At 37.2% G+C, this 576,716-nt stretch overlaps 1 protein-coding gene, 2 long non-coding RNA genes and 1 other non-coding gene across 6 annotated transcripts; 3 read left to right on the top strand and 1 right to left on the bottom strand.

Annotated features, from left to right (window-relative positions):
• Positions 1 to 97,911: 97,911 nt before the first annotated feature.
• On the top strand, positions 97,912 to 108,309 carry LOC128793808 (uncharacterized). Of its 2 annotated transcripts, XR_008432893.1 has the most exons (5): positions 97,912 to 98,105; positions 98,291 to 98,386; positions 104,989 to 105,043; positions 107,329 to 107,617; positions 108,225 to 108,309. It is a non-coding gene; the product is annotated as an uncharacterized LOC128793808 (long non-coding RNA). The 2 variants fall into 2 exon arrangements; XR_008432892.1 differs by lacking the exon at positions 108,225 to 108,309 and having other exon boundaries at positions 107,329 to 107,703.
• Positions 108,310 to 125,533: 17,224 nt separating this feature from the next.
• Positions 125,534 to 437,872, bottom strand: SEMA5A (semaphorin 5A). The gene is made up of 23 exons (XM_053950747.1): positions 437,714 to 437,872; positions 357,263 to 357,354; positions 339,604 to 339,799; positions 322,080 to 322,179; positions 310,203 to 310,248; positions 268,568 to 268,630; positions 262,713 to 262,811; positions 261,356 to 261,569; positions 248,094 to 248,379; positions 244,696 to 244,831; positions 241,178 to 241,382; positions 218,457 to 218,664; positions 206,849 to 206,966; positions 201,435 to 201,616; positions 199,088 to 199,231; positions 191,237 to 191,384; positions 159,673 to 159,898; positions 150,184 to 150,402; positions 140,799 to 140,969; positions 136,103 to 136,258; positions 133,999 to 134,046; positions 131,535 to 131,746; positions 125,534 to 130,151 (listed from the first exon to the last, which is right to left on the bottom strand). The coding sequence occupies exons 3-23, from the start codon at positions 339,731 to 339,733 to the stop codon at positions 130,032 to 130,034; spliced, it is 3,231 nt and encodes a 1,076-aa protein (XP_053806722.1). The 5' UTR covers positions 339,734 to 339,799; positions 357,263 to 357,354; positions 437,714 to 437,872; the 3' UTR covers positions 125,534 to 130,031.
• Positions 437,873 to 438,214: 342 nt separating this feature from the next.
• On the top strand, positions 438,215 to 442,648 carry LOC128792716 (uncharacterized). 2 transcript variants are annotated; one of them, XR_008432539.1, is made up of 3 exons: positions 438,215 to 438,606; positions 438,692 to 438,801; positions 442,388 to 442,648. It is a non-coding gene; the product is annotated as an uncharacterized LOC128792716 (long non-coding RNA). The 2 variants fall into 2 exon arrangements; XR_008432533.1 differs by lacking the exon at positions 438,215 to 438,606 and having other exon boundaries at positions 438,619 to 438,801.
• On the top strand, positions 442,230 to 442,298 carry LOC128801916 (small nucleolar RNA SNORD123). The gene has a single exon (XR_008435277.1). It is a non-coding gene; the product is annotated as a small nucleolar RNA SNORD123 (small nucleolar RNA).
• Positions 442,649 to 576,716: the final 134,068 nt, after the last annotated feature.

Below are 576,716 nucleotides of genomic sequence, written 5' to 3'. Positions count from 1 at the left end.
TCTGGACATCTGTAGGGCCTCTGACACAGTCCCCCACAATGTCCTTTCCTCCATATTGGAGAGAGAAGGATTTGATGGGTGAACTGTAAGATGGATAAGAAAGTGTTTGGGTGATCATATCCAGAGGGTAGCAGTCATAGCTCAAAAGCCTGATGGACATGAGTGATAAGTGGTGTCCCTCAGGGATCTGTGTGGGGACCAGTTGTATTTATTATCTTCATTAGTGACATAGAAAAAGGGATTGACTGAACCCTCAGCAAATTTGCAGATGACACTGAGCTGAGTGGTGCAGTTGACCCACCTCTGTCAACAGTGGATGGCATCCAGAGGGACTCAGACAAGCTCAAAAAGTGGGCCCATGGGAATCTATCTCATGAGGTCCAACAGGACCAAGTGCAAGGTGCTGCACCTGGGTCTGGGCAACCCCTGATACCAACCCAGGCTGGAGGATGAACAGATCAGGGCAGCCCTGCCCAGAACGATTTGGGAGTGCTGGTGGATGAGAGACTGGACATGACCTAGCAATGTGCACTCCCAGCCCAGAAAGCCAAACGTGTCCTGGGCTGCATCCAAAGCAGTGTGGCCAGCAGGGCAAGGGAGGGGATTCTGCCCCTCTACTCTCCTTTCATGACATTTCAGCTGGAGTGCTGCATCCAGAGCTATGAAGACAAATCAAACATCTTGTATTGCTCAATGGTGAAAAATAGATGTAAAAAGCATTTTTTGTAAACTAATATGCTACAGAAATGCACTGCCTGAATTTCTGTCTTCAAAAACACACCGTAACATCCTAGAAGATGATCTATTGTGTAGTCCCAATGAAGTAAAATAGGTTATCAAATATTTATTATATTTTAGTTATGTGGACACACTCAGGCATTTTAGATATTTTGGGCTTAGGTTTCACTACGCACTGTACTTTCAAGGGTTTCTAAGTTTTCTCATACTCTTTTAAGATTTCATAATTTCCAGTGTGCATATCTTCTCATCAAGACTGATCTCATAAAAGTAATTCACAACACATGCTCTGAGTCTTCCCATTCCTGAGTTTAAATGACAATTTCTAACAGGAATAGTAGTTTTACAGAATCCCTAATCCTTTACAATTCCCAGGTTTCAGTACCTTTAATTAACAGTTGAATAATCTTATTAGGTAGCAATTATGATTGCAGACAGACCATCTATTTTGCACAATTTTCTCTTTGCAAAAAACTCAGGTGTAAAATGATCTGCTCATCGATTTCTATTCCTTTTATATTTTAGACAAAAATATATGGAAAACATCAGTAAATAATATGGAAATGCACTTTCATCTTAAATACTGAAGATTTATGGTAACATTGCAGCTTCATTTCAGTAAAGTCATGATGCATACATTTTTTAGCCATGCAGGTTTTGGTGTCATTTTTGATAGCAAAATGTAAGAGCTGTATTTACAGACTGTAGCAATAATTGGGACAGATAAAACTGCTGAGTGTAAGAGAAGTTTATTACAGGTATAATGGGAATAGAAACACAAATTCAATAACCTAATAATTTCAAAACTTGTGGAGTTGAAAATAATGTAATTTTAGCAAGACTTTTTAAGACTGAAGATGAGTAAATAATTTTCTCAGTTAAATTAGCTTCTTCTGTTAACTGTATGAAAGGAGGATCATTTTTCTGTATTTATTCACCATTCAGGTTCACTCCAACCTGTTAGCTTTTGTTGATTTTTTTAAATAGCTCTGTGAAATCTGCAAATATGCAAATCCATTTTTCAAGGAATATATGACTATCATGTTCAAGTCACTGCCTGATGGTGACTCATGCACAATTAATAAAAGGTGACATCATTTGATATAGACTTTCTAGATATAGTAATTATTGACAAAATTACATACTATTAATAACTAACTAGCAAGATAGCACTAAAATGCATTTGTTTAGTTATTGAAGACTAATCAGCAAATGCCTATCCTCAAATAAGAAATTTTTATTCACTCTTCACTTTTCTTTTTGCATATTTTGATTTGTGATTTTCATATTTTGTCTATTTTATGAACTAATTTGGAAAATATATATATATGGGACAAAAATTTTAATTGCTTATTCTAAAATAGCTTGGAACTAGGCAATATTTATAAATGTATCAGAGATATGATTTTCTTTTTCCCAGTGATTTTCTTATATTTCTTTTCTCTTTGTACTGTTACAGAGACAGTGACTGTTTCTTTCAAAACAGCTTGAGCTGACTTTACAGTTGCTATCTAAACAACTTTACAGTTGTTATCTAAATCGGTCCTATTAAACCTGTTTTTATTTGTTCTTTCCAAATGAATGGTGTCTACAGATAGGGAGGTCTTTTAATCAGTAAATTAATTATACTTGAAAGTACTGAAGATTCTTCTTTCTACATTTATTGATATTCACTGGGAGAGTAACTGTATTCAACTGCAGAAAATAACACACCATATGGAATGAAGAATATTTTTATTCTTTTCACCAGAGTTTTGGTAAAATCTGTGTAAAGGTACAGTTGTCCATAAAGATACATATGATATACCTGTAATTTAGGTCGCTGATGATGGAGGATGCAATGGTTTGTCTGTTTCTCTCTGAAACGGTGATACCTGGCTTGAGGCAATGTAGCATCAATTAAAAAAAGATCAACTGGCTACATGCATGTGCAAACATTTCTTCCTAGTGAGTAGTAGTGGTTACAAGTGTTAGTTTCAAGGTTGTTGTTGTGCATAAATCCTTTCCAGTTCTTGTGGTGGGTTAGCCTTGGCTAACTGCAAAATCCTCATCCAGCTGCCTGCTGGCTCCACCTCTCTGTGAGGTACCCCATGCAGTTCCACATGGTGATTCACTAAAGACAGAACCTGGTACTGGAGCTACCTGTAACTCTGACCTTTACTGAATGTCAGAAATTTAAATAACCTCTCTATGCTTTAATTCTTTGTGTAGTACTAAAGGAAAAAAAAAAAAAACAATAATTATGGAGAAAAAAAGAATAGACAAATATACTGTACCTCTCTGGCAGACTGGTCTCTTACATAAAATTAGAAGAGGTTATTTCATCTGCCTAAATTTCCTGAAAGTAACTGATAGAACAGGGAAATGGAGAGGTATCCATAAGATGTAAAATCCAGAATTAACAGTATATCCTCTTTAAGGTAGGGAAGAAGTTTCACATGGAGATTAATTCAGCCTTGCAGTATTAATAATATTTCCACTATATTTGGAATAGGTGTGAGGGACTATGATTTGTGACATAGTAAAACAATACTTTCATTCAGCTATATGAAAGAATAATTTTGTGTCAACATATGTTTAACAATAGAGAGGAAAGTATTAAAGTTTGTTTATCATCTCTCATGTTGCCAAAGGTTTTGAACATATCTGTTGATATAGTAGCATACACAATTATAACATACACAACATGGCTTCCTAAGACTCAGGATTTAAATAGAGAGATCACATGGAAAAAACCCACTGGATAGTGTGCCTTTCATTCCCAATTATGCATTGAGAAAAGCGTATATGAACATGTTTAAAAGCAAAAAATCAAGTATGATAGTGAAATAATGCCTGAAAAGGCTCTGTTATAAGACTAATTTGCCTGAATCTGAAGGGCTGGTTCATTCATTTCACTCCAAGAGGTTGCAACTCTGAACCTGCCTATCCCAAAGTTTCTCAGACTGGAGTCTGTGGCATTGGACTAAATGGTTGAAGGACTAAATGGTTGAAGGATTTGTAACTTATCTATGTCCTGAAAAGTGAATCATATGTTTGTAAAACAATTACTAGAAAGTAAATTGGTTTGGTTATGCAAGCATTAAAAAAAACCCAAACAAAACCCCACATTTAATATTAGTGAGAGCAGTGGTCTAGTCTAGTCTAATTTGTTCCACGTAGGCTCTGGCTGCTGCCAAGACACAGAGATATTTTTCAGAGTCAGTTAAAACAGTTAACCTTACACAAGATGATGATATATTTTAAATTGCATATCAAGGCATAGACACAACTCTGGAGTAAATAAACATAGGGTTGAAAACTGCCCAGTTCACACGGCAGTACTGGGAACAAGCATTTTGTAAAATGCACATCACTCAATGCAAGACACTGCAGGGACAGCTGCAGTGAAATACAGCATGCAGCACAACCCCTAGAAGATACTCTAATAAAACCAAGAATGTAAGTTCCTTTTTCCTTGAGGAGATTGCTTTCCATTTGCTGACAATGAAAGGCAGCAGCAACACAGGCTGCCCTGCTGACCCATGAGACCACAACAGTATTAGCAATTGCTCATTGCTCCTTGAACAAACAAGTTCAGATGAAGTACAATGGCTTGAACATTTACCAAAACTCAGGCTTTTGGCATATGTTTGACTAGGATTAGGGTAAAAGGAAGAGGATACATGACCTCCTACATTTGATGTCTTAAAAACGTTAAGAAATTGCATGATGTTTCTCTGCTTAAAACCTGAAATCTGTCATTCCTCGTTGCTTATTTTTAATGAAGAACCTTTAGTTGCTTTCCTTTCTGTCATTGGTGAACATCTTTGACTTAAGTAGATAAACTCAATGAATGTATAGTACGTACTGTTCTTGAAAGAACTATTAGTTTTTGCTTTGGTTGTATATTGCATGTGGCCCATTTCACAGGCAGGAAAGAATGAGAAAACTGGAGCTGCTAAAAAGATAAGAGGAGATTACCCTTGAATGTTGTGCATATCTAATTAACTATTAGGAACACCAAAACCAACAAAAAGAACTTCTGTATTTCTTTCCAAGTCTTAATATAAAAATATGTACATATTTTGAACTGTTTTTTCAATACAGTTTTAATTTAATAAAACATGTTTTTGACTAGTGTTTTATACAATTACCACCAGCTCTCAAGTTTCAGATGCCTAACAGCTGTTGCAACAATGTCATAAATAAGGCTAATGATTTCAAAGCTGTCTAGAAATTTACAACTTTACTTATCTGGTTGTAACATTTGTATGGTTAGCCAGTGGTTTATGTACACAAGGACCACAGAAGAGCTCTTGTAGACATCAATTTGGGAATTGGCTACTTATTAACAGATTATGAAGCTGGAAGTAAATTATTAAAAATGGGGGACATATACCAGATCCAGTGAGGTATGAAGAAGTGTGCATACAATGTTAGTATTGCAAAATAAGAACAGATGGAGACCTCTGAAGCTGTAAATAATTCATTCCATAATTTCATGTTTTACTGCAGGGAATAGGGTAAAACTTAGTGGATTTTCCCTGGTGACCTAAAAGACTTGATTTGTTTCAAAGCCCTTGTGAATTGATACTTCACAGATCACTGAAATTGTATTACTAGAGTTATTCAAGTACATACAAGAAATTCCAGGCTTTCCCGCTTTGACTTTATGTATTAGCATATATATCTTCCACAGAGTCACTCAACAACACACACTTACAAATGAAGAAATTCATTGGTTATACTGTAAGATCATTGAATCAGACTCTGCTTTGTTTTATATGGCACAGGACACAGTTCTGTGTTTGTTTCTCTCTAGTACTACCCCAATATAAACACAAACCAGAATAATTACAATGGTGACATTCAGGTCATATGTCAGTAACTAAATCATATTTAACATCCTTTCCAAAAGCTGATCTTCTACAAGAAGTAGGGTTTTACAAAAGAAGATTTGCAGGAGATAAGTAAAATGAAAACTGAAGTTAGGGGATTTTGAAGATTTGATTATGTGGAAAGAAGCATGACCAAGTTTTCATGAGGTCTGTTAATTTCCTGAAGTCTAAAAGCTGCCAGAGTGACCAAATGTGGTAACCTGTGACTACTGAATACCCTTTCCATCTTCTTCTAGACTGAATCAAGAGTGAATATATGCCAAGACATTTTCTGCAGCACTGACATCTTGACCACCCTGAGAAGGGACCTGCCTAGGGAACAGTAACACATTTTTCTTATCACTCAATCAGATTCCCTTCTCTCAAAAAAGCAAGGCAAAAAAGAGTGTGTCTGCAAGATGTTGCCCCTAATAGTTTTGGTGCACAGTGAGGATTCACAGTGCATGGCTCTGTGTTTGGATGTAGCTTACATGTACCACCAGTCACAAGTGTGAGGGATGCTTGCTCAGCACTGGTAAGAAAGCAGACAATTGTATAACTGTGTAACACTTATGCTTGTCAGCATCTTCTACTACAAGGATGCAGAAAGAGCATTGCAAGGTCCAACATCCCTGTTGATCTGTTGCTTTCCTTGTGTGTTGAGGGTGCCTCTGTGGGGTGACATACTCAGGAGCTTATCGCTCTCTACAGCTATTTGAAAGGAGTTATTGTGAGGTGGATGTGGGTATCTTCTCCCAAGAAACGAGTGGTAGGACAAGAGGAAATGGCATCAAGATGTGCCAGGGAAGATTTAGATTAGATATTGGGAAAAATTTCTTCACCAAAGCAATTGTCAAGCATTGGAACAGGCTGCCCAAGGAAGTTGTGGAGTCCTTGTGGAGGTATTTGAAGGATGTGTAAATGAGGCACTGAGGGACATGTTTTAGTGTTGGACTTGGCAGTGCTGGATTAATGTCAGACTGGATGATCTTAGAGGTATTTTCCAACCTAAATGATTCTGTGATTCTATGATTTTCCACAAATCAGCTTCTACATCAGTAGATTAAAAATGTCAAAACACATTTTAATATCTTTGATTCAAATTTATTCTTTATTCCTTAAACACTTGAAAGCCCTTACCATGGCTGAATAATTCCAACTGAGAGAGAAGTAAAATCTTCTTTATATAATGAAATTTTTTCCTGCTAGTAAACGAAGTGCCTCTACAGTCTATAAAAAAAAGAAAACTCTACTTTATAATAGAAAGGACAATTTGAGTTTAGAGTCACTGTCTTTTAATCACATTATTTTAACTGTACATTTCAACAACATTTAGTAAGTTAATAATGCATTTTATGTACAATAACCTTCAAAGAGAAATGCCCTAATGTCTTTCAGATAATTTACACTGTTGGAACTGCAACAATTTTTTTCATATACAGTATTGCTTTTTTCTTTAATAGAAATAGTGATTTTATATAGTACACATTTATTTTATATAGTCAGCCTTCCAAATTGAACAAATTAATTTACTGAAAACATTATAAAGGTCCAGCTGAGTGATAAGGTAACCCAACCAGCTGTGTCTTTTGTGTCTTCAAGCCACAGCCAGCTGAGAAGTAGCAAAGGGAGAAGTGACTGAGTATCAAAACTGGATAATATCTCATTACCCAGTGACTTTTAACACATTGTTGTGCCTATACTTTCTTTTATTGGTGAGATTTGACATCAAAAATAGAGAAAAGTGTTTTTTATTTCTACATCAGAAAATGGTGCAGCTTTTGTGCTGTGGACTTCCTGTGTTTTTCCCCACCTTTGAATTCAAGGTTTAATTTGTAAGTCACCCAGTGATCTAGACTGGATCTAAAAGGAGGTGCACAAAAGTTTTATGATAGCAGTCAGTAGCTTCATGGAAACATCCAGTACCTCTCTTCGGGCACAACTGTACTATTTGCAGCAAGGATTGAAGTCATCGCTAAGATAAACAAAGCATTGTGAAGGGTTAGTCACAGGCCAAATGTGGGGTGTTTTCATTCTGGGTGAGTGGTCATGACAAGATTGACTCATACAAGACAGATAAATAATGAATTTTCAAGGATAAATCTTGCACTTGTATGGGTGCTAGAACTATGAAACAAAGCTTAAGCCACCACATTATCTTTTAGTTCCTTATGCTACCTTCTACCTGATGGTAACTCAGAACTCAGCATGTGTGACATTAATTATTTCTAGTTAAATTCTATGTGTGGATGCATTGTGTAAATATACTTAATTTCTATGAACACGTAGCTCTTCAAACTTAAAGAATTCTTGACCCTTTATCCAGAAAATGTCAAGAGTTCATGTGAAAGGATTTGCTTTACCTTTAGGTGTTGCCTCCATGTTGTCCTTCTATATGACAGAAGTTTTGCCTTTCAATGTTGCTTGGTGGAATTTTGTCACTTCTGTTCCTAGGCTGGTGTCTGAATAGTTCTCTTCCTGGAGGTCCAAAATATGTTTCTTCTTGCACTGTCATAAGTGCAATCCATGGATAGAACAGTCTCCTCAAAAGAAAAATTCTGTTTGTTTCTCTTATTTATAGATGCAAGTCCTTAGAGAAATGTTTTTTAAACGGTCTTCCACACTGGTTTATTATGAAAAGGGAAATGTCTAAACTTCTGGAGATATTTTTTGAGAGCTCACATTTCAATCATGTTCCTTCAAAGAATTGGTCCTATTTTATTGCCTGAAGTTTTCCTCATAAATTAACCATAGTTCCTTTGATTTTTGTTATTCATTGTGGGCTTCTTCTGTTCATAGTTTAAATACTGTTTTAGGCTGGCAGGCACAGAGGCAAAATATTCAGTGCTGGTGGCTAAACTGCTGTCAAGCATCTACTGAGGAGTAACATAGTTTGAGCTGCTCCTACCTTCCTGTTCCCTGCCCTGGACAATCATCTGTTGACTTGAATAAAATAAGTGAACTAGAATAATGAACTTCTCAACTAACCAGATCTAAATGCAGAAAATACTATAGAACAGTACTATATTCATCACAGATGGAGCCACACAGTATTTTATCTCAGTGTGCAAAATGCCGGAGAATGGCAGAAGGATTCACTGAATGTGACCTTTGAGTGGATGCATGCGTGCAGAATAATTAATTCTAGTTATTAGCTGACACTTTAATTGAATTTAAATAGATTATAAACCCAAAGTTTGTTACTACACCTTTGCATAATAAATATTAATGTTAATTTCAGAGGTGTCAGGAAATATATCATCAGTCTCTGCCTGTTATGTGGGATAAAACTCTTAGAATTTGTTTCTTACCTCAGATGCATCTGAGGCAAGATAGAGGTGTTAAATATTTCATCCTACACTCAATTAATATTTCAAAAACATATGATATTGTTAACAGATCTTCACATAACTGGTTGAGTTCTTCACTCTTCTAGTAGTCTCTATCATCTATTTCAATATTTGTGGGGGGAGGATTTCCTTCTAAAACCAAAGGAACAATTTTCTAAACAGAATATAAAATAAGAACATACAGAAATACCACAGCAATGTGCCAATATACCTTTGTCTTTATTTTCACATCTCTCACTCTTATGCCTGGTTCAGTGTGACCCTTTTAACTGTATTATCTTTTCATGGCAGAAAAAAAGAGCAGAAAGATCAAAAAATCCCTGTGTTTTTTTCTCTAACTCATTCTTTCAAATTCACTTAGTATTTACACACATGACTGATAATTGATTTGGACTTGAAATTTTTTTAGTACTTTTCTAAGAGAATTCTGTTGTGGCAAATGTATTTGCATAAGATGAGTATTATCCAAAACAGGAAAAATGCTCCTATATTAGAGTAAAGACTGAGAATCTTATAGTGCTGTATAAGCAAAACTCTATTATTGCACCCAAGATGTTTCTGCTCAGGAAATGGAATAGTAAATTGAAGCTTCAAGATTTCAAACCATACTTCAAATTGAAATATTTGGGAAGGGGGGTTGTTGACACTACTTAATCATATCAAATAATTTGCATGATACCCTTTATTATAGGTCAGTTTCCGATCTGTGTAAAGGTTGGGAATGAAATTCTCCATGTCAATATTTTGCTTGAGCCTGAAGAGAAGATTTGCTTTTATTCTGGAAATGAATCATGCAAGTTCTGACAATAAGATGATAAGAAACATGTGCATTATTAACTGTACCAATATTGGAACTAAATAATAGAGTAGTTACTTTTTTCTTTGCTCATGGATATACTTTTTGATGGCCTAGTGAAAAACTAACCAAAATTAATTTTGAAAATAATTTCAGTTCATGAACACCCCATGGATATTACATAAAGTATAGAGGGGAAAATGTCTGCTCTGTTTCCAGGGAATATGCTTTAATACTTCACAGATCTTTGTTCTGACTAAGTAACTGAATATCTTATATCTGTAAAGAACAGAGTGTGGATGAACTGACCTTTGTCTCTATTGGTGTCAAAAATCTACCAGCAGTGACACAAATAGTAGTAATCGTGAGGATTCTAGTGGTGATCAAGGCAAATGTCAGCATGATTGATTCACTGTGTTTTTGGTTGTTCTTTTAAGGATTTGTGATATCAGCACAGTATTTAATGAAGATAAAGGCTTCAAAGCTGAGAATCAAAACCAGAAAGTCTCAACATGTCAGGGCTCTGTGTGCACCAATGGTCCTTAACCCCTCTGGAGTGTCCACGCACACCTACTCTGCATGTTGGTCCATTTAAGTTAACATCTGAGCCTTGTTTGCTTCCCCCAACAATGCTGTAAGTGTACTTGTCTCCAGCCCCCACAGTCTCCAGCCTTGTTTCCTGATGGACCTCGAACAGACATTGTAAGAAACTGTCTCCAATCCTGGGTCACACATAGACCTTAGTCCTATGTCAATGCCTTGCCTCTACCCTTGTCTCCAAATTTGTCTCCTTCTGTCCATGTGGTCATTTTCGTTTTCCAGCTCTGCCCCTCTAATACAACAACACTGTCTCTGATGTTCCATGAAACAAAACCAGAGATTGCACATGCCTTTTAGGGTATGATATCTTCACCAAGAGTAATCATGCTCAGTTTTTATAGCAATCACTTTATTTGAATCATCTCTTAGAACTGCTCTGAAGATTTATCCAAATTCAAGTATCTTTTATTATGTAGTCTATTTTCCCTCTTGTCTTCAAGAAGACTCTTGTCTTCTTTTTCCTCTTCTATTCTGTTGCTTTTCCAGCCAAATCTAGACTCAGTCTACTTCCAAACAGGACTCTCCCAAGACCCATATCTCAGCCTCTTAATATCACAGAATCATTGAGGTTGAAAAGGGACACTGAGTTTTTCTAGTCTTGTCTTTGTAATTCTTTGGCCTTGCACAGTCATGTTTTGATTACCTCCAGCTATGGAGGCTCCACAGTCAATTCCTAGATCAAAATGGAATTTTTTGTATTTTAAATTATGCGTTTTGTCTCTTGCCTTTTAACTGGTAAGGCTGAGAAGAGTCTGTCTCCATTTTCTTTAGTCTCTTGCATCAAGTACTCAGACACATTAGGAAGATTTCCCAAATCTTTCTTTTTAAATCTTGGACTCTCCTGAAGTACATGACATCATGATCTTTTAGATATAAAAATCATAGTTCCTCCTTCTATCCTGTTGTATACCAGCTTTCTTTCATGGTAAAATTTCCAAGGAACAAGTTCCCTAAAAAAAAAAAAATGCTGGGTATTCTGTCATATCTCAAACATTTCAAACCCAAAAAAGACCAGTGAACACACAGAAATAATAGGAAATAAGACAAACAACTGGAACTAAGAGATATTTCTACTGCTTGAGTATTGTCTCAAAGTATCACCTTGGTATTAACTGCAGAACATGAACACATAGAGAAAAATGTACCTCATCTAGTAAAGTTTTTCAATAAGGCAGTGTTTTCTGGCGTTACCTTTGCTGCATTTCCATTCACCTTCTCCATTATCTTTCCATTTTAATTGCTTTTCCCCCTTTTTTTTTTGATCTGTGCTATTTTTGAACATTTCTATTTTTTTTCCTGTTTCTCTCTTTATCCTGCTATTTTACCACAGTCTTTCCTCAGGTAATACTTTTTCTCCCTCCTGCTTTCCCCCTTTTTTTTTTCCTCTTGCACAAATAACAAGTTTAAGGTTATCATCTGGGTGCTAAAAGGCAGACATTTGGAAGCACCAATTTTAAACATGTCAGCTGAGGAGATAGAAAATTGTGAATCACCTTTTGAAAGTGCAAAACATGTAATTTAGAATCTGTTGCAATTTAGTGTCGTTGGTCTTTGATTATATTTCTTTGACACTACCTGATAAGGTTGTTGACCCTTTAAAAAAGCCTTCCAAAATGGCATAAACTCCACAGATCTGACAGATGCCTGCAGAAAAATGAGTAACCAATTTCTGAGTTCACTCAGAACTTTTCTATGAAGGACTAAAAATGACAGCTGAGGCTTGGAGGCAATTAGATGATGTATTCTGAGGGTCTGAGATGAAGGAAACTACAGTTTTGGGAGTCTGTTCAGTCCTGAATTCTGCTTCTAGCTAGATTCCTTTATGGGCTGATTCATGAGCCTAGAGAGTCAGTGTGGGATTATTTCACAGAATTTAAGAAATGGAGGGGTGGTCTGGAGGTCTTCTTGTACAGCCTCCCATTCAGAATGGGGCTGCTACGTTCCCAGTTATCCTTTTAAATCCATGATACAATGGGATGTCAAAAGACAGTAGTTCACAGTTCAGAGTTATGATAGAAGTATTTTCCTTTTTCTCAGGAAAGCTTTTGTTGTGGACATGACAACTGTTTAGTGAAGTCACCTGGTAATGTCTTCTGCAGCTGGTCACATCTTAAAGCTTGCCAGGAGAACATACAACAAGAAGCAAAGAAAGTTTCTAAATAGCTTTTGAATTACTTTTATTAGTTGAAGACAAGAAGAACTCTTTTCCCAAAAGCAGAGTAAGATGGAATAAAGGTGGTGTGTTCAATGTATCATAAAATTAAAGGATGTATTCCCCAAAGTGTGTTTTTGCCAAACTGTGATGGGCTTAGCAGCATGGGGAGAGACCTTTGCATTTTAAATGAGAAGAAACAGTTTAAATGACTGTGTGCATTTCCACAAAATATAATATCTCTATAGCTAATGAGGGTTGAGTGAGACCTGTGGGAATCTGTCCAGCTTTGTGCTAGAGAATCATGACCTGCACAAGGAGCCTCCAAACTTGTTCTGCTGTCTCATTGTTTTTTTGTTTCTCTTGTGGTTTCAGCATTTCCAAAGGGAAAAGAATAGTGTTCAGCTGTCCCACTGAACTATGAAAAATACTCTGACAAACACTGAAGTACTACCTGGACATTCAGTAAGAGTGTCTGACAACCAGGGCTGCTTCTGTACATCAAAATCCAGCAAAATGAACCTGTGACTCCAGATTCATGGCACAGGAACAGATCTTAGTGCACAAGCTGTGTCCTTTGTCAGTATCTCTTATAATTCCTTTATGTTAGAAGGCCTCCATAATATGTTCAATGAAATCATGTAGCCTTTTGTCTCCATGCACACTTATGTAACTGCAGGGAGAGAATTATCATTCCTCCAGGATTCTCAGTAAGGACTGTGTGCTGGCTCTCCAGATCACAGTCTTCACAGAGCTGCTTCTCAACTTCTATTAAGATTTTGAGGGTTTGAAAAAGAGAAGGAAAAAGGGATCTTCTCTAACTGCAGAAGAAGGCAATACTCCAGCTACAAGACTGTGAACAGTAATCCACTGAAAAAATAAGAAGGCAAGATACACTGTAAAATGTACTCAAACATGTATTCCTACGACAGCAGTATTCTGTCTCAAAAAGTGGTAGTAGGAGATACAGTTTAAACAAAAAGTATTTTAAACAAGGAAGTTACATGATTTTTATGACAATTTTAGCTAAATTTTGCTAAAGGAAGATATGTTGTTATCTACTTTTGGCATATAGCTAGAAAAAAAGCAGACCTGTAGGAGTGGGATTTGGATCAGTAGCAACAGAACACGATTGCTTGAAGGAGCTGTGAATGAGATCATGACAAAGTGTAGGAAAAACTAACATTCTTGAAAAAATTATAACTCTTCAGAATAAATTATGCACCCAGTGTTACTTCATAAGGTACAATCATGAAGTGACAAATGTAATTTTTTTCAAGAATTTTTATTAGCTGAAATGTCTGTGTTCTTACCTCATATTTCCTACTTTCTACACATGGATAATCAGCTATTTAGTACATCTGAAAAATTTTTATGAGATAGCATGGAAAGTTGCATAGAGCATACTATGTTTTCTGTCACTGCATTCTTTTAACATTGCTGTAAGGGCTGTCCATGGACATATGTAGTTATGCAGTATGCCATTTTTCTATTACAAGGTGCAAAAAAGATTCATGATTTTGTACTGACATTTTGCCCCTGCTAGGTAGAAGAACACTGAGCTCCCTTTCTCTACAGCTGATCTGTTTCTCCAGTGGGATGAGGTGGCAAGATTATGGGTTATTCTTTTACTTGGATTGCCTGTTTCTGTGGCAGTATGAAGTAATCAGAAATTTCTTTAAAAGAGTTATCTTTAAATCATCTATGTTTATATCTTTAAATATCACTAATTTTGTGTCTTCAATGAAGAGAAGGCATGAGAGGCAAGATTATAGTAAAGGATTTTAGTAAGATCATTTTCCTCATTTGTACAATCTGTGGCTGATATGTGAGTTCAGCAACTGCTCAGACAGAATGAAAATTACTCTCAGAAATGAAGGATGGGACTTCTTTTTACTGCACATCTGGGAAGGGTAAGTTACGGACAAGTTCCAGCCCACTGAAGAAACGGAGTCGCAGTGCTATAATGCACCCTACAAAAAATGGCTTTGTGACACATTCCCTTTCCAGAGAACCTAAAATACAGTCATGGGTATGTATTGGCTTATCCTTAAAATGCAATTTATTACCTGAGGCCACAAAGTGAAGAAGGAGTCAAGAGGAGATCTTGGGAACTTTTAGCTCAGAGGTTGTGCCAGCAGGCAGTGCTGCATTTTCGCCTCATATGCTTTGCTTCCTCACAGAAGCATTCAGTGTCAAAAACATAAAATAATGCCCAATGCCTCCAGGCTTCATAATGAGATGTTAGCCACTAGATGTTGCTCACATGTTACTCATTCTCCTGCTTTCCTCTTTCCTGCTTCATTTTGCTCAGGATGATGCTGACTTTGTACAGTTGTCTATTTCACAAGACTTCAGATTCACAAATATAAAGAAATATCATTAGGAAAAGAAGGTTTGCATTAAAATGTTCATTATAATAGAAATTGCCTAGTTATAACCCGTTTGAAAATCTTGTGCACACAGGGAACACTTGACCCTAGTGATTTGATTTATTTTACACTTGGACTGTTATGCATAATTTGTTGTTCTCATTAGCTAGATAAAATGTTTTTAGACCTCCTATGTGTCTGTCTTTCATTAAAAAATGTTTATCAGCTAGTGGAGAAACTAATTAGATGACCATTTTGCCTTCTGAAAGTGAATAAATAGCAAAGAAGTTATATATAGGGTGTTTAAAATAGTACTAGCATGTTCTTTATTAGCATCTTATTCCTATTTTTGTTTTTGGTTTTTTTGGGTTTTTTTTGGTTTTTTTTTGTTTTGTTTTTTTTTTCTAACTTTACATGCTTCCTTCTTTTATTTCTCTATCATGAGTTATGTCTTATAAGCCTTTTATATAACTGCTTTTCCTATGGAAATTTAATTATAAATATATTTAAAGTAATAGTTGGAGTGCACAAAACTTTAGCACTGAGGACTTATTCTCTTGCCATCTTTGTTACATCTTCTCTCTAAAAATGCAGCATTTTAGTATTTAGGAAAAATTATAACTGTTAAGTGAAGGTGCTGCACATGTTGTCATTGTGCTTCCATAATAACCCATTTTTGTTATTGTAACCCATTTTTGTAGAGAGCTGGATCATACCATACCATATTACAATTCAGCAGTCAGTGTGCAGGGAATATTACTGAATCATAAGCAACATGTTTTTTCTTCCAAGTAATCCTGTTTTTTGAACTCATCGGGTTCAGTTGCTCTCCTCAGAATGCTGTTATATTGATACAGATGAGACAGACTTTAGAAGCTGATATCTCGCCAAGCAGAGACAGAATTTTAGTAAGTGTGGTTTAGTAAGTGTGGTTAGTTTCTACTCTTACATGAATATGAGTATCTGTTGTTGTCAAACAACAGAACTTCAAGTTATGTGAGTCTAATTAATTACTTAAAATATTCATACCCCCCATACACACTCTCTCATATTTCTATACTTTTATACATAAAATTTTAGTGCTCCATTGAATTAGAGATTTAGACAATTGTCTAGCAAGAAATTGTTTAACTCTTTTCCCAGTAGTGTTAGTATTGATATGAAAAAAAGCCTAGAGCCAGCACAAACACAATACAACCACCTCTAAATGTTTTCCTGGCTGCACAACACCATGGGTAAGAAGAATTGTCTCAGTTTGAACCTCTCAGAGTAGGCTACAGTTAAATTAATTGCATGGAGGGAATAAAGTTTAGAAAGAATCATTATTGACTTAGCTAAATGTCCTTTTTCTCAGTTCTTTCAAGCTTGATTGCAGGGCAAAGCTTCTTCACATGCACTAAAACGCAGAGGAAGTAGGATAAAAGAGAAGCTCAGACTGATCTAAGTAAATGGAGGGCAAATGGCAACAAGGGGATCAAACTCCTTGTGTTAACTCTAATTGCCGTGTCGCTGTGCAGACCTGGATTGAGAGGGACGGCACTGACTGGCTCATGGGCACCCAGTAGGAAAGGGTGACTGAATGAAACTGACCTCAGGCAACCAACTTTGACAAATGGTCCTTTTAGATGACATTGCATTAACTTTGCCTCTGTGTCTGTAGTAGGAAGGTAACAGAACACGTGAATGTTATTCATTCATGCCTCACAGAGGGAAACAGAAGTTGGATAAGTAAAGAGAATCATAGAATCATGGAACATGCTGAGTTGGAAAGAGCCATCAGGATTATTGAGTTCAACTCCTGGCTCTATGCAAGACACCCCAAGAATCACAAGCTGAGTTATATGACTGAAGAAAAAAAAAAAAAAAACAGCAGTCTGTAAGAAACAAATGGGTTTGATTCTCATGGAGCAAGAGGTGCATATTACCAGTTAAAATAGAGAAGAGAAAGACATGCAGAAGGGAAAAACAAACCCTATTTGTCTTACTGCAGAGTATTTTGCAGATCACAGAGGTAATACAAAGTATATTTTATGTACTGTGTTGTGTAATAGAATTTGAATGTGATTGACCATATGCAGGAAATAACACCAAATTTTAAAAGTATATATATGTCTGTGTAACTAATTCCCACTAGAAAAGGAAGTACTTAATATCATGTTGAAATATGTATTTGCCTGATAAAAAAGGGTAGATAATTCTGGAATTGCAAATACTTAGAAATACATTTACAAAAGGGCATCACTGTATAGGAGCATGCACTAAAAAGGAAATGAGATTTCAACTGGAGAAGGCACTGATAAGAGGATACTTCCCAGTCTCCTCAGTGCAACACCTAAATACATACAGTATTTTGGTAAACAGAGCCAGCAATATCATGTTAAAGCAGGAGCAAATGCTTTATTTGAAAATTTCCAATGCATATCAAAATAGGCTTATAAAATTCTTCACAGTCACTAAGAAAGAGGTTTGGAGGCACTGAAGCAACTGATCACAAAAGTGCAAGAAAATATTTTAATATTTTTTGAAGATTTATACAGTGCAGCAGAAATCAAATAAAAATGCTATCTATGGAAGAACCACACTTTCTAAAAGCAATATAATTTCCAAAACTGACAAATGGGTTTATCTGGAGAACTAACTATAATGCTATTTAGCTTTGCTTTTTTCTTTTTTTTTTTTTTTTTTTTTTTTTTTTTAAGTGAAAAAGCAAAGAGCGAAATTAGGATGAATTGGGAAGCTTCCCAGGGTAATGAAGAGTAGCACACCATCTGTTTGAACGGGAAAAATATTTGATCAGTGCATGTTTCTCATCCTGCCATGCAATACAGAGGTAAAGCTTCTTCTAGCAAAATGATGCTATGTAACCTGAGCAATGGCAACTGAATTGAACAGACAATAAATGCAAATCACCACCGGCTCTTGGGACATCTAAAATGCAACCAAGGTATGAGCCAGTCTGCCTTATAACAGCTGTGAAAATTATCTTTCTACCATGATCAGAAATTTTCTGAAGTTAATAATCTGATAAAACTTTTCTCTCCTTTAAAGATGTATCTTTATTTGACTACAGGTCTGGTACAGGAGGACCTGGGCAAAAGGTGATTTAGAAATCTCTTGTATGCTTTGAAAGGAAAGCTGGAGTACAGAGGAGCTGAAATAGACACCTGGAGGTTTTGTTTTCAATTGGACACAATATAAATACCAGGCTTTTTTTTTTTTTTTTTTCCCATGTATCCTTGTTCACACTTAATCCAAACAATATAACGGTGGTGAAAACTATAATACTGTTTTTCATGTAGATGTTTAACAGGTAAGTAACTAGGTAAATGGTCTTTAAAGCATGTAAGGGAAGATGTTGCCACTCTTTTAAAGAAATCCTTTGGAAGCAATACATGGATTGTTCTTGTGCACCAGTTTTCACTGGTCTCCACAGAAGGTGGAGTGCATGCTTCAGCTTATGGCAAAAGTTGTTTGGTATTTGCAGTGGGTGAGGTTGAAAGCATCTGGTCGTGTCAGATGCTGAAGTGACATTGACTAAACAAAGGAAACTTCTGAATGAAGATGAGAAACCTGTGTATAATGAAAGTGGCAGTCTAACAAGGAAAATGTAAGGGATTTTTGTGCCTCTTACTGGAAGATGGGTGTTTTTCTGCTGGGATGTGTAGTAGAAGTGACCATGTATCTCAGTTTTCTCCACTTACTTTCTAAATAACTTCAGACTTATTGCTGTCAGAAGAAGAAAAAGCATAAACTTCCATCTCCTCCAGGCACATTTTAAGTAAGTTCAGAGTGACACAAAAACATTGAAGTTTTATGGGCAGCTCTCTCCTTTTCGTGTGCCCTCCCCTGCTTTTCAGAAAAATGATAAAGCAAAAACTTGCTAGGAAAATAAATTATAGAAAAATAAGTGAAATAAAGGCAACAGCAGACTTTTGTAGAGAGCTGGATCATACCATACTGATATAAAAGAATCAGCCTATGTTGTTTCTGGTCACAGACATTCACGTGCAAAGTTGCATTGAAAAATCAGTCTCCCCCTCTCATTCCAAATGTCACATGGCTCCTGCAGGACACATCTGCAGGTCTGGGCAGATCTGCTCATCAGCAAGGGCCTCTTTCAGCAGGATTTATCTATCTCCAACATATGTGTAAAGACCAGTTCTGCCTCCCCTCAGATGCTCTCAGCAGAACTGTTCTGATCCCTCAGCTAAACAAGAGAGACCTCTGATCTTTCTCAGGATGCAGAGCTGTAATTATAAAACTGTAAACTAGATGTGAGGCTTAATTATAATGTCAAATAGATTGGATTTTAATCAGCTCTCTGGATATATAGTTAGGAAGGATTTATCAGGGCAATGACCTAATTTAAGAGTACGGATTTCAGCTGAATGTTCTGAAAATAATTTGGTTCTATGCCTATAGAGGGGACACAAAAATTCAGACCTCTGCTTCTTAATGAGTAATGTCTCAATCATGGCACAGGCTTTAGGAAACAAATTAATCTCTGATGTAACAACAAAGAGAATTTCCGTGCCGTGGTGATGATTCTGGTCACAGACACAGAAGAAACGACACAAAGAGAGTTGCCATAGAACACAAAAAGACATTTTAGCAAGTAGAAATGCATTTTTGAGCAAAAGTTACTGCAAGTGCTCAGTGTGAGAGGCAGAAGACTTATGGGAGTATAGTCCCAGTTCGGTAGCAGCTGGACTCATTAGTCAGGTTTTTGTCAGGTTTGGTGAGAAAGATTTTGCCACGTTTGGGAGCCAGAAGAGACTGCCTTGCTCCCAACACCAAGGTACCACAATCCCTGCTGAGATAAGGCTTTGTTCAGTAAGAGCTCTGAACTAAAACCCATCACACTGGTGAGACATTTCCAAACTGCTCAGACAGAAGGCTGTCAGGAAAGGAGGCTGCTGGAAGCAGGTACACAGGTGCTAAGGGGTGGCCTTGGATTGCATCAGGGGCTTCCCTCTAGCCCAGAATGGCAGCAGAACCCCTGCCCTACAGCTATGTAATTTCTTGTGTTGTGCTGTGCTCAGTAGCCAGAGGGAGTGATGAGGCTCACCCCCAAGGTTGGGGTGACCCCGGGAGGTGGTAAAGTCTCTCCTCCAACCCGTGCCTTCAAAGAAAGACTCAGTAGTCTTCAGTTGTGTGGTCTCAAGGCAGTTTATTGCATGTTGTCTCAAGGCACACAGACTCCCTGGCATTCTCCCTGACTCCTTCTCCCTCTGCGTCTCTCTCCGTCTCCCTCGCCCAAGGGGCTGGTGCCATCTTTTATATTACACATTACGTGTTAAATGTTTACAGTTTTTCCCCAATGCCAATCACCTATATTGAACAGTGACTTTCTACTCTAAACCAATCTGTGAGTGCCAACATCACCAAGAACATGGGGAATAGGAAGAAGAAAGAAGGAGGACAGGGCACGCCCAAATCCCTCCATCTTAGAACTTCTGACCCCCATGTACAAAACTCAGACCCCTCTGTACAAGGCCTAAAAACCCCCTGTACAACATCCAAAAATTCTTCCTTTCACTTTGTGACTACTTCTATTATAATATCTAAACTTTTGTGATTTCTTGTTCTTCCTGCAAGGTTGGTAAATTGTTCCATGGATCAAATTCAAAACCAGGGGTTTCTGGCTGCCTGCCAGGGTCTCAGAGGCTTCTGACTTGGACCCGGAACATCCAAGAGTGTCTGAGGGACACCTTGGTTTCCGACAAGGGAGCAGCCTTCTGGGATGCCTTGTCTGCTCAAAGCTCTTCAACTATATCCCTTTTGATTCTTCTCAGCTTCCCAGCTCTTGGAAATTACTTGAAATATTCTGAATGGACTTGGCAATCTCAAGAAAGTCTGTTTGGTTTTTCTCAGGATGTTTTAAAGTGGTGGTCTGGCTTACAGTAAATCACCAGCATGCTTTTAGGAGCCACCACAAATAAGTGACTACGACAGATGACAAAAATCTGGCCCCACAAGTGCTTTTAAAGTACAACAATGCAGTAATCCCACATCTCCAAAAGCCTGTGCAAAATCACCTACTGATTTTAAAAATCCAAAAGGACACCAAATTAACACTTTGTTAACTGTAGTTTGGTCACATGGTGTGTTGATGCAAGGCTGTTCTTTCTGAGCGAGTTTTATGAGGACATTATCCCAGAGGTTTTGGAGGCTTTCTCTCCCCACTCTACCAAATGTATACTCTCCTGTTTTCTGGAGGGCAGCGGACATTGCACATCTGTATCAGCCTGTCAGCTTGACCAGAATGTTGAATGCTGCTCCTTGGGTATGCTTTATGTGAACCTGTGCAGTGCTCACTTATTTGGGTTTGTTCTTTAAAATAGCTGAGTGTGCTACAGATGTGAGATTTCTGATGGAAAAAAAAAAATCCAAGGGAAAAAAAAAGCGGGAAGGGAAGGGAAGGGAAGGGAAGGGAAGGGAAGGGAAGGGAAGGGAAGGAAGGGAAGGGAAGGGAAGGGAAGGGAAGGGAAGGGAAGGGAAGGGAAGGGAAGGGAAGGGAAGGGAAGGGAAGGGAAGGGAAGGGAAGGGAAGGGAAGGGAAGGGAAGGGAAGGGAAGGGAAGGGAAGGGAAGGGAAGGGAAGGGAAGGGAAGGGAAGGGAAGGGAAGGGAAGGGAAGGGAAGGGAAGGGAAGGGAAGGGAAGGGAAGGGAAGGGAAGGGAAGGGAAGGGAAGGGAAGGGAAGGGAAGGGGCCCTCACTAATAATTTGAGATTTTTTTTTTTGCTATAGTAAAATGCCGATGATAGATTGTGAGAGAAGCAGTATCAAGGAGAAATGTTTGGAAAAGAGAAACTCTGTGGAGGTCAGGACACTTTTTAGGATGTTTAGTTTGTACTTTAAAAGACTTTATGCTGAAGTAATCAAGCTAAATGGGATATTTAAGTAACAGCTTTTCTACCAGTAAAACAAATCTTTTTATTTTTGAATATGAAAACATGATGTAAAGCACACTTTTCTGATTGGTTTTCAAAGTGAAAATGCGTTATAGTCTCTTCCCTGAGATGCAAAAAAAATTATTTCTTATGTGTAACTTTCTATGCTAAGATACGTGCAAGGCATCTGAGCTATTCTCCATATATTTTCCAAACATTTTATACATTAAATTTAAATCCCCATTCTTTGAATGTTTACTATGAAAAATTCAGAAAAAAACAGTTAAAAATCAATTAAAAAGTGAGAACCATAAGGTGAACTACAATTAGTTTAAGAAGCCTAATAGTAAAGTATACTTTTTTGTGAATAAACAACTAAGATTTGTTAGTTCAGGTTTGCCTTAAGGTTATGGTGGATATCTGTAGTTATTTTCAGCATTTGGATTTGAGTAGACACATCAAATTTTATGTTCCAGATGAGATTATGTAATTGACTGCACCTGTCAAAATGAAACAAAATATCATTTTTGTTATATAAAAAGTAAGCTTTAAAAATACTCTTACAAGTTATAGCCTCTGATATTTATTAAGCCTCTTTATTAAAACCAGTCACACCAATCAAAAAAAAATCTTATTCTATTACATATATAAAGCTCATCTAAATATATATTTAATAAGTCAAAATAGCTATGAGGAACTTCTGCTTCAGCAGAACAAACTATTCTTTCCAACAAGCGGAGGAGCGTAATTTTAATGCTTATAATGTAAAAAGCACTGTATCAATATACCTGCTGTATATAATTTTTAGAAGAACAGTTGACTATAAGCAAGATTGGTTGCAAATATCATATGCAAAATTTTAACAATAATTTTTGGTGCATGTGTGCTTTGTACTCTTCTACTTATTGCTGAAAACTTGGCAGCAACACATTAAGAAACTAAAGTCATATTTTATCTCTGTGTTGCGGCAGTGTAAGTTCTGGAAACCCTAAAGATCTTAATGTCATATCAATGACAATTACATTAACTCCCTTTACTGGCTCTGAGATACAAAAAATGTGTGATTCCACTAAAATTCAGCTCTCACAATTGGATTCTGTTCAAATTAGACCGCAGGTAGTCCTGTATTTTAATTAAGAATCATTACTGCCTTATGCTGCTATACTGATAGTCTGGTAGAAAATGAGTTGAGCTAAACTGTTTGGAAAAAGAGAAATGGGAAATATCTGCTAAAAAATAGAACTGCCTACCATGTAAAAAGGCTATCATCCAACCTTTTAGAGCTGTGGTTGAACAGACTAATGTGCCAGCACAAAGGTTAAAGCAAGAGGCTGCAATCTTAAGCAGAACAGTTAGGAATCCCAATGTAAAAGAGCAAAGAATAGATTTTTTAAATTGCATTTTTATTCTATTCCAGAAAGATAAAAGGAAAAAAAGAGTGGTTGTTATTGGATAGGGAAATTATTTAAGATTGATGATTGGCCATTTAAAATTAGTAGTTGAAAATACATTATGCACTGTATGTATTAGAGAAAAATAATACTCAACAACTGCACAAATTCCACATCTGTGATTAAAATGCCAAAGCATTTTAAAATTGCTGTCTATGGGTTGTTGACCCAGGCTGTTGCTGACAGGTGGGATCTATTCAGGTGCTTGCTCACCTCCACGTCCCCACACAACCAATGGGACAGGAGAGAAAAGGGGAGGCATAGGAGTGAGGAAACTCATGGTCAAAACTAAGATAAGGAAAACACTCACTAGTTACTAGAAAAAGAGTCTTGACTTGGGGCCACCACTGCAAGATGCTCGCCCTTCCCCTGCTACCAACACCTTCCCAACTGCAAACCACACCCTATAAACAATCAAATGCCCTTCCATTCCTAAATATGCTACATTGTGAATAGCTCTCTTAGGGTAGATTTCTGTGAAAGGTTGGAATTTTAACCTATAAAATCACTTTATTTGGATTGAAATAATGGTTTTCTATAGCTAAAGGATTTGATGCAAAACCTGGGTTTCCATTTTTTCTTAAATTTCCAAGTGCCAGTACATTGGCAATTCTAGACTGTATGCACAGGTATGCACAGATGCAATTGGTCTCTAACAGTGACCAAAAGTTAAGACATTCTTTTATGCCAGCACACGTGGAAAACAAAGCCTTATATATGTAGTTATAAGAGAATTAATACTGCCATGGAAATAACATAGAAAATCTGACACTGCTCCTGAACCCTGTGACAGCTTTGCAACTCAAACACTTCCATGCAATTAGTTATAGAAATTTCTTAGTTATTAAATTGTGAACATTTACTTTCCTGTATCCTTTTTTTTTTGTATTAAGGACCTATTGTAGAAAGTTAAATTCCTCTTTTAAGATCAGATGTTCTGGCTGTAGTATCAACATCTAAAGGAAAACAAGACACAAACCTAAAGCACAGTGTACCCAGTTCTTCCCCTACAGCAGATGAGCACCACAGCAACCACAGAGCATTAACTACCTGGACAGAGGTGAGTGCCCTGCCCTGCAGATGGGTTGAAGGTTTCCTCAGAAGCTTGTGTCTGAAACTTTCTTCTCCAGTAGACATCCAAAAGGCTGAAAGCTGCTCATCATTCCCATTTCACTGCCATATAACTAAGCTGATCATGATTCCAGAAGATGGGAAAGCTGGTTTCAAGCTGAATTATGAGCTATTATCTCTTGCTTCCATAATGTTTCCACTGTAGCACTGTAGCACAGAGCATGATGGATCAAACACAACAAAATTGTGAAGGCTGAAGTTCCACAAGTTCATAGTCAAGCTCCAGAATGCTCCAAAAGCAGCTCTTCAAGGGCAAACATTGTTTGGCCTAGTTAAATATGCTTTGGGGACTGCTGAATACATTAACATCCAGTGGAGAGGAGCTGGCTTTAGAGACTGAAGTGAGAAATGATCTATGATAAAAATACATTTGGGGCAGTGCAAGCCAAATGTGAAAGCAGCTCTAACTTCTCCCATGGCAATTCAGTGTGTTCTATTCTTTCTTGTTTTCTGCTCTGTGCTGTGAAGAAAATCATCTGATGCCAGTTTTCTTTATCCTTAGGGGCTGTTTTTCTTTCATGGGCTATAGTCCAGATAAGGATGCTATACACACATCTCCTGCTCTTCTAAAAAGGCAATGTGTTTAACATGAAAAAATATTTTAAAAGCCATTTGGGGGATCTAATTGGAATTTCAGGGCTCCATTATCTTAATATAAAGAGTCCTATCTTCAAGAAATCTTTTAGGAATAAGCTGTATTCATTGGAACCTGCTACTTATGGCTTTGAATGATTCATTCAACCAAGACTCTTTGGTCTAGCTAATATGTGTTCTGTACCTGGTCCTCATTAATCACCATGGTATTGCAATTCCACAGTATACCTCTAGCAAAGAAAAAGATTAAAGAGAATTCTTTTGGCTATGCATCTATATTCTTAGTCTTATGCATTTATAGTCTTAGAGTGGTTGACTTCTTTTTTAATCAATGGAGACAATAATTTTCAGGGGTAGGCCAGTCACCAACATCTAATTTAAGCAAATTCTACCATCTCACAAATCTGTATGTTTTTGGACAAAAAATAAGTTGTCTTGGAGACAAAGGTCTTCCTCCATTAAACTTGCCTCACTAGTATAGTTGCAATACTTTTTAAATCTGTCACTAATGCACTGCTGTGTTTTCAAAAATCTGTATGTCACGTTTGCACTTAACAGGTAAGATAAATGGTAAAAGTTTCTGGGCTTTTTTTTCAAGCTGAGTAAACAAATCTTGAACTTTCTTCTTCTCATAAGTATTCTTTTCATACTGCAGAAAAGAAAACTTAATTTCATCCCATGCTTGATTTAAAGTGTTTTGTTGTAATAGTGTATCAGGCTATGAATTGATTCAAAGCAATGATTCAGATCAAATAAGGAAGATCATGAGACAAATACTGATTAAAATCCATAGAAGGTTTTACTCCAGAGTAGAACCACAAAGGGCAGGAAAAGAATTAGTGCTTTTGTAATACATATTACAGTTTATTACAAATTATTCACACGTTACAGTTTATTACAAGTTATTCACATGTTACAGATTCTGCAGGAGCAACTACCAGGTCATCAAAGATGTTTTTTCAAATTTTGAAATGTTAAGCAGGGCGTTAGAATTCCCAGACTGCTAAATAAACTATTGAAAATTCAGGTCAAACCTCACAGCTCTGGGAGATATATTCAAAGGCTTACAAATAACAATGACTTTCAGGAAGAAGTGTATTCACATGTAATGATGTGCAGCATTGGACTGTTGAAAGTAGGTGGTTTTAAAACTATATACAGGTCTTTTATTAATCAAAAATAGTATAGTAAATGTGTTAATGTCAATGCTATGCCTACTGTTGTGACTTCTGCATCATGATGTTCCTAGGTTCAGAAATGTCTATTGACATGTGCAACATTATAGCAGGAATAAATTTCTCTGTTGTGTAGTTAGAAAGTGGAATACATCTGTCAAATTCCCCTTCTCCTGTAGGGTGGTTTTTTTTTTTTTTTTTTTTTTTGTATAGCCCACAGAGCTATTGAGCTCCCACAGCCCAGAGCTGTGACAATATGACCCCAAAAAATACTTAGCTCTTATTTCTCACTAATATTTAGCTAAGTTGAACAATAAAACATTTCCTCCCCCTTTTCGGTGTTCAAGCTATGCTATTCAGTGAAAACATCTACTTCTTAAACAAATATTCTACTCCAGCTCTTATTTTAGTATGTTCAGCTTCTGATACCCTAGGAATTTCACAGGCATCTCTCAACCTACCTGAGATCTAATAAAATAACTATAACCCTCCTATCTTGATATTTTTCAGAATTGCATGGAGTTTTGGTGAGTACTTCAAATGTAATGTTTTGGCTTCAGGCTTTTTATCATAAAAAAAAGGTTTACTGAATTCCTAGTCCTAATAAAAAGGCTATTTGCTTTGTGTTATTCATGCAAATATCTGTGAATTTCAAACAGAGTGAAACTCTTGACTACCAAACATTTTAGATAAACTTTTAGAAAAAGTTTGTGTGAACTTTCAGAAAAAGTTCATTACAACAGTTGTGTCCAAAACTAGCAAGGGCATCAATTAAAAAAAAATAATGCGGCTTTGCTTAAGTCACATAGTATACATAATAATTCTTCTAATAGAACTAAATAGAAGTAATGACTAAAAATAATGTTGTTTATTTGCAATGTACAAGATTTCTCCTCACACAGTTCATGTTGTGTGACCAATGTATGTGTACTCATCCTATTTGTGAAAAGAAGAACAGTTATTTTCTGCCGTATTAAAAGTCCAATTTTTTATGCTTTTTAAAACCTATTTTAAACAATAATAAAAAGTCTAATACATATTTCTATACCCAGTTTGCCTACCTAAGGAACAAGGTCATCAAAAACTAAATCTACAGTTCTCTTTTTGCAACTGGATTTGAATCAACCTACTGACTCATTAAATTATAGTCTGATTGGATTTAAAAAATTGTAATAAAAATAAAGGACACTGAACAAATAAAGTCTACTTATACAACAATTATAAACTAAAAACAAAGATAAGGAACAGAGAGGTGTTCTATATAATATATATTATCCATGTACATCGTAATACTGTATGTGGCTATCTTATGATATCTTAGGTTTAAAATGCCCTTGTCCATTGCTGAATGGAAAAACAGGAACATATGACTTCTCTCACTGTTTTTAATCCTTACTTGAATTTCCAATTACTGCAACAAAAGATCAAAATTTAGTATTCCGTCTTTATCTTCAGATTAAGTTTAATCAAAGCACTTTGTATGGACCCTTCAGGGATCTCTAAGAATTATTGTGAAAATATAATAAAATTATTGGAATTAAATTAATTGTCTGAAAGATTCAAAGTGGGCATTAGTGACTTAGTAGATTTTGATTAATTTAATGTAAAGTCTTGAATAACAACAGAGTGAATGGAAATTGACTTTATTACACTAAATCAAATAACAGACAATTTGGCCAATGACAAATATTAACTGGCTAAATTAGAAAAAATGTAGCAACCCAATTTGTGTTTGAAACAGTTACATGGCAATACACTGGGGTGAAGAAATAAAAAGAAAAAATACAGTTTCTTACTTTTGGAATTGCATGGAGCCTCTGCCAACTATGCAATAATCTGGTAATGCTGAGAGGCTGGGAAGGAGAGAAAAGGAAAAGGACAGACTGAGCAGAAAAGTCGTCATTTTCCTTTTCAATTTAAACAGCAGCAGAAAGGAGAATCTCTTACATCACTCCACACTCAGCTACACACTCAGGATTATTCCAGTAAGAGCTAAAAAAATAAATTACTTGTATATTTCTTCACTTGACAGCACAGGAGTGCTTGAGGAAGAAGGACTTTCTACATAAATCCCTTGAGTAGGGGACTGCAGTAATTATGCATGTAAATCAATAATTTGGCATAGAACTTGCACAAAAAATAAAATCACACTAAAGTTTTATTCAGAAGCTCTGTCATCTAAGCAAGGAACACACAAAAAAATATGTTTTGCATTTATGAGAATGCCACCTCTTCAGAATTATAAATCTCGTTTCTTACAAAATAGCAAAAAAAAATCCTGACTTTGAAAAACCAAACTAGACTTTTTAATGTGTAAATTATAGCTTGAAACTGGTTTAATTAATGTTAGATACCTAAAGATTTCATGCTAGAGTACAACATAATGTTAGACTCCAGGTATGAAATTCTGTCATGAAATATTGCTATTTTATTAGATTCTTACAAAGTTATTAGAAAAAGCTTGAGAACATTTATGGATTGTAACCACCTAGTATTTTATATTTAATATAATTTAATATGGAGATCAAATTAAAAAAACTTATAATCATTATATTAAAACCATTTACTTCTTACTGATTTTTTGCATTTGTAATATTTATTATTATTGTACTACACCTAATCATAACAACATATAATGCAGCTGATGTCAGAGAATATTCCACATTTAATTTCTCTTCAGGAAAATGAGATTTTTTTTTTTTATTGTACCACCCATTGCCTCCTTTTAGAAAAATAATGTAACTGTTTTTGCATCCTGTTATTTCACTTTGAGTAACAAAGATACAATTTCCAGGGATGATGAATACCAAAGGTTGTTACAGCAAAGTGATAGAAACTAGTTGTTCTCTAAAATGGTTGATAATATTTGAAATTCCATCTTAGATTCACCCAGAGATGATGATGTTACATAGCATAACAAAAAGGATAGTCTCATTTCAGTGTATAAAAGGAGCTAGCTGCCTTTCCTGCATATTCAGATTTGCATGTCTATGAAATCTCATGTTCTGACTTTTTAAAAATCTTTTGAAATACTTTTTGTATTGTGTTTTTAGTGACAACAGTCTACTTCAAATGCTACAAATTTAACAATTGTGTTGATATGAAATGTCTCAGATTGGGAGGTTGACTTTTGATGAGGTAGGAAGTTGCAATCTAAAAGAATGATTGTGGATTCAATCATTCTTCCTCTTCCTAATTGTTGTCTCTTGCAGAAAAATTACCATAATTGCCAGGTTATAGCACTCTACAATACATGCTGCCTGAACAGCAAAAGATTACATGGCTTCTGTGCACAGTACACAGCCTAATTTTTAGTCAACATTGTAATACAAGCATACTGGAATAAGAAGACAAAATCCTTCACACTTGAATGTAATGCACCGTTTATCCTTTATGACACTGTTGTTCAAGCATATTTGCATGTACCTATATCACTGAAATCAGTGTTTAATCCATGTGCAGACTTAGTTTGCAGACTCACAACTGCTTCAACTCATTTGTCATACTGGAGCCAGTATCCTTTTTCAGACTTTTTCAGTGCTGCAGATGTTAAACAGAATTTCAATAATTCACAATAATCATTTATATTGCTCATCCATAAACACTCAACTCAGACCCACCAGCAATGCCGTATGACATATAGAATAGTAAAATTACTATTGTTGATAGTGTTTATTTCTTTTGAGAACTGGTTAAAAATTATGCCCTTTGCATATTTGAATACTTTAATTTGTCATCTATTAAAATTATGTTGGCCAGAGCAATCTGCACAAGTGCCTTGATCAAAAAAGTGAAAGCAAAAGGATATGTCATATTAGCACATTTATGGTTTGAAGTGTATAAGCCAGTCTGGATTTTTTTTTTTTTTTTAATTTAGTATATGAGACTTTATTCTAAAGTGTATAATTGTGTTCCTTCTGCTTATACAGCCACTATAATGTGATGTGTTACTTGCCATCAGCAGAGCAGGATAGTTATTTCTAGCTGACTCCCTGACAGAAAGACAAATTTATTTTTGTTGTTTTCTTGTCTGGTACATATGAATATACATGTGCTTTTCTGCCCTGTCTCTATTCTGCTTCCATTAGCTTACAAGCAACAAGTGTGGCATTTTTCTTCCCTAGTTTTCCCACTCCAGCAAATTGGTGCTTGAGAATTAGTCCACTGTTTGAAAAGGCTTATACATAAAAAGGCATCAGCTGGGGAAAAAAAAAAAAAAAAGGCAGTAATTTCTTCCTAAATTTTGTAGTGAGAGCAGAGTGGATGTGTGGGAGCAGCTACACTCATGACCTAAGCAAACCACACACAGAAAATGTTGAGGGACGGGGCAGGGCAGGGCTCATCATGTGCTCCAGAGGGACCCATGGGGCAGAGGCTCCACACGACCAGCAGGTGCCTGTGCTTACTTTCTGTTTAGCTGGATCTCAGCAAGTGTGGCAGCCCAGAAGGGCAAGGCAGGGCTCAGGTGTCTCTCAGACTGGCATGAGTTGTCAAGAATAACAAGGATTTTACAGGTATGATGGTAACAAGCAGAAGTCCACATTGATTTTTGCTGTTCAAAGGAGTTCTTGCAAACCTTGAAGTGGTCTTATAAAGCCCACCAAAATGAGCACAGTCTTGGAGACCATGACAACCAGCGAAACTTTAGCCTCAGAAAAAAAAGGAGACTCAGGGAATCTGGTTGTCCCTAGGTAGTTGTAGAGAAGGTGAAGATATTCTCTTCACCAGGATTCACAGTGACAACAGGAAATGGGCACAAGTTACTTCAAAGGAAATTCCACTTGGACTAAGAAAAAGTTCGTTCACCATGAAAGCAATTATATGTTGGAATAGTTTGCCCAGAGAAGTGATGGAATATCCCTTGCTGGAAATATACAGGATTGTGCTTTAAAGAGGAGTGGGTGATTTAATCTAGAGTTCAGTCAGATGATCTCCAGAGATCCCTTCCACTGTAGACTTTTCTATTATTCCAAATTTCAGTGATTCTATAGTTTTGCTCCTTGGACTTTTACCACCTGATAACATGATAGGGTGAGACATAAACCACAGAAATGAAGGCACAGAGCTATTGCCAATGGCAAGCTGAATAATGCATGAGGAGATATATATATATATAAAATACTATGCTACTATGCATAAATTATATTAATTATCTTTTCTCAGGTGTTTCTGGTGGTTGATAATTTGGGCTAATTTTTACTGGGAAGATCAGGTTATTTACCTGGAAGCTAGAACAAGTTAAATAAGATTTGTGCTTGAAATATAAAGGATCCTACAGAAATTTTAATCTCTAAGCAAATGAAGAGCAGTTCAAGAACTGATCCAATTACAAAGCAGCCTTCAGAATTGTACGTCATCTGGAGTCCCTGAAGGAATTTACACCTGATTGTTATTCAGTAGGAACTCCAGTACTTTTATTCTTTAGAATGATATGCTGCATAGACCCAATATTAATGGAATGACATTCAGCTGAGACATAATAACCAGCCACTTCATCAGTACTTTCAGATGTTTTTATTCTTTCCTTCAAAGAGTCATCTGTGTCTTAGGAAAATGATATGCTACGAATGACAGATGCTTAAAGTTGAAGTGACCTCATTCATTTTGGATGTTTCCTTGTTTCATACTCTGAGGTTCCTGTTCCTCGTCCTGTATTAACACTTACGTTAAAATCTTTGTATGTGATTGTGTTTTGTAGCATTAGTCACTCTGTTTAAAACTAAGATGGGATTCTTAAAAATAAATATTTTGCCAGGACTCCAGTTCTAAACCAGTGTGACTTATTGCCCTAGGTACTCTGAAATTAATGTAAATAAATAATTTCACCTATATTACTTATATTATTTCCACATTCTAACTCTTAAATATGATGCAGACTTTTACTTTTTCCCCAGATGTTTCCATTTTTGATCTATCTTTTATTGCTGACAGCTGTATTCTCCTCATCTAATTATAGAAAAAGGAGCCAAAAAAAAGTACATCAGCTTACAAGTACAATTTCAGTTGGACAGGCTTCCAGGACTTTTGATGAAGGACAGCAGTTTGTGTTTCATCCTCATCATACTCTTATTTCAAAACACAGAAACTGGCCTGAGGAATGAGGAACTTGCTGCTTTCATATATTCCTAGTGTGCATGCTGGAATTACAGTGCTCTGGACCATACCTGTATGAACAATGTGTCCGATAGCACAACATGAAAAGACTTAATATTTGTAACAGTATAATGTTGAGTTACACTATCAATAAACTCAGACAAAAAGTCCTCAGAGCTAGTTAAGGGGAAAATTGATTAAATACTATGTCATAGAGAAAAATTTCTCAGTTTATTTAGTTTAAACTGAATCAGGACAGTTATAGATTTATATATAGTATAGTTATAGATTAGTTATAGATTTATAAATGACATTAACAAAACCTGCAATCATCTTCATTTTCAGGGTCAATATCAGTAATACAACATATAAATCACAATGCAAGACACTTTCAAAATCTATCAAGCACCTAAAAATGTCTAAATATTTTTAATAAGCAGTACCCAAAATTTATAATCATAAAAGAACACAGAGACAGATATTCCCAGACCTACCATCACACCCATGGCATCCTCAAAGCATCCTGAGGTTTACAAGCACCATTGCTCCTTCAAAAGCACTGGTTACATTTTGTCCTGTAAGACATGGATGCTACAGCCTTACAGGTGTCTGTGTTGCTCTCTATAACCTATTCATTCACAGCTGGTGAGAAAGCACCTCATAAGTTCTTGTGCAAACACAAACACGAGGTGTGTGTTCCTGTTTTTTGCTGGCTGAGCTGCTGCCCCATCAGCTGCAGAGAAGGCAGCTCATGGTGTCTCACAGGGAGTTTGCTCTTGCTGGCCAAAGCAAAGAGATGATCCTGGTGGGGCAAATTCTGGCAGTGTTGAACCAAGTTTTGGTGTCTGCTGTTTCCATTCCAGGGTCTCTGATTCCTATGAATTTTCATTATTCTTTTATACTGCTCTCAAGATTAATTTATTCTTTGTTTCTAAAGTTCTTCCATTACTGCTTAATTCTGCTGATGGCAGTCTTTCTGTTACACATGATCAGGTTTTGGCAAACACATCTTTTTTGTGTGTTTGAAATGCACATACACAGACTTCACATTCTCACTAATAAAATGTGTTAGCATTTAATGCCAAAAGATTAAAATTATAAATCTTAATAGAAAAGATTTGGCAAGGACAGACAGAGTGAACATCGTCACAATGGAATAGCTACAAAAGACTCCTGCTAGAAGTGGGTAGAAAGACTTCTACTCAAAAAGACATTCTTCTTTGTCTGGAATTGAGCATGTACATAATAGTAAGTAAGCATAACAGTATTATTTGTACTTTAAAATCCCCTCTCTTGACTATGGCCTGCATGTGTGAGAATCTTCCATGTTGTGATCGCAAATATAACAGGTCTGAAACATGAAAACAAACTCAGAAGAGATATGGTGTGTTGATACATGTTCATGACCAAAAACCACAAATGGATGGCTTAAATGTACTTACACTACAGATGGCACTGCAGATATAGCTTAATTTCTTAATTGCATTGCTTCTCTTTGTCTACCTGCTTGGATAATCCTTTTTTGCTTACTTATCCAGCCAAATACAGATTTTATGAAAGAAGATATATCTTTATTTTGTTTGTTCTTGGGAATAAGCCCTTTCCTTGATATGACAGAAGTCATAGCAGGAAAGAAGGAAAGGAAGGAAGTTTTGCTTTTGTTGAAAAAACATTTATTGGTTTGATTCAACATAATGCACCAACCCATGCAGTCAGAGGCTTCTCCAATTGTAAGAATCCATTGGGAGAGTAGATTTTTAATCACATTATGTAAGTAACCTATATCACAAATTTATTTTTCTTATGACTTATGGGTCTTCATGGACATCAGATGTGTTCAGCACTAATTATCTAATTATATAATGTGAGTTCCTTACATAGTTTGAGTTGAAAAGACTTTCATCATGGATTACGCTAGTAAGAACATTTTGACTCTCTACCTTCCTATAAACCAATCTGGAGCAATTTGAACACTAGCAAACATAGCACTTCAGCAAACATGCTAAATAATTGTTGAGTTACGTACAGAAACCAGAACCTTTTTTCAGCACTGAATGTTTTTACCTTCATCTTCCAGTGGTTGGATCAAGTCACAGCCTCGACTGTTATATTATATTCTACTATAAAATTATCATGCCCTGTTAGGGGTTTTACAGCCCTTGATGAAATAACCCATTTTAACTTTTCTAAGTGATATTTAGTTATTGTGTGTTTACACCTCTCTCAAGAGGTGATTAAATGGCAACATGTTAGCTAACATTTGGTGGAAAGAAAGAAAGAAAGAAAGAAAGAAAGAAAAGAAAGAAAGAAAGAAAGAAAGAAAGAAAGAAAGAAAGAAAGAAAGAAAGAAAGAAAGAAAGAAAGAAAGAAAGAAAGAAAGAAAGAAAGAAAGAAAGAAAGAAGAAAGAAAGAAAGAAAGAAAGAAAGAAAGAAAGAAAGAAAGAAAGAAAGAAAGAAAGAAAGAAAGAAAGAAAGAAAGAAAGAAAGAAAGAAAGAAAGAAAGAAGAAAGAAAGAAAGAAAGAAAGAAAGAAAGAAAGAAAGAAAGAAAGAAAGAAAAGAAAGAAAGAAAGAAAGAAAGAAAGAAAGAAAGAAAGAAAGAAGAAAGAAAGAAAGAAAGAAAGAAAGAAAGAAAGAAAGAAAGAAAGAAAGAAAGAAAGAAAAAGAAAGAAAGAAAGAAAGAAAGAAAGAAAGAAAGAAAGAAAGAAAGAAAGAAAGAAAGAAAGAAAGAAAGAAAGAAAGAAGAAAGAAAGAAAGAAAGAAAGAAAGAAAGAAAGAAAGAAAGAAAGAAAGAAAGAAAGAAAGAAAGAAAGAAAAAGAAAGAAAGAAAGAAAGAAAGAAAGAAAGAAAGAAGAAAGAAAGAAGAAAGAAAGAAAGAAAGAAAGAAAGAAAGAAAGAAAGAAAGAAAGAAAGAAAGAAAGAAAGAAAGAAAGAAAGAAAGAAAGAAAGAAAGAAAGAAAGAAAGAAAGAAAGAAAGAAAGAAAGAAAGAAAGAAGAAAGAAAGAAAGAAAGAAAGAAAGAAAGAAAGAAAGAAAAGAAAGAAAGAAAGAAAGAAAGAAAGAAAGAAAGAAAGAAAGAAAGAAAGAAAGAAAGAAAGAAAGAAAGAAAGAAAGAAAGAAAGAAAGAAAGAAGAAAGAAAGAAAGAAAGAAAGAAAGAAAGAAAGAAAGAAAAAAGAAAGAAAGAAAGAAAGAAAGAAAGAAAGAAAGAAAGAAAGAAAGAAAGAAAGAAAGAAAGAAAGAAAGAAAGTTACTAAAAAGAACTGGTGCTGGTATCACAGACGAGGGTTCCACAGACTGACTGCCTACCCAGCTCAACACTGAGCTCTGTTATGCCAAGAGTATCTTGACAGCAGTCTTTCTTAGCAGTCTTCCCTGATATATAGATCTCAAGCACAAAGTGATTTTCATAAGCATTTCAAGGAAATGAGACACTTCTGATTTAAGGCCCATCTCCCAGTGCTTGAATTATGGACACCATAGCTGGAAATCTATCCAAATCAGAAAAGAGCCAAATGACAAACAATCTTGTTTATTTTGAAGAATTATCCTTCTGTATGTACAGAAAAGTATTAACTTATCCTTTTCTGGCCAGAGAGCTACATGGGACACTGAGATTTTGATTGACAACCAGAATTTACACTTTTCAAACTCCATGAGTTCCAAGATGGGGTTCCCTCCCCAGTAAACATGTAAGGCCTACATTGCTCCTCTCAGACTTTACATTGGATCCTGTGGTATGAGTTGGATTTCACACACTTAGATATCTACTCCCCCGCCATGGGAGGAAAGAAAAAATGCCTAATAATGTTTAATCAAATATGCATTATATTAGTCATGGAAAAAGACTAAAATGGAAATACCTCCAAGACATAATTACTTTAGGACATTCTATCCTAAAAGGGATCCTAAATCAATTTCCACAGACTCTTTTAAGAAAGTTGAGTTAATAAGTTTCCTTAAATTAAATGCTGATTTAAAAAAAATCCAAACAGAATTAATGAATGTGTACATCTATTGGATATCATTGAAAATGAGACTGGAAGACTTTTGAAGGCCTGAACAAAACAAAAGATTGCACTTTATGGAGGCGTTTGGAATGACAATACTATTTTTTCTTCAGTGTTTGTACATTCATATCAATATCAAGATAAAGACAGTGATGTAAATAAAGGTGTATTTTCACATATGAGCACACTCTGGTCCTAAGATTCATATGATGGATTCTGTAAACAGCAACCAGCCATTCACAGATCAGTGTGAAAACACAAAGTTGTCAAAGATATCACTTCTTTGCATATACAAAAAATAGATGACTGTATACCCCATGGGGAGGAAACATCCAAAGAATTCAAATCTCATTTGCCACTGAAATAAAACCAGACTGAAGAAGTAGATGTTAAGGCCCTCTGGCCCTGTGGGTTTTTTTCAATTTCGAAAAAAATCATTGAACAACTAAGAATGCTTACACATTACCAACATATATGCTCTCCATGATCCAAAAAGGAAACAAAACTCTAACTAAATAGAAATAATTTATATTCTGGTTGAATTTCACAATAATATGGAATTGATCATTGAATACTCTCATGCAGTTTTTTATGCCAGCTGGAAGACTTTTGTCAGTTTTCTTAAACTGCCTTTTGCCAAGAACTTCTTCCTTGAAAATATATAAATTTCTTTTACATCCCCCCCCCAAAAAAATTCAACATTCAAAAATTTATTTCATTTTTGTATTTGAAATAAAAAAGATGAGATGAAGAGAAGTCTTAGGTAACAGCAGATAACTGTATTCTGCTGTGAGTCCTGCTGTTGCAGGAATTCTTTGTATCAAAGTTTTGCTCTATCCGTCCCTGCTCAAACTGTCTCTGTAGAGAACAGTTTGAATTTTTTACAATGTATGTACAAAAAAAAAAGGAAAATACATGAAAACCCAAATGCACATATTAACTAGGCTTCCTAGAAGTTGCTACTAATTTCAGAGTCTACAGCTCTGGAGATCTACAGAGGAGTTTGGAAAGAAAAAGCTAGACTTTGGGAAGAAAATAGCTTCATTTGCCTTATTAGAGGGAAGGTCTGTAAGAGGTAGAGTTCCAAGAGCAGGGGTGTTTCACAGAAAAGTATTTTGTGCTTTTGGATTTTATCCAAGTAGAAGAAAGTGCCATGATTTGGAGGGAAAAGTTGTGAATGATAAAGGAACATTATTATTATTTAGTACTGGGTATTATTTATTAATACAGAGGTATTGAAAAAGCAAGCTGCAATTGCAATCCTTTGAAGAAAATTTATTTAGCAGCCAAAAAATAATGCTTGTTGAACCCCAGAAGAAAACTTAATTACTGAGACTGGTTACCCTCTTCCCATACAATTATTTTTCAGTGAAATTCTTGCCTGTCAGAAGTGCTTGCCAATTTGAGCCCTCAGCAGGCTGCCAGGTCAGCTCTGATTCTTTCCCTCTATTCATAATGAGAAACATCTTCTAAAAAAGTATTCTTCGAGTTCTGTGCTTCCAGTTCATAAGCCTTAGTTTTGTTCCCAATACTGGTGGTATCTGTCCCCATTCTGTGGCTGAATGTCTGCTCTCATGAGGTACTGAGAGGTCACCAAATTGAGGCTTGTTTTCTCTTCATTTAAGTTCAAAGAGCTTAGCAAGGCTGCCAAGCTGACATCTAATTGATGTTATATCATGAAATTAGTCTTTCTACTTTCTGCAGTGTAATGCAAACTTGTTCTCAGAGCAAAATTAACAGGAAAAATTTTCCATGCAGCTGAAGAAACTCGTGGAAGTGGGGAACTTTTGGTTGACAAGGCAATCAAAAGAATCCAGAATGGTGGTGGCTAAATTTCAACTAGACTTCCATTGTCACTGAAAGGAGGAAAATAGTCCTGTCTTCATTGACAAGGCACATATATGCTTATAGGTGAAAAACAAACGTGGAAAAGACATCCTAAAAAACTCCTAATAGGAGCATTAGCTCTTCTTTTTGGAATCCTTGCGTAACAATCTTATCCTTTATTGAAATAAAGTTTCCCATGACAGGAAAAGTAGCTGTTAAATATGTCTGGATGAGACAACACTCACTTCTGAAAGTGAGTGTAGAATGTATATGCCAGTGAAAGAGCAGAGATGGGCTGTACGGGCTGGCCTGGAGGTTTGCCAGCAGAAGATGAGCATTTCAGTTGCTGTGAGGAGTGTTACCAGGATGTTGTGTTAATTGTAAAAATCACCTATTCAATATTTCAGTCATGAGTGTATTTTTTTTATTTAAGGGCAAATTTAAGTCCGTACAGCTCAAAACCTAACTAGTGGTGTTTCATTTGGCAGGAAAAATTCTGGATAGGACCCAAATATGAAACTTTTATGCATGTTAGTCTTCCCTAGGCCTAAGGAAATTGATGTTATTTTAAAGCATACGAGTTCATGCATTTTTATTAGCATGTGCTTAGAATACTATTTCACAGATAGCAGCTACCAGAGACACATTAAACTTGCTTTAGAAATATGATGTCTAGTCATGATCAATGCTAAGGATGATGCCTATGCTGTTTGCAGCTTGACACTTGCAAATAAGCTATTAATTCAGATGTGCTTACTAGCTTGTTGTGCAATGTCTGAGTTCATCCAGGCAATATCACTGAAATTGATTTCTCTGTGGAAAAGAACAGAATTAAAGAGATTCATCTCATAAATAAGACACAAGATGGTGTTGACATAGGCCAGCAGTGGTGCTTCCAACATTAATTGGGGTTTCTTTTAATTCCCCATTCATACATGCTCTGTATGGACCACTGACAGGAAAAAAAAGAAAATCATCTGCCTATTACCCATATTCTGTACTGAATAGGACATCTTCAACAGGATACCTCAAATTGCATATCTTTCAGATGTGGATCTCACTCTTTCTTAGACTTTCTCATTTTCCACTAACTTTTGCATACATGGGACAGTAAAAAGGATAATGTTAAAAATGCATTGAAATAAATTATGCTCTTCCCTTCGTATACAATCTGTTCTCTATGAATGACAGTAGGAAAAAATCAACAAAAAAAAAATTATTCTTGGCTTGAACTGAAATAATTGTTTTCCATATCAGTGATACAGCAATGTGTGTACTACTGTGGATGCAGATGCCTGACCTATCTGACTGTAATATGATGAAAAGAAAATCTGCTAGAGAAGAAGAAAATGAAAATTTTAAAACACTTGTTGCTTCTCTATACCTGCAATTGTATGTCTTCCTCAGACATAGCATGGCAAATATTCTTTTACCTCCATTTTAGATTACAGTTGCAGCCTTAGAAATGCACATTTTGGACAAGTCATAACTGGCAGCAAAAGCTGCTCTTTGAAGTCATCTGTTCGGGTCTTCTGACCCTGAAACTTCCTGCAATACATCTAATTCCCCCTTACCATTTCACAAGGAGTGTGATACAACTCTGGAACTGGTGATGGTTCAGAAAAGGAGCTCATATCTCTGTGTCTTTGGAGGTTTAGAACACATCCAGATGTAGCTGTGGCTAGCATGATTGAGTTGGTGATTGTCTGCCTCACAGTGGACTGCATTGGACTGCATGACCCCAGAGGAAGAAATAAATACCTTCTTTTTACCATCTATTTTTGTATTTAAGCTTGGAATTGGAATCTGCCCATAGGGCATAGTCAGAAAGAGAATAACACTGTGAAATGAAGACACATTCTTAAAAGAAGAACAAAAAGGAATAATGAATATTTCCAAAATACAAACAATGCCTAATACTTTGTATTTTTCAATCTGTGTCTCTGAGTAGTGCCCAGGAAGGATGCTGAGATAGGAAATATTGGGCTCTGTACGAAATGTAACCTGATGTTTGAGCAGCAAAATGATGCCAAAATGCTTTTCTGGAGCTAGTGATTATGTATGATTAAGAATTGAAATGGCATGAAAATAATAACTTAAAATCTTTTCTTCTGAAACTTCACAGGCTGCAGCTACAGTTTATTCATGAGTCTGACAGCCTGAAAATCTGAGTTATAATGGCAAAGACATTAAAATAAGTGAGCCACAGCCTGGTGTTCACTATGCTGAAGACATGGTTCTGCTTATAGAAGGAAAATGAGAATGGAGATGAATGGGACAACCTTTGTTCTGAGTTTCTAGACAAGCTAGAAAGTTTAAGACTGTTTCAAAACTGGCTTCTGAGACAAGTTCTGTAATAGATTTTTACTCTCTTAGGAGGTATCTTTCACTACAGGAGCCATAAGCCACCATACATTCAATGATATTTTAAATGGACACCTATTTTTTAAGAAGTCTCAGTCGAGGAGAGGAGAAGAGATAAACTTTTCACTCTGAATTTATCATGAAAGCTTTCACACTGCACTAACTGGACTAGACTAACAATCTTGCCACATTAGAAAAAGGGTTTTACTTCCAGCAGTAAGTTGAAATGATGACTCCAGTGATGGTTTATTGTCTCTCCAAGGTCTCAGTATCTTTGTTGGACAGTGAAGAATCTAGAAACTTTCAGTTCAATTTGAAAAGGTATGTCCTTACTGGAATTCAAAAGAACTATTAGTAGTTTAGCTTAGTATATAGGAGAAGTATTATTATGTGAACATAACATTAAACATGCTGAAATTCTTACTGCATAAATCCTCGCTCCAAGTGTGGCATTAATATAGACTTTCTCATTCAGATAGGGAGTGGAAATATTGTTTCACAAAAGCATCAAACTCAACTGTGCTGTAAAATTTCACGACCTGCTTTAGACAGCAAAAATTAGAAAACAGCAGAAAGTGCCTGTATGCTGCAAATCTAATTAATTTCATTTTTTTTTCTTTCCTTCCACACAATTACATATTTATTACTATGACAGCAGAAAATTAGGTAAAATATTCAAAACTACTAGAGTGATCATATTTTTTTTACTGTGCTATTAGCAGAAATATATTTTTTCCACTTGTAGGCATTTTCTGTAGAGTATAATTTTCTTTGACATGAAGAAAACTGGTTTTAATTTAATACGTATACCAATGGATTTTGGATGGATTTTTACATTAATTTTCATGGTGAGTTACTTATGTTTTTTCATGATTATCTGAACAGGCATTTGAGTAGTTATTGCAATTCACTTCTTGTTATTTGAACTGATATTTTTATTGTCAAGACAATTAACAATTAATGAAGTGGGAATTGAATCCACTAAAGATCAGAGACTATTTGCTATGAACTAATTTATGAGGCTTTAGATATTTCACTCAATAGCCTTTTGTATTGATAAAACTTCTTGCTGTTTCCTAATAATACTGAACAAATGACAAATGACAAATTGCTCATTGCTAAATGCTCCTACGCAGTTCAACTGATAAAGTACTGAAATGTGCCCATGCTGACTTAAATAATCCTTTTTGCTGCAAAAAAATAACAGTTACAATAATAATAGTAATGATCATAATCATCATTGCCAGTTCTGAAATTTAGATTTGGAAAGGGAGAAATGACAAAAGCATCATTGTAACTTTACAGAGTAGCTTGTATTTGTATATAAATATCTCAGGTATATTGGTCTATGTTATTCTAGGTAGTATAGAAATTGTAATAGAGGAGAAAATCCTACACAAAGTAACTATCCTATGATAGTAAAGAGCAGTTACAGCTGATGAATGAAAAAAGTCCGGATGGTCGGAGAGATGCAGGAGGTATCATCTGGAAACAAATAAGAAAGATTAGATACTAATTTTGCCAGGTAGCTGAAGTGATGGTGCTATATTTCTGCTTTTGGTTTCCAAGCAGAACAATGTGCAATTGCTCCTGAAGATGGTGGGTAATAGCATGTTTTAGATCCATTTCTGCTGTGCATGTCCTGTGCAATCAATCTATTCACATGCTGCCAATGCAATGTATAGCACTGCAGAGCTGGAAACTAAATACCCATCATAGTAGCAGGTATGGTGGATTCTTGATTCTGGATTTTCTGTGTCAGTTCTGCAGAGTTCATCTTTGCATGTGCAGAAACTGTGGATTCTAGACAGAATGAAATTGTCTTCAAAGGGCTACAACACAAGACCCTCTTTGAAATAAAATGTATGGCTGGAAATGAGTGTGCACATGAAAATTTGGGTAAAAAATTTCTCTGAAGATGAAGGACAGAACCTGTCCTTAGATTTTCAGTTTGTTGTCTATTGCAATGCTACCTGAGATCTCTAAACTGTTTGTATTCCCATTCTGCTCTGTGCAAATACAAGCAGATCATTCTTTCAAGAAGGGCAACTTTTTTATATCATATATTTTAGTTTTATTTGTTCTCATGATCTTTCATAGAAAGTGTTTATATTTAAGATAAATTTCAGTGGCATTTTCCCCCCCCACAGAACTCTACACCTGGGACAGGTCAACCCTGGTCGCGTGTATAGACATGAACAAGAGGCTGGAGAAAGGGACAACTGCTGTGGAAAGGGAACTGGGGGTGCTGGTCAACAGAAAATTGAATCTGAGTCAGCAGTGCCCTGGAAGTGAGGAGGGCCAAGTGTGTCCAGGGGTGCATCAGGCACAGCATCACCAGCCAGGCAAGGGAAGGGATTGTCCTGCTCTGCTCTGCACCAGGGCAGCCTCACCTTGAGTGCTGGGGGCAGTTTTGGGTGTCACAGTATAAAAAAACCCCATTAAACTACTAAAGAGAGTCCTTACTCCTCGAAAGGAGGGCCACAAGTATGACAAAAGGACTTTTGGGGAAACCGTATGAGGAGCAGCTGAGGTCATTTGTTCTGTTCAGCCTGGAAGAGACTGAGGGGAGACCTCATTGCAGTCACAACTTCCTCATGAGGGGAAGAGGAGGGGCAGGCACTGATCTCTTCTCTGTGGTGACCAGTGACAGGACCCAAAGGAATGGTCTGAAGTTGTGTCAGGAGAGGTCTAGGCTGGATATCAGGAAAGAGTTTTTCACATAGAGGTTGGGCATTGGAGCAGGTTCCCCAGGGAAGTGATCACAGCACCAAGCCTGACAGAGTTGAAGAAGCTTCTGTACAACACTCTCAGGAGCACGGTGTGACTCCTTGGGTGTCCTGCACAGGGCCAGGATTTGGACTCAATTGTCTTGACAGGTCTCTTCCAACTCAACATATTCTATGATTGCATGATTCTGTGAAGAATTTTACACAACTAGTAGAAAATATTTCCCTATAGGATTCTTAGAATTCAAATTTGGTAGAGGATGGCAGGGAAAAGAACTTGCAACACAAATTTTAAGACAAATTACAGGATCAGCTAGATTATTTTTTGGTATATTGATAGACATTTATAAGTGCTTGTAAGAGAAGGAGCACTGCTCATATAAAAGTAATCAATTACCTTCAGCAGTAGAAATGAGTACTGTTTAGCAGAGTGACAGTAAAGACACTGCTCTGTTTGCTTAGACAGTATGAGACAGTAAAAGAGAAATCCTGCATTTTAATACTCTCAATCCTACTGCAGCCTTTCCTCAGGAGGCAAAATGCTGCCCTAAGGATGCTCTTGTGGGAATTTTGGCATGGGCAGTCCAAGAGATGAGTGCAAAACTATGCTTTATCAAGAAGTTAGAAGGGAGCAGGGCCTCCTCATCTCAGAATTGACAGGCCAACAAAGCAAAGATTTTGGGCAGTCTTTGCTAGAAAATGTACCTCCTAGAGCCACACAGGATTGTAAACTCAGAAAAGTAGCATGAAGCTGTGTACATTTTCTTACATATGTTGCATGGAATTTTCTTTTTCACAGCTTCTGTGTAAAGTGTTTATAGTTTTAGTGTATTTTTAATTTGTTTTCTTTCTACCTTAGACAAATAGCCAGTATGTTTTGCCTCTACCTTTATCTAAGAGATTGTTAAGTAACTTTCTATTTTGTTTATCTGAATGTTTGCTTTACAAATCAATACAGAGCATATTTCCTCTATTTGATGATGGCTTTGGATGAGCAAAACTAAGAGTATTTTGGGGACCAGGTGTAGGATTCCTGTTCCAAACAAACATTTTGAGCAGGCATGACATCAAACACAAAGAAACCACCATGTTTAGCACAACTTGCATATATGTTCTGGCTTGAATTAACAAGTTTGTCACCCCAAATTTACCATTTTCACAGCCTTGTGTGTTATCAACCATTGCTTTCAAAAGCACATGGCATCTTGAACAGCTGTTGAAAGCAGACTTTATTTTTCTGTATCCAGAAAAGAAAAGATAGGAATATATTTTCTGGCTTTTATGCAGTGGAGAGAAAGAAGCAAAGAAGGTACAGGAGTTGTTAACCATGTCAATGATCAGAAAAAGAAACTTGCTATTGGGAGGAAAGGCTTAAAACCAGAAGATTTGGCAAGGACAAGGGAATAGCTTCAAAGTGCCCTTGTATCTGGGAATGCTAAAAATGCCAGCTTGGGAAAATGCCATTTCTTATGCCAAGTGTTGTGCAACCTCTGCCTGTTTTGAGAAGAAGAATTCCTGTAGAGAGATAAGAGACTCTCAGACATGCCCGAAGCTTTTTATTCCAGTGAAGCAGGCAACAACCCTTCCCTAGGATGAACTAGGCCAAACAGAGCCCGTGTCCCTGTGTGTCTGTGGCACCCCGTGTTGTTAGCAAGGTAATGAGATAAACCTACTCTTTGCATTTTGGCTGTGGTTTGATGGTTGCCCTGGAAACCTGTAAGCATCCATGCACACACCTGCAGATGATTGTATCAGCAAGTAGAGATCATGAAATCTTGTGCCTCCTACATGTAAAGTTGCACACTTTAATTCAATGTCAGACAAAGTCTGCTGTAGTAGTTGGTCAATTATACTATTATTCACACACAATTGCATTATTCTCCACATATAAAAAACCCCACTTGTTCCTCTGAAATTTACTACTCCTTTTAATGCATGGACTGTAAATTTACTATGTAGCATAAACTACTTCATAGTATTATTCATAAAAGGAACCAAAAATATTCAAAATCTAATGCATTTGTATATATTGATACCAAGGTTAATACAAGCATGTCTCTATTACATCAGCTACTACTTGCTTCTTGTTACCATGACAATTCAGTATCTTAATATCCTCAACAAAATCTACTGCAGAAATTAAATCTCTTCCATGGGCTAGTTAAAAAACTGGTCAACTCATTATCCTATGTATAAAGTGAGAAAGTCACAGTTTAAGATCAAAACCAGCCTGATGAATCAACAAAATACCAAGGTGTATTAACATCTCAGGCATATTTGAATTCTCTAAGAGCAGCTCTTCATGTAAGTTCAATCTTTAGACAGTTGCCTTCAGATGTGAAAATTGACAAGGTGATTTGTTTTATATTTTTTAGTTGCAGGTCATAAAAAATCTGCTATTTTTCTGATAATAATAATTTATGCAACATTATTTTACGTACCTATAATTTTCTACCAATTAAAGCAAATAAAAATTTCGGATAAATTATTTCAGAAGGGCATTCTGCAGGAAAGCTTTTGAATCAGGAGACAGTAAGCGATAACTTTCCAAACTAGATAAAATAAAGTGGCCAAGTTGCCTTTGGAAATTCAAATATGTCATGGTTTAACCCCAGCAAGTAACTAAGCACCACATAACCATTTGCTCACTTCTGGCAATCAAAAGAAAAACTTGTAGGTTGAAAAAAAGGGATGCACAATACAATTGCTAACTGCCCTCTCAGTGATGCCGAAATTTCATCCCTGAATTGAGATCAGTTTTCTCCTCCAGCTAACTCACACAGTTTATATACTGGGCATGACATTCTCCTGTATGGACTATCCATTTTGCCAGTTTGGATCAGTTGTATTGACTTTGCTCCATCTCAGTTTCTTGTGCACCTCCTCACTGGCAGAGTGTGGGAAACAGAAAAGTCCTTGATTTAGGGTAAGCACTGCTCAGCAACAACTGAAACATCAATGTGCTATTCAGCATCGCATACTGAATCTAAAATTCAGCACTGCACCAGCTACAGAAAAAATATGAACTCTATTCCTGTGAAAACCAGGACAACAGAGTTCAGGCATTGTGGTGGAGATGAATCATAAAGAGAGATTTTGGGAGGATTTTGCCGGCCAGATTTTATTTCTCCATTGCTTTCTGATTTTCATTATGCCTCTCCATTGCCTACTGCCTGGTGGCAATAAGAAAGAAGTGTCAAACCAAAAAAAGGGTTACTTAAACTTGTGTTAGGTTATTCTCAAGGCACTACCAACCAAGCTGGCCAAACAGCTGTTACAGTTTTAACATCTTTACACCATGCTGTCTTAAGTCCGACCTTACTCTAAAACAATTATCTGCAGTTGCTGTTAGCAGAATATAAGATTTGGAATAGCTTAGCTCAATTAAAAGTCCTTTCCATCTTTTTGTGAATGTGCTTTGATGTTAACATGATATCATGTTCACTATGATAATAGTGAACCTCCAGCCCTTTTGAAATATCATTAGCACTATGCTTTCAGTCTAGGACATGACTATTAAACAGTTTCAACACAATCTAAATTACATAAATCTTCAAAATAAGAAATAGATGAGATTTAGATTGCAGTCTTAGACTTAAGATTTCTTTTATAAAATTAATATTTATAAGACCGACATTGCTTACAGAATTTCTAGAGGTTTGTTCACAGGTCTGTTTCCAAAAGCGTTGAAAGAAATCTTGCTGTGTGTTATAGGATGAAGTTACATATGCATACCAAGGTACAGCTCACACAGGGAATTGAATAGGCTGAAAAGTCCAAAAGCATATGGAAAAAATCCTAATTCATTCAAAAAGTTGTCAGTAAAGCTAAGAAATAGAAAATACAATGTCTAGGAAGTTTGCAGGTCATTCAGTTTCCCCGCAGTTACCATTTAATTCTAGATGCAATGCAGATACCCATGTCAAAATTTTGCATTCTGAAAATTCTCCTGCCTCTAGCAAGCCTTCTAGTAGGTAACTTGTATTTGGAGGTGTCCAATCAGATGTCTATTTGGAAATACCAGAAAATGTCAATGGAAGTTTGAATGAGTGTCTGCAAGATAAGTGAAGCCCTTAAGCTGAAAAAAATTAAGGTTAGGTTGAATGGGGCTTTGAGCAACCTAGTCTAATGGAAAATGTCCCTACCTATGGCAGAGGTTCGGAACTAAACAATCTAATTTAAGGTCCCTACCAACCAAATCAATCTGTGATTATATGATTAACTACCAGTCAGAAGGCAGGAATATATGAGTTAGAGTAACATCTCCAGAGAAAGATATGAAGAGATATACCCTGTTGAGTATGCATGATGCAAAGGCCAAATATGTGTTGAAGTCTAGAAGACATGACTGGATATGGGCCTCTTTTTCATAGCACTTCAAAGGCTTTAGCTTGTAAAAATAGCTCCTACTTTAATTTACCAGCCAAGCTAGAAAAAGCAATATGCAAGCTTGGAGATTTGCAAACTTGAATTTGCAAATGTTCTGGAAATAGGTGCTGCTTCTGCTGCAGGGTGATACAAGATTTTATTCTAGAGGAAAGTGAGCAGAACTTCTGAACCATGGTTCTCAGTCAGATGCATAGAATTTGTTTTTCTCCTGGCCCTGCTACCTGTGGGAAGGGAATCACACCTTTGGGACAGAGAACGTGAAATATTTCCTATGTGTCTGCAGGAATACAACAATAAAATTTGTGAAATCAGTGCACTGATAACAAACCTGACAGCAGAAGCAGCTTTAAGGAAAATCTCTTCAGGACTGACCACAAAGCCCTACAGTACATTTGAACATTTGATTTGATGCCAGTGGTGAAGCTATCTTAACTGTAAAGCTGACACTGATAGAACGAATATGATCCAATATCCCCTAAGATAGTCTCTACTAAGGCAAAATAGAGTTGGGATTCATACTTATTTTATACTCATTTTTCCATCCTGCTTATTCTGTTGCTCAAAAATATTGTCTTATTCTTTACTCTGTCATGTTTCTGTCTGAACAACTAAATTGTTTTTCTTTCCAAGAATGCAAATTATCTGGGGAGCACAGTGAGTGCAACACACTGAAATAGTTTCTTTCCAGTCCTGTGACATTTCATAACAGCTGAAGTCCTTGGAAGATACATAGATCTGCGTACCAAAAATTGCTCTCTCTTCCAGAATTTGAATTCCACCTGTTCTGTTCAAAGACACTCTTAATGGAAAACACAGTTATCATTCAGTCTTTTTCTTCTCCAGTGATGTAGTTTCCATTTCAAATGATACCTTTTTGTTGGTCACCTCTCAATCAGCTTGGCCAGGTTTGTTGTAGTCTTGCCAGCTGACAACAGAGCCACGATCCTTGTTCTGCTTAATTGTATGCCTGTAAATAACATTTGCTGTAGATTCAGCTGATGTATTTTAAAGATGTGAATCCTAGCAATCCTCTGCAATTGCTGTTAGAAGAATATACGAGTAGAAAATGTGCTTTTCAATACCTGTGAACTTCCAGCCCTTCTGAAACAACCATTAGCACTGTCTCTTTACAGTCTAGGACACAAGTATTTGACCATTAAGCTGTTCCAGCACAATCCAGATTACATAAATCTTCAGAATAAGAAATAGATGAGATTTAAATCATAGTGTTAGACTGAAAGAAGTAGCTAATATTTCTTTTAAAAGATTCATATTTCCAAGTAAATTAGGTGTTGCTTAAGGAATTTCTAGAACTACAATTTTATTTTCAAAAGTGTTGGAAGAAACCTTTTGTGCCAGGTTTGTGCAATTCCATCCTTGTTGTGTGGTGGAGTTGTGTACAAATATCAAGGTGCTGTTCACACAGGGAATTGAATAGGTTGAAGAGCCTGAAAACATATAGAAAAAGCCGTAATGCATTCCAAAAGAGGTCAATAAGAACAAGAGATAGAAAACACAAAAAATGCCCTTGTAGTTTACAGCTCATTAAGTTTCCCTGCAGTCACCATTTAATTCCAAATGCAATACAGACAACCATGCTAAAATTGTACATACAGCTGAGGTTTGTAAAGATTTGAGTACTAACTGAAAAAGGAAAAAAATCATCAGGCTTGGTATTTAAAGTCTGATTTTGACTTTTATATGGATTCTAGTGGAGTTTTTGGCTTTCTCTACTATGTATAGTGTGCTTATATCCTTTTCTGGATTTCAGACATTCTAGGAGTGCATGAAGAACATGACTAGCAATTGGAATCCATTTGTTTTTTGAAGTTTGTCACTGAGACTGATCAGCAAGGGCACTTATTCATCAGTTCCCTATTTCTTCAGCCAGCAGATGAAAAACAAAGTTATTGCCTTGGGGCTGTGAATTTGCTGGGGCCCATGAATCTTCCTGGTATAATCTGGTTCATAAGTCTTTCTGGTGAGTCTGGAGATTTCTTATCATTACAGCAAAAGGACTCACCTAACAGATTATCTTTCTGCTAGCCAAACTGTGAGTCATCCTCTGAAATGTAAATGTTATGGAAGACTGTGCTGAATAGCACTGAGCTGAGCTCCATGGGAATACTGACTCAGTGACAGAAGGAAGCGACATGCACTCAACTACATGGACCTTCTTGATGTTTCCAGCCACTTAATGGCAATTTTTGACAGGACAAAGAAAAAAGACAGATCCTGTAACACTTAAATCCAGAATAAGCACTGAAACACAATAATCCAAATTTATTTTCCCTTGGGATGTGAACTGCATGTCATGCTCTAGGCAGCGATAGGCCATGACCTTTCCAGTTCTCATCATGAAATACATCAAGGTGTGTTGCAATTTAATGGAGATAGTGTTATTGATACTTTGGACATATTTGATATAATAAATCTTAATTTTAGTTTAGGAAGCATGGGGAAGCAAAATACACAGTATATTGTATAAACAGTAGTTTGGGCATTAAAAGGAATTAGTAACTACATATTTCTATTTTACAGTCTAGTACTAGGCAACAGGATCCTGCAGCTTCTCTAGTTTTCTGCATGATAATGGGAGTGCAGAACAGTGGGAAAAACACAGGTTCTGACTCCACTTCTCCATCCAGCACACCAAACCTGAAATGAGTGTGATTTTCCTCTACAGCCTGCCCAGAATAGGCAGTTTTCATAATGGAGAACTGGACAAGGAAGAAATGGAGAACAATCATCATGCTTTGCTTGGATTATTGGTGCTTAAGTCAAATTTAGAACAAAAGACCTCAGTAAAGAAAATATCTGGCAAAAGAAAAAGTTTGCCATAAAACTTCCCAAGATAAAAAGACAGTAGAATGCACTTTCATTAAGCCAGTACACTTTGATTAGTTGTATCCTTATGAGCTTTTTTTTCAAACCAGACAAAAAATGGATTTAGCTAATCTTCTTAGTGGATAATGGACTTTCACTGGGAAAAGAGAAGTTAGAGAGACAGCTCAAATGGAAGAAAGATGATGAAAATATATTTGACACTCAGAATGTCTTGATTAAACTAGAAAGTTATGTAAATTGGTTAATTAAGCAGATATTACAACTTGGAGCATCTCAGCATGTTTTATATTATGATACTCAATTACTGCAGAGTAGTTCTACTCTGTTGTAGAGAATAATATCTCATTTCAAGAATTCAGACTGGTAAACTCCTGCATTCTGCCAGAAATGGGTTTCCCAAGATTTTGATAGATTTACCTGATGCAAGAATTATGGTTTTGTGCTTAATTTCATTTGGTTTTTTTAAAAGAAATTATGAGAATTGGTTGGTTCCATCTAAATTGTGTTAGATTTTGTTAGAAGATGTAATAGAAATATTTATTATGTCAGATATTTTAAAAAATGGCTATCTAATTAAAAATGCATATCCTTATGCTGTGTTTATTTGCAATGATTGTTACTGCCATTGTTCTTATGCAAATACTACTTTGACCTAAGGTATTTTTAAATTTCCAAGTTACTCATGGGAATTAATACTCCAATTAGTAAAATCAGAGATGAGCACACATTCATCTTTCTTCTAGTACTTGATTCCAAGAATAAAAAACAGTTATAAAAGTTAGAACTCCTGTGTATTGTCAGCACTCAGCCAGTGCTGACAATGGATGAGCAACTGTCTCATGGGTAAGGCACAAAGAGTTGCAGTGAATGGGATGACATCAGATTGATGACCTGTCACTAGTGGGGTTCTGCAGGGTCCCATCCTTGGCTCTGTGCTCTTCAACATCTTCTTTAATGATCTGGCCTCAGGACTCGAACAAATACTAAATAAGTTTGCCAAAGACACTAAACTGGGAGGACCTGTTGACTCCCTTGAGAGCAGAGAGGTCCTGAAGAGAGACCTTGAGAAATCAGAGATTGGCAATCACCAATCCTAAGAAGTCCAACAAGGAAAAGTGTCGGGTTCTGCATCTGGGGTATGGCAACCATGAATGTACAGACAGACTGGGGGATGAGATGTTGGAAAGCAGTGCCATGGAAAACAACCTGGGGATCCTGGTCTGTGGCAAATTGAACATGAGCCAGCAGTGCCCTGGCAGCCAGGAGGGCCAACCCTGTCCTGGGGGTATCAGGCACAGCATCGCCATCCGGGCAAGAGAGGGGATTGTTTCGCTCTGCTCTGCACTGGGGCAGCCTCACCTCGAGTGCTGGGGGCAGTGTGGGTGCTACAATATAAAAACCCCATTAAACTACTAGAGTGTGTCCAGAGGAGGGCAATAAGGAGGGTGAAAGACCTTAAGGGGAAGCCATATGAGGAGTGGCTGAGGTCACTTTGTTCATCCCGAAGGAGACTGAACAGAGACCTCATCACAATCTACAACTTCCTTGTGAGGGGAAGAGGAGGAGCAGACACTGATCACTGATCTTCACTCTTGTCTCCAGTGACAGCACTTGAAAAAAACAGCATGAAGTTGTGTCATGGGAGGTTTAGGTTGGATATTAAAAAAAGGTTCTTCATCCAGAGTGTGGCTGGGCACTGGAACAGGTTCCCCAAGGAAGTGGTCACAATACCAAGTCTGACAGAGTTCAAGAAAGCCTTAGAAAATGCTCTCAGGCTCATGGTGTGATACTTGGGATGTCCTGTGTAGGGCCAGGAGTTGAACTCGATGATCCTCATGTGTCCCTTCCAACTCAACATATTTTATGTTTCTATGGCTTTAATCTTCATAAATAAAATTTTTGAAGACCTGAGGGGCCTTTATTTCACAATGAAAATGTCTTGAAATACCCAGCCATTCACACACACAGCAGTTGCTATTGAAACCACAGAAATTCCCCGTTCATGCATTTCAAGCAACTGTGAGAAGACTAGCCATCACTTGTTAAATCCCCTTGAACTACAGACCTGTAAGTGATGGCTCATATGGCAGACAGAATATCCTCCAAGGCTGACTTTTCTGCCTCTTCTAGAGCTGTGGCATAACCTCTGTCCAGCAATAACTTTCGAGCACCATCAATGTATCCAAGTGATTAGGAACATGATCATGTCTCAAATTTACTAGGTGGCTCAGGCCTGACTTTTTCAGCTCAAGGGGAAAACTCTGTCCTTTCCCTCAGGTTAACAGCTCACCATGTGCCATATTCTGCTTTAACCTTCAGGTACATGCACTAAGGGGACAAATGTTGAAAAAAAAGTTGCTGTTCAAGTGTGTGCACTCGTGCCACATCAGCTCCCTGGTGAAGTCAAGCTGGCTGAAAGAGCTGAGAACTGGGATGCTGGAGCACCTGGCTTTGCTGTTGATCTTGTGATGAGAGATCCTATCCCAGAGCCAAGGCTGGCATGACCTTTGCCATGTTTTCTGCCATTCTAATTCTGTATCCTAGATATCTAAAAAAAAAAAAAAAAGGCCTGTTGGTAATTGACTCATCAAGAGACATGGCTGCTCCACAACCAACTCTGTGGATCCTGTGGCTGAGAGGATGCATTCTTGTCACTTAGCTGGAGGTCAGTGTTCAGAGGAAACTAAAAAAATCCCACTGTTCAATTGTTCAAATGTTAAGACTGGAGGAAAAGAACATCTTTCCTGACACTTGCAGAATTTACATGCTGCAGTACTTGAATAAGGAATTAAGAAATTCCTTAATGTTTACATATGAATATAAGGGTTACTGAATTGTGATAGCAAAGAAGGATTTTGGGTGGGCTTTTTTTTTTTTTTTTTTTTTTTTTGGTATAAATAGCAGCAACCCATGTTGAAAAATAAGGGAATGTATAAGCTAGGAAACAAATATTTTCTCTTTCCTCAGCCTGAACAACCTTCTACTCTGTAACCTGTACTTACATTCCCATGACATGTATTGTCTTGCAGAGAAATTACTCAACCTGTGCAGAATTTAAAAACTTTAAAATAACTGATGGAATCTCTGTGTTTTCATAGCCCAGCTATCTCTATACTTGGCTTCAGGGTACTCCTATCCCTTCATCAAAATGAGGCCAATCTTCTTTTCCACTGGACAGTGATCTTTGACTGGTATTTGTTGATATTCAGCTATTCTCATTTCAGTTTGGTCACAGCCTCAAGGCAGCCTTGAATCCTCCTTGTCATCTGTGTCTTATTGTCTTAAAGTTGTTCTATTTTCACAGCTGTTGAAAATCACCAGTTAGAAATTGGCCTGACTCAAAATCCATTTATTTCAGGAAGCCTAAATTTAAGCCAGAATCATCAATGGAATTTCATAGCAGCTGTACCTTCCCACCTACACGGTCATAATTCAAAACAAGAACATGATCCAGGCACATTTGAACTTCAGATTTTGAAACCTAAAGGAAGATAAGCTAGATTTGAGATTCCCCTTTCCTCTTCCTACAATTGTATGCATGTACAGGCATATAACACGGAGAAATTTCAGAACTAGGGGATCAACAGCCACCTTGTCTTTTTAAATATACTGAAGATAATAAATTTAATTTATACCTTGCCTTGTAAACTGATAGCAAAGTGAAAAAAAAAAACCACTGTTAACACTCCCTCTTCAATCACAATTTGACATGAAGAGCTTGAAATGAATCCTCACTATGTCGTCTGGAGAGGTGCGGCCATTGGGATTATGGTTTTACATTCATGACTCCACTCTTTCTGAGTAGCAACTGATCAATAAAACTGGTTTGTCTCTAGTAACCTCACAATTAAAGCTCCTGGCTGGTCTGATTTGCAGATGTCTGATGGTCATGATCAGGGCCATTCAGTCTTTCTCATTTTTTCTCTTGTCTTGAAGTGACCTTGATGCTTTTCCTAAAGTAAGGAGCTGCAGCTTTCATCCTCCAAGACCCAATGTCTGATAACATATCAGGTTCATTGTTGGTTTGCACTGTTGATTTTTTCTCTTCTTCAGAAGAGAAATATGCTAAAGGTATCTTTAGAGCAATATTTCCCTCACTATGGAAATGCTTTGGAAATGTTCTTTTGATTAACCTGTTTCCTTCCTCCACTTTCACTATTTATAGAACAGAAAAATAAAAACTAGATTTGGTATTTTAACTCTGTTGTTAAGCAGTGGCTTGTTGATAAGTAGATGTCTGAATTAAACTACACTTTTGAAACATGTTTCAAAGATGAAAGCATTTCATCTCAGCTGGCAAACTGCATTCCTGTGCTTTAGTTTCTAAAAAAACCCCAAAAGCTTCTGAAAAGACACACACCCCCCCCCCAAAAAAAAAAAAAAATAGACAATAATGAAAAAAAAAACAACTGTGATAAAGAGGAAGCTTCCAAAATTTACCAACTCCAACTCCTGTAAATTACATTACAATGTTTGCAATTAATTTTTCTACTGAAGTACAGAGGCAGAATTCCATGTTTTAGTGTGGTTTATCTCTCGACTGTTCAGATCTGTGCAGGCTCCTAGCATTTCCATGTCCTGTAAAGCAACAAATGTATAACCCAGAATTAGAACAAGGTGAAGAAATTGCTTAGTTCTTAAAAAACAAAGGCAGAATATGTCATGATAGCATGCCACCTTCAACATACAGAAGAGCTTAAAATACAAGCCAAAATATCACACAGATAACGGAAGTTATTTTTCTGGAGGAATGGTATCAGCATTTCTGGTAACAATTCCCAAATACTTTAACTGCTGAAGAATGTGCCTAGACAAATGGAAGCTATTTCCAGTTGTTGTGTTCTACATTACGACTAACCATGGTAAATTACAGAGGAGTTCCTCATCTACATGGCAGAGCATGTACACCAGATGACATATATAGATCAAGGCTAACACCTAATGAGAAGCGTTAGCGCAAAACAACAAAAGAGAAAAAAGGAACCAGACATCTATTTGATTGGAAGCAGAACAGAAACAAATCATATTTTGGCTCGCAATCTTTGACAATGTCTTCATACATTAAGCTGAAGATAACTGCTGAACAAATAATTAATTAAATGTCCCAGATGCCTTCTGCTATTTCTACTGACTCTAGTTTTGAAGCAGAGTAGTAATTTTTAATCTCTGCATATTGTAACTCAAGTAGATGGATTTTCCAGCTATAATAAGAAGGAAAATAGGTATTTCACAGCAGTTTTTCCTCTATATTTTAATCTTATTTTTTCTTATTCATTCTTTCTATCAGAACAAAAATGGTTGCCCTTTTGTCACACTGGTATGTAAACCTTGAACTGATAGAAAATGATTTTTCAATTTTTGCCAGAACTGTTTGTGTCTGCGTTGTTTTTGTATTTTGTTTTGATTTTTTTGTTTTGTTTGTTTGTTTTGTAATTTTGGTTTTTGTTTGTTTGCTTTGTGTTTTTTATTTGGTTGGTTTTTTTAATATTTATTTATGTTTAAAAAGATTTTGTGAACTGCTCTTTAGTTTGGAAGGAGGGAGGTCTAGTATGTAAATTTTCTTTTACTTGATGTACTTGGTTAAATAAAGACCCTAAAAAAGAGTGACCAAAGAAAAGGTCTAATCTTTTCTTTCTTACAGTCTTAAACCAAATTTCTCTTCCTGTCTTCTTCACCAGTTGGTACCAAATTCTTGAATATTTTCTAAGTAATTATATCCTGATCTGAAAATACTCAACATTTCCATCTAGATTGTCAAAGCTGCTTTCTGATGTGCTGTTGTCTGGCACAGATACACAGAAGAGCAGGTCCATGGAAAAGAGAAGCTCTTTCCATTCAAACAGTTTACTACCTCATCTATTCATCAAGCCTGATACAACCAAATGGAAAACATTTTTGTGCTGCTCACTATTAATGCCTAGTAAAGAATACTGGAACTCATTTTAATGATATTGCTTGTAATATTGTTTCATAGAATATGCTTTTTTTTCCCTCCCGTCGGGTCTTTGGGAACAAAATGTCTTTATTCTAGCTTTAATAATCATTAATATTCATATCAGATTCTTTCTTTTTAAAAAGCAGCCTTTTTACACAGTACCTTTTTGAGAAAGGAAACTAAATTAATAGCATTATGCATTTTCTGAAATAAAGCAAAAGTCATTAAAGGAAAATATTTGAAATTCAATTATATAATGTCTGACTTGGAGCATACACATACAACAACTATCATCATATCATTACCTTTTTGGATAAGACTTATGAGGTTCAAACTATTGGTTTCATTATACCAAACAAGTAAGACATTTGGGAAAGAAAAAACTTTTAACTGAAGAGTGTTTGTAAAAAGTGATAGGTTTTAAACTATTCAGAAGAATGTTTTCCAGGTTGAGTACTTGGTCTTTGAAGACACGCTCCTCTTTAAATTCACTACATTAATTGCAATAATTAATTGCATTAATTTTTATCACAGTGATTCAAATCACACACATATGCAAACCCAAAATTTACAGCCTGTTAGAAGGCTATGAAAATGAAGGGAATGGATGCTCATTGCTCAGTGTGGCAATGTACTTTTTGGTGATTCATGAACCAGCCAACTCCTAGGGATAAATTAGTTCTAGAATGAAATTCAGGATTATAGTAGGTTACTAGGTGAATTAGATGGAGGTCTGTTAAATTCATCTGGTATGCAGAAGTAATTATAAATTTGAAAAAATTATCACCATTCCTTCAATCACAACAGCTGAGGGTATGGAGGCCTCCTCCAGGTTGACTGGACATTCAAATACAGATCTGACACTGATGAGAACACTTGTTGTAAACGACCCACTGTTTGTGTTTACCAAAAATGGCACACTAAGATCTATTTCTCGCCTTCAACAACTGCCACAGGACATTGCTAAGGAATAGGGGAACTATATATTATATATTTAGCTCTAATATCTTTCTAAAGGATTTTTCCAAGAGAAACATTTTTTCTGTTTAACACCACCAGACTGCTTTTCTGTGGACTTGTCAAACCTCTCTTGGAATCCAAGGAAAACTATAGCACCTACAACATCCTGTGTCAACAACTTTCGCAGATATATCTTCACTTATAGGAAGATTATCTTTGTGCTTGTTTTGAAGTTTCTCATACTGTTTTTATTTTATGCCTCCTGGATCTTGAATTGGAACCCAACTGCTGTGTGACACTGCTGGTTTTGCTGACATGCATCGTATTTGTCTTCAGTTACCTCCTGTCCAAATTGGTCGGTTCCACTTAGATGACCTGCTTTTCATTCTGTATCTGTGTAATTTATTGTCCTTCTCTGAACTTTGTTTATGTCCTTATGGAGATGAAGGAATCAGAATTCAAGCTGTTGGTGAACTATGTCACCCGTAGGCACCGTTCAAAAATACGTGGGAAGAAATACAGAAAAGACCATAGTGCTACTGAATAAACATTTTAATTGTAAGATTCTTATTGTCTTGACTGATAATAGAAATTCAAAGCTTATAATCATTTTATATATGAGATGACACTATTTTCTGTGTATCATTTCAAGCTTATCTACAGTAAAATTCAAATACAAATTATTATCATGTCATTTGTTCTCTGAAGGCCTCTTTAAAATTTGCCCCCTTTTTTTTTTTTTTTTGCTGCTTCAAATAATTTAGTATCAATAATGTATTTAGCCACCTCTTATCTTGTATTTTTTCAGGTTGTTTATAATAAATATGAGGAAGAGCACAGATCCCAAAGTTAGATTTCCTTTCTTCCTTGTAGGCTGGTCACTCACATTGTGTATTTCCTGACTTGTGTGCAAGTAAGGGCCTTACCTCCTGGTTTACAAAGCATTGCACTGCTTAGTTTACTTTAAAGCAACTAGATTTTATCCATTTTCTTTTAATCCTTTCAGAGAACTCTAATGGGTTTAAGAAGGAGGACTTTGGTTTACAGATACACTGTTGACTCTTTTCCACTGGGAAGAGATAATATCTATGTATGTGTCTATTATGTTAATTCTTCTCTTTGTTAACTTGCACTTTTATTCTCACCAGAAACTTCTTTGTTTCAAAAGACAACAATATTTTTTTTCAGGGCTACAATCCATGTGATTCTTATGGGGAGGTTTGTGGAGGATGGAAGTTACTTGGAAGCAGGGGGAAAGAAAAGAATCTGCTCAGCTGATGATTTAAACAACTGATGATTTAAACAACTGATGATTTAAACCTATTAGGGAAAACTTACTTAACATCTAGCATTTGAAGCTCAATCTAGTCATTAAGATGGCTATATAGGATGAAAGTTCTTTTTGAGAGACTGCATTTTTTTCGCAATACTAGTTAGGGTCATTACAATCAACAACAATTCTGGCACCACTAAATGATGAAAAATATGATTGAAAAAGAAAACAAGATCAGAAAGTTTCAATTCTTTCTGTGCTGAAAATTTATCAGATGCTATTGTGTTTATTTATCTGTCAACCTGACAATTGCAGAATGGCCTCCTAGCCTGAATAAACAATTAATAAGCCAAGCCTTATGATCTAAAATTCTTTGTGAAAGCTTTCATGTTTTGATACACATTTGTATTGGACTCTATATTTTGCTGTGCCATGACAGTTTATGTTTTCTTGCTGCATGGATTCAGTCCTTCTAAAATACACAGGACACTAGTCATTTACTGGAACTAAATGGAAGACAGGAAAGATGCTCCTAGAAGAATGAAGGTCAGGATAAAATTACCAGTTACATGTGTCGTTAGGTGTAGTTCAAATAAATAAAGCTTCTGTACTGAAGGGCAAGAGAAAAAAACCAAACAAACAAACAACAAAAGTTTTCTCTGTTGAGACTTTTTACTTCTCTCTACAAGGTAAGATAGAATTTTCATTACTTCATCACAGCAATTTATCTTGGAGCAATAAGCTAAAATTTTCAGAATGTTTGAATGCTGCTTTTAATTTCATTGCCCCAAGGAGCGTGCTGGGGATGACCACTTAACCTGACAAGTGTAATTACTATTAAATTTATTAATAGTATAATAGCACAGAATCGGAGCTGTTTATTTTTGTCCATATAATGATAATGTTGGTTGATGTGCAGGACTCACAACACTAGTCTCAACTGTGTCTTCTCTGTAAATCTATAGGGCCTGTTACTGGTTGTGGTGCTGCAGCAAGAGTTCATGGACTCTTGCTGCAGGGAGGACATTCATCAGAACCATCTATTAAAAATCTAATGTACAATGACAGCTGGGGTAGCCTGGAAGTCCTAGTGCAGTTCTAAAGCAGTTTCACAACAAGACACTTGAGAATCCAAGTATTGTCCACCAAATCTGGAGCACCCCAACCCTGTCAGAGAGGCAGACCTGCAGACCTCCAACGAGGTATTAATTATGGAGTGTCCTAGGGAAACATGGATGCTCAGACTTGTTTTATGTACTGTGACAGTGGCAAGCATTCCGTGTGCCTCTGGGGGATGCCTGACAGACTCACTGACAGGGAACAAGAGAGTGTGTTTATACATTAATGTTTGTCATACAACAAATGTTGCATCTCTGCCTGTTGATTTCAGTGGGGATATCTCTCCTTCTTCAAGCAATTTATCTCAGCCTGTATGTTTGTTTAGTGGGCATACAGACTGGGGCTCAGATACTTAATAAGTGCTTGAATGTGACATAATCTACAATTCAGAGTGAGGAAGAGGTTTATTTTGTGACTGCCTATGATTTGTTTGCTCTGTAAATTCACGTTGCCTCTTCCTCATAAATAATGCCACAGTTCTGTAATCTTGCAAAATGAGTATTTTAATATTCCTTCTTTACAGCATCACTGCAATGCTGAGCCTGATTTTTATCAGTAATACAATGCACAGCTATTGATATCTTTTAATTACTTCAAAGATAGTTCGGTAACATTTTTCTTTAACACATTAGTATTTGATGAAGGAAAAAAGCAATTAATAAAAAGTGGTCCAACAGCTTAAATGAGATAGCCCTCTGTTCAGTGGAGTTTATGTAACTAGAGAGGTGATTTGTTCCCAATACATATTGTCTGCTTGCTTGTTTAATCACCTTGCTGATCTCTTTATATTTTTGTCTTTGAGATGTCTAAGACTGAGGAAGTGTGAAAGGGTCTACCACCCTAGAAATAACTGTGACTGATGGACTTCTATAATTTTAAGAGTGAACTTAGAAACTAAGTTAGCAAGAATTTCCAAGAGAAACCTAACATCAGTTTTCCCTCTTCTCTCTCTCCTGATTCCTCAAAAAACACTGAGGTAGCACATGGGCTGTAGAATCTGTTAAATTCCATCCCTGCAGCTTAATAACTCACTAATGAGACTACAAGAACGTATGGGGATTTTACCATTGCTTCTAGAAAAACACATTTATTCAATATTTTTTGATAAACTGAGGTGTCTATCTGCAAAATTACCTTTTCACGTAATAATCTAATGCTACCACTTGGTCATCAGGTGTCTTAATTATTTAGGGTGTTCAAAGTTGACAGAAAATTTAGGCTACAACATTAAGTTTCCTGATTTAAGTTGCCCAATTTTTTTTTTTTCAGGTGATAAAGGAGCTTCTGAAATTCTACTTGATGCTCACATTCTTATTTGTCAATTAGGTTTGCTAATTGAAATAGCCATGTAAGAAATATTTGTGGACCACTACAGGAAAACCAAGGAGAAGTTTAAAGTCCTAAACAAAAAGTTCAGTCCTGAACTTTGTTAGGAAACTTAGCAAAAGAAAATGTCATCCAGTTTCTGGATATAATTTAATAATGGCCATTAATCTACTTATTTGGTTCCAGTATTGTTTAAATTTAAATTTGTTTTTCTTAGTCTGGAAAATCAGTTACAGTAAGATGAGAAGATGTAGGGTTATGTGGTATATTGTAGCTTTGGCAAAAATTCTATTTCCATTTTTGCTTTACCTCCATGGCTTCACTTATTTTTCCTTCAAAATCTGTTTATTCCTGTTGGAAATATACTAGTGATCCTGCAATTAATATGTTTTTCCTTGCCTTCTTACATATAAATCTGGCATTTTTTACTGTGCTGTGATATGGTAGCAACCCCGATTTTGTTTGAAATCTTCAGTGTAAGACCACAGTGTAACACCACTGCGTTAATCACAGAACTCTAGAATGATGGCAACTGGCTTCTCAAATAAATCACAGGTATTCTTTCCTTCTATGCCCATTGTGTCATAGCCAGTAGAAAGGCAAACATGTCTGCAGTTATTGCATCCAATATCTCTCTTTCAGAGCTGTGAGATACTTTAAATCAGCTGAATAGCAGTATCTTGCTTCTGTGGCAGGCTGGGACTTATATCAGGATGCCTTCCATGTTTGCACTGCTGTATTTGAGAGAGACTTTGATTGGCCTAGCAGTAATATGGACATAGGTCCATATTCAGACTGGCATTCAGATGTCTAAGGTGACATTCTAATGACAATTTAAATGCTCAGGGTGTAAGTCTTTAGAGCCTTTTGTAGCCAGACCTACCTAGCTCTTGAGGCACCTAAATTTCTTGAACATCTCAGCTTTTGGCATCAACGTCCATGTTTCTCTTGTGAAAAAATGAGCCCTGAACATTATCAGCTGTACTCAGAGTTGCCACCATAGCAACAATATGGCCCAATGTGTTCAGAATTCTTACCATGAGGGTGGGATTTTACCATCCCTGGTAAAACTATCCTCAGGTAAATTATGTTCTAGCTCAATCATTTGTCTGCTGACTTTTGTTCTGCCTTTGTCTCCTTAAAACTCTATTGACTCACCTCAACCAAACTAAGAAATTCTATCCTAGCTTTGTCCATACCTTTGGGATTCAGGTTTGTGCCTAAGAGAGTCTGTGATGCAGCCTTAAGTCACTACCCAGCAAAAAAAAAGGTAAAAAGTAATTCACTCTCTTCTGCTCCACTGGGTGACTGCATAAAAGGGCATTTCCCCCTGACATGCCTTGCATTTTACAGACAAGAAAGGGAGACTTCCTCCTAAGAGTGGAAGAGACCAAAGACCCTACATTTAGCAGTGACTGCTCTAGCTCTTTATCTGAGCACAATGCTTGTGTTGGTGCACTCACCCAAATGCAGACACAAAAATATGAGACTTAAATTTTAACTAGCTCACAATACCCGTGCCCTTCTGAAGTTTTTCTTTCTTGTGGAGTTGTTTTTGTTTTTTGTTTTTTGGGTTTTTTTTGGGTTTTTTTTTTTTGGTTTATTATTTGAGGGGGAGTTGGGTTGTCGTTTCATTGCTTTTTTCTTCCCTGAGAAGAAGCTGAGCCACATACAGATTAGAAATATGAAGAAAAAATCCTAATTCTTCCAGAAAACTTTCTCCCATTCATGGGAGCTACATGCAGAAAATTGGACCAGATAATTTAAAAACATTCATGGCTGCATAATGACACTTGCACAAAATTACTATTTTAATCTGCTTGCTAGTGTTGTCTTTCTTAAATGGTGCACATTTTAAAGTCTTGTAAGGAGACATTCAAAATCACGACCAAAGAAGGGCAATTAAATATTAGTTAAACTTGGTTGGTTTATCTTATAGAAATTTGTATCTTAAAACATTTTTTTCCTTGGGAATCTGGTTTACTTTCAGACATTTATATTATGCTGCTGCAGGGTTCTAAAGGAGGAAGTTTTTAATGTCTGTAACACATACCCATTATACAGGGCATTTGACTCTACAGTAATACACTATTACAAATAACTGCAGCTTCTATCAGCCCTGGAGTTAGTCCAGCCTATAGTGATTGTTGCATTGGGCACAAGTTTCTAAGACTCCAAGGGGCTTTCCCAAGCAATGTTTAGCCAAATCCTGAATCTGAAATATCAAAATTGTCCTCTGGGCATGCCACCCTTTTTTTAGGCCCACTCAAGACAGTATCCTGGAAGATCCGTCTAACTTACGGAAACGTCTACTGTGTACTTTCAAACCAGTGTTCTGAAAGACTTTTTTTCATTCCATTATCCGTATTTTGATTGTTTTGACAGGAAACAAAGAACTTTGTGGGAAGGAAAGCTAAGTGATCATCACAGATTTTGGAAGTGCTAAGAATGAATGGTAAAACATGCTTTCTCTCAAGATTTGTTTCATATTTTAGTCTCTTCAACTCCTCATGTGTTTGAAATTAATTTTTTTAATAGCAGTGTGTCTTCTAGCTTATATGGAATTTTAAAAACATTTTAAGCATAAATTGTGGTTTCTACACACTAATCCTTCCATCAAACATATTTTGTTCCATAAGTTTTTATGTCATATTCATCTCATTAAAGCACTTCCGAAATAAAGTCTGAAGGAATGTGCTTAACATGCGCCATATGTTTGTTTTTAAAATGTCTTCCCATAGGGAAGGATGAATACAGTGGAATATTTTTCTTCTCATGTTATTTAATTAGACACATACAAACTATTCTGAACTTCTGTAGCAGAAAGAACAAATAAAAAAAAATTATTTTCCCCTGATATAAGTTTGTAAAATCTCTAAAAGTCTGTTTCACATTATTCAGTGCCCAGTCTGTCCCTGTGTGAGGTGTGTTTCTTGCATGGGTGAGATGTGTTGCTGTTGTCAGTGACAAAGCTGGTGACCACAGCTCACTTCAGAATTATGGGTTCACTTTCTTCAGTTTATACCATTTTAATATATAGATAGATAGCTATTTGTATTTCTTTACAATAGATAGAACCAACAGCAAAATTCCAAATGTGTCTTTCAGAGTAACCTCCGTGAACTGCAAGAATTTAAACCATTTCTGCAGCATTCAGTTTACACTTAAATCTTCAAAAAGGGTACAGCAAAATCCTTAGTTCTTTTAAGAGCCAAGTATTACAATGTTCAGAAATGGATTCCCAAATTCAAAAATAAAGTTTAAACAAGCTGTCATATGGTGCTTCGGTTACCTGCTTCTCTTTAGTCAAAGTCAATAAATTCTTTCCCCAAGTAACCCAACACCAGATACCTAAGTTTAATTTTATAGGTGGAAAATATCACTTATCCAGGTAACATTTTCTCAGTGGTTTTATCTTACCATTCTGTTTCTTCTTCATCAGTTTCAGGGACTGATCCTCAAGCTAAATATTAACAAGTAAACCTTGAGTATTTTATGAAAAGTTGTGACAGGAAGTTTAAAGAAGGAAATACAGAACCTTAAAGTAAGAGTTTGAGAATCCACCAGCTAGAATTACTCCATTTCTTCAAACAGCTTTCTTTTTCTCTATCCTTATACTTAGACTAAGCCTGCAGTAGAAATCAAGGAATTCTCACAGCTGTCAAATTTGTTTCCACTGTTGCCTGTGGACAGAAAATGGGTTGGAATTAGACACATCATTGAAATAGGCTAGCATCCTTCCATGGCTCATGTCCAAAGGGTTATGTGAACAAAGGCAGAGAATTGTAAAAATTATTTCTATGAGAATAGACTTCATGACATTAGGCTTACTTTGATCTCCATCTTCCTTTGCATTTTTTTGTCTCTTGTTTTGATTTATTGCACATTTATTTCTTCAGCACCAGAAACTGCTTTTACTTTCTTTATGTTAGCACTGCTGTGCCTGGTTAATGGTTGGTCTCAAGCATTGCACATATTTTCATTTACAACTAAAACTAATTTGCAATTATATCTTTCCAGTCCTTCCTCAGAATAGTAATTTTCAATCTAATCTGTAGATATTTAGTCCTACAAAAATTAATATTAAATATGTATAGACTTAAATTTATTTTAGATCAACATCTCCACTAGAAAAATGCTAGGCAGCACAGAAAAAAAGTATTTCTAAAACCACAGCTTTGATTACTTTAGATTCACATTTATTCACATAACTACCTTATTCATCCTGTTTGCTGGACTCGTATAGTCATCTCTCTCCCTGCTATGCCACTTAACCTGATCAAGTTTTCTATAACCTGGATTTATCAGTTTACCCTTACTACTCTCATTTTCCATCTGCTTTGATTTGTTGCCAAAAATCATCTCTTTATATCATTGCAATTAAGCAACTGCTATTTAATTCAAATTATTTTCTTTGTTTAAGCAATTGATCGACAATATTAGACACCAGAAATTAGCTCCTACTTTGTTTTTAACAGTTATTCTCTGTTCCTGCCATTTTCTGATTGTAGTCTGATTGCTGCTAATTATTTACTGTGAATCACTGATAATTACCATTCTTTCCAAATATCTATTATTTCCCCCCAACTTTCTAGATTTTGCTTTTGTGTTTGCATTGAACTTTCTTTAGTAGCTACTCCAAAACCTTTGCTTCTGTATTTTTTATGGATCCTTACCTGAAAACTCTTTTATTTACCATGTTAAATGATTATTGTTACAGGAGGTTACTTTCTTTGCTGTCTGCTTTATAGGAAAATAGGATGAGTGATACAGTGAATGTTATCTGGCATCAAAGGTGGGTTCTTATAAATGTATATAAATACCTGTGTATAAACACATGAAGGAAGGTTGATGAGAAGAAGAAGAAGCCAGGCTCTTTTCAGTGATGCCCAGAGACAGGATCAGAGGAAATGGAGCACATAACACCTCCCTCTTTGGAGATTCTCAAAAACCATCTAACTCAACATGTCTTGGGCAACCAGCTCTGGGTAGCTCTGCTGAATAGGGGGTTGGATCAGCTGACCTCCAGAAGTCACTTCCAGCATCAATGCTTTCGTGACTACATGATCAACAGATATATTAATTAATCCTGTAGACCCCCTCAAACACAGGACTTTCATGAGCAAACTCTCTCCCTTCCCTAAAGCTTATAATTCTTCCTTGTAAAAAAATAATGTTCTCTAATCACATCTCATTTCCAGTATATTTTTCACCTTATGTTTAATTTTCTGTCTGACTTGTTTGAAATACTTCACACATATTCATAATCTGAAAATATTGTTTTTTCTCCATTTTTAATAGCATAAAACTCAGGCTGGAAAACAAGTGGAACACAGAGAACGTGACAGGAGTTATTCACCTTTTTATGCACAGTCAGTATTTCAGATATCAAATTATGTTCCCTTTCTACCTAATTCTCTTTCCCCTTTGGCCCATTGGACTTGGTTGCTTGAAGGTCTGTGCCTTAAATGCATTCTTTCCTGACAATGAAATAATACAGATTGCATTGAATATTATAAAATGTGATATCCAGCAAATTGCATTTTAATAGTTTGAAGGAAAGTAATGTAATTTCTCAGCATTCCTAGGCTGTCAAGAAAAAAGGAGGAATTAGTGGAATTAAACTACAGCAATGGTAGAAAGCTACCTTTGATTTAAATATGCTTTGAGAAGTTTTCATTTATGATGCCAAACTCCACAGTGCATACAGAATATAAATGAGACCAGGAACATTTTTTTTTCTGTGTCTGACGGACAAGAACAGTCTTGATAAATTCTAAAGAAGAGTCTTATAGAAAGTGAAGATAGTCAATTTTTTCATAGGTAATAATCTTGCATTATGTTTGACACTTTCTGATTGAGCTTTGTCAGAAGTTAATTATTAATGGGAGGAAACTTCAGTCAAAAATTTATGTTAATACAGCAGCAAAGAGAGGTACTATTGGCAGAACCTGACAAAACAGGACAAAATTACTAATTTTCAGGGGACTGTAATTTAAAGTGAAAGAAGCAATGATTTTTCATTGCATTAATGTATAACCATAAGATTCAAACAGTGATTTTTTGCTCACTGTTTTTGCTTGCACACAGTGTGCTCCAAAACAGCACTGGAATATATGACAAAATTAAATTATGAAAGCATATCAATGTTTCTTTGTACTCTTAATATTTACCATTTGAAATTGCTCTCCCTCAGGTTGTATACAAATATGCAAACTTTAGTATCTGCCTGTGATTAATTTAAAATATTTTCTTTAACTGATGAAATAGAATGCTGTAAAATAAAATCTTGTGATGTATGGTAATGACAAAATATTATGCCATTAGTCATTTAATACAACGGTCATATTTTCATTTAAACTTAGAAAAAATAATGCCAGGCACCACATGAGGGATAGTTATCAAACTTTTACAAAGGTTAAAATATTGATAGTATTTTAAATAATGAAGAAGCTCTCTGACCTAGAAAGGGGCAGATAATCACTGCAGGTGTTATGGGAAGCTATAATAAAGTAACATTCTTTCTGTATTGCACACTGGCAGAATTCTAGAATGAATTCCACTGTTGGCCAGCTTTGTGCACACTAACTCACTCCTAGCAGGATTATTTTGAAGACTTAAAACCTCTGAGCAGCTTCAAAAAGGTTTTTTTATCTTACATTAGTCCTTGCTGCCATTCTTTTTCTCCTATCCGACTCCATCAATAAAAAAATGGTCTGATGGTAAAGCACAGAAGTGTTCAATCTTCAGCTACTGACATCCTTGGTGTTTGCAAATCCAGTCTGGTTAGAAATGGGCGATTTTCAACAAATGAAGAGTGACACTTTCTTTTCACTTGCTCTTTGCTATAGCATGAGGCACTTGTTTTCATTCCTAGTTTTATCCTTTAGCCATCAAAATTGTCAGTTCAACATTATCAGTTAATGGAAAAACAATTTTCTGCAATTTATCTCTGAGTGATGTTTTCTTGTTCATCTGAAGATTGTACAGGCAACGTTTGGGCACAAAGATAGCCTGCAAGTATAACAGCTATGGGTAAATGATTGAAAACCTTTCCTGAAAATTTGGACTATGAAAATCTTTCTTTCAGGTAATGACTGGGTACAAAAGTATCTAGGGATTTTGCTATGGCTTCCACTCAAAATAAATTAGTTGAAGCTCTTTTTGGAATCTCAGTCAAAAAATCTCTGAAAATTACCGACTCCCTTATTTGACAGTACTATGACTTCTACTCTAATGGTCTTAATATGTATCTTTTCCCATTCTTTCCTTCACTAACTCTCTTTCCCTCTTTTAGTCAGAAACAATAACCCTTATGTCCCATGAAATGCCTCTCAAAAAAAATTGAATATTTTCCCAAGAATTCTTTCAAACAACTGACACCCAACTCTCAGGAATTTTCAGTACAGTCTTGGTTTACCCTGCTTCTGTTCAATGGAAAAAATAGCATTGCCTGTCCAAAAAGACAAGAAAAGATAAAAGCTTCCTTTCAGACAATATTTGGAGAAAGACTCCTGCATCAACACTAGTATTCAAAGACAAATAGACAAAATCATAATATTCAGTCTCTCTTTTGACAGATATATTTTTCATGGCTTAGCTGCACATTTAGGTGTGCATTTGACTGATTGACATTAGCTATTTGCAGAAGCAGGAAGAAAAATAATGAATTGTTCTGAAATGAGTTTTGAAAAGGCCAAGCTCCTTCTGATCTTAAAACTATTAAACATGTGCCAAGACCTGGCTTACCTAGTTCTCCTTGAATTTCATGCCAGTCTGGTTTCAAAAAGTTTGTGAAAATGCCTTCTTTTGCCAGAGTGAAGCAGGAACATTTGAAAATATAAACCAGATGAAAGATGCAGATGTCACAACACACAAGATACTGGAATGCTTTTAGGCCAAAATTCCTATGAGCAAAAGGGCATTGTCCACAGGATCAGATCGTCCTCAAGACTCACCAGTTTCTGTCTAAGTGAAGTATTTTTAAAGCAATTTTCTGCTGATAGTAAAGATTTCAGATCAGAATACATATTTATGCAGCTCATGAATGAGTAGCATAAAGTTATGGCAAACAAAGCTTCTTTAAAAATGAGCAAACATAATTTTTAGGGTGTTCTACCTGCTTACTAGGTTGCAGAGCACAGACACACTAAAATGTGTGTTTGAGTATAAAAAGAAGGAGCAACTGTAGAATCAAATCCATTACTCAAAATTCCACTTTAAATGTGGAATTAAAAAAAAAAATGCTACTAAGGAAGAAGCATATGCATATACCTGTTGCTTTTAATATGTTCTCTCTTGGTATGAACTGCAAGAACCCATGGCGTGCTGGGATTCTGCTGCCTCCCTCAGTAGGTCTCCTTCTCCAAGAATTTTCCCCTAACAGTTTCATCTTTATGCCAGACAGGTTAACCTAGCACAGTTTGAATCTTCTTAATGGGGCACAATACAGTTGCTAGCCAAAAAAACAAAAATAAAACAAAACAAAACAAAACAAAACAAAACAAAAAACCCACAAAAAAAAAACAAAACAAAAAAAAAAAAAAAAAAAAAAAAAGACCAACAAATAAAAAAAGAAAAGACTGCAGTCCCAATTTCTAATACGAGCAAATTTCAATAACAGCCTTAACCAGAAGATCATCCATATCATCTGATGGAAGAGTCCTTCCTATGGACATGGAGAGTAACTTTGCTTTCCTTTGGATGACTGTGCCCTGAAGTACTGTGTTCCTACTGGTAAGCAAGAGCTTCAAAACAATCAATGAAAACTAATCAAGTGAGAGGATGCCTGCAGTCCTACATGCTGAAGTCACCAGAAATTTGTAAATCACAGGCAGAAACAAAGCTTTGCTTTCAACATAATTTGTTTTGCAGAGGGGATATGAGAAAAATCTTAGAGATGTATGAGGTTAAAAGACACGTAACAAAGAATGTGGAATGTGTCTTTTGAGACACCATTATGTGATCACTAAAAATCTCTCTGAAAACTAAAGAAGGAGGGAGAGGCAGAAAATTAACAACTAATTTTTGGTATTCAACTCCATAAAGACTTAGTTTATCATGTGGTTTGGCTACATATTTTACAACATCGAAAACTGTCTTTTAAATGTCTTTGTTTTCTGTGGAGATTATTTTTGATAAAAATTATATTGCATACCAAAGTGGGGAAAGACCGAGAAAAGAAAAGAGGAAAGGAAATAATTTTTGAGATCTGTCCAAACCAGAAGAAGAACTTAATGAAAGGCAGAGATAATGAAATACTGAGGGCATTGTAGTGACTGAGAACTCTTAGAGTAGCTAGTTGGTGTTAGAAAGTTAATAGTATGATATCGTTATGTGTCTGTAAGGAAGCAGAACACAGGGTTGTGGTGAAGAAGCCTTTTATGTTTTCGGTGCACTGGGGAAAATGGGCCATAGTTAATCTGCTTGTCTGTACACACAAGTTTGTAAAGGTAATCAGCTGAGCTGGTAGACACTTAATGAAGGCTTTCTGCAGAGAAAGAAGAGTGCAGGTAGTGGAAGAGTCCTTAAGTCATACAAACCACAGAAAAAGCAAAAGCCTTGAAAAGATTCACAGGCACCATAGAGCTACACAGAAAATTTTGATAAAAGTAAAAGAGAAGAAAAGACAGACATGCTTTTTACCAGACAGTATTTCATTGTAATTGCAAAACTAACAATCTCAAAATTGAGAGGTTTCTGTGATTCTGCAGAAGCTGGGACTCTACACCCTTGAGAACACTCAAGGAATATTTCAGGGTGGTGCAGAAAGAGAAACAGAAGAAAGAAGCTAGAGCTGGAGGCTCTAGTTTAAGCTTTCCTCTTTTCTGTTTTTATCTTTAAATACTGTTGTTCAGAAAAATTCTGCAAAACCTAGCTTCCTGAACATCCTGCTCTCCATCTGACATTCAATCCAGAGGTATGCCATGAATGTTCAGGAGAATATAGACTGGTTCTGGGAAAGAAGTTTATTTTGGCATTTATAGTTTTTTACTTTTTAAAAGCAAAATTTTCTGTTGATTGCATTTGGTATGAAATAAGATAGGAAATGGAAACACTTTAAAAAAGTATAGGAAATGCTTTCCTGCCTTGCAGTTGGTGTGTCTGTAATAAATCAATTGATATTAAAGCTGAGATCCAGGCAAATTTATGTCAAGCCCAGCATGATATTCCAAGGGTGTAAAATGAACACAGCAGAAAAGATTCTCTCACAGCAATGAGCACTAACCCTTAACTGATGGAAGATGGTCAGTGACAAATTTTTTCAAGGTGTCCAGCAGGTAGGATGTTTAGATTTTCTCTTTATTCATTCAACATATACACAGAAAACCTATTGCTGATTTCTATTAGGAAAAAAAAAGTAAAAAAAACAAACCCTATGTGTTCTTATTTTCTTTCTGCACAAAGAACAAGCAGAGTTAACTGCAAGAATAAAAAAGTATAAATCTCTTTTTTATTTTTGTATGAGACAGCAAGACAGCAAATGACTCCCATTTGCTGCAAAAATGACAGCACTGTGGGCCAAATGGACTCCAGCACAATATTGATTAGGACTATTATAGCCCATCAAGGAATAAATGGGACAGCAATTTCAAAAATGCTCGCAGAGTTTATGCGATAGAAAGAGAAAGACAAATTATTTGACATAGAAACAGCCAAAGCAACTGACATTGCAGATTAAAATTATGCATATTAATATGGATATAATATAGCCAAGGAAACTATGAAAAAGATATTTACAAATAATTTCACTTAGTTAATTTATTATTTTATAAGCATTTGTGTGAGAATTGATTAATACATTCAAAAACACTGCTAAAGAAATTTTTAATATTCAGAACCAAATGTGTTTAGAGGTTCTCTCCGAACAGCTGAAATATTCCCAGCTTCTCCAGAGATGTGTGAACACTAATATCTTCTCTTTTCATGAGTACTTCATCCTACAAAGAATGTAAATTACGATGCTTCCTGAATTGCCTCAGCTTCTCCTCTTCTAAAAAAATGTCGTGGTTGTTGTTCAGAGAGCTGGGGCTTACATGGTGCTGCTCCTCTGCTCCATCCTCAGGAGTGTCCTTCCCAGGCTGGCTGGGCCACCCAGCCTTGACTCCAGCCTGAGCTAAAGGGACTGCTGGGCTCAGGCATGAGGTGACAGTAGGTTGGAAGCACACAACACTTTGTGACAGGCACCCACAGTTGTAAGTGGTCAGTTGTACAAGTTCTGGCTGAGGTCTTTTTCCAGCAGTATGTTGAACTTCCAGCTCAGAAGTTGATGTTGCCTACAAGATGGTTCCAGTTAAATCCAGTGACAAAAAGCAGCCCTGCTTAGAATGTGAGGCAGGATATTTCTTGCAGAACAGGCACCAGTAATATCATCCAGATATTCTTACTGTTTCTTTGAACTCTTACCTTATTTCCATCAGCACTTTGAAAACTGTTTTCTGTTACAGACTTTTTCATTTCTACATATTACATCTGTAATCAGAGGCTGGAAATTACTTTTCTGTTCTTTCTGGTGGTTCTGTGCCACTCTGCTTTGGATATCAATGCAAACTACAGCTGCATCACTCATTCACACTTTTTCTCCAGGATTGCCTACAAGAAGGTAGCACTGCCACTATGAAATACTTTGCACCATCTGAGATCAGTACCTTATATATTTTTGTTCAGTAGCATGAAGGTGTGATAAGGCTTGAACAAATAACATAAAGAGATATTCCACTTTAACAAAAGCCTCAGCATTGTTTATTTCTCTCTAATTATTATTTCATCAATTTCCAGCACACTACTAATTCTCTGAAATAGTATGGAAGTTTTTTTATTGCATGTAACAAAATACTGTATTCATTAAGAGCATAGTAGATTTTGCCCATTAAGAGTGTACTCTCCCGTGTAACCATCAGCACTTGTCCTGTTCCATAGGTGTAAATTATTGGAGATGATTGGAGTGTGAACTATTGCTGTTCATCATCTCACAGAACACAGTTTGACTCTGTTTTCACCAAGACTGCCGTAGAAAATAAATAAATAAATAAATAAATAAATAAATAAATAATTTTTCAGATTACATCTTTTCTTTCCATGAAATGGAATAGTATTTCAAGCTATATACTACTTTTGATTTAAAAACAATGCTGCTGTTAGCTTATTTTCCTTCAAATCAATACAACTCACACAATATAACCAGCTAAGAGCTGAAGATACAATCCAAGAGGCGCTGGACTTTGTACCCTCTTAGATATCAGATAAAAATCAATAGCATTTGGAATTAAAAACACAAGCAGTATTTAGGAACAGACAGTCAGTAAAGAACAAAACAGGGGCTGCCTTGAAGCTATAGCAAAGGTTTGTGGATCTCCTTAGATTAGCTGAGACAACACTACTGCTAAGCTCCTATTTTATGAATACCCAGTGAGAGCAGACAGCTTCTTTGGATTGCACCATACAGAAATATATGCACACAGGTTTTTGGACCCTTTTAAAAATAACAACTTTCTTGTACTGCTGCTTGAAAATTATAAAGGAAGCTAAATATTGGCCCAGTAATTTCAAGTGCGAGGAGTAATTTCAATTAATAAGGAGGTAGAAGCCATTCAAATGACACAGGATATATTACAGGGGGATTTTAAAGCAGTGCAATTAGGTATATCTAAAGAGAGCTAACTATTTGCAATATGGCTGAGACACAAAATCTACTCCAAGGATAGGCACAGAAGATCAAGGAGGTAGACCATGTTCTTTGCCTAAATTAAAATTTTGAAAAATGCTCTAAAAGAAGCTACTTCTAGAGTAAAGATTGGCCATCCCACTCCAGAAAGGCATGTCAGCATCTCTGGGGGATAAACACATGGAGTGCTGTGAGCATGGCAAAATTGCCCCTCCCTGCATGGTCTGGAGCATGCTGAAGGGTGACTGCAGCTGGGCGACAGGAGGTGACAAGGGGTTCAGCTAGTTTAGGTTTGGCACTAATACACAGGACTTTAGAGGAGAGGATGGGGATATGCAGTTCACAATCCCCCTTAGAGCAGCTAGGCTATACAGTATTGCTGTGATGTGTCCTCCACCAGGATGGACACAATTCCCACTTAAATCCTGCATGATAGTGAATTACCCCAAGCAGACTTTTGGTCATAATTCCAGCAACAGATTTGTTCCCTCCTGATCTTCCATAATTTTGTTGTATCTGAAGGACAGGGTTAAAAGTAACACTTAGGAGACTTTAAATTTGTATTAACACTTCTTCAGGACAGTAATTATGGGTGTTGTACTTTTTGGAATGACTAAACCAGAGCTGGAATCAACAGCTTTACAGCCAAGGTTCCAAGCAACAAAATCTGAATTTAAATTTGGACTAACCTTCAAAGCTAGTCTTGCTTTGAGTGTAGATGGCCTCTAGAGGACCCCTCCAAAGTAAACTATTAATTATTTTAAATGCAGTTTCTGGGTGGTAAAAGCATTATAGTATTTTACTATATGCTTTATATATCTTTAGTGTCAAGTTTAGTAATTCCTGGCTCAGTTAGAAAAGTTTCTGTGGTTAACTAAGAACTGGCTGGGGAGCTACCTCAGGTTTTTCATAAACAGAGCAGACAGTTCAAGTCTCTAACAGACACTATTTTTTTTCCTCATGGCTGCTATTTCAAGTATTAGAATTAATTGTAATTCATTAAAGTGTTAAAAAAATAGAAAACAAAGTTTTTAATAGTGTTATTTTTTCTAGTCCCTAGTATATTAAAAACTAGGTGGTGATTTAATAATTTTTTCTCCCTCAAGGAAACACCTGCATTTCATCTGATGTCATAAATTTACTAGTTTTCCAGTTGCTCATGATGAATTCAGAGGGAATGGGGGGAAGGAGGGGAAGAATATTCTAAAGAATGTCTTTATAGCATGCAAAAATAATTATTATCATTTCATCATATAAATAAAAAGTTACATAAACTTGCTCTTTCTTCTTCTTTTTTCATATCTGATTGTCTTCAAGAAGCAATTAATTTACCAATTCTTCCCATCATTCACAGCATAAAGATGCCTTCCCTTTAATTCTGAACTTTGTAGAAAAAGTATGGACTTTGCTCTTTATCTCAAATGTACGCTGACAACCTTTTCCTTTTGTGAATTTAATCAAAAACCCACTTTAACCCACTGAATTTCTTATTTCTCTCATTGCTTCCTTACTAAATTGAATAGCTTTGTCTGGGTGTGAGACTTATCTGCTCCTTTCCTTTCTCATGCCTAATCAATCATTGCCTGGGTGTAAATGCTGAGAGTGGCACGTGTATCCATCATTCTGCTGGTGCTTAACTACATGGGCTCTGAGCTGCTGGAGGAAGAAAACAAGTGACATCCAAGTAATAAATATTTTATGGTCTTTGCCTTTGACAAATATTAATTACCTATACAGAAGTTCGCTCTCTAGTTTATGGTGTCTCCAACCTGGGGTCAGATCTTTTTTTAGAGTGAAGTAGGGTGAAATTCCACTCACCTTTTGAAATAATTTAATTAAATGAATGCTTGGGGTACAGGCGGGATGCAAGATATGGTTATGAATTACAATATTTTACTGATCAAATTAAAATCAAAAGCAAGTCTCTCAATTTTGCATGGTTCTCTTCTGCTCTTTGCAAACCAGACAAATAAAATGGTGCACCTCATGAAAAGTCACAAAGAAATCCCTACTCTTTCATCATATATGCTTCCTTGGCCTGCCACATTCCACTCACTAGATTGCATGTATGTTGGATTATACAAGAAGTTTTCCCACCTGTTATAATTTTAACTCCTTTTCTCTCACCTGGTAATAAAAAGAATATTCATAATCTGGACTGCAGAGTCAGTTCTTTCACAAACCTAATTTGCATGATTAAATTAGTGTGTGAATTTTGCCTGGAATAAGATTACAAGCACTAGGTCATCATATGTTATACATTTACAATTATAGCTTCTTACTCAAATTGTTATATTTGTAAGCAATTCTAGCCAGTTGACCTGGAAGAATTCCAGCCAATTCTTCCAGGTCAACAGGAAGTATCTGATTAAATAATTTCATTTGTAATTGCCATATATACTGTTTGGAGAAGTAATGTTTATTTTTGTTGAGTATCATCCTAATTATTTGATTTATTTCTATCTTTCCAAACATTAGTAATCTTTTCAACTTTGGAAAGTCTCCCCATAATTATCCCCTGAGGTCAATGTAGATTGCAATATGGAAAACCCTGAATAGTTCTGAACCTGGAATGGCTTTAAAGGAACGTCCTGAAATATGACTTTTGGTCTTTAGGCCTTTAAGATTTTTTTTTTAAAACAATTTCATATTCTTCTGGCCTATAAACCTTCAATTTTCATATGTTTGACTCCGTGAAAGAGCAAAAACTATCTTGCTTACATTAATAATCCATAGCTGTGTTATTGTTATAAACTAAAATTATGAATTTTTATATCATTCTTCCTTTTTATAACTCACTAAGGATATCATTTTTTTTTTTAATCAAAGAAAGGATTTAAGCGTTCTTGTAAGTTTTTAATCCTGAAGATCAGAAATTTACTTGAACAGTTAATTGTTCTGTTGAAGATTGTCTCCATTCATGGAATGTCCTCACACACTATATGCCCACTTTAAAGAATTAATTTAGTCTGAATCAAGCTTTTATATGTTTTTTTCAGAGACTGACTGTAAAATTTAGCTGTTTCTTGGATGTGATTTGTGAAATATATCAGGTGATCTCATTAGAGCTGCCTCACTGGACAAGCCTTCAGGTTTTTCTGGCATGTATACCTGAAAAAACATTTGTTTTCTCAGTGACCATAATGCAAAACTCCTTTCCCTCCTATAGTCATATATTCACCTTTTCTTTTTTCTCATTGTACTCATTCAGCAAGCAAACACTCTTTCTCTATGCACCTTATGCTATGGTAGAAGTTTTCCCATCAACCTTCCCAGTAGATGGTTTTTCCTCTGCAGCAATTCCTTATGATTTCTTTGGACATCAAGATTTGCTAAATCTCTTGGCAACATCCCTTTCACTGCACTATTAGTACAGCAAATATTACTGGTGGTCATATTCCTTCCTTCTTCCTTCTCCCATCCGTATTTTTTTTAATCCAAACCATATTTGGTCTGAATTTTGTAACTGCAGACAGAAAATGTGCTGTCTAGTAGAACTGGAAGAAGTGCTAGCCCTCTCTCATAAACAAATAGTGGCTGCTTTTCAGTTTTGCTCAGTACTGGAATAAAATCAACAAAAAGAATATTCCCATAAAATGTAAGAAAGTGTTTGGTTTTTTACTCCCCTAGAGCCTCTCTATACTCTACCTATTTGTTCCCTCAACATGACATGGTATTTTGTCCATGTATTTCTTTTCTCATGTCCTTGCTTTTATCTTTGCCAACACAAAACATTTATTAGTTTGACTAAAAATAGCAAATGCAAGATTTTAGCTCAGCACTAAATGTTTTCCTCTCCCCTGAGAAAGAGCACAGCTTTCTCACTCGTTTCCCACAAAATGAATTCCCTTCTGGGACTTCAGTCTGGCCGGTGATGTGTAGATTTACAATGTATCGTGTATGAAGCTATCATCAGCATGTATTTGGAAGAAAAGAGGTTATCCTTGGAAGGAGGAAGCTTGGTCCTGTTTGTGTTCCAGTGATGCTGGGAGAGGCAGGGTCATGACAACTCTGGCTGCTCTGGGAAGGGCTGTGCCTGTGCTGCAGATCACAGTCTCACAGGAAATCCTTCTCAACAACAGGATAAAGACAAATGCCCCCCTTGCAGCTCTCCCTCATTTCCTGGTGACTGTATGTACAGTGGCACCAAAGTGTAGAAATGAGATGGAGAGCAGAACACATAAGAGACTTACAGAAAACCTCCATGTTATGAAATGTGGGAGGCTCAAAGATTAAATTAAGTTTGTTATGTACTGCTTACTATGAAGTGAAAGAAATAAATTGAGGAGAAATGATTGCTCCTCTGACACTTTCATAAGAGCTAAATCCTTGGAAAACACACTAAGTGTTGCTGTTTGGTAACGTTGCACTTTCCTCACTTCACAAATGAGGACCCAGGGTCCTTTCAGTCTGTGTTATTCTGAGGGGTTCTTCCTGTGTAAATGACACCAGGGGAGGGGAAGTGAGGATGAAAAAATACACACCTAAATCTCACCCTAACATTGAATCAGAATGCAGGTAGATTGGACAAAAGGGTATGAGAGGTCTGAATTTCCTGCAGTTTAGGTATAACCTGTGAATAAAATCTATAGTTTCAAAGAACTCTTCTTACTTGTCTCCAGAGGTCCTTCCCAACCTCAATAATCCTGTAATGCTGTGAAGATGTATAGAACAGCCAGCTGGAAAGTACACAGAATAAAATGAGACTTTCATTTTAATTCTCTTGCCTGCCAAGTGGCTTAGAGAGTCAGCTTCTTGATTTATTTATTCATTCTTAGATGTAATTAATATTTTAATTATTTAGAGAAAAAATGAACAAACAGAACACCACCAAAAATGGACTGTGAGAAACACACTGCAAGACATTCAAGAGCCTGGAGTTCATATCTCAATGTATAGGAGATATAGGTCAACTTTTTTACTTTTAATAAGGCACAGTGATGATCTAAGCCCAGAATGATACTTTAAACATTGTTTTATTACATTTAAAAAAACACATAGCCATTCCAGAAAGTTTTGTTCTGCAGCTGCTCCTTTCTGTAGGTAATATCCTTTCAACGTGCCAATCACCACTTGAGAATATCACCTATGCACAGGCAAAAGCTACCAGAGCTTAAAACTCTGCAAGGACTTTTATGAATGTTAGTGATGCCTCAGAGCTGCATTTTGACATTAGTTTCAAGTTGGGTCTAGATCCTGTATGCAAACTCCTGCAATAAATCTGCAATACAGTAAGGAACATGACCCAGATGTGTCAGATCCTAAGTGGACACCCTTCCTTCTGAGTCATCCTTCCCACTTGGAAAGAGAAGACTGTCCTCCACAAACCTTGAAAAGGAAAGAAGGGCAAAATGTACCATTGGCAAGTAACTATACCAGGGTTCTTAGTTTTCCTTTGAAACACTTAACTCTGAACAAAGTCATATTGTTCTGAGAAGAAATGGATTATATTAAAGGGCATTTTCTTCTACATTTTGTAACCATGCCGTTTTTCCAGCTGTGAATAGAAACCAAATTTTCCTGCTTGTCTCATGAGGTTTTGGATGATACAGACTGCTTTGTAAACAGCTGTTCCAGTGCCCGGTGAATTGAATGAATGTGGAGGTATTTCAGTGGCAATATCTGCATTCAGAATAAGAAAATTACATCCATATTCTTTAAGACAAAATTGAGAATGAAAAAGAAGTTCAGCTCAGAGAATGGAAGTAAATAATTTTCAGAGAATGGAAGTAAATAATTTTCTGTGGTAGCCGCATTACAACTGTTGCAAATGCAGCACAATTAAAGTCTGAATTAGAATTTTCCATACTTATACTTTGCTTTCATTAGGATTTATGCTTTCTCTGCTGAGTTTAAGTAGATTTACACGTATGGAACGAATATTTTGTTCAACTGGTTTTCCTGGCATGTTTATCCAGTCTGCTGAAGGTTCTCCAGCAACTTTTCTGAAGTTAAAAAGAGGAAAGTAATTATTAACAAAGGCCTTTTTCTTTTTCCTTTTTTTTTTATTTTACTAAAAAAACTTGAATAATTATCATCTACTTTATTTTGCCACCTACTTCATTGTTTTGTTTCCCTGATGATTTGTACCTCTTGAGCCTCTGGCCTTTGTGAGTTCTTGTGAGCGGTAGTGGCAGCCTGATTTTGCTTACACAATCTTCTAGCTAAACAGAACAAAGCAGAAACTCAGTTCCTCACACCGCTATTGTTTCATTAACTACAGAGTTTGGGGGAAACAAGAGCTCTCCATCATTTGCAACATGGGAAACTTCCATTTCTTCACACCCCTTACTTAGTATACCTACATCTGCAGCTGCATTCCCCTGAAGAGAACCAGAAATAGCATCTAAAATTAAGAAAACAGACTTGCTTCTTGTTTCTTTTCCCACAGCATATGCTTCATGCTACACATAGGAGGGAAATAGAAGATCAGGCAGCAAAAGAGCTAATTCCTAAGAGAAGATATGTGCCATTGCATCACTGAAAATCTGGACAGTCAGCAGGACAATGCTGAAGTTTCTGGCCTCCACTCTTGGCTACCCTATAAACACTCTGTCTCTTCCCCAGTGAAAAGCAGTCCAATTTGGCTTAATTACAAGTGGAACATTTTGCATGCAGAGATTTTACTCCCATCTGTTCCCCAATTTGTCCTCGAGCCGAACACGTGGTGCACAGCTGACCCACACCACCTTGAGCAAGCACCATCAGCCTAACCAAAGGTTTGACTTTATTTTTCAGTAGGCAGGCTGGTGACATGAGAACATAATCCCCCTCATTTACTCTTAGCTTTACTTCCTACTTCTGCTTTGTCCCTTGATATGGCACATCAGCCAGAAGGCACAGATTTAATCCCAGAGCTCCACAGAACTCTTCCTGTTCTATGAATAACCTCTCATCTCCAGGAGTCGCAAAGTCATGTTCATTACCTTAAATTCTTTGACTTGGCATTTACACAGGGTTGGAAGAGTTGAGAAATAAATCTTTACACTGGTTCCTGTAAGACACCTTTGGAGAATAGTCTTCCCAGGATGCCTGTATACAATGTGTAATACGACAGGCTAAAAGGCAGGTGAGTGGAGGAACCTCTTGTAGGTGCCCTGAACAGCCCCCTCTGCCACCTGTAAGCTCTTTATGGCTCTAGAACTAGGCAGATGAATCTCAAAGGTAATACTCTTATACTGGAAAGTTAAATGTAAAATTCCTCCTGTGTTCATCGTGAGTAACACCTCCCACATGCACATAGCCACACCATTGTCGTGTCCTTTAACTGGCATTCTCAGTCTCCTTCTGTGGCATTGAGTAAAGACATAGAATATTACTTACCTGGCAGGTTTAGGTGATCTGAAGTGAACCTGGAAAGTCCTGCCTTTAAAGCACCAAGAAGATTTTAGATAGATTTTCTCTAACAAATAAACAAAGTTGTTGTGTTTTTTAAATGTATTCATTCGCAGAAGTCCAGCTCTGAAAAAAAGCAAATTCTGAGATACTCTCTGTATTGAGAAAAACCACTTTAAATCAGCCTGAGGCTTCCTGCTTACACAGACAGCATCATGCTCGGCTGGTACCTGTGGGAAAGTACCTCCAGAGAGGCTAATTAGGGGCTATCTGTGTGTAGACTGCATGCTGCTCCAGAGTACTCTCCCAGACAAATCTACAGAGTCGATGGTTGAATTCAAATGTCCTCCAAAGTGCCAAAAACCAATTAGTGCTGGATGTCAGCACAAACAGCTATGAAACACTTGTCAGAGCGCAATGGGATTTTTCCCACAGAACCTAGCAGCACTAAATCTGCTTAAAATGTTAATCATATAAAGTAAAAAGTAAGCCAGGCTGCTCTGAGCCCTTCTGTTAGCCCCTGTGTATGGTACATATGGACAATTAAAACATTAAAACAGCCTTGGCAGAGCACAAAGTGTAGTTTTAACCTAGCACCATACCAAGAAGTCACCTAATCATGTGGAGAAACAGAAAGTGTCAGACAGGATCCTAAACACTACTTTTCAGAAAAGCTACTCAAAAGTGTCTCTCACTAGTTAATTAACTTCTTTTCCATGTTTGGGGGGAAATTGTAAGTGAAAAAAGCAGAAAAAAATAGTAAGGTATACCAACAGTTTTTTTTATCATTAGAAAAGAGACCAAGCATTTGCTACTGAGTTCCCTGATACAATAAAAGACAGAATTTGGAGAGTGATGTGACCTCTGAGAGGGGGAAGTCTTTTGCATTTAAATTAATGAAGCACATTTCACTCAAATTGTGACCTGGCTTCTGTTTTGTGGAGTAGCAGCACAGTTTGCAGTCAGCCAAGAGAAGCCCATTTAGTGTCAGTCAGTTCATCTCAGACATTATGTATAAAACTCACGTGAAAGGATTCTAAATAATATAGGCAAAGTCAAAAGGAATATTTAAGTTTAGTTCATCAGTTGTCTGAGTAACTGCCTTAATTCAGAAAATCTTATATGATGAAAAGCAATTTACTGTAACATCTACTACAGGTTATAGTTTGGGTTATTTTGCTGTTCAGCAGGAAATTCTGCTAGTGTTGAAAACAAAATTATATTTTTCTATTATTTCTTAGATCATTAGATGAAGGAGATAAATGTAATTGGTAGATTTTCATAATTTTTCTTTGGTTCTTTTTACTTTGGTGATGGTGTTAAGGTGATACTCCTCATACTGCAGAATTTACAGCAAAACAGCAGGTAGCATTTCACGATGCTGTCAGTCAGCTCCTTCCTTGGTTTTCTTGATTGTTTACTTGAAAAAGTCAGGGGAGAGTGCTGAGATAGCAAAAGAACCGAAGGTGAAACATAAGAATTGTGTCTAGCTTTCCTTGTTTCATTTGAAGATAATCTACCTACTTGGTTCCATAATTTCAGAAATGAGACAACATCTGTTCAGGACTCCCCCAAATTTGCATGTGAGCTGCTGCTGTCCTTTGTTTGTGCAGTGTTGGCAGCTTCTTTAGTTTGTGTTCTTACAGGGGGATACAGGTGCTCCATGTCAGGATACTTCCAATTTCAGGTCTTTCCTGTATTCATTGCTTTTTCTCAGATATTTATATAGGTCAATTAACTTTTGACAGAAGTTCAGGTTCTGTTTAAAGTTAGTCCAAACATGCATGTTTTTATGAATAAGTAATTAAAATTAAGTGATCATTTTTTTTTACAGTTCTTAAACCAATTCTTTAACTTACACAGTCCCCACAGACATACATGCAGTTCTTAAAAATTCAGAAGAAGAGAGTATTGTCTATCATATTTTTGAAGGTCTGCTGCATAAATAATTCCTTATACTCAGCTAATCCTTAAGTGAATAAAAATATTCTCTACTAAAGCAGGCTTTCATTTAACAAATTTGAAAATGTTAGCAGAGTATTAATAACATTAGTAATAACAATAAAAATATATTTAAAGTTTTGATGGTTAAAAAAATTTGAAAGATGGATATAGTTTCTTTTAAAATCTTCCTTAAATCTTCATTGTGCTTGTAAAAATAATCATTATCTTTTGAGAGTATTCTTAACTCTTAGGTAAGGCTCAAATGGATTTTTTCTGTTGTTTCAGAAAGAGATATGGGAGAGTAGGAAAAAAAGACCTTTCCCTCTTAGGTTTGGATGGCATTGAAAATCTGAGTGCTGGCCTTTTAGGATTCCCTGAAAGTTACTTCTTTTTTATTCATTAAGAAGGTAGAGAGGCTTTTCAGAGGAGTGTCTTCCATTTAATTTAAGATTTTGCCTGTTCTCAACAGTTCTTCAGCAGTTATACTCAACTTACAACTTAAAAGCCTGGTAAAACTTTCATTTTGAGGATTTGTTATAGACAGAATTCACTGCTTTCTTTTCAATATGATGAAATTTTTTTTTTGCTATTTACCATTTAAGAAATTCTGTAACTGCTTTCCATTGCCTACAGCAGGACCTAGAATTAACAAATAAGGATTTGCAGACAGGAAAGACTTCCCCAGAAATCTGCTGGCACTGGAAACATAAGGAGAGTCTATATTTTCTACAGGTTTCATTAATTAGCCTGAAAATTTTGGTTCAAAAAGCAAGCATACTATAAATAAATATATACTGTTTTCTCTCAATATAATTTATAGATATATATTCCTTCAAATTTGCTAAAATTGCAGGAGAATCTGTGGCAACCTTAACTTAATTGAAATAATTTTTGCAATTATTCTTCAGGCAGCAATATTAATCCTAATAATTTGCAATCTCTCCTAATTTGTGAACTCTCACAGAGCAGAGACCAGAATTTGGTTCCTTGTAAAATCTCAACTTGGTTTCTTTCTTTCTTTCTTTCTTTCTTTCTTTTTCTTTCTTTCTTTCTTTCTTTCTTTCTTTCTTTCTTTCTTTCTTTCTTTCTTTCTTTCTTTCTTTCTTTCTTTCTTTCTTTCTTTCTTTCTTTCTTTCTTTCTTTCTTTCTTTCTTTCTTTCTTTCTTTCTTTCTTTCTTTCTTTCTTTCTTTCTTTCTTTCTTTCTTTCTTTCTTTCTTTCTTTCTTTCTTTCTTTCTTTCTTTTTCTTTCTTTCTTTCTTTCTTTCTTTCTTTCTTTCTTTCTTTCTTTCTTTCTTTCTTTCTTTCTTTCTTTCTTTCTTTCTTTCTTTCTTTCTTTCTTTCTTTCTTTCTTTCTTTCTTTCTTTCTTTCTTTCTTTCTTTCTTTCTTCTTTCTTTCTTTCTTTCTTTCTTTCTTTCTTTCTTTCTTTCTTTCTTTCTTTCTTTCTTTCTTTCTTTCTTTCTTTCTTTCTTTCTTTCTTTCTTTCTTTCTTTCTTTCTTTTTATGATACTGTTTAAGTGCATGATCATACTCTGCATTGCCTGTGCCATTTCAGCTGCATCAGGGCACAAAAAACTGATACCTTATTACTGATGAGCTACTTGGCTCTTTCAGTTTTACAGAGTATGGTCTCAGGTCTTATTTATTGCACAACATCCAAATCCTGCTAAAAGTTAGAAATAATATCTTCTTAGGTGCTTCCACTACAGTTGTTACTGTTATCTCTGAATATTCACAGAAAAATCATGAGAGTTTGCTATCCTCACTTTTTGGCTGGAGAGCCAAGGCACAGATCCATTAAGGTAATAAAATCCATTAAATTAAAGTGGCCAGTTTGAGACTTCAGGGCCCTAAATTTTCAGAAGATAAACACTATAAAGCAATGTGTCTTTGACACCCCACACTATTGGCTTATCATTGTGAAGAGTACCAATGATGGAAACAAATGAAATCTCATCCTCTGGAATCAATATTTATCTTGAAAGCAGGATTTTGCAAATGTGGTTCTTTTCAATACACACTGAAATTTCTTCTTGACAGGAGCATTGAATTTTGGGAATATCCAATGCGTAAACTGAGGTTTGATTTTTTTTTTTTATGTTGCTTCAAAAGTTTAAAAAGCTGATAGACTTCTTGTATGATAGTACAACCTCAAAATTAACTACTCTGTTTAAACAGTGTGAAATCACTTGTTCAATAAAAATTGACCCACAAGAAATTACCTAATCTAAGGAATATACACTGATTTAGAGCAAATCTGTTTTTCAAAATCTTTGAGTCCTTTAAATAATAAAATGTCCTTCCTCTGACTTGTCACTACTTGGCACTTCTGCAACAAAACAGCATGAGCCCAGCCATACTGATACCTAACAGTGGGTAAAAAACACAGCCACAGAACACCTGTGAGAAGTTTTGGTGAATGACCTGCCCAGGAACACACTGAGAATTTTTTGTCAGATGTACATTTATAATCCAGTCTCTTGGAGGGAATTCAACATCCCCAGCCAGGACATCATTATTCGTTTTTTTCTCCCAGTTTCTTTTCCATTGTCTACACAGCTCTTAGCATTTGCTACAACTGAAGCAAGGATCCTTCAAAAAAACACACTCCTAATCCATCCCAAAAGCAGAATTTGGTGTGCAAAGAGAGACTGGAATCCATGCAAAAAGTAAAAATGTAATCATAGGATTCAGGTTCTTCTTATGTTGGTCATGTACAGGGATGATGTTCTCAATGAGCCAAGGAAACATGTTTTAGATAAAACTGCTGAAAAGCAGATGGAAAAATTATTAGAAAGCTGGGTCTTTTAGACCCATAGTCTGAGTCTTTAAAGCAAGACACAGTTTGGTGTGGATAAGGTGCCAATTGAAGTGGGCTTAGCCATCTATAAAACCATAAAATGAGGAATGTCCAGACCCAAGTCCTTGAGACCTCATTCCAGTTCAGTGTCAACCTGCACACCTCAGACTTGTCATACTGATTCTGGTTTGATGGCATAGCCATTCCCATTTCACCAGGGTCTCTGTCACAGGTTTTTTGTCTTTTCCACAACACTAGCTGAGTATTTTGTCCTGCCCTGACTGCTCATGGTTCCTTCCATGTTGTCAGATTTGGTGGGCAAAAAAATAGTATACCCCTCATTAAAAAGTTGTTGCTCCTCCAAACAATATTTCTAGCCCTTACTCCAAAAATTATAGTGACTGGAATATTACAAGTAAACCCATATTGATTATTCATTACCCAGTGATTTTTTTTCCTCTGACCTTAGTTCCAAGTGTCCCAAGGTTGTCTTCTCTGAATCAGATCCTGTATGAACTTTTCAGCTTATATATAAAAAAATGTATGAGCAAGTAAATTGGACGGTAATTTCAGAGCTAGCCAGTGCTCCTAGCAAAATTTACACTACCTTTTTATCATGGTCTCTGTTCCCACTTCTCAGAGCTTCTTGAAGACTTATTTCTACCTTGATATATTACAAGTAATTTAACTGCAGTGAGAGAGTTGTGTTCATAAGCCATTAGCAAATGTGTGGTGCAGTGTGATGCTGATAGATATACTAGAGATAGAATCTAGAAATTCAAAAATTAAATTATTAAACCATAACTTCCCTTATCTTATACTATTCTTCATGGTAAAAAGCAAATTGTCAGTTTGTACCCTGCTCTTGCCCTTTCATTCCTGTAAGCCTTTCATGAGCTGATATTCCTCTATAGGTATGCAGCAAGAATGAGAAGAGGTAATAGTCACATCAGAAAGAATCAGCAGGACCCAAGAGAGCACAGCAGCCCCTTTAATTGACTTACATTGTAAGATGACTAATTCTTTGTCTTAATGTCTTGTTGAATGCACAAGCCTGTTTAGTGGATTCCTTTTCTTTAATGTAACTACTGTGTCACAGAGAATGTGTTTCAATTTCCACTTAATTTACAGACTGGACACTAAGTGAATGTTAATATATTGCTGCAGTTCCCTACCCAGATTTCAGTTGCTTCAAAGGCAGGCCTTTCCAAAAATAAGTGAAGCTTCTCATATATCTTGTTTACAGTTTTATGCTATATCCCAAGGCTTTCTGAAATAATGGTGGTATGTAATACTTCAACCATCTTCTTATCCTTGATGGTTCCCATGAACTGAATAAATGTTTGCATAAGCAATACATTTGGGTTTTTTTTGTATTCACTTCTGAGTACTTCTTGCTGCTCCATATACTTTCTAGATAAAGTAGCCCATCAATGTAAGTGGTTTCTAATCTCTATCATTCACTCATTTTACAGTTAACTTATGATCATGTTCTTCATATACTGTCCTTGGAAGTCTAGTCACTGATTTATGAAACTTTTGCCCTCATCTTTTGCTGGAAAAAAATATAAAATAGATGTTTACTATTTCTAAATCCTTGGAAACATCATAACAGTAATAAAATCAGTGGTTTTTTTAGTCTTTGTCTCCCATAAACACACACACCAGAAAAACGGGTGCTTTCCATTCCCTTAATACAATGACAATTTGTCTTTGGGAAAGTATCACTGGCTTTCATTGTGCAGGTTCAGTTCCATTTTGCGGTTAATCTGCTTCAGATTATCCTGTACTTGCTGTCTCTGGTTAGACTCTTACAAAACTGTATGTCTGGAGAGCATAATGAATGCATATAGCAATCAAAATTTGGTTTTTTTTATGCAAGCAAAAGAACCTGGTAAAAGATTTTATTCTTATGCTGTGCAATGATTTAAAGAGCATATAAAGGACTTATGTTACTAAATGTATGGCATCATTCATTACCAGAAAAGGTTTTGTACTCAGACAAAAGGAAACTTATTCTCTCTTTAAGAAGATCTGTATGCTCAGGTGGGTAATAAAAGCTGTAAAAGGTGCAGCATTGGAGGTTTGCTTTAAAGCTAATCTGATTGGACCATGTATACTTAATTTTTGAAAGGAAATTCTGCAGGGTTTCTTTCATCACTTTCTAATTACCCCAAGGCTGCTGTAATCTTTTTCTAAAAGGCAGTAAATGGAGCAGATTGAAATCCCTGCAACCAGTGAAACTAGAAATTACAGCAAGACATATTTTTAGAAGAAACTCAAATATTATAGACAAAGTTTCATTTGTTTTTATTTCCTAGCCCATTAAAATACATTTTATACTGCTCATATAATTTCTCCCTTCCTTTTGCCACCTACCCAGAAATACCTCAAGTCTGACAATGGAAAAATATTTCATAATTTACATGAATATAGGGCAAAGATTTCCCTCTCCAAACAGGTATACTTTTCTGTGAACTGATTAATCATTTTTTGCAGACAAGATAAAAACTCAGTATATGAACAAGTCCTAGTTAATGTTACATGAGGAGTGAGTGTTCAGTGCTCTGAGGTTTAAACTGGGAGTTGACTGTGATGCCAAAAGATGGTGGAAACAGTAGTAGCTCAAGTACACAGGCAGCAAAAAGGAGAACTATAAGAGCTGGCCAGACTTCCAGCTTGATCAGGACATGCATGTGTACCAGAATAGGTGGGAAGTGAAAAAGCAGCAGCTGGTGTTCATGACTTATTTTGATTCACTGGGAGAGGCAACAATATATTTTTAACTTTCCAGGTGGCCTCTGCTTCCACCAAACTCAGGAGGAGACAGGAGGTATCTCTGTGGCTGGCAAGCTGTCTCCAAACCTGGCCCAGTGTGGTGCCCCTCCTGGGATGGGTAATTTATGGCATGTCATTGGTTGAGTGCTGTGTCCATGTAACATCCATTTAGGAGAAGTAAATCAAATATATTCTGGTGAAAACTAATGTAAATATTTCATTGCAGCTTAATAGTATTTCATATCTTAATCTATTCTTCAATAGTATGTTTGTCTGACTACATTAAGGAGCAAAAGTATAGATTCTCTTTAGGTAATTGTCTGGGTTACTTTTTTTTAGATCCTCAGCTTCATAAACTGTCTAAATTGCTTTCCTCAGCTGGGTTCTCCTCAGGGCTTTTACCTCCTTGAAGTAGTTATAAAACAAAGTTATTTTAAGGGGGAAAAAGGCCAAGAAACAGGGAAAACAGACAAGAAATGAGAGGAAAAGACTTGTCAGTTTAATTGAGTACCTGGGTACACTTCTATCCAAGATAATTGGGTTGAAATATCCATCATGCAATACATATCTAATGTTTTGAAACTTCTGCTACAGGATTTTGTGAATGCATGAGTTGAAAAAGCAATTGGACAGAGCTCTGAGAAAAGAGTCCTACTGAGACTTTTCAATTCAAAGACATCTCTCTTCCAGGAAGCCCCTGAGAAGTAGCTTGCTGGAGGCTGAGAGGGTGTGATGGGAAAGTAACTTTACTTGTTGGCCTTGTCCTTGTGTTCTTGCCAAAGTACCTGCTGTTGGCCATCACCACTTGCAGGAGCACCAGGGCAGATTTAGTATAGGAGAATATCATGGATTCAGGCAAACAAACATGCATATACACAGAGAGAGAGAGAATATTGGTCTAATTCAAAAACAAATTAAGAATTAAACAACTGTATCATAGTTTTCACTTTCAAGATCTCCAGTGACTTACCAAAAGGTCAGTGGAGGTTGGTGGAAACAGAAAGCTTTTAAAAAAAAGAAGGGTCTTCAGCTAAACTTGATTTTTTTTTTTTTTTTTTAAGAATTGATGGGAAATCTGGAAGATTATATGAAATCTCTGAGTTTGTTATCATTTAAAACATGTCTCAAAACAAATTCATATCCAGTTTTTGTAAGATCATCGGCATATAACTGAAAACATGTAAAGCAAAGGGACTTTTCAGGCAGGAAAGTAATGCAGGGCAAAATATGCATTGGGAATATGGCAAGTTAGCCTTAGCAAAACCTTAATGATATTCACTCAAAACAAATGGACAGAAACTGTAAATACCTCTGAGAGCAGAGGTATAGTACACGGGAAACTAGAGATATCCAAAATGTGCAAAGATGCAAAAAGATCCAAATAGAAAACCTGCGAAGTAATACAATGAGAAATTGGCTGAAACTCATCTACTCAGTCAAAGAAGAGAGAAATCTAGAGAGAAGTGTATCATTCTGCAGAAGGAAAGACAGGTGCTGAACGGAACTCCCACTAACTAAAAAAATCTGTTATTTTTTCTCAGTCTGACCCCAAGTTTTCATTTTGAAGTTCAGGTGGATGCTTTCTTGAACGTAAACTCAACTAAAACAAATATTTCTTCCCACCAATAAAAATGTTTCAACTGAAAACTGACAAGGTAGAGTGAACAGTGTAACCTTTGAAACAGATTTACAGTCAGCTGAACATGAGCTATTTCTGTCAAGTACAATATTTCTTTTCCACAGAAGTGGTCTAGTTGTGTTTGCGGAACTGTATGTGTTGAGATGGGAGGACTTTGGCATTAAGTAATTAACCTGGATGCTTTTTTGTTTCCTGCAGAAGCAGCATAACTAGCAAGAGGAATGTACAAATTAAAATTTCCTCTTCACTCAAGAAATGGGGAGATCAGCATCTGTTTCCCATGTTTCTTGTACCATGCTCCTCTATCACCCCAGGAGATCCTCTGATATGAGCTCAGAGTGAATTCGTGGATCAGAGGAGGGGAGGAGAGTGAGGAAAGACTTTGTCTCATGTTGGCAAGAGGGCTGCATCATACAGGAGAGGCCATAGTGGTCCAAGTCCTCATTCAGTTTCCTTTCAAGATATCCTCTGTTATGATGTGATGATGCTTGAGGCTGGGTTCAAATCCCAGCAAGATCAGAGTGGAAGGAGACAACCATCACTACCTCCAGGCCTCTGAAACTTCTGCATCCAAAAGTTGTTCAGCATTTGGATGATTCATGACTGCTGTTAATTTAACTGAGGCCATGCTCAAAACAGCAGAGCTGACAACTGAAACAGAAATTTGCATTTTTTAATCTCCTCCCCTGCACTTCTGTGGTTCCACAGGATTTCCATAATTTAGAAAGCTCTAAACAAATTATTTGTTTCATAATTCATAAAGCAAAATAGTGAAATACTTGCCTTCATTATTTTCTCCAAACACTCAGGTGGAGAAGAACAAAGTGGAGAAACCTGCACTTTTCACAAATGTCAAATTACAGCATTGTTCTTTGAGCAATCTCTTTTCATTTTCCTACAAAGTAAAAATACCTTTGGGATTTTGGATAACTGATTTCTGGTGTGATTTAATTCAAATGTGAAAGTATTGGGTCAATTATCAGCCTACAATGAGCATTTATGAGAAATAAATGAATCACAGTTCAACTCAAACTGCTTCTACTCCAAAATTTTCATCAATTCAGCTATGTGATTTAGGAAACAAATTCATCAAAGGAATGGGTGTGCAGATGACAGCTAATTCAGTAAAGACCTAGAAAACAGTGAACATTTACATTTTGAGCTAAACTACCTTTCAGATTCTCTCCCCGACCAGAACCAGGATGCCCTGTCATGACTGAGATGCATATGAGAGTAGTAAGACAGAATAAAGAGATGGCTGCACACCGAGCTTCCAGTGGTTAAGGACACTACTGTCTTCAAGGACTCTGTTGTGTATCTCAAAAACTCCCTCCCAAACTTGCTTTCCTCTTTGAGTGCCGTACCTTGTCTCCAGCTCCATCGCCTGAGGATGTGCCTGGAATGTTTTGTTATCACCTTCACCTTCTCTCTGTGCTGCTCTAAGCAGAGGCTGCACTATTCCCATCTCTCACTCACTGCTAAGATGTGCCTGTATCACATGTCTCCTTTTTCATTTTCTCTTTCCTAACCATGGTGTAAATTCTGCCCATTTTTCTGCCTTGTCCTATTTTATACGTTTCGAGAATTTTGATTATTTACACCCCACTGTCGCCTCCTCCTTCTCCCACCAAAGATCTTGTATCTCTTCTGCTTAATAGAGATGGGGCTCATTTACGTTGTGGTCATATACTCTGCTACACTCACAGGTGCCTGCAAGACAGTTCTTTGTGCAGCATATTGATTGTTCTGGAGAGATGAACAGAACTGAAAGCTGAACGTATTCCTTGCAAAAAGTACAAGCTGCTGCCAACAAACAGTTCTGTGTCATGCTGACAGTCAGAGAGGGGTCTAAAGCCATGGCTCCACTAAATACTTCCAGAGGCACACCTTTCCTCCTCATTTCCTGTCTTCAGCATGCCAATTGACAAGACACTTTGAAGGCTTCCTCTGAAAATGCAATATTGTCTGAAGTGTGGAAATTAATATAATATAGTTCTAAAAACAAATCATTGTCTTTGTAAATTGCTGTATTATTATACATAATTGTCAGATATATTATAACAAAGTAATGCCACCCAGGTTATCACGATGCCTCACAAACTGCCAAACTTGTATAGGCTGTTTCAAGCTTGTCTAAGCAGAGTTGCAGAACCAAGACCTGACATGCTTCTGCACTGGAATGATGTGCACAGCTCAGAGTGTATTGTTCTAGAAATTTATTCTCAGTGTTGGGAACATGGAAATGAATAATGAAAGGGATTAGCAAGATTTTAGGAGCTGATTTATGAAAAATCTAAGGGAAGGACAGTCTGCACAACGATTAGCAAAACAGTGTCTAATGGTTTAAGAAAAACAGCATAAAGCACATTTAGAATAAATAATGACAAGTATAGCAAATGCTAAGTAAAATAGCTCTTTAGGCTGCCTGTGCAAGACCTACTTTCATATCAGAAAATACTTGGGTCTATGTCACTCTCTATCAGATCTAAATTTAAAGTAATCTGTGGATGTCAAAGTGAAAGCTAGATAGACAAGATAAAATAAAATATTGATATTTCCACTATATAAAAAATTTTACAAGGCCACATAGATGGAAAAAATTATCCTAGCAGGTACTTTAAGATCCATGTGAACTAAATATCTGAAAATTACTCCGAGAAGATTTATGAGATTAACATATGATGATTCTGGTTCTTTGAAACTTTTAATTTCTATTACAAATATCTAGGTTAAAAAAAATCACTTGAGTCACTGATGCCTTTGATTTTATACAGGTTATATTACTTAAACTGATGAGGATGCATTCTTTTATTCAAACATGAAGCATAGGACATTACAGGATGTAATTTTTGTGCAGTGTTAAAATAATTGTTCCCAAGGTATTTATGAAGGTCATTTTAAAATTATATCATAATTTGCAGAAACCACTTAAAAGAAAATCAGGCAGAACAAAACATCTAGGGATACATTATTCTGGGATGATGTGCAAGAGGAATAATAGACGTAGTATCTGCCTCTTCTGTTAGAGAGACACAAACATTTCACTCTTCATTCATTGTAATAAAAAGGTCCCCTAATGCTCACCACTGATGATTCTATTTTATCTAATTGCTTTGTTTTATCAGTGATAGAAAAATATATATTCTGCAGTACTATTCCCATCAGTGCTCTCAGAAGAAATGTCAGAATAATTAAATTCCTCCATGATCAGCATTATGTCTTTTTTTGTCAGGTCTTCCTGTACTTACACTGCCATGCACTGTCATGCTCTTTTTTGAATTTACAGCAAGGTCAGGTACTAAGACAAAATTTTGCTTAGTATGAAGCTTTGCTTAGCGGGGACTTTTAAGCCCCTAGAAATATGTGTGTTTAATAGAACCAATAACACAGTGTTTCTTCTGACAAACAAGAAACTGCTTCGGTAAAAACCTTTGATAATGGTAACACCATCCAGACAACCAAAGTATCACCAGGTTCCAGACTTATAACACCAGTCTAACTTGTATGTTTCAACACTTTCCTGGGAGTCCTGCATGGGCAGTGAAAGCTGCAGACCTCAAGTGGGCTAAGCCACACTCTAAAGAGCCCTGTATCTTGAAATGTGGCTGATATTAGATGGGATGCATTTAAGTGAAGGTTCTCAGTCACAAATTCCAAGTAGCAAACTCCAAAACAAACAAAAAAAACCCCGACCTTACAATTTCTGTACAAAATTTTCTGTGATGTAAAGTATGCAAACATAGCTCAACTACACACATGAAAGCTGCCTAACAAATAATTTGAGAAGATGAATATAAAAATACAACAAACTATTTGGGAAAAATTACAAGGCATGGCAAAATATTTTTCATCTTAATGGATTATGGATGATAAACACTGTTGTTCTCTTAGATCAAATTTGAGTATTCTTCAGGTCCCCAGTAGTTCCTGTATCTTCATACCTGAAGTCCTTTGTGAAATTGTGTCTGCACAAACTCTGATCTTCACAGTGATGCTATAAGAATATAGCCCTTTGTTGAGATTTGTCAGATTATTTCAACCAGTTTGATATTGCCTCTATCACACAAAGAAACTTCATTTTCTGTCTTGGAAGAGCTTGATTGTACTATGTCAGCAGTATCTAAGCCCAGAGTAAGAAACTAATAGATTTCTTATCTTGTCTCCATTTGTAACTGCTTTTAAAGAGTTCAGTTTTTCTGAAGATTAATTCTATGATTCCAGTCCTATCAGAGTGGGAAAATTCAGAGTAAAAGACAAAAAAAAAAAAAAAAACACAAAAAAAAAAAAAAAAAAAACCACCAAAAAAAAAAAAAAAAAACCACACACAAACAAACAAAAAAAATCAAACCCTGAGACAATTAGTATGATGATCTTCCATCAGGGGCATGATATTAATTCTTAAAGGAAAGGGAAACTTAAAGTACTTCTGGCTCCTGCTTTTTCTTTAATTTCAATAGTGTTTTATGTTTGCAGCTTCCAACAGAAATCTGCACACTGCAAAGTAAACTACTGAAATAATATCGAAACAGAGAAGATGGATGTATTGATACCACTTTAATTCAGCCAAATGATTTTCGTTGACTTCTGGGTACAGGTGTGAGAATGAACACACTGTATAGCCACCAGTCTGCCTGCTCCTTGTGATTGATAGTCTTGTACTTCCTGCTGATTCTTGCAACTCCTCACATACAACTCCTGATGGGAAGCTGGTAGAAATTTGAGTTGCGACCCTCATCAGACTGTATCAACTTGAAGACCTGCTCTTATGATAAAAGTTACAATGTACAGGTACATGTGCACATGCATCCCTGTGTACAGCTCAGTAGAATCATATTACTTGGATAGAAAGCAACAAGTATGATAATGTTACAAAAAAAAAACCAAAATGTTGGCAGCAATTTCCAGCAAGGAAGGCAAAATTATCTCTTTGCATCTATTCCCTTTTTTGCGACTGGGCACTGGGGGGTAGCACTGAAACAGTATGTAATTAGCATTACCGCACAGGGGCACAAAGTAGAATGTGCTAACTGCATTTTTCTTTCTCCTAAAGGTTTCAAAGAAACTGATCCTACAAATTCAATACTGAAAAAAAAGAGCCCCAAATCCTACAAAATGTCATTGGAGACAGGAGTGGGGGGGAAGGAAGAGAAGGAGGAAGCCCTTCTGCCTCAATCAATTATGTTGCTTTTACCAATAAGGGAACAACGCCACTTACAACAAAAAGGGAGGGTGAGGAGTCCATGCTTTCCACTGGTTGAATAGCAGTACTAAAGGATTTAACCATGAGGCCACTCACTGTACCAGGAACATCAGTAGAAAATTTTTAAAATTTATATGTCTGCTCTGCTCAGATCTGAATCTTTATGTGAATAGATTTTGTTACAAAAAGACAGTCTGGCTTACTCAGCTCCTTCAGAACATGGGTTGAAAGAGAACTAAAACCACCACCTTCCAAGCAACCTGATAAATAGGGCACTCATTTCAAAAATAGAATGGAGTAACACTTTAACTGGATACCAGGACAAATTCTACTGTTCTGAGGTCTTTTGTACAGAGCAAGATGAGTGCCTGCAATGCGCATTGAGTGGCCTGGTGGCTCCCAAGGGGAATGTCATAGGTCATATCTCCTTCATGATCTGAGCCATGAGTCTGCTGCAGCTCATGCTTTTGCTTACCTTATGCCCTTCCCACCATGTGCCATCTAATATATCAGCCTTATTTGCTGGTGAGTGCTTACGTACTTCTGTGCAAAGTATAATGCTATTTTATTTCAAATTGGCACTACTTAATGCTTTCAATACATATGAAAGCAAAATTGCAGAGTGCTCAAATCATTGAGAAGTTCAACGCACTATCTCTATTTACTGACATTTTGAGTTCTTAGACCTGGAATATGCAGCTCATCAACTGCCTTAGAGGCTTTTTGCCAGCAAAAGTTGAGGCCTGTTTCTCAGGTATCAATAATGCCTTAAAGCTGCAATATATTAGATGATATGTTGCCTAATATTTCTACTGAATGAAATTTTGAAGATTGGGCTGTTATGAATCAGGCACATGGTCAATGAAACTGCCCCACAAGAGCCAGAAAACAAGAATGACATGAGGAACATGGCACACATATTCCTCAGCTGATATTAGCATAGAAAAACTGCCATGGTTTGTTTTGAATTTTAAATTAAAAGAGGAAGCTGGTTAGGAGAAATAAATAATAGCTTGCCTCCAGTGCAGGCTGCAGCATACTGGTCTGGCCATGATAGTCACAGTTTGAGGTGAGCCTGGTTCATTTATTTTCTAAATTGATTGAGCCTACATTGAGACCAGGTGCAGATAAGAAGTGATAAATCATGCTGGGTGTCCTAAGTTATGTACAGAACTTCACAGTAGTCATTAGTCCTAATTTGTTTTCCACATTCAAATATAAGCTTCAAAAGTCAGACTGTCCTGCACACTGAATTTTCTGTTTTATTGATCACTATCATTGTGCAGTTATTTAGAATTGAAGAGTTGGACTCTTCATTCATTGATTCATTAAGAGCTTTTGGCAATTTTTCATTTCACTAGTTTTTGATCATGCAGGTATGTCCTTGAAATGATATTATGGCAGAACTGAAGATGCAATTACATTTCAGTATTTTTCTGATAGCTTCAGGCTACTATCTCAGGTTGCTTTCTAGTATAGGATATTTTAATTTGAAATTAAAAACACATTCTGAAATGCCTTTTCAAGGAAAAGAGAGAAAAAACTATTTCTTTATATTAGCCATTTCTGTACTTCAGGCCATTGTAAATTTCTTTATTCTGAGGTGATATTATATAAATTCCCAAACAGTCTTCTAAAAGTAGATGAGAACCATCTCCAGAACTCATCTGATGATCTGGCACAAATCCCTGTACTTTTAAAAATGCGGATAACTTCTGTTACTAAATTAACTAAGAGCTGTAATTTAATACTCTTTTAAATCAGTGGACAAAGCTCCCATTGATTTCAAAGACTGGTAGAGTAGACAGCAAAAGTCTTTATGCCATTCCTGAACATTTTCCAAAGCAGCCCCTGCTCTTATGTCTTCATGTGTGAAGAACACCAACACGGAAACCTTTGGGAAGAGAAACCTGGCGCTCATCCAGTGTTTTCTCCATATATTGGGTTTGTATGGCCACACTTTGGTAGGAGGGGGATACAGGGGTGGTTTCTGAGAGAAGCTGCTGGAAGCTTCCTTCACATCTGACAGAGCCAGTGTCAGGTGGCTCCAAGGAGAATGGCAGGCCAAGGCTGAGCCCAGCAGCGATGGTGGCAACACTTCTGTGATAACATATTTAAGAAGGAAAAAAAGTTATTGCACAGATGTAGTGGTCAGAGAAGACTAGAGTGAGAATACATGAGAAGAGCAACCCTGCAGATACCAAGGTTGGAGCAGAAGGAGGGAGAAGAGCTGCTCCAGGCACTGGAGATGAGGTTCCCCTGCAGCCCATGGTGCAGACCATGGTGAAGCAGCTGTGCCCCAGCAGCACATGAAGGATTGCAGGGATGCAGAGATCCACCCATAGCCAATGCAGGAGCCCCATGCTGGAGCAGGTGAACACCTAAGTGGAGACTGTGACCCCATGGGAAGCTCGTGCTGGAGCAAAGTCCTGGCAGGGACCTTCACATCCATGGAAAGAGGAGCCCACACTGGAGCAGATCTCCTGTTACGACTTGTGACCTCATAGGGGACCCATACTGAAGCAGCCTACCCTTGAAGTACTGACCCCATGGAACATTGCAGCAGATCATGGAGAACTAACTGTTGCCTGTGGGATGGACTCACACTGGAGAAATTCATGGTGGACTGTCTCCCATGGGAGGGACCCTATGCTGGAGCAGGAGAAGGACTCTTCTCCCTGAGCAGCGGCAGGAACAGCATTTGATGAACTGACAATAAGCCCCATTCCTCATCTCCCTGCCCCACTGAAGGGAAAAAGGTAGACCCCAGGTAGGACAGAGGAGTGAGAGAAGGAGATTATTTTACTTCTCATTATCCTGCTCTGATTTGGTTAATAATGAATTCAATTAATATCCCAAATTTGTGTCTGTTCTTCCTATGATGGTATTTGGTAAGTGACCTCTCCCAGTCCTTATCTCAATCCAGGAACCTCCATATTTTCTCTCCCTGTCCAGCTGTGGAGAAGAGTGATAGAGAGGCTTTGGTGGGTGCCTGGCATCCAGCCAGCATCAATCCACTACACACCCTTCTTGTTTCTCCTGTTGTCAGAGGTGAGTACTAGAGTGCTCCCCAAGAGGCATAAGCAGAAATTCCATAAATTTCTGGAGGGGCACACTGTGAGGTTCTAAAATGGATTTCTAACAGGTTAAAGGCATGTGTCTTGGGATTTTGAGCAGGCCAATTTTTAATATACAATTTCAAGCTTTATTGTTCTCTCTCAAAAAATTGTCAATGGTAAAAGTGTATGCTGCTATGGAGTACAACAACAATACTGATTTATTAACAATGAATCTATTTTTTTTCTGTGTAAGAAACCTCTTTGGAACCCAAGAGGTCATTTCAGATCAATTCCAAATCCCACTATTTCAATTGTAATTGCGAAAAGTGCAGGAGTAGTGTACTTCCTCTGCTTGAACCATCTGGCAGATTTCTGAGCTTTGCACTTTGTTGATCTTCAGAGTCACTCTTCAAATTATACAAAATATGTATTTCTGAACTCTGCAGCAGTTACATGATTGGTTAACCTGTTAAAAAATAGAACAATAGAAATGCAGAGGTTCTACTAATAAATGCTGAGGCTTCACATTAACAACAAAATAATTAGGAAGCCTAGAGAATGGAAGGATCCATTTACTATAAAGTCTCTTTTTTTCTCCAATGTGTGACTGGAGTTTCCATCTTCTGATGTTTTACTGAGGTACGTCTCCGCAAAACAGTTAAATGTAATTGGTCAGTTACCCTTTGATGTCTGACAGAGGCATTATAAAGCAAGAAATAAGGCTCTTACAATGCCCTGCAAACAAGCAAATGGTCACTTCTGGTGAAATTGTATCAGAATTGCTTCTTGAAAGTAAGACAAGCTGTACTGAACCTTCATTGAGGAGGGATTTCCGCCAGACTAATAGCTAATTAGGCAGAACGGCTGTGCCTTGGACATGACACCATTAGATGGTCCCCCTGACAACTGTGACTAGGGAGAGAAACAGCTGCGGGTATGGTCCTTAAATCCCCAGGAGCCTTGAGTCAGTGCTCATTGAAGCAAGCACTCATTGTCTTTATGTGGAAAGACATTTACAGCTAAACAGTCACTAATGCATCTACCTCTGGAATGCCAAAAGTGTGATATAGATTTATACACGTAAGGTAATGAGTTACTTTCAAGATTAAACTGCTGCTGATTTTTTTATTTGCATACAAGAAATCAGGAGAACAGCTTGTTAGCCAAATCTGATCCCCAGATCCTATGCTGCCCTTCATAGATTTCTGGAGTCACCTTATATAAGACCCTGTGTGGTGGTTACTTCTTTAAGTAAAATTTTAAAATTTTCATGAGCAGGAATACAGAGCATGATGGATGAGAATTAAGCACCCAGCCTGTAAAACCCTTTGCTGGCAGCCCAAAAGACCTCAGCCTGTGTCTTTGAGCTAAGCTCAAAGGGTAGCTGATGACTACACATCGAGGACATAGGCTCACACCTCATACCTACAACTTCTTAAATCTTCTGTTTTTCTAATTTCCAGTCCCTAAATTCATGAGAGTTTATTAATTAAATATTAAATGCATTTTAATTAAATAAAAATTATATGTATTTGCATTTCCATTTTTTAAAACTTCTCCCCAATCTGTGATTGTTGTATTCATATACACACTATGACAATGCACAATCTAATAAGGTAAAAACTCATCAAAATTATTTCCATACAAAACAAATCAATATGCAAATAACATGTCCCACTCCATCCATTTAGCCAATACCATGAGTAATTTAAACAGCAGGGCTGCAGGTCCTTTGAATACAAATGAAAGGAAACAGCTGGTGATACACAGTTGTACATAGGCAAACTTTTTCAATAATGGATTTTTTTTCATCATCAAATTGCTCAGAATGTACTTTTTAAATTTTGTTATGCTTAAGTCATTCGAACTTTGAGAATAGCAAGAAATTACCTGTAGCATTGATTACCACAGACATGAACCACCAGTGGTTTGTGATCGGTTGCATTGATACTGTTCTCTGGAAGCAAATGTTTTCATTTTGATATTTTACACTCAAACATTTAGTGACTTGTCTCCTTGAAAATTAGTTGGGCCATATAGATTTATGTAACAGTATTTAGGAGTAATCGGTCCACTAATCATGAAAAAAGACTTGTATCCACGTGCAAGCACAAAATTCCCCAAAGATTCTTTGAATGCAAATCTCTGTCAAAGCATTGATACAGGTGAGTGCAAGGATGCATTAGGGAAAGGAGCTGGGATCTGCATTTACCCTTTGATTTGGCCAGGTGGTTCCTGCTTCCATACATCTCCTCTACCAAAACCTCAGGCAAACTCTCAAGAAGAAAAATTAATCTCCGGGACAATCCTCACATACCAAGAAAAAACATTTATAGGAACCATTTATAGAAGGGGCGCTAGCCTTCCAACAATTTGATGGAAGCAACAGATTTGATTTGTAGCTACAAATGTGAAATAGATTTGCAGAATTTGTGATTTCTCTGAGGTACACTCAGGCTTAAAGACCTTTGGGTTAAAATCTTTATGGAGTGATTAGGGGGAAAAGCCTTGCACAGGACATCCCAAGAACTCTGGGATATTAAGATACCATTCAGAATATTCTTCTGCTCTGAGACAGGTTCAAGGATATTTTGCAGGTCCTTGCTATGTATCTCCAGTTTCCTTTCATGACCTCTCAAACACAGATCTCTGTTTAACAAACACAGATCTCTGTTTCTTGCTAACCAGTGAAATAGCCTAAATTCTTTTTCTGCAAGCCGGTCTTCAACTTTTCCAGTTTTGGTTAAGCCCTACTATCTCTTGTTTTACTCTGTCAGGACATAAGGTACATCTTAGCCTATCTCTTTCATAGGAGTCTTTTATATACTAAAATATTGTAAAACATGCTCCCAGTCACATTTATTTTCCCTTTTTATAGCACTTAGTAAAACTCTTTCCTTCAAGTTTCCATATAGGTCATGCTTTATTCTTGGTGCTTTAAGAGATAAAAATCAGATAATTTATCAACTTTTATTTTTTAAAGTTTTTGTTTTTTGTCTTTTCTTAGAAATATTATTCTCTGTGAATTTGTCTGGCTTTTCTCTGAGCAGCTGGATTTCAGTGTTCCATCTGAGAAATCACTAATGCTGAGAATATAAAATGAGTTTCCAATTTCTGCATACGTATTGCATTATTCAACTTGGATTTAGTCTCTAGTCCACAATAAACACTCATCCCTTCCACACTTCCTGCAGCCTGACCATTTTTTCCTCTATTTTTTTACTTCTGTCATTCTTTTTAAATGCTGTACTTTGTACTCAGTTTTACGGAATATCACCTCAGTGGTTTGGGGCTATTTCTCCAAGTTATCAAGATCACTTTGAATTGGACACTTTTAAAAAAAGCATTTGCAGTTGTTTTCCCCTTTGGTGTCACCTGTAGATTTTTGAAGAAGATTATTGTCCGTCATCCTAACTTTTAATGCTGGTATTGCCTATTACTGAGTCAAGGAGAGAGACTTTTGGGCCCCTCCTTGATATGCCCTCTAGTTTGACAGAATCCTGTAATCGCTCTTTGACAGCAGCTTGGAGCAGTGATGCACTCACCCCATAATAATTTTATGGGTTATGATCCATGTATAACTGTGATTAAGGCATTGCTCATGGTATTAAACTAGACTTTTAAAGTCTCGAGATTGGCATTTGCATTCTTCCTCCCCAGTACTCCCCACTAGTGATGGCAGTATAAACCAGAAGAAAGGTTGTGTGTATGCTATTCATCTTAACATAAGAAGATTTGCTTGTAGCAAAGCCTAAATTCAGATTTCCCTGGATTTAAAGTGCTGATTTAAAAAAATTCTAACACCTAGATACTTCCTCATGCCCACACAAATACTTGCTTCATTTTATCTGCTTGGTTTTTCTTAGTATTTCTTCATCAGAGGAAAAAAATTAACATATGTTATTCCTTAATACTGAAAAATAAATCCAAACATTACTGAAGTGTATTTCTGAGTCTGACAATGAAAGAATGATGATAAGGTTACTACATTTAGTTTAAATTATGTTGGTGGTTCAAATACCCAAGGCTGGATTTTCCACAGCAGCTGTGCACTGCAGAGCCTGCAAGAATGTGATGACTTTGGCAGAACTGGAAGAAAGCTGCGTCCTAGAACAGGCCTTCCACACCCTGAAGCAGCTGCTTCCAGTTCTCTCCCTCCTTTCCTACCTGCACATCTCTTCCATATGGGATGGCACTTGCACCCTGGCTTCACCTTACCAGCATGGGGACAGGCACAGAAGAAGTCATCTGCAAATCTCGGCAGAGCAGCACAAAGCAGGCAGCCAAGCTCCACACTTTGGTTTAAGTTCCTGGCTTGGAGAGCTGTGGAAGGAGTGGCAAATATTCAAATGCAGTCTTTAAATATTTGGGATTGTTGGAGGAAGCTATTTCCCAGAACTTCTGGTGCATGTGGCCAACCCTGATCATCTGACTGTGGTATTGCTGCTGAGAGAGCTTCATTGCAAATTAGGGGTAACCAAATGCTTTGATGATGATGGCACAAACAGCCTGTTTAAAATACACCTGAGTTTTGCCCTGGTCAAGCCTATAGCCAAGTATCTGTGGTTCTCAAAATTGTGATCTGTGGACCACTGGAGCCTGTGGCCTTGTTTTATAAGTACTCTGCAAACAATAACTAAACATCCTTCTCAACACAAGCCCCACCAATCTGTTGCTAGTAGCCTGAAATATGTCAAGTTACAAATAAACCTAAAGGCTTCACCAAGATGTAGTGGAAATATTTTTATGGATCCCACAAATGAGAAAAGTTGAACATCTATTTCCTGTTTACCATTGCAGCACCCTAGGTATCCCTATGTAAATTTATCTTTGTTTCAAACTTAAAGCATATATTAATGATAATTTTATTTGTTATTTTAAATGTCTTTGCTATTCTATTACATTGATTCAGGGCAAACAAAATACTGACACACTTAATAAATTTTAAAGGTGTTTTAAGTTACTTGCAATTAAACAAGTGAGCTTATTTGCATTTTTTCCAAAAGTTGCTTACATATTCAAAATAAAGAAGGGATAAAATAGAATATTTCCATTAAAAAAAAAAATCCATGACCATTTTTTCTGAACAATCTCTTACTACTTATAAGTTTCCCTGGACTTTTTAACCTCAATTTCCTTTTTTTTTTTTTTTTCATGTTTTAAAAATTCTATGCTTAAAATTTACTATAAAGACAAAACCAGCAAAGGTCTTTAAACTAAAAGAAGCTATACAAAGTAAACTTAAATTGTTTTCTTCACTGTGTGAAGTCACAACACAGCTGTGTACATGGAATGTAACCAAATAAGGGTGAAATATGACAAATCTAGCAAGACAACAGATTGCAAAAAAAAAAGAGTAGAGTAAAATATTGCAGATAAGTTTGAGGACATATTCTGCCTTTCTTAATTAAAGTGTGCAGGATGCTACTCAGAGAGGGCATTAGCTTGAGAGTATCTCTTCCATTTCAGTGTATTCCTTGCATATCGATGATGGAAGTTGTTAACAAACTGCTGAACATCAGAAAACCTGTAAGAATAAATGTTATTTGTCCAAGTTGTCTGAACTCACAAAAAAAATCTGTTTACTCTGCTTCAAATAAAAATACATAGTTGCTCAGTGATATTAGCTCCATACTGGAGAAACAAAGCCTTGAGCATTGGTCCAGTTTATGCAATTGCTTGGCCGACTCCAGAAAACAAATTTAGCTAAATTAATTTTAAACAGAAAGATAAAACTTTGAAATGAGCATGATACATAGTCAGAATCATCAGGTTTTCTTTAAAGAAAACTATTCATTCACATTTAGAGTTGAATTCTTCAAAGGCATCTGAAATGAGAATTCCTAAATGAATATAATTATAAAAATTTTGTATTTATATGTATATATGCATTTTTTTTTTCTCTGAACACAATGTAATTGTTCTACCAACTGGGTCACACTAAATATCTAATCAGGAGCAAAAAGCCTCATTGCCCCTTAAGTAATTCCTAAATAAACTCTTAGGTAGTTTTTCTGGGAATACATAACACAGCACATATTGATGCAATTTCAATTACATGTATCTTAAACTCAGTCACAAAGATTCAAAGATGCCTATAAAAAACATCATCATCTCTCACCATATGCATGGGTCTCTCACACAGGTCTCTGCATTTAATACAGCACTCTGCATTGGTCAGAAATCTGATGACAAAATGAAGCAATAATCTGATTATACCATCTCTTATTGACACATGCCCATGTGTTTCATTCCCCCTAGTACTGCCCAATCATGCCTCCTGGCATCAGCTTCAAGGAGGAAATCTTATGATGGCCCATTTAATTAAAAGCATTCCAGAGGGATAAAACAGTGTGTAATAACATGCAAAAGGTACTGAAAGGTTTTGAGGGGGAGAAAGAATAACAAGGATTAAAGTGACAAGGCTAGAGATTATCCTGAGCAATAAGCTAGTTCAAAGGTATATGGTACATGAACAACTGCAACCAAACTCTTTCAAACATAGCTTTAGAAGTTTACAGAATCTTTTACGGTACAGTACATTTTTTCTTCTTCTTCTTATGTTAGGCTTTTTTTTTTTTTTTTTTTTTTCAGTTGTAATCCAGCCTGAGGAGGAGGAAATTGGTTGAAAAGAATGGACAAAAACTCAGTAAGTGGGAGGAGAATTTATGGGAAGAGAAAAAAAGCCAGATATACAAACAGGGAATTTGGGATAGGATCTAGGCAGCAAAAAAGTAGATTATTGGAGATAGGAGATATCACAGGGACAAAGAAAGGGAGGAGACAGAGACAGAGAAAAGAAAAAGTAGTATATTCATTATTATCTTCATAAACCCCTATTACACCATGGGAATGGGACAACCTTAAATCTCCACTAGCTTATCATTGCTTTTGTACTTTCTAACTTTGTCAAGATAAGCCAGACTTTTTAAAAAAGTGTACAGCTCAATTAAAAAAATTTTTTTACACACTATTGGATGTATAATATCTCACCCTGACTGACTCAAGAAAACAGTGTTAACATTAATAAAGTAGATTTCACCTGCTCTTCTTTTGTCTTAGACTGTGTTTGTCTTTCCAGAAATAAGAGAATTTGGTTTTTTAAACTGCTTTTTTTTTCTCAAAGCTTTTTATAGCACATGATGGTTCTGTTTTTAGTTGCTTTATCCAGTACTTTTACGATAAAATTGTAACAAAATGATATTATTGCTTGTGTGGCTGTGAAAAGGCTAGTTGTAGACCAGCATGAAGAAAAGAGATTTGTTTTTACACAGATTGAAACAGTGAGAAATAAGGAGAATATAATTTCCAGGCCAATCACTACACCGCCTGCCTACAAATTTGGCTGGCAAAGAAAAACTTCCTAAAATTGCTCAGCTGCATTTCTTCATACATAGAGGCACATTCAGCAAGTGAAGTCTCAGACAGCTGAAATATTAGAGTGGTTTTATGGAGATGCAGTGCCTAATTTTGACAAATAAAGAGAACACATTTCTACTTTTATTAAGGTGTGCTGTCAATGTCACACTGGCCAAAGCCACTTCATACTCTGTACTTTTCATTGATTTCTTCATACTTCATCATCTCAGAGAAGCTGAAAACTGTTTCAACTAGGTAAAACTCCCCTTTGGACCTCTTTCAGTCTTAAAGTAGGTTGCTGTTTTCTTTTACAATATCTTCATAACTTACAGGAGCTTACTCAGTCAAAAAACCCTGGATGTGTTTCTTAATTAAAGCCTTTGCACTCAGGCTTTGCCTTTCCTTTCCTCTACTCCAATTTCTCTTTCCACATCCCACCCCTCAGTAGCTGTCAACAATTTCTTTTTACCCAGGGGAGTAGAGAAAGGAATAAATTTTCACAGTTAGACTTAATGTCATGTCCAGCTGCCTTCAAAGGCAGAAATTTACAGTACACATTCTGACACATCGCTTTATAAGTGTTGCACTTTTTCAAGAGCAAAGTATCGACAGGTTCCCATCAGGTGTGCTAGGGTTCACAGAAGCTGTAGAAACTCTTCATGTTGCTTGGAGAAAAATTAAAATTTTTTGAGTGCAGGAGAGATCAAAAGCTTATGCTTCCCTTTTGTTCTCACTTTATTTCCTACCATAACCAAGTCAATTTTGTTGCCCAGTGCATGAGGAGTAATCTCAGCTAGTTGTAAACTACTGGAAAAAAAAAAAAAAAGCAAACAGTAAGTGGGAAAAATTGATGTGGCCTTCAAATATTTTCTATGTGGAAACATTTTCCCTTTGAGAAGAACTACTTTTCTTCATAATCTGCATTTCCCCTCAGAGGAGAACGGCCCTGCCCTGCCCTCATTATCCACAGAAGCAAAGCCTAGTCATTCCCCATTTGTGTCTTTCTCCAGTAATAAGTCTGTGATTGAAAGTAAAACATGCTGTTCCTTTTGACTTCTACAATAGATGGTGGAATTGATCTATTATTTAAACATAAAACATTAATTGTAAACAGGGTAATGGAGACCTGAAAGATTTTTTTTCCTTCCATCTACCCAAAGATTTCTCAGAAAAGGAAACCAAAAAAGGAAGCTTTTATGACAGATGATGGCAAACAAAAAAGAACAGAAAGGGACTAATGGCTGAATGGCTTGGCCTGAGCCTTACATAATTTTATTATGCTAGATAAACATTTCTTTCAAAACAGGAAGCCTCTCCTAAGAAGGGAATTGCTTGTGATTTGCAGCAGAACACCAGGGCCTGGCCCTGCCAGCTGTACACATGTGGCAGGAAGAGAAGTCACACTGATGTCTGGCAGCAGCTTCTGACACGAGTTCTTGTAGGAAAAAGGAGTAAGGAAAGGAGAATTTGTCTGGGGCTCTGCTGGAAGGTGTGAAGCAAGGGGATCTGCTTACAAGTGTTCAGCACATAAGAGAGTGATGTCAGTCTTTAACATCATCTCTGTGCTTGTTGCAGAGCTGCAGCGATGGAACCACCTGACAGTGGCCAGCCAAAACAGTCAGGACAGCAATGGGATGCCCTTGCTGGCAGCCAGTGGGAAGGAATGCAGAGCATTTGCTGTGTCTGGGGACCAGCTCCCACAACACTGGCAGCTGCCATTTAAGCCCAGCTTGCTGCCCTGAGCTCCAGCATCCATGTGGCGATCCAAGCCTGCAAGTGATGTTGTCTTCCTCACAGTGGGGCAGGAAAGCAAACAGCTGGTCTGCAAGGTGCTACATCAAGAAAAACACCCTTCTGAAAGCAGGTTCTGAACATTCATCTACCTTGTTTTCTTTCTTTCTCCCTTCAATAACACATAATCCATTAAATAAAAAAAGATTACAGGTTGCACCAGAAGTGATACAACCTCATGTTGCATCAAAATGTGAAATTTAAATTTTATGGGTGGGACATGATCTGGCTTTTATTAGCAACATTTCTGAATCTTGTAAAAGCTATTATTGCTCTCAACACACTCCTGGAAAAATCGCTACAGATGTTCAGAAAGGGGTGAAGCAGGGGAATACGTAATTATTTTTTGAAAGGGAATTCAAGAAGCTAATGTTTTCATAGTCTTTTGAATTTTAATTCAATGTAAAATTAATACTCTAAACATTTTCATGTAGTCCTGTTTTGACAGACAGAATCAAAACTAAGTAAAAACAATATATACTCTGGTCATGCCAGGAAAGAAATTAACCTCTCTAGTCAAGCTCATGTCCTACTCTGAGACAACTAGCTATGAAATTCAACTTTTAAAATTTACAAACATTTACAATTAACTAAAGCCACTAACTAATACACAAGTTTTTAATCTACAGATTTAGTTGGGCATCCACAAGGAAATCTGACCAATTCTGTCTGATTTACAGGTAGAATTACAGACACAGGAGGGTTTTGTTGCTGATGATGTTGCCATTATTTCTTAGCCTGCATTAATAGTTGAAAACGTTTTTCAAAACAGTGTCTGCATCAATAAAAAATTATTTTGAAGAAGCCAAGAAAGTTCAATGATTTGGATGAATACATTATAAAGAAAGAATGAGCCAAGTACAAAACTCTCTTTGACGAACTAAGCATCAGGTTTTAAAAGATAGGAACTTTGTAATAGGCAGCTTAATCCATTTTGAAATATCTAAATAAAACTTGTTTTCAAAAGTACAGAGCATGCCACATTTCCTGCTAATTTCCCTAAGCACTGCCACACTAAGAATTCTGCTTCAAATAGATATGGGGGTTTGGGAGTTTATCTGTTGACACGGGAAATGTCTTTGGAGCTTAAAATTAAATATTGCTCATCTTCAACAACAGAGAGCACAGAAACAAATGCCAGCATTTCTAGGTACAGATACTCTTAAAATTAGACCAAAACACAAATGACTATAGCATGGCATTTGGCAAAAACTACTGCTATTTATGCTAGTAGCCTACAGTGAGTGCCTGTAACAAATCCTGAATGGATTTAAATGGCAAACTTCATATCATTATACTCTATGATATCCTGTGAATCAGATTACAGATCTTAACACTCTTCCCCCTCCCCCCCCCCACCATTTTGTGTAGTTGTGGCTAGCAGCATATTTGAAGTTTTCCTCCAGAACTGCTTTTAGCAGAAAGTTGGAGTTTGCTGTCATAGCAGCCCCCTTTTCAGCAAGAGATTAAATATTGCTTTTGTCATAAAATGTGAATACCTGAATACTTGGGGGGAAAAAAAAGTCTTCTCAGAACTGCTGTGAAGTATTTCTTGGGAATTAAAATTGAACTGCCTCAGATCTCCATTAGCAGTAGCACCATGATTCCTTGGGAAGACTGTGCTATATCTCTGGTTACATAGTATAAAGGTGTGCAACTACATCAACAGAGGAGAATGTGGACACAAAGCACCAGATGCAAAACTTCAATAAACATGTAGCTAACTTTGCCAGAAAAATTTTTCCAAGATAAATACTTCTATTGTTGACATATTGGGGTTTTGATGTTTGGAGTTTTGGTTAGGTTTTGGTTTTTTGGGGGGGGGGTTAATTTTTGTTTTTTTGTTTGGTTTTCTTGGGGGAGAAGATATCACAGAGAGCAGAGTGCTGGCAAAGAAATAGCTGAAATTTCACTGAAAATTCCTTTTAGCTTTTTTTTTTTTCAGATTAAAACCAGCTTTTCAGCAGCCACAGTAACTATTCTCTCATTTCTATATTGAATAAACCCTAAAATGAATCTGATTTCAAGCTGGTAAGTTTTGCCTGAGTCCACTTTATCCCTAGCTGGCTGTATATTTCTAGGGAGGGTTGTTGTCATAATCTGTGCTTAAACATGACCCAGGTTCATATTTTCTCTTATGAAGTCCCAACCAGTCTTAATCAATAGGTCTGATATATGGAGCAAGCCTGGGCAGACCTTGATATAAGAAAATTATTTAAAATTCTGCTTGAACTCCTATCCAACTGTCACATTTTATGAGAGCCAAATATATACTCAGAGGTTTTTTTGCAAGTATTTTCCATTTTCTGCACTCAATATTCTAGCAAAATGAGAATTAAAAATGGGATGGAGACTTACCAAAACATTGTTGGGGGAAATCAATTCAAGTAGAAGCTGTTTTTATGCTGCTTTGGGAATTCCAGGCACATTGATTATGCAGTGGATGTTGATGTCATCCTCAAAACCTCACTTCTTCACCCCTGAAGAAATGCTGGTTATTAACACAATAATACTACTGTCCTCCTCCAAAATATGCTGCACAGCCTTTTTTCTCTTTAAGTCTACAGTGAACAGTAATTTGGAGCATTGCACCAGGGAGGCAACTTAGCGCAGACCACGTTCCATGAAAAAAAATTGTTGGAGGATTTTTCCATCTTCCATAATCAAATAGGGACAGTGCACAGAATGAAATGCACTGAGATTGCAATAAAAGAGAGTATATAGTCCTCCTGGTGAGCTAAAAGAAGTAGGTACCAAATGAAACTACCATTAAAAATGAAACAACAGCATGCAGAAGTGTGAGCTTTAATTGATTTTATTTGTTTTTATGACAAGGATGTGATCAAATGGGCAGTGATTTGTAGCTTTCCTGAATGAGAGGGACAAAAGCTGTGCTACCTGGTGAGAGCAAGGATGACTGACTGCTGAAAGGCACTGGCAATGTCCCAACTACCCCTTTTCATTTCAGATCATCAATATTTGAAGTCAAAATACTCTAGCTGTTTAATTTCAAGAAAAAGATCCCCTAAAAAAGTTTTGTGTAAGTTTTCAGGCATTTTTTTCCACCCCTGAGAGAGGCAGACAGATGATTGTAGTCAAGAAGGGCTGACAGGGAACTCTGTGATCATTCATGGTTATCACAAGCTGACAGTGGGCTCCCAAAGGCTGCTTCCTGGAGCTCTGCCAGGGAGCAAAGGGAAGCATCAGGACAGGCAGGTGGGCTGCAGAAGCATGTCCTGCACACCAGCCAGCATGTCTTGCTTGCTCCTCTCCTTCCATAGCCCCCACAGTGCCCTTTCCCTTTTATCCCCAGCCTGGTGTTACAAGGCACGTGTGTGCTCAACTTTGCTGCAGAAGGGGCTTAGTAGCCTCGACAAGGATCCCTTTTGCAGGATGATCTTGGAGAGGTAGGGCTGTGCCAGCAGGGTGAGGCAGTGCCAGTGCATGCAGTGCACCACAGGAGGATGGACAGCATCAGCTGGTGTTCCTGACTGGCTGAAGCTTGGTACCTGAGGCAGCACGGTGGGAGCAGGATGGGCAGAAGGCAGCGGGGCTGTCAGTGGGCTACCGACACAAAGTGGCTGCAGAGACCACTTGCTGCAGAAGTCAGGAGTGCAGTGCTACAGGTTACTTGTTGGCATTGGTTAAATATAAGGCAGGAAGCAGCATTATGAATAATTTCCTCTCATCCAAACATTTAGGAAGAATTTGGAAGGGGTGATGTTAAATGTGGGTAATGTATTAAATAAGACATCTAGCATGAAGAAAGTGGCTGAGGTTTGATATTCTGGTTCCTGCTATATCTTTATATCTGTATCTATACCTGTCATTGTTGAGGCAGGACAGGAACAGAATGACTCCAAGTCAGAAGGCAAAGAATGAAACTGATTTATTTCAAATGCACCGCTCTATATATAGAGAATATCATGCAGATTAATTTCATTGGTCTTAAAGTAAAAACATCTCACACCATTGGTGTGCAGTGAATGACGCACGGTGGCAGAACATATCTATAAACACTGTGAACAACAAGAGAGATTAGAGAATTATTTACATTCTTTCCCAACTGTTTCCCAGGCTCTCGCCTGGTTAGAAAAACCTCTCTCTTTCTCTCTGACTGAACTGAGAATATCCATATATACCCCTTCTTAGTCCTTGCAGTCAGAGCAACCACATATTTAACTCACACAAGTCAGGCACCTAGCCCACTGTGTTGTTCCCCAGCTTATTCTGTACAGCACTCCTTACACCTTCCCATAAAGTAGATCTGAATAGACAATGACATTTCAGTATCTGTTGATGCCACGACTAAAATAATGTGTCAAATGTGTTGGACAAGGGCAGGTTGATGAGGGGAACACTAAAAAACAATTGTGATTTATAAAAATGAATTATTGTTTCCTACGTAATTTTATATTCATACATTAAGAAGTTGTAATATGTTACATCACAGATAAATACATAATGTGCAATTGTATATGACAAAATATAAAATTCTATGTGTGATATGGTATTGCAAAGTATATCATATAAGTTATAGCATTAGAAAATCACAGAACCACAGGATTTTTAGGGTTAGAAGGGATCTCTGGAGCTCATCTAGTCCAACTTCACTGACAAGACAATATCACGTAGAGCAGATCACATAGGAAAAGGTCCCTCTGAGATTCCAGTCTTACTCCAACTATTGTACCTTCTCCCATGAAACCTTTCCCAGACCAATCATCTTAAACTGTATGAGTCATCTGCATGCTACTTTTTTGCATGTCTTTCATTTTTCTCTCTATTTATTAATTTCTTTTTAAGATAAACAGATGTCAGAGTGAAGAAAGGGAAGAATATGCATTTCATTCATTAATACCTCTCAAAAACATAAAGTGGCTTTTCTTTTTAACTTTGCATTATGACGAATAACAGCTTTCACTAAGTTTTATCCTAAATAGAAATTGAGAAATATTTTAGAAGTACCTGTGACAGATAGTCTTAGGGACAGTCTGTAACACTCACTAGAAACACATTATTCTTAACTCATTTTTATGATCAGTCATTGGCTACGACGCAGAAAAATATTCTAGGTATGCTGACTGTGAATTCTGCCATGATTCTCCTTCACTCCTTCAATGCTGAGTCTCCACAGCTGATCTTCCACAGGGGCAATATATTATCACTGAGATAGGCATCTGCACAGTTCAAAAAATATTACTTATCTGCAGAGTGAGGGCTGTGCCACCTCATCTCATCTGTGGATTGCCACAAAGGTGGTTTGTAACATTCACTCAGCAACAAACACATGGCGAGAAAGGTCAAAACCCTCCAGCTGTATTTTCTTCTTCTTTTCGGAAACATTTACATGGAACAATGCTGGTTTTGAGCTGGGTTATATCTTCCCAATTAATACAGCACTTCAGCAGCACTCATTGCAAGGTGAGATTAAGATTTGCCTAGGAAATCAGATAACTCCTAACACTTCAATTTCATGCTACATCCATTCAGGAAAAGAAGATAGAATCTATATTATGAAATAAATGAGTATTCACTGTTTTGCATGCACATCTGAGAGTCAGTCACAGAAACTGGCAATTGCAGCTCCTGTTGCCACACATTCAGATCCAGAGCGATGCCTGTTACTGATTTCAAACACTGAATCTAGTCTAAGTGACAGCTGCCAGCCCACCACAGTGGCCTCTTGTAAAATGTGTATATCTGAAAACTGCATGTCCCTTGGAATGGAAACACAGGCAAAACCCCAAAAGATCAACCAGTCATGCTGAAACAAAATTACTTCTATGCAGGCTTAAATGCTGCTGCCTAGCTGAAGAGCAATTACATGAGGAAAGAATGCAGAAATGTAATCAGATCTGAAATAATTTGAGAAAACAGAAAGTGAAATAAAATCAGCCTAAGTCAACACAGAATTGTTGCTCTACTTCAAAACTTCCGTGATTTTTCCATGTCAAATAATTTCTTAAAAGTGACATTTTCTTACAAAAGATTTTGATTTTTTTTGTTCCTCCAGAAATGTGCAACTGATCTGCCTCTACCCGGCTGCAACAGCTCCCAGGGAAAACATATTGCAGTGCCACTGCTTTAGGATCTGCAGTGCACTGCTCCATTGCTTCCTTTACTGATACAAGTCTGGAACAATTTTCTCCATGGGCCTGCTTGGATACACGTTCCTCTGGCTTATCACCTGTGAGGCTAGAGCTCATCTGTGCCCAGAAATCCCTCCTGTGGGTTTGGTGGACACTGCTATAGCAAGGACATTGGGCTCCTTCCTAAATGTCCCATATTTCACTCACTTCTCTTTTCAGTCTACCCTCAAAGTGTGGATAGCTGGGTGGCCTGATGACCCTATCCCCAGCTGTCCTTGGCCTTGCTTCTTTCACTGTGAACCAGCACTGATGAGCCATCTTTTAATCTATCAGGACAGTAATATCCTCTTGCAACTCCACGCCCTCCCTCACAGCCCCGTTGGCCCATACAGGTGCTTGCAAGTGAAGGGATTTGTCCTGGCTTCTTACATGGTGCTGTCTCCTTCTGGCAGCACTGCAGGGAACTAGGAGATTCCATCAGAAAGACTGGAATGGGGAAGAAATATTTTTTAATTTTCACACTCATGATATAAATAGGAGAATTATTCCAGGGGTTCCTTGTGTTTGGGGTGGGTGAGGAGGAAGATTTCAAAGGTCAATTATTCAACCTTTGCCCATATGAAAGTCTACTGAATTTTGTGAAAAGAGTAGCAGGAGGCTCTATTAAGTTTATTTTAATTTGGGGGATTTTTGATTAGCTCTTTTCCAGAATAAAGTAAGAATGATAGAGACCAAAGGTGTGTAGAAACAATAATTTTCTGGAAATGAGGCTTCATCCTACTGCTGCAGGCTGAGAAAAAAATCTCTTAAGAAGGATATGCCACCTCAGTATTCACCATACCCCACTATTCAGCAGTCCAGGCATTACTGAGAAGCTTTTATCCCAGAACTGCTTTTATACATTTTTTTTTTTAGTAAAAATTAATTGCCATGTTAACCTGACACATATATGTCTATCTAAGTATTAATATGGGAGCTGCTGGAAACAGAATACACATTTAGTCCAATTCTTGCCATCACAGGCTGTCACATACAAAAGTAATGTGGAAAATGTCAAGCAAGTACAACATCATTACAATATACTTAATCAGTCTGGGCTACCTTTTACACACAACCTGGTTACACGTTACATTGTTGAGAGAAAGGGTGAAGAAGAAAGCCAGCCCATACCATCTTCATCCTTTTCTAGTTTTAAGAGGAGAATGATTTCTTTCTGAGTTGCCGACAGCTGACAATCAACATAACTTTTGCGGGCTGAAGTTTGGAAATCTCTGCCATCTCCTGCTCTCAGAGGAGAACCTGCACGTGCAGTCACGACTCTGACCTGGACCTTTAAAGTCTGGCTCTTCCTTACACTGCTCTCTTGCTTTTGTCAGAAGGTCTGAGCACAACACACACCCCGAGCCTGTCCCAGCTGAGAACAAACAGAGACTCCTCGACCAATCCAGGCATATCCAAAGTACAGATTAGTGCATATGAGGCCTAGGTGTTGGAGGCACCTTTCTTTCACCAGCTTCAAGAACTATGTGTGATTAGACATCTCACAGTCCAGGGGCTGCAATTAATCATCACTCCCTATGCATCAACCATGAGAGCACTGTCTGCTCCTGCACTCCTCTCCACCCTCCTGTGTTTGATCCCTTCTCTCTCATCATCTTCTGACAGTTCCCATCTTTCTCTCTCAGGACTGCTGTTATTTATTCTGTAGTGGAGCTGTGAGAGGAGGCTGAAGGGTCAAGGAGGGAGGGAGCTCTCAGGCTGTGGGACTCAGCAAAGCCAACAACACAGGGGTCCTTGGCAGCTGACTAAAGCAAGTACAACACAGTGGTACTGTACAGCTAGAAGAATGGAGGGTCAGGCTGGGCTTTAGGGGGGTGGAGGGAAGCTGTCAGATTCTCAGCATGAAATCTGGCAGCTCTGTAAACCAGAGTACATGAAACAGGCTGGTAAACTATTTCCCTATCTCCAAGCATCGGCCCCTGTTAGGAGCTACCTCACACAACCTCCACCAGCTTTACACTGCAGCCAGTCTTGCCCTGTGTCTGAAAACTCCACCTGCTTGTCAGAATGAGAAACCCTTCTTCAGCATGGGGAGCCAGGACAGAGCAGCTAGGGCAAAGCCTTCATTCTCTTATGTTCCCAGTATCAGGCTGCCTCCAATGGCTGTGCTTGAAATGTTCAGTTGATCCAGGTGTTGCCTTTAATTTGTCAGTCTGTTTCTGCCTGTAGAAAATAGTGCTGCTGGTAACTTCTGCTGTTCATTGCCTTTGACAGCTGCATGGACTGACTGTAATCTGCCAGATTGTATTCTACAGCAGCACTTCACACCCACCTTTGGAAAATCCACCCACCAACACCCTTCAGAGGCTTAGGGAATTCTGTTGGATGGCTCCTGGCAGATGAAAGAAAATCACAGACACTAATACTATTTCCATGTCCTTGCTTTACATTTACAGGTGTATGGGCACCTCAGCCTTTCATAGGAGCACTTGATCGGCTTGTTCCGGAGAGCTGCACATCTCAGGAGGACTCCCTGATGGGAACTGTATTGACTGGGGCAGAGATCACTGTTCCACTGGTTCTGCCCTGAACTTCACTTGTGATCCTTTGTCCCTGTTTACACCAGAAGCGTATTAATTTCCAGCTTTTCTGTATAGTTTACAAATCTCAGTTCAGAGCTCTGCCTGTCCTTTGCCCCGTCTCTAACATGGTTATCAATGTTTGTGTGTAGATCTTTTTTATGGGTCATTCGCTAGAAAGCACGTGCATTCCAAACTGACATCTTGCAGCTACAGAAATAAATAAATAAATAAATAAATAAAAGATGGTCTTGCTTTTAATGCTGATTGACTCCAAAATAAAGAATGCTTCTGGGAAAAAAATATTAAAATTATTGCCTCTGAATTCCTTATTCAAGGATCCCACATAACAGAGAGGTGAATTAAGGACACACTCTATGCCATTAGAAAACATCCATTAAATAAAGCTAGGATTGAAGTTAAAGTTGCATTATTTTAGTGACTCCATTTTATGTGGCAGCATCACTCCTTGGTGAGCTCTCAGAATGGGCTGCCCATTGGAAATCTGAATGATACCTCAGCTTAATCTTTAAAAATCCAATGTTAACTGCCTAACAAACCAAATTAATCTGTGAGTTATGTAATTGCTATTACAAAGAAAAAAAAAAGAAAAAAGAAAGAAGACTCAAGAGGAAGACAAGCAGAGTTTATAAAAAACTCCAATATTACAATACTCTATGGAATAAATGATTCATCCATTCAGGTTGGAACAGCGTAATTGCAAGGGACAGCATAAATAAAACATCAGAAAAACATTGTCTATCTACTTTTAGATGCCTCTGCTCTGTTAAAGCCATGAAAAACCCTATTAAAAATATTCATTTCCTCCTTATTCCCCATTCTCTTATTTGATACTGATTATCCCCTCCTGTGGGACACACAGACAACAGGTGGTCACTGGATGTGAGAAAGAGAATCGTAACTGGTCTTAGCTTTCCAAGGACATCTGGCTTCACAGCTAGGTACAATCAGGTGCAGTCATCAAGCTCTACCTTCAGGTAGGAAAGTGTGGGAGTGTGGGTACAAGAAATGTTACACAAGACTCTGCAAACAGTCTGTATGGTCTGTTTGTTTGCACAATGTTCTGGTTTTGTAGCTTTTCCTTGTCTTTAGTTATTAATTCTGTATTTCTGTGTCCACAACCTCAATTTTTTTTTTTTTTTTTTTTTTCATCCTGACTAATACAAAAAGCACAAAACAGCATGGGGGTGAAAATAGGTTTCTATGGAAACCTATTAAAAAAACTCTGTCCATCCAGAGGAAAATTCTTTTCTAGTGACCTACCAATTAGCCAGTGTTAATGTGTTTCATTCCAGTAGTATTGTTTTATCTTTGCAGTGAAATTGCTAAGCGATAGCACATGGAATGTGAGAGGGGAATAACAGCACACTAAACGTCTCCAAGTTCCTACAGATTAATGGTTATTCCTTTCTCAAGGATCACAGCATAGTTCAGATTACATTAGAATTTTCCTAATTATGCACAGATTTATAGCATCCCAGTTCTGCAGGTAAATTTACAAAAGCTTGAGGGAGATGATGGACTGTTATATTTGCTCAAGTATTCTCACATTTCCTTCTGCTGAAGTGGATAATGCCAATGCATATTTCTGCACTACATTATGGAAAAAAGGCTTGAAAAATCTGTGGGTTTTGCCAAAACTGTTGATGAGCTACAGCGTGGCAAAAAATTAGAGAACACTAAAATGTGATATGCTTTCATCCAGATTTCAGAATTTGCTTGGACCTGTGTCAGATCTTTCTTTAATAACAGACCATGCAGGCAAAAATGAGACCCCACCTCTTTCTAGGGATGTTATAGGTGAGATGTGGAGCCTTGTGACATATTTACTCAAAATAGTCTCTGTGAGATAAAGGATTATCTTTTCTGAAGAAATCTCTAGATCAGAAGCTATAGTTTGATGCTTGCCTTTGCCACAAGTTTTGCACCTCAGAGAATTTACTAATTCCATGCTCACTCTCCCTTCAGTGAGAGTCATGCAACCCTGTGCCTTGATAAAACTGCTCCTTAATCTTGCCATGCCACTATGCCCCTACCAATAAAAAGGGATTGTACCATCTCTTGTTCATCTTGGCTACTGATGCACAGACAACTGGTAGGGGAGATGTCATGATGTTCCCAGGTGCTGCATGCCAACAGGATGAAGGATCAGGTGTGGTTGGGCTGACTAGAGGGTGAATACATCCACTGGTGACTTGGTGTGGGCAACCAGCACAACCCAGCAAAAACAAATTACAGAAAGGAAGTTCTGGGACCAGCTCATCCCACCTGTCAGACCTTATTCAGCAGCCCTCAGCAGCTGGAAGCCTCAGTTAACCAGCCAGAACAGGTGGGCTTCCAGCTGCTGAAAGAGCCGAGGTGTTGTAAGGGCTGCAGTGTTTGTTGCAAAACCAAGGTGCCACCTTTAATCTATTCTTGTGAAGGAAGAGTTTCTTCTTTTGCCAGCTGCCTACGGCTTCTCTGGAACAAAAATTATCCCTCACAACAATTTGTAGACTTGGCTCATGAATAAGTCTGGATCTCTGGGTGAGATTCAGGCTTATAAATAATTTCAACACTTCCCACTGTAAAAGAGCAAAAGGTCACTTACCCATGTCACCTACTGGCACTGTTAAGAATCACAAGAATTCCTGCCTATGACATGGCTTGTTTCCTTTTGACCTTTGTAGACATTACACATTTTTTTATTTATTTGTTTTTAATTCTCACCCTAGGACTTCTAGGACTTCTAATCATATTTACCATCAATATTTTAAACTCTGCTTCAGTCTTCTCGGACTGAAATTATTTTGCAACTACATTTATTGTCTTTAAACAGGTTTTCAAAATTTAACACTTGCTCACAGTTAGGTAAGATAAATGCCATTTCACATGCTTTCACAAAGGTAAAAATTCTTGTCAGTCATCTATTTTATTTGTTGATTTGGCTGAAGCAGATAGCATGACAAAAATACTGAACTAGAACATTTTAACTTTAATACTTGTAGTGTAGGTAGAAGCCAGACTCTGAAATAATATTGTCTTTATTTTTTACTAATCTAGGCTTTGATGAGGGAAAGGTTATGGGGCTATTGCTGAAGTCAGTTTAAATTACTAACTTGTTAAAGTGGCTAACATTCTTGTAGAAATGTTATTTGTTGCAGAGAAGAAAACAGGAGTTTATTATCATTCAAACAAAGAAGACTGAAACCTACCATCTGGACACAGGGTTCTAATAAACAGAATCTCCGGTGCAGATGCCATTTCTGATACACATTTCTGAGTCTGCTATTAGAGGGAACCCATGATGCTTCACTGCTGGCAATTGCTCACCTTTTAATGATAGCTCTGAGTTCACTACATTGGGCCCATTTCATTAGACATAATCTTGTAAGTCTCCTGGCCTAGAGGTGCTTTATTACTGCTGGTCAGCATGTTTTTTTTCCTCATGAAACACTAGTTTTACTTAGATTCCATGCTAGCAGACACTTGAGGTTCTTAGGAAAAGAACCCACCTGTGAGTGGGCATACTTTGTGTGTGCATTGTGCTTTAGTTTTTATTAGCATCCCTTTTGACCCTCACTGAAACTTCATAGAACAATCTTTTGGAGCAGGAATGACAGACCAGCTTGCTAGCAAGGCAGTGGTACCCCTGCTAAGGATAACTATTTGGCCCCTGAAACCCTGGTATTGTTTTCGGTAATAAAGAAATCAAGAGGATATTAAACTGAATTCGTATTGACTGTCTGAGTAACCCTCTACACACTTTTCTTCGTAGATAATAATACATTATTTAAGCCAAAGTCTGTCAGCAACTACTGCTCAAATATTGAGGTAACTCACATTAAGAACTCCCACACAGAAACCTGATTTGCTGTTTTGTGTTTATGTACCAGGTCTCAGTTGGTGTGTGAGCTCTCAAGCACCAGTAAGAAATATGATCACAGGGAACAGGATGATAAAAGTATCATTACACACGCAAAAAGCGAAAACTGTGATCTGACAGTGACTTCAGCAATCCTTGTCCCAGTCTCCGTTTGTTGTAATGGATAGGTATGTGCTTGTGCACATGTGCACAGGAGAGAGAGCGTGTGAGCCCAGAAACACAAGAATATACACGTTTTGTTCAAAACCAGACTAGAAACAGCAGGTAAGAAGCCATAAGGCAGTGGAACAGCAGTTTGTCTTTTCAGCAGGGACTTTTCATTCACAGACACACACATGAGTTATGTAAAAAACAACAGCCTTGAATCTCACCTGTTATTTGTGTTAGAAAATGTGCAGATGAAACAAATCAAATCCTGACCTGCTCAGCAGCACAAGCCTTCCTGCTTTTCCAGGAAAACTTTGAAGAAGGCTCCTCATGTTGGTTAAAACAGCCACCGAATATTTAAATGTTATTATCTGTAAATTTTCCAGGTTGATAACTGGCTGATGTCATCACAGAGTTCTTGAAAAAGGACAGGAGTGCAGCTCCTCTGAATATTAGGACATTTTTTGATTGCTCAGTTATTTACTTTGTGTTTGTGAGCATTTAAAAATTGAGTGCAAATTTTTAATAGATATTGAACTCTAGATTAAGTGCATTTGCTGAAGAGATATGATGGATGAACTTTTCTTTCCTGAAATTTCAATGTGTTTACTGAAGATTTAGAGGTTTGCTACTTTCTGGTTTTGTTTTATCAAGCTCTCCTATGAATTTAATCATAAAGGCTGGGTAAGATTTTGAGATCTGATTCACGTATTTGCCTGTCATAAGTGATTGCTAACATAGAGGATTGTGCTCACTTACCTATTGTGTTTTTTTCTCAGAAAAATGTTTACCTTAATCTGAAAAACTACCAATATTCCAATAATGTTGTCTATCCCTACGTATACACATGAGCATTCTGTAATCACATTTTTATTGAGGAACTGAGATGTCTTGTTAGGTGGAGTCTGAAGCAACCCAATCACAGATGACTAGAGAGTACACAGGTATCATGTTTAAAATTCATAAATTTAAAATTTAAAATTCAGAAACCAGCTTTTGACTGGAAACAGATAGGATGGAGGCAACTGCAAAAGTGTCTGGAAACTTGTACTGGAATAGGGGAGGACCACACAAACTTAGTGCTGTAGCACACAGGGTAACAGGTGGGTGGGCTTTTCAGTTATGGTGGAGAGGAGGATTGCTATGCAGAAAATAATCCCATTACGACTTGGATAGTTTCAGTTCCTGTGAGAAAAAAAATAAAAAAAATGAAGAAATATTTGATTCCATAACAAGGAAAGGCTATCATTAAAAGGATTATATCCAGATAAGAAAAATGCGAAGTACAGACATAGAAGCACCCATTTACTTCCAGGAAAGAGGCTTGAAGACACTTCTGGTGTTACCTTGCATGACGGCTTTTAATTATGTCATGTTAATTGCTGTAATCTAAGTAAGGAATTCATATTCCAAACCCACTTCCAACAAGCCAAGCTGCTAACCTTCCTTTAGTTTCATTTTTTACGTAAGTGCCAATGATAGGAATAGTTGAATTCCCTCTTCAACCTGTGCCCTTCTGCAGCACAGTGTATGTTAAGAGCAACATTTTTACTACTAGAAAGTATCTTCTACTCTAATCTGTACCTAAGGGGAAATCCTAACTCATATTTCATGGGAAATCATAGGCAAAGGTGGGCTTATTATGGGTATGGATAAGTAATCGACAAGGATTAAAAAAAAATTACCTAAGGATGTTCTTGAGACATTATGAATATTTCTATGAAATCCATATTTGGGGCCAAATCATAAGATTTGAAAACATTTCTATCATCTCTGTGGTATGGCTTGATGGCAAGTTTTATGTCTGTTTTAGTACCAGACATACTTCAACATTTCATGGGATCAAGAAATCCCATAGACATGGCATTTACTGCAAGTATTGACTTGAAGAGCACTGGGAGAGAAATACACTTGTACACTATGGCACCTGAATAATATCAGGAAGGAAGTTTCAAAGGGAATATAAAACATTAAAGAAGTTGATTTTTCTTTTCTTCTGAACAGACTCCAAATTTATCACTGCAGAACTTGGTGTTCCCTTCCAGGTTAGCGCTGCTTCCACTAGTACAAAAACCAGGCAAACAAAAAGTACAGCTTAGAAAAGCACAGATGTATGACTGAGGTTTGAGTACACATTTAAAGCGTTCTGATTTGGAGAAAAGTGTTAGATGAGCACAAAAAGATGAAGTTCAGGTCATGCTGACATTAAATACCGAATGGGGCAGAAAAATCCTTATTAACAAAGTTTGAAAAACGACGCTAAATCAAGAAAAAAAAGGCAGTCAAATAATATAAATCTGAGTAATGAAGGCCAGAAAAGCGATATACTCTCTACCCTCTCCAACTTAGAATCCAATTTGTTAAAAGATAATTCATCAAATTAAATTATTTAAAATATCCAAAACTATCACTGGAGAGGATAATATGTGATGGGATGTAAGATGGAAAAACAGTCACCACCCATCATTTGAGCTTCTATTTTGTGTCCCAGATGATCTGTAAAGCATTATCTTACATTACCTGTGGATAACTAAATAAACCAATGAACAGGCTGATAAATTTGACAAGCTGGCGAAAATTTGATAAGCTGTCTGAATAGGTGTAAATCCAAACTGAGCTCAACACCAGTGGAATGAGGCTGCAGTTTTAACTGGCTTAGATGCCTGCACCTGTGTTTCTATGCTCAAGCCACCAGAACATTTCTTCTTAAATGTGAGTATCTTTGGCAGCTCTCATGAAAAGTTTTGCTAACAAAGCTGTTTTTGAAAAAGTTAATGGAAAGGAAAAATGGTTCCCTATAAAGATTTGTATAGGGATCATTTATTCCTATTATTGCAATAAGCAACGGCATAGTCATGATACCAAACCAAAATGTTTACTATTGTTAAAAATCTCCAAGCTCTATATCAATTATTTTATTTTGGATGCATCACTATTATAAACAATTTTTCCATTGTACAGATTATTTCATAGGGCCATGACAAAAGAAAGCACTTTTCAGCAGAAGAATATAGAAGCAATTTCTTCTGCAGTTTTCCTGTCATCAAAGTTTTATTTAAAAGTTGGGGACTTTAAATTTCCTATCTAGTTGAAATTTTATATTTCTTTCACTTTCAGTCAATGCCTATTGCTGTAGTTAACAAAAGTGAGAATTCATTCAAAACCTTTGGTTTAGTGGATTAGGAAATATAGCTGCTGAATCTTGGAATATATTAGAGAACCACACAGAAACACAGAATATGCTGAGGTGGAATGGATTCATAAGGATTATCCAAGTCCAAATCCTGGCCCTGTGCAGGACTCCCCAGGAGTCACACCGTATCCCTGAGAGTGTTGTCCAAAAGCTTCTTCAACTCTGTCAGTCTTGGTGCTGTGACCACTTCCCTGGGGAACCTGCTCCAATGCCCAACCCCTGTGTGAAAAACTCTTTCCTGATATCCAGCCTAGACCTCTCCTGACACAACTTCAGACCATTTGATCCTATCACACGTTACCACAGAGAAGAAATCAGTGGCTGCCCCTCCTCTTTCCCTCATGAGGAAGCTGTAACTGCAATGAGCCTCAGCCTCTTCTTCTCCAGGCTGAACAAACTGAGTGCCCTCAGCCACTCCTCATTCAGTTTCCCCTCAAGGCTCTACATCATCTTTGTTACTGTCCTTTGGATGCTCTCTAGTAGTTTAATATCTTTCTTATATTGTGGTGAACGAAACTACTTTGTTATTTGTTATGTTCCATGATTTTGATCAAATCCACATCTACTGTTGGATGAGCTTTGTGGATGAATACTTGGGAAAAAAAAATAACAAAACCCAAGTGCAAATAACACCTTCCTTCTGAATTCTCAGCTTCTAGGACTGGATTATGAGAATGCTGAAAGTTACACTGAATCTTTTTCTGAAAATTACCATCTCTGCTCCATGACCATTTCAGTTGAGGAATTGATATAGTACCTTCAATTTAAAACCAATTACAGACAGATAGACTTGTTTTCACTATAGCAGTTTTCATACAGCCCTTGATGTCAGTTTTACTGTAAAAATTTTTAGCAGATCTCACTACTGGTATAAAATCTCTTCTTCAAACTGATAAATACTCAGCAAGGTAGAAGCTGTGATCAATTTCCCAGAAACAGAGAAGGCAAGGGGAAAAGTATGTGAGAAAGTATCCAACCTGGATCCAAAAAGCCAACAGGAAACAAAAGGTTTATCAGTTCCCAATACACCTCTCAGTGTGCTTTCACTTGTACCATGAAGTAGTCTAAGAGCACGCTGTTTCTATGGTGCATTTCCTTTTTTCTCGTAAATGGGGGAAACTAAAGGGGTACACACTCTAGCTGGCTGTGAATGCACAGCCTGTGAGACTAGCCTGGAGCTAGTCCAAAATCCACAAGTTTAGCACCAGCTCTACAGACCTGTTCCTCTTGCCTTATCCTTCCTGCCAACAAGAAGGATATTTGGTATTGTCAAAATGCCACCTGTATGGTGGCATTCCCTGCTTGTGAGAGTATTTCCACCCCCTCTGGTTAACCTGATGCTGATGGTGTCACCAGTGTCACCAGGCAACTTTGCACAAATACCTGTTGCAATCAGACTGCTTTTTCTTGAGCTACTAGTTGGCTTGATTATCCAGGAGATTACAGTCTGGATAGTCTCACCCTTGGCAGGTCCCAAAAAGCCTCTGTGTTCCTTTGAGTTTATTGACAAGTTTGCCAAGCCTCCAGTCACATTCTTCTATGCTTTTGTTTTCACTTCTGCCTACCCTTGCTTCTGCTGGGGCTGAAATTGTTGCCAAACCTCCCAGGTTTGCGTATTTCCCTCTTTGTACCATCCCAGTTAGAGAATGTCGTCGTGTGGCACCACAATGCAAAGTATTCATTTTAGTGACACAGAACAGTCTAGCTAAAGGCTATTTCAGCCACGAACAGGTTAATTTTTGTGGAGAAGAGTAGACAGAAAAAAGGGAAAAAATGTCCACATATCCCACAATCCTTTTTTATTTGGAAGAAAGGCTTTTAAATGAAGTCAAGCAGTATCTTGTTTTATCATTCATTTATTTAGCAAAGAAAGGAATGAATTCAAATACCCCACACAATGAACACATATTATTCCCTGATATCAAGATGCAGATTCGCTTGTGAACAATTTTAAATGAATCTGTTTTTTTACTATTGAAGTCATCTTGTACTGTGCATGAATTTGTGCAAAAGCAATACATTTTGGGCTCAATTCTGTAAACACATTAAAATAAGTAACTTGTTACATCTATACCATTGATCTTGGCGTGATGAGTAAAATTATACTCAAGAGCCTAGCTTATGCCAACTTAGGCATGGAAATGACACTTAAAATTTGAAATATATCTCTCTCTAGGCTCACTGCAGTGTTGGTGGAGAGACACAAGCCCTCATCAGGATGTAACTCTGCCCATCTAAGTATGTTTTCCTAGACGAGACATAGACAATGCTGGTGGCAGCTACAATCAAAATTGGCCAGACGCCTCAAGCAGAGCAAGATAAGCTTGGACCAAACTGTTTACAGAATTGATCTCATACAGCGAAGCCATTATGCATACAGTCAACATTAGGAATGTGCTCATGTTGCGCCGATTTTAAAACTGGTCCCACGTTTAAAGAAGTGAATATATTCATTCTATAATTATGACGAAAAAAATACTGAAGCATTTAATCCTATTAACATTTTACTTACATCTGGGACCTCTTACATTCTCTTCTGGTTTAAACAGCCATATGGTCTGATGCTCTGAGAAATTTCATCACTAACATAAGTGCTTCAGTAGCTCCTCTTGGTACGCTGGCATGGTATTTTCCCAGAGTCTGGCGTGGATCTCTGGTAGGCCTAACTAAATGCACAGTACCCTACACCAATGTAAGACTTTAATCAGTACTGCTTAATAGCTTGGAAATCAAAGCCATTTAAGCCCCATTCTTTCTTCCACTCTCTTATGAAATTCCTAATCCTAGTAAAAAATCTCTCGATTAGTTTTAGCCAAACCACACTGCTTCAACATCAGGTGACTGCAGACAGCTGGAAAAGCTTCTACATAGAGTAACTTAAAAGGCCATAAAGATCATCAAACTCAAATCAACATCCAAGATATATCTGCAAGCACAGGAGTCCATTTTCTAAGCAACTGAGGAACATATGCTATAGTTCTGACATAAAAAATAAGCACAAAATGTGTACTCAGGCATAGCAGTACTTTGAGTTGGACAATGAGTGAGTGTCTATACCGTGCAGGATGGGATTGGCAGTCTTGCCTCCTCCCTCCATGCAGCAGGACTACATGGAAACAGCTTTACTTAGAGAATTTTCATTTATCTGCCAAACTGTTTTCATTCAAAATAGAGAAGCATTTTAAAATTTATGCAATCGGTGTAAGCATGGTTAGTAATATTAACTAATGGCATCAGAGGTAATATAATTATTTATCCAAAATAGATCACTTTATCCAAGCGAAAGGATGGAGGATATTTGCATCCTAAAAGCATGGCATTTGATGAGCAAGGGACAAGATTTTCCCTTTCAAAGAAAAGAATAATGCTCTCATAACCAAATTTTATCCTTGAGAAAATCTGAGAGCCCTACTGGTTTAAACGAGGTTTGCAGGAAATGCCCACTTGTTGTATTTTTGACAGAAAAATAAGAGCTTTCAAGAAGAAATGGACATCTTCCAACCTGAACAATTCTATGAAGTCTGCTTTTTCAGCTTCGTAGCCTATTTTAGAAAAAATGCTAAATAAAGTAAGTTGAAAATTAATGGAGACTGTACTTTACTTTGCTCCATGTAGTAGAAAAAGCTATACTAAACTACCTGGGCAGCTACACAGAATTCAGAAGATGAAAATACTGATACAGGCAGTGCATCTGGGGTCCTTTAAAATTACCTAGGACACAAATATCTAAAGGCTTTAAAACCTGTTGTCTCACATCCTAGCTTGACAAGGAGGTCTTGCCATCTAGTTTTTCTCATTTAAGTGCTGTGAAATTTCCACGTTTACCCTGCTGCTTATAGAGCTTTGAATATATTTCTACCTGTGATATAGAACAACTAAATTTAGGAAGCTAAATCACAAAGAAAAATAATTAAAAGAAATGCTTTCCTGACATGTTGGCATGGGAGCTGCCCAAAGATCTGGAACACCTGAAATACCCCTTTAGGAGAGGGAAGTGTGAGCAGACTGAGCATCTGCTAAATGGACTTCTACCTATGATCATGCAGACTTAATCAAGGGTATTATTAACACCTATATAACACATATCTAACATATGTATTTATCCACAAAAAGAATGAAAAATAGATCACTATAAAGATAGGCGCGCCTCAAACTACTGAAGAGTTAGGAAAAAGAAGATAATTTCAGTAATTTTAATTAAAAAAGGTAAAATAAAAATACATAGTTTAAATCTTTTAAAGGTATTGGTCTCAAAACTAATAGTCTAAATATAAAATCCAGAAGTTGCTCTTAATGTGCTCTTAGTACAGGAGCAGAAAGGAACAATGTCGCTCATATGCGTGTATGTACATGTGCTGCTTTTTCTTGGCAGTAGCAACAATATAGGCTTTATTTTATCTTATTTAAATATAAAATTTATCTTTTGGCATGAACAAACTAATCCAAATACCATACTGGTCATGACTTGGAGAGATTTTCTTCCCTCTATTTCTTGCAAAGGAAATTTTCTCTTACCCAGGGCCATCAGCTAATTTATTCCTGGAAAACCAAATCTAATGTACAGTGAAAAACCACAAATTATAGAGACCCAGCATTATTATACTTTCTGGAGATGAGCTGGTGTGAAGGTGAGGTGCTTTCATTTGGCTGAGTTAGTAACAGGGAGAACTATTCTGCTGGAAAAAAATAGGTGGCTGATCTTAATTACTTTCATAGATGGTAAATGTGTGTTCATTTTACTGCATAGCATTTTAAAGACCACTTTGAATTTTTTCATTTTTCTGTAGAACAGATTGGAAGCCTAGTGCTACATTCAGATCTATCCCCATTCAAAAATGTAGCACACTGCCATAAGTAGATACAGCATTTACCATTGCTATGGAAATGTTTATTGGTACTTTTTGATTTTTTTCATACACAGTTGTGAATCATTATAATATGTACATGTTTTTCTCTATTTTTCTATCATACCATAACCTAATTAGCAAGGGCTCTAAACAGAATGGAAACATTTCCACTCTGCTGCTCCTTGCATACCTCCATAGTATTCTAGTGCGATGGTCTTTGCTTTTAGCAGCTTTTAGCAAGAAAACGAAAGCCCAGTTCTTTAATCCTTATTATTCACTTAATTTCTTCTCACAAGCTTCTGAGAATAGAAAATGCTTCCTTGCTACTATATACTCGGTAAAATCTGACTCAAATCCCTGCAATTTTCTTTTAAGTTATACATATGGAATTTCAGATACAAAAATAAAAATGTCATGAATGTGTGTGAAAATAGACAGGTCAAAGAAAAATGGTATAAAACTTTGTGTTTCCTCATCTACCACTAAAAAAGGAATAAAAACTGATAATTTAAAACTTAAATATGTACATCAATGAAGTCCAACAAGATCATCACTTGAAACACCATAAGAACGTTCCTCTAGGGGCTGACTGATGCAGGTCAGATATGGCAGCAAGATGAGACAGCCCTTTCCAAATGTATCTACATTCTCTGAGCCAACTTTGTTTGTTGGACACGTGCATATAAAGTAAAAGCTGGAAAGAAAAAAGCAGACCTATGATTATGCCTACATACCCCCAAGAGCCAGAGATGGCACACAATACACGGCACAGTTGTACTGCTCTGTGGCCAGCCTGGTGGCGAGTGCCACAGCCACCAGAGACAAGTGTGTCCCATGGGCATGCACCAAGGAGAGGAAGCCTGTGGAATGCCACAACAAACCCTTGTGCTGCAGCAAGGCTGGTTTATTAAAAACACAGAGAAAAACCTCCCAGTGTGCCTCTCCCATCTGCCCTCCTCCCTTGGCCTCCCTGTGGGACATGCCCTTCCACACCCTTGCAAAAATTAAACTGAGCAAAGTGAAGGCTTTATGTGACTGGGCTCGGCTTGCAACTGGAAACCACTGACCCGGGAGGTGTCCGGGTTAATTACAAGATTGTATCCCTCGATACAGCCTTAGAACTTCTCTGCACTCTGAGCAGCTGAACTTCAGTCAGAGTGATTTACAGCCCAGGAAGATCAGCCTACAGAGCCCAGACCTGCTGCAGAGGATCACTAAACCATCACATTTTTTCTTGTCATCCTCAGCACCTTGTGAGTTCTTTTTTGGCAGTGTGAGCTTCAGGAGACTGCACAGAGAGCTAAGAGCAAAGCTCCCTTTTTAAACCCCAAGGAAATAAAAGACAACGCCTAAACAGAAAATTAGATTTGTACTCCTGGCACAGATTTAAGGGGTGACATTATTATTTCTTTTTAAAACTCCAGAATTACTTAGTAGCTTGTTAGAGAAATATGAGTGGAAATTTATGAAATTGAGAGAAGCAATGCAATCCTCATGAGTGGTCCAGCAACATTGAGGGGCTACAGCTGCCCCCGACACTGAAGGCCAACCTTGCATTCTGCAAAGAAACATCATGTCACAAACAGGCGGTTGGGGCTGTTGGCAGCAATGGGACATTGATGGCTTGGATCGTGCTTGAAATGTCTCTGAACTTCATCTCTGAAGCCTCAATCACATGAGCACTTGAGTAGCACAGGCCTTGGGACTGGGGAGTTACAGGAGGCCAGAAAATACACAAGCCCATTAGTACTCATCATAATTGTTGAAATCTGTAAAATAGGTATTAGAATAAGTCTTTGCAGTAAGATGTGGATTGAAGTATTTGTTTCTCTCCTCTAGAATCAGGTTGTTTTTGTTAAATGCCTGGGAAGAAAAAGAGAAAAAAAGAAATCAGAAAATGAAAAGGACATAGGAAAGGCAACCACTAAGTGCTCTTTCACCAAGGCAGTTTTTGTGGCACATATCTGTGTATAGTAAGCCAGTCAAAAATGCACTGAGAAATACCTGTATCTCTACAGACACTAGCATTTGCAAGAAGTATCTTCTAATGTAATAACATTCCTGCAGAAAGTAATTCTGCTTAATAAAGCCAGGCATTCCTCCCACAATATTACAAAACTAATTTTATGATTCTATGAATATTTTAATCATATATATGCAGTTCTTCCTATTAGAATGAGTCACTATCTTTTTACTGAATAAGTATTATTTTCTCTTTACTGTCTTAATTCCTCGATTTTCAAGTGGCAGAATGTCTGAAGGTTTTAAGAGCATAAATCCTGTTTTTTTAAAAAGTAATATGGGCATTTAGAATACGAATTTTCAAATGACTGTTTTTTTTTTTTTGTTGTTGTTGTTTCTGTAGCTATCTAGAGAGATGATGTGGAATTTCAGAAAAGTTTAAATGAGGGTCATATTCCACTGCTGACTAGAAGATCCAGACTTTTCTTGCTGGTTTTAATGATTTTCATTAAAATGTCTTTAATTAGAAAGAAAAATGCAGAAATTAAGAACTGGATTATCCAAGTAGGATTTAAGAAAAATCCTCATTTGCAAAAAAGCTTTGCAGCTGCATGAATAAACTTTGTAATCTGAAGATACTGAACTAGGCATTTTCAAAATGCACATCCTTCCTTAATTTAGTGGATCTGAAAAGCAGAGTTATTTTAAAAGGTCACAAAAAGAGAACAGTGATTTGGGAATAATGGTGAAATATAGTATGGATATCATTATAGACTCTCAGTATACCTGTACTACTTTTTCACAGAGTAGTTTGGCTATAAAAAGTAGCTGTGAGTCTGACCCAGAATATATTCGCCAGATACATCTCCCATACAGAGACATAGTGCAGGAAGATGAACAGTGCCCTTGAAACTGGATTATCAGAGCCAAAGGAATTTCTTCAGTAGATGCCATGGTAAATGGCTCTATTTACTTCTTGAACAAGCCACTAGGGAACACAATTAGGAAAAAGATCCCACAAAACAACTTGAGTGATTTGCTTTTTTTCCAGGAAAACCTGCTGTTTAAATTATACACACATGCAAAATCCAACTTCCTGCCTAACAGGGATTGACAAGTGAAAGGATCTGCAATTACAGTACCTCAAGTGAAATCTACTTTTGTCATTAACAATTGGCGTAAGTTGAGCTCAAATGCCACTGCGGAAAAGTAGCAAGGGGAATTCTTTTGATAGGGAAGAAATATTATCTAGGTGCACTGAGTAGCTCCCAGCCCTCTGCTCACCTTTATGGCCTCTACAGAGTCGTATTTGTCCAGTTTGTTGATGTGGTTGGTGATGCTGGTGTTGAGCGGAGCGGGTGACACTGGGTGGATGACAGTCGCGTCGTGGGACTGCTGCTGGTATCGCTGGCAGTACGTGTAAACAAGCAGGGTGAGAAGGCAGCCGAGGATTGAGCTACTCAATCCCACTGCGATCATGTGGAACATGTTGAACTCTGAAGAGTAGAGAGAAGAAGGCAGTCTTAAATTTCAGGCAGTAACAGTAAAAGCTTCAGCTCGGGGAAAAAATGTAGACAAGTGTTTGATTCAAATAAGGATAAGGGAATTTTCATGTCTTTCCCAGAAACATCTCAATTGTGATGGTTTAGCCCTACAGTAGTAAATTCATTTTGCCTCCCTGCAGGAACCATTATAAGAATCTAAGATACCCATACATCTCTTTAAATAGAGATCATTGAAAGATGCTTAAATAAGTTCAGAACACAAATAAAAGAAAAATTAATTGCATTCTGTATGTTTGAATAGTTCATTGGGGTTTTTTCAGACTATATAACAGAGCCTTGTTATATATAAATTATGTATATAGTGTACATAAATAGCTTTTTTCTTTCAGTGAACTACAGTATCACCTCCTCTGCTGCTATTACAGTTTTTTCTCTTATACATAGTGACTCATGGCAAAACTGAAAAAATCCTGATATCATTGAACCTCATTCCTATGTTTCATACACATTTTCCGTATCTCTTTTACTGGATGCATGTCCCAGAAGCAGCAGCAGATGTTTTTTCCATCCCTGCTTTAATACTTGCTGGTTATCATTCTTTTTTTATCTTGGCCAGTTTGTTCCCTTCTCCAGCTCTTGGAACTTTTTCTTTATTTAAGGGGGAGAGAGGAAGAAATAGTAGCATTCTAGGGGGAAATGGGAAGTGGTGAGAGATAGACTCCTTGAATCTCAATACACCTTTATGAAGGGCAGCCAGAGAGTGTAAAGTCAACACCTCAGAGCCCAGCATCCTCTTATCTGCTCTGCTCTTCAGAGGCACAGTAGCATCAGACCATGGGAAACCCTCTCCACCTACACAAGGATTCAAACTGAGAGGAAGCCCATTGCTGAATGAAACTGTAGGAGGGAACCTAAAGCACAATCATCCCCTGATGTTACTGAACAGAGATACCAGATCAGATATGGCATCAGTAGGATTAGCTCAAGATAAACAAATTGCACTGCTTTCCATTTTTATTTCAAACTTGAACTGTGCTTTTTGATTTACTTTAGGGGAGAAATATCACTGAGAAGCTCATGCTGGAAATTTCATCTTAGCATGACTGAAAATTTGTTTGTTGTTGCCTAAATGTATAAATGAAGGATTTAAAACTGATATACTGGTGCTAGTCTTTAAAACATCTCTTAGATGTTTTTGCACTGTGATACAGAAAAAAAGGGTCAGTATATTGGTCTCATTTTTTGTAAAACCTATGGTAGGACCTTTACATGCCTACTGAGTACTTAGAAACACAAACTAATATTTAAGTGTCTCAGCTGACTCTGTCAATAGATCAGTCTATCACTAAAATATCTTTCTCCACCTTTATGAGGGTTTCCCAGTGTTGTAGAACGTGGCAAAATGTTTTCAGAGTACCACTGCTAATTAGCAAAAAATCAAATGATGTTGTCTTGGTTCCCATAACAAGTTACCATATGCACAAGTACCCTTGCATAACCTCTGTGTTTTCACTGTCCTTTATTAGGATAAAAATGCAGCTTATCTGTGCATGGGAGAATACTAGGTCTGGCCAGCTATTACCATGACAGCACAGACTAAGTGTGATAGCTCAGCACAGAAAAAAAAAAAAAAGTTCATTTTCCTTCTTCTTTCTTCTTCTTTTTATTGTTTAGTGGTTTTAAAAGTTTTTCCTTTCAAGAACTATTTTTTTAGGATCACGACTCTCCAGAATGGAAACTTTTATTTACTTTTCAGTTTTGTGTCTGTCAGCGAAGCTGAAAATGAGTCCCAGATAGAGTCTGGGCTATTAAATTTGTTAGCAGGCTGGTTTTCTGCTGTTTATTTGGAGTCTAAAAGAGGTTTGTGCACTTATTATCCTGAACAAGGCAGAGCAACAAATTTACAAATTTTGACCTTCTGATAACTAGATTATTATAGATATTTCTTTTTGAGTACAAGGGTGACTGCCACACTGACAAAGAAGAAAATAAAAACATCCAATAATGCATGTTCTACTCTCAAAGGTCACCAATGACAGATGGATATTTAATGAGAAATCCTGTTGTAACTACATTTTTCTGTACAAGTAACTACTTTTTTCTGTACAAGTGTAAATAATGAGAACACAGCATTTAGAAGATAGAATAATACTAATAAGGGAGTGCAAAAGGTGAAACAAAAGCAAAAAAATGGAGAATCAATATTTCAGCATTTAACAGACATCTTGAGCTGAAAAGCTTACCGCCACATCGTTTCTCTTCTATGCTGCTGGATCGTGCCACAGATATTTCTAGAAAAATAAATAAACCACTTAGGCCAAGGAGAAAAAATATTACTGAGAACTTCTAGTCAGATTAAAACAGAAAGGATTTAAAAATTAATTCTATTACATCCACTTCAAATTCAAGGTAAAAAATATTTTTACTATGTCGTAGAATTAATAGAAAAGCTATGACATCTTCAGACTCCTTAGTTTTCTAAGCAAAAGCAACAACTTATTTTTAATTCTTGCCTCAAAACATCTCTGGAATAAAAAGGATGAAATGCACATGGAAACACTCTTTGTGGAGTTTAGGCATGCAGAGAAAGAATTGATTTACTGAAGTAAACTTAACTACAGTTTAATTACCTTGCGCTCAAATGTGTTCATTATTTCTAGAAGTTGCATCTAGCACTAATGTGAAAAGTGGGAATTTATAAGTCTTCAAAAAAGACAACTGCCAATTTCATAGGTCTCAGTTGTAAACTAATAAAATGTAATTCCAGCCTGTATCCTTACCATTTTTACTTTGAAAAAACAGAACAAAATCTGTTGGCAATCAAGCTTTTCTACTCCTCACTTCCAGACCATGGTTTCTATGAAGGGAAGTTCTGCCTTACAAATCAGTCTCTTGAACCTCTCTGAAAGGGTCAAGGATCACTTGTATACAAGTGGGATAGCTGACACAGTATACCTGGATTTCAAAAAAGCAAAATTTTTAAGTTCTCTGATAACATCTTTCCAAGCAAAAAATGAAGTGAGGGAAAAGATACAGAAATGGGCTAGTACTATGTGCCCAGTTCTTACAACAGAGGAAGGTTTCAGGGATGCAACTTCTGCAGGGATTAATCTTTTCATCTAAGAGCTAGGGAGGAAACCCCTCAGTTAGAGGTCCTAGATGAGAGATAGTGAGCCAAGTGAACCAAAGAAAGCAAGCTGGATTCCCTAAGGTGGGAGTAAAGGGCATGATCTTATCTGCTGTGTTACTGGTAATGTGAGGAGGAGCAGCAAACAAACCAGAAGGGCAAGAGACATGGTGGCTTTTTTCAGATTCTGAAAATGCCTACCTTCCAAAACAAGATGTAGAGCTTATATTGGATTAAGCTGCAGATTCACAGAATGTGGATATTAATAGAGCTTCAAAAGCCTTAGAAAAGGGAAAATACAATGTGGGCATTTTTGCTTTCATACTGACATTTTTCACATTGGTTTTAGAAGAAAATACTATTTGGGAGTGAAAGCATTATGCACCATCCATAAAAACAGAGTTTAACTTTGCTGATGTCTTTGTTACATTGTACTATACTTTACTGCATAGTCACTCAAAGGAAAGGTTGCTGCGCTGAATAAACACAGCTACATTTCAAACGATACATTAAAATGTAAATTTTTCTGTCTGTGAAAAGACCCCTAGCTATTTTTAATGTACATAGGGAGAAAGTTGACTGTTAACAGCAGTGCATTGTGACCATCCATACTATTGTGTGGATTTAAATGACTCCTGTGATTTAAAAACAAAAGTACAGTCATGAGTTTCAACAAATACTATAGAATAATACATAATGTGACTATCCATCAGGTACTTAGCAGTCATGGGAGATAAGGACTGGAGGCAAAACTTATATTATTTACCTTTCTGAGCAGTTATCAAGGTAAGGGAATGTCTGAAATGATTTCCAGATTTACAACCACAGCACCCATTTTGTACATGCAAACCACAAAACCTACAGCAATGTTTCTTTAATAATCCTAGTCCCAACCCCTCTTAAAATAAAAAGCAAACTATTTCTTCTTGCTGTGTGTACTCATCCCCTGCTACCAAGTAAAATGGGAGAGATCCGCAGAATGTTGTGACAGTGACTAACCAAGGCAGTGCCACTGGGTGCCATGGGACAGATTTTTATGTAGACACCAGATCTACACAGACACATGGTCCCTACACAGTAGACCAACATTCTTGTGCTGACTAAAGGTAAGTTCTGCTTCAGCTCATGAATCTGCAGAGAGCAGTCTGGAACAGTGCAATGCCTCAGTCCTGAAACCTTGAGAGATTTCACTAATCCTTCAAGGAGCTGGTTGATCTCACCTGGAATAAAGTTGGAGTCCACAGCACAGGCTCGGCTCTCTGTGGTGTTGCCCGTGCACTGGCTGCCCACAGGAAACAAAAGGATGCACTGTCGAGCGCGGGTCTGGAAGCCAGACGAGTCGCAGTCAGACCACTCGGACCACTCGGACCAGCTGTCTGCAACAGGCAGAGAGGGACACACATGCAGACACTGTGATTAAGGAGCTCAAGTGCACTGAGTGAGAGACAAATAGCTTGTATTTCTGAGTTAGGACAGAAAGCCTCCTCCCCAGCTACCACCATCTAGCAGAGGGTATCTCCTTCATTCCGATAAAACAAAGGCAGTTTGGCTTTGGCAGAAGTCTCTGAAATGTGAATGTGATGGTAAATTTGCCACAGACATCTCATGGTTTTGGCTTCTGCCATGGCCTTTGTGTGTGGAAGTGAGAAGCTGGAGGATTCTGTGGGGGTGACTGAAAGAGTGATAGATATGGAATTAATTCCAGTCTAGGTCATAAGGGTGGACAAGTGCACTGCATTTTTTTAATGTACCTGACCAGTAGCAATGAGAACTATAAGAGTATTCCAATCTGAAACAGGATGTGTATTTAACCACAAAATAGAAGCATCTTGAAGATTTTTTTAAAGATTTCTTTTTTAGCTTTTGCTATTTCAGGTTAATTTCTTGGCCGTAGATTCTCATCTTCTCTTCCCCATTCAGTTTGCCACCTTCTATTTATTTTCTATATTTTTTCCTCTCCTCGTGCAGCTTTGATTAAGATATTTTTATTTCATGCCTGTGTGATCTCAGATACTTTCCTTAAATGAAGTGAATTGATCTCATTCCCATGAGGTGGTATGAATTTACTGCACTCAGCATTCTTACAACTCAAGGCCAAGCCTTGCCTTCATAGGAGTCTTCTGAGTTTGGCAAATACAGGAACGACAGAGCTCAGGTAAACTTTCTTTCTTCTGTCAGCTTTCCCACAGAGACAGGTTTTATGGTTTTGATGTGAAATAAATAGTGTCCTACTATTTCAAACCAAACTTGTTTCTACTTCAAAAATTTAAGTGATTTTATGCCAATACGAAGCAAATTTATAAATCTCATTTTGGCTCAAATGAAAAACTGTGTATTTTCTAATTTGGATTCAAGTTAGATTACAATTTGTGAATTAGTGAAGGTTTTCTACACTGTAAATCAGGTGGAAAGTCAAAGAAGTTTTACAGTCTTTGGGGCCCGTTCCAATACCTTGTAAAATTCCAGAATACAAGGTTCACATTTACTCATTACTTTCCCCTTGTTCACACAGGAAAGAAGTTAAAACCCTCAGTCGTCTAAAATATAACAGACTGCAGCAGAAATATTTGAGACTGCAGTCTTGAAAAATGCCAATCAATAGCTGTTGTTTATTAAATAGATTTACCTAGCAGGTCAGGTAAAAACTAGGATATTGATCTTTAATGAACAATTAGTAACTGTCTTGATGAGGCCTTCTTTGAGCAACAGGACAAATACCTTGATACAATCAGCTTGTAAGATCTTGTTATTGTGAGTAGCAGAAATACTCAGCTCTGTCCTTTGGCTTTTCTGTTTCCTAGGAAAGATCCTGGGAGGGGCTCATTTGCAGAGTGGGTACTAGGAGCACAGAGGCAGATGCCAAAATGTAGTTCAATCCCAGTTCAGGGGGGTAGGAGAGCTGAGGTGGCAGTCAAGCAAATGGACAGGCTTTCCTGCTTTCCAGCTTTTTCCTGCTTTCCTGCTTAATGTGGCACATCCAGGAGATGCTGTTATCACCTCCAGTGTCAGCTTCTAGATCTAAGTAAAATAAGTATATGGATCTTTACCCTAAGTATTTAGTAACAATAAAGCCATGCTCATTCAAGCTTAAAGGAATGTTGCCCATTACAAATATTGGCCCAGTTCTTACTGGTGGCAGAGAGCATGCTTAAGCCAGAGCCAAGATTCTTGTCCAGTCCTGGTATAATTGGGATAGATTTGGCAGGTGCCAAAATACTTGTGGGCATCCTAAATGCATCCTAAATGCACTCTGCAGCCCCATCTTGTCCAATGTACTTTTGACCTGCCAGATGCTTTGCTGAAGAAGCTACATCCCATGATGAAATAGGAACTTCAGAGTACACAGGGATCATACTAAGTCATACATGAGTGACTTGGCAAGGTTACTGTTTTGTCCTGCTCCTTAGGGGACCCATAAAGAAACTATGTGAGTCCTGAAGTGCACCCAGACACTACAGGACAGGAAGTCTGTGGGTCTGGTGCCGAGCTGATCAGCTTCATCTGTCACAAAGAATCACAGAGGAGGAGAGGGGGAACATCAGTGCAAGCATGAAACAGAGGGTCACCCCTGCAATGGTGGTTCCTCACACCAAACCTGTGGTTTGAGGAGGTAGTTGTGAACTCAGTGAGCTGCAGAGAAGTAAGGCACCCAAGACTAACAGATGTATGACTTCAAATTGTCAGCTGTGCCATCCCTGGGAAGGTGATCCCACAGCTTTTGCATGTTTTTGTACTGACTCAGCTATCTTGCCTCATTCCTTTGATTTCTATATCTTCAAAGTATCTGAGGCTCTCTCGCACCTCAGGCAGGCTCCTGAACTGCTTTTCACCTCTAACATGGCAAGGCTTAATCATGACATGTCATATCTTCTTCCTACAGAGTCTTGGCTGGCCTTTGAAGCCAGGTTAAGATAAAGCAGTTCCTAAGAGATCCCTTGGTGAAAGCAGCACTGCAGAAAGATCAGATTAATCAATGTAACATTTAAATCTCTTTCAAGCAGTATTACACCACCATTTCTAAATGCTTAGCTGTTTTGTCCATTATTTGTACATGTAAGTTACCAATCCGAGGACAGAATGTACTTTCACCTCTTAGAAAAGTAGTAAATACTTAAGGTATTTCAAATGCCAAAGAATCTTCGCTCTTTTCACAACTTAAGAAATGTTATACATAATTTCCATTTTTTGCATATTCATTTCTGTGCTGGATAGTTGTTCTCAGATTCCAAGTGTCATTACAATTCTCTTACACTGAGCATGTCACTCAAGCAGTGGATGTCAGCAATGGTGCTTTCAGATCTGCACACTCTTCACCTGGTCCTTACCCCAAGAAAATGGCTCTGCAGGCATTCAGGTGTCTGTCCAAACTTGATCTGTGAAGCACTGCGGTTATTTTTGACCCATACCCATGTGAAAGAAGAGCAGTAAAAAGCAGTTTTGAAATCTATGACTGCTGCTTCAAAAACCTATGGCAAATTTTCAGTGAGATTGAAATATCAATAAAATATTACAGAATGTGAAAAATACATTTTAAGCCTCTGAAACGTTATTGTTTTATAAGGGTTTCCACTTTCTTGAACCAAGATGCATGAAACCAACCTCCTCCTCCATTCTGCATCTGTTCCAAAATTTGGGTCACAAGCAGGTCAAAATAAGATGAAGACATTATTTATGAATGTTTGCAAACTGTCATTTATAGGAAAATGGTGGTAGAAAATAAATGCACAACAAGAGAAATAGCTACAATACTAGCAGAATGAACACTCCAGCTCTGACCTTTCAAAGATGCCTTAAAGGATTTCAAGGCAGCTATGCGACTTCTGCATACAAATGTACAATATTTGTCTCAAAAAAATCAAATAATCAACTGATTTCTATGCTTGGCTTTTTTTTTTTTTTAACCAATTTGGAGGTTTTTTTTTAAACCCAATCTGCTTTAATTTTGATAAAATAGGTACTTTTATTGGGCTGGAAGATATGTAGTGCCTAGAGAAGGAAAGAATCATAACAAGTAACATAATTAATTCAAAGTCATGAGGTTTTTGCCCTCGCATGCATAGCCTCATCATATGAGCAGAAAACTTTTGCTATGAAGTCTAGGAGCTCTAAGTGAAGCAAGTAATACAGTGTGGCACCAGAGCTCCTTCTTTCCTTTTGTTGTTGCCTGTAATCCATTAATCAGCAATAAATTAAAGTTGATTGGTTATAAAGTTTTTGGTTTTAATCTTAATTTCTCACTTACATTTCATTAAAAAAAAATATTTTCCTTTAATATGAGTCAAAGGGCAGAGTCAAAGTTACAGAAATAGACATGATCCACAATATCATACAACTAACAGGAATGCTGAGACATTTAATCTACTAAGCACTCCACAGTCATTTAAAAAGATAAGGTCTTTGTTCCTTAACATTCAAAGTTGAAGATGGAGTTTACAAAGACCATGGAAGTTTTCTTTGTGTTTTATATGAAAACAGGGCAAATATTATCTACTTGAAGGACCTGATATCACCTCACGTGATAACATGTGTTGAATATTAACCTCAGCAATTTGCTTGCTGTGAATGTTTGGTGCTGTAAAAAAAGCACTTCTTTGTGATATTTTTATTAAAAGTCTCATAAACTATTTGCATGGTCCACTTCAAATATTACACAATTTTACTTAATCCAGATTCAGATATAGTAACTTAGATTTTAATTTTTAAAAAGGGAGGAAGGAGGTAGTGTCCTGTAGAACATATTCTGCTAGTACTTGATTTACTGTAGCATTGTAGCATGTAAGAGCTGATTGCGCACTTAATAAGGGAGAGAAATTATTTGCTTCTGAATAATAGATCAAGGACATTATGTTGCCTAAGTGGGAATGCCTTATTTTGTGGCTCATAAAGACCGAAGATGGATGGGCTGACTGGCTGTACCTGGACAGGGCTGTGTGTTGCAGAGTGCCTCCTCCGTGTGCAGGCCAAGGCAGATGTCCCCTCCATACGCTGGGGCTGGGTTTGTGCAGGAGCGCGTTCTCATGTAGTGCCCTCCTCCACACGTTGCTGAGCACTTTGACCAAGATGACCAACAAGACCAGCCTCCATCCACTGAAAAGACAAAGAAGACTGTATTTTTCCAAGCTGATGTGAGACATGACATTATCCAGTAAATCTTTCTCATATTCTGTGGATCTAATTCATGGCCCATTGAAATGGATATTTTTAGCTGCCACTGAAAATAGCTCTCACAAATTTAATCACGATGCAATTTAATTTTAAAAGGCCCTGGTATGCTAGAAAAGTCTAACAAAATTACTCATACATAAAAAACACTTTTAGTGGGTATCATAATATCTTTAAAGGCAAAAATATTTTTTTCCCTTTTTCAGTTTTGAGGAAACAAAATACCAAAACTTGTTTAGTAGAAATATCATAAGCACAGATATAAATAGAACCTAGCCAAATAACAGCAATAGAAGGATGGAGGAATCCAGAATTTGTTTCTCAACCCAGGTGGATTGCCTTAACCCTACAACCCATTTCAAATGATCTAACACAGTTGTAGGTTTTGATGGGCCAATATAATGTTACAGTCTTAACACAGCTCTACCATAGATGTCAGAAGTATAACAATATCAGAAGCTTAAGAAAGCAACACACATTGACAAAAAAGAGTTGCCACTTTAAGTTTCTAAAACAAGCTTTTGAAGAATAAATATTATTATTTACCTTCTCCTCCCTACCCTCTTTTGCATTTACTAATTCAAGTATGTCAAACTATTATCCAGTCAGTTTTCATACCATTCTTCTGAAATGTAGGCTGGACTTCATGGGAGACCCATTTATCATATGGTTTATGACACTTAGCCACTAGACAAGATTTAAATGAAAGTTCACCTCATTGCCTGCACCAGTCTGGCTCCTTTGAGCCCCTGTTCTTACAGCTACTGCTTCAGGATGTGTTTCTGGTATTTAGAGCTGCACCGAAGCCCATCTGCCAAAGACTTTGTACGTGTAGACACATGACAAAGTTGGATGTAACTCTCCCATGGAAGTAGTATTTTCTTAATTCATCTTCTTTTTTTATTTTTTTTTAAGAAAAGAGACAAAACCATAAATTTTCAAAATTTTCATATTCTACAGAAAAAAAAATTTCTTTTCAAACCTTTATTTAAAGCATTATCACTTGAATTCTTATGGAAGTAAATTACTTACTATGTTTTTTTTTATCTTCTCTATTCAATTAATTAAATAGCCTTTCAAGGGATAGTTTCTACTGGTTTACTGAAATGCTATTCCATCATTATCTCTTACCATAAAAAAAAAAGTTTACAAATCTTAAAAAATTAGCTTACAATGAAAATATCTATGTGGTATTTGCATTTAAATTCTCTCTTAGATGGAGATACAGAACATTAAAAAAAGTAGTCCTTTTGGCTTTGCAGGATTGCATATCACAAATGTACTTGGTGAGTTGAGTAGAATGATTTATATGTAAAATCTTCAACAGTGAGAAAATGAGTAGGAGAATTTTGATATTAAAAGCTATACATGCATTTTTATTGTCATTTCAGATACAGGTTCTCAACTGCTAAGCAAACAGATAATTCATTAATGTGTATCAAAGATTATTTACTATTCCTGTAACCAAAGTTGTTGAATATACTGCATTTTATTCCCTGCATTGTTTATTTGCAACACCATCCTAAACATCAAGAAAGCATGGACTGGGCACTTCCTTGCTAAGAACTGTAGTTGTGAAAACTCTTGCAACTAATTTTCTGGACTCTGAAAGAATCCAGAAAATGACAGACAGGATTTCTATAATCTGGTACTATATTCCAACTATGCAATTTAAATAAATTATTTCCATTATTAAGGAATTAAATGATTGCTGCATCATACAACAAATCATCATGCATGAGAGAGTTTTATACCACCCATCATAAATAAATACTGTATCTCAGTAGAGTATCTGACTTGTTCTCTTACTTACATTTTTCTTATTCATACTTTTCACTGGAAAACAAATACGTCTTTTTGCCTGAGATAACTCTATTAATGCAGTATTATGGAAACTCATATCAAAGAAAGCCATAGGTTATTTGTCTTCAGTGCAGATAAAATATACTGTGCAATTTTGTAACAATTTCAAGACACAGCATCTTTTATTCAGAACTTGCCTCTTTTTTCTGTTTTTTAAAATTATGTCAAACAAAAGCAGAAGCTGTTACCCAAGCTATTTATTTCATACAATATTAAGGGTTTAACTTTTCAGATACTCCCTTTTTTATTCTTTTTTTTTTTTTCCTTTAATGTGATCTTTGACTAGCTCAAATGAATGATTAGAGGCATGTCTGCTGCAGCATACAGACCTTCATGAAACAGAATTGATTCTGTCTGAGATTAACTACACAGAACATAAATTGTGCGCAAGCATTGCCAGTGCATTGTTCACTGTAATGGAGACAGTGACCCCCAACACTTCCCTACTTATTTTTCAATGGACCAGAGTGAGAATTACAAATGCACCTGAATTTTAAATTACCATTGATCTACAGGTGGCCAAGAACACAAGAGACTGATGTGATACCCAGGAACATCATCATGTTCCACAACTTCAGTGATCATGGCTGGACTATGTGGCTTCAGGTGTAAAGGGAGAAGTAGGTCTGGGCAAGGTGGGATAGGACAAATATAAAGGTAATGCTAGATTTGATCCTAGTTGAGCTGGACAGTGCAGTTATAACTTTTTTTTTTTAGTGACTATTTACTGACAGGCTGCCTCTAACCTTTCAAGGACTATTGTAACTACCTCTTTTATCTGTCCCCAGAACTTTTTCTTTTCAGCAACAGAGGATAATAAGGCATCATCATGGTTAAATAAGATCAAAGGAGTGGGTATTTACTGCTTGAGTTTTTACAAGACCTAAATAGAGCTCTGTGGTTTCTTTCATCTTTCTTTAAGTTGCTTAGCAACACAGCACCATCTGTTTTTTTTTTTTTCCTCCTTTTTTTCCTTTTGTCATGGAGCCCTTAATGTTATTTCTGCCTCTTATAGGAAGAAAAATACACAGCAGCAAGGAAAGTTCCAGTCACTACCATTTCTTTACATAACCATTTTGTAGAGATTTCGGACAAAAGAAAGTCATTAAAGTAGTTCCACAATGAAAGATTTAAAGAGTCTTTACATTTTCTGACAATTGCTGAGGTTGGTCCCTTTAGGAAGAAGGTACTTTTTAGCTAGGAGTGTGCTATCAAACAGTGCTCTTTCCTTTCGAGTAAAGCAAACAACTTTTTGCCTGCTGGCTGTTGTTGAGGTTAATAAGTATTTCTTCACTGTAATGAAAAAAGAACCACACCACAGGGAAGAGGATGTTCCAGGAAGAAACAGCGTACAGAAATGGGATCTCCTGAGGACAGGACAAAACATCCACACAACTGGAGAATTTCCAACAGACTGGAAAGTAAACTGGATAAACTTGTAAAACTTTGGGTTTTACAAGGAAGTGTGGGCAGACACACTGACCTCACCTGCTTTCATGAGAACACAGATAGAATTGCAGGCTTCTTTATAAACTGTCTGCATGTTGGACAACCTACTTCTCCCTTCCAGACACGTGGGGATCATCCCATTCCACATCACTTAATCTACTACTTAGTCCCAGTCCTGTGGGATACTGCTGCATGTTTCAGGGTGGGAAAGGAGCAATTTTGGCAAAGTGATATTTCTGTGATATCTTTTATTCATAAAAGCAATGCTGGATGAAACAGTCAAAATAGTGCAATGCAGAAATGCAAGGCAAACAAATGAAAAAAAGAAAAAAAAACAATAACAAAATCTAAGGGGCCACTTGGATTTAAACCTATAACTGAGATTTTATGTCAGAAAACCAACAGTTGCTTCAATGAGCAGTTCATCCCTCTTCTTGCTGGCTACAGAAGCAGCCTAGAGAGATCAGTGCACATTTTGAGAGGGGCTTCAGCCTCCATTTACTGGAATATTTTTTTTCCTTCTGATTTATGAAGCTAATGCAGGATAAATTTTATTCTTTTAAATACATTCTTGTTTTCTTGTGGCCAAGTGTGAGTTCAAAGAAAAATAATAGGAGGAAATGAAAACAATAAAGAAGAAAAAAAATAAAACCAATAAAAAGCAACTGGCTTTAGGGGATGCATAAATAACTAAAATAGACTTTCAGGGATTTTTGTATATCTGAAAATCATTATTGCTATTAGCAAGTTTAGTGACATATGAATTTATTCAGATCTTCTCAGCTAAAATGTCACAACTAAACTAAATTAGAACTACTATAATAAAAAATCTGAAATTAGTAAAATCCCAAAATAGTGTCATGAAGTATCAGAATTTCAAATCTAAGAGATGGCAACTGTCCTTTCCCTCTGATCCTCCAACATGCCCTGAGGAGAAGAGAGACCAGGAACTCCTGTAGCTCATGCTCACACAGCTCTGTTTCAAATGTCTTATTAAGGCACATCCCCATGTCCCTATGCAAAGGAATATAGTAGAAGGTAACAAGAAACAAACCAAAACACAAATGAAGAAAAGTTGTCTTTTTCTACAGAGGTAACTGAAGAGATGTGCAATACTGCAAACTAGGACAGTGTTCTTTAGGTTCAGTTGTAATATTGTCAGGCAAACAGATCTTATAGTCAGCAAATTCCTGTAATTTTTGTAGATTTTCAGAATTTATCATTCAAACAACACTTCTCTTCATCATCTATTTTTCTCTTCATAATGTAAATATCATGCAAACCCCCCTAAGGATAATAAAACCCTGATATGACTGATTTTAGATTCATTATTGACTGCAGATTAGTAACTCAGAGAAAACAGAAATGTCAGTGAGCATTCACAGATCTTTTCCATAGTTACTGAGGCTGTTCAGTTCAGTTCTTGCCAGCTTAATGCTATTCACATCTCTGAGACATAAAAAAAGAGCTGAGGCACAGATTCAAAGCATAATTTGCTAGTGCAAAATAATAGTTCAAATTCTCCTGCCCCACAAAGTAGCTTACCCAGATGGAAACAGTACTTTATGAACATGCCTTTACACTACTCTGGCTCATAAACTATTTCTGCAGCTCATTTGGGAGAGTGATAGTTAGTTGAAGGCAAAATTATATGAGGGATCATTCTAAAACTTGAACAATATGGACAAATCATCTTCCAGGACCTGAGTACAATTTGTGACAATTTTCTGGCACTGTTCAATTTACTATTATATATTCAGCCTTCAAATACTATGAGCAAAAGGCCCAGTGACTGCTACCAATCTCAGTGGAGCATTTACTACTGCAGAAAAAAAAAATCAGTTTCTCCCCTGCAGGCTTAAAAATTGTTTAATAGAACTCACTGAAGGCAGAGTCTGGATGACTTCAGTAATTTTTTGAAGTTCTGGGATCCTGCATTTAACTATCAAATTCTGTTTAGTAATATATTAGTAAGTATATTTAAGATGCTGCAAGGATTGCAAGACACTTAACCAGACAAGACAGCCTTGTACACTTTGCTCCATGGGCTTTTTCTTTGTGTTAGTCCTTCAGAGCACTTGGTATCTTCCAGGATGACACTGAGCCCAGATTAATTCTTTGAGAAGCATTAAGTCCTACTGACTTTCAGCATGACTTAAACTCTGCTCAGTATATTTCTCTATCACTCCCCTCTGTCAGCAGTTTACATCATGAGAGGTTGATCCTGCCTGCAATAAGCAGAAGAGGAAGCAAAGCAGAATTGAGCTTGCAGTGGCAGGAAGAGTTCTCTATGGCTTCCATCACATTCCTGCCTGCTAACCAGGATATTTCAGGAAGTGTAATGACTGGGCTGGACTGTTACTAAATGGTTCTGTATCAGATGAGAGCAGGTGAAGCTGTCCTTACCCTGGAAGAGCTCAGGAAAATCTTAGAGAGAATCAAATTCTCTACTGCAATTCTAATTCTAGTGCTATGGAAAATACCTTCAGGTCAAGGTCAGAAAAAAATCCCCTCACATTCCTTAGCCTTTCTGTCTCTTTCATTAAAAATTAAGAGAATTCAAATTTATTGGTGTGCTCCTCCAGTAAGAATTTATTTCCTTCCTACAAGGTCTAATTTATGGGTAAGCCTTATTCTGCAATAATATTTTACTCTCCCATGTCTCAAAAAAAAAAAAAAATTACATCTAGTGCTTGCAAAGTTTTCCCTTCAGATTTATCTGAGATCTGATTTAGTCTCCTATGTTTTTTCTAAATTACTAGCAAACAGTAATTCTGTAGCTGAGGAACTTTGGGATTCCCTGTTGCAGGCTATGATACATCTAAATACTTCATTAATTCTCTACATCTTTATTCAAACTTGCTTTGCACTGAAAAGAAAAATAAAACTTGTCTCTAAATAAAATTATTAGATAGATTAGGGCACCACTTCTCACTTCAGAAAGGCCCACTACACTTTATATCAACTGATCTTTTAAAATATTTTCAAATTCAAAGGGCAGTTTTAACTTCTGCTTTAAAATTATAGGTTTTAGTCTGGGGTATTGTCTATCTCATAAACAACTAGGGCCTCTACAAGAAACTTATAGGTGTGTTTTACTGATTAAAACAATTTCCTTCAAAAACTGTAACAGTGAATAGCTGCAGAGCTTAATAAAAATACCACTTCTGAAAACTTTTGACTAATTTAAACTTTAAAAAACTTCCCAAAAATTCAAGACAGCATTTAATTTGAAAATCAACAGCAAGGGCTGAACAACAAATCTAGCCCAGTATTATAGACAATCTGTGTCCATGTAATGAATGTATTTCAGTTACTACAGTATGGTGATACAATCAGGTATCTCAGAGCTTGTGAGCAGAGCTGGTACCTTACACCACACTGCTCATGTGCTTCAAAGGAGGCTGAGGGCAGTGTCCTATGGAGAGATTCCCTTTGCAAGGGAAGCAGGAGCCAGTGAAAAGTTCTAGGCTGCTTCACCTACTGCATACATCCCTGGGGGGGGTTTGCACATGTTGGTTCAATGGTCTTCTAAATCTTTGATTTAATGAATTACGGCCAAACTACTTGAACAGTGCAGTTACATGAAACGGAATTGTTTATCATTTTATTATCCTGGAAAAAGCAAGGTGCTATGATTCCAGTCTGGGAACTAATGAATCAGATCATGCACTAGGGCTGTGCCCACAGGGAGAAGACTTGGACCACAATTTCCTAATTTTCCAAAAAATGTCAGCTCTCTGTTGGTTCCTTTCCACCTCTCTCCAATAGTCCTTCGTGTAGAAAACATGGACACACTTCACTGGTCATGCCTCTGTGCTTAGAAAGAAACATCATCTCTTCCCTTGATCTCCTTAGATACTCCCAGAGAAGCTACAAAATGAGCAACTGAAGCTACATTCCTCCTTAGTTACAGCAAGAAAATTTCACCAGAAAGCACTGGCTGGTTGTGCCCAAGTGCCTCTTTTAGAACTTCAGTGACTCAATGGGTGTTTCCCCAGATCAAAACAGTGATCCTCAATAGAAGTTCCCCATGGATCTGTGTAGCAGCAGCTCTCTGGCCACAGAGAGCAGGCACAGACTTTCCCAGGCATTTTCCTGGGGAAGGTTGTGAGAAGATCAGAGAAAAGAATGAGAAACAATTCTTATCTCCACTTGCTGCACCGGTTGTTGTGCACATATGGAATATGTCATGGAGATTTGTTTACCAAAGGGTGATTTCTTAATTGGACATTGGATGGTGTCTGAATTGATTGACCAATTAGGTCAAATCTATATCGGACTGGCGGTAAGGGTTACTGGGTTTCTTATTTAGTATAATATAGTATAGCATGATGTAATAAAGCAATTGATCAGCCTTCTGCAATCATGGAGTCAATGCTAATTATTACCAAGCTAGGGGCCTGCAGCAACAGATCTGCCCCATCAGAAGGAGAGCTGGGGGCTTGAGTGCCTCAGGGCATTCAAGTTTTCCAGCAATCCTACTGTTCCTGTTAGCAATAAAACTGCAGAGAAATTTGCTTTCAGTAAACAGCTAGAATGTTCACAGAGCTGCTGGGTTTGTAGGCTGTGTGCCAAAAAATATATTGCTCAGGTTCAATTCAAGATGGAAACATGTTTTTCAAGAAACTGTGTCCTCCTGAGAGGGAAGTGTTTTCTGCACAGAACTTCTGCTTAAATTCTGATGCAAGGAATGGACAGTGACTGTTAGAAGGCTTTAAAAGCTTAGTGAAAGCATTCAAAAAGATTGGAAAAAATACTCATATTATAAAAAGCAATGTATCCATGGTTTCAGGAATACAGTTTTAATTTGAAACCATATATGTATTTGTTAATACACATATATGCTTTAAAATAGTGGTACATATACGTAGTACGTATATTGCCATAGAATTTCTTCAGGTCCACACTTGAATAAATGACAAAGTCTTCAAAAAGAAAAATATGAAGCACTGCTATACATAATTAATACAATTAAAGATGTATGAAAGCTTATTTCTAAATTTATTTGTTGCTGCTGGAAAGCTGAGTCATTCAGTCGTCTTTCCTTCTTCCTCTCTGTTGTTTCTTACCTTGAATTCTCTCTTCCTAAACCAATATCACCTTCTTTTCTTCATGTGTTCTCCTATATCCTTCCCCTTTCTTTTCCCACAAAGCCTCTGCAAAGCTCAAAAACCGTTCAGTTTGAATGTTTCTCTTATGAAGGGTGAGATGTGACTGAAACCAAGATTTTTTCCCCCTAGGTCAGATACAACGATTTTTAATCCAAAGTAGTTCCTCGTAAACATATATTCTACTTGTAATCCCTTTCATAGAATAATAACTTTAAATTAAGGAGAAACTCAAGATTCCAAGAACAATGTTTATGGACTGCTTGAATAACCATCTAATTTGGTGATCAATTGTGAACCCTATTTGCTGGCAACTCTACACTTAAAAGCGAACACAAATTTAATGCCAGCAACCACTTTGATGAAAATAATATTTTGAGTTTAAATAAAGAATAGGCCAGATTCCAAGTCTTGCCAGAATTCTAATGTCTTTTTTCTTCCTATAAGTTTACATACTAAAATTATATTTTTACAGTCAGTCTCACTAGTGAAAAAAGATATAGGTATTAATACTCTTGATAAATTTATTGACATCACATATTACCCAAATCCACTCACATTATAAAGGTAAATTTGAGCTGTAATTGATTCAAGAACCAAAACAAACCCCAAATTCACCACCAAATATTAAAAAAAAACCCAAACCAAATATGGAAGATATAAATTTGAGAATGAGCTATTTTGTTTTAACTTCTTTCATTTCATTTGAAACTTACCTGGACAAGGCAAAATGTTGCATTCCTGGTACTCTAGAGATGGGCCAAGGCAAGGAAGTCCCCCATACTTGGGCTCAGGATTGCTGCAGACACGTTTGCGATTCCGGATACCTCTGCTGCAGTCACGACTGCACTGAGACCATGGAGACCAGGGTGACCAGGCACCATTGATGGTATGAGCAGAGTATCTTCCAGAACGTAGGAAGTCCCCTGACAATCCTAATAAAATAAGGATCGAAAAAGTAATACTGAATTAAAACAGTGTCTCATCCTAAAACGTTTTCCTCTTCAAATTTACTCCTAGGCTTCTAATAGTAAATAATATGAACAGAAGGGTCCTGTCCTTTAGCCTCACAATCCAAACCCTAGTTTCATCTCAAGAATCTTTTCTATACTAGAAATTTCATAATCACTTACACAGAACTACAGTGAAGAGTTGGATCCAATACTTCAGTTAAAGCTTTATGGCCACACTGACTGAATTAGACAATTTATTCCACCAAAGAACGATAAAAATTATCTCTCTCCTGCACAGGAATTACTATCAGAAAATCTCCAAATATATTACATAGGTATAATTGCCTCTGTTTCACAGGAAGAAGGTGACAAAGGAGACAGGATTGAGCTTCCTGTGACCACTCATCGAGCCAGCTCCCCTGGTCCTCCTGCAGAGCTCTGCTTACTTCATCCACCCAGCCTGCCTTCACTGCTGCTGGCTGTGCACAGAGGCTCATGGGTATCCCATGCACTGTACTTATCCTAGTCATATTCAGACTTCAGGTAGTGTCCACTAATAATTCCATAAGGTCTAGCAAAACTACTCTTCTGTGAAAAACAGTGTTTTGCCACTTCAAAAAACAGTTTATTTTCCACTGAGTTGAAGTGTTCTAAGCCATGATTTTCATATAAGCTATGGAAATCAGCCTTTTGCAGACACACACACCCTCCAGAAAATTCCTTTCTAAAATAATCATCTGGCGCGTGAAAGACATATTTTCTAAGTAAGTTTAGTACAGAGAAAAGGCATTAGATTAAACAGCAATGGATGAAGTCTGCTATTTATCAGTGAGAGGGGACACACAGATCTTGTATACAGCATCCAACCAATAGAGCTGGATGTAGCCCTGGGTGAAGTTCTAATAATCTGCAGTTCATTTGAGTATCTCTGTCACTTTGCGGCTTGACCCTGCAGGTGAAAATACTCCCTCAACTGTACTAAGCACAACACTGAAATCACTCTTGAGTTGTAGCTTTACCTCTAAGCATCATTACTAATCATCTCCACCAACACTACTGGGATTTCCTACTGTTGCCAAAGCAGTTCACCTTTCCCAGTAGAAGCTTTATGACTGATGGACCAATAACTGCTGCTTTTATTACAAGTACTTATTTAAGTAGCTGTGATGAGAGAAGGTCCTGTGAATGACACTTCAGCCAGCAGAGGATGTGGCTGTCTCTCTATGCTACAGCTTCAGTATTGCCAACATAAGTACAGATGAATTGCATCAACAGTGAAGAAGTGCAGGGGGATTGTTGGCAGCTCTAACTGCAGCACAAATGTCTATTCTTAAGAAATTGTTTTGTGCCCTACCTACAGGCATAGGCACTGTGGATGTATGAAATGGAGATAAATAATCAGAAGATTTACTGAACGATGCCATGAAAACAGACAGAAATAATACTGTGAAGAGTCTTCCCAAGAGCAGTCCTGCACTGAACAGGATCAGCCTTCTGCATAACTGTGATGGAAGAGCCTCTTATTTGCAGTGTCCACCCTATTTCTACCCATGGTTATCGCATTAGTAACACTGCCTAACTTCTTCCCCAGGAAATACGTTCACAATCATCCCAAAGTAGATGAGGGTTTGCATGTTTTTATTCAATGCTTGATAAAGTGCAATATTGGAATGATGATGCATTGACATAGAAATACTGGTAATAAGAAACTGCTGAAATTAATAAGGAAACAGCAGAACTGCAGTATAAAAATGACTAAAAATGGATAAAACCTTTCAGGAATTATAGAGGGTAACTATTTCTCTCCTGCTGAGCCAGATTCTATTACACAGATATTAAAAGCAGCATTTCAAAAAACATGACATACATTCAAATGCAAAAAAGGGAGCAAGTACAGAGAAACAGAATGTGAATTATGAATACAGGTCCACTTTCGTGCTCTGTGAGACCCTTTTTATACAATTTTGTATCAATCCAGTCATGGAAATTCTCACCTTATGTACACAGGGAGCTGTGAGAAAAAATAATAGTATATTTTACACCATAATTCTAAATCAAGGGGGTTTTTAAGTTATTAAATTAAGAGCAATGTAAATAATGAAAAAGTATTACTCAGACCAGACTGCCACTCATTCCATTCATAAATCACTGCAGGGTGTATCACTTTGTGCTAGTCAACCCATTACACAACTTCATAAGAATACTAGGATATTTTGAAGATATTTTTGCAGCTTTTTAAATCCTAAGAAAAACGTGCAACCTTATGGTATTAGATTTCTTGTGATTTAAATTGGGGACTGGGGAATGGAATCTTCTAAGGGAAAGCTCTAAGGTAGTTTAGCTCTGAAACAGAAAAATATTCCAAAGAGTCTTTTCACTGTGGAGTTTTGTCTGCAGCAAGTGTTCCCATGAGTTTTCTTCTTTCCAAAGCATTAAAAAATTTATTATAAGGACCAGTCTTCTCACAGTTTTACAGTAGTTAATAAAGTGTTCATAAAGGGGCTTTTAGAATTTTCTGTTCAGACAGAAACTACACAATAAAAAATTAACATTATGCCATTAACAGCACGAAAAGTGACAAGATCAGTTTGCATTCAGGAAATACTGTTCTATATATTCCTTAAACAACATTATAGCCTTTTACAGTGAGGGGAAAAGGTACACAGATGAGGGGAAAACAGTGGATATAACTTATCTCAACTTTCCTGTGGGTTTTAACACTGACTTCCATAATTTCCTGCTAGACAAGTCAACAAAGTATGAGCTTGATAAGTGGACAGTGCAATGTGTTGAAAACTGGCTGAGCAACTAGGCCCAGAGGACAATGATCAGCCATTAAGAGGCCAGCTGCAGGAAAGTCACGAGGTTCAATCCTGCTTAACACCATCATTAATGACCTGGACAAGTTTGCCTTGACTATGAAGACTGGCTGATACACCAAAGGGTTGTGTCACACTTTGACAAGGCAAAGAGAAACCTCATGGAGTTCAACTGGGGAAAATGCAAAGTCTTGAATCTGCACAGGAATGACCCCATGCAACCATACTTTGAGGCAAACCACCTAGAAAGCAGCTCTGCAGGGAAGGATCTTGGGGTTCTGGATGAAAGATGAATGTGAGCCAGCAATGTGCCCTTGGGGAGAAGAAGGAGCTTGGGTTACTTTGGGAAGAGGTTTTCCAGTACGTCAAGGAAGGATCCTTCCCCTACACTCAGCACTGATAGAGAGTCCATCTGGGGCTCTCGACTCAGTTCCAGCATCCTTCAGCTGAGAAGTCCTGTTTATTAACTGAGGTGGTAGAGGGTATGGGGGGGCAATATAAAATTAATGAAAAGATTACATTGTAGAACCTCAGGCAAAAATTCTTCAGGAAGTAAGTGTATATACAGCACCGAGTCCTAGCCGTATCACAGTTTACATCAAATTCGACAGGAGAAGGCATAAATAGAAAAGCATTGTAATCTTTCACAGCAAGTGGCACAAAACTGAAAATTCCAACTTGTCTCATTTAACTGTGGTTTTCTTGCTTGCCGCTTCTGTTCGCAGTTTGGACCACTTTCAGATTGCTCTGCATCCTACTCCAGAGACAGAAACCAGATTGGCCACCCAACAAAATCCAACATTAAGCTGCTTTTCTCAGCTTACTGCTCCCAAGATAAATGTATGTAGTCAAACCAGGATGCAATGGCCAATGCCCTTGGCATGGTAGCAGCAAAAGTCTAGTTGCGAAAACAAAATCTTAGTCCCCCTTAATTAAAGCCCATCTACAGAAATACTTGTAAAATCTGCAAAGAGAATGATCAGTCATAGCATCATCAATAAACTAATGAATAGCTTTGCCAAGACTAACAGAACATCTGTAAGTCAAATTCCAATTCCAACCTTTATGACAGGTTCATCATTCAAATATTTTAAACTAAATGGTTCTCAGAAAGCCTATGACTGACTTAGAGCCCTGTGAACAGCTAGAAGCACAAATTCTGCTTACAGCTTACCAAGAGGCTCATTTTCAGTTGTTCAGAAATCATACTCCAGTAACAAACTGCTGCACACTGTGGCTAGAAAAGGGGATTTAACTACTTGATCCCAGTACAATTTTAAAAAGCAGCTGTGCTTCTGTAAGGTGAAAAGTTCCACAAGTAACAGCAGGTACTGCAAAAACTTCAGTACAAGCAATCACTGTGATTTTGTGGACAAAATAACCATCAACTTCTAAGATCATGGAAGACAGAAGAGATGAACTGACATCTAAACAAAAGACTCATTTTAAGCACTTCTGCTTTGTACAATATCAGTGAAATTATGGAGAAATTAGTACTGCCCTGCTGATGATTTACTTATTCCACAATGCAAATATAACTGAAAACAACTGCCCGATTAATTTACATAATTCTGACATAAACCAAGATGATTTGATGATTTATAAGTAAATTTTTTAGAACTTTTTGGTTGAATTGAAATAGCTTCATAAATCCACAAGAAATCAATCCTCTCTGAAGACATGTCAACATGAAAGTCACCTGCCCTGACTAACACGGCAGAAAAAAAAAAAAATCTGCTTTTGCAAAAGCTTGTAATGAGACTTTGGTTGGCCTGATTTTGCTTGAAAACTGGAACACTCTCAGCCAGGTTCAATTAATTTGCCTTAAAAGTGAGGCTCTATTAAAGCACACAGTTTAATAATAATTCCCTAGTCTAGCCTGTGGCTAAGTAATACAGCCCTAAGTAAGAGAGAAGTAGCTGTGACATCTGATAAATTGTATGACTTGACTGATTTATGACTTATGACCTCCAGTTCCAACCAAACAAAGAAAATTCAATTATCCAAGCAGTCTAGGTTCATGACTTTAGGAAAAGATGATCTGAAGCCAAAATTCAGGTATCCTGAATCATTTCTAAATGACAGCATGAAACACTGCTTGAAGTGCAGAGGTAACAAGGATAAGCAAAGATTGTTTCAGTGTTGTCAGTTTCTGAAGATAGTCTGCAAGTTATTTGACAACATTATTGAAGCATAAAACTTCTATAACTTCAGGCCTAAATACCTATAACTTATAAAAAAACTTTATAAACCTTCAAAACATAGTAAAATTGAAATAGTAAAATGTAATGGCAAACATTAATGCAATGCAAAGACAGCATATTTTAAAAACCCAAAGAGTATGCAGATGGAGGATGTCACATTAGCATGGTAACTTTACTTCTTGTACATAGCTTTTCTGTTTTTAAGTATTTAACCCCAAAGTTACACTGAGTTGTACTTTTTCAATCAAACTTGAATTTGTCACCAAATTCAGTTCTGACTTCCAGAATTCATTTTGTTCTTACTCAGAATAACACAGCTTAGCTTCAGTATGCCAGTATAAGAGATAACATCTCAAAATATACTCCTCCTGACTACAGGACATTCCTGATTATCAGCACATGTTCCATTCTGTAAAAAATTCTGAATGCACTATAGATTTCCTGTGGGTAACACAAGGAAAGATCTAATCAAACTTTTCATGAGAGATCATAGCCACTAGAAGAGTAATTCAGACAAAGTCACATCCGGCCTTCACAAATAACCATTGTTATGTGGTTTGAGATAGAGGAAGCAACAACAACTAGGAATCTAGGTGCAGATTTCCAGGTGCCTGGGGAAAAAAAAAAAAAGGAAACAAAAGACTCTTTAAGACTGAAATGACTCAAATTAGAAGTATTGCCTTTGTTAATTCCCTTCAGAAGGTATTTTGGAAGTTAACTTGGTCTAACTCTGGCCATGTCAAAGTCAAGTGTCTTGTCTAAGCCCACCATTGCTGTCTGAGTTGCACACCATGGAAAGAAGGCAGTATCTATCTCCAGAGGGTGAACTGCACCCACTATAACAGATGCTTATCTTCAATGGATCCCTCAGTCCTCAGGGTGCTGAAGTTCTCTTTGCAGACTGCTATAGAGTCTAGACTTTGGTAAGATAAATTCAACCTAGAAATATCAGGCAACTTCATACCTTGTGAAATATTTATCTCTGGGTTAAAAGATTATGTTCCCAATAAAATTATTACTGTTTATATATCAGATAATCTGACATAGAGCCAGCATGTTTAATGTACATATTAAATATGTTTCATAAGTACATATTAAAGCCTAGGGTAATGTAATTTCTATACTCTGAATGCTGGATTGTACAGACAGTGCATTAAGATGTACAATGTGCACAATCTCCTTCAGTTTATTTGAAATAGCTGTCTCTTTCCTATCTGAGCATTATATGAAAACCCAGAGGCAGGGAACAAGATTTATTTTTCTTTCCTCCTAATCAAACTTCAAATCAGAGAAGTATGAATACAGTCTGCAAATACTATTGCTTACTTGATTGAGATAGAAATCTTACCACACTCAGGAGGAGTCTAGTGGGTTTCTGGCAAGAAGTTCTATCTCTAAGCTCAGACTGCAAAGAAAGTTTGCTTTGCTAGAATCTGACAGTGAAACATGATTCTGTTTAACACGGCATGACTATAGTTGCACAGTGGGAGATTATAGGCAATGAGAAAATTTCTAACAAATGGCTCCTATCTGCAAGGAACAGAGAACTGATCTCTGCAGAACACATCTTTGGTAATGAGGTATGCCAGGCACTCTGTACCAGAATTAATCTTTCTGTAAAAGACAGAAAATTGCTACAATTCAACATGGAGATAATGAAAATAATGTTTCACAGCATCCAGGCCCTGATCAGGTGGAAGTAAGTTATGTTTTCTTGCTATCTAGGTAAATAGTGAAGGTGTCTGCCACAATTCATGGTTTCCCATTCTCATGACTTCCCTCTGTCCCAAAAGCTACAGCTACAGCTACATGACTCTTATTCATGTATTTTCTTCCAGTAAAATCAAGGAGCAGTAGAATGGTGGTGTGTTGGCCCACATCTAAACCTGGGAGCAGGGAAGTACTCCTGAATGCTGCAGTTTAGAAGCAGTCAGCAAGTTTCATCTCATCAGCAAATCAATATGGTGCCCCCTCACCCCTCCCTCAACAAATGTTCCACTCCATACTGTTCTGACATCCATAATCAGAAAATGACTAAGCAAACAGTCTTAAAATAAAATGTGTTATTTTCACCATAAGTGTATTGGTTAATGCAGCCACTTGGAACACCGATCGAGTTTCACCTTTCATTACAGAATAATTAAAGACTCACTGGCCAAAATGAATCAAAGAATGAGCACAAATTAATGACAAAGCCATTAAGGGCACTCACTAGGAAGAACAGACAGATGTAAAATAGTTTCTGCCCCGTCAAGTACTCAATTAACTACTTAAATATTGAGTAGTTTTGGGATTACTCAGCAAAAATCCTTCACTCAGACGAACATTTCTATTACTATGCAACAGGGTTAGGGTCATGCACATACATTGCTCCAATGATGAATTATTTCCAAATGAATCAAAGCAGCAGCTTCAGCAAGATGCAACAAAAAAAAAAAAAAAAAAAAAAAAAAAAAGCACAATGCCAGGAAATTCAGGAGTATTATGTTCAGGGGGAAAAAAAATCTTCAAGTTAATCAGGCAAAAAATGCACCTGAACCACCATCCCCGCCCCCATCACTGGCACACTAAAAAAATGCTTTATTTAACAAATTTTAGAGTTTGTTACTTCTGCCTATATTCTGCAGGAGTCAGATTATGCATCCAGCTCTAGGAGAGGTCTTATGATTGTGACTTCAGAGTGAGAGAGGTGTCTCCACGCCAAGTTTGAATTTCTTGCAGCAATGTTATCTATAACAAACTGGCTCTTCTCTGGTTTGCCCTACTGACCTCCTCTCTTGTCATGCATTGGCTCTTGTATACTCCTTTCTTACATGCTGCCATTTCAGCTGTCAAACCAGATTATACCTAGATTCTCCTGTAGTTTTTTTTCCTGTAGCTTTTCTACTTGTGATAACTTTCCCAAGTCTGCACTACCTGGTGAGAAAAATATTCTCTTTCTCATTTAATCTCATGAAATTTTAAACGTGTATCATCCATGTCTGAGTGCTGAAAGACAGCAAAAAGCAGCAGCACCACCCTGAAGTCTCATTAAGGGCAAGAGACAGGTCATACACCAATCCTAGCAGAGCAAAATCTTTGCTCAATAAAGTCCTAAATTCAGTTTGGATGAAAACAGAATAGAAGAAACACTTGTGACAAGAGTTGCTCCATGCCAAAATCTGCCTTGCTATCCAGACCTAAGTGAAACCCCAACATTTGACACTGTAGATTATCTGAAATGTGAATGACATAGAGCACAAAACTAAGTCTTATCTGGAGCACCATGGGTTTTGTTTTATGATTTCACACACTTCACTACTATATATTTCTTTAAAAAATTACTAATATCCTGCCCCCTCCAAAGAGACACAGATGCCAAGCAAAACAATAAAGGTTTTGTATGGGATGAGAGGGGGCGGGGAGGGATGATGCGGGGAGAAAATGGAAGTTTCTAGCACATTATCACAGAAGCCAACTATGCAGCCTCCCCCGCTACCAAAGCCTTGACATGTAAACTTAGTAAAGGCCGGAGCTTAAAACTGACTTTTACAATAGTTGGTCTGTCTGAAAAATACTGAGAATTAGAAATTTTGCCTAGTTTTAATTTTTTTATACATATACAAATCTATGTATTACTGATAGGAAAAAAAGAAAATTCTGAAACAAAATAATTTTAATTTAAAGACATCTAAATTTGAAAAGATTTTGAAGGAGTTTGGTTTTCAATCTCAGAAATAAACAGAACTTTCAATTACTAGCAAAAGCACAACATAAACTTTTATAATAGAAATCATCCAGTTCATAAACTCCTTATTTATTTAAACACCTGCATGAATCTTACAGTTGCTACTTTCAAACTACTGAGCAAAAGTTATTCTTAGAATATTCCATATTCTAGGAAAATATCCTGGAAATATGTCAATGTTGCACAAATTCACCCCTAGTAAAAGCTCAGGGGAGTATAAGGGGTAACAGAATCTTACAGGATCAGGATTACTGTGAAGAGAATTAAAATAACCTGGCAAATCTCATAACTCGCGATGAAAGACACTGGCTTAGTCTGAATGATGGTGCTACATCCAGAAGAAATACAGGCTAGGCTCCCTACTGGGATCACTATGCCCTCCTTTTCATTATCAGTTCTGTTACACACAACACCAGCAAACAGGAACTTCCACTCTGCTGAAAATGGAACTGCAGGCATGTCACTAGCAGGGGGCATGGTGAGCCCATCTGGCTTTGCTCACCATCTGTGGAGCATCCGCTGGTGCCGTCGCTGGAGCAGTAGCGCATCTCAATGCGCTGCCGTCCCACCTCCAGCAGGTTTGGGTCAGGCAGGCGCGCCTTGCAGGTGTATCGGAAACGCTGCTCGTAGTGGCCACCGTTGTCTGAGATGTTCACTGGGGTCCAGGGGGTCCAAGGAGTTGTCTTTTTTAACTCTGGGCAGGCGTTGGTGTTACAAGGCTGATATTCCTGAAAGGTCATCATGAATATAATCATCAAATACAACCTTAAAAACACTCCAGAAACACTCAGTCAAAAAGATAACCCTTAAAAAAAATCTTCTGATATTTTTTCAACATTTCTAATAGCATTGATCATCAATGAACTTTTAATACCAGTCTCAAGCTGAAAGTGTTTTTTCAGCTTCTATGCAAACACAGTACCACACTGCTAAAAGCAATGATATACCAGTGCAAATTTGATCTATCACATCCATAAAAACAGTAGAATCAAACACTCTACGTACCATAATCAAGCATATCCTTTATAAATTAATAGCCCCAAGTAAGGTGAAGCTAAATATGCTAAAGCTTTTAATTAAGAAGAATTCTGATAAACTGCAAGTACATGTCACAAAACGGCAAATAATTCTTTGGTAACATCTAGTGGCATATGAGAAAGCAAACCACTGCCCATTTTGTATATTGCTTACATACTTCAAAAGGGACAACAGATAAAATATGTTTCATATTACAGATTCTGGCTCCCTGAGGTGCATGTTACTCATAGCTCCAGAATTGCTAAACCTATCTTCAGAAACAAATTCCCTGTGGAGTGATATGCACTAAAAGGAACAGATGACATTTAAGAAACCAATGCAGTATTCTCACAAATGCAGACTTGTCAGTATTCTCAAACCCCACAATCTATGCCTTCTGAGGAGTATCACCAAGGTCTGTAGGTCCTGCCTATTCATTTTCCAGAGCAAAATATACTTCATCTAATGCAAATTATCTGTAAAATATATGGACAAAATTAAACAACCATTGAATATCAGAATTAATTCACACTGACAAATTATTAAAGATGAAAATAATAGGCATCAGTGGGAAAACTTTTAAATTTTCTATCTACCTCTTGCATGTAAGAGAGAGAGAAACTGAGCTCCTTCTGAAAAGGAGCCTATTAAAATTTGTTATTTCACTAAATACTAAAAAATAAGGAAACAATAGAAATAATTCTTTTATCATATAGTACAACCTCCTCCTTCCATAACCTCTACCCCAGTTGATACCATCATGTTCCAACAAGCAATAGATTACCTACTCCTCTCTTTTCATCTCATACTTTCCTCAGTCCACTGCCTCTTCTCACAGAGTCTAATTTACAAACATACCCAATTAGGTTTAGAGCAATCACTTTCAACCCATATTTTAATTTAAAGCCTATGTTGCTATTTTAAATCTAAAAGAAGCTTATTGTCTGAAAGCTTTTCTAATTTTTCCATCTGTAAGAGTTGGAAAAAAAAATCCACAGAAATCCCTGTCCCACTAACAAAGCGATACACCGGAGAATCCACCATTATGTTCAGGATTCTCAAGTTCTGAGGCCACAGACAACCTTGTGCTTGCACAGTTTTGTGTCACTTCATATATAAAGAGCTCTTAGCCCAAAGGCTTCAGCTGGACTACTCTTGTTCCTTCCTGAGGGCTGTGCAAAGTCCTTTCCTACCTTAAAACTTTTTTATCACTTCTATGTCAACCACAAGTCATACTCAGGAACCATTCAGGGAAGATGATCAACCTTTCTGTGATCCGAGTGTCAGCCTGGTCTGGTTTCTGGATCAGAAGACAGCAAAGAATAAGCAAACTATCTGCTCCTAGGTACAACAGGGGAAGTAATTTCTCCATGCCTCCTCAGGAGTCTCTTTAAATCAGGTATGTTTTAGACTCAGGACAGAACATGTATGACTGTCCTCCTTGCAGCACATGAACTGTAAAAAAAGAAATAATTTAATCTGCCTTTCCCTCTCCTTTTTGTTTCTCTTTTTTCTTTTAAGATGTCTAGCAATGATGAGTCTATCACCTCCCCGGATCAGCTGTTCTGCTATTTAGTAATCCACAAAGCTAACAAATTGCAAGTTAATATGAGGCTGCATTTTCCCCTTAATTTAATTTTTCAGTCACTGAATTTTGCTGTGCTTTTACCAGTGATGCTGAGAGTGTTTCGTGTCCCAAACCTACAAAAAAATGTTCATGCCCAAGTACCCATACATAATGATAAACCTAGCTTAATTTGTTAAACCTACACAGGATTTAAAACCTGATCTCCAGGTCCTGTGCACCCCAATGTCTTCTATTTGTCCTATTTCTTCATTTTCCTTAAGACTGGACACCAAAATTGGACTTGGCATTCTAGAAGCAATCTTATCAATACAGCATGCAAAAGCAATCATCACTCAATTTGTCTGACAGTCTGACTTTAATATGCACATTATTGCATTAGTGCTTTTTCCTTCAACAACATTGTACAAAGAGTCTAAGTAGACACAATTATCTTTGATAACCTGTCTTTTTCTAAATCACAGCTTAACAACTACCTATAGATTTTTATCCCATGCAAAAGGCTGGTAGTATTTGGCAATATTAAAATATGTTTTATTAGCTTCTGCAATTATCTAACATATTATTTACTACCTCACCAATCTCTCAAACTTTAGTCCTGCTCAAACTTTACTGAAAATGTCTTCTATCACTGTCTAGACTGTTGATAAAAATGTTAAGTGCTATTGACACAAGAACTGATTTCAGGCAGACTCTACTAGACACGGTAATTTATATCTGCCCATTGACACCACATTTTTCAATTTGTCAATGAACCAGCTTTTAATCTATTTAACATTTGTCACATATTTCAGTTTTCTGAATCAAATTATTTTCTGTTGCAAAGGTAAATGTCTTGGAAGAGGAGATGTGCTGTATTACTTTCAAACATCTTGAATCCCAAACTCTTTTTTATTAGCAAGTAAGCAGGAAAAAAATCAATCAGTATAGTCGCTACTACACTTTTTATTTCAATATAGTCACAACAGTCTAGAAGTTTCAGTTCTTCATTTCCTATTGATTTTTGTACTGGTATTTTTCAGTCAAAACCAAAAGCTGCTAGAAATATGAGGGCTTTCTTTATTAGACATGGCATAGAAAGGTGAGGGTCATGTAAAGCAGAATATGTGAGGTAAGTAATGAACCCTTTGTCAAATAAATATAGCTAGTAGAGGAAGAAGTTAATTTAGAGGCAACATATTGAATGCTGCTTTGCTAACACACTTCTGAGATGAACACATCAGCTCCCTTGCTTCTAGAAAGACAGACTGCCAGTGTTCAGTATGCTTCAGGATGTGTAGTCCCTTCATACACCCTGACAGAGAGCATTCTCCTATGCTGTTACCAGCATAGAAAGAATGATCCTCCTGAAGAGTGTCTGTGAAGACCATTTGTTAGCTTTTCCTTTCTTCTTGCTTGTTGCATAGCTTATATGAAAGTTTGACTGCTGTCATGCTTATCTATTCAACCACTGGATAATAACCATGAAAGGTTCAGAAAGCTGGGGAAACAAAAGTACATGTAGTTCAACTGGAGAATATTTACAGCAGTAAATAATCTCTCCAAGAGAAAATTCAAAGGACTATTGCCAGAATGGATGACTCCTTGGAGGTCTGGCACTAATAATGAGCTGGCAGAGCCCTCTGGCTTCTCTCACAAACACCAAGTGCTGCACTGCTCTACTGACTACCACGTCTGCCACAGAGGAATCAAAAACCGCACGGTGCTCGTTGAGAGCATCGATGTGATGTGATGCTGCAAACTCTGGTAAAAGCAGAATAATGAACTTGCTCTGAATCGCCTCAGATGTGGAAGTGAGGGAAGGGGGAGAGAAAAGCCATATTGATTACACATGGATATATTAAGTGCTGCTAGCATGAAGACATAGTCTAATGGGAAAGGTTTGAGAGGGAAGAGAGGGAATATGGAAACTGATACCTCTGCTTGGTTTATCCTCCTCTTATCACCTTGTCCAATGCTTGAACGATTTACCCAAGAGGGATTTCAAGACTATGGCCCTCTCAAAAGCAATTCTATCAGCTAGAATCATGGACACATTAATCAAGTAACCACAGGTAAGTCTCAGATGAATAAAAATCTCAGATGAAACACTGAGGTCTCATCTCAGTGGTAAGACAGAGCTAGAAAAGCAGTGAGGCACTCTGCTTCAATAGCACTGCTGAGAGGAACTGAGACAGCAGCTGCTAAACTCCACCTCTGACATTCCACATAGACTGCAGGGAGAGATGGGGTCAAGCTCTCCTGCAGGATTCTCTTGATACTCAGAGAAATACTTCAGGGGCTCAGGTGATGGATTATGCACATTAGTCCTCAGGGTATGCTTGTGGACTCAGAGTAATAATTACTTGAGGCCAGTTACAGACTCCAAAAATATCATTGCAATAGTTCAAGCTTAACCACATTCCCAAAGTTCTCTTTGCAAGTTGCTTTAAAACTTATGGCCTAATTCACCATATTGTGGCTTTTAGTATAGACTGGATTTAGCCAGTGGAGAGAGTTGAATTTAGGCCTGGCTATACCTGGTAAAGATGCAGTAAAACTTGTAAAACTAAATTTTTGGGTGCAACTCAACATTGCAGTTTTTTGGAGATCATTGGAAATTTTACATGAAATACAAAAATAAATACATACCTCACAAAATACATGTATGTGAAAATGATAAATTTAAGTAAAAAATTATCATAAAGAATACTGGTGGAAATATAAGAAAAGGCATCATAAATTAAAATGATTATTTGGAATCGTAATATATTTGGAATCATAGATAATGATTATGCTATTAAGCAGCTACTTTGTTTCTGTCCTTAAATAGTACTCTCTAGTATTTTTGTATAATGGAAAAATAATATTAATATCATGCTTTCTATCAAGATGTATTTGGAATTATTTGATTATATTATTTTAGAAAAGGACAAGCAAAACGTAATTTCAAACTAGAGGAGAGTATTGTTAAATAACAGTGTACAAAACAACAAAACTCACTGTTTTCTCTGGAGGACAGGAGAAAACTGGCTAATTTTTTTTCTGCCTCTGCAGAGCTACTTTAGTCAAATTCCTAAAAATTTTGAGAATCTTTGAGACTTTTACTCCTAGTTTAAGTTTGATTTTAAGTAACCAAAAAGCATGATACTCTGGTATCTCCTTAAAAAAACAGGCCAAAATATTATCTACATTTGAAGCACATTTTTTTTCATTACAACCAGAATTCAGATAGAGAGTTCTATTTGCATTTATGTGTTTATATTACTGAGGGATTTCTCTTAACAAGCTCTTATTTCTTTGATGCATATAGTATGTCTGTATGGAATACACTTTCTTTAGTTCTCATCACTGTTTTTCTTTCTCACCTGTTAGTGTGACAGACAAAGCAGCTAAATCAACATTGACAGTGCATTTAAGTATTTTCAGTCCAAGAGTCATCTTTTATGATTTTCTTTCAATATGTTGTATTAGTTCTGAAATATTTTTTGAATCACCAATCAATCCATTGGTTAAAAAATTTTTGCTTTTTGTTCCATCATGCTAAAATTCAATTTGACTAGCCCAAAGTAATTCTTCAGGTATTAAGACCAGTAGAAAAGAGTGTTGCTGATTCATAAATTGAATGGTGTAGAATGTCTGTCACCTGAGACAAGACAGGCCTGTAACATATGAGAACCTCAGACATCTCTCAGTCTTACAATCATGTAAGAGATGTGTCTCTCAGCCATCTCTCGGTCTCTGAGTTTGCCACAGCAATACATAGTTAAAAGAAAGGATAGCTCTCACATGCAAGCAAAACAAAGACCAAACCAAATGCAGCAGGGCTATAAAACTCCAGAGAAAAACAGTTCCCATGTAGAGAGGGCCTTGTTTACACATCAAAATGTAAGTTCTCTGAAGGACTCTTTCTCCCCAAGAACCAAAAGATTGAAAAAATTTATCTTCCCATGGTTGAAAAAAGTTTTTGGAGTGCACAAATCCACCACTTTCCTCTTTCTACCAATCATTTGTGAACTCCCCACTCAAAAGCTACATTTTGTGTCAAACTCATCAAACTTTTGTGAAGGAGATTGCTGCTACTGAAAACAACTGGTTTGCAGGTAAGTTGCTGCTTAGATCGGTGTCCAGGGATCATTTTCTCCAGCCTATAATCAGGAATCCTATTGTAAATTCCATCTTGTCTGTGGTTTTGTATGCAGTGTTACAATTAGGCACATGATAAACATGCCTCTTGTTCTAGCAGCTCCACTGTGAGGTGGGAACCACCAAAACTGAGGGATGAGAAGCTGGGGATGCTACCACTTGAACCCAGTAAAATTTGAGAAAACCAGAAGGGCCTGTCAGAGGACTCAATTACAGAGTCAATTATTTTTGTTCTGAGTGTTGTCATTTAGACTGCAAAGAAAAGAAGTATAAGATATTATTGACCTGATGAAAACAGAACACACAGGACCATAAATATTCAAGGCTGTAAGGCTGAAGGGATTGTCCACTATAAATGACTGCATGGATTTACCAGAACTAACTCAAAAGTGACTTCTATATTGCCACATAGTGAAGGCCTCAACTGCAGTAGGAAAGCCATGACCAAAATCTGAGCAACATCATGACAAGTAGGTGGTGAAATATAAATATCATTAAAGGAAAATGATATGTTACTAATAAATGAATCAAACTTAATCTTTTCAACTTTTAAAATCAGCATGTAAATAGCAGCCTTGAAATACATCTTTATAAATTTAATTGTAAGGAAAGAGAATTCAATTTTATCTTCAAAATTAGGAATGTGTCATTTGAAAAGACCAGGAAAAGAGATGTAGCTTCCCTGATCACTCAGTACTTCAGAACTGGGGAAAAGAGGTTGTTCAAAATTCCATTTTGGGAGGTATGATCGATGAGTGGGAAAAAAGTGAGTTCCTGCAGCTCAAGGAGTTACTGCTCAGCTGGGCCATGCTAACAATCTGTGCATGTGTCTTCAATCATTACAAATGCAAATGCAAAGGAAGGAGGATTAAGTCAGATGGAAAACGGGTGATTTCTTTTGCTATAATAACTCAATTGTTTGCAATTAGTTTCAAATACTCTTATGGAGAAGCTTAACATTTTAATGTATGCCCTATAATTCCTGACAAAAATCTTCTAAATTGCTGAAACAGTTATTATTAACTTAAAATATATTTTTTAAACTGCTGGAAATCATGGCTATCCTAGTATTTATTAACTAAGAGTAAAAATTTTAGGAGATAATCCAATAGTCAAAAAGATATAAAAAGGCTATCAACTCATCAATTTTAGAGAGCACTGCTTTATAATCACTGCAAATATGTTATCACTAATAAATTACCTTCATCTCATGTTTTCCTTCATGTAGGTTTCTAGAAAGACAAAAAGAGCTATGTTCTTGTTGTAAAAGGAGATCCCTAACAACAGGTTTTTATACACCAAAAGTGGAAGAAAATCTGGAATTTCAGTTTCCACAGGCAACACCAGAGTTACTTGGCTAGTTTGTGACCTGGAAAAAGTTTGATTCTTAGGTACCTGATGCTTAGATTGACCCAATGCTTCAGTATTTGTCAATGTGGCAAAATGGCTCCTTTCTTTAACAAGGCAGTTTCAAATTAGGCACAGCCGTAAAGTAGTTCTTAAAATGTTCACACTGAGGACACATTTAGTTGCATAATATTTAAACCTGAAAAATCAACTGTGTGAAAAGCCTACTGCCAAGTAATGCAGAAAATTAAAACAGTCATTATTATTTTATATCCATCCAGAGATCACTCTTTCAGATACTTAGTAATTTATCCTCAATCATTCATTATATAATCAGTGCAGCCTTATATTGAAATTAATGCTTTTACCAGCCTACAGTTCATCATTGATCTTATTTTCTAAAATGAGACAATCTTTTAGGTTCAGCTGAACTAGCACATTTTAGGATCAAAATCTGAGGGAAAAAAATGCAGCCACTAATCACTGGTACATTAAAACTGACCTGATAGTGTCAAAGTATTAGCTGCTTATGCAATAATTTATACAACAAGCATTCAATTGCAGCTCATTTACTTGTTTTTTTTTTGGGTTTTCCCACATCAGTTATAAAGATCTATAAATTGTGTTTTATTAAAAAATGGAAGCAGAATTTGAGAAAATTAATTTTGGGAAGAGTTGAAGCCTCATTTTGCTCTGAAAAGCTGATTATCATAATATACTTACTGTGTTTTTCACTTAAAGGATGACTTAAATGATAGACCAATCACTGGAGGGAAAAATCCAGAAAAGTCACACTCCTGAGATAACACTTAAAATGTTACAGAAGTTACTAAATAACAAATGTGTAAGTGATGGAAACAGTAGAAACTGAATCGATGAGGAGCTATGAACTTTAATTCAGAGTTGCCAGACCAAACCTAGGAGCAGCAGTAAAAAGCAGAAGTGCTTGCTGAAATGTGTTCAACTGTGGAAGTATTTAAACCCATTGGAAATTGATTTAGACACACAAAGACACAGGTTCAGAGATTTTGATCACTTCACTTTCTGATGAGGTAGCAGAAAGGCTGTGATCTGCACTTCTGAAAAGGAAGTCAGTAAGGGATCTGAGTATGGATTTGGAAGCCCAGTGAATATTGCAAAATCCAGCTGCCAGATCCATCCAGCCCCACATGGTTTTTATCTCATGTTCAAAACCACCAAATACCAGAAAGTTCTAATCATCTACTCAGAGGAAATTCAAAGATGGAAAGTTAATGTGCATATGAAAATCTGTATCTTCACAGCTCAAAGGCCACTCCTCTGTGTATAAGTGAAAGGAGAGAAACAAACACATCTCCTATTCCCCAAATTCTTTTAAAGCAATGTTGAGAGACTGGACACCATCTATGGCAAGTAGGTATAGAGGTAGGTTAAAAAAGAATCCATTGTGCTATAAACATCTTTTTCAGGCCTTGACCAAGGCCTGTGGAAACAAACTGAACAAAAAAATGCATTTAAGCACAATTTAATATGTTATCATAGCACAAACATCTGCCTTTCCCCAGGGCAGAAGTTACAGCTGAGCTGACAGATGTGACTGTGTGCCCACACCTCAGTCACCGCTGTTACAGTCAAGTAGATAAACACAAAATCATCTTCAGTTATAGCTTTTAATCACTCTGACAAGGAAGCACTGCAACCAAAAAAGCCAACATATTTGTTTCTGCCAACTCTGCTATGGGAAAACATGACCTTAAGTAAAGGGGGACATCTGAGCTAGTTAAATTGCTGTAGCAAGCATCAGTTTAACTCATGTGTTAGAGCCCCTGGATATGGGGGGAAAAAATACCACAAAAAGTAAAAGGACAATCAAAGTAATAGTATAAAATTTTGCAAGTTGCTGCTTGAAAAGCAGAAACATAGAAACAGGTATTTGAAAATTATGCCTCTAGTTGTGATAATAAATGTAAATTCAAATTACCTACAAATTTTCATGCTTGTGCTTAACATGCTCAATAAGTGAAACTGCACAGACAATTATAAATATATGATTGTCTGTCATTTTCTTATGAGTATGTATTAATTTCTCAAATCATGTACATTTAACACAGGATTCAATTTCCCAAATGCATGGCTCTGTTGCCATTTTAAATGTTGTGGGTTATCTCACCTAGCTTCCAAATTTTCCTAAAAGCTTATGGGTCTCTCACATGGCCTCTGACGTATCTTCGCTACAACTTTCACCCAGAGGTTCATACACCCTCTAGCTTCCCAAAAGCAACACATGTCTCTGTTTAGGCAAATCTGCCTACTGCCTTTGTATCCACCAATGGTGCCTGTCATTTTTCAGAATCACATCAGAACTGAAACTCCTATTTCACATTTTCAATTTAATTTGTGCCAATCAGTAAACCTCTCTCTATAAACCAATTCCTCTCATACAACACTCTCTATTAGACATTTTAATGCTCTTGGTTTTATATAAAGTTTATTTACAAAGCATTTCATTTGTCTACATTTTATTTTTGAAGCTCTGTGTCTGCAAAGAAAACACTTTTTGATCTTCAGCCAGTTCCTGGTAAGACAGATGTTTCTGAGGAAAAAAAAAGCATTACTTGTGTGCTGGCTTCATACTATGCTCTATTTCCAGTATGAGGAAAATACAGCAAAAATAACTGTGGGCTTCCTTTGCACCTCCTCAAATAGGAGCTGTTCTGTAGGTGGCATGACCCTGGTGTAAAACAGATCAGATTTTAATTGACAATCGCCTGTGTGTTTCAGCTCAGGATTTCTGAACACTATGCTCTGCTGCTCTGGGGAAATTCCTTAGGATTAAAGCACTTTCCTTTTACACCTTGTTTGATGTCTCAGCAGAAAGGCTAAATACTGTATAGAGGCAAGGTGGCACTGCTAAAGACATTGAAACCAGAAAGTTAATGAAGAAAACAAAAGGAGGAGATTATAGACTGTAAAAAAATTATAGGAAAGAAAATACTCTGGTAATGAAAATAAACTGACCAGGAATAGAGTCTGGTTTCCTGATAAAATTAAATCGAAGCACAGTTCAAATGGAGCATTTTATGAGTTTCAACAAGTTGGACATATAACGATATATATTTTCTTAACACAATACTCATGAGAGCTCTTAAAGAAGGACTTCGCTACTTAATGTACACACAGGATCCTTAGCTTCTCTTTATACACAGCTATGCTCATCTCAAGTCTTGTTGCAAATCAAATTTCTGCATGACAGCTGTGCTCCATTGCTTGACATAACATTCACATAAACTCATTTATGAGAGGAAGAAAAAAAGGAGATGAGCAAGGATTGATCCATACTGCAGTGATCAAATTGGGCAGACATAAACCCCCAGTTTGTCAGTGAATATGACATCTACTAATTTTTTTCTCTTCAACATACCAGAAAAAGGACATAAATAGCTAAAAGCTACAAGAGTTGAGTTACATGGCAGAGATTGGAAAATTTAACTGTGGCATGTGCCTCCAGGATGCTGAGGCTGCAGACTGCCATTGGGTACTTAGGAATGCCGTGCTTGCTTATCAAAGCAATATGTGAACAAACACACATTAACTTATTGGAAAAGAGGGATGGGTAATACATGATGTTGTATTTCTAATATTCCTAGCAATGTGGAGAGGACTTACTGCCTGTACTTATGTAACCATGGCTAGAATATACAAGTGAAACTCATGTGGCAGAATTTTAGCTCAAGGTCAGGATGTGTGCCCTGAATTTACACAGTAGACTTTATAATACAGGCTTCATTTTGACAGGTCTGTAAGCATACCATCAACTCTTTGTTATTTTCAGGACAATGACACTATAACAGCTGGAAAATAAAAATGTTAGTGTTAGTAAGACAATAATAAAAATATAATTTTCCTAAAAATGGCAATTTGCTCTGTGTAAGTATTTTGTATTCACACTGTGATTTTAAATTTGAAATGTCTAGCCTTTTAAAAACATTCTGGCCTGTCAAATAAAACTTTCAAAAAAAGTTTGATGAGAACTATGCTGCTGGAGCAGTCTGTCCTTGAAGGATTGCACTCTGTGGGAGGGACCTGATGCAGGAGCAGGGGAGGACTGAGGAGTTCTATCCCTGAGGAGGAAGGAGCAGCAGAGATGATGTGTGATGAGCTGACCTCAGCCTCCATGCCCATTAAGTTTAGCCTGGAAAGAAGGGAGAAGTAGGGGAAAGGTTCTTTTATAATTTGGCTTTAAATCTCATTACCTTACTCTGATTTGACTGGTAATAAAATAAAATAAAATAAAATAAAATAAAATAAAATAATTTCCCCAGTCAAGTCTGTTTTGCCTATGATGGGTAACCATGATGAGTAAGAGATCTCACCCTCTTCTTACCTCAACCCAAGAACCTCTTATTATATTTTCTCTTGCCTGCCAGGAAGAAGAGGGGAGCAACAGAGCAGCCTTGGCATCCAGCAAACCTCAATGTATGACATGACAGGGGTGCAAAGGTAGCCTGAAGCTGTACATATGCAAAGAGAAAATTATAGGTCGATTTTTGTGTTTTGGGGATTTTTTCCCAACTGGACAAGTTGGTAAAGTATCCTTCTCTCTGACAGCTTTCTCTAATACTCAGGAATTTGTCACCAAAATATAGACGTTCGCAGGAAAAGAAATCTTTCTTCTAGATGCTCAAAGACAAGGCGACACCAGTAAGACCAGTAAGGGTAGAAAATGGGCCAAAATAGGTAGGACAGGCAGTCTGCTTTGTTTCTTGTTTTTCCTTAAGAAGCCTAGGAAAACATCCTTAAAGGGAAAAAAAAAAAAAAAAAAGCAATAAAGATAATGACACTGACCTGTTTGCATATCCATAGAAAGTACTTCATTTGACTACATAAAATAAAAGCAGTTACAGATAAATAAATGCCATTGATAAGAAAATGCAGGTGTTTGGTAGGAATTTAGGGATGAAAGTGTGAGAGACTGCAAACAGTCCCTGGGATCCCAAGGGAGAGGGAAGAAAGAAGATGACAGAATGGAATTTTCAATCATCTTCATGCAGATAAAATTCTCGGAAATCCTCAAAGGGAAGGCTTGAATGTGGCTTCCTAAATGCTAATCCACCTACTTACACTGTTGCAGTTTTAAAAGAGCAAAAGAAATGGTATATCTTTCAACTTTTAGTTCTGTAATTCATAAATGTGTTTATGTCAGACTTAAGTTTTGATCACAGCTTCTAGTACATTTTAAAACAGTGGCTTCTCATCAAGGCGTAGGTGTTTTAGTAAATATTTTAGTATCAGTGATAATGAGGTACAGAACATGCTGTTCAGTTAAGGCTTGGTTTATAAAAGCAATCACTCTGCAGACACTGAATGATACATGAATGCTCTGTCTTAATGGATCCCAGTACTATATGAAACTAAGCCTTTCAACCCAGGTACTTTTGTACCAGAGAGAGGCATGAGAGAGATGCCTAAAAGGATTTCAGGAGGCAGGAACAGTACATATAAATTTACTAAGGATTTATTTAAGGTGTACAAAATCATGGATCACTACCCAGTTTTCTTAACTCTTAACATCAAGTACTGCTTGGACAAATTGTTTCAACAGATGCTAATTTGGAACAGAGCTTTTTTACTTTGCCTTCTGCTTTGTCATACAAGCAAATACATGTCATACAAGCAAAATAATATTTCTGTAGATGTTTTGCCACCTAAGATTGCCTCTCTGTCTCTCTGTGTTTAGACAAGTCTGTGAGAAGTCACAACTTTGAAGCTGTTTGTTCCTTGAACTGTAGCTGATAGAGCCAAACCACTTCTTAAATTACAGAAATGTTTTTTTAAATCTCATGACAAAGGAAAAAAAGTTAATGTGATCACTTTGCAGGATGACAAAGAAAGTATCTGATTTTACCAAATGGAAAGTTCACTATCCATTTCCTTTGAAAGAACCTGTGGCAGATGCAACAGGGTATTTTTTTTTATTTTTAAACAAAGATTCCAGAAAGAATCAGTCCAACGTGTCAGGGCCTTATCCAGCTCGGAGGCAAAAAGACATTTCATTTTGTATGTATCAATGTTCCAAAGAGCATTTAGCTAACACTTGAACAGGGGATCTGTAGTCATATGGCTGCTCACATGTCTCAAAAATGACAAAACATTACAGAAAATGCAAATTCCTTTTTGTAGGATTCAGCGACATTAAATGCCAAGAAAATTTAAATAATTTAGTATTTCAAGTCAAATGAGAATAACATCCTCAAATACTTTACATGTCCATCACTCCTTCTATCAAGTTAGCCTCAGAGAACAATTCTTAGCATAGGAGAAAACTGAGTGAGATACAGGAACAAAATCTTCTGCTAGAATAGTACTAAATGTGATTATTACACCCTAAGGTTGTGTTTTTTCTGAAGAGATCCTTTCTTCTAGCAGGAAAGACAAGTGGGTGCAGAGATTGCTTGCCTTTCTAACAAATAATTCCTTGCTAGAGGGTCAATGGATTCACATTATGCCAACTTCAGATTTCCTTGAGACTCCATTAATGAGGTCCTGTGAGCCCCTTTCATACACTGAAGATTATTAATTAAAAAAAAATATATCATTTTAGGCAGAGGAGCTTAAGAAAAGCGATGAGAAGGAGACCTGTGTATTTTATATCTACTTTAACTGAGTAATAAACAGAAGCATCTGTCTTAGAGGAGCTTTTGATCAGAACAGCAACATGTCATGTTAAGATTGTGTAGTTTTATTAGTACAGTGTATCATCTTCTTTGTGGCAAAGTGAAAACAAACATGAGCCTGCCTGGCACCAGAGCCAGTGAGATATGAACATAACAGTTGCATTTGATCAAGGGAGTCTCCTACTAATCAGCAGTTAAATGAGAATGTCCAATGTTCGTTAGCAGGACCAAAAAACCCAAATGCATCTTTATTTGCCCACAGGATAAGGCTGCTAGCCTAGCACTAAGAATCACAAGCTCATGGCATAAGTGATTTATCCCAGTGGATGTGAAGCCTACTGCATAAAACCCAGAGACAGCTACCCCAATCCTTAGCTGGAATGGGATTTCTGAAACATTGATGTCCACATGAAGGGATTTGGGTTTGAAAATCCAATGTTTTGGTTTTTTTTCATGGGTATGGCAAGTGCCATTAAATTGTCTGAGGAGCCCCTCTTGCATACCAGCATGAATGGTCCACCTTAAACCTAAGCATAAGTAAAGCACTAACATGCTTCCTAGCTTTGTAGCTCAGTAAACAGGGACTAAGTGCTGTTTGTACCAGGACACTAGGTTTTGCATTAAGCTAGGAAGGCAGGCTAAAGGACCTGCTGGGCTGTGCCTGAGCTCGAGCTGGCTTGCCTGAAGATTTGTTTTTGCAAGCAACAGCAATTATCTAATTACCAGATCTCTATTACCTGCTTTGTTTTAACTTTTCATCAGCTCTGTTATAATTGTGTGATGTAATGTCTACACCAATATATATTTTGTAACTAATGGGCATTTGTAACATGTAGTTACCAAGAGCAGAATGACCCATTAGACCCTCTTAATAAAACACAGCACAGAAGCACAGAGGAAGCTTTGAAAGAACTGGCAGAGAGCAATACCTGAAGCCCAAGGGCTATAAATATCTCTGATGGCCAATTACTGGTCATCAAATGAATGCAACCTCAGGAGCAAGGTAAGTCAGGCCATTCTTCTCAAGCCTTGGGGGAGCAGAGAGAACAAAGAGCAAGCACCCAACATATGTAAAACACACAGTAAATTCAGCTGCAATATGGACTTGCAAATCAACAAATAATAAGGAAGCCACGAAGCCTCTTAACAAACATAAAAAAGATCCCAACCACATTCTAAACTGAGAAAAAAGAAATCATAAATATCCATGTCCTACTTCTGGCCAAGTGCTCAGGATACTGTCCAGTTGCTGTAAATCCACCCCCAGACTGAAACCATCAACCCCCACATCGAGGGGTAGTGGGAGGGCCAGCCTAACACTAGAGAAAGGCAGAGACTAAAAAATTTGTGTATTTAAGTTACCAGCACATAATTTAAACTATTTGATAAGACTGTTATAAATGTAAGAAACATTAAGACTGTAACCAGACTAAGATAAAATTCTTGGCTTCACATAAATGGTGTATCCTTTTTTGCCTGTAACACGATTGTAAGTGTTAGTAAATAGGTGGGAGTCCAAGTAATCTGTTCTCTAACTTAACGGCAACAAATTTCTCATAAAATACTTAACAGTTAAAAATATTTTCAAATATTCATGTGCAACTTTAACTCTGTTATTGTTACTAGATCTAGATGTATGGGAATGATTGAGTTTGCAACTACATAATTTCCTTAAATGCAAACAAATAAATCTATCATGTTTCTTAGATGTAATTGTGATGAAGTCTTTACCAATATCAACCAACATATATGAAACTTATTTACCACTGTTATCTTTGAATTCAGAACTGTACGACGAGAAAACGTGAAACAAAAATCCAGAAGCTCTATATCTAAGCTGTCTTTGTTACCATGTGATATCAGCAAAGACCTATGAATGTCGGGGCCTGATTGTGATTATACAGTAATTATACTCATCTTGTATAGAAGGTGCAAATAGGACTGTAAAATGGAAATCTCTTTATAATGGAGTCTCAAGAAAATAATGACAACTACTGAAAAGGTTAAAACTTGCTTCTGAATATGTGGATGCTTTTGTAACAGTCTAGGAATTGTGTGAGGCAGAGACTGATATTCAATTTTTTGTTTTATGTGTTGTAATTTTTTTCCACAGAGCTTCAAACTTCCATTTTCATACCCCTTTCAGGAAAGAATCAAACTCAGACTTCTCATTCATATCATGACACTTCAACATTGGAGTGGGGAAAAAGTGACAGAAAGGAATCCTCATCAGCATCAAGTCATAGAGAATACTGTAAATCAAAAATTAAGTTCTGAGCATGAAGCCTTAATCAGGTAGAGCTACTCTTTCATCTGCAGGGCAGCCAGCCCTTAGATTAGCAGAGGTGGGAGGGAAAGCTCTTCTCCAACATTTCAAATCCCATCAAAGACTTAGGAAGTGATGAGTAAAAAATGGTTTCCCCTTTCTTTTTTATTTTTTCTACTTTTCTGAAAGGAGTGAACTTATTTACTTCATTTGCTACATTGTGAAAATCTAGCATGTAATAATTTTTACCAACCAAAAAAACGGTCCACGAATTTAAGAACTTTAGGTAGTGGGAAGAGGAGAACAGTAATAAAGGTCCTGGCACGATTCAGCTCTGATTTCCTTAGTTCAGGACTTTACTGTGACATAAGCAAGTGGTGAATTGTGAATTTGTAGGATGTATTAATATAGATAAAACTGCATTCATCATACACTATAATTTTTTCACTTATTTCTCCCTCACCAATACATATTTTCAAGATTTATATGTAATTTTGAAACTATTTAAAAGATGAGCTGAATTTAAAAAAAAAAGCATTGAGAATTCTTTCCTCAAAATTTGCAATATTTTTGCGTTATTTATAGTACTTTCAATCCTTACATGAGTACTATCTGTCTTAGACAAATGTAAGTGTAAGAAAATGGAGACGTAACAGCTCAGAAAGTCAGGAAGGTGCTCTTCCATGCAACAGGCATTACAGTCACTGCTCTTTGGTTCCTGATCAGAAAATAACAGCATTGTTATTAAACAAGCTCTTTAAGATAAGCCTTTATGTTTTCTAATGTGTTGTGGTTTTGTGTTTTTTTTTTTTTTTGTTTGTTTTTTTTGTTTGTTTGTTTGGTTTTTTTTTTTTGTTTTTTTTTGTTTTGTTTTGTTCAGTTTGTCTGTGTAACCTGGAATACTGCCAATATGATTCAGAAGTCCTGTTCTGCCATGTTTTTAATTATAGTTGGGACTGTGCAGGACTTATGCTGACTGAGGTACAAATTTTATTAGTAGTAATTCAGAGAAGCCATTCATGCTTTACTGCTTTTGATGGACGAAACAAACCCAGGCTCATGCAATGATTGGTATTATTCAAAGTATGAGAAATGAGAATTGAATTAAACCACTAACTGAAACAGGTAAAATAATTCTTTACCTAAACTTCACAACAAAATGGCTTTCAGGAAATCTAGATGAGCATGAGTTCTCCAAAGAAGAGCCTGATCCCAGCAGGACCAATAGTGATTCAGTCAAGTCAGAGCTCAAAAATACTTTCAGACATTTTTAATCAGTTCCCTTTACCTTCTGTATCCTAGTCACTCAGACAAACCTGGATGAAGCTGCTCTCCAACACACAGGTGTCTGGTGTCTGGTTTTGCACTCCCAATAAGCCTGTGCTACTGATTCTTACTAAAACTTTACAATACACTCAACTACCATGTACCATGTACTTCAGCGCTTACACACCTACAAAAATACCTATTTACAACCCAGAATATGCCTCAACTATACCTATATGTGTATAGATACCTTCTCTAACTTCAACACTAACTGGAAGTTAGACTCCACTGCAAGATTTTAATTGGCAAGTGTTAGATGTAGCCTTTAAGGGCTTATCTGCTTTTCTGAAGTTAAAAAAAAGTTCTTCTAAGATGGTACAAACTCTCTAGCATTAAACCTCCAAGTTTCCTGTCACAGAACAAGTGTATAACATCCTCATTTACCTTTAAAAACTCACATCCAGAAAAGCACTGAAAATGGTAGTGTTTGTACTGTACACTTAAAAATCTACGGACATATGGTTTGTTAACTTTAATTAATAGAATTGAGCAAGCACACATCCATTTAGGAAAAAACCTTTCTTTATGAACTTGTATAATCCCTTCACCATTTAAGAACACCAACAAACAAACCACAGAGCACTTAATGTTTCTCCAAGGAAAATGCAGGGAAGGAGTCAATTGGAACAGCTTTGTGTTCAAAATCATCTGTGAAGCATCAAAGTTATGTTCGTTGGCATCTGTGCTCCAGCTGCAGAGTTTAGAGCTTTTTGCTTTCTTAATCACGTTCCTTATTCCAATGAGTAAGTGGTTCTGTGCATTTACAAAGTTAATTCATCAGGGATTGCTCACACTCCTACAGCCTTTAAAGTCATTTCCCCAAGAGAGCATGTCAAATTTGAAGCTTCAAAGGACTTCTTTTTTTTACTGGATTTGATAAGCGACAATTTAAAATAATAAGCTAGATTTTGTTTTTTTTTTTAAAAATATATACTCATTGAACTGTTTAGGAAGAAAAAGATGCTTAAAATTACAATTATCCAGCCAACAAACAAAAGCCCCTTGCATTCAGTTCATAATAAATGCCTCTGATGGCAATGCTAAACTATTCTTTAACTGTTGGGAATCCATTTATGAGCAAGTTCTTATCTGTTTTAAAAAGCACTCAGAATGACAAAAAGTCTGAGGCTGACTCAGTTTTCCCTGAAATCAGAGGAAGACAAAATCAACTTCAATGTTGTTTGGGCAAGGCCCTGTTTTAGCAGTGACAATCAAGCACTAAAACCACTTTGTGTGTCATTTTGTGATTGCATACAAAATATAATATGATTTTGACCAGCTACAGAAACCAAATGCTGTATTTTTTCCATAAATTTCAAAGATCATGGATTCTGAGTCCTCCTGTTTGACCACCCTTAGGGTGGAAGTGTGGAGCTATCAGGGTGCAAGTGGGAGAGAAGGGGTATTTTGGGGGTTTTAAATGTAATATAACTGTTGGGGGTTTTAAATATAATATAACTGTTCAGTAGCTGCAAAAGTCCCCTGCAGGACTTACCCCTGACTAAGTAAACTAGGCTACTGGTTTAACTGCCCAAGATTAAGGAATACAAATAAAATGACAAAAATACATATATTTTGGCCAACTGTTTTGCTTTTTTTTTTTTTCCCCCAGAAAAGCCTAAAAAGCATTTTCCTTGCTGAATTCTGCTGCCTTGAGAGGTGACTCTACTCAAGAGAAAAGTATTAGGGGGATAGTCCCTGACCCCTCCTCTACAATACAAATGAGCAAAGAAGTTCAGTACAATCATTAATGAGGGACCTGCAGAGGGATGTGGCCCAGCAGAGCACTACAGGAGGAAAGCTCACCACAGGCAGTGTTTTAGAGGCAGAGAGCAAGGGCTTGCTGCCAATCAAGAAATCCAAGGAAGGGCAAAAAGAAATCAGAATAAAACAGCGGGAAGATAACACTAACCTGCAAAAAGCTGAAGTTGGGTACAAACAAAGAATGAAGGGAAATAATAATGAATCTAGTGTAATATATGTTAAAACATAATGAGGGAGGCCAGAAAAGAATTCAAGGAGGTACTTTGTGAGGTCTGAAGGCTAAGATGCAGTTCTGCTTCAGGGATGTTAGGGACAGAAAGATTGCTACAAAGCCTACAGGGTCAGTATACTGTGAAGGCATAAAAGGGGTATTTAGAAATGACAAGACTACAGCAGCCTGTGCTAGTTGAAGACATGATGGCACAAATAGATAAAAAGAGAAAAAAAAAGTCACCAAAGAATGTAACTACAGAAGCAGAAATATGAAAACTAATACTAGTGACACACAGCTTCTTGCTAAATTTACCTTCCTGTCTGAAGCCTGGAAGATGGTAAATGTGACATCACTTTCAAAAGATACTTCAGGAAGTTCAGGGGAACTAAGAAAATGAGCATGACATCTGAATTGGGCAAATCAGAGAAATCAAAATAAAGCATGAAATTAGTGGAATATGAAATATGATCTGCTGGAGAACAAAATTATATGGTCTGCTTTTCTTTAAAAGGAAGCTACGAACCTGTCAGAACCTCTGAAGGAGTCAACAAACTTATGGATACAGGTGGTAAGCTGATACAGTTTACTTTGAATTCAGAACGACATTTCACAGTGTATCTCAAAGGAATTATTCCCTCTTAGGAGACCTGCAGCCACAAGCTAAGCAAAAATCTATTATGCTTTCACAGATAATTAACTGCTTACAAGATGGTAAATGGAAGAGAGGAATAAATGGTCAGTTTTTCACAATGAATGGTGCTCAACATGGTCTGTGCTGCAAATCTGTGTTGCTAAACTGATTCAACAGCAGGGAAAGTACTGTACCTAAGGATGGCACCTATGCCCCAAAAAAACCCCAAAAAACCAAACTCTCTGGAGGGCATACTGCAGAGGGAAAAAAGGAATGTGTGAGTATAACGTTAACATAGCACATGCTCTTTATCAGGCTGGGACTGCAGGGAGAATGCAGTTCCAAGAACTAAACTAATCAATAAATTTCCTGCAAATAATCAAAGGTACTTACCTCACAAAAGGCAAAAGATTAATAGTTCATTTTCATCTCTATGTTGTCTGACTATATTAGGAAAAGCTCTTCTGTAGCTTTAGAAAGGACAAATACTTTTGTAAAATCTTGCACTTTTGTAATTTAGGTTTTCCTTTCTTCTCCACATTTCATGCTACCTGCCTCTCAGAACACAGGTAATTCTGCTCATACATATTTTTTCTTCCTATGAAGTTTATGGCAACATTAGTTAGTATTCTTGGGACTCTAATGGAAAGCCAGATTCGATTTACAAATAGAACATCTCATATTATTATACTTCTTCAATTTTACTTTGAAACTAATCAGCAAATAGAACACCAGTCATTCTGAAAACAAAGTGAAAACATTTCCCTACCTAGAGATACCAAACAACACTGCATTTCTTTTTTTTTTTTTCAAAATTACATTCATATGACTCCCAGCAAGATTTTCGATGGATTAATTCCTATAATCCACCAGTTGCTTTTTTTCTCGCATTCTATGTAATGGATCATTGTTATACTTCATACAAAATTGCTGATGATAGATTTCACTATATGTCTAATATTCCTTTTAGCCCTACATTTCAGAAGAAGATAATATGCACTGCTATTACTTCTTTTTCTAAATACTTTAAAACTCTTTAACAAAATATTCATTCTGCCAAGCTATCTCACACAAATGCTTCAATATGTGCCTTGGGATTCTGGATCAGCTTTTCAGTAAAGGACAGGATACATAAATTAACTATTTTTAATAGGAAGCTTAGTGCCATTGCAAAGAGGTTTATGTGTTCCTATGTGAAAACATACAGTATTTTTCTAGTTTTGTGACCAACTGCCTGAAAATTTCAGAAACTTCTGAATGAAACTCTACTCATGCTTTAAATATAGTGAGCATATTTCACTTCAGCTTAAAGCAGAATTATGGGTTTTCTAGGTAAAGTAACAGCCAGATATACTCTCTGGATTTCTGCTTGCTAATGTCATCCAAGGCTGTGAAAATATTTAGCTAAGTCAGGCAATGCCAAGAGATGTGGATCTATAGACGAACTCTCATGTTTTTCATAGAGTTTACACTGAGGGAATGGGGGCAGAATAAATTCAGCTGTGAAAAATAAAATTTTTGCTAATAAGTGGGATATCGAACAGTAAATTGACAAAGGCACATACAGTGTTCCCACAACCACCAACATGTGTACGGCCTTTTACAAAGAATCCTGGAATCTGCCACTACCTTCATAAATAATCTTCATGCACTAAAGATGGGACTGCTTTTGAGCAACAGAGTAAGAACACAAAAGAGTGTCATGCTGAGCACTGCACAGATGCTGGCTGAGTAACAGTCTCGTATCGGACAGGGTGCCTGGCAGTCCAGCCTGTGTAACTGGCAAAGTGCCTGCAATACCATAGGTCAGCTCTGCTATTATGGGTGGGTTTTTTTTTTCCCACTTTTCCTTCTGGAGATTGATTTAAATTAAAAAGAGATCAAAGAGAATCGGTCCTTCCTCTGAATCAGATAGCTAAAAAAATACAGGTATAGTCTACAGCTCCTTTTCTACATCTGGACCCTCTCTGACAAGGCAAAGCAAAATCTGCATTTTGGGGCTGACCTATTTCTGGACCAGCCCCAGTCTATGTAGGGGTATCACAAATTTCAAATGATAGTTAAATGAACACCTGTATCTTTACAAGGTAGTAACTTGTTTCACTGATCTCTCATGCTAGAAATTGTTATAAGTAACAAGGTTGAAGATTTTCATAACATAAACTGAAATGCCTGCTTTTATAACTTCAGCTTTCTGATGTTTCAGATGAAATAATAAGTATTCTTGAATTAGAAAAACTCTGTTCTGGAAGGATTAATACTTTTATTTTCATCTGCATTTCTCTAGCCAAAGGAAATATGCAGCATGATTCTGCTTTCAAGTAACAAAAGGGGTCTTGATAGGGTGACTGTGACACTTCATCCTGCCCTTCAACCTTCAAGGACAAATCACTGTGTATTCTGGTAAATGAGCTCAGTGTTTGCATGAGTTTATATTCTCAGACAAGAAGAATACAATCCCATCTACTGGAGTATTCAGATCTAAATATTATTATTTCAGAATGCTGCAATAGGCTGAGTCACATCACCCTGAAGATACAAAATAAGTTATAAGTAAACACAGAGAAAATGTATGTTTGCCTTTTTTAAGGCTTGTGAACATATTTGTTCAAGATGAATGTCAGAGGCTTTGAATACTTAAATGCCTTTTATTTGGTGGCTGCAGTATTAGTGCAGAAGCATTCTAAGTCAACAACTTAGTGTGAAAGAGAGAATGGGATGAAACAAGGAGGAACAATAAAAGGAATTTTGATAACTCCATCAATAAATATTCAGAAGTTTTAAAATTATTTCTCAACCTCATATAACTTGTGTAAGAACAGGGTTGCTTGACACTATTTTCAATGAAAATTAAAATCCTACCACAGCCAAATACATTAAAAATTACTATGATGTCCTGAGACTAAGTAAAAATAAAAGCTGGCACATAAATATAATTAATTTGGATGGAGTTCCATTTAACTGCACTCAGATGGCTAAGGACTGCTGTCAGTCAGCTCAGCTAACAAATCACTCTAGCACTCTTCAAGAGTTGCTGCATTAGTGAAGCTATAAATGGCAACAGAGCGTATTACTTATTCAGGCTTCATTCATCCCTCAAGTTACTGAGGTCAAATTGAAGAATACTTGAACTCTGCTTTGTGTTAAGGTCTACATGGGAGCAGACTTTTTGGTATAAAATGTGTAAACACAATTACTGTGTTTGCACTGTGCCATTTTAAGTACAGGTGACCAAAGCTAAAAAGAACAAAATAAATCAGAGGGACAATTTGTAGCAAACTGATTCAACACTCCCTTAAAAAGAAGAACATTGGAAATGCCATTCTAGATCAGGCATGTCTTCCCTGGTTATTGTCAAATGGCAGCATAGAAATAAGCAGAATGCACAAAGCACAGTTCTATATCTGATTGTTAATATTCAGGAAAAAGATTTAAAACTTCAAAATTTAATTTAATATGCTAACAAAAATCTAATTTTTGTCTATTATAATTCTACTTCATCCTGATGTCCTGCACAATTTTAGTTGTCTGGAGTTTTATTGGTTCCTAAGATTTAAGCCTCAACAATTTCTTGCAACAAGTTACATCATTTAACAATGCCCTGGATAGAAATTAATTCCCTTCACTAGCTTCATATTTCCTTAAAACTCAGTATACTACAGTATAGAGTACACAGAAACCCCAATGTTCCCTCTCTAAACCTGTCATTAATTTATGTATTAGTCCTTCACACACTAGAACCCTGCGTACTCTGATTTACGAGAATCCCAATCTTTTCCCATCCTTTGGAACACTTTCCTGAGCTCAGCCCACTTCCACCATGGGCCATAACCTTTAAGATCAGTAAGCACACTTACAGAAAAAATTATGTAACTGCTCTATCAGGTTTCTGAGGTAATTTTCAATGTTATGCTTCATGCACCCTTTTTACCCATTTTGATTACAGTTGTACAATGAAGGTTGCTACTGAACTGACTACAGTAAAATTAAAGTTTCTCCATACTTGAAAAAGACATATCTTTGTAATGGAAGAGACTTTGAAATTTGTAGATGAAATCATAATGAGCTTTCATTACTTCAGCCATTGACACAAAGCTGTCAGATAAGTTCAACTTCAAAATAAGCTCAGCTTTGAAGATACCAGCAGTGTTGGAGAAATCACATTATTGTAATACGCAAAACAAAACCTGCGATTTTATCCTGCTTCAGTCCAGACTGCTACAATCATCTCTTCTGAGATTAGTTTATATATGAATCCCTAGAGTACCGTTTTTGTCTTCCTTGGGAATATCTTGCTGAAACTTCCTAAATGCTATAACTGAATCTATTTTTTTTTCACCACTGCACAAACATTCTGGCTTATAGCTAGAATCATAAACAATTCACATACCAGGGTCATTCTCCTGTCTTGTTTCTCGCTGTGCTTCAAGGTGAAAGAAGGAGCTTCTGTTGAGTTCATGACTGCAATTATGATACAAAACTCTTGATTTCTATTACTTCAGCCCTCAAAGACATCTAGTGCCTCCTATATGACATGCAAATCAACTTTTGTATTCATGATGCCTCAAAAGTTCAGGTCATCAGAAAATATAATCCAAATTTTTCCTCCAAAATGACTAAAAGCACTTATAAGTAAAATCTGTCTAAACACATTCCATTAGCAGATCTAGAGTAAACTTCCAATAACCTGATGTTTTTCCTTCCAGGACAAACCACTAGATTATCCAGTGGGTAAAGATGGATAAAGCTAACATCGATGTAACACAGATATATAAACTAGTATAACTAATAATAACTCTATATAACCCCTCTATCATGAATTTAATATAATTTAGTTTGAAGTTGCTCCATCTTGATAATCAGAAACCCCTTTTATCTTCTTGAAGAACAATGTCAGAAAGATATTAAGAGGTCTATATTAGTAATAGCCTAAGGGATTGGACTGCACTTTCCATTTACATCAGAATTATGTTTTACCCTGGAGTTGTTCAGCAATTTGAAAATCAGAGATGAGGTGAAGCTGCCTGTCTTTACCTCCATCAATTTTTTATTTTCCATAAATTTGGATTAGAGGTTTACTATCTAACGTAAGAAAACATACCCTATATTAAATAAAGTTTTAGTTGTTCCAAGAGGTCCAGGATACTCCAGCACAGAGTTTTTTTTAATGTCAATTCTGATTTCATGGAAATACTACTTATGTACCAAACAAAGCTACACACCCATACAAAAACATCCACAAGCACTGGAAATAATGAAGTCTGATTTCCTGTAAGTTTATATTTCAAGTCTTTTAAGTTGATCTATTTGATCCTCTCACATTTCCCCTTCCCATACTCCTACCTGTAGGATTTAGCAGTCCAACTGCTAAAAATTAAGAGATGCAGGCCCAAACAACACATGTGCTGATATGTACACTCATTGACCAGCACCTGACACCATTTGGACCAAGCAATGGACTCAGCTGCAAATGTGTCTCTCAGTGTAGAAACAAATTTAGGTTTTTTCCTTCTACTAGGCCCCTGTGTTTCATGCAACTCGTCCCAATTCCTTGTTGTCATCTAAGACCACTTTCCTGTCAAATGTACTTGTAATGGGGGAGTGGGTGCCTTATGAGCAGAAGAGTAAGAATACCTGACAGACCACAATATAATCCTGTAAGCTCTATTACTTGATAAAACTAAGCTAGAACTATGCCATCTATTTTTTTTTTGTTCTGGTTTTTAGTCTTCAGTGACAGTTGCGTATTACTTTCCAGAGATAACTGAATGTTCTAGGTCATAGCAATGAAAAAAAAACTCAGGGTCTGTGAAACACAAGTGCTTAGGAAATATCCTCAAGTTTGAGTTCTGATCATTAAATCAATCTAAACTTAGTGCAGCACAAAACTTTGGCACCCAAGATTCTTTCTTCCTATTTTTCTCCTTTTTCATTCACATCCAGAACTTATCCCATCAAAGAAAAGTAGAAGTTCACATCTCTTAACAGTGAGTCCTTGAGCACTGTGCCTGCTGGGTGCAGACTGAAGGGGGTTTCAGGTACTTTTTCTGTGGTTATCAGAGGCAGCAACCACCACAGCTCAAACACAAGGCCTCACAGAGCTGGGGGAACAGTATTACATCTAAATAACAGTAATGAAAACTACATCTACAGCACAAGAATGGCTAAAAACTGCAACAAATGGTGAGACCTGAGACAGGACACACTCCAGTGTCCCTGGTGTTTTAGGAAACAGTGGGGCAAATTCTGGCTGAAGGAAAATGGTCTCCTGTCTCTGATCAGTGCCTAACTGGATGAAGGCACTTGGCTGTCACCTGACCTCAAGGCACACACAGGCTGTTGCCTTCACCCAAAGCCCTGAGAAAGCTCATGCACTGTTACACTAACATTGATTTCCTACAATTTTTTAAATAAGATTTGGATTTCTGAATCAAACATTCATCATCTGTATGACAGATACACATACGCCCAATACAAAGTTCTTGAATTGTTTGCTTTGGCAAACCCTTATAATTAGATTTGATAGAGATTACAAATCAGATGGCATTGGTCCATGAAAGAAGTTATTTTACATGACCTGGAAGTCCCTGAAAGAGTGCTACAGGAATCTAGAACAGGACTGCAGTCAGTGTCAGTCGTCACAGGTTGAACTGAATAGTTTGAAGTAGAGTAGAGATGATTTCCTAGCAGCTAAAAAATGTATTTCACAGCTTTAAGTTACTTCAAAAATTACATCTCTCAAGAAAGAGATGCTTCACACTATTCTAAGCAAGAAAGCAAACACCTTACAGTTTAGTGTCTTTTTCAAAATTAACTAAATGAAACAGCAAAACAATTGCTGGATGTGTGCCTAAATACCACCTTAAACAGCTCACATTTGGATATATGTGGACATCAGTTCAACCAGTTCATATTTCACATTGACCTTCACCATGAATGCCAAGCTGGTAACTCACTTTACTGACCAAGGTAAGCAGGTATGTACCATTGATCAATATATTTAAGCATTTCTGAAACTATTTCTTTCTTATGATTTTGGTTCTTTTTTTCTTTTTGGTTTTACCCTCTTTAAGTAACTTGTTATTGCTTAAAATTGAAGTAGAATGTGCAGCATCAAAACAAAAGAAGTTCACTTTGTTAAACTTTCAAAACATAAAACCAGTTAATATCCAAAGGAGTTTGCATTACAGAAGAAAAAAGGATTGAAAAAGGAAATGAGCATAAAGTAAGCAAACATCATATAAATAGTACAATTTCTTATACAACATGCTTGTGAGATTTTTTATGTTTATGTAATAGATTATTTTTCTTAAGTCAAATGGAAACTTTAAAAAGAGCTATAAAAGAAAGCATAATAATAATAATTTTATTTTCTGGTCAATTTTCTGGACTATAAATTTCAAACTTATTTTGTGGGATGGCAAGTAAAAAAAGGCAGACTGTTCTCTCTGATGGACAAAGTAAAAAGTACTTCTGAAAACCTTCCATCTTCAAATTCTCTTTAAAAATTCATGAAAGAAAAAAAATTACTTTTTTCTTCTTTTTTTTTTTTCATCCCCTTTCATTACAAAAACTCTAGAATACAAATACCCTTTCTGAAAAAAAGTTTTGTGTTCAGAACAATTCCAGAACATTGAAACAATAATTCTAATAATTAAAAAAAAAAAAAAAAAAAACAAAAAAACAAAAAAAAAAAACAAAAAAAAAACAAAAAAACAACAAAACAAAACCAGAAGACAAAACCACCCCCAAAATAGCTATTATTTTCTAAGAAACACATAAAATTCCTCCTTCCTTTTTGGTTTGTGTTTTCATTCCACAGCAAAACACAGCATGCTTTTTTCTGGTATGTGGAAGGTATATACCATTTACCAGGCTCCCAGTACAAAAATGAGGATTAATGTATATGTTAGTATGACTGAAATAAGAACACAGACAAATATACATATAAAGCATGTCACCCAACTTGAGCCTCAAACTAAATTGCTCATTCTATTAATAATTTTTAAAAAAAGTTATTCTTTTATTACTGGCCTGAGACAAATTCAAGTGAGATTATGCTTCTCAAGGGAAAAGAAGCATTTTCTAAAGGAAACATAACAGCTTATCTGAGTATGCTGTAAAATCTGAAGGTGATTGTCCTCTGAGGCACATTAGCACAGTCCAGAGAATTCCAGTTCCTTCTCTACTACCTGTATCACCTGCATACATGAAATTAATACCTGTTTTTTGATCTGCTTAAGCTTTCTATTACTAGATTTTAGCTGCTCTTAAATTTGGTTGCAATGGTTCTATCTCTTATTAGACAATTTTAAGCACTCTTTAGTAGCTTTGATTAACTTAAAGACTTTGACAGGTCCTTATGACTCCAGATTTTTGATTTTGAACTTCATCTTTTTGACCCTTATGAGTCTCTGTGGTCTAATTCTCCTGTATCATATTGATTTATGGTTTTCTGTATTCAGTGAAAATGGCTTCAGTCCTAAGAATCTGGCTATCCATTTTCATTCATTGAGGGAACTTAAGGAACATATGCATCTTTAAGATACCATCATGGTTTTCTCTCTGTGGAATATTTATATGCATCAGAAGATTTATCATTATTATTTTATAAAATAAGTTGGAAATAACAGTAGGGAACTCTACTGAGTCCTGAAAAAAAATATTCAAGTGGCTTGGCTGATATCTGCTATAAGACAGATGAAGTCAAGGAACCAAGTGATGAGATAGATTCAAAAAAGACAAGCACAGGCTGTCTTTTTGACAAGCTGCCTGCTGTAATATTGCAGCCTAGGAGCAAAACAATCAAACTAAAAGGAAGAAACACTGTTCATTAAAAATTGTGTGGTATAAATCATTAGGTGGACACAGACAATAGCCATTAATATGGTAAAAGCTGCAAAATAAGGACAGGAAAGCAGATTAGGATTGGCTATACTGCAGTCTCACAGCCAGGTTGCAGATTGGAAAACAGAACAGGCAGGTTCTCCTAAGAAATTAAATCTGGTCCCCTGATACTGCTGGCATGCATACTTCTCCTTTATTCACAACGGTAAAAATTTGTAATTCTAACTGGAAAAATACAAACCTACTACAATAAAACCAAAAATTTGGTTGAAGCAGAACAACATCCAACAAGTTTCATATTTGTGCTCCTCATTCATAAGACTTTATTAATATAAATATTTAAACCATTCAACAATTACAAGACGGCATAAAAATATTTCTGATTTCATTTTCTTAGATTAACGAAACAAACACTGAGAAGAAATAAAGCACTTTTTCTTCAGCTTCACTTAGTGACTATGCCCTGCTATGGCTGCAAAGCCTCTGAGTCAAGACAGGTAACTCAAGGGTTCAAATTCAGTGAAACTTAATCAGAACACAGACTTTATACCACAGTCCTTTATCTTGCAAGGACATCAGGATTTATAGAAAATTTCTGCACTGGATGGGTTTCCATTTGTGCCGAAGTTTTAGCAAGACAACTACGTACTCCAAAGCTTGAAACCATCAACAAAATACTTTTCTAATTAATAAAAAATCTCCAGAACATTTCTACAGCTGAACTGGTAACTATTCTGTGGTGCAGCAGAGTATGTGCTAAGAGTGTTAATAAATTACAAAACCCAGTGCCATTGATCTCGAATTAGTTATAGTAAGTAATTTTTACACTAAAGGTTTTCCTACTTTCCTCATGGAGCTTTTCAAGAAAATTAGACCCACATATTTTTGATTTAAGACCATAGGAAGATTCTCTGCAAAATAAAATGCTGTTATATTTCACAAACATTATTATAGGATAAATAGGAACAAATGAAGGAGAAAACCTTCATGTTATGCACTATTCAGTGTGAGTCAGGAAGGTTTAACACTAGATCTTAACCATATGTCTGCTTTTTTGGTGTACCATCAGAACAGAAAAATATTTTGGAAAACTTGATAGAATTCTAAGTTATTGGGTTAACTCTTAAAGTTTAACTGAAATAAAAGAACAAGCCTCTTGGATGCTTTTAATCTACTCAAGATGCAGTTCTATCATCAGAATAAATTTTAAAAAGAGAACAAATCCTGGGAAAATGCACAAAACCTTCAAATTAGAAAAAGGTAATAAATTATCCTTTCTTTAGTATTGAATTACTGCCAATCTAACAAACAGACCACAGATTACAACAAACCTCAGAATTAGGCCTCTCTGAAATTAAGACATGTAAAAACTGGTTTAATAGTAAAAAGAAAAAAAAAATTCTTCAACCCCTTTACTTACCCACCTCTATTTTTTCAGATATAAGAAAAATCCCCTACATGTTTTCCCATATGTTTTTCTTAATAAACTGGGTATCAATAAAGCACTTCTACTCATTCAAAGCATCCCACTGTAAATTCAAACCCTGACAGCTACTAGGCTGCTGCTGTGCCAAGATCACCTCAGAACTTTCCTGGTGCTTCCATGCATTCACTGATTGGCTCCTTATGTATTTAGATGTGAAACTTAGCTTTTTCTCTGCTGTACAGAACATGTTACACTGGAGTCCTGGGCTCATAGCTACAGTTCCTATGCACTCTGATGATAAAACTAAAACACTCCCTAAAAACCTGCAATGACACATCGACATCTGCAACAACCTCACCTCAAGAAGCTTAAATTCTAGATGATACTGTGAAAAAGCTGAATTATATATATTTCTGATTGATAAATTTTGTGGATTTCAGGACACACAAGCAACACAGAGACAAAAACAGTCTGGTGACTCATGTTAGGGGTACAGCTTATAGACATAGATTCTTTATGGGCACAGAGCATTAGTGTTAGGATAGGTGGAAATGGCTTCAAGTTTTGGCAGAGGAGGTTTACATTGGATATTAGGAAAAAATTCTGCAGTGAAAGGGTTGTCAGGCACTGGAACAGACTGTCCAGAGAAGTGGTAGAGTCACCATCCCTGCAGATATTTAAAACATAGATGAGTCACCGGGGAATGCGGTTCGATGGAGGAGTTGTCAGAGTTGTGTTAATGGTTGGACCTGATAACCTTAGAGGTCCTTTCAAACTTAAATGATTTTATGACTCTGTGACATAGAGACATCTGTGGCATATGACCACAGATATTTGAATGAAAAGAAAGCTAAAAATTTCTTACCACACTGCAGCCAGGACAGTCAGGACCATTTTCACATGTCCTGCGCCGTGCCTGGATCCCTCCTCCACACTGAGCTGTGCAGCGCTCCCATGGCCCCCAGCCTGTCCAAAACACATGAGGGGGGCACAACAAATGCTCATTGCAGTACCTGTGGAAAGACAAATAACGAGGCAAAGAATCTATTTATTATCAAGACAAGACCTCCCCCAAAACCTCCCTCATTTGCATAATTCAGATATTTGTATAGGGAAATATTTTATACAAAGGGGCTCTCTCTACTCATTAAGCACTGCACAGAGTGTCTAAACATTTGAGTATGTTTTTTTAGGTTGCAGTTGTGTGGGTGAAGCATTTGTTTGCTTTATTCAGTGACTTCAGAGTTTATTCCATGCAATGCAGCTACGCGATTGTACTGTGGTCACGTAAGCAAGATTGTAAACTACTTTATTAAAACCAGTTGTGGCTATGCCTCTGTGGCAGTCAATCAAACAGAAGGTAAACATTCATGCAGACAGTTTTTTATCAGTCTCCAGCTAAGAATTGATTAGGATCTATCTCTCTCATCTTCAGATAGCTACACTTGCTTTTTTGCTTTTCATAGCGTCTCTGCTCCTATGGACAACATAAAGTTAAACATTGATTCTAGGCATAAGGAACTGCACTTTTTTGTAATATTACTACTTTTTCTTTTAAAGAGTGCTTTTAGCTATTATAATCTTTGAAGGATTTTCATGTAGGCTGCAAACTGATTCAGAGGTCTAGTAGGTTCTTGAGGGAAGCACTATTAAGTTGTCATTATTGTGACAATACATTCAGAAGGAATGTGGGAAGGTCCCAGCTTCAGCTGAGTTTTTTCATTTGTTGTAGAAATCTTAGATTCCTGATTTTTTGAGTGTGCCATCCAATAATTCTAGCCATAGCATATGCTGATTTTTAAGGAACTTCTTCACAGGTCCAAAGGATTTGGGCCATCAGCTAGTGTAACTAGGGCTCTCTAAGACACCAAGCTCTTAAAGCAAACACACAGCGTAGTCAGGAAACAGACAACACTGAAGAAATTCTCAGATATTTTATGGCTGCATCTGGGTAGCTCTTGTTAAAATACTGACTGTCCTGAATGAACAAATCAATCTGATACAGCATTTCCTCAGTTTTTACACCATTCATCCAAAATCCAATGTCTTCTTGCCCTTTTAAGAAGTTTTCATCTCTTCGCACTCTTCTACAGTGAAAACTGACTCCAATACTCCAGTTATTCATTTTCCAAAAAAAGAGGAATGACAGTATGAACAGTTGTCATTTTCAACAAGAATAACTACAATAGTTTTTTTTTGCTTGTACTCAGAAAAACCCAATAACTGTAACCTATAATTCTTCATTATCCTTCATTATAAGGAAATTTGAACATTTGGAACTCTGTGGGGGGCAAAATAATAGTGTTGGTGGTGTAAGTAACATTCAAAAGTAGATTTATTGCACATGCTGGAGCCTAAAATTCAAACTTTGACCCTAGGTCTGGTCAACTCCATCAAAATCTAAAGATTGGGAGTGGGGTTAATAGGGGAGTGACATTTAGTTTTCTGCTTCTGTAAAGTTAAGAAAATTATTCACAGCTTGTCTTGACCTTTCCTCTGGAAACTGAGGAAAAAATACCCAAACCCTCAATATTTGTGAATCTGGTGCTGGAATTCTTCAGTGCGTGATTTGGGTAAACACATTACAGTTCACATTATATTAAAGACACACAGGAATGTTCTGTGCCTGGATATTCTTCCCTTAGAACACCTAGAACTCCATTCTGCACACATTCTTTGTGACATGCAGTCATTTATGTGAATGTATGATAGTTTCTTCTATATCATTTATTGAGAATGTATAGTCAATAAAATATAGATGTAACATCATCATTTATTTAGTCAAATTAGTACAAACTTTGCATAATTTCAGTTCTTAATGAAGATGTGTTAAGTTAATTTGGGAGATACCAAGGCTGAAGCAAATCTTCCATGAAGTTGAGAATTGCCAATATTCAGCCATGCAAAAGTAAAATTAAGGAACTTGTCTTGCCTTAAAATAAATGCATCTACAGTTTAGCTATCTTAAAAATGAAGTAGTCATCTAACTTGAGCAACAACTCATGGAATGAAACAGCCCAGTTAAAAATATGATTTATGTCACCCTAAAGCAAAGGTCATATAAATACACCCTCAATGTACAGATTGATTTTCTTGGACTATAAATGCTACATGGGAGACAGACATCTAAGCAGCCATTAAAGGCAATGGAAATCTTGTCAATACAAACTAGGGAGACTAGAATGATTGATTTGAAGAAGTTAAGGAATATAAAGCAGCAGGACACAAATTACTGTTCTCCACAGCCTGTATTGACTAAATTTCTAGAGACCACAGTGGAAGATCAGACACCTGACTCACACATAAACATTCACACTCGTGAACCCTTGAAGTTAGGTATGACAGACCTCACTTTGAGGACAGTCACGCCACTATGCAGTGGCTCTTTTAGTGTCTATGTGCCTGACCTCCCACTCTCTCACTTCAGCAGGAGACAGAAAAGAAACCTAATAACAGTGACCCTTCACAGTAAGCACTTCAAAGGGCTGGCAATTCTGTTATCCAACAGTAATTAAAGATGCAGCTGAAAAAAAGCCTTAAAATCTCTATGCAAACTACTTCAATTTAAGAAACAGTTTTGGTTTTTTTTTTTTTTAATAGTCAACACCGTAAATTTTTCCTTTTTTTTTTCAGGAAAACAAAAACAAAAAAAAAAGGAGAACAAACCAAAAATGAACATAGCATACAAGTAGAATCTTATTTTCATTTCAGCCAGCCAGCCTCTGAAAACATCAGGTATGTTTTCACAGCTAGAGACGTCCCTGCAATTGATCTTTGAGAACTGTGCTACAGCATGGGGCTTTGAGCCAAGTTTCATTATATCTGTTCTTGGCTGCATTTCAAGTCACTCAGCAACCCTTTTTCCCTTTTGCTCTTTCTTTCCCTCTTAATTTGTTCTCAGGACCCACAGGGCTAACATTTTATAGTAATTCAACAAAACATGCAATGCAAGAAACTTGAATCTGTGAAACCACTGCCCTCTCCCCTAACCTAACTGCAGGGAGGTCAGAATGGAGAACAGCCTAGAGAAATGTGGGTTTTGCACAGTGACCCTTCACATTTCCCTTGAAGTGAACCCGAGTTCAAATGCCCGAATAAAGGAATTGTCACACTGGAGGAAGGGTGAACATCCTCTGTCCAGTTGGGTCCACAGCTATTAGTGCCTACAGCAAATTTTACAACTACAATTTCAGTGCAACCAGCATTACTATTCTTGTTTCTAGAAACATCTCAACCTTTAGTAAGACATCCATTTATTCCATTTATTTCAGTGCTGCTATCAAGCACTGAGTACTACAGGCTAACTGCATGACAGTTACAAGTATGCCCTTTTTTATTCCACAGAGAGATGTTATTTAAAGAAATATTTTGTAACTTTGCACTATGGTATACTACTACCATGTGTTTAAGAAAAACAAACTAAGCTTCATCCCTGTGTGCCCTTTCCTGAGCAATTTACTGTTCTGTGGTGGGTAGTTGTGATTACCAGCTGGTGATTTACTGGGATGCACTATAGACTATATTAGACTATACCAACGCTGATGGGAATGCCAGATTCCTTTAACTCAAGGCAGTCACATGACATGCACATGCCCTACTGGATTGAGATTGTTACACTGACAGAAATACCCATCCAAGAGATGGTGGAAGGTGGCATGTGGTCCCAGGGGCTTCTATGGAAGTGGGGGAGCAGAGAAAGCAAGGAGGTGGGAACAGACACTTCCCAGGAGATAAGACATCCATGGGAGTGCAAGAAAGCCTAAAGCCTTGTGGTTTTTAAGCTGCTCTGCTGAAGTGGACTGGGTTTGTTCACACTGCTCAGAAACACGCAGTGCTACACAGAGCAGGCACTTGACCCTCAGCAGCTCCTCTTTCTCATGGAAACAAGCCCAAAAGCTGAATGTTTGCTGAGAACCATGTACAAAATAATGTAACAATATGTCCTGCTTCTAATCGTTTTATACACGCCAAAATATCCAGGGCTTTCAAACATTTACTCCTTGTCTGCAGCCAATTTACTTTTCTAATTGCCATGGTTTTTATTTCTATTCTTTCCTGTGTAATAAAAGATAAGTGCATCCACTGAAAGCAAGGGATTCACATTTTAATGTCCCTCTTTTCTGCACAGATAGTAAGGGGACCAGTGGGCCTAATGAGGCCATAACTCCAGCATCTTCCACAGAAAGGACAAACATTCTCACCCCATGATAAAGTCAAGACAGGATACCACAGACTATAAACTAAGATCTAGAGAATTTCCAGACGCTTCAGTGAATATTTCTTACACAGGAAAAATCAGAAAAATTAAGCCCCTAAGGAATTGATCAAGATGTCTTCCATCTGGAGTCTTAAATACAAAATTAATATCTGATTAGCAAATTTTGTTACAATGTTATTTTTACTCCCTCTCCATATTCTGTCTACATGCACATCAGCTGCACTTTTGACCTACTTCTGCAAGGGGAATTTGCTTTGTAATATAAGTATTTGCTGTTATCTCTCAACTGCTTCCCCCCTGCCCCTTCCCATGCACCTCTTTTAACAGCAGAGCATGAAACAGTTTAACCTATCTTCAATGCTTTAAATTGGCAAATATTGCCATTGATTTTAAGGGAATGGCCAGCAAGCACAGAGCTGCCTGATACATTAGGCATGATAGGATCATGGCTTTCATGAGGTAAAACAAATATATCCTAGACAAACACTTAGCTCTTAACACATGAACAAATACCCTCAAGTTGAATATAGATCCACATCTGAAAGTAAATTCACCTCAGATATACACTGCCTTTTTTGTGTTTGCTTTCTATGGAGTTATGTACTGGATTTCTACTGAAATCACTGTTTGTTGAAAAGCTGTTTCAAAGTTTGGCACGTAGATGGCTGTGGAAACCAAATCCTATATTTATACCTCCTGAACATGTGAAGGTGATTAGAGTACACACATTTACAAAGACAAATGCACTCAATCTGTAAACCAACTAATTCAAATTTTTACTAAAACAAAATATATTTTCATTTTACATATGAGCTGGGTCATCAAAAAAGTAAACTGTTAGGCTATTTATAAACATTGGTTGATTTAAATACAAAAATCTGAGAAGTTGCTTCTTGGCACTTTGGATACAAAACCAGTAAATGTTTCTCAGGAGTTACTGCACATGTAATATTTGTTCAGCCTGCCTAAATGTTATGAGCTTAAAGGAACTGTTTCCATTTGGTGCTCATGTAACTCAATGAGAGTGAAACAGTGAAATAATACTACTGTAAATGCTGGTACTCCATTGCCCTTGCAGCTCAAAACTCTCTACAAGCTGGTAGAGCTATGAGGATACTCATAAAACTCTAAGGACCCAACCAGCTTCCCCTGGGTCCTCCACCCACACCAATGGGCCAAGGACCTCTATTTAACCTGATCCTAACTCTGGCCTGTGGTTTATCTTCCTACCTGGACTTCAGACTTCATTGTCATGATGTCACTAGGATCTAGACTCTTGGTTGGATCTGGTCACAGTCTCCAGGCTTGCCCTGCTCCCCTCCTGCGGGTGATGGGATGGGCCCTGGCTGGCAAATATCCCAGAACCTTCTGCTTTTTACAGCTCTGAAAAGATTTATCCAAGTACTTGGCTTAACACTGACAAAAATCCTGGCAATTAACTGATGCCGCATTCCTCTAGCTGCTTTACAAATTATTTGAAAAGATTTCCTAACTTACCACACCCTCTGGAAAAAAATTAAAGGCACTTAAAAAAATAAGTGTCAGGACATACATGGATAACAAACAAAACCAAGGAATAGGCAGGAAGCAAGCTGTGTGTGAGCAAGCTGTAAGTGAGAAAGGTGCAGGGCTATCGGGAGTGAGGGGTCTTTCAAAGAGACAGGAAACAGTGACAGAAGAACTCTGCAAGAAAAAGGCATTCTGCAGTAAACTCACAGGCACATTCATCCCAGATTGCTGCTGAACTGGATGGAGATAGAAACGACAAATAAGCTGCAGGCTACAAAAGCAAAGCAGTAAATGCTTATTGCTCCTTCAGAACTATTGCATACCAAAATTCAAACCTTCTGGACTGCTATTATTTCAACTCATCATAAGCCACTTTCCAGGTTGTAACTGCTTTTACAGTGCACTCATTTTCTAAATGCTCATATAATTAACAAAGTATTTCTCATGGTTTTCTTTATTTCTGTGAAACTTCTTATCAAACATTTATTCCATGTTAAACTAAAATGAGCAATTACTATTGCCATCTATAGTCCATCATCACAAAGTCTCTCCAAACTGAATTTTTTTTTTTTTTTTTTATGTTTAGTCTCATTGTGTCCTGCCCTGGACTGACCTCTCAGTTCAGGAAAATCAATAACTGTTATTCATGCTGGGACAGAGCTAAATAACAGCAGATACGATCTATGTTTGATGGTGATGGCTTTTTGGTTGGGCAACCTATTTTCAGAAAGCAATTTACAAAAGAACAAAATCCTATCCTCCAGAACGAAATGGTAAATATTCATGGCCTTGAAACAGTCAGAAATGTTCATACATTCTGTGATACTGATCCTTTACATTTAAGAGTTAGAAAGACCAGGTCCCTGGTGATCCGTTAATACGTAAATGTGTGATGCAACCTTGCTTCAATGAATCTCTTAATCTGAAGAAATGCTAGAGTTGGTATTTAATTAAATGTCTCACTGAAACTCTTCATAAAGGTTACTGATTTTAGTTTACATCCAAGAGCAATATAGGATACTACATCATCCATACAGAAACACTGAAGTAAGCTGTAAGTGCATATTGGGAGGAAACATATCTGTATACATCTCTTGGAATGGATGGCTACAGGCCTCCAAATTTTCACACCAATGCTAGTCTTCTGCTATCTAGCTTTCTGCTATGCCTCTGGAAACAACATAATGCATGCAAGAGTTGAAGTTTATCTGAATATATTCTAGCTTGATTTAAAGAAATATTTAATTCCTGTTAAAACTGCAAACAGGGTCCACATGAATTAGAGATGTAGTTAGGGTGCACGTAAAATAGAATGAAAGGCCTGAACTTGACATTCTGAGCTAGTGACAAAATACTTATTCTGGTGCCAAAACAGTGCATGGTGAAATCAAAATCTGAGCTAACTTGATCTGCTCAGTGGTTCAAAAATATATACAAACAATTAAAAAATAACTACCAAGCTTGAAACCCTGCTAAAGATATTTGACTTTAAGGTGTATTATATTTATTGGATAGAAAACAAAGCCCTTGAAACTTCTTTCCATGTTATAGAAATGCTTAATTCATTTACAACAGAAAAAAAATGAACTGACAGCATCAGTAACATAGTGTTGTGACCTTATTATATTTTGTTCTGAATTCCAGGTATTGAGGCTGAATAAGTTACAATTCAAACACAGTGTAATCAATTTTCAAGGAGAATCAATTTTCAGGGTCTCAAGGGACAGCAGCGCACTGCTTAGCCCAATTGTCTGGCACGACCAGGAGCTCTCAGGTGGCTTGGGAGGGATGAAGCTCAGCAAAAGATGAAAGATCTGCTGCAGACCCACAGCCTTGTTAATGGGAATACTGTACTACACAGCAGTAAAGTTACAGAGAGAGTGAAAGGAAAGGGAAGGGAAAGCCAAGGCAAATAAAGGAAAAAATGTCCTGTGGAATACAACTGCACAGAAGAAATTAAAACAGACCATAGAAAAAAAGATAACTCACCTCTCCTCACGATTCTGTCCCACACAGACGCGTCCTCCATGTCGAGGGGTAGGATTGCTGCAGGAACGCTGACGAACTTGAAAGCCTATTCCACAAGTGGTGCTACAAGGTGACCAAGAAGTCCATGGTGTCCAGCCTCCATTTCTGGTAGAATAAAAAGCTCAGGCTCTGTCATCTGTTATACATAGCGAACGGCTGATTAGGTGTGACTGACAGCAAAATCTGGCCTACTAATATTTCTGTAGACGTCATTAATACTGCATTGTGTTCCATTTCTTCAAGAATACTGAACCAAAATAAAGGTACTCTGCTTCGCAATGAATTTGCTTTTGCTTTTAGCAACTGCTAAAATTACCTCCTTACACAAGAATTACAAAGATATGAAGATATTTAGCTGCTTTTGGTCACTTTGTTCTGGGTAAGCTACATATGCAAAGTCCTGGATCAATGTTCTGAAACTAATTTTAAATTACATATCACTTTCAGGGAGATTAAAATGTCAAATTTTGCTACCTTGTCTGAAAGGGAAGTGATTAAAGCCTGGAGGACATAAAGCTCAGAGGACATAATTTTGCTTTCTACAACTACCTGAAAGGATACTGTAATGAGGTGGGGGTTGGTTTCTTCTCCCAGGCATTGATCTATTGATTTTAACATGGGACAGAATGAGAGGAAATGGCATCATGTGTCAGGAGAGATTTAGATTGGATATTAGGAAAAATTCCTTCACCAAAAGGGTTGTCCAGCATTGGAGCATGCTGTCCAGGGAAGTGGTTGAGTCACCATCCCTAGAGGTATTAAAAAACTTGCAAATGTTGTACTTGGGGATGTGGTTTAGTGGTGGACTAGGCAGTGCTTATTAATGGTTGGACTCAATCTGAAGTATCTTTTCCAGCCTAAATGACTCTATGACACTAAAGTAAGCATTAAAATGCATTAGTTCTCAATTTCAATTAGTTCTAATTTTCAATTAGTTCTCAATTTCAATTTCAGGTTATTCTGATAAGATGTCAATACCTTGCTGGCAATTTAACAAAAAAGCTAAGAGAGTTCACATGCTGGTAAGTAGCTTGCATATATGAAAATTTGGAAAGGACTCCCACCCAGCCCCCACCTCCCAAACGCCCTAGAAAAATATATTATAGACCAAAAATCTGACAAGGAATTCCATATTCTGTACTAGAAAAAAAAAAAAAAAAAAAAAAAAATTATGCACTTCAGCTGTTATCCAAAGCTTTAAATGGCTAGCTTGAAGTTTTTGTACTAGTAGAACACCAACAGAAATAAAGAAAAATAAAACAAAACTATATTGATCTTTTGATAATTTATCACAAAAGCAAAAGTTAAAACATTGCCTTACTAATATAGCAGTCTTAACAGAAGTAAGATGTTAAAACAGTAGTGTAATAATGCCAAAGGTAGAATGCAAATCCAGTCCCAAATCACATTCCAAATTCCCGTCTAAACCTGACAGCTGTTGTTTGATTATTCAGTATTTCAGAGCATGTTTATCTTTTCTACCATTCTCCTGAGCTGATGCTATATGATATACTGTTAGATTTTTAGTAATTCTCCTAAAATAGACCATTTTCACTTACACAGCTTGCAGTTACCTTGTGCAGAAATGCAATCAGTTTTATTCACTATCATGAAGTGATTGTGATGTTGAAAAAAAAGAAAACAAAGAATCACTGAAAATAAGCAGAATGCTTCAGTATATGTTTCATCCTGCAATTAAAGTATGTATAATATATGTGTAAAATGTTTTAAACATGAACTTCTGATGCAGTTCCAAATACATAACGTTCTGAGTCTCTTTGAAATTATCTGCTCTCACTGATTTTCTCTGGGAGTGGTCAAGTTCCTGAAGAAGACAAAAGAGTGGCTAAAGATTCTATAAAGACTGACAATAGAACTTGCTATCGTGATACAACTAAAAGATACAATGAAAACATCCAGGGCAGAATGGGGAACTACAATGGTAATATGAGACCTCCAAAAAAGTAAGCCATTCTAACTTCCATAAAAGAAAGTTGCATGAATTACAGAACTGAGAAAAAGTGTAATACTTTGGATATTATCTAACACTGATTTTTTTTTCTCTCAGAGCTTTTGTTAAAATTACCTGAGAACAACGTTATTTGGTACACAGCATTTGAAATTACTCTGTACTCTCTGACTCATTCTCTCTCCTAAAAAGTCTGAGAGAAACTTCCTAATGTCCCATTTGCCCTTTCATGCACAGGATCAGTAGATTTCAGGGGAGATTTCAAAGGGTAGGCTTTATTCTGATTAAGTTAAAAATTTTTAAACCATAAATGATAGAACCTGAAATTGTCATGCATACCTGGAACAGTTGGCAATCTCCATGGTTGGTCCTTCACACAGCCATCCTCCACACTGAGGAGCAGGACTGTCACACATGCGCGTCCTGCAGAGGCAGGAGCCAACACTGGCCCCGTCAGTGTGGGTACAAGGTTTCCACTGTGACCATGTCCCAAAATGTCCATCCACTGTCAGATTCCTCATCTAGAAACAAACACAACAGAAAAGCTTACCTGAGGCTTGGCAGTTCCTTCACACAACCTCTTTATTCTGTTGTGCATGAAACAGCCACCAACAACAGCAGTCTCCACTGGAGTGATACATCTTCCAGACAGCAATCTCCCCTTATAATTCCTGTAGCTGCATAATTTCCACAACTTCTGACCAATCTGAGCCACTGGATGCCACCACACAACAGCAATAACAGAAATCACAACTAACTGTTACCTTTCACAACCATGCCTGCCTACCTCTCGATTGACTTCTGCAATCCCTATTTCCTAAAAATTTCTGGTGAAAATGGAACATGGAGACTGATTATAAAACCCAAAATCAAAAGGAAGAGCCAGCAGAGGACATAGAAGAAATGAAGAAGAGATTCTCTATGAGGATGATGAGACACTGGAACAGGTTTCCCATGAGAAACTGTGGATACTCAATCCATGGAAGTGTTCAAGGCCAGGTTGGATGGGTCTTTGAGCAACATGGTCTAGCCCTTGGCAGGGGGGATTCAAACTAAATGGTCTTTCCGTTTCCTTCCAATGAAGTAATTCTAAACACAGTTGCTGAAGGGTAACAGAACTGGGCTGATCAAACTCAAATCTCCATGATGAGTGTCTTTTTTTTTTTAAAACAGATTTTTTTTTTGTCCTTTTCATAAGGACTAAAAGTGGTTTTAAATATGACAGTCTCTAAATGTTATATGAAATTCTATGTATAAATCCTAGTAACATTTCCAAAAAGCAGCTCCTCATTTCACATGATGAAACAGTTGGCTCCCACAGAATTTAATTCTCAACCCCCTTGGCTGGAAGGTTCAGACCATTCTCACCTTGACTAGAATGTTTCCATCAAGCAGCTGTAACACATTTAATAAGAAGTCTTCATTGCCCAGTTGAAACAAAATTAGCTTAGAAAAGGAGCTTTTCTAAAGAAAATGGGGCAGGACATGGGGAATCCAGCTCCCAGTAAAGACAGATTTTCATAATATTAGTTTAGCAAGGTGTTAATCTTCGCAAATCTGTGATCCTAAATGGAAATTATGACCACTTTTTCACTTAAATATTAAGGAATTTGTCTTTAGTTTGCTGCATGTTAACTTTGAGTCAAGACAATAGCACCAACAAGTGCAAGTAGCATTTAAATTCACTCTTAGTAAGAATAAATATGTATCACTTGTAGTCATGCATTTTTCATCCAATGTGTGAGAACATAACACTTTAATAATTGCTTATATATTGAAACCAGAATTACAGTTGTAGATTCTCATAACTGATCTGAAATGGTATCTTCCTTTACTACTTTTAGTATTTTAGCAGTGGTGAGAGAAGCGTACATTGCACAAATACTTTGAAGATACAAGAGATTCAATTACAGCTGACACTCTGGATGTTAGCTGATGCTTTCCCACCACAGCAAAGAGACCATAATTTCACTACTAATTACCATTCCCACAGTTTATTTTTCACAAGTATCACTTGTGCAAGAACAGCTATGTGTATATTCTGTCAGCTATAACTGACAGCTGTAATTCATCATTTCAAAATCTCTTGACAGCTATTTATTGAAAATAACTCACCAACCTTTGCTCATGTAGAGTTTACATTGTTGGGTTTTTTAAGACAGCAAGAAATACTTCCTTTTAAGTGACAAGCAGACTCATTCTCTCTTACACTGCTGGTCTAACAAATATTTACAGTCCATAAACTAACAATTCTATGTCCTCAGTCTAATTATGTCAGAGATGTGAAAATGCCTTTACTGTTTTCTGTTTCTGTGCTGCATCAAAACATCTTTATTGTTACACCTACAGTTATAAACTAAAGCTTGCCTATGGTTACGCAAGCTAACAGTTGTCTAGGTTTACCATAATACATATTAAATGGCAGAGAAAGTTTACATAAAACATAGCTGAAAGCTTTAACTCAGAAAGATAGATTGATGACATATTCTCTTTATTCATTATTTTTCCTTGCTCCTGCAAAGATCATCCCACTGAGGTCTCTGCTGTTCCCCCTGACTCACCTGCTCTGTCTCTCTGTGAGTATCTCCCTTTCAGAAGTGATATCAAACAATTTCATCATATGACTGTAGGAAAGCAAAATGTACCGATGAGGGGCCTTTGCAGCCCTCACCAGAATCCATGACCATCAACCTTTCACCATCTGACACTTCAAGGGAGAGATCACAGTCAATCAGAGCATCTTGGCATGGCTATCCTCTGCTTTCCTTCTCTACCACCCTGGTTTTGTCACCCTTTCCCTCTTGCTGATATTTTTAGATCTTTCTTCCTTCTTAATGTCCTCCAAATATCCACCTTTGTCTCAAGTCTCTCTGCACCCACCTCATCTTTCTGCCTTGTTCCTCTGCACTCTGAGTAAAGGTCACAATTTTAACTCTGTCAAGAGATTTTTTTGGTTTGAGATTACTTTTGGTAGAATTTAGTGAGTCTGTAGAGTTTCCTGAAGCTCCTAATGAATCAGATTCAGATCCCATACTACACTTTCCCTAGCAATAACTGTAAAAATAAAGCCATTTCATGTTGCATACTTCTGTTAAACAAACAAACAAAACCAAAAGCACAACCAAAACCAAAATCCTGAAAAACATTTTTTAATTTTTATTTTTTTTTTTAATTTCCTTGCAAAGCTTCTAGATATTTTTAAGTGATGAATTGCAAGTTTTCCCATTGGAAATATTTAAAAAAAAAACAATGAACCCTCATTGCCATAAAAAATATTGGATGAATAATAGGGATACATGACTAGCTGGAAAAAGATCAAATGTGCCATAGCATTAATTAGTGTCCATATTTACGCACAATTGCTGTACTCATGCCAACTGAAACAACAACCTAAAAATCAAATTGAGAATTAAAATGGAGCAAGATAACCAAAATAAACATGTTTTTCAAAACTGATCTTCAGAGTCCAGAGATGGTAGCACAGACACTCATCTATCTTTCCTATTCACCTCTCTCCTCTACCATGACATGTCTATAAGCACTCAGCCATATGAATAATTCTGTAGGAAATAATTTCTCTAAGGAAACTGATCACACTTCTTATCCTGAACTAAACTATTGTATAAACAGACCTCTCTCTGATCCAGTTTTAGAAGAAACCGGTCATTCATTATTCTAAAAAAAAATTCTACAATGTTAGAAAGATTTGAGTAATTTTACTAACAATTAAGATATTGGAAGCAGTTGGGATGAGAAGAGGGAGACTAGGTTTTGAATATTCTGTTATGTTCTGCTTGCATCAGTGTCTTGAATATATCTAGCACATGTTAAGGATGCACATAGCTCAGCTGCCTACGAAATTAAATTAATTACATCTTGGCTTATATATCCTGTGAGCAGAGCACAAAAAAATGCTATAAAAACAAATATTTGAAAACCTCGCTAAGCAAAATTGTAATTGATTTCAGTTTGCCAGAATACTGTGTTACGTTAGAGGAAACCTTCTGTGAAGTTTTCCAATCTATTCAATAATGTGATACTTAGTATATATGGCTTTAAAACAGTAAAGACACAAATCCATCCTTTTCAATTTCGATAATTCTAAAATCTTTCTAATATTATGCAAGTTCAATCTGCTCAAGGACAAAATTTCTTTGGAGTTTCACTAGGTCTTTGAATCTCGGATCAGCAGGATAAGTCTCACAGCTATGGATAAATTTCTAAGCAAGACTTAGGTGCTCCCCTGCTTTGATTAGACTGCCATATCCTGTGCACATGTCATATAACAGATACTAAATAATTGTTTTTCCAGTTGAACGGAACAGAATGGAATTATGCTTTCTAAATTATTCCTCCCTCCACTCCGTCTTGGCCTTGTGTTCTATACCTACAAAAGAAAATAAGGCCTAGTGCCACAATTCAAAGACTAAGCACATGAGCAGGCTGACTGTCCATGCAAATATCAACAAAATAAGGCATTTCAGTAATCATAGTATTTTCCCCAAAGTTGCTCCTGATTTCAGCTCAAATGCTAATGCATAATGAATCCAACATTGGCCTATTTTATTAGTCCTCTATGTGAGAAGGTGGAAGCAAAGGACAGGACACGATATAAACATTTTTTAAAAGTTTCAAGAATTTGAAAAAATGTTTAAAAATTGCTATTTAATGTCAAACATAGTCAGAACACAGGAGCACATTCTCAAGGCCCTCAGAATCAATGTAGTGTTAGTATCTATGAGGCTGCTGCAACACATGTAGAGAGCAAAAGTCAGAGCTGGAAGAACTTTATATTGATTTTGCACATCTCTAGTTCACGAAACAAAGCCCAGATTAAGAGAGAGAAGTGTCATCAAGCTGTTAAAGGGAGCTTGTAAACACATGGAGATTAGAAGATGAATACCATTTGAGCATAAGTTTGGAGATGCATGTGCTTCACTGGTGAGTGGGGACAAGATCAAGAAGTCCTTACTAAGAATGAAAGTAGGATTGAGTTGGAATGGCTCCCTCATCATGGGCAGAAGGACAAAGCAGCAAGGATCTCCAAAAAAGAAAAAAATCTCAATAGCCCAAGAAAGATACTTCTTAGCCGTCTTTTTGCATGCTTTGGAGTGAGGGAAAAGAATGAATATTAAAACAACCAGAATAAAATTAAAAATGAGAGATAAAAATAAATTTTGTTGGTGCTTTTTCATATTATATTGAATTTATTCAAAATAATTTTTTAAAGAGAAGTGTTAAGCCACTGTAAATATAAACCCTGCATTTATAGTAATTATCACTTCTGTTGTTAATGTGGGTGAAACTTATGTCATGGAATTCAGCCTTCCAATTCATGGATTTTAGAAGATGCTATTTAGCTTTAGATATTACCAAGAATAATCCTAAAAGAAAAGATTATACCATTAGTGATTAAACTTTTTCAAAGCATATAATAGAGAAAAATTCTGCAGGGAAAAATATGTCAATATCACTAATCTTAGAAAGCATTTGCTTTCAAGGTGGGAAAACAGACTTACAGATAAAAAAAACCCACCCTTTGAAATTACTCTAAATAACTTTATCATAGAAGTAGAACTATTTTCTAAGAAATAGAAAAGAAACTAAATATTCTGATAAAATCTATCAGAATACCTAAGGAAAATGGTATTAAATGCAGTTTTCTGAGCTTGAAAAATCTATGCCAGCTCATTTTCATGTAATTCACATGGAATCAAAGGTTTTAAGAGACAAATGAATGCATTTGGACTTACTGGACACACGGTAATGCTTTGCTCCCACTCACTCATGCTCAGACTTTCTTCCAGCGTTGTGCATTTCTTCATCACCATGTCCCAGCCACAATAAGGGTCTTGGGATCCAATGCATGCACTGTGGATGAAAACCAATCACATAACCAGAATATTTATCTTCATTTGTACTGACCAAAGATTTCTAAGTAACTATGTAGCATCTCTTGGTATTTCATAGGCAGATAGTGAAATTGATCCCAGTTCTGGTATGGCACAGACAAAATGACCAAAACCAGAGGAAAAATTACTTTGAATGCCTATACAAAGCTAGGATTTCTTTTAAGTGCATAGCTGAATTTCTGTCTACATGCATGGTATGTTTTCTCGTCTGATTGTTGTACTTAATTACTAGAGAATTACAGAAATTCATAAAGAGGGTATATTGTCTGCTCCAAGTAAAAATTTCAAGAAGCTACAGTCAGTTTTGGAATTGTAGATGTCTTTTTCAGAAATCAGAGGACAGTGTCAGCTCTTTGAAATTAATTAGAAAACTTTCTGATCTGTTTTCTGCACTTGTATAAAATTTCTGGAAATTAGTTCAAAGGGGCACTAGTGGTTGCCATCACACCTCTTACATATTACATGCTGCACTCAACACTCTCAGGGGCACATGAGGAGGGAAAGAAAAGAATTACAGAGAAGGATGGTAGTCCAGTTTCACACAGACTCTGAAAGATCCACTGTACAAAACTAGAAGTTCATTTCTCTAATAAGTAGCAGATTTCTCTTGCCAAGGTCTAGTGTTAACAGTCCAGGTAATAGGTCTGCAGCTTCATAGCTAAAGATCCGTAAGAAAGGAGGTGGAACTCCCATTATAGTGAAGCACAATATAATTGGTTTAACACTTATAAGAATACCTATAAACTACACATAAAAAATAATGCATTTAAACATTTTTTCTAGATTTTAATAATGTTAGACTGATCATTTTTGTTCAACTCAAATCCAAGGGCATTATCCTTCTCTAATTATACGTTCCCATCACATCTGTTGACTGAAGGGCCACAGAGATGGTTAAGCAACTGGAGCATCTCTCCAGTGATTAGAGGCTGAGAGAGCTGGGAGAGCTGTTTAGCCAAGAGAAGAGAAGGCTCAGAGAGGATCTTATCAATATGTACAAACCCTAAAGGGAGCATACAATTAAGAGGATCCAAGGTATTCAGTGGTACCCAGTGACAGGACCAGAGACAGTGGGCACAAACTGAAACACAGGAGGCTTCAACATGAGGGGACACTGTTGAAGAAATGGTTACTGAGCATTGGCACAGATAGCCCAGAGACCTTCTGGAATCTACTTCCTTGGAGATATTCAAAAGCCACCCAGACATCTCCCTGGACAACTGGTTCTGGGAGGCCCAGCAAGCATTGGACCAGATGACCATCAGAGACCCCTGCCAACTTCAAGTGTTCTGTGATTCTGTCCTAACTAAATTATGTGTTTTATTGATATTTCTATTTATCTCTGGCACTCCTCATGTACTTCCATGTTAACACCTGACCAAATGCAGACTTACTAATTCCCTGGAGTGTTATTCCAAAAATACCATAATTATAAATTTCAAAGAATTCACTTCCACTTTCCACTTGGCAATGTGGATTGCCAGTACCATGTGAGAGCATAGTTCTCATCTGCAAAAAGGGCACAATGTAAGAGGTGTAACAGTCAAAATGGGTATGGGTACCCCTGATCCGGATTCCAGCCCAAAGATAAAGCTTTTTGTTTAGGGAATTTGCTGTTTAGAAGAGAGTTCCCACTGTTGGCTCCTCCAGCTGTGAGTGCTTAGCATTTTTGTAACTCAGGCTATACATGTTTCCATTTAACTATCTAGAAAGTGAGAAGGAATATTAATGCAAATTATGGAAAACTTTAAGAGTCTTGATCGTCCAGACTTTGCAAGATGTGATGTGCAGTGTTCTCCTTCTGAGTATCTCTGATAAAGCATGTGTTTGATGAGAAAAGAATACAAAAACAAATTAAAGGCTGACAGTGCATAACTGAAAATGTTAGCAATGGTAACACTGAAATGAGGATTTGTGCCTCAAAGCCAAAGTGGTCAATTTTCTAACTTCAAAGTGTTCATATTTATAAACTCAGTTATTATGTTTTAGAAACTTTTTATTAAAACCAAAAATATTTCAAAGTCTTTTGAAATATACTTTCACTTAGAACCATACTCCCTCTTTAGTGGGAGTAAGCTGATCCTTCTCCCACTCTGGTCTTAGACCTCATTTCCTCTTTTGTTTTTGTTTTCACTTTACCTTTGATTCAAGGAAATCAAGAAAACTTGCACCTTTCATTACAAGTCACTCTGAAGTTTTAAGTAAGGTGCTAGAAACATATTTTACTGTCCTTACAGTTTTCTGGTATCAGAACAGATCCTAGTTCCATGAGAGAAAAAAAGTTATTGTACTGCTATGACAAAGAATGTTCGATCACTCTGTGAACACTGAAGTGGGGTTTTTCAGTAGCTGACCAGGTTTGGAGTGCTCTGCAGCAAAGTAAAATGAGGTGAATCTTTTCAGAATTTAGTTAAAAAGATCCACTGAGCATATGAAAATTATCATTTTAAGAAGTTAATAACTCAGCTAACCTCATGCAGACAACAAGAGGAAAACTTCCTCCACAAATTAGAGGCATTACCATTCTTCAATAATGGTTTTCTTTACACTACAGTACAGAAATTAATCCTCTAAACATATGAACGATTTCAAGCAAAGCAACAAGAAATTTTTTTTCAGAGAAATAGTCTTCACATGAGAAACTCTAGTTCTGCTGGGATTTTTTTCATTAATGTGCTAATTATTTGTCCCAGATATTATTATATCTAAGTCTCATATTGCAAAAAGTTTGTTTTTTAAAATCTTATATCCAGAAAGAAAAAAAGCCCTACAAAACTGTAATTCAGTCCCATCAACCTCCTTCAGCTCACTGTGTCAGACATATTCAAGAGATGTGGCAGGACCTGACTTAAACAGCTGCCCTGTTCTCAGGTATTGGCACAATTCTTTTCTGTTCTCCACCCTGCCTCACATCGCAGAGGGTTTTCTTATTTTTTTTCCAGATCACCTATATCTCTGAAAAGCAGATATAGTTTCTTTAAAATTAAAAGAAGGGAGGTAATATGAGGGTAAGGTTTTATCCTTACTGCCTAATTATGTCACCTTTTAAAATCATTTTCTTTCCTTTGAGGGATGATTCCTTTGATTTAATGTATATGTAACGGCAGCTAATTATTTTTATCTACTATGCCTAGATAAAACAAGGAAACAGATAAAAAGTAAGGTGACACATAAAAAATCACATAGAATAAAGCTTGTATGTATAAAAATATCAGAACTTCTATCTGAAAAGGGAAATTTAGAGGGACTTAATTTGCAGTTCTGTGTTCTTAGGAAAACTTCATACTGTTTTAAGTTTTTTTTAATGAATCTCTCTCCCTAGAGACAGCAGTAAGAAGAACAGCTTCAGTGTGTACATGAAATAACAAAAGAAACTATACAACATGGCTGTCAAATTTATGTTAATTTTATGTAAGAAAGGAACATCAAAAATCAGATACCACTACACATCTTTATCTTCTTTTCCTCCCAAATCTCTGTCTAAATTAAAGTCATTTTAGATGCTACTATTGAAAAATTAGATAAATTTTAAAGTAGGTATTAGGTATTTCATTTGACAGGGCCCTTTCAGACTGTCACACTGGAAATAGCAGAGCTAAATAGAATTTGTCATCTTGTCTCTAGAAGTATATCTTACATCTCAATTTCAGCAGAGAATGAATGTTTTGTCTGTTAATCCCAGTAGGCACCAGCTCACATCTCTAAGACTTCACATAATTTGTCCCAGCACTGCTAAAACTGGCAATTTTGTGCAGGAAGGAAATTCAGGAATAAAATGAAACTAGTTCATTTGAAGACTCTAGATGCCACTTACCCTATTGAGTCAGCACTCTCTACAAAAACATTAAACAGCCTTTGGCTTCTCCTGACTGATTCTTAATTTTGCTGTGTGTTGTCACTTCACATTTTTTTACCAAATGTAAATGATAGGTAGCAGAATATGTCTCCTGCAAGGCACACATGTGGCAGTGGTGCTACACTTAAGCAATGGGTTTTGACTGACTACCAACAGAACAAGCCACCTCACTCTAAAGCAAGTCAGTAAAAGTCAGGTTATTTCTTCAGCTATTTTATAATTATCATCAAGTAGGCCAGAAAAATTGTCCTACTTTAGTTATATTTAAGATGATGTATTGAGTCAGGAAACAAGGCAGAATTAACAGAATTCAGAGCAAAATATGTTTAAAATTCCATAGACTTTTAGACTAAAAAGAATTTATGTGTGTTCCGAAGAACAAAAAAAAAAACCTTAAGTTTAAAAACTGTATCATAACAACATTAATTTTTAAATATATTTTTAATTTCCTTTGAGAGTGAGAATATATTCCCATATGAATATGAAAGTGCTAATCAGGTATCCTCCTGAGTGGTAACATTTAATTCATACAATATATATAAATGCAAGAGGTGCATCTTCTAAGACTGTTCAAGAAACATTTTTCTGTCTTTACCTATACACAGCTCTATCCATTCCTGAATGAATACATGAATGTGATACCAGACAAAGGTACCTCTCAGTGCTTTCATTACTACTGGTTTTGCAGCTATATACATGTGTGCAATGAAGAACAGTCATCCAAAGATACAGATGAATGATGCAGAAGAACATAAGTGGTAGGGACACAATTTATAAAATCCCAAGTAGCTCAAGCTAAGATGCATGTCAAATATTCAGAATACTGCTTAACCCTCATCTGTACTGCTAAGAAAATCAAATTCTTTAATCATCTCAGACACCCTGAATGGACTATGATTGCTTCCTCTTATTTTAATTTTTTGTAGCATAGTCTAAACGTATTTCGATACAATTCAGTTTTGCAACATAACTGAAAATAGCAGCCTTAAACCCACAAGGTTCTTCCATCAAATCCAGAATGAGAAATTAGTGTATAAAAGTTGTTTATATCACACAATTTGCTGAATGTTGATGCTTCCAAGTGACTATATATGGATCAAATGTGAAACACAACTTTCAGAGCATCCTCTCGACACCCTCCCTTCAGATACTTATATACATTGATAAATCTCCTCTCAGTCTTCTCCTGTCAAGGCTGAACAACTCCAACTCCTTCAGTCTCACCTCACAGAAGAGATGCTTCAGACCCTACTCATCTTTGCTGCCCTCTGCTGCACACACTCCAGGAGCTCCATGTCTTTCTTGTCCTGAGGAGTCCAGAGCTGCACACAGCAATCCAGATGTGGCCTCACCAGAGTACAGGGGCAGGATCACCTCCCTCGACCTGCTGGCAGTGCTCTTCCCAATGCACACCGGGATACCATTGGCCTTCCTGGCCCCCAGGGCACACAGCTGGCTCATGGATAACCTGTCCATCAGGACTCCCAGGTCCTTCTTCACAGAGCTGCTTTCCAGCCTGGGATTATTCTTCCCCAGGTGCAGGACCCTGCACTTGCCTTTGTTGAATTTCAGAAAGTTCCTCTCCATCCAGTCAAGGTCCCTCTGAGGGGCTGTGCAGACTTCTGGAGTATCGGCCACTCCTCCAGCTCTGGGTCACCAGAGAACTTGCTGAGGAGACATCTGCCCCTTCAGCCAAGTCACTGATGAAAGGTTAAACAACACTGGGCCCAGTACTGACCCTTAGGTGACACCAGTGGGCCTCCAACTAGACTGGGACACTGATCACAATCCTCTGAGAGCTGGCATTCAGGCATTTCCCAATCCACCTCACTGTCCACTCATCCAACCCCACTTCCTGAACTTGCCTGTAAGCACTTACTAAGAGTAAACACACTGAATTTAGAATTCCTGAATATTTTGATATTTTTTAAAGGAACAAAATTAATTACATAATGATATATGAAAATTACAGGACTGTTTTAGATTTTTTTTCTTAGAAAACTCAGGTCACTTTTTTTGTTTAAAATAATATCCTAATAAAAACTGAATTGCAAATACGTAGTTACTTATATCCTTGCAATCGAAAAGAAAAAGACAGGTTTCTTTCCCTCATAAGGCTATTTCAAGAAATAAATTTGGAGCAGGCTGTAAAATTCTTGTTTGACAAGAATATCTGCTTACAACACAATACATACATACATACATAGATCACACTTTGAAGAGTTGTCATTAAATATTTCAGGGTCAGCAAAATGTAAATGAACAGTTGTCTCTGATGCATTTTGCAGGACAGATAGACAGACACTTTCTGCAAAAGCTTTCATCTTCACAAAGGCAGAAAGTCTCAAGCTATTCCCTCTGCAGTATGGGACTAATATTCTACTACTTTTGAGTGCAAAAAACTTAAAACTGCTTATTTCATAATTCTGCTGACTTTAATAGTGCCCATAAGTTGACACCTACTGAACATAGCTTTTCGGTGTATCTAATACCTAAAAAAAGAATTGCCATTTTTAATACTTGCTTATAATCTAGACTTGCAGACAGAAGTATAGTTTATCCCAGTCTGGGAAATTTATGAGGACTCTGATTCTGGAATATTACTCTGGAATCAGAGTAATAATTCAGATCAGTCCTCATGTGGTTCTGTCATTATAATGCAGCAGCAGATTTCTTATATTTAAACTGGAAGAAAGCCTGCATATTTTGAAATCAGGAAATCCACCTGAATATCCAAAAATAAATACTCTGGAATTATTATTTCCAAATAGCAATTTCAATTCCATTTGTTGGCAAACTCTTCTGGACACATGAACACCTAGTAATGATTTAGACCACATACTTGTTATTGGCTTGTATAGTATCGGTATATAGGAATAATTATTTTACTATTTAATGTTATAGAGTGTTTATTACCAGGAAAACAGGTTCCCACTGAGTGTGAGGGTACTTCTGAGGATGCAAAATCTGCAGCTAGGGCAAAATAAAGTAATGCAAAAATGGCTGAAATACTTAATCAATAATCTTACTGGAGTTCTAGGAATGAAATAAAGTATATTGTTTTCTTCTGTTAGTTAATTCAGTACCCTTTTTAGCGCTGTGCTGAGTTTTCTTGTGTATGTACAGATTGCTTAACTGATGGCTCATAAAGGCACCAAAATAAGAATAAAGAAGTTCAAAGAGCAAAAGGTTAGTTATAGTAGAATAGCTATGATAACATTACTTAGCAAGACAAGCTTGTGACCCAGTAGTATCTTAGGCATATATTGTAAAAAAAAAAAACCCTCAAAAATTTCCAGAAGTTGGCAGGTTTTTTTATGTCAGAGAACTCACTATTTGTACAGCTTTTAGCAGAGGGCACTATTTATTTACTTAGACATAACATCATAGCAGGATTAGTTTTCAAGCCTTTCAAGTGTGTGAAACCTATCTTCCATCAGAAATACCAATCCTTGACCCTTGCTTGGTTAGATTTTAAAGAACATTGGGCTGATAAAGACTTCTGTTGTCCTTTCAGAATTAATGCACTGAAAATGCCAGTACAAAGTATAACTTTGACAAATTTGCCTCAGAAAAAAATCACTGCCATCCGGGGTTGCTTTCGAAGGCTACAGCTGCCAACAAAAGAAAGCTGTTTCTTTGTTTCAGGGTACAGAGTCTCTATGACACAGATCTTATTCCTTATTATGGGTGCATAGAACCTTCAAAGTGAAACACAGAAACTGAAATTTTAGTGAGTTTAAGTTATTTTCTCATGATAATTATTCTGTTTGTCTCACATTATAGTTAAATAGCAGATATATAAAAGTCAGTTGTGCTTCATGCTTGGCCTACTCAACTCTGAAGAAGTAGAGAGAGATAGAGAATTCATCTGTGAAAACAGCTCCAGTGAATATCATTGATGGATTTCTATAAAAGTTTGATAAACGTGTGAATTGCAATTCCCAGGTGATAATAACCTGGTCAAATCTTAAGGATTTTCCCCAGGGAGAACTGAATTTTGGTAACTGCTCTGCTCTTCCAGCACCTTGAAGATGGCAGGGTTTTTTTTGCGAACTGATTCTCCAAAGTACTGACACATCCCAAATTACTTTTCTCTAGCTGACTCTCAAAACCAGCACAATTATGACAGGATGTTTGAAACTATTCAGGCATTAGCAGAAGTCTGCATGAGATACCCTCCAACTGCCCCCCATGGAAACTGGCAATCCAAATAACTGGCATGGGCAACTCATGAATGATGGAAACATCAGGGCATAATGGAAAGTGCTGAGCAATGTAAACTCTGGGTGTGACAACAGGTTTTGCCCATGGTGAGGTCTGCCGTCACAGTTCAGCAAACTGCACTTAAAACACAAAAAAATCAAACCAAACAAAAAACCAAAAAAACAAAAAGCAAAAAAAAAAAAAAAAAAAAACACAAACCAACCCAAAACAAAAACCACCAAAAAACCCTCAAAAAATTGCCTCCAAATATCTTTTCAAGAGCCTTTGTTAACAGTGTTTATGGGAGTAAAGTCATGTTTGGAGTGTGCTGAAGCAGATGGAATATCTGTCAGAGCAGCAGCAGGTGAAAAGTGCTGGAGGAACAGACTTAAGATGTGCAGAGCATATTAGAGTGATTATAAAGGAGACAAATTACAAATAAAAGCAACAACCACATGCTTTGGAGGCTACTGTGGGAAGATGAAACAATGAATAATGAAAAACAATTAAAATGGACAATCTTAAGAAAACTATCTTGACATTGAGATATTAGCTTATGAAAGAGTCTGCTCAATGGAGAGACTGAAGTTGCATTGTCTGAAAGCTCAGCAAGAAACCTAAACAAAGAGATTAGATAAAATTAGGCACTGCCATTTACACAAAAAGAGCAGATGAGATAGCACGTCTTCAACATTTTGACTTTTTTAAGGCTGTTATTCATACACAAGCATGCCCTATTCCTCAATATTTATGTGAAGTGGATACTGAAGAGTACACTTCCTTGGTCTGGGGGACAGACTGTAGTTATCATTGATGGAATTCCTGAATGAAGCTTTGGCACATTTATACAGCCCTAAGTATGATAAGTGTGAATAAATAAATTAAAATAATACCAAAAAAAACTCCAAAAACCACTATGCTCCAAGGCATTACCTTAGGTAAGGTTTACCCATTGCTAGTCTATTGAAGTAATAGTTAGCAACATAAAAGAAGAATGTGAGTTTTAAAGCACCCAGAAATGCAATGAGCAAGTTTAAGAAGTTTCAATGCCTGGAGAAATGTATAGCCCCAAGTAATGTACTTGTACTCTGTCCACATGCAATAAAAAAAAAAAAAAAAAAAAAAAAAAAAAAAGAAATCCAGGAAAAAACTAGTCAAACCAAAAGTAAATTATAGGTGAGAGAAAGATTACACTTGTGTTCTTCAAATAATCTGAGTCCCTAATAACAGATGAAAAGGAAATTCCTTTTTTCGTCTGCATCACATCAGTAAATCCTCTTCTTTTTCACAAAACAGAGCTACAATTGATGGTGAACTCTTTAACCAAGAAGGAAGCAAGGATGGCAAGTCTTTTGGTGCAATCAATATTTAATTACTACAAGAGAAGTCACACAACTACAAAAGACATGATTGAAAAACCCCACAAGGAATCATTTTATCTCCTTTTAAATAAGTCATTCCACTGGAAGATGAGACTTCATATACCTCTGAGCAAAGAATAAATTATCATTTGAGCAGTGTTTGAGGCATTTAACCACTGTTCTCAGTAAAATGGGAAAGGCACCACTTTTTTGTTTTGTTTTCTTTTGTTCTAAAAGAAATTTTAAAAATTAGACAATTAGAGCCCCCTGCTCAAATAGGAAGAGGAATGAATAGCCTGCAGTCATGCATGGGGTCTGAGATTTGAAACAGCAGTCCTACCCTGCGAGGGCAGAAGCATTTTTGGGCCCTGCAGCTGGAATAAAATTGCCATGCCTTGGGAATTGTCCTGAGAGAAGCAGAGGTACCAGGGACCTTGGGCATTCACACTTCATTAAAAACAAAGTGAGGCACCAGCCTTGAAATGTCCAGTGGACTACAGGCTTGGTGTAAATACTCACAACCACACATCCTTTTTCAAACTCTCTGAACCAAGGAAAGATGAAATTTCCAAGGACTGAAACCTGGTCCTATGTAGGCCACTAATGCAACAAAATGCTTGAAGCAGAGACTTGCCCATATAAAACTTTTCCCTAAAGTAAGCTTTGCGGGACTTCCAATGGGGCTTTAAGTGTTCTATTTCAATAGAAAATACCAAAAATATGATACATAAGAGAGCATAAACAAAAAACAGTCTGGTAAAAAACTGTAAAAAGTAGAATTCTTCCTTTCCCTGGTCTACTTGTTTTCTACGGCACACCTTTACCTTCAGTCTTGTTTTCAACTCTGTAGCCTTTCACTGGCTTCCTGCATGGTACCAATCCCCACGGTGAACCAGGTCCCTTGGAAATGTCCTTCCACTGTCACCAAGCCACAGCTTTAGTACACCTGTGTCCCGTGGCCACTTCTCTGATGTGACCAAGAGTGTTGTCCCTGTGATGGCCACTAATGTCTCTACCTGCAAATGGTCACCGTGCCTTTTATAGGAGGTGTGATATCTCTGCTGCACAAATAATGTCTCTGTGAGCCTGAGTGTAGCAGCCAAGAGAGGCAACTAGCAGCCTTTCTCCCTCCTTTAACAGCCCAGCTTTTCAGAGGAATGAGTGTTAAACAAGGTGAAGCTAAAACAAGCCAAAAAACCAACAACATGCCTCTGTCACAGCTCTCAAAACCTTATGACTGGTTCAGAGTATGTCTGATGTAACACAAAACAATAGTACTGAATTACCAGGACCACACATACCAAAGGGAAGGTACAACTAACTAGATGAAATTAACAATCTTTAATAGCATGTTTTGCAACCCAGATGTATTTTCAGATAGCCTATTGAAAAAGTTGTGTGCTGAACTTTAAGTCCCTTAATTATCATAATACATTCTACAAACAAGTGATTATTTTTAAGTTATCCTCTTTCTTTGATTGAACAACTGTTGGCTTCATAGCCCTTTTACCTAGTAGAATATTCACATTTTTACATTACAGTTTGCTGATCCAACACTACCTTTAAATAGCCACTTTTCCAAGTACTCTTGATTCTCACTTCATGCAACCCAATTTGTTTCTGAATTCACAGAGATATTGTTTATTCAGGTATAAAATAGCTTAAAAAAAAAAAAAACCCAAAACCCCCAAAATTTGTTCAAGTCACAAGCTTTACATATATTAAATCAGCAGCTATATTGCATTTTACCAGATAACTGTTTTCTGTATAAAACATTTCTTACTGTTTCACTTCAAAATTTAAAATCTACGTAATGACACTTCAATTCCTTGAGAGCCTTATCTAGTCCTAACAAGTTAGCACAAGTAGTCAGAGACACTTTTGATAAACAGTGTACTCAGGAAGTCATTGTTGAGAGAGACAATTAATTTGGATTCCTACTTGCAGTCATTTATCCATCCCATTTTTCTGCAACCCCCTGCATGTATTTTTCTCCAGTCAAATAAAGCTAGCTGATTCTTCATACCTGTATGTTTTGTAAAAGAGACATCTCTTCAGGGGGACCTTAATCACATGTTCCTGAAGGCCCACAAAAAGGACACTCTGGCTGTGCAGGATCTGAAGGCTCCTGATGGGCTCTCGCTGACTTTTCGGCAGGAGCTCAATTTCCTCAAGCAGGCAGCTGCTTGAAGTCTGGTTCATTGGGGCAAGTACTTTCTTTATAGTGCCATAGTCTGAAAAGGCAAGAGGAAAATGAGTTACTAAAAATCACACTAGCAATTCTACTTGCTTGGTGTCATTCAGAGAAAAAAATCTTTGTGTTGGTTGTTTTCAGTGAAGCCTCAGAACACAGGATTATTTTGACTGAAGTTTCCAAAATAGATAATAGTACAGTGAAAAGAACTTAGAAAACTTTAAAGTCTGTTTTCATGTGATGCAATACATTAAAAAAGAGAAAATAAAAAAGTTTAAAATTATTAGTGCAGAACAGCCTTCACAGCACTCATCACAAGAAAACTAGGTTTCAAAGTCTGGCTTTATAAATGCACATTCATGCCAAGGGTTACTGACTTCAGTCTACTGGATTGTCCTACACTTTACTATATTTAAAGCAGTTTAAAAATGTATCGCATTCATTTAATAAAGCACATGTATATGAGTATATGCAGGTCTTGAGTCTAGGTGAATATGAATGAATGAGTCTGAACCCCTCCTTCTTCATACTTATCCTGATATCGACCTCTGAAAAATCAAAGCTTTTAGCATTCACTTTTCGCTTCTATTCTTAATGCGATTTCTCAGGAAAGAGAGTTACGCATTGAAAACCAGTGTCAGAGTATATGATAAGATTTATGATTCACTCTTGCAAAGTTTTAAAATTATTTAAAAATATCAAAGTACATTTGTTCTGAACACAGAGGATCACATTCTCACACTGATAAATATATTAGGGAGCTGCAGCATTATGCAATCTTTTATGTGCCAGCAATAGGAAGTATTAAAGATCCAGTACTGCAAACACACAGAGGTAAGCCCTGAAGTCTGGGAAGATTTCCCTTTTGAGCTGGTAATAATGGCAAGGGGAATGTTCTGCAGTCCAGAAAACAGGGGGTTTGCCATTCACTGGCACAAGGCCAGAGGTTTGGCTCAGAGCTGGCAGTGCAGGCTCTCAGGACATATCTGATCCGGGCTTGGCGAGTACTGGTTTCACCCATGGCAGGTGGCCACACGTCTGTGTCCCCCTACACCAGCTCCACCCTGGGAGCACCTGAGGCCAAGGGCTGGCACCCCTACACAGTCAAATGTTCCCTCCAGGGTAACTGGGCTGAGGGAGGGCAACATGACATTCCCAAACTTTGCTTGGGAAGTGGTGAGGAACAGCACGCAAGCAACTTCAAGAAAATAGAAAAAAGCAGCCTCAAACAGACTCCCAACTACAGAGAAGAGGGAGAATCAAGATGGCAGTTACTGTTAAAAGCTCCTCATTTTCCTCAGAAAGACTGAGTATTTAATCCTCAGACCTGGAATACTACTGGAAAGGAGAGCATACACCAAATAGCGGAGAAGTTATTAGGAAGTTTATCTGTAAGATGTAACATTACATTATATTATGTAATTAAATTAAACAGATAAAACAACATTTTAGTGTATAAAATGGATTCCTCTTATTCCATAAAAAAATTTTGATCACACCAAATCATGTATGCATGTTAAAATCTTCTGCCTAGCCTCTCAAGTTTTAATATAATCACTTCATGCACCTGTTTATGTTTTTCTTCTTTCTTGATATGAACATGTTTGACCATTTTTTAGGAAAAAAGCTTCCAGTAAACTATAATTTTAATTTGTATTAACCATTTTGATATTAAAATATCTAATTTGATGATTACTTTTTCTCCCAAACAACCTAAAACAGACTTATATTCAAAACTTAAGTAAATTGTTTCCAACAGTCAGTTTTGCCCCACAATTAAGCAATAACCAGCTCAGCTCAACAATGTAACAAGCAGCATTTCCTGATGACTACTGGATGCAAAATCTTGACTATAATTACAGCAAGTTTCATGGTCACAATATGGTCTGAGACGTGTCCCAAAATTTCAGTGCCTGTATGTGCTTGTTTTGGCTGGGGCAGAATTAATTGTCTTCACATTGGCTGGTACGGGGCTGTGTTTTCAGTTTGTGCTGAGGGGAGGGGAGGGGAGGGGAGGGGAGGGGAGGGGAGGGGCTGCGTGGTACTTGGAGGGTGGCTGGAGTTAAACCACAACACTGTGTTAATTACTGAGTGAAAGATGAATGGTTTTCTTTTGAGCATAGAAGTTGGAAAAATGTACTAAGCAGTGAGATAATTTTACAGATGTAAATTAATTGGTATTGCTTTATAGATCAGTCAGTGCAGCTCTATATCACATGCTTAATTGGCTGACAACAGATTCGGTATGATTCATGACACATTGTATTTGGCTTGTCACAGTTTTCCTGCATGAGACAAAAATCAGGTACGCATGTACTCAGCATGTGCTTCTTCTGCAGACAAATATTTCTTCCTACCACTGTGCTGGGTCTGGCATCTATAGACTGAATCATTTGCTGTCACCTTCCCCAAGAGAAGAAAAAACCACACGACTGCAGGTCTCCCTCCCCTATGCCTACATACACATTCAATTTAGAAATACAGCTTTGGACAGGAGAATATGATCAAACACAAATACTTCGTGTTTCTTGTGGCTCGTTTATTATAGATGGCAAACTTACAGTTCTTATTCAAGTGTATAACCTGGAGATCATGGTTACAGCAGCACACCAACCCAGAAAGAAATAAAATACTCTCACTTTGAGAACTGCAGCACTAATGCCTTCCCCAAGACATCTGTCATTGTTCTTGTTCTTCCTTCTTATCTTGGCATACATTCTCCATTCCTCATATTTCCTTTCGCTTTCTTTCAGCAACTCCCAAACCATTCCTTTTTCGTTTGTTGTCTAAGAGGATCAGCAGTCAGAAATGTTCAAAGTCACAACTGACTGAGCTTCAATTGAAGAAACAGTGTGTGAGATCCCACAGATTATCAGGAAGAAACACTGCTCTTCTCAGGAGCAATGTGGGTCATATGCAAACTCAACAAAAAGGAATAGAATATTACCTGAGATCTGCCTCAATAAACTCCCCTGCTTCTGACTTTGTGCAACCTATCTTCTCTGCATTAAATTCCTACTGTGTATGACTTTGATTTTGAAAGGACCATCTGGGAGGCCAAACTAGGTTGAGCATCTGGTTTCACTCCACAACTTTGAAACAGGCACAGATTGAATTGGTGTTATGTTCACTAGTCCATGGTACATAGCTAGGGTGCGTAGATATCAATGTCCTTAAACTATGCTAGCATGTAACATGGCTATATCAGACTTCCTTACAGTGAAAAATCATAGCCAGTGATTCCACTGCATTCAAAAGCCAGGTGTTCTACTCCTGTGTTTCCAAATCTACTACAAAGTTTGCAACATTATGCACAGCCTCCAGCAACGACTGCAGATTCCTAAAGAACTTGTAAAAGTCTCATCTTCAAAAGTGTTGTCTGTCTGGCCATTTTCACACCACAGTTGCAAAGCAAAGTAGGGTGTAAAAAAAAGTAGGGAAAAAATAAGTCTGGAACATGGCTCTAGGGCATGGAGTTTTTCAGACCAGTCATAATCTTTCAAGCGAATATTTAGTTATATAATCAAAGTGTCCACTTCTGCCAAGAAACAGCTGAGAAGGCTAGTAACTACAGAGCATCTTAATAGATGTTGCCATGGACACAGGGAAAGCTGCAGTTCCATCACAAATGTCAAGCCTGAGCCTAACACCATTTAAGAATTCAAATGAATGGCATCTTTGCATCCTGACTGTAAGCAAGACATACTGGGATAGATCCAGACACCTCACAGCCTTTTTTTAAGGATGGCCAACTACATAGAGGAGTAGTAAAAGATAATTACATTGGCCAGAATGAGTAAATAATGTACTTTGTTAACTCGTACTGCAATAGTTTTAAAGAGACTTGCAAAACCAGCAACTGAACAACAGAAATCTAATCACTGTGAATGAAGAGAAAAATTCTTGTTGAAATATTGCTGTTATGTGTAGGAGACTATGAAGAACTGCATGGAGAACCTGAGACAGTGTTTTAGAGAACATGCTTGGAGGCAACAAAGTCTGTAAAGAAAAAAAATTATAATTGGACAAAATGAAAAGATGATTTCTAAAAGTGAAAAATAAAGTTTAAGATGTAAGAGGTGTAAATCATAGCCAGCAATGGAAAACTGCAAGAGTACAGCTGGAGTCAGTGTAACATCTTTGGTGGTACCTGCAAAGAAAACAGAAAATGAACATACAAAACAAACAGCAGATGCAACAAACTAACAGACTTGTAATTTTCAGAGTTTCCTAACAGAAATAAAACCACTCAAGGAAGTTTTAGCAAATTCTTGCTATAGAGAAAAAGAAATATTTACATGAGCTGTTATGTTTACAAAATATTGCTGCTTTCTTCAAGCCAACAAATCATCACAAGGCAGTACAGAAGTAAGTGCATTTCAGTTCCTCAAAAGAAGAGAAAAAATCTCCACCCATTCCTTTTTGAGAGGGAAGCACTTTCAATCTTAACTCTTGCCATAGTACCTTGGAGAGTGTGTTGGTCTCCAGAAAGCAACTGAACCAGCACCAGGAGACAGAATCCAAACCAATGGTTTTCAGAAGAGAAGCCTACCGTGTCGTCTTTCATTAATGTAGCTAAAAATCACTGTTGTCTTCTAAACTATGTGAGTTGTAAGCAAAAGAAACTTATAATAGTCTCAAATATCTCTTCAGGACAGCTGTATGCCTATACTTAAGACTGAACAAACATTCCTGCACTTTCTGAGCACAACATGGTGCCTTTACAAATCTGGAAATCTCCTCACATATACCAAAGAAAAACCTCAAGAAACAGCAAAATCGACGGTAAATTATAAACTGTCAATGTAACTATGGGCCTGTTTTTCAAAATTCCCACAAAACATTCTTCAGAGTAATAATACATATTAAGCAGATGAAAAGGATGGGGTCAGTGGGGCAGTCAACACAACACACAGATGCTAAAGCAACATTTGCAACTTCAGGAGATGCTTGTAAGTAATCTTGAATAAGATGCCACCTGTGCAAGAAATACTCTACTCTGTATGTCAAAACATGTGAAAACAGACTCATGGATAAACTTAACAATCTGGCAGCACAATGACCAGGGAGTTTAATAGATGGAGACTTGAGAGAATACATTTTAAAGTGTAGCCGAAACAAATATGAATTTTGTATATTTTCAAGAAGTCTAATTTGAAATAGACTTTGGAAAATTATATTCAGTAAGTACTTTAATTTTATAATTCATTGTATACAAATTATTTTTCCCATTGGAAAATAAAAGCATTAAGACAGCATTAAGACTGTTGAAATTAAAGGGAAAAAAATCTGTTAATGTTAAATATCTTGTAAATAATATTTATATGTACATATACAGTGTTTATAATAATCAGGTAACATTTGTATTAAACACCATAGGAAAAAAAATAGGGCATTAGGGTCATCTTCAAGGCAGAGGTCTTTCAGAATAATAAACTGAAATACCAAATATAAAACTGATTAACTGAATGTGTAATAGTGATTGCAAGGTGATTGATAAAAATTCAGCCACCATGAAAAAATGCATCACCAATATTTGCTTTCCTCCACTACAGGAACTGGAAAAAGCCCTACTGTGAAGCAGAATGTGCATTTGGCTAACAGCAGAAAATCATTCCAATGAACAGAAAGTATTAGGCTGCATAAGGGCTTTAATGCACTCGACACAGAAAAAAAGACACAGGAATGTGCAGCAGCTGGTTCAGCCTAAAAAGGGGAAGCCCAGAATTTATGATTTAGCAATCTGTGCAACATCAGAAAAGATACATATGGTACACAGAATGCAATGGAGTTTAAATCCTATTCTTCTCTGCCCTTTCTAAAAATAACTTTAAAATTAGCTAAATCATCAGTAGAATATGGATAATTAAAGCTTTGGCTTTTATCTGTTTTCTCACATGGGGGTGGGGTACAATTAGGTTTAAAGCAAGGGTGTGATTAGAAGACAAGGTAATATAACCATGTTCTGTAACTTCATTTTTTTTACCTTCAGATTTCTGGGATACCTACTTATATTTGAAATCCAAGAATACATTTTTAAATCATGCTCCAATCTAAAGGATAAATGATAGATTGAGCTTCAAGTCTTCTTTAAAAATGAAATATATACTATGGGTAAGCATAGTACTTCTACAATGATTCAGAAAACGAAAATAACATAGTTTGATTTTAAAATTCCCACCTTAAATTGCAATTTTAATTTAAACAGTTTTATATTTTTAGATGTATATTCATTAATTCTTTAGGGAAAAGAGTGAACCTCAAAATGAATATGAAATTGTGATGCTTCATCAAGATGTAGATTTCGATTTTTATTTTTTAATTTCTCTTTTTATTTGCAGAGCTGTTTTACATGTTTGTCTCTCCATTTGAAACTAAACCGTTTGAACAACCTGATTAGTGTGATAGTTAATTTATTCTTTTTCTCCACTTTTAATATATTTTCATGGTGTAATAAAATATATAGATGTGATTTTTCTACAAGTATCAGACAAAAATGGAGGTTAAAAATTTGAATGTTCTGTTTTGTGGATTTAACAGAGAATGAAATGTGATAAGCTTATGAAGCATTTAAACAATAAACCATTGTGATTTTCTTACTATTACAGGTCATTATCATGGTGATGATAACAAGGCAAGGGTGGATATTAAGAGATATAGAGATATCAAGTGCATTTATTAGATCAAAAAGGCAATTATGTAACAAAACTTTCTATGAAATACTGTAGCTGGAAATAGAAAAAAATAATTTTATTGCATTTCCCTGAGCAACATTACAAATTGTTCTGCCCTGTTGATACCAAGATTTATTTTTAAACACCAAAATGGCTAAACAAAATGTTGGTTACCCTCTGTGCCATCACTTGCAGGAAACAGAAAAGCTTTCCATTATTCAGGTATCTTAGTTTTTCTTACTCTGTTGTAGGATACTTGAAGAAAAAAAAGTATGCAAGTGACCTGGAAAACTAAAAAATCATTGCTCATTGACATCTAATTAAATTTCAATAAATTAAATTAACTGATATAAAAAAAAGCTACATTCTGGGACTTGAAAAATCTTGCAGTTTGTTCATGTGAGAGCTTAGTACAAAATCATGAATATTTCTGGTTTTGGAGTTTTTGTCCCCATGTGAAGTAAAACACAGTAAAACAAATGTGTCTGTTCTAGGTCTGTTACAGGAAGAAAAACCGGGTGTGTTGATTTTTTATCAGTTCAAAATTTGAACCAAATATTTTTTTCCCCATGCTCAATAACCAAGGGCTTTGCATTTCAGAGTTTGTTTATGTAGTACTGCTATTGCTAGAGAACAACAGAAATCTAAGGATCTTTGGCCATATAACAGCATTGAATTTTACAGCTTAAAAGCTTTTAGGAAAGTCCATGGTTATCGCTGCTCGGGTGATATATTATTAGACAGAGAAGTTAACAAAAATTAGCAGGGAAGCTAAGACTTTAAACTTAAGAAAAAGCAACTCCTAATGAAATAAAATTTTCTGCTTTGTGTCAAACTATATACAATAGCAAACTTAAACATATACACATAGCAATCTTAAAATGGGACATTCACTTGTCTAGTGTCTCAGCAATTAGAAGGGAGAAAAAAAGAAGTGTTTAAAAGGTACATGCATAATTTAATATATTTATTAAAAGCTAATTTTAAATTATATACAAACAGCTATACCACACAGTGCTTAGTGTATTAACTTAGCTTAGTGTATTTGGTTTCAAACACCAAACAGCTGCTTAACTTAAGAAATGGGAAAGATTTGACTCTTTCTCAGAAGAGAGCTTTGGAAACAGTAGAAGAGAGACACAGAAGAACTTAATATTAAATTATTCTTATCTGGGTAAGACTCTGAGTATTTCTGCAATCTGGTGCAGTTTTGTTTTTCAATTCTTGGATGCAACGACAGCAGTTTTAAATGACAGTTTATAAGAAGCAAGCACACATAATATTTTGAATTTATGTTCTTTATTTTTGGCTCTGACTCCTTCATATTCCCTCTTTCCTATTATATTTCAAGTAAATATTGATGTTCTTCCTTATAATATTGGAAATTATTTTAAATCAACACTGAAATAAGATACATTTTTGATAATGCTTGTCAAAAAATGAGGTCTATCACACATCCCCAGACTTCCATGAAGGGGAGAGAATTGAACTCATTTATCCATTATTAAGAATCTGAAAGGAGCAATTTTAACCAAAAACGATTTGCACACCTTCTAAAATTATTAGCAAGCTTCTTAATGCCCCAGTGGCTATTCCCAGAGAAATTCAGTTGTACCTCTTCAACTAGAGGACTTTCTCATGGTTGTATGTCAAAATTTAATATATATTTATTTTATTAAGAGAATATTTATGGGCTATCCTTTCTATATGGAAATTTGAACTATTGACTTTAAGAACCTTTTGAATAAAAAAGTGTTGATCTAGGTACTAGTTATTAAAAAATAAAGACCTTTCTTCAAAGCCATTTGTCTGGGAGGACAGCAAGAACATACAGATTAATAACATATGTAGTTCAATAATGATTGCAGAACAAATTCCCTCTCTAAAAAAGAGTAAAATAAAATTCTAAAAAAATTGTTTCCATTTGAAAATAGAACAATTTTGGGATGTATTTATCAGTGGAAATCCAGAGAATCACCATCTCAACCCTCTCTTTAGGAAACTGTTTTCCAGAGGAAAAGTTTGTAAACATACAACATTTTTTAGAATACTTCTGTCCCCTACAGATTTAATTCCCGTGTGCTATAATGTCTCAAAAGCATCAAGGATATTGTCAGTTTGCAGTTGAATTAGCCAAGCTTTCTTCCAGTAGCTACCATGCAAAGAGTTAAATACCTGCCTTTAGCACAGATAATATCCACTGCTACATTAAGTAAAACATGATAAATTGGTACAAATAACATTTCCACTAGTAGGATTTCCAATGAATCAAAAAGTTGAAGAAATAGGGCAATTTGTGTACCATTCCTCCAGCCATTGTGTACCAGCCATTTCATGCCTCAAATTGGAATTTAAATCCAGCTCCAGTCAGACTCATTCTAAAATCTTTCAAATAGAGAATTCAAACTCTTAATGGAAATTCAGATCTACTTGAGGCTAAGATGCAAACCAACTGACAGCTAAACCAAGCAGTATGCCTTTTTGCGGGAGACTATTTCTACATCTAACTCCTCAAACTGGAGATTCTAACTTCTGAATCTTCTGGAAAAGACCAAGCAAAAACCTATACTAAATAACAAGTACATGCTGACTTACATGTCTCAGCCACCATGTCTGTTTCTTTCACAAAGAAAACTATCTCAGATTATTAGACGGATTCTCATATACTCTAGTGGCAAAGTTTTACCCTTCCTAGATCAAGACCAGATGTTTTTTCTTGCCAGACCAGAAAAAAGTAATTTCAACAATCTCAAAATATATATATTTTTTAATGAATCATGCTCAATGGCCCACCTTGACCTACAACTTCTATTTCCAATCTTATAGAGATTTTTCAACTTGCCAAAGATGTGCCTTAGAGCTGAGATAGAAATTTATAACATTTTGTCTAAGTTGAAGATTGATGTACCCATAACAGCTCATGTACTCCACTTAGAAGTAACATATGTCTGTAGAATACCTATAAGCAAATATTATGGCAGTTACAGTTTCTTAACAGACTACAATTGATAAGAAAACATTTATTAATATTTCATTCTGTGATACATTCCTTTTATTTGTTGAGATAAATCATTATCTATTTTTAAGACTTTTTCTATCTTTTATTTGCAATCTTATCTAATTTTATTTCAATTATAAAAATTTTAGTAAAGAATAAATAAATAATAATATATAATAAAGAAACTTTTTTTATTAAATAATTTGGAGACTTGTGAAATCTGGATTTAATTGCCAACTTTTTTTTTCTCTAGATTTCATGTGTGAAACTATGAAAGAACAATATTCTGAACAAAAACACCACCTAAAGTGAAAAAATTAAAACTTGAAACTTCACTTTTTGTAAAACTGTTTCATTTAACTATAACAATATCTAATCACAAATATTTTAACAGGTACGTTTCCCTACTGAAACATCGTTTGTCATGCTGTTTGCTTGGCCACTGATTTGATTCCATGACAAATTCAAAACCAGTGACAGGTAGTTACTTTATTCTCCCTCAGTATTTAGGAGACAGTTGGACCAAAGACAGAAAAGTCTCAGTTGCAGCCAAGAAAAATTATAATTTTTCTTTTATACCCTGCAAGGAATAGGTGTCTTCCATGTCTTTAGGGATTTTTTGGGAAGTTACTGCTTAATTAAAAAGACATTGGAAAAATATTTTAATAGTCCTTGGAGCAGGGAACAAGGCATAATCTATCTAGCTGGATTCTCTGCCTACTTGGTTTGATAGCTGCATGGCCACAGGAACTGTGTGTGCTCTGCATACACATTAAAACAGTGCCAGTGAGTGGATTTGGGAGGGCTCCTCCCCATCCACAGCAGCCTCTTCTCTCCTGGATCAACCATTCAACAAGGAGGTGCAAAGAGTGGTTTTCAACTCTGAACATTATGAGAAATTAAACCTCAGCTCTACATACCCCCCACAAATGTTGCTGCCATCCAGATGTCAGCAGCAGACTGACCCTCCTCTCTTGTGCTGATGTGTTTATTGCAGAGAATAATCCCTGAGAAATATATCCAGTTTTCTCAATGCATAGCTACTTGATCATGTCCCTATACAGGGTATCATCCTTTCTAATCCCTTCAGGAAGTTACATTAAAATGTAAATAACTATACTTTAATTACTGCCATTGATTTAAGAAATGCTTTTTAAGCAGAGAGGATATGGTTAAAACTACAGCATAAAATCTTCAGATGAGGCTTTAATGAGTTGGGGAAAAGAAAGCTGTTTCTCAGGACTTGGCAAAGAGATGATGGACAAGAATTTTGAGCTTGGCTCTAGTACCTCACACTCTTTTTTTTTTTTTTTTTTCCTTGGGGAGGTGTCAGGAAATGTCAAGTAGGCTATGTAGACCAAGGCATGATTTGTAACAACATTGAGCAAACATTTCTTGATTTTACCAAACAATATTCTCATTTTGAATTCTTATTTAAATTACTCAAGTTCTGTCTACAAAAGTATCAGTAATAAAAATAAATACAAGGATTATGAAAAATTATGTAAGCATCCTCAAAGAAGACCAATAAAACATTTTTTTGTCCTGCATCATATTAAAATAACTTGGCATATAAAAAGACACATTCTTCCAGTTTAGAAAAGGAATGGATTTCAACAATGTCAGATTCAACACTACATAGAATACCAAGATCATTTTGGGGCACCAAACATACAGGAAAAACAAAATGTACATATTTATCAGTGTTGCTTGTACATTTATTACTATATCTGAATCAAACAGATGCTGCCAATATGCACAATGACCTGTGAGCATGTGCTATGAGACTATCATTACCAAGACACCCATCAGATGTCTTCAGAAGTCTCAAATGTTTTGGTCTGTGGGACATGAATCCTCCTTTTAAAACAACACTATCAGAAGAAATGATTATGAAAGGGCTGCTTAGGGCTGTACTTAAGGTTGTACTCAGCAGACAGTGAGTTACCTAGTTTGTACTTCCAGACAAACTAGGATAAGCTAGGCAGCAGCTCAGACACAACTAGCTGAGAAGACTATGACTAACAACATGCTTTTATTCTCAAAACTTTAGCTCCTAAGTACAGTTAGATGATAACTAAACAGATCCAATATCAAGAGCTAGACGTGAATAACACCTATCCTAGAGAATGCCCATTTGGCAATATACTGAAATCACATTCCCTTTTTTATGTTTTGGCAAAATCTAGCTTTTACTGCACTAAAAATGACATATACACACACAAAACATGAAGCCCTGAGGCAAAGAAGACACAAGAGTTCTTATGGTTCTAAATAGGAAACATTACATTTGTCAAGAGACGAGCAATTTCAATATCCTGGATTCTAAAAAGACAAAGAAATAAAACTATAAGGTTGTTACTGGTTGTTGCAATTGACTACGAAACAAACAAAGAAGTCTATATTAACTTCCCATAAACTTCTCATGAAGAGAAAACATTCAAATTTTGAAGAGATCTTCTAAAATGTTTAATCAATATCTAGGACTGGGCTTCTCAGATAATGGAGATGAGCACCTCTCAAGAGCTGCATAACCTCTAACTAAAGTAGTAGAGTAGGTAATAAATATAGATATTAATTGCAAGATGAAGTGGTTTGTGGGATTTAAGCCTTGATATCTGACACAGAGCAGCAGTGAAGAATGCCACACTGTGCTCAAAGGAAAAAATTACTATTCAATAGAAGCACTGGATCCCTGCCAGTCTTCCAAAGCTGAGATATATAAATTCTGATTGGATCTGACTGGACAGGGAGTGCTTACCACTCCTATTATTTTTTATTGCCTTACTGTGTACCACCAAAACAATAAATACCTTGTAGAACCCAACACATGCTATGAATATGCTATATTCATAGCACTATATGATAGTGCTTTCCTACTGAATAAATTTTTCAGTGCCCAGATCAAAGACGCATAGTGGAGAAAACTATTTGTCAGATAATAACCCACAACATACCTTGATTGATTTCTTAACCAAGTCATATGTGGTTATTTTCATTGGAAGTGACAGAAAGACAACTGACTACTGTACAGAAGCAGAACCAACTTGACTGAAGAGAAAGTTTCAGGAACTATGCTCTACTCAAACTTTGTAGTTTGCATAGCACATGCCCTTGTGTCTCAGTTCCTAGATTAGTCAAATCCAGTACATGCATCCATATAGAACCTCAGCAGCAATTTCAGCATAAAACACAGCTTTTGCTGAGAAATACTGAGGGAAAGAATGATGCTGATTTTTTGTTTCTAATCATAGCAAATAATATTTGTTTGTCCAAATTAAATGGACAAGAAACAGAAACAAAGTTGGAATTAGAGAGAAGAAGCTCAGAACCTCTCACCAGAAGCTGTTAATCTCATTACTCTCCCTACTACATTAAAGTAGCCTTAGCTATAGTACATAGCAACGGTATACAATACACACAATCATATTATATATTCTTTATATAATGGTCTAGGAGCCAATAGCCAGAAAGTCTCACAGAGCTTGTTAGTTGAAAATCTTTGTGTATTTACTAGGTAAGTCATGTAACCACTATTCTGGTTGCAGTCATAGCTATTCCTCCTAAAGGTGTTTAGCCTTAGAACCTAATTTCCAAGGTTTATGGGATAAGAAAGAAAAATAAAAAAACCCTAAAAATTAGAAGAATGAATGTGTAAACAAGTAACTCTTTGCTCCAAATATTATGACTCTTACACGGTGACTTGATTACAGTAAAATGCATGGAACCTAATCCATCTTTTGTGATATAACCTACAGGTTACAGGATTCTCCACACAAATACAAGCACACAAAATCGAGTATCTTCACATTTTGATGACTTACAAGACACATAGCAAAGTAAGTAAGGCATATCTCGATTGAGAAATTCTTTAGCTTGCTAAGATTTGCCATGTCCTATGACCAGAGCAAGGGAAAAAAAAATCCCAGTGATTATTAGTGCCACTACTTGTAAATGCTGTTATAAACCTCTGGATTTATTGAGGTTTACCAGGAAAAATTATGCAGAATGAAGAAGCTTATAAACATCAACAAAACCAGGAGTTCAGTAGAATATCCTGTTTAATGACTGCTTTCCTGACAGCTCACACTAAATCTTGGACGTATCATGGAAAAGTACTTGTGATCCAACTTTGGGATTTTTAGGGTCGAAGTTGAGTTTCATGTAAGGTTCAAACTTTTGTTTCTTCCCATGATCTAACTATTTCACTTTCTTCTTTGGTTGGAATGGGTTTATTGAGCCACTCCTATGGATGTCCACCTTAAAAGAAAGGGAATTTTTTTAAAGTAAAAGGCCTTGCAGAATATTCTAAAGAAGATTCAGCAACATGTGACAAAGTCAAATAGCTTCAAAGGGAAAGCTTCTTTCCCACACCTCTCAGGAAGAGTCCTGAGTACTGTGTACTCACAGAAGTGCTACACAGTTGGTACAAAGATCAAATTTTACACCAAAATAAGGCTAATTCCAACACTGTTCCCAAAATTTAGACCAAGCTTGTTGACTGCACCTATTGGGGCAAAATGAGACTTTTGAAGGTGGGTGTACATCATAATACATCTTAGCTTTGGAGACAATTGGACAACACTGAGCACCATGTAAGATACCTCTCTTGCTCACAGCTTCGTATTTTCTGCATTAGAATTACCTAATAATAAATGAACATAGGGGTTGTCAAGTCTAGTTTCTTCTTCAGGCAGAAGAGGTGACACTTCCAAAAAAAAAAAAAAAAAAAAAAAAAAAGGAAGAAGGAAAGGCTACTTGGCCATTCAAAGTTTATAAAATAGTCAAACAGGATTTGAGAGCTCAGCATCACTGTGACAAACAGGAGCTGTTCTTTTTTTAATGGAAGGTTGAGACTTTGTCTCCAGCTCTTTACAATCTGTTTCCCTCCCTGGCCCACGCATTAATCTCACTCCCATGCAAGCAGAGCCAGCTGTTCTTCAGCCAGTAGCTTCTTCTTGCAGCAATTCTGATTTCCAGTGGCAGCACAGAAGTGCACACACCGTATGTTCTTCGGACATTTATTTATCTGACAGAGCTGGGCAATTATAAAGACATCATGATAATTTGTGAACAGAGAAAAAGGGCTTCTCCTACTTAAATTTGTCCCTCGAGAAAACAGAACACCATCTACTTGCAGCAGACAATTCATGAACATGATAACTAAAATATGAACAAACTCTATGAGCAAATAGCAGCAACAAACTAATCAAAATCATGACCTATTTATGGGTTGATTATAATAACAAAAAATGACTATAAAGAAGCGCTGGGTAATTTGTGAACCAAATAAAGGGTTGCAATTCTCACGTATAAATTGCTGTCATTTAATAATTTAACCAGCTTTAGTTAGAGCCATCTATTTATTAAGAAAGCTCACCAACTGGATCCTGCAGAATGATTTATCTCTATACACAGTGACAAAGCCAAGGGAAATCAGTGCTACTGGACATTTTAAATGCCCAGTTTGATTCTCTGGAGCCCCACAGTATCATTTATAACTCTGTAGCCCTGATTTTAGATGTAGCCACTCTCATTTAGTACCATTTTAAAACCACTTAGCCCAGTACAGATGACACAATACAAAAGACAGGGAAAAATCAACATTTCTTTTGTTAAGTTACATAGAAAAAAACCAAAGGTTTGCATTATCCTTCTTTGCCTTTAGAGATATTCTACATGGAAAATAACATAAATATGCTAGCAGAAATATATAGCAAGCCTTCTTAGAAAAGATAGGATAAATCCCACAGTGATCATTAGACTCTTCAAGACAAAACCATGCAATCTTTTTCATCTTTTTTTTTTAACTTTGCAGCAATTTTTTTTGCTGAAAAGATTAACAATATAAACAAAATATGAATTCAGCTAGGGTTTTCCTTTATCAGAAATAGATGTCACTGCAAAAGCAGAAGAGAGTAAGGTTATTAATTTTATGGTTCCCTGTTTGACTTTTTGAAATAAATGTCCAAGATCATCACATTGCTATCAGCACTAGTGTCTTCCAACATGTACCACCTTTCCCAGTCAAAGTAACTGATGAGTATCCTTCCTTCAAGCTTCTTAAAACAGCATTGCATAAGGCCAGAAGGCAACAACTTACAGGGAAATAGTTTTAAAGCTACTGCAAGGGTGCTTTACAACTCTGTAAAAGCGCACTATACCTTTGTCGAGCAAAGGCATAAAAACCAAAACAACTGTGTTTTCTGTAACAACAAAAGAGAAATGGTTTTCAATAGTGACAACTGTGTGCCACAGCATATATGCCCCATTATTCATCTGTACTCTGATACCACTGTTTCTGTTTTTGAGCTAGAGAGGATAAATACATACAAATAGACTACCTATTACTTTAACAATTGACTTCTGACTCGATTTACAACTATTTTGGTCCTTATTATTATTGCATTTATATTGTAATTTCTAGATGAAGAAAGTGGTTCTTAACTGAGATGAAAAGTCTGTATTTCCTTTCTACAGAAATTATCTACAAATTACTTCCAAGAACCTCAATGCACTTAAGAAAATGCAGTCAGGAATAGCACCAAATTGGAAAAAATGCAGCCAACTTAAGCTTCGCTGCTCTCTTCACCATGTATGAAACATATATAAGCATTTATTTTTGCTTATAACTTTCAGGATGGCAACTGCACAGACATTACATAAATTCTGACACCATGTGTATTGAACTGTGAAAGCTGCACACTTTGATCAGAAGCTGTAATGTGCCAGGAAAATGACAATATTTAATCAAAGACTTTTAAGTAGCAACACACACAACTTTTTTTCTTGCTAAGATCTTGGGTTGTTTCCTAGAAAAAAAAATGAAGTATACTGATTGCAAATCAAAATTTACAAGATAGAACTGTAACAAAAAAATCACAGAGGAATCGTATCAGGGAGTACTTTGCATCAGTTTACTCCCATCTAGCAAGACAAACAGAAGAATTATAAACTGGTATTATGGCATTCTCAAACTGAGTTTCAAGCAAACTTCCAAATCTCTTTATTAGCTTGGGACTAGTTTCTGTATAATCTACAGTTTCAGGGCTTCATGAGAAAAAAAATGTTACATTTGTGGATATTTACTACCCGTTTAAATGCTTCTAAAGGCAAATGTATGAAAATTCCATCTGCATTTTCCAAAAAGATATTTTCAAATATCTTCATGAAACCTTTCTACTTGTTCATTATAATTGCTGTATTTGTTTCATCAGAATTATTTTTGTCATTATTCTCTGCATTGCTATCTGCAATTTTTAGAACTTGGCAACCTGTTGTAATGTCCTCCAGTGACCTTTAAGCCTCAGATAAAACCTGGATTTATGGAATAAAAATTGTGGTTCACTTCAGTGAACAATTCACTCTTTAGATACATGCAATGTAGCCAACAATAAATCTTGCTTCAGGTTTCATACTCTCTTTCTAGGTCAGTCATACCCCAATTTCATCAATGCTGTACTAGAAATCCCAATAACTAAGATCTACCACTGGGCATATAGCACTTCTACTCAGGATATAGAGGGGACATTCTCTGTGCAGTGAGATTGAAGAACAGAAAAAACCATGGCAGTTTTTTCACCAAGCAGTTTTTAAGGATGGCCTTAAAATTTTTCACCAGACAGTGCAAGTATTACCCTTTCTGAACTCCCAAGTTTATTATATGTTTATAATGCCCTCAAACTAGACACTATATCTAAACATTTTCTTATTCATTTGAGTAAATAAATACATTTTGAAAAAGTCCTCTGAATAAGGGCTACCTGCTCTTGCTGCAGCATCCTATATTGAAAAAACCTACCAGCAACATTTTTAACCATGGGACACCTAGACACTTATAGTGTAGGAAAGAAATAAAATGGAGGAAAGAAATATGAAGATAGGGGAGAAGGGACAAAAGGGAGGGAGACCAACTATGATGTACTGATTGGATTATTATTTTTTCTAATGAAGAAAGACGCCTTTCAAACTTTGAGAGTTTTAAGAATATTTAGTGTTTCTATAGCTTTCTCTACATTTCATGTATTGTTATAGATAATTTTTAGCTCAGAACATCATGAATGCTTTAGTTCATCCATGCATACTTTCCTTGATCTTCCTTTTTAAATAATGGAAAATTGGTCCAGGGATTTCTTCTTGCCTAAAGCCAGCAGCACAAAATGTGCAGGAATTTATATATGCCTCCAGTCTGTGTTAGGAGTCAGTACACTGAAAGATTAAGATGTTTCTCTGAAGTACCAAAGCATATTTTTTATATAAGCAGTAGCTGTTAAGCCCTAACACACCAGAATCTCCTAGCAGAATGGTGACTTGGCAAAGGTTTAGGAAATGAAGACTGTTGACTCAGCAGATTAATGCATTTGTTTGCTTACTCCCAGTCTCTCCTAAAGTAATACTACATCAGTAATACTACATCTATTTAAGGTTTAATCAAATTAGATTATACTTTTATACTCCCTGTAATATTTTTATTCTAACAACAGGGTGGGTAGGTGAGAGAAAGAATGCTCTCTTAACTACTGGCCATCTGTTTCAAAAAATGGGATTTTTGCTTTGAACAACAGACAGCAGAACATTCATTTTTATTAAATCCAATCTGTATGCCTACTTTTCCACTGAAGCTTTGTGTATTTTAAAAGACAGTTCTTGGAAAACATTGGAATGAATTATAGCTACAAAAGTTATGTGGTGTACATCTTTCACAGCATGGTTTGGGCCCATCCTGCTTTACACTGCTACGTGCAAATTGCGTAGTGACAGAACTTACATCAGAGTCGAATGCACTTTCCTATAGGCAGCAGAAAGTACAGTGGCATCTATTATTACATCGTTGAATAAAAATGCAATTTAGCCCAACCAATTTGACATGATATTGGTATACTATAAGCCCAGGATAATTTAGGTTGGAAAGGAGATCAGAAGGTCTCCAGTCCAACCTTCTGCTCAAAAGACAGCTGGCTGTAACACACTGTGTTGCTGTCTGGTCTCGAAAACCTCCAAGAATGGAGACTGCAGAACTTGTTGTTTGACTGTCCTAGAAATTAGAAAGTTTTTCTTTATATCCAGTCTGAAATTCTCTGCCTGTTGTCTCTTGTCTTCTGACCATGCACCAGTGTGAAGAGCATGTCACCATTCTCCACGTAAACTCCCTGCAGGCTCCCCACAATGCCTTTTCTCCTCAAGGATGAACAAGGCCAGCTCCCTCAGCTTCCTTTCCTAGGGCATGGTGCTCCAGCCTCCAACAGAAGGCAGCTCTCCACTGAATTTGATCCATTTTATCCATGTCCTTCTTGAACTGGGGGAGGCCAAAACTAGGGAACAACTTTTTCCCTTGATCTCCTGGCTGTGTTCCTGGTAATACAGCCCAAGATGCTATTGGCTGTCTTTGCAGTGGTGGTATCCCTTCAGCATGTCTAAGTCCTTTGGATGGCACATCCTCCAGTGTAACTACTGGTACCCTAGTGTGGTGCCACCTGCACACATGATAGAAAGCACTCCTTGTCCTCCTCCAGGTCACTGATTAAAAAATGTCAAATAGGACAGTACTTAGCTCCTTATAACTTCTATACATCATATTAAAACTACCCACTGAGCCTGACATCCTGGCACATTTTAGAGATCCAGCTGCCCACCCATATAGACCCTATATTCTAATTTGGATATATGAATATTGTGGGACACAGTATCAAAAGTCTTGCTAACGTTGAGATACTACTTTCTCCTCATGCACAAATCCAGATGTTTCATGACAGAAAGTAATCAGATTTTCAGATGAGTTTAACCCTTGAGTCATCCATGCTGAATGTTCCAACTCATCTTTTTCTCCATCATGTGCCCAGAGCAGTGTGCTCTAAGGAGGTGTCCCCCTTGACTTTCCCAGAGACGGGATGCCCACTAGACTTTTGCTACTCAGGTCAAGGAATCATAGAACTGTTTAGCTTGGAAAAGATCTTTAAGAACATCAAGTCTGATTGTTAACCCAGCACTGATGAATCCACCACTAAACCATGTCCCTAAGCCCCACATCTACATGTCTTTCAAATACCTCCAGAGATGGTGAGTCTACCATTTCCCTGAGCAGCCTGTTCTAATGCCTCAATACTGTTTCAATGAAGAAATTTTTCCTAATATCCAATCTAAGTCTCCTCTGGCAAAACTGGAGGTGGTTTCCTCTAGTCCTATTGCTTGTTACTGTGAGAAGAGACTGACCCTGACCTGGCTACAATCTCTTTTCAGGCCATTGTAGAGAAGATAATGTTCCCCCTGAGCCTCCTTTTCTTCAGGCTAAACAAACCCAGCACCCTCAGGCACTCCTCACAATACTTGTGCTCCAGACTCTTCACCAGCTCTGTTGCCCTTTGCTGGACACCCTCCAGCACCTCAATGTCCTTCTTGTAGTGCAGGGTCTGAACACAGGTTTCAAGGTGCAGCCACACCAATGGTTGAGTGCAGGATGAAGATCACACCCTGGCCCTGCTGACCACACTGCTGCTGATACAGGCCGGGATGCCCCTGGCCTTCTTGGCCACCTGGGCACACGCTGGCTCATGTTTCATTGCTGTTGACCAGCACCCCCAGGGCCTTTTCTGCTTGTCAGCTTTTATTCCTTTGTCTCTTTTTCGAAGATGGAGCATTGTGGTAAAAATTTAATTCCAAATTTCATTTACCACCACTTTTAATAATGCAAATAAATTAAATCAGGAAAGATGTAATGACAACATTCCTCAGACTGGTAATAACTGTCAGCCCAGTCTTTCATCTCTCCCAAACATACACATGCTCTATGGTGTTAGGAGCTTGAGGTAGAGGACATTTAATGTGGGAGTAAACCTGGACACTGGGGAAATTCAAAAGCCTTAAACTTGGGTTGTTTCCAAAATTATTGTTTATTTTCAAAGTTAAGGCTGCTGCCTTTTACTTTCTGTTGTTTACAGAAGTAGTGGCATTTTTCTCAGTAATCTTTTACCATATTCAGTTTATGATGAAAACTCAATGCTAACACCTCCACAGTTTCTACATAAGCAAAGGCAGGGCTCAGGAGAAATAAGATGCTGCACAATTAACAATATAATGAAATTAAAATTATGAGCTGTACCCCAGAAGAAGGCAAAGTTCCACCTTTCTCCTACAATCTTAATATATAAATAAATTATACTGTGTAATTCGGTGCATCTTGGGATTTTTAAACTACACTTATGCAAGGTACCTGTGGTATTTGTATATAAATGTGTGGTAATTTCAAATTCTACCAAAAGTGAGTATTAATATTTCTTAGAAAATAAGTCTTAACACTTACACTCCATTGGGGTAGAAAGAATGTTAACAAAATTCACTGTGATTCAGTGAAATACATTAAATAGGACTGACTACATCAAGAAAAAGGCAAGAATAGAATGGGGGTTTTATCATATGCTTTCTCACATTTATAAAACATACACTGTACACTTAAATTCACTTACTCTTAAATTCAGCATGTACTGAATTTTTACTAAAGATCCAGCTACGATAAGTACCCTGCTTCCATGGATGATCAAAACCAGACGTACAGAGAAGAATGAAAGGCAAGCATACATCACAAGGAGCATAGGAGCAGTATCTTTTTCTCAGCAGCATAAAAAGAGCACAGAATCACTCCTGGACACAATTTATTAATGAACCATGAAGCATAAAATTTTAGATCCTCACTTGCTGACTCAAATGTAAATGGTTATACACAACAAGGGAAACTGAAACCTAAAGACAATCAGAATTATGACAAAAGTCATTATTCTTGGTCCTTCCAAGACTGTAAATAATGTAAATATCCCACAATGTAGCGATAGTCTCTTCACATAAAATCAATTCAGTGCATGTATCTGTAATTCAGGTTTGGTCAGGGGGCCTCTACAATACAAACACCACTTAGCATTGACATGATTTCACTTAAAATGTTCTGATTTACCAACTAGCAGGCCGTTTTGACTACAACTGGTCAAATCCAAGCATATTTTAACCTATCAAAAGATTTTCTGCTACTGCCCAGCTTTCAAAGAGCACAATGAGACAAACTGAACATTAAGAAACCATTGCTTTGATGAACTATTCCCTACTAACATGCATAAGCCCAAGTACTTAAGAACGATCCTAAGTTTTATACCTTGAGGCTTTAAACATATTAGTCCACTGTAGTATTCAGTCTATCCAGTCAATTCAGTCCTATCTATTCAATCTCAGCTGGGGACACCCTTGTTCTGCAAAACAGTTCTCCAACATCCTTATTATTTTCAAGAAGATTGAAATTTTGAAGCAAGAAGGCAATAGCTCTAATGAAGGCAATACAAGGTGGAGGGTTGTTTTTCTTTTCATGCTAAGCTTACATATAAATGGGCAAAAAATGAGGCACGGTATAAAACTGAACAATAAATATCTGAAAATGAGATGAAAAGAGAAGTTAATAAAATATATTTGAGCAAAAAATTCAGAAACAGAAAGAGTAGCTGTATTTGATATTTACAAAGTTACTTCTTTATCAGAGAGTCCGAAACCATCTTGTCTTGGGCCCTTAACTTTGTACCCTCAACTAAGTAAATGGAACAAAAGACGGTGAAACTTTGGAAGTCTTGTTTGTAGAATTTCCAACGCTTCATTTCATTTACAAGCTTCACAGTGTCAAAGAGAATAGGAAACATACACCAAAATTGGAGTTCAGAAAACAATATAAAAGGCATTGTAATGGCTAAATTTACTATTCAGAAAATGTAGAAGATAGACAGGTGATTGCATCAAAGAGGAAAAGCTGATGTTCAAGGCGCTGTACACGTATTTCATAAGTAATTAATAGCACATTAAAACCCAAAGACCTCGTAAACTTTTGCAGTTATCCCAGCAAGGAAGATTCATACCTGTGGCAAGATAGATGATATGGAAAAGCGTGTCCTTGCCCTGCACAACATCCACAACCACATGGGAAAATCGGCTGTTGTCTTCCATGAAGTAAGGAATTGGAATAACTGGTTGAACAACCTCATGCATTAAAAAGAATTTTTGTGCATCTTGAAGATTTCTCTCAGTCAGATTTACATACAAACCCTGGTCCATGGTGCCACACTGTAAAGACAGAAAAGTAGCATGACTCTATGTGCCAACAATAACAATATATTTACTCTCTAATTTACAGCGCAAGAAAATAAAAGCAAAAGCATATCTCGTAATGGCAATGTGGAATTCGACGTTCAGGTCCAATTTTGGTGATAACCAGATTGTCCAAGGACTCAGGGAACTCAGTTTTCCTGAGGCAGTACTATGGAGGCTCCTGAATTCTAAACAATATGGAAGAGCACCGGACTGACCAGCACAAGTGAATTACAGAAATATTTTGCTATATCCTATGTTCACAGGGCAGGAAGGAGAATAACTACCATCCAAAAAACCAAATTACTTCCTGTCTAGTTTTCCTTATAATTTTCACAGACCTCAGTGCTAAAGACGTAACAAATTTTCAAAGGAAACCTCATGCCCTCCCACAGCCAGGGTCTGACAGGAATCCCAGGTGAAAGTACAACATGCAGTTCTAGTTCTTCTTAGGATTCCATCTTAAGTAGCAAAAATTGACAGTGCAGGGCTCTATTAAATATTATCCACAGCAAAGACTTTTTTTTTTGCATTATAACTGACCATATTTTAAATACGAAAACTGTGCTCTTTTCTTACAGGAAAACATCCACTAGTTGCATGGACAAGTTTCAAACATAAATAAACAAAGCAAAATAACTGGGAGTTAATTTTAACATATTTGTGTTCAGCTGAAGACACAAAAGAGAAGGCTTCTTAATGCATGGGAACATATAAACATTTACATGTTTACTCAGGCATAAATGCATCAGAGAAGTAAAGTACTACTTCACAACATTTATCAAATATTTGAGTGACGTGAAAGGCATAACTAAGTCACCATTTTCATTCTGCTTTACTATGTTATAAACTATGCCATGAATTACAGCATGAGCAAAATAATAGTGTGCAAAACTGAACCAGTTATTTTTTTTATTATTACCATGTTTTCAATCCAAAATTGAGTGATTGTTCCAAATCCACAAATGCTTTAAAAAATCAAACAAATTATTTCATAATGGGAGATCAGATGATGAAGAATAATAAATTAGCAACTGGCAGGAAAAAGTTACTTGCTCTGTATGTCAGACCAGTGAAAAAAATAAACCACACCAAAGAAGTTCTCTGGATCTATCAAGCAGGAAAAATTCCAACTGAATACCCATAGTACACTGAAATGCAAATTGTCCTTTGTCTTATGATAGACATGGGCCTGTCTAAAGAGAAAAGCAATGATCTCTGAAGAAAACAATGTTCCTCAAAACTGGGACTCCAATAGTATTCTAAAATGGAAAATAATTCATTAATATAAACCAGCCTTGGAATTGCAATGTCTGATGTTACTATATCTACTTAGCATCACAGACTTCTCTCTGTTGCTACTGAGTAGGTGAATACTCAGAGGATAAATCTACTCCTGGGACTACAGGAACAGAATTTCTGATCCTTTATCATAACTACTCTACCAAAGAAAAGTCCTTTCTCAGAAGGAAACCAATGACTCAGTCAATGAATATATCTCATCCATGTGAGGTGTGTACTCTAAAGTCACAAAGTCAAGTCACAAAAAATGGTTAAAGCTCTAAGCATTAGACTGGCTTCTGTATGCATCACTGCTGCAGCTATGGAGCCAGAAGTGCAGCAGAAAGTTATTCAAGGGAGTGAAAAGCAGCATCAGCAAAAGAAGAAAAGTTGGACATTAGAGATACCTAGAGATCAGTTGACATCAATTGCCTTCAATATTGTGCTGTAAAAGGCCACATTACAGCTCTTATCACTAGCTCTGCCTTCAAAGCTGTTTGTGGCTCAGTGAGATATGATACAACTGTTGTCAATGTTCTTGTAAATTGGATGAAGTACTAGCTGTATTAAAATCAGCCAGGCCATCTAAGAAATAAATTTCAACACCTGTCTTGACTGGGACTTGGAGACATACACTAACAGTACAGCAGAGACCTAAACTGGTTTTACACAGCCATCAGGCTGTCATCTTTCTTTGTAAGTACCACTCAGTATGGGCTGCTCTCACAATAATTAACACCACATTAATGCAAAGTTTGTAGGGAGAGTTTAGTAATTTTTATTGCATGTGCTTACCTAGACAGAAAGGCGATAGGATTTTTACATACTAGCATTTTTTAAGGCTTTCTCCTTCAAAAATTTAGCCTCTCTTAGACCCTTTTCCTATCACTATTTTGACAATACAAGTATTTCTACAACAGGTGGAAAGCTGCATACAAATACAGCCTGCTTCTGCAGGCTTCTGGCATACTTAGAGTCTTGTCACTTGGCTGATGACAAACATATTACTTAGGAAAGATAACATAGCTCTAGCCTGTAACCTGTGCCTTATTGTCCCTCATTTGCATAGATCAGGAAGTAATTAAAACTACCCACAATCCCCAATGGGTGATTCTTTTTCATGCTAGCAAAGATCTTATGCCTTACAAGCTGCTGCTCCAGGAGCAGAAGTGAACTTGTGAAATTGCATTGAGATTAAGTGAGAGTGAAAGGTGGATAGAGGTGACTACACTTAAATACCTTGATGAAAAGCTATTGCTGTTAATCACAACATTAATGCTCCTTTTCCTTCCATATCCCTTGTAAGAAGTACATTCGTTAAAATTGTTCTAGCAGGAGTGGTGACTATGCAAAAGATGAAAACAAAGCACATGTGCTTACTGAAATACCCCTTTCTTTTTGTAGAGTTCCTCTAAACGACCCACCTTGGACTAACTGGTTTTACATTGTCAGCCAGCTGCAGATTACTACACCCTCTGAGGCCAACAAGTTCAAATGAGGGGAAGAACATGTCACAAATCCTTTTAATCTGACTCTTCAGGGAGTGTGAACTACCTTGCACATAAAAATATATAAAATTCTGATCACTCCTCCTTTACCACCTCCCTCTCACTTTCTTTTTCTGCCAGACACTGTTCCATTTTTTAAGTCCTAATAGCACAAATACAATGTAAAAGAGAATAGTTGTTTGATCATACTTCAGACAGGAGTTAATGTCACCTAGACAGACAACTATAGAGTTTTATTTTGACACCAGGATGAAGTTAAGCCTTTTTTCTCCTACTCTTCAAAGTACATCTCTTTTTCAATTAAAATAATTTTGTGGAAGGATAAAATTAAAATTAAATATATTGAAATAAGGGGCTCTCCTAAGCACTTTTTAAAATGTAGGGTTTTTTTAAGGTCTTAGGCTACAACATAGTGAAAAACTGAATTTATAATTTATGAACCATACAGTACTTTGAGGAAAGCTCACATAAAATATTGTCCTTCTCCCACGTATCCATACCTGAAAATTAGGGTTAGGATTTGGATATGGAAGCCAAGCAGAGCGAGAGTTCTCCTGATATTTGAAGGGTCCATTAAAGGCCTGAGTTATGGCACTCAGATTGAAAACACAAACTGCTGAGGCTGCTATGCTGTTCCTGCAAAATAAATAAATATATTAACCTATGTAATAACATTAAGTAATCAAATTGCTGAAAAATAAATAAAAAAGGCAATAACTCTTCAATCCTACAAGTAATTACTGTAGTAGATAAGATCAGCCAGGAGTTGATATCTCAAGGTAATATATGATGAGCTGATTAAGCATAGTCATTGCATTTAAAATATTTGTCAGCCTTACCAAGAAGCTGGTGTGGGGAAAAACTCAGATCTTCCTTCTTTCTGCTGCTGCTCTAATACCATACTATACTTCTAATACCATGAGACACCTCTTTTCTAGGTACAAAGTTCAGGAAGATATTATTCTCAGGGTTCAGTAAAGTTTCTTCCATACAACAAATGACTACATGACATAAATAAGGTTTTACAATGTGTGGTATGTCTCTAGATCCTACGGAATCCCTGGACAAGACATGTCCACAAAAATCCTGCCTTCCAAGAGATGTTGTACAGCAATAAGAATGCAAGTTGCAGAAACCCATCAAGAGAAAACAACTTGGACTGCTTTCAAGATATCATGTTAAAAAAATAAACATCAATAAATGGCAGCTGGACAAAACACAGTTTCCTGTGTTTGCCTTGAAAATGTGATGTACAAGGCAATAAAGTAATTCTGCATAGTGTAAAGAATATAATCTAAAAACTATGAAAGCTCCTAATATGGAAAGCTGCATTGTTCCTCTCCTCATTTTGAGATAATGGAATGGATAATGAAGGTGTCAATTGCACAGATTTCCAGCTAAAACTGCTGGCAACTGATCCACACAGCACTCTTCTGTATTCTTTTTTTTTCCCTATTTTTTTTTAAGCTTAGCCTGGAATTTACACAAGGCTTAAGTAAACTTACTATAGAAACTCCATAACGATGGGAAAAAAACCCCAACAACTGAAAAAAGAGTTAGGGTATACGGATTAAATACCAGGACAAAAGAGCAATTTGCTTTTTTATGCTTGTCTCTCTTATTTTAAAGGAAGCCAAAAGGAAGCCCAAAACTTGATGTTCCATACTTACAACTTCTGTAGAATCAATCATCATTGGAGCTGATAAATCCCTGCTTATATCACTAAATGCATCTCAGTAATATTATTAACTGAACCAATGTTTTCTTGAATTTCATGAAGTCCTACAAGGACATGAGATGCAGGTTTATAGATTTTTTGGATGGTCTGAAAGAAACAAAATCAGCTTTTTCATGCAGCAGTGGCTACAGTGGACTTGATAGTCAACCACATATAAAAGGTGCAGGTTTGGCTGTTAGAGAAATGTTTCCATTTTTTCCCTCCACAAGTATATTAAAAGTATACTAAAAAAGCATTAAGGTCCAATAAAGTCATTGTAATTCTGCAGATATTGAGACTGGAGAATTATGAATGCCACGAAGTTATATCTGATGCTGTTACATGAATAGAAAGGAATACGTTGTTCCTTGTCATAGGAAACACTTGTGTTTCTCTACTGTCACTTGCAGGCCACAAAGGTGGATCATATGAGTTCCACAAACTATCTATGAACAAGTAGTCAGCACGGGGAAGTAATCCTAGCTCTAAAATATTTTTAAAATGTCCAGAAAATTTAGTTACAACATTTGATGGCAGGCATTTAAATAGAGCGATTGAAAAACTCTACCCTCAGACAGTTATAATTAATTGGTTCCTCTTTGAACAGTTCATCTCTCTTGGACAGTCAGAACATTGGGCCATGGGGGAAGAGGAAAGGAGAGGCAAGGTTTAAAATACTGTCTACTTTCATTTGGCAAAGGTAACCTTAACAATAGCAAGTCCATTTTCAGGAGAGCCAGGAAGCATCAGGAACATCATTCCCCTTCCATGGCCAAAGCCCCATGGATTTTCTAGAGCAGAGTTCCTCTGCTCAGGCTTTTAATGGCAGGAACACATCTAGGCTACTTTGACTTCTCAAGAAAGATCTGGTTGAAGAGTGTATGTGGATGCCACCTGACAAATACCTGTCTTTTAGTACATGAACTAACTAGGAAAACAGAACAAGAAAATTAAAAGTACTGATCGCAACAACAGCGAATTTCCTTATCCCCAGTAATCTCAAAGCCTCTGCTACTCTCTTTACATAAACAGTGTTTAGATTCCCTGCATTACTCCATTGCAGAAACAGGCTGAGCTCATCATCCAACGTCATAGTTAGGAATTGCCACAGCCTGGTGCAAGTACCTCATCACTAGTCTTGTTCACAGCCTGAGCTGCCAGCCCAGGGGTGAGCCTCAGTCTGGAAGATGCCTAAATGAGCTCAAATTCATGCTCACTGTCTAGAATGCATAGGGATTACAATTTTTTGGCATTAACTTGTGAATGCTTCCACCTGGTTAATGGATATTTATAAAAGGTAGGTATGCCTGTGTTCAAGGGTCCCTTACCTATGTTTTAGGTGCCTAAGGACCTTTTAAAATCCTAGACAAAACTGATTTACACAGAAAGACAGTACAAGAAGGTCGGAGATTCAGAACTTGAAATGAGAAATTATTCCAGTGGTCTGAACATTGGGCTGCACAGCCATAACACAGAGGCTGCTTTTGCTGAGCAGCATTTGAACAAAAGTCATCATGTTTAAATTTAAAAAGGACATTTCTGAGATAAATGTCTCTTTTTTTTCTATGTCCATTCAACTTTTTATTATTTAACAAACTTGAATTTTTAAGACCCAATTGCACTTTTTTTCTTTCATTTTACCTTACTGATAAGACAGGTTCACTTAAAATTATGTTAAATTCTTGGTTTGACCTTCAAACTTGCATAAGGCTATATTTGGACTATATTAAAAGACCAAAGAGCAGCTCTTATGCCATTTTGCTTAAGATGAGTTCTCTATGACATGGTCAAATTCCATCATGTCAAATTCATGATCGTGTCACATTACAATTATAAATTATTTATTTCATAAATACATCATGTGTTTATGTATTATAATAGTAAAATAAAAATTAACTACTTTCTAACAATAAGTAAAGAATATGACAGAACAGTCTTAAACACAACTGGCTCCCTGCAGCAATGAAATATTGAGAATTTATTTCTTCTCTCGTGTTTTCAACAATTCCTGTGGGAAACATTTGGAAATGATACTTGTTCACAGACAACAGTGGATTGGGCAAAACAGTAGTTTGAATTTATGATGTTTACTTGGCATATGCAGAAGAGAGTAGCTCAGAAGTTCTAGGTTTTGCCATCACAAACAGCAAGAAAATAAAATATATTATTCAGTTTACTTACACATTAGTGGTAAAAATCCCATAGATCAAGTCCAGTTCTGGCAGGAAGAAAGTACTCTGAAGTTCATTATAGTAAAATGGAATTTCTCCAGGGCGAGAGCAGTTCAGACGAGCTTTCATGAAGGTAGTCCAGGTATCTGCCAGCACAAACTTGCCACCAATATCATTTTTACACACTCGAGCAGCACGAGAGAAAACTGTTTTCCCACAGTCATGTTCCACTGCATTTTCCCGGAAGAAGAAGTAGGTAAAGTTCCCAATATCATAAGATGACACAAAATTTGGTTCTGAAAATAACAGAAGGAAAGATCATTTATTGCCTTCTTGTGATATATGCACTCATACTAACGTGGAAGTTGGACTTATCTTCAAGCATTATATTTAGATAAACACACTTTTTAACATCCTTTAGGGATATGGAACCATGACATCTGAATAGGCCAGCTCATGTCCAGCTGAGATTACGAGATACATGATCATGATACACTGGGGTTGGCTGGGTAGAGTTAATTTTTTTCATAGTAGCTAGCGTGCCACTGTGTTTTGGATTTATGCTGGAAACAGTGCTGGTAATTCAGGGATTTTTTTTTATTGTTTTTTATTGTATATTGAGCAACATTTACACAGAGCCAAGGCCTTTTCCTTCTCACACCAGCCCACTAGCACAAAGCCAGCTAAGCTGCCATCTGGGGTCAAACCACGACATGTGGCCTGACAGGTTTTGCTCTAGGTATTTACAGAACAAGACTGTGCTGGGCAACCTTGGCCCAGCTCACTGTATTCCACTATCAAAAGTGTCTCGGTGTTTTCATTCTTCACATAAGGGCACAGTGAATTCTTACGATGTAATTGATTTATCTTTTAACTCTGTTTCTGCTTTCCCACCATGCCATTACTCCAGATGAGCAGGATAACAGGTGGTAATTGATGGTGAGTAAAAATGTGCTCAGAGGCTGTAATTAAAAGGAAAGAGAACTACACAAGAACATTTGATGGTAAGATAACTGCATTTCAACCCTATCTTGCTGAATGCTTTTGAGAGCATTACAGATTTCTTTTTTCTTATTTAAAAAATGATTTAAAACTAATCAAAAAACTCATCAAAAAACCAGATCAAAAACCCAATGGTGATGAAGGAGAAATTAGAGAATATGTAAAAAATAATCAACAGATGGCAATACTTCTTGAAAGAAAAGGAAAAAAAGGAACAGTGGATACCAAAGACAAACATGTGATCCATTTCCTGTAAGGATTACTAGAACTGAGCAAAGTCCATGACGTTATAAGAGGCTGACAACTTGACAAGTTCTTAAAGGAAATATAAATTCGATACACAGATTTGTGAAGAAGAACCCCACTTGTGCAAGGAACCATTTTAGAACACTGATACCTCTGAAAAACAAGAAAACTTTTTGCTTCTCATTTCCAAATTTTATTCTGAAGAGGGAAAACAAATTAAAAACTGTTTTAAAAATACCTGTTGTGAGGAAGCACTTCAAATAAAATTAATAGATAAACATTTTTTGACAGCACTATTGTATAGAAAAAGGTTGCTGCAATTCGATGTAAGCATTTCACAGGAGGATCTCAGACCTATCCGAACTTTGGAGGGGCACTAGAAAGGCAAGCAAGCTGGCAGTGCTTCACAGCAGTCCAAACTGTCAGAAAACTCTTTTTCAAAGACAGACCAGATCCCAGCTAATGTGGCCTCTTGTACTGCTTCCATCTCTATCTGCTGTGCTGAGAGTTCCCAGGGCAGGTTTTTGGCAGTGGTAATTATGAGCTGCCTCAGAGGTATGAAGCTGAGCAGATCCAAGAGTGCTCTCACTCCTCCCTGTAACTTTCACCCTCTGTTTTATGAAGTGCTTCCTTGACAGCAGTCTGGAACACACCACATTTTTTCCACATTCAGAGCTGCACAGGTATTTTGCTGGCCGATCACAACCCAACAATTTTAAGAACATGGTGGTGCCCTGAGCCTTCATAAGTTACATACTATCAGTGTATTTGTCTTTAAAAAAGGGAATAAAAAAGGCAGAATAGTTGGACAAGACTCATATCATAAGAAATAAAATTACACTGACAATATACAAAGAACTAAACCATTAATAATGTTAACCCTATTAGAACCTTAAATCTTCATTCCACATCTGTGTAAAACTTTCATTACAATAGGGATTTTGCTTCAAAGGCTTCAAAAGCTTCAAAAACCTACTGTGCAAATACTCAAAATCAATTTGATCCACCAACAAAAAATATTTTGTACAAATATTAAAAAAAGGAAGCCCTGCCTTGCCATCAGGCCTGAAGATAGTACTCACTGGAGGCCCACTGATGTAAAAAGGTCTCTACGCTGGCACCAAAGAATCTCACTGCAGAGTTAAAAAAACCACTATTGGAAGCACTCAGCGTAAGGAATGATGAATTGCAAAAATAAAACAAACTTCACTAACTATAGGAGTAAAAATAATATGAAATGCATTCAGAATGTATCTGGGGTTCTTGAAAATCCACGTCAACCTTTCAAAAGACAGTATTTTAAAGTTGCACTGATAATCATAATACATGTATAAAAATATTTTATTTTTATAGTATTCATATTTCATGGTTTCAAAACTGAGGAACAATATATACATCTGCAAACACCTTTTTTGTTGATTATGAACCTATTTATTGATTATGAACCGATGAAATTTTGACCTGCTGTTGAAACTTGTGAAATCTGCTTTCATTTGCATGAAATGTAATAATCTCACAGTCACCTTAGGGAATTCAGTGGATATGGAAGGATTATCATGTCAGACTTTGTTTATTTCATTCTCTCTTTGGGAAAAATGAACAGGGTCACCTCAAAACTTCAAAGGAAAAAGTAACTTCTCAGATAGGAAAAATCAGTTTTTATGTGTCCAAGTATTGTGCTGCAAACTGCTATTTGTTGACATGGAAGCTTTACCACATAAGTTTTTAATGCAGCAAATGAAGTGAATCTCTTGTTTCATGCTGACTTTGCAAATAGCTCTTGGAAGGGCAAACACATCTCATTTCTGATTTATCAGATCACCACAAGTGCAAGGATTCTGGTATGTGACACGATACAGCTAGTACGAGAAACGTCAACCTGTAATAATATCTCAAGTATTATATATGACCTCTATAGGGTTCTTTATATACTCAGTTTATGGACGTGTCAGGCTGACTAGACTTTCCCAAATTAAATGGAACCAGTGTAATCAGGAAAGCAAGAAAATGACTGTCAATGTGACCCAAAACATATCCCCAGTGTACATCAGGGAGCAGTGCTACACAGAGCACAAGCCCAAGCACTGAAAGCACTGGGTGGCTGGTTAGTACTGCCCCTGGGCAAACACACTGCTATTTCTGAAGTTTGCTTACTCAGCACAAATCCTGGGAATTTCTACACTTTCCTTCATAAAGCAATGTGAGGACTGTCCAACAAGGATGTTTCCCCACAGACTCTTTTAAGTTACTGCAAAAAAGACAACTCAACCATATGAAGCCAAGATAGTGCTTCAACTTGAAATAATATGATTGCTTTTCTGAAAGTTGGAGACAAACCAACATTTTCTGGGGAGCACAGTCTCTGTTCTTAATGTGAAAGCACTTAACAGGAAGACACAATGATTCCCTTTAGATCACTCTCCCTTTCCACCTGCCAAAGGTGTCATGCATAAGCTTATTTCCTGGGCCTTTTTTATTTAGTGGTGTGGATACACTCTGAGGGGTAAAAGGATGAGATGAACTGTACAGGAATTTTTCTGTGGATAAAAATGGGAAACAGGAGCATAAAAGAGCTCCCTGAGAGCACCTGAGGCAGTCTTGGCCTCTTCTTGCTGTCTGAACTTAGGAGCAAGCAAGTATGATTGTGCTCTTTAATCCACATCACTTCTTCTGAAGCAATCTAACATGGCTTAATTTACATAGTTAGTGGATGCTACTGCTTCCAGAGTGAATCAAATTACAAGAAATTATCTATATTTCTTTAAGGAGGTAACAGCAATTAACCTTAAGGATTTAAAGGTCCAAAGCCTACTCTAAGCAAGTAAGAGCTGTGATTTCCACTGACTGTCCCTGTGAGATGTGACCACTCACATCTGAAGTGCAAGGCATTCAAAGACCAAATAAAATATGAAATTAACCACAGAAATGTTAAAAGAAAGCTAAAATATTATTTTTTTCTGATTTAGACACAGACCAGATTATATATGTATATATGCACAAAAAATAAGACACACACACAAAAATATATGAATACATAATATATTAAAGATCTTTGGAGTCTAGATACTGCTCTAATGTTGAATGACATCTCTCTGGAACTTGTTCACTGACCTCACTAGATTAATGAATCACACCACACTGTTGATCTCACCTATTTCTTCCAAATAATTGCATTCAGCCAAATGCTTAATAGCATTAAATTCTAGAAAGATGCATTTGAGGTTTTTTGAATAAACTTCGCATTTCAGCTAGAAACACTCTTCAAAAGGGACACTTAAAAGTAATGGAAAGAATTTAAGCTTCGGATGTGCCAGTCTTTATTATTTCCTTTCATCTTGTTAACATAATCAAAAAAGTCCCATTGCAGTTGCATTTTGCCATCTCTGTATATTCATTAAATATGTTCATTTAGTTGTGGCCCTTTGCAGCTGTTGGAAAAAAGTACAGACCTTGCATTAGGTTGGTCAAGGCATCACTGCTCATGAAGGTTTAGGGATAAATTTTAATCACAGAGTAAAATTTTCCTACAGCATTATATGTCTCAAAAGTAATACATAACTTGTGATCATCACAGTTATATCCATCCTCAGGAGCTGAACTGTAAAATGTTAAGTCCTGTATGAAACTGCTGGAAATGGTTTATTAATAGCTATTTTTCCTCTGTGTTTCACAATTACTTATGACATGTGCTAAAAATGCCAACTTGCCATAGAGTAGATGGCTACCAATCTGTTTTGACTATTTCCTTTGCAGTGCCTTAGCTCTCCATGATTTCTTTTACATTCTTTTCCTTTTGCTAAATTGAAAATTTTATAGGTATGGAAGAGCAAGGACAGCAAAATACACTAAAACTGTGTATCCCAGACATTTTTTTTTCCAATCTTCTCTTATATTGCTGATAGATTTTATAACACAATTCAGCATAATCTTAAAAGTGGATACTTACTCATTACTTTTTTTACTGATGTAGTCTAATAAATTCTGAAATGCAATTATTTCTTTTCTGAAAAATTGTTTTCAAATATGGTATTACAAAATTCCTTGTATTGTTTCCTGTTGTTTATTTTAAACAAATCTCCTTCATTTTCAAGGTAAAGTGTTCTTACATGGCATAATACTTTGCAATTTATTATATCGTTTTGCTGATGCAAATTTGCCAGTGACAAACTTAGTCACAGCAGCCATTCTGTACTCTAACCTAATACTTACTGAAGCCCTTGAAAGTCATACCTGGAATTCAGTGGATTTTGTCACCTATATTCACTGGATAGACACCTTACAAAGCTGTGTATACAAGGGCAGGGGGTTAAGGGTGAAAAATACATAGGGATTTCATTAATTCATTCAAAACCTCTAGAAATTTGGAGAATGGGGATCTAGCAAAAAATCCAGAAGTTTGGATGGTTACTTAAAATTGAATCCAGAATTCCACACACACAGGAATATACTGTTCCTTAAGGAGATTTTGCCAACCAGCTGTTACGGTATGGAAAGAAAACCCAATTATGATGGCTTACCCATTTCTCTCCAAACATTTTCACTGCCATTTTTTTTCTTTTACCTGTTCTCGTTTTGCACGGAGGGAGACAAGTAAATGACTTTCCCTGCAGATTGTCCATTTGGTTTGCATGGCCAAGCTTTGGTGGGGGGTGGCTATAGGGGTGGCTTCTATGAGAAGCAAGAAGTAGCCCTGCGGACACCAAGGTCAGAAGAGAAGGAGGGGCAGGAGGTGCTCCACGTGCCAGAGCTGAGTTTCCCCTCCAGCTGGAGGTGAAGACCCTGCTGCAGCCCATGGAGTTCCACAGGGATGCAGAAATCCACCTGCAGCCTGTGGAAGAGCCCCATGCTGGCGTGGGTGGATACCTGAGAGGAGGCTGTAACTCCATGGAATGCCCATGGAAAGAGGAGCCCATACTGGAGCAGCCTGTCCTTGAAGGACCACACCCTGTGGAAGAGTGACCCACAGTGCAGCAGTTTGGGGAGGACTCACACTGGAGAAGTTCACAGAGAACTGTCTCCCGTGGGAGGGACCCCATGGTGCAGCAGGGAACTGACCCCTCTCCCTGAGCAGAGGGAGAGGCCATGGGTGATGAACTAGCCATAACTTCCATTCCCTGTCTTCCTGCACCGCTGGGGTAGGAGGAAGAGCTAGGAAAGAGGGAGGCAAGCGGGGGAAGGTGGAGAGTTTTAAGGTTTTATTTTACTTTTCATTATCCTGAAATTATTATTTTACTTTTTTATTTTATTATTTTATTTTACTTTTCATTATCCTGAAATGCTCTGATTTTGTTAGCAATAAATTCAATTCATATCTCTAATTAGAGCCTGTTTAGCCCATAAGATATTTGGTGAGTGATTTCTCCCCATCCTTATCTCAACTCATGAACCCTTTGTTATATTTTCTCTCCCCCATCAAGCTGTGGAGGGGAGTGACAAAGAGGCTTTGCTGGTGAGTGCCTGGAATACAGACAGCATTAACCCATTACAACCTGCTCCTCTTTTCTTTTTCTTTTTTTCCTTTTTTTATTTTTTTCATAACAGAAAGGAAACCAATTTCATAATCATCCTCTTCCTCCTTCACCTTAAGGCTTGGTATGTCTGCTGCTGAAATTCCATCTCTGCCTCCAATATTTCTGTCACAGTATCACACAGAATCACAGAATGATCCAGGTTAGAAGGGTCATCTCACCAACCTCCCTACTCAAATTGGGTCATCCTAAATTATATTGGTCAGGATTGTGTCCAGGCTGTTCTTGAATATCCCCAACGGATGAAACTCCACAACCTCTCTGGGTAGTGTGTTCCAGTGCACAGTAAAGACATTATTCCTCATATTCAGGTAACCTTTCAGTCCCCTCTTTTCTTTGATAAATGCTGGTTTTCATGTGTTCATGTTCCCTGAAATTTGAAATTCTCCACCTTCCCCTGACTGAGATGCATTTCAGTCCTAAGTTCTTTCATTCTTTCTGGGTCATTGTGTATCATAGTTTTGTGCATTAATGAGGCTCACACTCCTGTTGTGCCTCTCCGCAGTTGGGAAGAGATGATCTGCTTGCAGAAGTGTCCTCCTTCCTCATTCAGCCTCTCTGATTGGCACCTGACATAAGCAGGCTAGATGAGATACAAAAGAACAAGCTCTGTCCTCAATAGTCTCCTTGTGTTTTTAATAAATGGTAGGTGGACCTTGCTGTTTTACCTAGGGTAGATAAGAAGTAAAAATATCCTAACTCCATGGGGAATGCTTATTGTCTACCATTTCAAACAGGTAAAGAAATGCTATGAAGGTGTTTTGTAATAACTTAGTCTGTCACTGGAAAAAGGAAATCAGGGAGGTGCCTCCACCTCACACCAACTTACTGCTCTCCTACTCGTGTCACTGCCATCAGGGAGATGTATGAATTTGAAAGGAAAAACACAGCTTAACTGCTCAAGTCTTTCCTCTAGTAGCTGCTCCAGTGAAGAAGCCTAAGGACGGGTTTCAAAACCAGCAAGTATTTTCTCTCCTATTTTAGGATACTGGCAAAAGTGATGATATACACAAAAGAAAATAACCAATCTTATGGGTGGCACAACCAAAGAAATTTAATTATTTATCTCCTTGCAAAATAAGCAAAACTGGCAGAATATGCTTTTCATATTTTCAGTCAGGACTCCTATCTGAAAGAGTACATTGCACATTCAAGCACACACCGGTTTTGAGTTACATGAAATATTACATAATAAAGAAAAGCTTGCACTAGGTAATTACAAGACTTTTCATTAAAATCCAGAAAAATGAAAGGATAACACTGAATTATTATAGCCATTTCCATTAATCCTTAAAAACAAAATTGAAAGAATTAATTTTTATTCTTATATCATAAATTCTCTCTACACATCCTACTAGTAGCAAAAGTTACAATAAAAATCTGCTAACAAACAATAATGGGCATTGATTCAGAGCTGTATTAAACCCCACTACCTTTGTAAGAATTTTATTCTTACTATTACTTGTGAAGACTAAAAGTATCTGCTCTGGATTAATAATCTTTTTATTAGTGTTTTTAAGAAAGTGATCTCAGAAGAACCACTTTAGTGAGAATATTTAATAACCAAATGCTTAGGACAGCAAGAAGGAAAATGGTAATATTATGTCTACCAGTAAAACAGAACAATCCAAACACTCATCTCCTCAGATGGAAAGGCTTCTAAGTTGGAAAAGATTTTATTTTATTTTATTTTATTTTATTTTATTTTATTTTATTTTATTTTATTTTATTTTATTTTATTTTATTTTATTTTATTTTATTTTATTTTATTTTATTTTATTTTATTTTATTGCTACATCTGATCCAGGATTAAATTTTAATCATCTATTGTCTGCCCACTGATGAAATCTTGTGACATTTAGAACACTGTTTTTATTTATTTAATATGTTCCAATAGCATCTACCATTGCATGTCTAGGGTAAAGAAAACAGCTGCAATCATTTCAAGATAGTTGGAGATCCATGAAATTGTAAGGGAAGGCATTTGACAAATCATGAAACCAAATGTTGTAGTGTCTCTTTGTGTCATGAAATAGACAGGGATTTTGTTTTTTTTTAATGTTTTGCCCTTTCATTGGCTGAGGGAAGCAAACTGACATTATAGACTAAGGCAAACTTTCACACTGAGGTATCAGATAACATTTAGTGATTTAAAGATGTCTATTGAAAGGAGAAATACCTTTACTAACTGTAAATGTTGGACTACAGAAAAGTTCAAACAGTGAAGGATTTTCATTGCCAATCCGGACACACTGCAACTGTGGACTGCAAATATAACTATTACACTTACTTCTGTCCTCTAGAGCAAACTATGACAAATTCTGCCCCTGCTGCACTTTGCAGATCTACTTTACAGTAAAGTCTAATTAGAAGCACACTCTATCAACTCCAGATATGATTTAAACATTGTTACACCAACAGCTTAAAGACACTGAAACAAACAGCATGCCAGCTTAATGAAAGAATACTTTATTTTTTATTACTTAATAATGTCCAAAGCAGACTGCTAAGGCACTCTATTCTTCTTATGAAACACTACAAGGGAAATTTTTAAAACATCCCAGCAACATGTTGCCCTTTACTGACCTGAGCAGCTGGCTGAAGCTCAGGGTCTTGCTGACTGCTTTGGTCAGGAGAAGAAATCAGTGGGAGAGATGTCTGCTTTAGACACAACCCTCAGTGTGGGCTCTATCACCTCAAATTGTTTCTCTTAAGCACAGAAACACTTGAACATGGATTCAGAGAGAAAAAGAGTGCATGCAGCAGAACAGGACACCTTTGAGAATAAATTATTGGTAAGCAGTCTTTCCACTTTCTTCATCTGTTTGTGCATATATATTCATGAGAGTAACTTCAGGCATTACATTCGCCTTTACATGGGAAAAGAAGTGGCCAAAATATGACATCATGGGAAGGAGAGTTTGGTTCTCTATTTCACATTTGCAGGCCTACTATCCTGCAGCCAGCAGGGCTATTGGACGGGGAGAGAGCTGGTGTGCAGCCCTCGTTAGCTCCTCGGGGTGATCGTGTTCCTTTTGAGAACAGTGACGTAGGTACAAAGTGCTGACAGGGTTGGCAAGAGGATCACACAGGGTCTGTCTCTCCCTGCATTGTCACTTGATAAATTCCTTGTGAGCAGCCCAGCCCCCGTTGAACTGAGGTGAGTGCTCAGGTCCTACCACTACAGTGGCCTGGTGCTTCAGTGGCATCTCATCATGGAGAGGAGCAGAATTTCTGCATGGATACAGCTGTGGTCAAAAACCTGCTCATTGCCTTTGGGCCAGCTGCATTTGATGCTGTCTGTAGGAGCACTAGGAGTCGATAAACAGAACATCAATTTCTTTTCCTAGAAGCAGAAAGAAGTTCTGAAGTAAAAGGAAATGGAACTGGTAGACGTATTCAGAGATATTCAAGAGCTGAATAGATTACTATTGTAAATCTTAAAAGAGTTGAAGTTCAGTAAGTACCTCCAGATGTTTCTTTCCTCCATCAATGAAGACAACATGCACACTCTAAAATTTTCCAAAATAGGAAAAACTTTAAAGAAGTGCGCAGATATCTCTAATATTTGGTGAACTGTCATTTCTGTCAATAAAAATTTTTAAACCAGACAAAAGTCAGGGAGTCAAATCCTGAAGCATGTTGTCTAGCAGGTGAACAAACAGTATGTTCAGAGAGCCTCAAAGATGGCTACACAATGACTAGCTCCAGCCAGAAGTAGGGTTTCTGTGTTAGCAGTATTGCTGTGCTTCCATTTAACTTTTCAGATTTGTGCCTATTCAAAATCTTTGCGCTTCACATTAATTTACCTTTTCCCCTTCATTTATCTTCTCTAAGCATACTTCTGTAGCTTAATTTAACACATACGCTGAATAATTAACACTTCTAACTGAACTAACCAACTCTTTGTCCCCTCAGATAACTGAGTCTTGTGTGCATCAAGAAAATGATAATTCAGAAATGAAAGTTCCCAGATTTCTCTGTAATTTTCTTATGTAAAGCAACTGATCAAAATGCTGCTCAGTAAATAGGTGCTAATTTATGTACCCAGCTGATGTGGATTGCTTCCAGGCCTATCAAGCCCCAGGTAGAAGGCAGGATCTGACAATAAATACGTGAATATGGCTGAACCAGAACAAATGGGGAACTTGGGTCAACAATAGAAATGTATTTTATTGGTGAAATCTGTGATTCCAGAAGCTGAAATCACATCATGGTAATATGGGATCTCACCCAAGCCACCTGACACATCATCTCCATTTTCCCCTCCCAGACTGTATATCATTGTTCCTGTGGTTACAGACCTTCTGAAAAGTATTATGAACAAGTTTTCTCCTGTGATGAAGACTCAGAGCTTTTCAAGTCAAGATCCTACACCAAAAGGTACAGTGAACACCAAGAGCAGACTACCTCAGCATATAGGCATGTCCTTTTTGCCTGATTGATGGGATTGAAGATCTCTGAATTTGCTGTGCTAGCCACTAAAATCAACAATGTCTTTATTGCATAGCAATAAATCACAGAACAAGATAATCAGCTGTGTTTCAGAGTACAGCCATCACTCCCAGAGATTATTTGATTTGGTCTAACATGATCCACAGAGCAGAAAATCTGAGTGAGATAAAACAGGGTGCTTCTGAGGAAAACTTAGAATGGAAACACTGAAAGAAGGATGCACATGAACACCTCAAATGAGGCTGAATTACAGTAACTGTGAGCTACTGATGCATAATAGATATTGACATAGGAGCTTCCATTCCAGTTGATGCCTTACTTTTCTTGCAGGATTATCGATCTGTGTTACTTTCTCAGTAAAAGCAGCAAAATCTTCCCTTCAATCCAAGCACTGAAAAACTAATGTAGTTTCTTGGCACTGAATCATAAAACTACACAAATTGACATAAAAGCAGATGAATCCCCAAGTCAAGCAGATGAATCCCTCACTTCTAGCTACCCCAGAAAATTTACCCCCTCCCTTTAATATAGTTGACTGGGCTGCTTTCAGTCTTTTATTGGACTTACTTTATCTGGCTCCAATTACAAAACTCATCTTGTTTTTCCTCCCCAAAGATAAAAGCTACAGTTTCCTGGTAACTTAATTATAAACAGTTTTGAGTCAGAAGAATGAACTCTAATGGAGAATGTATAAGTACATCTGAAGCTTTTAATAGACAAAATGTGAATACAGTGAATATGATTAATTCGAGAAGCCTAGAGGGAATTTTAGCATGCATTTGGCATAAAAATATCCAGTTAAGCTGCAAATTCTGTGTGACAACTTTTTCCCCTTTGACAAATCATGAAGGTGTGGCACAGCAATTAGTTCCAATACCAAGCTGAGTGGACAAAGGGTGCATGACCAGGGATATACATGCAATGATTTAATTTTTCCCCTCACCTCTTTTGCACTGCTATAATTCTGTTATGTCGCACACAATTTAGGACTTTTTTTGTTGTTGTTAATTAACATTCTAAAATCATCCAACTTTTAGAAAAGGTCACAAATTTCTGCGAGCTACCTCTGATGGGTTCATTGTTCAAATAAAATACACCAGTCGTATAAGCACAATTCAGCATTCATATTATATGAGAACTGATAATTTCAAAATAGAATCTGTTACTTGCAGCTGACCAAATGTTCTGAAACCAGAAGGATTTATATTTGCATTTAATTTCCAACACGAGAATAATCCCATCATAACATGAAATTTACTGTAGGAATAGTAACTGTTGTGTCACATAACATGCATTATGATTTTAATTTTTTTTTTTTTTTCCTCTGGAACAGGCTTGGGCAAACTATAATATACAGAATTTCACACTTTATATTTGATAATATTTTTCATTTTAGAAGAATCTGCTTCCTTTTTTTTTGTAATAAACAAAACGGCAACTTGGTCTATCACATCTCAGGAATGCCTGTCTGTTTGCAGCTTCTCCCAACTGGAAATCCTCATCACGTGATAAACATCCATGACACAAAATTGACTGCTAAACACAATTTTATTATATGTTTTGTAAACTATTCCCTATCCTTTGGCTATAATAAGTGTCAAAAATGTCAATCTGCCACCTATGCAGTTTGAAAGCCAAACTTTTTCTGCTTGTCAAGGCTGGTACCTGCAGGGAAGGCTAGGAGAATTTAGTCCATTCTAAACTATTTATTTTCTGCCTTAGGTTTTTGAGGGACTCAGAAAAGAATGCTCAGTGCAAGCTGCTACTCAAAGCTGACTCAGCTTTGCCATGTAAGAGCACTGTGTGTGCATCTCATCCCTGTGCCTGCAAAAATGACATGTATTTGAGGGCACATCTACAAGCTTCAGCTATATTAACTAAATTCCATAGTACTTATACTAGTAAAATATTATATAAAAAAAGCAAAATAACTTTAAAGCTAAATAAGCAATACTCCAAAAAATTCAGATTCTCAGAATGGAATTTCAATACCATGAATATGATGAATGTGAGTTAAAAAGATGAGTCCATCAGCACTCACCATTCAGCCACTTGGAGTTGTACTGGGCAGTTCGGAGAGGAGGAAGAGCCCCCAGACTTCGATAAATAGCAGGATCCCTTCCTGGAAAATCCATGGCTGTAGCAGCATATAATTCTCCACTGGAAGTGAGAAGAGCAGTGGAATTGTGCTGGGGACTGTAGGGACAACGAGCCATGCCACTGATTTGGTCATGTATCTCTGTCAAGTTGCTTAACTGTAAAAGAATTAGAATTAGAAAAAGGGATTAAAATTACCTGAAAATTATCATTTCAGCCAAGCTGCATCAATCTGAGCAAAATCCTATGACAAATACCTGTTATCTATTTTATTTTTGTGTGTAGCCAACCTCTACATCAATCTGCAATTGTCTCTTACAGAAAGTCTTATTGTAATGTTGTCAGATCTCATTTTTGCCATTTTGATATGTAAAGCATACATGTCAGTCATTATCCACCATGCTTAAATGTTTTCTATTAGAAGGGGCTCAAAAATTATTTACCTCTGCAAAGACTGTTATCATGAAAAATAAAACCAAACTTGATAGCCAGAATCAATACAGCATCCACGACAGCAGACAACAAAAAAATCTATTACTTGTTTTGTTGGTGTGTTTTAGGAAAAAAATCTCACATGAAAAATGAGAGTAAGAAAAGGAGCTTTCCAACTCAGCAGAACCATCTCTGATTTAGTAGCCCAAATACTTTCAACCATAAACCACAGCATGATGTAAATATGCTATTTGAAAATAAAGGTGTAATGGGTTTAAATATAATAAATCTGCCAATGACTTTTTAGTAATACAGTTATTCCTTGTATTTAAGTGTTTCTCCCCTCTTGAAACAAATAGGCAGCCTAGTGCAAACAGTGATTTTTATACTTATTATTACTATTATTGATGCTACAATTAGGCTTTTTTTTGAACATAGAATGACAGATCTCAGTCAAGATTTCTTATTCTCACCAGTCAGAAATCACTAATACAGGTAATCTCATTTCTCCAGAACTACACATACACAGTATGCAGCTACACAACCACATTTGATAACTAAACCTATTGATGCCAATCAAACCTGACAGAGGCAGAAGTCTTATAAACACATAAGATTCATAAAAATTGGCATGTAGGAGGTACTGAGCTGCTCAAAGCTGTGCATCTCCCACAGCTGAGGAAAAGAGTGCAAAAAGAGATTGGTTAGCTCTCCTATTTGGCCTGCCATCAGCTAAATCAGACTTTTACACATCAGCTCACCCATCAATACCCAAACAGCCAGTTCTCAGCCACAACACACTCTGCCTTTTAATCTGCTGGCTCAGAACAAGGACTCCAGCTTGTGGGGCAAAACATTTTAACTCTTACTGTGCGATTGGTGCAGATTGGAGTGAATGCGTTGGTTCCACAGGTAAAGAGATGGTTGCCCCCAACAAGAAGCACTCGAATATAGTTCTGGCATTCCTCCTGCCACACAGAAAAGAAAGAATATATTCAGTGATACTGCAGAGTACACAGAAGACTAATAACACTTTGCTTTCCATGGTTATTTATCCACACAAAAAAAATTAGGTAAACAAGGCTTAAGCATACCTGAGTTAACAATCACAATATGCACAGATTTCTTATTCACACACATGCATCCATCAACCTTTCTGAGAAGTTCTTAATAGGATAACAATAAAGCACTCTAGTATTGAAGATTTCCTCTCAGGATATATTTCAAAGACTTAACTAAATTTTGAACTGAGAGTTCAGATAGATGATCTGATAAATGCTGACTTAAATAATACAGTACTGTCTCAGGAAATCAGATGTTGACTTCAAAGACAGATTAGGCCAAGGAAGGAAGTTGTGAGGAAAACAGGGAAAAGAATGGGTTGTGAGTAACAAAAATATAGTTAGACTAGTAAAAATAAAATTCTTGAGATGTGCCAATGTGGATTTGTTACCACTAATTTCATAATTTACCTTGTCTGTTTTATTAGAAGCCTCTCCTTTCCTGTAAATTCAAAGTTTCTCAAAAAATTTCATTACCACAATATAAAGATGCTCACCCTGAGTAATAATTGGACACGTTTTTTACCCCATTAGTGAAGGTTTTATGATGTTCATAGCTCTCATTTCAGGAACTAGAAATTTCTACTGTTAATTCAAACAGAAAGCTTTGTCCTGCAATACTAAAAATCTCCCAGAACCGTATGAGGAAAAATTTAGGCACTGCTCTTGAAAAAAATCAATGTCCATATCCAATAAAATGATCAACAATATGTTTGGAGAAAATAAAGTTTCCTGGAAACTTACATTTGAATGCTCTCTAGCATTCACCACAAGATAGTCTCATAAAAACTCTGAAAAAAACCTTGTGAAAATACAGTTATGCAATTCTAGCTGATATTAAGTGAAATCATGTAAGTAAGTCCATACAAGAGTAATAGCATAGAAGTCCCATTATCTGGCCTACAGTTATATTAAATGGATTGCTTGTTTATCTTGAAAATAGACTCTCATACTGGAAGACAACAAATATAATCCTGAATAAATTGAACAGGCACAAAATAGACTGCAAAAGAAGCTGGGGAAAATACTTTAATGGTCTCTGAGAAAACTTTTACAATTTATCTTCTATACCTTTCCTCATAAAAGTCAAGTTAAAAATAAACTCGAAAAAAATTGTAAAATCTCAGGAAAGAAACTACTTTTTGGAAGAAATACCTCTCAAACCCACATTTGCATTAGTTTCTTGTGAAAACGTAGCTTTTAAAGGTTTCTCTTTGAGCCTTTAAGCGCAAAGGACAAATATGTTAGAAGTAAGATTTGATTCCTATTGGGTAAAAAAAATATGAAGTTTTTATACTGAACTTTATAAAACTGCCACCTTAATATTCTTTAAACCACAATGAAGCTAATACACAACTATACAACTGAATTGGGCAATGTAACAAGCCATTAAAAAAGTAGTTATTTCACAACTCGTCAGTCAGTGCTAGTAGTTTTGGCAGTTTCCTTAGCAGACTTGCTTTAACTCCATCATTAAAAAAAAAAAAAAAAAAAAAAAAAAACTAGAAGGTAACTTTTTGGAGGACCGTTTTTTGGTTTTTTCATTGGAAGGTTGCTCAAGAAGGTTCATAGAATGTAGAACAGTAATTTATTCTTTGGTCTATTTCCATTCTGCCCTTTGCAACAAGGCATGGAATGTACGTGTAGGAAAAATAAGTGGGTTCTGACATTACAACCCATCCAACCTCTCCTCTTCATGTTGCAGAGCTCCCTGAAATAGTATAATTTCCAAATTACTTGCACACTGATCACCCACTCATTTTGTTCAAAAATAATGCCAATTTCTTAAACTCTGACATTCTTGGGAATCACAAGATTCTTTCTTAAATGTTCCCAAGTCCTGTGCCAACTTGACAAGAATCCATATTGCAATAGGGCAAATAAGACATCTCATATGGAATTCTTGTTGGGAACACACTGTAAAAAATGGAAAATGAAAGAATAACTTTTTTTAATTGGCTACTTTCTTAATTTGAAAAAAATATCCACATTAATGCAAAAGAAAATTTTTAAAAATTGGTCATGAATATAACTATGACTATCCAAAAACATACTGAAAAAGGACTTCACTATTTAGTCACTTGAATTGTTCAGAGATACTTTTCTAGTTCTGAAGTCAAGTTTGGCTGTACTGGTTCACTGCTGAAACATGAAAAAATGAGATGTATGTTATGGAAGTGGCAAAGGACTTCAGACCACAGGATATTTTAGGTCGGGGGTGGCATTAGGTTTGGTAGCCACCTTTTATGTAATCTTATTCTCCACTTCATCTCAACCTCTATGTCATATACTTTCATATTTGCCTATAAAAATATATCTGAAATAGCAAAATACATTTAGGAAATACTTTCTACTTTTGTACCAGCATATCTGAAACAAAATATGACTATTAGAAACAATTCTGCAGCCAAGCAGGCTGGGTTGTTACTTAAGACTACCTTGACAGTCCAAGGTCAATCTGACTGCAAAACAATTATCCTCTTGCAGCAATACTTCTTGTATAGGTTAACATTTTAAATATACCCGCATTTAATTTTTAAATACTTTTATTGTAGGTTCAGATACTAACACACCCAGCCATTAGATAATCAAGACATGGGACTTAATTTCAATTAGCATTATTATTTTTAACCTCTTTTTGGTTTATTGCATTCTCAACAAGTGCATTTATATTTTTTCTTCCTAACATTCCCTACCACAAGTGTCAGTATGAATAGGCAAATTTATTCTCTTAATCGTGTCTGGTGTTTTAGATTTCTACATGCTAATGCATGCTGGCCACAAGGACATAATTTTGCATGGTTCACTCTTGGAGCCACTAGCTATTTTAGGCAAAAGCCTAAATTGGTAGCTAAGTGTCTGAAGTCTGAGTAACAAACATCAGCCTTCAAAAATCAGCGCATTACACTGTCAAATGTGACAGATGTCCCTATACATTTTCCCCTTCAGCTTTTTTCCCTCGTTGGCTTCTAAAGCATAAACCTCAGAACAACTGATAACAGCCACAGGCAAAAATTCCGTGCAGCTTCTTTCTCAAGAACAAAAAAAGAGTTGTGTTTCACTGACCATTATCTCAAAACTACTTGAGTTGCTTCAGGGTTCAAAGCCACCTTCTGGTTTCAGGGCATTCACTCCATCAGCTGAAGTGACTTTCAAGCAATGAGTTCAAGTTTTGCCACCTGAACTTATTGCCCTCATGCTGCTCTGTGGTCAGCAGAGCATCTAGAAATACCAGGATCTGAATGAATAACCTTCCCATAGCCATCCCTGCAGTCCTCATCTCTCCTTTGCCACAGTCTGGGCTGGCTTTTACATATTTTGACTCTAGTCTTTCCTGTGTCTTCCTACAGTTACATGTGCCTGCCCTGAAATCTAAATTCACCTGAGAAATGTTACAGAAATGCAACCCCCAGCAACTCTGTAATTTGGGCTTCGTCTATTTATACAACAGGCAAGAAATCAAGTTTTTCTGATAACAGTAACTGGAATTGTGTTTGCAGAGATTTCCTATGAAGAGGGACAATGTAGCACTGGAATGAATTCCTCCTGATCTGATAATTCCCAGTTTTTCCAAGGGAAGGCATCTCCTTCTACAGAGAGTATAATGACCTTGCTTTAGTCTTGGAAATAAGGCAATAAAAGACAAACATAATTTGGCTATCCTTTCTCCGGTCATAAATTTATCTTTGATTTTAACCTTGACCACATCAGTGAAAACAGAAGAGGCATGAAAAGTTCAAAAAGACAGTTGTCATTCCAGTTGGGTAGGTTTTCTCAGACAGTATCTCAGCATTCTCCAGCAACTCCCATATGAAGCTTTCAGGCCACAAAGTTTGCACACCAGAAAAAAAAAAAAAAAAAAAACCCACAACCCAAATGGTAACAATAAGAAGTATTTACTCCCAGGATTTCTTTTGAATGTAATGAAGCATAAAGACTATACCCCTCTTCTAGATTGTGAATGAGGAACATGGCAATGGCTACAAATGAAATCTTTAGACAAATAATAACAATACTAAGAAACAATCACAGAGGTCATTATTTGAATCGCATATATACATTTTACAGCGACAGCTTAACTTCCAATCATCATCTCTTCAAAAGGGTGTGATGAGCACAAATGAAACTCTGCATGAATAAAAAACTACACTAAGGCCCATTCTTAAATGTGTATCACCAGTGTTGTGTATTTCTCCTAACAAAATTATTTAATAGCAACAGATGCTTTACACTGTTGAATCAAATGTGTGGTAACAGTGTTGTCAACATATTATTTCAAAGTACACTGCTATAGCCTCAAATTTATAATTACTTCCATCCATCATGTTAGATCACAGTCACTGCACTATGACTTTCAGACAAGTTGAATGCTATTCTCACAGCCTTAAACTTGGAAAATTGCTGTGAAAGAAAGCCATGTATGTTTAGTTACACATAGCATTCCTACCAGAATAGTTTCTACTGTATATGCCCCTTGATCAATGCATTGTCACATTGTGACATATGCTTGAGCATATTCCCTTACTTCCAAGTGTTGCCATATGAAAGGCTTGAGGGATATATTACATATTGAAGCATAAATTTTCTAGGTAAAAATAACAATCTAGAAAATTAAACATTTCCTTAAAATATGAGGTTCCAGAAGTCCTTTCTTTTCTATATCTCACAGTACCACATGGCCCTACTTCAGAAGTGAGGCCATTCTTCCTCTTTAGTCTCAAAAGTACAATCATACACTGCAATTTTATTTTCCAGCATTTAGCATAAAAGGAGCTGGAAATTCACTGTTTAATGGGAGAAATTTAAAAGTCAGTGATTAGATAACTATGCAGAAGAGATTCTTCCCCTACTAGATGATAGAGATGTTGGAATATGTTTTTGAAGCTTGGGATTTTTTGAGTTTTGCACAATAATGCAAGCAACACATTCTACTGAATAAAAGTGTGCTCTTTTGCACTTATCACTCTTGGTGTGTTCCCCCTTTATGTTATAGTTGAATTAACGTTAATCACTAAACATTATAAAAATTAAAAACATAGACTGCATGCAATTCTAATTGCTTTTATAATTAATTTGATAACTATCTCCAGGTTGGCACAGCCAAAGGTTCCATCTTAGCATTACATTTTCCTTTACTGAATAATAGAAATTGCGGCTGGCCAGATAAAGAATTGGTTTAAAGTACAAAAATACGTCAAGTTCAGTGTCTAAAAAGTTAATGCACTTAATATTATTTTCTTCATAGCACCAGTAGATAGGAAATAAAAAAGTTAATAAAATTGCATCTTAAACACAGGGATATAAACTGAGAATTTTACAAAGTAATTACACAGTTATTCGGGATTTACAGCACAGAAAATGAAGTGAGAATACAGTTCACTACATATGACATGCATAAGCTTAACCTTGGTGTCAAAACATTAAATTGTTGGAAGCTAAAGTTCATGGCCATTTCAGACAGGAATCATGTGACTCTATCTCTCACCCTGTGCTCCCTATATTCTTTTTCTTTCCTTTGCTTACACATCAGTGGCAGACTCTTCTACGTCTCTCTTCATAAATGGAGACAGAAAAAAATGCATAAGGTATGGATTTATACACTGAATTACATCTGCTATTAACATAATATCTTTATTAAAGCAGAACAGCTGTCTCATGCTTACCTTTGATTTACCTTTACTGTAACAGGCTCTTTTAGTAGCTTCATCACATTGCCACTCCACTGCCTGCAACCAAAAGGAATTTGTTAGAAATACAGGTAACCCAGAAATGGAAGCCTCTGAGCTCTCTAAGCCCATGTTTGAGTTATGTGCTGCAGAGATACTGATGATTAGGTGTGGATGATCCTATCCTTAAATGCCTCTTAAGAGTTTTCTCCCTGGAAATGTAGCTTTGCTGTTGAAGGTTTTTCATTGTTTTAATCCAAAAGGAAGCTGGCCAACATCATGATTCACTGTACCAATCACTACATCAGAAACAACCACAGTTACATTTTATACTATTTAACCTTTTGTTGTTGTTGTTGTTGCCAGTTTTATGAGGGGAAGCAGATACAGGAACACACAGAAAGGCTGAACATCGTTCTCCAACAGAGTTGGGCTGCATCACCAGTGCATCTGAGGTCAGCTCTGCTGAGAAACCTTGCTCAATCAGAAAGTGTGCCCTATTGCACTTTTTGAAGTATTTATCTCAAGCATCAAATGGAGATTTTAGTTTCTAAAGGTATGACTGCAGCACTAATCAGAAGCTCTAAAACATCCATTCAGAGAAAGAAGCAATGGGCAGAGACATACAAGACAACAGTGAAACAGTGCACTGCAAAGCAGAAGCAATTTATCCTCATTTTTCAAGCTGTCTCACTGCTTCAACAGATTTATGCCAGGATTGTAATGCCTAGTCTGCATTACTACAGTTTCATGGTATGAGATAATTCCAGTTATTTCCATATCTAACATTCAGCATATGACTTACAAACTTTGCTGTTCAGTGGAGCAGGTTGCATGCTTGGTGTTAATGTGCCAATACATGTACATATTTGAATGCCTGTATATGCTGTGTAGTCAAAGTGCATTTTAAATCAAGTTGCATTCTTTCACCTCAATGGTGCACATCCATATGTTCCTTAGATAAAGTTGCCACAAAGCATATTTTATCAAGAAGAATTGAGATTTCTGAAGTAACCACTGCTGCCTAATTACTGAAACCACAGCCTTTTCATTTTTATTTACAAGGAAATGATTAAAGACCATTTATCCAGATTTAATATAGGAAATATTTTGTACCTGTCTTTTAATGGAGACTGTATTAATAGCAAGCAGACTCTCTAATTAATAACAGGGTGAAAGCCTGTTTAAATTGAGGGGGAAAATGCCTTCAGAGTATTTGTGTTTCAACAAGCCCAAGAATGAGTGTTTTTCACTTCAAGAAAAAAAAAAAAAAAGACATATGAAAACTAATGTAATTACTTCTCTTTCTCCATCCTAAACCTTCCTACTTACAGCATTTGCTTTTGCAATGAGTATGGTGTACAGGGGAATATATTGAAAACTTCTGGAAGAATCCACATGTGAATGACACTAGAATTTATAACAAACTGTATCCAGCAGCATGGAAGAAATCTCATACTGAGTTAGACAAAAAAGCAGCAATGACCTAACTCTTTTGACTCAATAATGCAAAAAGCAATTCACATCCATAATAGAGATCGTAGGATGACCAACTGAATTCCTAATCAATCCATTAGAACACACTATTGCCATATTATATAGCAATAGCTACAAGTGCTGAATATGTTATCACTGAACAACACAAAAAATTTCAAATGCCTGGAGAAACACAAGAGTTAGTTACCAGGAGGCGGTCAGAGTAGAGAGTGAAATATGGGTACTTAAAATGAAGGTTTGAAGGAAAGAAAAACATGTCAGGCACAAATAGAAGGAAAAAGACTGCATTCAATACAAAATATTTATCAATAAATCAATTTTCAGTGACAAAATATCCAGCTTTCAATTGGCTCTTAAGTCCACAGTAAAAGTAATTTGAAGGACAAGGATGTGAAATATTAAAACATTATGTAATATTTCTGGACATCATAGTTAAAAGCACATACAAGGACCCAAACAGAAGACACTGCTACAACTAGATATAAATATACTTGCTTGCAAGTTAACCAAATGGACAACTCTCTGGGAGAGCCCTATTCATGAAAACATCTGCTAAAAAGGAGTAATACTATGTGCACAAGAAATAAATGCAAACACACTGGTGACAAAGCTAAGTCCCATCTTTGAAACCAAGTGTACTCATAGTCCTATAGCCCTTGGTTCCACTGCTAGAGGAGATAATAAGGGAGCAGGCTGCAAATGAAATATAGAACAAAGGCATCTGAAGAGAGCTGAGTAGTTCAGTCTTGTACTTTGGTCCCTAAGGCTCCCACGTAGTTCAGTAATGCAGGCAAACATTTATATATAGAGCTTGCTTTCTTATTACCTTCTAATCTTCAGGAAATTCCAGGGAGTTTCCCACAAAATGGAAATTTAGATATTCAACACAGTATAATGTTTCTATACAGGAGGAAGACAGGAAGAAAACTCTTTAAGATAAATGTCATTTCAATGTGGGAAAAAAACCTGAGAAAAATGCATCCTGAATCTTCAGCACACGAAGACAAAACAAAATGTCCCAACAGAATAATAACAATGTGGGTTTTACCATTAGAAGATTACAACTTGAAAACTGTAATTTTGGAAGACCAGATGGACACATAAGGATTGCACTATTCTAGAAAGCAAGTGCAAAACCATGTTTACAGATATTACTGTTATCCACTGTTTTCCTTAAATTTACATATTCTCCTGCTTAATACTGATTGATGAGATTTCCATGAAGTTCAGAGGAGGAATGCAGATATGACATGCAAACCACATTGGATATTTGATTCACTTTGTTCTATACAGCTATTGGGATTTTTTTTTCTATTTTTCTTAATAAGAACCTTCAATTTTCACATTCAAAATATAACCTGCAGCATTCAGTGTACTGGTTTTAATTAATGTTATAATTCTACTTAAGCTGGCAACAAAGTTTATTGAACCAAATTACAGGCACTCAGGTTTGCTCTGGGGAAAGAGTAACAGGGATTTGAAAGTCAGTGTCAGAGAAAACAAGGACAGGTCATACAGGGCTAGTACTACAAGTCTCTACAAAGAACACAGCTGCACAGGTTAAGGAGGAGGGTTTAAGGTGGCACACCAGTCTGTGTCTGATAGCAAGCTGACAATATTTACAATGACATGGCTTTTATAAATCCTGTGATCAATAGTCTTTCAAGGATCTCTATAAATTTAATGACTTAGTGTGCTCCTAATTTCCCAATCTCCTTCATAAATACATTCTCATATACATAAATAAACCTTAATTATGTAATGCAGTGAGATTTTTAACACTGTGAAAGTCAATGTGAGCAGCTCTAAAGACTGCACTTGAAAAATACAATTTGAACTTAACCCAGTGTACTCTGATGAGGTTGTCACAATTCACTTTTGAACACATTATTTTCTTAGGTTAAAAAAAATGCATGAACCACAAAGGTCTGTACAGATTTGACATAAAATCAGACTGAACAAAACCAAGGTTTTGGTGCACACTTAACTCTAAGCTTGAACTCAAGTCTCAATCTGATGGCAGGCAGCTTTTTGAAAAACCTCAGTTGTAAATAAATGTATAAGTGTTTTAAACATTGATGTTTGTAAACAATTTCCAAACTTCAGATGAAATCTCTCCTGGCATGTTCAAGGGGTAGTAGGAGGAGAGAAATTCCAGCCAGCGAAGAAAAAAAATTCCAACTTGAGAATACGTAATGAAACTATTGTCTTCAAAATGAAGAAAAATGTGCATTCAACACCCCTATATGTTAAGTTTAAAAATTACATTCTTGAAATTAATAATATTCTTTGGAACAAGAGATATATTTTAGTAACTGCTCTGGATGAACATTAAGAGTCTTGCTTAGAAGTTAAACTATTGTATCTTCAGCAAGTTAAACTAAATAACTGCAAAGAAATTTAACAAAAATTGAAAGACAATCTTTAATATAAACTAATTTATCCAAATACCTTTGAAGAACACTAAAAGAGGAACATGGAAAATGTAAAAAAAGTAATAAAGTTCATAGACCTAACTGTCAAGGAATTCTCTTACATGTCCAACATGCAGCAACAAAGGAAGTCCCCAGGCAAGACATCTGGAGGTCCCTTCTGACCTAAATTATCACATAATTTTCTAGAAAAATTACAAAGTACAACAGGAGGAAAAAAAATCAGAGCCCTATGTACTTAACTTTAATGTGGCCCCTTTCTATAATTCTAACTTTAATTAGTAAACGTAGATAGGAAATTTGAGATTTGAACACAGTCAATAAAGGACTGGCCAATTAGAATGATATAAGTGAGAGATGTGTTAGTTTTACTGCCAGGGCAACAAAAAAAGTGTGGCTTTGACCTACAGTGAAATCTGCACACATAACTGAGTACAATTTGACCTCCTGGGAGAACTGTGTTCCTGTAGAGACACAGATATTCAAAACATACACAGGTAGACAGGTATGCATTCATATATATATTTATATAAGAATTTGGAAATGTAGAAACAGAGTGTACTAGTGCATTTCATAGAAAAAGAAGTTAATTAGTCAAGAACCAAGAAATGAACACAACAGTATTCCAGACAGATGGTCCAGCACTTCTTAGGCAGATGGCTCTGCTAATTAGATACTGGCAAAAATAACATTAAAGGAGATGGTTTAATTACACAATGCCAAAAACTAACAAGTACATGATACTTCCTTTTTTTTTTTTTCTTTTTTCACTTATCTGCTTGCTTTCATCTCTTATATCCTATATTTCAGCAATACTGGGGGGACACGAGGTATAATGGCAATAACCATAATAATATATGTCAACAAACGTGAGCAATATCGCCTTACTGTTCACGTCAAGTCCAGCAATGGAATGGCTTCAAAATGTTTTGACTTGTTTGGCGAGGGAGGGTGTCTTACAGCCTGCCTAATTAGCTCTGGATGTTGGATTCCAAAAGCTGAATTTAAAGAGGCCATAAAGAAAGTGTCAGGATCATAAATCCAAAGAAAGAATGTAGCCACGGAGCAGTACACCGGCAAGACATTAGCAGCGAATTAGCAGCCGCAGAGTTAGTGGTGGTTTTGATGGTTACCAGAAGCTTAAAGGCATGCTTTGGTGTAATGACATTCCAGCAAATACGTAAAGCCACTTAGGGAAGATTTATACCTGTCTCTACTTCACAGGAACCATTTTCCTTGCTTTCCACAGAGTCATGACCCCTCATCCTTGCAGCCATTACTGCTGGAAGTGCCTGTTTTGCCAATAGGCTTCTGACAAATATCTTTGGAAACTATCGCTCTCTAAATTAAAGACAAGAGTATATTATTAAAAAGGGGCTTCCTTTTAATATAGCTTCCCCTTCTGGCTCACAAGAAAAGAGGAAAAGCTGGTTTCTGAGGATTTAAGGCATCCTGGTTAGGCTTTCACATGAAGTGATAGGTCAGCAGCTCATACAAGAAGTCCAGCACCATATGGACAACTTTACTAATTGGCTACAGTCACAGCATTATTTTGCCTCCAAGTTTTTTTGCCACATGTAACAGCCAATTTTCCTGGGAATAATACCATGTGTGTTTTCATTAGTTCAGAATCAGCTTTTACTGTTCATCCACAGTTAAAAAATTACAGTTTCTTATAAAGTAAGCACTGTGAAACGTATGGAAATAAACATAAAATCATGCTTGGCTTCCAGGCTTTGGAATTTAACTCAGTTAGAACTGAGATCCCCTGATAGATATATAATTCTGTACTTAAACCAAGTAATATCTAAAGCTTTGTATGGCTTCAAGGAGCTGATGTCGACTTAATTTTATTCCAAATATACTAGCCTGAAGTATATAAAAAAGTGAGAAGTACATACCCTGCCAATTCATGAAGCAGCCAAAATTTTAATCATCTGATTTACTGATTATGCAAATAAACTGTTGTTGAAAAATTTCAGAGCTATTATGATAAAAGAAAAAAATTAACCATATTAAGAGAATAATAATTAAGAATTATTTATTAATTAATAATAATTAATTAATAAATAATAATAATTAAGAGTTACTAAGACTTTCACAAACCCTCAGTGTTGGGCCACTCCACTGACTTGAATGACACAGGACTCTGCCCAAGACTAGCCTTTCACAAATGCCAGCTACCCATCCACCTGTGCATTCCCCTCTTTGTCTTCTGCAAGGATTTCTAAGTGTCACAAAATATCCACTTGCTCTACACTTAACAGACACAGTTTTAGAGAGGAAAATCAAGTTCCAAACCTAGAAACTAGCATCTCAAAACTTGAGTATGTTTGGAACTAGGATTTTCAATCCTGCTCCCACAGATTTATTAAAAAACCCAAAACTGTTGCACTGTGACTTTCAAAGTTTTTATTGTTCCAATCTGGCATTTTGAGGCTTTTACAGTTTTTATGGACATTTAAAAATTGAATGCAGGATTGTGCTGAAGGGGTAAAACCACAAAATGTTCTTGCACTACCAAACTTGGCAGCCATTCAGCAGGTAGGAATGAGATTTCACAACACATCTTTAATGTACATTCTGAAATTATACTACATATAGTAAATTTAATGTTTTGAATAAATTACATATGAATCCTTTAAGATTTAACATCTGTGTTACCACACTGAGTTTTGACATATTTCCTGGGCTTTTTTTTTTGCAAATAATATTGATTTTAGTAGGCTCCGAGACCTTTTGAAAGCAATATTTTGATGTATGTTACTTTTTTTACTAACAGTGTTTTAAACTTTTAGGTCTTGATATGTCAGGAATCTCTTTATTCCAATGAAATGAAAGGAATTTCAATATAATTTCATACTTCTCAAGCCCTTAAGGTTAACAACGAAGTAAGTGGTGAGAAGAGTTCTCTGGTACGGCAATGCCACAAAATGTCTGTTGGGACCTTGAGCACAGACAAGCAAAAGTTTGTTTTTTTTTTTTTCCTGTACACCTGCTCATTGCTAATAAGTTGCATGGAAATTTAAAGGAAGAAACAGAAATGTGGAATGTGGGCAATCCTGCCTGATGCTCACTTGCTGATCAAGACAGCCATGCTGATTTGGGGTGCCCAACAACCCTTCCCCTTCAACTTTCAGCCACAAGCAGCCAAGGAAGACATGGCATTTCAGAGTGCTTTGTGCAAATCAAAAACCTTCCTGAAATAACTTCTGAAAGACATGGCAACATACTATATCCTTCCCCTGGCATGTCAAAGTTAGCTGCATTACAGCTTCCAGGTATGAGCTGAAACAACCTCAGATGAACCTGAAAGATACACTGGAGGATGTAATTTATTAACACCTTCTAAGTCATACTGAGTAACTAAGACTACCAAAAAAAAGTATTTCTGTATGTTTGCATATGATTTTGTACATAATGTCACAATAGGAAGAGAAGAACAATTTCATCACAATTTCCACTTGTTTTTACTTGTTTATTTAAATATCTTTGTCATTAGGCTTTAGGGATGACAGGCTTGATTCTGTCAACAGTAATACCCATCTACAGTTGTAGAGAAAATACTATGCTTTACAACAACTGTTATTTACAATAATAAAAATATTTTTTAAAGTTAACTTAAGAATGGTATCTCACAAGACAGAAAAGAGATAAAATCTGTTGAAGGAACTTCAAAATATGTATTTTTTCCATTAAATATGCAAAAAATCAGATAAGAGTATTTTAGATAGATGAAAGCACAGAGAAAGTAGAATGCTATCAACAAAAGAAATGTAAGAGCCACCAATTCATGCAGCTTGTTCAGTGAAAAGCTAGTGAAAAAAATACATGTTTCAACAGCAAAGAGACACAAATTCTACATCCTTCTGGTTAAGTTAATTGCCCAGAAATGTGATTGTGAAAATCAAGATTAAGTTTTCTTTTTCCCATTCAAGGATGACACATAAATATATAAGACATCTAAAAAGTGGACTGGCCAAAATTGAACACAGTGGAAAAAAAAAAAAAAACAATTAAAATTTCCAAAGAGCTGGCAACACAGTTGATGACAGCACAATTGACATTTCACCATGGGAAAGATGGAATAAGGAAATTTCAATTTTTGTTATGTTTACTTTAAAATAATTTGCTTTAATTTGAAAAATGCTAAAATAACATGAGAAACAAATAGCAAGAATATGGAGAAGAATACAAAGTACATAAGTGAGTGTCATCAATATATAGATAATATCATGAGCTGTGGAGTTGGACAAAAGAACCCCAGCAGGCTGAGAAAAATTCTCATTAGACATAAAATGTAAAAGATGCTTATTAAAATCAGAAATCTTGAACCTATAGCTAATAGGAAAATCACTGGAGTGTAACTGCACTGCTAAGTTATACAGAAATCAAGGGTGAGAGAGACAAACAGGAGCCTCAGGACTAAGGAGGATATCTGCTCAGAATATGAAAATGTCTTCACAGGAACATTGTGCACTGCTACTGCAATGGAAGGAGCAGTGGGAACCAGGGGGCCTAGAATCTAACTCGAAATCACAACTTCATCATGAAGATGTGAGATATCGGTGAGGCTGTGAAAAAGCCTGAATCTAAGTGCCCTTCTCTTTTGTTTTGACACAAGTGAACGGTCTGGAGCAATGTCAGTGGCACACAGAACTTTGCAGCTCTAGGTTAGTTGTTGAACATCATTCAAGTTATTAATCAGTGGAGGTCAGTGACATCTAGCAACCTTGTAGCAGCAATATTAAATGGGTGACTGATTTCTATCCAATTTCTAAAAGACAAACATTCAGATCCAAACTGGCCACTTTTGCAGGGGCAATGGAAGAGCTGCTTAAAGGGAAAACATACCCCTGTTACATATAAAGGTGTTTACCTCATTCAGCATGGACAAGGAATCTTAGGAAAGCAGTCACTAAAACAATCATATATTAGTAATCCATATGCAACTTTTCCCCTCCTACTTCCCTCCCTGCTGACCTTGTAGACTTGTAGGAAACTGCACAACTTTTAGATTCAGATCCTTTCAAGTGCTGAGAAAAGTATCTCCTAAATTTCAGTGACACACAGAAATTTTAGTAAATATCTCACACAGGGAGGCCAACCGAAAAATTTATTCCTGAAACAGCTGTGTAATATTCTTCTACTCCCGTAGCCTCTTTTCCATATTTCTTGGTTTAGAAACTCTTTTATTTCTGCATTAGAAGAACAATATTGTACTTTGGTATTTTTCTTCCTATGTCGCTGAAAGCTCAGTGAAAGTAACTATAAAAACATGATAAATAAAACTCATTCAACAGAATGCCCAGTGCAACTAGTAATAAGGCACTTCTATGCAGCCTTGGGGCTCTCGTTTCCTTTTGCAGATATCATCAGCTTTCCCCTTTCAAATTACACCTTATTAACAACTGGTCCCCTGATGGGTATGTTATAGCTCTATCTCTTTAACAGTGGTTTATATTGGAAGCTAGTTTATAATTATAAACAGAAAGTTACAAAATCTATTACTAGGAATTATTTCTTAAAAATTCTCCTGTGATTTTTCTGCTAAAAATCTTTTGAAGTCAGTGCTACAAATCCCAGAGCTTTTACTAGAGCAAAGCACTACAAAATCAAAGCAAGTTTTGTCTAAGAAGAACATAAGAAAGGCAAGAAATTGTAAACATTATTAATATCCACTACAGAAAAGGGGTAGCCACACAGTAGTTTAGAATAGGAAACCCCCTTAGCATATGTCTGAAACACTGAAGAACTTAAGAATTAGACCAAAGTCCACTCATTTCAGCTTTTTCTGTGAATTGTAAAATGGGTTTGAAACTCAGATCAGGCTGTTTTGAGAGCACCTCTACAAAACTGCAAAGTCAAAAAAATTCAAATAATCAAAATTAATTTTCTGTTTTAAGTGCAAGATATATAAAAATTAATATATCTCAGTATTCTTGGGGGGAAAAATAAAGGACAATCTTTATTTCTATTTAAAAAACCCAAGCAACACCAACTGACCAATAAAAACCCAACAACCAAAGTAAAAAGTAAAACAAAAATAATTTTAAAAAATAATAATTTTAAAATAATTTAAATTAATTTTGTTTAAAAAAATAAAAATCATTTTAAAAAACAAATGCCCCCCCCCAACAACAACAAAAAAAGAAACAACATAACAACAACTCACAAACAAAACATACAAAAAAAACCACCTTAAAACCAAAACAACAAAAACCTTCCTTACTCTGTATGGCAAGTAAAGCCTGAGCAGAGACATCCTTTTAGCCTGGATGTTAACTGTGACTTGATAACCTACATAGCCCTTTCCTCATGTGCAATAGAAATTTCACATCTGCAACATAAAACCAAGATTAAGACTGGATAAAAACAATGCATTCCTTCCTACCCGTGTTCCTAGAAATACCACAATTTTTGGCTACATTAATCCAGACTATCAGTATTCTGTGTTAAATATAGTGCTTTGAATTTGGATATTTTCACTATTAATCTGTCAGTTTCTGGAAAAAGCAGAGAGAAGACAGAACAGAAATTGGAATGTGTGTACATTTAGAAAGGATGCCAGAATGTAGGCAGCTTGGCTGGCTGCCAGATGCCCACCCAGCTTCTTTCTCATGAATTCATTTTATTAACAATTAAGAATAGAGTCCGATGGTCAGAAACAGACATAGCTAAAACACTTTCCCACCACAACCACGACCAGCTTTTCATAGGAACAAATTCATCCCTTCACTCTGGACTCTGCCTCCTCCGCACCAGCAGCTCAAGGATTTAGGGAAGTGGGAGCCATAACCTGTCACTCTGCCCTCCTCACAATTTTTCCTACTCCATACGATATTTATAGCTAAAGACTCTTGTTCTTTTAAGCCAAAATTATTTCAAAAGTTGCAGTTCCATTAGAAAACACTTCCCATTAATCCCACAAAATCTATACTACAGTGAGATGAGGCAAACAAATTTCAATGTGAGTTGCATGCAAGCAAGGACCCAGCCACTCCACTGAGAAACGGAAGAAACAAAACACCCTAAAAATCTGAATGTCATATCATTCCAAATTGAAATTATTATACCGTTATGTAAATAACAGAAATGCATTATATATGTGTATATATAAAAATTATGTAATTTTAAAATTAAATTATTATATAAATGTTTGCCCATTTTGGCTTCCATTTTGCACTTTTTTGGTAATAGTTTGCATGTTGCTGTCTTCAAAGCACCTAAAATCCAATGTGAATATCTTCATTCACAGTGCTCTCCATTTGTCAGAAATCAGTTTGAGGGGGAAAAAAAATGTTCTGCCAGACACTTTAGCTCTTAAAAGTATTGATTCTGATGGACACTTTATCCCTTCTTTCAATTTTAATCTTTCTTCCAAAAATATATGCCTGTTCCTATTCCTACACAAAGATTGGATCAGAGTGAAAATGGAGACTATCCATTAACACACATCATATTTTTATGACTAATCAATACATCTTTAGTAAAATAATCTGTTTCTTACTCTTCTTGGTCCTTTCCAACTTTCTGAAACCTCCTCCATTCAGACTGAAATTTTTCTCTGCTAGAGAGGGAAATACGAGCAAAATAATTTTTTCTTTTGTAAAAATGGTGTACTGAAAAATAAAATTGTTCAATTGTTTGATTTGCAAAAAAATTTTGTTCCTAAATTCCAAACACACAATCACAGAGGGTGAAAATAAGATAACATTGTAGGCAGCTTTTTGAGATGTTGTATTCTGTGCATGACTGTTAAAAACTTCTGATTTTACAAAGTTATTAGATAGAGCAGCACAACAGAATAAAAATTTTGAATGTACGTGAGCTGGATCTTGTATCTTTTTTCTCATTTTTCTGGGACAATTAAATGACATCTCAATAATTTTGTAGGGATGGCTGATGTCCTCAGGCAAGAAAACTCAATTGTTCAAAATAAATTCTTCTGCACATTTAAAAAAATGCCTTTGGCAAGAATATTATGCATTCCCTAAAAGATAAACTGCTAGAAGTAGTAACAACAGTAACAGTAAAACCAGTAATAGCAATATTGAAGCACATGAGTCAATGATACAAGAAAAAAGGTACATCACAAAATGAGATGGCTGTATGCCTCATTGCAGAGCAGCAACTGCCCCCCTTACAGCTGGAACTAAACACAGCTCCATTAACAGAATATGAAAGCACCTAATCTAAAAGTAATACACAATGAAAGCTATCATACCAGTATGGGAAAAAAAGGAAGAGTGAGAGTAAGACATATGGATTTCTTTGCTAGTTTTCATCTTCTCTTACTCCACTGTCACAAATCCACTGGCAACAAAGTGCTGCATTGGATTAATGGCAGTTGGGAATTAATGTTTTACTCATATACTAAATTCTTTCCTTTTACAAATACGCATTAACTCCTCTATAGTGGAAATAACTCGCCAAATTTGTTAATTAAATTTGCACGTTTTACCTAGCCAGTCCATAGCCCCACAAAGGCTTCCTAATATTCACAGGAACAACTTCTAGTATACAGCAATCCTAGCATAAAAAGCCACAAACTTGTCTCAATAAAGGCAGTAATGCATTTGCAATAAATGTTTTTAATCTCAATCTAAATTTAATACAAAATCACATTTGATGTTGTGGTAGCTGAAAGTTATTTTCTAACACACATTATTTTTCTAGTATAGATGTAGCTTGTCATGTCTTACTGTCAAAAGGATGCCAATTTTCCAAATGTGATAAGCCAAGCAGGAATCTCAACCATTTGGCTCTTGTTCATGGTTTAATGAAGAGAGATTGGTATCTTAAGAATCCTGGGTGGGGGGAGGGGAGGGTGGTTAATGTAGATGTGATGCAAGGCAGAGAACAGATAACAATTCTAATTTGGTAACAGCCTGAACATACTTAAAATGCATGCTTGGAAATCCCTCCCACTGTTGCCACCACAATAACATCTTTTATCAAAGTTTTGTCTATTTTAGGAGGTCAGTTCTCCACAGATGCTAATCTGATTCAATTCCAAACTGCAACATGCACTTGGATAAATCAAAACAATACAGAACAAACCAAAAATGTCAATAGGTTGGCTTCTTTCTGCACACAAGAGGCAAATGTATTTTGCTGCACAGGGAGTACAGAGGGAATTTCTTTTGTATCTTAGCAAAAGAAGTTAACGCAATTTTTGATTTCTTTTCTCACATTGCAGGTTTCACACGTGATTCTCAACCCAAACACCACAAGTGGAAGAAGAGTGGATGAAGAGAGGGCACTAGCTAATATTAGTGGCAGTCAGATTAAATATGCTATATTTGGCCAAAGTATCTCATTACCACACATAAGTATGTGCCCCAGTGAGCAGAACAAGCACCTTTGGTCTTTACTGAGAAAATTACATGCTGCAGTTAAGTTCACTCTAAACACTTACAAAGGGACAGGGAGAGCACTAAACTGTTTGAGAAACTAAATACAGGAATGTGTTGAGATCTTCCAGGAACACTCCAGTAGAGTGCTATGCCCAAGAAAGATCATCCAGTAATATCGTAGCAGGTGAGAGAGCAGGAGAGGAAAATGATCTAATGTTGGGTTCTCTCTACTTACACAAATGTGAATGGGAGCAAAGATGCCAACACAATGAAGTTAGGCAGAGATTTGATCATCATGTGTTTCACAAAAGAAGCTGAGACACGTTTGGAGGGATTCATAGTCCATGCTATACATCATCTTCAAAGTTAATTATTGAAAGAAAATGATAGAAGCAGAAAGATAAAATGGAAAACCTCTCTCCAGTGGTCTGCTAGGAAGAGACTTGGGTACATAGATAGGCATCCTTTCCAGAGCAAAAAGTAGTTTCCCCAAAGACATATTGTAAGGAGTGCTATGAGGCCAGAGAGTACAGTAGGAATGGCAGACTTCAGCTACCCTCATAAAATCGGGACAGCCATAACACTATAGCCTGGCAGCAAGAGTAAATTTTTAGACACAAATCAAGGTTTTTGGGAAGCAACTTAACATAAGGCTGAAGAGTGAAAAAGCAGCTCTTCACTTTATTTTGAGTAGCATGCAGGAATAGCACTGTAACAGCAACCAATATGTACTTGGATACTACAATATGTTTGCTTCATGAAAGGGAACTTCAGGATGACGTTCTAGTATGATAAGAAAGAGCTAGGTCAGGCAGCTGAGAGTTAAATTTTTTGCTAGCAGCATTTAAGGAGACCTAGCTGGAGACACAGAAACACTACCTTGCAAAAATTAAAAAAAAAAAAACCAAAAAAAAAAAAAAAAAAAAAAAAAAAAAAAACCAAAAAAAAAAAAAAAAAACCAAAAAAAAAAAAAACCAAAAAAAAACCCCAAAAAAACCCAAAAAAAAACCAAAACAAAAACTTGGAACAGATTAACAACAGGACAGAAGTACTTAACAAAAGGAAGTAAGCATCTTTCTAAAAACTAAAGCAGTGTCAAAATAAAGAAAACAAAGTACTGAAGAATAATTTTTAAAAGTCATAAATATTACAAGTAAGTCCTTCAAACACATTAAAAGCAGGAATCTTGACAGTTCAAAGAAGCAATGGAAGATCAAAGAAGTGATTAAGATAAAGCCACACCAAAAAAAAAACCTTATTTCTCCCCCTGCCCAAGTTCATCATGGCAGAGCTCAAGGAAGTTCCCATCCCAGAATATGCAGGGCTGCTGATGAAAAACTCTCATCTTAAATCATAGTGTTGTTACAAGAGGTTACAGAATACAGATAAAATGAAAAGCAACGTATTTTCAGCATGGTTAGCTGTTCAAGAATATTAAAATTAAATCAGAGAAGAAAGTGCTGAACTATTAAACAGTGTATGACTTTCAGCTTACAAATGCTTTGGTACTTGAGGTCTGGGAAACAGAAAATTAATACTAAAATTATTTAAATTATTTCTAAAATGGGCTCCAGGAAGATCCAAGAAACCATCAGCGCTGATGTCTGCATCAAGCAAATTATCAAAAATTGTATCATAAATAATAAAGAGGGAACAAAGATGCAGTGCCTGGTGTGTGAATTCAACCACCCTGACTGATGGGTGTAAACTGTCCAGAGCAATATCTCTGAGCCTACTGGCAAAGCCTGTGGAAGCAAAGCATTACTAAATGTAGAGAAAGATCAGAGTGAGGAGAAATCTAAACTGAATATAAGTAAACTAACTTTACAATTTAGTACAAGTCCATGGGACCAGATCAGCATCTTAGTGCACTGAAGGAGTGGACTGAAGACACTGCAAAACCATTCTCTAGCAAATTTGCAAGGAAACAACCAGCATGGATCAGACAAGGAAAAATGACCTCTTACCAACATGATTGCCTCCTTCGATGAGAACAGTGCCCGCTGTTTTACCTTGCCTTCAGCAGTATCTTTGCCAGTTTCCTGTTGTACCCTCAGAGCCCAGCCATTGAGATACGGACTGGATTAACAGACAATAAGAAAAGTGAAAAACTGTCTGAATCACAAGGCTTGAACGGTTGTATTCAGTAGGACAGAATCCAACTGGTCACCAGTGATCAGTCAGTGGAAGACTGCTATTTGGGCCAATACCACTTAATGGCTTTATTAATAACCCAGGCAATGGGACACGGTACACTCTCAGCACCTACATAAATTACAGATTAGTCAGAGAATATGAGAAATCAAAATGCTGGAGAGCCCAGAAAGCTCTGTTTTTTCAGAGGCACCTCAACAGAGCAGGGAAATATGCTGACACATTAAGCACAATAAGGGCCAAGTCCTGCATCTAGAATGAAATAAAATCCTAAGAAAATTACCAGAGAAACAGATATGGATAAGAACAAAGTATGACCAAAGTATATCCAGAAGTTATATTCTGTTGGGATTTGCAAAGTGTATTGGACAAGTTCTCTTACCAAAGGACCTTTAAGAACTTCTTAAAGAAAATCAGGGCAAAAGGGAAGGTTCTTCAATAGATAAAGAGGTCAAAAAGTAAGTGGGTAGGTATTTGGTCAGTTTTCATGGGGGAGTATGTGAGTAGTTGAGATACACAGTAATCTACTGCAGAACTAAAAAATGCTGAACATATCCTCAGATGATGCAGAAAAGGAAATGAAGAGTTATGTGGCAATATTTGCTGAAGTCACCAAGTTATTGAGATTAGCAAAGAACTGACTGCATAGAGTTCTAGGAAACCCTTATAAATCTGAAAGGCTAGTTTTCTATATTGAATTAAATTTGCAGTTTTAATAAAACACCAGGAAAAAATTACCTTAAATAGATAAATTATTTATTTTCATGTATTCATTGATGAGCTCTGAAATGAACATAACTATTCAAAAATAAGATCTTGAGTTACAATACTAAAAAAAATTAAGAATAAATTATAAGAAATATAAAACACTAGAGAACACCCTTGTGCCATGGAATAAATCCATTTACTCTCTTGTTTTGAACACTTTTTTGCATTTCAGTCTCAACCCATAATTTCAAATTTGAAAGTAAAACTAGGAAAGACACATAGAAAGTGGACAAAAGACTTCCAGCTTTTTGTGTTTTCTTTACAGAGTAGGATTAAATAGACTTATTCCTTAGGCTAGGAAGAAAGGCATCTGAGGAGAGTGATAATAGACAGTTATACAATTATGAGAAAGGTGCATAGAGAATATTGTTCACTGATTTTAAACAGTGAATTTAAACTATATTCACTGTTCTTTGAATTATAAAGAATATTTAAGGATTTAAACCCCAGAAGCTCTTCATTCCCATGATGAGCTGCAGAACTCTCTTCCATAAAACAACAAAGATACAAAAAATGAGTTAAATGTCACAGGATGAAATTGATATGAAAATATCCCTCAGGGAAGTGAGGTCTTGATTAAATCTGCCCTTCTGGCAACACATTATTCTATTTTGTGCTATAAAACCTAATCAAACAGAGAAAATTGTTCAATTATTATTAAAATTTCTGTTAATGAATGGTGTGATTTTGTTCCTTTGCAAATCCTCTGTGACAGCTTAAGAGTTGACTGTATAAAAACCCATCCAGGACCTTCACCTCAGGAAGCTCCTGGATTCCAGTGGCTGAGAAAATTTTCAAAGGAACTATCACTGCAAGTTTAGGCTTTTCGCAGGCACCTGCTGCAGGCTGGAGGCAAGACAGTACAGCAGGTATGGTCTGACCCACTATTGATACAACCTTATAATTGTAACTCCAAAGAGAGAGACATCACCCACTATTTATCTTAATTAACGAAAAATTAGAAATAAATGTTCATCCAAATTATATACTTTGATGTTCTTGTAAATGAATTTATGCAAAAATGAAAGAAAATCAAGCATTATTTATAATTCATATCACTAAAGTTATTCCATAGCAAGGGAAATTATATTAAATGCTTATAAAATATGGAACAATATTGGGTTTTTTTTCAAAGTAAAATAATAAAATCAAGAATCAAAATCCTATGTTAAGTCTAGATTGCACCCAAAATGCATTCTGTTTTTATGACAACATCCAAGTTCAAGCAGTGCACACTGACTTTTCTTCACTCATATGTTATTTATGTTACACTGAAAGCACTTTTCCAGTGACTTATGATCTGTTCTCTTCTGGCAGGTTGCAAGTCAGCATTCATAATCATTACCTGAATCTGAGTATGTGTTTCTACCTATGTTACCCCCACTTCTGAATATTTCTTGCTACAGAAATTTCCCTTGTGCAAGATTTTGCATGTTCTGCACATATTCTTTTGCAAATTGCTTTTCCTGATTCAAAGCAGAGGGAAGAATGTCTAGAGATTGCTCTGTGTCCTGTCTGATAAATGAAAGCCCTGTTTTCCTGTTGCCTGGCTACACTCTGTGTTCATGATGGTGCCAGTGCAACAAACACATTCTTGCTATCAACATTGGCCTTTTTTAGTTTGCCACTTCTGCTAGGAGAAGTCAGGGAAATGTAATACACATCCACTGCTGACATTTAGGTCTGTTTGGAACAGATTGTTGTTTGCAACCCAGGGAGGAAGAAACGCCAAGGGTGAGATATGTGGGATATTGCCCCTAAGGACAAAAGAAAAGATAGGAGTGAAAGAAGAGATCAGACTTTCCCATGGGTCTTGGGGGCCAGAGATTCATGAGGTCTGGTCTTACTAGCAAAACCTGAGGTAAAGGCAGCACTGAGTGCCTTGGCCTTTTCCATGTCATTTTTTGCCAGTTCCCTGTGCCCATTCAGTAGTGGGACCACATTTGCCCCAGTCTCTGTTTTGCTGCTGAGGTGCTTGTAGAATCTTTTGTTGCTCTTAACACCCCTTCCCAGAAGTAACTCAAGGTCAATCTTGGCTCTCCTAAGTCTATCCCTGAAAGATCAGACAACTACTCCACACTTCTCCTGGGTCACCAGCCCCAACTTTCATCTTTTTTAGAATTCCTTTTTATGTCTTTTGAGTTCAGTTAGGAGCAGCTTGCTCCTTTCATGGTCTTCCATGCGCATCCATTTATACTTGCCATTTTCAGTTGATTCATCGTAAAAATCCAGGCACACTACCTTTGGGGATTAACCCAGGACAGGGGTAATTTTTCACTCTAGCTGGGAAGGGACATAGAGGTTATTTTATACCACATCAGTTATAATCAGGGGCAGGGGACAAGGACTCTCTTCCAGGGAGAAGGGAGTCCTCATGGTCAAGAAAATGTGGTGAAGGGCGCTATCAGGTATTATCAATTTTTAGGAAGTTTATTTGTTTGAGTCAGTTCTTTTCTTATACCCTCTGTCATTACTATTGTTGCTGGTACTGTTTGGTTTCTTATCTCATTGCTGTTTCCAGTAAAATGTTATTCAGCCTGGGATCTTTGCTTTTGTACCTCCAATTCTCAACTTCATCCTGCCACAGTGGGAAAGGGGAGGAGAAAACCAGGAAGTAAGAGCAGCACATGGTTTGGGGAGTCTTGGTGGGGGCACTGAATTGGGAAGTACCATTCCTAAACCATGACATCGGCAGGTAAGGAAAAAAAAGCTATTTCAAATTAGTAATGAAGGCTTTGGGTTTCAGTATTCACTTTCTGGTGCTCAAGTACCTTGGCACTCCAATGACTGCACTGAAGTGTCATCTGCCTGCCTCCACTTACATAGCACCAGTCCAGGAATCACATTGCTCTGTTGTTTCTGTTTAAGCCTTTGCTGTGCCTTGTCCTCATCCCAGGCAATAAACAGGTTCACTGCCTCAAGGAACTAGCTATGGACCTGTCAAACAGAAGCATCATTCTACCTGTAGCAGGTACTTTGAGTGAAATTGATCCCAAAGTCAGAACTTTCAATTTCTCACAAGGAATAATGAAATTAACATCCTGTATATTGAAGCATCCTCCAAATAAAAAAGGAAAGGATGTGTTTCTGAGGAACATTTTGAAAACCAAAACATAAGTTATTCTAGAAGGAAAAATCAAAATACTTTTATTCAAGAAATTTTAAAATATGCTGACATTTTATGAAATAATCACAGATTCTCTTACATTGCTTACTACAGTTCACTAAGATACAGAATTCACCTTTTTTGTCATCATAAAAATTCTCATCTAGCCTAAAAAATTACCAGGCTGTAGTCTCCATCTAGTTTTAAACCTTCCTATAATCATCTTTCAATGATTTCTCCCAGTCTTCTAATAGTCTCCTCCCTACCCTGAAGGTCTTGTGACCATCATGTTTAAGATGAACTCCACAATTTTCAGAAAGCTTCTTTTGATCAATACAGAATGTATGCCCAAGTGTTTGCCCATGACAAAAGAAGTAAAACACCAGAGAAGAACAAGTAACAGAAGTCATAGACCTATTCCAGATAAAAAATAAAAGGGATGATTACTAGAAAGTGTCCCATATAAATCTCCAGTGAAACAAGGAATAATTTATCCTTTTCATGGCTAAGCCTCAGAACGGAAACCCTTCTGAAAATATTGAAGATCTGCTAGTCTAAAGCCAGACAGACAATTGGGAAACTACAGACAGCTCAGAGTCAGCAAGTACTATCAGGCAAGAAAGGAGACATATAGATTAAGAGATCCCAGAGGAATTCAGGTAATTCACAACTGGAAATTAGCTGGAGAAAAAAAAAAAGAAAGAAATAATTACAGAGAAAAACTGAGGTTACAATTAAAATTGACTAATGATTAAATTCCTTTTTACTCTTTTAAGCCTTTACTCTGCCTTGTAGGTTTAGGAGTAGGGTTAAACAAGCATTTCATTTTGCTCTTTCTGAATAGATTCACCCATCTTGTTAGTCTTTCATTCCCAATAAAGATTGCATAAGACCAAACAGAGGTAGGATTTCTCATTGGCCCAAAGAGCAAACACCAGTGTTTGGTCACCAGGATTCCAGGAAGAAATGCTGCAATTGTCACCAAGGGAAAGCTGAACTCTGAAGGAGACTGAAAGAGATACTAATCACAATTTTGTCCTGTGCTTATTAGACTGGTTGGAACAAGCTTACTGGTCTTATAACATAGGCAGGTCTTTCCCATTTTCTTCCTTTAACAACATTACCCCAAATCACATTGTGTGGCACTGTCAATAAAGTCAGTGTAAAAGAGCACAAGATTTACCTAAAATTGGACAAATAACTACTTGCTGAAGTAAGCATCAAAAAACCCAAAGCATGGCTAAGTATCTCAGCTGGAGAAACTACACTTGATGTGTTTTTCCCATATGAATAAGCATATGTAAATAAACAATCCTATCTTTCTTACTCTGCTCATCAGTAGCTCTGCACATATGATACAGTGATGCATTATTGAAATGCCCTGAGTCTCTTATGAGTACTGTTTTATACTGCAGTAGTTTCAGGCTTCCAGCTGAGATGCTCAAGAAGCAGTGGCAATTCTGAAATATAGCCAAATTACCAATATTTAGTCACAAACTATGTAATATGGCATTTCAGTTTTGATTTTTTTATTTATTTCTTTTTAAAAATTTTTAATGCTGTTTTTTTGGCATCAGCCAAGTTACTATTTGCTTTCCAATTGAGATTTTGTAATACTGAAAGCCAGGATGCAGATTTAAAGAGAGAAATATGCTGCTGTGATCAAGCCAGTGATCTTCTCACAAGATCACTCTGGACTAATTTATTATCAGTCAAAAATCTGCCACATAGATCCTTGAAATAAAAGTAGCAGGGCTTAAATCAGGTTAGTGGCAGTCAGAGCTCCACTCAAACTTCTAGGCACAGGAAGAAGACACACACAGTTTCAAGTTCTGCCAATAAAAATGACAGAGGACCAGCTGCAACTGGCTTTTTAAAGTATAAAACTGTTCTCCTAGGTGTCTATCCAGCCTCCATGCTAGGTGTTCAACATAAAATATTGAGGCATGGTGTAACTTCAGACATAAAACAGCACCTTATCTGATGGCTAATGTATGAAAATACAATTTAAAAACCTGAAAGACACTGCTTAAACATTGCAGCACGGGGAGCAGATGGGAATCAGTCAAAAAAATGCAGACGAGGTGGAAATTACAGGCCTATTTTGAAAATAAGTGTGATACAGTGTAAAATAAATGTAAATAAGTGTAAATGAAGTGACTTTCCTCATTTATTTTTCTTTAGCACATTCAAAACCATGATGTGATCTTTCCACAGTTGTGTATTTATAAAACCTCTCACTATCAATAGCATAATAGTTCATTAGCGTAACAGGTGCATGGTATTCTGAGAATCTCCAAGTTCATGCAACTCCATAGAATACAACCCACATGATGACAAGTGTCATGCATAGAACATTTCTTAATTTAACAGCAAAATTTGGGAAAGCTGAATAATAGCACTGTGTCAATATCAGAACTCCACTGCAAAACTACCCAGCATTGTCAGTCTCTCTATTAAGAGAATCTTTTCCTCTATTGTGACCAGAAGCTTTATTTGGAGTTGGGTTTACTTTCTAATTATTTTTTTATATTTCCTTACCCCTCTTCTACATTCTTGAGCATGTAAACCTCCAAGTTTTAATGCTGAAATTTCCAAGGGTAGTTTACCAACTTCAGTTTGAACAAAGATGTAGAGAGAACAGATTTATAAACTGGGAGCATAGATTTTTCAATTGAAGTAACTCTGTTTGAAAAGAAACTAGCTATTTTAATAACATTTTTCACTCCAGCTGCATTCAGTGACAAAATGGCAGAGGCAAAAATGCCTTCAAGGAGATAGGATTTAAGAGGAAAAGTGATAGTATGGGCTTGGAGTCATAGTAAAGAAAAAAACAATGCTATTTGGTCTCCCCAGAGCTCTAAACTGTCATAGCCTTTGGCCTTTCAGGCTGTGCTGTGATCTCTAGCAACAGCACTGTAAAAGAGCAGCTGAAAAGCACAGGAGTTCTACCATACTACTACTTTCCAAGATGTCCCCATCCCTACTAGTTGCAGCTCAGAAGTTCAGAATCTCTCCCTAGATTTAATTTTATAAAAGTATTCTTAAGAGGCTTTAGATTCTTCTGAGGTTTTTGTTTGATTGGTTTTCTTTACCAGCATGTGCATTTTACCAACAACTCATAAATAAATCACAGCTCTTTGCCCTTTCTTTTTTCAATAAATAGAAACAAACAGACTTTTTTTTTTTTTAACCTTTTCTTTCTTTACCTTTTTCACCTTTACTTTTTTTACCTTTTAGGAAGATAAATCAAAACAGGTGGTTTTATTTGTTCTGGCTTAAGGGGCTGAGTTCATTCCTAGTAATAAAGTGTAAGTTGAAAGGTGGGTTCCTCTCTCTATTCCCAGTTCTGCCCTTCAGTGCTCCCCTTAAGCCCAAAATGTTCTTGCTGTACTTGCAAATTCCTGGCTCCTCCTCTGTGCCATCACATCTGCATGGTACTACAGTAACCTGCTTACATCACTTAAAATGGCCTAAAAACATTCACTTTTTCCTTATAGACCAGAAAGGTAAGAGTGATGAGTGGGAGAGGAAGGCCAAGTTCAGCCACAAATGGAGAATGAGTAAATGTAGGAACGCTGACATGCCCAATTAAACCTGATCATGTTGCCAATATGAGCACCTTGGCCCCTTGGGGATCTGTCAGAGTAACACTACCATCACTCTCAACCCAATGAGGAGTTTTATTTCCTAATTCTTTGGAAAATATTTGGCAATCTTTTAAAGAAAGTTCCTAGGCCTGCAGAAAATATGAGGCTCGGGCACTCAAAATTAGGAAAATAATGTTTGGATGGATGCAGCCTCAACAAAACAGAAAAGGACTCAGCATTTGGAGTACTACTTGTTCACTGTCTAACAACAGATTTAGGATTTTGTCTATGAATCTGAAAATGCCAAATGATAAGTCAAAGGAATCCAACGTAAGGGTGTTCTTTGTATGCCACTCTGGCAGCAGAATATCCAGACTTCTTGATCCTGCAGCTATAAAGCCTCTTTTGACACAAATGTGAATTTTGCCCAAGTCAGGATTACATGCTCAAACCTTCAGTATATCATGAAAGACTGAAGTTTGTGAAGAAGATCAGTACACTTTTTTATCCTCGCGTTAATCTTTCATACGTTGCAAGTTTTTTGAGTGAACAGTGAAAAGGAGAGAAGGCAGTGGCATGTGGCAGCTACTGAAAGGCCATCCAGCTGTTGAATAAAGTGTCTAACATTTGAGCACTATCATCACCATTCCTCTAATCTTTGCTATGCACACTGTCAGGGTATTATAGTTTTCAGATAGGAGAACAGAGAAATTGTCTCTGGACTACAATATCTAGGGAGCCATAAATTCCCCATTTATTGAAGTTAAAAAGGTATATGGGACATCACATTTTTTGATTCAAACCTTCAGAATTTAAACTTGAAACCAAGCTGTCTGAACACTGTATCATAAAGACCTTGTTATAAGAGGTGCAGCTGATAATTCAGCTTGATGTACCTGTATGCCATCATTCCATTAAATAAATGGTCTAGAACCTGAGCAGGAAGATTTCATTAGCAACCTTGAAGCCCCTCTACAGCCTTCTTGCACACAAGGGAAGCTGAACAAGTGAGAAGGACAGACCTACAGCAAAAACACTAACAAATAAATCTACAGATTTCTATGGGAAGTTTGCTCCAATTAGTACACACTGCAGGGCACTCACACTAATTTACAATTCTTGTTAAGGTTTGGACTCAGTGATCTGTGACATCTCCTTCTCACTAATAGTTTCAACTTCGCCACGCTTTCAAACACACTGGAAAGATCTTACTGCAGTGTAAGAAGAGAAACATTCAGCCCAGGTAGACACTAGACATCATTAAATCAGTGAAAGAGGGTTTCTCTAATGAAATTTTCTTTTCTAATTTTAGACATTAGAAATGTTTGCTATTTGAACAGAAATAAGCCTTGAAACATACAAAGAAGAATGTTATAAATAGATAAATATCACCTATGTTGCTTCATTATTAAGTTTACATGTAAATCTGTGTTGAGAAACCCTGCAAGATTACTTTCAGCAGCTGATGTCACTTTTTTAATAAAAACCCAGGTTTTAAATGTCAAGTTTGCATTTTGAATTAATAAATTTGAATCAAAATCAAGGCATATGTGTTGTATAGAAATTCGTATTTTTCCCCTCTAATTTTCTGTTTCCCCTACAAGCAAGAAATAGCAAAGGGTCACAGATTTCACGCAGTTTCTGGTCCATGCTATGGACTTCTGACATTATCACCTTGTGGGTACAATCATTACTCTGATTAACTCTCTTCTCCCTGCACATTGTGTTTGCACTTCCCTTCACACAAATATAAATCCTAAGGACACTACATGGCTCCTCATTAAATAATGCCAATAAGGGTTTTTAAATATGTATGTTAGGAAGCTCTGTAGGCAAAGCAACATTTTATTTTCACAATTTGTTTTTAATATAGCTAATTTGGTAAAAAACAACAGTCCAGCTCACTTTTGACACTGTACTTTCATAGTAGTTTCTGGCCACCTACTTTTAATACAAACTGTCTGCTCTCCTCTTCTTTAATATTTTTAAAACTTGTCTCTTTCCTGTTTAAAATACACTTGCTGCTCTTCTCTCCTCCATATTATGACATCTGTTCACAACAATGTGGCTCTCAGTTTGTCAAAAAATAAATCTTATTAAAGAGTCTAATCTAGAACCAGTACAGCAAGTAACATTATCATCTTCTCAGTATTACATTTTCCTCCATCTGTTTAAGAGTTAAGCTTCTGAGACCTCTGTTTGTTTCCTAAGCCCAGACAAAATGTCCTCTGTGCTTGACTGAAGTCCTGACTATGGTCTCAGAATTTAAAATGGCAAACAAGACCTAGATGAATAGCTCAGTCTTATAACACAAGAACACATAGAAGCCAAGAATCACTCTGCAGAAAAATTCAAGAAAAGAGGTTGTTGCATGTTTTAAGTAATAGCAATTATTATTATCATCATCATCACTATTATCTTTATCATTATTGAGTTTATGAAGTTGAGAAGGAAATATGTAACATTCCTTGTATAGGACTATATTAAAATTGACTGTGATATCAAAAAGGCCTGTACTAGCAAAAGTGACAAGCATTCCAGAAATTTCATTAGAGGATTTGGACTTTACACCTGGAAAAATAAGAACTTACAATAGACAAAATTTGTAGAGACAGTAAGCATTTAGGCTTTCCACTGACTTATGTGAGGAGGATGCATCCATATGAACATGCAATGTTATATGACTTTTTTTCTAAAATGTAATTGCTATCCATGGGGACTGCTAAAAAGGTTCTGTTCAAAGAAGTATTGATCCTCAGCTCCTGTGAAATAATGCTAAGAGCCTCTTGAAAGAAGAAAAAGTGCTGAAAAATTTCTTGTCATTAGGTAGGTACTAATGCATAACAAGACATAAATAGCTATGCCTATTAATAGCAGAAGCCTACTCTGAGCATTAATCAGTTTATAAATCAATTACTTCTGTGTAATAAGATCCCCATCTGTTCTTCAATGAAAGAGCAACCTCAGATATGCTTTGTCTACCAACAGGATTATTCATCAGATTTCCAGGCAGCTCATTTTTATAAGCTATTTTCAGGATTCTCTGAGTATTACCAAGCATATAATTCAATCTGATTGTTGGTATAGCAATAATACATGAGAAGGGAAGAATATACCCTAGAGATAGAGTCTGTAAGGGTAGCATTTTTGTTAGCTTTCCTTTACAAGAGCTTTGCAGAGAGGTTGCACTGCATGATGCATACTCAGATGAAAAAAGGGACACATTTCTGCTCTCCGAGTCATTTCTTCAAGAAGAAGACTACTTTAGCAGTCCAGCTGTCCTAGTGTTCATGACAGCAGCAACAGCAGAACTTATATAAGGAACCAAATATTCTCCCGTGAGGACCTTGCTTTCCACTGTCCAGAAGAATTAAACACTCTTCACGATCTCAAGCACATTATGGATGTCTAATCAAGCAGGTGACAAATACAAAAGAAGTTATTCCACTTCTCTAAAAATTGCTGTAGGTACTTGTTACAGTCTATTTACTTTCAAGACAAAAAACCATAGATTTAGATAATCCTTTTTCTGATGTGACTTATACCAAATATGCTCTGACTGGTCTGAAAACTTGCAGAATTTGCTTTTGTGTTCCTCTTCTGAAAACAAAATAGGAGGGAAAACAAATTCCAGTTGGAAAAGGGGCTCAACCAATATTCCCGTGGCTGTTGCAAGAGTGCATTAACATCAGAATCAGTAACATCAGTATTTATAAACTTCCACGCAGCAATTACACTGTCTGTTCAACAGGCATTTTAAAGCAATGTCTATACCACAGACAAGTAAAGGATATCTCAACATGCTTCAATTAACACAAACATCTGCTACTCCAGTCCCATGGTATTAAGAAGTCTGGTGCACAGTCTGCATACAAGTCCATGCTCCTACAGCTGAGGTTGCCATAAATCCTTGTGCTAGCCAGATTAATGCACCTCCAGTATGCCACACATATGCACAGCCACTACAGCACTTCCAGCAAGGTCTACACTGGGCTGCAAGGGGAGCAGTGCAGCACTATCCAAATCCACCCACTCATTCATCTATCAATGATTCAAAATTACAGACCTGAAGGGTTTCAAAAATTCAGCTATACCACATGAATGCCAGCAAAAGCAACACTAGCCAGCTCTAACAGCACATCACCCTGTCACCCCAGAAGCATGCCACAGTCACATTTGAGAAGTCTTGTGGGCTTCCTTTCTCTCAAAACCATAAGCTTGTATTACACAAAGGCATCAAATCTGGACAGGAATTTTTCAACAATAGAAACAAGGATGACTAAGGAAAGTGTTGAATCATTCCCAAAAGCTTTTCCAAGTTCCATTACAAATTGACTAAAAAAGCTTCTCAGAGCTTGAATTAAATATCTGCAAAATGAGAAAAACCAGAGTCTTCTGAGTCCTACTGTTTAAGAAACTCAAGCTGCAGAAGAGAGAAATCCAAATCCATCCTGTGAATCAGATGACAAAGACACAAGTAAATCTTACACTCAAAAGCAGTATGCTAGCTTTTGGACTGTTAATTCCATTTCACTTTCCAGTTCTCACTGCCTCTTTGAGATTTTCTACTTCACACAGAAAATACAAAATATTTATTAGGAATATAAAATACTTTCTTCTAAATGAGACAGAAAAGTAGTCAATCTCATCTATTATTACAATCCATTATATGTTTTCAGTGGCCATCTCGTAAGAATGGCTGGAAGGGACTCTGGAGATCCTCTAGTCCACCTCCCCTGTTAAAGCAGATTCTCCTAAAGCAGGGTGTGCAAGATCACATCCAAGCCAGTTTTTATTATCTCCCTAGAAGACCTCCATTCTGTTTTATCTCAGAATCAAGGGAATTTTTGGGAACAGGATCGACTGATAAGTGCAATTTTCCAATTAAATTATCTTAATTTTATTCTAGTTACATTATGGTTTGGGGCTGTGGTGGCCTAAAAATAAGTTTCAATTCAGATAGATTTAACACCTCTAAAAATGGAGCTTGATATTTGCGTGCTACACCCTGCCCAGCATAAAAGGAGCACATCAGTTTATCAGCTGTACTAAGTCCATTATACCTAAGAAAATTAGGTTTTTCCTACCGGAGGAGCAATTTGAGAACCACTTGATTTAGATGCTTTTTCACTCATTTTTCCCTTTCCTACTTTTGAGACAAAAAATATTTTTATTTAGCCACTCCATTTCACTGTCTGCATCAGTATCATTTCAGAGGCCAGATACAGGCAGCAGAGGGGCTGTGTGATCCCAGATGCACAGCACCAACACGCTGCCCTGACTGAAGATTTAGGAGTTTGAATGACTTCAGATACTCCCTGGGCCTTATTCAAGTCTTCACAGACTACCTTTCAGCCAAGAAACTCGAATGACTACACCCAAGATCCACAAAGCCATTTGCAGATCTTCACAGAGATGTGCATCTGGAGAGTCTCAATCACCTGTTCTGTAAAAATGTTGGCTGAAAACTATGCATAACAGCCAGGTAAACAGCATTGGCCTTCCTCCTCCAATCTGTTAATCACACATATGTACTGCCTCCACCTTGCTCCAGAGCTCGGTGAGTCTTCTCTGCCATGGTGATCATGTGGGTTTTTTGCTGATGTTTTTTTCCTTGGCTGGCTGGCTTCCAGAGATACTCTAGATTTGTGACCATTTTGTGGCCATTTTAAAAAGGGCTGCTTTTCGTGCAGTGTATTTAGCCAGACCAGATGTTCTTCTTGAAGAAATTACTAGTTTTAATCCTCTTTTCTCCTCAGATTTTATCTTTCAGAACTCCATTTTCTTTGCTACACTGACTAAAGCTCTTTCATCTATTTGGTTCTGATTTTCTACACAAACCAGAATCAATCTGTGTTTTAGCTTTTTGGGGGCTGTTTGGTGTAGGTTTTTGGTTTTTTGTTTTTGTCCTCAAAGGTAATCTCCAGTTTCCTGGCACTTTTTCTTCAACTGGCTGTTTAGAATCAGCAGGGAGTTTATACACGGCTGGTTCTCCCAGCAAGGACTTCATGATCCTTTCTGTTATGTTCGCATTGCCCATATACCTGCTGTTCTGAAAAAGTCTGGCAAATATTCTTCACAGATAAAAACAACACATTTTTACCTATATCTTGCAGTAAACACTGAACTTTCCCCATTTGGAAAGTCCCTAACTCCATCTGCAAGATGCATTTGTCCTAGCATGATTTCTCAGGCTACAAGATATATTTTGTTTCCAAGTTCACGTGGGTGATTAGCAGAGACAGGCCTTCCACAGCATTATCAGTGACCTTTGTATGTTGCACCAACTCTAAAATGCATTTATAGAGTTTCAGTCTGATTGGATTCCTTCACAGGAATATATTTTTACCTGTGTTCCAGCCTGTCCAGCTACTCTTCTCTGCAACTTGCAAGTCCCAGTGAGAATGTAACTACTAGAAACCAGCGACCCGTTATTTCATCATGTAACTACTAGAATCATGCTACCTGTTATTTCACCACAGAAATTTCAGCAATTTTGGTGAGGGAAATACAATTATTTATTCAACATTCGCCTGGGTAGATTTATCATTCTTTAAGGTCAACTAAATAAAGTGCAATTGTACAATGAATAATACCTTCTTACATTTTGTATTTTATTTTATAGAAATAAAAATGACTGGACTTTTTTCTTCCTCTACAATTGAAAATGAAAGCAATTCTTCCTTTTGTATCTCGTAGCTGGGCATGTAGCTGAAAAATCAATGAAACTACAAATTTAAGTGGAAAAATATACTTGGTTTACACAGCAAGCCTGCTTTTCTAGATTATTTTCACATGATTTTCCATGCATCAGTTCCCAAGTTTCAAATTTATTTCTCAGCCTCCATTATGGGATAGCTAGAGTACAATAACCTAAATACAACTTCATGAGGAAAAACAAAAGTAGCTGATTCTTATCTGATTTATTTCTTATAAAATAAAATTCTTGCTGCTCTTCCCATCCCCCATGGGATTCAACTGCACATGTGCTTTCTGCTTTCCTCATTCCACCCAAGGCTGCTTGGACAGGGATTTCTATATTCCTTCCTAGTCACCTGTCCCTGCTTCCACCACTAGAATATTTATTTATTTTGCTTGAGCTTAGTTGGAAACTCATTATGCATCCGTGCAGGTCTCCTGACACCCTTGCTGTTTTCAGTATGGACCATTTTATGTCAAAAAAACCCAAACCAGTTTACAAAGGATTTTGTCTACATATAGATTAGCATATGAAATTCTCCACTCAGCTTTAATTTGCCAATGCATATGCAGAGTTTTGTCGAGTACATCTCATTCAGCTTTATTTTCTCATGATGAATAGCACAATATTCTACAAGTAACACCACTGACAAATGTGTGAGAAAAGACTATGGAATCATGCCTAGAGCAGTCTTCATAAATATATGATGGCATATTTTTGATCTTCTACGAACATACTGAATTATTGTTTCTTTAGACCTGTCCTGACATATTGTAAAACCTTCATTAATAAATCCTAGCCTAATTAAAGTAAGAAAAAATGCCACTGTGAAAGGTTTTGTGCATATTTGACAGTAAAAAACTTAATTCAGATATTTTTTATTGCCCAGGTATTCAGAAAAAAGAGTATGCATAATTATACCGAGTAACAAAAATAACCATGCACCTAGGAGTCAGAAATGGTTTCCCTGAGAAAGATTTCATCTCATCAACGGAAAGTAAAATGCGTGCAAAAGTCTGAACATTCATGCAGATGAGCTTCCACAGTTCCACCTCCCTCAAAGCCTCTCCTCTTGGTTTCATAGTTCTCGTAATAACAAAGTGGGGGGAAAAGTAAAGAACAGTTTGACCTTTCATTATTTCAGGTCCCTGAGATGAATGGGAGAAGGCACACAGTCACCCCCAGAACTGCCCAAATATCTTGGCAAAGGCTTGGAGCTTATGAACTATTACCCTTACAAGCAGGATTCCCACAGACAGATACCCTAAAAGCAATGCTGTGTATAAATACTGGGCAGTTACTGTATTTTCCATTCAGTGTGGCTTCAGAATTAATTCATTCTGTCATTCATAGTTAAATGTAATTAACAGAAAACAATGTCACATAAATGTACCAGACACGGTATTTAATTTAAAATGCTCAATTCAAAGGCTCGGAAAGTCATAAAAACATAACAGCATAAATCTGGTGGGTATTTTCCCAAAAGAGTGGAAAACATACAACTTAATATCCACCCTACTCTAGAAATATTTACTAATTAATCAAATTATCTCCAAGGTGATTTCAAAATTCTGAAAACTCATGCCTACCTTAGTTTTCATTTAGAAACTAAAGTATGAAGAAACTGAATCACATAGCACATAAAAATGGTCAATGTCACAATGAAGTTGTTATTTAACTAATAATTAAAATAAATTTGTTTTGCTTCTGATGCAGTTACTGGTTTCTCCTAGAAGTGATTTCCATAAGGTTGCTTTATCCTGGGTACCCACATACACGTGAAAATCTGAGATTTTCTCAGGTCTTTAATTTGATTTCTAATAAACCTAACTGAATCAGACAGTTTAAAACCTAAACCATGTTTTGTGGCTATTTATGACTACTAAAATGGTAGTTATATCCTGGGAAAAAGAACTGTAGGTTTTCATCAAGGGGGTAATTTTCAAAATTGAATATAGACATAACTGTAGGTATAAATATTAACCTCTAATAAAACTCCGTCTTTATTAATTTATTTTCTTTTAACTATTTGGTTTTCATTACTTATATCAATCTGAATTGCTATAAATATCTCAATATATATTAACAGGCCCAAGAACAGACCCTGTAATTTCTTATTTCCCATAACATTGTAATTGTTTGTTCTTTTCCTTTGGTATTTCGATTATTTGTTTGGAAAATCAGTATACCAACCACCATTACATCCCTGATTTGAAGAGGCAAATAAATTTTTCCCAGGCACTAGAGCAAACATATAAAAGTCAGAAATGCTGACTGAAGAAGACAGTATTAAATCAGGGAAGAAAAATAAACAGGGAAAAAAACAAACATACAGCACATAAACCTGTAACTAACTTAACTCTGTAATAGATCAGCCTATATTCAATTCAGCCTTGCTTAAGAATGCACAATAGTGGTCACACAGTCTTCATGTTCATACTGTTTGCAGAGTTCAGAAACCATGACAGAAAGAGCTTGATACACATTTTACATACTATTTACTCACAATGGAAGCCTGCTGCACATGGGTGATGCAGAAAAAAAAAATCTTATTCAGGTTCAAAAATCTTATATCAAGTTCAGTAGAGGTGCTTAACTAAAAAAAAGAAAAAGGTGGCATTTATTCATTTATTCTTCCCTGTGCACTCAACATTCTTCCTCAGAAGCATCAGAAAGTTCAGAACTCAGATATTAGTGGATCCTGTGCTCAGGTGTAGAGCTATCCCCATCCACCAGACAGAGAGCTTAAACACCTAAGCTCAGACTCCTAGTTCCATTTTGAGGACAAACACCTAAAAGTAGGTGTCTGAAGGCAGAAAAACTTTAAGCAAAATACTGACATCATAAACAGCAACATTATTTCTCTTAATTGCTTTATGGGCAAGATTTTGTCCTTTAGAGGGCAATTTGTTCCACTGAGCATTTGGGAATTGCTTGTGGTCTGTGGGGATCTAGATTTGTCTGCCTTCAAATAAATCCAAAATAACAGCTAAACAAAAAATTTAATACAGAAAGTCTCATATATGTGTCTAAATCCAGATATTTCAAAGGACACTTACCTTTCCATTTTAATAAATTGATTGATTTCCATAGTTTGACATGATTTATCACTCCCAGACTTGACAGCAGAAGCATCATATTGAGGTACCATCTGGGATGGGTAAAACAATACATGCCAAAACAGACAAGAACTAAAAACGGGGTAGGGAAAAGGCAGTAGAAAAATAAGGATAAAGCAAAATGAAGGAAAAAGATATGCCAAAATATTGGATAAACCTATCAGAGTAAAACAACTTTACTCCTCTATTCTCAATTCAGGAAAGGACTAGCTTCCTGTGTTATCACTAAGCAGTGTCTCTCAAACATTTAGGAGCAACAATCCACCTCATAAGTTGGGCTGAGTGGTGTTGACCAGGCAAGTAGCATTCTGAAAGCAACCCTCTCTTTGTGCCCTGAACCATTTAGGAGAGTAGGCCCCTCCTTCCGACACATTCCTGCATGGAATCCTCACCAACCAACGTTCTTGTTGCAAGTTCCTCCAATCTGTCCTTCTACCTAGGTTATAGCGACAAGTGTCCATGTCTCTCAGCCTCAGTATGGCTGCTTTGTTTCCTTAAAAGTTTAAAAATCCTGAGTTTTTCTTAACTATAGCATCAAAAAACTAGTCTAACCTTGAAAATATTTACACTTCTTCCTAAGGAATGAAGGGAACAGAACCTTTTGCCTTATGGAACAGCCAGTTCTTCCCATAGTTCAGCAGTTGAGTGCATCGTTTAAAGTCAGAGGCTCCTTAGAGCTGAGGGTCAAGATGTAAGATGTGTATCTTAAATTTTTCTGCCCTGTGGTGAGGGAACATGAGGCTGCTCCACCATTTTTCTATTACTCAAGGTTTAAATGTGGGTCTTCTTAATTTCATCATTTTTTAAATTTCATCAACCAATTGCAAGGGACACTACAGACCAAACAAAGCCTTTATGCCAGTACTGATGACCACTAACACGCAGGGGTAAGATGAACTCATCTCTTCTCTGTACCATTTATGCCCTATCCCACCTAACCTTGCAGAACTGTTGAATGGATCTCTGCAATACTGCAAAAGACAATTCCCCCTGTGGCTGAAAAAAATGTGTCTTTAAGGCTGCTCTTTGAATATGTATATGAATATGTATGTATGTATATATGTATGTATATATACATATGAATATGTATATGAATATGTATGTATGTATATATGTATGTATATATACATATGAATATGTATGTATACAAACTGTGGTTGGAACTCTAATTAATTGTTCCAGGCCAGAACACACAATGAAGTTCCATAGCAGGAACTATCACGGTCTGTAAGCAAAAATCGATAAACATGTTTGCAAACACTCAGTTACAGATATCATGTCTTCCAGAGGATACTGCATATTCCATTTCTTTTCTAAATTGCTCAGCACTGCAGCATCCAGTTGCCAAAGAGCTGGAACTCTTCATCAGCAACTGTTTGTGGCAAATTCTCCACCTGACAAGACAATATAAGAATTAAGACAATCTGTCTTCAGTCTCTATATTAGTAATTCTGCTCTCATTTTCTACAGTTTCCTAACATTTCTGAGCTTTCTCAGTATAGAGGTGACACTGAAAGAGGCTGATAGTCAAAGAGAGCTTGTGTCCCTCCATAAATATCACCCTGTTGTCATAGGATGCTGCTTGAGTCCAGAATTAGCTGAAGTATGCCAGGTTGTATACAGGCCAAATATTTGGAAAGCAGCAGCCTGATTTATTTTCAAACAGATTCTACTTGGCGATTGCTCTTGTGTAATTGTAATGATTTATGGTTTTAGTGAAAACATGAACTAGTGTCACCTTCTGAGAAAAAGCCATTTCCACAATTACCTTTTGTGCGTGTAATGCAGTGTGGCTGACCACCATAGATAATACCAGGGAAAAGTATCAGGAAGGGTGAAATTATTCCACTAAAAATTCCAAATCAGCTGTTTCAGAAGTATCAGCTGTAAAATGTACACACATACTTTTTGATATCACCTCTATTTGTCATGAAAAAGAACGCCCTCATATTATATCGTTGGGAGATCCAGGATTCCTCTTTCTCTTTAAAAAAAAACAAACAAATGAAAGAAAAAAACCCCACAAAAACAAACCCTCAAATGTTTAATACCTAAAGAAAACAGAAGCTTTACTTCAGTGCAAGGGAAAAAAATTTAGTACCTATTTTGCCTTCTTTACCACAAAACCAGAACAGAAGATTACTGTAAACATTCAAGAAATGCAGCCTAACAAGCAGAGTTAAGGGGAAAAAAAAGAGAATAAAAAAATCTAAGCGTCTTGGCTAAACAGACTCATTTGTCTAGGAATACACTTGCACATGTATTTTAGTACTGGCACTAAACAATGACAGATACAGCAAATAAATGAAGAATTACATCTCTGCCTGGTTTTCTTTCTCTACTCTTATCCTCCATCTCTGAAAATACTATCACATACAGATAAGCCAAACCAGCAGCAAAGCCCTGCCAATTTGCCAGCACTCTTTTTCTTCAGTTAGATGCTTTTTAAATTTACATTACAAATTTCAATTGTACTGAAGGGTAGGAAATCACAAATTCTGGAGACTAAAACCCTCCAATTTTGTAGAAGCCAAGTGTAAATTAATAACAAGCAGAAATGAGCAGAAGAGTAACACATCCAGTTGGCTGTCCTGCATGCCCTCTCTACAGTTTTTTAGTGGGAGTCTGCATATGAACTTAAAACATCACACACAGGAAAAAAACCCTAAAACAATTAGCTGATATGTGTAACCACACCTCTGCAGATGAAAAATCCCACACATTGAAAGAAAATTCAGAATGCAGAGGGAATCAGTACTTGGCCAAATACAACCTAAATGGTTTTAGAACAGTAGCCATCCTCTGACTAATACATAGGTGAAGCCAAGAGCACCAGCTGTTTCAATAACTGTTTCCAGAAAAAAAATTTTAGCAGAAAGGAAGCACTGTCAGCTGGTAACTGATTTTTCACAAATATGTTGTAAAAAGGAATATCAGGATTTGTGTGATCTAACATGATTTATCTAGGTTTAGGATCTAATATGCTTTATCTAGCTTTCAGCTGCATGTAAAAGAGGTCACTTGGGTAAAGATTAGATATGTGAAATTACGCACTGATAGCTGAATTCATCTTTTTCTGGCTTTGATGAAGTTTTACATTTGGTCAGTAACTATTGTTATGCAAGCAGAAAACAAGATAATGAAAATACTACTGGGATCGCAGGAAAAGTACTGGAATACAACAAGTTCATTTATGCCTGCTACAAAGGACTAGCTCTGGCATCACAAATACTTATAAATCTTCTTTAAATTTCCAGTAGTCTAATTTAATTATTTGTGCACTTATTGTATAATCAAATCCAACAATCTGCCACCAGAAAGGTATCAACAAGAGGAAGAGGTACTTGACAGCAGTGGCATTGTACCACCCTTTGCCTTTTTGTCATTTTTTTCTTTTTTAAACTCTGCTCTCAGCACCAAATTAGACAAAAGGTAACATTGTGCAAATACCTCTGCACATTTTGCTCATCCCTCGCACCAAAACAGACATTGGCACTAGCTCTATTATTTTTTTGGTCACTGTGTGGGATTTGGTCACCTCAGTCTTCTTTGGAAAGTTTTATAAGCACAAGTTGCTCCCTTCACTTCCAACCTTTTGAGGAACTTGGAACAGCATCAAAAGTAACACTAACTTATGCACTCTGCTTATCCATTGTGCATCCTAGACCCAAATGTGAAGGGCCTAGGAAGAAACAGTACTTTGGTGACTGATGCCACCTTCACATAAAAAAGGGAGAAAAGTACCTGTAAAAGGGATGAATACTCTCTATTCCCCTCACCCGTGAATAGATACCAGGCACAGGAGAACTCAAGAGAGTTTTTTTCATTTGTTTTGTCTGTTTTTCCCCTGCTTAGAAACTCGAATAGAATGTTAAATCTCAGTCTTCTTGGCATTCCAATATTCCCAAACTATGATTGTCATCAGTTAAGGATATCCTTTCTTGAGGTCCCTTATGCCTTAAAGTGTGATATCAGAGAAAATATTTCTTGCATTTCCTTTTCAGCACAGTTGCTTCACCCCAAAATAAAATGATGATTCATCAGGTTTCCTTTGTGTATTTCACAAATCAGGCATCTGTTACACAAATAGCGTCTGTAAGTAACATACAACACAAAATAAATGGATTGAAATACAGTAAATATGATATTCAGAAAAATAATAAAGCAGCCTTTTAAGGATTCTATTTATTTAGTGACTAAAAAAACTTGAAGTTAAAATATTAAAGCAACATTCCCTTTATCTCTGAATTTGTTGATTATAACTACAAGTGTTTATCAACAGCATAAAGTAAAGTTTTGATCCTACATAACTAATTAGAACTTTTCCTTTTGTTCATAGCAAAGGGAACTCGAGAGCACTGACGCAAAAATTAACTGCAAGGAGAGTTTGAGTGATTTTTGCCTCCATTTTTTATAGACTTGGCTAAGTACCATTTTAACCGAAGACAAATTAAGGTTATGAAGGTTTCTCACAAAAGATATAGTAATCCCTGTTTATAACAATAGCAAACAATTGTTATTTTCAAAATGGAATTACAACTCTGGTGAGGATTTATTTAAAAATATTTAAAATTAAATTTTGTTAATAATTATACTATGTATTAAAATTCAGGTAAAGTTTGGAAAAGCATTTCAGGTTATGTATATGAATTTTTAAGAAACCTCCATCAGGGAATCAAATTCCCTCTTTATTTCACATAGGTACACAAAATATATATACTCAAAGAAGAGTATAATTTACTTAACTCATTATTTAGCCTACCATCTAGCCATTAATGTCTCATATCAAAGTGAACTATCACATGTAACATCTATTTCAGACACTTGACACATGCAAACAAAAGCAAGAATTCTCTTAGGTAAAATTTGTTCTCCAAAGGAGCTCCTTCTCCAGAAGATTCATAGTTCCAATTTTCCCTTTAATTCCTTGAATGCCTTGTTAATAGATGTGCATGTAAAAACATACATACACAAACACATCTATAAACCAAAATCCTCAAGATTCCAGAATTTTAAGTTGAATAACATACATAAAAACGAAACTATGATATTCTTAGCCTGTATAAAGAATTTAATTTGAATCTTGCAGTAAAAATGGGCTAAAATTGCTTTTAAAAGCAGACTCTGAGGTGTGTGTTGTTCTAACTGAAAAATGTGCAGGTTCTGAATGAGAATAAGACCTGTGGTGAGCTATGTAAATACAGAAGCAGGTGCTTCTGGGCATCCCAAATAGCAAATAGACTTCATAGATGGAACATTTACATGAGAAAGGCAAACTCAAGCATGTGCCCTGTAAATGCCTTAATGACCTGAGTTTATAAAGAAGTTCACCTTATGGAAGAAGAAAAGATGCACACTTTGTATGTTTGTGAAAAGATTATGCAGGCTGGCTTATTGTTTATGGCAACTGTAGCATAAAGATTTTTATAAATCAGCATGTATTAGCTTTTTACTCTTTACAGACACATCAGCAAATTTGTCATGTAGGTAGACACAAATAAATGTTTGAATTTTGAAGCTCGCATTTCAAAAAATTAGAAAAAAAGAAAAGGTGAGAACAGATACTTTTGACAGCCACCCACCACATAATGCCAAAGCTCATTTAAAAACTACTACTTAGATTTCTGCTTTTATATTTTACGAAATATAACAGAGTTTTCAGGAAATCTAGCTTTCATCTTGGCCAATGTTTTTATGGATGACTCTACTGTTACTTGAGGTGAGCAATAACAAAGCAAAGCTCACAAAACAAATCCATGCAGAGTCAGGACTTCTCTGTCTGTGAGCCTGCTATTGCTGCAGAGAGATAAAATATTTGCCCTTCTACAACCCCAAAGAGTGCTTCTTCCCTAATCCATAATCATTATGCATGCATTGTTCCAACAGGCAGCTTTGAACAATTTGACTCTTAGGCTTCTCCGTCAAGAGCTTAAAAGGCTTTCACTTGCTCTACTCTTCTTTATTCTTCTACACAAAGAAAATTGCTGAGATACATCAAATACTGGATTGCTAAAGATATTATCATATGAAACTTGCTTATTCAAACAACATGCTCTTCCTATAAAGTACAGGGCACAGAACCATGACATGTGGGATGACAACTTTGATGTACCCACAATGGGCAGCGATGTCTCAGCACACAGCACCAGCTCATGTTTAAATGCACATCCTGTCTGATGCACTCTGGAAGCATACTAACCCCACTTTTACAAGGGATTAACTCCCACTAAACTGGTGGAAACAGGACCTTTTTAATAGATGTTCTGCATTTCTTTTCTGATAACTTGAATTTCAAATGGATGTCTGGTTTTGGTTTGGGTTTTTGGTTTTTTTCCAATGATGATTATGTTGTGTTTACAAACTATTTTCCAGGCATACACTTGTAAAAGACAGGACATACACATATTTTGGCCCAAAGAAATTTTTGAAAACATTTGCAAACAAGAAATCATTATTTAATGCATTCCTTTTTAGAAAGCTTTCCTATTACAGAACAGCATCTGGTAATCTTGCAAAGTCTGATAATGCTGTAAAAGAACACTTGTTTATAAAATGTCTATCTTTCCAAAAATACAGAGAAATTTGTAAACAAAATATTTTCAAATATGATTTTGCTATAAATATGAGATTATTACTGTTGCAGTTTATTACATGTAACATGGAGCCTATTGTCTTTCCAGTGGCAGTGTATGCAAAACTAATATATTTCAACAAACAGTTAGGCATGACAGATGAGGAAATGAACTTGAACAAAAATAGCTGAAGCGTGTCAATGGTCAAAATTTAGTTTGAGGCATTCCCTTTGTTTTCCAGAGAGAAAAGTACAATAAGAAAGATTCAACTGATGAATCAGTTATTATTAAAAAAAAAAAAACAAAGTGCCAATTCTAAGGAAATAAAGTTATAAAGGTCTAATTGAAAACTGTAGAAAAGTAGGATGCAAATTGTTCCAGTTTTACTTCCATGTTGGAAGTATTTGCTGTGCAAGAGAAAAAGTCAGTAATTTTTCTCCTGGTTGCCACACAGAATAGCAAAACTAGAGCTTGAACAATTTTCTAAGACAATTAAACAACAAGTATTTGGATTGTCTTGTTTCTAGCCTTTTTTGTCTTGTCATTGAGCTATGCTGAAAGTCTCTCATTGCTAGCACTTCACTGTGTGCCTTTTTTCCAGATGTGAAAACGTGGCTTATTAGCTTGTGAAACATCTGCATGTTTTTACAAAAGCTGGGTCATCCAAAAAAAAAAAAAAAAAAAAAAGCAACATAAGTAGAATTAAATAAGATTTTTTTCCATTATTACTAGGACAAAAACTATGTGAAGAAAAAGAAATGTTAAAAGAAAATTCCTTCTGTCCACACATGAAATGTAGAAGTGCTCAGTCCCTTGCCAAACAAATGCTAACTACCACATAGAGTACCAATGAGTTAAACAACAAGCTTTATTTTTCCCCTGAAATTCCATCATTCTGTTCTGCTAGGATTTCATACAGCTTTTGATTTGCTTCCCACTTTTGTTCCTGTCTCTTTCAACCATAATACCAGATTACAAGACAAGACCTGATTTTGTTGTTTAGCTGATTTGGAAATCCTAAATAATTCACCCTAATAATTAAAACCAAGGCTTCAGTCACCTCACAGCTGATTTGGAGCTGCCAAAACTGGCATATCCAAGGAAATACATCTTTTTGGATAATGGCTGTCCTGAGGCACTCTAACAGAACTAGAAGTGAAGTAGAAGGAAAGAAGAGGAAGATAAAATCTGGGAAGGAAAAACATGAAGGAGTCATAACGGTAGGCTTGAAAATAAGGGGGGGAAATTGAATACTAGGTGTAGGGATAGTAAAGATATGCTGGTGAAAGGAAAAAAAAAAAGAATTCTTTTGATTTAGAAACACAAATTCTCTAAAGATTCGTTGAAGAATGTTAGAAGACAGAGAGGCAAACAAGTGGTACTACAATACTGAGGATAAAATAAGAAACTTTACCAAAAGTCAATTTGAGAAGACTGTTTAAAGGCATAAGAATGAAACCTAGTAACCTACTATAACATCAGCAGTATGATTTCTGTGCTCAGTTTGCAATTTTTTTCTGATTGGAGTGAGAAGGGGTCTGGTTGAATCAGCACAATTATAAACCTCTGTAGTCTACAGATTTCTCCCTCATTAGTGAATTCAGCCTACTGATACATGTTCTAACAAAGGAAAGTCATTAACTTCAATCTATGAATTAGCAGTATGAACTACAACGGCACCATCAGACACCTCTTAGTGCAGCCTCTCAACAAGACTCTTTAGGACTTAAATTATTTGTCAGGATATTGAATATGGCTCAGAAGATGAAAGTAGACAGCCCAAATACTGTATATTAAAAGTGCTTGGTGAGTCACAGCTTTAAACACCAGCAACAAAATACAATATTAATATTGCAATTTTGATTAAATATAAGCTAACATCAGATCTTGTTTCTAGCAGTCTAGGAAGGCAAATAAAATCTGAAAGCCTAATTAAAGCATATACAAGTTGTTTTACAAATCTCAAGGACAGACTTACCTGAAAGTATTTTACTTTTCTGTACTCAACTGTATAGTATTACTTCATGAATTAACAGGGACAGTACTGAACCTAAAGGTACTTAATTTTAAATTGTATTAATGAAGAGTATGAAAATCCACTCTAACAAAATCACAGCAGAGTAAGGCAACATCAGATCTGTATGGCCTGGGACAAAGGCTAAACTGGAATTAAAAGGGATAATATGACTTATATAATAAGGGAACAGAAAAAGGACAAATACAGATGCATATTTATGTGTAGCTATGAAGCTTATGAATATCTTGATTATCGGCTTTAAAACATCTGGTTACCTTCATCTTGCAGAAGAATTAAGGAAACAGAAATAAAACATACCTGTATTAGAGAGAGATCCTCAAGCTTCAATCTGAAGAGGTAGTTTCTGGGGTTAAAAAAAATAGCAGATAAAAATGAATTGTTACTCATGTTTCAGTGAAAAACCCAAATGTTACCACTGTTTAAATAAAAACATAATTAGCGACTATAAAGGCAGAAAAAAATTTAAAAGTGACAGGTATTCAGGGCTTCAAATTCTTTCAGAGGCTGTCTTAATACACAGCCCTTCGGGATAAGGACTAAGCTAATTTCTAAAACAGATTTTCAGTCTGAAGGTCTGGCTGAACATGAATAAAGTAGATATTTAAACTGCATGCATGTACATCTAATTCATTGCTCCAGTCTTCCTTTAGAATCAATGGGAAGAAATACTCAGTGCTGTGGCAAATCCATGTCACCAGTGCTGGATGTCTCCACCAGAATACACGGACAAGCACATAAAAGCTCTCCATTTCTCCCCACAAAGATGGGAACCTCATGCAATTAGCTCAGCCACATGTACGTAAATTTTGAAGCACAGGATCCCAGCATGATGGCAAATCTGAGTTTTCACAATTTTGAGCAAAGCCTCACCCTGTGCGGTCTAATTTCTTCGAAGCCTAAGAATTTTTTTCCACAGACAGCAGGAGCTACACACAAACCAACCAAGCACAGTTTTCAAAAGCCTGTGAATTAATTGCAAAAATCTTCTTCACTCTGGCTTTTCTCTACAGCAGAATCACTGCACCTACAGTCTTTGGGAGGGGTCCAGGCAAATCACAAGCAAGACATATTCCTCCTCCACCTTTGTTTTCTTTCTTTCTTAGTTCTTATCACACCTCTTTTTCTTCTTTTCATTATTCATTTTCTCTATTGCATCCTCACAGAAGTAATACCCCTCAGTCCTCTTCTGCCTGTTTGTTACCTTATTTAAAACAATTCTGATTTTCCAATGCTACTACAAAGTGATTATGTTTTAGAGATGAAAACAAAAAGGATTTTTAAATAATAATATAAATGATTTCAATCTTAATTTATTCATAACAAATATGTAACACCAATTTAAAAATTCACTTAAAGTAACAAAAAACCCAGATGGATAGAGAGATTATTAAATTTAAACTTGAACTTTAAATATTTGCACTACTTATTAATCATCTGCAATAATAAATCCATGTAACTTATAGGCGTGTAATCAAAATTAAAATTAGGACAAATTTTTTGACATAATAATTCCAATTCTTTCCAAAGAGGTATGAGGTATTGTTAAAGCATACAGATGGTCAGAACCTATAGTTTACATCTCTATTTTTTCTTTTTTAAATGAGACAGAGGGAAGGCGAGAAGAACAAAACCAAATTGTGTCTAACACAGAAATAAAACTACCATGGCCATAATGGCTATCTTTACTTATGGACTCTCAGAAACAGCTATGAGTATTTATTTATTGACTCTGGCACATATATGGTCTACTTAAATTGTGGCTGTACAGGAACCATGTCACTAGTCTTTCCTAGGAGCATTGCTAAAGAGAATTACTCAAAATGAAGCAGTTGGGTTATTAAGAGCAAGAATTCATGTGAAAGTAAAATCAAGACAGAATACTTATTATTATACAGCTAAGTCACCACAAAGAAATAGCTATAATACTTGGGTTTGAGTCATGAAGAGACCTGAAGTGGATAAACAAAGAAAACAGTACTTTGCAAAACAATGTGTACACACACAAAGCTTTACCAACAAGTTACATGCAAGTGGACTTGAAAGACTTTCACCAAAACACCAGGAACTAATGCATTATAGTCTTTATAACACCTCTACATTCCCTCTGTAAGGACAAAAAATACCTTCACTTCTGCAGAATGTTTTGCCCAGAAGTATTCAGCAGGGAGCATAATTACTTGGTCTGTTCCTCATCTTGGTGCATTTAAACTTCCATTACCCACCACTGTACTCTTTTCACTCTGATATCAAAGAAACAAACTTCTCTGCTGGTGCAAAACAACTTTTTTTTTTTTTTCTTCCAGTGAAACTAAACTGCATCTTCAGCAAGTATAAACTGCTCTCTTAACTCAGTGGTATCAGACTCACGGGAATGGCACGTAAATGTCCCATCTCACTCTACAAATAAATGCAGTCTGTCTTGCAGAATATGTGAGCAGTCTGGTCTCACGTGTTTTGTTTTCGGGTCCGTACTTCATAAAGATTTCAATTTGTATGTGTACTTCATCTTCAGATATCTGCTGAAAATTTATGCCTGATGAGGACTTTTTGGGCCAGATTATCAAATTAATAATGCCCTTTTATCATCTTCCATTCTGACATCATTTCAGCCTATTAAAAAGTAAGCTATTGTTCCGAACTGTAAAGATTCTAAACAAATAAATGCACAAACACAGTGCCAGCCTGAAGGAAAACAGCCACTCAACATTTTTCTTGTCTTTTTTTTCCTAGAAAATGAGATTTTTATCCTATTCAGTAGAGCACAACACTTCTACACATTAATATATTCAGTGTGAAATGAGAAAAATTGACCCTATAAGTGTTAGAGAGACTAAAATGTTTATATTCATGTGAATGATCAAGAGGCAGAGCTAATAAGTGTACATTTTTCAATTTCCTGTGGCTGCCAATAACCAATTAAAATATTTTTAGCTTTGTAAAGCCAGCAGAAGGAAAACTGAACAAGAAAAGCAATGTGCAAGAGGCAGTAAAAACACCTTAGCAACATAAACTGGGCAAATGGACAGCACAGATTGACTGTGACTACATAAATAATTCTGGGCTAAGTGTCAAACTAGCACTCAGAGAGCAATCAGAGCTATTCCTACCTAGATGCTCCCACTTCAGTAAAACCTGCAGGATTACATTTAGCTTTACAAATCCAACAGTTTAATATTTTAAAGCATGCATCACTAGCACATGAGAGCTCGTTCAGAAAGTACATATACAAGAAAAAAAATCTAAAATAAAATTAAAGAAATGAGCGTGACAGTAAAAAAAACACATAGGAAATGCAGTATTAATAAATCTGGCAATCCAAAGAAAAAGTCATTGCCAATTTTCATGACATGTGCAGAGCCATTATGCTTCTCACAAGACAGGTAACAACATTTTTTTCCAAGTGTTATTGAGATTATGTCCTGGACTGGCATTTTTCAGTCTCGGTTCAGCTTTATTCCAGTGCATTTATGCTTTGAAGGCAAGAAAGAATGAAAAAGAAAAATGAAATTACATTTCTGAAGCACAACTATGACCTCTTAGCACACAGTCCTGCTTCTTTTCCAAATATGGTGGCAATGAGCAAGACAAATTTTGCACGCTGGAACAAAACTGATTTGACACTGGCAGTAATTGGCAAATTTGTTTCCATTTGGTGCTTAATGAATGAGGAAAGCAAATATGTTACATAAATCTGCAAACAGAAGGACACTTAATGAGAAGAAAACACAACTACCACTGAGATAAAGCAACATCCTTTACTCCTTCAGAGATCCAGCACGCAGTAAGCATTTTGCTTCATATTCACAGCACTGAACAACTCTTCTAGCTCAGCTGTTATAATTAAAACCCATTAGTCAAGAGCCTGCTCAAGCCCAAGGGTAAACAGTTCCATGGGAATCAGCGGGAACTGAATGAAAGCACACAAAAAGTATGCTCCAGTCACCTCCTTCACAACAATACATTTCAATCTATTGCAGTGAATATGTTCAGTATGACTACAGCTAAAAGTATAAAACTAATCTTCTGTATGTTCCTGAATAACCCAAGTCAAAAAAACAATTGAAAATGCATAAAGATTCCTAAGTATATCATGTTAGTAATGTTTATTAAATCCAGCATTTTACCCTTTTCTCTGTGAAACTGCAAGCTGTAAAAACTGAATGGGACAACAATAAATACTCTTGCATTAGACACAGACATGAATTAGAAGAACATTAAGATGGCACACACAGTTCAGCAAGACATGGATTCAGAACTAAGCCTTGTTAAAAAAGATGGCAAAATATATATCATAATATTGCAGAAAAACTCCACAACCCATCATAAACCCCACCATGCATTTGCAATTGAAAGACTAAATCAATAAATAGGGGTTTCAGCAAACTCAGTCACTCAGACACGCTGCCAAATCTCCTGGAAATAAACTAACAAACTAACAAAAGATTACTTCCTGTTCACTTCAAGAAACTAATTCACATGAAAGAAGAAAATTTTATTCAATTCACTGGGAGAAAAAAAATGGTAAGACTAAAAATGCAAAGTATAAACTCAGCATGAATTTCAGCAAAATTTCACAATTCCACAATTAAGACGGTAAAGTTCTGGGTGAAAGGCAATTCTAGTTTTTCAGTTTAGTAAAGTCAGCAAGTGGAAAGAAAATTTAAAGAAAAAAAAAAAAAAGGGCAAAAGGAGATAATCAATATAAATAAAACCATTATGTACAAAATTTATTTGGTTAAATCATAAGTCTATAGGAAAAAATATCTCAAAAAGCCAAGGGTAATACACCAGAAATAAAAGAAACCTTATACAAGTGTTCTAGTTGAACCATTTATGAAAATGGTCAAATTACAATAACAAAAAACAGAATGGTCAAAAGTTAATATATTATCTTCATTTTGCACAAAATGGAAGCCACGGCAAATGAGAATAATTAAATGAGAGGCTTATTGATAAATGCTGAAGATGTGAAAACAGTATATGCACAGAGATAAATATTTTCTGACTAGCTGGTCATGCTGATCCATCCTAAAAATTATGGAGAAGTAATTTTTGTTGTTCTTATTGCCCTTTTAAAATAATTTCTAAAATTACAGGTATTTTTAAGGAATGAAGATGCACCACATTTTATTAACATTCAAAGTAGTAAAAGGAAGACTCACATAATAATAAGCTGACAAAGTGAAACAATGAGCTTAAACAGAATAAGAAAATCACTATGGGAGTCAATTATGATAGAATCCCAATAAAAATTGAATTAACCCACTCAAAGGTCCTGTGAAACCTGATTTCCTTCTCTGATGTGTTTTCCTCTGGATTAGTAAATCTCGCATTGCTTCCCTGTGGCTCTTCATACAGCCTCAGCAATGCTGGAGATCCTAAACACAGCACTCATGCACAGATCTTCAACAACAGCCAGATGTCACTTTCACATATTTCTTGCCATGGGTTTCTCCAGAAAAAGCAGAAAAGTACCAGATGCCCCTGCAGCTCTGAAGGTCACCGTCCTCCTGAACTCATGCCATGTCATCTCAAACTTCCATCAACATCTTCCTCTGTTGGCCTTGACTCCTCACACCCAGCACTCAAGCTCCCCCCAGCTGGCAATGGTCTCACAATATTTGACACTTGTCTGCCTCCAATGCATGTGGGTCAAGGATGTTTCTGAATATTATGTTTTAGTGCGGGTGAGTTTGTGAGATTATTGAGCTATTTATTTAGTAACCTGTTGTTGGATACAATTTTATCCTGAAATATCAGCTCAACCAAAATGTTAATCTTGCATTTCATAACTGTGGCTAACCAAATCTTTAATACTTTCTTCTATTGTTGCAACACATATGTCAAAGTACATGCCCCCAGTTTTTATATTTTGGCAGATATTACATATACTGTACAGTATTCACTCACATTAAGAGCCATGCAAATTCTATGTGGTCTTGTTACCATTTCATTGTTCAATATACTACTCTTCTGTTTCTTTTCAAGATTAATTTGAAATTAAATTTAAATGTTGCTGCTACATCTCCTCCAAAAAAAAACCCAACGATGGAAATGGGCTTAAAACAGAACTTTTAGACAGTTTGAACTTTTTGTGGTCTCCTACTACAGTAATCAACTTAGGCACATAAAGTTTGCTGGAGTTGTTGGAGGTGGGGTGCAAGAAAGGTCAGCAGGAGAAGGTAAAGAGTCTAAAGCATCTAAAGTTTGGATATTTTCTTTTTAATTTTTTTAAATTAATAAACTGCAATGACTATGACAAAGGTTCCATTTACCCTAATAAACAGGTCATTTCTCTTTTATTCTTACTCTGAGTCAACTCCAGGGCTCCTGGTGATGATGCACCATGTCAACTACTCTAATTAAAATGCCAAGACATTAAATCAAAACAAGAAAAGGAAGGACTTTTGTGGAGTTAGTGAATTGCCTAGTGTCACTATGCAACCAGACTATTACCAGCATGAGTGCAAAGAAGGAGAAAACTGCAGAGTGGAACCAGGCATGAGCAGAAGACATATGAAGCTTTAAAAAATATTCAGGAACCTGATAGCAAGGTAGGAAAGACAAGCAGAGTAGGGGGGAAAAGACCTCCCTCTTTTTGCAGCAGTAAACTGAAAATTTCTCACAGATTTATCATTAAACCATACATTAGATTAGATTGGGCTAGATTAGCCCAGTTCAGTCAGTGGAAGGACAGACATTGATTACCCTGAGCCAAGTGTTAAATGAGCAGTGATACCCAGATGGATGCTAAAAGAATAGAGCACCAATTCCCTCTGCCTGTGTATTCTCCTTGTATATGTAGCCCTCAGAGCACCTTATTAACAAGAAGCTCTCAGATTCTCCTGCTGGGAGCAGACAACAGCAAGAAGCAAATCTGTATAGTTATTTATTCCTTTATTAGAGATCCTTAAGCCACTGTTAATGAATCCTTTAATTTGCCTTTTTGTTATTATGGCAAGTAGTGGTAATGGTTCAAATTAATGTTCCCAAACACACATCTAATTAAGGGAGAAGCCATACTGCTGCAGTCCTTCGTCAGTGAGATAAGGACTGACTGAGGCAATAAGCCACCTCAAAGCAAGATGTAATCCTAAAAATCAAGTTTAATTAACTTGAAGGAGAACATACAGGAGAAAGCCACCACTATTAGGATATTCTATGTAAAAAAAAAATAAGTAAGGTATGCCTAAATATATACTGGCCAATTAAAAATGAAGTTGGATAGCTTTGAGACCTATTTCTGATATTAACTATATCATTTAAAAGTATAGCTAAGCTAGCCCAACTTGAATTAAAAAATAAAAAAAACTTCCACATTTTAGGAATGAACTCAATCCAGGCTGCTACCAGTTCAAAATTCCAAGCACAGGAGGCTTGGGAAAAGAGGATAACTTCATTTTCTCTTTAAAAATAGACATAATTCTTCTTATGTGGTTTGAATAAAACCACTGAGAAAACAAAATAAAAAGTCACCAAAAAAGAAGAAAAATAAAAAATTTGCCCTAAACTACTGGATTTCAGACATGCTTTTTGTCAACTCTTGTTTAGCCAAAACGGATGAAACACTTTTAGCAATTTTGGTTTATGAAAACTAGAGCTCCTATGTGTTATGTACATTGGCAGGAGATGAGGAGGGAAAAAATGCAATGCACAATTTGCCTGGGCAATTCACAGACTGCATTGTATCCTTCCCCTAATCTGGTGTTCTCCCCCTTCAACTGACCTTCCCAAAGAAACATATGGCAAAGTACTTTCACACAGCGATGAAGGCAAGGTTGTTCTTGGAGAAATCCATGAATCTTTAAGCCTACTGGTATTTCAAAACACAGAAATCACTATAATATTATATTACACGCTAAATCTGTCCACCAAGTAACACACAGAGAAATATTTTGTCTGAATATTTTATTGGAATTTATCAGAATAAGATAAACAAGTAGTTTCTCATTTCCTTGAGCTTACTGAGGAGCTAATGCCCTAAGAGTAATCCTTCGCTGGTGCCACTTAATTATAAAAGTAAATTCTGCCCTGCCATATGGGTTGGCTTTTTTCTAAGAAAACAAATGAACTCCCAAGAAGGTTTCAGATTGCAATAGAACTCATTTATTTTTATCTGCCAGGTCACATGCAATATTAAGAACAATGCCTGGGGCACATTTTAAAGATACAGTTTCATGGGAGTATGGATTGCATGATTAATGTGAAGGCACATACTAGCCTTGGAGTGGTACCTTTCACAGATTGCTGCTGATGGCGTAAGGAAACTGAAACAAGGCTACAAGACTCCAGCTTAATCAACTCAATACCTGTAGGAGAACCGGATGTTTTGCAGAAAAAAAAAATTATCAACCAGTTATAACCTTCTCAAAAGGAGTGGAAGACAACCTGCGAAAGCTGAGGGCAGGGACAGGCAGACAGATACAATTGTAAACCATCTATTTTTGCACAGCAACAGAATGCACACAGCCATCAGAAGACCACCTTTATTTCCCAATCTGGACAAGCAAGACTAATCTCAGCAATATAGGATGAACTTCCCAGTTATTGCCTACTATGGTGAATACTGTAGAATAAAATCCCTTGCATATTTTTAAAGACCTCTATATCAAAATTATTTGTGTTCTAATTTTGTTTGCCTCAGAAAAATGTGACAAAACTCATTACTTCTTGACTAAATTACTCATGGCCAACTTAAACTATCTGGTTGTCTGTCAACACTGCTCTTCCATTTATACTGCTACACCCTTTTCTAGATGTTCCTGCTGATGGATTTATGGGCAGGTGCTGTGCACACGCTCAGTCTATGTTATCCTGCAATACATTTCCAACCCTCTTCTCATTTGCCTTTTAGCAGTCCTTCCTTACATTTCTAACTAATTTCACTAAACCTTGTTCAAGCATATATAAACAGAATAGTACACACTAGCACAATTTAAAGTCTCCGAAGAACCTTGTGCAAAGAGACCAAAATTTCTCTATCACTCTGGGAGACACCTTTTGGGGTATTGCAGGACCATATCTGTCTTTCCACATAGCTGCATGACATTATCAACTCCCAACAGGAATGCAGTCTGGATCCCAATTGGGATCTTTGCTACCATCTCAATAAGACAAACCATAAATATCTTTAGAGGCTGTAGAACTTCATAAATGAAAAAGAGTCACCTGCCATGAGTATCAATAATGGAAAAGGGATTAAGAATTTCCAACACTGTCAAACTTCCCCAATAGTATTTTGTTTGATTTCTAAGGCAGAGGAATTTGGGATCATTAAATCCATTAAGGTGGAAAAAGTCAATAAGATGAGCCAGAACACAACTTCTAACTGTGAAAGATCATTCCTCTAGTTTAGAATACCACCAAATTACTAAAGCAGAATCCTGAAGGTGCAAGGATGGGGTGGGCTGACCCTGGTTGAAGACCAGGTTCTCATCAAAATTGCTCTACCACTCCCCTCCTCAACTGGGCAGGAAAAGAAAATAAAACAAATGGTGCATGAGTTGAGATAAGGACAGGGAGACATCATTCACTGATTACCTTCATGGGCAAATAGAAACAACTTAAGGAAATTAACTAAATTTATTACCAATCAAGATCAGAGTAGATCCGATTATAGGCTGGGGACGGTGTGGCTGGACAGTGCCCAGGCAGAAAGGGACCTGGGGGTGCTGGTTGACAGCCGGCTGAACATGAGCCAGCAGTGTGCCCCGGTGGCCAAGAAGGCCAACAGCATCCTGGCCTGTATCAGGAATAGTGTGGCCAGCAGGAGCAGGGAGGTCATTCTCCCCCTGTACTCGGCGCTGGTGAGGCCACACCTTGAGCGCTGTGTCCAGTTCTGTCTCTCAGTTTGGGAAGGACATTGAGACGCTTGAGCGCATCCAGAGGAGGGCAACGAGTGAGTGAGGGGCTTGGAACACAAGCCCTGTGAGGAATGGCTGAGGGAGCTGGGGTTGTTTAGCCTGGAGAAAAGGAGACTCAGAGGTGACCTTATCATTCTCTGCAACTCCCTGAAAAGTGGCTGTAGGCAGGTGGGGGTTGGTCTCTTTCTCCAGGCAACAACTGACAGAACCAGAGGACACAGTCTTAAGCTGTGCAAAGGGAAATACAGGTTGAATATTAGGAAAAGGTTTTTTACAGAAAGGATGATAAAGTACTGGAATTGTCTGCTCAGGGAGGTTGTGGCCACCATCCCTGGATGTGTTTAAGACTGGATGTGGCACTCGGGCCAAGGTTTATTTGAGGTGTTAGGGCATGGGTTGGACTCAATGATCTTGAAGGTCTCCTCCAACCTAGTCATTCTGTGATTCACAGTGAATGGATTCGGTCCACCTGCAGTGGAGACTACATGCAGAAAGTGCATAATCAGTAAGATTATCAGTGCCATCAACACTTGCAATTTTGGGACTACAGCACCCTGATAATTGGTTGCTAGTCTCTGAATCTAGGACCCCATGATGTTCAATGACTCGTGGGGCACAATGCCTAAAGAACAGAAAGGTGTGTAGCAAAAAAGATGTACTGATATCAATAATACATACAATTAGAGAAAACTGCTGGCAAGTTTAGGTATTCTAAAGGAAGATCTCCATGGCCAAACACAACAACACCGGAAAGGTTAAAATTTAGAATGGAAATGCAGAATAACGAAAGGGAAAGTCAATGCCTTCTATGAACAAACAGCAGCCAATTATACTGAACTGTGTAAAACAAAATTGCTGTAGTAATTTTAATAAACCTGAATATTTTTATTTTTCTAATTTTAGTCAAAACAAGATATATAAAGCTCTGAAGCTTCATTAACTCATAAGAAAAAGGAATCTTTTGATGTATGGGATCTTCTGCAAAAAGCAGAATTAACAGCTGATTTTTGTTGTAGTCACTGCTTATCCAACAAAATCATCCAAAGCTTATCTCATAGTGATTCAAAAGGCTTCATCAAAAGCAACGGTTTAAATGAGCTCATTTTTTGCTCAGATTTGGTCTCCAGATTAACACTATGGAGAATAAAATAAGAGAGGAAGGAGAGAAATGTATTTTTTTTTTTTTTTTTTTTTTTTTTTTAACAGTTACTGAAATATCTGTACAGAATGCACTGATCTAACACACATTTCCATGGGTTCCGGGGCCTGGGAAGATGCTCAGACAACTTATGATGACAGTACTTACAGAGTAGCAGCAATTGATAACCTCACATCTTGTTTCACTGGGTAGCTTACAGAACTGAAAAATCAACATCAAGGCACAGAATACCCCATTTCATGTGGGCCAAAGATATATGAATATATACACACACACACACACACACACACATACCTATTTCCACACTCAGAAAGTTTTCCCCTGTAGATAGGCAACTTCCACTGGCCCATGGAAAAAAGTTTTCTTACAATGCATTTTATGACTCTGCATGTTGAAACTCATTTTCAGCTAAGAAGCAAACTGGGAAACAGAAATACATTCCAATGCTAAACCTAACAGATAAGTGAAGTGACTAGAACTGTGTTAATTCAAAAGTAAAATATATTCAGAAGGCAGGTGTGAATAATAAGTTTAGATGGTTACATTTTTTTGGCCAACCAAGATGTTTTACTACACCTCATATGCTAAGAGGAAAAAACAGTGCTCAAGGACTGTCACTGCTTCAGTGTTGACATCTAAGACAGTGTCACTGTTGATCACAGCTTGAAGAGGCTCTCCTACTGTGCAAACAATGACTATCACCCACTTCACCACTAATTCTGCAGTCTTTAACAGATCACTCCTGGCATCATAGTGAATAATTACTAGAAACATCCCAACACAAAGAGCCACATTGTGTAGCCAAATTTGGGATCATCCTAAGCTTCATGCAATGGCAACTTTTATCACATTGCCATATGGCACCTGCTTGTTCCACCGTATGCACACAAGGATTGTGTACTCCAGGCCACTCCTCTTATAAATTAGGATAGTGTAAGCTATTGTAAACCTTGATTGTCAGGCAGGCAGTCCATCTTGTAACTCTGGTCAGGGATTAGAGAAATAAACATACATAACATTCAGTTTAGTGGGTCTAGAAGGCAGGGGAGCCACACAAGAGCACACTGATATTGGAATTTGGCTAAATATTCCTTATCAGCAAAGAATAAAATCCAGTCTAGTGCAACACAAACAAGAAAACAGATTTCTCACCTTGCTCCAGCAATAAGCTCTTTTTGTCCTGGGTCAAATGTTAACTGTGAGAAGTCCACAGCATCTTCTGCTTTGAACACGTATAGCCAAGGGGCAATTTCTAAAAACAATCAAGAAATACAACTTTTACTATAAATGTTATAGGTGTAGTACCTCAGGTAGCCACCATTAAATCTGCAGATATTTCATGTGGGTCTGCAAGTTTTCTCCTCATGGTCCTCTAAGGAAACATAGGAAACTTTCACCACCATGCCATTTAATTTATAATACAGGCCTGTAAAATATATATGGCAGCCATCTGATACACACTTGAATCAAGTATCCATATTTTGTTCTGAATTGTTTTTCCTCCTTGGGTAAAGCAGAAAACACCACAGTACAACTGCAATTCTCTGACACATACTCAAGTAAAGTTCGATTCAATTTCCATGCATCAAAAACAGCTGAGAACTAGAGGTTTTTTGTTTCTTTTTTTTTTTAAGAGAGCTATTTAGTTATTTATTTTCTTTACAAAAGGATCTGATTAAGTAAAAAGGATGAGGAAAACAAGTTTGATTTTTCATCATTTTCACAATAAAAAGGTTGAGAAATGAGGGATGAAAAAAAATGCTTGACATTCACTGAACTTTTTTTTTTCCACCTTCCTTTTTCAGACCAATTTAGTGCTACATTAAGCATGGAAGACAAGCCTGTGAGTTGCTGAAAATTAGCAAGGGGCATTACTTCTATTCAGAATATAAACTTGTTCCTAATTTCAAACTTAAGCACACATAAATAGATGCAAATCAAATCCTTAAATATTTTCATTACTAGTAGTTCATTTTTTCATTCATATCACTAACTGGGCACTAAAGAGTTTGGCTAAATAAATACAATATTATGGGAACAGAGCATTTTTTTTTTTTTTACTTTTTTAAAATAGACATATAGAATATATAAAATTGCTGTAGAGAATAGAAATGATAGAAATGGCTCACTAAAAAAAAGTCCAGTTGTACAAAAACCTCATTCTCTAGAATTCTGCAATTCTCAGGACAATGATTGAAGCTTTGATGTTTTCTTTAATGTAGTCACAAAGCATTAAAACTGGAACTTACATGAAAGGTGAAGATGGCTGAGCATATATGGCATAATGGGCTGTGGGCCTGTCTATTTGAAGATTACAAGTGTGAAACAGTCACTTGAAAGACCAAAGGCATGGTCATGACCATTTAGAACACACAGTCAAAACCAACCCAACCCCTCTGCGGGTGCTGCAGAAATGCAATTTTTGACACTGGTATCATTAGTTGCAGCTCAGGTTAGAAACATTCATTCTAAGCTCTCTTCTTTACTCACTCATTTTTGCTTTTGCAAATGTCTCAGTTGAAATAATCCATATCTGGTGCCTGTTTCAGGATGATTTGTTCCTAATTTAAAGTTTTAGCACAAGTGGGCTATCCATTCCTAAGGAAAGGGCCCAGGAGAAAAATGTTATTCTGTGTCAAAACGTGTTCAGCCATTGCAGAGAGCCATTAAATGCAATGTGCAGAAGCTGTATCATCATATACTTTGGAAAAACAGATGGAACTGTGAAGTAGAATCACTTGGGTGCCAGAAAAGTAACTTCTGCATTTTTAATGTCAGCCCGTATGCATCTGGGCAATTTCAGGCTCACAGTGCCAGTTTGTACATGTTCTGCAGTAGTTGTAGATAAATTCACTGTTCGTTTCCATCTGCATTGGATGGGTGCTCAAACCAGGATTCCAATGCTGGGGTGGAAAGGGGATATGGCCACATATTAGATAACTGTGATTACAGCTGCCATCAGGCATTACTTCAGATGCTGTGCAGAGAACCCAACAGGATTCTGAGGGAGGAAAAATACTCATATACATTACAGGCCTGTATATATAGTCTTATACATACTTACTTATCTATTTTTATTTAAATATATATATATATATATGGCTACAAAGGCAAGCATAAAAGAGGTGTTTCCTAATTTTTTTGTACTTAATTTTGCAGCCTTAAATTTTCAATCATGCATTTCATACGAAACAATCATTTGCAAAGTTCTAAAGTGTTAAGAAATTAGGTAGGACATGAAGATGAGGAAATCCAGAGGTAAATCATGAAGAACCTCACTTACTGGCAAAAGAAGGAAAAACTAAAAAAAAGAACAAAACAAAAAAACAGCCAGACCCACTGTGGAAACATCAGTCTCTGAAAGAGTGACAAGGTAAGCAGCTGAGAATGGAATTACCCCATCTCTATATTGACAGGACAAGTAAGACCCTTGGTCTTCTGAAAGGAGAGGAGTGTCTCCCCACAGCATGAGAGGCCAGGGACAGTTCAGTACAAGAAGTATTGCAGTGCCAAAAGGCTACAGGGAAGACTGAGATTCAAAACTCAATTCTCTTCCACTTGTCCTGCTGTCTCAGCAAGACATAATAAAGCTTCAAGGTACAGCAAGCAGGTGATTTAGACCACTTCCAGGTGTGGAGCAAGGGAGCAGGGGCCAGGCAGAGCAAGGCAAGCCCAGACTAGAGAACAAGAATGAGGACTTGCTAAGAAATCTCTCTGAAATCTGAATCCTCTTCAAAATATAAATTATTTTATCCTGTCTTTGTTGCATTCAGCAGTGCTCTTACTTGAGGGAATAAGGTCAGGAAGACCAAATGGCTGCTAGAGCTCTTCTTTTTCAGAAAACACTCTGAAATTGTACCTCTTGTGTGTCACAGTGGCAGCATGTGTCACACAGAAATAAGTATTTATGAGATAAAGCTACAACTTCATGACACTTTTGTAAGGGAAAATGAACAAAAACACAGTACCTGCAAAAAAAATTTAAAAAAGGCAATCCAACCCCATGTACACTGCAAAAGTAAAAGCTTATGTAACTAATTAACAGAATAATTAAATTTCTTTTCACCGAAACAGTGAAATCTAACTGAAAACCCATAGGTGAAACAAGACTTTTTAGTTTTGCTATGAATTATCTCCTTAGAGTGAAAAATTCATAATTAGCTACTAAAGGCCTAGAAATTATTTTTCTTCCAATTAAAACTATAACAGTAAAATATCAAGAAGTAATAATTTAAATTTATTAATGGTTTTCATGCAGATACAACATGACAAGCTTTACACAATAACATAGTTGTACATTTTGTGCACTACAACAGTATCATAAATAAATGTGTAAGGCAATTAAGCTGCCCTGCCAACAGGTAACCTAATAGTATTGCTGTCTGGTCACAGGTGACAAACAGCAACATCCCTACACTTTCCAATCCTAACCCTCTCCTTCCCGACATTCCCCTCCCTTTCCTCTGCCCTCACTTCATGTGAATTACAGTAAAACACCAAGCCCTTTGTTGGCTTCTCTCTTCTTACTCCTGATACTGAGAACACTTATGGAAACACACCTTCAGCCTGGATTTGTTTTTCCTTTAAAACCAAGAAGGCATGTTTGCCATTCTGCAGACATTGATCCAGGACTCAAAGCTGTCCAGGGAAAACTATCATGATATACATACAGTCATGACAGGAGGTGATGGCCAACACTCACTGCGTCCTTTTGGTACATTCAAGACAGACTTACCCTTAGCAACAACAAACAAAAGAAATTTTCATTGCTATTATAGGACTATAATCTGCAGGCCTTATAACTCAAAAATATTCCCAAAAAAAACCCCACTCTCTCATGGAACTAAAAGATGGATGTCGAAAAAAAATCTTTCTGAGAAGGTACAGGTCTCTTCCACACGCTGGGAATTGGATGCTATGGGTTTTCCTGGGGAGTTCAGGTTTTGGGAGGGAGGGTTAATAGCTTAGATTTAATATAAAACAAAGTTTGCTGTGGTCCATAGATCTACAGCAAAGCAAACACACCAGATTCCACCGAGCGCAGAGGAAAGGTCAAGGAATTCTCTTAAAGAGGTTTAAAGACAAAGGAGGTTAACAATCAAAGCTGGGCAGAAGGACATTAGATACTCATATTAAAAAAAATAAAAGACCAGAAACCTGCCTCTGTTTTACTTTAAATTTAGTATCTGCCCAACAAGCCATGACGTGTTTGGTTTACATAGTTCCAAGGACTCCCCAAGGGTTGAGCTCTACAGTTCTTTGCAAATGAAACTGTAAAGTTCCTTCTAACCTAAGTTTCATTCTTCAGCACTTCAAAGTAAAGCTACAGTAAATAGTAGAATAAATTGAGAAATTACTTACAAGGAATAGAATGGTATGTTTAGAACCAAATTCAGAAGTGATCTTTAATAATAATACAACTCGGCAAATAACAAAGTCAAAAGACAATAAGAACCTCCTAATTTCATTTAAAAATTAACATAGATATTAAAAGTTTTAGTAGTGTTTATGTTATATGTGACATCTCATGCCATGGTGTCCTTTTTGAAAATAGTGAGCACAAAGTTAAACATATGCACAGCAGCACTTTCTTGAAGAAATTCTGTTAGTAAAATAGCAACAATAGCAATAACAATAATAATAATAGAACAACAGCAATACCACTACAGTAACAGCAACAACAATAACATCATAGTTGAAAACTAGCAGATTTGCAATATTAACAGAAGTCTCTGGGTGGCATCAGTACAACAAACTCGCCAATCTTATCAGAAGAAAATGAAAATATATTTCTGCATGCTAAAGCTATTTTTACAATTAAATGTATCTAATCTAATGATGATACAATAACTCCATCTTCCTGAAGCTGTGTAATAATTTTAGCCTTAGATCTCTTCCTGTGATACTCAAGTTACACTACTATCCTCTTCAAAGGCAGCGAGACATGTCAGAAGTCTCCCCAGGGATGTGCCACGCGGACTCCATTACATCACCCCCGGTGCCCTGGTGACAGAACCATTAACCCCAGGGGAATCTATTAAGCAAGGTGTCAGGGCTGGCAAGAGGAGATCCACCTGTTCATTCATTCAGCAGGTCCTGCCTGGGGGTTTATTCTCAACACTTGTGCTTGAAGGACACAGCTAGGAGCACTTGTAAACACTCTGCTGTGGCACTTCGGGACTCCACAATCTCCATCTTAAAACTAGAACTGAGAAAAACAAGATTTTCTTCAGCAATTTCTGTGCACCATTGGTATCGATTCAGTGTGACTGTTAAGTTCTCATTTTAAAATTACATTATATTATAAATATATCTGTGAATAATAAATTCACTCAGAACAACTTCAGGTTAACAAGCATTTCTCTGTGTTGGAAAAACAGGCAAGAAAAATGGCATGACAGAGACTGTTGCAGAATCTTTTATGATTCACTTTTGCCTATACTTTTTTCTTACACTTCCAATCACCAGTTTTCCTACCTCTTTCACACTGTATTCTCTCCTCACAGAAATGTATTAAACACACCCTTGCTGGTAAGTCATTGACTCACTGCAGATGAAAGGAAAAAAGGTGCCACAGCTCAAGTGAAGAAAGGAAATACATGCCAACACTATTCCACAGGTTCTAACTAAAAAGATGACTCCATCAAGAAAGTTCACCAAAAGAACAGCTGTACTACTTCTGAAAGCAATCACAATTCACACCCCTGCTTACCAGAAAGGGGCTGAGTGAGGCCTAGTTTGTCAAAAATATAACCTTTTTTTTTTCTAGAACTTGTTCAAGGCATGTGTTTCTCTGCATTTGCATGCAATGACTCTGATGTCCTAAATAATTTTTATCAGTAACTGTAAAAAAAAAAGAGTAAATACTGGGTAGAAAGCAGCTATAGTTACAAACATGTAACTGACAATATAAGGTATCATATACAGGTTTTTTTTCCCTCAGGTGACCTTCTGAAAATACAGTTGCAAACAATCTTCTGGATTAGGCATCAGAGCTTATCTGGTTGTCATTGCAATGGAAAGAAACCCATTGCTGCACCTGAACAAACTACTTTGTGCACTCCTCAGGCTGTAGAACCATGAAGCTCCACCACAACTGTGGCAGTTCTATTTCTGGTACAAAGTGTTTAAACCCATACAAATGCAACCTATTTTTTATATACTTGTAGAGTCATGCTTTATTTTTACTTACTTTGAAGCAATTCCTACTCTAACTTTAGCTTAGCTCTGTTGCAAAACAGGCCAGAGCAGACTTTTCCCAACTGGTTTATTTCTGTTGGATGCATTAACCATGAAATCATTAAAAGTGCCATTTCTTTTGAGAAAGAAAATCAAAAATATGATAAAAGAATCATAAACCAAAAAGACCTAATCAAACAGCTATAATTAACACAGCAAATATTTTTTGATTTCTCTTACGGAAAAGATTCATTCTACGGGTTACAGTATTCCAGCAAAAACAATATGCTGAATGATATTCATTACAAAATCTAAGCACAAACATCTGCCCTGCTCTTCTTCCATAAGGCCCATGGTAGAAGCCAAGCACTTGGAAGACAGCAGCTCACTGCAAAGGAGAGAAAGCCTGCCCATTACAGGCTGCTTTTCCTTTAATTCCAGACATATGCTTTCTATATGCAGTGTTATATTGGTAGATGTGCTTCCAGGACCTTATACCTCCTCAGTTTTATGACCCTGACTGCTTATTACAGAATTGTATCCCCAAGGTGACTGCCTTGCTCATGCTGTAGAGCCTTACTCAATGAGTCTGGAGAAAATCCCACAGGGAGATTCTGTAGAGTGCCCCTTGCCTAGGTTGTACATCCAGAGGTGCTGTGGGATGCAAAGCCAGTCACACCCAATACAGTTACAGTCTTCCTACATGCTCCTATTGCTGTCCTCCTTTAGCATGCATTGCAGGGGCAGACAAACTAATTATTAATGCAACCTATAACAGTAGAGCTTAAAGGTAGGACCAACACTTAATTTTGGTTTCAGAGTTGAAATTAACTAGAAGGAGAAAAAAAATGCCCAAGTAACACAACACTAAGTATTAGGCACACCACCAGGATGAATTAGAAGGCATCAGGAAGGTGCTTTTTCTGTAATTTTTCATACACAAGAAGTACAAACTACTGCATTTAGAACTGTAGTCAAATAAACAAAAAAGGACTAAGCAAGTCTCTAACATTTAAACTTCACAGAAAGAGACAATATTTTCTAGAAGAAAAAATACAAATTGAAAAGACAACGCTCAGCGCTCAGCTCAATGCTCCAGTGAAATTCCTGGAAATTCCTGGTCCACCTGTTACTAGAATGTAGTTGGCATGTCCACTACATTCATTTGTCAGGCCTAAGGAGGGCCACAGATGTAAATAAATCTAATGGTCTGTGCTACCAGAAGGCTCTAACAATCTAATTGGAATACACCAGAAGCAGGCTGAACACAACATATGAGAAGAGCAGTAGTTCAACAACAAAAAGACAGCATCACCCAACACCATTTAATGCTTTTCTGTAAAATGAAAGGATTAGGACAGATGGATCTGTTACAGTACTCAGTATTGCATTTTAATGAAAAAGGCATTTCACTTGCAATACAGAACTAATTTATATCACGGCTGTGTACAGAATTAAGAGTGTGTGGATGGACAGCATAACTGGGACATGAGAGAATATATGTTTATATGTTTAGTCAAGCCCTTATTTTTAATAAAATTGAAAATTCAAAATATTTCCTATAGAAATGATGAGTATGTTTTAATCAGAATAATATATTGAAAAATATAGACATTCCGGTAATTAGTGATTAGACAGTAGGAACTCTACAGTTTCCAAAAAAGGTGTCCAGGATGATATAAGAAAAAACAAAACATTACTTTTTTCCAAGAAAAAAAAAAAAAGTCTAGGCAGGGAAATTTAATGCAATCCAGTCCTCTATAAAGGAAAAGATGAAGTTACAAAGTTGCCCAGAATGATTAAATCAGCAACCACAAACTAAGAGCTCCTCTTTTAAGTCTTACCACACTACATTTGGTTCTCCTTTGGAAACATGAAAACATGTCAGATCTCCATCTGCATTTCAGAGCTCATCTTTGCTTATAGGGAGGGTGGAAGAAAAAACGAAAGAAAAAAAGAACCAACAAAAAGACAAAGCAACCTCAAAACTACAGATCCCTTTCAAGATGCAGTATTCTGGAGGTCTCTAGATCCCATAAACAAACCAGCTGCCTTCTTTCTACTAAGCAATAAAACTTAATACAGTCCTGAAGCTTGCTTTTCCATACAAAGAGAACTGCAGAAGCCAATAAATAAATATCTATATCTAGCCTTATCTAGAAGCTCTGCTAGCTTCTCGTGCTCCTCTCCACTTTAAATCATTTGTAATAAAAGAAATCCCAAGACCATAAACCTCTTGATATTCCCCAGAAAGTTCACCACCTGTTTACTGTGCATTCATTTTATGAACAGCTATTACAGCTTCAGAACAATTTTGGAGGTAATGAGGTAGGGCTGTAAGTAATTTATTATTAATGGGGAAAAGAGAAAATGAACATACTTCCTGCAGTATATGTTTCTTGACTTTGAATGCACAAAAACTTGAATTTCTTTCTTAAGTCTATGGTAAACTTGCTTCCTTTTACTCAATTACTTTCATCGTTCATTGATTCTCTCAGAAGGCACCAAGTGGCTGCCCTAGCCACCTGTCTACTGCTCTCCAGGCAGTCACAGCAGTTGCCCTGTCCCAGTTCCCTCACCTGCTTTAACAATACACTCTAACCTTCAAGATCTAAAATCTAGCCTGCATTCCTATTTTCTCTGCCCTGCCAGAGCTCCCCAGCTAGAAGTACATATTGCTGCATTCTTATGTGTGTGCATATGTCTATTACTAGGATAATTAAAGGGAATTTGGGTTCTGACTGTCTGTGCCCTCAGGGAAGAGACAGGAACATCTGCTGCAATGCCTACTTATTTCTTATTTTTCTGAACAAGGGTTTGGAATTGTTTATGCTTCATTGTTCAAACACACATATTGCATACAAATATAAGAAAGTGTAAGGGAAAAAAGACTGAACCCCCACCTAGATGAAAGTGGTTTCAGCACTTCCAGCACAGTAAAAAACCACTAACTTCACACCTCATCCAGCACAGAGTCCTAATGCTCTTCCCAGGGAGAGCAGCTACTCCTTATAGTTAGAATCTCTGGTCCCTGTGCTGCTGCTGCCAATTTTCCTGAATATGATGGAGGGAGAGACTGCCCATGAAAAACATTTGCCATCCTCAGTCATGCACTCTCTTCAGAGGGGTTTAACCTTTCACATTTTGACACTTACACGCTGGCTTTGGCAGCCAGTGGAAGAATTCATTTTGAAGGAAAACATGTTGTATACTTATGGGAAATCATTATTTAATCTCAAGACGGAGTTTTGTAAAGAAATCTGCTCAGTTTTAATACATGTATTGTAGGGAGCAGAAACAGAATGCAGACTGCCCATAGACAGTTATGCACTGTTATTTTTATTGGAAATATCTATGCTTCAATTAACAAGACCTTTTTTTGCTAGAAATGACCATCCTGCAATGATGCATTCTTACTTATGTTGGCATATGAACATAACAAACTTTTTTATTTACATTATTTCAGCAAAATAAAATTTCTTGATCCTATCAATTCTGCCCAAGACTGTAGCTCACAAAATAAAGGTCAGATGATATTTCATGAAGAAATACAAAATCCAACAAAATAAGACATATTATAAAGACAAAGGGTATAGAGAACAAAGCCTGACACTAATCTTGTTAAGAGTTTGGAGCCAGGACTTCAAAGAGGAATATATTCCCCACCTCCTCTGCTCCCCCACCACGAAAATAAAAAGAAAAGATGCCCCAAAGCCAAAAAAACAGAAAGCAACATGCAAGGGAAAAAAAAAAAAAAAAAAAAAAAAAAACAACCACAACACTACAATCAACACTTGTCTTTGTAGAACTTACTTTTGTTCCAAAAGACACTGCTAAACTCCAGGCGTTTGTCACTATTAACAACTATTTTAGTAGATTCATTGTAGTGCTGGTTGTAAAACAGTCAGGTCGTAATTCTGAGAAATGGTAGAAAACAGCCATAAATCCATCAAAACAAAATCTGAAGTGAGCACTGAAAATGGAAAGACAAGCTTATGACAAGTCAAAGTTTGGTCCAACCTGAATATGACAAATTGTCATGTAACAAGTATCTATCACGTTCAGCCACACAAAATCAGCTGCTACCCAGTGTCCTAAAGTCTTGTCAACAGCAGACAAGCACTGCCACAGAAGGAAGACAGGGAAGAAAGCATATGAAAAAGAAGCAAACAACACTTTGAAGAAGCGCTGACTGCGGTTCTCTATTTCCACCCAATCTATCTAATAAACAGACTATATCTTGGTAAGGTTATTGGTAAGGCTCTGGTTATTTAAGAAATTAGGAAGAAAATGAAAACTTTAAGTAATGTTTTTCTCCCCATCTCTTAAAATTCTTGAAACTTCAGAGCTTGAAGCAAGGCCAAAGGATGGGCCAGGGTTTCCCCAATCTCTCAGCCAAAGTGATAGGCAGCAGAAGGTGACATTCAGTGACAGGCAGTAAGGGCAGCAGGTGCCATCAAGTGACAGAAATACAGACCCTATAAACACTGCACAGGATCCAGAAGAGAAGACCACTGGGATGAGTCTTTCCAGTAACTGTGTCACTAGAAAGTATAAAAACAAAGTTGCCCAGGAGCAGATGGCCAGTAACTGCAATTGTTGACTTCTTTTCTGACCTAGCAGTCTAAGTTATTTAGAATTATAGAATGGTTTGGGTTGGAAAATATCACTAAGATCATCGAGTCCAGTTGTTAACCCAGCACTGCCAAGTTCACCAAGTCCCCAGGCACCACATCTCCATTGAATACATCCAGATACGGTGACTCCACCACCTCCCTGGGCAGCCTGGCTCAATGCATAACAATGCTTTCAATGAAAAAGTTTTTCCTAATATCCAATATAAGTCTTCCCTGGCAAAACTTGAGGCCACTTCCTCCTGTCCCACCACTTGTTACTTTGGAGAAGAGACCAACCCACACCTTGCTACAGCCTCCTGTCAGGCAGTTGTAGAGCATGATAAGGTCATCCCTGAGCCCCCTTTTCTCCAGTCTTTTCTTATGAAAAAAATTAGAATTCTATCTGGTGGGGGAAAATATTAAACAGAAAAAAATTAGAGCAATATTGCACTCCCACTTGCTCTAAGCACACATACCAAAAAACTGACAGAACTTCATCTGCATACGAGCTCTATTTCTTGATTGCTGATCTGTTTATTTAACATATCCCAGTTTGGATGATTTACAACATTTTAGCAAAAATACAGCTCTTTTGAAGAAGAAGAAAAAGAGAAAGAACAAAAAATCCAGATTTTAAGTCCATCTGCCCACTTTGTACAGATAGAATGCAGCAGGAGCCTCTCACTCATTTTGCTCTTTGTTAACAACCAGAGAACTGCACATGTTCTAAAGAGCCACATTAGGGCAATAAGGAACAAATCAGCCATGGGAAGGCTCATAGGAACATGTCTGCACAGCTCACTAGTCGTTGTAGCCACTGATAATTTTATATTATTGAAATTTATGAAAATTATTAGCATTCCATGAAGGTCCAGCACTTGACTGGACGCCAAAATAATTGTGAATTGATGCTTGCTTCAAAACATGATCACTTTCAGAGGAAAAAAAAGTAGCTGGTATGCAAGTCCTTTGCTTTAAAAATTCATCCCCTACCATTCCTTGATTTTTATGGGAATGGGCACCAATGACACTGGGTGATTCAGGGAAAAATAGGAGGATAGTAACCTTCAGCCTCCAAAGATTTTTTTAGTTAATAGTAAAGAGTTGAAGGTTGCTCTTCCCCATCAGAAGCTTGATCTCCTCTACAAAAGTAAAAGCAAACCTGATTCAATAAAGAAAAATATATAGAACTGGTAAAGGAATTATTTTCCTCCTTAAGAGGGGCTGGTTCTTGGCAAGGTAGCACAATCTTGTAGTCCTATCATCTAGACAAACAAAGTTGCAATATCTAGCGATCAACGTTTCTTCACTGACAAATCATCTTCATTTAAAGAAAAACCCGAAAGATGATACAGAATAGAAAGCAATACACCCTAACACCACTACAGATACTGGCAGAGCATCTTTGAAATGTATTTATGAAGACTTGAAAAAAAAGGAAAAACTAAACAGCTTAGTAGGCTACAATTAGTTTAAAGGAAAACTTGCAACAAGATTAGAATAAAGAGAAGAGTACAAACAAAATCAAGTTCATATGCCATTTATCCTCCTTCATTCAGCCCACATATTATTTCCTCTTGGCACATGTTAAGTGCTTGCACTCCGTACACAAACCACAGGATGAAACGAGCAGAGCAATGTACTGAGTCTATATTACTTACACAAACATCAAGTAAGGGAATTCTGTGGTGGTCAGACAATAAGGTTAAGAAAATATATTTCTTAGGATTCTCTAACCAAGGAATCAAAAATAACTATGCTATTTTTCTTTTCTGGTTAACCTCAAGTTGAAATGAAGGGTTTAAGTTCATTTCTTCTATGGATTGAGACATGCTATTTTTGAGCATGTTTATTCAACAGATAACTTTGTTACAGCACAGTATGTATTTAAATTATCACTAAATATAGCTTCTAAAATTATGTAAATTGATGGGTTTTTGTTGAGACAGCACAACTTTAAATTCTGATTATTTTATGGGAGCCTAGAAAAATGAGATTTGCACCAGAGCAAATGATCTCTGCTGTTCTCCCAGTATCAATTAAGTCAACTTCACAATTGCACTTTATTTCTTATAGAAAAGCCTAAGAAATTCAATTTTATGCAGATAAACTGCAGGACAGTCAATACTAAAAATGTCACGCCTGAAACTGGATTTGGGTCAATTCTTTTTCCAGCTCACTCACACACTGCTAAGCAGTTGTGATGGCTCCTTCAGTTCTACCTCATGGATAGTGCCTGTGTACAGAATGAGTCTTCAGCTGAGCTTTGAAAGGTCTGGTGTTTCAAAGTTCAGCAAAAGTGTGTGTCTGGAGAAACAAGCTGCCACTGTAACTGCTTTTATCCTTTTTGTTGACTGTTTTCATTTTTGGTTTTGTTTTGTTGTTTGGTTTTTTTTTTAAATAATCTAATAAAAGGTCAGGTCCCCAGAAAGTTACCAAAAAGGTTCAGTAGAGCAGGTGGACTATGAAATGCTAGAAATATTTAGACAAACATTACACTACTCAACTGTTTTGCTTTGGGTTTTTTAGAATAGTTCAACCCTTATAAAGCATCATTGTTTCTCATAGAGCTAATGTGGGTTTTACAGCCTTTTCTAACTGTTCAGGTTAAACACTATACTATAATTCCTTCACTATAATAAAAGAATGTTTTTTTCCAAGTAGCTGACCATCAGTAAACACTAATACACTTACAGAGCTAACATTTCATATCTGCATGCAAATGAAAGTATAACCAAATGAAATAAAATTTAATAAAAATAAAATTTGTATGACTATCTTTAATGAGTAGCTTATTTAAGCCTTTTCTGTCCTAACTCTTAAGCTACTTCAAGAATAATTTCCTTTTTTTTACATTGTAAACATTTGGAAACATCTGTGTATCCATTCTGTAATCTGCACCTTCTTTCCTTTCACCCAGTTCTAAAATACACTTGATTTATAAACTCTTGACTCCAATTATTAGAATTAGGATAGCTGATGAATTCTTAGCATATGCAGACATATTTTTTTTTTACTTTTTTTTTTACTTTTTGTTAAGCCTGCATTTCAACAGCACATTTTTTGTGCTTCTAGACACAGACTCCTCCTTAGAGAGAGAGAAAGGAACTTTTAAGAGGGACCATGTACCATAAGTCAGTTTCACCACATGAAACACTGAACTGCTCACTCCTGGGCTGATCCTGTCAATCTCTCCAATACTTAGATGTCTATTTTACATTAATCTGTTTTCTGAGATAATTCTTAACAACTTTAAATAATGGGAAAAGGAAATTTTCAGCTTCCAAGGAAGACAAAAAGCGCCTTATTCTAGTTGAAGGAAGCTCCATGATAAGAAATTTTAGAGCTGCCAACATTTTCTGATCTATAGCAGACTTTCTTATTTATAGATTCTGGGAGAGCAAAAAGGTGCATTATGCAGTTCTAATATTAATTATGCAGATAAACAAATTACAACATGCTTATCAATACTGTGTATGAGAGACACAAAATGAAATCTTTGGGATCATGTCAAAAGTCCCTTCAAAGTGTGTGCATCTTCTGCTACTGTATCTTCTTTTTCCTCTTCCACCAGCTAACAAAGTACTTGAGCAAAAGTTCTCAACTGGTGGGTGAAATTCTTGCCATTTCCTAACAGAAGATATATCACAGTCTTCAACTAAAACTATTTAGCTGGAAAAATCAGTGCTAGAAATAGTATATGCATCTCTACACAAGGTAGCTTGACAGAATCATCACCTAAGTGAGCAATTTTTGATGAGCAGTGGGAAAGAAAGCAAGCTCTTTCAGGAGATAGACTCCCATTTCATATTTCACTGTGACAACTCCTGGGGACTATTTTGTCTTTTTATTAGGTTTTTTTTTTTTGCAGCTGTTCATCCATACTCTACACCAGACTCTCACTCCATTAGTTTTATTTAATAGTCTATACTTCATCTACCATACCTCTCAAAGGAAGACAAATCAAATAAGTACATTGCTACTTTGGCATACCAGAAACTACAAAAAAAAAAAAAAAAAACAAAAAAAAAAAAAAAAAAAAAAAAAAAAAAAAAAAAAAAAAAAACTTTGATCAATTATAAGTAAAATAAAAGCATTGATATCTCTGTAAAGTTAGTACTGAGTTTACAAGCTCAAAAGCACCTACCATTCAGTAGCACTCAGCCTTGGTTGATGTTCAGCATGCCACACAGTATTTAGCTCTGGTGGATCTAACACTGCTACAAGATGACTTTACAGACCAGGGCATTAATGCAGCACTCAAAGGAATTTTGACTGTAACAAATTGATTTCTCAACTCAATGTTGGTCTAGCAGCACTAACAACATCAATAGATACAAAGAGCATTTTCCTATAGGCATTCATGAAGTCAGCAAATGTCTCAGGAAGAATATGGATATCAGTAAGGTCGGTTGAAACCTGCCAACTCTTATTGCAAGACTCATTCAGAGAGTGGCTTCTCACACACATCTCTCTTCTTATATTCTGATACCCCAATTAATCTGTTCCTAACATACAGATTGAAAGACAAACCTCTCATGCACTTTTTCCTAGGGTCTCAAAACTTCTGTTTTCCATTAACTGGCAGTCCTGCAACAAGTCAAATGCTGTGTGCCCACACCAACAAGGTTACCCAGCTATCACATGCTGTATACTGCACTGCAAAGGTGTTTCTACATGTCCTTTCCAAGAGTTATTAAGGACTCTCAACAGATCATTGTGTGAAGTATGAACCACAGCTTGTCAGAATATTTTTCTAAAGATGTCAGTTCATAAAGACTAAGGTACATCATAAATATGTACTAATTAATAGTATTTTTACCATAAAGCATTCAAAACCTTACTAGATCTTATATTAAAGACCTGACCATTAATGTTTCTATATAATTATGTTTCCCACATATATATATACAGTAAAAATAAATTGGGTTTTTTTTCTCAGTAAACTCTAAGTGTGACACTATCTTTGGCTATATCAAAAGATGCAACTGGAACAATATGGCCTCTATCCCCAAAAAGCCTTAGCATAGTGATTAGAACTGGAAGGACATCACTAGAAATTAAATATGAAAGAAAACTAGGGATGTCTAGAAGGCAGGATTCGTCTAAATTCAAGAAACCCTCCTAAATATTGGCTGAATTAGATTCATGAAACAACACATTTTTAATCAACTCCTAGAACATAGCACTGCTAATGAGTGTCAATTATTTTCTTTTACAGTTGCATATACAAAACCAAAAAGTACATGCAGTGATCTCTTATTTGTGAAATTAAGAAGCTAAGTGCCAGAATTTTAACCGTTCTACCTAAATTACTTTAATTTCAAATATTGTGTACGCGTGTTCTGATTAAAAAAAGCATTTTAAACTAAATTATACCACAATATGAATTCTAAGGAAACCAGTATTTCATCAGAATAACTCACACTATTTAGCCCATCAATAAGTGAGTGATAAAGGTTCCTCCTTCACAATACACTGGTGGTTTGCTGTTCCGAGGTACAGTTCATTCTCCAGTGTATTCAAGATCAGGACAGCTGGTACCAGTACTATTATTAAACTATTAAAGCGCCAGAACAAAATACTTTCTGTAAAAAACACATTATTTTCTCAAAGTTTATGAAAAGAATGGAAACAAATCTTTTTCCAATTAAAATTCAATAAATTCTAATTCATTGAAATAAAAAACTTACACATGTGCTTTCTTAGAGAAACAGGAGGAATGCAGTGTGTAATATAATACATCTTAATCCCTACATCCTCATAACTAGAAACTATTTGGAACTCCCTCTCAGTTGTGACAGTAATGGAAAAATCTCAATTCAAATAAACAAAAAAAGGCAGAGAAGTTATGAACTGCCTCAGGTTTTTACAGAAAACATCCTCCAAGTATTCTTTGCTTTGTTCCAACTGTTCCTCAGCATTTCACCCCAATACTCAAGATGACAACCACATGTATGAAGAGACTGCTGTGGTGAAAGAAGGAACTCGTGCAGCTCCAATGCAAAAAGGGCTGTATCAGGTGTAAGCTGGGACAAGGAGGAATTTAGAAAGACCATATGGGTATGCGGGGATTACGTCAGGTTAAACAAAGTTCAGTGGGAGCTACCATTTGCATTGAACATCAAGGGTAATAAGAACAGCTTCTACTGCTCCAATAGTAATGGAAGTTTGAACAGGAATGAAAGGTTTAACAGGGAAAATATCAGCCTGCTGCTGGCTTGGGCAGATGACCTAGTGGCAGCAGAAATGGATGATACTGAGGGACTCAATACCACCACTAAGGTATCTGTTGTTTAGCAGAAGGGATTCAAGAACTACCATTTGGAGAGTAAATGTTTAATACCCCTTACCCCACGTGAGCCAGGAACAAGTGGAAAAAACACTAGGATTGATCCTGGGACCCATCCTGTTTAACGCCTTAATAAAGAACGGGAGGCAACAGAATGGGAGTCTGTAAAGTTTGTAGATAACACCAAACTCACAGAACCGGCTGATAAGCTTGAGGGCCGGGCTGCTACCCAGAGAGGCCTGCTTGGGGTGAAGGAAGGGGACAAGAGCAACTTCATTAAATTAAGTGCACACATGTAGAATTGTGCACTTGGAAAGGAATAACTCCATGCAACAGTACAGGCTGGTTTTAATCACAAAGGAAAAAGAGTCACCCGCCTTTAAGTGATACATTCAGCTACAAATGCTGAACAAAATTTGAAAGCCTAATTGTATTTAATTTGCATAGAATACAGCCCAGATTTTTATATAACAGCACTGAATGCACCTTTTTTCCCATGTCATTCTACATTAAAAGCAGAGGTTTCCATGAAGTGATTACACAATACTTAGCCTACTTCTGGAAAAGACTTTTGGCATTTACATCTTACCTTTGTATGCAATAATTGGGTGCTCAGCTCTGTGGCAGTGGGTATCTTCTGTTGTTGACTCCAGTATTCCTAACACCCCAAGTCCTGCCAAGAGCAGTGTGAGGAAGCAGCTTCCTTTCATGGTGGTCATGCTGTCCTCCACAGCAGACACTTCTTTTAACTGTCTACTCTTCTTGCACTCATGTGGAAAAAGCCCCTGGAGAATTCAAAGAAATTTATTTAAGAACGAGAGCAAACCACAGAAAAAATCAGACAATTCTTGAAGTTGAAAACAACAGTGCTTCCTTTCTGTGTAGCATTTGACTATTCAAAAGTATGGTGTCAGATGCTCCTCTAATTACTTCACAAGCCTATCATCAGTTACCCAGTTTAGGAAAATTGATCTATCACCCAACAAGATTAAAAAAACTGATATTCATTACACCCTCTCCTTTATTTTGCAACATATGGGGAAAAGAATATTCTCCAACATTTTTTTTTTATTTTATCTTCTTAGATAGAGCAAACATATTTAAATCTATCTTCCCTGTTCACTGGGATCCACTGCTTCTTGCCTTGCTTTCCTCAGAGACTAAGGAGTGCTTTGAGTTCTTGTAAGTACAAGGTAGAAGAGGAATTGTTCCCTCATGTGAATGACTACTTTGAGAGAACAACAGCCCTACAGCACAGATTTTTTACCTATCTGTAGAGTTTGTATGGAACAGCACAGAAAGGGGTAGGACAAGATTCACCTCAATGCTCTGACACACACTTCTGCTTTAGAGCAGTGAGAATCACTGGTTCTGACACTGACCTTGTCCCTGTCCATTTTCTGACTGATGACAAGGCTGTGAATTGCAGACTCAAATGACAAAGACTCCTTTCCAGTAAAGTTTAGATACCAATCAACAATGTAATAGTTTTCATTTAAAATCAGAAAAAAAGTTGAAGTTCAACTCCCTGATTTTTTGAAACATCCAATAACCAGACCCTTATATAAGTAATAGAATATGTACAGTGTCAATATAATTTTAGGTCCAACCCAGTTCCTTTAGTTTCATCACTAAAAATGTGCCAAGCAGTAACAACCCAAAAGAAACCTTCACCACTAGCAGCTTTAGTGAGTCACACAGGCTTGCGTGCTGATAACACGCAGATATGAGACATCACTGCCTTTCATGGGGGAAGACCGGAGATTTAAGACAGCTCTATAAAGGCAGAAAGGTCACTCTGCTAATTAATGAGAAATTCAGGAAAAGAAAATCAGCAATTTTGACTTCTAAAATGTTTGATCTCACTGAATTGTAGTGCGCTGTTTAATAAGGTGGAAACTTTCTATTTGCGTAAAATAAACATCCTAAATGCATAAAACAAAGGGCTGTTAATGAAAAACATTCTACAATAACAGCAGCGTGTTGTTCTAAAAGCTACACTCAGAAGGCAAAATGGATAGTAAACATTGGTCCCTAACATTACTAGCACCAGACTTCATAAGATTAACTCCTCTTCTCTTACCAGCTTATTTTGCTGCCTTTAGTAGTCTTCCAGCCTAGACGTGGACACATCTAATTCTCATTCATTTAAACTAAAATAAATAGATCAAAGGCATAATACATCTGAGCAATAAATTTAATAGTCAATTTTAGCTTCTTTGCTGAATTTGCTTAAGTTACTGAAAAAAAAGGAAGAGAAGCTTTGAGGCAGTTAGATTCATATCCTTACCTTCCTAACCAGTGTCTTATGTTGTCATGTACCAATAGTAATCTGGCCCTACAAACTGCTTGTGGCTCACAACAGGCAGTATCTGATCATAGAAATTCTGGATACTAATGCATGTAGTGTATAAAGCACTTGTTCCAATGTTTAATAGTCAATTTTCTGTAAGATTGATATTTGTATGTATGATGCACTATTCTTACACAAATTCAAGTAGTTTATGTGGGTTGTAGTGTTCCTATTCCTAACTTATAGATCATACAAATACACTACTAACCACTACTTCTAATTCATATTTCTGTAAGATTATGTTTGTGCATTTAGGAAGCAAAATTAAGGTCTGATACCTTCATTAATGTCTCAACATTTTTTTGCTTGCACACAATACACTGCAAATATCCCAAAACCTAGAAATACAGTACTTCCATGTTAAAAACAAAAAAAAAAAAAAAACAAAAAAAAAAAAAAAAAAAAAAAACCAAAACTTTATTACTTTTAATTTTGAAAGTTTCAGAAATACTCATAAATGTGTGAATATAATGGAAAGAAAATAAACATTAACAAAATGAAACAATTGTACTGAAATCACAGCTTTTTTTCTCTCTCTGGCTGTAAATGAAGCCCATGGTCTTTAAAAAACCAGGCTTCCATATCCCAGCCAAGTTTCAAAAAAAACAGCTCAACTCAGCAAACACTGCAAAAAGATAATCCTCTTTTTCCAGAAAGAAAGAAAAAAACCACCACCCTTCATCCAAATATTAAATACACACATAGGTATGGATGCCTTGGTTTCCATTACAAATAGGATACTTAATTTCATGGGACTAATAGTGGTATTAGTAAGGTCTAAGATGTAAATGTTAACAGGTCTGATATCTTGTACCCTGCAGGTATCAAGAGGACTTCTCCCACTTGTCCCCTGTGAACAAAACTCAGCAGCAGAAACAAAGATTCCTTCACAACACCACCTTTCTTTGGCCTCTAAATCCAAGCAGCATTCTCTATCATGACTGACTACTTATATGCCATAGGTGGTCTCTGACACAGTTGTTTGCATGCTATAGACATGCTGTGGAAGAATTTTGGGGCCAAGGACTTTTTTTCTTACTAGCTGAACTCTTCCTCTCACTGCATGTATCTCACATGGCAAAAACTGAGACAGGAAACTCTCTCATTTAGAATATCCAAAAACAAGGAAAAAGGAGGAGGAAAAAAAAAAAAAGGTGTGAATACACTTCTGACCATGTATCTCAGAAAAAACCAGTAACAGCCTAAACTTCTCTCTACCTCAACCTCTAGTTCTTTGTGTATATTGCACTATTCTATTAATTTAAGTCTATTAATCATTTTTGATGTATTAATTTAAATATATTATTGTAGGGAACTGTGAAGAGAAGCTTACTTGCAGCAGCTCAGAGGAGAATCTTCAGAGGCCCTAACTGACAGAAGAACAGTAAATCAAGGCAATAGATAGAAACCTCATCACAAGTTCTTTAAGTTTCTACCCATTTCACTACACTAGTGTATGCATGGAAGGAGAAAGAAGTCTGGAGACTGCACTTAATACACTGCTAGAGTAAAAAATAAAAAATGTATTTTTTATGGATACACAAAAAAAACCAAGGAAAACCAACCGAACAAAACTTCCCCCAAGAACCAAAAAACCCATACAATCCCAACCCTTGCAAAAAATACAGTTAAACCCCCTCCCAAGAAACACACACCTTCAACATATACCCACAGCATAAAGCAATGAACAGACACCTTAGAAAAGACTTCAAAACCGAACCTTTTTCCAACCTTGTACGGGCTAGATTGCTCCCTTCTGTGCATCCCTGAGTAAGGACCACTGCACCAGGTCCATCGCTGCCCAAGACTGCAGCTGTAAGAGTGAGCCTGTGGAAGCACACTACACTGACCTGAGGCACTGCAACAAGTCAGAAGGCTTGAAGCAGACAAAGTAATCTTTCCTGAAATCACCCCCTCTCTTTACTGACAGTGCACCTTTCATGCTAAGAAAGGATAGCTAGCCTGAAGCAATATGACAAGACAAGACAAATCCAAGAGAACCCTAAACATGAAAAGATTCAGCCAGTTTCCTTGATTTCTGTATGATTTCCATACGGAAATCTCTCTCAACAATGATAATAATGGTCAGGTCAAAACTCTTCAAAACATATATCCAAATAGTGACACTGACCAGCTTTTTAACTATTGCCAAATATTTGCACATTGACCTGTTATTTGCACAACTTTTCTATCAGAGACCTTTATTCAGACTTTCAACAAATTCCATTTTACAACTTTGTAAAACAATCTGAAGATGCAAAATGAAAAAGAAAGCAAAATAAGCAGCACTGTAAGATGCAATTTATTTCAATATATTATTTTATTCCTGTATGTAAAGGGTCTTGGGCACTTACTCTATCCCTCATTCCCTTTGTTTTGATCCAGCTTGCCTATAAGAAATATAAAGATGAATGAAGCCCATTAGGCAAAGGTATTCTATTTTACAAATGTAGCCTTTGGTTTTTCCAACAACAGTAATTGATAAAAAAAACCTCAGCAATTCAAGATTTTCTGTTTCAGCTGAACCAAAAAAAGACACCTCTTGCTAAAGAGAAAAAGTGTGCACAGCTAAGCATGCAAAGCAAGTAACTGCTACTGCTAGGTCCAAGCAGATTCATTTAAAGACTAGTCCCTCCAGGCACTGAAGTCATATATTTACAGTCAAATAATCAGGATGTGAAAATTTCTAGATCAGTTAAAGTACACTGTGTTGGAAGTACAATTTACCTCTAAATTATAAACCACATTTTCCTTTGTTCAATCAAAATAAGCCACTGTATGCAAAAGTTGCCACACTAGCTGCAGCTGTTCCAAAGCAAAGATGCTTTCAAATAATTATCTTTGCTAATTCTGTAAGTAACAGTTTTAAACTACACTTTTAGTGAAAGATGAAGTGAGTCTATGTCAATATAAGTGTAAAAACAACAGGGTTTGGCATGTTTAAAAAATGGCAATTTCAGGACTGCTTCTGGGTACAGGCATTCACAAGCAGATCTGGGATTTCTTTACATGCACACCAGTGTTTACTCTTGCAGAGGCTGCTCATGTAATTTGTTGCTGGAGACTCATTCCACTTGCCCTGGGCACTTTGCTCCACATCTTTGCAAAACAGTAAAGATTTGGGAAAAAAATTGCTCATGTGAAGTAACTACTTCAGATGACCTTTTTGCACTAACACAAGCCTGGGAAAAAAAGTATTTAACTAATGAAACAAACTGCACATTCTATGGGTTCATTAGAACAGAGTTATGAGTACAAAGAAAGACGTTGTCCCATATTGCTACTGCACACACTTTAAAATAGTACTAATTATTTCATCTGTGGTCATGACAATTTTATGAAAAAATACCTAGTTTTTCTACTATATTGCTAGTGGTACCTTTTTTAGAATTTAGTGAAAGAAGAGAACGCTTGCTGCTGCAAGTGACAAGAAAAATGGGGAGAACTGCTGTTTCCTCTTCACTAAAAAAAAGGCCACACTGTTGTGTATCACTAGTAAGCATGTAGACAAACCAGGAAGGAGGGCATCATGAATACCCCTGCAATGTAGCTCAGTGCCTCTTTCTGTAATTCCTCTTCACTTGTTAAAGCCAAACTCCACAAACTGACGCAAAACATTTGATAAGAAGATTGTTAGAGAAAAGAATACATTAAAAAGACTCTGTCACCACAGCCACCAAAAAAAATAGTTAAATTCTAAGGCAATGTGCATGCGCTCAATTCACCAGTAATAACAAGCCCTGGAGCTCAGAAGGAAAAAGGGATGGAGGCCAGAAGCAGGCATCAAGAGGGCTCTTTCAAAATAGAAAAAAAAAAAAAAAAAAAAAAAAAAAAAAAAAAAAAAAACCCCAAGTACTTGTTTTTACTGTAGTGCATCCTGTTTCCTGTCAAATGCACAAAAACCCAAAACCTATACAGAAAAACATTTATAGAATACTTTGAAATACATTCCGTACTCAGTCTACTCTTAGGAAAACAATGTGCATATCACTCAGATACACAATTATTTTAGAGCAATAGTTCAAAGATCACCTCACTAAACATTGAGATGAGACTGGAAGCTACAGATCTTCTTCAGTGAAATAATCCAGCCATACACCATCAAGTGTCATCACTGGACCCAGCAATGCAGACTCTTTACTATGCAGCAGAGAAGCATATTCTAATTTGTATTTGCATAAAGTGAGAGTCAGCTTCAATTAAAAAATGATTACTGAGTTCCTTCAACTTTTTTTTTAATACTGTCATTCATTTCTGCCGTGGCACAAATTTTAAGTTCTGCAAGAGGCAGACAGCCATCAGCTGTCATTGACTAGCACAGTCAAAAATCAGTCCTTGAATTCATAGTGACATTCTGCCAAAAGACAGCTAATATCTGTAGCTAAGGGTGACAAGTCATAAAACAAGAATATGTCATCAAAGCTATTTCCCCAGCACTTCTCATAGAGCTGACATTTGTGATTTCAGCAAAGGAAGCACTGCTTCAAGAACACTGAGTGTATGAGTATGAGTGAAGTCAGGAGTTTGTAACAACACCTCAAAACTCAATTATCACATTGTGGGCTTCTCTGCCTCATCAGTGGGGTGTGAAGCCAGTGGATCTCAGCTCCCTGAGCAAGCACAGGCCAACCCAGTAGGATCACGCAGACGAGAACCACAGGCAATTTAGGGGTAGGAATAAAGTCAAATCAGCACAGACTAGGCCCAAGTTCCAATAAAATCTCAGCACTTTTTTTGAAATACCTTCTATTTTCTTAGCTATCCATTAGATCCTCAGCCTTTTTGATATCCTCCCAGGACACAGATTCCTATTTAAAGTTTTCTTCCACTCATATCTAGTGCCTTGTTCCAGTCTGAGAGAGTTTTTCCCCATGCAGTGCTTGGAACATCCACTGAACTCCAATCCTTACACTGGCCATCAGAAACAAGGCAATAAAGGGAAGGATTCTCTACCTCAGACAAACTACAAAGCCAGCAAAGTTCTTCTTTTACAAAATAGTGGAAAAAAATGAAATGGTAATGATTTTTGCAAATAAAAGTGTGAAAACTGAAAGAAGAAACAGAAGAGGTTTAACAAGGGAAAGGCATGAAGTGAAAGAAAATGATCCAGGAAAGGCCAAAAGTGTCAGCTAGGGCAGGAAAAGGAAATGGAGAAGGAAAAACTGTAGCAAATAAGAGATCAACACATATAGCCCGGCATTTCATCTTCTCTTTTCTCTCTACACAACACTTGCCTCCTCCTTTTCCAGTTGGTACTATTATTGGCAAACCAAACACATTTTCTTGGGGCCCAACAGACTGTCAACACCATCAACAACATAGAACACAAGCTGTTCTGTAGTACAAATACAGTTTCAAGTGCTGAGAGTAATAGCAGTTCCAAACAGAGTCTGTACAACAGGGCCCTGTTCATTTTAAAAAATTACAGTGTTTCAAAACAGGGTCAGGAAGACCTTCAGAAAATGGACCCATTGATAGCTATAAAATATCTAGAAACTATCATTTTGCAGCATGAAATTCAGGAACTTCCTGAGCTGAAATGGAAACAATGTTCTGGAAAAACCACACTAGCTGCTTGCTGTGGTCTTACCCTCTTCCCTGAGCCATGTGCTGTCTGCTCCTGACTAAGACCAGAGGCTGGGCTGGATGCCCCTCTGACCAAGCGCAGCCATGTTTCCATTTTCTGCTACAGTCTGAGTCTCATACTGCTTTCATACAAGCTTTTCACTCACAGAGAAAGTGAATTTTGAAATTTCACCAATGAGAATTAGGAATCTATGTGGGACCAGAGTCACAAGTACAAATAAAACTGTGACTAAATCTGCATTAACAATGTGCTGAAACTTCACTACATATAAAATACTCTTAAATTACAAAAGCTTGTGTTTTGATAGCTGTCAAAAAACCTAAAAAAAAACACCAAAAAAGCCCATTTAGAAATATGGCTTGATTGAACTAAAAGCACAAGTTCAGGAGTGGGAGGAAGTCAATGCAGCAGTGCAGCAGATGACAATGCACTGAGATAACCACAGGAAAAACAAGCTGGGAAGAAAGAAGTCACATCATGTGAGTAGAGGATGAGGAAGATTAAGGTTAGAGTTGGATGAAAAATTTTTGTCTAATCTGGAAGATGTACAAAAAGTCATTTCAAACAAAGGCAAAGTTAATTGAAGCAGGTAAAAAAGAGGCAATAGTAATGCAAACTTAGCTGTTGCATTCCATATAAATTGGGAAAAGGCAACACAGATTGGAGTCACTTGTGTTGAATAATTAAAAAAGAAGATAATCGCATCACAGATTATTGCTGTAGCCATCTGGACATACTTTTTTATATTTGTAAACTGTACTAAAAAACGTGCCAAAATTTGTACATGGATGTAAAGAGAAACCAGAAGGAAGGCAGTGATACAGCAATTTCAAATAGCTGGGTTTTTTTAAAAAAATTATATTCAACTTAAAACAGTTCTCTCTCATTCAGTGTATTACTATATAAAAGTACTTGACATAGTGTATTACTATATAAAAGTACTATATAAAGGTACCTGGTATTTAGCTTTCATAGAAACTTAATATAATACATTTTAAATATGAATCAGCAATCTAAAGGACAAAATTTTACTGTTAAAACAAAACTATTAGTGGGTATTCTGGACATTAATACTAGGCAAACTTCCAAAATAAAGATTATATTAAAGCAGTTACTACCTTAAAGAACTGCTGGATGAGCTCCAAAGTGTCATGGAATTACTATTGTGATAGCCAGCTCCAGTTAGATAATAAAGGCAACTTCATCTTCTTGCAGTGGGCTCAGTCTAGAGTTCTTTGGTACAGTTTTAAAGAGCACTGGGTATTAAATAAACACTTCTCAGCAAATGCAGGGTGGTCATGGCTAAGACAACCAAAATACAGTGGAGGCGAGCACAACTTTTATGGCAAATCGACTCAGCCCAGTGGCCCCATCTGCAAATGCATTTCAGACTCCCAACTCCTCTCAGCTCCCACCTAATTACCAGCTTTTGATTTGTTTCTTTCTGTCAATAACCAATATATTCTGCCTTGACAGCAATGGCTTCAGTGACAGCAAGGTTTAGGAGACTGATATGAAGGACAAGGAGAGGTAACGCAGTTCAGAGCTCCCATCCCACATCTCTGCTAGAGAACACTTCTGTTCCCCACCTATTCATTTATGTGTAGCTTTTCTATCAAGATCAGCATTCAAAACACACAGGTGTCTCACCAAGCTTCTGGATTCTCTCACCAGGTGGATAAGCAATAGAGTATCCAATAGGATAAGTGGCCTGAACCATCAAACCGTTCAGTCTGCACTGATTATGCAAATTAGTACAGATAATACACAGTTAGTATCAGATAATGACAGAATGGTTTGGGTTAAAAGTGACCTTAAAGATCATCTAGGTCCAACCCTGGTCATGGAGTCCCATAGGCAGAGACACCTCCCACCAGAGCAGATTGCATAAGGGGCAAGTAGGCTGCTACCTCACTTTGTTGCCCTTTAACACTATCACTGCAAAGATGATGAATTATATAATTTATAGATCAACAAGATTTTTACCACACACTTACAAAGATTTAACACACACTTGAAAGCTGTGTTTAATGTTTCCTCTAATGCCATGATTCACTCCCATGACTGACGATAAGCAAAGGGGGTTCCACCAATCCAAATGACACTCTTCTGTATCAGATCTTGCATACAGATCTCTGATTCAGAACTGAACTGCAACAGAAAAATCAGACAGCTCCCCTCTGCATCAGTTCTGTCTTCTGAAGATGTTAATCAGAAACACAGGAACCCTGACAAAGCTATTAGAATACTGGAATAAGAAGCCAGAAGGAAAAAAATTTGTTTCTGTTTGATCTTTCTGAAAGTTCACCCACATTTTTAGTTACTCACTAAAAGCTGAAGTAAGATACAGATATTTTAAAGTTTCTGTGAAATATCAAGTTAATAAATCCTTTCCTGAAATAAATCAGGTAAAATTAAAAACAATGGAAGGTACAAAGATTTTCAAAGACCATTCTATAACTAAAATATCCAAACCATCAGAGTTTGCAAAACAAAAGGCCAAATTCTTTATTACTACAATGCTTATACTCAAGATCCCATGTATTCACATACACAGGTTTCACACATATGAGGAACATCCCTGCACCTTGTCAATAAAACTTGCTTATTTTTTACTAGATCCTAAAATGTATCACAGCACCAAAAAAAAAAAAAAAAAAGAGAGAAAGAAAAAGTTCTTCTAAAGAGAACAAATCAAAACTTTATTTTCTTCCTCCAACACAACAGTTAAAAATTTAAGTTCTATTTTTAAGTCTGTTTAAAAGTAGCAAAACTTGTCACAACAGAAATCATATACTATCTGGTGTAATGCTCTCAATGAAGATGTCAAACAACAAATAAGGAGATGTCAAATAGCCTAAAGTTAAATGAGGAATGAATGGCTCTTGACATACTTGTTTCAATAAAGGAAAGCCTCTTGTGGGTTTTCTTCAGAGCATACACTGTGCTGCTCTGTGTATTTGTGTCTCAAAAATAATAAATATACCCTATTTTTCCCAGCCTGAAAAATCCTCTTATTTTATTTAGATTACTTTGATTTCCATGGTTTATCTAATTCTTAATGATAATGCTTTTTTTAATTATTTCCATTTATAAGCTTTCAGGAAAAAAATCTATTCCATTAAAAAAACCCAAAAACCTAACAATGTTGTGAAAATTCGATTTCTTTAGTGACATCTATCCCAATGGTTTCTCAGTGGCTGACAGCTTTCATAAGTCAAAGACTAAATTACATGAAGTGTCACTGATGTCTCCATCATATACAAAATCACTTTGGTAGCTTTGTAGCCATCATTTTTCATTTATCACTTTGGAATCTTATAAGCATACAGTATGTATGCACAGATTGTATACACTGAAACATAGCTCTGACTGCTCCTTTTGAGGAATCTACACTTCAGACACCAAATGTGTCAAGGTCACCTTCAGCCCCTGAATAGAAACACATAGGATGATTGCATCTTGGCTTAGATTTTACTAACAGTAAAGGCACAGATTCAGCTTTCTTAGTGATACTAAAAATGCTCTTACAATATTAAACTTTCACAGCTCCATCTTGGGCTGGTTGGTTTGTATTCAATCTTTCTAGAACTCCCACAGCTGCTTAAAGGGTAACTTCCTGACCGCTCCTTCATTGTATGCCAAGGCTGGATGGTGTGCAGTCTCCAAGATCCTTAGTGCTGCCCAAGACAACCAAAAATATATATTATATATACACACCCCCAAAATGTATACAGTAGGGCCTCTACCCATTTTTGTGCTCCCCTATCCACCCTCATCCTCCAAGTCTATGTAGAGCTCAGTTCCTCTCCTTTTTAAGGTAACCAAAACATGCTATCATCAGCAGAGGACGGTTATTCATGTAAACACCAATAAAATGCTAAAACACTACCTTTCCTTTCCTGCATTTGCTTTTATTTCTTTTCTTCACCTGACAGTGATACTAAAAATGCTCTTACAATATTAAACTTTCAAAGTCTCCATCTCTTCTCTTCTACTGTAAGCCTTTTTGCAGTTACAGTCTTTCTCCTTTATTTACTAAGTCTCTGCATAGATGTCATTTGCATATTGCTACAGAAAGACATGTTGTTAAATATACTTCCAGGACAACAGTCCAAGATCAAAGCTCTTGAAGGAATACCAAAACAAAAAAACTAAACAAACAAGTGAAAAGGAATCCTTGGAAATGGTGTCTACTAATGACACAAGGTAAAACACAAGTACAATAAAATATTTTACAAATAAAACCTTCCCTTTTGCTATGGGTGTGGTGTTGAAAAGTCAGAGCATAAAAATGACACTTTATACAGCAGTGGTGCAAACAGATACAAATATCACAGGTATGAGAAGGGTCTACAGAATCTATTGGAATTCAAAATAAAGATCCCAGAGGGAAAATGCTGAGGATGAAATGCCTTTCCACTGGGTACTTTATGCAATAATAAATGCAGGATTTGATCTAGAGACGGTCAAAAAGAAAAGGGACTGGAGACACAAAAAACTCCACACCAAAACCACACCAAACAAGGAAACTTGCAAATATTGTATGCATCTGGCCAAGTAAAAATTGGCAATTTCTGGTAGTGTTAGGAAAGGTGTAACTTGAGAAGACAGACATTTAACATGAGAATGATACTCAACTTACCAAAGAGTAATACCAAACTTCCTAGTATGATGTGGTTGCTATGCTCTACCCCAGCATGCTTCCCCCCAAAGAAAGGATGGGACTCTCTCTGAGGTGCACACTTTGGATACAGGAACGAATTCCCCCTGTCCTTTCATACATGGCCAACTCTTTCTCTTGTTACATGCCACTTTCACCATGATGCTGATGAGACAGTTGCTGAGCAATCTAACAGAAAGCCTAAATTGCTAATGTCACCATGAAGCATTCTGTTTCTTTCACTACAGCCCTACCAATTGCTACAACTAATAATACAACCGTACAATTCTTTTATAGAAGAAATTCAGGACAGAGTTCACAGCTCTGCTTTTTTTGAAAGACACAAACTGGCATTTATACTGTAATAAACACATCATATAGAAAGATGTTGAAAAGAGAAATTGAAACACGTTGCTTTTACTGTGAAAAATCTTTGCAAACCTTCAGTGTTCTGTAAACAATAAATAATTGAAACAGAGGTCATCTCATCAGGTTAAGCATGAGCCGTGCTGCCAAGATAGAGAGTCTGCTCCAGCTAGGCTGTGCTAGCTAGTACATGGATTAAGAGGGATTTCAATTTCCAGGGCTGTCAATCTTGCATGTTTTCCAGCACTGGATTTCACCACATTTTATAAAGATACAATCTGAATCCGAGTGAAAAATAATTCAAACTGCTTCAGCAGTGTTGCCAAAAGGGCTTCCAGAGCAAACAGATTATACGTATTTTAATGCACACACTGCAAGTATTAAAATCTCTGTCATGTGGAAAAAAAAAAATATAAATCCACCAAACATGGATCAACAGAATCAGCTCAAAAGGTCTCAAAACAGTGCCCCTTTCTACAAATTCTTATGACATTTTCAATCATCACAAGAGAAAGCATCCCATGACACTTTAGGCAAATAAGAGCTATCTGGAATAATTAAAAGTAGCATCTCTATCTAGTAGCAAGGAGTGTGTCCTGAAGGAGGGCAGTTGTGCCAGTGGGGGGGGAAGCTGAACTTTACCCCTAACTAGAATTTTAAGCATAAGAAAAAAACAGAGAGATTAAAATTATAAATCAAACACCATTTAGTTTCACACACGGTGTTAAAACCCTGCTTCTAGATGCCATTAATCTTAGAGATTTAACTGGCTTTAATGGGAAGAGTCTCATTCTCTGCAGCAAGAAACAAGCAGTCTTCCATTAGGCACAATGACCTCATCCATCCCTCCCTGATCCTTCTTCACCTCATATGCAGATTCAAGCACAGCACAATTCATCACTTCAGTACAAAGCTGTCTGCAGCTCAGTGATCTGCAGTTATGTTACACACCAGGCACAAAGTTGCAGAAAGAGAATGAAGCTCCTTTGACTCTGAAATTGCTACTGCTGCTTTGAAACAATGCAGGTTCCTTGTAACAAAGAACAACTACTACTAATGAGCTTTTCATTGTTATGTTTCATTTGTTAAAATTCCACATGTCCTGCACAAAGGGAAACCCTCATCACTACACACACAGTGCCACAAGGAAGTCACCAGAAGAGCCAGAAGCCCAAGAAGAAGAACTTTTCTTCATAAATGGATGAGGTCAAAGAATTAGGAGAAATGGCTGACCTAAGCATTACTTTAAATTAGTAATGACTTATGTTATATAGTTCTTCTTCTTTCCTTTTTAACTGTTCTTATTCTGCAATTCCCATCTATCCATATCTAAACCCACACCTTTGTATCCCCTCTTCCTGTAAGAAAAATGCTCTTTCCTCAGGACTGTACATTACTATTTGAAATTTTTGTATAATTTCTGTCTTTGCAAGTCTTGGCCATGTTACTTAGAAATTCTCAGTCTCCATTTCAGCTTCTTTAGATTCATTTTTGCTACTGTTTTAACAAAATACATTTTTGCCAAGAGCAACTAACCTCTCTGACCTAATGAAAAAAAAATCTTCCCCTTCAGATTTTTTTTATTTCAAGTTCCCTTGGAAAGCTTCCCAGAGGAAGTACACATACTGGTACGGGAAGTTGGAATACTCTTTAATACTTACATGGATATCCATCCATCTCACATGCATAAACCACTGATGGAAAACCAAGCATACTGCTGTTTTCATTCCAAGTATCCGCTTCTCTCTAAGCTCCTAAAATTCTGTTAAGTCTTCAGAACTTTATTCAGTAGTTCCTCAACCTTGTTTACATCTCTTCATTCAATTCCTCAAGATCAATTTACCTATTTTCCTCTGATCTTCTCCCATGACCACCTTCCTTCCAGTAACCTTATCTGTTCCAGCCATTTCAACTGCTATCCTTATGAAACGCTGTCACTCGTAGCCTTTCCCCTTTGATCATGATAATATAACTCCAACACTTTGCTTCTCAAGCTAATTCGCAAGCACAAAAGTATCTCCAAATTTATCAGTGTATTTTCATTCTCTTTGTACTTCCTTTAGGCTTTGCCATTTCATCTTATCTCTCCCCTTGAAGTCTGCTGCCTCTATACCAAAATGGGTGTCACTAGAACTCACAGATTGAGAAAAGGTGTTCTGGTAATTAATTCCTCACTCCCTGACAAGCACTACAGACTGTACACGAAATAGGGTAAACAGAAAACTGGGATTTTTGGACTAAGAATTGAACTCTCAAAGAAACAGCTTGAACATATTAAAACAAATTTAATTGTAATTTATCAAGTGCCAAAATAAGATTAAAAGCATTTATCCTGCAATGAGGGAAAAGGCTCCAAGCTCTGTGGGAGACCTCAAATTACATAACAGCTTAGCATTTTTTAACATAGTGTTAGTAACAGAGTCCTCTTCTGGGACTGCACCCTGCAACCTTACTGTTTATAAAGTAGCATTGAAGAACCACCACAGTGGGTCAGGCTGGCTGTTTAGCCCAACTGAAATGACAAAACCAACTCAGACAAAACACCCAGCCTGACCTACTACTCTGTCTTTAGAAGCAGCTAAGAGCAGATGTTTAGAGCAGCCACACAGAAGAATTCTCTTCCACTCTCCCCAGAACACTTCATACTTTCTATAATTTGCAGCTCAGTATCTTTCTTACCCAGGGATAGCACCTTTGTTTATCAACTCTTTTTTTTTTTTCTTCCACCACCTCATTTTCCATATTTGTTCAGAAGCTCTTTATACCCATGCAGCATGTGCAGCATGCTGTAGCAAGGAATTTCAGAACTTACACACTATGCAAAAAAAAAAAAAAAAAAAAAAAAAAAAAAAAAAAAAAAAAAAAAAAAACAAAAAAAAAAAAAAAACACCAAAACAAAACACTTCTTTTCCTAGCTTTAAAACTGTTTCCTGCCTGTTTCACCTCATCTCTCTTCTAATACAAAATTAGGTGGCACTGAGTATTCATTTCCAATCCACTCACCTCAGAGCTCCTATAATTTTATAAACACCTAGCATTAGCACCTAGCCATTCTCTCCTTTCCAGTCTGGAAACTCTCATCTAGTTAGTTGTTCTTGCATGGATGCTGCTCCATGGATGTCTTCTGCATTCTGCTACACTTCTTCATTTTTGTTGCCTTTCTCTGAAACTTTTCCTGTTCTACACCACTTGTTCTGAGATGAGAAGACCAGGACAGCACACCATCTTTAAGACACAAACACTTTACAGATTTAGAAAGTGGTCTAATATTGCAATTTCTCTCCTCTCAGAGCAATTCCTGATATAAATTTTCTTCCTGATTGCTACTAAAATATAGAGCTGATTTTTTCAATAAATTGCTGGTTATAGTCCCAAGACCTCAAGCTAACTCAAAATACTTTAACATTACTGATCCTGAATTTCTTCCATCATTTTAATGGCCATTTGGTTTTATACAGTTCTTTTGTGTTTGTTTCAGTCTGCCCCCTTCTTGTTTACCTTCTTTTGTCCTGTAAAACTTAGTTTTAGAAATAAACCTTGTCACCACACTTTTGTCCCAAGTCACTTATGAATATGAAAATACCCCTGGGTACTCACAGAGCTATCTATGGGAATCCACTGGTGATTTCCAACACACTTTTCCCCTGAACCTTTTTCCTTACCATTTAAACAATTATTAACACAGTTTGCAGTCCTCCTCCTTAACTTGTGCCTGTTTAGTTCCTTAAAAAAATTTCCAAGAGAACTTTGAATATAAAATAAATTTTCATAATTTAAGTAGAAAAATACATCCAGTGATGTCTTTCACCTGCAGGCCAGTTGTCTCCTTCAAAGACCACAGGCCATTTCTGTGATTTGACTTCAAATCACAAAAACACTGGCTAGATAAGATCTCTGTGAGTCCTCCAGTCAGACAGTCTGGCTAGCCATTAAAAGCCGCAGAAGATCAGGTCAGCCATAGCACTGTACAACTAAGACTTGAAAGCTCCGCTAGGAGAGGTGCCACCCCCACCACAAACCCATGTTTTATTTAGTGCTGCACTACACTCCTACGGAAAAAGATTTACCTACAACGTCCAATCAGAACATTTCAATTTGCCATCTGTGTACGTTAACCTCTTGCTATTGGTTTGCCACAACTAGGAACATTGGCTCCATCATCTTTGTGAACATCCTTCAAGCAGTTGAAGGCTAATATTAACCACTTCACCAGGTCTCAGACATCCTCTTAATCAGGCTTTTATTCAAAGAAATCAATCCTTTATCAGTATCTCCACTGTCATTCTCAATGTTCTCTCTAAAACAGAGATACTAATCTAATTTTTTAATTAATCCACTCAGTTTAAACAGGAGACTCACTGGTTTTTAGACTCCCTGAGTCCACATGAAAGCTTTCTGAAATATGGTATGAAATTAGATATCTTCAGGTACTCAGCTGGTGAGACACTTAAAAGCAAAGGGGCTGCATGCCGCAGTCAGTAGCTGGTCTATTTCACTCTACCATTCCTAAAACAACTGAGTAAACTACATCTGGACCTGTTAAATTGAGAACATTAAATTTGCTCCAGAAAGGCAATCTCCTAAAACTCCCACGAAAAGGTTTCCAAAACAGGAACCACTCCAGACTTTTCAGTGGTGAGCACATACACACAAGAATTACTCCATTTTCTGCCATGGCTTGGATTGTTCCTGTCAGAGTCATTATACACAGGCCACACAGAATCTCCAGCTGGTGTCCTGCTCTTGGTGTGGTTGAAAAAAGCATTCATTAACTCTCTGTTTAGCCTGATAGGGGAATGTTTTGGTTTTATTTCCTTCTTTAAACACAGACACAGCTTTTTTTAAGATGTCCTCTTGCTTTTAATAGTCCTCTATCTGGTCATTTAGCTATACAGGCTTCCTTTTCCTAAGATGCTTTTAGACTGATGGTAAGTGTTTGTGTGTAGCCTCCAAAAGAGCAGCTTGAAATAGTCACCTTCAAACAAGTTACTCTTTCAGTTACTCTTTCAGTGTCACTGTAAACAAACATCCCCTTTTTTACATTATTTCCCTTTTTGAGGTTGAGCATAATTTAAGACAGGAAGAAGAGAGGAGAATTGCAGGTTCTGTTTCTTTCATTCCTCCCATTTCCATTTGTTGAATTTCCTTACCTTAGGGAAAAGAGAAAGGCAGAACAACTGTAATGGTCTACAAAGTCACATCACAAGTCTTTTTTCCAGGTATCATCTCTCCATGACATTATCATTTACTTACTGAACAAAACACAGTCTCTTACACACCTTTTAGTCACCATCCCTCTGTAATCATGTACTGCCTCTGTTCAGGGTTTGTGCAGAGCCAAAGTAGGGTCCTGGGTCTACCTTACAGGCTCCTAGGAGTTAAGGAAACACAGAAGAGAGATAATAGGTATTGAGGAGGCAGCTCATCAGCAGTTCTCAGACATTTATTGTAGACATAAAACATGTCTCTCAAGTTAATAAATTAGAAATGTAAGGCACTTTAACTACACAGTGTGAACAAGAATCAAACGGACAGAGATAGAAAAAAATAATCATGTTTTAAAATATCTGGCAGCTTGGGATGAGAATCAGAAGAGGAATACTTGCTGCAGAATTATTAAAATCCATGAGACATGAATTTGAGAAAAATCCTTACTACAAAATTTTGCCTTGGTGCCTTAACACCACTAAATTAAACATGTCTATTACATGGACTTAAATCTGTCCCTGAGTAAAATCCATAACAAAATTGAGGTGGGTAAGACTTCAGTATTCTTCCACCTTTACATAAAACATAAAGTTCAAGAGAAAAACACTGTTACCCTCTAATATCTCAAAACAATACAAAAGGCATTTGAGAGAGATGTATCATTAAGCACATTTCAAGACATTAACCTGTCTTGTAGGAATAACAAATACAACATAAATATTCAAAAAATTATCTTGCTTTTTTATTTATTGAAACAAAGAAAGTACTGCTAATCAATCAAGTGCTATCTCTACTTGAAACAGCAAGACAGGAATCACATAGCAGTTTCCTGCTCTCAACACCTCAAGAAAAAGGCACTTCACAAGAAAAAACAGTAGCACTCTGTCCAATTAAAGCATTTGTTTCCCAGATTGTGAACGTCTACAGAACAGAACAAATACACCAGCAATCAACAGCTCACCCTTGAACCTAAACAGAGACATGAGGCAAAAAAGGAGTCATTGTTCCACTCTGTTTACTCACTTACATGAAATGACTGTACTAGATGACTGGAAGTGTTTGTGATTTTTTTCCCAATGCTTTCCTGACCTATGAAAGTCTCGGGAAGTCTGCCAAATGCATAACCATAGAAATGTTTAGAAATGTCATAGGAGCAAGAAGAACTCTCCAGGTTGGCCAACAAAGATTCAGATTTATGTTTACCACATCAAAATTTCTCAAGAATCCCATCCTCCCTATCATCAAGTACTTCAGATTATAATTTACATATTTTATCCTAAATTAAGAATTTATATCATATTGTTTATATCATATGTGCACATATACACACCCCTCCACGAAATTCAGTGATGTCAAACTCTGCTGTAGAAGTTGCCAAAAGCAGATTTAGATGGTGTTCTCCAAGGCATAGGGATCAAGCAAAGCTAAAGGATAGAAAGTCACTTTCAATCTCACAGTCCAAGGTGGTAGGAGAAGCTTATATTTTCAGCAAGACATTGCATCACCTTTTCTTTGCCTCCCACTTTTCAGAAAGGCAAGGACAAATTTAAAACTTGGAAGAGGACCAAATTCTGCTTTTTATACTACTAAGTACCAGAGAATACTCAAACACCTCAGCACTCAAACTACCCGTCACTACACGCATGTTGATGACAAACTACTCTGAGACATTCAGTCTGTCAAGTAATTAATTATAACATGCAGTAAGTTCTACAGACAACTACAAGTAACCCATCTCCAAGATGCACTGTGCTAGTGATTTATGTATGCACTCACTACACCAGAATGAGCAGCTGAATTATTAGACTTTGAAACATGACAAAGAAGGCTGTATACCTCACTTTTCCTAAACAAGCCTAACACTACTAGTGCTTTCAATAAGCTCTTGAACCTGCCCACTGCTCCCCCACCACTCATTTCATGATTCTTATTTCTACATAAGTGTATCAGATTTTGCTCAAAATAAAAGCTTGAGTAATATTACTTTTATTCTAATCTTAATAATTACCTAAACAAAACTGGAAAGCAGCATCTTTCCCAGATTTAGGGAAAACATGCACGCACACAAAAAAACTTATTCGTAAAAGATTTCTACAGATTCAGGTCTTGCTTCCCTTACACTTCTTCCTATGGCAGCTCTGCTACTCCTGTGACTGTGGTGGCATTCTCATCAAGCACAATACAGTACATGCTGTGGATAGGATTACACCAGAAACTACCCTGAGTATTCACTAATTTAAGCTAAAATTAGGCTAACTCAGTCTACACAGCCCACACCAAACCAGTCTTACAGAAACTGTAAATAAAGCCACCAAAATTAGAAGCCTAACTGCAAAAAAACCCATCAATTATTTTACTGGAAGGTATGCAATCATGTTTTAGTTTACTTTTGCTTTGGTTTAGCATCAGTTGCTAAAATAAAAAGGCTAGAGTGGCTTTGCTTCATGCCTCTGTCTCCCACTCTTTCCTTTCAAAATGACTACTGGAATGGACTATCAGTTTCAGTAGAACACAAAAACTTCTATGAAAATGGTCAGGAAAAGCAACAGACAAACTCACTTTCCAAACAGCTGTTTGTACCTACTCTCTATGACAAACACAGGAGCCCACTAATTTAAAAGGATGGGGCAGCAAGGAGACTTTTGCAAACGCATAAAAATAGACATAGATGTATACTAGTGGAAGGAAGGTTTCAAGAAATCATCACAAGATTTAAAGCAAAACACATGGGAGGGCTGGCTCCTGCTGCTGATAGGATACGGTACAGAAGTCACTGGTATGAGCAAGCAGTGTGACTGAATGTGGTGGTGGCACCACAGAGAGCACACACACAGTTTCCACTTTTGCTGTTGCATGGGTGCAGGCACTGTGCCCACATCTGTCTGCTACACCTGAAAAGATATTTGGTTCCACATGGAACTGAGGAAAGAAACAATCACAGCATGTCTAGACACCATGGCTCGTCTGCACGCCGAGGCTTCCCACTTCTACTGCAGCTGCACGGCACTGCTCAGGCAGGGTGCCACAGCAGAGCCTCACCTCACCCAGACAGCTGGGAGTTTGCCCAGGCACTCAGGATCTTCACACAGCACCTAATGACAACCCCTGCTCACCTCGCAAGACAAAAAAAGACACTGAGTGGGATAAGAACATGCCAGCTCCACATCATTTTACCAGCCAGCCTTGGCTTTTACTCCACAAAGTTGACAACCTGAATTAAGGAAGCTGCTCCAAGTGACTGTGGATGATGTCAGTGAAGCTAAAGTTGAAGTGTTAGGGACACCAGGTAGATGGGGCTTTTCCAGACTTCAGTGTACTCACCATCTATGCACAGGAGAACTGAACAAATATAAGTAAACTTCACTTACTAATTAAAATGCTACTGAACACATTCTCTGCTTTTGTTGATATCTGGCAAGAAAGAAAATCTTGTCAAAACTGAAAATGTATCAAAACTAAGAAAGGGAGAGGAAAACAAAAGTAAGAATAAAAAGATAAAAATATTCTCCCTCCTCTTCCCCTCCTCCAAAACATGCCTGCATTATGCAAATATATCTTACTTTCAGGAATCAATCAAGGATGAATGGTTGCAACTGCAATCTACTACCTTGTGTACCTTCTACAAACACTAATATTTCTCCTTATGATATATGCTAGCAAATATTACTACTTATCTTTCTCTCTTCATGCTGAAGAGGTCCTTGCATAAGGAAAAAGATCTCATTAAATCCAGCTTATTTGCTTGACTAAAGAATGCACATAGAAAGATGGCAATTATTGAGCAGAATCTAGGCATAAGAAACATGAAAGAAAAAATAAATCTGCATTTTGTTTATATGCTTTCCAAATCACAATATTGGGCAGAATAAAACCAAAATAAAATAAACGTAGGGAATTTTTTTTTTTTGGGGGGGGGGGGAAAGCAGAACAAATGAAAACTCAATAACATCCTTGAACATGTCCCAGTCACCACTGCTTGAGACCACAGAACCAGCCCATAAAAATGCATCCCAAACAGCCAGACACCTGCAAACACACACTGCAGAGCAGAAGCAGAGTAGTACCTGGACTCTCTTAACTTCCAGCTTCGTTTTCACCTTGCTGAGCACAAGCTCCCAGGCATGAACAGCTGTGGACATGTGCATACACACAGAGGCACATGTAAATCACATAAGCAGTAGATCTGATTCATCCTGAGTTTGTCAGGCTGACTCCATAGGCATGGTAAAGTCAAAATAACCAGAACAGACTCCTTTAGGCCAAAATAGAAGAAATGCAGAGACTCGAGTGCCAGGACAGGAAACATACTGCTAGCAGGAAAGCACAGACCAGAATATGTGAAGTCACCAGTCAGCCAGAGTTCTCTGGATGAAGATTACAAAACAGAATGACATAACATTTATCTGGTTTTGCAGGAATTTGACTAATAATAACAACTCATTTAAAGCCACTGAACCTGCCCTGCTACTTGTTTTAACTCCATTGAGGTCAAAGTGACTGGACCTGTTAATGTTCATTTAGCCTTTTAACTAACCACCACAGATTTATAGTCCAAGAGCAGCAGCACTTACTTCTTCCAAAAACCCCACCATGATCCCAAAATAGTCATTTTTAAAGTATAATACATTATTAAGACTGCTGACAGAACAAACAGTATTACCTTGTTTAAAATGGTAGAGATGGAGAAAAACAGTAATAAAATAAATTATTGTGGTCTTGCTCCCACTGAAGTCATGTTTTTCATGAAGACTTCAAAGAGCAGGGAAAACATGGCCTTTATCCAACTTTCTGCAAATTACAAAACTGAGTAATTTTATTCAAAATAAATCACTTCTGATACAACTCTTATCTCCTTGAGTTTGACAGCAAAACTTCTGAAAATCTTTATTCTTGAGTGTGATGCCATTTATCCTTGTGCTTCTCTGGTCTTTTACTGAAGTCTCTGAAGTACTCTGTTGCCACTGGTATTTGCTGCCTACATGTCTCCAAACTTTTACATGCTTTTCTGAACCTGAAATTCACTGGTTTGATGATCCAGGCAGACTTTTCCAGTTCCAGGATACTGACAAGAATAACACCTTTTAGTACCTTTCAGCCAAACAGTGTTAGTACTGAGGACACAAAAGCCTAAGAATGTCATGACCAGAGAAATCAACTTCATAATACAAGTCAAAAAAAAGAATTATTGAACACTGTATCATATGTATACAATTCTTTTTTTTCTGTGTGTATCTCTACAAGACTTAGATAAAAATAAATGTTTCTAGCATTTTTGAGTGTCCTTAAGATGAAACTCAATAGATGTATTGTGTTTGGTTTGGAGTTCTTCTGTTCATTTTGGTTTGGTTTTGTGTGTTTGTTTTTGTGCATATGCATTTTAATCCTGCAGAAGGATATCATGCAATGGTCTTCTCAAGAAATCTCCTTTCTTCCCCAGTATGCAACACTGTACTGCTTCTACCTCTTCTACCATTTTCTCAGCATCACTCCACCCACCCTGACAGGAGCATAACTATTCTTGGAATAAAACATCATTCCTTTTCTGGGATTCCTCCAAGTAATTTCATGTTTTAACTGATTATCTGATTTAAGTGACATGCTGGCAGCTGATGCTAGCATGTAAATCTTAAATTTCATTGATCATCATGTTTTCCAAAATCTATGAAAATTTGTGAAAAAAAGCAAAACTGAATTCCCAGTAATTTAGTCTGCATGAAACAGCTGCTTCCTTTCTTTCATTAACCAGTGCAAGGCTCCTTTATTTTGCAAAGGTGGCAAGTAAGCTAAGAAAGGTAAAACCAAAACTGCGGGTATCATGGAAGATCAGTCCTTAGCAAATGCATCTTTAAATATATAACCATAAAAACATTGTTTTCGCTGACCTTTGGCAAAAGCCAGTGACCCATTTTTAAAAAATTCAAATGAAGTTTAGATGACAGACACATCCTAGAGAAAAAAAAGTTCACAAGCTCCAGGGAAGTCCTAGATTTTATTTACTATTCCGAAATACTGAAGGATACCAGCTGATATGTTTTCTGTAGCATAATTAATTCAGAGACATCTGCTTGGTAGCAGACCAAGGATGAAGTTTGGGGTTATGAGACCTGGACTAAAGCTCTCACTCAGGAACTGATCTGTGATGTATCTTGGAGAACTCTGATCTGACCCCATTTCACCATTATAAAATGTGAAGACATCTTTTAATATAACCTACATTCTTTAAATGAAATGCAAGTTTTCATACATCTCAGTGAACTGCACTGGAAACACCACAGCTCCAATTAAGACTGAACTCCTGAGGGTAGTGGCAAATTACAGTTTTGTGTTCTCTCAGTCAGAGAGCCCAGCTGCCTTCTGGAGAAACAGGACTGAACAGATTCATGTAGGTACTGCAGATGCCAAATAATAACAAAAAGGCTAAGCCTGAATATTGCAGCTGCTGATAATGTTCACCGCCTAACAATGCAGAAAGTATTACACTCATTACTGCTTACAGCATGCATTGCTACAGAGAAAGAAAAAAAAAAGCAGTGGTATGTAGTCTGGGAGAATCCAAGATGATAGTCTGAAGAAGAAAATCCAACTCAGTGCATATAGCCTAAGGTAATTGGAAAAGTGTCTGCTAATACGCAGCAGGCTCCCATAATTGTGCAGCTGAAGTAATAATATCCCAACAAAATGCAATTACAATGTACAGTGTTTAAAAACTCTGCCAGTTTTTACACGTCGGTTGATTTCAAAAGCTGGGTTATCCACTTTGTTAGTCTAAGTGTTCCAAAATTATTTAAAGAAATCCTATCCATTCCATTTTAAATACAGGAGATCATATTAAGTCCTAGGTAAGTTTATAAATTTTATTTGTTATGTACCAGGGAAAAAATTTATTTGTAATCTGATTTTCCAAATGGGGGGAGACTTCTTAAACGTTATGGGAAGGGGGCTGGGGTGGGGAAGGGAGGGGAGTGTGTGTATACATTGGTTGGTACAACTCATCAACAAACTTTATACCGTTTAGGTTCCCAGCCCAAATGTATTGAAATCATTTATGATACAAGAGAGAGAAGTAACAGTTTGTCTACAGTGCTTTCATATTCTGTGTTTTTTTTTTTTTTTTTTCTGGCTTTGATTGCTCCCCTTCAGTGATGGATGCTTTCCCTTCTTCCATCTCAGCATACATGAGAGAAAGACAAAACTTAACATATCCATCACTGGAGCCAGGACACACAGCACACTCCATCTGGTACCATAAGTCCCAAAGTGATAGATGCTCCCTGCTTTCCCCAGCAAGATTCTTAGCTCTTCTACTCTCTTTTCAGCATGAAATTGAATGCTGTGGAGTTTAGGGTTCATTTCTTTTGGTGACTGTAGAGATAGCAAAAATATGGTGTTGTGATGTGGATATATTCCAAGCCTTGTCTGAAATAATCTTACCCAGGGCCAAATGTTTTCCCCATCAGCAATGAAAGCATGCAATGCTTTGGCATTCTTCTAGCAGCCTATCCCTCCCTTTGCCACCTAACATGCACATAAGCTCCCATCTCCCTGGCTGCTCACCGTGCTGAAGCAATCACAAATGCCTCAGGCTAAGCAAATAGAAAGAGGTAAACATTTCAGTCCTGGGCACCATCCCAGGGAGGACACACACAATAATTTCCAAGCTCCTCAACAGATTTTTTTTCTTGTGTTCGGTACTAACAAGATTAAGGAAGAAGAGTTTTAATATACAAGTAGGATCCTTGTCAAGACTTTGATTACAATGCCTAGCTCATCATAAGCTATCACTGAAAACAAACGCCTTCTATGCTTTGCTGCGCACTAGGATTAACATAGCAGGCAACAGATCCCAGAATTGCTCAGCACTGTGCCCACAGTGAACTTCCTTTCACAGCTCTCCTTCCTCCTTTGTCTCCAATCCACAGAATTTATACTTATTTTCAATTAACTTATTACATCCACACTAAGCGGAGCATGAAGTACAGGATTCCACATTCACCTCAGACAGCTGGATCTGATGGATCCAGCTGATTCAGCTGATGGATACATGGATCTGATTTTGGTTCCTGTATTTCAAGTTTGTTTGAGATTCCGTTTTCATACAAAAACATAACACAAAAGATAGCAGGAGATTTTGGTAGCTGGTGCTGGGGTTGATCTGGAGTTTTGGTTCTCAAGCTTTGGGAGAATTTATGCAGGAAAGTATGCAGAGGCACAGGCACATTGTCCTGAGGCACATTTATTAAAAAGGCAGTGTTAACTTCAGTATCAGGTATTGGCTCTCATTATCTTTGACAATTCACCAAGCAACACTTACAATTTCGATGTTAATTCACAACGTAACAGTATGAATCAGTAATACATACACAACTAACTGCAGCAAACTCACCAATTAACAGGAAACTCCTATTAGAAACACCATTAAGAATGTCCAAGAATTGGAATTGTGAAACAAAGATTTTGCTTACTAGGGCAGAATAGTAGGATGCGTGTGCTGTTTAAATTTATTTGCAAGGATTTGTATGATTCCGTTGTTTCTGATCTCCTGTAATTATATATGAAGAAAGAGATATTTGGTTTAGAACATCTGCATCAGAGCAAGCCACTAAAATTTTCCTAGAACAACTGCAGGAAATAGTACAAACAAGCAGAAGAAACATCAAAGACACACCCAAACTTCATATGGAAATCCTGATTTTAAGACTGATACTCCCTCCAGAAATACAAACAATACTGCTGGAAAAGCCTCCATATTCCAAAATTCTCATCATCTTTCAAAGGTAAGATAACTTGAAACAATGCAACAAAGCAAAGAGAAACTGCACCACAAATAAATTTGTGAGATAATCACACTTTGTCTAAAATAAGCTTCAAACTCTACCACAGACTAAACACATATAGCTGGTGGTGCCCATGCTGCAATTGTCAGGGCCTTTACCCAAAACTTATTTTCTCACTTTCTACCCCAAGGTCTGAATTTCTCCAAAACAAATTAATTTGGCTCTCACATGGCTTCGTGCTGGAGGCAGTATAGATGCACAGAGATCACAAATGAAAATTAGACCACACAGAAGGGTATACTACATTTTCCCATATAAACACAAAGTTAAAATGAGATTTAAACAGGATAACATTAAAGTAATAGGATTTTGAAAAATAAATAACATTTTGAAAAAAAAAATGTATTACCTTACCATCATCACAGATGAGACAAAACTGAATAAAAATGTGTAAGCATGTGGGAGACATTCTGCCATCATGACACCACACAGTCAGTGCTGGCCCAGAAGTGCACATCATTTTACAAATCAGGAGGCCCCTCTGGTTCTCTCACTCGGAAACTCTTAGCAATAGTAAAGGCTCCACTTAAACAGAATTCTAACTTAATTTTTTTCTTCTTTTTAGCCACAGGAAAAAGGACTTAATGCAAAGGGATCATTTCTTTTCAAATATGCAACCTTGACTTACTGAAAATGTAAGCATCCTAGCAGGGCACTCAGCAGATATTCTGGTAAAAGCTTCTTTGTTCTGCTCTATCTTAATCAACTTAAAATTATGCAACTGTTTGAACTGGTCTGAGGACTACATTTTACTGTTAATAGAAGAGTCTTTTCTCCACCAAAATCAATCTATTAAAAAAGAAAAAAAAGCAATACCCCCACCTTTAGTTCTGTTAATTTCTCATACCCCTTCTCCTTTCTTGGTGATGGAATAATGAAAGCTAAAACCAGTTTATTGTTACCCTCCACTGCCAGTCAAAATTAAGCTAAAATATGCCTTTTGCTTTTGTTTGTGTCCACACATTTATATGCAAAGAGTTTTCTTCAGATATTTCCTCTATTAAGATTCAAGTCATATTCTGAACTGTGTTACATCTGGAGAACTTGGTCTTTGAGAGATAAAATACACTTCCCCAGCTGCCCAAAATTAGGCTTCAAATTCAGAAAAACATTATTTTTTATACAGTTTTAACCTAAGTTACAGTCCCTCCTCATTACCTGAAAAAATCTTCTTAAGGTCATTGTGGTCATGGTTCAGATGCAGCTTTTGAAGAAAATTTTCTCTACCCAGAAATAGGTCTTTCACACTGCTTTATGTGCTACTACTGGGAAATACTAGGAAAAAATGTGGAAGGTTTTTCCACTTTCTTGTTGGAACATACTTTTGCCCAGAACACCTATGGTCCTTGTACTTCATGGCTAAAGTCTCAAAGTTTGTAAAGCAAATCAGACAGTCAAAGTGGTTTGGGATGCAGCGCAGGGCAGATCTCGAGGCAGAGATCAAACATCAGGGAAAAAGAAAAGATGAGCATTCTGTTTTTACTTTATTTTACACATCTTGTTATGGCAGGCTGGTGATATGCTGCTGGTAGAATGCAGCTTACAGGCACAAAACACAAAGCAGAAACTACCTTCCTGTAGTTCAGTAATTCCTTGCCTTCCTATGCACTGAAAGGCAGCACAGAAAAATACTAAGAATGAAAGACTCCAATAAACATTTCTTGACAAACCAGTTTTAGGTTACAGGCTGCCTTCCTTTTTTACAAAGTATAAGGATCATCTACTTTTTTATCAGGTAGTCAAGAAAACAGCTCGTTTTCGTATAGAGAGCATTAGTGGGAAAGAACTGCATAGTCTGTAAACACAATAGCAGAGCCCACTGGAGAGGCAGGAATTAAGGCAGAGAAGAGGGGGAAAACATGATTCAGTAACTGAAGGAAATCAAAATTAATACTGAAATGGAAAGGATAAGACAAGTCATCAAGTGGGAGGTTAATGAACTCAGCACCAAGAATCTTGTTCTTGTTTAGACATTCTTAGATGCTTAAAACCGCCACAGGAGGCAGTGCTATTTGCCATTTTCTGACAACGTCCCAAATCATGCCCCATTTCTGCATGTCTTGAAACATTTCTAAGTCAGAAAAGTCACTACAGAAAATAGTTCTGGATGCATAGCCTATGTGCAGTATGATTTCCTGTTTTTGGGGTTTTTTTTGTTTGTTTGTTTGTTGTTTTTTTTTTTTAGATGTAGTAGAATTTACTTCCATTTTTAACAGAAGATATATCACCAGAATTTAAGATTTCTGTTGGTTATTTTTCAGGTTCCAAGTTTGGCTTGCGGTTTGCAAGTTAAAATCAGTTTTCTAAATAAAAGCTAAAATTAATTAGGGGAAGCTCAAGAAGAAAATTACAGTTATCATAATATCTTTCTGATATCCTATTCAGTGACACCTTTAGAAATGTCAGTCTTCTGACAGCAATATGGCAAAATTAGCAAAGCTCATTTCAAGGCATCTTATCAGTACAATGGGATGCAATGTCAATAAAAGCTGCTCAAGAGCACCTAAGTTGTGACTTCCCAATCTGCAGAGTGGAAATCTTGTAGGGAAACCTGTCTAAAACCCTGTTAGTTGCCTACCTAGTCCTGCTAAATGTATGTGCTGTGTATTGCACAGGAACACAATTTCTTCAGGTATTTTCTCCCATGCTGCATTAGTTTTCCCTCAAGCATATTTTGCTCTTTTACTTGCCTCTGTGTAAAAGAGTCAAAGGAAGAAAAAACAGAAAAAGTCAGAAAAATAACATAAGTTTAGCACCCTTTTTTTAGGATGTACTCTAAAAAAATTGCCTCAGAAGTATCACCTTCATTTGCAACAGCATAACCAAGGGGAGCAGCTTTTACTTTCTTTCGATCTGTTTTTACAAACATACTATTTGTGATGTATGATCCACTTCCTTAGGGAAAGAAGATTCCCTAAGGAAGCCAGAGATGTGCCCTTAATGGCAAATGAATGTGGAGAGTCGGAGAGTAGCAACCATGGTAGAAATTTCATTCAGATTACTATAAGCATTCCCACTGGTCTCCACAAAACACCAAATAAACAGGACTGTAAGTGTTTCAATTCCAATTTTGGCCTTTGAATACTAATAAATATTCCCAAAGGACCAATGAGGAGTAGTCCATCTCATAAGAAATACTGACAGTGTAGGATGAAACTCACCCTTAAAATACTGAGAGAGCTAGTGAGGGAACTAAATTTTTAATGAATCAAACCTTTCCAATAATTTCATCCTACAGCAGATGAGCATTCATCTGCTCTGCCTTTCTTCCTGGACAGTCCTATTTTTAAATCAATTGCATCACAAAATGGTTCTATTTATATATTACAAAATGCAATAAGGTCCTCTGAAACAAATTAGACTTGAGACACGAAGAAGGGAGAACTATCACATAACACCTCTGGATGGATTTGACAGCTTGCTCAGTTCAGACAAGTTACATCATTTCAATTGCTTCTCTACCCCTCAAAACAGGTTCAAGACTTATACAAGGCAGACTTACATGACGATATGGCTAAACTCTTGTTTGCAAGGCAATAGTTACAACTGATCCTCAAGAACACTGACCAAGATGCAAAATTCTTTATATTTACTGAATACTGGATGCTTTTCTGCTTCCACAGAACTAATACTTCTGCTCAAAGATACACTGCATTAATATCAAAACACTGATTCTGTTTTGATATTAACTGTAGGCATTGGTCTACTAGAAATTCAGACATATGGTAAAAGTAGCAAATGGCCCACACTTCAAAGTTTTTCAGAGTTGTATTGCCCTCTATTAATTATCAAATTTTACAATGTAATTCTTCAGTACTTATCTTCGATTATCCTGTTAGCTTATCATTTCAAAGAGCAACAAAAACAAAGTAGTCTCATGGAGCTCTCAAACACTTTTCTGAATAGAAAGGTTGGTCAAATTAGACTTCAAATATCACTGCAACTCTTCTGAAATTCTTTTTAAATACATCATCTGCCATATTTTGAAAGAGATTTCTCCAGCACACACTCAACTCAAAACCTAATTTAAAATGCTAGTACCTCATTCTGCAGATGACAAGCTTTGAGTTCCCTCATGGTTTTTCATTCAAAAGAAACCCCGTAACTTATTCCTACAAAACAGCTCTAATAACTTCTATGTCATGGATTATTAAATTGAACCAAAAGGAGAAATATGTTTAAAATACAACATAAATATGAAACTTGATGAAAATCATCCCTTAATCCAATCCAGCATTTATTTTAATTAAACCATTTATTTTTACTAAACTCTCACTGAAGTCCTAAGAAAACCTGGTAACATCCAGCCACAAAAGGAGACAATATTTACAATTATTTCTATGGATGCCAGATTCCCTTTTTGTTGCACTGTATTTCCCTTTCCTAGAACATCAATTTTAATACTAAGGAGTAGGTAAACGAAAGAAAACACAAGTAAAACCATCACCACCAGTCTTAAACACAAGCAACAACCATTTAATTGTACTTTATTGTGAGTGCTTGAACAGGTAATCCACACTTAAACAGAAGAAGAAATTTGTAGGTACCATTTTCAACTTCATCTCCCATCACCCTTAAAACTGAAGTATTCGTAACACACACATACATATATAAAATACAGAACAATAACAGAATCACTTATCATGGTCATCCAAACCATTACAAATCTTTAAATATTTTATTATAAATCAATGGGGAAAAATCAGCTGCTAGAAAATTGCCTTAACTTTCATCCCTAGTCATGAGCATCACTTATAGTTTAGAGAACTCACACCAAGAAACATTTTTCATTTAAAAATAAAATGCTGCAGCATTTTAAAAGAAAAAAGAAAGGCATATAAAAAAAGGCAACAGCAGAAGTCCCAAGGCAATATTTAAGAGAACTCCAGTTTTCTAATATCCAGGCATACACATACTGCAGTGTCTTTTTGGCTTCTAAAATAGAAGGTATCTCCAGAGACACTACTGCATCCTTGTCTAGGATGCTACCAGGATACTGAAGTTCAGAATCTGAGATGTATTTAGAGTCAAGGAGCAAAGTCACTCTACAGTACAATTGCTTTCTGTTCCTGTACCAGGCAAATTAAAGTCCCTTCCTTGTGAAGAACTGAACACTACAGACCCTACAATTAAAACTGCTGTCAATAAAGAGCACACATTCAGAGAAAAGTGCAAAAATATCAAAGTCACAGCCATGATTCAGAACAATCTGGAAACTGAAGATAAGAATCGAGGGACAACAGAAACAACAATAACCAACAAAATGAGACCATGTTCAAGGGGTCAACCAGAACAGAGAACAGTCTATTTTAATTTCAAGAAGCAAATACTGCAAAAAAGAGGCCACACAGAAGGGACCACAATCTCTGTGCCAAGCACTATAAAAAGCCAAAACAAAACAACAACAACAACAAAAAAACCCTCCTCCAAAAAAAAACCCAAAATTAAGCCTGTAAGAATGATAAATGTTTAATCCATCACCATCAAGATGTTTAAAGTACTTCACTTGCAAAGTAGCAGTCACAAATCACAACTGACTGAAAGCTGATTACAAAAGCACTGTTGCCACCAAACCCATGAAAAAACAATGGCCCAAGGACAAGGACCACTGTATACTCTTCTGTTATTTTCCCAGCTAGTAGTCCTCAGACTGTAAATGCAGTGCAAAAATGCCATCCTGAACACAAGGGAAAACACCAGCAATGACTTTACACTCTCTTTTGCAGAAGCCTGATCACTAGTTGAAACTCCCTCAGCTTCTAGATACGTGATGATGGGACAGAATCTTCATCTCTGATGTGCCTGAAATGCTTTACTTACACTCAGAGCCTATTTAGAATAGACCTTGTTGGACTTTATGAACCTTTGTTTTAAATCAGTTGCAGCTCTTGGCATACTATACAGAGGCTGTAGAAGAAGCTGCTATTTTCCCAACATGAACACAAGCTTTTTAAGATGGATTTTGAAAAAGTTAAACTCTACAGCAAAATGGCTGCAAAGAGTAACTGCTTAATGGTTTAAAACTTTTTCTAAGCACTGGTCACAGTCATCAATAGTCCAGCACTTCACCAGATGAAGCAGGACCAGCAGAAGGGTACTTGAAGCAAAACAGAACTTCACAAATTTCTTCCTGTTAAAAAAGTAAAACTGAAAAAAGGGGAGGGGAAATAAAACATTTAGCAAAAATTACTGGAGCTTGTCTCCTCCTAAGTATATGAAGAACAATTTGTGACAGCTGGGTATCTAGAAATACTCAGAGTGCTTGTCCAAACACTGCCAGTGTCCTCCTCCTCCCTGTCAGACTTCCCATGAACTGAGTGAGCTCTGAGGCCTCAAAAAGGTTAGAGGGAACAAGGGAACCTAAGGTCAAAAACAAGCTTAAACTGACCCAGCTGTTATAACAAAAGCACACAGGCTTACAACTCAGAATTTTCTTTTTCTCGAAAAAAAACACTGGTTTAAAAAGCTTTATCATTTTCTTCATGCAGATTATATAAACAGAATTTCTGGCTTACACTTGTTTTTTTTGTTTGTTTCTTGCATACAGCAGTATAAAAGGCTTTTAAAAGCAAAGTGAAAAAGGTGCATAAATGAATACTCCTGGATCACAAAAGCCTACAGCTGAATTCACATTGAAAACATTGAAAAGTTTACCTAAACGTGCTTTGTGAAACAATTACCATATTACCTTGTAGGAAAATTCCCTAAGAAATAAAACAATTTCTCAGAGGACTGTAATTGCTGAAGGCATAATTGTCTAAATGCACTGGGAATTCTTTAAACTTTCAAAATATTTTGTAATTTTGGGGGTTTTTCCAAGGGGTAAGGATGTTCCTCTTTCAGAATGCTGTTGAGAGTAACTTCCTACCTCAGCAGCCTCTTTTCTAAAGCACCCTCTCCCCTCTCATCTCCACTACGTTTACACAGCAGGTGAGCAAAAAGTGCAACATGTGCTTTTCACAAGAAGGGCAGTTGCCAAAGCCACTTGATATTTTGATGTGCTGGAGGCTTTTGCAGATTACAGTCATGACAGACATCAGGGTCAGCAACATTGCATGCAGGCAATTCTCTCATGCTGAAATACTCAAAGCACTGAAGGCCTTTTATCTAATGTACACACATTTTCTAAAGCCTGATCCTTGATATCCATGCCAAATATGCTTGAGAGGTGAAATACAAAGTGAAATTATTGCAACATTTTTCACAACTGGGAAATGCAGTTCTGGCCTGTTCTTACACATTCAGGTACATTACTGTAAACAAGCATTTTCCTAGCACTTTTTTTTCCCAAACCTACTGCCAGTTTTACCTCCAACCTGCCTTTTCAACCAACCACTACTGCTAATTTATCACCAGGCCTTCCTCCCACTCCATCTCTCTTCTGAGAAGCTGCACATCAGCATCTGCAAATCCCTTCCTCTTCTCCTGTCCCTTCCTACTCTAATTTGCTGATGCCTTAAAACAAACTTGCAAGAGCACAATTGTTTACAACAGAAGACAGACTTGTTTCACTGTTCCTGGGTACTCCCTTCAATTCACCAGCCATTGTTTTGTTTTAAGGTGGAAACATTTTGCCTTGTTCCAGGCTTCCTCTATGCTTAACAGAGCAGTTCTCATTACAGCTCTTCATTATTAAACATCTCCCTTTTTTCCTCTGCTTGAGGGCACAAACGTGACAGAGACCAATTCTTATTATAATTACCACAAAATAAAATATTAAATAATAAAATATCCTTCATAAAAATCTGCATGCAATATTTATAGTGAGCATGCCCATGCAGAAAATAAATCGTTTCCATGGATATATGTCAATGCAATTGAGTGTGAGGTGAGAAATCCAGTAAGTAACCCAACGTAAGCAATACATGTCAGAAGGGAAATCACAGGAAAACAGCAGACTGACTTCAGTTACCATCAGAAGTGTGGAACCCAGGAAATACTGGCAATCTATTTTATTTGCTTACATTAAACGATATGACCTTTAAAGAGATACAGTTGTGTAAGATGAAAAGGTTGACTTTTCATGAAAGTAGAACACCATAAATACATGGTTGGATTGTGGATGAAAAGATGTATCATCTAAATAAAGCTTAAGTTGCACATGGCAAGAAAACACAACAATAAAATCATCAGAATAAAAAGAAGTATCATGCTTTACACACTTGCCAGACCCTGCCTTCCTACATTAAAATTCCTAGTAAATTAGTCCAAATCCTTAAAAGAGGAAAAACAACAACAAGCGAGAGATTCTTCATATAAAGAATATAATTATTTTTTCAATTTAAATCCAAAATCCCTTTAAGCAAGAAATAAGCCTTATTATTTCCTATTTATTCTACTGTTATACCACAATGATTAAAGAAAGTTTCAACAACAATGAAGATGAAGCAGTTTCATATTAATTAAGTACTCATTAGAGAGACAACTTCATCCCTATCTCAACGAAAAGCATTCTACAACATCACAAGGACATCAGAAAGAAAAGAACTCTGTATTCAGTTCTAAGCATTTCAGTCATTTTACTGATTTCAAGAAGCTCAGTAAAATATTCTATTTAATGTAACTGATTTCTATTAGGAAAAAACATGGTCATCCTGTGAAACTGGAGTCACACTGATCAGTACAAAGGCCTGTGCAATTAGAAATGACCAGCTGTAATTCAGAAATAAGCAATACTTCAGAGAGGATGATCTATAAACCGCAGACATTTAACTTTTACAGTCCATAAACTTATAAATTATGTGTTATGGGTGGGTCACAGAGGATCACTCTTAAGAGAAGTTAAAAAGAAAAGACAGAGGCTGAGGCCTGGCTGCTGTGGAAGGAACAGCACCAAGGAAGATTGGACAGATGGCAGCTGCTCTGGACACTCAGGTGCCCAGTTTTAACAATGCTGCAAGGCCAGGCACATCCAAAAGGACACACCAGGAAAGCCACACAACACAACTTCTCTCCGTACCTTAGAGCAAAGAAACAAAACAATACTACAAGGCTTTGAAATTTATAAGACTGTCTCCAGGAAATATTTTTTTACATAAAAATATGATCTGATATCTCTGTACAACACTACCTTTTTTTTTTTTTTTTTTTTTTTGGCTAAAGCAGAAACAAAGGACTTGGATATTTCCCTCCTCTTTATCTTTCTCCTCAAGAACCAAGTAAGCAATGTAAAAGTCTAACCAGCCCACCACTTACCTTCACTAGCATTTATCTTATAACGCTGTTTCTATAGTACTTTTTTCCTACATATAACAATGACTACTAACTTACTGTATATGTGTTATATATTACAAACATGTATATACAAAACCTAACATTGACAGCTACATAAAAAAAAACACCTAACCAAAACCATTAAAATAAAATAAACCATTTTCATTTATCAAAATAAATGTTCTTCTCTGCCATTAAGCAACTCAAAGAAATATAAATGTTACGTATTTATTAGAAGTGCATGTAGAAGACAGCTCACAATATTTCCAGTTCCAATGTAATTTTTCTATTTATAAAGACAGCAACTTCATGACTTACCATGTTTGTGCTTTTAAGCTGAGATAGAGCTGCACAAATTTCCTCTGTATCTTCTAAGACAGTGCAACCATCAACCATGAAAAGTCACAGATGCTTGCTACTCTAAGTGTACAGCAGGTGAAAACAAATGCCACATCAGGGCTGTTTCTCTGCACAGTAACAGAGTTTTCAGTGTTATGGCTGCTTTAAAGGTTACAAAGAAGGTATTACTCAGTTATCTCTAACTTGCATTTTCTATGCATTGAACTTACCCAGCTTCTTTAAAAAAGTGTTCTGCTCATCACTTATGCATTTGAAGTGCTTTTCTTTATAATGCTGGCATTCTGTCAGCTCAGAGATTGCCTGTAAACTGCCCATCTTGGCTTGCATTATGAACAACAGGAACAGGCATGCTTTTATGAGGCATACAGCCAAAAATGAGTAATACCTAACAATTTATATAATTACAGAAAACACAAATTTGCTGAGATGCATGTAATATGAAAACTAAACTTACTTCTATTTCCATTTTTAAAAATCTGTCTCACCATAAGTAACTACATACCTACAGTATTTTATTTCATGAAACTAGATCAGCATCTAATAATTTCTAATACAAAGAGCATTCCATAGCTAACTCAGGTCATATACAACGTACTCTTAATTATCTATAAGCAGGTATTTTTTTAAAAAATATGTGTAAAGCAACTAATACTGGGGGTAAAAAAAAGTAAATGTTGTTTAGCATTTATTATCACCATGCAATAGAAAGAGTACCCACAGAAATGTTCTCCTCATCGAGAAGTTCTTTTAAAATAAAAGGCTTCACTATTTTTCCCTTAACATTTAGCACTAAACAGTGAATATTTACTTAATGCTTAGAAAATGCAAGGCATTGACTGTAGTGTTATCAACCATTAGTATATTCCTCATTAAATATCTGTAACAGTATCAGCCTGTTAATATAACTACCTGCCAGTCAAAACAAACAACAATTCCAGTTCTTCTAATAGTAATAAAAGACTTGAGAAATGCAAAGAGCTGTGGAATAATACAACCATCTTCAGACCACACATTTAAGTCTGCAATACCACACCACATCAACATAACACCAGATTCTAGAAAACTATGCTCCTCTGAAAGAACTAGTCCTGCAAAAAGGCAACTTCCAAAGCCCACATAGTGTTTGTGGGAAAGACAAGATCAGGTATTCCTCATATAGCAAATTACACCCTATCATTTCCATTTCCAGCAATACTGATATAGCAGCTCACTGGCATTTATAGCTTCACTTTCCAAATAATAACAGCCAAAATACATTTTATTTTTTAGGAGTTAATTGGGGGGGGGGGGGGAAAGGAGGTGTGTGTTCTGATTCTTTATTTTAACAAACCATGAAGAATTTGACATTTATTATGATCACAGAAATTTCATCTTGGACAACACAAATTTAACTTCAGACTAAATATTCTCTGGAGTGCCTTGGAAACTAACATTTCCAACTAACATTGGAAAAAAATATTTTTTTTATTTACAATTTAAATAGATCAGTGATGCATGTGCAATGACCTTACTGGGCTCTGCATCAATATTATCTAGACTTATTCTAGACTCACACACAAATTATTCCAACTTGACTATCTTGGTTATCTCATAGCTTTTCCCTTGAATCCTGTTTCCCATTTTTTCTTTTTTAATTTTCTTTTTTTAAAATTAATTTTATTGAGACTAAAGCTCATAAAACCATTCCTTGTTTAATTTTTCTCCAGCTTCATATATTGAAAAGATCACAGATACTTTAGGAATCTCAAAGGCTTCATTTTTTTTGCATAAATTCTAATTCCTCAGTCATAAGATTGCTGTCATCTTGCATCCCCTGCACCTCCAACATCTTGAACTTCTAAAACATCACAGCAGGCTCTAGAAAAAAGGTGGCTCACCTTGTGTTCATGTCACCTGACATCCTTGCAGTGCAACCATTTTACACACTATGCCTACACACACATGCACACAATGGACAGGCTGATACCCTTCTGAGTGCACAGACAGTGCTTTCTGCCTCCTTTTAATCTAGATGGGAGCAAGCTTTTATATATAACAAAATAAAATCCAGTCAGTTCAAGCTGTTCAAAAATTCACTGTAAACATAACATTTACCACTTCTGACTTTGCATTGAAAAGCAAGGACAAAAATTAAAGGACAAGAGATTACACTGGTTCCACTGTTTCTTATCTTCCAAACTTCTATATTCAACTCCATGTTTTTATGATAATCAGCTTTACAGCATTATTCCTCTTGAGTCAACTGGTTTACGGCCATGAAACCACTGCATAATTAGTCTAAAATGTACAAGCCACAAGTACCTGTAATTGGACTCTTACTATCTTATCCCCTCTGTATCAGAGCAAACATCTCACTTTCATGCAGATATTTCATAAAACATAGATATAAGTAGTATAACCAAGGCATGTGATTGAGGAAGAAGCAAGTACAACCCAAAAAATGCATGCACAGACCAGCAAACACATTCTTTTGAAGCTGGAAATCAAGAAGGAGGGATGGAAGAAGCAATTACCACAGAGTAGTAATGAACCATTTTCATTTGTCTCATGATTTCCAGCTGAAAAATTTGGGAAAGTGCCAAAGCATTCAGGATGTACTAACAACACCCTGTATTAGGCCCAAACACATTCAGCTGCACACTTGCTCCTGACTAAATCTGGTGTCAGAGTATCCAAAATACATCTCTAACAATGGAACAGGTTGCTTATTTGTAAAATAACAAGGTTAAAAACCACCATTCCCAAACTCAATTTCTTACTTAAAAAAAATATGTAATAGTCACTATGTGTCAATACTTAATTCTCCCTGATGCAAATCTAAAAAAATAAGTTAATCAGCCAATTATTAAATATAGATATTAATCTTCTCACTTTTTCCATTTAGGAGGCAGTTACTTATCAATAAAAATATGCATATATATCATCACAGGGGAAAAAAAATTAAAAAAAAATACCTCTAAATGGATTTACTCAAAACATCTTTTACCTACCTAAAATTAATTAGGGAAGTTACAAATACAGGTTTCACTTTTATATTTAGAATAGCCAGACCAGCAACTCACAGGAAGGCACAAAGTTTGACGTAGTCCATGCTGAGATGAAGTTCCTGGTAGGGTCACAGTTCAAGCAGGGACAGTAGAGCATATGCCAACACCTGAACCACTGCCAATATACTGAAATAGCAGTTCTGACTAAATACCTCATCCAGTTTTGACCAGAGTAGAACTCAGCTACCACAGTGGTTTTGGAAGTCGAAGCAAACATCACTTGCTTAAAAAAAAAAAAAAAAAAAAAAAAAAAAAAAAAAAAAAAAATTGGAATTTTAAAACCACTTAATCCAAGTTAGTATTTGAAGTTTCAAATCAGATTTTAGCACTTAACTGGAAGGTACCTCTAATCTCCAGGTATCTCTAATCTCCAGGTTTCTCTTTTCACATTTCTCAGTGTTCTTAAACACAAAAGATTTTAGAGGTGCTGATAATTCCAGCAAAAATCCACTTTCAAAAAAAAAAGACCTACACTGGCTTGGCATCAGAGTCAATCCAATCAATTTCTCCAAAGTCCAGAGCACTAGAAAATACACTCCAAATAGTTATACTTACAGATAGCTTGTGTCCAGCAGAATAACAGCAAAAGCATTTGCACATCACTGAACTAAGTTAATAGATTTGTTTTGCATTCAGTACCCTTAGTCAGCAGTACTCTGATCAGAAGGGGGCACATACATGTACAGAAAAAACAAACAAGTCCAAAACTAACAAGAAGAAATCAGAGGGAAAGATTAAAAGTGAGATATGGCTTGCTTTTGTTAAAATGTAAGAGAAAAACACAAGTTCATTTCTCTGACACTGTTATGTTGTATATACCAGATACGGTCGCTCTCTTGTGGGGTCCTCAGCAGCACAAGCTGCAAGGACAGCTGGGGAAAAAAGGAAGAAAAGAAAACTTTCCAGGTAAGCAGAGAGGCCATTGATTTAGACAGCAACTACAGCTGGGCACAAATTTCCTTCATTATTGCCTACTAACTGAGAATGAAATATTAAAAGCTTTCTGTGGCATATTCTTTGATATAGTCTGTAAAACAGTGAGTGGAAAAGTGCCTACACTCACATAAACTCATTCAAATGAGGCAGATTTTTGCATTACCTCCACATTTCACATGCATGGAACCATCAGCCTTCAAGCACTGAAAAACTGCTCTTTAAAGTGTAGGTCAATAGCATTAATGTGATTTGTCAAATATTGAGAGGAGGGAGGTGAACAAGGGATAGAAAAGCCTTTTTTCCCATTTTATCAGAAAAAAATATAAATCCCATAGCAAAACATACACTAAGGTGTTCTACCTGGACTGTCTCACAGGAGCAGCTAGGAGGGCATGACAAAGTGTCAGCTGATCTGGTTCTGTGGCAAGTCCCTGGTCACAGGAAGGAAATCCTCACTTTAAGTTCTGACTCTGACTTGTCAAACGGCTACACAGAAATAGGGAAAACGACCAGACCAACTATTACTAGAATTTTGATATAACTATAAAAAACTCATTTTAAAGTACTGAACAAAATTCAGTGCAAAATAACTTACTGGCTTTATGAACCTTTTCTTCCTGCACAAACATGTAGCTAATAACATTAGAACCTTCTGGTTGTATTATTATATGGGAAAAAAAAAGATACTATGTGTTTAATGGTGGGCAAATAAACACCATGAAGTAAAAAATATAGATAATATAATAAAATACATTGCCAAATTTTTGTCTGATAATAAATATGTTTATTAGGATTATTCCCCAAAATCTAAAGCCAAACATCAGACAAATGGAAATTTAAATCCTTATCAGCTGCAGAGCCATATACCAAGATGACAGATCAGGATGTTTACAGGGCAAATATGGACAGGCAGCATGCCATTTTCCATTGTTTGAATTCAAGGCTTTCAGATTCATAAGACTCAGTGGTATTGCTGCTATGACTAATCCATTGTGTCAATTAGTTCATTCTAATAATTTGTTTCAAGAAAGTTCCCACTATCTTCTGTAATAGAAACAAGTTGCAACAAAGTTTGGGGCTTTTTTTGGTTGTTGAGGTTTTTTTTTGTTTGGTTTGGTTTTTTGATTTTTGTTTAGTTTTATTGTTTTGGGTTTTTTTTTTCCTATTCTAGGCGCCAGCTCAGCCCAGATGCTTAATATTTTGTAGTTCAGGAGAGGTATGTCCCTTCAGACAATAACCTTGATGTAAAAGCACAGCAATGCAAATATTGGTACACATTCCTCTCTCTCTACAGGTTTGATTCACAATCCAACTCCTCATGAGGATAAAGTCTGTTCCATGGGGAGTTCAAAAGAGTTTCTACACATGGACCACCAGGATGTGAGTTGGGAAAAAAAAAGTTCAGACGTGACCATATCACTGCATTTCTGTTTGAAGCTTTCTTCTTACCTTTTATGTCAGGATTAGAACATCTTTGAGCAGAACTGCAAAAAATTCAAATTCCTGATTACAACAACCTAGAAATTACTTTTTTAGGTAGATGTATTCTTGTAATAGCCAAAAGTCTTAAAATTAAAACCATTGTAATAATATCCATTGCAAGAGTTTAAAACACTTGTAGAATGCTGCATTCTAAGTGGCTCCATCCCAAAGGCACAGGCAGATCAGCCAGCAAATCACCTGCTATGATTACAGTGGTCTTCTAACTGAAAATCCAATCCTTTATTTTAAAGAAACATGAGTTTCATTCACTAAGTTTCTTTATAAGATGAAAAGCTTTAAGACCCCATAAGACAAGAAACTAAATATACAAAAAAACACTTACCTTTGCACTATCAGAAAAAATAACCAAAAGCCAGGCAGCAACCAAAAGAATATATTTAGCAGAGAACTACTAGTATTTTAAAAAGAATACAGCATGCTCTACCTTTGTTTCTTTCTTTGCACACACACTATTCAAGTTCTTCCAGTGGCAAAACTACCTCACAAAACCATAAATATTAAACTGAAAATGCAAAAGATGTATCAAGTCATTAAACCTCACCTCTGCATTCTCTGACAGCCCCTGCAATATTTTTCTAATGTGGAACATTTCTGATTAGATTGGCGTATGCACATAAACTTCATGGAAGTCTGTGCAAAAACTAAGTATCCTCATAAAAGCCGAGAAAACTACTCCCTTCATTTCACTGAATAAAATACTGTTTATTTTTTAACCTGACTAGATCTCTGTGACAAAACCAGACCTGATTCTTAATGTAAACAGTAGATTTCTTATACCAGTTTATTACTGAAACAGAGTTTAAAACAGTAAGTGATTTAAAGTATTTATTTCTAAAAATAATACTTAGTTGTTATTATTATAAATAAACTTAGGCCGTTGGTAAAAAAAAAATATTAGAGACCAGTTTCAGTTTTCCCTCCACACACTAAACTCCTGTTTCTTGAGTATAACAATTTAAGAGGGCAGGCACCATCTTTTTTTTTTCCCCTGGGTGTTTCACTTAGCAACAAGAAATAGGAAAAAAAAATTATCATTTATAGGGACTGCATGAAAAATGCAAATGCACAAATCTGCCATAGGAACTCTAATCTAATTCACTGCTTCTACTTTAATCTCTAAGTATTTATTCAGACTCCAATACCCTCTCATGGCAACAGTATTATCATATAAACATAAAAAAGACAAGAATGGAAAAGGACAAATGTGACCAAGTGACTTTCCCCCTCCCAGCCTTTGGGTACTTTCTGACTCCACATCCTCAAAGTTACTCTATGGTATATCCACTTCTTCAATGACCCCAGGAAGCTGCACTGGAAGCTAACAGACTAACAGAATGCTGAAGCACTATTACACTCTTTCCTCTCAAAGACAATCCCAAATTCAGGTTAGAAGGTACAGTGGCAATATTTCTGATACCTCTTTACAAAGCTGTTGCCTGTGAATTAGACAGACTCCCTTTCTGGTCTCATCTGTCACCATTAGTCTCCACTACTTCATGCAGCAGCAAGTGGCAGGAGTTAACTGCAGCCTGGATATCATTGAGTTTCAAGTTTCTCTCTGTTCTTGTATCACAGGAATTAACAAATGACAGTTCTCAAATGCCATATTGTGATTTCCTAAAACTCAGCTGTCTTCCCCACACACAGTCTGTTCCTCTCCATCATGAAGAGTTCCTGGCTTTATTCCTTCCTCTATTCCTTCCTTCCTTGCTCTATTTATTCATCTCCTAGTGTCTACTCATCCATCCCTACTCTCAAATAAAGGCTTGAGAAGAGGGAAAAGGCTCAGTCATCTGCTGCAATGTAACCCACTTGGAAAAGTTTCAAAAGTTTCATATCAGATTTGAACATCTGATATGAAAGAAGTGCATTTCTCAGCCACCTGACTTACACCTGATGTGATGGACAAAAGCTAACATTTGAAACAAAAAGGCCTAAGCAACATTAGCTTGGATACACACAGGTTAAGATCATCCACTAGTAGTCAATAACATGAAACATTTTCCTGGTTTTAAAATAATTTTTATTCAATTAGTTTTAAGAGATACACCCACATTTTCATACACATTCATAATGGCCATCTGATACAGTTAACTAGATGATTACCTATCTTATTTCTGTAGTTAGAAACAGTTAGTGATGGTTTTCTGTCTTTCCCAGAAATAAACAGATACAAAGAAACAGGATTCAAGCTTAATTTTCAAGATCTTTAGTGCCTTGCAGAGGTCAGAGCCTATTTCATCTTTTTTTTTTTTTTTTCTGGGCACTTGCTCAGAACCATTTCATACTACATTGAAGCACTTCTTTGTGCACATCTCTGTTCATATATGGGAATATTATTTACCACTACAAAATCATATAATGCTCAAATTCCTCCTCCTTTTTCACAGCAAGGGTGCTAAATAAATGCATTATGCTTCTCTTTTTTTGAATCCCACTCTCAACAAATGGTTCTCAAAAAATATTTCCTCATTTTTGTTTCCCATATCCCAAAACGTACTTCATAATCTATTTTATGAACAGAATTACTTACGTATTTCATCAGGCACAAAAGAACAACTAAAACAAGCTGAAATTCAGATGCTATTTTTCAGTCCTTTCTTACTATCAACACAATTTTACCATGTGAACAAATACAGTGAGATACAAGTCAGCAAACGAACTCATCATAGCAGTTTACCACTGATTGGAAAAAATATTAATAGCCTCAGGCAAATCAGTCATTAACTCTTACTGATTTGGAGGGTGATATAGCATTAATAATTCAATAAAAAACACATTGAGTAATAAAATCTTAGGGTTATTTATTTAACCAATTAGATCATTTTTGGCAGCATCCCTGCTTTTGAATAAATCATGCATGTTCTTCAATTAATCATTAGAATTGAACACTACAAATCTGCAGTCTCTATCTCCCAGTCGAAGAGATACATTGCTTAAGAAGCCCAAAAGATTGAGGGAGAAAATAAGAATAATTTACATTCTCTGTGGACAAAGAGAGTTGGCACTGGAAGATGTGCTAATTAGCAAAGCTTGGCTACTGATGCTTAACGATCTGTTCCTCATGCACCACTTTCCCAATCCACTGAGAGACAGGTACAAATTGCACCTATAAAAAGTTATAATCCATTAGCATGCATATGAGGTGCATCTTGTTACCACTAATGTTCAACAGTCCCCTCTAATCTGTGAGAGTGGCAGAAAGATGCAAATGTTTAACTAGAACACTGTACTGAATTACCATGCATGTCATTTATTAACAGCTTTATTTTATTCAGAAACCTCACTGTGACAAACCATTACCACCCTGGCAGTCTAAAGTCAAGGGCCAGGGGGGTTCAGTGTTTTGAATGCTTCACTTTAGGTGTTTCTACGGGGAATCAATGCATTTTTCAAAGTCTATTTAAACTCTTAATTCTCTACTATAAATTCTAAATTCCTTAAAATACTGTCCAATTCAAAATCCCTGTTTTGAGTCTCTTTTTCACCAAGCCAAACTCTCTGGAGTGCACCCTCAACTGGAGTTACAATCTGAATGCTCAATTTTATATCTTCCAGATATAATATCAGATATATCTTGAGATTCAGATTGGCTCTGCTTTTTCAGACAAAAAAAAAACCAAAATCAGCCATTACAAATCTAACAATCTGCTCTATCTGATAACTACAGTGGCTTTAGCAAATGGCTGAAAGACAAATATAAAAGATGGCCATCACTTCCACAACTCAAAATGAATTTGTGTTCTTATAATTAAGTCTTCTGACATTTAAACTGGGATTTCATACAAAAATCCAGGTGATGTTTATTTACTTTTAATATTAGGCATCCCAGAAGTAATGCTTCACAAGTGGAATAACAATCTTTATAATGATTACTTTCAAAAGAAAATTTCACCTTCATTAAACAGATTAAGATGAGTGAAACTTGCTTTTGAGAGAAATCAATGAATGCTAACTCAATGTAGATCTTATATATAGACCTGAAAACCAAGAGTAAACTAAAAGAAAGAAAAAAGACACCCACAACAAAAACCACCGAAGATATCTACATTGTTTTCCCCCAATTTTTTTTCAGAGTAAACTAAAATTAGACCACAAAAATATTTTGTATTATTTTAATCCAGTAAAACTCCTAATTCTGGTTCAGGAGATGGGGCATTAAGTTCATTTTAACTGTCAATATCTCATTTCTCTGTAGGATTTTGGGGCCTTAACAGGTTTAGGCCAGATTTTTTTGTTCTTTTTAAGTAAACATTAAGTATTTCAACACTGTCACCTTCTAAATCAGTGCTTTCAAGAAGGTATGCTTATATCACATCCATATCTAATCACCTATCCACACATCCCAGTTTTCTGAGGGGAAACATCTGAGCAACTAGCATGAACAGGGGACTTTCAGGTCTCTGCAACTGAAAACATTCAAACTTCTACACATTTACTTCTATATGCAGAGGGAAACAACTTTAGGGAAAGAAATGCATCCCCAAATTAATGAACACCTCATTTTTTAAAAATTGTCCTTCTATGTAATATTAATCCGCTTGTTTCTTTAACTATTCAATCAGCCCTCGTATTCAATTACTTCAGACAGCTAACAGTTGTGAGTTTTGGTTGGCTGTTGGGGTCTTTTAATTAATCCCTTGTGCAAGAAGAGGCAGGAAATGCTTCAAATCTCAAATGTATAAAAGAAGGACTTGGTACTTTTTGAAACTGCATCTCAGAATAAGAGACCCATACATATTCTACACTCAAAATTTCTCTAATAAGGATTTTAGAAGATAGAGAGTGTGAGTTCTGAGCAAGGAGTATGAAAAAAAAATGAACAGATTCATATCAGTAAACCCAGAGCAGGAGCACAACACACCTGCAATTCCACAACCCTGATATGTCAGCAGAGGCCTGAAATGTAGGAAACATTAAACAGGTCACAGAAATAATATTCCTATTGTTACTTATTGTTCAGGCATAAGAGCTGAAAAAATAGCACCATGGTGACAATATACTTGTATAGTCCTTCAAGCCACTGAAGTACAAAGGTGTTTTAGGAGATACCTTTAGCTTTTTTAATTATTCTCTCCAACTCTCATGACGAAATCAATATGGTGCTGATTCCAGAACTGATCTTCAGCATCTGTTCTGCTAAATGATGATGATTCATCCTGTCCTGTTTCTCAGTGATGCCCAAACTAAGTCTGCATATCTCCTGTGAACAAATATTGACATCTTCAAGCCAGCAACACCATGTGTCAACCAGCAGTTTTTCCCCCTTTCCATGTCCAAAATACCTCCCTTCCCATTCCTGTTTTTCTCCTGTTTCTCCTCACCACCCAGTACATCCTATTCTGGAGGGATCCTATTATATGTCATAAGAGGAACAGACATAGAGGGTTTTCTTCCTTCTCTCCTTTAGTCATTAATAGAAGGGAAACATGAAATATATAATAATAATGATTATTTGTACTATCACTGATTAATCTGGATATGATTTGGAGAGGTTTCTTGTTCTTATTATCAGAAAAAAAATAATTACTTCAAGTAAGCAGTAACTGTCCATGCACAAAACAAACCTTTAACAAGAAAATTAGCTTTTGCTGAATAAACATGGTAGCTTGCATCCCAGAATTCTGACAGAATTGGCCCATGAAGTCACTGGTGTGACAGCAAGAAGTTTTAACAACCAATCTATCAAGACAAACACAAATACTTAAGCAGAAAAAAATGGCGAGTGGAAAACAAAAAAACACCATCTATCTCAAGTCAAGCAGGGGCGAAAAAAGAGAAGCAGTCCAAAATCAGAAGCAGTCAGGCACCCAGGGAGCTCCTTTCTTTCAAGATGGAAGATGGTTAAGAACCAGAAGTGGAATAGTAACCTAGAGAGGACACAAATGCAAATAAACCAAAGCCATTCAAACGTGCATGTGTAGGACATTTAAAGAAAAATACATTCCTTGGCTTAAAGAAAAGCAGGCAGGAAACTCTTTAGTATGGAGTAGAATTGGCAGATATTTTCTATAAAACCTTGCAGTAATCACATAGCCTTACCTATTAGATGCAAAATCTATTCTACCTTTCCTTCAGATTTCTACAATTGCATACTCTGAAGCCTCACAACAAGAATTCTGCTCGCTCTAACAAGTTTTTGCAGCTCTGCGCCAAACTTTTCTCAGCAGTTTACAGCACTTGCACAGTAGCTACAGCATGTCCTGCCCTGCACTCATCACTTAGCATGCCATAAAATCACAATACCTTCCCTTCTTGGAAATGTAGGATGACCTAGTTCAATGTTCTGCTCAAAGCAGGGACAACAGTGAATTTAGACCAGGCTGCTCAGGACTTCGTTCAGCATGGTCCTGACAGCCTCCAAACGTGAAGAGCTCATACTGCCTCTCAGCAACAGGTTCCAGGCCTTAAATACCTTCACAGTGATTTTTTTCTCAGAACTGGAAGCTCCATGCTTCAATTTAGGACTTACCTCTCACTTTTTCTGCATGTATGTCTGCATGTACTAGGCCTCCTCACACCACCCCTTCTGCAGTCTGTACAAGCACAACTGACCCAGTCTCTTCCCTCCCTTCCATCCTCCAGTCCTCCGACTGTCTCACTGCCTGTCCATGGATTCACTCAAGCTTATCAGCATTCTTGTACCAGGAGAGCCAAAACCTGACACAAGATTCCACACATGGTCTAATAAGTGTTGAATAATGGGGAATAATCACTTCACCTACTGACTGGCTCTACTCCCATTGATGTAACCATTGTCAGGGCACACAGCTGCGTTTAGACTTCTGTCAACCCACTAACTCTAAGCCATCTTAGTTGCATTATGATTTTTGTCCTCACAATGATACTGATCTATATATTCATCCAGATACTCCCAGATGCAAAACTGATACCCTGAACTGCAACTATAAACTATTTAATGAAAACTATTTCAAATATGAAAAAACAGGCTGGCTAAGAGAACAAAGAACACATTTAGTTGAGAAAGAGCTATTTGAATACAAAAGCTAACCAAAACACAAAGATATTGTATAACAAATAAATCAAAAACTTTACACAAATCAACAGGCACCCTGAAATTGATTTTTCCACTTTTACAGTCCTAGGATCTTGTTGACCACAAATTAAGAGAAATTAAGCCAAGTTACCATATTATCACTTTCTGTGACTGTAGCACCTTGCAGTTCCAGTCAGAGTCAGATTTCTCAGCTGCAGAAGTATTTTCAAATTAACTTTTAAGTAATTATTCACACGAGTCCATAAATTCTAAAATTTTTCACCAAACTTCCTGTGAGCTGTATGTGCATAAATCATTAAGCAGTTCCAATTTATAACTCTCATGTTTGACAAGCTCTGGAGAGCTTTTTTATCCCACTTCAAAATGCAGCAATTTCAGTATTCCAAAGAATGTCAAAGCATGGGGACATCTGAACAAGTCATTAACAATTTAACAAACATGCAAACATATTCTGAAGACTAATAGATAAAAAAATGTGATGGACTAACTGTATTCCTTTCAAGACATCCAAGTAATTTCTTAATTCAATTAACTGAATACTTTTAAATAATCAGCTTAAATCAATACATATAATATTTTTTCTTTATTTTAGCATCTTGCAGTTCACTGGAACACAACAAGCACTAATTAATCACATAAACAGAATAAAAATTAGTCATTTGAATGCTGGGATAATTCACTATGCTCACAATTTGAGTTACAATGTTTTTGATAGGAAGTGCACTGGCTTCCAGTCTCTAGGCTAAATATTTAAACTTGCAAAGTTTGAATTTCATACCTGTGAAAAATTAACTTGACAAACACAGACTGCTTTCACAGTAAATTTTCACACTGACCACTAAACTTCAAACAAATCACAATCTTTGTCTCAAAAGTGTTGACATATAAAAACACCATCAGACCGTAAATACTGTTTTTTAAAAAGTAAGTACTATTTTTCTGTTATTTTTCTTCAACTAGAATCTAACCATTTAAACATACAGCATTCTTTGAGCCCATTAAAACCAAATAATTTTCAGAGGTCTGTATTGCCAGAACTTCTACTCCACAATTTCAACACCCCTATATCATTTTATATGAAATAAGAACAGTAACTCTTACTCCAGGCAATTTTTATGTCCCTGACATCATGATCCAGTGAGGAAAGATAAGAACAACCTGGCCAGTGGGAAAAGAAAGAAAAGCACTGCAGCTTTGTGCTCTTCTTCCAAAACAGAGCCCATTCCAAAGCAGATCTCAGCTGAGCTTCTGTTCATGTTACTGGCAATCTGGATGCATGGATGTAGAAAGAAGAAACACATCTATATGGGTGCTGAGAATATTTCACACTGCAGCCATGAGGAAATATTTGCAGGTCCCTTTGATTAAAATGCACTAAGAACTTGGTATTTAGTTATAAAATAATTATTGTAACAGAGTAACACATCATAGTGAACTCAGGGATGCACTTTCACGCCAAATACATGCAAACAATAAATGGCATCCACCCAAGCACCCTGATAGTGACAAGCATTCTTTGAAGTCCTAACCCGGCATTATCTCTGCAAGAAAAACAGGATCATTTCTTTTAACTGCATTTGTGAAGTCTTCTGTCTTCCAGAAGGTGTACTTAGAAATTCAAAGTCAGGATTTAGCGGGGAAACATTCTACTTTTGCGTGCATCACCTTAAGAAGCTGCTCAGTACCACCATGCAAGATGAACACTGTACAAAAACCTAGCAAAGCAGGTAGAACAAAACTCAAAACTTATCCACTTAGGTCCTTGAGATGTAAAATGTTCTAACTAGAGAAGGGACACCTTACATGGAGAAATAGAGGGTCCAGTGCCTCTGGGAGGCCAGCAACCTTCTGCCCTGGGCAAGGCTTGCCAAAAGAAGCCCTTGAAACTGGCAGGAACCCTCTGATCCTGAGCTACCACCAGCCAGGGCAGGGCAGGCACCATCACTGACAAAGCCATGAAATCAGGGAGACCAGGTACTAAGCAGAAAACTAGTCTATTTCTGCTCCTGTTCTTCCCGGTTTCTAGAGATGAACAAAAAAGCCACTAGGGAGACAGCATCTATGGGCATTTGTGCAGACCACTGCTGCTTGGCAAGTACAGCCTGAGAGGACACAGCTTGCAGGAACAACTGCTCCTCCCTGCTGCTTTTGCACCTGCAGGGTGTTCCACAAGTGGCCTTTACAACAGCTTGAAGTGACCTACAACAGCACAGCAACCACCTCAGGCAGGGCAAGGCAAGGCTGGTGCCCCACAGCTGGGAGCAGAAGGCACTGGAGGACAGGGACGAAGCCCTCCCCTGTCAGTGACAGTGCCTTGACACCTGTGCCTGTACCTGGGTGCATGTGTCAAGATGTTGTAGCAGCAGCAAGAGCTGAAGGGGCAGCCTCTGTGTGGAGCACCTGTCTGGAGCTCCCACACCCACAGCTCCAGCGGCCCCAGCACAGGGCATGGCTGAGCCCCTCAGCCACGGGTGGGTGGGTGAGAGCCCTGGAGAAAGCCTGGGCAAGGGAGGGCAAAAACCTGCCCGGCAGCCAGGGCTGAGCGAGGGGAAGCGAGCGAGAAACACAGAGGAGGAACATAAAGACCTCAGGAGCAGCTGGATGGGCAGCTGGCAGCCAGTCATGGTCAACCCACCACACATCCGTGGTAAACACCCCTAGACCAGCTGAAAGCAATGCTGAAAACACTACAGCACACTCAAATGTTGCTGTTCACCCCCGTGGGTCATCATCCATACATACTCAAAGGCAGACACACAGGTGCAGCATCAAATTATCAAACAAGAAGGTAATTTTAGATTTCTGTGTTAAGCCATCAGAGTTTTGGAAATTGGTGTGGCAAACAGTGCTGGCTTTTAAAGGACATATCCCAGTTTCACAAATTTAGAGATTAATTAAAATTCCTTGCTCTTATTAGAAATAAGAGTATAAAGTACAAAAAGTACTATAAAAGTACAAAAATTAATCAGAGACTCAAGGTCACATATAACATTTGCAACTATATCAAATTCATTAGACCTCAAACAAATAAGCACTTCATTTGCAGCCCACCTTCCACATTTTCCCAAGTATCTCTTATTGAAAAGTATGTTGTTGATTTGTGGAGTTTTTTAAAATAACAACCCTATTTTTTTCCTTCTTCACCTCCCTATTTCTTTTTAAGAGCTCAGAGCCTACCACTACCAAAGTCCATCATCCAGTACCATAAATACCATTAATTTCAAATGAAATAAGGCTTTGATTTCGAGAGATTACTCTCATCTGTATTACAGGTACTTGTGCCCCCTGACAAATCTACTATCCCAGATGAATTCCCAGCTAAACTAGCTACTCCTCCAATGCTCCTAGAGTCCTCCTCAAGTCAGCTAGTATGATAGTACTTGGCTGCCAAAAATATTTTGGGAACTGTTAACACGCTGTCGAGTCTCCTCAGTGCAGGAACATCTTGCTGCCCAGTGCAGGGAGGGAGGAGATTGGAAATGCTGAGACCCACCAAACACTTCTGACACAAAAGGGTAAGAAAAATTTCTCCCACAAGAAAGAGCAGTTGGGTTTAGTCCTATGTGTATCCCAGGCCAGGCATTTCCACTACTTTTTAAACTAATTTGACTTTAATAGCCTAAACCCTAAACATCTGAGCAAACAATAATTTTTCCTTTCCACTACCAAGTATTTCCATTAGTAAAAGAGACTTCATGGAGAAATGTATTGAGTAACTGCCAATGAAGTTTGAGGAATGTTGCACTATCATTTACAAACACAAGCATCTCAGCAAATAACTCCATCATCTGCAACAACTGGGTATTGGCAGAGTCATATCAGAATTATAACAAAAGCCACCAGTGGATATTTATTAACTTTACTAGCCCAATAGATAAGATTTTTAAGGCATTAATTTAAATTTTATTTAATATTGTTTTCCTTTAATGCATTTTATATTGGGAATAAAAAAAATAATTGCATATTATTTTAAAGCTTATTAAAAACCTGTCAGCACTTGAGCTGTAGTTACTTACTAATTAGAAATTCTTCAACTGTTTCTTTAAAATCCATTGGAATAGTGCTAACAGTTAAGTACTTTAAAAAAGAAGATGTCTAAAAAGTTCCTATGTTACTAACATTTTATTAAAATTTAATCTGCAAGGAAACTGAGAGGGGCAGAAAAACAAGTTCATTTGGTTACAGAGAAAATTGATTCCCTTCACCCCAACTCCCTTCTGAGCTTAGGTCCAAATGACCATATTAAGATTTAAATTAAATTGGGTAAAATAAAAGAGTTCACCCCAACCACACAATTATAATTTAAGAATATTCACACTACATCTGAATGTTCTAATATGTATTCATGGAATACATGAATTTATACAAATTAGTTTTGTATCAGCTTCAGTATTTTGGCATATTAAAAAGGGTTCCACTAACAAAAAAAGATGCAGTAGAGGCATGGGAATGCAATTATTAAACATATTAAACATGTATTTCCTTTATATTTGGCAATTTATTCCTGAATGCTTTTTGAGACAACTGTATATAAACAAAAAACTATTAACTTATCTACACATATGACTACACAGTGACTTTATTAAAACCTGTTTCTCATTAATTTTTATTCAATGTCATTGGTAATTTTAAGTACTAAATGCTACCAGGTCATTCATCATGACCCACATATGAGCCACTCTAATTTGTTTTAAGAGTTTTTACAGAGAAACCAAGTAGGATTTCCTGTAAGAGATACTGACTTTTGAACATACTATTCTAGTATTCATCCAAATTTTACAAACAGTAAAAAAGCCCTTCAATTACACAATGCAAACTCAAGAGTTTCTCTGATAAAAACCTCTATGTTTCAAAGTACTTTAGAAGAAACAGTCTTCTGCATGTTAGAATGCACAATTTTAAATGCCTTTTAAGAATAATCTCACTCTTATGCAGTATTTTCCCCCAGAAATCTTAGGCATCACAGCAAGTCATACAGAAGTAAAATGGCACTGATGAGCAATCACTGACTAAACGTACAGAGTTTTGAAACTGAAGTACAGAAATATTTTTTCTCCTGTACAAATCTACACCACACTGTTTTGCACCTCAAACTTTCTTTGATCTTGCAAAAGGTTTTTTTCTAACATTTTACAGATAAAAAAGTTAATATCTATACTCTTACAAAACACACCCAAAAGGCCCATAAGCTGCACTTTATAGACAACTTCTTTAGAGATTTTGTCTAATCCCCATCATCAGCATCTCACAATCTTTAACAGACAATGTCTGGATTTCAATTGCATACTTCTTTGAGGAAATATGAGTTGACAATGTTAAACTTTGAAAAGTAAAAATTCTAAGAACACAGGAATTACCTAAAGGAATATACTTGTTTTGTCTTCCAATTGAAAATATCAAAAGAGAAAATATGATTTATTCCCGAAAAGCTGATAACACAACTCAGTAAGAATGATAAATGAATACTGCATTTATTACATCAGCTTAATGTCTTTTGTTGCAGAACAGTGTCATGTTTCATAACAATAATTATAAATATCAGGTCAGTTTAGCCATTCAAGGTTATACATTTGTGACAGTCATCTAGTTGTGTTTTGATAGAAATCACAAGTTCAATACTGTGTCTAAAGGTTCAAAAATATTGTTAGTGTATGCTAATTTTACTTTTAAAGTAAAAAAATAAATCAGAATTTCTGAAACAGTATTTCCAAGAAAATGTTCATAACAGTAACAGCTGGGCCGATAAGTGCATTTAAAACAAACAAAAAAAAAAAGGATTTCTATTGCTGTTAGTTATATTTAGGATAAATAAATAAGTCCCTGCATTTCAAGCTATGAAGTTACAATGCCTGCAGTGCAGTTGTCTGCACAGGATCCTTCACTGGCTCGAGCCAGGCATTCTGGCACTGGAGTATTAATACCCAGCTTGGCAAACTAGCATAAGCAGAGGCTGTCAAATAGGATAAGTGGGAGGTTGGGGTATAAGGGATATGGAAGATGGCATCTATTTTTAAGAGATGGTTAGTTTCATTATCTATGAAGCTATTGATTCTGAGTTAGGAGGCAGCTGAGCAAGTGTTTTAAAGAATGCTGTGAGCAGCCAGGTCGTGATTAAAGGAACACTCATGCCCTTAAAGGAAACTGGATAGCAAAAAATACTTTGGCAGCTGGGAAGTGCACTTTAAGTAGAATAGAAACGAAAACTTGAAATATTCATATATGTGTGTGCCAAGTCTACAGTAGATTTTTTTCATACAGGAAATTCCACATGACTTTAAATACAAAATTTTAGAAATATTTAGAAATATTTTCTAAATATTGAGGAAACTTTCTCACTAAGTTTCCTAAATATTGAGGAAACTTTCTCACTAAGTTTCCTAAATATTGAGGAAACTTTCTCACTAAGTTTCCTCAAAATGAGTAATGTTGCAAGATGTTCTATGTTGTACAGACAAGTATTGGCCAAACAAGTGGTTCCTGGTCAAATCATTTTCCCATGAACCACAGAGTGGGCACACAGGTGTTTTGTGCACCAGGAACATAATAAATGTTTATGTTCTGTGAAATAGAATAGTAGTTTAGACCCAAAAATGTCATCCGCTAGAAATCCAAATGTTTAACCTCATTCTATAAGAGAATCTCCTTAATTCTTTTATTTTGTTTTTTAAGGTTAGCTCCTTTAACCAGTGACTCAGTTCTTCTAATCAAATTTGTACATGCAATACCTATGACTCCAGGTAAAGTTACTCCAAGCTCCTGTCAACATCACTTTCCCAGTTTCTTTACATGAACATACACAATTAACAAGCAGTAAAGAAATAATTTCAGTTTGAATTATAAACCAAATGCTGCTATTCCTCACTCCCTAAATACCCATAAACTGAGCTGTGACTCAAAATTCACAAGGCAAATCTAAGATACAGAGTAAACATAGTTCCTTATCTGCAACATTCTACGGCCAAAGTCTCACTTACATAGCAAAAGACTGCACACTTATCCTCTTCAAACAGAGGGCAGGGCTTGTTTACACAAGGAAATGCTCACACAGTTCTGTGGCTATGGTTATTGTGGAACTTCTTGTAAATAGATCAGAAAAAAATGCACCTTTTTCCTCACTTGCTGCTGCAAACCATTTGCCAGTGGAAAGCCTTGGTCAATTTGCTTAGGGCAGCACTTCACCAAACTTTCTTTTCAGAGTTTATCTATGCTGCAGACATACCAATTGAGTTTTATGTTGGTCAGCATAGGTATCAATAGCAGGACAGGCATGAATCTGATCACATCCCAGCAAATCTACACTAGGGGTGAAGCTCAAGTCACCAATGTTTCCAACCCATCAGTCATTGAAATAGATATGGGAAAACCAGCCTGGGAATATGTGTGTGCATGTCAGTCACACTTCCCCAGCACCCACAATTCAGTACCTGGAGAAGGCGGATTTGGCAACTCAGCATGACCCACTATTAATGAACTGTTACTTAAACTATTACTGAGGGCCATCTTTACAACTATTTTCATTTTATTAATGTGTGCTTAAACACTAGTTCTCAAATGTTATGATTAGTGGGTCCTTTCAAACTCAGAATATTGTATGATTCTATAAAAATTAAACACATTAGGCAGAATAATTTATTACACAAAGGAACTATGCCACGAGTCCTGAGACAGTAGTAATTCAACCGAAGCCAAATTTGAATACTTGGCTCCTCTCTCAACATTTATCTTAATTATTTTTCATTTTGGAAACCCTGTGTTTGTATTCCTTCATGCACAAACCTTCAAGACATACTTTGAAAGTACAGGCAGACTTTTAAGTTAATGATTAATAGTGAGTAATAAATATGTGTGCAGAAGAAATCTCCAAGCCTTTATTCTAGGAGGGTCATTTTGGTTATTTCCAAATGACTGATACTTTCCTGTTTCATTAAAAAAAATTCATGAAAATCTTGATCCCAACCTTTTCTACTTTTTAGCCCTATAAATTCAGGAAGAATGTACAAGTTGCTACTTTGAATTTAAAATTAACTAATTCTCACTTGGGGATACTTTGTACATTTGGTGGGTCAAAATACCTTCTCTATGAAGTACAAAGAGGAGTAAACCCTCACAATCCTTCCGGTTCAAGTACACACATCTAGATATGCCAGATCCAACATGTTAATCAGCCATTATTTAATCAGGTGTTCATTCATTCATTGCATCAACAAAATTTTACCTTAATACACTCTTATATTGTCACATGCATATTCCCAAGCTCTACTAATTTTTTTTAAATTTCACAATTACAAATAACTTTTTCCTTGAAGGCCACAAAATCAGATTACTTTTGTGCTAAATGGCTATTTTTGACATGTGGCGTTACAAAAGAGTCAATAAAAACGGTTTTTATATAAACAGATTTGGAGGGTTGAAAATTTTTCTTTTACCCTAATTTCCCTCAAAAATCACTTTACTCATTTCAACATGCTTTTGTTTTATAAAAGAAAGCGTCAAAGACTTATATTTGAAAACATCTAAATAAAGTCCTATTTTGACTATCCACTTGCAGAACAATTGCTTAAATTTTTAGGTTTTGTATGATAAAAACACACACAAAAGAAGTTATCTAAGTACAAAGAAACACATTCTAACAAAAGACAATCAGTATTGGTTCTTGGGAGAGTGAAATACCTGGGTGGTTCACCCAGCATTCTGTAACAAAGACTTGTCCCAGATCAGGTGTTAACAGTTAATTCAGGTGTCTTATGTTGTGAATATAAAAATGCAACAAGTGCTACTCACATTAGCACTGCAGTGAATGATGCAATTCAGAGTCAAGTTTCACCTCAGACAAGTTTCAAAAAACCCACAAATTGTCATGAAATTCAGAAACCCACAGTAACATAAACTGAATGTTTCCAGCAGAAAATTATTTTCCTTGAAGTCAGCTAGACAAGCAGTTCCTGGATGTCCTAAGACAAAATATGCTTTTCTCCTGTCTGGGTGTGTATTACATGCCTTGCTCAGCAACGAGCTCCGTGCAAATCGTACACGAGACTGCACTGAACACAGCAGTCTGTAAAACAACACACACAAATGTTTCATGCAGCACAAAAGAGACAGATTTTAATAACAAAGTGATCGGCATCAAGGAAAAATGACCTAGGAAGTGCCTGCAGACAGGTCCCTTCTTTGAACCTCTTTGCCATCTACCCTGGAGTTGTTTACCAGTCGGATACAGCTTGCAGATGTGGCGAGTCCCCCCGCTGGCAGGCTAAAGACGGGTCAGGATCTGGGTAGGAGAACTGTAGCTCCTCTCATTACTCTTCCAGACAGCATTTCACCCAGCCAGGCATCAAGGCCACAGACATCAAAGATTCACAACTTGTTCACTGTCCACACCCAGGAAAATCTGCAGAAGTTTTTATGAGAAAAGCAGCTGGACTGTCAAGGACAGTTTGCTCCTACAATAAACTCTGTTTTAATGTCTCATCTAACTACTACCTGTCCATCTTTATTTTCATTGTTCGTTTCCAAAAAAAGTGGGTCAATTTAGGAACAACTTTACTTAGGACCTGAAGAACACTAAAAAAGTACATTTTGGCAAGGCTCAACTACTGAAGTTTATTGATGCAGAAGGGTAGGGTTGAGAAGCACTTCACTGAAATGAAGTCAAATTTGTCCATTTGTCAAAATGGAAAGTGGTAAACAGGTATTTCTGTATTTTATTTTACTAGAAGCTAGCAATCTTGGTTTTGGAATGCTGTTATCAGCTACATACAAATGCTACTGGTTTTCACATTAATGGATTTCTCTTGCCACACACCTGCCAAAAACAATTTCCAGAAATAATTTCCACACGCCACCAAAAGTACAACACAGAATAAAAATTCCTCAGTATTTTTCATCTATAGGCACTTTTATATTTTTCATTTTAAGCTCTCTTGGATGTTGGTGGTCACAGAAACTCCAGATGTCAGAAAAAGGTCTGTTAAATTTCAGACCAGGGAATGCACAGACAACCAAAATGCAGCTTACTATATAGTACCCTCGTTCTGCGCCGAAATTCCTGACAGGACAAAGCAGTTACTGCAATGCCACACAGACAAAAAAGGTACACTATAGCAAACCATGCACAAAATGATTACAGGTCAGTTCTGCATTAGGAGTACCTTACCAACACAGCTGCTTTACTCCTTTCATTCAAGAAGCAACTACGCTGGCAAAGATATCACAGAATCACTGAAAATGGCTGAGGTTGGCAGGGACCTCTAGAGGTCATCTGGTCCAAAACCAGATGGCCCAGTTTAAGCTGGGCCAGTTTAAGCTGGGCCATGACAGTGTCCAACCAGCTTTTGAGTAACTCCAAGGATAGAGACTCCCCTCACCTGCCTTGTTACACTCTATATTACTCTGTATCAATACAGCAAAGCTGTAATACAAACCACAGAAAGCCAGTTTAGGTTCCACTTTAACACTCTAAAGGCTGTTCCTAGCAAAACTCCAGTAGTAACACAGCACACTTTCCCATCTTTCTGCACAATTAAATCACTCCTATGCTACACAGAGGTCATGCAGGTAGATAAAGGTGATATTAAACATCAATCTGGCCTATCATTTGTGATTCATACCATCAAGCAATGACATCAGCAACGTGGATATCTAGGCACCAAGCCTGAGCTGCCCTAAAACTCACAAAGTCCATGAGTGGAAGTACCTCATACCATTCCTACGTATCTGCTCATCACTGGCAACTATCACACTAATTCAGCCTACAACAGGTGAGAAGGATTCTCCAATAATAAATTTGTGATTACAGTAAGACTGTTCTAAGACAGAATATTCATCTCAGCTCAGAGTGTTCCTTCCCAGCTCACGACAGATTATACGGACGATCACTGCAATGGGAAAGCAGGACCTTGTTATTTTTCATTTGCAGGAGTAGCATCTATCTTTTTGGTGAAGGTTTTCCTGACATCTATTGTGTAAAGCCATTCTTCCTAGTACCTGCTGGTCTACCTTTACTTCATGCAATATGCATTGTGTGGTCCTATAAGAAATAGTAAAGAAACTGTGTTATGATAATTTAAATGGTACAACTTTGGAGGAAATAAATCATAAAACTGACATGACATCATAGAAATTAACAGGAATTAATCAGAATTATTAACAAAAAAGAGCAAAAAACTGCAGCATTTCTTCATGAAAAATACTATTTCAAAAGCTCCATTTTGTCTCCATGGAAACACACAGGAATAGCTAACTGAAACTATTAAAAGTATTTAAAATATGTATTCTTAGCAAGATGTTACATGGACCGTGAAGATGATCTGCAACAGACTGAGATTACTTTTCACAAAATAGGAACACCAGGTTCTCACTAACTGAAGACACTGGGCTACAGTTCTAAGTATCAGCAGAGGTAGTAAAGACAAGTCTTATATTAGAATATGAAAAAGACTTTAAAGGATGGATATTATTTCAACATAACACAACTATCTCTCTGTCTTAGAGGACATTTTACTTCTGAGTAGAAGAGATCTATAGAGAAAACTAACAGGAAAAAAAAACAAAATAGCTAAAGTTCCTATGCTATCAGCAAAGTCATTTTCTCTCATATCAAAGTTTTATTAAACAGTTTTCTTTCAAGCTTTCTGACATTTAAGCAAAGAAGTAAATGCACAGACAACAGTTACTGGTGATAATCAATAATTATTAATGGTTGGTTGGGAGGCATGCTGGGGGTTGGGGTTTTTTCTCCTTTTTCTTAAATAAGGGGGAGAAAAAAACTTTGAAAATCTCAAGTTTATCATACTTTTAGGTAAAGACATGCAATTTATCATAGAAGAAGTATAATCCAAGTTGAATTAACAATGAGTTAAAGTACGAATTTCTTTCAAGTCTTAAACCACGACATTGCTCTCTTTGAGGGAAAGGGTAAGAGGCTGCAAGAGAAGTGCCTGGGAAGCATGGTTAGTACCTTACCATCACCAGATCTCCAAAATTGTATCTGCTTTTAAAAACCCCAGGAATTGTGGCCTCCTTCAGGTGCTGCGTCATCCCATGGCCCAAAAGAGAGAAAATGTCTTCACTGAGAAGGAAGAGCAAGAGTGCCAGCAGCAACAGGACATAGAACATATAGATCTGCACAAGTTGTCAAAGCTGGTCAATATAAGAACAGTGTCCTTGAAAACAGAATTTCTCTAGAGTTACCCTAGGACAAGAGCAACATTACCTGGCCACATCTGGAACAGAACACATCTGACAGAATACAGCTAAAAAGGATTTCTTAGAGAGTTCACAGACATGAATGCAGAAGTTTTTATTCTCTCCAGGTATCTTTAGCTCAGATCCCAAACAGTGGTGCACATCTAAAATTCTGAAGGCCAAATTGAGACTTAATAACCTTACAGTAATAATAATGTTATGGTACATAACTGCTATACTTGGCTGTTCTCCACTTACTGATTTATGAGAAACGATGACTAGTTCAGCCCTCTGGAAAAAAAAAAAAAAAACAAAACAGATACTTCATAGGAAGAAGTGGATTTTCTCTTTCTAAAAGATAAATAAATAACAGGATGAGGAAGATATACAGGATGTGATGCTCCATTAGCAAACATCACATCTGTTACTCATATTTTAATATCTTCCCTGCCACCCTGAAGCATACCATGTGTAATTAAGAGGAAATTGCAATGCAATTTTTAAAATAAATTATTGTCAACAGTCATGCAGTACTAAGCCAAATTCAAATCACTAAATCAATTCAGCACCAGTTTAAAAAGTTTCGATTGATCCTCAATTCATTGCTATGCTATAAGGGCGGATGTTAATAACATCTTATTAAACGCACCCACCACTTTAAGACTCCCTCATTTCATTTGTGATTACAGTAAATATTGATTGCAATGGTGGCCTGGAGACAGCTCCGAAACGTGCAACTGTAGTCCCTGAAGGCAGAGCTTAATGACAGACTCAGCACAGATATAAAACTTCAATATAATATTTTACTGGTTCAAGTGCATACCTGCTTGAATTTTATTAAATTAAGCAGAGAAATTTGTTATACATTTTTAATAGAAACCTTAATCAATTTTATCTTTAAATTCTGTTTTGAAAATTGCTTCAAAGCAGCTCTGAAAACAGCCTGAAAAGGGAATCAAGGTCTCAGAGTACAACTAAGAGCATTGTAATTTCTTCTCCCTGGCTTTTCAAAAAAAAAACAACACATACAGATAGCAGAGGGCATAGCCAGTTTGGCAAAAGCTGTGCTCATCTAAATACAGTGACAGACTACACCTCTCTTCTGACATCTGCTCCTGCTGCTGTATGTAAGTGACCTCCTTCACCCCATTCTTCCTTTTACATCAACTCCCCTGCTAAGGGGACATCTCCAGCATCTCCCTCCAAAACCTACAACAAGCTCCGTTCCCATAAGATGCTGGCACCCAAAGCTTCTTCACACCCTCCTTGCCAGGTTAAGGGAAGCTTAACAGAGTCCTCATGCACAAATTTATTACCCAGGCCCGCCTCCCTGCAGCTCCTAATGTGACAGCTCTAAATAACATATTGTCCACAAAGCTCCTCCTACCACAACCAAGTTGATACACTTAAATTTGATCATGAATTTTCATGTACTTCAACAAAGAATAAAAATAACATGAAGTTTAATTTTCACACAAATAGATTAATCCTGTGAAATATATCAGAAGATTTATCTTGTCTAAATACCTGGTGTATACTCCCTGGCTGGTTATTTAGAATTATGGGGATCTAACTATGGGATACAGCCTGGTTTTGTTTAGAGACACCTCTAACCTTTGACAGAGAATTCAGTCACACCTTGAACCCATTTCCATTAGAAGATTTTGCAGAGCATAAATGCCACATATGCAAACACCAAACCAACCTACTGCACACATCAATCTATTAAAAATGGACCTAAAATCAGCTTTAGGTTGGCATGAGGCCCAAATTAACTAATACACAAGTTTTACCTTGTTACGTGAAAGCACCATCAGTACCACTTGCAATTTTATTGCCACTGGAACACAGTTATCATTTGTTCCAACATTTTTATCTAGTTTTATGTGATCTAGTAGAAGCAGCCAACACTGTATCTGCACAAGCTGATTAAACAGTACCAACGAATATTCCCAGGCACTGGAATCAAATTAACTTTTTTGCAATTCATCCATTTCCACACCAGGAACAAAATTTCTTCAGGCCTGATCTTATGTGAGTGTGCCTATGCTCAGAATAGCTGACATGAGTTTCCACAATGCATCTACAGATCAAGCTTAGGTGCACTGCATGTACTATGCCAACTACTAAGTTCATATGGCATAGTACATGAAGATTAAAAAAATCTAATTAGATTTCTTGGAACTTCATTCTTATCAAACTACCTTGATAAAGCAGTCAAAGCTCCAGAAATGCTCAGTAGAAGAAGATTACATTTTTCTGCAGGCACAGTTGGATGCTGAGAACTCTTAAACAAGGCAAAGCAGAGTCATAGCACGATCACTTTCACCATCTGGTGCAATAGCTATTGGCCTAAGAGTAAGTAATAATTATAGCAATCCAGTCAAATTATAAATAACAAAGTCAAAATTGGAATGCTGGTATAAGCACACAATAACATAGCAGCACTCCTGCTGTCTGGCACAGGTATCACGTAGCACCCAGTTCAGTCTCTAGAAATCTGCCAGTCCCTGTGGATTGACTTGGAATAGGCATTTCGTACAGAAATGGACCTCCTCTACCACTAGCCTTTCTTCCACAGGCTGTTTCCCAGTCAAAGTTTCACCACCTGTAATAGCCACATAACCTTGAAATGAGAAGGACATCAAGCCACTGAAAATTAGTGAACAAGAAATATACAGAGGCTGTTTTTCTGTACTAAAACTTTCCCCCTGCAATAAAAACACCATGTCCATAACTATACCATATACATTTTGGGTTGTTTCACTTAATTCTATTTCTAGTCTGGTCTCATGGTGTGAACATCCATTTGTAGATAAAGAGCATGCTTTTTGTTTCGTTTTATTGGAAAGGAATTCAGTGTCTGTGATTAAAAATGCAAGTTAAAACTGTAGTAAGAGTTTTGCTTCAGCTAAGCAGCCAGGTACTAGAACAGTAATCTAGATGCAAGCCCTCTCAGAAGACCTCCATGAAAAATGGCTACCCCAAAGCCAACTGCTGGACCTCAGATCTTTGTTCAGGTCAGACTAGTACATAACAAATCCTCTCACCTCACATCCTATTCTACCGTGTTTAAATATATCCACCCTTCTCTTTGATCCCTGCTACAGCCAGTGGATGAACAAACCAATCCCAGAAGGAGAAAGAAAACACATCCCAAGTGCCCAGCTCCCATGGTGGCCTACAGAACAAGCAAGCAAAAAGGCCAGGCATAACTCTAGTATTGTCTCCTACCTAAGGCCGGGCTGGAGGAGTGACAGTAGGGGTGCTCTTGCCAGCTGTCACACAGTGTGACCCTCCTTACTACCTCACACCAAAACCAAACCTACTGCTGACCATTCAAAACATAATCCGTGAAATATAAAGAAGAATCTGTCAAGCACTGCAGTGCAATCAGACCAGAGTTCTGGGAATTTGAATAATTACCTTTTCTTATATTTTTTTTACTACATTGTCCTTACAAAATCATAAGGCAACATAAAACCCATGCAAGGGTTTTTTTCTACTCCATTTATCTTTGTCACCACTTGTTTTTACTTCTTCCCCTGCCATGCTTCGCTCTATCCTTTCCTCTCCTCACTTCTCCCTCCATTCCCCTAACGCCCAACTCCTTCCTGCCTGCGCTGTGCACCAGCAGCACTGCTGGATCTGGTGGGATGGCCCTGCTAACTATTAGGGCTGTCAGACACCTCACACAATCAGGTTCTGTTTTCATCCACTTAAAACACAGCTTCCTATGGCAAGAGTAGACTGAACAGTTGAGGGAACTTGCAGCTGAACAGTTCAGTCACTGCCTGGACCAAGGTCATGTTGAATACATGGTCTTGCTCACACTGTACCATTGTGAAGACTACTCTAGACTATTTTCTGAGAGACACCATTGCCTCTGACAACAAGGATGGAGCACCCAGCATCTTCCTATTGCTGCTCTGAATTCCACCTAAATTTGCTATGCCAATCAAGGAGGCTGAGCTAAGCAAAGAATGTACTGCTGTAGAGTAATAGACGGATCCACTCCACCTTCACTCTTCTTTGTCCACTCCTTGGAGTTCACTGGGATGCTTGGCAAGCCAGTTCATTCCTCTGAGCAATAGAAAACTGTTCTTATTTTGGGGTGAATCAGGTCACCTTCCATAGAGGAAGGCCCAGCACACAACCAGAATTAGGATTGCCCTGCTAGTGGCAGCAAGCACACAGATATCTCACTAGGCAGCATCTTCAGTCAAACTGGAGAAGGAAAAGCAAAATCCACTCCCACATAATTGCTAGACACCTCCTAGAGTTGAACACCTACAACACCTTCCAACCTCAGTATGTTTGTGTAAAGACAAATATTGACTGAAATACGTTTACAAGTCTGCCATTTAGATTTCCCTCTGTTCTGGAGCACAGGCCAGAGATCATAATCTTTCACATTAGTCAAAGTGTTCTAGGGTTAAAATTCAGCACCTCTTTGAAGCTGACAGAGAGGTTATAAACAGATACTGTACTGAAATTTTCTAGTAAACACTCAGAAAATTATTGCCATGTACAGTGCTTTCCATTTGGAGTATTAGAAGTAACTTTCAAGTGGAAGTGAGAACACAGAAAACCTATTAGCATTCTTCCCAGAAACCTTGCACCATTTATTAGTCACATATTTTGGTATTTTGTATTGAATATGTGTGTTAAGGGATGGGAGAACAAATGTTATGTACCTCCTTTACATACCACTGTTACACTGCACTATTAATAAGAAGCATTCCACTACGTACGAAGTTCCACTACGTACAGGTTACAGATGGGGAAAAAAAAAAGGGACACCAGGCCAAGCGTTCCAGGCACATAAGTAACTTGTCTAGCCATCTCCATGGTCCTGGCCACATTCCAGTCCTTGCACTATGAGCCAATCCCTCATCATATGCTGGTGAAAACAAAAATGTCCAGAGTGATCCTCAGTGGTATCTATCACCCTGATTTTTTTTCCCCTGTCAGTACAACACTATTACTCGACAGGGTGGAATGAAGTATTTTCCAGCCATACTCTGCCTCCTTTGGAAAAGTTGTCATCCACCAGGTGTAAGGCCCAGCTCTTAGAGCAAATTTAGCCTGACCAAATTAACTGAGATCCTTTGTTCTTACAAACCAGCACTTCCAAAACTCCAAGCTCCAGCTGGTTCACCTATCAGAAAGTGAAAGAGTGCAAGCTTACTGCTGCTTCAGAAAATAAGAAGTATAACCATCAAATGACGCATTTTATCTCTGAAGGTTTCCAGATCATTTTAGCTGAATTATCCTGGGTCATAAACACAGTATGTTTGGAGAACATTATATTTGCACATTATATTTCAGCTAAGGTCTATCCTTTCTCCACTTAGCTCTCTCTTCAGGCCGAAGTCAAACGCTATGAGACAAATATATTTATTATAAATCACATCTTTCAACAGCAACAGTTGGCCAGCTCACTGACATGTGGACGTTGCAGAGCACACTCCCTCAGGCGATAGCTGGTGAAGTCAGCCCGTAGATCCAGCTGCACTGAGGATGAAAACCAGAAAGGACTGAGAATGGGAGGCAGGGGCTTTCCTGCATTAGCAGCAATTCTCTCTTGAGGCACCCAAGGAGAGAAAGAAGCTGCTTGGGGAAAAAGGAAGAAAAGAAGAGGGATAGGAAGCTATGCAGAGGGACCAAAATGGTTCAGTTGAGGCAGTAGCTCTTAAAAAAAAAAAAAAAAAAAGCTGTAAGCAAAGGACTACATATCCCCTCAAGATGGGTTCACAACATAAGAATCTTGAAACTCCAGATTGTTTTGGGTGGTTAAAGAGACCATCACAGCCTCATAAGGCTCAGGAAAAAAAGCACAAGAGAAGGAGGGAACAGATCTGCTAGTCCATTAGACCTGAGATAAAAGGAAGGGAAGGAGGAGGAAAACAATTTTGACAAGAAACAGAAAAGAAACGCAAAAGTTGGCCTGTAAAAAACAACTTAAGGACATTGCATTACTGAAGGAAAAAAAAAAGAATAAAAATCAGATTATCAAGGGTAATGAATTTAGGATTAGATGGAATAGAAGGGAAGGAAGGACTATGAGGAGACAGGACAGTAAGGCTTCAGGAGGCCAGCCAGGTCAGGACTGAACAGCACAAAGCAGACATGCACAGAAAGCCTGCAGAGGCAAGGCAGGATGGTGAGGGGAGCAAAAACAACACAAAAGTGAGGACAAGCTGAAGAACCAGTAGAGATGTAATATATTTACAGGGCTGTTTGTTGGCAACAAACAAAACAATAGTCGATGACCCAGACAGCAAATTCCATACAGAAGCTGCACTGGAAACCAAAATTTTGGCCTTTCAGTATATAAAGAGGGCTGAAATAAAGACAGCTAGAGACTTCTTTCCAAGATCTCCATGACAGGGCAGGAGGCAATGGTTTTAAATTGAAAGATTTAGACTGGACATAAGGAACAAATTTGTTGTCATGAGGGCAGTGAACCACTGGAACAGGTTGCCCAGAGATGTTCTGGGTGCTCCCTCACTGGAAGTCATCAAGGTCAGGCTGGATGGTTTTGAGCAACCTGGTCTAGTGGAAGATGCTCCTGTCCACAGCAGTGGGATTGGACTAGATGATCTTTAAAGGTTCCTTCTAATCTACCACTTATAACTCTATAATGACTTCCAACCTCCACCCCTGTGTCCCCTTAGCAAACAGTCCTGAAATCCAGTGGCTGTGTTCTGGTCTTTCCTGAAAAAAAAAGCTGATTCACAGAGCAGCAAATTAGTTTCATATAATATCCTCCAACAACTCATGTAAGGGTGGCCTGAATGATAGATTTCATCACTGATAATGATCCATATCACACACTTTTCACACAAACACACAATGCCTTTCTCCTAATGTGCACAGCAGACATGCTGGATTAAAAAGGAAGAAAAAAAAAGATGTAATAAAGGTGGGATTTATACATTTTATTGCCGACAAGAGAGGCACAAAGAAGTGAGGGAAAATAACAGTTTCACAAGGATAAGAGTCACCTGTAACACTGGAAAACTGGCCTCTGGTAAATGTCTCCTTTAATCTTACAGTAAGCCTAAATATATTGTTTAGTTCAATGACATGACTAGACAACATCAGAGTTTCAGAACCACAATAAAATAGGGATATCAATAGACAGAATTAGAAAAAAAAATACTGAAAACAATGTAGTCAAGAAGATTTTGTGGCTTTTTTTAATCTCATTTAGATTAGAAGGATTAAAAAAAAAAAAAAAAAACAGGACAACAAAAATATTACCTGGCACGAGGAAAACATTCCTCTGGCACAGAATATGCATTTATGTTCATTCTGCAGATACTCAAAAAAACTCCTTGAAACATTCTCTGAAGTTATGTATGATTTTCCATCCTGATAAATTAGGTTTCTGTCAGTGTTTTATAAAACAATCCTTATTTACCTACTCTTCTCATATTTTCCTTTGTTTTCATTTAGCAGTCACACAATCGTCAACAGCATATATTCTGACTGATTATACCCCGTGCATTTTCTATCACATCTATATTGTCCTTTACTCTTTGCAGTGCTTAAAATTTACTACAACACAACACTAAAAACTAATAATAATAGTAATAATAATAATATCATCATCATCTAAGGAAAATCCCACATTTTTAGGTTTTTTGTAAGGTTTAGAGAGGAGACTAAAGGCTGCATAAATGTAAGCTACATGTCTTGAAAAGGAATTCAGATTGATTTTTGATCAAAATCTGCCAGTAACTGGGTGCTTTGGAAAGTAAATACAAATTTGAAATGCCCCAGACAGAGCGAGCACATCCAGGTCACAGTAGCAAGGCCCTTTGCAATCCAGCATCCAGCCTGGCAAACGATATGCCAGAGGTACATGTGAGGATAAGCCCTCAGCAGACAGACAGGAAGGAGCATCCCTCCTGTAACTGCCAATTTCTGGTGAAGGCTTCCAAATCAAACTGAGGTGGTAGCCATGCAATTATTAAAAATAAGAAATGAAGAATGGTAATAGAGCCCTGTGTCTGGGAAATGAGGTCCTCTGACTTGGTGGCATAAAAAATGAAATGTACTCCCCTGCAACTTCCTCTTCCCCAATCATAAAATGCATTCCATAATCTTCAATAAAAGAGACATGCTAAATTCTCCAAGAGATGGCAACACTCATTACAATTAAGCTACAAAACCAAATATCAGATTCTTAAAGATATGATTAATACATCCTTCACCCACAAGAATTTTTAAAGGCGTTTAAATCAAAACTTTTAAACTTCAGTCATAGAACAGCTGCAAAGTCAAGATCGCTGAAGACTTGGTCTTGGGACTTCCACACACAGGTTAGAAACAGTCACAAAGACAAGTGAGAGAAAAACAATAGTGAAGGACAAGGTAATCTTAATTTCCATGTCCTCTAATCCAGTCCCAGTTGAAGTCAAAGAACAAAAATCCATAGCTTATCTTTTTCCTTGATGTGGAGAGTAGGCACAGCTTATCTGTGTAACTATCATGGTTAACATCAGACCTTTCAACTAGGCAGATAAAAACACTAAATCTGCAACTCCCCTGAGTTCTTATGCACACAGGAACCAAAGACAAGCAAGAGGCTGATCCTGCACACACATCAATTCTATTCCTCCAACCACAACAACAAAAGAGAAACTAAAATTAGGCAACCAATTAAAAGAATGGCTACTTAACAACCTCTCATGTCAAGTAGATTTCCTTAAAATAAGTAACAACACACCTTTCCGAATCCAAAGTTAAAAGTGCTAAAATTGAATCAACACATACACAAAAAAAAACCTTTTTGATAAGGAAACTCATGGTCAACACCATCTTTGATTGTCAGGAAACTTTTGTGGAATCAAAAGACACAGTCCAGGCACTGCTATCACACCTGCCAACCCACCCACGTGCTGAAGCAGCCACAGGTCTTGACAGTGCCACCAGAGCTGGAGAGCAGGGGCTGTAAATTACAGCCTTGCACGTTTTAAAAAAGAAACTGTTATAAGGTTTGCAAGTGTTAAAAAAATTAATTTTAATGGATGTCCAGGCCAAGCCCTTCAAACAAATTACTACAAATATTGATATATAGGTCTGGTGCTAAAAAAGAGCAGATCATACTTTAATTTTACAACTGGGATCACATTTCCTTGCTACAGAGAACATTGCTAATTAATGAATGATTTCTAGCCCCAGCTAACAGATGCGTAGAAAGTACCAGAGCTATGTAGACGAACCTTGAGAAACGAAAAAAGTAGTTTCTCTCTTCTCTAGTTGTAAAAACATAGCTAGCCTTGCAGAGAGACAAAGCAGCGGCCGATCATCCAGGGAACACAGAACCTGAATGACAGCAAGCAGATCTGATTAATGCCTCTACCCTCCTGACTTCATCATGCCTTCTTGGAAAAAGGATCAGCTTCCAGTTTCTGATAAAGAGCACTTCCAAGCCTCTGAAACCAGCATGAAGTTAGTGTTGATGATAAAATGAAAAAAACAAATTCTGTTTGTAGTCTCAAGAATATCACAACTGCTTTAGAGAGAGGTAATAAAAAAGTAAGCAAAATGTGACTTTAGCTTCTTTTGCTATTCCAGTTGAAGTATCAAAGGAATTAGATGGCCTGCCACCAACTCAGTTCCTGCAACTAGTGGTCATTTCTGATAAATATGGAAAGAGTGCAGCCAAGCCACACACACAAAATTTTCATGTAAAGCAGAAAATCATATTTGATGAGGCCCTAGAAGAGTTCAAGCTTACAATAGGTACTTCAAATTCCTGCTTCCACTCCTGTTTCTCAGCCACTACTGGTCTGTCACTTGATGATTGGACTTGGTTGCATTACGTGCACAAGCTCATCAGCCAGTGCTGGAAGCTGCTTGAGTTTCACCATTTCACTCTCCAGACTGTTTTTGATGTTCTGTCCTTTTCCAACATCTCTCATGTTCAGTCCTGCACTTTCATTACACACCTACTATAGCTGGAGAGGCTGGAGGAGGGAGAGGCCATCTACAGATAGGTTCTCACTTTAGTAACACTGAGGGTTATAGAGGAGAGAACAATGGAGTTAAGGTTTCCAGCCAAAGTTTGGGGGGCAGTATTACCCTTTCACTCCACTATGGTCAGCAAGTCACACACATAACTTCCCACAGGCACCTCCCTTGTTTTCTGGGTGCCTAGCTTGGAGGATGGAATGTGAATTAAACAGTCATGACACAAATATAAAACCTGTGGGTTAGATATTCCAATTTTAAAGTCAGCTATGAATTTTCTAAATTGCAAATTCTTTACTTTGGTTTTCTTCCATACCCCATTTTTCAAGTGCTGCAGTAACAGAGCAACTGAACACAAAAAAAGCCAAAATCATTAACTGTTGTTGTTAAAAGTTCCAAACTGCAAACGGGTTTAGGCATGTAGGTAGAGCAGAAAAAATGAAGAGGCTTAAAGTTTGTAAGCAGAATCTCAATTCATCGCTCGCCAAAGGAAAAAAAGGCATATGTGATAAAGAGTACAGTTATGTCATGTACTGCAGAAAAGGTCATACCTCAGGAGCTCCAAGCTGCCCAACAAAGCCAGGGGAAAAAAATAAGACTTATAGACGCAGCAGAATCGTGTTAACTTAAAAGTCTGACACTGCAATGAACTGAAAAGTTTGCACAGCCTTCAGATGGGAGCTGGCTCTCTGCCAGCCAGCTTGAACCACAAACAGAAGAAGCTTCCTTCTGCTTTTAAGTGTTGTGTGGGCACATTCAGAACATGATAACAAAAGGCATGAGAGGACACCAAGAAAGAAGTCATACCTCTGTGCTTCTGATCATACAAAGCTGTTTCGTTTTGCTGTTTAATACCAGGATGCATTCAACGCAGCTGAGTCAAACAAACACAGAAAGAGAATTTCCATGATCTGGAAGTTCCCTTAACTAGCCACCACCTTCAGTGTTACAGAAGTGAGAATGAGGAAATTAGATACTTTCCTGCAGAGTTTTGACTCCTGCAGAGGTCTGACTCTAAAACACACCAATTCATAGAGAAGTTACTTGCATAAGGATTACAATGAATGAATCCACAGTAATTATCCAGGGAGCAGTAACTCCCACAAAGGCAGTGCAGGAGACACTGCAAATGTCCTCTGCATTTGAAAAAAACAGCACTACCTCAAGGAAGTTGTGTTGTATTTAAATAATAAAAAAATCAACACACACAGCGTTGTGGAGTTCAAAATATTCTAAACTTAATCTACATAATATCAAAACAACCTGAAACATACTTCATGGCTCAAAGATCAGTAATTTAGAGGTAAGCAACAAAGTTCCAGATTTCAGAACTAAGAGCATGGAACAAAAGATCAATGCCAACTAGGAAAGAAATTATTAACATATGTGGTACAGCTACAATGTAGTGCTAATTGCTAAAACTACAGTATTATAATAAAGAACACAGATGGTATTTGATATAAAAATAAATAAATAAAAACATCATAAATGATTTGTTGCAAAAAAAAAAAAAAAAGAGCCTACATTAGCTTATAATTTGTTTAGCAACAAATTACATTCTGCACTTTGCAAACAAAGAATTTATACTCAAAATGTAACTTAGTAAGTACACAAACCAATGCCAGGACTACATTTGTTAAAAAACAGTCTTCATTTCACAGATTTCACAGGTCTGTTCCTGGAAGCTGGGGAGTATTTCCACAAATGCTAAAGAGATGACAGCCAAGGTTTGAAGCTGAGCAATACTCTTTTTTCTAGCCCACTCAGAAACAAAGAACAGCACCCTTCAAATTTTTTTTTTTGGGGGGGGGGGGGCAAAGGGGAAGGCTTATCTTCATATCTTTGTTTGTATACAGCTAAATATATAGAGCAGACAATAACCCATTGGCCAGGACAGAAAAGACTTGGAAATCTGTTTTCTATAGGGATACTAGTCAAGCTGTAACTATGCTTGCAAGCATAAAATTAAAAAAAAGTCAGTTTTTAATTTCTGCCTTAAGATATGGAAAAGTAGTTAGCTTTGATGCTCGTTTCTTCTATTCACTTCTTTTACCAGTCTCATTCACAGTTTCTAACGCAAACCAGATGATAACAGCCCAATTCTGACTAGCACAAAATAGCTAGGTGTGTCATTTCCACCACCTGTTCTTTAGCAAAGCAGAAAATAATATTCTCTTTTCCCATTTTTATACCATAGTTGATCTTGTTCTGTAGCTCACACACTAGTTACATAACTGAAAACAAAAACTGTTGAAGTGTTGGCAGAAAGAAACTTCTGTGCCAGGAAACTCTCACTGACATCTCCATGCATAAGCCCAAGAGGCAGGACTCCAGCTGCCACTGGAAAAGGGCTCCCAGCTCCTTTGCCATGGAACAACCCACGGTGGCTGCAGCACTGGGCTGAGCTGCACAACACTTTGCATTACAAGTGCAGATCACTCTGCATTGCTGGCTCCCACTGCAGCCAGACCAGACTTCCCTGGACACTTACCCACTCTGTGAGAAGGATCTCCCTGCACTTACCACAACATTAAGAGTGTTAAATTTTATGCATCAGATTATTTAGGTTCCAGAACAATTTTACTGTTCCTTGTTGAATAACTTTTGTGATTAAAAAAAAAAAAAAGTGAAAGAGGAAAAAAAAAAAAAAACAAAAACCCAAAAACTGGATACCATTATTATCAGGAGCTGGACTTGAGGATGCCTGTGGGTCCCTTCCAGCTCAGAACAGTCTCTGATTCTGTGATTACTGAATAGTTTCCAGGCAAAACTGATGTCAGTAAGTGTGAAGTGAACACTGGTGACAATCCCAGTGTTGTATTATATTAATACACCTAGGAAAGTTGTACTCTTTTTTTTAATGTGGCATAAAACCCAAATCAACTTTGCTGCAGGCATGAGAGGGTGGGACTCCATCATTCAGATGAGAAAGCAAGTTATGAACAAAGAATGCTGACATTTTAGAGAATTAGTTACAGCCTCACTTCCAAGCCATTGCCATAATGAAGGCATCTAGGAAGAGAGATGTACATGCTTGTTTGTTTTCATTACATCTCTTAAAGGCTGCTTGGCTTTGTTTAGCCTCAGTTATCATGGTCTGTAAACACACAAGCCCCAAATTAGAGGACTTGTAGATCTGCGTAGAGCACATTTCACTTACTGCAGTCTCCCATTTCTGCCACAATTCCAGAGGTTTCCTGCAGCTAAGCCACAAGGTCTTGCTTGTGTGGAGACATTGTAGGAGGTACAGCCAGAGCCCCAGTAACCTCCTCACTCCTGAGAGCACGGCTGCTCAGAAGCTGCTATGAAAAATTTCACTAGATAAGCTCAGAGCTGACTTATGCTCTCAAGTGAAGAGTGAACACAGCATCCACAGCCAGTGCCTACCAGTGCCTGCACGGATCCAGCCTCAGCTCATTATGGCTCCTGCATATCACCATTTGCCCACTGCCTACAGAAAACACTGCTGATTGGAGACCAGCTTTGTATCACTAAACCCATCAGCAGAATTGGGCACCAGCATTGACAGTTGCAGCAGAGAATACAAAGAGCAGTTAAGTAACTAAGTTTCAGTCACTAACAATGAAAACAAAAAAAGAATAAATTAAAGTCTGAATATTAGGATAAATTCACAACAAACTATTTGCAGCTGAATAATCCAACACTACCTAAAAGCAATAGGGGAGGTAGGAGGGGGGAAAGAAAGAAGCATACAGAACAAATAAGATTTCTTAATTTCCTTTAATTTATAAAGGAAAAGGATTTTAAAACTTTATTATGATTTATGCGCTCTCCTCATGATGTTCTATTGGATGCTCATGCTAAAAACAAGTTTAATCTACAACCACGTTCTTTTAATAGCAATTGTAGTTTATGTTCCAGGACAAGTGCCAGTAGCTAATGATCCTCCTCTTATCGATTCTGCCTGGATGGGATGAAAACTCATTTTCCTGGTCTTGACACACAAAGCCCCTCTCTTGTATATTACAAATATATACATATAAAATAATTTGGGTAGTGGAAAGCATTTAACAAGATCAGGACCATCAGTATGGCCAGACATAAGGCCAAACAAAATCCCCTTTAGGCAAAGAAGTTTTGTGATCCATCCTTGACACTTCACTACTACTGTAGCTGCTTAAATTCCTCTGGCTACAGGAATTCTGCAGGGAAGTATTTGTTCATGGGAAAGTTCTGTCTTACTGTGGATTTGCTTTTAATAATCAAGTAATTTTCTGAAGTTAAAAAAAAAAGGAAACGGGTAGTGCAACGCATGTACAAATAAAACACACAAATATAATGGGCAAATAAAAATGTTCAGTATGATCACTCTGTCAGCCATGTTTTTTTTCTACCATTTTCTTACCATCATTAGGAATTACCAGTTCAGAAGACATGCCAGAATACATTCAGGAAGTTCAAAACTCATATATTCTGCTCAGAATTGGACATCACCCTTTGGGTGCTCAGTCCAGGACACCAGTGATGAGTACATTTAAACCACAGGCCATAGAAGTTAAACAGATTAGAAGCTCACAAAAAAAAAAAATCTAATAGGAAGAATCTTCAGGGACACAAGATCCATTAGGTTGCAACTTACAGGGTGCCCCATCTAAGGAGCTGGACAAGTTATGTGAGACAGCATGAAAAATCTGCCTCCCCACCTGATAGCAAAGTGGGAACTCTGGATCCATCTAACATTTCCCACTCGTAGTAGCAATGCTGGAATAGGCAAAGACTCCCAGTCTTCTAAAATCATAATTAGCTTTGTCAAAGAGGTACTTAAAAGAAGCTTCAGGTGTCCTATTCTCCCACTATACATAAACTTTTGGTTATAACACACTCTGGAGTAACAGACACTTCCCTAGGAGTCCCATTCTGCATAGCTGTTGGGGAACCCACACAATTCATCTCACTTTCCTTTTCATTATTAATTTTTAGACTTCTAACTCAAGGCTATCTTTATCTTACCCCAGTACCAATCTGATTAACGGATGCAAACCTTTCCACCTTTCAATTACACAGTAAATTTTCACTGCTTCATGCAACTGATTAATCCTGTCATATCCTCACCCACAGATAACTTAAAACGCATATTCAGTACAGAACCAATTATCTTTGACTGATAAAGGAGGCATCCTTCCTTCTTCTTATTTCCTTTGGGTCATCCTTTTTTTTTCTACTTATCAAGTCCTCTTAGGTGAGATCTTCTCACTGCAAGAACAGTGAAAAGTGAATTGTGAAACAGCACCATCGATCTCATGCTTTTAATATGTTAGTCTTGGATTAATACTCTACAGGATATGTTGGACAAGTACTGGAAGTCCTCAAAAGTAAAAAATTGAGATAAGTCTGTAAAATGTGCTAGAAGAGGCTAAATAAAAACAAACACAGTTTGAACATGGGGGTGGTTGATTGGACAATCTGTTCCAGTCCCAAGCAACCTTCACTCAGTGATTCTGTGATGGTCACAACAGCTATGCAGCACCCACCTGGGTCAGGTGAGGTGAGGAACCACAGTGACACTGTGTAGAAAGGAAACAGCCAATGCCCAGCACTCTTTCCTTGAGTAATTAAATGCTTGTCTGAAAGACCACTTTAGAAGTAGAAGACTGCCTGGAGAAAGGATTTTTGTTCTCTGTTCTGTTAAGCTGGTTTCCAAAAGAGAAATCAGCTTTGAATAAGTAACGCACACACTCGGCAGTGTCTAGGGGTAAGTGGCAACATTTACTTTAAACACAGTTAAAACAAAAACATTCGTGAGTTACTAGGCAAGCAGGATACATTTTCTTTCACTACTGCATATCAAATGTCAGAAAGATCCTATGGAGCAAAAACAATAAAAACAAATTAACACCAAAAAATTCTCCTAATGCCATTAAGAGCACAAAAATCTCAAGGAAAACTCAGATGATACTATAATTTACAGGAGTTAAAGCATGAACATTTTCTGTTAGCCCGTTTTCCAAAAGACCACTTATGCAAAAACAAATTCTCCTCTTTTTTCCCTTTTCTTTTTTTCTCTGTAAAATATGTCTCTGTTTGGGGAAGTGGAAACTTTCAAATGCACAGATGTTTGTGATTGCATGCTAGCAGCCTGCTGGGAACCATTAATGTGTAGAAAGTAAAGTTATTCAATCATCTATAAGTCACTTTTCAAAAGTGTTGCACTCAGTCGAGGGGGTGATTAATGGTGTCCAGCAATGACAGAGATTACCCCCTGCCCATGAAAGCTCTTTGATTTTAATGCAGTTAAGCTACTGAAGTAAACAAACCAATTTGGGAGTTCAACGAGCTCTTTGTCTCATTAAAAATTATTTGACTAGACTAGTGGTAAAAGAATATTGCATATGTCCCCAAACTCAATTGGCATTCTGTAATCATAGCAGCAATTACATTTGCAAAAAAAAAAAAAAAAGTTTAGAAATTAACAGTAGCAGAAAATGGTCCCTAACCTTTCATTAGGGACTTTCATTACCGATTTTTGTGCGTAACGAAATTAATATTTTATAATCACCACAGTACAGCAAGCAAGTTTCTGTATGTTTCAAAGAGGCCAACAGCAACTACAGTCACCGGGCAAAAGTTTCAGCAAGTAGTTGCAAATTTGCTGCTCAAAAGCAGACAGCACTCTACTCCTCCCAAGTAGGTTTCCTGCAAATTGCAGGTCCTTCATCCCTTGAGAACATCTGCTGCAGTTTGGTGTCCAGCTGAGCCTGGCACTTCATGTCAGGGCAAGTTTTCCTTCCCTCCCTTGTACAACCAAAATGATGAATATGAACGCAGCTAGTTGAATTATCAAGGCTGAGGCATTTTGTTTCTTTATTTAAATGTCAGGTGCCCCATAATGATTGGAATTCACTGTTCTGGCAATAAATTTGAGTTCACAATACCTGTGAGCGTATGGCTACCTTTGTGCTCCACACACATTTAGTGACAGAGACAACTACCTCAGAAATCACAGGGAGAACCCAGTGATTTTACTTTGGCAAAACTGAAGGCAAACCTGTGCCCAAGGAGTACTGGAGGAAGTACCCAATGTGGGCATGGCCTGATGACCACTTCAATTCATTTTGAAGTGATTCAACAGGAGGGTGCCCCAGAGCTATTTACAGTGCTAACACCACCAGCTCTGTGTGAAGTCCCACACTGGTCCTGGCTCCTGACAGCTGGCTGCAGCAGTGGCTGTGAGATGGCTTCCTGTGCCACTTTACAGCACGGCTCAAGCACTTTCCCCGTGCACCCACAGCCTCAACACTTCTACTGCTTAGCAGAAGTGTTACTTTCTGTTATTCACAGAGTAGCGACATTAAAAAATTACAAGACTTCATCTAAAGTGGAACTGACAGCATTGCTATCTTTGGTTTTAGAAAATGTCACTGGACGCGTATTCCACAATACATCAAAGATTGCTTTCAAACCTTCAAACAGTTATCAGAGTCTCATTTTGCATCACAATCCTCCCAACAAATTGATACCAGCCTTCCGCATCTATGTCTGAGAACAACGTATCTGTTTCCCACGCATCCTGATCAACTTCTTCACTCTGAACTCACTTCAAACCCATCTCCTAACACCCTGCTACTTCCTGACCGCTGCTCTCACCCTTTCTTTTATCCTTCTCACACAATTTTTAGTACTTAATCTACACAAAGCCACAGCACCACAACCTGATATGAACTTGGTGAAACCTGCTTAAATTGAACGAAACACAATAGATGACAGGGAGAATTATTTTCCTTTGGCAGTACAACACATTCAGCATTCAAAGAGTATAATAATAAAGACAGATTCCAGATCAGGACAAATAATACAGTTCACATATATCTGATGAGCATTTTAAGTTCCCAGTGTCTCATGGTACAGGACTTCTATGTATAAGGTGTTATTGTCTGGAAAATTTACAGAGGAGAGACAATCTATGAGATTAAAAGCACACAAAAGTGACAAAAAGAAACAAAGCTTAGCAAACAGGGTTAGTATTTTATTTTCTTTATCAACACATAATTTAGAGGGGAGGAGGGGAGAAGGTTCCAGCCATGTCATCCTCAGAACAGATATAATCTATGTCAAGAAGGCCAAAGTCTTGCTCCAACTGATATAATTATATAGCATTAGAAAGCAGATTTTTGCCACCACTCCCAATTTTCACATGTACTCCAAAACATGGGAGAACTTACAGTACCCAGACTGTCAAAGTCAGTATGTAACAACTGTAACCATCCAGGTTACTTTTTACCTTATTTCTAACATTCTCTTATATCAATTTACTAACACCTCTGTTGTACTTAATATGCAAAGTAACTTGCAAGGTTCTAATTAAAAATAATCACATATTTCCAGCAAGAGGTATCTGGTGTAGCTTTAGTTCCAAATAAAAAGTGAAATATAAGAGAAATATGTTGACTTGCTAATGTATTAAAAAAGAGTTTACATTTTTACAGTATGCTTCCTTTTTAGCTTTGTGTCCTACTTTCTGGTCTATTAAGAGATTTCTTTGCTTTTTAATTTAAATTATCTTCTCTTTACCCTTTCTTCATTTCTTAGTTGACAGGATATTATTACTCCTCATGGAGAATGCTCTTCAATAAATAAGACTACTTTAAAGCTGTAGTTATTTATTCTCACTCATTTCCTCACCTGAAGCAGTTGCAATGCTATCTATCCTACTATTTTAAAGGAGCTTCATACATAAATTAAACCTAAAGAACCAAAACCAGAGCATTAATTGTTACTGTGAAACTGAACTGAGCTATGCAAGGAAGCTGCAGATACTGAAATCTAGAAACTTGTCGTCAGCATGGATTTCTGTGTCACTTCCACTACAACTTTCTTATTTGACCTCTTCCAAACATCCCATAGTTTAATGCAAAGGACAAAGCAGAAAAGGCACACGGGGTTTTTTGTTGAGATTTCTTTGTTAGAGATGTTCTTACCGTAGCACATGCAGCTTCTTATAGCTTCATCTTGAATGATGTCTTCTCAGATAAAAATCTTCTCCAGTCTGTAACCTGTCCACAAAAGTTGAGAAATTTCATTGTTTTCAATTATGTTTTGTAGAAAGTGGGCAAAGGTGACCTGACAGCATCGAGATAACAGAAGAGTGTTTAGAAGTCAATAAATGTCGTTAACGATTTCTATGTCTGATAGCTAAAATTGCAATTTTAGCTTCCTGACAGAGTCAGGAGGCTGCAAAGAACTCAGTAAGGCACTGATAAAGAAAAAGAAAAGCCCCCTACTGCTCAGTCAATAACCATTTTGAAATTATAAAAGCAAAAGACATATCATTTTCTGAAGACAGTCCAGGTGTTAATCATACAAAGAAATAGCTTAAGGCATAACTTGCTCTTCTCTCCCTCATCGTTTTTCTTTTTTAAATAAAAGCTTGTTTTTCTCCCAGCAATGTTTACATACAGAAAAGGCAGTGAGTTCTTACATCTCACATTTCAAATGTCATTCAAGCTGTTTGTCAATCTGTCCTAAAATGTCATATCATAAAGAACTAGTCACATTTTCTACTTCTCATGAAAGTCTCCAGTTCTCATCTAAACAAGGTGGAGAACTTTCTTCTCCACATCTAAAGCATCTTTGTCTAAAATTAGTGTAAAAACTCACAACAATATGGGAATCATTTATTTCTGTGAAGCTTAAATCCTTCTTATAAAAAGAGATGAACCATCTAAGCCACAGATGTGTTTGTTCAGAGAGATGAATCAAAAACGCTTTGCCTGCACAGGGTGAATTTACTGAGAAGCACAGAAGTTGAGGGAGAAGCATAGTCCATGAAAAAGCTCAGCCTTCAAGAGTGTTCTTTTCACTAGCCCCCATCTAGGTCAGCACAACAGCTGGAGTTGAAATAAGCATTAAAATGGTCATTTTCAGGGAAGGGGGAAAAGGTGCTGCTGCCTTTTTTAATTTTTTTTCCTAAATCTTAGAATATAGAAGAATTCAGAACAATATTGGTTTCTTCAGTCTTTCTTTTTATAAAATTCTGTTTATCTTAAATGTGTTTTTCAACTGTTCATGTTGTTGTCCAGGCTAACACTAGAACAGCATGGGATTTTTTCTTTATCAGAGTATTAGAAGCTTATTAGTGCTCAAATTTTTAAATTATTTTTTAAATAAATTCACTAAACTTGGATATAATTAACCTATTTACCCATACAGCATCTTCCACTGTAGAAGTCTGAACTCCTTTACAAAAGGTTTTACAGGCTTGTACATATTCATTTCTCCCTTAGACAGAAGAAAGGCATTATAGGCCCATATTTTTTCAATCTATTTTTTATGTGCCTTTATAATAGGTATCATGCTTAGAAAATAACTACAACTTCATCAGATCTCATGATACAGCATTCAGCTTTCCCAAAATTCATCCTGTACTGAATATTTTCTTAGATGGTCCTTTTTGCTGCTTGCACTTACCCACATACATCAATTTCACTTGGAAAGTAAACCAGATCCACAGAACTCATTTCTGCTTCTAGCTAATGCACTAAGTTGCATTGTGGCTGCTGCCCTTGTAACACCGTTCACTTTCATGGCTGTAATATTTGCTCCTCCAAGATGCAAATAAGAAGCAGAGATCCTTGTGACACCACACCACACTACAGACACATAAATGCCAGGTTTATTTTGGTGGGCAAAAGCTTACTTCTCTTCCTGATTTTTTTTTTTTTTTTTTTTTTTTTTTTTACTTGTTGTTCCTACAATAGCAAAGACTTATAATTAAAAAAGCAAACTTGCTTAGGCCACTGGGTTTAGGTTTACAGAGCACTTCCATTTCCATAAAGACATGATGCATTTGCAATCACTTAAAATCACCTTTGTTAAACATTTTATATGTGTGGGGGTTTTCCCTGTCACCTTTTTTAAAGCACAAGTACTGCTCAATCTTATCACTGTTTTGAAGCCTGCCACTAGTCTACTACGGCAAATAAACAGAATAAGCTATGAATCTTTGGAGAAATTACACTTCTGTCTTACCCACTGTACTCATTATGTCCCCTTCAAGACACATGAATGGCTTTCTCTTTACTCTAGTCATGAATATTACACCTAAAAATCCAGCCTCTTCAAGCCAGCATTACCTAAACTCTTACAAGTGAAAGTAATGAAAATAACAGACATAATCTGAATTAAGAATGAATAATTTATTTTATCACCCAAGAACCTGTTGGAATACTCACAAGTATTCAATGTGACAAGGAATTTCTGTAAATAAACCCTGTGACCAATGCAATAAAGATCTGCAGATGAATCTGAAAATGTGAAGCAGCAGTCTCTCACCTTACTTACAGATAGTGTTAAAAAGCCAGAAGTCTATTTATAACCTCCAAAATATTAAGTAATACACTCTGAATTTAAAAATGATGATCACATATAGTTAAAATATAAAAAAATAAAGGAAACCATCTTTTCCTAGGTGTTTGTCCTCTAGGAGAATATTTACATACACAGAGTTCTGTCGTCTCTCCTGTACCCTGCCCACACACATACAGTCATCTATAGAGAGAGTGAGAAACATATGCTCTTGTTTCCCTATCTGAAAACAAACACAGTAACTAACACCTGTAGTCAGTAATTATGTCATAAGAAAATTCTATCTTATTTCTACAAGTCATTCCAGTGGGTTTTAAAGAAACATGCTGCCCACAGTTATTAAAAATCCTATGTCCTGCTATTGTTCCAGAAACAGGAAGAAGAGGGCAGAATGGAAAGGTCAGTACAGACTTTCCCCATACGACACTCATCAGAACCTACTGTAATTTGCATAAATATTCAAGTAATTAATCAAACCATAATACCCGAGCTCTGTTTCTCCTCAAGCTATACATTCCCCTAATCCATGAGTAGAACTTTTCTTCAAGCTTATTTGGCCTAACTCTACTGGAATGCTACAAGCAAAAGAGAATAACGTGAAATAAATCACACTCAAACCTGCCAACTGGCTGTGTGTTTATATGTATTATCAGAAAGAAGTCAGGATCTACTAATACTCCCAGCTGAAGTCAGCTGGAATTGTGCCACTGACTTCCATTCACGCAGAACCAGGACACTAAACATCTCTGGCTAAGGCTTTGTTTTAATTCCTATGAAACACATTTCACTTTTTGATGCCATATAAAGAACCACAGCAATAGCAGTGAGGTAGCCTTGCATAAAACCATAACATGTTTAAAATAAGTATGTTGAGACCTGCTTGAATAACAGAGGGTGCTGAATACAATTTAGTGCTTGTGACCACCTGCAGCACTATATCCAGGATACAATGCTAAATTTAGATTTCTGGATGAATGCCCGCTGTAGGATATGCTATTTTTACTAAGTTCTGACATGTCTGTCCAATGGCACATCTCCATTTCTGAAGTGGTACTGAAAGGCTATTAAAGCTTCCAGTTACCGCCTGGCTGAAAACTGCAAATTACGAGTACTTTCACCAAACTGTTCTTCACCTTCTGATTGACTTCACACAATAGAATGTACAAATAAAACAAAAAAAAAATCCTAAAATCAGTATAACTAAAAAAGGTTCTCCTTCGCCTGAACCCTTTCATCAAAACACAAAATAATAGTATTTTTTAATATATTATTGCAATTTTCATTTCAATGCACAGCAAAAAAGATACAGAGTAACCTTCTGCTTCTAGGCAGACTCTCCCACATGTCAAAATAGAACGAAAAATGTAACAAAAAACCCATGCTGAAACATGTATCACTGTATTTCACATAACAACATGGATTTTGGGGGCCACAACTCATCAAGTTTCAATTTAGACCTGTAAGCGATGAAGTACATTGAAAAAATCCAGATTTACATATGATTTTTTTTTTTTTACATATGAATACAGAGATTTTTTTTTTCCCAAGGGGGTATTTTTAACAAGGTTATAGGGTCAGCAAGTTTGGAATGAGCTTTAGCAGTTTAAGATTTCTATCTTTCTACTTACTTGTGCTTCTTCCCTCTCCTGCTATTTTTCAACAGGTAGAGTGAGAGTGTTCTGAGAGATACCTTCCATTATGACAGATTTAATACTTATTTAATAATAGAGACTTAAATATGGGCATGGTATTTGGCATGTATCCTGAAGCAAACCATAAGACATGTCTGCCACTCTCCAGTGAGGACAACACCGTAGTTAGGGAGAAATGTCAGCCAGAAACAGTTACATGAAGCATAAACACCCCTGAGAATGAAAAGGTCTTTATTTATTAAATCAAATGCAAATCTTTCATTCTAATACTTCCGATCTGTTTTTGTGGATTTTCTCAGGTATACTTAATTAAACCCACTCAACAACACCAACTTTGCTCAAAAGAGCAATTAATTAATATGGCACAGAAGCAGCATAGCCCTGGAGGAGCCTCTGACATTTGTTTGTAGTGAAGACTGTTCATTAATAGCTCCCCTCATTCTAAGCCTCTAAATGATATTTTTGACACAATACTACAAGTCATTGTGACTTATATCTCAAGCTAGCAACATCTGCACTATGTTAGGTTAATAAAACTACCTTTAAAAGGTTTTCAAGAAGATATTTAAAGACACAGGGGAAAAAGGAATGTCTGCTGACAGTGGAATAAAGAATCTGTATTGAATTTTTTACTATCATCTCAGAGTACACTTAGTATTACAGATAATTTAAGCAAATATTTTGTGTTCCATATTCTCCACAATAAACAGAACTCAGGCAGAAGTCCACCATGATTTTCCAACCTATTTCAACATGTACACACCAAACTAATCATTAATACTTCACAGCTCTTCTGATGATCATAAGTTCTCAGACAAATGAAAAGATTGGCTTTTTGATTGCTTTGGTAAAAAACAGTACATTTTTATTTTTTTTCAGAAATAAAAGGGGGAGAGTAAAGAGTCTGAGTTATGAAGTAGCCAAACTAAACCAAAGAACTCTGTCCAAGATATAAAACAAAGTTGTTATCATTTCACACTGAGTGCGTACTTTAATTTATGTGATGGTTTTGCTGATCTCTTTTGGGTTCCAGGACGCACTTTATAACTTTGAAAAATTAACTTCTTTATTTCCATAACACATATATAGGATCCACATTAGACTTCGACTGCAAAGCAGATAATTCACAAAAGAAACACAAAACAAATAACAAACAAGGTACATGGAAGTTCATACCTGGAGAACAGCTGAAAGCCCTGTAGATCCACAGACCTTCAACATGCAAACGAGAGCAGTGTCCACCCTCAGAACTGGTGACATGAGTTCAATTACCCTGACCCAGTTTTCCAACTTGGAATTTGCTTTCTGTAGTTCCTATTATATAGCAACTCCTCCTGCCTGCCAATTATTTACACTAACACGGCCATCAAGTTTCATGCAGTTATGTGTGTGAGAAACTCCGTGTTAAGCCTTCATTAGCTAATTGTATACCTCTAAGCACTTAAGAAAAGCAGTGCAGCAGCAGTGGATATGGTTAGCTGGCACCCTGGCTTTTGATCCAGTCCAAAAGGAGTCTAATAATTTAGCAGTCAAGGTGAGACTAAGAGGGTAACACCGTGCCCCCAACAGGGTGCCAGGTGTGTTGTGCTGGAGAGAAGGGAGAAAGGCTTTCACAATTTTGCAGTTGCCCATCTGCTAGCTCCCACCGCGTTGTTCTCCTACAACACCCAGGCTCTGGTTTCCTCTGAAGCCTTCTATTCCCACTCACCCAGAACATCCTATCCCACCTGTTATTTCTACCAGCTGTTTTTCCCCTCTTGTCCACCACCTACATCATTATCTTTGCTCCTTGAAAAAACCCCACCCACCTTCACACCAGCAGCTACCCTTCTTTGTCCTGAGCTTCAGGACACAAAGCAGCAGGAAAAAAACTGACAGCTCTGTGAGTGCCAGCAGGCTCCTGCCAGCCCAAGCCCCCTACTTGCTCAGAGTTCAGTGACAGCAGTACACTCAGCCTGGGGTAAGGGAATGCAGGAAAGGTGACCTGCATGTCTTGGATGTGACAGTGTTAACAGGACATTTGGCAACCTCCTGATGGCAGCCCTCGGCTTGCTCACAGACACAATTTCCCCTGCTAGGACACCATCTTGGCTGACTCACTGCAGAGTGAAAGCAGAGAAGAGTAATTCCACCTAGTTACAAAATTCACAACAGGTTATTACCATTGATGGATGAGGCAGAGAGGGATCAGCTAACTACACCAGCACTGCTAGAGAACTATTTGTTCATTAATACATTTACACGCATTTAACCCAGAAGCAGAATGCAGGAGTACCCCAGCCTGCCTTACACCTTAGGCATTATCCTGCACAGGACAGAGCTAGCTCAGGAAGAGCTGAGCCAAATTACTAAACAGTAAAGCAAGGGATATTCTGATTTGGCTTTGCCTTAAAAAGTACACACAGCAAAAAGGAACTCAACAGAGCATAAGAGCTCATTTTATTAGCATTGCTAATCTAAAATGAAGATAACAAATAGTGTAGAACTTTTATTTCCAATTTTTTTTAATGAAGTAGTGCTAAATGTCAACCCTCAATATTCCACCCCTCTTCATTAACATTAAGCAACCTAATGTTTAATTAAGAACCCTACAAAAGCAACATACATTATCTGAATTACCATATTATGACCTACTGATGCCACTTTCAGAACTACAGCTGCAGTTCGAGGCAGCAGAACCTGAAAAATTTAGAAATTAAAACATAACAACTGCACTTAAATCTTACAGAATACAGACACTTAATCATAGCCTGTAGTAAGAGCACGGCAAGATATACCATCAAATCAGAGGCAAACTATGGAGAAACATTTGCACTTAAAAGTGCTCATCATCTTACAGAAAAGTATATTAAAACCTAAAGTGTCTATGTACATTAGTGTAGTCCAATTAGCCTGTCCATTTCTGGTTCCTCTAAATTAACATAACTTTATAATTTACAAAAATTCTTCTGATTCAATTATATTTTCTGAATCCAGTTAAATCACTTAATCACACCTGCCTTTAAAAGATCCCACTAATAATGAAAGATTAATTCAAATTACATTTCTTTTATTAACTTTTTTTTCACTCTCCAGCAAAGGTTGCTGCATTTATCCCTGCAGTCCAGCTTGCCAGAATAAAGTTAAGAAGTTTATGAATTTTGGATATTACACAATCAATATTTGATACCAATATTTCTTTGTTCTTCAAAGAGATGAGCTCTTCGGGGCTCAAAATAGAACTATCAACTATCAGAACAGTGTCCTGATCTCTGTTTCAATTCACATTGTCTTCAGAACGATCTTATGCACTAACCACTGGATTGACGCTGGTAAGTTCTTCCCAGCAGAAAGGCCTCTCTGTCCTTCCACTATTACTTTGTGGGATACTACAGCAGCAATTTCACTATACAAATGAAGATATTATTATCTATTATCTAGCCTGTGTCACTGCTTGACAAACTAGAACAGACTGCAAAACTGTGGTGAATGCATGTGTGTAGAGAGGGGAATAAAACGTCTACTCCCAAGCAAGCACCCCTACAAATATGTGGAATAACTGTAAGGGGAGGTTAATTTTGACCATTGATAGAGTAAACCAGGAAGCATTTATAAATTCTGTTTACAAGGAGTTCTTTAGAAAATTACAAGTGTCACAGATACATTTTATTATTAATACGAATCTTTTAAATTATAGATAAGTTTTACCGTAAGGAGGGAACATCACTATGAACTAGTTATCTAACTAGAATAATTTTGGTCACTGAGCCCCATCCAACAATTTCTACACAGAAATTATTGCTCAAATGAGTTCTGTCTAGCACATTGTTCATTTAATTCATATACATTTGTCACACATGACTAAAGCAACTATCAACGCTGTTGTTTTACTTCAGGTATGTGTTGTACTTCATTTTCCCTTGATGGGTCAGAACCTTGAGCGAACAGAACATGTGACCTACAGGTTACTGGCAGCTGCCTGTAACAGAAATGCCAGAGGAAGGCAATTAGCTTGTGTCTCCAGCTTGCTTTATGCCACACTACATATGACATCAGAATAATTAAATCATGGAATGATTAGGTGTGGAAAGGACCTTAAAGATCACAGAATCATTAAGATTGGAAAATACCTCCAAAGTCATTTACTCCAATCTTTACTCCAAGGGGGAACACCCCCTTGTCCACTAAACACAGCACTAAGTGCCAGCACTAAGTGCCACATCCAGTCCCATCTTCAACACTTTCAGAAAATGTGACTCCACCATTTCCCTGGACAGCCCATTCTGATGCTTAACCACCCTTTCAGTGAAGAAATCCTTCCGGATGTCTGACCTGAACTTCCCCTGGCCCATCCTGAGACCATTTCCTCTTGTCCCGTTGCTAGTTGCCTGGGACAAAAGGCCAACCCCTTCCTTGCTACAACCTCCTTTCAGATAGATCATCTAGTCCCAAACCACCTGCCATGGCCAGAGAACCTTCCACTAGACCAGGTTACTCAGAGCCTCATCCAGACTGGTCTTGAACACCTCCAGGGACTGGGAGTTCACAACCTCTCTGGGCAATCTGGTCCAGTGCCTCACCACCCTCACTCACAGTAGAGAATTTCTTCCTAATATCTAATCTAAATCTGCTCTCCTTTAGCTTAAGGTCATTCCCTCTTGTCCAGTCACTACATGTCCTTGTAGAGTCCCTCTTCAGTTTTCTTGTAGGCCCCTTTTAGGTATTGTGAGGTGCCACACAGTCTCCCCAAAGCCTTCTCTTCTCCAGGCTGAACACCTCCAACCCTCTTAGTCAGTCCTCACAGGAGAGGTGCTCCAACTCTGCTCTCCTCTCCTCTGGACTCATTCCAACAGGTCTGGAAACATTAGAAACTTGGCAAGAGTTAGCAGTAAATCTTTCAGGACTTACTGAAGTAGAACTTCGAGTAAAGAAGGTTTACAAAAAACATAGTTCACAGACTATATTTAAACACAGAGTCTACAAAATCTTTTCCACAGGACTGCAAGTATGAAAATATTACTGCCAGAAGTATGAGAAGTATCTTACCATTTCAGTGATTCTGCATATTGACTTGCATCCTTCACTTCCCATGCTGAGCTACAGTGGAATGCACTGGGAGTGATCTTGCCAGACAAAACCAATTCCATCCACAGATGCCTTGGGGCAAGGATGCTATACTTCCATTCATTTTTGAGCACCTGGGTATACACCCAGAAAAACTGGATAATGTAAAATTGATGCAACAACTTTCTCTGTTGATGAATTCCTGGAACCAATATGCAAGTGTTGTCCAGAAAAATTGCATTCATTACCCAGTGTGCAACAAGCCAATAATTACACACTCAAGGGAGATATTGCACAAGCCTGGGTGCTCAGTGATACTACACAAATCAAGCATGCTAACTACTGAAACTTTTTACTATTTATATATTTCAGCAAACAAAGGAATTAGTGTTCATTGGCTACAAGTTACATAGTTCTCTTATTAATTAAGATAATTGTCTTCTATTGGTAAATGATTCTCTTGCTTCCCATGCTAATTAGTCCCATGCTCAGTGCTTCTCTTCTTTTGAGTCGCAGGGTTTCTTGGGTCAGCAGTCTGTGAGTTTGTGGCCACAATCTGCCCCTGCCAGAATTACCCTTTACCCAGACAGAGCTGATTTCAGCACAGATGCTAAGTTGGCTTTGTTGGATTCTTGGCAGTTCTGACAGATATCTTTGTGGCCCTTAAATTCTGCATTCTGTGTGTACACTATCAATGGTGGACATCCTTCTTCCCAAGCTTCGTTAAACTCCCCCTAGGTCTGAGATCACTGCAGCATGTCCAGCCCTAAACCTCAACAAGGCAATTGTAGCAACAAGTAATTTGTTCTAACACCAGGACATCACTTAGAGCTTGCTTGTTAGCTGCTCTCTGTTTCATGGATTACGTCTCCCTTCTTGTTGATTAAGCTTAAAAGTATAGAAAGATGAAACATCAATGAACATTCTTTCTTAAGAAAAATTTACATATTCCACAGGTTGCAACATAAAGACTACAGTTATAAGCCCAAATGCTGTTTATATGGTGAATCTTGGGAACAGCTGTGGCAAAAAGAAGCCAAATGAAACATTTCAGAAGAAACCACTAGTTTATATACCAGCTGTCATTGCTAAAGCTGAAGAGATTGTCTTCTGCTCATCACTTTCTCCCTAGTCAACTGCCTGAGAGAACATTTCCAAATTCACAATATGACATGTAAACCTGAACAAGTCTTGTTAACTCAAATCCTTACCACTTAGTCACAAAAGTAAGGCTCCTATAAGCACTCCAGTTCACACAACATTAATGTTTTTAGGACAAGTAATACAATTATGAAAGTAAAACCAGATGCTATTATAAAGCCAAAGGTTGAGGTTTTTTCTCTTCTTAATATTTCGGGATGAAAGGTGGCATTAAAGTACCTAAAAGACACCACAAATGAAATTCAAGAACAGACAATTTTTTTCAAAGACTGATCATTCCAATTATCAACTATCTATAGATATTAATACAAACACAGAAACACTATTCTTCAAATGAAGATTGATTTGTAGAAAGTAAGTTTTTATGTGGAAGCAAAAACATTCAACACATGCAAAATCTCTTACAAAGGTTAGAAAGTTTTAGCCCCCAAATACTCAAGGAGACAAGGTACCCAGACATCATAAAGCAACACTTTTCACAATGTAGAAAGGGGCAAGAGAAGAAAAACAACCAACTTGGCAAGGAGCAAACGAAAGCTGTTAGTTAAAACCAGAAGTCTCTAGATCCTCAGGTTTTATCTGTAATCAGGTTCTCTAGACTAGATCTACAGCTACAGATAAATCTTTGAAGTGTGTACACAGAGCTGGGAACAGGCCTGGTGTCAACTGCTCCAATTACTTTGCATACCATTTCCAAAATTTTCAGTGTTGGCACTGTTAGAAATTTGGGGCTTATAAAAAAAAATCAAAGTTGATGAGAGTACCAGGAAAAAAAAATCCCCAACCTCTTGTTTAAATTTTTTAAGGGAAATGCTAAATCCCAAAAATAAACACATGCAATTATAAATGAGATCTGGTTTATACAGAGTTCACAGTAAATCTGAAAGGTAAGTTAAGCACATAATTTTTTTCCTCAAAAGCAAATGGAGTTCCCTATATTTCCAGTTAAACAAGTCTTAAATTTCCTCTTATTAAAATATTAGTGATATGTCTCTACAGCAAACTAATTCTTTTTTTAGCCTTTTGGTAAAAAGAAACAATTACAACACAGCAGCTCTACAAGTGAAGCTGAAGGACAAGCTTTCTCAACAGTCATCCTATAAAAAGACTAACGTGTCCTTTTCCCAAGAGGCAGATAGCCACTGCCAGCAATGAGTTCATAGGGGTACTCTAAGAAAAATAACATGCTTGCTCAAGTTATTTTAAGAGCACTTTATGATTGTGGGTTTGAGAGAAAAATATAAAGACTCAAGTTAAATATCAGAATTGTTTACCTCTATTTCAAGATTATTTTTCTTCAAAATTCGATACTGATCTCATTGGCCTTCAGATTAAATAAATTTGCAAAACAATCTCCCCTGACAGTTATAGATAAGTGAGCAAAAATGGAATTTTCTAATCAAAGCTACTTGCAAACTCACTTAAATAAAGACTACTGGAGGATAAAAAATCAAGTTCCCCTACCCAGACCATTAATTTAATTTAAAATAATAGAAAACAATGGTAAAAAGAACAGCAATTCAGCTCTAGAGCTCTTTTTGCTGTTGTTGATAGTTACACATTTTGTTGTGTTTTTTTTTTTTGTAACTAGCCATTTAAGGATGATGCCCAGGCTTCTCTAGGTTGCCTTCTATGTTAAAGATGCAGCTGATGCTTAGGCAGAGTCTGACACTATGTGCTTAGGAAAGCAACAGAAGGTAAGCTGGAAAATCCAGCAACTTTCTTGGGACAATTCAAGTCTGTAAACTCTAACTAAGACAACAGAATTACATCAGTTAGACAAGTCTCCAGAGCCCAGGGTAGCAGCATTTTCAGACTTCTACCCATAAACATCAAGAGAAGTTTTTCTTCCCATGAACACCAACTTCACCTCTTGCATGTCTCTAGAGCTGTACACATGAACTCATGCTCCTGGCACATAAATGTAGAAGGGTTTTGTGGCTTTCTACTATCAATTCCAACAGCATGTATCAGAACCCATTACCATTTTTCAGTAGAGTAAGGTCTGGCAGATAAGCTCTGGAAGACTGAACTTCAGTATTTAACAGGTTATTACCCTGAATTTCCTCACTTCTGACACACTCAAGGGCAGTGCAATGAGGCATTGCTGCTCAGGTACCACACTCCTCAGGAGGCAAGTTTAGACTGCTGGTGAAGACAGGCATGCAGCTGTGTCTCAGTCCATTTACAGCCTCCACAAGAGAGCTTGCTGCCTGTTATAAAGCTGATATTAAAAAAAAGCTGTCTGGATGCACTCTAAAACACTGAGGCAAAATCCTCCACATTTCATTGCTATTTGAGGTACCAATCAGAATTTTATTCTGCACACACAATCCTCCTCTCCTTCCTTACCTGACAATAGTGACCATCTGCAGTTACACTGAGACCAGTGCCTGTGGGGCCTTACTGGGATTGGTGGCCATGGGTACTTCAAAGGCAAAGTGTTAAGAGGATCAGTTCCAGAATACTGTTTACACTGTGGTTCCACATGAATAGCTATGCTGGCACAACTAAAAGGACCCAGCAGGCCACAGTCTGACAGAATTTCCAAGGAGGACAACAAACTCCAACAGCACTCTCTGACTCTCTGATGGCACAGCATCCTCCATCTATATCTGCCTGCCTTCGGGAATCAGGCATACCATGGTGTTACGGTCACAAAGAGAAGTTGTTAACAGTTGACAGGAATTAAGGGGGTTCTCTGCTTGGCTGGGTTTTTCTAAAGTATTTTATCAAGTGAGAGCCAGGACATGGATTTACAGGGTCAGAAAACAAGCACAACAGACAACAACAGTACCAACATCATCTTTAGCAGCTTCTGCATCAGAGCTACTGATGAGGATCATCAGAGTCATCAGGCTCTTGGCTACCCCAGGCTGATAGACCTTGAAGAGCACTATCAGAAAACTATCCAAAGCTGAAATCCCATCTTTTGCCTAAGCTAGGAGTCCCATTTTGCAGCACTGGATAATATAACATCTGACACTAGTAACAATTTTGTGTATATACTGTCTCCTAGATATTTCAGTATGATTGCTTAGTTTTAAAAAGCAACAAGGAAAAGCATGCACTGGAGCATGAGAAGGAGCTAGAATTTGGACTACACACACAGTTTATATGACAAAAACCAAGAAAACAACCATATATCGCTATTGCAAGTTCAGAATGAGAAAGCAAGTGAGACCATCAAGAGAAGAGACCATCAGCAACTGAACTCATGTTAAGGTACATAACAGCCCAATGATTGTGGATAATTTCTTTCCAGTCTTCAGCTTTGACTACAACTCAGTAAAGAAACCCTAAAACTCTGCCAGACACAGAGAGACAAAGCAATACACATAACCTGTCTTCCCGTAATTGGCAAGGCCAGGAGTTTTTCTTCAAGTACTTGGCGATTTCACTATCAGACAAGGTCAACAGAAATTGTTTCATCCCATACATTTTCTCCCACAAGAAGGTAATTTCAGCCATGCTCCCAGGGAGCCTTTCAAAACATTTGCCAATGCAAATGTTTGTGGGTTTCCAGTGAAAGCAGGTCACTAAAATGACACAGTGAAAAAACATGTACAAACAGTAAAAGAAAAAGGCAACGGGAATTTCTGAAGAGACTGTATGCTGAAGAAAACACAGTGAAAAACAACTGCCTAATAACTTTTAAAACTACAAACAAATACTTATTCTCATGCCTTTGTAGAGTTCACCAATAACAGAAAATACTGATTCAGCAATAAGATTACTGTGGGTCAGAAGAACAGGGCCTCAAATTATTAAAACATTCTCTTCCTAGCTACAGAGGCCTTATAGTTAACCTTATATTAAGCATTCCTGATTCCCAGTTAAACCTAAGTCTAACAAGAAAGCACATTTCAATAGCATTCTGGGCTTCCAACTAGCCTAGCAATTCACAGAAGGGCAATAACACAAAAGACAGCAGTTCAGTTTTGAAATTTGGAGAGAGGTGGGGAAAAGAAGTGGGAAAATCACAGTACAGCCCATTTCTTCAGCACACCCAATTCACATTATAAGCCAATCCTGCAACCATCACATGTGCTCTAATTTGTTCATCACATATATTTAGCAATGCCTAAGAACATATCCTAGTATGAGAGAGAGAGGAAAGTCAAAGTCTGCATTTCAGTATTTTCAAAGTTATAATTTCTCTGAGCTTCTCCTAAACTAAACAAATACTGCAAAATGGGTGCATGTTGCTATTCATCTAGCAAGGGATTAAAAAAATCAGAATATTATATGCCAAAGATTCAGAGCTGCTCAATCAACATCCCCTAAATGAAACTAATCTCCACTACTGAGTTCAGTAACCATTAAAAGATTGACCAGTTCTATCAGAAATTAAGATCCAACAATTCTAAGGTATACTGGAGCTCAATGATATATCCTGATTTTAAAAAGTGGAGAAGGAATGAAAAGCTGTATTATACGTCTATCATGCAAGAAATTTCATAACAGATAAGCTAATTGAAGGTAAGTCTGGAAATTATAGCACAGCTAATATGCTACACAGCATTTAAACTTTCTGAACAAGTCATTCAAACTGTTAGCAAAGAAAAGATAATATTTGAAAAGATAAGTTTCAACAGTTGAGTTAAACTCAAGAGTTTCATTGCAAAGGCCTCAGTGCAGACTAAGTATCAACCCGAGTCTTCTGCTATCATTGACAAACATCAGCTTTTTTGTGAGTTGCCTGACTTTCTAATATATACTGGGACACCAGGAAATTTCTTCCAAAATCAATCTCCCCAAACAGATTAATTTTATTAATATATTTATGTATGCAGATAAAGAGTTGATACTACGCAGCAGATAATTGGATTGCATCAAAGTACCCATGGGAAAACACAAATTTGAGAATAGATGCATGAACAAATCCACTAAATGACAGAAGATTTGAGTGCTTCATACTTTAGAATATACATTCCAGCAAAAAATCAAGAGGACACTAATTAGACTGCAATTTGGGGATCTTTATCTTGGTTTACATTTGCTACCTTCCTGACAAATGTTAAGCAAATGTGCTATAGTTAGATACAAACTGGCAAATTTCCTAAAGAAATCATAGCACATATTTATAAAGAAAACTAAAATAAAAGCCCCAACCTTTTTTTTTTTTTTTTTTAGCAACAACAGACTTAACAGCAAACCATACCTGAAGTGCACAGCTCGGGCTGTGGCACTCCCCAGGTGTCTGAAAGAACTGCAGATAGCAGAGTGCCACCTGCCTTTCACGGGTCACAGCTGCAATACTGCAGCCTGGAAATTAAATCCAGCCTACCGCCAATAGCTGGCAAACATACCTCAAAAGGGTCAGTTTAAAAAATATTTATAGTGTTTGACAAAAATAGAACAAAATTAAAAAAAAAAACCACAAGAAGTCATTCTTTGGAAGCAGCTACAGTTTTGCAAAACACATTAGGAGAGAACGAACATATAGGCTGTAACTTAACACTGTTTCCAAATTGGAATGCAAACACATGCCAGAGAGGATAAAAGGATGATAATAAAAAAAAAAACAGACTGATTAACAATAATTTGGAGAACTCTGCATTGACAAGAATGCCCATTAAACATTTCCATAAAATGACGTTACTGAAAAGGAGAAGCTCCTCAGTGCTGCTTCCTATAATTACGGCAATAGCAATTAATCTCAGGAGCCATAGTAACTTCAGAACATACATTACCAAACATCAAGAGCATATCAAAATTTTATAAACCAGATGTTAAATCTAAAGCTAAATCGTATTTCACTGCTATTCAGAAGTCCATCATCACAACATACTAACCAATTACATGATACTGCTTTACATGAAGTAGCACAGTACCAGATTTCACACACCCTCCTCCCCACTATCAACAGATAGTACTGGTAGTACACACCTACTATCAACTGATAGCAGTATCAGCAATCCACTTACGTGTCCCACAGCACAGAAATCAGACCCAGCCAACACTGTTGATAAAGCTGTTGCAGACCAGAGGGCAGAAACGGGTCTCTCTGCTCCTGCTCACCCCAGGAGCTTAGCTGCTCCCTTGGCTGAATTCCTGCATGCAACCTCTAACACAAAAGCCAAAATTTGCAGGATAATTATGTTGTATTTCTGTAGTTCACAGACTGTAGTGTACAGCTACTCCCTGAAAAGTAATGAACTTCATTCACTGAAAATCCTGTATTTGTACAAGACTATATCAACAGAAGTCAGAATCCACGTGGTTTCACTAAGTAGCTGGGGGAAAAGAAAGTGAAAAGCAAACGACCACACAACTCTTTCTTCTGAAAACAGCAGCAATACAGTTACCGCCCTCTGCATCTCTGCCCAGCAGGAAATGAGTACAACAAACCTGCTACAACCATGTTTATGGATCATTACAAAGTGCACAGGCACTCCTACTACCTGTAAGGATTTTATGAAAACAGCACTAGTTAAAGATTAAAAGAAATGAGACACTTCAGATATTAATGCCTTCAGCTTTGTCAACCAAAACAAATCTGTAACAACATCCCAAGGAATAAGCAGTACAACTCAGAAGCCACTGTTTACATTACTTAGTTCAAAAGAACAGAGAAGTAAACTGCCACACTCCAGAGCAAAACCTTAGTTCACAGCAGGACTCCACACAGCTGTTCAGCATTAAAATGAGAAAATGAGATGAATTCATTAGTAAACGTAATAAAGTTATATTATTGGTACCTGCTGGAGAGGAAGGTGGGAACACAGCACAAAATCCACAAATCTACCAACATCTTTCACTCTACTAAGCAAAGTAGCAAAGGCCATAGCTCAACCTTTCAAGGCAGCAATATACTTTTGATTGACTATGTGTTACATATATGACATCAGCAAGTTCAACAATTCTAAGTCAAACTTTACTGAACTGAATCAGCCTTATATAACAATCAGGAAATGCTCAAACTCGTATAAATAGGATTTGAGTGCAATGTCCACTACATGAAAAAAAAATCTACTCTACATCACTCTAGTTGGGCTAGCATCACATCAAGCTTTTACACCAAAATTCAAACCAAGAGTGATTAGTCAGCTTTCAGAAAGTAAGACCTTCAGATGCACTACTTTAGGGCTCCTGGTCACTATAACACCATGTTTTAGTTTTAGAATGTTTTTCACAGCTATAATCTTGCAAATTCTAACCATCTTCACAAGGCTGCATGTTCCTGTATGCACAGACCTCTCCTGCCAATAGTCCGGTTTGCTGAGGGAGCAGATGCACTGACAGCTCCCCCCACTACAGCTGCCCCCCAGGAATAATCCCGGGCAGATTACCGTTGTGTCAATCTACAATGCAGACTCAGCATCTGGAATGATACAACAAACCCTAATAGTTGTCATTTATCTGGTAAACAACCCTCACAGAACGATATATGTATACAATTGACTGAGGTGCTTCCGTCTGCATCGTGGAACGGTAAACTCTAACTCCTCAACTCAGAAAGTGCCGAAATACAGTCACGCCAAAGACCGAAGATAGTGCAGTTAAATAAAACAGCGAGAATAAAAGCACATCGGGGTTTCAAATCGTACTACACGAACATCCTACTGAAGACCCACGTTTCTCAGACAACTGACGGTGCCTTTCACGCCACTTCTTCTCTCACCAGAAGATGAGCCTGAGCAAACTTCACTTGCTGAAGTGTGACAAAACCCTCCGAAACGTTTCCGAGCCATCGGCTGCCTCTCCGCAGCCGGGGCTCAGCGACAGCAACGCACCTCACTCTCCTGGGCGAGAACGCGCTCCCGCGGGCGCGACTCCAAGGACAAGAGCGGCGCGGGGGTCCCACTGCGCGGAGCAGCCGCGGTCCAGGTTCCGGCCCCTATGGAGATGCGGCTCCCTGTCCGTCTGTTTTTTCTGGTCCCGAGTAAACAGCACCGTCTATGGGGAGAACGCCCGCCCGTTCTGAAAGGCTCGGTGGACTTTCGGGGGTGGGGCCGGGCAATGCCCGAGACGGGCTCCGAGCGCCGGCAGCGCTCCCCGGCACCGGAGCCCAGCGGCAGCGGCGCTCCGCCTCGCTGCCGGCTCCCCCTGCCGGCACCCTGCGTCGCTCCCGCCCGGACCCCAGCCCGCCTGGCCCCGGAGCCCCCCGGGGCGCCCGGCGGACACCGGGGCGCAGCCAGTGGAGGACCAGTGAGGCGGCCCCGTTCACAGACAGGGCGGCCGGGAACGCGCATCGCCCGCGGCGCTCCCAAAGCGCCGCTGCGGCGAGGAGAGAAGAGGGGCCGGCAGGCGTTACCTGGAGGCGTCGTGGGCTGCTCGCCGCGGGCGGGCGGGGGTTCCGCCGCCGCGCTGATGCCCGCTCCCCGCCTCACGCCGCCATGGCCGCAGCCCCGCCGAGCCGCCCGTGCTCCGCTCGCTCCCACCAAGTTTGCGGCGCGGCAGCTGCGCGCCTCGCCCGGCGGCCGGACCCAGCGCCCCGCCGCGGGGGCGGAGCAGCCGCGGCCGCCTGGCCCCGGCGATGCGGTGCGCGGCGCGGCTCGTCCCGCAGCCGGCGCTGCCCCGGGCTGGGGCGATCTCGCATTACTCCCTGCCCTCCCCCGCGCTCCCCCCTCCGGGCCAGCTGAGAAGTTGCAACTGGTTGAGATATTTGTCCTTGGGGTTTGGGTTTTTTATTTCCTTTTATTCCTTAATCACCGTAGCTCACAAAAACATGACCTGAGGCTGCTCCTTTTCCATCAGATCTGAGCAGGGGCGCCTCAGCGCCAGTACAACTAAGCACAACAAATCCTGGCGAACTGCAGCGAGCGACAGCAAGAGGGAGGGGAGGCGGTGGTGCACGGGCAGCGCCGCCGGTGCCAGGTCCGCAGGGGCTCTCGGCCGCTGCCCGGGGCTCCGCGGGGCTCCGGTGTCGGGGCAATGTACCAAAACCGGGGAGCAGCAGATAGAGAAGGTGAAGGAGGGCCGGGCTCCAGCGAGTCCCCGGGACGGAAGGGGCACGGGAGCGCCCCGGGAGCTCCCAAGTTGCGCGCCCCCCGGCTCTCCACACCCCTCCCATGCCATGCCACAGCCGGCCAGCCAGCCCCAGTGTCCCGGCCCCGGGCGAGGAACCGCGTATTCAACAGGAACCCCGCAGCAGTAGCCCCGGCCCCGCTGCGAGGGGGAACGCGGTCCTGACATTTCTGCCGCCACGTAAGAGCCTTCGGCGAGTCCCTCTCCGCCCCCTCCAGTCCCCTCCCTCCCCCCCATGGCACGATCGACGTGTCAGCCCCAAAAGTTCATTTCCAGGCCCTGGGAGAGTCCCCTATAAAGGTCCCGGGGCGTGCGTGGGACAGTGAGACGTGGCACTGGGGGGCTGCAGCGGGGGCGCGTAGGCATCTCCCCCAGGTACGTGCGTTCGCATTTTCGCGCTCACCGGGTTTTCGGCGCATGCCTTTGTGTTTTGTCAGCTCACCTGTATTAAACTAGGAGGTTATTTTTGTTCATGTGTGCATTGCAATTAATTCCATCAGAGTTGGGTTTTTTCTTTTATGACAGCATTTGCGCATTTCTACTACGAACTGCAGCAGAAATTGACTTTTGTTGTTCGCAGCAAGACCACCGTTTAGAAAACGAAAAGCACTAAGAGTTTATTAAAACAAACAAAACCATGGAATTCATCCATGCTAGAGTAATCCTATAAAAATTAGATAATTAAAACAACTAGCATCAAAACTTATCAGCAAGCCAAATGTTCCAAATCAAATTGCCTTAAACATCAAGCTCAATTTTACTTTGGCTAGGATATAAAAGAAACTTACTCAAGTAGAAACATTAACAGAAGTTTGAAATTATCTTTAAAATTAAGTCCTGCAATTTGGAACATACTTTCTGATTATTTTTTGATATAAAAAAAAAAAAACCAACCTAACCCAAGTACTAAAGGCCAAACTTTTTTTTTTTCATAAAGTTATGTAACCCTGATACTCAAGGATGCTTCCTTATTTATAACTATAGTGTTTAAGAAGCCATTACTGTAATTATTGTAATTCTTGGGGTCACTTTCTCATGTGATTTCCTTCTGATCCAGAAAATACTTGTATAGAAAATATAAGAATTCATTTTACGTCTAAAAATTGCCATCAAAGTAAGTGCAAACATAAGATGACTCACATACCTACACTGTTAACGTCTTTGGAGTGTTATTAAGACATCTTTTGATCAACAAGTCCTACACTCTTATGTACCTCCACCTATTACAATACATTTAGACTTCATTTTTAAAGAGGAGATATATTTGTTTCTCCAACTGCTGTGTAAAAAAATAAAACATCCCTACTTTATCTGTGAAAAGTAAGCACCGTGTATCCAAAACCAACTGCCAGCAAAAAAAGCCTATGAAAATTCTAGCCCCCTGCGTGATGCACATTTTAGCCTCTAAAAATTCCTCTGCAGTTTGGCTATGAAACAATAGGCATATAAGTAAAAAAAAAAAAAAATCCCAAAACTCATCACATGTATATCTTTATATCATACTGTGTTAATGACATACAGTATATACAGTACATTCTAAAGAAATTCCACTGGAATCATACTGATTCTATATCACCCACAGAGCATTTAAGTCATGCACTTTATAGTTCTGTACCAGTTTCATGGAAGAACAGTCATGATGTCAATGCTTAATTTTATTTAATTTTATTTTAAAAGCTCAAGGGCAAAGATGTCTGAAACTGCCTGTGAGATTAATCATGTTTGAAATTAAGGCTAAAAACTGGAACATTTTTAATGTTACATGTAACTCTGTGCTATGTCTAAGTTACAGAGTTAAACCAGATGAGTTGAGTGAGTGAGCCCAGCAATTTTAGGTGATGCAATCCCCAGATGTACCCTTGCAAGTAGGTGCTGAGGGATTTTTTGTTTCTTCACAAGTTGCACAGTGGTGTCCCAATCCTAGGCTAAACCTCACTGTGTTACTATATCCAAAATAAATAAGGGTATTCTAACATAATCTAGGAATATTATGCTAAGGGTAAGGGAGAAAGCAGCAGGAGAAGCTCTGCTATCTGATTTAAGGAAGGGGAAAAAGAAGATCAAGTCCATTGCATCCAGCTTTTCTTCCAGTATGGAGCTTGTCTTTCTCTTCTGCCTTGTATTTTCCTGACATTATATTTCTCACTGTTAGTAATTTTTAATCTCTCCTTCCAACAAAGCAGACCCAGCATATTAAGGGATGGCAGCATGTGGAAGCAGTAAAGGTACTGCAGTTGGAAGAGGAAAGGCTGCACAGCACCTTCAGGCTTTTGGCCAGTTTGGTGGGAAGCCAGATTTCAGCTCATTCCTGTGGTGGCAGGATATAAAGAGTGTTAAAAAGCAGGGAAGGGGGTGGATTTCCATCTGTTTAGGTGGGAAAGTCACAGCGTAAGGGAAGGCCTGTCTTCACATTACCCATCAAATGCACCTTGGATAGTAAGCATCTCTTTCATCATTTAGAAAACAAAGTCAGATACAGTAAATAGAAAGTTTAAGTCAGGTTAAAAAGAAAAAAAAAAAAAAAAAGAAAAGAAGGTGTTAGCTTCAGTAAAACTGAACCTTGAGTTATACTTCCATCACAGGGAAAGGACTTTGCTTGCTTCATGATCACAGAGTTTAAAGTCTTTATTACCACTGCATGTTACTTTTTCCAGACGATTGAAAACATTAGTCATTTTTGTTTAATTCATGAAAAACAGGCAAAGGAAAACTTTGAAGTCTCACAGTTAATTGCCTACTTTTGTGTTTTCCAACCACATCATTTATTACTGAGGAGAAACCCTACTGGTGACCAGAGTTTTTCCAGAGCAGACCAGGCAGAAGAATGGTGCATACAAACAAGCACCCTTTCCTGAATCAATGCTTAAGTGCAGAGAGTTTGTGCAGTCTGCTGTCTTGAATTTACCTGACTTACACAACATTGTTGAAATACCTAATCATCAGCTCTACATTACTGTTTCTTTCTTCTTTCCCACTGAGATTCAGGAAAACATTTGCCCTGCTGCATTTGAGTTGAGTGAGCCCTCAGCATTCCCGCCTGCATTGAGCAACATCTTGCAAGGCTGGATCATCACGAGTCTGCCATATTTAAATACCAGGGACTTGTGATGTTGTTATGTGTAAAAATAGGAATGACATCTTCATCCCAGGAAAGCAGATGACCCAGAGCATTTAAGTTTGCCATCCTCATCCTCAGATGGGTCTGGTAGGGAAGTACACTGTTAAAAAGCAGGCCAGGAAAGGCTGTAGCTGTGTATGCCCAGAAGGAGACACAGGGCAAGGTCAGACTGAGCATAATTTTCATTATCTTAGCAAGACACCATTGCAATTCTTCACTTAAATAATAGGGAAGTAAATGTCAATAGTTGCAAACTTTGTTGTTTTCCATTAAGCTACTGTCTCACGTTATGTCCTGTATTTAAAGGTTAAGTTGACTGGTCTCCATAATATCTATGAATTAGGAAAAGCTAGGTGAGAGTCTAAAACGTGGCTTTTGAGAACTATACATTCTTCTGATGAGTTAATATTTACCATTTGTGATGAAAAGATAAAGTAATATTTCTCATGCCATTTCTATTATTAAGGCTGTTTATAAACAAAATGGTTTGTTTTTATGAATTTATATTTTCAATACAGCTATATAAATAAATGTGCACTTACATTTATAAATCTGCGTCCTGATTTTTAGTAATTGCTGCTTTCTTTCCATTAAAGTCTGACTGATAAGGCAGTTAAAGGAGTTATTATATGAATTCTAAATAAGGACCATCTAACTGCAAGTCCCTAAAAGTAGTTATATATTTGGTGAAAATGATGAATTCTTGGGTACTGATTCATGTGATCTGAAAATGCCATCCATTTCCTGATTCACCTTCATATCTCCTCCAGGAAAAAAAATAATACTTTACAATGAATACAGTCAGTCAAACAATTTTTATGTGTCTGTTTTTCTATCTTTCAGCCAATTCCCTGAACTGATACTTTCAAAATTAAGCAGAAGATAGGAGTGAGAATGAAGAATGCCTTTGAGAAATCCAGTCATAAAGTTTGAAGAGTAGAAGTAATAGGAAATATTAATAACGCTGGTATCTTGCACAGGTCAGAATTTAGACAGAAATGATGTAAAGTTACAAACCTGAGACATAAGGGCTATTAAATTTGAATCAAGATTCACAGATTTATATATTAATACATAATAAAAATATTTGCTTTTTCCCCTCCACTTTGTATGGTAATATATTCTGCTGCCTTTTACAACTTTCTTATGTAGACTACTTTAAGTTTTCATTTTTTTTTTAATATTAGCCCCAAGACACCTCTTCAAACTAAGCCAGGATATATATTAGCAATCCATTAATTGCTCCTCTCTGTCTGCTTGTCCCTAATCATCAATATTGAATTCCTGTGTTACTACATCACCAAGCAGTACAAGTGGAATTTAGATAGAGAGTGCACGCACACACTAACACACCACACACACAAACATACACACACAAATATATATATATATATATATATATATATATATATATATATATGAGACTTTATCACTGCCAACAAGTCTAAAACACAGGACATAGAGCTCGTCTAGACTTCAGTTTTGTGCTGGCCTTTTTGGGGATGAGTGGATAGAGAGGATACTTGGCATAACTCCTGCTGTCATAGAATTAGACCTTCGCAAATTTCTAAAAGGAATTTTAACCATCTTTGAAGTCCTCATAACTCAGACAACATTTTGGTGGTACTGTTCTAACACTAAGGGCCCTATAACAAACTTAGCAAGTGGTGGTGGAATTGTCTGTGCTATTTAATTTTATTTAATAGTAAATTCCCAAAGTAGGCAAACATCTAAGTCACTTTTAAAAAGTGATTTATCTAAATTAGTGCAAACCCCTATATGAACCTTATTGTTTTGCTTTGAGCATATCTTAAATCTACTTTAAAAATGCACATGAATTAAATAGACATTAACAAATAAAGGACTAATCAGTAATGGGTTTTCTTATAAAGAGTTTGATTGTCTTTAATGAGAGTTTGTTTCCCCCTTTAGTTAGGCAGAGACAGCATATTTAGGTGACCAAGATCTCACTTGATCTCTGCCTTTTCACTCTCTGAGACTGACAGTGAACACAATAAGGTAGATGTACTTGTCAAGGGGGGTTTTGTAGGAAGGGAGTCAGCATCTTAACAAGCTGCATGACATATTGCAAGCATTTTTCCAGCAATGCACCTCCTGTCAGATCATTTGATAGCAGCAATAAAAGGTACAAGTCCAGTTCAAGTGATATTTTCCTCAGTTGCTTCTACACTGTATTCAGTTGGCTGTTAGGAAAGAATTAGATGGTGTTGTTTAAACCCAGTCTTTGTAATCTGTAATTGTTACAGAGCAAAATGCTTAGCAACTTGAAAGTGGATATAGAAGCAGTAGTAGGCAAAGACAAAAGAGAAAATAAATTAAAAACTAGGGAGTGTTTTGTTACTGAGAAATAGAAAGAAGTAACCAACACACACACATCAACCCACACACTGCAAACCCGACTGAATTTCGTTACTTTGATGATTTTACACAGACACTAAAGGACCCTCCTCACAGTCTGGTCAAGTGTTTTGTTGCTAGTTGAACTCAGGCCAGACTGGAGCAATGAAAGGTTATAAGGAGGTACTTATATCTTTCTCGACTTGAAAGGAAGCCCAGCCCACTGTTTTACAAAGTTTTTGTGCATCTTGGTATCACTTGAGAATTTAGCAAGTGTCATTTTTTTTTGGATGTGTTTCAAAAGTTGCCTATAAGCAGTACTAAAAATCTGTTAAGAATCTGTGTTGAGCTGAACTCTCTGCTGTCAAACTTTAAGCCTTCATTTTTTGCTCTGTCCCATAGTGATCCCAAAACTAAAGAGATCCCACCATTTCCCAAACAGCTGTGAGCTTTGCTGGGAAAGTAAAGCACATCCATTTATTGCAGGCACACCATATAAAAGTGCGCAGCTAGTTTCTACTATGAGTTGTTTTTTACATTCTTATATACATATATATATATATATATATATATATATATATATATCAGCCTGCATTGTGACATTGTCAGTTCAGGGTATAAGCGAGGCTATATTCCATAATGAACAAAAATTGGAAGTAGTAGCAGTGCAGGAAAATGGAAATAGGATCACTTGGTCACACACTTGGTGATACTAATTTCAGTTGTTTTGAGTTTTTATGGCAAGATTCTGGTAGTGGAGGGGCTGCAGGTGTGGTTTCTCTAAGAAGCTACCAGAAGCTTCCCTTAGTGTGTCCAATAGAGCCAATGCCAGCTGGCTCTAAGACAGACACGCTGCTGGCCAGGGCTGAGCCCAGCAGTGATGGTGGAAGCACCTCTGAGACATAATGTTAAAGAAGGAAAGAAAGTTATTGCACAAAAGTAATTGTGGCCAGAGAAGCGAGGAGTGAGAATATGTGAAAGCTGCAGCCCTGCAGACACCAAGGCGGGTGAGGAAGGAGAGCGGGGAGGTGCTCCAGGTGCTGGAGCTGAGATTCCCCTGCAGCCAGTGGAGGTTCAGGGGGAGTAGAGATCCACCTGCAGCCCACAGAGGTTCATAGGGGAGCAGAGATCCACCTGGAGGGCCCGATCCCAGAGCAGGGACATGTCCAAAGGAGGCTGTAACCCCATGAGAAACCCACGCTGGAGCAGGCTCACAACAGGACCTGTGGGCCTATTGAGAAAGAGGCACACACTGGAACAGGTTTTGACAGGACATGTGACCCCACAGGGATCACACTGGAGCAGCCTGTTCCTGCAGGGCTGCCTTGCATGGAAGGGGCTCATGCTGGAGCAGTTTGAGAAGAACTGCAGCCCGTGGGATGGACTCATGTTTGACAAGTCCATGGAGGACTTTTCCCATCTTCTTGCACTGCTAGGGCTCCAGTATAAAATCAGTAATAAAGTTAAGCCCAGGAAGGAGGGAGTGGTGGGTGGAAGCTGTTTTTAGGGTTTGTTTTACTACTTGTTACCCTACTCTTATTTTGCTTGGCAACAATAAGTAATAAATAATGAGTTCAGTTAATTTCCCAAAGTTGTGTTGTCTGTGTTTCACCTGTGATAGCAATGAGTGAGTGATCTCTCCCTAACCTTATCTCAACCCATGAGCCCTTCATTATATTTTTTCTCACCTGCCCACCTGAGGAGGGAAGTGGCAGAGTGGCTTTGGTGCTTACCCAGTGTTCAGCTAGAGTCAAATCACCAACTATTACTCCCTAACATTTGAGTGCTTGACTTATTGCCCTCAACAATAATTAGTATTCTCTGTACTATAAGTTGAGTTATTAAATGTGTATCGCTCTTGTTCCTCTCCATAGCCTGAAAACACTGTAGTTATTGAAATTATTTAAATCAGAAGTATCATGTTCAAAATATTTTTTCTTTATATTTTGCATAATAAAAACCGCTTTGTTAAAAATATTGCATAATAATTACTTGATTGGACACACTGAAAACTTTTAAGAGGTTTTGTTTCAGAAGGGGACACCTATCCCGAGTCTGCTCTAGGAAGCCAGAATTTGACTTGTGAAACCTGAATTTCATAAATAAGCCTCATTGCAGAACACTCAAGCAGGAAAAGGGATGTGCAGACATACTACTGAAGAGGAAAAACCACTATTTTATGCAGTTATGCCAAGCTCCAATTCAATTGGTAAGTGGTTTTACTACTTATTCAGACTTGGGGATTCATTAAAGACACAAGTTGACAGGAAGGAGATCAAAATCCATGTTAGCCTTTTAAGTCCACTGTCAGATTTTACATAGCACCAGAAGATAACAACAGGAGACCAAGGGCTAATGTCTACACACCTTGAAGTGCCTCTTGTCTCTAGTGGACATTCTCAATCCAGAACAGAAGCTGAGGGCTGGTGGGGGGATTGATGTGTGCACTGATGCTGCTATGTAAACAAAATAAGGCCATTCACTGTTTGTTCTTCCATCAGCCATATGTTTACAAAGAATTCAAAGGCTAAAACTTTAAAAATAGTTGTAGCATGATAGAACTGTTAATGAAATAGTTTGCATAAAAATGTCAGATTTCAATTGGATTTGTCAGCAGGGGATAGAGATTCTCATTAAAAAGACAAGAATGAGTAAAGGAAGAAATATACAGGAGCTACATGTGTAATGCTATCTTCTTTTTTATAATAATCACTTCCTTGTACTATCAAAATGAAGGCATTGATAATAGGACTCAGTTGAAAAATGGAAAAAAGTACTTGAACTAGCCTAAGAAGAAAATAACAGTCATCCAACTGCAACCCAAAGCCTCCATGCCTGCCAACATCCTTGACTTTTCACAAAAATAGGCTATGTATTATGTCCCAAAGACATAGCAACTTGGACCGGAAGATAAAAACTAATTCAAAAGTTAAGGACTTTTCTGAGAGAAAGTCTCCCCAAAGCTGTTCATTTTCAGTAAAAGTGGATAACTAGCACAAAGGAAGAGATACATTCATTCCAAAGTGTGTATTCATGGGACAATAGCAAGCAGTCACTCAACATAGTAGACAATTGGGAGTTTCCACTCATAGCATGATAAATCTTGTAACCAAAAAAAAAAAAAAAAAAAAAAACCAACAAAAAAAAAAAACCAAACAGAAAACATCAATCTGACACATATTCATTAGCATCAGCTTCTGGGAGAGTTTTGTATAGTAATTTCTCCATGAGACAAAAGCAAATGCAATGTCACAGCAGCTGCACATGGAAGCAAGAAGCTCTGTGGAAAGATAAGTGAAGACTGTTTTCCCTAGGCTGTCTCCTATGTCTGAATGGTGACACCCTCTGCTCCCCCTGCTTTCCATACCCTGGAAGAGGTGTGAACTACATCCCTCCATCCCTCATGATCTTGCTGCTTCCACCATGTCCCCTGGCATCTTTGGAGAAAATAAGCACAAATTAACTCGCCTAGACATATGGTATAATTGATTTTATTTCCTTTTTACTTGTTCAGGTTGTTCAATAAAGGACCTCAGGTTTTGTCAAAAGTTTTGTAGACTGTTCACATTGTTACTTCTTTTGTTTTAGGGAAGGAACTGGAGAGATTTGAGGGAAAAATTGTATAAACCGAAAAACTTTTGTATGATCATAAACACTTTCATTCTGCTGCTGTGATCAACAGCAATGTGAATGGACAGAATACTGCTGTTTTATAATTTTATTTCACAATGTTTGAGGAAATTAGTTTCCAAAGACTTCTACTCAACATTTAATTGTTGATGTTCCCAGGGTCAGCAGATATGGAGCTACCATAAGGAATGCCCTAGATATTCCTTACAGCAGATTGTCAGGCAAAGCCTCCCAATTAAACAGGACTGCTCTTCACTAGATGCAGTATGAACGCCTGTAAGCGTTTAGAAGTTTTGTTCAATAGCAAATACTTGGGAAAGATTTTTTTTTCCTGACTTGAGTGGGAGCAAGAATGGGTTGTAGCATTTTTGGATTGATACAACCAAGACTCTTTTAAGGAAATGAAGGGCCTACAATTTTCTTGCACACCAGTGGGACTTGCAATTAGAGGAAAACTAATAGTATAAATAAATAAAGCTCAAATTTCCTACTGTATTTAGTGGCATCTTGCAGTACACTACAAGTCTTACAAGTGACACAGCCTGTAAACCTGAATCAGTTACATTCTGTTTGGAACTCTCTATGAAGAATCACACAAAACAAAATTCAAATGCATATTCTATACAGCAAATACAACTGAAAAATCAGCAGGAAAGAACTTAGAGTGTGTCAAAATACTCCTTGGATTTGTTAGTTGAGATCATGAAAGAAAACCAAAGTTGAGTCTTTTCATTTTAAATTATAGTTTTCCTTTCAGTTCTCAAAGTCATATCACTCATCCAAAAATACAGACAACTAACATAAATCCTATGTTGCCTAACTGTTCAATATCAAGAGTACTGGGGTTTTTTTTAAGAGCACAGCAATACCGGTTACTGCTGATAATGTGCTGTCATCTACAGATACCATACCTGAGGAAACCACAGATGATATAACTCTGTGTATTTACTCAGTGGTTAGCACAACAGGACTCTGGTTTCTATCATTTGGATCTACCAACAGCATTAATGTTATAGCAAAAAAAAATCAATTACAGTCCTTCTGTTTGATAGAAAGTTACACACTGTGATTTTCTGTGGAGGCTGCTACAGATAAACTCTACAAATCTGATGGGAAAAAAAGCCAAAGATGTTCAGCTACTATAATCAGATCTAAAGATCTGAGAATCCCTTAACACTGCAAAGACCTAGGAATGGAGTGTCTAACTATATCTGATTAAAATATCTTTAAGGGTGTATTTGGTTTCTCAGAAATTAATTACCTAACAAACATAGATCTTTTCTTGGTATTTATTCTTTTTAACTCCTTTCTTTGTAACTGAAGTGCTGAAGAACAAGTCATGCTGATTGTTTTGAGGGTTTTTTTGGTTTTTTGGTTTTTTTTCTGGTAACATTATAAATGAAAATGCATTTTACTGAAGCCTGTGGAAATGTAATTTGTTATGTCAACAGCAATCACTCAGCATGTGTACAGCTGGGTTTGATGATACCAGATCCTGCTTGTTAAAAAACCAGTAGCAATGGCCTCAAGGAAGGAAGGGTAAATGAAGAAAGACTGATAGCTTAGGGGCTCAAACTAGTTTAGGTCATCAGGATCTAAAAGGGAATGTTTTAACTTGCCAATGAATTGCTATTCCAATGCCAAGGCAGAGGAGTAGAGGCCAAATTAACATCTCATATCTCATTTCAAACACATTCCCTGTCTTTTACCGAAGTCCTTTTGATTATTTTAGAATAGAGAAAGGGGAAAATATTGTGCTATGTATATATCACTTAAAACACTTTCTAAAAAGATTAGTAAGAGCATAACAAGAAATACTGAATTTTCAATGGAGCTTGTCATGGGACAACTTCAATTCCACCCACTTAAAGAAAGCAGTACAGCACTTCCGAAAATTCATCAATACCCCACTTGTTTATGTTAGTTCAATTCAAGGTGACCTGATTAGAAAAGCTTCATCTTGTAAAAAAAGCAAGAGGCTTGCACCACTGTCTGGATCAAAACAGAAAAACTTTTATCCCTCCAAATGTTTGTTATTGCTATCTTAACACTGAAAATACAGTGAAAGCACAACATATCCAGCACAAACAAGGCTGACTCCACCAGCATCCCACCAGTACTGGACCAGGAGTTCAAACAGTGCTATTGCTCTGGAACCACTTTTGAACCTGATCTCTAAACAGCTGATGAACAAGCATATAAGAAACTGGAAGTTCTTCAGTAGATAGTAATAAAAGAGAACAACATTAAACCAGAATCATAACTCCCTTCAAATCTCACCCTATGGCATCTCCTGATTCTGTCTGATAGCTGGGTGAACAAAAACTCTGAGCTCAGCTCCACAGTAGAGAGCCAAGAACAAAGAAGGAAAGCTGGAAATGCTTCACAGAGTTTATTCACCAGTGTGGGTGCTTACTTTTTTTAGCCCTGTTTTCCTTTAGTACAAAGGAAAAATAATTTAAAGAGAAACAGAGATGAAAAGGAAGCAGATGAGGAAAAGCAGAAAGATAAAAACAAAATGAATCATAAGGAAAAAAGGAAAAGGCAAAATTATGTTGCCCTTCATTGTGTCAACCAAATAATAAAATGTTTCCTCAGTACTATGCCTGAAATCCACCCACCCCTTGCCAAGATAGTCCCTTCACCCAGAGCACTCAAATTCTTTAGTGTAGGAGATGGAACAGGACAATGGTCCATCTAGGTCCTAATTAACCTGTCTCTGATGATCACTCATATGAGATTCTTAAGAAGGAGTTAAGCAAGGCAAGCATACAGCTGCCCATCAGTGATTAATGGCTTGCACACACCCAGTAATGCAGGATCTCAATACATTTGTACAGTCCTACATAGACCTATGTTTCCAAAATTTCTTCCATCACTGATGGACCTACAGCCTTTTTAGGCTGAGGAATGCCACAGCTGAGGTGTGCCTTGAAAGAGTGCACTCCCTTTTGTTTTGAACAGCTTCCCATCTAGTTTTCCTCATCATTGTATCATAAGGCAAAATGCTTAGTGATTAACTATTTGCCTTCTCAAGACCACATATACTTCTCTGAATCTCAATTTCAGTCTGTCCTGAAACAGGAGGAATCAAGAGTGTACATAGCCTTTTAGGATTAGGCATGCTATGGATCTACGTAGTACTAAACCTCAGAGAGAAGCAATGGGAGGTTATCTTGGTTTCTCTCTATCCTTTTCTAATTCCTAACATTTAATACTTATTTTGACCACCACTGAGAGTTGAGCTGATGTTTTCACAAAAGTAGTTCTTGCAATTCCAGTATTTAGTTCCTGCGTGACAACAGCAAGTTCAGAATCCATCACTCTTGTGAAGTTAGGATTGCTTCCTTTTCTCTGTTGCATACATTATGGTTGCATACATCAAATTTCACCTTCTCTCATATCATCTGTTCACTCCACATTCTGAGGTCTTTTTGCAGAATTTGTTGTTGCTCTTCATCTTTGCTACCCAAAATATCTCCATATAATCTGCATGTACTTAAGTACCTCTTGCAGTACATGAAGAATAACAGATGAATTTTCATCAGATTGTATTAAACAGAAAAGCTAAAATTAGTATTACAAGCACTTGAGAAAAATGCAACAAAATGCTATGCCTAAAAATGAAAACAGCATTCCACTGATGTTTGGTGGAGTTGGGAAAAACCTACAAAACTTGTCATGATTACCCCCTTTATGCAGAGAGTTTTGCTTTTGAAACAATTTTCTAAACTTGGATTATTTCTTTGATCACCAGCATCAGAATGGAAGAGACTATTGCCAATTCAGTTTGAAGTGACCATTTTGAGCCATAAGTTTAAGATCTGATGATGAATACTGACAAGACCTTTTTGAGTCTGATGCTTTGGCAAAGAAATACAAGCCAGAAGTACAACTGACATTCAAGTGTTTTCAACAACGGTCAGTCAGTGAGCCTTGTTATTTCTAGAGTTTTGCTGAGGTTACTGAGGAACTGAAAGTAGTACAATGACAGAACTGTAGCAGTGAAAATAATTACGTGTGAATGCACAGTGCCAGACCAGCTCACAGCTTGCAGCTCATTTCAGCTTCTGGTTACAGCTCTAACTGGCCACAATTTAAAACAAGTAAGGAATACATAATATAACGCTTTTGGTCAATGTCTTCTAAATATTAAAATTTCAGACATCCTTATCTCATAGATAATAGGTTGGCACTTTCCCATTTTTTCTTCTATTTTAACAAAGCAAATATAAGTTAATATATATAAAACTACAATTTCCAAAGTCTCCTCTGTACTATCTGAAGTAAATAAGGAAAACTAATTGAAGAAGTCATGATGAAAAAAAGAGTGGATGAAGAAATGACTGTTTTTCTGGAAAAGCTTAATTAAATTCTTTGTGTAATAAACCTCTCTGGCTTTTAAACACATGGGAAAAAATTGGCATAAATCTTTACAAACAAAAGGAGAAACATAAAATGTTGTAAAAATTAGAAGAAAACTGAATATCAATGAAAACAAACAGACAACAGGATTAATATCCCTTCAAGGCACTGGATTATCTTCTGATAATTCCTATTTTCAGGGATTCAGTTAATGAGTGTGAAAGTGTGACTGGGTCATCATTGCCAGTAGGCACAGTGGGTTCACAGCTGTCTGCATTTCCTTCCCCATTATGCAATGATTTAAGCAAAAGTCTGTACAGGTAGTTACTTGGGAGTCAGATTCTATTTTTAACAAGTAGCCAGAGGACAAGGCTGGGCTTTTAAAAGAGGTTGTTCCCTTTTATCAGTTTAATTCATTGTGGCCTCTGTAGAAGAGTTGTGGCTCTTCGTACTATAAAGGCTCCAACAATTTATACATCAGTCATGCTGTAACAGGCTTCTAACACTACTATTTTAGGCTACAAAGTTTTTTATTAATAAATAGGAGTACCACAGAAAATACCCACACATATCCAGGTCTCAGTTCTTCAATATTCAAATTTTTATATCCTATCTTAGAAACATGGCACTAAAACTGTCTCTCTTCTCCATCAAGTATCTGATCAAAATTTAAACAATAATGCATTGAATAAATTGAGCAATTCTGAATCAGAGGAAGGCATCAGACTCTTATATGAAAATATTATGCTTACAGGCAAGAGGCAATATACCACATAAGTGCAACTAGCCATTTACGAAGAGCCTGTTCTCTAAATCATCAAGTAAAAATATTACTAAAATTTACAATAGTAACAATGATGAGGATGATGATGATGATAAAAATCAGAAAATATACATAAAAATCTAAGTGACTACACCCCCAGCCCAGGCAGTCCCAAAGTGAAGCCAATCTAGGCAAGCATCAGGCATGTGTCCGCCAGGCAATTTCTACCACAGCTAAAACCAGCTCCCACCGAGGCAGAGCCAGACATGTCCTAAGTCCCCATGTTGCCAGGTGCCCACCAAGCCTGTGACCTCCTGCTATGGGTGGCAAAAATCATATTGACTGGTTAATGACTACAGAAGTTCATAAGTATCACCTAGCCTTTCAAATCACATTAGATGGGGAAAAGTCCTAAATATCAGTGAAAACCACACATATAATGCTGGATGCATATGAACATTTAAAAAGGGTGAGGAATACATGAAAGGTGTCCCATTTTTAGACTTTTCATGACCTTCATTTTTGTCAAACTTGGAAGAGACTGCAAGAAACCATTAGAAACATCTTACCTTGGTAAATTCATCTGTAGCTAGCTTTGGTACCTGCTTTTCTTGGCAGATATCTATCTGTTTCTAAAGGCATCCAGCTAAGGAAGACATCATATTCTTCATGGATTTCTACCCATATTACTGCAAATGTTTTTTGTGCTCCTTTTCCTTAAACCGATGTGTTCTTTTCTCAGTTGTGATGGAGAACAGTTTATTTTCTCCATTTTCCAGTTACCCTTAATGCTAATGTAGACAGTAACAAAACTTTCTTTTTTCTTTTTAAGGAAAAAACATCTTTATTCCTTCATCATTTCCTCATAGGTCACATTTTCTGCACTTCCAACAGTTCTTGTCCCTTTTCTTTCTGATTCCCTCCTGGTTTCATCTCACCTACAAACTCCATTATTATCCTAACCTGAATGTCTCATATACTGCTTTGTTCCAGACTTCTCTTCCCCAAAATATCACTTTCATAGGGTAAGATGAAGGCACGCCTTGATGATATGCTCTTGGCTGTCATCTCAAGTTCACTACAGCTAAAACAGAGTGCTGTCTCTCTTCTTCAAGCCATCTCTTCCCTGCCTCTTCTCCAGATTCTGAAAGGACTCTTCCTGTCCTGTTATAAACACCCATAACTTGGATGGCAGGTTTAATTTAGACTCTTTGCTATGCCCACAGAACCATCTCTAAAACTTGGACTTTTTCATCCAGTTATGCTGTTAAAGTTCTCATTAAGGTCACAGTTATTTTACAGCTTACTTGCTATAACATCTTGGCCCCAGAAAAGGCATTTTTGTCTTGGGCACATCTATTTATACACCGCTGCCAAGACTGTCTTCAAAACCCACCAGTCTGATTTGCTCATGCAGCTCTTTGCAAGGTCAACAGTAGCCATCAAAACAAGCAAACAAAAATAATCTTTAAAGAAATTGATAGCTATTTTAATTCTATGAATAATTTTTCATTTCTTATCCAGGAATGAGGTTCAAGCTTTAAATAGTCCACCTATTGGTGGACTGCTTATTTGTTCAAAAAGCCTATATGTAGCTACCCATAAATATACATAACTTTGGGCTTTTCACTTCCCTGGTCCCTCCATGCACACATCATTCCTGTAGTGCCTAATAATTCTCCCCAAAAAACAACTGATAATTATTAATCTGTTATTGTGTCAAAGACAAGCACATTTAATTGACATTGTCCCCTAATCTCCTGGAACATTGGTTTGTCTTCAGTTTTTCACCCTTTATTTTGGATGGACAATAGGCTCTGTTACGTACTGAGTGCCTGATCTGGGCTTGGGTGTCGTAAGAAAAATAATGATAATAAAATTAGTACTTACATTGTATCACACAGAAATTGAATGATGCAACCCAGCAAATAAATTCCTAAGATAGGATTTTGCACAAGCATTGTAATTCAGAAAGTTTAGAAAAGCAAAAACGTCTGCCAACATTGCAATACATTGGTTCTCATTAGAGTTGGAGAGGCAGTAGTCCTGTTAAAACTAGAATAATTATGTATAAATGACGTTGGCAGACTTCACAAAATGTGTCAGAAGGACAGAACCAGATGTTTCCTGTTCTGTGTATCCTCAGTAGGATTGACACCATGAATTTGCAAATAAATGTGAAAGTCTTTTTAGTGAAGTGTGTTTCTCTGTTTCTCCTGAAAAGACCATCTTCTAATACTGAACAGAGATAGTACATAAGTTATCAATTAAATTTCCAATCACTCAGGCCTTCTAGGCAATTCAGCTGATCTGCCTTGTATCAGATGCTGCATATTTCCTTAAGCCATTAATTTATTAATATTTTAACTCATTTGTCATTTCATTCCTGTTTCCAAAACTTAAGAGCCTAAGTCTACTTCCACAACTTTCATTCCTGTGCACCAGTGAGTGTGATGTGTCTCATACAAGAAGTGATTAAAGAAGTCTGTGCTACTGAATAGAAGCCTATTTCTATTTGCATGTGGGGGTTTTTCTGGTTTTTTTATCTTAGTACTTCCAGTTTTCCATGCTCTCTGTAAGCTTTCTTTTGGAGGAACTGCAGTAGCCTGGATCTAGTGGGCACATATTGCAGGTTCAGGCTTTTGCATAATTTCTCTGTATCTTACCCATGATCTCTGCCGTGAAATCCATCTTTTCTGTTCCCAGTCTCATATAACTTCCATTACCTATGCTTTTTTTATTATTCCTCAGACTGTAATACTTCTGTACACTTACAGATCCCCTTACATATGGTGATATAACTTCATATGGTGATGTAGTCCTGAAACCTATTTTTTTAAGGATAGTATTTCCTAGAAGCAAACATATTCTTTAGCAATAAAAGTAAATGTATATTTTGGGTATTCTGCATCTCAAAGAGGAATACTAGTAATTAGGAAAAAAAGACAGTAAAAATAAGCTGGAGTTAGGAAGCATGGGTTTTCCAGCAAGTGTAATAACTTAAATAAATACACATCTCCAGAAAATTTACTGGTAAAGCATTAAGAAAGAATTCAGTCATAAGAAGGGAGGTAAAAGCGTCTCTTATTATACACCTTTGAACTGTTTCTTCTGATAGATAATTCCTGATTAAGTAGTCAGTGCCATGGCCTGATTCACAATGCATTGATTAGGCTTTCTCAGGCAATGAAGGTTCAGGGTTATGCCTATTTCATCTCAAGCCACATAGAAAATATTGCAAGAAATCCATTAGGTACAACTGTCCTGGACACTTAGAAGCTATTAGGATAAATAAAGTCAAATTCCTTCCTTCTCCTTTTTCTTATACTCTGGTAGGGCATCAGAGGAAACTCATGCATAATGCCTTATTCCTTGTATTTGCAAGCGTTCTGAGATCAGAGTCTTTCTGCAGAAACAAAACAAAATGAAGCAAAACAAAACACTTGAGGAATTTTTGATAGTGAATAGGTCTTTAACTGGACTTAAGGTTGAGACATTGATCCAAGGACAAATCATGAAACAGAGCATAAACTGACAAAAGATTGTTTCCTGAAAGGAAAACAAAACATAAATAGTTGCCAGCCATTGCTTTGCGGGGGGGGAAAACCCTAACGGGCTCTTTTATACTTGTGCATACAATGACTTAGTGAGGTATTTTCTGGGAACCTCTGGTCTACGTAAATCTTTAAAAGAAGATGGAATGCCTTCCACTGATGTCCTTGCTTTTCAATGTGCATGTATTGTCTCCATCTGGGTTCACATACAGGGATCATGTAGCAGGGATCACCCAATGGTCCCAGTGAGCAGCCCTTTCTGTAAGCCAGCAACAGAGGTTTTGTGAGAAAGATGCATCTTTACGAACATTGTCAGCTTAAGCCAAGACAGGAGACATATATAGCTGTTTGACATTCCACAGCTTGATATACCAACCTCTGCCAGCTCTGCAGAGGAGGAAGGGTGAGGTCTGGCTTCAGGCATTGCATGAGTGCAAGCTGACATGTGGTGTAACAGTCTGAAACAGTCTGAAATCTGTCTCTGACAGATTTATCTTGAGGTTACAGATGACTGTCCAGATGGACTGGAAATCTCTCCTCTGGAAGGTATGCAATTGCTATTTGTAGTCCATTTGAACTCCAGTGAGTGACAATTTGCTTCAGTTTCTCCTCTGATTCAGCTGTTTGTAACAAAACTGAAGTTCAAGGTTTGTAGTGCTGCCCAGAAATCCATGGCTTTGAATAAGTAATTGATCAGACTTAACTGCATTAACTCCATAAGCACAATGGGTTGATGAACACTTTCTATAAACATCCTTAGCACCAGGGAGAGTCTGACTATTTGCTGTGAATCACAGATATTTCATGGGAAAGAAAGAGGTCACAGTATGGAAGCATGCATCTGGAAGGGAGTTAAAAAGTGTCCTTAGCATTATAAAAAGAGAAAGAAGAAAACTATCTGGAGACTGAGGCAGTCCAGTTTCCTCAAGCCAAAGACAGAAATAAATATTTGTATTTCTATTTTGAAGAAATTAATTGCCACCAATAGACTTTTGTCCTTGATTTACAAAACACCAATTACCTACCAATCAGGTATCCAATAAAGCAAGGTTATGTTTTTTCACATGCTATTCATGGAAAGACATCCATAAAAAGGATGAAAAAAAGCCACAAAAATAATCTGTAATTGATGAGGAAACCCAAAAGAGATGATTTCTAGGGCCTGGCTAAAGATTATTCTATCTCAAACTAAAAACAAAGGTAAAGATGAAATTTGAAGACACTATTTGGAAAAAAAACTGTCACTGTTCTTCCACATATCACTTTGGGCTATCTCAGTTGTCTCACAAATCAGTTGCATTTGTAAATGATGGCAGCTTTTTAAAAGGAAAATTATTTTCTTAAAACATAACTAATTGGTTTTCACTGCAAACATGTAGGTACTCTGTAGTTGTCTGGCTCTGATATTTGAAGGACCTCTACCAAAAGACCAAGATATATTTGGGCAGATGTTTTTCTTAGGACTTTGCATTCTATATGCTAAGCTGCTTAAAGGACTTGTGGCTTCAAAGGAGAAAAACTGCACTGTGTTCTCCTCAGAATTTTTGAAGAACCCTTTATCATCATAATCATTATAGCAAATTATATGGAAAAAGAAGGAATTGTAAGGACTAGACTTCCAGTGTTACTCATGGAAATGTAAACACCCTTCAGAAAATGAAGCCTTGTATTATTTAGCTTGAGACTGAAAGCTGTTCACAAAGGCAGATGCTTTGTTCTGTCAGTAAGCAGCATTTACATAATGTTATTTTGCTAGGCACAGTTGGACTGAAATAGAGGAGTACTTTACTTATTTTAGTCTGGCCTTTGCAGTTATTTCTCCCCGGGAACAGCTGTCATTAGAGAAAGCTGTTTAGTTTTCTTAGCATCTGGAATGATAGTACCTGATGTCATTTCAAAATTACTTCAAGATGTCTTCTCTAAAACAGCATCACTAACTTGTCTCCAGGACCTAAATGGGTTGGTAATTGATGGCCCTTTTTCCTCTGATCATTGATTTTTCAGTCTTCAGGGTAGTACCAGCTATGGATGGCACCTCTTGCAAAGCTTTGAGATCAATTGGGAGCAGAACAGTGTGTACTCATGCCATGATGATAAAGATGAAGGGTTATTGGGAGAAGCTGCAGGGTATGTCCTCATGGTTCAAGATCTGTGTCTTCTTTGCTTATTGTACGTTCATCATCTCTATCCCTAAAAACTTTGCTTCTACACTATGATAAACTCAGCAGTATATTTACTATGGATAGTACTGAAAAGGAAATAATTTGCACCAGCAATAAATTACTACAGTCATTTTTAGAATGATGATTTAAGTTTAGGATGATAATGTAGAGCCTGTTTCACTGTTGCAATTGGTATCTTTGGAAATAAAGAAATTGTATTACACATAGGGACTAGAGTACCCTTAAAATCTGAGCTAGGTAGGGAAAAATTCTCAGTGGTGCTGCTACCAAAATGGTACTTTGAACTCTGTTCTCAATCAGGAAATATAGGCATATATGGTCTTCCTTTCTTCTGTTTTCTTTTTCTTTTCTTCTTTTTTCTCTGGTTTTTTTTTTTCTGGTTTTTTTCTGTACTTTCTCTACATCAGCAGTGGAAGTTTGGCACAAAAAAACAAGCTTGTCCAATTCCCTGCTTTTAGAACTATATCCTTACTGACAGCAAGAGACAGATAATGGAAGATCATAGGAAAAGATAAAAAAGCTTCAAGTTTTTACTTTTACTTTCAGAGGGCAATCTCATTTTGTTGTTAGTGCCTGTATTTTCTTCTCCTGGAAGAGAATGACTGACAGATGAAGCAGCTGAGTATTTTTTCTTAAAACAATGTAGACAGAAGCTTTGCCTCTCTGGAGAGGCATGAGTCCCTCGTATTTTGAATCCAACTTTTGAAATCACTGTGATGCCAAATATGCTGGGAAATATTTTTTTTACCAAAAAAATTTAAAATCAGAATTAAAATTGGCAGATTTTACAAGGAATTAATGCCTGTTGTCTTGAAAAGGACAGGTTGCAGAACGAACGACAGATGAACAGACATTCAGGGGCAGTTTGAGTTCTGGAACTGCTGTCATTCTTTCTTTTATGATACCACTGGATGAAGAGCTGAAAGATTTACTGATCATACATTTGGGCCAAACAACAGTACTGTTTGAAGGCTTCAGTGTAGTATTCACTGAAGTATAGCTAGAGTGGTTTCTAAACAGATGAGCTCTAATTGAAGAACCAAAGAGTCTGAGACTTTAAAAAAAAGGTTCGAAAAGGTCCTCCTGCAAAGTAAATAGCATCTGTTCAGAGAGTAGGAGGTTTAAATAGATACTTTTTCTGTATCACTGAGCTCAGCACTGACAGCTCAGCTCCTCAAGCCAGTTTTTCTTCTGATATTGACTTTGTACAGATTGCTGGGCTTTGATTTGGGTTGGTGTTTGGTTTTGCTTTGTTGGTTTATTTTAATATGACAAATGCTTGTTGCTCCAAATGAAAAATCTGAAGCGCCTTCATTACATAGGTCAAAGATATTTTCTTGTATTTTTTTCAGAATTATATAGAAATTTTGTAAAGAGTCTGATATCTGGCATGTATGTCCTAGAGAACATTCCACAGACAAGATAAAGGAGAATTGAATTATATTTCTGATGAATTCAGATTTCAGCCAGGACAGGGTTAGGTTTTTACAGTAGCCAGGAGGGGAACATGACTCTTATGTTATTCAGTACTTTGTCAGGTCACTTGCCAAGGGCAGGAGTAAGTGATTCTCTCTCTTGTTTCTTGTTAGAGGAAAAAGCGTGGTGGGCAAAACGATCCTATACTGTTTTACTTTCTGTGTAAATAATTTTTTTTGTCTTATGCTTTCGTTATTAAAATTGTTGCTGTTACTGTTCACTTTCTTATCCCATTGCAGTTTCCATTAAATTGTTCTTATCTCAACCCATGATTTTCTCTTTCATGCCTCCAGCTCTCAAATCCATCCCCAGAGCAGGAAAGGGAAGAGGAAGGGGCAGGGACCAAGTAAGCATCATCTGGTTTGGGAGAGTCCCAGTGAGGGCATGGAATCAGAGAGTACTGTTCCTAAATTATGACAGCTAGTGGTTTTGGAAGGTAACCATAACACACAAATGATCTGATGCAGCACAGCAGCACAGAGAACGCACTTTCTAGTGATTATGCATACTCTAGTTACAAAATTTATATTTCAAATTACACAGAAAGGACAATTAAACACCATCATAAGCTACGTGGTAGAAGAATCAGGGTCTATGAAAAGGAGAAAGGGAAAGTTGAGCTGTAACACAAGTCCAAGGCCAATCTTAGTGGAAAGTCATCCTCTTCCAAATAATGGTGCTTGTAAAAGAGGTTCTTCTCTCTCAGCCTCTTACTACCATCACCTACAAAAGTTTTGGCCATTCCTCTGTTAGTGGTGTAGGTTGCGCACATGGTGTAGAACTGGATAGGTTGCCTTGGACAATTTTAACTATTTATATCAGAATTACACCACATTAGGAAAATAAGGGTGTTGTGATAATCACAAAAACTGTGATATACCTAAAAAATATGTTTAACTTCCCAATGCCTAGTCCTCCAACTAAAAACCAATGCTTGGTATGGCCAGAGCACATGCTCCACATTCTTTGTCCCACTCCACCCTTTCCATTTGCCTGTGGATAGGACTGAGTGGCAGATACTCTTGTGCTACCCTATTTCACGGCCAAGCAATGAGACCATTATATCTAACAAAGCCGTATTTGAGTGAGTGGAAGGAGTTGCTCCCAGAGGAGCAACATTTCTTATTTTTCTGTAAGTAAGGAAGTCAAGCACAATATTTAGTTATGGCCAAATATCTCTGAAATGTAGTCAATGATCCAGAATATATATCCCAGTCCTTGGACCACCTCCATCTCTCTTGCCAAAACAAGCAATAGCAACCATGTACACAGACAACAGAAGAATTTCAAACCTCAATTCATATCTATGATTGTCTTATATCAGAAAAGGCATTTTTCATAAGTTTGCAAAATTAGCAAGGTTCATGTTTTATTGATGTAAATATCACAAAATCAACTCACATGAAACTATTGGGTTATGCTTCTTTGATTCAAGATCATAGGAGTTGTTTATTTTGCTGTAAATTTATTGCATATTTCATTCCTACACAGACAGTGGAACAGGCTTCATTCCTTCTCTTTATGAAGGGAAAATACATTTATACCTTCATGTAAATAGCATGCACAATGGAATCAGGCCTGATAAATTAATTACAAAATTGTTTTCCTTTTTAACAAAGCTTACAAAAGTGTGACACGTGTCTAGCAGCTTATGCCAACACCAATGTGTACTAGATGGAGACTGAAAGGCCCAAGTCATGGCCAGCATCTGGTTGTCACCTTTCAGTAATGAGTCTCAGGTGTCTATTCTGATGCAGCAGTAGTGGGAGATTGCTTCTGCCTGCAGATGCAGCCAGACAGCATCCAGCATGGCTTGCCAGTGAGTTGCTGACCCTCAATCAAGTACAGACTCTGTCTGCTGTGTAAATGAGACCTTGTACAAAAAGAATTTTCCAAAGAGCTTCCATGCATTTCATCATCTCACTCCTGGGGAACAAGTTCCTCTGAGGCAAGTTCTTCTCTTTAAAGGAGCTCATACAGTTCAGGTAAGTGTTAATAACCAGATTCCAGAGGGATCATCACTTCCCCTTCTCTTTCTGCCTCAGCAAGGCTGGAGAAGGGATTTTTTGCTGTGCTGGGATAATGAGCCATATCTCTCTCTCAGTCCTGTTGTGACTCTTCCCCAATGCTGATCTTGCCACAGTGCTTTACAATTCCCACACTTTTTAACAGGACAGGCCTGAGTATTAATCTGGAGCTCAAACACAAACTAGTGCTCAAAAGAAATGTTTTATCTCCTTTCACTACAAAGTACAATACCACGATCCAAGTGGGAAAAGGTGGCATAAGAAGATGCTTGATGTATTGCACTTACTTCAAATGGAAATTTAATGTGTTTTTATAAAGGCCAAATCCCCCTTTATGCACACACTATTGATTAAGAATTAGCTGACAGAGATCTTTAACAGGGGTATTGGTGCAGAATTGTCCTTCACAGAGGGGATTTTCTATAAAGATTCTCAATTACATTCAAATTTATTCAGTTTCTCCTGACTAGAAAAATAGACAAAAAGTAAGCCATTTACTCATCCAGTTTTTTATGCAGTATCCATATGTGGCAGAGATCACATGATAAAAAACCCTGTGTAGTAGAAACTACAGAGGATCCTACTGAGGTAAAGATCATCATGTGCCCTTTTGTCATGTGAACATTCTACTGCTGATACCCTCAACAGCTGCAGACTGTGAAGCTGTTTCCTGCTGGCCTTTCTGTGGGAAGAAGCTACTTCTCTGCTTCAAGGAGGGTACTTTTTGCTCTGATTGGATAATTATCTGCGTATGGAAATGGCCACTTGCCTGTAATGTAACATATGTCCCAGACACTGCAGAGAAAAATATGTTATGAAGCCAGTAATTGTTATGGGACTGCTCAATGGCAAGCTACATTGATTTTACATCATAACATTTCACAGCAGGATGAGACAAACACTGCCCTCCCATGCACCTGAAAATAGTTTCTGCACTGATTCTCCTAAAAGCTGCCCATTGCACATCAAGCAGCAGAAATGAGCACAGGATCTTTCTGAAACATTACAGTGCTTGCTACACTGCTCACCCACAGCAAAGCAGCTGCAGCAATTCTCGAGTAACATGTACAAAAGGAGTTCAAGCTTCCTGGCAGGAGGTTACATTCCTTATCCCATCTCCTATCTCTGTATCATTTTTATTCATTTCCCAGCAAAATAAAAGAAATTATCAGAAAATACTAAGATGAAAGGGTAAATCCATCATTCCACAGTATACAGAGGAAAAATAAATTTGCCCTTTGCGTAGTTAAAGTCAAAAAAGACAAAATTAGTTACACTTCAATGGGCCATTGAATATGACATTGATGCCAGAGCAAGAAAGGAGAGGACACTGTTGAGCCTTGAAAAATAAGAGTTATGGTTTTTTTAAATGGAATATAGTCCTTCCCAGGTCTCATTTTGTACTTTTAGGAGATAAAAATTTGGGGAGTGGAGAGCTCATAAACACAGAACTCTGCAAGGCATTTTATTTAGAGTCCTCTGACATACTAATCAAACAGTCAGTGCTACACAGTATAATTTTATGCATACTTTATCAGGAAAAATAAGAAAGAGCTAACTGAGAAATAGCTAACAAGAGACAGAGATTTATAGAAATCTCATAGACTAGTAGGGAACTTTCTTTTCTTAAGAGAACTGACAGGAAAAGACTGGAAAATTACCTTGCTTCACACTATTAATTTTTTAGTAAGGACCTGGACTGCTGTAATAAATTCAGAGGAAACAAAAACCAGCAAAAGGAGAAAGGACAACAGATATGTTTGTGTGGTGTAGGGCAGGTAGGTGAGGGCATGGTTGCTAGTGCCTGATAGATCAGTACAGTGTAGGGAGTGTTCACTGGATGGGAGCTGGCTTGTAGTGTTGGCTGGAAGAGCTGCTTTTTCCATGTAAGGGAACACAAAATGAAGAAGGGTCCACTACACAGAGCAAACAGTCCCACATCAGAACAGGCCATTCAAACAAGACACATGTTCACACCAAGTCATCTGGCTAACAAGAAACATCAGACAGCCGTCGTGGGAAAGCACAAAAGGCCCAGCAGTAACTCCCAGTGTCATGCTATACCATAAGGACAGATAAAGAGAAAAGCTGTGATCAGCAGTAGCAAGCTGAAATTACACCTGACTGTGACTTTAGTGAAACTAGCAGTAAACTAATTCAGATTACACAACCACTGTCAATATTTGTGTTTTTTAAAAAGAGCTTTGAGAACTGAAGATGATCAAGAGCCACAAAATCAGTCTGTAGTTTGGGAAAAAAGGGTTTTAAATAATTCAAGCTGTCACTTCATCACAGGTGAGAAATGAAAGGCAACATGCATGCAGTACAACTGTCTTTATTGTGGAAAAATTAGTGAATACCAATGCAGCTCTGACACTAAAAGGAAAGGAAAAAAGTATACTAGTATTCAGAATGTGATATTAGAAAAAATAATAACAGAAGTTAGACACAGCTTTTGCCTAATGTGTCCTCTTTGGAAAACCATATCAAGAGAGACAGTAGGTAACAAAACAGAATGAGGTGCACCAAGGGGTCATTTTACAGCATGGGCTTGTGGGGACCACATTGCAAAAAGAGCTCCAGTACCTGATTTCAGTAAGTCTGACAAAACTATTGCACAAGATATACCCTTGATTATCGTGCAGAACGTGGGACCAATGGAGTGGATTTATTGTGCATGCAAAAGCATCTATACCATGGGCAACACAGACCCACAGATCTGGGTAATAGGGTATACAGGCCATCAGCCAGTGTGATCCAGTGCTTCCTTCTATCATTAAATTCTATGGATCTATGATAAATATAGCCTGAACTATGGTAAATTGCTTACTGCCAGAGTTGAGATCTATGAACCTATTTAGGGTAGGGTAATGACAACTCAAATACTTGAAATGTTACTCAGGTTTAACTCCTTAATCGAGCCTTTCAAGTCAAAACATAATGCACTTGGGGTTACCAGTGGTTAGTTGAGTGAGTTTTGCCAGCATGCATTCCTCCAGAGCCTTACCCCATAAAATTTAGTCAGTTGCTAGTTTATGCTGCTTGTTCCTGCAGTATATACTATTTGGTCCAGTATTTTTGATATGCTAGGTTGAACTGTTAATTTTCCTAATCGAGGTTTCTTGATTTGGGCAAGTAACTGTTCACTTATGTTTCCTTTTTTGCAGAAATATGATTGCCTCAAAGAGAATCAAAAGATGTTAATAATTCTTCCTGCTCCAGTTAAGCGAAGCAAGTCTTGGTAGTGGTGTTTTATTCTCCTTTGTGCCTTTTGGTGTCTCATGGAAAAAAATTTCACTGTATATAGAACACAAAATAAGTCACTTTCTCTTAACACTTTATGGGAAATTATGTTTCTCTTGAATACTATGATCAATGTCACTCAGACTTCTACCCAGATTCTTGCACAGAAAAATAAATATAATCTCTGCCTGTTTTTAAGATCAATTCACATTAAATCCATGCAGTCGTTTATCCATCAGCCACTGAATCTTATGTTTAGATTTTTATGATGTTCTAGGACAAAAACATAATCATGGTTTCTAAATGCATAAAGCATTTATGCATAAAGATCCCACAATCACAATCATTCATGCAGTACTACTGAAAGTGGTAATATAACTTAGAAGTGTAATGTAATTTAACGAACATGCTTTCACACCAGGAAAACCTCGCTGCTTTCTATCCTCATCATCTGAGTGAAACCGGAGTTGGAAGAAACTGAGAAATTACACTATTTCTTTGCTGAATTAGGAAAGTAAAACTCAAAGACAATTGAAATTACTTAAAGACTCTACATATGAACTAGAGTAAGAAAATGACCAACAGACACACTACAGGCACTAATTTTAAAAAAGAAAATGTTAAAAAGGGCACATTAAAGGAGCAGAAAATGTGACAAGGTCAAAATGAACGTTCTGCAAAGAGCAATTAAAAGCTGTACCTGAATGACCCATCAGGAAGAAATTTATCAAAATTCACTTTTACAGTGCCTTAAATATTCATTTCAGTGTTCATTTCTGACACATTTTTATTTCAGCAATATTTTAACACATTTCAGTTATCTGCCTTTAGTGAATAGCACTGTTGGGGTTGATTACAAGTGCCCAAACTCTTGTCAGACAGAATGATCTAATCTGCAATTCAAATGCTGTAATCTATACTTCCAGGGACTATACTAAACCCTTGAGGTATCATAGCAGTTTATACCCCAGGGCCTGAAAACTGCCTTGTATTTTCCAGATGTAATGCTGGTGAGCCCGAGGGCTTTCTAAATGCTATTGCAAAGCCTTCAATACGTCCCTCTTAAATTGTCAAATATGACATACAATGGGCATATTTAAAATGGATTCATGAGGTCAGAAGTGGTAGGCATTTTCAAAAGACAAGAACTTTCATAGGTGTCCCTTCTAAAAAGAGAAGAATTGTCATGATCAGTAGCTGCTCAGTGATGAAGACTGAAGTTTAGACAGAAAATTGCATTTACACTAAGCATTATGCTATCAGGGACCCAGGTATCTTCTGTCTGGTGGAACTGTAGCCATGCTGCAAAAAGGGGACTGAACATAAAAAGGTCCACAGAAAGCAGTGTGTGCAGAGACAGTGAAATTAGCAAACACTAAGTTTATGACTTAGCATGCCCTCTTTCAGAGTCTTTGGTATCTAGTTCCTTAAAATAAGAAAACACCTACTTTTACTGAAGAGTCCTTATTTTTTCAAGAGCTAAGTGCCCAACCATTTCCTATAAATCATGGGAGGAGGAAACAGGGACTGAAGGAACCATGGCTCCTTGCAAAGCCCTGCTAGGACAACTGCAATCACTAGAACTCCGTAACTAGAGCATTTATGGGACATCTGGCTTTAAACCTCTTCAGAGGATCAAGAAGTAAAGGAACCAGAGTTTCCAACACAGCAGATGATCTCTCCAAATTATCCCACCTTATTTAACATAGACGATACTTTCTCCATCTTCTCCTTTGTCAACAGCATTTTACATGATGATCCAAGTAAGTCTTATAATGACTTATTGGATTGGGCTCTCTGAACACTCAGCACAATGTGTCCCCACAGACATTGTTAGGTCTTAGAAATCTGTTTAGCACTGTTAACATATATATGTGCGGGTATTCAAATATAATTAAGAGCAGGTATATAACCACTTTTGATAATTAATGTAGTGAGATGTAAATGCAAAGTCTTTTTTTCTGGATCTACATTCTCTCAGTCACAAATTTGAGACACATGCAAATTATGTCCTTTTTAATATTTTCAAATTCTGCAGTCTCTAGGTTGTTGAGGTGTGAGGGGGTTTGTGGGTTTTTTGTTTGTTTGTTTTTTGTTTTTATTGCAGTCATTGCAATTTTCTTTTCCCTAAAAGCTGAGAAATAGGATGAGAAAGAGACTCTATGAATGAAATAATTCATAACAATCTTTGTCATTTTTTCCACCTTTGGGTTTCTAATTTGCTACATCAAACTGAATCATGATGTGTTTCACTACCAGCAGCACATAATTAGAGCAGGTTGACATTCACGAGTCCATTTCACTGGCCTTCACAGATGTGAAGGACCAATTGTCTGAGAAGCCAGTTTTCTCAGGTAAGTAATAAATAGATAATTCTATTACTCTGGAGATAATAGTAAGAGGTGCAATATATCTTCCTGGAGAGGAAAAAAGTTCTTCCAACCAAAGCTTTCAAGACAATATCCTGAACATCAAACTGTATTTAATAATTTAATTATTTAATTTAGGATTCAACTTTTTTCTCACTGTATAACTCGGAGCTTTGTTAGTATGCTTAATGAAGAAGTAATAACAGGCTACAGAAAAAACATTCAATAGAAATCAATACTGAAACAGATGCTCAGAACAACACACAGAGCTCCCCTGAAGAGTAACCACAGATCAGAAGTCCCAATCACCTCCTCCCAGTGACAGCTCCATGCTGCTCTTCAGAGTCTCTCTCTCCAGTCTCATTTCCTTGGCTGCCAAAAGGGTTGCTAAAAATCTTCTCTAAATATAGGCTACTAAACAGTCAAAGAAACACAACTGAGAGATTTTAAAATCTAACTTTCTAGAGTAGGCTGTCAAAATTAATGACTGAAAACACTGAACCAAGTTTCTTTAAGGATGCTTTAGTGTGATGCACTGTGGTTTAAAAATCAACCACACATGATGAAGGCATGCATGTACGGTGACTCTGCACCACTGTTTACAAGAAATTCCTTTGTTCATTGTGATGAAATCACTTATAGAGATATTTCTAAAGGAACAGGCAGAATTGAATTAGAAGTATTGGTCTCATTTTCAAGTTCAGAGACTTGGAAAACTGTCAGTTTGAAGGAAGCAAATAGGAAGGGCATAATTGTTGTGATGGAGAAAGCAATCCAGGGTGATGGCAATGAACTGGTGGAATTGAATCATTTGGAGGATTAAAAAGTCTTTAAGAGAATGACCCACCTTATCCTGGATAGTCTTTCCATCTGAACTTTGTAAGAAAAAATGTATCAATAAATTGCATGAGGAGGGGTTTTATTCTGAATAATTGTGCAAAAAAGACAGGATATTTGGGTAGCCCAGAGAAGGTCACTGCGGACTTAAAATGAGCCAACATTTTATTTTTTTCGAAGAGGATGGCCAAAGTCTGCAGAAAGAAAATGTCTCATGACAGCATCAGTGTAATTTTTCAACACAGGCATGGAAGGTATCAGTGCAGGAAGAAAAAAGGAGCTGACCAAAAGCCAGCCAGATGGGAATTAATAATGTGGATAGTCAAATAGAAACGTGAAGAACACAGGGCAAACAGCAGTGACTGATGGCTAGTAGGGTGATCACAAGAGAAAAAAATCAGGGAGATATCATCTGTCATTGCATTCACCTTGTTCTGGATGAGTAAGAAGAATCAAAGAGCCCTAGAGACACTAAGAGAAACTCCAGCGATCTTAAGATAAAAAATGGCTCCTCCTCCAAATCCTCCACAAACTCATGGCTGTAATACTCCCTCAACATAACAAAGGTTGCTCTGGAGAAGCCTCAGGCAGGCATCCCTCTCACATCACTATCCTGGTGTGCATCAATATTAATTCAGCAGAATTCAGATGGTCAGACTGGGTAGATGTGTTAGTAAGAGCTCCACTGTCATGCCAGGGAAATCTCTTTGACAGAATTCTAGCTACGTGAGTTATGAGACTTCAGTAGCTATTTTTCATGTAATTTCTATTTGTATTGAGATGCAGCTCCTCATTTCTTCTTATTAAGCAGCTTCATTAAGGCTGTTCTCAAAACCAGGTCCTGGTACTGAAAAGAATCTTAATTATTCCCATAAACCTTTAGCAGGAAGGATATACTGCTCTTTCAACCTCAGCTTTGTCACTTCCCTTCCCTTTCTTTCCCTGGATTGAGACTGTTGTGTCCTCAGTCTCCAGTGGGCTGCTAATACCTCATCTTCAGCTGCTGGCTTCAGGAGTATCCAAGTGGACATTACTGGCCTTGGACTGTATTCTGCTCCATGTTCATGCTTTCTGCTGGCACCAGTCCCTGGGGTACTCCTCATCAATTCTGAACCAGGAGTCTAGATTTTAAATTTGCTCAAGACTAATGAGCACAGAGGAATTCATTGAGGAAAGCAAAATAAATGGTTGGCACGGGGAGCAGTTTCATATGAAATCACCTCTTACTGTCATGCCCAGCCACCTCCAAAGCCTGGTATGAGTGAGGTAACTGCTGCTCTCCTTCATTTGTCCCTTTCTTCTGCTGCCAGACTAAGGCTGTGCAAAGAGAATCCATGAGTACATTTATTTGCCATCTAAATGAAGTTGCCATGCATTAATATTATTTTGATTTTTTTCTTCCTACTAAGATCTTCCTGAGGTCAGTTCTTAGGGGCAATGCAGTCTCTCTTTTAACTGTGTAGAACAGTAGACACACAAACACTCCTGATAAACATCTTCTGATCTGGCATAAACAGTTTGTTCTGAAATGAGGTTTGTAATTCATGGGTGAAGACACTATCTCAATTTCAGAATTAGAAAAGGGACAGCTGGAGCCTTCTCAGTGCAGAAGATTTTTTTAGGGGAACAGCCTTCAATTAGTCAAGAGAAAGGTCTGTGCTGGATTAAAACAAAAGATATTCTCTTATCAACAATTATGTAATGATAATCAACAACTGTGTTACTAAAAACTGAAATAGTGGAGGACGCAAATAAAGTTCACAGAAAAGTATTATGAAAAGTTAGGGAGCAAGAGCTAAAATACATGTAATGAAAAAATTGTATAAAACCAAAAGTATTAGAAGCTGTTAGTGACATAGCACCTATAGATCCTTAATTTTAGTAAGCCATAACAGAAGGCACCAGAGAGCACCAAGGGAGACAGAAAAAACAAAGTAAAGAGAGGAAGAGCATGAAAAATCATTATCATAAGCCACCTCATACACATTGCATCTTATTTTGTGCTGCTACAGAAATACTAGGTACCCTTAGCGCATCTAGAGCATTTATTTTTTACAAGATCCCACTAAATCCCAAAGTTTACAGAAGGTAGTTAACAATATTTACATGGAACTAGAAAATGAACATTAAAGATGGCATAGGAAGGAACATCACAGAAAGGTTGTTCACTGAGAACATGTCAAATATAAAGAAAAAGCACCATCAGAACCATGAAAATTTGAAGAAAAAGAGTGTTTGGTAACACAGCATCTGCAGTTTTATTTTAAGATGAGCTTAAAATAAGATGATGGTGAATAATGTATTTCCAAAATGCAATGAACACTCCAAATCTAAATTGAAATGGTTAGGTAGATGTTAACTGAAATACTTTTTTTTGTACCTCACAGCCAGGTACAGGGATCAATCAAGAAAACTTACTTCTTTTGCAGAAAATGAATAAGCACAGCCTGCTTACTGGACTTTATTAGAGGTAACAAAAACAAAAGCATAACAATTGAGATGAACATGTTTTCCTTCTTTAAAGGAAGATGCAGGATGGATAGAGACAGAAAGGGTCTTTCCTTTTACCCACATTCCTAGCAGTCTCTATACTGAAGGCCAAAGAAGAAAAAAACAAAACACTATTAAGCAGGTCTAAAGACAGCAAAGGTTTTGACAAAACAGAAATTGGTCATTTCCAAGTAAGGTTTAGCAGGAATGCACAGTGACTGAATCATCTCAATCTTTCCTAGTTTTTTGTTTTAATAACAGGTATTGAGAAAATACTAAGTGATCAAAGTAGGGAAAAAAAAAAAGTATGTTACAGAAATAGTTCATCCTTTCCCACAGTGATGCTCTGATCCTTCACCACTGGTGAGGAGAAAAGAGTAGCAAAGTGGTACCAAGGCATCATAGTTTCAGAGAAGTAAATGGATCTTTATAAACACTTTTTTCTTTTCCATGTTTGAAGGATTTCATTTCAGTTATCTTCAGTTATTATGACTATTTTTAACTTTAACCTTGTAAAACAGAGACAACTTGCCACAGCATCTTATTTTATAAGGAATTAGCTGTCTAAAACACGAGCAAAAGCAAACCCAAACCAACAGATATAATGAACAATAATTGATGTTCCCTGTTTGAGCTTGTACTGACTACAATGTAGTGTACAAAGCCTTACAGTAATAAGTCTACACAGTAATAAAAATGTATGACTACAACTAATGTATAAACTGGAAAACAAGCTCTGCACTTTCTGCATTGGGTGGAAGCCATGCAGACACAGCACCAAGGCACAGTGCAGCTTTGAGTTAAGTATTTACACAGCTTTGGAGAGCTTGCAGCTTGCACTGCACTTCATGCCACAGCAGCAGCAGCACAGCTGGAAGCACCTGAGCCAGCAAGCTCACAGCTGGGACATTTTCACACAAATTGCCAACAGACTTCTGGCATTCTGCAGCATTGACATTCACATACAGCTTCAGGATTTGTATTAATTTTGCATGGTTTTGCCTTAATATGAAAAATAACAGATCTTGTGGCTCGTCTCAAGGCAAGATAACTAGAACATTTAAAACTCAAACATTTTTTAAGAAGAAGTATGACATAAAGGATTTAAACAGTGGTTTTATTAGACTGGAAAAAACCCAAAAGCCCTAAGAGAGAAAAAATTGTAAATAATTTGCATATTGGTGTTCTTGTTCTGTCTGCCTTCTGTGTTTAACTTCTTGAAGTACCATACCTCAGACAGCAATCACATAACACAGGAATCTGGAATTGTGTGCACATGTAAACTGTAGACATGGCACAAGACTTTCAACTGAATGTTCAAAATGTGTGATAGTAGCTATGATATTACTCTGATCAAACAAAATACGCATTTCCAGCCATCTGCCATGAGTATTCACAGCAAAAAAAAAAAAAAAAAAAAAAAAAAAAAAAGGCAGAATAGACAGTATTTGAAGAACAGCCCCTAGACAAAAGTGAGTAACACTGAGATTCATTTTATTTTGCAGTTCTAGTGGAAATTAGCATTTCTTGAAACATACTTCCATAGCAATTCTTTGATAGGTATTACTCCTTAATTTTACTAGGCAGAAAGACCAAGTGATTATCTTTCAAGTTGTCTACCAAACAAATAAAAAAAATGCTGGACAGGAATCAAACTGAAAATGTACTGTATTTTGATGTTTTAACCCTATAAACTGCTTCATACTTGATTGTCATATTTGTTTTCAGTATCTGCCTTTCTATTTTTATTCAGACTCTAAGATATTTCAAGTGAAAGACATCTTAGGTTAGAAACCCTGAAGTTTCTATATACACGGGCAAAATAAATAACTTCCAGGAGAAATAACTGCCTAATTATTACACAATACAATCCTGGTTCTCAGCCAGCCAGGGCCATTTTTCACCAGTTGCTCCCGAGACACTACCTTCACAAAAACAGGATATTGAAAAGTGGATGGCACATTTTATATCATGTGTCACAAACAAACATACCTTGTCAGTGTCTATGCATGCTCCCTTTCCATAGCTGATTGTGAAGGAAAGTGAACATTAAAAACAATTAAAGAATTAAAGTATTCTGGAGGGAAGAGAAGGCAAAGACAAGCAGGGAGTAAGTAGAGGTTAAAATATGAAAAAGTAGCAATTTAAACAGATTACAGTCTCAAAGTCCCAACCTGCTTCCTTAGGAGCTGCAAGAGACCTGTTAGCTATTTTTAACCCACTTCCTAGGGTGAGAAATTAAACAGGGATATTCACTAGTTCAAGCTTATTTTATATATGAGCAAAAGTAAGTTGAAACTTGATGATAGCTTAGGAACTGGCACTGAGAACTGAGTTTTTGGCAGCAACGAGAAAAATATGAATCATTCACAGAACATAAAAGAAAAAGAAGAGCAAAGGTCGTGAATACAATGGTGACATGCAAAATTTCAGATGATCAAGCAAACATTTCAACTGTTTGCCAGTTTTCTTTCATGGCATTTTATTTCACACTGGGAAGATTATTTGCATGCCCTGTTCACTCAAAATTTTTTTCAAGAAAGAAGATTTTGTAATAGACTTATATAAAAATAATTAATCCGTTCACCAACAGTAACAAGACAGTCCAAGATTTATATTATTATGTTAATAAAGAAAGCTTCAGATAGCTAAAAATATTGCACATAGCAAGTCATGGCTCTAAAGGCAGTGCTGTGAGGAGGACATGGCTTACTCTTGCCTGTCATGGAACACAAGAAGGGCTGGGGACTGCAACAGTCTGCCAGGGTGAGTCAAAAAGAAAATGCATCATGCATGAAATGTAAGGGAGTAAAAATGTATTAGCACCTCTGGTTTCACCTACATTGTTCAGCTGCTGAGTCCACCAACCAAGAAACACAGCTTAGCTTTACAGATTTCCAGTCAACTTTACCAGTAGGAAGAATATTTACAGGCTTCCATGAGTAACAGAACTACAAAGCAGCTGCAGAGAAGGCCACGTTTCCTTGCTGGGTTTTACAGAGCATGAAAACACCTAAGAATTCTCTGCTAGTTTGTGATATAGCAAATATTTTTAACAGAACTAGAGTTTTGTGGTTTGATTTTTGTTTTTGTGGGTTTTTAAGATTTTTGAAAGACTGCTCATGCAGAAGCCAGGAGGTTGCTATGGGATAGACAATGTCTCTTGTTAACACTCGACCTAGTACTCCTCGTTGGTATTTCAATAAGACCAGGGACCTCTCTGTAAACTTCCATTTCTCCCTTTGGATCTATTGACTTGGCTAGCAGTTTGATTTTTCAGTGCAACATGTCACAGTAATCACACTTGGCAATCACAAATGTGGATTAGCATAGCCAAGCGTAGGAAGACAGGGTGCAGTTTCCTGTCCAGCCTCAGGCAGAAGGGACATTTTGCACAGCTGGCATTGTGTATGTTTGCAAAAGCAACATAAACATGCAAAAAGCCCCTCAGGCTTTACATTTTGATACATACCACAGTTCAGCCTAGTTGAAGTGCTACCTTTTGCCAAATGAAACTGAACCTTATTGTGGAAAGATAAGCACCACTAGATATCAAGAAACCCACAACATTCAGTCTAGCGGCAAACTAGAAGTTGTGTCAAAAGCTACATCAATATCTGTTGCTACAACTGTATTTCCTAGAAGAGTGAAAAAAAAGTGTGATGAGAAATACTGAACTGCTTGCAGATTTCCTTTTTGATAATCATTCCCTCTACTCGCTCATCTCTAAGTAATTTCAGCCTTATCAAATCAGAAAGCACCACTGGTAAAAATCTTCTATACAGTGGATGTAGTTTTTCACAGCTGTACAATGATCCTGGATTTACTATCAATATTTGACCAAGGGAAGAAGAAAGAACTGTAGTTTTAATAAGACAGGGTGACTTACCCTCTTCCTTGATAAGAAAACTGTTGTTTGAGCCGACCATTCTTGCTTTCTGCCTCTGACCCATAATCAAACTCTTATTTTCAAAAAGATATTTAAAATTTTTCAACTGAAATTTTACTGGTATACAGCCAGCCTTTCCAAGTTACATAGGTTTTTGCTATAGCTATTTTTCTACTGAGTCAAGCATGATGTATGCATGAGTAGCCAGTCAATACTGGATGCTTTAAAGAAAGACATAAAAACTAAAGATGATCAATGATTTTTCATCAAAACATATTCTCCCAGAAAAATGGGATTTTCAGTAAGATATCCTCTAGATTTCAACTGAAAAATACAGCAATGATTTCACCAACAAAAGTAAATACAAAGGGGTGGCTTTATGAGGGAAGTAATGGTGAGGTAATTCAACAAAAGAGCAATTTCAAACTGTGGAGACACTTTTTCAGAGAACTGATGAAAAGGGGGACGAAAAACTTTTGAAACTGTTCCAGGAAAATATAGGGGTATTTCTGCACCAGCCCTTGAAAAAACCCCTCATGCAATTATGCAGGACTCATGGTGCAAAGCATTTGTCAGTTAAAGGGCCTAGATGTAGCAAAATTTGTAATAAAATTTACAAAACCCTACACTTAATCCTCTTTCTCAGCCCAGTTGTTCATGTATGTTAATGTGCCATAAAGAACAGAAGTTTCTTCATGCACTGGGAACTAATGCCAAAGAGTGTGTGATTTCACTAACCCACATTCTGAAATGGAAAGCACTTGGTGAATTACTCAGCTCTTTGGAAATATCAGCTTCAGGTTTTACCAGCTGTGACATTTCACATGTGACAGGCTCTGACTTCTTATCGAGTCTAAATCCTTATAAATGACACAGCAAGGAACATCATTTTCTATTAATCTCTTTTCTAAGAGTTTTGGGGTTTTTTAAGTAAATTTTAATTTTTTTTTCTGCTTGTTGCTCCACAGACATGCCATCAGGCAATGCTTATCAAGGATGTGCACTACCACAAATCAGGGTCACTATATCTGTGATATTCCACATAATCAGAGAGCTTTTATAAGATAGTTTACCCTATTGTCACCCTTTAACACCTTTTCAATTGCATTTTTGCCTGCCAGGTTCTGTTCTAAAGCATATCATTGTTGATGTCTCATGTAAACAGAGCAAGTGGGCAGATGGAACAATTCTCACCAGCAGTGGCATTGTCAGCCAGATGTGTAACCAACACTGCTACAAATGTGCTATTAAAGTTTTCCATAATTGTTATCCTTTGATTTTGTTAGGCTGCTGTAACAGGCCTTTACAGAGAAGCTCTCCAAAGGAAAACTTCTGAGGTCTGAAGTAGATTTAGGATAAAAAAAAAATAATAAATAAATACATAAAACTAAGCAAACAAATACTCTCTAATTCTGCATTTCTTTCACATATAAGAACCAAGGATAATCATAACGTATAGGAAAAGGAATGTCACTTTTTTTCCTTTTTTTGTTTGTTTTTGAAAGCATGCAAAGTTCTATTTGCAAGATACAGTGTGGATGCAACCACATGGTCCCACGTCCTACTTTTTTCCTGCATGATAAAGAGAACAGAGACGTAATGAACAGACTCACAGAATAATTGAGATTGGAAGACACCTCAGGCAGTCCAGCTTCCCCCACAAATCAAAGCTAACATGGAATTCACATCAGTATCTCAGGGTTTTCAAAACCTCCAGGTCCACAGCCCCTCTGCACAACCTGTTCCAGTACCTGCAAATCTCCACAAAAGAAAACAAAACACAAACCAACCTTAAATCCAGTCAGTCCCATTTCATTTAATAAGCACACCTCCATTTCTCACAGCATGGACCTCAGTAAAAAAAAACCCAAACTTTTCAAACACATGAAAACCCATTTTTAAAGGAAGGAAAAGTCAAGGAATAAAATCTCCAAAGACCTGAAAACTCATTTTTAAAGGAAGGAAAAGTCAAGGAATAAAATCTTGTTGTCTTCTTATGTGTTTTGATGAATAATTATTTAAGGCTACACTATATTTTGCAATTATCCTTCAGTTTTAACAACTCCCTAAAGTGGCGTGTGACAGCTTCCTTCTCCTTGCTTTCCTCTGATCTCTCTGCTTTCCCAGTAATCATTTGCTTTATTTTCTAAATTTTCTACCCTATATTTAAGTTCTAAGCATACTTGAAATTAAGCATTCACTCAAGAACAGCCCAACAGGAAGCCTTTAAACAGTGAATGGTGCCAGTTCAGCTTTTCACTATTTCTATTTTCATGAGAACCTTCTGAAAAGCATGTACACTCCTCCCTATACTTCAACTTTCTGTGACAGGGCAACACAGAATGCAGAGGGACCATAAGACCACTCTAAAACTGCTCTACTAGGGAGAGCTGATATGCACAGTCTCTCTCTGATACCATAACCTGAACTATGAACCACTCTTTTTTTGTCCCCATTTGATGAACAAGTAGTCTTCTGTAGGCCTTGCGTGTATTTCTGTGTAGAGATTTATAGTGTACTGTATAGTGAGACAGGGAACTGGATTGCTTCTAATGTTCTCCAAGAAAATGGAGAAGCTCGATTACTGAGGCTCACTACTGCTCTCACTGCTAGTTATACAGACTATTTAAAAATCCTAAATAGTCTTCTCAAATATCAAAGGAAAAAAAGAAACTAACCCTTTTATTATTATTCCATTTTATGTATGTTCTCTTCCTTGTTAGCCTCTCTTAGTGCCCTGACTTTCTTTCGTCTTCAACCTCATCTTCACTCCCATCTTCTTTTTCAAAAAGGATAGTGTGAAACCTGTCTCAGCTTTGGTGTCTGAACTCCTTTTATTTGCCTAAATAGTGTTAAAGGGGAGAAAAGTAAAAGGGGTTCAATAAGTATTTTCTTTGCTGCCTTTAGTACGTTCACCTTTCCCTTTAATTTTCTTCTATTTTTAGTTCATTATCTTCTATAGTATTCATTTTTTCTTTCTCTCAAAGCTGCCTGATCTTTCTGAATGTAATATAATTTTCCCTTTCACTGTATCCTCTATTGCTTACAAGTGTGTCTTTTGATGTCTCAGACCTTTTCTCTGTAAGTTCACCTTTCATTCTGCTTTTTAAAACTATTCAACCAACAAATGTCCAAGCCCCTGTTATTAAAAGCAAAAAACTTCAAAAGCTTCATTTTGTGTGTTTGAATTACTCTCTGATTTTCTCTGGAAAAGATAAATAAATATTCCAGATAACTAATCATAGACTAGACTAGATCTAGCGCATCTTTATATATGCATAACATGCTCTTACACAAATATATAAAGTATAAGCAATATCAGACACAGTCATGTGGTTTTACATTCAAGTGGCCAACAACTGGAAGGGCTGAGGCCAGAATGAAGATAAACTCCAGTTTTCCTGAAATCATAAGCAAAGGCATTCATTTATCTTCATTTCATGGAGCCTTGGGACTACTTGATTGCCCTAGCCATTGCTAGAAATATGTGCATCAAGACAGCAGATTTGCTATGTGTTTCTGCCATCACTCTCTAACTAGCATAGTCTCTGTATCCATTGCTAAACAATGATAGGCGCAGGGCAAACTGAGGACTGTAGACTTTGTATCAAAAGAAATGTGGCTCCACTGTTTATTGTAAGCGCCACACATTACAACTTGACAGCTAGTTAAGGATTAATAAAAAAGAAAATCAATTAGAAATATTTTTTGCAGTAAATTTTGTTTTTGACAGTAAGACTATGTACTTCACATAGTTTTAAAGTACTGGTTATTACAGAGAATAACCCTAATTATTTTTACATATATTTACAAATTTCTCTTTCATGCTTGCATGAAAGGCAAACATTTCAAGAACTTTGAAAGTATTTTATCCAGTGACTATTTTAAAACAAAATATATAAAGACTCCAGAAATAGAAAACTGAGGATCTTGTGAATGGTGGTTGGAGTCCAAAGATCCGCGTTGTTCAATCAACTACCTGAAATAGTGCACTATGTCCCCCCACGCCTCCTGGTACAGCTAGAGGAATTTTTAAATTCCTTCCTTCTCCAGTGGCCCAGCTTGCCAGGAGAAGTGGAACGTGCTTGCATTCAATGCAGGTGGCAGCCTAACATCCAGGGCAGGCCCTGACAGTGGGGGAGAACCCTCAGGATAAAGAGAAAAGCAGAGCCCATGGCCACTCTTTCCTCATTAAGTGCTATAACCAGGAAAGCTCCTGCTCCCAGTAAGCACTAGGTAGGGGTTAGGCACTGACACATCCAAGAATAGAGCCTGACTGCGCAATCAGCAAGCTCAGAAATCACACCAGGATAGACATCCCTCTGTTCAGTGTTCCGGTCCAGCCAAGGCAAGGAGGCACTTCTGGCTGTGAGACCGGCAGCGATTGCTCCCATCAGCAGAACGTGTCACTTCAGAGACAGTTATCTGAGGTACTTCTGCAATTACCTTACCACAAGCAGAGTTTTTCAGATCACAGTGGTGAGCTCCAACATCCCTGGCTTACCTAGATCCTTTTTCAACTCTTTCCTATTAACAGATAAATAACCTCACAGAGCTAGTATTTTGTTTCATAATGTAGACAGCATAATTCTAGACACTTTAAAATATTATAAAATATAAAAGAAATAATGCATAGCAAAGAAAATAAACTCCCACGAAGAAACCTTCACTTTCCATTGTGTCATGGCCCCATTTTTCCTAATGAATGTGCTACTGAGGATTTCAAGGGCACCTAAGCATGCTTTGAAATCAAGGTGAGTTATGTTTTGAATACACTAGTTTTGAATATATATACCTTGAATATAGAAATTATAACTGCTATTGGTAAGTTATTCAGCACTACTAATTTTTAACCCTAGTAGTGTAAGTTGGGAGAGAAGACACAAAGCAAGTTATGACTTTTTCTTGATCATGTTGATGTTGGAGAGCAATCACAGTTCCTCCCCAGAAGCCTTAAAGCAAACAATTCTGAGTCCATGTCTCCCAGTATATCCCTTTGCTTCATTCTTAATGTTTACCTTTTCTTTCTCCAAGCTTTATTCCACAAACATCAAATGTACAAACTGTACATTTAGAAGGAGAAAGGCAACTGGAATATACATTATACACAGTGAATTTATTTATCCAGCCATGCACTGGTTGTAGTCATGTCTAGCAGGTGTGAAGCCTGTAGCAATTACATTGTTTTGTACAGTTCCATTTAAAAGAAAGTTCATCATGATTTCCCAGTCTAGCATAAGACAGCAACATGCCTGGTTACCAACATATAAATGAAACCACCTGCTTCTGAGGGTCAAATCAAGTGCCATCTTCCACAACACCCATCTCACTTTACAACTCAACAAAACCACTCTCTGAAGGTTCATCTTAAAAGCCTGAAAAGCTGGATTGTCACCCAGGTTGTGCTTTTACTGCACCCCTCAAAACCTGGCAGGCAGGTCTAGCTCTATGTCACACTCTGCTGTGGGGTGTTCATCTGGGTCCCTTCCAGCAGCAGGCAGACACACACACACATTCAGGGACTGTGTTGTCAGGCACCAGAGCAGGAGGGGACTCAGGAAGCACAAACAGCTACAATAGTGAGGAACTGGTCTGCTGAACCTGGATCCTCTCCTCTGAAAGTGGCCAGCTGAAAATGCCTGGAGATTGCTATAAAAAAAAAAAAGTCTATGCATATCTACACAGTAGCTACACACATGTGCCTTCTGAGTCTGCATCCAGAGCATATTTTCTTCTAGTCACCAATTGAGTTATTCTTTATGAATTCACGGAATTGTTTTAGAAACCCATTTATTATTTTAGCCCTCTCAAGATTGCACTGGGAGTGAATTCACAACATAATGGTACATTGTGTGAAAAAGTACTTAATTTATTTTTAAATCAAATAGTTCCATTGACTGACTTGAGTCCCTGTATTTTGAGAAACAGTGATTAAATTATTTCACACTCCCATTTTTCATGCCAGTCCTGATTTTATGGCTCTCTGTGATACTCTGCCCTTTTCCAGGCAGGAAGGTGTGAAGTTTTACCTTGTTCAGAACATATTCCCTGCTGCTGACTGACCTCATTGCAATTAATCTAGATGAGTTATGAAAACAGCAGTGTAAATGTGATTAAAACTAAACATGAATAATGTTCACACTGCAAATTTTGAATTCTAATCCCCTCCAACAGAGTCTTGAATAGCTAAAGTTGAGACTCAGGCCTTGCACACTAACAAACAGCTGGGCTGTCTGCAAGACTTTCTGGCAATCTTGCCAAGGGGGACAGAAGCAGCTCCAATTCAAAAAGTGCTGATTACATACACCCCAGCACAGCACTTTCAGAGCAGAGCTGCCTTAGGGCAAAGCAGAGTGCAGATTGCCAAAAAAGCTGGGTAGGCAGATTGCACAGTGCACAAAGGACATCATGGCAGAAAGGCAGAAGCATCCCTGATGTGAGATGGGAAACAATGCATGGGGGAAAGCCTGCCCTCATGGATACACAGCCAGAGTGTTCCTCTGGAGAGACACGGAGCTGAACTGCATGCAGCCTTCAAAATCTGACTTCAAGGACACAGCTCTAGAACTAGGACCCACAGAAAAAAACACCCCTGCCAGACATTTTAATAAGAGCAGTAATTTTTTGCCCCTAAATTAAAATTCTAGAAAAAAATATCTGGGTTTTATTTGGCATTTATTATTTTTATGTAGTTTGTCCCAAGAAATAACAATAATTCACTGTTTTCATGAGAAGTCCATTGCTTTTGTAACCCAAAGAAAGGTTAACATTTGTCAAAAGTTTTAAATTCTTTAATAGGAAACAATAAAATTATATCATTATATGTTGTTATTAAGTATCTCCATCTTTAATGAAGATATATTTCAAAATACATCTTCCATAAAAATTAGGAGGGAAAGGCACTTATTTTTGAAAGTCCAAACCCATGGTCTTTATCTAACATGGTTTTGTGATGATTGACTTCAACTGCTCTTTTTACAACTTTTTCTTTTACAAAGAAAACCCAACAAATAAACAAAAACCTACAGAGGCCTCAGCAAATATCTAGTTTTGACTAAGTAAATAAGTATATTGAAGCTAAGGGAATCACCTGCGTGCAAGATTTAGCTATTTACGGAAGTAGTGCCAAAGCTGATTTGTCAACACTTGGAAGAATGAGAGAACACAAGCAACAGGGCTACAGACCAGATGTTCACCGGGGAAATACGCAAGTGAAATGTTGTTTTAAGGGAAGAAAAATTTAGAATATATTTTCCACCACCAAAAAAAGGAAAGAAAGTACTGTAATAGAAGTACTGACAGAGCACCAGCATTTACTGACTCTGAGAAAGTGAGAACATTCAACTGATGCCCAGAGAATGCCTTGGGACTTCATAGTTTGTTGTCATTAATCACTCCCAAAGCAACAGGACACAAAACATCTAATGATCCTCTAGTAATTGATACGGCGACAAGGGACATAATCACTAAAATACTTAAGTTACCCCAGCACAATACTTGTTTGCAGTTCAAAATGGAATAGTTCAAGATACTGTAGTTAACTAAAACTACCAACTAATAGCATTTAGTATTAACTCTCAAGTCTGGAAAATACTGGGTTTTCTTCAAATTTCATTGAAAATGCCAGCTTTTGACAGTGCTGTCTTTTTATGGAAAAAACCACAAAACTGGAACAAACATCAAATGGTGGTTTAGAATACTACTCACTTGCAATTGGGATGGTTTTTTTGTTATTATTTTGGGGTTATTATAAAATTATTATTATTATATTTAGGTTATTATAAAATTATTATTTTAAAGACTAGATTAAGCCATTCTGCAGCTGAAGGCCAAACTCTCACCCTTGATTGAACAGCTTACTTGAATCCCCAGCCTACACCAACACCACATTCTCCAAATTGTCAATAAAAACAGTGAATGGAGTTCCAGACAAGAATCTCCTTTCTGAAGAAATGTTAATAGAACTTTTGGTCTAAGTGTGTCTTCTAACTCCAAGCTCTTTCCCAAGGAGCGAATACAATAAAGACTGAGCCAGTTTATTCCTCACTGCATTCTGTGAAGGTGGGTGTTGATGTTCATCAGGCCAGCATCAACAGAACTTCAGAACGTGCAAAAATTTGCATTCATATTTTATGTTTACTGGTGTGCATTCATCCAATAGATAGCTGAGTGGTATCTGTACCTGGTTCATGAGACAAATGGAAGTTGTTTTACACTTGTCATCTAGATTTGAAATCAACATTCCATGTCACATTTGAAAATGTCAAGTATAGCTGTCTAAACTCAGCTGGGAAGTAAAGGTGGAATTCATCAACTTTTAAAAAAAGAAAGGAATTGGAACATGTTTAAAAAAAACACACACAAACCAAACAACAACAAAATGTAATAAAAAAAAATGAAAGAACCAACTATCTGTAGGAGTGAAATAACACTCTTTCTGCAGATGCGCTGCCTGATGCCGGGATCTATGAGAAAATCCAAGGACCACATAGACATGGAAAGGCAGAAACATCGTTAAGTGCATTAGCCCATCGTGAAGTAAAACCATTCCCAGTGCAGACCTTCTTGTGGCCCACATCCCACTCCCTCCTCTGTTTTCTACCCTGGTACTGCTGGTACTCTGTTGTAACTTTTTGTCTGAGGAAAGTCAAGTTATAAACCTCTTAAGTCTGATGCCACACTCTGGCCACTTTTCTGATAATAGGAGAAGGCTGCTCTAAATTCTTCTATCCAGGGATGAATAAAGACCAGCTTCATGGCAGTGGTGATTTAGAATATTAGACCTGTCAAAGAGCATTACATAGGATGGGTGGCATGAGGCCTCCAGGGACTACAAGATTTCTACTCTTTCCAGGTTCCCTTTGTTCTGAAATCACATCCTCTTTTGCTTTGCAGGAAATGGGAAGAATAACTGTATGAACTGGAATGGCCTGCCATAGCATCAGAAGCTTTGCCTGCATGCTGTCATGTCCAATTTGAAGAAGTCTGGTCCATTTTCCCACTGCCAGCAGAAAGACTGAGAGACTTTCCTCCAAGGAGAAGGAATTTAGGATCAATACATTAATCTCCTCTTCCAAGCTGGATGGCACACAAAAAACCCCGACCAAATACAGCTATGAAGTGTTTGGCAAGGAAGTAGTGCCTACAAAAGTCAAAGCAAAAATATCAAGGAAGAAGGGAACTGACTTCCAGAAAGTGTAAGAAAAGGCTTGTAACTCAATGCAGTGTCTTTGATGCAATGTCACTCAGAAGAGATTATACAGGATGCAACATTTTTCAGAGTTATGATTTGAAGAACCTGACCTGTCAGCACTTTGAGCTAAAATTAAATTTCCTTTTCTTAGTGATTGAGCTATCAATGATCTAACTCAGAATATCTCTAAGGCTTTGGACCTGGGCACATTTTAAGAATAAAAATGTGAGGCATTTTTTATATCCAGGCACCAGTTCAGAGGCTGGTGATAGATGGCTCCTCTGCAGAGATAGCATAGTTTTTAAGTATGATGCTCTACCTAGACAATGGGTACATCATCCAGTTTTGAAAACTGCCCTCTCTCTGCTTAAGAATGTTTATATACTACTCCTCAAACAGGCTGAGTGAGGAAAAAAAGAAGGATTCATCTGGGAAAGACCTCTAAGATAAGATCTCAGAGGAGTATAGGCAAGTTTATATTTTTGTCATTAATTTAAGCTATTTTATATACTATACAGCTTAATGTTTATTTTTAAGCTTGGTCTACAGGTGAAGACTAAAGTAAAATATTCCTTGATTTGCAAAACCAAACTTTCTTTCAAAAATAATCCTGATATTAAATAAGTTTATTACATTATTTAACAAATATAATTACTTATAATGCTTTTCATAGACTATATGCAGAGAAGTTATTGGCTGGTTAGAGGGATCAAAAGCTACCAATTTTTCCCAAGTTTATTTCTAGGTATTCCAACCTGTCTTACAATTCTTCTCAGTAGCAATTTCTAAATACTTTGGGGGAAAAAAAAAGATGCTTTCAACAGACATGTCAGAGGTTTTCAAAACAGAATTTTATGTAGTTCCATTATAGTGTTTTCCCTGACATATTTTGTTGTTAGTTGCAAAGGCAAGTAATTGTACATAATGTTCCCTCCACAGACTATAAAATGAGAATATACTCATTAACTTCATTGGTGACATGACGTTATGATGGTTGCCACTCTTACTTCAGCATGGCTCCCTACTTCAGCTGTGCTTCTGCTCACAAGCTACCAATATAAAGATAGACACCTGTCAGAACTTGCTTCCTGAGACAGTGGTAAAACCATTTCTTTTCTTCTGTCCCTGTGCTGAGCAGCTTCAGAGTTAAAAGGCACATGGACAGAACAACTGAACATCCTAGAATTATATTTTCAAAGATATTTATCAACAAGAGTAAATGAAGGCACTGGGGTGCCTTCAATACAACTGTAGAGAATACAGACAGAGAGAGAGAGAGACTAGAGAATACAACAATACAACTGTTGTTATTCTCTATTCTTAATGCCAATCTTAAAACTTACCATAAATTGAACAAACAAGTTTGAAATAACAGGCTCTAATTTTAACTTTGTGACTGATTTGCTGGGAACTCAAATCTCCCAGCGCTCCAGCTTTTTTTCTGTAGAATCTATCTGGTAGTACATGCCTCATCCTCTGGGCTCTCAGGGTGGGGGAAGAAAGTCTTATTTGGTAACAAGCTGCAAACCATTTACTAAAATTTTCAATTTTCTAGAAGGAAGTCTCTATAAAATGCAAACTAATGCTGTGTAGAGGAGATGCATAAACACTTGGACAAGGAATAAACTTAAATGGAGCACAGCTACATACCCTACAACCAGTTTCTGTCACAGAGCATTGTAACTTTTTGCAATCCCATCTTTCCCCAATCCTTGCAAGCTAAATTATCTCTAGGATTTGAGCAGATATAACCCAGGTTCTTTTTGTTACTTGATTTTATAGAAACCATTACGTGATTTGTGCTGTGCAGAGACCGACTAAAGCAAGCAAACAAATAAACAAAAAAGATGGTTGTGTGACAGCTTCTGTGTTTGCAAAACATACCCTGTCACAGTTGAAGTTGCTGAACAGAGACTGTGAATATATTTTTCTAGTAATATCTTTTTTGTTTATTAACAATAAGCAATGGAACACACCGCATCCAATAAATTGCAATACAGAATTCGTTTTGTGTCTGGTTTAACTAAAAAGTTTAGAAGCACAGCCTTCTGACCAACTACTGAAATGTAATAATCAGAGCTATAACCTTTCTAAAATTTATGAAAATACAAAAAGAACACAACCACCACCAAAAAGTTAGAAAAAAAGAAAATCCAAACCAAAAAAACAAACTAACTCTGCCATTTGAAATCTTATATGTGGAAATGAAGATTTTTTTTCTCTGACTGGAAATTGAGTCATCATAAATCATAAATGGAGTCTTTTTCCCACTGTTTTGAACAAGACATTGCAATCTTCAAAGCTATGTTTTTAATGAACTTACACAAAGATGGAAATAAATCTAAAGGGGTTCTTTTGTTACAACTATTGCAGAAAAATGTGGTATGATGCACAGAGGAGAACAGTCACTATGAAAATTCAGAAGAATTATACAAGAATTTCCAGTGGGTGAATGGATTTCCAGTCAGTTCCTGTCCAGAATAAGGGGATTATTTTCCTCCTTCATATTAGAGAGGGAAATATTGTTCACTGGAGCTGAAGATTTGGGGAGCACAGGAGAGGAAAATTACCCAAGTAATATGTCTTAAGATATCTTTTGAGGAAAATTATCACAGTAAATAAATTTCATATTTCTTACCAAATATCTTCTGCTTCATATAAATTAAATATCCACTTTAATACACAAGTGTTTCCCTGAATTAAAGGTTTTCCCTGAATTGTGTTTTGCTGTTACTGTGGAATCACAGTCAAGCTCTTTTTAAGTGTTCTGTGCAAATAAATTGGATATAACTTTCAGTCTCCAAAGTCATTCACATTGTCATGAAGGAATCATTGTTTCAGAAAGGAGAGAGGCAAAAGTAACACAGGTTCTCCAGGAGACCTTGTGGTCTGGTAGCTGGAAATAAGTAGGAGATGGGAAGACACCTAAAATTGCCCAAAACACCTAAGTCTAGGCACATGATAGGATCCTCAGACAGCAGCCACTGGAAAAACATTACATGCACAGTCTTCAAGAACCATGATAAAACTCAGGATGATCTCCAAAGCAGCTCTTACTCCTGTTCCCTAAAATCTGACATTAGTCTAGTCAATAGTATGGTCAGTGTACTGTGTTAGTAAAGAGAGCTTGTGAGACGTGACACTTGTTTGGCATTATCTGATCATTGGTTCCCCCCAAAGCAATGATGGACACATTACCCTTCAACTTACTGAAATGTACTTCATGCACCATTTTTTGCTTTTTCCCTCGCTATCATGATGCATATCACCTTCAATTTCAGTGCCTGACTGAAATCAGCTCCATTATTAAGGCAGGTGGGAGCCAGTGAAGTGCACAACCCTGACTACAGCAATTTGCACATTGATCTAATTCTTCCCAAAGCTCCTCAGAGGCTACAAAATATCCTGCCTCCTGGCCAATGCATAAACCATGTTTATCAAGGTTTCTCCCATCATACCGTGAAGGCTCTCTGTGATGGACAGAGAAGTTCAGAAAGAGCTGTATTTAAAATAGAGTAGAGCTAAATAAAAATTAGTGCCTTGTTCAGCAGCAGCAGGAGCTAAAGAACTCTGTCCATATCCAGAAAGTTCCATGGGAAACCTGACATAAAAGGACACACACTACTGTGTGTATAATCCTTGTATTTAAGCAAGTAGTTAGTTTACTTGCATCTAAAATTTCCTTGGTGCTCTAAACACTCATGAGTTTGCCAGCTGTTGCAGGAGGATCTCATGATGATGAGCAACTGGGCAATAGAAGAGCAGCTGAAATTCAGTGTCAATAAATACATGTAATGGGCAAGCCTGCCTGCACACGCAGCAACAAATGAGCTTGCTATTCTCAAGCAGGAGATCTTATATTGCCTGCAGATAGCCCTGTGAAAACAAATGGTAAAATTCTCACTGGTGACCAGAAAGACAACAGAATGTTAGGAAATAAGTAGAGCACAAAACAGAGACCTTTATGCAGTAGTACATATCAGTAATGTGCTCAAATCCAGAATTATCTGCTCCTCTGCATTCAACAAATAGACTATTAGTACAAAAAAAAAAAAAAAATTATAACACTTCTGTGTAAAAAAAAAACCCAAAAAAAAAAAAACCAACCAAAGGAACACAATTAGATGCTGCAGGGAGGAGAAGGAATGATAAAAGAGACACAACAGAAATCTGTAAAATAAAGAGCAGCACACAGGGAGTAGCTATTCCCTGATGGTAATTTAAGTGCTGTGTTACCTGACGAAAAATGTCAGTCATTGAGCTCAAACCAAATATTCCTAAATATTATTTTCCACAGAGCAAAATCAAACAGCCTGGTTGCATTAGGATTTTCTAGAATACTAAAAAATATTTTGAAAAACAAGAATTAGACAAACCAATAGAAGAAAATTTAATCTTGAATAGTAAAACAAAGTGACATTAACACTGGCTCAAGAAATCCTTACAGCAGTTTGAGGGAAACTGTAAAGTGCAATTATTGTGAAGGAATAGTCAAATCTACTGCAAACAACTTAGCTTTGTAAATTTGCAGGAATCCAACAGAATTATATCTAGAAGCACATGATACTCTGAATTTGGAATCAAAGTGCAGAACTGGTCTTATAATTAAAATTACATTACTTTTGCTCCACAACTAAAATAAACAGCAGGGGATTTGAAAAATCTCATCAGGACAACAATTCACACAGAGCAAAAGTGCAACAATTTGAAGCGGAGTCAGGAGGAAATTCTGGGTTATTATAAAACCCTTTTACATTATACTTCATAGAAATCTTGCATGGGACACAGTTTCAATAGAAATTAATTCACAGCACAGTAGCCAGGGCATTATTTTGAAAATCAAGAAAACTTCATCCTCCCCTTTTTAACTCTGCTGCTGATTTACTGCAAAACTCCCTCGTATCCTTCGTGCTTTAATTATCTTGCCTAGAAAACAGAGATAAAATATTTTACAAAAAGAAGAGACCATATTGAAATCTATGAATTAAATGCTTCTTTTCTGATTATCAGCCTATAAAATGAACCTGACACAGCAGCCCTATTTTGAGACAATGATGGACTAATTTGAATAAGCTGGCAGAAGCTAAAACAGAATTATTAGAACAACTCTAAAAGGTGGCTTTTACAGAAGTCTCTCTGTGTTTTCCTGATGACCCTCTGCAAGATTTCTAGAAGACTATTCTCTGAGCTTTTAATGACATTTAGCTCAATACACATTCTCTCTTTTTTTTTTCTGAAAAATGGGAAGACAATGTAGGAAGGAGATTGGTCTCTGCTGACAGTCTGGTTATATTTCCATCAGATGTCTTATTGCCCATGTTTTCTTAGGATGATGGAAACTTGTTTGAAGTACTTTTCCAGTATTAGGTACTTTAATGCTATATAAGCAATGTCTTATTTATTCAAGTAAGGCCTTGAGAATACGTGCCAAGTTTTAACTTTCTAATAATAATAATAGGGTTTTGTCCCTCACCAAGCAACTAGCCAATTCAAGGAAAACTTTATTAGCTACTAAATGCAATATTTTATATCCCTTTGTATGTAATAATATACTTTTGATACGGTTTTTTCCCTAGTTTTTTTTTAAATGTCTGCTTTTCTGTCAACCGAGATCTTATTAACACTCGATAGTTCTAATTTTGGTTGAAAAATGTGACACTGCTGGTGGAGAACAGGGCCACCTTCCTGATACTGTTGACATTTATGCTGATTTTAGCTGGAAAAAGAGAAGTTAAATTTCTTCTTAACAGCTAATATGGGGCTACATTTGGGATTTGTGCCGGAAACAGGTCTGATAACTCAAGAATGTTTTAGCTATTGCTGCGCAGTTTTTACACAGAGCCAAGGCTTCTTGTGCTCCTCTCCTCAGCCCACCAGCCAGTAGGCTGCGGGTGCACAAGGAGTTGAGCGGGGACACAGCCAGGACAGCTGACCCCAACTGTTCCCAGGGACATCACATGCCATATGGCATCTTGTTCAGTATATAAAGCTGTAGGAAGAAGAAGGTAAATGGAGCAATAACATTTTCTTCTCAAGTCACTGTTAGAAGTGATGGAGCCCTGCTTTCCTGGGAAATCCTGAACACCCGCCTGCCTGTGGGAAGAGGTGAATGAGTTGCTGTCTTGCTTTCTTTGCATGCTTACCTCTTAAACTGTATTTACCTCAACCCATGGGTTTTCTCACTTTTACCCTTCCAACTTTCTCCCTCATCCCTCTGGGAGTGGACATGGGGAGTGAAGGAGCAGCTGTGTGGAGCTTAGTTGTTATCTGGGATTAAACCCCAGCAACATTACACCAAGTCCCTCTAGATTTTCCTAGTTGTTTATTCTCCATATACATAAATTAGAGTTAATACTGCCTTTTTATATTCCTGTATAGTATGACTTAGCTTTCTAAGGGATAACTCATTCTTTTCCCGTACTCTAACAAACTTAACCAGCTAGGTCATGCAACCTTACTTTGTTGGGACCTGTTAGGGGCTGTCTTCAGTTGGGTATATTTGATTTTGAAACATGTATTTACCCACAGATCCCATGAGATGTACTTTTAGCCCTCAGGACACTGGGAGAATCATGTTACAATGAAACAAACAATGTTAAAAAATCCAGATTACAGTCACATATCACCTTGAGGCTCATTACTCAAACCTTCATAAAAATATAAAACCAGGAAGAGATATGTATTTTGAAAAAAATGCAGCATACCCAGGATTGTTTTATGTATCCTTAGATACATAAGATATCCTTATATCCTTAGATATAAGGATAGAATAAAATATATCAAAGTCCTGATATACACACCTATCAAGATGACTCCTTTTTAGATATAGAAATATACCAGTATGAAAGAGTCAACTTGCCATAGTTCAAATATGATTACAACAAGTGTGTTTATATTTCTTAAGCTGTCTCTCATTCTATTTGTCTCACAAGTAGAAAATATGAAGTGTTTATATGCTATTTCAGGACAATACCTTGTGGTAGAGAATTTATGCTTATGTTTATATGGTAGAGAATGTGGCACGCTTTCATTGGCAAATGAAAATACAGAGTCAATTTGAACAATAAATTCAAATTAATGACAGATCTCAGCAACTGTATATGTGGAATAAACACTCCAGATTGCCCTCAAAAGGAAACAAATTTATTTTACAAGGAATAATAGGTAGAATGCCAAAGACTGAATTAAAGTTTCACTGTGCTTGTTACTGTATGAGATGCTCTAGTGAGAGTTCAGCTGCACATGACAAGGGCTCGTTTGAAACTGGCAGCAATGTCATGAAGAGCACTAAGGAGAAGAAAAAGTGAAAGTAAGGGAGTTAATTCTAAAGCAAAGTAACAACCATCATCTCCTGATATCAATATGGCAGTGCATAGGCTCAGTTGCCTGAATCTAAGCTAGACCTTCAAATCAAAACTTATTTACATTAAGATTTCATTGATATTGAAAATGCAGTAGTTTTAAGAAAAATATTGCTTGCTATCCTTCAATAATGCTGAAAACACAGTGCTACACATCAGCTTGGTATGACTTTATTAAGCTAACTCAAATATAAAGACAATAAAAGGCCAACACTGAATTTCTAATCTGTTTTTCCAAATTTTTTTAGGTTATAAACATATGCATCAGTACACATATCCTCTCCCAGGTCAAATGACAAGAAGCAAAAACATATTTCATGCAAGAGGTTATGAAAACCTAAAGCAAATTTAAGAGGTCTACTTTTAGATTCTTAACTTTTATTTTTATTTTTTATGCCCTTAAACTTTTTTTTTTCTTTTTAAACACCAGCTGGCCAGAGTTAGCTCTTATTTTTGCTCCAAGAAATTTTAGGCAATTTACATATAATTTTCAATTATACTCACTAATGTTTTTGAGGATGATCTTTTAGAACTCCTCTTGAGAAGCATTACCAAACTTCATATTATTCTAAAAGCATAAGTTAAATGTTAATTAGAAAAAATAATTAATTCTAGATTTTAACTGTATTTGCATAGAATACTTAGTAGCATGTTTTTTTCTCTCCTAGTAGTCCTACAGATTATTGTTACAAATGTACTGTTCAGAAAAAAGGGCATAAAAACCTAAAGGAAATAGCTGACCCTGGAATGATCACAGCTTACTAATGTAAAAGTTTGGGCAAGAACAAACAGGTGGTGCATGGCTTAGTGACAATGCGAGTAACAAATGCATTCCCCATGAAAGTCAATGTATTTAAATACTCTGAAAATGTTAAAACATTAGCAAGAGCGGTAAAGGTGTGTGATGATTTTGGCTGGGGTAGTTACTTTTCTTCACAGTAGCTGGTAGGGGGCTGGGTTTTGGATTTGTGTAGAACACGGGGTTGAAAACATGGAGCTGATTTTGTTATTGCTGAGCAGGGCTTGCTCACAGCCAAGGCCTTTTCTGCCTCTCACACTGCCACAATGGTGAGGAAGCTGGGAGTGCTTGGGAGGCTGGGAGGAGACAGGCAGGACAGGTGACCCTAACTGACCAAAGGGAAATTCCAGATGACCTGACATCATGCTCACTATATAAATGTGACACCAAAAAAAAACATAATAAAAATTTAGAGGCAAATGTGCAATAGCCAACACAAATCTACACAGCCCCATCAGGGGTAGTTGCTATATGGTTCAAAAAGGACAGTGAGAAGGCTGGTTGAAAAGATACCTCTTCTTATCAAGCTGGGAGAAAGCTTCTACAAATCAGGTTGTTTTGGACTTAATTCAGAAGATGCATGCACTGCCTGGAAGGAGCACCTGTACTGCAGTAAAAACCAACAGGGAAGCCCATGCTACCACATCTGATTTAATTTCTCCAGCTCACATACCAACAGCTTCAGCAGGAGAGGCATAGTTACCAGTGGTGTAAGGACTGCAGCAAATTTGGCCATGACATAAAGGTTTGTGTCAGCCACACCATGCCACTGCCAGCAGCGAGATTCCTGTGGGCATCTCCTAACTAGCTGCAGGCAGTTATATATTAGCATGAGTAGCTTGAACAAGAGGTGGGACATAACCTCGTTTAATTTGCTTGAAGGAAGTGGTTGTCAGAAAAGGGAAGGAAAAGCTGTGTCAGCTATTAAAACTGTACATTTTCCTACAAGCAAATGGCTCTTATTCCTTCTCTCCTAAACAAACCAAAGAAATTGGCAGAGGCCAGCACAGCCACTGAGTCCCACTGCCAGTCCCCTAAGGGCAGCATGCTGTATAAGTCCACCAAAGCAAACACAATACTTCAATTAGAAAGCGTGAAAATAGCCCTTTGTATTTATTGAGAGTTCACTGACAAAAGAAAAAATTCAAACCCAAACCCAAACAAACCATGATTGAACTTATCTCACAAGATTTATTCCATGTGATGGTTCACGTGCACAAATATCATGTAGCAGGCGGGGTTCAGTGTACCCAGCTACTTGTTTCCCTGTTCTGAAACCAGATGTGAGATGCCATTGAAAAGGATATAGTGAATCCCAGAATAAAAAGTTTCAGGTTTTTTCCTCTTTTTAGTTCAAAATCCTGCACAACTTTATCATATCTGCCTTGCCATCACTTGAAAACAAGTTCAGTTATCTAAATAACAACTATTATTTCTCCTAAGCCTCACATCTCTACTCTGATGGGCAGGAAAAGAGACACCTAAAGAAAGTCACTGCAGATTTTCACAGATGAAATTTAATGAAGAACATTAAGAACAAAGTGGTGGGGGTTTGTGGTTTGAGTTTTTTTGTTTTTTCTTTTTTTGGTTCATCACACAGAGGTAAAGAATGAGACATTTTTAATACACAGCTCTAAGGCTAAGACAGGAGAAATAACTGAGCATCCATGTAAGCATGAGTCATCAAACATATGTGTCAGTTGGATTACCCATCAGAAGATACTAAACTCAGGGGAGTGATCAACAGCCTTGAGGGCAGTGCTGCTCTTTTGTCACACCTCAAGGCTGGACATAAGGCTGTCATTAGCCTTAAAAAGCTCAGCAGCAGTACACCAATGGGAAAGTAAAAATCCTGCAGCCAAGAGAGAAAAACCCTCAGCCTGGGCACCTGCTGCCTAAGGAAGTGGTCTGCAGAAAGATAAAGTTCACAACTTGAAGCTGAGTTAGCAACATGCCCTTGTGCTGGAGAGACAAATATGGACAAGACTGCATTAGCAACCAAACAGCAAGAGAAGGGATTATTCCCTTCTAGTCAACACCCCTGAGACTGCACCAGGAGTCCCACAACCAGTTTTGGCATCCCCAAAACTGGACAAGAATTCCATTGACATACTGAAGCCAGCCTGATAGATGGTCACTCAGATGAGTGGACAGCCAGAAGACGTGGCATCCAAGAACAGCCAGAGACAAGTCATCAAGCATTAAGAAACTAACCAAGAAATGCTGTTACACACAGAGTTGCCCAGAAATACTGTGAAATATCCATCCCTAGAGATACTGAAACCTCAGCTAGACAAAGCTATTAAACACAACCTCACCTTTCTTTCACCTAAGGTGAAAGAAATTTCACCTTAGATTTTCCTCCTTTGTTTGAGGATTGGACTCTCAAATAGGATCTTCATAGGTCCTTTTCAAGCAATATCAGTGTGTGATAATAACAGCAATTTATTAATACCCTTCTTTCAAATTCTCTAGAATATATCCTTCTTTTCAAATAAATGCTTTTTCTACCTCCATTTACTTTCTTTGTTTAAAATAACCCCAAAACCCAACCAACCAGAAAAACTAATAAAACACTAAAAAAAATCAAAACTCCATAAAATCTCTCCCACATTCTCATTTTTTCTTTTGCTTCTTACATGAAGTATCAAAAGCACCTTCTTGTATCAGAGAAGTTCTTTACAATCTTCTCGGTTGCGCGCTCTAACAAGCCAGCTAACAGCACATCTCTGACATCTCAGGAGTCCATTAGCATCTAGCAGCTCTGCAGGATTACATTACTTAAGAGCAAAGACTAAACTGTAAAGGTGACTTAGCTTGTTAGAAGCTGTTCTTCTATAGCTTAGAAGCTATTTTAAGAAGGACAGGCAATTGTTCAGTTGTTTCTTAAGTAACTTCATTGATGATTATGAGAATTATGGTTGATGTACAATATTTCCCTTGCTAGCTGAGAAAATAATTCTTCAACAAACTGAAAGTGGGGTTTCTGTTTTCAAACATCTTTCATCTTCCTTTCATCATTATTTACTGTGCATTTTGTAACATGGAACAAGATGTTTAATTAGCCTAGCGCACAATCAATACAAATATTTCCATGTACAACAATGTCTGCAATGTCATCGTAGAAGAAGTTGGATGATATTCTTTATTACAAACTACTCTCAGTTACATCACTACTTTCATCTGCCCAGGACAAATGCCTCTTTTTCTATTAGTAATTTTGTGTTTTAAGAGTTTCTTCTGGTTTGCTTTGGATTTCTGTCTTTATCATGCATTTCAAATTCTTCTGGGTTACCACTTAAATCAACATATTGAGATCAATATTTATTTCCTGCAAAATTATGACGAGAATTAGATATGAGAAAAGATATAGGACAGACAGCTCCAACTGCTAGTACAGTTGTATTTTCTGTAATATATTTTAGGTGTTTTTTTTATTTCCATTTCATCTAGTAATTTAAGAACCAAGATACAAATCTCATGAAAGTTAGGAATGCATTAGATGGTCAGAGAAAAACTAAAACATGCAGTGTAACCAGTAGACAGGAGAGTGATTAAGAACATCAAAAGCAGTGTTCCTGGGCTCAGACTTGTACCTAAAACTATGCATTGCATAATGTTTACAATTTTGTTTTTCCTTTATGCATTGTCTATATAGCACAGTTCACAAAAGTCATTAAAACACACATAAGGTTTATAAGTACATAAGGTACATACAGTAAAATGTTTCAGGCTTATTCAACTAGATTTAGCTAAACTAAATCTATTCCAGCCCAGCAAAGCAGTTCAGCTGACAAGTACAAATTAATTTATTTAAATCATGTTTCTTGGGTCAACAGAGAAATCGACACTAATCACCAACTTGCTGCTCCAGCTATTTCACTAACAATAGTCGTAAGCTGGCATTACTTTTAACAGAATAAAATCCTGATGTAAACAAACTGTTCATCAATATTTAATTAAAATATAATGAGGAACAGGAAATGCAGTTCCAGTGCTGTTTAAGGTTGCATAACACCATTTAAATATCTTGTTGTGTGTCACATCTCCTTATTGACAAGGAATTGTACGTGACACCTGAGAACAGAGTCACTGAGGTGACACCATGCATTTTAATATTCATTCCTCATTTTGTTCATGTTGAGGAAAGAATTGTTTTAACCTTTGCATTTCTGCACAGATAAACTATCAACACAAGGGTCTCACCAAAAGCCTGAAAAGTCTGTGAAAATCTTTCCTTTAATGTCCATGGCTTTTAATCATGTTACACATTATTGCTCCAAAACAGAGAAGTTTTTTTTATAATTCTTCTCAAATCACATATACTTTTTCTATATTTTGCAAGCAAATTACAAGTTCGTTTGTTTCACTTAAAAACCACATAGAAATTTGGCAAGAAAATAGAGAACATCGATTGCAAGGCCCTTTGGTTTTAATCCATGCAGCTTTTTAATGTCAAAAAGCTGCTGAAATCAATGTCATCATAGAGAAATGAACTCACTCAATTTTGCATATTACTTGGCTCAGTTATTTATGGAGTTTAATGGGAAAATTCACGGGTTTGGGACCAAAATTAATCACAGAGCAAAAATGTATCTGTTCTCATACCTTGCAGGCTTTAGATCTCTAAATTAAGATATCTGTGCCAATACCAACTTTCCCAAGGTTCCTCTCACTCACACCCAAACAGAAAAGTCACAAGTTTAAGGTAGAGCTTTGTTTACATTCTTTCTGTAATACCATAAAATCTGAACCTGGCTACAAACACATGAAGCAATGCTAATATTTTTTTTGTGATTCTAAATAGTCATCAGGCATAAGTGTACTGATAAAATATATTGTAAATCAGTTACCAAAAGAGTGACTAGGACTAAGAAGTTCTTTGTTTATAAATTGTTTCAAACAGTACCTAGCTTAGAACCTAAACCTATATAACAGTGCAACCCCCTTTTTTTTTATAGAAAAGCAAAAACTTCAAGTCACTCCTGCATTACAAGAATTCACCTCAGAAGTGAGTATAGTCACATTAAAGTTAACCCTGCATAAGCCAGCTCAATTCTAGAAGGTATGAGAAAATGGACTAGAAAATCAAGGATGGAGAGCTGGATGTTGATCCTGGCAGTGCAGGGCTGCAATGGGTGACTCACCAGCAAGCACGAAAAATCAGCTTGGAGCCAGAGACACAACACTTACCTGTGGGATTCGGTGACTGAACTGATGCAACGGGTGCATCAACAAGCACTAGCCTGCACAGAGGTTACGCACACCTCAGTTCAGCTAGGTCCAAACTGTAAATCTAAACAACTTCCTTGACAAACCCTGACAATAAGAACAAGGAACTGTTTCATTTCACACAGAGCAATCCAAAAATTAAATTGGGCTCAGCTCTAAGGGCACTGGATCCACCAGGTTGGTGCCACTGCCTCTGACCAGGAGATGCCAAATGAGGAATGGGACTGCTGTTTCCTAGTCTCCACTAAGCATAGATTTCAGAGTGCCTTCATGTACCTTAAAACCTGTACCTTGGGCTCCTTACTTCTGCTGAGCTATAAAATAGGCTCCTGGCTCTTCAACAGATGCACTTAAAACACCAATTTTAGCTTATTTAACCAAGGGAAATTGCTGAAACCACCAATTGCTGCACTCTAATATAACTGAAGATCACCTCAGGCAGTCCTTCCATACCCCAGGTGGTTGAGTTAATCACTGAGTAAAAAGAGGATAGAGGAATACAATCTTTCCTTTCAGGTTTTGCTATCTAGAAGGCTCCCAGTCTTTCCTTTTTTCTTTTTTTTTTTTTTTCTTTTTTTTTTTTTTTAACTTCAGATAGAATTTGAAGTAGTTCTGGTTAAACGAAATTATATTTCTAGAAAATAATCATTAATATAAATAAAAGTACTCTTCCAAAAACACATAAAATACTCTGCTTCTGGCCTAGAGAATTCAGACAGTAAGAATTTAAAGTAATGAAACTTTAAAATTTCATTACATCATAGCATGTTTTCTTCTTGTTGAGGTCAGTCGAGCTCAGACATTTCTTCTTAAGCTTAAGCCACAACAATACTAACTGTTGTTTCTCAACCAAAGAAGTGCTGAAAATCTACCAGTAAATAAAATTTAAGAAATAAAAATTATGAACTCCTATATAACTTATGGAAGCTCTTAAGAAATTTTATCCAAGCCCACAAGCTCGATTCTTCTGAGAGACTATTTAGCTATGCTTCTAGGCTTACCTAGACATCCTAGGCTTACCAAATTCCATTTCAAAAGCAGTGAGGTTTAGTGAAAGACATCTCCTTCCTTGATGGAGGGCATTTTTTTCCTATTTTTATTGCCACTTACAGAAAGCCAATACAACATGTCACAGCACTACAGTGACAAGAGATCCATAATACTCCTTCCAACGTTATGTGCTTCATTAATCAGCCCCTAAAACAGGATCCATTGAACGCATCTCATAGTTAGATAAATGTACTACCTGTTTTACATGCAACTCTAGAAATACACCATCATCTTTCCTGGGTTTTATCTCTTAGCTTTCGTTTTGGTCATGTCTACCCGTCAGTAGCCTTCCCTTCCTGAAGCTCCATTTTGCAGCACAGTAAGTGGCCTGCTTGCTGCTGGGCACTCAATCCACAGCATCTGGAAAATTCTCCTGTTGGCTGAGCAAAGACTGGAGAAAGAGGAGGTGGAGTAACACATACAGCAGTTCCCAGTGTGGATACACAGAGCAGAGCCCTGTTCCTAACACTTTCCCTGATGGCTACAGCTGAACAGTGGCAGTAGAATTCATGTAAGTTTTTATTTCCCCTATCTCTCAACAGAGAAATGAATGGGGAAGATACCTGCAACACACTGGATCAGGGTTATTTTGCTTGTCCATTCTGTGCATTCTCTATGTGGATTTTCTCCTTTGTGATTTCTTCCACAGGAAAGTGCATACAGCTCATGGCCTTCTTTCTGTGTTTTACATTCCATGTTCTCAGCAAATTTTAAGACTGAAATACTTGCTGATTTTACTTTGAGACTTAAAGTTCAAGCCCCAAAAGAATAACATGGGTAAAGAGCATTTCAACAGTCAGTATTAACTTGGATATATACATCATATTTCACTTTCCCAACCTTTTCTATTTCTCCTCCTCTCCTCCAATCCTGAACTGCTTACACGAGCAAAAAAAACCTCAGATATATTTTCTCTCAAACCTCCAAAGCACTAGACATTCTTTAAACTTTAAGAGTCTGAATAGCAGCTATGATTTCATCATTTTCAGTGTTCTACATTTGAATTTCACCCAAAAGTGGAAGCAAAAATTATTATTTTTTTCAGATACCTCTTTGATAAATATCAGCAGTATGTTCATGCTACATGGGACACAAGGATAGATATTGCCCACATCAGTTGCTTCAAGACTCACACGGGAGGGAATATGTTCTGGCAACAGTTCTGTTTCACTAGCCTGCCTAACACTCATCACTGCTTTTTGCAACAAAAAATTCACCTGTATGTATTTCCATGTACATAAAACCTTCATCTCATTACAATGCCAAGGTAACTGTGTAAGAGAATAGACACACACATCAGACATGCCAGAGTTCTGCAAAATGCAAATTCATACTACACAAAAGATCAGGACTCAGGCTGGCTTCACAGCCTTAAAAATTGATGAAAGAAAAATGCATAATTTAGGTAAGTTTTGGTGGTAGCCACAAAACCAATTCCAACAAACACTGATAAAATTTTTCATATTTGCCCCACAACATGCATACCAATGCCGTGTCTAAGCAAAGCAACACTATGATTGACATTCAGCAGCAAATTTATCATGAAGAGGAATTATTTTAGAACTTTATCTTTCCAGTTTATACTTTATATAAAATCAATTGAATTCAATAGGAACTTTAGTTCTTCTAGATGCCTGGATGCACTGATGCACAGAGAAATTTATTCTTACTGTGTAATGAGTAGAGGAAGAAATAATTTTGCCTTTTAACTTGATCTGTACAATTAAATGAATAAATAATTCAACTGTTTTACATGTAATGTAAACACTCCATGTCATAATTTCTGTTGCTTCTGTGATAAAATTCTTTCTTACCTAGAGATACTATGCCCCCATGGGAAACTGTGAAGTCATACTTAGCATGCCTGAAATTTCCCTTCTGACAGGAACATGGGAACATATAGAGACAGAGGATTACTCTCTGTAACAAAAACATATGGCAGCTTGCAGCTACCTTCAAGCCATGAAGGATACATCTAATCAGATGTTTTAAGGCTTTTAAGACTGAAGAGAGAAGACAAACAGCAATCAAAGGAGAAACACAAAAATCTCTTTATCTTCCAGACAGATAGTGTCTTGCTTTTTCTGACTCTTGCCCTACATAAATGGTGCAGCAAATACAAACTAAATACTTACTAAAAATATCATGATAGAAAAATACATTGTTAATGCTATTGGAATTTTGAATTAGAAGTTTTGCTTACTGAACAAGGCTTCATCAATTGTAACACTGCTAATTCTAATCCACTTCATAACTTCAATGTGCTTTTTAGCATCAAGCTACTAAATTATTGCTCTTGTCTTTTCACTTTCACAGTTCGTACTGTCTCATCCTCTACCAATTCTTTTTCTTTACTCCTTTTGGGAGCACGGTGTACTGTTCCTATTTTTGCCCCTATTAACCCCACCTCTATCCGTGTGTCTGTGCCTCTGCTTCCTTTCACCATTAGGCAGAGCTTTTATACTTTCAAAATCTGTTTCTCTGCTTCTTATTAGTTATCAGCTGGGTAATCTAAAATGTAGTGCAATCAAGTCACTCAACCAAAGTTGTTTCTAATGTTTTTAAGCCTCTTTATCTGTGTTCGCTTGTCATCTATTTCAAATCTTTTTGTGGATACTGACTGTACGTATTTTCCTGCTATTTTCCATAAACTGCAAGAGCAATGTCCCTGCATGGTTCTTCATTTACTTTGCTGCCTGCCATTTCTGTTGTTGTTTTCCCTACTCCCCACTCATCTCATCCTAAGGGACCCAAACTAAAGTTCTGCTTTCTGCCTGCCAGCAGTAGTTTCTGTGAGACCAGTAACTCTACAAAAGTCATCCACAGGCAGAGAACATGACTTTCTTTCCCTACTGCAATCCTTCTTCATCAAGATCTATCCTGTCCTCTGTGTAGCAGAGCTTGCCAACCTAGCAACAGCAGAGCACCTTCCTGAATAACTCACCAAGAGGAGGAAACCCCTGGGATTTGGTGCCCCATAGAGGACATCTCCCAGCCCTCACAAGAAAGCACAACAGTCCCATAGAACCAGCCTGGAGCACACACACTTCTCATTGAAATGACCACCATCAACATCCCTGGGCCTGGCCACAGCTCCCCACACCCCTCAACAGAAGGACAGGCTTCTGAAAACATTAGGGCACATTTAAGATGGACCATTCAAGTCCCCTGCTGTACTTGCTCACCCACGCTGCTATATCCACAGCAAGAGAGGGACAGAGGGATAGTCCCTGCACTAGTCACACAAAGACTCAGTAGAGAAGATTTATCCTCACTGCTCATGTAAATATCAGGAGCAAAAGATGTTTGGCCTTGACAGTAAACATGCTTCTTTTGGTGGAAAGAAAATGGTATTTAACTAATTCTTTTTCCTAACTTGTTGCCCTGGTGGGGCAGCTCAACTTTCACCTAACAACACTACTGCCAAGCCAGGGACAGAATGTCCTCTACCAATACATCTCTGCACACTTTGGACCAGATCTACTGGCTGTATCTGATGCAAAACACCCGAATTTAAGGAAAATCATGATGGCAACAGGCATGCCAGGATCTGGTATGACTCTGGTATCTCAAAGAAAGTAAGGAACTTGCTGTTCTTTGCAGACTTTCAGACTGGTCTAGCAGTAAGAATTAGTTCTTAGCACTGTCCCCCTCCATAGCTGAAGTCCTCTCAGATCTCAGACCTCAGTCTTTGTTAGTGCTCTCTTTGTCCTATTTTGTTGTATGTCATCTCAGAGACAAGGTTAACCACTTACTCTTCATGACACCACTAGATTTGCAGGTTCCTTCAACAGAAATATTTTTAAATCCCTTGTTATAATTAAATTCTTTCTCTCCCCTTTCCCCCTTCCAATTATTTTCTGAAGTATCCTATATACACATTTTTCTCGTATTTCCACATCTCAGTTTCTCTTTGTTCATATGCTTTACTTCTTCCAAGAGACACATACATTTTAAAAAATGAAAATAGAGCAATAACCATATGCTTCCTTTCTGATCTGTATCCTTATTTACCTTAGCAACATCCCATTATAATGAATGACTCATAGCATTAAGAACCAGTCAGTGTAAAGGCAGCCTTGTTTGGCCTTAAAATGGACTGATAGATAGCAAAGAACAGTTGGAGGACTAACATTTGCAGAGAGAACAGCTGTTTGTGAAAGAACATGTTTCTCCAAGACTTAATTTACTCCATGTAAAGTTTCACTGAGTACAACAAAAAACGCTCAACACATGCAAAGTATACCTGGTTATGTAAGAAGGCAAAAGACTTTCTTGAGCCCAAAGAATGTTCCAAGTATCATACTTATAGACTTGTACCCACTGACATTTCCAAAGTATTTTAGTATTTAGTGTTATTTTAAATGCACCTTACTGTGGCCATTGATGATGAAAAACTCATTTTGATAAAAAACCCATAAAATAATTAGCATGATGTAAGACAGTCAAAGCAACACCTTGTAATGTACAACATACACAAAGAAGGTTTTTTCTGTTGCTTTTCTTGCTGTCTTTGAGAAAATAAAACCACCTTGAGAACTATAATGTAAGAAAACAGACTTTTAAAAATTTTATTTTGTTATTTCATTTCACCACTCGGATTAGAAATCAATTCTTATTTTGTTGCTATTTCTTGTAATACCACTTAGGTACATCAAGAACTTCAAGGGTTGCTTCAGAAATAGTTGCTACCCCCAAACTATCAGGCATTTTTACTTTGAGGTGAAAGTGTTATGATTGCACACACAAAATGCATTGTGCTAATTTTGCTTACCAGAGTACGAATATAGTGATCTCGTCTCTCTCAAATTAGTCACTTTATATACTTCTTCATTTAATTAAACAATCCTATATCACAGTGATGAAATGGGGTGTTTCATTGTCAAAGAGGAAAATCCAGTTAACAGTGTATGTTTAAGCAAATTCACAGGTTTCACTGTAAAAGAAAATTGCCACCAACCTTTGTCTTCTGTACTTAGTTCCATCATCAATCACAATTCAACATGCAGCTCTGGAAAATATGCAAAAGCAGATTGAGCAATATCTTTAATCTATTTTTCAAACAATAATCCTAACACAGTTTCACTTGTTGCCTCTTGGCTTTATGATCATCCCAGACTGACATTTAGGGTCAAAAGATTGGCCTTTGACACAGAGCAGATAAAACTAGGTAATTTAATTGTTGTTTCACACACCATCACTTCAAATCTACAGTCTAGTTTTTGCCTTACATGTGAGCTCAGGACACTACAAGAATTTAAGCAAGGTCCCAACAGTTCAGAACAATGGTTCATCAAGTCCAGTGTTGCCTCTGCAACAGAGCAGTAAGAGATGCTTTTTCTACAATCTATTCCATCCTCCAGTCTCCAAACTGCATTAATTAGAAATGGTGGACAGGACTAACCTCCCCTGTGTACTATCCATCTCTGGAGCTGCTGCTCTTGAGCCTGCTGATACTATCTATCTCCACTGTTTCTTCTGCTAGTAAATGCGAAAAGTTTACAACCTTCAGTGCAAAAGACTTTCTTTTGAGTGTTTGAAAGTTATCTACTGCTATTTTTGTCTCGTTTCCTTCAATTCTTGCAATTTGAAGATGATGAATGACACTTCCAATAACTCTTATTTGTTGCCTTTGTGATGGTGTATTGTTTGGTGACCTCACACCCCCACCTTTGCTCTAAACTGAAGAAACCTGGATCTTTCTAAGTCCCTTTTCAGTTTGTTTCATCCACTTTATCATTTTAGTTGCCCTTCCCTCTGTTCTTTCTGAAGTGGTACTTTATCTTCCTTTAGGTCAGGAGGCCAAAACTGCACACAGTACTCAAGATGCAGGTGCATGAAGATCTTACACAACAGAAAAATAATGCAGTCCATTCTATCTTTAAAATCCTTCTTGATGATGGCCAAGATTTTTATATTTTTAAAAACCTGGTTTTGGTCTATGCTTCAAAATAAGCTAACGTATCTCAGAGAACTGTGAAAGCAGTCATGACAGCTCCAAGTGCTCCTTCCTGAGCTGCAACTACCAGTTAGGAGTACATTAAATATTATGTTCAGCGTCCCAGCCTCATCAGTAAAGCCTTAGTAATAAGCCCCTGCCTTTCTAATATGCTCTGTTAATGAAATGTTGGGCTGTGCAGAGTTAAAGTATATATTTGAGCTTAGCTTCTATCTACAAACAGCCTTGTACCCCAGCCCTCTGGTCCTCATAGTCTAGGCAATCTTTCTACAGGAAACCTGTCTCACCTCTTTCTAACCTGGCTTCTTGAAGAAGAAAATCTCATTCAATTACACTATGTGAGAATTTGTCATTCCATTCTCCAGTTATCTTTCAACCTACTAGCCAACTTCAAACACCTTAGACAGGAGGATACTAATCTCCAATGCCATTATATCCTTTGGAACTAGAAAACTGGAAAGAAAAAGAGACCTCCACTAAAGGACAAACTAAAACACACACTGATCCTTAGAAAAAAATCTGCAGAGAAAGAGGTTTTCAGGATCTCAATTGCACAAGAAGTTTCATTTGGTGTTTGTACTTCAGTAGACATCAGAGGATGCAGTCATAAGACACAAATCCTTCAGAGACCAATCTTCATTAATTCTAACACTCACAGAAGTACATATCGATTCACCTCGGGTAATGACTCACAGGAAGCCACTTAAATTGCTTCATGGCAGGAGAGAAGCCTGGACCAGATGCAGCCTCAGCTGGAGTTGCTTTGCTCTAGTTTGAAGATGCTCTAGGATAAAATTTTCTAGTTAATAGTGGGACTAGTGCCCTACAGATCAGTACAGCAGAAGAAAACAAAGAAAAGCATAAAATAACTTCTATTTACTTCACCAAAATCCACTCTTGTCAAACACAATTGCATCAATTTGCAGAACAGTCATGGGCAGTCACCTTTGGAAGACCGGATTAAGAGTAGGAAGAAAGAGGGGCATTGTCCCGTATTTCCCACTGAGCAGCCTTGCACTGGGAACATTGTCAGCAAACTGGTCAGTGCTCATCTCCAGTAACAGCAAAAGCCTGCCAGTGGATGAGGCAGCAGCCTCAGCCCATGGTGAGCGATGTGGCTGTGCTGGAAGAATTTCAGGAGAGGCAGCATCCTCCCCTTCCCACTCTGTCCCAGTCACAGCAGGGATTAAATGTCCAGGTGTTAGAAAGATAAACAACATGTCAGTAGAATTCCCGTGTTAAGATTTAGGGCTTGACATGCTTCAGTGATCCCAGACCTAGAGGGAGACTGACAAAGCCTGGGGAGAAGGATGTACCACTGATAGAGGACACACAGAATGCAGAATTTACAGACCACAAGGTCACTTGTCAGAACTCCCAAGACAATGAAGGAACTAACAAAGTCAACTCAGCAACTGTGCTGAAATCAGCTCTGTCTGGGTAAAAGGTAATTCTGGAGGGGCAGATTGCGGCCACCAACTCACAGACCACCGACCCAAGAAACCCAGCCACTCAAAAGAGAAACACTGAGCATAGAGATTAACTAGCATAAGAAGCAAGGTAATCAATTAGCCAACAGAAGATAGAATTTTAATTAATAAGAGAATTATCTTCAGTGTTAAAGTCAAATACAGCTCTAAAATGAAGCCAACTCATATGCATGTTTTGATAGGCTGAACAACATGAACAACAAGTGTCATAACTTTTCCTTGAGAAGAGCAATTGTTTGCTAGTTGTCGTAAGTATAGAAGGTTTGTTGCAAGCAAACCTGGATTTTTTTAATTTCACTTTTTTTTTTTTTTTGTTGCTGTTGATATCTTTGTTTTCCTCCTTCGTCTGATCAAAACACATTGTTTCTAAACACTTTACACACAATAAAGTACAGTAATCTTCTACAATCTCAACCAAATCAGGTACTTTTCAGTGAAGGAACTTGTTTTCCTGTAAAGTTACTATCAAAGCATTTAGTTGACTAAGACTTATATTTTCAAATTCTTATTATGCCCTCGATAATTTCAATAGGACTATTAAATTAGATCTTTATGTATGTAGGCAGCAGCCCCATGTGAGGAGAGGTGACTGGCACCAGATGATGCAATGCAAGTGGGAAAAGAGAGAAGCCAGAGAACAGTAACAGCTTTCCTCTTGTTTTTGGCAAACCAATAACTGGGATGATCTGTGTTAGTGATAGTGTACTAAGACTGCACCAACTGACTAACACTGATCTGATATTTTAAGCTAAATTATAAATAAGCAGTTAACTTCTGCCTTTAGGAAAATTAACTAGACTACCATAGAATCCACAATTATAATTTTCAGTACTACATAAATCCCTGATGGAGAACAGCATGAACCTTGAGTGCATATGTGCCCTATGACAAGAGAGCTGTTGCACATAACAGAACAGGTTACATTTTATAATCCAGATCTGCATCATGCCTTAGCAAGAATCTTTTGTGTTCAAAAACACAGAAAATGAAGGAACTGCGATTATGCCTTCAGAAAAAAAGCAGCACAGAATGCATAATTTGTCCCAAAAAAGGGAGAGTGATTGATTGGTTATTTTTAAAACAGACAGTTTTCATGGAAGAGTTCAGACAGGTGTCACACAAAAAAAACCCAAACAAACAAATTAAAAAAAAAATAAAATAAAATAAAAAAAACAAACCGCTACATAATTAACAGAGCAACAGTCGGGTTAGCAGCAAGAATGGCAAGAGAAAGGGACCTGGAAAATGAAAGGCTAAGATTAAATTAGATTTGTACAACAGCAGCCTAAATCAACTCAGGGTGTCATTCACTTGTAGAGAGTCTAAAACAGCAGAGGCAGAAAAGATAAATATGGCTCCTGTCAGATTTAATGGCCTGTTAACAATATGGGGTTTGTGAATTTGGCCTCTTTATTGCTGATGATTTTAGCAGTAGCTTTCTAGCAGTGAGCTCACTACACATTCTAAAGTTAACTCCCTCTAACACTTCTTTGAAAGATCCAACAGAAACACAAGCAGCTGCCAATGTCTTCAGCTACCCTTCACCTAATATTTTTTATGGCGCAATCGAAAGTTTCAAGACATAGTGGAATCACACAAAAAAAGTAAAACTGAATTCTCCAGCAGATATGCTGACTGTGCTTTGCTAAAAACTATAATGCAAACATACAAAGCTGTTGTAGATATCTCTCAGAGTTGAAGAGCCCAAGGATATTTGCTGTACAGCATACCCGGTGCCCTCAGCGGAGAGGAATTAACCAAAGCTGAGAATAATGCTGTGACCCACACAGCTGGTAAATCCCTAATAAAAAAGGATGTGCAGCAAGACATTGTGAATCAATGAGGCAGCACAGGAAAACATTTGCAGTTGGATTTTATAGATGCACTTTGTCTCGTTTTCCCTAAAACAACAAGACAATCATTCTGCACCCAGAATTTAAAATTAGACTTTATCTCTAGCAATATTTTACTCGTAATTAGTGCTAGTAGAAATGTGTGACTTTTTTACTTCTGTTCAAAACATCTTTCCTGTTAATAATCTCCAGATTTTTACATCCTTCACTTTTCAAATTGCTAATATCATGTTAGGAGGAACCAGGATAAAGTGGATAGAAATTGCACAGATCTAAGGTCCTGAAAATGCAATCCTTACTCATGCATTTGAATGTTCATTAAAAGCAACAACTCTATTAAAATTTATCATGATCCTTGAGTGAATTCACCAAACACAGAAGAGCAGCTCAGGGACACAGAGGGTATGTTCCACAGTGAGCAGATGACAAAAAGCTATCAGTATACTTAGGAATAACCCTGCTACTGAAAAAGTAGTACATCAACTACTGCAGTCACATCAACTTAACTCTCCCTTGGAAACAGCTGAGGACAACACACAAGAAGTAACATGGGCAGTGTATTGCAGGCTCCTGACCCCACACTACACTTGCTACAGCCTTACACAGGATATAATAATGGAATGCAAGTTATTTTGAAGAATCATAAGAATTGGAGGAAGCCAGAAAATCTGGTCTTACTGTCCTGATGCCTGCCAAGATCCCACAGCTGGAAGTCAGCTCAAAATGTTGTTATATTGTGAGCCTATTCTAGAATTGTAAATTAACATGAATTCAAACCATGGATCTAAACATAGATTAATATATTTGCTCTCTAATGGTAAACTGAAAATAGAATAGTTCTTCTCAGCTTAGACCAAGTTAAAAAGCAATATAAATGTAAGATTTTTCTTATTTTGTTTTAGGCAAGATTTTCATGGGGAAGAGAGGGAAATAGCATTTCTGATGCTTGTGACTTTTGTGTGCTTTTATATAATTTCTCAAAGCTCCCTACATTTCAGCCTGATCTACCTTTATTTTTCCATTTCCTAAAAGATCATCAGAAATTGGCTTTATTCTGTTACAGAACATGTCTTTGAAAAGAGATAAGCTGCAAGTGACAAATCAAGGAAGAAAAAAAAAAGCAGAAAGTTTTGGCAGAAAGTTTTGGCAGAAAGAAAATATTTCCTAAGACAACAGGGACAACCTGATGAGGACCCATCTGTGAGATCATGAAGAGATATCTTTCTGTATATTTACATAAAATAGCATTATAGTAAGTTACAACAATTGTGAGAGCAGCAACTGTATCCGAGTTAGAAATAAGAGCATGATTGATTGTGATTCCCCAGCCACAGCAGACAGACAAGAATAAAAGAAATTAAACTTTTAAGTTTACTACATGTTCTTACTGCTTTTGTGAAATTTCAGGATTTTTTTTTTTTTTTTTTTAATGTAGGCTTTTGGCAAGTATGCCTCAAGCGGTATCTTCCTCCAATGGCCCCTGTGGCAGTAGTTCTAAGGCTTGAGGCTTGATTTTAAGTTTTAGTAAGAATAATCAAGGGGACCTTTAACAATTTGTAGTTTAAATGGAGGTATTTTTTTTTAATGTATTATAAGAAAAGCTGATCAATGCTGACCCTTAATATTCTCATGCACTGCAGTACTAGTTGAACGTACTATTCTGCCTCAGTTGATAAAGTGAGAAGCACTATTTTCTTTGTCTTCCCTTGTTACATGGATTGTTATGAATACACTCAGCTCATAACTGTTGTTTAAATGCTCACTACATACCTATTTACCTGTGGCTGTGCACTGGTTACACACACAGGAACATCTTGCAAAATCTTTGTGTTAGGAGCACGGTCAAGAGGCATAATTGGTAAATGCACTTTCCTGCCTTAAGGAACAAATAACCATCACCCAACTATGTTTCCTTTGCACAAGAGTATTTTGCTTCAGCTCCTCAAGTGTATCTTTTTGTTTGGCACCCTGACATCCAAGCTGACTAATGAATGCCTTCATGCCAATAACCAACAGAAATACAGCAAGCTCTCCTTAATCTGCAAGACTGCCACAAACATATCTTCCCTTAATGAATCCTCATTTGTACTTTTTAATTTTGTTAGACCTTACATGCCATGACATAAAATTTGCACTTCCCCAAAATACAACTTGCTTTCTAATTTTGTAGATAAATGAACTAACCACAAGGTCAAACTGATGGAGTCAAATGGAAAAAAAAAACAAACAAACCAAACCACCAACAAAATGTCCCAACAGAAAACCACCACACATAAACACTTATTTTCCACACATTTTCAGACTTATTTTTCATAAGTCTCAACTCGTGACTCAATCATTTTCTTAAAGCAAAGCACAAGAGCACAATAGCTTTACTCTCTCAGAACAGAGCAGCTGAGAAAGAAAGAGCATTTTTAAAAGCCTGCTTGATTTTGATGCACACCTCAAGGAAGATAGGTGCTCTGTAACAAACTTGTTAAAAACAATTCTGCATTTTTCAATATGAGATAGGAAAGGAAGTTTTGTTTTTTTTTGGGGGGGGGAGGGGGTGTTAATATTTTCATGCTTATCCACCAACTTTACCAGCAAGTAAGAGGAAAACAAAATGAAAAAAAAAAAAAAAAAAAAAAAGAGGAAAGAGGTATCCACATCCAATTAAAAGTTGCAGACCTATCTTATTCTATGAAGGAGACTGACAGAATGAGGGGGATTGTTTTTTAGTTTCATGGAGAAAATTTAATGCAGTATCTTATCAGCATAAACAGTACTGGGTATTTCTGGAAAAGTTGGACAGTAGAAGTGATATGTTTTTAATAATGTACTTTCAATTTTACTAAGTGGTCAAATTACATTAAAGTACAACACAGATGGGCAGTATTATTTTAACTCTCTCTGAACACAGCTGTAAAGACTTTTTTCCAGCCAAGGTACTTCAATATCTACAATAAATTTATTCAAGCAGACCTTTTTGGAGTATCCTGCAATAAAGAATGGTTTCCAGCCTTTTTTAACCTATGCCACCTGTGCTTCAAACCATCCACTACATCTTATGAATTAATCACTATTCATACAAAGTTCCAGTTATGGTTCCCAACTTTAAGAAATGGGAAAGTCAGTATAGACGTTTTGGGTTTAGCTTTTGTTGGCAGAAGTTTTTGAAGAAAAATAGAACTACTTTGCAAGATTAGGAGGTTTAGTCATTTTTACCCATTTCCTGGAGTGTATTTGTCTTACTGTGAGGAGAATTAGACCATTTTAAATATTAGATTCACAGGCACAAGTGAGAAAGAAAATAATGGTGTTTGATTTATGAAACAGGAGGAACAGACATCTTTGTCATTACAAGGGAGTATTGTTGAAAATAAGTCAATGTAAAATCGTTCTACAGAGAGAATACAAAAGTGATCTCCAGAAAACATCAAGTTAGATGTGGTTAAAGTGAGGCCCCATGAATAGGCTGGTCATTTAGTTGAGTTCATATCTTGAAATAAACTGCATAGCACTTTGCTGCTTTAAATGCTTTCAGAAGCTACCAAAATCACCAGCTTCCTAAAAGAACTGTTTGAAACATGACTTATATTTTGTTCCTCCTGCCTTCCTCCTATCTTTGCTTTACACCTTCTTTCCCTGCCTGTTGTACAGATTCCCATTCAGCTGAGCATCCATTTTCCCAAGGGTTTTCTCCTGGCAGCATTTGGCAACTTCAGTTTGACTGTTTCAGCAGAACATGAAAGCAAACGGATGCTCAAGCTCCACTGGGGCTAGAGACACAGAGTGGGGCAAATGCTTGGCCACCACAGACACGCATGGATGCTTTTTCAGTTCAGCCTAGGATTTGGCTTATATTTCTCATGAAAGGTCCAAGATGCTGCTTTGTGCAAAATAGCCAGGCAGAGGGCTACTCTTGGAGAAATATAAAATAAGTAGCTGGTCCAACTGCACCCAGGCTTATAGGAGGTTCTGGCCACCAACACAGCACACTTCAAATTTCTCTCTCTCCCTCTCTGGTGCAGGGCAGCAGATACAAGTTTCTTAATGCATCCTCTCTAGAACTACCATAGTTAGGGGGTTTATCTTTTTGCAGTGTTATAAAAAATAGCCATCTGGGAACCATCTAATTTTTCTGACTAAACTTGTCAGTAAGTGAAAAGGACCTGCTGAAGAAAGATTTGTGACACATGAAAGTAAATCTGGAGTACAGCTGTGCAAGTCATAGCTCAGGAACTTTAAAAAGTATCTGGAAAACAATTCTTATAAAACAGAAGTGAAAACTGTGTATGGTGTTAATTCTAACAGCCTGACACTTGAGGGGGGAAAACAACTCATAAGGCCCAAAGAGAAACATTCATGCAAGTAACCAGAATGTATAAATGAAACAGAAAAACTGATTACACAAGTGGCATTGACTCTTCAAAACATCCTTAGGAGCATTTTCAGGTCATCAGGTCTAACCATAAAATCACAGAATCAAAAAATCATAAAATGGCCTGGATTGGAAAGGGCCATAAAGATCATCCAGTTCCAAGCCCCTGGCATGGGCAGGGACACCCTCACTATGAGGCTGATCAGAGCCTCATCCAACCTGACCTTGAACACTTAGGGACAGGGCAGCCACAGCTTCTTTGTGTAACTTGTGCCAGTATCTCACCACCCTTACAGTAAAGAATTTCATCCCAATATCTAATCTAATTCAGTTTGAAGCCATTCCCTCTTGTTCTATCACTACATATCCTTGTAAAAATCTCTCTCCAGCTGTCATGTAGGTCCGCTTTAGGTATTGGAAGGTGCTAAAAGGTGACCCATTGAACTTTCTCTTCTCCAGGCTGCACTCTGCTTCATACTGATGCCATATCATATAAATATGTAGTATCAAGCTCCACTTGAAAAAAAAAATTTATTTAATTAATTGAATAGACACATGGAGGGGATTGGGTGATGCTTTGTGGGTTTTTTGTTTCCTGGTGGTTTTTTGGTTGTTGGGGAGTGGGGTTGAAGAGTAGAGTGATTTAGAGTGACTCATGAATTGGGGTTCTGACAGATGAACTTTGACAAATCTAGCAGTTTTAATCTATCATCATTCCTAACTCCCCATGTCATTTTTCTACAGAGATTAGCACACTAACAGATCGAAATGCATGACTCAATTATTCCAGTTCACAGTGCAGAATATCAGCTTAAAGCACTAATGAAGGTGTGGTTTGTGCTAAGACATCAGACCATGAACTGAACCTAAAAATGCTGTGCACACACATTTCACCAAGTCCGAAGATGTGATGGCAAGTTCTGGGATGGCAAACTAGATGCAACAGCACCTTTATTCACTCAGCAAAGGAGAGCAGGACCCCTCAGGCAGATGGGTACGCTTCTGAGATGAGCTGGCAACACTTGCATTGTCCAGTTTCCTAACTGACCATATCTTCTGTTCATCCCTTTCTTTCAGCTGGCTCACTGGACTTCTGCAAAATGCTAAGCACAAGTCAGATCTCCCAAGGCTTTCATTAGTTGATATAAGATCATTAAATATATTGTCAAATATATATTTGTCAATATATATAAATACATAATATTATAAATTATAATATATATGTCTATAAATTAGTCATTGTAAGTAGTTCAGAAATAGATTTTTCTGAGAAGGAAACCAGGAAATTACTTACTGCTTAAATTTCTATATCTTGTTTTCTACTGTCACATTTAGAGTGCCTCCATTTTTCATAATTTCTAAGTGCATGTTATGACTGAAGAAAGAATATTTCAAGTCTAATCTACCACTTTCTGATTAATTTCTCCCCAATTTCCTGTAAATGTCCCCATAAAAATTGTAAAGAAAATCGGTAGTTAACAGAGATAAGCTCTGCTCACTTTGAAAATTCAGTCACTAAATAGAAGATCCTGTTTAAAAAATATCTGAGAGGAAATTTAGAAGAAAATATCCATTGAGCTAAAAAAGAATTTGTTGGAAAAGTCAAACTAAAATGTAAAAGGTGTTAGCAAGCTCCATGGCAGTTCTTTCTTCCTCAAGATAACTTGTTGGATGTAGATAAAAAGTGGTTTAAACCAATTTTCTGTAAGAGGAAGAAAAGTAAATTTAAAACCTCATGTGACTAGAATTTGTTTAGTGTTCAAATAATGAATATCATTCTGCTGTCAGTCCTGCTCTGTCCTAGCTAACCTCCTTCATTTTTATTAATTCCTCTATGATGCTGAATTGTCAAAATCTCTAAGTAGTATCCTAAATGACTGCTACTCATGCATTCAATAAAATAACAGTTCACTTATAATTCACAAAGTCTTGTAGTTAATAATGCTGATAGCACACAAAATATACTATGTAGGTTTATATAAGCTATGTAAAATTCATTGAATTTACCAGGCAAAACCTAGGTAAACATTTTTCCCTATTCTCCCAAGAAACAGTAGATATGAAAACTACAACTTTAAGAAAGTAAACTACTCTGCATTAATGCAGATATAAAGAAAAGTGAACAAAAGTAGTGATGAAATGGGTAAACTATATATGTGAAGTAAAACACATTTTGTGTTTGGAATCAAAGTAGAATTAAGCATGCTTTGCAATTCCCTTCTTTCTCTGTATCTCCCATGGCATGAACACTCAGTCAGAAAAGGCAGTACTGGAAGGGATGAAATCTTTAGAGTTGGTTTAGTTGTACCAGTATCTCTCAGCTGCAGAGTATCTTTCCAGTCTCTTTGTTTCCCTTTTCACTTCTTCTCTTGCACATACACTTTTGTGCCCAGTGCTGCTGAAAGCTCAAAAGTCTGCATCTGCTCCCAGATCAAAACCTGTTTGTCATTAAATTATAGCTTTAAACAAAAAAGGCAAAAAGACACTAAAAAGGGGGAGCAAGTGATAACTGGGAGCATCCACTTTCCTCTGCCTTCCTGTCCCTAATGTCACCAGAAAATAATAGCTTCACTGAAGAGTATTTACAAGTCTGAAAAGGAGGAGTAGTGAAGTTCAAGGAGACATCTGGAAAGAAGTCAAATTTATCAACCACTAAGAGGAGTAAAACATCTTTTTCCATGCACTGAACAAAAGCACAGTTAGTACTTAAAACACAGTAATAAAAACTCATCTTAGGTGCTTATGAAGGAAAGAAGCTGGTTTTGTACCCAGCTTATTCATTTGGATCAATGAACCCTTCTGTTTCCAGCTCAGACCTTTCCTAAGCCCTTCCTTGAAGTCTGCTAGCACAGACCAATAGATACCTTCACATTTCTCAAGCGGATGGGTTCCAGATCTAGCTAACCTAGCTCAGCTTGTGATGTCCTTGTGTGTCCTATTCCCTTCCTTCTCAATCTTCCTCAATTAAGATTAAGAATTTTAGGGAACACACAGGTGTAGGTGATGGGCTCCTGCAGCTCCCAGTCCTATCCATTCTGTCATTTTTCATCTGTAAATCTGATCAGAAGTGTACTCCTCCTACAAAGAGGAGCATAGCCAGAGGAAAGGGAATGCACACAGACTGAAGAGAGGAGCACCCAGCAGGAACGATCTGCCATCAGGTGAGGCATGTTTTGCTTCTGCACCCTAAACTCGCAGATATCTGTCCCCTTTTTACAGCTGTCCTCTACTCAGCCTTTAGGTTAAAAGTTTAGCACTTCATTTTCACTGATCCCTCATTATGCATTACTCATAGTAGTTTTAATCTGTGGGTATTGTTCAGACTAGGTTTATTTTTCTCTTCCAGTATTTCACTATTTGTGTATGTGTCATCTAATATAAGGGTTGTGGTAGTAATTGCTACCCTTCTGTGGAAATGCTCAGTAATCACTGCGTAAACCTTGCATAACATCCAGAAAGCAGCTTCGACTCGGCTCCAAGCAGCCTTAATTTACACATCCAAGTGTATTTTTGTAAAGCAAAACTAAATATATGTTTATCAGAGAAGTCATACACTCAGAACTACTAACTGGCCTCTTTTCCACATAAAGGTTGTCTGTAGAAGGGAGCTGGAATTTACTGCCAGGACATCAGCTATTGTCAAGCAGAAGTGCTTCTGCCCAGAAACACACAATAATCCCATTCCCAAGCCTAAGATTAGCCTTGGGCAAGATACTGTCCACATTGCATAACCAATTATATCCATCAGGACAAAAAGAAAACAAAATGTACAGACAAAACCCAAACCCAACACAAAAAGAAATCCAGAAGAAAAAAAATATTCGACAATTATTTCCCCTAGGTGACTCAGGTCTTGTGCCCATCTATCATCTCAGTAGGTGTTTTGGTGATTACAGCAACAGTACACAGCAAAAAAGGGGCCAAACAGCAAGGCAGAAAAAAATTGCTGATGGCATACAATTTTAAATTATTTAATTCAATTAATCACTTAAAAAATTATGATGATCTAAGTTATCTGAACAGAGCAAGCAGTATTAAGGACCAAAATCTGCATCACAATTAGACAATACCTCGTCATGCCAAATATATCTGAAGAACTATTTACAAAGCGGATTTAATCAATAGTTGACAATAATACTGCCCTTTAGATTGAATAATGCCAATAGCAATATATATAAACACATGTCTTCGGGGTTTTTTGGAGAAATAACCTTCTGAAAAAAAAAATTAGTAAGAAAATGACAGTAAATGAGCCATAGTTCCCTCCAAGCAAAAAAAAAAAAAAAAAGGGGTTGTAAGAGCAGCACGTAAATGGAACCTTAATTAAAAGCTTCAAAGGCAAATATTAGCTAAATAATTAAAAAATCTATATATAAATAAATAAATAAGTAGAGAATGTGACATGTGACAGCATCACAAGGAAGGAAAAAGCCCATGAAGGGCAGGAGAACAGGAGAACTGAAAGAAAAAGTGTCTATGGTCTATAAAATTGAGATGAAAGAAGACAATTTAAAGATCCCTTGATTTTCACTATTGTCTTAAATTAACACAGGCTGAAGAAATACTTTCTGAAGTAACTGTGCACATAACTTTAAAAAAAATTATAAAGCTTTCACAGTGGAAAAAATTGAAGAACACATTTCAGAAAGGTATTGGTACTGAAATGCTTAATAACAAATCTACTCTAGATTTGTATTTCTGGAGGTAAATTTAAAAAAAATGTAGGTACATAAAATGAGACTAAGGCAAAACTGAAAGTAAGTAGACTCCAGAATTGTGCCTTCTCTGCTTTCCAGTCAGTTGACACCTAATCTCCAAGGCATCTAAACACTACGTGCACTTCAGCCTCTGATCTCAAATCCAGGAAGAGTAACTGCATGTCCAGAAGTGTCCCAGGTCTGCACAGCAGCCTTTCCCACAACAGCTCTCTTGTTGGTACATCATTCATGCCACAGCTTGAACAAGTTCAGAAAGTGGGAGTTCAACACCACTCCAGTTTGCTAAGCAATAGCGTGATTACCGTCTCAGAGTATGCCAAAACAACCACAACTCTGGGAATGCAACTGTAGCTCTCTGCCTGGCTTGAGGATTTTTATATTGATTTTTGTGTTAAGCAGGCCTCAGAGAAAACACAGAAACTGACCTGGAAGCAAGGACAGAAAGACCGTGCATTCCCAGCGGAACTCCAAGCACGGAATTCATCTCCTAATGCAGGTGTCTGGGCTTCCTCTGTAGTCAAGAAGGGGCTAAGCAGCACAGACAGAGGGCTCCAGACAGCAAGTCACTCATCCTGCAGCAGACATGTCAGTCAAATTAATCACTCGTGACCAGCTCACTCCATCACTGACTGTAGCAGAGTTTCAACACCAGCCTAGTATTAACACCCACTTGCTGGCACCTAAAGTCCTACCTTTACTAGGTAATCTACTGTGGATTAATTGCCCCTTGATTCACTCACTCACATCCAGAAAAAGCCACCTTCCTTGTTGTACACTGGTAGAGGTGCAACTCTACCAGTGTACAACAGGGAAGGAAGAAGTTTCCTATCTAAGACTTGTGTGGCAATAAGTGCACATCAGTATCAGACAAGAAACAAAGTTATGATCCCTTCCAATGAGTAATGCAGCAGCACCACCAGTTTTCCTTATTCTGAAAAAGTATCCCCACTTCTTTATTAAGAAAATATACTTCAGTTGTTTAAGTCCTTTCAGGTATGAAGACAAAGCTGAAATTCTAGGCATCCTGTCCTTGAATTCACTGATAGAACTGTTGAGAAGTTCACTGTACTTGTTGAGCATGAATAGATCTAGAGGTTATTTGGTTAAAAGTGGCAGCTGCACCTGAATCAGCTCTCACTTTGATTTAAAAAATAAAATGCTGAAGGAAGGTTAACTAAAAGTAGAGACAGCAGCACTGAGCAAACACAGTTCTGAGAGAAGCTGTTTCACAAACTTCTACATAGTCTTCCCACAAAAAAAAAAAAAAAAAAACCATAAAGTGATTCAATGATTATTTCTAAGGTAAGGAAGATGACAACACAGAGGCTTAGTTGATCCCATGTCTATACAGGACTCTTACAGTTCAGAGAGAAATGCTGACTTTTTGGAGGAGCTGTACAAGTTATTTTGAATGAAGATGATAGAGCTGAGTGATAGATAGGGCTTTTTTTTATGTCTTTATATCTATTATATCAATACTTACTTTTTTCTACATAGAATAAAAACGGTTGTTCTGTCCTGGATATAGAACTTTCAACAGTAAATGCTGTCAGAAATTTCAGAATGAGCCAGTATTACATATTAACTAATAATATGTAGGTATTACTAGTTAATAGCAACAATTTTCTGGATGCATTATGGAAGAAACACATTGTCTGGATAACTGGAAGAGTTATCCACATTGGTAGACATGAAGGATCTGTCATCAACCAGCTGTAGAAAGAGGTTGCAGGAAAGGTGAGGGGAAGGAGATAACTGCTTGAAGGATGCAAGGCCAGAGAGTCCACTGCAACCACAAGCTGGCATTTAAAAACTGCTGACTGAGAAGACAATGCCTTATAGAAAGAATTGCCAGACCACTAGCAAAAGTCCACAACCTTTTATAGAACAGTGTGACAAGATGTTGGGAGGAAAGGAAACAGACAGGAACTGACACAGAATTTATGGTGTAAGGCTGCAAGAGTTAAGAGATGCCAAGGAACAATCTATCCAAGGTGAGCTGGCAAGAGTGCATGATACCCACCTAGTGAGCTTCAGCATACTCCAATCCTGACATAAGATAATTTAGTCCACAAATAGTTACCAATTCTGGAGATTCCCAGAACCTTCACTGTACCTCTTAACATGGGCAAAGGTAAAAGCACATTGTACCAGACAATCAGCATTCTACAAAAAGTGAGAAACCAACGCAGAATCTCATGGCATAGAATAGCAATCTATTTTGCAACTCAGATGGGAAGTTCCCATTCCACCCTTTGCTATTAATGGACAAAGTCATCAGCCTTCTTGCAGATAACATTGTTACCTTTTCAATTGTATGCACTGCCCTTAAATTCTAGTGAAAGAGAAAAATAGGACAGACAGCAAACAAAAAGGCTTTTTTAGTCTTTCTCAACCCAACTTTGTTCTAGAAATGCAGTGAACTGTATCTTCAAACTTTTTTAGAATATTTTAGATTTAAGAAAAAAAAAAAAAAAGTAGGTCTTTGTCCTGATACCACAAACATAGAATACAACATGTGCATGATATTTGCCACGCAACAAAGGAGAGTGATTTGAGGCAGGGGTTACCAAGACTTAAAGGGATGTTATTAAGGGCCATTATCAAAACAGAAGAGTGTATTGTTTAGCGTGACAAATCAGATTCCAGTCCTGTCACCTATAAACAATGCTTTTTGTAACTTTCTAGTACATGTTTTCAGTGATTTGTGCCTTTCCATAAGCAGAACATTAATGTACATACAGTAAGTTCGTTCCTTCTCATTGCAGATATTCAGTCTCTATCCTGGACTAGATGAAGCAAATTCCTTCAGCACTCAGAGAGAAAAACATAAAGAAACAAGAGTCCTTAAGAAGGAGAAATAAGGAGTTACCTGCTAGAATACAAACAAACAAGCAAACCCAACTCTACCCACAGTCAGCATTAGTCATAGAATGCACTACTTGACATTTTTTAAATCATTTACTGGACTGCAATTCTGAAACACAACCAACTCAGACTAAGTTAAACATATTAATATTAAAAAATATATAACACAGGCTTTTATGTAATGTTGCAATATGCCCTTGCAATATGCACTTATTATTTAAGTATATGTCACACTACACAGTTTTGCGTAAACACTTGATGAAGAATCCTCCTACATACCCATTTACTGGGGAAGAATGAACTTGTGAAGGAATGTTAACTTTGATTTTTATAGGAATAAAATCACAGTCTAAATCTATCTTTTCCAAGTATTAATAAACTTTATCACTACACAGAACTGCAGTATAAAAATGATGAACCAGTATCTTTTTAATTTGAAACACTTCATTGTGAACCATAATTACTGATCAGCCTCATGAACAATGCAATGTCACATCCAGTGGCCCTCACAGGCTCAGCTGGAAAATAGATGTTCACATTTTCATGGTGGGCTAAAATAAATTAAAAAATGTCCCGTGACAACACAATCGAAGTTGATCCTAGCTGACAGTCTTAAGCTATTAATTTCTTCAAAATGCCAAGGAAGACTGCCTAGTACATCAAAATAGCTTGCAAAGCACTACCATGTGCTCCCAAAGTTAATAAATTCAAGTATGGCCATTTATTTTCAAATTCTGTATCGTACTAGAAGGAACTTACTTTTCCTCATTTAGGCAAATCTCTTTTTAGAAAGTTCAAAGAAACAGAGACAGCATTGGTGAAATTAATCCACAAATAAGTCAAGCCATGAACATGTAAAGATTTTTTTAAGAATGGAAAGACATTTAATAAATGCTTCTGTAAATTAATGGATATCTTAAAAATTAAGATATTCCCATCTGATCAAGTAATAGCAGATCCACAATCTTTGTTTGCTGTGTTTAAAGCCAGCTGTATCTGAGCAAATTTAATGGTTGGAGAGCTTTATCCATAGTACACTATTTCTAAAGTAAACAGTTTTATTTCATGCCAGGAATGAGCACATTAAGAACAGAAGTCACAAAGGTTTAGGAATAAAATCAACCATGAGTGAAGAGATGTAAAGACAATTATCTTTCTGCTTCACAGTTTAACCTTTAAAGCAAATGTCCCACCATTGAGGAAAAAACAGACTGCTTTTGGGAAACAAGAAATTACCTTAATATATATAATAATATTATCAAGCTGAGCAAGGAATTCTGCATCAAAGTGAAAAATAGGTGCTTGTGGTGCAAAGCAACAATTTCCAGCAATTACAGAGATGCAGGTTCCACATCCAGATATCATGAATGCTGTCAGCAGCCAAGTGACTCCCTTGCTAGAGCTCCAGGAAGACAGCCTTAGACACAGTTGCATGAATACAGCCACCAGAAAGTTGATCTAAAGGACTGAACAGGACATCAGACTTCTGGAGCATGGGGCCAATGAGCAGCTGCATGGCAGAGGGTGGCCCTGTCTATGACTGTCACTAAGGGCTGTTAAGTCATTTCTGCCAAGCAGCTAATATCCATTGGGTTGGGCATTGGGAAGGCAGCAATGGTTGGCTGCAGGAAACTTAAAAATCCCCATGCTCTCACCCAAAATGAGCTGAAGATTAGTTTGGGTGCAGAGGGTACTAAAGAGGGCTGACAGGCTGCAAGCTGCCCCCTGTACTTTAGCCATAGTCCCCTGCAGGATGTGGGGGTCACACAGGAGTGGTGGGAGGGCTGTGCAGCTGATCCATGAGGGACAGCCAGCCAGAAGCCAGGAAAATAACAGCACAGGCAGGGTCTGCCCTCTCTCTGGCACAGATCCACAGTGGGCAAGCAGAGCAAGGTGAATGAGAATTGCACGATTCACCAGCAGTCACCAGACAAGGGCAAGGCAGCAAATCAGATCTGGTGTCAAGCTGGGAAACCCAAGTGACAAATAGGGAATAGCAGAAGACAGAATTCTGCACAGACATGTAACACAGCTCAGGTACAGAGCATCACTGGTCAGGGCCATGAAGGCCCATTAGTGCCCTCAGGGCCCTGGCACATGCCAAGTGTACAGGGAAACAGAGAAAGGTAACCTGAAACTCTCAGCAGTCCACACAAAAATAATGTTTCTGGACTGTAGCTCAATCCTTTTCTGCTTGGCTGTAAGACAGTGACCAGAATACTTGGAGACAATCTTCCCTCAGCTTCTTATTTCTTCGAATTTATAGGTTCTTCTATTTATCTTCTTGTACAACTACTGTTCCACCAGGGTGTGTGGCACAGATACACAGTCTGGATTGAGCTCTTGGAGAACTGAGGAAAATCAACAAATCTGAGTTGGTTCTCAAAATGAACCAGAGACAAGTGTAGACTACAATGTATACAGTGCTAAGATAGTATCTTAATTGATATACATGCTTTTGCTGTGGGAAAATGCATAGTGTATTTACAGGAATAAAAACAAATACAAAGCAGTATTACAATGACAGTCATCAATCAAAAATAACTGAAAAATAAGCATATATATTACATTGTTAGGCAAAACAGCCACTCTGCACATTGAAAAGATTTCACAAGGGTTGGCATGTCCTGCCACCATTAAGCCACTGATAAATAGCCATTCAAAAAATTCAAGAGTCCTAGATTTTATTTACATGACAGAGTTTACAGATGACTTGCATAAAATAAATACTTCTATTCACTCTTCCCTCTGTCCTTCTTCCCTCTGACCTAGAAAATTATAAAGATGTGAATGTCTGTTCAAAGGCAGAACAAGCCACTGTGGTTTCTGAATACTCAAGCAGTAAATAATCACATCATACTTAAGGGCACAGAATGGTGAGCTGTTGTTATGATAATGGTGGATACCTCTGAAATAAGTGAAATTTGTATTTAGGAACAGGTTTTAAGGTGATATATGTTTACTTAGCCAATCTTCTACCCAATCCAGACTTTACTTAATTTTTTTTTATGTGTGCCCCATCAAAAGGCCACTTAAATATTTCAAAGATGTATTATAGTAACATTTAAATGCTATAAATCCTAATGCTCTCATGCACCCAAAATATTCACTTTTTTCAAAATAGGTTTAAAATAAAAAATAAATTTTGTGTGATACTTTATATGATTGATTGACAGTTAATTATGAGAGGAATTCAGCTGAATTTCTAAAATATTAAAGTCTGTGAAAAAGTATTCCAAGAGATGATGAGGAGTCATACAAAATAACACAAAAAATAGTTGTCTTTTCCTGACAATTCAGTGTTTTACAGGAGAGATAGACCTCCCAATATGACAGTTTTCTCCTCCTTTGTTTTCATTTTCTTTATGGAGTTCTGCTATTTGAAACACACAAAAGCATGCCAGATTTTTAAATGATAATTGAAGATATATTGGGCTAGTTCCTACTGCAACAATGTCAGTCAATAAAGCATAGAAGATATTTCAGAATGAATCCCAAATCATTCAGGGTTGATCAAACCTGATTAATGTGATAACCTGAACTTTAAGAAAGTTCATGCAGCCCTGTTGAGCCACAGCTCTCTGCTGAACCTGAAACTGAGCTACCGAGTCTGTGGCAAAGGTGGAATGGGGAAGAATACTGTCACCATGTTTTCAGATGAACAGCATGCTCTACTGGCCAGCTCAGCATAGCCACAGCCCTGATTGCTCTTTTCCCTGTGTCCTAACTACTGGAAAGGTTGGAATTAAGCCTAAGCTCTGAAAGAGTGAAATGAAGTCCCCTCCATCCATCCTCCTTTCCCTGTGCATGTCCATAAGGAAGAGTTCTGTTTCAGCCTCATATACCATGACCAAAAATATGCGTTAAAAAAAAAAAAAAAAGCTGTTCTCTCCAGCCAAGTCAACTCAAACATGGCAAAACCAGGCAGCTGGTTTGTATCTCCATACATAATCAAGCTGTTGAATTGAGGTGTTACCAAAATGAAATACTTCATGCAGCAATAACTGTGGAAGTCTTTGCCAAGATTAAAAGTGTTGCAGATAACATGCAGATTTGCATTAAAATGTCTGGAAAATATAATTTCATTATTAGCCTATAGTGCAAGGAAGGTTGAAAGGGGGCTAATGTGACCTTTTCATTACCTCCTGCTCAAGAAATCTGAAAAGAAGGTCTCACGTAAGAGGTTTGCAGGAACCAAAGCAAATCTATCAAGGTCACAGGCATACACATTTTACAAGTCTCTGCTCTTCCCTTGTGAGCTTCGCTCTCCTGTCCTTTCTCAGATCTCAACTCCTCTGTAGAGTCAGACTATCTGTTCTAGGATACATGGGTCACCCCAGCAGAAGTCTCTGTTATAAAACCTGACACTGCCTTCAGCAGCCAGAGGAGTGTCATACAAGACAAGGAGTGTCATACAAGAGGCAGATGGACAAACTGGCTGATTTTTGCACAGTGCTGCCTGAAGAATACAAAGCAGCAAATACAACCTACAGCTCCCAGTTTGTATTCACAATATCTAAAGCCTGATTTTTCACCAGAAAAATTAGATTAGCTGTCATAGAGCCACAGAAAAAGAACTTCAGTAAATAGTCCATTCCTCTGCCATTGCAAAAAAGAAAAAAAAAAAAAAAATTCCAAAAAAAACCCCAAACAAACCAACAAGAAAAAACCAGAAGAGAATTTGACCAGCCTGTTTTCAAAGATACACAGTGAGAGGTAGCTCCAGAGACAATCTTTTCCATGTCATCAGTGCCCTTATCATAAAAAAAAAAAAATTACTAACATTTAATCTGAATTTTCTTTACTGAAATTTAGGCCCACTTGTACCTTTTCCAGACACAGTAAGCAGTTTATTCCCTTCTTCATTATTAATAACAACAACAAAAAAGAAGTTTTATCCTGAGTTCATTACTCAAGACAGGAAATAACTGACATATGGTACCACAAAGGAGACATTTTTTAATAAAATATAAAGAAAAAAAGAGATTATCCACGATAACCACTCAGCTTTAGAAGAGGCTATATTAGTAGCATAGAAATTCAGCATTAAAGAGAGATTAAATAGCTCAGCTGAATTAAATATTCTCCGGCTGTTCAGTTTGGATAAATTTCATGTAAAAATGCTTAAAAACCTGGCTGAAGTACAAAAATTAAATTACTATCTTTAGGAGGTCATAGGAAAACATAATATCTAGGAAAAAAACCCCATAGCACATATCTTTACAAAGGGTGTAAGGAAAGATTTGAGGAACTTTTGATTAAGGTAAATTCCTAGAGAAGTGTGAGAATAAAAAAATGTAAGTGCAAAGATAGCACAAAAAATAAATCATAGCTAGGACAGGTTCATTCTATGAATAAGTCACATGAAATCAAAGTAATGTGCATCTTTAGCAGAATTTTATGCCCTGTGAATAGTGGAAAGGCAATGGAATTTATAAATTATAAAGATTTTGGCAGGATCTCATGTGGAATTTTCACAAGGATATGAGGCGACAAAGATCAAAAATCTGCAAAGGGTGTGAAACTGGTAGTCACAGTGCTGCTACATGGTTAACAAGACTCCAGATTAGTCTGCTCAGTATTGTTGGAGATTTTCATTAATCATCTAAATAATGCAAGAGAAAGTCTATTGTTACTAAATTCAAAGATGTCAGCAAGCTGGGTTTGTAGGAATGAATGGATTCAGAAGGATCTTAAGATATGTCTGTTCAGTAGTGATTAATATCCAGTGGTACAGTGCAATTCCTGGGATGGCAAACCTCGGTATAAGCATCCTTATTATGCTAATCTTAGAAGTATTTAGAGTGCACAAGAGTGCTAAGTGGAAACTGAAATATTTAAAGTCACGTTCGTTTCTATTTCATACAAACTGCACTGGCAGGAGGAAAGTACAACAATACAAAAACACACAAGATTTATATTGCATTTCAGGCTGTTTCCAAAGTTACTGGGTAAAGCTCTCATGCTCTGATGTAATATACTGGTCTAATCAACAAAAATGAGGATAAAACAGAAATACAAGGTCACAGCAAGCACTTAGAAAGGCATTTAAGTCAGGCTTAAGGATACAACTCATTCTCGTTCACCTTTAGAAGTCTACTGAACACAAAATTACATCTGAGACAGCTGCCTAGGGCACCTTTATAGCCAATAAGCAGACACAGGCACATCAAAGTAGAGTTTATCTCATCCTAGGATACACACCTGACCATGAGTCATACCCTAGCGCTGGACTCTTCTCTCCATGAATCATAAGGGAGACTGCACAACTAGCTCTACCCAGGCACCTGAAGTTAAAGAAGCATTGTCTTGTCCTCAAGTATTCAGGCAGAAGCTCTGAATCATCTGTGTTGTCAGACAAACATCAGAGTGGTGACATAGTTCTGGGGTTTTTTTTTTTTAAGTCTATGTTACTGCAAAACAAATGAAGATTGCAGACTGCTGTTTTCAGACTAGACTTCTGTTGCCCATTAGGTGGAAGCTGGTACAAGAAGGTCGTGTGGAGTCCTAAATGTGCCTTAATAACTCTGAGCTCATTTTTCTCCAAGGTACACAGCTTACATCCTGTGCTTTCTGTGGTTTCTGCAATTACAGGCACTCATTTCTGTGCTATGTTTGGACAAAATTCCCTGTTTGATCCCCTTCTGCCACAGTTCATTTGTCTATCAGATGGTCTGGGAGAGGGCAACATTCTCATGGCTCAAACTCTCCCACCAAGATTAGTCTTACCTTTGATTTCAGTAGCACTGAAATTTCACTCACACAGGTTTTGAGCATGGATAAACATCAGGTGTGATGTTCAGCATTGTACAGAGACAGAGAACTCAAAAAAAGGATCTTCTTCCCAAGTTATTCTCTAATACATATCTTCGGTGGAGACAAACTGCTGGATGATTGTAGTCACCAACTTATAAAAATTTATATTTAACCATTAAAATGGGTAATAAAATCATTCAACAGCACCTTGGGGTGATCAGAAAAAAACAGCTGCCACCTGTTCTTCAGAAAGGTATCTTCTCATGTTATGCTCATTTGGTACTGATACCCACTTTCAAGTGCAGCTTTCAAATATTGCTCAGCACTGTGTACCCAGAGGTAAACTGAGCTAGTTCTTCCAAGTGGGAGGTTTGGGGAATAACAGTGGTTGCTTTTCACCAATACTCCTGATTTGTAGGTGAGACAAGACAACACTCTGTATTTCAGTGGTAGTTTTGTACATATCCCTTTAATTCCATACAACAGCTACTTCCAATTCACATTGACTTAAAACCTCAAAAATCCACAACAGTGATTTTAGAGACAAAGTAAAACATATCACATCATCTTTTCTCCTGTTTCATTCATGTGCTGAAGAACTGAGAACTGTGGCTGTAAATGTAACACGTAAAACATTACCCTTTGATAAAAAGGATTATTGAAACTCGTGTGAAATACAGAGTTACGTGTGAAGCTTCACCATTTTTTCCCTGATTTTAAAGGCAAACTGAGTGACTTTGTAAATGATTATGAAGTTAACCTTACAGACCGTATATACAACAGTATAGTAAGTTATAGTACAGCAAATAAAATACAGAACAGTAGCCCTTGAAATATCCAAGAGTGGGTTTCTGAGAATAAGAAGATAGGGCTGTGCAATACTAGGGACACAGCTCCAGCTCTGACTACTCTTCTTTGGCAGTAGAGGTTTTGATCTTCATGGGAGACATTACTTTTAGATGACTCCTCTTTGATTTAATTTTTCCCGCATTTTTCTAACAATATATACTATTTATGAACATTTCAATTTCAGATTTGTTTTTTTCCTCACAGCGGCCCATTCTTCTCAGAGGCATGAATTTCTGAAGATCAGATAAACCCCCAGTATCAATACCTTCTGCACTTAGGAAAAGAAAAATCTAGTCATGTCACCAGATACTGCTAATGTGCTATGTCAGCAGAATACATAAAAAAGGCATGGAGTGCCTGGAGAAAACGGTCCCAAAGGACAAATAAACAGTTTCTTTCCCTCTTTTCTGAAGATAACTAAAGACACATGATTACAACTTATGGAAAGCATAGGTACTGGGCTGCTAATTTCCCAAGTCATCATCCCTCATGTCCTTGGCACAGTGGCAGAAATAAAGAGGTCTGCTGTGGGTTAAATATTTGGGGTTTAGTGTCATGCTGTTAATATCATCCAAAAAAACCCTGAAGCACAACACACACCCACATGAAGAATTGGTTTATTTTTAAGTTCTCACCAATATTGTATTACTTTTTTGCCTTGGAGTAATTATCACACCTAGTTTTCAAATAATACGCTATAGGAACTTGAAGTCATCCTGAAATTGCTCCACACACAAAATTCAGTCTTCTCAAAGAGTAGCTAAGAAAGATTCCACGACTCCCAGGAAAATGGAGGTTACATAACAGTTCTCCAGATACTAGTCAGACAGAAGAGAGAAGAAAAAAATTTCCTATGTATGCACACAAAATCTGCTTACCGACAATTGTCCCCTCTTTCAAAGCACAAAATGGAAACTGAAAAAGAGGTTTCTGTACCTAGTGACCAATATCTAAAATAATATGTTATTCCATACTTGCCCAATTCTTTTTCATGTAGCATTCCATACCTGCTCTAATACAAAATAACCACCTGAAGTAACTAGACCTTTTGACATCTACCATGGAGGTTTATTGCTTTCCTAAAGGTGCTCTGCTTTAAGAATGAGTAGGTAAAAAAAAAAGTAGAAGTAAATTTGGATAAATATTGGAAGGATTACACCATACCAGTACCACCTAATCAACATAAACACTTTCAATTATAATTATATAGTATTAATTTAATCAACATGTACACTCTCAATTAAAGTTATATAGCATTAATTTGGATCCACTTTTGCACATATCCAGGCATAAATATTTTTTCTCTTTTCAGTACACCTCAGTGTTAACAGAACTCAATTCAAGTAACTAAACTTATCCATAAAATCATCCATAACGGTAATAAACCATTAGTGATTAAGAAATAGGATAAAATAATATAATTTGCCTCTGAAGCTGAGATTCCTTACAGCAGCCCTTCCAGTTTTCATACTCAGTAATTTCCTTCATCATGAAATAGAGTTTTAAGAATACCAGAAAGGAGAAAATCACAGGTATTTTCCACCTCTGATACTGTTCCAATTTCCCTTTGTAATACAGACATTTGTACCTCCACAGTAAAGTAACTTCATGGTGGGAAGGGGAGAGAAGCATTCTTCCATAGCTTTAAAGGTCCAGATGGATCTTTAAAAGCTATATTACTTAATGAAATTCCTAAACTGGCAAATATTTTCTACTTTCCTCACTGCTTAGTGAAACAGTAGTACAAAGTAAACATAAATTATGTATTTTGGTAAAAATGCCTGAGAGCAATTTTTAAGAAAGAAAAACAAGTTCAACAATAAGGAGATGCTACAGCTTAAGTGCAATCACATCTTCAATATCCCTGACAGATAACTAACATCAAATTTGTTTAAATCTTAAATGCTTAGAAACTTTTAAGAAAGTATTTAATCCTTTTTATCAAAAATAAAATGAGAGTAGCTCACTAGTTTATTTAAACCTCAAACACTTTCTATATTAGGTACTGGAATAATAAACTGCATCTAGAAATACTACAGGAATACAGATCTGGCTAGATCAGCTTAAACATGACAATGTCACAGAATCAGGTCCAATAACCTGATTCAAGAACTGGGATGTCATTAGATTATGGTTGGGCTTTAGCCTAAAGCCTGCAAGAAGGAGTCTTTGACTCAGTCGTCAAAATTAAGGAGAATCTGTATTCGTAACTCACTGGTCATCTTCATCTTCCAGGGAAAAAGTAAATAAAAACAAAACCAAACAAATAGACAAAGAAAAGTTCAATTATATTCTTTAGGGGAAAAAAAAAACTTGTAGGGAACGAACAAAGAAAAAATATTATTAGGATAAAACTGACAACATTAAGTTTGAATCTTTTATTATTGAAGTTGAAGAATTGCTAACAAATGCATATAACATAGTCACTGCAGTTCTTCTGGTCAGTTAAAAAATGCAAATCTCTTCCAATAGCAGTGGGACACATTGCGTAAAGCATTCAGTTTTAGGAGCATTTTTCAGAATACATTTTGCAGAGGTAAGGGAAAGTAGAAATTTCTAGACATTGCTAACAAAATTACTGACATTTCCTTCCCTTCCTTTAAGCTTTCACTGCCTTGGGTTTTTAGCTTCACATCTCTTACTGGTCGCGCTTTGATGCACTGCTGGTGAAATAATTCAAACCTAAGCTTGAAGAAAACTTAAAGCCTATTTCAGGAGTACAAGAATAAATATGCTGATTAAAGAAAGATAAATTCTATCATTTCCTTCATTATTATGGATTTCTGCAACTAAAAGAAAAAAAGGAAAAAGAAAGGAGCAATCAGGGACTTATTTTAAAATACAGCACCCTCTGACATATGACTAAGCATCTCTTTTCTGCTGCTCAATTCTTGGGTACAGGAAGAAACTCATGGAAAAATTGCCTGTGATCTTTCAAGCTCATTGTTGCCAGCAGCAGTTTTTCCTGCTCTTATCAAAACTAACTGTTAAATTAGTGTCCTGGTTCTGACCAGGACACGTTTAATTCTTGCAGTAGGCAGGAGAGGCCATGGCCAGGACCCTCAGGTTATTTTATACTACATCATGTCATTGCTGAGGGCGTGGATAAGAGAGTCTCCTCTGGGGAGGAGGAGTTCCTTCTGGTCAAGTAATCATGATGGAGGGAGAAGTGGGGTAGACCCACTGCAGAGTATTTTGAATGTGGATCACTCACGTCTCTCTTGTACACTTTTGTTATTCATATTTGCTGTTAGTGTTTGTTTTCTTATCTCATTGCTGTTTCCAGTCAATTGTTTTTATCTCAACCCAAGATCTTCGCCTTTTGTGCCTCCAATTCTCCTCTCCATCCCACCACAGGGAGCGAGTGATAGTGATTTAGTGCTCCCACTAAAACTCCCTAAATCAGGGAATGCCATTCCTAAACCACAGCATTTAGTCACGTAAGCAATGCAATGAACATGACCTGTGTGAAGTGACATTTGTTGCAAGACAGAGCCTGTCTGCCCTGACATCAAACACCGCTTCAGCTTTAGGGGCAGAATGCTTGTGCTGCAAAGTGTTCATGTTCCCTCTTCCCTTCTAAAATGCGGCATGGTGAGAAACATATTCAAGCACTGGGAGGTGAAATGAGTCATACAGTGCCTTCTGCCTTTGTTACAGTGAGATAAAGGTCAGCAATATTAAGGTTAACTTATGCCATAAACAGGCTCAAACTTATTCTATTGACACCCATTTACTTTTTCTTTTCTTGTTTATAACATCATCCTTCTTGTGAGAGCAGAAACTCTTAGTCAGTCCTGATATGAAAACAAACAGGAAACCAACTCCCAGAAAAGTCTGGAAGAGTGAAAAAGCTCACGGATAATTTTTTAATATCATCTTACCTCAAAGTTGGCCCTGGAACTTAGGAAAATAAGACCAAACCCAGCATAAAATATTGTCCAAAAAGTTGATTATCAAATATATTGAACTATTAATTGAAATGCCAATGTTTTCAAAGCTTTTACATTATTTTATGTGACATATTTATCACTTTTAATAATGTCAGTAGACCCCCACCTCCTCAAAAGGACCAGTGAAATGGCATTTAATGTACATCTGTGTACAGTTAACAGCTTAAATGAGAAAATGCTTGTTCATGTCTACCTCAGAAAACAGAATGAAGGAACTTCCTCTGAGCATGATCAGTGTTCCCTCATTGATGGGCAAGGGGTTCGAGGTCACTAAAAAATGCTACGTCTGTCTATGTGAGTATTTGCTTCCACAAGATGAGGCTGAGGCACCTTTTTTAGTGTTTTAAAACTCTCAGAAAATAAACCTTCAAATAAGTGTTGTTCATCCAACAAAATAATATAAACTAGCAATTGCTGTGCATGCTTGGAGAGGAGTCCAAAGGTCAAGGAACTTGACTAGAGTCTTAAGGGCAGGACCAGGATAGTGTCTGCATAAAGATGACAGCAGTACTGTAACTAACTTGCACATCCTACATAACTATGTAGGATGCAAGAATTTCCTGTTTCAATGGAGGATTTCTCCTTCAAACATGGTCAAAACTAAAAAGGGGAAAAAAAAAAAAGGGAGAGAGAGAGAGTGAGAGAAAGCAAGAGAGAATAATTCATCATGATAGCGAAACTCCAGGATGGTCTAGAGCTGGGTGATGGCTGAAAACACATTTCAGTAAACAGCATCACACCAGTCACAGGAAATGATGGAAATACTGCCAATCTATATCAAATATTGCCAATCTATATCAAATGACTGGGGGCAAAGTGTGAAATACAACAGGAGAACCAGCTACTCAGATGACAGATTGGAGCAGAGGTGGTATCTTCCCTGATGGTCTGAGATCCCAAGCTGCAGAACAGAAGGACAATATCACCTCAGCAAGGACCAGTGAAATACAGACCAGCAGCAGGTTCAGCCAGTGGTGGTGGAACAGCTTTGGTCAGGGTCGCTCTTGGCAGCACCAGAAACACAGAGAGGAACAAGATGTCCCCCAGGTATGGTAATCTTTGCCTCAGCCTGGAAGCCTGAAGCCACAGAAGATGAGGCAGCACAAGTCAGTCTGATTTCCTGTAGATTCCAGAGAGGCTGAAAGGTCCCTGGGTCACTGTACAGTTCTAGAAGTCTATCTTTAGTGACACAAAACTACTTACTAAGTATGCTTTAATCACCTTAATCCTAGATATTAAATGCAGATGCAGCAAGTGGGACAGTGCCCTTTGCTGGCTGTCTAAATTTATGCCCCTGTTCTTACTGCTTGTAATTCTTTCAGACTGACTCAATCTGCAAGGAGGCCAAATATTTTTGACATTGATACAACATTGCTTTGGTCATACATAAGAGAAGTTCTCATGCCTGCAATTTACCCTTTGTCTCCAGGACCTATTCAGCTTTTCATAAGAATCACACATGCTGTTAATAAAGTTTGGAAGTTTCATACTCCACATTTTTTTTCTAAATTACTTTCCCACTGCCCACATCCCTGCTTGTTTTGATTAGTTTGGGAAATTTGTGCAATCACAGCCACTGAATGAAGAACACTGTCAGAGTGTAATGTGGACAGAAAGCCCTCCAACTTTCCATTCTTGCTCAGTAACCTACATGTACTTTCTTATTATCTTCTGACTTGACAAACTGGGAAAAAAAAAAAAAAAGTTAGTGAAGATCCCAACTGCACATAAAACCACAATGGTTTTAAGATCATTCTGTGAAGCCAAAGCAGAGTACAGCATGGATGCTCATTCAGTTTCCAAGTAGCATGTTTTCACAAAAACACAGAATAATATAGGCTTGAGTTATCTAGTCCAAACATTTGCCCAAAGTAGGTCTTATTAGATGAGGTTGCTCAGGGCTGTGACCCATCAAGCCATGAAAACAGTGGAGATTCTAGAGTCTTCCAGGCAACCTGTTCTTGTGTATAATAACACTCATGGTAAAAAAGTATATCTGATAAGAATTTCCCATTTTTTGGTTTTTGTCCTTTGCATATCATTCTACTATTGCACACCACTAAGAGGACTCTGGTCCCATCTTCTCTATATTTTCCAATTAGTCAGTGGAAGGAACAGGAAAATCACTCCCAAACCTCTTCTTACCTAGTCATCTCCTTATATTTCATGTGCTCCACTTCCCCAGCAATCTTGATGGCCCTTCAGTGGACTCACTTCCATATGTCAATCCCTTATGTTGGGAAACCCAAAAATTGGCACCATACTCCAGATATGGCCTCACAAGTGTTACAGAGGTGAAAGATCACTTCCCTGGAACTGCTGGATACATTCATGCTGATACAACCCAGGAAGTGGCTGGACTTTAGCACTTTACTTGATTGGCCTTTTTTTTTTTTTTTTTCCTCTTAAATTAGGTTTTTTCTATTAGATTTCAATTCTATTTCTAAATCTTTAGTACATTGGAACCTAAAATAAGATATTCAAAACTGAAATAACACCCTGCACAGGGGTTGTCAGTGTTTTAAATACAACCAGGAGGAGCTGGTTCAACTTCTACACATACTTATACCTGAGTCCTTGTTTATAATCAAGAGTTGTGTTGATTTTACCAGTATGATTTACCTCTTACTCTGTGGACACAAACCAGCTTAAGAGCATTTCAGCAATTAAACTGAAGATATTTTCAAACCACTGCCAGTAGAATTGCCCTCTCATTAGGGCAAATGAGAGTTAAGTTCCAAGAGGTGCCAAGTAGAAATTACATTGACAGCAATAAATGCAGTGCACTTTGGTAGTAATCCCCCACCACACCAGACCCATACAATAATCCCTGTCGTGAAAGTGCAAAGACTTTTTGAACTAGTGATACTTTTCAGGTTAGTAGGGCATTGCCAGACCATGGCTTAAATAATGACTTACTTTTTCATACTAATTTATTTCTTTAAGAATAGTAGGCATAAAGATCTCTCAAATAGAAGGAAATTAGGGAGAATTTTTTTTCTGAAACCACTTTAATAAAAACAAAGACATTAAAGTTTTATATCCAACATTCTAAAATGCTGAAGTATTAATTCAGAGTAATAACTCCTATAAGCATCACTGAATTATGCATTTTAAATTACAATTTTCAAAAAATGGCAGTGAGTATATTACAAAACTGAAAATAAATTTCACAAAACCTATTCTAAGTATTTTCTATGCAATGATTTGTCTGAATTATTTAACATTTTCATTAACATTGTCTGGAAATGTACAATTTTATCTGACTTGTATCTTGACATCCTTAAAATGTTTAAAGACCTAGTTCTGCAAGTTTTCCTACATAGGCAGGCCACTAAATGCACGCATACACATTTCTAGAACTCAGGATATTCAGTACTGAAAATACAAACTAGTGTTGAATGTTAACACCATTTGAATTGTTATATTTACATCGTTCCCTTCAAAGCACTATGCATTTATTCTTCCATACTACATTAAAGAAAAACACAAACTCAAACTTTTGCCTGGTTTTTCAGAAGTGTATAAAATTTAGACTTAGGCAGTGAAACAGAATTCTATCAAAGGAAGGTTTTACTTTAAAAATTCAAGTTTATCATGTGCCCAGTTAAACTGCAGAAAAGAATAGTATTGCTTCATGCAGCATCTGTTTTGAAAGAGATGTGGCAGACCAAATAATTAAATCCAAAGTATCCAAGCAACAATTAACATTTGACTTGAACTTCAAGTAAAGATTTAAACTATATCTTATGTTATCGGGACCATCCAGACCATCTCTAATTCATAAGAGAGTGAGACATAGACAGATGATAACATCTATTGAAAATTAAAGCTGCTTAATTGCTTGCGTCAAGGGGAAGACAGCTGATGGGTAAAATTTCCAGAGGAATTTTCAACCTAGATTTGCAGAGGGAAGTAGGTGCCTCAGTGAACAACAGTAGATGCTGAAAATATCTTAGATAGATCCTGTTTTATTGGTGAGTTTTGCTGACACCTAAACCTCTGCACACATATCCCTCTATCAGTTAAAATCCAGTTAGTAGCCAGTAATGAGTGCTGCTGATTATGTTCACAAATGGCTTCAGTTTGCTACTCTTTAAACCTGTACTTTGACTGGGGAACTAAACAAAACTCAGGTCTTCCTGTCCCAAATGAATCTACCCATAAACCCAGTACATCCATTTCTCTTTTTCCAACATTCAACTTGCCAATTGCTGCCACTTCTCCTTTTCAGCAGCTCTTAAACAAATGGACTGAATTGAGTCTTTCTAATTAATACATGTGAATAACCCCCAAAATGGGATGTTATTGCATAGCTTAAAATATGCATATCATTTTTTTTTCCATAGGGCTACAAGAATTTCCAACTGCCAAAAACCAGTTAACAGGAGAGAGAGTAAGAAGTGTGCAGGTTTGCTGCAACTCAGCAGACATAAACAATGCAAAATATTTTGTATGGATTTCCCAAAGGATATATCAAGAAACGTCTTCAGCAAGTTGAAGATTATGAGTAAGGCTTAATTTGGGGTATTAATAGCTATCCTGACAATTTCATCTCTGCAAATGTTATTACTATTACATGAAAAAAAATCTATATCCATTTTGCTGAAGCATTAGCCTAGATCTTCATGTGGCAAGAGTTGTTTCTTAGAATTTAAATGCATTGGCATGGAATGTATTTTGGAAAAAAAGAAAAATAAGAAGGAAAAAAAAGGGAGTACATTGGTATCCAGCTTTTTTATGAGATTAAAAAAATAGAGATTTTTTTAAGCTTTGCCTTCACTTTTGCACCCATATGTTACAGGTACCTGCAACTATGTGGAGGCACATTCAGTATTAGCACTTAAATATTTGATTTCATAATATGCCTATCTACACAGGATGTCTAAATGAGCAATCTTGTAGTCACAGTACATCATTCCACAAAATCCCACCTGAAATAATTTTGTCCACAAAGCTGTACCTGTAGAAATGGAGAATACGAATAATTCTAGATTAAACTCCATGTTAGTGTCAACAGTTTTATACTCATTAGTGATCGGTTATTACATGATTTTATATCTTATAGTAGTCAGGTAAAAGTCATAATCTCAAGCCATAAATGCTTGATTTTACGAAGATATGTGACACAGATGTAAATCTGTAGAAAAATGTGTGCAACCACAACATAAAATTACATGTCTTCCATAGAATATACCTGTGACCCACTAGTGTTTCAAAGAAAACAAAAGAAATTAAGTGCAAGGGACCTAACAACAAAATCTTCAAAGATGTTACAAGGCATTAACTCACGGAATAAGTACAGGATTATACAGCACAAAATCTCTATACCCTAGTTGGTAAAAAATTCACAGACGCCAAAATCAGGTGCACTAACATCCTTGATTAGCATAACATGGAGAAAGAAAATGTCAAAAATCATACTAAAGCTATTTTTAAAATTATTAGATCAATAAAATTACTGTCTACCATTTCTCTTAGGGTTGATTACTATGAGGAAGATGTTCCTTTAATATTTATATATAAACATATTTTTAAAATAATGCCTAAATAGGAGAAATTATGTTACTGTTCTAACATGGTAATTCTACATAAAAAATCAAATTAAAATATGAATATAATCCTGTCCTTTACATTTTGTATTCAAAAGGCACAGCAATATTTATTCTTTGCTAGAAGTCACTAAAAGTGCAATCATTCCAAGACTTAACACTATGAGAATTGTTCAACTAGCAGAACAGAATAGCAGCAGGAGTCATGTTACTACCTGAAGTACAAAAGAAAGCAGGGCTGAGAGAAACAGTCAATGTAAACATATGTCTCAATTATTATTACCTCATGTATCATTCTAACAATGCACTGTTTTCTGTGCAAGACATTCTAGAATTAGTACAAAAGAAATTTTCTTGCTAATTGTGTGGAGCACAAGCAGATCCACAAATCAGTTTTTGTTCCCTAGCTATGCAAATTTGCCTTTTGTAACATCACAGAAGGCCAGAAAATGATGGAGAAAGGAAGGAAAAAGCCTGATGCCAACCATGCAGCACATAACACAGCAAATGGAAGAAATTCATTTTGTCTAACTGCAGGATGGCAGCATTAGTTGGTTGCTTAGCACTCAGATCAGCAGACTGAAACTGCAGTGAAAAGACAAAACTAGACATTCTAACATATGACCACAGTGCTTCTAGTTCTGTCGCATTTCTTCATTGGAGAGAAGATGTAACTTCAGGGTTAGACCTTTCTATAAATACGTTAGCATGAATAAACTTGTATCTTTGACTCAAATCAATAAAACCTTGCTACTGTTTCCATGGTTCTGGAAAAAAACAGAGCTTCTCAAACTTTGCAGATTATCCCTTGAAATAAAAGGATGAGATTCAAGCCTACAGGTTTGGAGGTTTTTTGTTGGTTTGTTTTTCCTTATGATTAACAAAACCACAAAGAGACAAGAGACTAACTCAGCAATAGACACTAACAAGTTCTCAATAGAAAATCTGAATTGTGGGAACTAGAATCCAGGTTAATTCAAGACAGAAAAAAATCACTTGTCAATGTATCAGCTGCAAAGAGTCAGATGCCACAAGAGCCCAAATTCTTTGCCATAGATGAAGCTCCAAGACACATCCTGAGAAGGGGCTATGTCAGAAATAGAAAGAAACAATAATAAAAGAAAACACTTGAGATGAAGGCAACTCCATCATCTTCAGACAAAAAAAGGCCCCAAGTCAGAGGTGATGGAAGAAGAAATTGGTTCGAGGCTTAAATGCCTAAGGTAGACGCTAGCCATTCCCAAGACAAAAGCAACTTTCTCCCTATCAAGCACAACTAACAGGAAAGAGGAGGTCTTTTCAGTGCAACAGAACAGCTGTAAAACCACATTCTGAACTCCAGGAACAGGAATGTTTGTTACCAGAACTTTCAGTGTCTACAAAGGAAGTTTACCATGTCTTCATTGTTCTCTCCATCTTGGGCCCATCATGAACTCCAAGCTCAGAGAGAAGACCATAGAAAGGAGACATCTGAAAGACAGTCTTGGCACAGTCACAGCCCACTGGCAGATACAATTCTCTGTGCCATGGTCCCATTCTGGTGCTGTTGTCACACAAAAGGTACTCCTGGAAGCTTCTGTTTTGCAGACTTCTCTGAAGTCAGTCTTGGCTGGGAAAGGTCTTTCTGAAACACACAGTGAAGTCATGCCTCTTAAAGGGCATCAGGTCAGATGAGTAGATGGGCATAAAGGCAAGGACTATCTGCCTCCGACTTTTTTTTTTAAACAGATTTTCACATAGACATTCCAAAAGCAAAAGTGAATGTTGTATAGAACAACAGCAAATACTGTAAAGCTAAGCTAAACTAAGCGACCGCTTTGGTGCTACAGGTGTAAAATGAGTTTCATCACAAAGCAAGAGCACTGTTTCAAGTTCAGCTGGTGTTTTAAGTAAATAGCACTTCCTTCAGATTCTCTTTCAAGTTCCAGTCTCAACAAGCTCTAGGTCAGCTACATGTACCCCTATCAGTGCTGTCTTAAGATGGCTCTTGACAGCAATCAAGCTACAGTAGGTTAAAATCAAACAAGCCTATACCTGCCAAACTTTCTTAGAACAAAACTTTCTTGTTTTTATTAAAATCTTTACTTTCTCATAATTTCCTGGTTTTGAGGAACCTGTTACAGCTCCTGAGGAAACTGAATGAGTAGTAACATCCTCTCTGAAAGCTTTGCAAGGATGCATTTCCCCCACACATTCTTTGTTCAAAAAGTACCAAGGGTTTCATCCATCTCTGACTGAAGTGGACTCAAAGGTCACCATACAGATTTAATTCAAAACAAATCCTGGTCCTAGGTTTAATTTTGTAGTCTGGTCAGTAGTGGAAAAACCAAAGTAAAGCTGCAATACAATAAAACAGTTCTAACTCTATCACAAATTATAGTCACTACACATTTTTCTCAATGTCTTTATGCAATCATAAAAATTGTATGACATTTTGCCGATGCAAGATACTGATTAGGAATAAAAAAACCTATCACAGAGTCCTGAAAAGCAAAAATCTTTACAAATTATAGAAAAACAAGACTTACATTCATTTAAGCTTTATAACACAGTTTTATTATATCCTAATTAAATTATTTATTAGCCTTAAAAGAACTTTGATTTTTTCAGCCTTTCTTTCAAACTTTTGAGTCACTTCTAATGGGGCTATCAAAGAGATGGAAAAAGCATCCCAGACACTCATCCAGGAAGAGAGTACCAGTGGAGAAACTATGAGTCTGGAATGGGGACTGAAAGGAGGACATGTACTTCTCTCACTCACTTAGAAATACAAAATCAACACATGAGAAAAAAAAACTGTAATCAGCACCCTATCAGAAAGCACCAGAGGCCCATATCTGCCATCTCCCCACTCCTGCAACTGCAAATGAATGCATTTAAGCAAAGACAAACTTGCAAAACATTTCTCCTGAGCACTATCCAGAAGTTGCAGCCCTACGATTTTTTCCAGCTCCTCTCAAGATATATACGTATTATGTTGTTCAAATTCCTTGTCCCAGTCCATATTTCATAAGTTACTTATCAGCAACTGGAATTCTTCAAAACATTTACATATACATGCTTCATTTATGAGCAAACTGCAGTTACTAGGATGTGATTTCCCTCTTTCTTCCAGTGACTGCCCACATCCATGCCCACACAAATGATACTCTGAAAGAACTCCAGGCTCAGCTATCAGGATCTTGATGTCTGTTCATTGAGACAGTAACTGAAGGATCATCCTCCCAAGTCATGTCCATAGTGAACACCTCTGCAGAAACAAAAATCTTTAAAGATTGGGATTCAGCTCCAAAGCTGTACTAAGTAAATGCTGTGATAGAAGACATTTTTCAGTGAGGTCTTAGACACAGCTTGAGTTCTAGTGCAGCATTTCGTCAAGGTACAAAATGCTTTGGCTGTGTGAAAATGGATTTTCCTTTGGATCTGTAGATATTAATATAAACAGAACTTCCCAAGTCCAGGAGTGAGCACTGTAAACATAATAAGAAAAAGTTCTCTTAAAACCAAAGTTGTAAGGTGTGACTTCACTCTCACAGGAATTAAATTTAGCCTTGAATGTTTTCTTTAGGTGGCAGCAGGCAAAGACATAGGCTTGGTGTCAGAAATACATCTGAGATTACTCTTGACACCATCTGATCCAAGAATCTGAAAATCTAACCATTTCTTCTTTGTATTTATCAGACAGGTTCCCTGTCCAGGTAACTCATTTCAGATTCCCATTTTGCCAAAGGATGTTCTCTTGCACCTCAAGAAAAGCAGGAACCCTGTAGCAGTTTTTTAGCATTGAATATAACAGTATTGTCACCATAAAACATGACAACCTCAGAAGCAGATCCAAAATGTTCCACAGGCTCTGAAATTGCATATTCATGTTGGGCTTTCATTCCCCTCAGAGCCAGTGTCATCCTTCTGGTTGCTGAAACAGATCACAAAAACAGAAGGTCTGTGGGGGTCTGGCACATCAAATCAGGACTGTGGGAGATGCTGAAAAGGGCACTGATGCTTACTGATGCTGGTGTGAGCTACTCAAAAATTCGGAGTGCAGCATTGTGAGAACTGGTGTGTTTGATAGAGATGATGCCTGTCTGAAGAATGGGTGATTCTTAGCCAAATTCATCAAAGAATCAATCTGAAGGCATAGTAACTAACCCTGAGACATCATAAAAGTGCACCCTATCTTGAAACATAGTGGGGATAGAGCAGTGACTAAATTATAAAGCACCTTGTAGAATTAGTTTAAGGAAACTTAAATAATCAAAAACCACGTGGATGTGGCTCTTTGGGATAAGGTTAGTTGTTGAACATAATAATGCTGGGTTAGCCATTGGACTCAATGAATTTAGAGGCCCTTTCCAACATTAACAATTCTATGACTCTATGATTCCATCATCTTTGTCTTTTAGGTTGTACACACAGAATGCTGTACAATTGGAAAGAGATGTTTCCTATGCCCTCCAAAACTACCTTTCCTGCATTCTTTGCACAATAAAAGATAGCCTACAAATAACATACCGAAGACCTGACATATCTGGTGCAGTACAAGAACCTAGGAAGATGGTTTTCTTTTGTTCTGGCTTAATTTAACATTTGTATTAATACTTTTCACCCAGGCCTGGTGTTATGTTAGGAGAAGACAAAGCCCATTGCAATCCCCAACATACTTGCAGTATTGAATCAAGGATTAAACCACTTTACAAATGTTTTCTTAGTTAATATATTAAAATCTGTTAATACCTGTTGAACCTCAAAGACTGACTTTCTACCACAGGAGGTATAATATTTGCATGAGGCTTACACTTCATTCTAGTTGTCATGGGCATTCTGTAGGAGTCATGAAGTACTTGTCCTGTCACATGGAGATATTAAATAAATGAAATGTTGGGCAATGACCCTCAGATTTAGCTACAATCTGCCTGCTGTGTTGAGAACTTACAGATTTTAAAGAAGTATTTTCTCTCAAAACAGCGATAGTGCTAAAACCAAAGTTCACCTAAGTGTATGTAGAGAGGAAGAAAATGTTACTTTAGGTTTTAGCAGTAAGTTATATCTGTATGCACTACAGAATGAAAATAATTCACTAACAATCCCCTTCACAATGATAACTGAACACCAAAATGTCAAACAAAAGGCTGGAAAACTTTATTGAATCAGATGCTTGTCAGTCTTCTGACAAATGTGTCAGCTATGGGCATTTTAGTCAGCAATTTCAGTAACAACCAAATGGCCTTTTGTACACTGCACATGAAGAGAGCCTTCAATTGGCACAGAAAATAATAAATCCCAGGCTTTTGAACCTTTAGTTCTCACTCTTTTTTGGATGTGTTGGAAGAGATAAATGGGAGCTTTACGGATCTCCTTGCTTACATTTTATTCAAAAATGTTATAAATCGCATGCCTCATTTAAAAATCTGGAATCAAATGTTGCCTTCCAATGTAGGTCATCAGCACAATTCTGAGAACAACTTCAAGACAGCAGGCTGTATGCATGGCATAACAATGCTCACAAATAACTACCCACTGGCAAAGACATGCACACTGTATCAAAACCCAGTTTGAAGGATGGGTTGGAAATGTTCAGACCCAGAATGCTTTGAAGATGCGTGCTTCATAAATGCACTGCTTTGGGCAAGGCATATGTATCAGCTGTATTTCTGTGGGTAAAACCCTGTCAATCACAGTCTGCTTAAAAAAAAAAAAAAAAAACAACTCTACAACAACACCCCCCCACAAGTCACCTTTTCTCTCCAAAGAGCCACAAGGGATGGAGTCCGAGGACAGAAAAACTCAAACCAAATGAAGTCTGTTTATCAGCAAGTAATTCTGCCAATTTATTGAAATTATGCCAAGTTTACTCCAGATTCACATTGCAGCTTTGGTGAAAATCAGGATGTACAGAACTCAGTCAAGGAAAGGTACCAAAAATCTTATTTTCTAAAGTAAATTTTTGCCCTTTTGATAACCCTCATTCCTGACATTCATGTGCCCAGAGAACAAAAAAGGCGGAGAAAAATGGACCATTTCAAACATGTAGGCTAATTATGATGATCCAGGAGAAGTACCCTTCTACTGACAGGCCAACTTGCTGTTGTTTCATTACTCAACACCTAAACTACCACTTCATATGATCAGTATTTTAAAAGGAGAGCAAATAAATTTCTTGGGAGCACTAGCATAATGCTGCCAGTTCTTAGCAAGACTTATTAAAAAACAAAAGCTTCCAAAAAAATCTGGGCTCACAGAGATGACATATTGCTCAGGTTTATTTCCAGATGGCCCAGAAAGGATTGACTTGCAAGTCCAAAAGAGACTTGGTTGAGGAACTCCTGCTGTCACTTCTGTCAAACAATGCCCTTGTGATAAATTGTCTTAAGAGTTTGACAGAGACTGCTGTTTCTTACAGAGAGAGGAACTCTGTATTACATTATCTTTTCCCTGAATCCCTTAGAAATACTGAATGTACATTTTAAAAGTCCTAAGTTCTCTTTCTTTTCTCAATTGTCTTTAAAAGTGTATATCTGCTAAAAAAATTAATAAAAAAACCATAGTTACTGTAAAAGCCGTCTATTGAAAAATTGAGTCCTGTAATTCAATTTCTTCATGTAACACAGCATACTATAGTAGTATTAAATCAGTAACCTAAGTGCACCTTTTTTTTTTTACAGAATTTGGTGTCTCAAATTGCTTTTCTTCTTGTTTTAGAAAATAAATTTTGCAGCTTACACACAGTAAACTGATAGTTGTTCTAAAATTGCAATAGGGCAGAAACATATTGATTTGCTTTCAGTACACTGAAGCTGAGACAGGAATGCATAGAGGTCTACTGTCAATAGATGTTTGCTATGAAAACTATTTTCCTTCAGAATGTCCACCTATTATAATTAGAATAAGTAGCATATAAATAGAATTCAATACCATTGGGAAAGACTTACAAATAAAGTTGCTTTCCTCTTAACACAGATGTAAAATGCAAGAAATGAACAGCAAAACCTAAGTATTAATACATAAAAACCTTAAAAAAAAAAAAAACCAACAAACTGTCCTAAAAAATAAAAATAGTATTTAAAATTACTCTCATATCCCTTTTTCCCTTTACAATATCAGACCTTCAAGAAAGGAAGATTTTCACACACCAAAGCTAAGCCAATGTTAAATTTGTAAATAATAGAAGACTCCCAAGATTAAGAAGCTCTCAACTACAGCTTAGAATTATCATTCTTTAAATATTATGAAGGAGGTAAGCTGAACATCAGAGAAAAAATTTTAAAACTGTGAGAGGAAGAGAGAATTTATTCAAGTTGCTCATCAATCTACAAACACTAATTGATGGAAGTGGTGTTCTCATAGCCATGCATTTCAATGAATGCTTCTAAACAGCCATGTACTCTATAGTTACTTATGAACTTTATCAGAGCTTGACTTCAAATGCCATGTTACGTATTTAATTGCTGTATTTCAAATACAAAAGCAGAAATATAAATAGTGGCCCAATAAAGATGATGATTTATACAAACTCATTGCAGCCATGATTACTTCCAAAAAATCTGCACATTCAGTTGCATGAGGAATATGTTAACTTGGAGAACAAATTACTAAAAAGCACATTTAAAAAAGCCCTACAACTACCTGATAATTGGATTTTTCAGCTATCTCTTTTGAAAAGAGACTACGGGAGTGACCTCAAACACACACTAAGTCTAAATAATTAGGGACCCTGGAAGAAGAGTGGAGAAAAGAGAGTGAAGAGGCAGTATGACATTTTTTGACCAAGTAAGCATCACAGGAAACATATTAGTAAAAAATGTGGAAGAGAAGAGAATCCACTGAAGGTCTGGAAATACCATTCTAATAGTGGGAAGTGACACCTGTTTTACAGACAGGTCTGACAAATGTTCTTCTCACATAAAGTGATCCAAATGTTTCAGTATATGAGTGAGTACAAACATTAAATATCTGGGCTGGCCTTTTTTCTTCACTGCAACCTGTTACATCTGCCACTTGAATGCAAATATAACATACATGGTAATACGAACTATTTATTTTAGTATTTAACTATCATTTTCATTGGGATGACTCTTGATGCTGATGACACTTTATACATTTCAATAATTCTTTCTCCAAACCTAGGGGTTTGATCACAATTTTTACTCTTTGCATTGCAAAACAAACACTGTCTACATCTGCTCTGCAGAGACATGTGATGGAATGTCATGCTGTGATTTGTGCCATAACTCAGCAGGTCGGTGTTTTGAAATAGTTATCCATATACCCACATCACCTAGAGCTGTTACCTGACCTTTTTCTGCCTTTTTCCTTCAAAGCAGCAAGGAAGTCCTAGAACGTTTCTGAACTGCTACAATCCTTAACATCCTGTCCATGAAAGCAATAAAATATACACACGAAACGTCATTCTTTTCCCTTTGTGCATCTTCAGTTTCTCTGATAACCACTTACAGCAGGATAAAACACATGCTCTTCACATTAATGCATTCAGAAGTAATCCCAAGAACAAATGGTGTTATCACAGATGTGCAATGTATCATTTGATGGATTACTGCAGAATGACCTGTTTTGTGATGAAGAATTATGTTATATCACCCATTCATCAGGACGTTTTCAGTATAGTTTCCATTTGTAGTTTCTTTTGGACATCATTTTGATAACTTCAACTTGGGAAAAGTCTAACACAGAGAAACTATCCAAGATAATTCAGGAAATGGTGAATAGAAGTTTGCACAAAATAATTCACTTTTAATAAATGAAAAGCTTTAAGAAGTAATTTGACATTTGAAGAAAGGGTAGCATCAAACCAAGAAAAGACCTGTCACATCAGCCTACACAACTTACTCTTACAACAAGAAGTATAAAGCCCAAAGGTGGTACACAGGTGCAACACAGCTGAAGCAGACATGCCAAGGAGTGGGGCGTGCTGGTGGTTCAGAAATCAGGGGTGATCATACAGATCTGAAATGCAATGACTTTGGACTCCCTCATGCCAACCATAAACAGCCCCTGCTGTGGGAATCTGGTACTATCATCAATTATTTGATGGCTGTTCTTCACAATTAAAAATAATTAATCATACCATGAGCCACACCACCCCCCCCCCCAACCAGAGTGACAGAAATGGAACAAAAAGAAACCTCTGTCTCAGATAGTGAACGCCTTATTGTGAGAAATAAACAGAAACAAGTCAGAAAACACAGGGAAAGAGATGTGTTAGCAGTTTTGGTGATCTCTGAAGTCAAACAGCAGAAGCCATCCCAAAATTTTAGCTTTCCATGCCATACAAGCAAATAAATTCAAATATTCATAAGGAAGTCTTATGGTTTTGCCAAGGTGTACCTGAGAATATGAAGAGCAATTTCCAGACTGTCATATATTGCAGTTAAAAAGAGAAACTCACCTTGCATACTTACAGACTTTATTCAGAAATATTTTTAGTAAACAGTAAAGTTCAATCAGGGATTTGACTGAAATTTCTGTAGATAGAAGGAGTCTTTGAAGCCACTATACAATACTGTGAGATAGATAATCAAATAAGATAATTATTATATACTGTTTATTCTGCAGTCTAAAAACAATCTGATTCCTTTAAAGAAGGAAAATGACACTGTTAAATGCAAAAAAACTGTGAACAAACACAAAAAATGTTCAAGAACACAAATCAGGATTTTAAAATTAATAAAAACAGAAGAGATGGAGCTGTGAAGACCTGTCCTGATTAAATACTATCTTTAACATCCATTTAGACAGGAAAGACTTTTGCTTAGGCAGGAAAACAGTATTTCAACATAGGCTGCCAAGATGCCTCCTCCATTTCTCCTTCATGAGAAGACTACCCCTTACCTTCCTATTTGGATTTGTCTCCTATTCTTTGGATATTACTCCTTAAAATTAGGCTGCTTGTCTTAATGGTCATACAGGTCAGGGATTTTCTGTCAATATTCTGATAAGAAGTTCACTTGCACCAGTCATGCACACATATTTCTTCTTAGACTGCAACCAGCATTGGTTTCTGATGAGAAGAAGTGAACTTGCAGAATGAAGATAGCAGAAACTAGAGGACCTATTGATTTCTTTGCCCACCTAATTTAAAAGACAGCATGTAAAAAACCAAACAGATTTGAGCTTCTTGTTCGCCTGCTTTCATATAGGAAATGAAGAAAGGTCATAAGCACATGTAAGAAAAGATGTACATTTCAGAAAAATATGATACAAGTAATGTCAAAGTTGATGGTTATCCATGCTTAAAGGACTTTCTGCAGGGCATGAGAACATTCATTGCAATCAAATGAAATAGATGAGAAACCTATATATTTGAAAAGGCTTTTATAACACACAGAACAAGTAACAAGCAAGTTGCAATGAGACCAAAAAGCAGACTTTTCTAACTAATCTAGGAAAGTGGGAATTAGATTTCTATATATCTAATATAGCTCGTATTTTGTATGGGGAGAGTTTTCAAGATCTTAACTATTTAGATTTTTTTTAAGAATTTATAAGTAAAATGAAGAAAATATAGGATTAAATAATGAATCAACAACATCTTTAAGGCATCTGAAGCTTTCTCTTAGCTCCAGTCTTATACACAGAATAAGAAAACTTTAAATTAATTCAGTTCCTTGCCTCCATGTTGTATCCAAGGAAAGAATAAATATCTATAAGGATAAGTACTGCCACACCCAGTTCAAGTCCATACTATGTTTTTACCCAGTCATAGCTTATACTTTATAATAAAATGCAGTGCAACAGTAATGACACATGTTCAAATAGGACTTGGAGAAGTGGCAAGCAAAATTGCTTGTGACCTGCTGCAGAGTTAGAACAAAATCTAATTAATTGCTTATTAAAACTGTTCATGGTGATAATGCATAAACAACCAGGATTTACATATACATTCACTCTTCAGGTTTAATTTATGCCCAACAATGACACACTGGAGTACACAAAAATATAAAAACTGTATAAGGTTAGATAGCAAATAGGGTAAGTATGGTACATTTCTTGATTCACTTACTGGTAAAAAAAAAAAAACAAATAGAAACAAAAAAGTCTGCTATAGAGTATTTGCAACTTGCTAATTTAGACACAAGTTTTATTGGCCATTGCTCCAACAATAGAAGCCATCCTAAATTAGTAATGCCTAAAATATACTGAGAAAATGAAATTAATTTAATGATGAGAATTTCCCTAGCAGCTTTACATTGTTCTAGCCAATAAGTCAAAAAAAAAAAAAAGAATAATATTTTAAAAAGTGAGACAGAGTAGATTAGCACTTGATCTGCAAAAAAAAAGTAACTAGATAATTTAGTGAAAAGTAGGTAAAAAAATAGAAAGAAAAACCATGAAGCAGCTCAAACTTAACAAGAAAATGTGAAGTTAGTCTACATAATAAAGACAAGATGATGCAGCATTTTTATATCAGTTTGGAGTTTTTTACAATTTTAAATATTAACAAAGTAGAATGATTCATCTTTCATCAACACTTTCTCATATGGTAGGAAAGAATATAAATAAGGCAAGAACAAACCATTGAACCTTTCTAGTTCCAAGCAATATTGTCTCTTATAAGCAGTCAAAATATGAAAGGCACTTATCATGAGCACTTATCATTTACGCTGGTCAAGGCATTGCAATTTTATATTCTGGATCCATATAATTAGGTAAGGAGTTGTAAAATATAATCCCATGCTCTGTGGCAGTGTGATTAGGATTAAGTACATAAATGAGTTTTGCATATTTAAATGTTAATTATTTCTAATTACTAATCAATTAATACATTTCTATTTTGGTTTTTCAAAAGAAAGGCCATAAAACTTTGTCATTTTCTTACTAAATCAATATTCTATAAACTCTTTTTAAAGCTTACCTATAAAAATGGTTTTGCCCATTTTCCTTATTACTATCTTTTTCCATATAGAGCCCTAATGCACCTAAAAATACCATTCAGGAGAAAAATGTACGATTATAAATGAGGCACCATGCCCTACTACTCAGACAGTAACATCACATATTTTCACATAATGGTTGCTTAGAATCTTAGTAACACTTTGCAAATCACAGCTTCTAACAACTTAACAACTGTCAGCAACTGGCAGACATTGCCAAAAAAAAAAAAAATATATTCAGGACAAATTGACAGCTATCAGAGCAGCAGATGTGCAGTTCAAAATCTCTGATTTCCTACAGCTATATTTTGGGTGGAGAAGGCTGCTGAGAATGAAGTAACATGAAAAGCTTCTAACTCTCTCCAAGCAGTAAGCAGACAATGTGATTCCTCCTGAACACTCTGCAGCACAGTACATCCAACACCAGTCAAAGCTGGAGCACTGCTATCATCTATGGTGCCAGTGTCTCTGTTTAGGCAAGCCAGAGCGGTGACATTCTGAAACTCTCTTGCACATGACAACCACAATCCACACAAACTACCTCTGTGGGCCTCAAAGAGCACCTGTACCATCTTCTGTTAGTTTGTCCCTCAATGTGTCTTAACATCAATGAATAAATAGAAAATTTAGCAAAGTACTAGAAGTGCCTGGAGTTTGATGGAAAAACAAGGTTCAACAACCGATAAGAGCCCCCAGAACCACTATCTTTTATAATAGTTTGCAATCTCCAACACCTTTAGAGTCACTGAGGAGGTTATTTATTTATTTTTCTCACAATAATCAAACAATTAATGAGTATTGCTTTGCCTTATACTAGTAAAATGAAAACTTTATTGCCTTTCCTATGTTTTAATGTCAAAGCTTGGCACAGCAGAATTTACTAGTGGTGGCGTCATTCTTGATCAAACCCCAGTGCCACAGATATAATTCACAAGCAATTTCCATTCCTCTTCCTGTTTTGCCCACTTCAGCTCAGCAGCATGGCAAGCGCCTTTAACATTTTCTGAATATAGTTTTCTTATTAAAAAAAAAAAAAAAAAGAATTTGCTATATGTAGGGCTGTGAAATTCTTCTACTGACCACATTTATCCTTCCCTACAATATTTTAAGACAGTTTGGAACAGCACCACCATCATGAAACACATGCCTTAAATTGACATGTCTGAGACACAAAAAGTTTCAAAACTCATTTACATGTACTAAACTGGTGCATGCCTATAAACAACATTTGACAGGCTTGGCAGAGCTGATTAAACTTTGCCTGTGCTCTGGCTCTCCCCAGCCTCTCTCAGTTTCTATTATTCTCTGTGAGTGATGCAGGCTATTGTATAAAATCAAAGGGCTACAAAGATGGCATACAAAATATCTTAAAACAAGTAACTTACTTGCTTTTAAAGTAGGCTGTGCTATTTTGTTGAAAGAGACAAACCAGTGTTTCTTCCTCTGCATGGGAAATAGACATTACGGTTTTTTACCTTAACCGTGTCAGACACAGAACCTACAGACATTATAGCATCATTAATTTATTATTTAGGTTTCATTGACAGGCCCAAGAAGATTCAAAAAACAGAATAAATGTTTTATGTAGCTAGAGATTCAATTGCCAGTATTTCCTGATTGGGATTTTCTTTAGAATGGAGCACATAGCTTCTGCATCTTCTCTAAGACCATGATTTGGATAAATGGCAGAGCTCCAGTGATTATTCAGTCAAATGAAAAGGCTAATCACGGCCTCTTAGGATAAAACAAAGGGCAGAGAGCACCTAGCCTCTCTATTTTTTGCATATGTGGACACACTCCTGATTCCAGCACTTCAATTTAACCGTGTGAATTTTGTTATGTGACTAACATATTTCAGTGATACAATCATTCCAACCTTATTGAAGGTACAAAATAATTTTTAGAAAGAGATTATGCATCAGACACCAGATAAAATAGCCATCTAAACCAGGTTAGAGCATACCAGTGGAAGAGGCTAGCACAGTCTGTTTTCATCTGCTGCATTACACAGGTCATAGGGCCTGGCTGTGACATATGTCTTTTGAACAGTAAGTCACAACGAAAAGACTATATGTGACTTTGACACAGGAGAAGAGGAGTGGTGGGGAGAAAAAAATTCAAATTGTGAGAATATTAAAAAGGGATTTGACAGAGGACCAGGGGAGCAGAAGGTAAAACAGGCAAAAGGAGAGGTTATACACCAGGAAAAATGTAGGTGGATGAAGAAGGAGCATCAGTCAAAACAAAGTGCTGAGAACTGGAGAAGGATAGATACAGATGGCATTTAGTCCTTGATACAGTGCAAGAACATCTCCAACATATTGAAAGAGTTCTCAGTGGTTCAAGAACCTCTTGGTCTATGTTAGGTACTTCATGATGAGCTGGCATATTTCTTGGTTAGACCATTTGGCTGTTCCAAAGGGCCTCCAGTGTCTGAGAAGTTATTCTGGATTAATTTCCTCTGAAAGATATCTGGTTCACATGCATCATGATCACCCTGAAAACTAAGATCACTGTGAATGGAGACAGTCACGAAGGTTGCTTCAAAAATGTATTTTCCTGCTTGATAACTGACTGCTAATGTACACACAGCTTCAGAGAGCAAGATCAATGTTCAACTATTGTCTGCTTAAAATGCTGACACCTAAACACAGAGGAAAACCAATACAAATGTTTGGAGGGGCACATATTGATGCACTCCCTAAGTAATCAACCCCCATGTGATAATTTCATGGCAAAAGTTTCTTAATTGGAAAAGAAAATGCTATTGTCTTCTAATCATGGCTGGATACAGGAAGTTCTCATACATCAGTTAAGTGGACTCAACCACAACAACCCTAAATTATGTAAATATCGCAGAAAACATTTGAAGCCTATTTGGAAGGTCTAAATTACTTCAGTAGTGAGGCTGAAAATCATTCAAGCATGCAGAATAAACTCTGGACTCACTGAGCTGAGATCATGCTATTGTTGAAGCAGAACTATAAATATGAGTTGAATGTTGGCATCAAGTCACTCAATCTGAAAAATCCTTAAATGCAAATATGAGAAATGCAGGAAAATCTCTCTTCAAGGCTGTATGATGAAGTATAGGCACTGATTCATTTTCCAACAATTTCCAAATCTGAATATCTTATCCTCAAAATATCCTCAGATACTTGCAAAGCCCAAACCAGTAAACTCCAATTGCAAAATTTAAACATGGTCATAGCCAGGGCCTGGAGTGAAGGTCTGGCATAAATTCCACGCTCCTGACCTATTTCAGAACATCAGTTTGCCAGTCTAATGAGTTTGTTTACCTTGACTCAAAACACCAGTGAAGGGAATTAGATAATATCATATAAAGAACTATTACACTTCAGCTTTCATATTGTGTTTGCAAGAAAAGGATTAAGATTCATAGTCAAAGTATTTGTGTTGGAGAGCGACAATTACAGTGAGCTCTCGAGATCTCACATAGCAATAAACAACACACCTAAATGAGGAAATCTTGGAGGTAAACTGATATTGTCATAGCAACTGACTGCCAAAAAAAATGACCCTACTTTTGCAGCACCAGCTGCCCAGAACTGAAGAGAAACTCCAAGATACACCAGGCATATGTCTCCCATGCCCCTGAAGAGTCAGAGACATGCAAAGATGAATAAATACAGTAGCATTTTTCACAATAGCCTAAATGCTGGTAAACATTTTTGCTGCATAAAATACAATGAGCTGAACAAAATATAAACCATTTTGACTCTAGCCAACGAGCTTTAGAGCACACACTGTGCACAAACTACAATTCCTAATGCTTTACAGCTGGCAGTGAAATGATCATTTGCAATAGACACAATTACAGGACTACTCATTCATTAGGCACAGTCATTGTCAGACAGTTATGAGGAAGCCCTTCTCTTAGCACAGCAAGGATTTTTAAAAGTCTGGAGAGCTGACAGCCCTCCTCTTTCCATAGGTTGTTCAGGAGCTCCACAAAATTCGGAGCTCATGAGTCCACAAACAAGCCACTGAGGAAGCCACCTGGAGATCCTCCAATTTATTTCTTTTCCCAGAGAAACACCCCTGAATACCAAATTCCCATGGAGCTGTATCTTGTTCCTCAGCCACCACATCACACTCATGGAGGTGAATCCAGAATAATAAAAATAGACAAAAAAAAAAAAAAAAAACCTGTCTCTCTGGAGATGATTTAATTTTTTTTCTTGGAAGGTAAAACATGAGTTTTAAAGCCTCATTAGACAGAGAAATACTTGAGTCTGAGCTTTTAATGCTCTGGAACAAACATCTGGAACAATGATTTGCACTCTTGGTTAGAATAATGTTACTGTTATCGCCTCCCATTCCTAGTAGTGCACATCAGTCCTGATTTTTTTCCTGAAACCTCTGCACAAGGCCAGCTATCAAATGTATGCACGCAATATTCACATATGACATTGACATATGCAACAGGTACAAAAGCACATTAAAAACTGCTTTTATAAAAACTGAATTTCCTTCCCAGCATAATACCAAAAGCACTGCTTTTTTCTTCATTTACTATCAGTTTCCTTCACTTTGTTGAACTCTGCCACATGTGGAAAGATAAATTATGTATTGATTTTTTCCTCTTTTTAATAGCCTCATGAACAAAGAGGCAGTAGTGTTGAAAATGGTGCTTCTGGGACAGAAGGGACATCACCTGCAGAGCATTTTGAATCACAGCTCTCTTTGGGGTGTTTTTTCTGAAGTTAACAGACTTATCACCACAGAAACACACTTCCAGAAAGTGCATTCTGCTGATTGCTCCTCAAATTGGAGCAAAGGAGAGCCGGATGCATCTATCAGTATAGTTGTTCTGCCAACAGTACAGCAAAACTAATGGTCCTTTTCTGCCTCTGTCCCACTCCCTTTGCTCCTTCATACATTTTATGACAGCACACCACTCTCAGTGTTGTTGCTTTTTGGCTACCCCCATACCTGGTATCTTTTACGTGCCTATAAAAACTATGATCCTTGTAGAGCTGCCCCAAGAAATGCATCACTGGCAATTTCATCCTTAGGTGAGCAATCACTTCACCATAATTTATTGTGCCATGCATAATGATAACTACAATAGGATACTTCTTTATAGAACACTACAAATCCTTTAGCTACTAACAGCAGAGTTTTAGCAGGCAGCAAACAATATTTCATTTCTCTCCTCTTCAAGCACATTTTGTGATGGTGAGTTAATTCAGCTAAGTTAACTAACAGCATGAGAATAGCTCCCTCAAGGTATTTTGTTATTTCTTATTTGAAGTCCCCAGCCAGAATAGAAATCAACAGTGCTGGAGGGAGTGTGAAAAAAACAAAAATTGCTTATAAAGACACGCTACCACAAAAGAGCTGCCACAGAGTTTAAGGTCTACTTCAAACACATACTAACAATGTCAATCACCATTTGGTCCACAAACTAAATAATAACACCTATTCCAGCAGGAGCATTCCATTTCTTATCAATATTTAAACACCAAATTTTTCCTTCTTGTTGAAACATAAAAAACTCCATATGTTTCACAAAGCATTATTTCAGCTATCTGGATTTCAGATCAGAAACTAGCAGTGAAACAAAGACCTTAGTAGAAAGAGTAAAAAAAACAAAGCTAAAACAAATATTGAGAAAACAGCAGAGTACATCAGAATTTTATCTCACTGAAAACATTCTACATATCATGTTTTATCATGTTTGAACATTTTTTCAAGTAAAATGTGTGGCTACATAAAAGAAAGAATTTCTGTCCAAAACAAAAATCTTCCCGTAACTGCTATCCCCTCAAAAAAAAAAAACAAAAAAAAAAAAACAACAAAAAAAAAAAAAAAAAAAAAACAAAACAACAAAAAAAAAAAAACACCACCAGAAAACCTTCTCAGAGGCAGAAGCAAATTTAGATTACCTCAATGGGTCTTCCCATCTCTATTTAGGGTTTGGTCTACTTTTTTTTTTTTTTTTAATATCTGAATTCTTCAAAATATTTAATTTGGGGAAACTCTAATAAAAGTCACATAAGAAAAATCCACAGCAAGATTCAAAGTTATAGTTGAGGAGGACAAGCATTCCCATTAGCTCCATCATTAATAGGAGGTATGTGGATTCACTTCTCTACCCTCTGAAGAGAAGCCTGCTACATCTCTCATGCCTCCAGAAGAACCCTAAGCAATGGGCTTAGTCTTTCCTACTCATATGTCAGGGCTGTTTAAGGAGCCAGTGAAAAAGTGAGTTCCAGCAGCACCTGGGGTACTGCATTACTGGTGTCATGCATTGCTGCTGTAATGCAGACAGCATCACACCCAAAATGTCCTAGCCCTGGAGGCGTGCATACCAATCTAACTGGTCAGAGGGCCAAACTGACACTCTTTGTTTCAGACATCTGTTAATGCCCCTCTCCACAGACCACTGGCCTCTCCTTGACCTCCTGTTTTTGGCATGGAGTACTATATTTCCCTTGCTTTTATTACTAGTAAACAAAATAAACAGTCTGTTTAAGGCTGTAAAAAATCCTTTCAGTCACCAAAGCATTTCCTTGATTTCTCAGTCAGCTTCTATTTTTTTTTTGTGCATGCTTGTTTTTTCCATTTTGCTTTACTGCACTGGGTCCTAAACCCTGCTTCAGCAGCTGACTTGGACAAAATATTGATGCACACAGCCTTCTAGGAAGAGTTTGCAGTCCATTTCTCACAGCTCCTCAAACTCATTCCTTTCTTCCTTAAAGCTCAGTCTCTGTCCCATAGGAGAGTTTATGACTCTACTGGAGAGTTTACAAACTGGGCAGCCCCCATCCCTTGAGCTCATCACAAGCAAGAGCATCCCACTGCAAAGCTTTATGTGTGTCACTGCAACCTCACTCACTGGTTTCTCCAAAGAGTTCATTTGAGGATTTCCTTATCACTTCAATATGGTTGTTTATAATTTGTGGAAGATTATGCAATAGCCAGTGGTGGTTTTTGAATATGTAAAATATTCTGCCTGTCCTAAAAAAAAATAGGATAATCGTGTCCTGAGTAAAACTAGAGCCTCAGCTCCGTCCTCTACACAGAACAGAGCCAGCTCTCACTATGCATAAATCAATTCCAAAAACATGGCCAGATATTTTCTTTGTGATACAAAGGCTATCAGTTCTACACAACTGTAGAGGTTAAAGTATGTTAAAGTAGTTAAAGTATGAAGCCAAGACATAACATGGAAGAAAATGGTGTGTCCAGTGGTGTGTTTGTGTAGAACAAAAGAGGGCAAACATAGCTTCCTTCCAGCTCCTGCCCCAAAACTGGCTTCTGTGCTCATTACCCACTAATGGCCATTGGCTTTCAATAGAAGGTGAAGTAACTATCATATATCTTCAAATTTGAAGATTTAAGACATCTAAATTCTATGGAGTTAGGAGCTGTTCCCTTCTCCTTGCTTTAATTGTGTGGATTTTTTAAAAAATGAGATTGTAAGTCAGTGACACTTGCTCTTGTCCTTGTGAAGAAAGCTGGCTTTAAGGTCACCTATGGCATATTAGGATCCTCCCCTGAGGAAGGAGAGAGGAGAGGATTCTGAGGTCTGTCACAGGAGATGATTCTCTGTTACAGAAAGCAAAGATGAATCAGAGACCACAAACGCTGATTTTGCTGTAAAGTCTGGATCTAGGGTAACATGTGGGAAAGGATTTGTGGTCTGCATCTGAATGTTTGAAAATTCAAGAGTCATTATTCTAATCTGTCATTTTCTACCCTACACATCCACTCACCCTGCACATTTCCAAGGGTCTAAATTACTGTGACAATGCTCAAAGTGCAGGGCTGGCTTGCATTTAATCAATATTATTTATATCAAAGTACTGAGGTACTGAACTCTTTATTTTAGCAGTCATCAACATGACAGTTGATACCTGTGTTGTGATGGCTTCTTCTATTTGTGCAAAAAAGCTGTTTTATAAGTACAGCAAAAAGGGAGAGAAGATAGGGAAATACACAGGCTAACAAATCCCTGAATACTGAGATTTTTCTATCAAAAAGAAAAAAAAAAAAACAAACCCAAACCAAAACCAACCCTGTTTTGCTCTTGTGCCTGAAGATACAAAGGTAGATGTTCTCTTACCTGCATTAGCAAATGTAAGGCTGTAAAGAACAATGTCCACTGAGTTTAGGGAAACATTCTGCACTATTTTTCAGGTTGAAAAATACTTTATTCCACAAATATTTAAGTGAATGGCAAGGTATATCCAGTATGTAAAAGCAACATATCTAAGGGTCATGGAATTAACCATTAGGAAAACCATGACATTTAACAGCACAGTAGTACAAACACAATTTTGGGTAGGTTTTAAGAGTGTAGACCCTCCCAAAATTCCTGTGAACCACTGCTAGAAGACTGAAAGCAAATCTACTAATGCTTTGTTCTCATCCACTTTTAGACATCCCATATCCAGTTCAGTAATTTAGTTAAGTATCGCTGGAAAATGATGGACATTTGTCATGACACAGTATAAAATTATGAGATTCCAAAGAGATTCACTACATCCATTACCATATATAAAAACTTATTTTACAGAGTTTCTTGTTGACCTATGTGTTTCATGTGCAACATGATTTTACCTATCAGGGAACTGCTGAGTGAGAAATCAACACCAACACAAAACACTCAATCCTACAGAATTAATGCCTAGTTTACTTTCATTTCTGTTGAGGTTTATAATTTTGCCACCTGCTGAGCTGTGTTTTTCTGCTCCTTACCCCTGCCCTACCTCCTCAGCACCTTTTTATTTTTTTTTAATCCTATAGAATTATAACAGACTTAGTGCAACAGTAAAGGCAAGCATTTCAATATACAGAAGACAATATAATACAAGGTTATCATTCCCAGAGCTATATTGATTTTACCACACTGACCACACTTTACAAATAATTGTATGCATGCATTACTATAGCAACAACATTATATAAATCACTCAGCATAGCCAAGCAATTGCTACTATGGGAACCTTTATATTTTTTATTTACGTGACATTTTTTATCTATATGGTTTAATTGTTGTATTAAAATAATTTAAATTTTCTCTGCTTTGTGTTACAGTTGTACAATACACTGTGGCTTACTCCAATACACTCTACTATTGGCCGTACCAAATATGGAGAATTTGAGATGTTTTTACTAAAGAACGTAATCTTTAGATTTCCCAAGTTCTCAGCAAAAAGTGATTTGAAACTAAGAGTGAATTGCCAATGAAGATTTGGGGCATTTCTGTCAAAATATATAGAAACAGTTTCAGAAACCCTTCTAATGCTTTTAAAAAGTTCAGACCATGTGTTCCATTTTATAACAGCAAAAGGACCTGAAAGCTGAAAGTTTGGACATGTAAGAAATTCAAATTTCCATTTAATCATCAAGAGTCGGTATAAAAGGAGGATGCAAAATGCTACCAGTTCTAGCAAATTATGCAACTCATCTTTTAAGGAAGAATTACTCTACAGAATTTGCATGCCAAAATCCCAGATTCAAGTATTTACAAGAAGTTCATAAAAACAAACAAACAAAAAAATTACCTTCATCAAACCAAAAATCACCCCAGTTATATATCTTTGAAACTAAAATCATGTTAGTGGGACATTCCTGATAACAAGGCACAAATTTGTAAAATGTTCATCATCTTCCAGAAAGGAAAGAAAAAGGAATTCTCATCTGTGGAAATCCAGCAATTAAGTCCATAATACTTACAAATACCCACTCCATTGGTGAGGCTGTCCTGCTTATAGTCCTTCAGTGTTAGTGCTATGGAGGACTTCCAACTTTTTAAGCAGCTACTCAATGTTTTGCTGAGAAATAAAGGCCAAACCTTCAGTGAAGTAAGACAACCTAGATACTTTCACAGCTGATGTAAGCTGACTCATTTTACTTCTCTCCACAACACCTGTTTTACCTCAGCTGCTGATGCAGTAGCTCATATCCACAATAAAACTCCTGATGAAATCAAACAGAAGAGAATGCAACAGCACTTTCCCTCCCTGACACCACCTGTGGCTTTCTGGATATGTCTGAAAGATGGGCAGTTCTCTCTCCCCCCACTTCAGAGACACAATAGTAATATATTCTGACCTACAAATGCAAAATGGAATTGTGATTTTACAACATATTCCAGATATCAAAAAAGCAACTGTATCCCAGCCTGTTGGTGACCTGTTCATACCAGAGTCCATTTTTGTTTCTGTAATTTGTAAGCTACCACAAGTCACCTAGAAAGCAAAACATCTGCAAGTCATCTTCCCACAGAGAGCACTCCTAGGCATTCCCTTAGACTTAATACTGCTTCAGGGTATGGATCTTTCCATTTCCAAAATCTAAAAGCCATGGAAGTAAACCATGCATCTCTAAATAAAGGGAACACAAGAAAGTCAGAGTGATGCATTAATTAAATGCAGGACAAATTAAATGCAGGACAAATTACACTGGAGTTAATATTTTAATTCAAACTATGGTACTTTACTTTCTTCCAAAGGTCAGGTTTTACTCTCTTGCTGATAAATCCTGTTGGTCTGTCTTCTCTTCCTCTGTTTCACATGCTGAGAACTTTTGAAGTAAGGAAATACTAAATGAGGATCTGTCCAGAACTTGACTGCATTACTTCAGTTTGGCAGAGAGATTTCTTTACCAAGAGTCCAGCATTGAAAGACATTTTTGCATTTTTAAGGCCTGAAAATCTATAGCTGACCTGACCAATGATGATTGAAGATGAATTTTGATCCACATCTATTTAACAGCATGTTTGAGTTGGTGAACTCAGTCAATAAAGGGAACACTAAAATTTATATGTTTTTTCCCAGAAGTTTTAAAAAATAAACTCAGTAAAAATACCATTTCTCAATAATCTAGCACTAAATAAAATATAAATGCTAGCAAAAAAAAAAAAAAAAAAAAAAAAAAAAAAAGCTGAGTTTCTATTGAAATTACTCATGATTATGGATCAAACAAAAAATAATACTTTAATTAAATCCATCTGCACATACTATTTGTCTCAAAAGTTTAATAAGCTGTACTGGGCCTGACTGGAATGGACTTGTCTTCATAGCAGCCTGTATGGTGTGTGTTTTGAGTTTAGGAATTTGTGATTAAAAGCTAAAACAGTGTTGATAACACACCAGTGTTTTGGCTATCACTGAGCACTGCTTGTACAGCACTGAGGGGGTTTTGTGGTTTTTTTTTTCCCTTTTCTTCTTCTCAATCTGCTCCTGCAGACAAGTAGGCTGGGGGTGTGGAAGAAACTGGGAGAAAGCACAACCAAGACAGCTGACCCGAACTTACCAGAGGGATACTTCAAACCATATAACCATGTGCTCCCCAGTAAAAGATCAGCAAAAGGAGGAAGAAGGAAGAACCTTTGGGGCTACAGCATTTATCTTCCCCAGGAATTGTTAGGCATGATGTAGCCTTGCTTTCTGTGAAGTGACTAAACCTCTGCCTCTTGATGAGAAGTAGTGAGTGAATACCTTATTTTGGTTTGCTTCTGCTTGCAGCTTTGTCTCACCTCTTAAGCTGTCTTTATCTTGAGTTATCTCACATTTGCCCCTCTGAGTCTCTCCCCACCCACAGTTGCCTTAATGAGAGAGCGACTGGTGGAGGCTTAGCCTCCAGATGGGGGTCAACCTACCACATAAGAAAAATAAACCAAATAAATAGACTTAATTTTATATCAAGGCAGACATACATAACTATAGTTTTAGATTGGAAACTAGAACCAGATCAAGTTATCTGAGATGGAAAATAGCAGAGAACCTGTCCAGCCAAGTGGGAAGGAAAAAAGAGACTCTCAGTATCACTCATTAAATTCATCAGGTCTGATAAAGGCTTAAGCAGACAATATCTGCTCCCAGGCAGCCCTAATCATTAAGAAAATTAATTAGTAGTAATAGGCAGAAAACTAGAATTAAGTGCAGAGCATGATAGACATCTTTAAAGAAAAGGAAAAAGCCTTAGGTCACGTAGGGGGGGAGGGGTGTGGCGGGGGGAAAGAACATGAGACAGAGACCACTCACCTCTGATGTTCATGATGTTCACGTAGCACAGAGAGGTTTTAGTCCTCCTTTATATATGACATTTGCAAGACCCAGTCTGGATGTTCTTATTGGTTTGAATTCCACACCCCTTCAGGTCCAGGTCAGTGAGGCAGCTGCAGCATTGTGAGATATTTGGTTGGCAAACACCCTTGTCAATCACTGTAACATAAGAACAACAAAATTCTCTATTAAAATCTCTCCTTTTTCTGACTGGTAGAATACTTTTTTTTTATAAAAAAGCTATGGCCACAGCTGGAGGGCCTTAGGAAGAAAACTTTTGTTGCATGTGCTCCTAACTGATTAATACTAGACACCCATAGTGTATTTATTACTTCTGCTGCCAACGTTTTGCTCTCTATTGAAAGACACTTAACACTCTGCTGCCAGCAGAAATCAGACTGGCACCTCAGAAAGTATTTACTCACAATTTACTGTTATTAAAAAGAACCCAAAACAAATAAAACAACAAATCCTGAGCACTCAACAACTTGTATTTATACACCGCCTGAGGCCTCTGTGCATAGCCAATGCATGTGCATCATATGTTCAGACATATCTTTATTCAAATGTAAGCTACAAAATGGATAGTGCAGTGACAGCATAGACCCTACCTCACAGTACTTTGCAGAGAGAAATATTTACAATAACTTCTGCCTCCATAATGAGGAAGTTATCAGGCCTCTGAACTTCATCATTTCCATATCTAAATCTATAAGGGGTGGGGAAGGAGTCCAGAAGGCATGTGAGGCCCAGGGGAAGAGGAAGAAGGAAGAGACTTAAAAAATATTGCATTGTTTCCTAAGATTAACAGATCATAACAAATAAAAATGGAAAAAGCACCGGAGATGTTTTTGCAATTCTCATATTGAAGTCTAGCTCTGATCCACTTCACTGTATACAGGTAATAAAGATATTACAAATGTGCATAATTTTGAGCATTTAGTGAAAAATTAGTATTGGCTCCCTAGGAGTCCCCACTTCACTGTCATTCTACATGAGTTGTTCTACATCTAACTGTTCTAAAACAAATGACTCAAGACATGCTCTTGGGTGTTCTGTAGCTTCTCCACTAATTAATTCAGACTTTTCTTCACTTGCATTTGAGACTATGAAGGCAAAATGGTTTGGGGATTTTTTGTCTCTACAGCTTGTCTCATTATGCAGCTGAGTGTGACTTAGCCTGTGCATGTACAGTCAGCAAGCAGAACAAAACTGCTGAGCACCCACAAATACTGCTGAAATCAATAGAAACTGCAGGGACATTGTGACTTTGAGACACAGCTTATCCTTCTTCAGAAGTCTAGTCATAGGTGTCAGACCTTATTCTGAAGCTGTGTAAAAAGATTTCTGTACTGGTGGGTTGCATCTGTTTCATTTCCAGAGGGCAGAATCAGGCACACTGTACCAAACAGGCCAAGTCCCAGGGCAGGGTGCAAAGAAAAGAAGGAAACCTCTATCTCAAGATGAGTGGAGTTCAGAAGAATCACAAACTCATTTGTGCACACAGGCAGCAAATCCACAGTTGGCAAAGTTATTCTATGAGCAACACATCACTTAACATTGCAAATTAACAGGCCCAGCAGAGCTTTCCAATGAAAAAATCTTCCTTTTATCTAGCTTGGATGAAGATGGAATGTTTGGCATTCAAGGACAGTGCAATGGAGATATCCTACAAGGCTTGTCCTTATTCCAGCTCCTGTTAAGCACTGCCATCAGAAGGGCTGGAGTGATGCATGGTAGTCATAGCACAGGAGTCACAAGCATTTCCAAAGCTGAAAAGGCCAGGCTGTACAGCCCATCTGCTCTCATCATTACTGCCAGAGGTTGAGATGTCGCTGTATGACTGAGATGAGTACTAAAAAGGCAATATGATTGCTGACCTGTTTAAGGAAAGGTCCTTGCTTACAGTACAAGGACTGAAGTTAACACTGCAAAACATGCAACATCATGAAAGAAAGTGAAGGAGACAAGAGGGGGTCTAAGATCTGAAGGCATTAAAAGCTGCTTTTCAGCAAGTTCTCCTGGGTTCAGATTCCATCCCTTTCCCAGCACAGGGCTAAACTGAGAAGCAGGAATACAAAATGCAGCAGATTCCCTACATGACACAAACAGCTAGCATATGCCTCAGGTGGTAGGAAGTACCTGTCAAACAAAACTGAAAGATATTTTCAGCAATGTCCTCAAAATACTCTGTTGAGATAGAAGATGCAGAACCCGGTAACAGTTTTTTCAGAGAAGTTTGAATTCATTGCTTTTAGAGGAAAATAGGAATGGATCCCCAAAAAGATAGACAGACACTAGAAAGACAACTTGTGGCAGGGAGCAGCAAAAGAACAGTGGCTGCCCATGGGTCTGTGTGTGCCCATTCCACCAGCCCAGCCACAAGCAGGGCAGCTACAGGGCAGCAGGGAACCCCCAGCTCTGGGCACTGGGCACCTCCCTGGGGATGGGACAGTGATGAGCTGGGATGTGGGCCCAGCTTGGTGGGGCCCATGACTGGCTACAGCAGGGCAGGGCTGTACTGAGCTGGAAACCAGACTCTGCTGTGGCACTACTGAGGCAGGTCTGGGCAGGGATAGTCAAGGCCACTGGCACCCCTAGAGCCACCACAACTTGCACAACACCATCAGCAAGAAGTGTAAACATGGAGCACATTGCAGTTTTTGGTTTAAATTTTCCAAGTTTCACAGCTACCTAATAAAATTTTACTTGCTACTTGTAAACCCTGTAACATCTCGTTACAGGTCCTCACATTTATTTGTTTTTCTAGTGCAAGAAGTGCATTGATTATAGTGGCTTCAGTGGAGCCTAGAAGTAGAAAAATAGCTGTAAGGCTCAACAAGGAATATGTGAGCTGCTGAAGGAGACAGGTGATTTAGCAACACAAATAATGTCGATGTATTTTATGCCATCTGTCTCACTAAGGTCTACCATACCTCTGTGATTAGTGAAAGGGATCATGGCGATCTACCAGCAGTCCATTAGGACTCAGGCATTAATTGAGAGAATTCAACCCACACAAGCTCATGGGATCCAAGAGGCTGTATCCTTGCAAGGCTGCTCTCAATTATCTTTGAAAGCTCATAGAGATCAAGTGGTCCCACATGACTGGAGGAGGGCAAATGTTGTATCAGTCTTCAAAAAAGTCAAAGGTAAGGGAACTTGAAGTCTCACTTTGATGTCTGGGAAAAAAAATCACAAAGAAAGTCTTTTTCAAGAGTATTTCTAGGCACATGAAGTAGATAAGGTAACCATCCATTTAACGTAGATTGTCATCTAGGATAAAATTACTAGATTTGGGGATGAAGAGAGAGCAGTGGATATAATTTACTTTCATCTTCAGAGATAGTCTTGACTCTCACAATAATCTTGTATGCAATTTATGATGTTATGATCTGTATTGGTAGGCAATTAGATATGAGAAAACCTGCTTGAATGACCAGTCTCAGAAGACAGTAGATAGCCCATCCTACTGTATCTGGAGGCTAGCAACAAGTGGAGCACCACAGAAGTCTATCCTGGAACCTCTAATATACTTATCAGTGACTTGGAGGTAAGTGGTTGTACACACTTTCATCAAGTTTGCACATGCATCAAATTAGGAGAAAGAGCTGATATGCTTAAGAGCAGGACTTTGTTAAAAGGGATCTAGACAGACTAGAGGAATAGGCCAGCAGGAACTTTATTAATTTCAAAAATGAAAAATTCAAAGTCCGACACCTGGGAAGAAATGAGCCCTTGCACAAAGGCAGGCAGGGGAGTGACTGTCTGGGAAACAGCTGTAGTGAAAAGGACCCTGGGCAGCCAGCCAGCAGTATACCCTGGCAGCAAAAAAAAAAAAAGTCACAGCATCCCAGGTTGTATTATCATAGCTAGTAGGCAAAAGCACTTCCTAGACCACATCTCAAACACTGCATCCAATTTTCCCCCCTTAATACAGACATTGATGAACTGGAGCAAGTTCAGCAGAGTTCAGTGGAGAGCTACTAAGACACTCGGGCATCTGGAGAATTCACCCTGTTTTTAGAAACTGAGCTAATTTGGCTTGCTCAGCCTGGAGATAAGGCTTCAGAGGAACTTAGCTGCAGCCTTCTAATATCTACACAGGGGTCACAGAGATGATGGAGACAGGTTCTTCAAAATGATGCATGATGGGAAGAAGAGACACAGCAAGCATTTCAAATGAGAAACTGAGACTGGCTGAAGGGAATTTTTTTTTCACCACAAGGGCAGACAGTCACAGGAACAGGTTACTCAGAAAAGTTGTGCAGTCTCCCTCCTTGGAGATTTTTAAGTATACAAAGTATATAAAATTCCAGGTAATCTGGTTTGAGCTCATAGCTGATCCTACTTTGAACATGAGGTTGGACTAGAGACCTGTTTAGGTTCCTTTCAAAATCAATTATCCTGTGATGCTGTGATTATATTTTCTGTCCAGTACAGAAGATCTTAAAATCTCTTTGCATTAAGGCTTTGGACTCCATGCAAGCACATCTTTTCCAGAATGTACTACATCATACAACCCCTATGACCAATCAAAATTGGAAATCACAGCTAAATCACAGAATTGCAAAAGTGTTAAGCTTAGAATGGACCTCTCAAGATGTCTAGTCAAATCCTTCTGCTCAAGTTGGGTCAGCTAGAATAGGCTTCCCAGGAAAAGCAACATACGCAGAGAAATTTTTCACTCACTCTGCTATTAAAGTGAATTTCTCTCCTCTTCAGAAACCCTTATTTAAAACAAAACAAAACAAAACAAAACGCCAGACCATCCAGTGACTTCTTTACCTGCAAATACCAACACAGAAATCAATCAATCCTCTCATCTGAAAAGCAGCAAAAATACACTAAGAATTCCTAACAAACTTGGTGAAATCTCAGGACTGTGGAAGTCTGACAGAAGATGACTAAAGCAAAGACACATGGAAAAGCAAAGACATATGGAAAACAAAATGGAACTGGTCTCAGGCAAACTTTCAGCGGCTTGGTTTCTCTTAACTCATAGAAACATATCTGCAGCATATGTAGCTGTGTTGAGTAGAGCAACTGGAAATAATGCTATTGGATCCCCAGGCATTTGGAAATGTCAAATGCTCTAATAGCAGAGTAGATCAAGACTTTTTTGAATTTGAAATGTTATCTGGGACTTGATACCCATTTGTGCATTTGTCTTCATACATTCTGAATGATAGTTTCTGCTCACCTTAATACAGGCATATGAGGAAGTAAGAAAGCAATTAATTAAACAAATGGAGGAAAGACTTAGGAGTTTCCCTAAAGTTACTTGGGAAGGTGAATTTTAAATATACTACAGAATAAAATTACAACTTTCTATATATTGAGATAGTATATTTCTCCCTCAAAAACGTTTACACCTTCTCACCTGAAATGCCAAATTATTTACTTAACAACTGATTAACTTTTAATTTCATGATCTCTAGCTAATATTTCACCTAAAATAGAGAAAGTTATCATTGTTCTTGTTAAAGATATGAAGATTTACTCTTTTGCTTTCACAAGACTATAATTATAATTGAGTTGTCAATGAATTCTTCTGTATCTACCATGTAGTATAATGTTTCCTAAGTGAATTATAAATACAGACTTTATATTACTCCTAGGACTCTCTTCAAAGTTAAGTTTCCTGGATAAATCTTACCTTAGCAAAACAATGCCTAATCTCTAGCATATATGCAGTTATGTCTCTTTCTCATTAAAATAGATGTTATCTGTACCAATAAAGCAGCTTATCCCTACTTCTCTCCTCTGGACATGAAATACCTCTGCTGCTGCCAGTATAACATTGCATTCATGTGCCTTTGTCTCAAAGAGATGATATACTTTTTCCACTAATGCATATTAAGATGAAAGGAAATATATTTTCAAGTACATGAAGGATAAAATGTTAATCAGGAATAATCAGCAGAGATTTACCAAGTGCAAATCATCCATGACCGACCCAATTGCCTTCTATGATGAAATTATGAGCTTCATCTCCTGGACCAGGGGAGAGCACTGGACAGGCTTTGATAAGAATTTTGACACAATCTTCCACGGAAGCTCAGAAAGCTGAGAAACTATGAGCTGACTGAACTGTTAGATATATTAAAAACTGCCTGGACACTGCAGGCTCACAGTAATCAATGGCTCAAAGTCCAGACAACAGCCAATAACACAATGAAAATCAGGGAGTTTATTCTGGGTCTGACATTGTTCCTCACCCTCATCAGCAGCCTGGGTCATAAGGAAGAATGCACTTACTGGAAAATGCAAGGACAGTACCAAATGGAGGAAAAGTTGATACATTGAGCAGTATCATCTTAATTCACAGCAGCTTGAGAAACCTGTGAACAAGAGCAAGAGGAATTTTCCAAAGCTTAATAAGCAGAACTGCAATGTTCTGCACTTGGGGAAGAATAACCTCGCACACAAGTACAGCTGGAAAGTGGCTGCCTGACTGACAGCCCTGCTGAAAGTCCCAGGGACCACGGCAGGTGCCAATGTGAATATGAGCCATAGGACAGCCTCCCTGTGAAGCTGGAAAGTCACACTGAGGAAGGTGCAGCCAGCAGGTCAAGGGAGCTCCTGCACTGAAGAGACCATGTCTGGAAAGCTGTGCTCAGTCTGGGGCTCTGCCACTCATGAAGGACTATGAGGAGTTGAGTAAGGTCCAATAGAAGGCTATAGGGATGGCCATCACTTGGCCCCTTAGAAACAATTGAGAGAGCTGGGCTTGTTCAGTCTGGCAAAGAGGGAAAGCTAACAACAGCCCACAGCTGCTTGAGAGTGACCACAGAGACAAGCTCTCATCACATATCGCTAATGGCAAAACAAGGGTCAACGGGGAGTGGTTGCAGTTAGGAAGATTGAAGGACATTAAGAAAAAATTCTTCACTAAGAAGATAGTTGAGCACTATAATATGTTATTCACAGATATGGAATCTCCAGCCTCAGAGTTTTTCAAGGTTGTCAGACAAAACAGATCTAGGCTTGCTAACAGTCCTGCTTCAAGCAGAAGGATGGACTTGATGGCCTCCAGGGGCTACTTCCAAACAAAATTTTAATGATTTTGTGAAAATTTTTGAAAAAAGTCACATTGACAAGTGCAATTAGCTTTTTAGAGTAATGCTTAGAAGGGTTATGGAATATGCCCTCTGTTCATGAAGTTTCTTGAATAAATGCAACCAGTAAGAGTAAGGACTAATGCAAAATGGTAAGATCTCCCTTCATATTACCCACAATGAAAGTTGTATAGGCCAATTCTTCACCTATTCAGGAACAGCAAGCATTTACTGAATTACAAATCAACATGGAAAGGCAGTTTTCCTTAGGGAGAATATGGCCTAGATGTTAATCAGAGAACAGCAAGGAATGCCATTTCCCTTCTATAATGTATTAATATATTTTTGATTTTACAGTCATGGCACCTTCAACACAGGAGTGCAAAAAGTGTCTAATGTTTGTTCAGAGAAAATAATCATGAGCATTAATCTGTCAACTTTTTGGCAGCTCTCCCATGCAAGATTTTTAAAATTTTTTTTTACCAAGACTGAAAAGGGTCTGACACCAAATAAAAATAAACTAAATAAAAATAAACTACAAATCAAAACAGCTCATTTAAATCTGTAAAAAAAAGTAATAAGATACTGAATTTTGCTCATGTCTTCCAATAAAAATGTGGCACAGCGTTGTATTTCAACTGTCAAGTAGTAAACACGTATCATTGTATTTGGTTTCTTCTTCCTGACTATAAAGGAAACCCCTGGGTATGACACCTGTCCTGGCAAACTCTCAGCTAAAAAGCCTGCCTCCTACCATGAACATTATTTAATATCTGCATATGCCAGTATTATGACAAATGCTTAAGTGTTTTTTCTTGCTGTTGGTCAGTGTTTTCAAATAAAAATAAAAAAATCAATATTTTTTTATTATTATTTGAAAACACTGACCAACAGCAAGAAACCACATAATGTAAACCACATAATTTGTGGGACCCACCTTATCTCCTTCAGCAAAACAGTTTTGTTTTTAATCATTGCACTTAAATCAAGCCACTCATCTTTAGCAAAGCTAATGAGCTACTTAGTACTGCTGCTGCAGCCATTCAGTCGTGCTGACTGTAGTGGAATTATAAAATAGTTCAGAGAAATATCCTGAGAACTCATAGAGAATACTCAGAACTCATAAAAAGGTACTGAATTAACTGCGTGTGCCTATATCAATAAATTAAAGGCAAGGCAGGGGCTCAAATACCAGCCTACACTCATCCGTAACATTTAATTGCTAACATGTATACTCCATCAACAGTTGGCAATTAATATTCTCCCAGACAGTGGGAGATTAAGTACAGTCTGCAGGATAAGAGAGGTCAGGGACAGTGTGTTGTGAATGCATAAATGCGGTATGGTCCATTCTATTTTCTACCATGGGCACAACCCTCGAGTCTTCAAGAAAGCTGTTCAAAACAAGAATCAGCATTACACTCCCCTGTGGCCCAGAATCTGAATGATATCAAAACCACAGATGGTATCAGGTAACACCAATGCAGCTGGTTTGTCCTTACTCCAGAATTAGTTCTCCAGTGCTCTTTAGCATGTGTTCATTACAACACTAAACTGCTCCTTCAAGGAGCAGTGTGTCTGGCATTCACTGCTGTAACCACAGCTCACAAAAACATTCCTGATAAGTCAAAAATGCACAGCCTGGGTACTGTACTGCTGACAATGCAGCCACAGCAAGAAAGAGCCAACCCAAGTGGGTAGAGCTTCTAACCAGTTTCCATCGTGTGGCTTTCCTGCTGCAGCAGTAATATTGACACTACCTGAGATCAGCAGCTTCAAGTCAACTCAACTCATTCACCCCAACTGCAGCTGCTATAACACAGGCGTACCACAAAGTCCAGCTTTCAAAAGCCAGGGATCTTCAAAGGCTTCTCTCAGCTTCTGGCCAGCCCTGGAGTCCAGGCTGGTTGGAGCTCACAGAACACACACAGAGCAGCTCACAACCTGCCTTTGTGAAACAGAAGCTGGGGTGATATGAAGCCCCCACAGCACTGACAGAGATCCTCAGTGGCACCTCCTCAGGCCCAAACTGTAACCAAATACTGAGCATGCCCAGGGGGTGAGCCCCACAAGTGAACAGGCAGCTACTAGATTCCCCCCTCTACCACACCAGAGGGTTTTTCTCCAGCGATGTTGGGCATAGGGGAAGTAATTTTAACCATGTGGATATGCAATCATACAACTTCAGCAGGAGAAGCATTACATGTCCTTCCAAAGAAGAGCATCCAGATCAACATAGTGTACCTTAAAAAGCAGTGCAGCACCCCTACCTGAAACTAATATCCCTGAGCAGGTCTGAGTAGCAATAAAGGCAAATTTTGTCCATGATACTGATAGGAAAAATCCACTTACTGATAATATGTCTATAATCATAACAGAATAATACTTCATGGTGCATAATGCCATCAAACCAGTGAAATTCAGTAAGCAGTACACAACTGGGTTTAACTGCCTTGAAAAAAAAAATCCAACACTGCTAAGCATTTTAACTTCTGGTCCTTAACACCCTGAAGAGCTTTCAGGGTGATGCTTTCAATAAGTCACCTCCAGAATGTCTGATAATAAAGTTTTATTACTTTCCTCTAAGTAGATTTTAAAAAGTCATGCCTCTGAGATAGGAATGAGCACCAAAAGTGCTTGATTTTTTTTTTCAGTAAAATAAAAAACAGTTATTCTATGCAAAAATGGGGAAAAAATGCAACACACCCAGAATTCCAACTGGCATCACCACACTTGAGTAGCAGAGGCTACTCAAGTGTTTCACTTATACACTAAGAAAAAGAAAAGAAGAAAAGCTATATTTCACTCAATGGAGATAGGTAGTGCCTTCACAAAAAAAGCCCTCTCATTTAAGGTAACATGGAACTATTCTGTAAAGTCTTAAAGACCTACCTTAGTGAAACATTTGTTTCTCAATTGGATCAAACTAATTTGACTTAAAGTAAGTGGGAGGAATGGTTTAATTAGCACTATTGAATATACTCTGCACCAGACTAGATTTTCCTCTTAGCATCAGGCAGAACTCATTAAAAAAGAGAACTCAACCTTTTACTCATAATTACCTTTGGTAGACCAGCACTTGAGACAATTTTCTAATTGCAGAAGAGGAACTGCACAAAGCTACCATTCAAATGCATATAATAATTTAGTTTTATTTTCTGCTCAGCCTTCCAAAACTAATTATTTAACACTGAGGTTAGGAAATTGTAGAGCAAGCCTCAAGAGGGATGGGGCAGAGAGTCGCTTAAATAAATTGCATTTGAACCTTGAAGGGGAAAAACAATTCTAAAAACCAGCTTGCAAGATTGCATAAGAAAAAATGTCCCCCAAACAAGCCCTATAAAGGGCATGCAGCTCAGCATTGTTTTAGTCCTCACACAGCTGCCTCTCTGAGATTGGAGAGTTACATTGCAAATAACATTCACTTCTAAAAATGAAATTAAAGACAAAAGTAAAGTTTTGTATATGGAAAAAGTAAAGAGATTTGACATAAAGTGAGAGGTTTTGAGCTGACCATAGCTACCTAGAAAATGCAACTCAGATTTGCTCTGTGGCAGGCAATAGAAGGCATGAAAGCAATCACTGAGATCATCTGTGTTGAAGAGAAAAACAAAACACACAGAGAGAAGCATAAATGAGGGTTTCCTACTCTGCATTTATTACCCATAAGGCACACTCTGACATCATAGTACACATACTGCAATGTGCACACAAGAAACTGTATGGAGCCAATGTTTTAAATTAAATCCTGAAACTGACTTTGTGAATGTGAGGAAACGTCTTTCGCAAAACATTTTTCATCATCAACTAAATGGCCAGGACAAAGTTCATATATCAGTGTTCCTACTGGGTACCCATAATTTGGATGATATCTCGAGGAAAGGGCAATAAACTTACTAAAGTCACAATGTCGACCAAATATTTCCTATTGCACAAAGGAATTCTCGCGCCAAGTTTAGGACTTGCTTTACAGCACAGCCAAAGATCAAACCAAGAACTGTTAATAGGGCAGAAAGCAGCTCGACAGCACTTCTGAGAGAATCCTCAGCATCTTCCAAGATATGTCTGAAGGTTTTCTAGGGGGTAATATCCATGTTGTCTTGCATACAGGAATGCTTCCCTTTGCTTAATGTAGCAAATCTCTGTCCTACTGTCATTCTACTCTGTAGATCTCCATAAAGCCCATTTACTGTTACTCCAGCTGCATCATAGATGGGAAGCTGCTGTCAAGAAAAATTATAAACACCTTCTAAAAAGGCCACTTTCTCTCTGCTAAATTACTTTTGATAGCATCTTGTAAATTTATTGACAATAAATTCCTGTTCCACTGCATAACTTCAAGAATTGTTTTCTTGATAATAGAAAGAAACAAGTGAATACGTAACCTTGTTCATTACCAGATGCAGCAGAATCCTGCAAACAGTAACACAAAGATTGATGAGAAAGTCAGCACTGTGGCTGGATGATACCACTGGAAATCCTCAGATATAGTCTCACTGGAGCACAGGAATCCTGTTTCTCGACAAAGACCTGCCAAAAACCTCACAAAGTCTATCTTGTACTTTAACTGCCCCAAAACAGCACAAGACAACAGAAATCTCTAACAATATACTACTTAAATTTCAGTAAATTATTTTGTCAGCCTTAGACAATCAAACTATTTTTTATTTCACCTCATTAATTCTAGTTTGTCTTTACTATGTCTTTCATACAACCCCCAAGCAATCCATTAATAAAATAATTACACTGTCCCATGACAAAAACCTTGGATTTACCTGGTAAAAATAATTACTAGACAGGAAACCTATGGTTTGATAGTATTTTCATTTAGTTTAGCATATCCTCCCTTTAGTTACATGACTGATTGGGATAAAAGAGGTCCTTATTCAAACCAACACGACCAAAATCAGAAACAGACTTCTTTTTCCTTAGAAACAGATTTGGAACCAGTTAAGTGAGGTCTAAGCTTTTGATGTTCTTCTCAAAGAAGAGACTGATTCAAGAATTCACAGTACAGAAAAGCACAGGAAGAATAGTCTTTACTATTGAGGAGTGTAAGATTTCTTCTTAAACAAAATGTAGAGAAAATGCAATTTAGGAGAACCCTAACTAAATAAAAAAGGTAATGTGTTATGACAAAAGCTCAGGAATTGTATTTAGCAAAATGCATTTTAATAACTGCAATTAAATTATTGTGAAGTATCTTAAGGTGAGACTTTAATATAAATGACAAAAAAATCCCCAAGATTAAAATCTAAATCATAAAAATTACTATATTTTATGGTGTTTCGCCAGAATTACATCTCGGAAAATAGTGAATTACACAATATCATAAGCATAATTCACATGAAGATTTTCTCTACAAACCATATAAGAACCTTATGGTAGACACTAAATAACAATCTCTAATTGAAATTTAAGTTTATCTGTAGCACCCAAGTGATTAATATGATTCAGAATTGTTGAAGGAAGACATCTATGCAGGACTAATACAAGACATGCATTTCAGAAGTCAAAATCCATCATTGTCAGGTGTTTGCTGTGTTTCAGAGCAGCACACACATAAAATATTGCATACAAACAGAAATCTTATTATATAGGTATCACTGTTAAGGGAAAAATATTGGGTTTTCTGAAAATGTGTCTCCCCTTTGCCCCTATGAATGAGTGGAGACACAAAGAAAAACATGTTGGGGAAAAAAAAGCCCCAGAGGCATATAAAAATAATTATGATATGGATCTTCTCACATGTAAAGGCCCATAGGATTTCTTAGTTCTGATGAAGCTCAGAAAAAATCCTTCACTCTATTAACCTCCTGCAGGGTAAAGAACACTAAATGCCTGAGAAGCAATCAACACAATTTATTTGGACAGCATTTTCTGCAGTCTTAAAAAACATTTCTGCTCAAGACACAGAAGTATCTGTTAAGTAATGGAATTTCCAAATCTCATTATTCCTCCTTTTATTTATTTATTTTTAAAATCTCTTCATCTCTCCTAGGAGTTTTCCCCACACTACCTGAGGTAGAGGGCATTTGCACATTTCATGGGCATTGTAAACTATGGACAACAACAGGGAGGCAGGCCAGGCCCAGGGTCTTCTGGCTGCATGGATGTACAAGTGTGACATCCCAGTCCAAGAGAAGTCACAGAACGGGGCAGAGAGGCATAAGCAGCACACTGGAGGCCACACAGGGTTTGGCTGCTGAGCTCTGGTAGGAACAAGAGGGCCAGAGGGATGAACCTTTCACTGCCTGCTGCTCCAGCAGGCTCTGGAAGTGTGGCAGCAGCTGCCTGTGGAGATGTATGGGCACTGTGAAGCTGGGAGGTGCTTCAGCCTCTCACTGGGTGAGTGTGGTGGAGATGCTGCCTGTTCCCTGCCGGCTCACCACGCGGGCTTTGGGAGGGCTGTCTTTCACCCATCTTTGCATCCTGCCCCAGTGCAGCTGGGGCTCTCCGCTGGAGGCCAGCTCTTCTCTTGCACCTCTCCAGCAGGTGGGGATGCTGTGTGAATCCACACATACAGGTAACCAGGCTGATCACCAAACCATGGCCGAAATGCAGAGAGTAGATTTATCTGGTGACCTCATTAACAACGCTGGGCAGCATAGACACACAGGGACACGGGCTCTGTTTGGCTTAGTTCATCCCAGCAAACACAGACACACAGGGACACGGGCTCTGTTTGGCTTAGTTCATCCCAGCAAACACAGACACACAGGGACACGGGCTCTGTTTGGCTTAGTTCATCCCAGCCAAGGGCATGGAGGGCCTGCTGCCAGCCACAATATATCAAAAAGCTTTGCGCGCACGCAGTTTTTCACAAGGCTGCCTGACACAACTTCAGTACTGCCAATAGTGTCAAAATACTATCAGCTCCCTGCTAACCATTTCATTTTACTGCCAAACCTCCAAATCAGACCTACTTTTTTCCACATATAAGTAATACAAATGCTTTTTGATATAATTATTCCCTTCTAAACTCTGATTTGCACACCTGCCTGGTTCCTATCCCAAATTTCTCTGAGTGTTTTGAACCTGACTTTACCTCAACAGTTCTGACTAAATCTCAACCTCAATTCTTCTCCAAGGACTCTTCACTGTGCTCTCCCAGGTCATGGCAGGCCTTAGCAGAACCTCTAACTCCCTGCCTTCACTAAATGTTGAAGAAGAAGAGAGAGAAATTGTCTTTATTACTTGCCAGCTATGTGGGCTCCCCAGATTGTTCCACTCTCTCTGCTCTTTTTGCTTGTGCTCCAGATAAGAGCACGGGACAGGGGAGGAACATGGATGAGTTCAGCACGCCTCAGTTACAGACTTCATTTGATACTTCTGCCTCTGAAAGTTACCAAACAAGGCAGCAGAAGACACTTTAATAAAAAAGAAAAAAATTCAACTAGACTGGCTTCAAAAATTGAGACACAAACTGAAAGGTACTTGTTCTGATTAACATCCCATAGACTTAAAATAACTCAAAAGCTACCCAGCTCAACCAGATATTCAGGAAGCAAGTGTCAAATTTAGGTCTTCTCAGGAGAAGCAAGCAGGCTCATGGTGGGACCCAAAAACATAGCCAAAAGCAATACTTCATGAAGCACTTTCCACACAGGTCTGCTTTCATCCACAGAGCTGTGCTGTTTAGTGCCCCCCCCCCGCCTCTGGCAGAAAAGGATGATGAAAGAAATAGCACAGCATTTAAGAAAACAGAGAAGAAAAAACTCCCAAACCACTTAACAGAGCAAAACTAAGACACCTGGTGAGAAACAGTGCAGAAGCAGTGCCCTGAAAATTGGTTAAGACAGTTTCTTCTCCTGTGTGCTGAAAGGCAGCTATCTGTCATCTTCAAGGGGCATATAATGGCTGCTGCAGATACCATTTTTCAGTTAGGTATGGCTAAGTCAGATGTGGCATTAAAAACAAAAAAAGGGTAAGAGAGAAGGGGAGTGGAGCTCCAACATATCAAATACTTCTGTCTCACTGAGTTTGTGAAGACAATATGTACATTAAATTTCAATGCGGCACATAAACGTTGCGGAAGGTATAACTGAGGAAAGAAATTTTAAAAGGACAAAAATTAAGAGTTGAATTTTTGTGCAAAACCTGAGCTTGCTAATGCCTGTGTAGAAAAAAAAAAAAGTCTTGTTAATGATAGCAAAAATGCAGTCCAATAAATCAATGAAAAGGACAACTGATGGAGAGTTTACAGAATTTAAAATAAAAAGAAAACCCCCACAGGGAATTTCTCAACTTTCCCTACAAAATGTTCACCATTTAATACCATATTATATACAAAATATGTCATTAAGACTTTTCTAAACTATCTTTGATTCAATAGCTGTTTCGTGTAGCTTTTGCATTTGTGGATATCTCTAAGAACTTTATTTTGGAATTTCTAAAATACTATTTTCTAGTATTTTAATTAAACTACAGTCAAGTAACAGAACTAACATCACTTTTCTAAGACACAATGCACATTGATATGCTGTATGCATCATTCCTTTCAGTAGTCAATCAGAAAGTTGGGCATCTGAAATGTGAAGTAAACATACATTTGAGAGAAAACTAGAATTGGTAGATTTACATTTTTGTCACAATGCTGCACTTCTGTACTGTGATCTTGTGCTAAAATATACTAGTATTCTGCCCATTTTCAACAGTATGTGCTTCATTTCACTTTTAAATTTACTGGTGTTTACTCTTGTAATTCAGAAATTAAGAATATATAATTGCATAGGAGCACTCTGAATAAATTCAAGATCATTTCTTGGGAGAAACACGAAGAGAAATACAATTGTTGGCTTCTAAGAACGGTAAGTACCTCCCTATTTTTGATGGGCTGACCCTGACTGGATGATTATTCACCAAAAGCTGCTCTGGCATCCTCTCCTCAGCTGGGCAGGGGAGAGAAAATATAACAAAAGGCTTGTGGAGAGAAATCATGCACCAGATACCACTACAGGCAAAACAGATGCAGCCTGGGAAAATTGATTTAATTTATC

Source organism: Vidua chalybeata, chromosome 1 (assembly GCF_026979565.1).
Source record: "Vidua chalybeata isolate OUT-0048 chromosome 1, bVidCha1 merged haplotype, whole genome shotgun sequence".
Lineage (NCBI taxonomy): Eukaryota > Metazoa > Chordata > Aves > Passeriformes > Viduidae > Vidua > Vidua chalybeata.
The sequence above is the reverse complement of the archived record's forward strand: the minus strand, read 5'-3'. Positions and strand labels throughout refer to the sequence as shown.

Excerpts from the sequence above, each read along its gene's own strand:
- SEMA5A (XM_053950747.1), bottom strand. The coding sequence starts at position 339,733 with ATGACCACCATGAAAGGAAGCTGCTTCCTCACACTGCTCTTGGCAGGA. Across the intron at positions 262,812-268,567 it reads ACAGTAAAGGTAAATCAAAG|GAGGAATGCCAGAACTATAT; the intron begins GTAAGCATGAGA and ends TCTGTGTGGCAG. Across the intron at positions 261,570-262,712 it reads CAATCTGCACCAATCGCACA|TTAAGCAACTTGACAGAGAT; the intron begins GTAAGAGTTAAA and ends ATTCTTTTACAG.